The 499,163-nt window shown below is 41.2% G+C and overlaps 2 protein-coding genes and 1 long non-coding RNA gene across 8 annotated transcripts; all 3 read right to left on the bottom strand.

Annotated features, from left to right (window-relative positions):
• Nucleotides 1-116,617: 116,617 nt before the first annotated feature.
• LOC130608989 (serine protease 55-like) lies at nt 116,618-132,918 on the bottom strand. 3 transcript variants are annotated; one of them, XM_057427497.1, is made up of 6 exons: nt 132,705-132,833; nt 132,098-132,287; nt 130,852-131,099; nt 128,483-128,628; nt 116,913-116,969; nt 116,618-116,841 (listed from the first exon to the last, which is right to left on the bottom strand). In XM_057427497.1, exons 1-6 carry the CDS (start codon nt 132,757-132,759, stop codon nt 116,818-116,820), a joined length of 720 nt encoding a protein of 239 aa, XP_057283480.1. In that variant the 5' UTR covers nt 132,760-132,833; the 3' UTR covers nt 116,618-116,817. The 3 variants fall into 3 exon arrangements, with proteins under 3 accessions (XP_057283480.1, XP_057283479.1, XP_057283478.1); XM_057427496.1 differs by lacking the exon at nt 132,705-132,833 and adding an exon at nt 132,847-132,918 and having other exon boundaries at nt 116,618-116,969; XM_057427495.1 differs by having other exon boundaries at nt 116,618-116,969.
• A 2,427-nt stretch (nt 132,919-135,345) lies between these two features.
• MSRA (methionine sulfoxide reductase A) lies at nt 135,346-413,248 on the bottom strand. Of its 4 annotated transcripts, none has more exons than XM_057427498.1 (6): nt 413,119-413,248; nt 304,583-304,651; nt 280,692-280,811; nt 245,273-245,377; nt 230,128-230,234; nt 135,346-136,137 (listed from the first exon to the last, which is right to left on the bottom strand). In XM_057427498.1, exons 1-6 carry the CDS (start codon nt 413,246-413,248, stop codon nt 135,973-135,975), a joined length of 696 nt encoding a protein of 231 aa, XP_057283481.1. In that variant the 3' UTR covers nt 135,346-135,972. The 4 variants fall into 4 exon arrangements, with proteins under 4 accessions (XP_057283481.1, XP_057283485.1, XP_057283484.1 ...); XM_057427502.1 differs by lacking the exon at nt 413,119-413,248 and adding an exon at nt 390,033-390,747; XM_057427501.1 differs by lacking the exon at nt 413,119-413,248 and adding an exon at nt 389,362-390,009.
• A 40,874-nt stretch (nt 413,249-454,122) lies between these two features.
• LOC130609024 (uncharacterized) lies at nt 454,123-454,593 on the bottom strand. Its single transcript, XR_008974700.1, has 2 exons — nt 454,443-454,593; nt 454,123-454,343 (listed from the first exon to the last, which is right to left on the bottom strand). It is a non-coding gene; the product is annotated as an uncharacterized LOC130609024 (long non-coding RNA).
• Between the last annotated feature and the right edge of the window lie 44,570 nt (nt 454,594-499,163).

The following is a 499,163-nucleotide window of genomic DNA, read 5'->3' as shown; positions in this document are numbered from 1 at the left end:
GCTGGTTTGGCCTCTCTGTCCAGAAGCGTTGACTCATGTGGGACTATGCCAGGAGCAGGAGCAGGGCCGGAGAAGTCCTGCTCCTCCCTCCTCCTTCTCTCCACATCATCCCTGTGTTGCCCCAGGCCTAAGGGATTCTCACAGCCCCTTAACAGCACATTAAAACCTGCTCATGGCAGGGATGGCCTGTGTGTGTGTGTCCAAACCTGGATCTGCCTTTGAACCAGGAGGCTGCTTCCTTCCACACAGGTCCTCATTAGAAGGGCACCCAGCCCAAGGCACCCTGTAAATGTCCCCTTCTGCCAGGTCTGCTGCAGCAGAGGCTGAGAACAGTGTAATGAGGTTTTAAACCGCACTGAGGAGGAGGCAGAACACAGCCCTCCTGACCCCACAACAAGATCAACTCTAGGCATTGCCACTAGCATGACAGATTCAGTCTGCTGCCATCTTGCTGACGGGACCCTCTCTCTGACTGCTCCCGCCTGTCCTGGTCCTTATTCCTAAGCAGTGATGGGATCTACTGCAACACCCCATGAGCCTTTTCCCTCCTTCCCTTGAGACAGGCAGAATCACATCTGGGGTTGTGGGAGGCAAAGCCCACACCAAGAGCTCCCACCAGCATGCGTGACCATGGCCAGAGTCTGGTTCCCCTGGAAAAAAAGGGTTTTCTCCGTGCATCCCACCCCCAAGGAGCCCACCGGGCCGGGATGCTCCCGCGAGCCGAGCCTGTCCCCACTTGCTCAAGCTGGAGCCGCGTGAGGAGAGGTGGGAGCGTGTCCCTGTGCTCTCCGCACGCCAGGAGCAGCTACAGGCCCCAACCGGGAGCCGCGGGCCCCGAGGGCGTTGGGAGCTGCAGCCAAGGCGAGGCGCGGCTCCCTGGCAGCCAGGGCTCGCCGGCCGGATCCGGGCACGCACCCAGCGCCAGGAGCAGCCAGCTTCCACCTCCTGGGACACCGGCAGCCGAGGTGGAATTCAGGCCTGGAGCCATCTGCCCCTACCCCGGTGGGATGGAAAATGCAACGCTGTGGGTTTCCCCCTGCCACACAGCATGGGTTTGGGATGAAGGGCGCTGCTGCAGGACCAGACCAGAGGTGGCAAGGAGCCTTTTTTTCTCCCTGGAAAGCCAGCATACCTGCAGAGGACTGATGGCCATGGTGGTTTATGGACTTTTGGGGGTCTCAACACCAAGCAGGACTCGTTCTGCGCCAGCCCTGGGCATGTTTCTCCTCCCTCTCTGTCCCAGACCCTGAGCCCAAGGCTGTCTTTGCACATGCCAGAAAAGCCTTGTGGTTTGTGGTCTGCTTCCTCCAGGCTGGGATGGGCTGGGAACCAGCAGGAAAATCAAATCAGGGCTGCAGGAAGGGATAAAATGGCCTCACACCACATTTGGGCTCCTGCTCAGGGGGGTCAGGTTGGGCCAGAGCGAGGGTATCTCTTTGCCAGGAGGTGGCCAGGGTATGAGTCCTCAGGCCCTGGCATCCGGTGGCCCTGGCCAGCCCTTGGCCCTGTGGCTGTGCAGGTCATAGTGCTGGGCACTGGGAGCAGGGATGAGTTCACCTTCCTGGACAGCGCTGGGATTTGGGCTGTGATTTGAGTTGTGGTATGTGCCATGCCCTGGTCCTCCCAGGATGGGTCATTTTGCATCCCTTGAGCAGGTGGTGGCTTCTCTTCATCCTCACTCCACCAGCCATGTCTGCTTGTCCCAGTGCCACTGGGCTGGGGTAGACCTCTATGACAAACAGCCATGTGGCTGCTCTGTGCCTCAGTTTCCCTGTTGGTAAACCAGAGGTAACACTTCCTTCCCTCCCATCCTTTTTCTGTCTAGCACTGGGACATGAACTATCTCATACTGAGAGTTTAACAGGACTAAGTGCTTGTGCTGCCCTTAGCATAAGGGGTCTCTGCCCCATGTGGGAGCTCTCAGTGCTGCTACCAAATTAGCTGGAAAATGTTTTTTTTTCCCCTCTGTTGCTCTCAAAACAGAAAGAGGGGAGGAAAGCAGAGGCAGAGAAGGGGGTAAGGAGACTTGACTGAGGTCACCCTGCAAATCAGTGGCAGAGCCTAGGGGAGACCCTCAATACTGCCAGCTCCCAAGGATCCCCCTTTGCCTGTCAACCCCATTCTGCTCACAGGTAAACACCTTCCCCCTCCATCTTCTTTTGCCCCCATTCCCCCCTGACTCTGAACCCTGCTGCACCCCATGGGAAGTCATGCAGGGAGAACAGGATCAGGCCCTCCCTCCCATCCCTCCAGAGGAGGGAATGAGACAAGCTGCTGAGTGGTTTCCTGCCCGGCGCTGCCAATGGGAGCTGCTTGGGGTGCCGGGAGCAGGGGAGGATGTATCCGGAGCTGAGTGTTTCCTGGCAGATAAGGCCAACCCCTCCTGCCGGATGTTATGAGTCCAGGTCCTACCTCCACGTTTCAAGCGAAGGGGCTGAGGAAAGGCTTGGATGTTTATGTCAAGGAAAAATAACTTCTCCCTCTGTGTACAGTCCTCCGGCTCCCCCAGGGCTACGTGCGGCAGGGTAAATGCTGGGAATAAGAAAACAGGGGCGAGGGGATGGAGGTGGGTGATGGGGGAGAAGGGCTTGGCTCTGGGGAAGGTGGGCTGTGGGCAGCTGGGGTCTCTCCTTCCTCGCTGGGCCTGAGTGCCAAGGCAAAGGCAGGGGGGAGCTGGGGTGAAGAGCCTTGGGATAGGTAGTGCAGGCTGAACCCTATGGGCTCAGGCTCAGAATCAGTCCAGAGTCACCTTGGTGGCAAATCCAGCATGTCGCCTTTGGTGCCCACCTGGATATCCAGCCCCCAGTCAGGACTTGCTCAGAAGGCAGGCTTCAAGGCTTCAAGGCTTCAAGGCAGGAGCTAAGGCCACCCACACCAGTCCCTGTGGCTGAAGGTCCAGAGTCAGCTCCTGCCCACCTCTCATCCATGGGGGGCAGAGATGCTGAGAGAGGGAAGATGGTGAAAGGGTTGGGTCTGATGGCCCAGCAGTGCCCAGCCAGCTGGGGAGCAGGGAGAGCCTGTGCAGTGGGTATGAAGGGAATAAGACAGATAGGAATCTTCTCCATCTTTTTGCAATAAATAAGTAAAATCCAGTGACCAGACCCTCCTCTTCTGAATGCGTCTTGTGTGCTCCTGCAACCATTTTGCACCATTCACAAAGCTGGAGCCTAAATCTCTGCACTGCCTGAAGGCTGGTATATGTTCAAGGTCACCTCTGGACACTGGAAGGAATATGGAGAGACCTGTACTAGGCTCACACTGGTCAAGAAACCAGAACAAGGAAGATCCCCAGCCCTCAACCACTACCATCCACACTGAAATCACCACAGACCCCAGCACAGCAGTGCCCAGGCCAACAAATCCTGCCCCAGCCCTGTGGCAGGGTAGCGAGGGCAAAACCAGGGAAGGTTTGGATGTGGCCACCTTGTTTGGATGTGGCCATATCAACTCAAGGGCCTGAGGGCCAAGCAACTGAGTGCGGGTATTATCAGAAAGTCTGTGGACATTTTTTTGCTGTCATTGAACCACATTTTGACTGAAAGTTTTGTCTTTGGCATCGATAGAGAGAAGGTGAAAACTCATTAATCTGCTTTCCAACCCCTGTTTACCCCCATTTCAGTGGGACTGCTGGGGTCCCATTTCCCACCCAGCAGATCAGAGAGAGGAACTGGAGAACACCCTGAGAAGAAAGAAGGGGAAGCTCCTTTCCTTCCTCCTCCTCCTTAGAGCTTGAAGACCCCATGAGGGTTCTCGGCAGAAGCTGAAGGGCATCTGAGGAGCATTGCTGCATGCAGGGGGAGCCTGGAGTTAAGAAAGCTCATGCTGGAGACCTGACCCATGCCCTCCTTCCAGGGCTCCCACCTCTGTTCCCTCAGCACTCCACATACCCTCCTCCCTGCAGGCCAGCCAGGACGCACCCCGCCTCGGCAAGCCCAAGATGTTGTTCTTTCTCTTTGATTTCCAGGAGCTCCCAGTTGGCCCCCAGAGCTTCGTGGCAAACAAAACATCAGAAGCCTGGGCTGGTGGTGCAGGAAGGAAACTCGCTCGCATGGGGGCTGAGTCATGATCCCGCTGCTCCCTCCAGGCATCCCAGGGAGCGGGCAGCATCGAGTACCAAGGGATAGTAGGTCTCACTGCCCCCCTGGCCAGCTAAAGCACCAAAAATCCTTGTTTCCCTCCACTTCTCCTCCCCCCACCCCCTATTTTCTTATTTTGAGAAACACTGATTTAGTTTTGGGTGGTGGTGTTGGTTTGTTTGGGGCATTTCCTGCAGCTTGAGTGGAAAAGGCTGGATTTGCTTGCCTGGCAGGCAAAGGGTATCCCTGCTGCTCTTTTGGGCTTCAGCCAAAAGGCAGGGAGGATGCAGAAAACCTCAGTTTAAAACAGGCTTCTCAGCGCCCCTGACCTGGAACAAGCTATTTGATTTTCTCCTATCATGGCCTCCTATCTTGAGCATCACATGACACCACAAAGATTGCCACCACTCAGATCTCTCCAGTGTAGAAAAAGCTACTGAGGTCTAATGAGTCTCTGAACACAGGAGCACTATGAGCTCTGATCTGTAGGGTATTCCCAACAATACCCCCCTTATTTTGATACACACACACACACATATATACTATATATACATACATATATATACGTATAAGAAAGATGGGACAAACATTTTAGCACAGCCTCTAGCAATAGGACAAAGGTGATGGTTTTAAACTAAAAAGAGGGTAGATCCAGACTAGGTATAAGGAAGGAATTTTGCCATGAAAGTGGTGAGACACTGGCACAGGTTGCCCAGAGACATGGTAGATGCCCCAACCCTGGAAGTGTTCAAGGTGAGGTTGTATGGGGCTCTGAGCAACCTGGTGTAGTGGAAGATGTCTCTGCTTATGGCAGGGGGATTATGGAAAGAGATGATATATGTCATATCCCACCCCTTTAGGCATCTCTTTTCCAGTCTGGAGACCTCCAGTCTTCCTCTCTGAGCATCAGTCTAGCTCAAGAGTGGTGAGACTTGATTTTCTCTTTATTCACTGCAGGAATATTTGTCAAACACTGGAGGCAGATGCTGCAGACAGATGCTTAGTCTGGCAAGGAAGGGTAAGGCTGGAAAGGAACAGAGTAGGACTGAAAAGATGAACACTGGATAAGGAACCTGAAGATGGAGAAGAAAAGGACCAGACTAGTGGAAGGAAGACTAGACTGGGAAAGGGTGAGGAATGTCATCCAGATCTGCTGGACTAGGTGAGTTTGACAGACCTTACAGTAAGGCCAAAGGCTGTTAATAGAAAAGAGATGAGAGAAGGACCAATGGCTCAAGGTGTAGAAGAAACAATTGAGCTGCCCATGAATAGATAAGACAGAGTACGGAGGTCAGACTGCCATGGCTTGGAGAAAGCCATGTCCCCTGGTTTACTTTTTCACAGCTGTCAGCACAGACTGGTGAAAGCCACAGCAAAGTACACGTCCCATGTCACCTGGGAATGGTGACAGGCTCCTACTGTGCCCCAGTAGCATGGTGGTTTCAGATGCCCTGATAGTTCATATGGATGCATCTATGCAGGAAAATAAACTGGCCAGCTCTGAGCCCAGCTGGTCCATACTTCCTCTCAGCCTCCAAAAAGAGGAAAATAACACCCAAACAGCTTACTGTGGAAGGCCCCTGGCCTTCTCTCATCTCGAACCTTACCTGGGCATTGCATCAGTGCCACTTGATCTGGGACAAAATCACACCAGCGAACGTGCTACAGATAACTGGAGGGTCATTGCAGAAAAACGTCTGTGCCTCCAATCATAGAATCATAGAATCGTTAGGGTTGGAAAGGACCTTAAGATCATCTAGTTCCAACCCCCCTGCCATGGGCAGGGACACCTTACGCTAAATCATATCACCCAAGGCCTCGTCCAACCTGGTCTTGAACACTGCCAGGGATGGAGAATTCACAACCTCCCTGGGCAACCCATTCCAGTGCCTCACCACCCTAACAGGAAAGAATTTCCTTCTTATATCCAACCTAAACTTCCCCTGTTTAAGTTTTAACCCGTTACCCCCTGTCCTATCACTACAGTCCCTGATGAAGAGTCCCTCCCCAGCATCCCTATAGGCCCCCTTCAGATACTGGAAGGCTGCTATGAGGTCTCCACGCAGCCTTGTCTTCTCCAGGCTGAACAGCTCCAACTTCCTCAGCCTGTCTTCATACGGGAGGTGCTCCAGTCCCCTCATCATCCTCGTAGCCCTTCTCTGGACTTGTTCCAACATTTCCATGTCCTTTTTATGTTGAGGACACCAGAACTGCACACAATACTCCAGGTGAGGTCTCATGAGAGCAGAGTAGAGGGGCAGGAACACCTCCTTCGACCTGCTGGTCACGCTCCTTTTGATGCAGCCCAGGATACGGTTGGCTTTCTGGGCTGCGAGTGCACACTGAAGCCAGCTCATGTTCATTTTCTCATCGACCAACACCCCCAAGTCCTTCTCTGCAGGGCTGCTCTGAATCTCTTCTTTGCCCAGCCTGTAGCTGTGCCTGGGACTTCTCCCACCCAGGTGTAGGACCCTGAGCTGAGCATGGTTAAACCTCATGAGGTTGGCATCAGCCCACCTCACAAGCGTGTCAAGGTCCCTTTGGATGCCATTCCTTCCCTCCAGCTTATCAACTGGACCACACAGCTTGGTGTCATCGGCAAAGTTGCCGAGGGCGCACTCAATCCCACTGTCCATGTCACCGACAAAGATGTTGAACAAGACTGGTCCCAACACCAATCCCTGAGGGACACCACTCATTACTGGTCTCCAGCTGGACACTGAGCTATTGACCACAACTCTTTGCGTGCGGCCATCCAGCCAGTTCTTTATCCACCGAGTGGTCCATCCATCAAATTGATGTTGCTCCAATTTAGAGGCAAGGATGTCGTGTGGGACAGTGTCGAACGCTTTGCACAAGTCCAGGTAGATGACATCAACTGCTCTACCCCTGTCCATCATTTCTGTAGCCCCATCATAGAAGGCCACCAAACTGCTCAGGCAGGATTTCCCCTTAGTGAAGCCATGCTGGCTGTCACCACGCACCTCTTGTTTTTCTTGTGCCTTAGCATGCCATCCAGGAGAATCTGCTCCAAGATTTTGCCAGGCACAGAGGTGAGACTGACTGGTCTGTAATTCCCTGGGTCATCCATTTTCCCCTTCTTGAAAATGGGGGTTATATTTCCCTTTTTCCAGTCATCGGGAACTTCACCTGACTGCCATGATTTTTCAAGTATGATGGCCAGTGGCTTAGCAACTTCATTTGCCAGCTCCTTCAGGATCCACGGGTGGATCTCATCAGGACCCATGGACTTGTGCACATTCAGATTTTTAAGATGGTCTCGAACCAGTTCCTCTCCTACAGTGGGCCCAAGGTCTTCATTCTCACAGTCCCCGCATCTGCCTTCCAAGACTTGGGTGGTCCTATTCATTTACGAGTATAAACACAGGCCTTACTTACTTACTACCCTTGGGTAATCCTAGTGTGGGACTTGGGTGGATTTGTCTGTTGGGATCTTACAACCTTACAACCTTAGGAAACATTCCTGCTTCCCTCCCCCACACCCGGAAGGATGGAAGAAGTGTTGCAGTTGCAGAGTCAAGTGCTCCAGGATTAGGAAATGCTGGGCTGGTGCATGTTTGTGCAACCTCCTTGCTGCTTCCACGTGCCAGGCATTGCAGGACACCTGGAGTTGCAGGAGATCCTGTGATGTGATCATGCAGTGAAGGGCACTTGTTGCATGATCACATTGCAGGATCACACATGAACTATTTTTCCCCCCTTTGACCACTGCTTCTTTCATCTCACAGGCAGATTTGGATGTATCCCCTCAGCATTTAAGATTTAACTGAGCCTGCTAAGTCCCTCACCAGTGATTGCACAGATCTGGGCAAGTCTGAACAGTGATTTAAGGTGGGATTTCCTTCCCAGACATGCTCAGCTGTCTCCACTGAGATCCTAGGGTAGCAGGGCTCCCAGCCTGAACACCATAGCAGAGACATCATTTAAAATGGCTGAACCTAGTCCACAGTCCCTCAGTAATGAGAAGTTGCTGAATTCATTTTTTCTTCACATGATGCCCAGCTCTGAGCCTTATTTTATGTTTGCTTTATATGCCCTGCTGTGAAAGCAGAGGATTTGGGTAGGGTTGTCTTCCTGATTGTTCTGCAAATATCCTGGTGCTGCACAAACTCAACTTTTCCCTTGGACCTTAGTGAAGCAAGGAGCTGGAGAGAAGGAGGAGCTGCTCATCAGCTTGGGGTGCTGGATGCGCACTGGTCAATCTCTACTCAGCAACTCAGATCTCAAGACCCTGGTGTATGGTAGCCTGGAGAAAGAGTCTCAGGTGAGACCTTATTGCCCTCTACAACTACCTGAAAGTAGGTTGTAATGAGGTGGGAATTGGTTTCTTCTCCCAAGTAACAAGGGATAGGACAAGAGAAAATGGCCTCAAGTTGTACCAGGGAAGGTTTAGATTGGATGTTAGGAAAAACTTCTTTATCAAAAGGGCTGTCAAACACTGGAACAGGCTGCCCAGGGAAGTGGCGGAGTCACCATCCCTGGAGGTATTTAAAAGAGATGTAGATGTGGCACTTGGGCACATGGTTTAGTGGTGGGCTTGGCAGCCTTAGGTTAACAATTGGACTTGATGGTATTAATGGTCTTTTCCAATCTAAAGGTTTCCGTGATTCTATGGCTCTATGACAGAGTCCCACCCACCCTTAACTGCTCAGACTGTGCAGAAGTTGTATTGTCTGCTGAAAAAAGAAGCAGGAATGAATGGGTCTTGCTGAAAAAACAGTGGAAAACACAAAACCATTTATCGCTCCCAGCCACACTGTGTCAGTGCACTGACAGCTTGGTTTTGTAAGACTGATGGATGATGATACAGAAATGCCAAGAAATATTGCTACTGGTTCCATGCCTCCAAATTTCCAAGAACACAGTACATGATCCTTTGGCATCTTCACACATAACTTTCTATTTTGACCCCATCTCAGATCAAGAGCTCATGTGATGGTTTGCCTTAAGCATTTGTGTTCCTGGAACATGTTCCAAGCACTATTCAGTCCATTTGTGTGGAGTAAAAAGACCAGAGGAGGTAAAGGACTTTGCCTTGAGGATTAATCTGCAGTGATGGGTTGTTCTACAATAGGGAGCCAATCTACAGTCATTTGCACAGAAGGAGCTGGTAGGATTGCAGAGCAGCAGGACATTTCATTACTGTTTGGCCATCATGAGACATGCTGAAATCTCCATGTCCCTGTGGTAGCTGACCACTTCTGACTTTTCAAGGGCCAGTGCAACACTAGAGCACTGACTAGAGGATGCCCAGAGCTTCCTGATGGAGGATTAACAAATACTTTGTGAACCCTTAGCACTCAAAACTCCAAATAGTTGTCCTCCCAGGGGCCTGTCTTGGTGACAAATTATGTAAGTGAGGCATGGAGCTGAAAATGTCTGTTCCCTACAAGCCTCTGAGGAAGATGCTGCCTGGTCCCCCTCCTGTGTCTGTTGTTTATAACGTTGACCTACCTGAGCATAGAGCAGGACTGTATTTCTAAATTGGGATCTCCAGGGTTGCCTTGAAATAGGTGGCTTCAAGGCTCATGTTTTCTTCTGGAAACTTCTTCTGGAATCAAAGGTGTTCTGGATCTTAGCCTGGAAAATCTCATGCATGGATTCTATCTTGCCACTGATCCCTCTTTCATGAATCTTCTGTTCTCTAAAGGATCAAACAGAAATGCAGGAAGCTTGAGGCTTCTGTTTTTAGGGTTCCTTCTTGCTGACAAACTGACACAGGTCAAAGCAGAGGGTTATCTTTTCTGGTAATCTTGAAACACATGTATGCAGAGAGCCTGAGATCTGGGTTTGCTCAGATTGAAGAAGACAAGGCCCAAGGAACATTTTACTACTGCTTTCTGCTTACCTAAAGGGGGCTGTAGAGAAGACAGAGAGTCTGTTATGAGAAGTGTGCAGAAAAAGATAAAACACAATGAAAGAGAAAACACAATGAACAAAAGTTGCAGCAAGTGAAATTCTGGAAGAAGTTAAACCTGGGGACAGGATCCCACAGAGATCTCTATCCCTGGAGACAGTGAAAGCTCAACTCATTATGATTCTGAGCAACGTGCTCTAATTGGCCCTGCTTTGAGCAGGGGAGAGATTAGACTGGAAACCCTCAGAGGTCCCTTACAACCTGAATTATCCTGTGATTCTCCTTTGTAAACCTTGCAACTCTCTTCTATCCCAGCATGTAGGAGCTGCTGTTCTGGATGCTTAGAGAAGGGTGTCCTTCTCAAAAAAAGATCCTTTCCATAAGGAGTCTTGTGTGGTAGCATGGTGTGGTGAATGCACTGGCAACAAAACAGTGCCTTTCTCTGGTTAGTGGGTAGCTGTGTACCAAGGTCCCATGGAGGGGATCTATGGAGCTCCCTGCTCACTACCCAAGTCTTCCAGGATCTCCCATGCCAGATCTCCAGTCCAGATTCCTGCCTGCTGAAGGGAAAGAAGAGAAAGGAATCCACAGCCCAGACCACCACCTTGCCTCCTTCGATTCCCCAACCTCCTGAAAAGCCTTGAAAGTCACTCAGAAGGAGTTTCTTCAATGTATGGGACTCGCACTTAAAGGACCTGCTGTAATTAAATGACCCATTAGAGTTTCCTGGTTGTTCTTCCCTGCTGCTTTCCCGAGTTCAAAAGGTGATCTAGGATGACATGCTCTGCTTTACGTGAACTTGCCAGCTACTGCCAGCAGCATGACGAGACACCCCTTCATTGTACATTAATTCCACTAGGCGTACGGCCCAACAATCAAAGTACCTCATTAAAGTTTAATTAAATTTCCCAAGTGATTTGCTCCCGGGTTGAGAACCTGTAATTCAAGCTGAAGCAGGTCTACATGTGTATGTATATGTGTGTGTGCATTTGGGGTTCTGGGGTTTCTATGTTTGTGTTTGCACATGTAATACTTTTTTTCCTAAGCGTTATCAATGCTTTGTGGCTGGGGTCTGAAGTGAAAGCAGAGGTGGCAATCCAGTCAGACTGTATGAAGAAAAGCCAAATCTTGCAGACTTTCAGCACTCACCACTCCTGATAAGAGTGCTTCTTCTGGAAGAACAGCAGGATTTTGAACTACAGGCCTTTTGCAGGACACAAGCAGGAGGTGCAGTGACCAGGACTTATCAAAGTTTAGCAAGAAAACCCACAAACAACCCAACAAAACAGACAAAGGAATTCCAAACTTAGCAGCTTTGGATGGCAAACAAAACCAGATCTCTTTACATCGAAGACAAGACCCATATTTTACCCTCACCCTCAGTCTCATAGGTGAAAAAATGAAGAGGTAGAAAGGTCAGACACTGAATTGCGGCAGAGGCCTGGAGCCATCTCCAATCCATTAATCTGTTCCAAGTGCTGGGCAACAGCAACTCCAGTGCAGCAGAGTTTTACTGCTATACTCATCTTTTTCCCTGGGTCTTCCAGTGTTTTATATACTTTTTCCAGGATGGCATCCTTCTCCACCATCACTGTCTTTTTCAGAATTAGCACATAGCTGCATTTTTGAGTCTTGGTATCCAGTTGAGTAGCAATGTGATAATTGTGTTTTTCAAACTCAACATCTAGGGCATCCTCCAGCGAGAGGGCATGTGGAGGCACACAGATCTCCAATCTGGTATATGTGTTGAGAAAGTGATCATACAAGATGCTCATCCTGAGCAGCCTCAACTTTGAATACAAGCTGACTTCATGCCAGAAGACTTGGGGGTTTTGGAGTATCGTTATACCTGGAAAGAGATCATAATGGCTCCTGAGGCTTAGATTCAGCCCAGTGAAGAGCAACAGGGTCTTCTAACAGCGATCCTCCTGTTCTGAGTTCTCTTCCAGAGAGGACCAGATCTTTCCATGGACTCCAAATAGAGACCAGGCAGTTAAAATCCTTTAGGGACCTTAACTGTGTGCCAGAATGTGAGGGAATGCAGGTCTAAATGAGCCTGTGAGAATCCTGTAGTTGTCAACATACACTCTTATGGTACTCTGGGTTTGGAAAAAAAAAAGGCAGCTACTAGCATGAAGTGATATTCAGTCAACTGGAAAAAGTAACTTAACGTCCTCTTCCCCTTTATTATTATTATTATTTTATTTCCTGGAATTCCTACCGGAGGTGGAGAGAGGATGGGAGGCTGCTGTTTCCAATGAACTGCTAAAACAGTTCGTGTTTAAGGATCCTTTGGATAACCTGGATGTCAAAATCTTCTGCCTAGAGGATTTTGACGAGTAGAGCAGTTGGACAAGGGTTTTAGTAGGACAACATTCACCAAAGGACAAGACCCTTCTGCTACTTTACTCCATGGTATAAAGATGCACTTGGGTAATTAACCTCAGAGAAAAAAAACACTCCATGATGAACCCAAATAGTTGCTTACAGGCAGATTAACCAGGACCAGTGCCCATGCTCTGCCTGTACAGCCAGCTGGCCTAGTCTGGTAAAGTCCATACAGTTAAACTCTCTCCAGAACAAGGTGACTGCATCTAAACAACTTATGAGGAATGGTCCTTGGACTATGCTAACTCCTGACCCATGGCTGGAGATCATTTGGTTCATGCCAGCAGGCTTGGGCCAAAATCAAGCCAAAGACTGTGTTAGCAACAGTGCAAATGACTGAGCTCTGATGGCCAGTCCATATTGATATATATCTAGGTTGCCTCTGTTATTTCCTGCTAGCTGGAAGTTAAACTCCAGATTAAAATTCCCTGAAGACGAAAAAAGGAGCCAAGACCTAGGCTTTTTTCAGGGGATTGCAAAAAAAATGAACAAGCACAGAGATTCCCAGATCCCTGTGCACTGATCATGCACTGTAATGGCAAAAGGGGAAATTTTCCTGTATTTTTCCTTGAACTGGAGTGGATGGGTAGCAAACAAAAGCAAATACTGAAACACTTACTCATATCGAAAGAACCATGAACACAAAAACCAGTCATCCCCTTGAAACTTCAAGTGAGGTGGGGATTTCCATGTATTGCATGTGTTTCCAGATCTAAAGATAAGCGTACAGCTGGTCAAACATTTTCCATTGATGATTTCCTTGCAGAAAACATCCTTCTAAGGAAAAAAAAAAAAAGAAAAAAGAGAAACTTGAGGAAAACTCTAGGTTTAGCTTAGTTTCCCTTAAAAAGAAACTGCATTTTACACAGCTTTTTCACTTTTCTCTCCTCTTGAATAGCCTTCATACTTGAAGGAAAAAGGAAGTTGATGACTGACAGAGTGAGATTGTTTGATATTTTTAAAGATATGCAGTATATTTTAAAAAGAATTATTATTTTTCATAGCAATACCCAAGCTCACCCAGAACATTCATAGAAAGTAGATTTTTTAATTACTATTATTTTCATGTGCTGTACTTATTTCTTTCCGTTATCTGTAATCAACAGTTTCTTGGTAGAGTTAGGCTTCATTTTCATCATTGTACTCTACAAGTTTGAAGACCTATGTAGTTTTAGTAGGTTAAAGAGAACAGTGAAAATAGAAAGTGTCCAGCTCTGAACCTTTCTGGTTTAGTAAACACTCTCAGATTAAAAAAAAAATAGAAAAAGCCTAAAGTGCTATGGAAATGTGACTTCTGCAACCACAATATCCACATTTACTGTCCTCTTCCCCATTGTTTGTAAGTCTTTTGGCCAGTCCAAATCCAATCTGATAGCGTGGAAGAAGTTCCAAAGATGTGATGATGATTTTGATGATATCATTGAATTCAGACACCATAATACTTCTTTCTGAGAATATGGTACAGTGCAGACACACAACTATACTACTGGACACAAGAGCATTAATGTGGGCAAGAACTATTTGTAGTGCCAGTCTGACACAGGATGACATCTGCATGATGCAGAATTAGTCAGGATGGGCCAGGCTCTCTAGTGCTGCATCCTAGTCATGCCACAACCTGCTGCAGGACTCTGAGCAAATCATAGCATCCCTTTTATCCTTGTTTCCCAGCCCATAAACTGGGGATGCTTTCTGCACTGTAAGGTGTTATATGGTTAAAGGTTTGGAGTTATCTGCAAGGAAGGGAAGAACCTGAACAGGCAGATAATTCATCTCCCCAAGTCTGGAAGTGGCATTTGATCTCAGTGGAGAAAACTAAGTGTAGGTGAGCTGAATCTCATCTATAATGTCTATGAGGCCGACATTGGCTTGAGACCTAGACTCTATGCACAATAAAGAGTATTACTGGGACATCTGCATCATAAACTGTTTGAAGTCAAAGGATCATACCCTACCCCAACATTTCTGATGGGACCATCTTCTAATATTGAAGAGTGTTCCTACTACTTCCTGTCTGAATGGGAAACATTTGAGGGGCAGAGAGAGGAAATTAAATGAATAATACTTTAACCCTAAAACACAACAGTGTTTAGAGACATAGGATCACACAACAGAGCTGGGAAGAGATGGGGTTTCTGTCACACAATCACTTCCCAGTCTGTGAGGTGGGAACTGGAATTAAAAAATGATCAGGGGAGACCTTATTGCAGCTTTTCAATATATAAAGGGCTTTATAAAAAAGATGGAGGGAAACTTTTTACCAAGGTCTTCAGTGCCAGGACAAGAGGCAATAATTTTGGATGTCCCATCCCAGGAAGAGTTCAAGGCCAGATTGGATGAGGCTTTGAGCAACCTGGTCTGGGGGAAGACGTCCTTGCCCACAGGCATTGAAGTTGGACTAGATGCTCTTTGAAACTCCTTTCCAATCCAAACCATTCTGTGATTCTGATTTAGCATTAATTAGTCTCTAATTTAGCGTTAAACTATGTTCAGGTGAACAATTTTTTCACTGACTAAAAGTATTAAATTTTTCAAGAAATATTTTATTGAAATAAATATCTATCTATAATATTTATTGAAATACAAGATTTTTTTATAAGATTTTTCATATTTATAAGATTTTTCAATAAATATATTAAAAAGGAATCTCTTTTTTTTCCACAAAAGCAGTTTTATGTTGAAGAAATAATGATGAGAGAACAATTCAGATTGTGAAATTGTTTATTGATGATTTTGTTTGTATTTTTCAGCCAAGCTGCAAAATAAAACCTATAGAATTAACAAATATTTCTAAAAATCAAGTGAGAAGGTTACATATGTTTGGAGGCTGGAGGGAAAGAGCGATCTGCTTCCAGATTCTACAGTCAGCGTTATGGTAATGGCAGACAATAATTATGACTGAACTGTGTCAGGAATCCACACTTACAATCTTGCTTCTGCCACCAAATTACTAACTGCCCTTTGCCAAGTCCCTTAAACTTAGTGAGCCCTGGCTAACCTGTCTGCAGTACTGGAATGATGATTCCTCTCCTAGGGACCCTGGGAATATCTGTTATTCTCTGCAAAATCCCATAGAGCTAATGAACATACACTTTTATTAGTTTCCTCCAAGGTGACATTAATGAGTTGGAGAGAGATTGGTGTCTTTTGGGAGAAATGCCTGTAGTAATAGGCTGAGGCTTGGGAGATAAAACTGTTAGCATGAAAATATTTGGCTAGGAAGGAAGATCCACAGCAACACATGGCAAAAGCCCACTGGGGAACTGAGGCGAAGCAGTGTTGAATAAACTGATACGGTGATTAAGAACAGTGTTCCCTTGATGCTTTTCGATGGGAAATATCTGAAAGAGCTTAATTACATGAGGATGTAGAGCTCTGATGCCTACTGATTGCACTTGGAGGCACATCTGGACTTTCTTCAGGCTGGATGTCCAAAAATGGGTCATGTCAGGGGAATGTTGTTAGAGGGTTGAGACCTGGCATTGACTGTGTTCACCTCATCCTGCCTAGGCATGAAAATCTTTCAGGGATCCTGTGGGATTTTATACATCTATTTTAAAATAAGACAACTTGTCTTTGTAAAAATGCCCTTCATTCTTACTCTCTTCTTCATTGTATCCTCCACAAGGTACAAAAGGAGCAAGAGCAGTGAGGTTGGATTTAGCTGGCTCCAGCATTCTTACTGCAGTTTAAATGAATCGCACCAATACATGAAGAGCCTTGAGCAGCATAGACAAGACCCATCATGGGTGTTTTACTGTGAAAATAGTGTTATCATCACTGAACTGCCAGAGGACTTTGTCCAGATCCCAGCAATGCCCCATGACACCCTCTCCACAAATGCAAAACAACAACAGAAAAGTCCTTCACCCCAAGTACTTTATAAATAGGGGATTCAGGAGGCTGAAATACTGGGTTAACATATTAATATTAGGATATGGCTTTGCTCTGACCACATGCTGGTTTCACTGAGTACAACCCCCTAAGATTCAGTGCAACTGCTTCTCATTTGCTTCCATGTAAACTCAGACCCAGCAGCTGTAGCTTACTCCACCTCTTTCTTGCACCCTTTTAGCACCTAATCACACACCAAAGTGAGGTAGCTCCACTGAAGCAGTTACCCTATTCACTACAGCACCACACAAAATGGAATGAGGTGTTGTGATTTCCACCCTGAGGCCTGCAGGGAAGAAACAGGCTGAGGGGACACCAAAGCTCAGCTGTAGCAGAAAGAGATCTCAAGATGATGGTGCAAGTCCTGAGCTCCCTGCAGCTGCCGAAATTACTTAATAATTAGGCTCTTTGGACTGTGGTCATACAGCTTCCTGGTAGCTATCTGCACGTTACCTGAGCCTTTCTACGTACCTATGCTGAGAAGATGGAGCATAGCTGCTCAGGTAAGCTCCAAATTCTCCATGACACCTTTTTCCTCTCAAAGAAAGCAAAGAACTTGTATTTAATGCATTTAGAGCACAAAGGTCTTGCATTTAACATATTTTAATGCACTTCAAATGCAAACTCTTGCAAGCCTGTCAAAGAGCTGTCATCTTCTGGGGCTTCCAAGGTGGAGTCTGGTCTGTGGTCCAAACAGAAGTTGATCTTGATGTAGTGCTGTAAACTGAGAAAGGATGAAAGTCAGTGAAAATTCTTAGTTTTGAAAAAAAAAGAATGAAAGAAGCTGACACCATTGGTATTTGAATTGGTAGCTGAGTACAGCACTGTGTGGGGAATGGCTGGAAAACAAACCCCATGGGGGGTAGCAGCAGCAGGGAGAAATTGTGAGCTAAGTGGGGAATTGCAGGCAGCCTTGGAGAACCAATCTGAAACTATGTTGGAAGATAGATGGGAATGAGCAGTTCCTATTCACATCTTGAAAAACAGGAATATAGTTCCCAGGGGAGAGCTAGAACTGGGTGGAGGAAACCAGTGCCGACTCTTTTGTTTCAGCAATGGGTCAAGAGGAAGAACGGGCTGCAGGGAGCTGTTGAGTGGCTGTAGTAACGTTCCAAGGAACACGGATATTTCTCTGCAGGCTGTGTCCTGAACTGGGACACATCTCTGGATACACCTGTGCTATGAGACAGAACAGCAATGGCACTAACTGTCTCACCCTTCTGCCAGTAAGCATCATCTGGCCATGCCTTTACTCATTCACTCTCCAAAATAAGGTGGCCCCACCCAAACTGCCTCTTGGGAATGGTCCTTGGTCTGTGTTGACTCTTGATCTGCACCTAGGGATCGGTTGGGGTGAGTTAAATCGCTCAGACCAAAAACTTTGCCAAAGATTACAACTACTTTTTACAGGTAAGGAGAGGACTCATATTTCAAGAGAAGGATTTGGTAGGTCCCCTTTGCTGGCTGTAACAAAACCCCTTTTCTCTCACACATTGTAAGCTCTCCTCAATCATTCCTGCACTTCTCCACCAAAGACATTTCACTTGTAGGGCACAACTGAGTCCATTGCTCCCTCACCTGTCTCTTACTCTCAGTCCAAAGGGCACTCGTGGACTTTTGTAGGTCTTATATAGACTCTCCCTTTCTTGGTGTCCTGGCTATACACAGCACTGCTCCCAAGGCTAGGGTAAGGCAAGAGGGAGAGCCCAGTCTACTCTTATCTCCACACTTCCACTTCATCCTTCAAACCCTCAGTTAAAATGAGCTTCATCACGGAAACATATAGTCCTGCCTTTTCTTTGCAGAGAGACAGTACAAGTCAGGAAATGAACCAGAAAGGTTGTCTTTCCATTGCTCAGATACTGTCTTTTTCATCCCAAATCATCTGCATGTCAGCTGCTGCCAAGCTTAGACTTTTTTGTGCTTCTCCGGCCCCTCACACTGAAGATGTCCTGTCCTGGGGCAATGCAGGAGAAGCCTTTTGGCTTTCTGAGTACAAAGTGATTTAGGGTGGCTTAAAATTACATTTTAACCAAAGCCATACGCCACGGTTATGGCCATTAACCTCAGGGTTTCTTTTAAAAGCCCCTTCTAATCAGGGACAATTTCTAGGCTTGTAGAGGTAATATGAGAGCAAGTCTTCTTCAGAGCCGTGCAGCTCCCAGTGTCTCATTGCTCCTGATCCCCGACAGCTTCCCCCCTCTCTCTCAGTACCCCACATCCTCTGCTGCCTCCTTTGTTGGTCCCCGTGTGAGAGCATAAGCTGTCGGAAGACTTATTTTCAAGTGTTAGTATTTCTGCTACAGTGAGAGATATAGGACAAAATGTAGTAATAGAGTGAGAGCCCAGAAGGCAGTTTCTGAAATATCCCCCAAAATATGCACCTCCAGATATTTTAAGGAACCCACAAAGTCCTCAAAGCTGTGTTTTCCATCCTGGCTTCTCACAGTGAAAAAGAGTTGTGGAAGTACATTCTGCCACCTTCTCAGGACTTTGGACAGTCATGAGCATCCCACATATTATTCAGTGAGCTGATTATGAATGAATCAGCAGAGATCCCTCCTCTTTGAAAGCTAAGAAAAGCTGCATGTTTGTCAGAATGCCCCATGGCAATTCCTGACCCAGCTGACTGCAAAGGGAAATTTAATTTCTTAGTGATGTTTAATTAAAACTTAATTTTTAAGAAGCAGGGGATGTCCTGAATTGATTTTTTTTTCAAAGGGAATGTTTGAAAATGGGTGCTCTGATCCTGTGTGGTGCTGCAAAAGTAATGAATAGATGCATTTTTTAAGGAAGGTATCCAGATTGTAAGATTGGTGAGGCTAGAAGCGCAGGAGAGTTTGGGGGTATGTTTAATCCTTGACTGAAGTTGTATTATTTGCAAAACAAATAGGGAATAAATTATCATTAAACATCCTGTAATCAAAAGGGCCTGCAAGAAGCAAAGATCCTCTTCAAGTTATAAAGCCTTGGCTAAATTCTATCTAAACCTAGCAATCCAGGAGCAACTATACAGTGAAGTCCAGATACCTTTCTGGATGCACTTCACATTCCTCCTTTCTTCCTCTCAAAATCCATCCTGCAACAATTTCATCAGACTGAGATCTGATCCTGTATCAAATGTGCTGAATGGATAAAATTCGCAGTGGAAACAAGTTGTGAGATTAATTCGTCTCTGAAATCAACATTATGCAAAAGGGACCCACCCTAATTTGGCTGTGCATTATCTTATGATTAAGCAGCTCTGTAAGCATCAAAATACCAAGTCTCTCAGGCTTCCCTGTGCAGGGTCTAATCCAGGACTGGTTAGTACGGTCTAGTACGTTCTTTTCAGTTCTGCTCTGCACCATCAATATGATGCTTAGGGCCTGGTGAGGTGGGGTCCAAGCCCTATTCAGGCACAGGCACAATCTTTGTGTTGAGTTATGCATTAGTGGCACCTTGATTTTTTTTTTCATAGGTGGGCAAAAAGGTTTACTCCAGCATGAGTACAAAACCCCGTTATCTCTCTTTGGCCATGTGGTGGACATGGACCCCCTCCAAAAGGTGAGATGGGAAGCCAACCAGCATATCATGCAGAATAACATGGTGCTGTAGTACTATTGCCTCTTCTCTTTCTTTCCAGTGCAGGGAACAGATAGGCAGGTAACTGCTTTTTCACTCAGCTGTTAATGTGGGCATTTCCTGTTGAACTATGTTGATGTGGCTTTGCTGCTGATTTCTCTTATCATTTGCTCCATCCTCATTCTCAATGGAAGCATGAAGAAGAAAGGGATCATCCTCACCTCTCTCTTAGATGAGATGTGATTCCTGCCTTACATGCATCAATTCAAGCAAGCAAGAATTTCAAAATACTGAGGAGTTGGATGTAAAAACAGTCCAAGAGGAGAATAATCCTATTACACCTATAGGAGTGCAGTAGGGTGTAATAGAGCAGCATAATAGCATAATAGAAGACATATTCTCCTTTGTATTTGATACTTGTAAGTACATCTAGAATACTATATCCGTTTTTGGGCTTCCCAGTTTGGGTCTTTTCCACAAGGAGGAGATTGACAAACTAGAGAGTCAGGCAGTAGATTACCAGCATGGTTAGGAGACAAAAGGGCAGGATTTACAAACAGAACCTGTGGGAGCTGGGTTTGTTCAGCCATAAGCAGAGATGCCTATGGGGCATCTTACCGTTGTCTTCAACTATGTAATGGGAGGGTATGGAGAAGGTAGAGTCAGATTCTCCTTGGATGTCCACAGTGAAAGGAAAAGAGCCTTTGACTGCAAGAATAGAAATCCCAGTTAGATATTAAGGGGCTGGGGGAGGAGGGAAACCTACCATGAGACAGTAAAAAAATTGGAGGAGGTAGCAAGAGATGTTGGGGGATCTCCATCATTGGAGATACTCAACACATTGATGAGTATGACCCTAAGCAATATGTTGCAACTTTGAAGTTGGATCTAACTTCAGATTCACCCTGCTTTGAATGGAGGGTTGACCCAGAGACCTTCTGAGGTCATTTCATGGTGAAGGGACTCCACAATTCATGAATCACTCCATGATTCTGTGAAGAGTCCAGGACAAGCCCCTGGCTGCATGTTTTCATGGATGTAAGGGAAGCTTTAAGGAAGTTCACACCAAACTCCACAGTCAAAGGTGACTGCCCATCACTGCTCAGAGCCATGCTTAGAACACATCGGGCACACCCAGTGGTGTGAAGCCACTCAGTTATCTCATATGCAAACAAAGGAAGCATTAACTCTAATTTATTTCTTGGCAGCAAGTGGGAGCAAGAAAGAAACAAACTGTCTGATGATGTTTATGAATAGCCATAACAATGCAGGCACTTCAACGTACTAAAATACGGAGTGGTTTTGCCAACTCTGAAACCACTAAGACAATGCAAATTGTGGCTTTTGCAGGGTAAAACCTTCAGGATACTCATATCTATACATATCTAAGATATTCATATCCAACTAAGCCACAACCAAGAGAGGCAACACCAAACATTTTATTGCAATATCTGCCAATCACACAGTGCCTTGTCCGTTCTCTGGTCCTCGGTTCACCTGGTATGGTTTGGCCATGTCCGTACGATAAAATTCAGCTTTCAAAACAGGGTGGTCCTGTTCTAACTCCCAATCTGAACCTGGGCATTGTTCCTGAGAGCGGTGCAAAATCATGCTAAATCTGTGCCAGGTATTTGGCATTAGTAGTAGCCAAAGTTCCCAGTGACTCAGGTAAGTGTTCTGGTTGTCCATACACACGCTCAGGCACACTTCAGGGCTAATTCACTTCTTATATTTACAGAGCATTCCTGGTGAGTCTCAAGGAACTGCACTACTGAATGTGAGTAGAGAATGCTCCATTTAGAATCTTCACACCTCCCATTGAAGAGTTGGGGCCACTTCAGTGAAGAGTCAGAGCTGGGTGGTGACATGCTATAGCAGTAGGGGTAGAGGGTTAACAAATCCAGACAGTGGTTTCAGAAGAAGGAAAGTGTAAAGGTTACCCTTGTAAACTATGAAGAACCCATCTGCACTGGGGTTTGCAGCAGTGGCATAGCTAGGTTTCTGCAAAAAAGTAGATCCAATTTCTCACTCCTGGCCATAATGCCATAGAATCATAGAACAATTTGGATTGGAAGGGATCTTAGAGATCACCCAATTCCAACCCCCTGCCATGGGCAGGGAAACCTTTCACTATGCCAAGTTGCTCAAAGCCCTGTCCAACCTGGCCTTGAATATTGCAACAAGGAGGAATGTGATGAAACTGTATTGAGTCAGCTTAACAAAGATAGAAAGCAGCTGTGATACCCAACATGAATATAATACTCATTGTCAAGTGAGGGGCTCAATTCTGGATTCATTTCAATGGTCTAAAACCATAGTATCTTCTTCCACTTTAAACTGATTACTCTAGACTAATACTACTGTGACAGAGAATCCATCTCTAGATCTGATACCCAAGAACATATGGAAGTCTGGAGCAAAATCAGATACAAATAAAGTCAGTAGCAATACTTCTTGCTGCCATGCAAAGGACTAAAGTCTCAGCGTTTTATTTAACTTTTCACTGCTGATCTGGTGTGACTGTATTTTGAATAGGCTGGCTCCTTTTCCTTGTTCTGTACAGAACTTAAGACCAGAAATGAAAGCCACATCACCTGAACTAAGCAGTAGTCCCTTGAACCAGTCTTACAAAGGAGAAAATTCTCACATATGTTTGTATTACAAGTATGAGTGTGCTGAGTAAAGCTGCTTGCTGCAGTGAGCCACAAGCGCGCATAGGGGCGAACACCACTTTGCCCCACGTCAGCAGGAGCTGCAGGCAGGATCCCATGTTGCCCACCAGCCTCAGGGAAATGCAGGGATGTTTACTCGCCCCACTCAGATCCCTGCTTGGCAGCGGATGGATGGATGTTGTCATCTCTCTTACAAAACAGGGAAGCTCTTCAACAGCTCACTGGGAGGTAGGGTGAGGGCATGATTTCATACCAATCACACCGGTATAAATATGCCAGCAACCTACCAGACTTGTTCTGTCGGGCTGGGCTCCCAGACATTTAGCCCAGAGCATAGCAGAGCATGACTGTTCCTGATGTCCCCAGCAACTACAGCTCTAACAAACCCTTCCCTCTTGGGCTTTTCCCAGCCTGGGGCAGCTCTCAGACCACCATGGACTTTTCCGCCTCTTTTATATTTGTATTCCATTATGCAAATTATATTCCCTCTCTGAATCAACGTCCATGTGCTATTGGCTTGGATTTTGAGCTAACCAGCCCATGCTCTTTACATAAATCCTCTCTGCAGGCATCATTTCCTTTCTATTGGCAGAAAGACCCAAAGGTTGCACCACACCTTACTTAGAGACCTTGGGAAGGTCTTAAATATATGTGGGATGAGCCTGGGGATGATCAGGCTGCAGAGGTCAGATGGTGCTGTTGCAGGGAGCCTAGGTATGGGACTCACGATGGGCTAGGAGAAGCTGTTGGTGCTGGGCTGTGCATAGGGTGAGAGGTTGGATTTTATGGGCTGCCCCAAAGGCATAGGGTATTGCCATACCCAGAAGTCTGGATCTGGCTTACTAGACACCATGCTGTAGGTGTAACACATCACTGAATGCTCCAATTGAGCATCAAAAGTGCACAATTTACATTATTTCTTCTGCTGGTGTTGGGAAGCTGGTCTCCTCTCACCCATTCCCCCCACCCTGAGCGACATGATGATAGGCAAACAGTTCATCCTGGACCACACAAGGTCAGTCCTCCATTTCCTTTCATCTCTTTGGGGAGCTCCTCCATCTTCCTCACTGCTGCTGTATAGGACATCTAGGTGTTGCAAAGTTGTTGCAGGGCCCCCACCCTGGGAGCTCCCACAGGAGGTGGTACCCCATCCATCTACAGTGGCTCCTTTTGTGGTTGTGAGGGGTCTTTGGGCTCTGCAAGAGACTTTGGGAAGCCAAAGCCAAGACCTGGTGCCCTGTTAGAAACTATTGGCTCCCATTATTGTCTACTTGAGCAGAAAAAAAAAATGAACTAAACTCATTCCTGAAGGTGGAACTAAAATGACAGGGATAAAAAAAATGAGTGAGGGCCTGGAAAGAGCAGAGGTTCAGTGAAGTACCTGACAGGGTGGATTTTGAATCCCCAAAGGACACATGGTGCATCCTGTAATGTTTTGCTGGGGAAGACATTGCCTTTTTCAGCACAGCCAGAAGAAATCCAGGCCACTGTCCTTGGGTGTGTCAAATATCTCAAGCTGCAGAGTTGCCATTAGATTTCATCCCCTAAAAGTTTGTCCAAGAGGGCCAATTTTGTGGGGTGGGTAGGCAAGGAGCCTCCAATATGCATGCAGTGGCATTTCCTTGGGGAAGTATTTCTGCACTGATTCACACTCCCTCTGGCACTTGACAACCTGACCAGAGTCAGCTTTCCTCTTCCTCAAGTTTCAGCCCTCTACACCCTCTTCATCATATTTCTTGCTTTCCTCTTAGGCTCTGTTTTTTCCAATTCTCTCTGAATCAAGCAAAGTGGTCATGCTGAGAACAGCAGATTAATCAGCAATAGAGCACAGGCAAGGGGGTAACTGGTCTATAGACATTATTACACAGCACAGTCCCAAGTCTGGCTATGGTCTAGGCCAAGTAAGTCCCAGGCCAGACTGAGGGACAGCATGTACCAAAAACCATCCCTGCTCCCAGACAGTTAGGAAGCATTCACCTTGTTTTGGAGGAAGTTTAACAATGGGATATTGCTAGCTCTGGTGATTGGCCTCAGGACCAGTGTCGTGGTTTAATCCCATCTGGCAACTAAGTACTATGCAACCACTTGCTCATTGCCCTGCCTGGTGGGATGGGGAGGAGAATCAGAAAAGGGTTGAATAAGAACAGTTTGATAATGATTTTAATTTTAACAACAATGAAAAGAAAGAGAGGAATAAAGCCCAAGAAGGACAAGTGATGCACAGTACAATTGCTCACCCCCTGCTGATGAGTACCCACCCCACCTCTGAGCAGTGATCATCATGTCCGAGCCCACCACCACCCCAAGTTTGTGTACCAGGTGCAGTACTTTATGGTACAGAATATCCCTCTGGCTAGTTTGGGTCAGATGTCCTGGCTCTGCTCCCTCCTGGCTTCTTGTTCCCCTCCTTACTGGCAGAACATGAGAGACTGAAAAGTCCTTGATCAGGGTAAGTGCTACTGAGCAACACCTAAAACATTGGTGTGTTATCAACATTATCATCATACTAAATCCAAAACACAGCACTGCACCAGCTACTGGGAAGAAAATTAGCTCTGTTCCAGCCCAAACCAGGACCACCTGAAAATGACTATAAGCACCATTTAGTTTCCTAGTATAGATGTCATCTTCCTGTTCTGTATCAGTATTGCATCTCCACAGCTGATGCATGAAAATGTTGGAGCAAGCAAATCATGATTATCACTATCCCTCCACTCTAAACCAAAGAATCAGTGGTGGCTTTTTCTGAACTCTGACATTATCCACACTTCCATCCCTCTGCTTTCCCAGTCCCTATGTTTGTCAGAACAGTTGCTCCTGTGGTCATTCGTGTGTACATCCCAGAGAACACAGGACATTCTCCAGCATGAGAAAATGCATTTACGCAAAGGCTGCCTGATACATCAAGTCCTACATCCTTTGCTTAACCACAGCTGATGATCAAGTGATCTGAAGAGGTTGTGTCACAGTTGCAGAGCATGTGCTAGAGCATTCAGTGTGCTGCACAGCGCCAGAGGTTTTGAAGTCTTGCTCAGCAGTATGGTTTCTGTCAGCATTTTTTGGAGTTCAAAGTGTTCAAAGTAGCAAGCAGCTCCTGGGATGAGTGGAAGAATTTTCCCTATATGCTGATATGGCTGGGACCAAATCTCCAGGTCCAGATTTAGAGAAAGATACATTGCTCAGAATACAGGAGCTTTCCATATGTGATGTCTCTCCATCTCCACGTGGCTTGAATTCTTCCCAGCAAAGATCTCCCTCAAGGAAGATCTCTATTTAGACTGTAACTGCCTACAGCTTGGTTGGATGGATTCAGACTGATGCAGCTGAAATTGTGGAAAAAAACTAGCCATGAAAAACTCTGCTTTGCAGCAAGTAGCTTTGGACTGAAGGCAAGATGTCAAAGTGAAAGTGTTATGGTATGGCTGTAAAGTCAAAACTGCTTGCAAAGCAGCTGATTCCTGCTAGGAGCTTGCATCATCTAAGGAGAACAGGAGACATCAAGCCTGTTGCTGACGCATGGCTGTATTTTAGTACAGCTGCAGAAGATGACCATGATGGAGCCCTTTAAAGCATGGCCATGTGGTAGGTGGGGGTGTGGATGTTACTGTACTAATCAAGCCCCTAATGCTCTTAGCGGTAATACATTAATGCCTTAACATATGAGGCAGTTCTCTCTTCTACAGATTTTGGGTACAAGGAGATTAGTAGGAAAGGTCTATCATCTCTTGCCCTTGTGTCCTGCATCAAACTCATCACTCTGCATTGTACAGTGTGTTGCAAGGGACAGCAACTTGAGGGTGAAAAGATCCACTCCTGAAAACCCTTACTATTACTCACTGCAGGTGTAACTGCTGTATGGCCAGAGACCTTCACCACAGCCCAACAAGGCTTGTGGTAATTCAGCTGCTTTCCAATGACAACCTGAGATCCTAATCTCAGATCCCACCGCTCAGTGTGGTAAAGGCAGGAATTTTAGACCAGGCAGTGATATCACCCTGTGCATCTGTTGGTTGTGTCACAGCACAGAGATGAATCTGCAAAAATATGTGAGAGGCTGTGCTCCAGCTGAGATAAGCACAGCAAAGCCTGGCAAATCTCCAGCTCTCTTTTTGGTTTGCTCAGAAGAGCTGCTGATGGTGGAGAGTCCTGCTCAGACCTCCCACTGTGGCTACAGCCCCAGTGAGAGCCTGGAGTTGGTCTTAGAGAGGGGCCCAGGAACATGATCAAGCATTTCACAGCCGTCTGTTATCTCTGTAACAGACCAAAGCAAAGTAATCTTGCTGTCCTGCCAATCAAACATCTCCAAGGTGACTGGCATTTTGAGACCTGTGGTTTTGTCCTACCCACCATCTGCCTTGGTGTGTCTATTCTTTTTGGTGCTGTTGTGCAGCAGAAGACAGCATAGCCATTGCACGTGGCCTGGCTCAGAAAAGCCAGCTAGCTGGGGTCAGAAAGGTGCTTTCCACCTTAGAGGTAGCAACACCTTTGTAATAAACTTCATTCAGTGTGCTTGGCTTTACCTGTACCCTTGTGGCAGTTTATTTTTTCTGTCCCTATCCTGAATAAATAACATGACAATCCCTTCAGATGCTGAAGGCTAAATGCCTTCATCATCCTTAACAGCAAATCCAGAGGCATTTTATGAAAGTGAGCAACTTCTTTTTCACTCATACTGACTCTGATAGTTTAATGCAGGCATACAGCTGCATCTCAGTACAGAACTGGGTTTCCTAGTTTGTTTTGATTTCAGGTGTTTCTATTTTCATAAAACTCAGGATTGAATGAAAAGCTTGCTCATGTGACCCTGCAGTGTTGAAATAGGATATGTGTTTGGTGAGGAGGGACAGGAGATACGGCAAAGAAATAAATTTAGTCTCAATGGGAAAGAGGGATCTGCTGCAGCTAGGAGAGAAGACTGCCTGCAGCTGTATGTCCTAAGTTGCTAGACCCTCCAGAGGTCTTCATATAGTCTTGGTAACACCTAGGCTTCCTGGTTTTCCTAGAAGTTGCTAATCTACAGCTGGGATCATCTGAGCAAACCAGTCCTTAAGTACAGTCTGTCTAAAATTATGCAATATTGACATATCACCATACATACAGGGGCTGCAATGGCCATTATTAGTTCTGGGAATCATTTAGATAGAGAGAAGTTACTGACAACCAAAACAAACAGGGAGGTCTGTGCTGATTCTTCTCTGCTATGCAAGCTGGGCAGCACAATTGTCCGTGATGAACTCTGGGAAGCCAGAACAGAGATGCTAGACTGATAGAATCACAGAATTGTTTGGGTTGGAAGGAACCTTAAAGCTCATCCAGTTCCAACCCCCTGCCACAGGCAGGGACACCTTCCACTAGACCAGGTTGCTCCAAGCCCCCTCCAACCTGGCCTTGAACACTGCCAGGGATGGAGCAGCCACAGCTTCTTTGGGCACCCTGTGCCAGGGCCTCACCACCTTCACAGGGAAGAACTTCTGCCTAAGATCTCATCTCAATCTCCCCTCTGTCAGGTTAAAGCCATTCCCCCTTGTCCTGTCCCTACAGGCCCTTGTCAAAAGCCCCTCTCCAGCTTTCTTTTCAGCCCCTTTAGGCACTGGAAGCTGCTCTGTCTCCCTGGAGCCTTCTCTTCTCAACAGCCCCAGCTCTCTCACCCTGTTTTCACAGGATAGGCGCTTTCACTATATGTAAAACAATTCTGTATAGAGAAAATGAGACCCTATTCAGCAGAAGACAACCTAGGGGGAAGCCAAGCACCTCCTGGAAATGAAGTGTTGGCTTATATCCCTTTGTGAACAGGGAGCAAATGATTTGCCTAAAGTAACACCAACTGTACTGTATTCACTTTTTCTGAGTGAGACTTAACACTCTTGGCAATTTCAGCTGTTAAGCATAAACCCTTTAAAGAATGGATTAGAAACAGGTGCTAATAATACCCAAATGTAAGGAAGACTTTATGGGAGTCAAATGGCTTAGGTTCTATCCATCAATCAGCTAATTTCTCCCATCTTCTGCTATATTACTCATTGAGAGGTAGGAGATGTTTATTAATGGGGGGAAGGAGAATTAGAAAAGGAGATCCCTGGCTTTGTTGCATAACCTGCTGCTGTGTCACAGCCAACCTGAAAGTTCATCTGCTTTTCTCTCACTCTCAAGGCAGATGAGCATCACAGCTTCTTCTTGTGCTCAAGACCTTATAGAACTCTATTTGGAGAGGAAATAGGGTTGGGATAGGCATTGGGGTGTGGAGCTGGGACCTTCAATGCGATTTTTAACATAGCAAAAAGGCTTGAATCTGGGTTAATAGATTTCCACCCTGGGTGTTTTCTCTCCCCTGTAGATTTGACTAAGGTTTAGCCCTGAATTTGAGAAACGTTCCCACCAGGAGTTTTCTCAAACCTAACACATTTTCCAAAATGCCTTTCTCCCCCTGCATTCTCCCTTAACACTTAATAAAAAACTCCTCTTCCACCTCTGCAGGTGAGTCTATTTTCATTAATGCCTTGAAGTTTCATGGATATTTATGAGTAAAAAAGGCCAGGGAGGCTGCCAAAATACAATTAATAATAATAATTAATTATTAAGACCGAGGATTTTCAGAGGAGAAAAGTGCTGGAAATCCCACTCTGAGCAACTGTATACATCATCTTTTTGAAAAATAAGAAACCAACCCAAAAATCAACAACTGCAGCATAAGGTCAACCTGATCATGTGTGGCTTTAACTTATGAAGCTATTGCAGACGTCAAAGCTGGGGAGATTCCCCTCCTTCCGATGATAAGCAGCAACCAATCCCTCTAGAGATTTAACATGACACCTGCCTGAAGTTACAGCCTGCAACATGTAGAGTCCTCACATGTCAGAAGGCAGCCAGGTTTTCAGTTATGGTTTGAACAGTACTGCAAATGGGGTTTAACTTTGGGATGGGACAGGGTGAGGAAAGAAACAGGAGACACACAAAAAGGAAAATATTTTTATACCACTGTTCTTGTGACCTTGTCTTTTGGAGCATTGAGGAAATCATACGGAATTAGATTCTGCTCTGGTTACAACTATTGAATAATACATTGCAAACAGCCTCTGGTCTGTCATCAGTGGGGCAATAGTCACTTGCAAGGGTAATTCAGAGCTGGTTGAGGTCTCTCCCTGTTTCACTTGATGCAGAAGAAACAGAAGCATCTGAAGGTAGGTAGTAATTGCAGGGGCTACTTATTTATTTACCCCATAGTTCAAGGGGCGTAAGGATGGGATTCACTGTATAAACTCAGGAATTGAACTTTATGTAAGTGTTTTGCATATGATGTTGTTCTTCCTAGATGAGACATGGTCAATAGAGTCTGAAAAATGGAGCAGCCCATTCTAAAGCAGAGGGCCCAGTGGTGTCTGTCTTTCACTATTTGCAATTAAGATTCCATGTCACCACGAAAAGAATAGTAGCAGCTATTTGATAATAGTTATTCAGTACTGCAGTTAGCTAGTATATTTACTTTAGGATACGGAAAATTTTTGGAAAGTGCTTATCCACTTATATGATGGACACTCATATCGTTTAACTCTAGGTGCCTGTGAGGCAGGGCTCAGTATCTGAGCTAACATCTCAGACTTCATTCAGTCCCTGGAGAGAATGAGGTACTCTTGAAGGTGAGTCAGATGACTGTGTTTTTACATCAGCTATAGCATTTGAGGAATTGTACCCCAAGGAGCATAGGAGTGTAGACTGCTATCTCACAGGGTCTATAGTGTTATCACCTATATTCTGTCAGGTATCTTTCACCCATCCTGTGTCCCCGTACAAGGCTGAGGTGATACTCAGCCATGCACCATCATCTCTGCATGCTTTTGGTCCAACCCAAAGAAAGCTGAGATGAGGAAGCAGGGATGGAGCCTCAGTGTAATCTGGAGAGTTTTGGGGTGAATAATCATTAACAGGGACTGCAGAGCACATCATCTTTACAGGCCAGGCAATGTTTTTGTGTAAGAAAACGTAAGAGCCTTTTGGCAAGGAAGCATTGAAGGTATTGCGCTGGGCATTAGGACATTTGGGGTCTGGCATCTGGCCTGACTGTTGAAGAAATACCAGAATTTGAAGATGCCTCTTTTCCCACTGGTGAATGAGGAATAATGTTTCCCTTTGCCTCTCTGGGGTTGTGATTTCTGTCATTTGTTATCATTTATAGCACCCTTTAACATCCCTTGATGGAATATATGAAACTTTCTCCTGGAGTATGAGTTTTTCTTTTTGCCACATTTTTTGTTTTGTTTTGTTTTTTCAGGCTGGGAGGGACTTTTGCAATCATTTAATCTGATTTATTTACTGCCTGTCACAGGCTGGAGACTTAAAACATGGGCTTTGTGATCAGAAAAGGCAAGAAAGGCTTTGACACCAGGAGCCAGCCTTTCAAGCTCGTGACTTAAATACAGGTGTACTATGTACAGAAGGAGACACTGTGTCAGGCTTGTCAGTCAGCAGAGAGCACAATCCACACAGTGATGCAAATTTCTCAGTCATCAAATCTGTATGAGGAACAAAGAAAAAAAGATCTTTAAAACCTCATTAATTAATTATCGTCACTGCAGATGGTGCCCAGCTGTAAGCTGCTCATCTTAATCCCATTCCAAGTGGCTACCCTGGGCAGAGTCCATTTGCTTCTTTTATCTGGAGAAGTGGTTGAGCATGGGAGCATACGATGGTGGGGAAAGCTGCAAGAAAAGGAGAGATGTAAAGATTTAGGAAGGAAGGTGGGGGCCATTCCCCTGTGCAGACAGTGAGCAGAAGAGTTCTTTCATTTGCAGGGCTGGGAAAAGTAAAGAAGGGAAATTTCTCTGCCTGGCTTTTGATCTCAGCTGTGAGTGCTCAAGGGAGGCCTGACCTGGGATGGATTACTGACTTGAGCAAAGCTATGTACCTGGATTACCTTTGCTGTGGTGAGTTGAATTTGCTCTCTGTCCCTCTAGTCACCTGTGAATCAATACAGGCATAAAGAGCAACAAGGATGATACTGGAGCAATGGAGAGCAGGTAGCAGCAGGAGGTCTGATGTTAGAATCGATTGCCTTTTTTTCAGTAGCTCTGTTTTCCTTTTTTTACATCTTTGTTTCTCACTAGGAAAGTCAGATGCGGCTGATGTTCAGGTGGGAGAAATAAGTGCCCATGGAAATAAGAGTTATACTTATGGAGGAAGGTTGCTGATGTGATCAAGCCATAGCTGTTGGCTATATTTTGCTCTGTTGAGCAATGCAGATGTTATCCCTGGAAGATTTCTAAAAGCTGCTTTTGTGTTTTCCTGGGAGGCTTTGAGTGGGCTCTGGGTCCATCCTTACTGAGGAATTTCCCAAAGGACCAGGTCTCTTTTCTGACCAGAGCTAGATCTCAGTTTTCCTAATACAACTCCCTGCGGCCACTTAAAGTCTCTGCTGTTATTTAGGGTCAGCAGGAGATTGAGTGGATCAAGCCCATAAGAAGATATAGGCTCCTGTGTACTGGGAGGGGACTCATGGCCATTTTAAGCAGCACTGCCCAGGCAGGGAGCCAGGCTGGCTGCAGTTTTGCACCAACGCTGGTCCCTGATGGGAGAGATTGTGACTTTCACCACAATCCCAGTTGGAGTCTAAGCCAGAATTTCTGCTCTGATTTTCTCTGTAAGATCTAAATTGCCCACAAGGCCTTCTCTTTTCTGTTTGCTTGCTTGTTTGGTTGTTTTTTTTTTTTTCTTTCTTTTGTTGGCAACCCCTCAGTCTCTCAAAGTACAGGCTAAAAGGGGGGGGGGCTTGTGTTTTTTGGCAAATACAAGCCTCAGGTCATTAACCCTTGACAGTTTTTCAGTGAATTACTATTAAAAAAATGAATTCATTTCTTGGGCTGAAGAGAGGTTCACATACTTGATGACATAAGGGTCAATCTGATCATCAAATCTGACCCCTTGAATAGTACGGAACACTGAATTTCACCCTGTAGCTCCTGGCTTTTCATTTATGGTCTTTATACATCATGCTAAGGAGCTCATAATATCAGCATGGCATATCTGCAGGGACTGAATTAACATGGAAGGGAAAAAGAATACTGATATAAATTTACCAGGAGGTAAAGCATAGGTCAAGATAGGTCAGCAGCTTATCGAGCCTTTGCAGAGAAGAGCCTGGCAATACGCAGTTGCCTCTTGCTCAAAAACTACCTGGTTTCATCTGTCTGTTGTGGAAAAATATTGCCTGGTGGCCAAACTCCTGATCTGTGAATTTCTGCATCTCTGTGACTCCTCTCGTAGGGTCAGGACCAAGATTTGTATTTGCTTTGAACATCTGAAAACATAGTAGGTTCTTGGTCTGTCTATAATCACTATGAATTATTGGTTCTGATGGTGGTCGATCGGTATTTATCTTCTACTCCCCCAAATTGCTCCTTACAGCAACTGAGGGCACAAAATAACGTTTCTATCTCTTGTTGGTTTTTTGCTTGTTTATTCCCTTTCCCACCCCTTGCTTCTCCCTTTGCTCGCTTTTGAAGCTTTAATAGTTGTTGGCTTTTCTTTCTTTCCCCCTGTTCTTTAATCAATCTCCTTGTAAATCATGGCTGTATTATTATCGTTTCTTGGAGAAACATGGATCATTGGCCAGTAGGTGAATTTTATCCTTGTCAATTGTTGTTGCCATTAATTTGTTACTTTTAATCCATTAATGTAAACGCCAGACTAACTGCACATTCAAGTGTAAAATGCTGCTTATAGAGCCAAAGTGGTTTGAACATTTTAAAATATCAGTTTGGAGAGATAAACAATGGATCTCTTCATCTCTTCCCTTCACAGTGCAATTTTTTACCCAAATTCTACTCTTCCTTGAATACAGAAACCAGTTTTCTTTTTCCCCAGTCTGGTTTTAAATAACCTGTGAGAAGGGGTTTCTACTACTTTATTTGAAGGTTATTCCCATCTAAATGACCTCACTTGCCCTTTTTTCACTTTTGTCCAATCACATCTATTTATAACCTCTTGCTCTACATTAAGTGATTCCTCCATATGCCTGGGAAGAATTAGTGCCTTAACATTTGACCATGCAGTGAATGAAAAACACAGGAGAAAATCAAGACCCCGGTGCAGCTGGTGGCAGAAATGTTTCAGAAAAGACTTGATCTCATCTATTTGTGTAGTGCCTGCACTCATCAGCTTCCCCTCATCCTAACTTATCTCCTGGCTTGCAGCACACAGTCATTCCTCATTGTTCGCTTACAAGGGCTGAGAGCCCTTAACAACGGAGATCCTACTTCTTCCTTGGCTCTCAGCTTCCTCCTGACTGCCAGCTCTTTTATTTTCCCTGAGGCATTACTTGGCCAAGCAATGTATATTTAGTGCTTTCAATATTATTTTTTCCTCCTTCCTTCATCTAACCAACCCTCAATCATTTTGTTGCTTTTCTCTAAAACCTCTCAAAATTGTCAGCATCCTGCAGGCTTGTGGCTGTCCAATGTTACCCTCAGTCTTCCTCCTGTTGCAGGGCATGGAAGCTTGTTGCCTTATTTTCTTAGGTGTTTTCGCTGATGCTGGCGCCCTGGATTGCGTGAGAAGAGTCCTGTGTGTACTTACAGGCTTAGCAGCAGAGGTGGGCTACCGAGATGGTGATGCAAGTCTTTCCATGCTTGTTTCAGAGCAGCTCACCCAGAAACAATGCACTTTTGTCAGAAATTGGCTTGAACTCTTTATCTTTTTTTTTTTTGCTTTAACAAGGTAGCATAAATGACTGTATCAGGACCAAAGAGACAAAGGTGGTGTTCCTAGTGCTGTTCCTGTAGCCAAATAAGCATTAGTGGGCAAGTCACTTGACCTGTCAGTACCTCAGTTTCCCTTCTGACCATTATCTATCCATTCTGTCTGATGCTCTGGGAACTGTGAATATCAGTTATGTTTGTGAAAATACAACTGAAATGGAGAGAAAGCCTAAGCACTGCAGGCTTTCAAAGCTGCCTGCTTTCTACCCACTCTCTGTGATGGGCTCTGGTTGGGTCTCAGCATCCACAATGTGCTTGGAAGCACCCAAGCTTGGATATCTGTCGATGGCACATGCAGGGTCACCTGGATGTTGCCCAGCCAGGAGTTCGGCTTGCATTACAGCATCCAGAGAGCAGAGGTGACCTCTTCGTGCACATGTGCCTAATCACAGTGTGGTGGTGGGCAAGTCTGTTCCTGACAGCAAGCCTGGGCCAGTGCTGGCTGGTGATGTGGATGTCCCAACATGTGCATTTACTGTCAGCCATCTCAGCAGCAGCTTTGGCACACTGCTGGAATCCAAAGGAGCAATAAATCTGTAGAAACGATATCTGCTTATTCGACAGATCTGATGCGCGTCCCAGAGCCACGTTGTGCCAGCTCTACTCTTTAACTACTGTCAGTTCAATAAATAATAACAGTTTGGCAGAACATTTTTTGTCCTACTTGAGGGAACATTCACTGCTGCGTCAAAGTTTATACAAACTGCTCACAGGTTTCTTTTGCTTTGTGACTTGGTTTCTTCATATTTCAATCTTTCTGCATTAGCTGACCAGCCTTTGTCACCTAGTGTCATCTTTGTTTCTTGACTACACAAGCCAGTCTCCTGTCACTGAGATCTGGCCATGAGGTCTGTCAGGGAGGTAGTTCTGACTTGCCCTCCATGAACAGCTCAGCAAGCCCATAAGCACATTTGGCAGATGCCCTAGCTGTTAAAGTTCAGGCAAAGTGAACACTGAAGTCAGAAAAATGTGGCACTTGGCCAACCCATGGGAAAAAAAAATCGGCACCAATAATCTTCAGTGTATTTTGCAGTACTTTTCCAGGGCTACCCTCTTCTTGTTGGGGATTCATTTACCCATTTCAGCACATTACCACTTTAAGCTTCCTCAAAGGCATGCAAAGCGTCTTAATAAATAATCTTGCTATTTCTTATCACATCTGCCTCTGAGTGAGAGACAGGACAAATGGGACAGCGTTCACATCTGAATCCAGGTCAGGATCAGGTGGAGGCTGGGAAATGCTGATGATGAAGGGCCAAGTAATGACTGTGGTGTTATATAAGCTTTGCCTTAACACCTACAGGCTTTAGAAGATGTGTGTTAGGAAGGGTATGAGGCCAAGGAAGAGAGGTGCACAGCAACAAGGAGGACTACATGTCTCGCTGTGCTTTCACATATCATCTTTTGCCATAGTACCTGAACACTTTCTGCTCCATGAATTGTGAGGTGTGAGCTGAACTGGTCAGCCTTGGCAGTCTTCAGGTGAGGCAGGAGCAAGAAAGGAGAAGGTGAAGGTCTTCAGAGCTTTTGAGGGTGGCGAGGGCAAATATGAAAATGAGGAAAAATAGAGGGAAACCACCAGATTGCAGAAAGGAAGAATCTTATAGGCAGGATGTTGAATAGACCTTGCATAATACTGTGAAAGCTGGTAAAGTTTATAAAGGTTGAGATGAGCTAGCTCAGAAACAGATAGATGTTTTAGCAGGAAAGGATGGCAGGAGATTTTGGAGAGGTTACAGCCATGAAGCCGTAAGATTTGGCGACAATCCAGAAGAGAGTATCTGGTGTGAAGGAGATGTAGGTGTTGAACACGACACAGAGATTGTGAATTTGAGTGTTATACAAATGTGGTTTATTCACAACAAGGAGGGAAGGGGGAAGGAAAGGTTTGTGATGAAAGATAAGGAGGTGTTTTTTTAACTGCGATAAAAGTGTTGGCAGATCCACATCTGGGATATAGCTCAGAGGAAGGGTAGGGGAGACCCAGCAGTTTAAAGCTACACCTGCTACCATGAATGTGGAGAGTGATGTCACCAGATGACATCACAGGGAACATGATGTCAACAGGAGAGAGCATAAGGATGAGGAAGAATTACCAGGGCATTCAGAAAGGGTGTGGAGGGAGGCAGCAGATGTTGGCCAGTCTCTTACAAAGCAGACCACCTTTCTTGTTAATCCCTTTAGGTACTGGAAGGTTCTAAGGTCTTCCCAGAGCCTTCTCTTCAGGCTGAACAAGCCCAGCTCTCTCAGCCTGTTTTGATGACAGAAGCACTCCAGCCCTCAGAGCATCTTTGTGCCTTCATCTGGACTCACTTCAGCGCTCCACGTTCTTCTTACGTTGGGGTCCCAGAGCTGGATGCAGGACTGCAGGGGGGGGTCTCACCAGACCAGAGCAGAGGGGAAGAATCACCTCCCTCGACATGATGCAGCCCAGGACACGGTTGGTTCCTGGGCTGGAAGTGCACACTGACTGGTCATGTTGAGCTTAAGATAGAGTTCATCTGAGACATCCAGCTCAGGATGAGATGAACGCAACCTAAAAGACATCATATCTTTCTGGCAATGCTGAAGGAAGGCTAGAGTGATTGTCTCAAGTAGAGACATTACAGACATCCACATTGAGCTGAAGTATCCTGTGCTGGTACAATAGATTTGTCCCACAGTGCCCAGGCATTGGCTGATCCTTGTCCTTGCTCCCTTCCTGCATCTGATCTCTCTGACCCTGCTTGAAGTTAAGCAGTTGTGGAACCACCTGACCATACTACCCCACCAGAACACTTTGTTCTTCCAGAATGGCCCCAACACATCTGGGAAAGAGTGTGCTTGTAGGAAATACCCACCATTGTCACACAGCTGGCAGCAAAGAGAAAGCATTGTCCTTTCTGCTCCTGCGCAATGCCCAAAAAGAGCAGGTGTTCAACAAGCGCCAATCCCAAGAGATCTTGTGAGCTCCAGTGAGCGAGTCCTGCTGGCTCATCTGATCTGAGAATCTGGCACTGAAATTCAATAGAAGGAGAAAAGAAAGAACATTTTATTGTGTTAAAAGTGTAGGCAAGCAAAAGTTGCAGAAATCACCAAATTTAGACTTTGGCTGGGGTACCAGTATTAGCAATGTTACACTTGATGAGAGGTCAAAGTTCTGCTGACATGAATTAAAACCAAGAATAAGTAAAATTGAAAGGATGTAAATCTTGGGGGTAGAGCAAAAGTAGCGGAAAAAGCAGATCATTAATAAATAAAAAAGGAGGACAATAATTCAAAATTGGCTGAGTTATTGAATGACTTTAAAAAAAAATCTCTCTTAAAGAAGAAAACTGTACGAGAGGAGCTTGGACAGGATTTAAAGTGAGGAAGGAAGTCACTGTAAAGAAAAATGTAATTGATAAAGAACAAGTGGAGGAATCCCTGAAAAAAAATTGGAAAGAACATATCAGCTTTGCTGATCTTGTTGACCTTTGGACTTTACAGAACGAATTGAGAAACCAAGTGTATCATTTCCCAAATGCAGCTGATGCTAAATGGGATAAATAAAGGAGAAAGGACTGGGATAATATCCCTGGGTTTTTTTCCCTACTACCCAAAGCCAAAAGGGGAGAGTCACTCTAGGTGAGACATTGTGTCTTCTAATATAATGGAACAAATGTTAAGGCAGAAATAAGTACACAGCTGTATGGCACAAGAATTGTAGTCAAAAGGCCAAATAAATACACGATGCCAGAGAAACTTGACTGCTTCTACTGTTTATCAGATTTTAAGAGTGTTTAATTTGGCTAGGAAAATTATTTAAAAGCATTTTAGAAGATACATTTTTGGATGAATAAAAGCTGTCTTCAGATTCAGTTATAAATATATTGAGAAAGTGAGAAAGAATGACTATGCTTATTGAAATGTGGAGTGATCTGACTGGATTTAATGTATTTTGAAATAATTTCTAAAGAGTGTAAAAATGTACTAATGAAAATTAAAATTGATAATCATTTGGAAGGAACTGAGGTCAAATACAAAAGGTTTAATAATATCAAGTAAAGGTTTGTTGCAAATGGAGAATTGGAAGTGATGGTGGTGTAGAGGAAATCAACTTGTGCCTTATGGTGGATGACAACAGAGGGATGCAAGTGGTTGTTTCGCTGCACATATGGGTAGTCCCACACTGAACTTGGGACATATGTGCCTGTATGTTTACAGAGTTGGGCGCTGTCCTGAGGAAGAAAGATTGGGGTGGGTTTCATGGAAACTGGAAAAAAAACTTCCAGTGCCTGCAGTTGCTGGAATCTCCAGTGAGTTTCTTCCATTGACATATAGCCTTTAGCTGTCAAGTCCAGAAGCAGCTATAGATTGAAACCTCTTCAAAGCTTGTCGTGACTTTCTTAGTTTCTCTCTCAGTTAATTGACTTCTGGGTGACACATTTTAGGCATGCCTTGTCCTGGTTATTGTGCATATCCCTAGTTCTTCAGCTGCTCACCGTAGTCAGCTGTTTTGTTACTGACAGCTGACTACTCACATAATCAGCTTTGCTCAGCCTCTTTCTTGACTCCCCTTTACAGACAGGAAGATGAGGAAGCAAAGCTTAGATTAACAGGAGTTGGTTGTATATGAGTTAACCAGTCTTGGAAACCTCAACTGGTTGTCTGTAAAACCTTTGTGCCTGAGCTTTTATATCGTCTTTGAAGACGGAAATAGTCCTGGAATGACAGATGAAGTAGACACCTTGTGTGGCTGTGATCACATTAACCAAGACACATGCATACCAGAGAGCCTTCCTGAGAAGGCAAAAAAGACTGCTAACATCCTGCTCAACCCATGCTTAATCCTTGTGGTACGTGTATGTTCTTGTGATCTTGTTCCTTTCAAGTAGTCAGTTGTGTCAATTCCAGGTTTGAATTTGGCAAGCTGCTCCAATCTTGCCGTGCTGTCTTCTCCACCTGATGTGACAAATAGCACAACTGTTTGTCAGTTTCCTGGCACAAACATGCAAATCGGCTTGAACATAAAACTTCAAGCTCACGTCAAATGAAAATGTAAAGTTATTTTCCCCAATATTGCCAGAAATGTGAGTAAAGGGCAGTGCAGGTTACTTAAACCCCTGGATATTTAAAACAGCTATACCCTCAGGAAGTGCCTATGGCAGTAGAAATACCCTCCAAAACAAAACCCTTGTCTACAGCTTCTAGGGGTATTACTGAACTGTGAGCAGTCTGAAACACCCAGATGGAGCTGTTGCTGTTGGAACCTGTTGCAAAGATGCTGTAATCAGGACTGTGTCACAGAGTTGTTACTTTGACAGACCACAGCTGGGTGTTGAACAGTACGTGGCAGAGCTGGCCTCTCTGCCTCTGGTTTCTTAAGCCCTCGGTTTCATTTTGCGAAAGAGAAATCCTACATTTCTTTAGCAAAAGAAAATCAGTTCTCTGTATTAGGGCTTCTCCTTTCAGCGGAAGATTGCTTTAATTTCACGTTGGACTGATTAACAGCATCTCAGGGGAGCTCTCACAGGATGACTGTATTGAGGAACTCTGAGAAATAATTGATGGGAAACAACATGATACATAGCGGAAGAAACAACAAACGGGCACCACCATGTCCCTGTTTCTTATTGCCCACCACGAGAACCTAGCACATTCTCCATGTGTTGTCCATTGTCTTATTATATTATGTTGTACTCATACAACTATCCTTATGTTTCATCCTAAGCAGAAAGTACATTTCATAACTCAGGATTCTGAATGAAGCCTCAGTATAGAGGACCCAAGCTGGGCAAGGTCTGTCTGGTCTGAGGTCCTGATCCTGTAATCAGGTCTTTATGACTCAGTCCTTATTCTCTGAACTGCTTATGATATCATGAGCTTTGGTCTTCACCTTCATAAATGCACCTCTTATTTGCATGGTGAGTGGCAAACTAATAACATTTTTCAACTGTATTTTACTTCACATTGAAGGGACTCAAGTTAACAATTTAAGTCCATGAAGACTGATGTGGAGGTATTGTCTACAGAGTAAATGCTTTTAAAAGCCAGGAACAGTGGAAGAAAACCATTTAAATTTTTGGCAAATTCAGAGGGTTTTCTTTCTTTGCCACGTTAATGGCTGAAAAGCTCATCTACAAAAGGAGGGAGATTTGTTGCAGGTAAATCTGATCCGTGAGACTAATTCTTATCCTGCAGAAAGCTGTGCTTCTTGGTTACCTATGTTAAGTGCAACATAATCCTTTGCATTGAATGATGTAGCTGGAAATACAACTTGGACTGCTGTGCTTTGAAGATTGACTTGTTTCAAACTGATACGGACCCAAATAAATTAAAAACAGTACATTATTGTTTTGTTTTATTTTGTTTTTTAATTAAAAAAACAAACCCAAAACAAAGCCCCCAACACATCCCTTCAAAGGCCCAGAAACAATCACAAAAATCCCTCATTTACTAAGATCTGCCCCACACTTATAAATTAATATTCAATTTTCTTTAAAGAAAATCCAGTAATTACAAAGGGGAAGAGCCAATGTTCAAGTAGTTAAAGGTGGAGTATTCTAACAGATCACAGAAAATGTCTCTGACGATGAAACAGCTCAGATTGCTATGGAGGATGGATCGTATTAAACTGGCACTTCTCTAGATCTTAATTACCACATGAGCCTGAGCCAAGGAGAGTGCAAACAACCTTTGCTAAATAGCAGAACAAACTAGCCTGGAAGGGGCTTTGGAGATTCTCTGGTCCAGCCACACATAGCTGTGCCCAATAGATGAAGATGCTCAACTGAGTTTTTAATATCTCCAGGGTTGGATATTCCTCCACCTCTTAGATCCCAGTCTTTGATCACCATTATGAAGAATTTTCTCTAATACCTAAATGGTATTGTGAATGCTGCCACTTGTATCTGCCACATCTTAATGCTTTACTATGCACTTTTGGGAAGAGTCTCTCTCTTTTTATACCATGCCTATACCATGTCCTAGACAATGATATGGATGTCTCCAAATTTCTTCTCCATGATCAATGATTCCAGTGCTCTTATCCTCCCCTGCACATCATATGCTCCTATTTTGTCCTATCATCTTGGTGTCCTTTGCTGGACTCACTCCAGTACGCCAGTATCTTTCAAGTCCTACACAGAATTTGATAATCCTTTTCAAGTAATTTTAAGTTACAAATAAATTGAAAGAAAAAAAATATATATAATTTACCTTTTTTTTTTCGTTTCCAGAAAATTCTTAAATAATCACAGGTAAACGGGTTCACTGTCTTCAAATTCAATGCTTTTCTCTTCTATGAATCAAACATCACAACTTTGGTAATTTTCCATACAATACTTTGTCTTGGTTGGACATAAATAGTTCTTGTTAATAAGATCAGTTTGACATTTTAAAATATATTTGTCTTTCTCAAAAAGGGCACAGAGCAAATTAAAATGAGCCTTTATAGAGAAAAATAGTTAGATCTTACAAAACAATGATTCTTCTTTCTTGCTAGAAACTCACACCTTTTCTGGGAAAATTTTCAAATGAAATAGTCTTGTTCATGATTTCTCTGTAACACACCTGGATTTTTCAACCAGCTCTATTCCAAATGTTAATGTTGACCTGTACGTTTTTCTTCTGTCTGCAAGAAATGACTTTGTAAAAATGGAAGCTACAATTATTCGTTGGTAAGAGAAACTTCCAGTAAAAGTCTGCAAAATAATTTATCAACAAAAGCCATACAAAAAATTGTCACTAGGCATATACAGGCTAGAAAAAAAGTAGAGGTGTTTAGCATTAAGTGGGATTACCTACTGGAACTGTTGCTGCTGGACAGGATAGACCCTGAATAATTTATAGTATTTAAGTCAAGTCTGGATGCTTCTCATGAAAGCATTCTCATCTATAACCAATAGTGGTTACAGACTTCATTTTCAGTTCATTGAGTCAAGTTCTTTAACATCTCTCCTGCCTCACCTCAGGCACTTTCCAGCGTGGTAGCTGGATTTCTCTCCTTTTTTGTTCCCAACAGAGAGAAGGCTGCAAAAAAACCCTTGGAGATAACAAGCGTAGTGTGAGGGACAGAAGGTGAAGGCTGATGAGTGCTGCAGATGTCTTGGCTAAGGGTTCACCTAATGAATGCTCAACTACATGCTCTTACAGCTGCTTCTATGTGAAGTTGGATAATGGAGGTTTGGTATGGTTAAAAAGTGCATGACTTGCCTGCCTGCTATAGTTTAGTCATTTTGAGATCTCCTTTTGGACTACAATGGTAAATTGAAAAGTAATTTCCATGTTATTTGTCATTCTTATGTTGCTTGGCTGTTCTTATTTCATCCAAGACTCTGACATCTGCCATGATCTTAGAATCATAGCATAGTTTGGGTTGGAAGGGACCTTCAAAGGTCATCTATTCCAAACCCCCTACCATGGGCAGGGACGTCTTCCATTAGGTCAGGTTGCCCAGAACCACATACAGCCTGGCCTTAAATGTCTTCAGGGATGGTGCATCTCCATCTCTCTGTGCAACTTGTTCCAGTATTTCACCATCCTGATTGCAAATTATGACTCACCAGACTTTACTATTAAGACACTATTTCACTGAAAAATTGTTATGAATCTGTGCCCCAAGTAAATGACTATCAATCAGATGAGAAGTAACAAACATATACAGAAATCCTGAAGGACTACCATCATCTTTACTTTAGCTCCATCGATTTCCCTGGAGTTTTCCTGAAGGTAAATCTGATTCCAAAGTATTGCTGATGAGTTGGTGAGTTCATGAGTAGGGTGGCTCTGGAAAGTTTTCCAGATCTCAGCAGGCCTTTATGCAAGACGAAAGCGTTACCTCTTTGGCCTTGACTGTGTTCTTACTTATACTGGTATGGTTTCGGAGGACTGTCACTGAGTCAGATTTATACCTGAGTTACGTAGACACAAGCAAGAGAAGGATTGGGCAAACTGTTCCTAAAGCCCCAGTGGATTTGAGAGCCTTCTTCAGCAGATTAGGTAGCTTTTCTTTCTATCCTTAGCAACACAGTCCTGATTAACCCTCCAAGCTGTGGTCAGTCATTTTGAGGACAGTTTGATTGACAGCATGTAACTTGCCAATGCATTTCCCTGCTCTGTCCAGTGCATTAGACCCTAGAGGTGGTTGGTTGGCTGTGTTGGGTTTGTTTAGTTGTTTTGTTCATTTATTTTTAATTTCTTGGATATTCTATAAGAAAAAGTCATCTTGAGCAAGAGACATGAAGTATTTCAATGTAAGTATAAAAATATGCATTGAGACTTTCTTGTAAATATCTGTACCTATAAAAAGATGTATTTGGGCAAGATAACCATATTTGTTGCCTTGCCAGTATGCAATAGAATCCCTTTACCATTCTGAAACTTCAAATGGACAATACAAAACTTCTCCCTGAAGGAACTGTTTCCGTTTCATGCAAGGTTTGTGTGGAATGCTTGCTCTTCACGTATATACTACTTCTTAAAAGAAGATAGACCATCTAGGCCTGGATGTGTAACCAACTCTATCACCCAAAATTTAAGGGGCAATACTCCTTTACACTGCTGATCCCTTAACAACCTTGTAAAATTATTCCTAAAGAAAATTAGTATTGGGAACATATGATACAGTTTGTCCCTTTTTTTTCTTTACTTCTTACAGTATGATTGAAAAACTTGAAAAAAAATAATAGAATAAATCTTTGGGAAGCAGTTAGATTTCTGGGAATGCAGCCAGTATATTGTAGACCACCATTTGTCCAGGGACTACAATTTGGATAATGGATTTGTTTGGAAATTATGCTGCTGATGTCTGAAAGCTATAATGTGAGACTTATGGAGAAAAAGTTAAAGCTACCTTTCTGAAAGCTGTTGAAAAATAGAGAAATTAGATACGTTTTTCCCTGGAAGATAGGCTGATGGATTGACCTTTACTTGGGAAATAAATAAGTGAATAATCTCTTGGTGAAATACGTACATGGAGAGAATAAATCATATTGAAATTTTTGTCAGTGTGCATGGATATAAAAAAGCAGACATTTGTCAAAATAATAATCTTTCAAATGGTGCTTAATGTCTTTTCTCAACTACCTGAGGTTAAACTTCCATTTATTGCAGGAGTGAATTTGCTGTCATACAAAGTGCACAAATACTTCACTTGAGAGTAGCACAATGTGAAAATGATGGTTTAGTTTTAAAATGTGGAGAAAATCAACATTTGCAGATTTTGAATGCTGCGCCTCTGGATTAAGTGACAAAACTCCCATGAATTACAATGGTCACCAAACTGGTCCTCCAAAGAATAATTTGCAAATAGCATGACTGTTTTCTTGAAACTAGAACTTTATTCAGTTGCTGCAAGAAGTGTAACCAGGAGCAAACCGAAGGAAACTTGCAATTAGAAATACATTTATTGTTTTCTAACTCATTTGTGAACATTAAACTATTTTTTTTTTTTATTGTGAGAGACTTTTTTGAAGTTGCCATAAAAAACTGCTATCAACTAAGAACGTAATTTGGAAAGTAAGTTGGATGTAGGTGCTTGTAGCCAGAACCATCTGCAAGGTACAAGAAAAGCTATGGTACTCCTTACTAATTCAAAAAGTTTGCTGCCTATCTGTGAGCAGTAACTTCTGATCAGAAGATGACATCTCTAAATGCCATTTTGAGAGTCTCCATTTAAGTTTAAATAATCGACTCAAAGTGAACTATGGAGTCATTGTTCATACTAATGGAATAGACATCTGTCATACTCATTGCAGCCAATATTTTAGTGGTTTTAAATAGTGGTGATGGTTTTTTTTTGACCCTGTCAAAATCAACATGTCTTCTTTTTTGGCATTGTAGTTTCATTCAATGCATGGTCTGAGTTTTTTAGTGGTTGACTTCCAAAACAATGCATTTGATAAGGGCAAGTAAGAAAGAGTAGAGTCCAGTTTCTTTTCCACTTGTCTCCACCGTAGCAAAGACATTAAAAATACTTGGGCATCAAAAGGTCAGGTTCAACCACCAGACTTAAACATCAAAGTCAGCTTATCTTTTAAAGTGAAAGACCCATCTGCTCCGACACAAACTGTGCAGATTGTTCTCCTCAGGTTTGTCCTTACTGGGCTGATTTCAAATATTCCATTGTTTAGCAGAACCAACCTTTGTAGGGTTTTTTGTAGAGGTCTTGTGATATTTCTTACTGTTATCTGTTTGCATAGCTGCCATGGATTTTTCATTCAGACCTTACCCGAGAACACTATGGTGTGACTATGCCCAGCTGTTCTGAAACCAGGCTATTCTGCCCCTTGGTACACTCAGGACTGGTTGTGTACAATTTGCAATCACTAAATGAACAAATTCAGTAGAGTTTTGTTATGCACCAGTTCATGGGGTTAAAGGGTTGCATAGGAATCTTGGTGCTCTTCTTGCAAAAATAAAACTGAAATAATCACTGGCTCTGATAGTTTCAGAGAAAACCTCAAAAATATAAGCAAGGAAGACACAGAACTGACAACAATATACAAATATCAGGTTTTGTGGGTTTCTCTTGGGATCTGACTCATGCTTTTTGTGTCTCAGAGGCTATTAACACTGACTGAATTTGCACTGGCATCTGCAGAACAAGTATGGTTTAACTGTGAGGACCAATTAGCTCATAACTCCATGTCGGTACAATCTGATTTTGATCAAGCATAGACGGTAAAACTGTTGTGAGGAAAACAAATGTTGCATGACTCAAACAAACACTACTCTATTTTCTCTTGTAGTTACCATTAAGCAAGAGGGATGACTCAGATACCTGCTGACTACCTGTCAACCACCAGCTCCTACAACTATGAGCAGCCCCTTACTTCTGTGGCTCGGACAAGCACTGTCACCAAGGTACTCCCAGCCAAAAAAATAACCTTCTTCAAGAGTGGAGATCCTCAGTTTGCAGGAGTCAAGATGGCCATCAACCAGCGAAGTTTCAAGAGCTTCAGTGCACTCATGGATGACCTCTCTCATCGGGTCCCACTGCCATTTGGGGTACGGACCATTACCACCCCACGAGGAATACATTGCATCAGTGAGCTGGACCAACTAGAGGATGGAGGATGTTATCTTTGCTCCGACAAGAAATATGTCAAGCCTATTAGCATTACTTCTGGGGGACACAGGCCAGGCCCTCCACGAAACGGCCGTCCCTCCAGTACCTTAAGAAGAACAGCTCAGGAGGGCAAGCTTGAAGATTATTCCACACCTTTCACTCAGCATGGCCCCAGAATACCAAAGAAGATCACACTAGTTAAGAATGGAGAAAGTGGTTTTCGTCGTTCAATCATTTTGAACCGCAGAAATGCCAGGAGTTTCAAAACACTCCTGGATGAGATTTCTGAGATCCTGCAGTTCCCAGTGAAGAAGCTCTACACTGTTGATGGGAAGAAGGCAAGTATCTCTGATACCTGGTGCTGGTCAGTTATTCTAACAGGTATTACCACATCAGAGTTTGCATTCCCTATGATGCAAATGCTTTAGGTCATGGGGCCAGTGCATATCATCTTAATCCTTTGGTCTTGCGTACTTAATACCACATAAATTAATTCCCCTTTAATTACATGAAGGGGTAATGTAGAAGAATCTTGTTCAACCATTCAAGAACTTCATACATCAGATATTGTTTTAGGTCAATGGGATGCAACTTCTGACAGAAGTCCAGAAGCTCAATGTTTTGCAGCTGGGTATAAAACCTCAAATAAACTTCTAATAATGCGGTTTCCCACCCTCTCCATGGAGGAATGTCCCAACAGAGGCTTAACTTTTCTATACCTAACAACTGGGAATTCAATAGAATAACATGGCCCTTAGGTGGCACCTTGCAGTTGCATAGGTCCTAACAGAATAGGGTCCTGCTCATGATGTGGCATCGTCAGCATTTTGGTAATATAACTAATAAATGCATAAGTAATTAGGGTACGAGTGGGATCGAGAGACACATCTGTATTGATGACTTGGTGAATGTGCCAATTGGGGTTGACTCTTACAATAAATTCAGGGCATGACAACTCCTTTGTTCTTCTGCTCCCAAACTAATTTCCTGACAAAACTAAGATTCTCGTTATTTCTTCTCCATCTCCTTATAATGCAGACTAACCTGTACTTCTATTTCTTCTGAAGAGGTCTCACATGTTAGCCTGACTTGTCCCTGGCAATGCAGCTGAGCAGAGCAGTTACCCTGCTCCTTGGCACTTTTTCCACCTTTACAGTACTGTGTGCCAGCTCCTCAGTGGTAACATTACAGCCATTTATGGTGTCACATTCTGAAGCAGATGACTGAAATGACTTGGTTTCAAATGACCCACTATCCAGGAAGGGAAAAGGTGTGGAGGAGTATATTTAGCCCAAATAATTTTGACCTGGAATACTGACAGGAGTGTGCAGCTATGAAGGAGAAAGGGAGGGGATAATGGTGCCTTAAGCCATCTTTCCTGGTGGAGGAAAGATGTCATCACAGTGCTTTCTATTTGCCCACCACTCTGGAAAGAGCTTCCTGTTCTCAGCTGGAGGATCCACGGAAAAAGTCCTTCGTGAACATCCTACTGCTTAAGCTTTCCCAGCCCTACTGTTCTAGAGGCTAAAAGAGTGTCAAGCTGACTGCAGTCAGAGATGAGATGAAACACCAAGGAAAGGATGGTGCCACTCCACATATGCAGGATAAATGAAACTGCAATCTTGCTGAGAAACTGAGGGTTTATGAAAAGGGACCCAGGAGCAGGAAAGAAAACTTAGCCGTGGGCTACCCAAGCATGGCCTAGGAAAAACAAATAGATAATTCATCTCCCCAGACTTTGTGACCTAAAAGTCAGTTGGCTAAGTCCAAGATAAGCAGGCTGGTTACCCTATTGAGGGATTTGTCTTTTCTAAGTGTGTCTAGAGTCTGTGTTTCTCCTAATAGCAGAGTAAAAAAAAAAAAAAGGCTCACTTACAGGCAACTGCATGATAATAGGCAAGACAATTCCATCCCCTAGGCTATTTCGACAGTCAATGGAAAGAAATAGGCACTTCAGACAGCTACTTTCCAAGTAACTGTCTAAATGACTGTGGATATATGGAGCTGGATTAATTTCAGATTCAGCTACCTGCATGTCAGTGTCTAAATTTTTCCGTAAGTGACTAAAGTGGGTAAGCCCCCATATAGCTGTTGGGACTAAGCTGACAGTCCAATTGTCGTGGTTTAAACCCTAGCCAGAGAGCTCGTTCACTCACTCCCAGTGAGTGGTGCCGGGCTGGAAGCAATCGAGGCCTATGTCCCGTCCACCCCCGGGGGCTCTCCCCTTCCCCGCTCCCGGAGGGATGGGGAGGAGAATCGAAAGAGTGCAACTCCCACGGGTTGAGACAAGAACAGTCCAGCAACCAATGTACAACACAAATCACCACCGCTACCACCAATGACAACAATGATAAGGGAAAATAACAAGGGAAGAGAATACGATACCACCCGCTGAGGCTGAGAAACGAGTCAGACCCAGAAGACCCCGTGTCCTTCCGGGTAACTCCCAGTTATCCCCCCGGGCATGACATGCTGTGGTATGGAATACCTCTTTGGTTAGTTTGGGTCAGGTGTCCTGCCTCTGCTTCCTCCTGGCTTCCCCTCCTCCCTGGCAGAGCATGAGGCTCACAAAGTCCTTGGTCAGGGCAAACATCACTTAGCAGCACCCGAAAACATCTGTTTCACCAGCACTGTTCCCAGGCTGAAAGTCAAAACACAGTGCTGCATGAGCTACCAAGAAGGAGAAAAATGACTGCTACTGCTGAACTCAGGACACCAATGAACATGGAGCTGGTCAAAGAAAGGTGTCTAGATGGCTTCGGAATCAGTTAGAGTCTTTTTTTTTCATTAAGTTTCTATCAATTTATTTGCAAGTTTGCTGTGTACCACAGCTGCAATGGTTCTACTAAATTAAAACATCTTACAGCAGGACCTCATCCTTCTCTTCTCCATCCTGTGAAATTCTTAACATCTTCCCGGGTTTGGTCTTGGCCCAGAATAATAGTGTCCCAACAGTTTAGATTTAGGACCTGGGAGTATTCACTATAAGTAGATTGGATTTGGCCAGTCTGTGTTTGAGCAACCAGGCTACTTCAGTTGACCTCTATTCTGAAGAAAAGTGTCTGGCACTGCTTGCTTTACTACTACATATGCCTCCAACTCAAATTAAGGAAAAAAAAAACAACAAAAAAACAACCCCAATCCTGCTACCAAGATGTGTTATAATTTATGGATAAGTATTTTATTTTGTTACTGATTTCTCCAGTTTTCAAGACTTGGACTCCTGTTCAGTCCACATGAAGATAATAATCTTGGTTAGTGGTAGTGGCTTCCTCTTCAGTTCTTACATTTTTGAGACTTTTCACTCATTTCTCTAATGGAAAGTTTTGCCTTCTGCTTCCTAATGCAGTCTTAGTGTTCTCCTTGTGATTCTTAAATTACTTTCCCACAATTTTCCTTCTATTCATTTTAAACACCAATATTTTATCTGAGATATGTACTAAGTACACACTCTGTAAGAACAATACTGTCATTATTCAACCTTCATTCTTCTTTCCATATAAATATATGCAGTTATCTTAAATATATGCAGTTATCTTTTACATTTTTGAGCTCTGCAGAGATGGTCACCTTGTTCTCTCTTCTCTCAGAGTCATATTTCATATATGTAGCAAGACACAGATAGAATGACACTGGTACTAACTGACCAGAAGCGGTCACTGTGAAGTATTTGAAGCTGATGGCACCTACTCAGTTTTACATGCTAACATCTTTGCTGACAGTTTAAGTGATAGTTATGTAGATCTCATGAGGAGACAATCAGTACCTTAATCACATGCTTTGTGTCCTCACTCTCAGTTCAGCCTTTGTTTCTGGAAATGGTTCAGGCAAAGCTGCACAAGCACATCACTTGAAAAGATATTGATGCTCTTTGTTGCAGCTAAATTATCTTCTCTGGCAGGCCAAAGAATTTAAGATTATGCTCTATGTGGTCATAATGATATTTTCCACAATAAATCTCAAAGGTCCCATACAGAACTTCCGCCCTGAATTTTTTTTTTTGCCCTCCATGTTTTCCATCTGCAGAAATGTGGGTGTGGATCAGACACTTAATCTCTTCATGGTCTCTTGGGATTTGTTTTTTGGATATGAAAATTTTCATACTTTCATATAAAACTTGTTAATAAGCAGTTCATCTTCCATACCTTATTAATTTAATTTGCACTCCTTTATTCTTGTGTAGAATATCATTATGATAGGTGACTATGTGTCCAACCTGATCAGTGTTATCAGTTTACAAATATCTAAGAAATATGTGATTATTAATATATTTTCTGGAGAATCCTTTGAAGTGATTTTTTTTTATCCCTTCTTAATTTCAGTCATTTACCTCTTGCGTTTTTTACTCTTCATTACTGCTCATTCAGTGTTTTTTGCTGTTAGGACTTCCTGGAGCTGTTTCTCCGCTCTTGGGTGCAGAATATTTAAACCATAAAAAAAAAGTCATTCTATCTTGGATTTTCTAATCTTCTCCTTTCTTAAGGATCCATTTCTGCCCTTCTATCTAATTTTTCTTGTCTTGCCTTAACTTCAAGATCTCTATTCCCTAAACACAAATGGTTGTGTCCTGGAGTTTTCAGCAGATACTAACGTTTTCTTTGAGGGGCAAAAAAAGGCAATTTTTTCAGATAATTTGTTTGGTTTTTTTTTTTAAATAACCATCTTCAACTGGTGCTGAAGAAAACTTTTGACTGTACGTCTTGCCTTTGTGTTTTCTGCTAGAGAAGATGAAAATAAGCTTCCATTCTTCCATGACTATACAAAGGTGTCTGGATATTTCATATTTGTTGGATATTTCTCATATTGTTCTTTTTGAATAATAATTAAATTTTTTAAAAATAATTTTGTAAGCTTCTTTTATCAAGTGGCTGGTAAGTTTTTTGCAAGACTTATTACAGAGGCCAGTATTTCTGGAAAAGTGGGCTAAGATTGAGTGGAACAGTAACTTTTGACATTTATTACCATGATTTGCCAAATTAGCTGAATACCAGTAAGATAAGCAATGCATCTGGACTACTGCTTGATTGACTTTGTATTTGTCTGGCTTAGAATAACCTAACTCACTGTATTTAATTGCAGGTTCACATTTCTCTTTTGCTGCCAGTTTTTTCTTGATCTCTGGAAAACTGAACACAAAATAGGAAAAATCTCCTCTCCTACCAGTGAATAGACCTCTTCCATCAATGAAAGTGCTATTTATAAACCTGAGAGTGTTGTCCTTCCAAATCTCCTTTTGTTTCCATTGCTGTAATTCCAGATCTAAATTCAAATCTTAAGTTAAATCACCTACGCCACGTAAAGTATGGTTGGCATACACTGTCCCTGTGGCTCTGTTTTAATACACCCAGATCACTCAATTACTAGTCTTTGGTGTCCTATTTATGTGGGTATAAACTTAGACACACATGCACACATGGAACTAGCTCATTTTTTTTGTGTTTCTTTCATATAGTATTGATTTGAAAAAGCAGAGAAAAGTGTTTTGTTCCTTTCATAGTCTACCTAGTCCACAGATGTTTATGGTAAACTTCTGAGTTAATTCAATCATAACTCACAATGAAATAAACCAAATTTCACTGGTTTTGCACACCAGTCCATATTCTTCTCCAGACAAAACTTGTGTCATTTATTTTTATAGCCCTCATTCTGTCTCTTCTTTTTTTTTTTTTTTTTTTCAAATTGACTTTAGTGTAAGGTTTTACCTGAATAGGAAGAAATTTAGTGATTTCATGAAGCCATTCAATGGAACATTTTACCTCTATTTCATGGTAGAAATTCAGGAGGTCGTGGGCACCTGTGCAGAATCCTAATACAGATGAAGTTCATTGTAAGGCCAAAAGTGGTGTTGTAGCATCAAGATCCATTGGAGGCCAGCAGGCCTCTTGCTTTTGTGATCACACTTGTCTTTCTGTTATTTTGTCTTTATTTGCTCTCATTTGTCTGCTTATTTACCTCTCACATATTTTCAAAGTTATACTTTATGAACTTCCTAGGAAAAGTCAGTTTATTCACTGCTTGTTTCTTCTGCAGCCCAGGTTAAGGGGCCTTAATTGCTCTTGGGCCAGAAAGTCTTTCAGTGCTATGAATCCCAAATTATCCTCTAGTAATTATGCAAAACTCAGGTCAGCTTAAGCAGTGCTTGAAAGATCCTGATTCCAATGTTAGTATAAATCCAGAGTAGTTCTATTGGTATTTACATGTTTGAAGTTTCATTCTAACTCTCGAAGCTTTAACTGAGATGAAACCAGTATTTTTACTCTTAAGCATCAAGCAGGCTGCCTACTAGTAAGAAAAAGCTAGTTCTACTGAAGTGAATAGGTGTTTAAATATTTGGGCACTGATTTCAGCAGGGCCAAGAGCCCTTCTTCCCAAACTAGCCATGATTTTTGTTGTCAGTTTTTAAATCTAAAACTGATTTTAGATTTACAAAACCATTAGCTAATATGATGACCATGGGACTGAAGAGAATTTAACTTAATTTCAGCTTAGAAAAATCAGTTACATTTTCAGCAAGTGAAAACTGTAGATCATGTAGTTTTTTTCAGGTCAAGCCAGTAGTTATTCTTTTCCAGAAAATTAAGTGTAAATAATGCCCAAATAGAGAGAAATCTGTTATTTAAGGTAACACTGACATATAATTAACTTGCCAGTGAAACTTTGTGCAATTTTGTGCACTTAAAGATAGACAGGTCTGGATTTAATTCATCTAAATTTGATCAGCTTATTAGGCATTTAGGATGGGGGGGGGGGTGTGTGTCATATTCCCTGCTGGTCTCTATTTGTTAACTATAGAAGATCAGAAGACTGGCTCAGACTAGACCTAAAATTAACCTAGGCCCAAGTTTTCATCTATTTAAAGATGAAAGATATTTAAATATTAGTAAATTTAAGTCATGGGAGTCTACATCTGAAGATCACTTGGCTTATGGGACAGTTGAAAATTACAGCTTTCTTAGTTTTTACTAGGGACATCAGTTCTACACAAAAGAAGAATGAGTTGTGCTACTAAGAGTAGTTATCATGATAAAAAAAGGTAGAGTAAAATTTGTAGGTTATCTTCACCATCAGATAGACTCTCATTTCTGTTCTGGGAAATTCTTATACAACCTAGTGGGTTTTCATTCTTCATGATCTGAACCACAGAATGCACCTATGTGCAGATCCCTTCTGCCTGCCTCTGGGAGAGGGAAGAATTCCCCTAGGGGCAAAGAGGCAGACAGAGATCATAGAAAGGCCAGAAATCCTCACAGACAATTAAACTGTAAGTAATGACGTGTAGGATTACATGACAGCAACTGCACAGCAAGAGGATTTCCCTTACTAATGACAATTATGCAGGGCCCACCAGCTGGACAGTCATTGAGACTTCTTTAAGTCACAGGAACCCAGCAACATGACTGTATGTCTAGTCACAGATGTCCTGATCTCTGCATTTACTCTTGAATCATGAGGCCTTAATTTTACTGGCTGTCTTAAATTAAAACAAAACCAAAACCAAATTCTTCCTTAGAATCCGATACTACTCCTTGTATGGTGTTTGAAACCACATTGTGTTATGGCAAATAGTGTAGGTAGTTTATGGCTACTGGTCATTATTATCATAAGCTTCTCAAATGGGATTTATCAACCATCAGTACAGTTTTCCAAGGGATGTGGCTAGTTTTATATTTGTTGGAGTCAGGCCAAGACTTAGATGTATTTTTGCTTAGGCGCACTCAAGGCTGCCCGTAAGTTGTTACACTTAATGAGCAAATCTGATTGAGTCTGTTATGAAGAAAGACAGAGTAGATGACTAGAAAGACTCTTTTCCTTAGACTCTACAAGTAAGAACATTGCAGAATGAACACTGTATGAAACCAAGTTTCCTTGAGGGATCAGAGAATTACTGTACAAGTTAATCAGGGGAGCAAAAGAATGCTTCCTCAGGCACCACTAAATGGAGACTGTAAGGGATTAGTTATTAGAAACTCCTTGGGGTAAGTACCTCATTTTTCTCCTATGTTTGTGTAGAGTTTGGAGCAAGACACACAAGATGTGGCAAGACTAACCATTCTGGGTCAAATCAAGTCATCTTTGGCAGTGGCCAGTTGTAGTAGTCTTGGAGAAAGACAGAAGGGCACATATGCAATGATTTTTTCCCCAGTGATCTTCCCAGTCTGCAGCAATCCGTAGGCTAAAATCTTCCTCAGCCGGAAGTAGCACCATGGTAGCTTCTAGCAGACAGAATAATATCAGGGCATATGCTGGCTTTGACACTACATGGCACTCTTGATACCTGTTTATACTATGTAGCCTCCAAAATAGGGTCTAGTTCCCACAGCCTCTAAAATCGGGTGGCCACATTCAAGCTACTTCTTAGAAAAGATCCCTGTCATATGTTAAATCCCAGATCTGCCCAGGAATTGCTTGGGAGAATGCCAGTTGATCCAGGCTTTAAATGCACTAAAGACCATTCTAACAATTTAACAGTACAGGCAGCCCTCTTCCAGTGCCCTGGATCCAGAATTGCTTAATTTGCAATAAAGACAGAATTTTTATTTTTAGCTGGTATTAGTAAAGGTATCAGCCTAACTATTATTACTAAATCGTTCTTGATAATAACGACTGCTTTTACAGCAACCTTAGGGTGCAAGGCCAGGAAACAGGCTTGTCTGACATATTTCCTGACTGAGATTTACACAGCCACACAGCCATTTCTAGGACATCTGTAGACTGCCTGCAGGCATCCTCTAGGCCACTCATGTTTGGGCTGTCTACCAAGCTCATCTGTCTTAATGACAGGTGTCATCAAGACCTGATGGAACTGGAAGAGGGAAATTGGATACATGGAGGCAAATTGCTGGTTTAAAATGTAGCATGTATATAAACAATAAGAGAAGAAAGGTGATAATTTCTCTCTTTGGGATAGTTAATTTTCTCGTTTCATGCTGACATATTCACTGTGACATTGGTTTTGTGCTGTGTTCAGGTATGAATAATTGCAATCAATTTCAGCCCCTCATGTGGTGCAAACCGTTGTTATCAAGTGAGTTGTACCACTTTCCACCCACCATGTGTGTGACTCATAATCTAAAAACAAACCACAGGGTTCAGGTTCAATATTCTCTGATTCCATGCCAAAACCACAATGACTCCAATGAGATTTACACAAGCGATCTGTAAACCTCAGCAAAACTTTCCATGAACCTGATCCATAAGAAGACTCATATCCAGGTGTGTTTTATGAACCTTTGAGATGCCCTGAAATCATTTGGCCCAATGCCTTACAAGATGTAGTTAAGTGGACCCTGAGCGCACTAGCCACTTTCTTATCTAGCCTATACCAAATCTAATAATTTCTTATCTAACATATACCAAATGCAAATGATTCCCTTAGCCTGAGGAGATTTTGTTCTTTCAATAATAATGTAGCAAAGTGTAATTACTTTCTAATTCTTTTGAATTTAATCCAGGGCATCGTATTATCCAATCGTATTATTGAGTATGTGCAATGATATTTGCAAACATGATGCTTCTGTTTATTCATTTACCTAGAGCACAAAGAATAGCAGAATTCCACCCTCTCCTGGAAAAACTGTGAATTTTCATTAAGGACTTTCAGGAGAAATCACTGTTTCTGCAAAGAATTTTTGCAGAAAAAGCTGGTTTGTTTTTTTTGTTGTTGTTGTTTTTTTTTTTCTTTTTTTTAATTTGTTGTGGTTTTGGTTTTTTTGGGGGGTTTTTTTTTGGTTTTTAAATACGGAAATCTGGTTCCAAATGCAAATTTTGGAGTTTTTACCAATAATGGGAGAGTAAAAGAGAAGATGTTTTGCATTTTCACCATTTATTTCTTCCTTTTGGGTCCTAAACAAGAATCCAAAGTATTCTGCTGCAATTCTTAGCAATGTCTAATTCTCTTTCAAATTGTATCTTTTCTGAAATAAATTCTGTTAACATCAGGGAAGCTACTTCTCCTGTGTAGAAGTAAACAGTGATCTAGCTTCCAAATTTGTACTTTGTAAACTGAGACTGAAATCTTCAGTTCAATAACAAGAAAACTATTCAATTAAACTAGGGTTTTCAGGTAAATGTGTTTCTCTTTATGCCCTGAGCTTCTGGAGTCCATAGCCTCTATCCATAGTGCTCAATGAAGCACAATGAACAAAAGGACACCTGGCTAGGACCATGGAACAGCATCATATAGGTCTATGAGCTTGATCTAGAAGCAGTGGGGTTTATACACTCAGTCTCAGTGCTACAATTTGAGCGCATCTATGTTGCGCTTGCCTCTTTCCTCCCACAGCTTCCAGCTGGAATAACTTTATCCATGATGTGGATTTTTCCCATACAGAAAGAGTAAGTTTTGAGAACTTTATGTCAAAAGAATAAGCTTGAACTCATGAACCATATCCTTCCCACTGACTCAGTCACCACAAGGCTAATCACAAGAAACAAATGCTTAGCATTTCTTAGAACTTTACAATTTTTAAGCTAATCCTGCCCTCAGAGAGGATGAGGGCAGGTGCTTGGGGTGGAGTGGGTATTAGTCTGACTCATGATTTTTAAATGCTGATATTGGATGGACCAGATTTAATGAGCCCATTGCCAAAGGGGCAGGTGGTGGACTCTGATTTCAATGAGGAATTGCAGTATGTCAGAAGGTGGAAAATATCCGCAGCCAAAACTCTCTAAGAAATGCTCTCTTCTGTGTTGAAATTTGCATCCTTAGAAGCAATTTTCTGTTTCTTGGCTGCTTCACAACTAGGACAGTCTGCAACTGCATTTTGAGCTGACAAGGGTGGGTGGGTAGGGAAAAGGCCATCAGAAGTCTGCATATGAAGTCAGTGTGATGTGAGGACCTCCCCAGCTAAATTCAGCAGTCAGTGGAAGTCCTCCTGAAGACTTCCACAGTCTTCATCAGGAGCCAGCTCATCTTCCACAGGGGCAGTAACCGTGGCATCTCTCACACGATCCTAGCAGCCTGTCTTCCAAACTGAACCAGGCTGTGAACCAGTTCTTATCCTTTTTGTCCTCTTCACCTTTTTCACTAAAACTTTTCTGCTTTCTTCATGCCTTTTTTTTCAGTCTTTCCTCTTTTTCTCTCTCTTCCCTTTTTCCCATGTGGCATCTCTCTTCTGCTTCTACCCAAATGATTTCCAATGACCACTGAACTTCTGATTGTAATATTTCTCATGGACTGCTGAAAGACATGCTCATCCAGGCTATTTCCAGGGCCAAACTTAGAAAGCCTTCTTTATGCATATGCAAAGTGTCACACACATGGGAAAAGCAAAGTGTCACACACATGAGTACTCTAGGAAAAGCTGCCAGCAGTGCAATAGCTGAACATTATCTTTGCCTGTGTTTGACTGAGAAAGCAGTGCAGTGCATTTATTCCTCTGTCTTTCACATATTTTACTTGGCTGTTTGAGTGGTTCATTGCCTGATTTCCAGATCACAAGTCCCAGAGGTATAATTTTTCATGCAGCTTTACACAGTGGATTAAACAGAAAACTGGACAGCTCATATCTGAAAAGTTCTAGAAGAGGCTGATGTTTTCAGAAGTGTTGGTATGACATCAATCATCTTATATTGCTGCATTTCAGCATCTGGAGCAAGAAACTGGCACATATTCCCATGATCTAAGCATCAAATAAAGGTAGCAGTGTATAATTTATGTTTAGCATATTACCTGCTATTGCAGGAGCATAAGACACCAGCATCTCTTCTGTTTCCTGCATATGGATTTTGGGACCTGATATTTGATTTGGTGTGTACAAGACCATGTGAGTTTTGATTTACTGCAGGAGATGGAAGGGATGCTGTGTATTCTTTTCTGGCCTAATCGTTTGGGTGGTACAGTTTGCAGGGGATTAGATTCATGCAATAATTCCCTACTTTGAGTTCAATATTATCTCTTGTTCTATGTTCCTTCTCTTGTGGTGGAGTGAGCCTTCTGGCCCATGCTGATGTTAGAGAAAGTGAGGTTCAAGTAATACACTTTCCTACACCTTCCTCTTTTTCTTCTACTAATTTGCTAATATATGTGTGGGCATGGAGTGACAACACCCCATGAATCACCTTCTGACCAACAGATTATCATAGTTTTAAAACCACTCCCCAGAAGAAACACTCTCTAATTCCCCCAGTGCAAAGAGGGAAGGGAAAATGGGTTCTTTACATGAAAAAATACAAATGATTGTTAAAAAGAGACCAAGCCTGGATCCTGCTTGTTCCAAGCCTGGATCCTGCTGTACTGAATGTCATACAACTATAAAACAAAAGGGCTGTTAGCACTCCAAAAATTGTAAATCTGAATGAAAGACAAATGGGAACAGATGAAAGAGCACAAGGAAATGAGGCAGTGAGTCAGCATGATAGGCAATGAACTCAGCCTGTTAGGCTTTTCTTCAACATGTCTGTTACAAGCTTTTCCTGTTTCTCCCTTACATCTCTGCGCTTCTTTATAAGGTGGATTAGTTTATGGACTTCTGATCTTAACTGTGTCTCGCATTATTTCCACATTCTGATTTTCTTTCTAACTCTCAGATATCTTTGGTTGGCTGGTAGCCAGCAGAGTTAAAAAAAAAATAAAGCAAATTCAAGCATCTATCTCCTGTCTTTTACCTTCATCAAAACTCAGCTTCTGAGATGGGTAAGGTTGAAGAAAGTTCTTTGTTCTCTGGGAAGAGCCAGAGGATAGCATGTTCTCCACAACAAGCAACAGATTCCTTATTTTACAGATGTTATTTTTGTCTTTCTTCTGTTTAGGTATTGGTGACATTTTATTATTAATTGTGTTGCAGTAGCACCTAGAGGTTCTTGTTGAGATCACAGCCCTTTTTTGGTAGATACTGCAACATTCATGAAGGCAATCCATCCTTCAATGGATAATACCCAAGCTGGAAAAAAAAAGAGATAGTTCAGAAGAGAGGATGTTCTTTCATTTCCACTTTGTACATGGTGGCCTCCCCAGTGGGGCTTAGGGTAACAGCTATGAAACATTTTTCTTGGAAAGAACATCCAACCTTTTTGAACCGACTCATACATGACATATCTTGCTGTGACAGAGAATTCCTGTGGTATGAGATAATGAAGCATGCAAGTAAACACAAGTTTTACTATTTTGAAAAATCATCATTTTTTTGTCAGAAGTACAAGGACTTTAATGAAACCTGAAGACATTTCCTTGGAAGAGTCTGTGCATATAGTGTTAATGGACAGCAAACTGCAATTGCAATTTTTTTCACATGGCAGCACCTAATCTTTAAGAGACCACAGTGGTTTGTCAGCCAGAATTTCACTGATGCAAACAAAAATACTTCAACAGAGCAAGCATTTTTACTTTCCGGTGCAGAACTCCACTCACAACATCCATAATTCTCTTGGTTCCTGATCTAGAGTCTGTATAGGTCAGCAAGATTCTCTCTATTTGTTGTAGTGGGATTTGGATCAGCTTTTACAATAAGATTAAGAAATTAATTTCATTTTCAGGGATTATGCATGTCATGGTTTAAACCCAGCGTGTCACTCAGAAAACACACAGCTGTTCGCTCACTCCCTCCCCTTTCCAGAGGATGGGGAGGAGAATTGAAAGAAGGTAACTCCCATGGGTTGAGATAAGAACAGTCCAGTAAATAAGGTATAACACAAACCACTGCTGCTACCACCAATAATAATAATGATAAGGAAAATAACAAGGGAAGTGAATACAATACCTCACCAGCCGCCGACCGATACCCAGCCCAACTAAGCAGTGACCTAACCCTTCCGGGTAACTGCCCTCAGTTTACATAGTGGGCATGACATGCTGTGGTATGGAATACCTCTTTGGTTAGTTTGGGTCAGGTGTTCTGTCTCTGCTTCCTCCTGGCTTCCCCTCCTCCCTGGCAGAGCATGAGACTCAGAAAGTCCTTGGTCAGGGTAAATATTTGAGCAGTAATTAAAAACATCGGTGTTATCAGTGCTGTTCCCAGGCCGAAAGTCAAAAACACAGCACTGCACCAGCTACTAAGAAGGACTAAAAATGACTGCTACTGCTGAACCCGGGACAATGCAATAGAACTAGCAGGAGTCTATTTCAGCCCAAGGAGTGCAAACTGCTAGAAATTGTTCCCTTTGAATTTTGCTTAGTGGATTTTTGTTTCTGGAGATCAAGTGCCTTGAAGGTGAGCAACCCTTCCCATGACCTGGTATGATAGGGTAATTATATTGGTGGAACTCAAAAAAGGGCTGAGCAATGCAAAGGAACTCTTTCGTAACCCACCAAAAACCTTCATCATAAGCTATTCATTTTCATTTTTCATTCACAATCAGTTGACTTCATTTTTTGCAGGTAAATTGGACTGGTTTGTAATCCTGTTTTCTTGTAATATGGTATCCTGGCATGGGTACTCAAGAACCTTGCTATGGCAGCCTTAGGGAAGTACGGAATCTGTTTGCTAGAGGGATTTCTTTACAGGCTACTGCTTGGAAGAGATTAATGACATCTCTGGGAAAACAAAAAAATTTTAATGTTGGAAGTAATCTGTGCTCACCAAACAGTAACCACCATATAATTTCACTGTGGCATCTTCTGGTGTATCCCCCACATTAAAAGAAAGCACCAAATATCTTCAGGTTTATTGCTGCTTTAAAATGAAACACATCCCGAGGGCATTTATTTTTCTCCACTGATTGTGACAGCTAAAGCAGATAGGAACATCTACCCTCTGTCCTTTCAGTTCCACCACATTTTTCCCCTGGCTGATGTCTGTATGAAAAAAATGACCACCTCTCCTATAATAAATCAGAGAGTCAGACTATTGCTGATGTTGGAGGAGACCTCTGGCAATCAAAGAGATCCCTTTCCAAAGCAGATTACATGGGCTTGTTCAGGTGTCCAGCTGGGTTTTTAATATCTCCAAGGATGGAGACTCCACAACATAACTGAACAACCTGTTCCAGTGTTTGGCCACCCTCGCAGTGAAAAAAGAAACAAATTTTCTTACGTTTAAATGATATTACATGTATAAATACATTTTAAAATAACCCAATTCAGTAAAGATCAGAGAACAATGGTCTCTAAAGTCCTTTTTACCAACTGCAATGAAATTTACAAGGCCCTTTAAAATAATTTAATATTTATTGCAGTGATAGTCTTCCTATCTATATTTGTTGTGCTGACATGTTTTAATACTGATTTTACTTATATTGAGGCTATGCCACATTCGATACTATACAGATGAAGTTAATTATGACTGTATTCCTTACACAGCAACTAACAGCGGCAACTCATTGAAATAATACGGTCTTCGAGTAGGACAGTCCTGGGACCCTGGAGACCAATATTCAATATACAGCTGAGATGATGCTTGCTGATAACTATTGAGTGGCTTCTAGAGATAATCATCTGCCTTATCTTAGGTATCTACATATCTCTTAATCATTTCAAGGTGTTCTTTTGACAAGGAAGAAAGAGACACCTCCAGAGCATGATTCGTTTTTCAGTAGAAAAGATGTTCAGTCTAGGGTACAGAAATTGCTTTTTTTTACGTGGATTATATAGCCTTGGTTGAATAGTTCAGTCCTACAGACATAACTTGTAAATGTCCAAAATCTGAGGCAAGATCTAGCTATTATTTTCCTGTCCTTTGTTTTCAACACTTATAAAAGGATGCCTGTTCCTTGGTTTTCACAATTTATCCAGGAGAGATGTTAACAATATGTTCCTTTATAGTAGTTGCTTATAAAAATCTAGGTCCCAGAACAAATCACTTTGGAATAAGAAAGCTCATGAGAGTTACGCTAGGGTCATACTCTGGGAGGCATATCTCAGCCTTGAACAGCATCCCGTACACTGGAATTCGCACTGTCCTCTGCAAGACCATTCCCACCTCTCATTCTGACCAGCAATTCAATATCAGATTATTTTCACAGAATTTAACCAGATCTAGTATTTCATCTCTTTCTCTGGGGCTCATGTGCTTCTAAAATATGAATAGCCACTGAGTCTGCTTTTCATCATAGTGTTTTTGCCAAATCTTGGAATCTTTTCTCTCAAGCCACTTCAACAGTTTTCTGTTTGATTTCCTGTTTCCTCCCCCAGGACGAAAATCAATGGCAGAAAGTGCAGGGAAAATAAAGTTACAGAAGTCATAATAACTTTTTGCCTGGTGATTGTTACATTCAAGCAGAAGAACACGATCTCCTCTCCTGCAGAATAGGAAAAGAAAGTTCCCAGTTTTTGTGTTATTTCCTAGCTGTAAGCAGTATAATGCAGACTCCAGAAAAGACATTATCCCCCTGGTTAAAATGGGGCCAGTATTTTACTCAGCACATACAGGAGTAAGAGTAGGTATCAGCATGCCTGCAGCTTTAGGGTCTGATCCCTTCACATTAGAAACAATTTTTATGTTTTCCTTAAAAAGAAGCGAATCTGAGAAACAACACATGGGCCTCATCCTTGGACACACTGAGCAAGCTGCAAGTTGCTGATCACTGAAGAGGGGACATGCTGTTTAGAGATAATTTAGCACTAGTAAAAAATGCCATATTGATTGCCCCAAAGACAGATGTCTTCTGTACAGCCCAGGCAGTGACGTGCTGTTGAGAGGACGGGATTCATGCAGCAGTGTGGGAAAGGCCTGTGCTGAGCAAACCAAGGTGAACTATTATCCCACCTCCACAGCACTGTACTGCCCAGTCAGAACAGATACTGAATTAAACCAAATCAACTGTGAGTGAAATAATTTATTTAACCCTTAGAAAACATTCAATTGCATTTACAACTCCCAAAATATTTTTAACAATGAAGCATCAATGAAGCATTATGAAGTGCTGGTGTCCCAGATTTAGAATTGCTATGGTTATCAATTCAAAGAGATTAAGTTTGCAAGGTACTACAAATAAAAACTATGTTATAGGTATAAATGCTGTTAAAGAGCTGATGATGACAGAAAAACTATATGACAGACTTTTTATTTTAAGTCACATAACACAAGTGTATTCCATATGAACAGATTTGGTTTGTGCAGTATGCATAAATTCAGTAACTCAGCTGGCTCGGCTCCATTGATTCCTGAAACTGTGTCATTGGCACCATCTATTTTCTACACACATAACACAGCAGTGATGAGTGTGATTGAAGTGTCTATACACAGACACAGTGCCATGTGAGGAAATGTCCTGTGCAAAAAATAGCTTTCACTGAAAAATTGTCCTTTACAAACAGAAATAGTTCCTAAACTTAGTGGGGGTTTAAAGACAGATAGTTTTACATTAGGGGCAGAAGGGATTTCATATCTGGTTTTATTTCTTGTGTCCCTCTTTGTCCTTTTCTCTCTCTCCTTTTTTAGCCTCGTTATTTTTCTACTTGTATCAGTGCAAGGCGAAAGAGCTCACTAAAGGAATGAAAAAGCAAACAACAATAACCACAACAAAGTAAAGAAGGAAAAGGAATATACAGGTGGCAAAAACTTGCTCAAAATATTCTATTTATTAAATTATAGCCTCTCTATAAACTTCTTAAGTGAGGTAGAAAGATGTTTCCTTTAGAAATATATGGACCAGAAGTGAATTTATTGACATTTACCTCTCCAAAGGAGGAGGAATCTATCTTGTGATTTGAACTGGCTAGATAAAGCCTGGACCCCTCTTCCATCTTGATGCTGCAATCTCTTAATTTGAAAGTCTGAGGTTAAGCTTTAGAGTGCAGAGCCTATCTTAATATGGACTTTCATAGCAACAAACTCAATGGGCCTCAGGTCGCAAGTGTTATAGTGTAAACAATAAAAGAAAAATAATGGGAAGATGACGAGATTTTAGTGTAATCCCACTGAAAAGTTGCTGCCATATGCTTTACTGTAAGCAAAATTACCAGAAGTGTTTAACTGGATCTTGAATGTGGTTCTACCTGCCTCTTGTCTTGTTCTGTCATGCTTCACACATTAACCCTCCTCTTACTTGCACAAGATCCAGCACTACTATCTTTGTACCTCTCAAAGCCCTGGTGGTACTAACTAATCTCAGAAAACCCTAAATGCATTCCCCAAAATGAGGACTTGGGCTCTGAGGGGGGCCTGATTCTTCATTCCTTTGCTACAGCAATATTTAGAGCATGAGGTCCACCCTCCATGCACTGTTATGCCAGGCATGTGTGACAACAGCTGAACTGTCATCGCAGCTCCTGTGAGATTTGTTCTCTTCCATACTCGGTTGCTAGCTAAGGGACTGATGATTAACTGACACAGTGAGGTCAGGGTGCATCTTACAGGCAAGATAGTGTTTAACCCACCACTCGTGCTAGATGGCACCTTGGTAACTCGTTGTGTGGTCACTTGTCACTGGTGAATTCCCTATATGCTTTAGAGATGTTCTCCTGATGTAGCAGACTGAGGAGGAAAGGATATCCTAGTTAGGTTGTGCAGCCCTTGACAGCACAAAGCTGCCAGGTGCTGGCCACTCTAAAGTCCTCTCAGACGGCAATAGCCTTCTCATCATTTTAGAAGCCATCAAGTATCTTACCCAAGAGCTTAACTTCAGTCTTTCAAATTAAGAGATTGCAGCAGCAAGATGGAAGAGGGGTCTGGGTTTTGTCTAGCCAGTTCATATCACAAGACAGAGTCCTGCTCCTTTAGAGATGTAATCTTTGTATTTGGGTAAAAGTGACTCTCTGCCACATCTAGCTCTGCTCCCTGCTACTAGCTGCAGCTGACATAAAGGACTGGGTGTGTAATTCAGAAACAGGTCATGCAGTGAAGATGAAGAGGCAGTGTCTAAGCCTTAAGAATGGAGGATCATTCACAAGCACTTGCTTCTCTGAAGGACAATGTCCCGCATAGTCTGTATTAAGGTAATACGTGAAGTAATATTTGAGACAGTATGTGAGGTAATATTAGGGGAAGTCACAGTTCTTGTCTCTTTCTGAGCAGAGGAAGGAAGAGAACTAATGGTCAATCTGAAATGTAGCAGTTACCAAATAAAAATCACTGTCTCATACACTAATTAGAAGAATTAATAGTATTCTCTGTAAGGGAAACTGAAAATCTGCTAGTTCTGCCCTCTTCCTCACTACCACATTGATTATACCTGAATCTTTCTCAAGATATAAACCCTTGTAACAAAAATGAGATACTTCTCCCTGAGGCAATATCTCCCACCCTTCTTAGGAGATCTTCAATCTCCTTATCTTCCCTATCTTAGAAGAGCTGATTAAAGCATAGCAGAGCTTCTCTGTCAATGGAAGAAAACTGCAACAAAGCCTGCCAACAGGCTCTGTAAATCCTGAAGTTCTCTGGAGCCATGTTTATTTTATTTTAGGTGACAACTAATTGTTAGTTGATTTTGGGCTTGGAAAAACCTAGCTCTGGTCTATCAGCTCATAGTGATCCACATGTTCTACTCTTTCTAGATCGACAGCATGCAGGCTCTGCTTCACTGCCCCAATGTGCTGGTGTGTGTTGGTCGGGAGCCATTCAAACCCGTACTGATGGAGAATTTGAGGAAACACTCAGTGGAGAAGCTGCCTAACCTGGCTCCCCGTTCCAATGGCAACAATGTCAAAGAAAACAATGAAGGTAAGAAAAACTCTCAGGCATATTACACAGTCATCTCCAGGCCTGTGACCCACAGCATGGAGATTACAGGCACCTATTGTACTGCCCCAATGCGCAGATTTCATGTGGAAAATGTACTTCCCTCTCTCTGCCTCCCAAGCCTTTCCATCCTCCCCTTCTTTTTCTCTGGTTTCCTTCTAGGATTTCCTCCCTACACCCTCCAGTCTTTCTTTTACATGCTACCCATGTCTGGCTGACTTCCCTTCCTCTTTCATATCTCTGTGTCTCCTTTTCCTTCCAGAACTCCCTCCTTTCCTGTGTCTGCCTCTGAGACTTCCCAAACTCTTGAGATTTCCCACGAATACTCTATCCCCTTGTCTGCCTGTCATATAACGCTTGCACTTTGCATTTGCCTGCACCAGGATAAGAGGGTGCCCACTTTTTGTCAGCAGGAGACTCAGTTTCTCCTACAGGTTACAGCTGCAATGTAGCCCTTTGGAAACAAACCATGTTTTTATGGAAAGATTGTGTTCAGGAAGGAGTATGTCATAGATTACTCAGGTTGATACTTCTTAGGCACTTCATCATGAGTTATCTGAAGTCACATGTAATTAAATCAACCATCCTCAGTAGCCTATGAAAAGAAACTTCCTATTTCCAAAGGGCAATTAATCTCACCCATAGAGTTTTTTTTTTAGGATGAAATGAAATACGCTCTGGAGGTGCACCTGTTTCTCTCCATTGTGAATACTAGGAGCCAGGAAATGCTCACTTGTGTTTTGACAAGTTGTAGAAACTTAGGGACAGAGACATCTCACACTTTCTGATCAAGACATAAAAAATAGGAGAGAGCAGTGCAAATAAACTAAAACTTTGTCCATAAAAAGACTGAGCAATATATCAGCTCAAATTCATAAAGATGGTTAGATAAGAGTTATTTCATGTAATCTTCTTTGATGTGTTTTCTGTTCAACACTTCCTTCCTAAAATGCCCACCATTCAGCTTCATATCCATATGCCCAGATATGTCTTAAGTACACTTTGAATAAACATATATTAGAAACAAGATAGATGCATTTCTCAAGACAGCACAATGACAATGTACTCTGCTTGAAATAAAGGGTGTATGACCTCAGTAAATCTCTGCAGATCACTGCTTTGGCCATAGAGATGTGCTTTTGATTACAATTCTTAAAATTCCCTTAATATCACTGATTTCTTCTAGAACTACCATGATTTTTCTTTGCAACTGTCATCAGCTTATGATTCCTTTATCATTTGTGGGGTTTTTTTTTAATAAACATTGTTATTATTCACAGTGGCACATCCCTGCAGGGTCTGAGTGCTGCTCTGGTCTACATGACTGTGTTTCTTGGCATGTGAGTGGAGAAGTGGATGATGCACAATAAATGTGTGATACTTGACTTCTTGCTAAGGAAGAGGGTGACTTCTCCATGTATTTTTCACTAACTAAATAAGAAAGATGAAAACTTGCACACTTGAATAAAAGGATATTTGCATCATGGTAAAACAGAGAAAGTCTGAGAGTAAATCTCTCTTTGCATTAAAATTTTTCTTCTTGGCATGCACCTATTACAACAAAAAAAAGTTTCTGTGTTTCAATTTAGGTTAAAAAAATAAAATTAATGTATAGAAGATTTAAATGCTGATTATTCATTCAAAACTCAACATTTATGGCCATCGCTTAGTCAAAGCCAAATTTTCAAATTATGAAAACTGCTATAAGCTCAGCTTTAATAGAATAATATCAGTATCAACTAATTTGAGGGTTTGGTCTATATATTTTGTGCCATCTTTATATGAGTTCACATTTGTCTCCATCTTTCTTTTCTTCACTTATTTCAAACTCCAGTGGACTTTGGACTGAAAGCCAAAAAAAGTGTTATCCATCCACGAACAGCATCAAGCAATAGGTCAATGAGATTTTCTTTATCATCAGAAAAATCATATCCTAATGGTCTTGCTGCCTCACCAGATAATGGTGTACCTTTCTCAAACAGTTGCTTGCATTCAAAACCTGGGGACCTGGTCCATTCCTTGGTCAATGATGACATAGAAAAGCGGGTACATGTGAACAAGGATGGCAGCTTGTCTGTTGAGATGAAAGTCCGCTTCCGTTTGCTAAATGATGAGACTTTGCAGTGGTCCACCCAGATCAAAAAGTCCAATCTGATGAACCAGATGCCTTGCGAAGAGTCAGGTGTAGGGGAAGACAATGGAGTACACCCCATAGAGAAAATGAACCCAGAAGCCAGCTCAGAGGCAGATGAGTCATTATATCCCTGTGATATTGATTCTTACATGTCGAAACTTGAGGAATCGGAATGTGATGAGGCTCATTGTCATAGCTGTGGAAAGAAACACCAGGACTATGACATTTGGAAAAACCCCATGCACACATCCCAGAGGGGAGAGCCCAGTGCACGAAGCACCTGGCACACACGGTCATCATGCTCCAGCACATCTTCCCGAAGGAGAGTAGTCCACAAAAAAATGGCTTCTGTGGATAGCCTCCGCACCACATCCAGTGAGGAATTCTCTGAGCACATTGTGCAAGAGTCCTCATCCTACTCAGAGACTATAGAGAACAGAGTAGCATATCGATCCATTAAAAAGTGCACGTGTCAAAGTGATTTGTCAACAGGTGCTTCCAATGGAGAAGACCAGCAAGAATACACTCAAACAAGCACAAGCAATAGTCAGAGACCTTCATCCTTGGGTATAATGTCACATTCAAGCTGTGAAAACAACCTGGATACTCAAGAAACCCCTGAAGACCATGAGGCCAGCAAAACCAATTCACAAAATGAAGATGAAACTTGTTTTGAAGTCTCCTCTGTGAAGTGCTTAAAGGATGGTGGGGAAGAGGTTGAAAGCAGCAGAGTTGGGAGTGCCATGTCAAGGTCATCTCTGCAGTCCAGAAAGAGCAAGAAGAATGTATGTGAGGAAACAAGTAGTGTGGATAGGAGCACGTCCTCCTCAAGCCTTCAGAAGGCAAATCAAGACAGTAACACTAGGTCTTCCACTCCTGCCAATAGTGTGCACAGCAAGTCTAGTAACTGTACTGCACCAAGAGCAAAGAGTGAACAGGATGACCATTCTGATGACAATGCAGTGATCTCCTCCTTCTCCAGTGAGTCCAACCCAAAGAAAGAGGCTGAAGAGGTTGAAGCAGAGGAAGAAGAAAATGAAATCAATGAAGTCAGCTCAGTGTCAGCAAAATCAAAGCCCAGTCAATTGATTAGAGATGAAAGCAGTGAAGGTGACCGATGCTCTACACAAGGAACTCCTCATTCCAGAGCTAGTGTCAGGGACAGCAAGAGAAGTGACAGTGAGGAGGTCATTCTGTGCAATGCTTCTTGCTCCTCCAGAGGATCCCAAAAGAGCAAACACAGACATATTCATTTGGACACACAGTCTGAAATGTCTGTGTCTTCACTTGAATCCACTCTGAATAAAAAGAAGAATTCCCTCCATGCAGATGATCTGAGATCATGCAGCAGGACATCCAATTACTCCAAAAGTTCATGTGAAATAAAAAAAAAGTCTGTTGGAGACCTCATGTCTCATAAGTCAGGATCTTTTCATTCAAACATTTCATCTGTTAGTGAAACAGAGGCAAATGCAGGTTTTACAGAGGAGAAAAGCTTGAAAAGTACCACCAATGGCTACAGTGAATCCTCAAAAGGCTCAAAGAAGAGAAGCCATAGAGAAGAAAATAGCAAATCATCATCTGTCTGCTCAAGTGTTTCAAGCCCTAATGGAAAAGCTGGAGAGGGTCATTCTAAGATTAATTCAGAGGCCCCTTCTTCAAGACAGGGAAGTATGAGTGAGAGTGTATGTTCAAAATTTGACCATTTAACTGAGACTGGGATTAAGAATGGAAATACTGCAAGTGTCTCTTCAAGAGTCTCATCAAGGTCAGAAATAAAAGATAAATGCTTGTTAGCACATATATCCCAGGAAAGTGATGATAGATGCTCACAATCAGATGTATCTAAGTATTCAAAATCAAGGCAGATAAAAACTGGAAATCTTCATGTGGAGATGTCAAACTCCAGCCAAGCATCATTGCCTGACGCTGTGTCAGTATGCAGTATACATTGCCCTGCCCCACCAAAAGGGAAGCCAAAGAGCAAAAAAATTCGTTCAACCATGTTCAAGAATTCCTCCATTAGCAGCATAGGTACTGCTTCAGTGATGACCCCACGAAAAGAGCACAAAGAAATTGTTGATTCCTCCAAAGCAACTTCCTATGGGTCTAAATCAGCTGCAGCTGAAATAGATGATGAGAAGAGTAAAGAGATTGATGGTTCTTGCAATAAAAAAGTAGAGGAAGAGTTAGAAGGCATGGACATGCAGGAGGAAGGGAGTGAACTAGTGCCATCTACTCTACCAAATACATCTCCAGAAGAGGTTGTGCAAGAATGGCTGAGTAAAATCCCTTCAGAAACATTGCTTATGAAATATGAAATGGAGGATAATGTAGAAGAGGAATGTATGGAGGCAACCACTGAGGTATCATATTGTACAAATGCTGAGGAAATCTCAGAGGATGAAAAAGCTGAGAAAAAGGAGGAGGCTGAAAATGAGGCAAAGGATGAAGTAGGAAAAGAGGCAGCAGAAGGTACAGCTATTAATGAAGAGGCTGAAGAATGCATGAATCAGGAACAAATCTCTGAGGTTGTGTCCGAAGCTGACAAAGCTGACCAGGCAGAATGCAGCCAGTCAGCTACATCCCAACAAAATAGCAACAGAAGAGACCTGCCAACCACTGTCCAGACGTCAGTCCAGATCATGAAGGCCTTGCTTAGTTCAAAACATGAAACAAAATTTGACCGATCGAACAGTTTGCCTGAAGTGTCCCCTACTATGGGGAGGAAACTGAGTAACTCTGCCAGTATTCTGATTACTTGTCTTGCCAGTCTCCAGCTCCTTGACGAAGAGTCAGAAGGTCCATCAGATAAATCAAAATGTTTGAATAAGCCAAGGTACATGGAGCTGCTAAATGTTTTTCAAGCCCTGTGGTTTGGATGCGTACCTGAAAAAAGTGGCCCATGTTCAGATCAAGAAGCGTGTGAACAGGCAAAGACAGCCTCAGCGTTTAAAGCCCCCAAATCTGTAGATTATGACTTCACTCCCATGTCCTCTTCTGGGGTTGATGTTAACAGTGGTTCTGGTGGCTCAGTGGAAGAGAATACAGCTGGTGCCAGAGACTGCACTTTGGCGGCACAGAAAACTGCTGAATTCAAATCATCTGGACAAGTGGAAAATGTAGAGACTGGCACTGAACTGACTGAGGCTGAGGAGCAAAGTCAAAAGGAAGAGCAGTCATCCCGACCTTCAACAGCCTGCTCAAAATCAAAGGCTGAGGAAAAAGCACAGTCTACTAGAGAGAACTCTCTAATTCAAGAGGCAGAAGAGAATAAGGAGGACCAGTGCAGTAACTGTGAACATGGTCAGGAGGAAGAGGGAGAAAATGAAGACAAAGAAAACCGCAAATTAACTGAAAATGGAGAACAAGAAGAATCTGAAGTTGTGAACGATGAACTCCCAAAAGAAAATCTTGAAGAAGAAGCTGATCAGCTAGCCGCTACTGACAATACAAATGTCAATGATGCTGACTGTGGAACAGAGCTGAAAGACTATTTGGAAGAGCAGCTTGAAAAAGAGTCTCCAAATGACCCAGAACCCAAAGTTGATACAGCCACCAGTGTGGGCACATCCTTTGTTCAGCAAAACTCAATGGATCCAGACCCAGTTTGGGTCCTGAAACTACTCAAGAAAATTGAGAAGGAGTTCATGGCTCACTATGTCAGTGCCATGAATGAATTCAAAGTCAGGTGGAACCTTCAGGACAACCAACAAATGGATGAAATGATATTGGAACTGAAGGAGGAAGTGAGTAAAAGGATACAAAAAAGCATAGAGAAGGAGCTGAGAAAGATCAAAACCAGAGCAGGGAAGAAGCTGCCAAGACCTCCGGATGAACCTCTCAGACGAGAGTCAACACTCCAAACTGAGCAGAGGAGACTGCGATTGCAAACTATGCATAAAAAGTCACACTTCAGTGACAAGAATGGAAACCAGACTAGGCTAGAAGACACATCAGACTTATCTTTTGATGTAGATAAAGATACAGCATTCAGTGAAGCTTTTGAGGCCAGTATTAGTAAACAAACAAGTGAGGAGGAATACTGCCCATGTGACTCTTGTGTGAGGAAACAAATGGCTTCCAAACCCACAAGAAATCCAGTGGTGGCCACCAATGCCCCAGTCATGAAAGCATTTGATTTACAGCAAATCCTGAGGTTAAAGAAAAATTATAATGAGGAAGCCTGTGTCTCAGAAGCAGCCCAAGACAACAAAACAACTCCCAGTAGTTCTGTGGAAGAAGCAACAGAGAATGGCAATCCAAATGAGGAGAATGACGAAGGTGAAACGGAAGTGGAGGGCAATGAAGAAAAGGAGCCAGAATTAAATGAAATGGGCAGCTCAATGTTGAATGGAGGTGAAGGATCTGAAATATCAGAAAATCAAAACTGTGAGGTGGAGAATGAAGTTAAAGATGAAGAAACCAATGAAGAAGAAAAGAAAGAAGCAGAAGTGGAGGAAGAAGCAAAAGAGAGAGAAGAGGAAGCAAAAGAGGAGAAGGAAGAGGAAGAAGAAATAATGAATCTAGAAGAAGAGGAGGAAACAAAAGAAGAGGAGGAGGGAGAAACAAAAGAGAAAGAAGATGAGGAAGTAGAAGAGGAAGGAGCAGAGGAAACAGTGGAGGAAGAAGAAATAAATGAAGAAAAAGAGAAGGAGGAGGAGGCAGAAGTGAAGGAGGAGGAAGAAGAAAGAAAAGAGGAGGAAGAGGAAGAAATAAAAGAAGAAGAAGAAGACATGAAGGAGGAGGAAGAAGCAAAAGACGAGGAAGAGGAAGAAATAAAAGAAGAAGAAGACATGAAGGAGGAGGAAGAAGCAAATGAGGAGGGAAAGGAAGGGAAGGAGGAAGAGGAAGAAATAAAAGAAGAAGAAGAAGACATGAAGGAGGAGGAAGAAGCAAAAGAGGAGGAAGAAGCAAATGAAGAGGGAGAGGAAGGGAAGGAGGAAGAAGAAGAAACAAAAGAAGAGGAAGACATGAAGGAGGAGGAAGAAGCAAAAGAGGAGGAAGAGGAAGAAGCAAATGAGGAGGGAGAGGAAGGGAAGGAGGAAGAGGAAGAAATAAAAGAAGAAGAAGAAGACATGAAGGAGAAGGAAGAAGCAAAAGAGGAGGAAGAGGAAGAAGAGGAGGAAGAGGAAGAAGCAAATGAAGAGGGAGAGGAAGGGAAGGAGGAAGAGGAAGAAACAAAAGAAGAAGAGGAAGACATGAAGGAGGAGGAAGAAGCAAAAGAGGAGGAAGAGGAAAAAGAGGAAGAAGTAAGCAAGGAGCATGATGAAGCAAAAGAAGAGGAAGAATCAAAACAAGAGGAGCAGGAAGTAGAAGAGGTAGAAAACCCCAAAGAGGAGGAGGAGGAAGAAGCAAAGGAAGAGGAGGAGGAAGTTAATGGAGAAGAGGAAGAACAAGAAGAAACTCAAAATGAAGAACAGGAAACTGAAGCTGACAATGATGCTGAAGAAGAAGAGGATGAGGACATTGGGGCTGATAATGAGGAAGAGACATCTGAATGCAGAGGAGATGCTGACGGCTCTGGAACTGTCAACAGTCCTGAAGGAAATGCTGCAGAAGGAAGTGAAGCTGAGCAGCATGAAGCTGAAGCAGAGGAAGATGCAAATCCAGAATCAGATGAGATGTGTTCAGATAAGGAGAAAAACAACAGTGAAGGAGATGACAAATGTGATGAGAATTTTGAGAAACCTACTAGTGATGACCCTGACAAGGCACATGAAAAGCATGAATTGAAACGGGTGAAAGGTAACAAGGTTTCTGAGAGAGCCTTAAAGGCCAAAGAAAGAAAAAGCAATAAAAGGCTAGGGACTCTGAACAAAGCAGCTGCCTTTTCTTGTTATTCTTCTGTAGGAAACTTCTCACAGCAATCTCAGAAGGGGTCTGAAGATGAAGAAGAATGCAAAGATGACAATAACTCCATGAGCAATCTTCCTAATGGAGAAGTGCACAGTGATGAGAGCAGCAAACCCTCACAGATGTATCCTGACAGCGAGGAAGAAGAAGACAAAGCATCTTCATGCACTGATCCTTTGGAAGATGAGGACCAGGTAGACGTTGAAGGGGCAGATCCAAAGGAGGTTGAACATACTGAAAATGTTCAGGCTTCTAAAAAGAAAGAAGACTCTAATGAGATTGGCCAGGATGACCTGGACTTCTAGAACTGCTTATCAAAACCTGCTTTTTATTTTTCTTCTTTCTTTCTTTTTTTTAAAGTATATTTTAATTACATGTTACAGTATCTCCAGTGAGTTGAGCCATCATAATTGGCTTTTATTCTGGTTAAATGTGGTAAACTTGATCTTGAATCCTGTCAGTAATGTTGCAATTACTTGCCCTCATTTCTAGAGGGCTACTAAACTCATTAAGATGTAGTGTTTTTAGTAGAAAAGTGGTTTGGGGAAAGGGAAGGCTGGTTTGTTTGTGATACCTTCTTGTGTCCACTCTTTAAGCCATGCTGTTTGCTGCTTGAGCGATCTGTGGCTCTGCTGGGCGTCATCTCTGAGTGACTTCAGGATGCCTTTTGTCTGTTGCATGCCATTTTCCTGGAAAGATTGCCAATCCACAGAAACATGGCAAAATCTGGATTTGTTGCCAAAGTCTTGTCAGAGCCCACAGAAAAATACATTCACTTCCTCTCTACATGTCCTACCGTACCCTACCCGAACTTACCCTACTCTACCCTACCCTACTCTACTCTACCCTACCCTACTCTACTCTACCCTGCCCTACTCTACCATACCCTACCCTACTCTACCTTACCCTACTCTACTCTACCTTATCCTACCCTACCCTGTCTTACCCTACTCTACCCTACCCTACTCTACTCTACCCTATGCTGCCCTACCCTACTCTACCTTACCCTGCCATACCCTACCCTACCCTATCCTACCCTACCTTCTCTGTACCCAGAAAAGGGTCTGAGATATCAAAGTGTTTCACCACTTCCCCTATTTTTCCTTAGTAGAGGTTGAGATTACTCATCATTTCACTGGAAATCCTCAACACCAAGAAAGGTTATTCCTGTAGAGTGCACCTCTTTCAGACCACCCATCTGTTTGTACTGCGCTCATTACTGCAGTATGTAATCATGTACTGGTAGATAAAAAAGATGAGTTAATTCACCTATCTATATGAGGTGTCTGAGGTAGTGGTTGAGTGCAATATTGACCAAATTAGAAATTAGTAAAGTTCCATTCCTTGTAATTACCTTTACTATGCCAATGATAGTATCTAAGCACTTTACAATCATCTGGGATCCCTCAGACGATTTTGTATGAGGCCCTGTTCCAAACCTATAGGATCTGCAATTGCTCTGTGCCTCGCCCTTGCAGACAACCAATAAAATTTAAGCTAATTTTAGCTTTAACATGGAAAAAAGTTTGGGCATTTGTGCTGCAGCAAACAGCTGGAAGAGGCTCAAGCATTTACTGGAGATGCTGGACTTAACAAATCATGATAGAACTGCAAATTTAATTTAACAACTGTTTTCTATCAGATTGTATCCTTGGGAAACAGTCTATTTTATCAATACTTTGCAAGGACAATAAAACAGCAAAAAAATTAGAGGGTGAAAACAAAATGCCTTAAATTGTATGGTGGAAAAGTATGTGTGTAGTATTGTGCCAGGTTTGTGAAAGTGCATGCGGACGTGTTGAAATAACCAATATTTAATATGAAATAATTTACATTGTTATCATTTTAAGAAACAGTTTCTTAAACTCATAGCCAACCCATTGATTTCCACAGATAAGATTCATTTCACTCAAAGTAAGAATTTGGTTCAGCTCCAGAGGTTAACACTTAATTTTAGGTGTCTGAGAAATAGGGGTCTATATGGAGTAACCAGTGGAGAGCTGGATCTCAGCTGGTGTGCCCTCACAAAGGCTTATAGTGCCATCCATCTGAGATCCTCCAGGGAGGATGCCCTTTTTTTTAAGAAGGAAAGATCTGGGTTTTCTAAAAAGAAGGGTAACCCTGTTAGCCTCAGGTGGATGTCTTGGGTTTCCTAGGACATCTCGCGTGGAACTGTGTGTTTCTCTAGATGCAACTCTGCTGAACCCTGTCTCAAAGTTTGATATATTGTCTCATCTGGTAGTCTCAGTTCCATGTTTTTTTTCTGCAGACATTTCCATATCTAAGATTACTAGCTTCCAGACACCTTAGAGTCTATGTAGTTTAAACATATAGGTTTAGTGCCAGTTAAGATGGCCTAGGGAGCCCAGCATCATGCCATAGTGTTGGCCTAAAGAGATACAGATCTTTTGTAGGTCCAGAGTCATATCTCAAGCTCCTTTTAAATGTCAGGGATGTTTGAGGGCATCTTAAACTGAATTAGTCATGGATGTAAAAAAAAACTTAATCCACCCCTAAAACTGTGTAAGCAAATGCTACCTCAAGAAGCTGAAGTGCAAGGTTATAACTAAGCATTAAAACTCAATTGGCTTTGAAGTAGGTGTCATGGTTTAACCCCAGCTGACAGCTAAGCCCCACACAGCCTCTTGCTCATTACTCCCTGGTGGGACGGGGGAGAGAACTGGAAGAGTAGAAGTGAGAAAAATGGTGGGTTGAGGTAAAGATTGCTTATTAGGTAACGCAAAAGCCTAATTTTGCAAGCAAAACAAACAAAGGAATCCATTCACCACTTTGCATCACAGGCAGATGTTCAGCCATCTCCAGAAAAGCAGTGGTCCATCACACACGAATCGTTACTTGAGAAGACAAACGTCATCACTCCAAACTTCTCTCCCTTTTCTTCTTCTGCCCTCAGCTTCATATGGTATGGAACATCCCTTGGGTCAGTTGAGATCAGCAGTACTGCCTGTGCTCCCTTGCAGCTCCCTGTGCACCCCCAGCCTGTCCAGCTGCTCTCTGGCTGATGGGGTGGTGTAAGGCCTTGACTCTGTGTAAGCACTTCTCAGCAATAGAGTGAAAACATCCCTGAACTATTAACACCATCTCCAGCACAAATCCAGCACATAGCTTCATACCAGTTACTATGAAAGAAATTACCTCAGCTAAAACCAGCACAACAGGAAACTGGAAACTCTCTTCTATGACACAGCAATAGTTAGATGTTTTCTAGTATATCAATATTACACTACCAAGTTAATTCCCACATCTAGAGTACATGATGAACACTACACCTACTCCAAGGGCCAGTGCTGTAGCTTCTGTACCATTAAAGGTCAACCTTAAGGTGCTATTTGAAGTTTGTCATCCATGAGCTTGGTGCTAGGCTTTGCATATAACTGAACATGGCTTGTATGAGCTGGATTTGGTTGCAAATGCCTTCAGGCACCCATCGTTCACAAGACTTGATAGTCCTAATGAATCCTCCTTGTCTAGACTTATGCTCATGGCTAAAGACAGAACCCACACAGGAAAAGTGATCCCTCTGGCATTTACTGTCTGGGTCAGAAAGAAACAGAACTGCTGCAGGGCAGTTTTCCCCTTCTGTAGTGATGTCCCGTGACATCAGTGTTCTGAGTCTCTATTAAACCTTTCCAAAATTTCCACAAACCAATGCCAAAACACTTTTTTTAAGATGTCCAGCATGAGAAACATCAAAAATACAGGTGCATCCATTGATTTCTAGTTAAGGGGAAGGCACCAAGGAAAAAATTACTGCTGGGCTAGATTCATATCTCTGGTTCTAGGCATGTGTGTCAGTTTTTTTGTCCTGGGTTCTCTGGGCAACGTGAAGAGACAGCATCTCCCAGCAGTTATTCAGAGTGTGACAGAGGATTGTCATCTGAAGTGCTAGAAGCCCATGGATTGTAGCATCTTAACCCTGGCACTTTGAATAAATTCTTCACTATGAGGGTGGTGAGTCACTGGCACAGGATGCCAGTGGCTGTGGCAGTGTTCAAGGCCAGGTTGGAAGGAGCCTGAAGAAACCTGGTCTAGTGGAAGGTGTCCACATGGCAGGGATGTTGAAACAAGATGAATTTGAAGGTCCCTTACAACCCAAACCATTCTGTGATTTTATGAGCCTATATATTCAAGCTGTGACTACCCCTGCAGCTTGGAAGTTGTCCAGGTACCATCGGGCTGGTTGGTCCCTACCCATCGTAGGGACACTGAGTGAAGGCTGTGGCCTCTTTGTTCACTGATGCCTGCTAGGGAGCTATTCCAGATACCAGGGAAAAGGAGTTTGCTGCTGAAGAATCCTGTTAGTGATGTCAGTCCCTGCAGCAGGACAGCTGGCCCAGCATGGCCACTCAGTGGCCCTGCAGTGTATGTCTCTCCACTTGGCAGAGACTGGCAGGTACAAAGTCATGTGTGCATGTATTTTGGTTTCATAGGGAGCAAAGTGAAATGTCTGTCTTCTGACACATCAGTTCTCTCAGGATTCAGAAAGGTACTGAGCTAGGTAGTCATAGTGCTGATCTTGACATGAGATATACACTGAAAGTGGTACACATTGACTTAACTTTAAGCATTTCTGGTGAAGATATCTCCCTCTGAGCCCACCATCCAGGCTCCCATTACAGAGAGAGAGGCAAAGAAAAGAGTGGTTCATCTCCTGTGGACAGCTACTTTAAAAGGAGAAGAATTACAGTCTCAGCATGCATTTCTCTCTGTGGAGTCTAGACAAGCTACTCAGATGGAAGTACTTCATGTGGAAAGAGCTGATTCCACCATAGCTACTCAAAAGCATCTTACAATGCTTATGATGGTGATTTGCAGACTGCCAGGCAACAGCTCAAGCCAGTCGTCCCATGGAAGTTTTGAAAGTGTTTGTTGGCTTCCAAATCACCCTTCTCTGCTATTGCTAAAAGCCACTGCTGGAACTTAATGGGTTAGTGAAAGAGTGATCATTTCCCAGGATTTCTGCTCCAGCTGTTGACTTTGCTTATTTTAAAGCTGCTTCTGCACAGCCAACATCACATCTTATCTGCGTTGAGTCAATAAGTTCCTTGCTTGCAGCACCAGCAAGGAGAAGGAAATCAAATAAACCACAAAAATGTAATCACCAAACCGTGACAACTGAAATCACAGGAGTTCTCCCCGCATGAGACCTGTTCCATACTTGTCTGTATTTGGGCAGTGACTCATGCATGTGCCTGTCCTTGTCGGGGCAGCTTGGGCTCTGTGCCCATACAGCCTGCTCACAAAAAGCCCCATTCAGAGAGGCTGAGGACCAGTCACATTGTTGATCCAGGAGACATATTGCTGAAGTAGGTATTTCTTTCCTTCATCAGTCTCTTCCAGGATCGCCGGGAGCATCCATGAACAAGGCACGCAGCTGAAAAGGATCCCTCGCAGTTACATCTCTAGTGCTTGCACTGCTTCCAAAGTTTACATTTCCCCTTGGCTGGTATGACTCACATGCATGTTCAGGCTTGCAGCTTCCCTCACCCTCTTACAGCACGGGAACATGTGTTACCAGCCAGCTCCAGAGCTGTCATGTTTATACCGGCTGCAAAGATAATGCTTGTCACCACCTGGAGGGGATTACAGCTGCTGTCTTTCAGCAGAGCTGAGGAGGAGGGAGAAGAGGCAATGTGAGACTTGCACAGCTGTACGGTGTGTTTGGCTGTGCAGAGCTGAATGGCATGTTTTGCCGCACATCTCTGTCTTCTGGGTGGTTGTTGTTTTGTTGGTTGGTTGTTTTTTACCAGCCAGACAAATTGCTTCTTGATGTATGTTGGGTTTGTTTGTTTTTTAAATAGGGAATTCTCAGAGAAAGATGAAGATCAAGGTGGAAATGAAAGTGTAAACCACTAAAATAAAAGAAAAGTGCTTTCTAAAGCTGAGGTCTTCACAGATGTGTTCAAGCAGACATGCCTCTCACTAATGGAGAGCAATAATTCCCCTTTTCTGGTGGGTCTTTGCTGACCTAGCAGTGTATTTAGCTCCAGCCACTTGAAATCCCAGCTGCCATACAGGATGGGGTGCTTTGTTGTTATTTCTGGACCTCAGGCTCCTCTGGTAGGCTTTGTTCTGGAGGGCAGGGAGAATTTCCAAGATGGCTCTGTCTGTACCCTGCAAGCTATCTTTTTTATTTAATTGGAAGGTGGAGAACTTGCATTACAGGGCTTGATGGTTCCTTGGCAAGCAGCAGGAACACATGCTCCTCCTAACACAGGGTTAGGAGTTGTGTGGAAAAACTTAAGTCCATGCACTGAAGCTCTGAAGCATCAAGCTCTGAAATTAGACATTTGGAAGTTGCAGTGTTTTGTTCCAAAAGTGCAACACTACTTTCCTACATCAAGACAGGCCTTGGGGTAAGTCTATGAGTCCCGTCTCCTCCAGAGAGGTATGTATGTCCTCATGGATGCAGGAGTAGAAGGCTGTGGTTAGGACATGGGATAAGGAACACATGAAAATGGTTTGAAGTGTTGCATATGACCACACGTCACATCCTTGGCAGGAGTCAGATCCTGCAATTTGTCCTCCAAATTAGATACATGGTAGATAACTGGGGAAGGGTAGCTAAGAAGGTCTGAAGCAAAAATGGACTTTCTGGGCCTGTGGGATCTCTCTCCATCTCTTCTGTTGGAGCTGTCCTACTTTTGGTGAATACATATCCCCAAAGTCAGAAAGAGGTGCAGTACATACTTGGCAGAGAAGGGGGCTCAGATTCTGAGCTTCTGAATGGTGAGTTACTGTCTTTTATAGCCCAGAAAAATGCCAGGTGTCAAGACATCTTCTGAACTGTGTCCACCTGACATCCCCTTTCTGGGAAGCAACTCAGCTGGGGATTTCCTAATTATTTTGGTCTGCATTATTTTGGTGTAGACAGATAAGTGTATACAGATCCTCTATATGCCAGGGAAAGAGAGGGATTATTTAGGGAGGAATTCCTGATATCCCAAACGTTGTGTCCAAGACAGAAGGAGTGGTATCTTCTGTGGTTCTCTAGAACACATTCAGGCTGGAGGTGTTTTTCTCATGCCCCTGCACCACAGACCCCATTACCCTGTCAGGCTGAAGGAGCAACCTCTGTAACCCTGCAGCCACTTTTAATTTTAACTCCATGCCCTCTGAGGTGAGCACCTGGGTTTGTGCAGCCCCAACAGGAAGCATTCCCTCTGACCTTTTGAATTTCAGGAGCTTGATGCTTGCTTATCCCTGCAAGCCACAGGAAAACCCCTACCTAAGAGCAACCTGCAGAGTTCCCATTGCACTGCAATGAAGTGTATTTTGAGTTTGTGGCAAGTGAGAGGACAAAGCCCTGCTCAGAGAAGGATATATTTATTCTAAGCCCTGTGGTGTGAAGTGGGGTTGAACTGTGAGGGTTGAAAGGGCAGGTCATGGCAAGCTCATGTTTCTTTTTCCTCAGTAAAGAAGGATGGCTCCTCCTTAGCCTATTGCAGAGTCCTGGCTAACAGAAGTGACATGTATTAACCTTTCAGCTCTTGCATAAAGGATGGCTCCTTTTACAGTTTTAAAAGAGCTGAGTGAGGCTCTTTCCATCCTGTGACAAAGAGGGAGTAGGCATAAGAGCAAGGTCAGGACAGCGCTTCCTAAGCTGATGGAACCGCATTGCCATGGTGCCTAATTAGTATGTTACAGTACAGAAATCTTTGCCCTTTACCAGTCTCTGATCTGGATTTCTCCATGGTCCTAGCGGGCTTACAGCTCTAGGACCCAGACTCAATAAACATCACCTCTTCACTTCCAGTTGCAGTGCTATCTTGAAGCAGGGCCTCTCCAGTCTGTCGTAGCAAACTCAGCCACTCAGGGCCAATTCCGTGTTAAACTTCATGAATGGCATGGGTAAGTTCCTGGACTATACAAAAATATTTTATTGTACACTAAAATATTTGAAATAATTTGCTGGTTGCTAAACATTCAAATTTCTATATTTCTCTTTCAAGCAACAATTTTTCCCCAGGTAATCCGGAACACTGGATGTGTACTGAAGTACAAACGACCAACCCCTGTTCTTGAGTGTGTCAGTGGGCAGTGGGACTTACCCTTATTAAAGAGTCTGCTTTCAGGAGCAGACAAGGGATGCAACCAGGTCTGGCTCTCACTTGTCAGTCTGTCCTTTGCTGCAGTCTCTCCCTTGCCATGCCTCAGCCCCATGGTTCCCCAAACATCAATGTCAGGCATCATGGAGGGCAGCCACAGCCCAGTGCTACAATCCCTGCAGAGCTCCACGTACCGAGCTGTCTTGGGGAAGGGCTGCTGTATGATCTTGTGGGTTCCATGATGATTACTGACCCCATGCACCACCCAAGGTGTGAACTGGGGAGTGTTAAGGCTTCTCCTCTACTTTATAGTGGCATTAGACACGCAAGGTTGGTTTGGACAAACCCATAATCCTTTTTGGACTGCTAAACCTCAAAGCCATATAGATGGTGGAGCGGAGAAGAGAACAGAGATTCCACATTAAAATTTACAATGATTCGAAGAAAAGGGGTTTCCTCTTTCTATTTCTGAAAAGCACATGCTGTATTTTATGGGAGAAATCTTGATACCTTCCCCACTCTCTTACCTGCCCCAAACCTAACCTTAAAAACAAATATCCATCAGTCCTAATATGCTGTATTTTGCTTGGCTTCCTAAAAATCCCAGAAGTAAAACCAGAAGGACATGAAGTAGTTCCTTTAGGCCAGAGCCATAATGCTTATCCCAGAGGTGCAGAAATCTTCATTCAGCAAGGTACTTTATTGCACACCTTAAAATGACATCCCAAGAAGACATGTCCACAGCAAAGCAGTAACATTTTGGAAGTTACTCATGGAATAACTTAACTTTCTGAGCCACAGCCATGGTGATGCATTTAATAAGTATCAGAGCTACAGAGGTGAGACCAAGATAGTGAGGACAGCAGTTCCTGGCAAACTCAGTCCACAACAGGAATATGTGCCAGGAGGGAAGGAGAATGTGGGCAAGAAAATGTACCCACTCTGTGAGATCTTTATTATCTCCCACGGCTGTTGCCTACACTGAACTGCAAGGATTTAGTTACATCAGATGTCTTTCAGAGCTAACAGCCAGTCGCAGTGAGGTTCCTCATCTAATCTCATCAGGTTTCACCTTCCTGTGACATCTCTTGTGCAAGGAAAGAGGATTGTGCATCTCTGGCCACACCCAAGGTTCACATCAAGTGGGAGTGCTGCTGTTAGAGAGGAAAGACAGAAGATGGGAAAAGCTGAGTCCTCCCTACACCCCCATTTCCCTCATTTTCCTGCTGCTCCTCCCTATCTCTTCCTGTCTGGTGATCCTGAACTTTTCCCAGCAAGATGACAGGAACACGTTGCAGCTTTTGGGTTTAGGGTTATTCCCTGCCAGACTGGCAGAGAAGACATCAAGGGGGCCTGGGAGTTCCACAGCCACTGAGGAAAAGAGGGGAAAAAGAGCATTTGTCCTCAGAGAGGGTTCTGGATACATGAGCAAATACAGTCTCTTTTCCAAATCAGGAGTGGTTCAAAGAATTCTGCTTTTGTTTTTTGTCATTTTGGAGCAGACCAGCTTGAGGAAAAGGGATAGATTAGCATTAGTGTCATTAATAACCAAGAATTAAAATTCAAACCTATATTAACTACATCTGCAGTTGACGTTAACATAGAAAGACATTTTACAGTGTCTTGACCCTTAGAACCTTAAGGGACAACTCCATGACCTGGGTCTTCTAATAGCTTCTTATTGTTTCATGTGGATCATCCATGGAGAGAGGAAGACTCATTTTCCTCTAGCATGGGTTGTATAAACCCATGGAACTTTGAAATAACCACACTGACTTTCCAGCCAAAGACATTTAAACATTATGCATAAACCATAGCTCTTCCCTTAGCACTTACAACTGTGTTGCTACGTTTGCATGTACCTGTCCTTCTGCTATTGCTCATACATAGTGACCCAAATGCTGGTCACACTGAGAAATGCAGTGTCCACAGGCATCATACTTGTTGGCCTTGATCTTGTCAGTTTTGTCATAACAGTCTATGCCACACACAGTCAGCAAAAAAAGACACAGAAATGCTTTAGCAAGTCCCATCAGTGTCTTTCAGTCAGGGATGTGTAGGGAACTAAAATCTTGCGTGGTCACATGATGTCACATCTGGAAGCTGTTTTGTCCCTATAGCAATGGGGACAATTTCAGGGCAATGAACTTACTGTTGAACTATGCCATCATTGCTATGTACCACTGGGTTATTTAATGGATGAGAAACAGGAGTATCAGACTACCTATGAATTAGTGTCCTTTCCTGTAACATGTGAAATGTAGGTTCAAATTCCATATGGATTTATTTGAACAAGGGCTTCTTGAAAATTAGGAGAGAAGGACCAACCACTAAACAGGCAAGAAGTTACTTCCGCCTGCTGCTGCAATCTGTACAAGGAACAGTTTGGCATCTTCTGAATACACCCACTGGATCAATCCCCAAAGCTAAGCAGGTAAGGACATGCTCAGCTGGTGAGTTCCACCAGGGTTTAGAGCTGAGTAAGCTCCTCACTAATCATCACTGTTGAGACCTATGCAGCTCCAAACATGCCCAGAAATGAAGAAATATATGTGCTGTGAGGACTGGATTGATGGGAATAATGAGTGTCTGGTACATCCAGGGATAGATGGCTGTGAACTGTTTGAAGGAACAGAAATTAAGTGCACAGAAATAAAGTTCAAGGGCAGAAAGTGGACTCATAAATGACAATATACCAAAACAAGTAAATACATATTTTTAGAAAAATAATAACATTCAGATATGAACCAGAGAGCCTTAAATTTTGATGTAAGTAATGATTTTCAGCAATTTATGAGATTTTGTCCAGTGTAAGGGCAAATTCTACTAAATTTAATCCTAAAGAGTCAATATAAGATATATTGATTGAGGCGCTTACATCCTTGTCCCTCTTATCTATGCTGACTGCTACCATTATGTCACGATGAATTCAGAAGTGGGTTGGCTCAGGCTGTACCCACAATATAGATTGAATACTGGAGTGAAAACTGTCCTAAAGAAATTGGTGAGGTTGTAAAAGAGTTTTCAGAGAGGACACTATCATTTGGGCATTAAAAATTCACTGCCCAAGACATCAGCTTGTTAATGCTATTAAGAGCGGGTGGAACAGACAATTGATGTGATCTCTGCTTGAAGCAGTTTGATATCTTTAAATCTTTTTTTTCTGGACACAGGAAAAATTTCAATTAGCCTAGATATGAAACATGCAATATCCTGAAAATAGCACTCCAGGAGGTAACTTCTCACTAGAAAACATTAAAGGGAAAAAGCTTTGCTGAGAGACATTAGGAGATCAGAGTATCAGAGAAATTAGTTTGATGTGGGGTTGCTTCAGTGCTAGTAGAAAGAAAGCTGCAATTTCCATCTGAATTACAGCAAGTGTCGTGCTGGCACCACTGACATGTTTACAGGTAGCAGGACTTTTTGTCAGGATTTCCCAATTCAGTGAAGACATGGTAGGTTTTCTTCTGCAACCCTGCTACAAAGGCAGGCTACTCATCATAAGCAAAAATGGGATGTTCAGGCCTCCCAAAGAAGTAGATTTGCCTGCTGATGGTTTCCAAACTAGTTGTGAGCATGGATAGGTACAGTTTCTATGAGTAAGGACAAGTCAGATGAGCATTCAAACACAGAAACAAGTTTCTCCACGCTAATAAGGTGAGGCATCCAGAAACTTAGGGAAACATTTAGCAGCTACTATTCTTCACACCTCCATAGAGACCCCTATATGATTTTCAAAATCTCCCTTACAAGGTCTTCATAGTACACAGCTCTTGCTTTCAGAAATTAACTACCCTGAAGATTTGCAGCACCCTTGAAACCCCAAGAGATGTGAATAGCACAGAACCCTTGCTAAGATCAGGGAATCCAGAACACTGAGGAGTTTTTAAGAGTTGGACTCACTAACTCTCTTCATCCCAGACAAAGAAGCAACTTGCTTAGCAGAACTAGGTGGCAATCAAACTCTTGTGGTAGAAGTGCTAGCTTTGCTTCCTGCACATGTTTCTTGTTACTGTGAAAAGACATCAAGATGAATGCGCTAGGTGCTAGCTCAGTGGAAAATATAAGCTTATGATGCTCTTTAAGAATCAGCAGTGACTTTCCACTGAAAATAAAGTGGGAGTCATAGAATCACAGAATGGTTTGGGTTGGAAGGGACCTTAAAGTTCATCTAGTTCTAACCACCTGTCACAGGCAGGGACACCTTCCACTAGACCAAGTTGCTTCAAGCCCCGTCCAAGCTGGCCTTGAACGCTGCCAGGTTTAGAAGCAGCTGAAAGCTGCTCTAAGGTCTCCCTAGAGCCTTTTCTTCTCCAGGCTGAACAAGCCCAGCTCTCTCAGACTGTCTCCATAGCAGAGGTGCTTCAGCCCTTGAAGCATCTTTGTGGCCTCCTCTGGACTCACTCCAACAGCTCCAAGTCCTTCTTCTGTTGGGGTCCCAGAGCTGGATGCAGGATTGCAGGGGGAGTCTCACCAGAACAGAATTGAGGGGAAGAATCCCCTCCCTCAACCTGCTGATCACACTGGTGGTGGTGCAGCCCAGGACACGGTTGGCTTTCTGGGAGATATGGTTGGCTTTCTGTGTGTTCAGTTCACAGACAATTTCCCCTCCTGAAGAGATCCCCAGTCAGTGAACAGCTAACCATTGCTTTACTAGCTAACTTCATGGAAAGATTCTAGCTTCAGGGCTCTAGCACTGTTTCTATTCCATTTAGGTTTCCCTGGATTAGTCACTATTTTCAAAGGAAAATAAGTGCTTTGACCTTTGAAAATGCTGCAGTGACTATCAGCAGAACTGTTCATTCATGATAGAAAGTTATAAAGGATAGTTTAAGTAAGAGGGGTGCGTTTTTTGCATTTTGCTTTAAGTATACTACATACTCTATGTGTTGAAAGCACAGAATTAAATCCTAATTAAAGGCTGTAAAACAGCAGTGAATCTGAGAGGCCAGGAACAGATACATATTATTGCCCCTTTCATAGATCATATGAGCACTGTGGTGACATAATAAATAATCCACCCAATGTTTTTAAAGGTAAAAACCAGCAAATCATTAATAATGTCTCTGGCACCATATATCAAACTGAAGCCTTCCTTCTACAGCTGATCCACAGCTATTCCCAGCTGCCTTTTTCTGCTGCTGTGTACATTGCTACCTCCCTTTGCATTGCTCATTCTTCCTGTCTTCCCTGCTACTGTATTTCTGTGTTTTGTCCATCTGAATTTATTTCATCAGTTTACTGAATGCAGGTATGAATAACACAAGAAAACACACCTGACACTGTTTAAACCCATTGGCTCAGGGAGTTTAAAACTTGCCTAGACAAGAAAAGATGGGCACAAACTGTTTTTTTTCAGGGTAGGGAGAAGAACTGGATGATCAGATGGTAGTCTCATATATTTATGGCACACATTATTTATTTATGGTACTGTCTGTAATAGTGGAGCATTTAACTCCATGAATTTTTTGCAGTCTTGTCAACCTCTCCTTATTGTTAAATCCACTTAACCTGTTTCACCATCTCAGTCTGTCTCAGTAAGTCCATTTATGAAGTGTTGGGATACAACCTGTCATTACTCTTTACTTGCTCATGCTTAGGGTAGGCAAGTTCTTCCAAGATGCTGGGCTTCTTTGGGTTATCATGATTAGTATAGCTGAATATTATTATTATTATCATGAATTTGGTAGCAGGGATTCCTCCAATGATGCCTCAGTCCAGCTACCTGATTGCTCTTCTGTCGCATGATGTGGGGGTTTTATGTTACCTCTTTTTAGGCATTAAGGGGATACTCATCACCTAGGTGTCACAGAGGAGGAAGGGATTGCAAACATAGAGGCAGAGTAGTCTTGTTCTGGATTTCCCCATCTGCAAGATGCACCATTAGGTGCCAGATCAAACTAGGAGGCAAATTTTATGTGATTTTATGATTCTATGATACAGGCTTATCATTTGAGGCTGGGGAAAGGCAGGAAGAGCTATGTATCAGACTCAGCCAGCATACTTATTGACTGCGAAAGGGAAAGGCAGAAGTGTAGATACCCCACAGTTATTGGTATGATCAGTGCATCTTAGTATTTTCCTTTAGGAATCATTCTTCTCTTGCTGAGATCTGTACTTGTCTGTGGCCAAGAGTCAGTCCTCAGATGAGCAACTGTGGCCTTTGTAATGCCAAAATCCCTCTTGACTTCTCGACTCCTGTCCTCTGATAGAAAGATTCTGTGCTCGCTCATACACATAATTTCTTCAGAAAGGGAGTGTACTGGTCATGGCATAAACTGGAGTAAATCAGCACCCCCAAAGAAACAGGCAGAGGAAAGCTGATGGGTGGCAAGAAATGGGACAAGTGAATTGTCAGAGGGGGGCAGCTCAGCAGTAGCTCATTCAAGGAGAGCTGCTCTTGAAGAAGGTCAATTCACAATATAAAGAGCTTCTCCCAAAGCTTTTGGATGGAGTGTGCCTGTATCATTGCAGCTGTAACTGGTATATGGGGTCTGAGGTGAGTTGTGAAGCTGTCTGGTTGAGAAACACATATTTTCTACCTCCCCTGCAAGCTGGGTCACAGGAAGCACCCCCTGGTTCTCTGCATACACTGAGAAATCCCATAACCACTGCACCAAGTTGAGCTTGCCCTTTAGGTAGGAGAAGGCTCAAAACTTGCAGGTCAAATGTAGCCATGGTGCTGAGGAAATGGAGACCTCAGAGTTGTATTATTATGTTGCTGCTCTCCTCCATTAGCAGAGCATGTATTCCTGGTGGTTTGGTGAAGGATAATAGTAAAACAATCAGAATAAATATCCTGAATAGTGGGAAAATGCACTTTTAACCTGCTCTGTAAGCACACCTCCTGGTCTGATTCTTCTCCTCTTCAATGCTTTGCTGTGTGATTTTTTTTTTTGTGAATAGTTTTAATGTGTGAGTGCGGATGTGGGTGTTCATTCAATAACTAGTGCAGTTGTAAGGGCATGTTTCCAACTTGCAGAACCCAGACTTCTTAGTTCTAGTTGCTTTTGGTTTGGGTGGGCTTGGAGATGGGTGCTGCTGCAGTTAGGAGGTAAGTTACCTGGGGATTCTTTCACGGTGATGATGACAAGTGTCTAACAGAGGTAGAAGACCATAGTCCTCTTGTCTGAGTTTCTAGATTTATTTTGCAGGACATGGGTTGTGCTAATCATTCCTGCACCTGTGGATGAACTCTGCAAATCCTCATGCTAGACTAGCCAGTATGAAGCTACGAAGAAAGAGGAAAAAGGAAAGCCCATAGCAGGTGTCCTGCACTAATCCAAGGTGATCCTTTAGCAGAAAAATGGAGCTGCAGCCACCAAAATTTGAGGAATAAGGCCCAGGAAAGAGCTGACATGAGCTGTGGGATGAGTAAAGCCATAGGGAGAGATCATCAGATGATATTATATATTAATGATGTACACAGCAAACTTCATCTTGGGGAAAAATAGAAAACAACAACCACTGCAAACCAGGAAATGAACATGTTTTAACAAAGAGTAATGATAGTTTATGAGGGACCATTCATTACAGCGTTAGACCAGAGGTACTTCTAGCCCTTTCCAATGTTTAGCTATTTTTAGGAAAAGCTTAGAAGAAGTGTACAGGACACTTCCCAGTAAACCCAGTTGCAATCAAGTTAGAGTTCATGGTGTTGCTGAGCCATTACTGTAACTTTATTTAACCTTTAGCTAAACGATAGCTCAAACAGTTACTCAAGGTGTTTAATACTCTTTTCATTAGACTGCGAGGAAGCACTGAGGAATTGTGGATGCAATGCCACTTTTCCAAACAACCTCAGGCAAAACCCAAGTCCTGTCTTCCAAGTTGAGTGCCCACCATTCCCCATCCTGTTTGCGAGCAAAGCCTGTTATCAGTTCAAATCCCCAGCTGCTACCAGTCAAGAAAAAAAGAAAGGACTCATTTGAAAATCCTGTGGACCTTGAACAAAGCAAGAGCTCACCATGTACCCTGGTGGAAAGACTTGAACATAACTTAAGCAGATGTTAAAACAGCAAATAAACAAACAAAAGGTCTAGTCCCAGCTTGTTTTAAAACAAACATTTCCATTTAACCACATATCAGTTATTAAAACTCCTCAGATAAACATAAACCAGCAGCAGCCTGAATTCACCTTAGATACTTTCATTGGACCATTTACACAAGTCAAGTGACTCTGAGGCTCATTTTTCAGTTTCAAACTATGATGCCTTACTGGGGATGATATAATGCTCCCCATAACCTCTCTGTCCTGGAAGAAGCCACGCTCAGTCAATACCCCATCAAGGTGACAGGTCCCAAATCCCATTGCAAACTGTGATGAATTGTCTTGGCGTGATATTTCATATATCTCTTGCTTTCAAAGGGGAGCTGACACAAATAATTGGTGTCACTTTTGCTGGGACAGTGCCAAATGCTGACAAAACAGTTTCTAATCAGAAGTGTTGGTGATTTGCTCTGGGATTTGCATGCTGGACAACAGGAAAGTGTCATCATGGCAGAGAGCTCGAGGGGCCCCAGCTTGCTGGCACGCAGTGGCCCCTTGGGCAGTGCAAGAGCACGGTGTAGTGAGAAGGGCTGGTGACACATCCATCTTGGCAAGAGATGTTGGTAGGCCTGGAAATGCGGCTAAATGCTCACCTTGAGCATTGGAATGCTCAGGAGTCCAGGAAAAAGGTCCTCAAGCTCTTATACTTCCATGCATCAATGATTAATACTCTTTAAAAGACCTACAGGGTGCTGCCATGTAACAAGATCCAGGATGTTGACAAGTTCTTTGCATGCATATCTGGGTGCTGTATGGTGCTATATGGTGCTATATCACTGCACAGAGTTTTAACTGCAAAAATCTGACTACTTCTACATAGTCATTCAGGAGTGAAGGAGGACTAGTGACTTTCTCCATATCAAAAAGTGAATCTGGAGCCAGAGCCTGACCCCAGATCTCCTACATTGTGGGTCTCCTTTACCCACAAAACATCTCCTACTTCAGACTCCTCACCTTCTTGTCCTAATCACCCTACCCCACCTGCTTTCCTCTGAGAGCCTTTTAGACCAGCAGCCTGGGACCCAACCCTAACTCAGTCCCCACTGCTACCAAAACATAGCAGGATTATATAGCTACTCCCTAGGAAGATGATCCATCTTGACTGCCTCCTGAGATAAATCAAGTTTAACTCCACCAAGCCACTGGGGTGAATGTTACTACAAGGCAGACGAGGTCTTGCTGAAAAGTTTCAGGCTGTAAGAGATTCACCTAGTAACGACACCAGTGTTTCTATACTTAAGAACTTAGACTCAGTGACATATGAATAGAGGGAGGGTATTTTACATGTCCCCCGAGCTTTCAAAAGCTGCTTAATTGTCGTCCTCCTCTCCCACTTTTCCTTTGCTGTATTGTTAATGTTATCAACAATTCCCATGCACTATACCACCACACAGGAAAATAATTCAGCACCTGGCACTGGGCTTGTATCCTGTCTGCAGGGGCTGCAGGGTGAACAATTAGGTCTGCATCTACTGTATGGCACCGCACTCGGCGAGTGGGGAAGGAAACCTGGGGCAACCGCACAATTGACGGGGAAGCATCACCAGCGCTCGGAGGAATAGTTGGCCGATAGAGGATTTGAAGTTCCAACTCTGTACATGGGCTAAGAGACGTGTGCATTTGACGCCCTCTGCTGACTATATGACAAATATGAGTACATTATATTTCTCTTTAATGATATAATTCAAAGCCAGACTCGATGTTGCTGGGTCTGCTTTTACATGAGCACAAAATAATAAAAATATGGGATGGAAGGACCTTCTAGTCCATGCCCTACACCAAAACAAAAATCAATTTTGCTTGAATTCTGGTTGCCATAATTGCTTTCATCTGCCTCTTAAAACTTCTTTTGAAAGATATGACTTTCCTTGCTCTGTTGTGGCACATGCCATTCCTCTGCCACCTTAACAGCATGTTTGCATCCCAGAAGTGCAGATGAAGCCATCAGGTATGAGCTCCTCAGGAGGAAAGTAGAAGGTGTGAGTTCCCCACCACCATTGGCCTGATGTCTCACAGAGTTTCTGAAGCTCCAAAGAATCTGGGTCAGAAAGACCTTGCCCTCCTTTCTGCCAACATCTCCTGCACTGGGCTGGCAGTCTCATGAGGTTACCTGCTCACTGGAGAGGGGGAAGATGCTCTTTAAAAAGGTATATTTTGCTTTGTGCAAAGTCTCAGAATTACCTAAGTCAATAATTCTGGTTATACTACAGAGCAGAGGGGGATTTTATCCAGGTTGAAGTGCGAGTATGTTGACCACAAGGGACATAGACACAGAAAGCACACTGCTTTTTCTATTGGTACCAAAATTCTTTAATTTGCAGGGACTTTTAAGAAACTCCTTTGCTAATTCTCTTGCCTGTGCCATGATCCTACAGTCCAGGCAGCAACCTAAGAGCACCTCATAGGGTCTCACGGAAAGACACACATCTTGTGGACTGAATTCTGATGACCTGGAGTCAGGAAGAGCAGGCAGCTGTGCTTATGACCAATTTTTGAAGCATATTGACCCTATTTCAACACCCTGTTATCTGGTGTCAGAAAAGAAAACCCCTATGGAATGGAGATCACATGCCCAAAGTTTAGATTCCCCTCTGTCTTCCTCTAACCCATTTTAGTCCTGTGAAAAAACATCCTCCCCTCTCTCCATTGATTAAAGCAGCCAGGGGATTAGAGGCAGGGAAAGAAAGATTAGGGAGATTAGGGAAGATTCAGGTTCAAATTCCTTATCCTAGAGGTGCTTCAGACCAACATCTCATAGTTGCACTAAGGTAAAATGTACCTTAAAATGAGTGAGGGTGTGATCAAAGGTACTTTATTTTCACACAATGTTTGCATGCTTTTTGAACTATTCAGAGTGACTATCACTCGGAGATCACTTCTATGAGTTTCTTAAGTGCATTGCTCCAAGAAGGAGTCTAGATGCCTACAATTAGAAGGCAGCTAGGACTCTGAACAAAGGTGCTCAGGACCTTTTCTCACCCAAATTGAGGTAACTTGTGCCCAAACTGAACAACTGAGATGTGTCTACACTGCAGAGGGTGTCCAGATTGCATTCTCATGCAGCTCACTTGGGTTTCTTACAGCTCCCAGACTCTGTCATTGTGATTTTGATTTTCAGGGAAGCCAGGAGGCATTTGGGTCACTTGTTTTCCAAGTGAGGAGAGGCAGGCACAGTTTTCTAGTAAGAAATCTGAATTAGCAATCCTCTCTCTGCAGTGCTCATGGGAAGCCGGATGCCTAACTTCAGCTCACAGGGATGAAGGCACTTAAAAACTGGGTTCTGCGATGCTCAGTGTTGCAACAACTAACCCACTCTTGAACTGCTGTCTCCCACGTCCTACCTGCACCCAACCATGGCAGCTTTCCAGGCTCCCAGGCACTGATGAAAATGTTGAGGTTTAGTTTTAGCGTTGGAAAATATTTCATCTTGACAAAACAGCAGCCATATTTCCTGTATCTTTACACAAAAGAAATAAGAGGCATATGTGTATCAAGTGTATTTATCTATACAGCATTTTGCCTTACAAGGAACAATAGAAACTTGAATCCGTGCAGTCACCCAACCACAGCAGAGTGTTTAGCCTTTTTTTTTTTGTTTTGTTTTGTTTTGGAAAATATTGTGCATACAGGAGTTCCTTAACACAGCAAGACAGCAGGCAGCTTCCTGTTATGAAAACAGTCAACAACCTGACATTCAGCAATCTGACATTCCCTGCACCCAACGTGATAAACAGGGCCGATAAAGATCTGCCACAATAGGTACAATAGCACCCCCCATAAAGGAATAGGACGTGGAAAGAGCCTAATACACAAATATCCCAAGCCATCTCTTCCAGCTTCTTTTATACAGTAGATAATCTCATCCTGCTTTCCATATTTTCCCAACATTGATTCATTTCCCCTCAGGCAGGGGTCAAAGTAGGAGCTGGGTGTTTGATACCCCTATCTTGCAGGTTTTTGTAGTTCAGAGGCAATGCTCAGTTGAAACCTGAAAATTGTTTACTGGATTTCCCTTCCTTCTGCCATTTATGATCCCTGCTTTTCAATGCCACAGCTGCTGAACTCATCTACCTTGTCCCCAGATTCACCTCCTTGATCTGAATTAAATTCCAGAACAAAACTGAAAATAGTGGGAACCTCTTCCCTCTTCCTTGACTTTGATAATGAATGCTGGAGCTGCCTTTCTTCCTCCCTGACTCCGTATAGCACCTACCATAGTAGGGCTCTGAGCCTCTCTGCTAAAGCTGCAGAATATCAGATAATACTAATTTCCCACCAAATCAGTGTGGAGTGCCTTTTCCTCATCTGAAAGTGACTGCAAAATATAAGAGGAGGATCTCCTCCATTACTACTGAGCTCCTATGTCTTATAAAGACTTCAGCCATTTTCCAACCCCTCCAAAAAACCCCATGAGATTCAGTGGAGCATCTTCCAACTTTCCCCCACAGGCTACACTTCCTTTTTTGATGTCATATAGGAAAGGAGTAAAGATTCAACTCCTGCATCCTAACAGCCTTTTGGGTACCACCCAGGTAGCAGAGTTGGGAGGGAGATGGACTAATCTTCATTTTTTAACTCTCAAAGAAATTACAAGATTCCCCTGGCTGGCAGAACTCTTTGTGGAGAGGAGGATATGCTCTGTAACATGGAAAATTTCTAATTGCTCCTTGGAGTCACAGCTCAGTCCCTTTAGCCCTTGCCTCCAATGCTCACTCACAAGGAAGCTTCCTTTGAAACCAGCGTACCTATCCCAGCAGCACAGGTTAAACCTGACTCTGGGAGATGTAAAGTAGGATTGACGTTGTCCCATGTAAAGTATGTGCAGGAAGATTGCCTCCCATGTGCAATACCTGACCAGAGGTAGCCTTTATTATTCAATGTATTATGTAATATAGCTTTTGAAGGTATTTGAGTTATTTCTGCCATGCTTTGGTAGAGCAACATATCTCAGGCTGGACTTTGTGGTGGTTGGGGTATGCAAAGCCAGCAGCCTGGAGTAAGGCCATCAGCAACATTAGGTCAAGAACCTGCCTTATTGCCCCCAGACAGCAGAGAAGTGCTTATGCAATGGGGATGCTCAGCCTACAGCTCCCACAAGCTGTGGTGCTTGTGCCCTGTCTCTTAAGGGAAGCAAGGAGCATTATTTTCTTTGAAAACACATTCAAAGGAGGCACTTGTTCAGAAGGTAACTTTTCCATAGATGATAATCCAGAGACAAAGAGCTGAAGGAGCAAAGCACAAGATGAGTGATACAGATTTTTTGGTACAAATTAATCCCATAGTAGCTACTCTCTCTTCCTGACCAAGAGTTCAAAACATCAAACAGTTCTGGAGAAGGAGGATGTGCAGGAGTCTGGGAACAGGAGCACCCATGCTTTGCAAAGTGCTTTTGTTTCAGAATGTGTTTTGAGGCCATTGTTTCAGGCCCCACACCAGGTGGAATAGGTTGGGATGACCTCACTGTTGAGACTCACTATTGGCTTCAAGCGTCCATGATGCTAGGGATGGGATAGTGGTGACCTACCCAGATACAGAAACCAAACACCAAAAGAATGGTCTTGGGGGGATTTTGAGTGTCTCAAGGACTAGGTGAAGAGAGGCTGATGACTGCTGCTTTTGTCTGACACATCCAGGGCAGGCAATGGAGTTACCCTGGATTGAAAAACTAGTGGAACATCTTTCCTCCTAGAGCATAATACTTCCTAACCACAAATCTCCCAGGTTATACTTTTCCCAGTCTGACATATCTGACTACTACCTTGGTTCTCACACAATGGACAGGTACTAGTTTTCCCTTGCACACATGGCTCTATTCCTGTTTGCACCATCCCATCCAGAAACCAAGGATAAGTTGTGTTCAAACATGGGTGCAGAATAATATCTGCTGACTCCAGCACCATCCTGCGTCCTCACTGATGTTCCTGCGCAACCAGTTCAAAGATGAAGAAAAACCTAGAGGCCTAAATTAAGAACGTCCTTTTTGGCAGTGTTGTGTGGCAAGGAGACAACACAGTTAAGGATTCAGCCATGAAGGACTTCCAACCCCCTGTGCTGCAAGAAGTGGGATTCATCAGATATCCAAGTCCAGGCTCACCACATTAGATTTCATATTACTTCGTAAAAGAGTGTCACTGCATTATGGTAGTAGTAGTAGAGCTTCTCAATATAGAAAATGAGCTGTATATTCAACCATGTTCAGTAACTATATTGTAAAGTTATAGGTGACATCTGGAAGTATTATTGCCATTAAATAAGATCAAACAAGAACATTCAAAAGACCATCCTAAAAGTCAAGAAGATAAAAAGAGAAAAATTGGTCCCATCTGGACATAGAAGCCCCTGTTTTGCTAACATCCTTTAGCAAGAACTTTCAGGGCTTTGTGTCTTGCACCTTCCAACCAGCCAAGACTCCTGTCTATGAGGGCAGACGTATCTCACCCCAGAGTGACATGGTGTCTGACATCACTTAGAAATTACAAGGCCTAACAGTTTGGCTCTGGGGTAAAATCTTAAAACAAACTTAGCTAACACCTTGTGAAGTAAGAAATGTGTACTGTGTGCAGCTCTGGGGCCCCCAGCATAAAAAGGATGTGGAGCTGTTGGAATGAGTCCAGAGAAGGCCATGAAGATGCTCCAAGGGCTGGAGCACCACTCCTTGTCTTCAGACAAGGGTCTCACACAAGGTGCCCAGCTGATTGCTCGCCCATGGTAATGCCTGAGCCATTCTTGGGGTCAGCATGGTTGGCCTGGGCCAAAACCATGTCAAGAAATGCCTGATTTAGCAGTGCGGATGAAGGAATTCCTGTCTGGGATAATTTACTGGTATGATGCAGCCCTCGAGTCCTTAGTGACCTCATCTGGTCATGTTTTCTGATTTATGCCACTGTTAACTGCTATAGTTTACGGTTTCCACTGCACTAGCAACAAGGAGCCTCAGGCTAAAGAAGAAACAGTTGTACTGGCTACTGCTCAAAATCAGAGCAAAACATCTCCTCTCTTAAAAAGGGTTCCCAATCAAAATATAACCTGTGAGAAGGAGAACCAGCACCCAGAGGGGTAGCAGAAGGTTGTAGCAATGAAAAGCCATGCTCAGGGCTGTGACCTCCTCATGGTATGGAGGCAGCGGGACAGACAAGAGCATTTCAAACCAAGAAGAAGACTTTTAAGGACAGAACAAAAGAAGAGTGAGAAAAGGTTATGTGTGCATGCACAGGAAGGTCCTTGCTCTCACTGGTTACAGTATATTTGATATGCAGACGGCTCAGTGCCTCCTCTTAGGCACCCACACTGGTGCCAAAGGGTGCAAAACCTTCCTTGGTTACTCAGGGATTGGGTCATATCCTTTTTGTACAGGTGCAAAATGACCCACTAAAGCAAACACATTGGTTCATAAGTGGCTCAAGTTACACCTGGGTTCTTTGCAAGCCCTTCAGCTTTTCTGTACTTTCTACTTGGAAGATGTTCAGCTGAGCAGCTGTGTTTGATAAGCAAACTCCACAGTGCCTCCTGTGTACCTCATCACTGGCTCAAATGGTCTCAGGATCAAACCCAAAAGTTTGTCTTTACATGGCCTTCATCAGCTGAAGGGGGCTTTCTCTCTCCTTGTGCTGTACACCTAAAGCACATTAAAAATGGAAAAACTACCATTGCCTTCTGCATGCATGACAGTAGTCAATGAATAGGGGGTCTTCTAACACTTTATTGGTTTAGGAGGAATTGCATTAATATTTTCCATTTGTTCCCCATAGCTCAGCTCCATCCAGAGTCTCACTCACCTCTTTTGCTCCTCATTCCTTGAGAGGCATTTTTTGTTAACACAAGAGTAGGCAGGATTTGCCCTTGTGCCCTGTCCAAGAAAAAGAGAGAAAAATAACCCCAAACAATTGCAAAGCTTTCATTTGAGAAAATAATTCACAAGGGAATAGGATTAAAAATAAAGTACTTTGGCCAGTGCCTTTATAAGCTCCAACCATATTCTCTGGAATATAATTCATAAGTACAATATGTTTTTTGTTGCGAATGAGTGTGAAGTACCAGAAAAGGAAAGAGGAAACCCCTAATGTAGTCCTGAATAGACCTGTGAAAAAGGATAATAAAACTTGTCCTGGATTTCCTTTAGCAGCAGGTGCTTCCTTTGGAGTTTCTATTCATTCAGACTTTGGACAGACACAGCCTGCCAAATTTTTGTTTTGTTTTGTAAACCCAGAGTTCAGTTGATCTGAGAGAAGGTGAGCTTGTCTCCTTGACCACTGTCAAGATCACGGTCTCACAAGGTTGACAGCAAAGCTTCTTCAAGCTTCTGTGGTGGATCCCCTTCCAGATCTGATAGTTTGTTGATTTTCCTTAAGCATTCAAGGCTTGAAGGCCCTACATTTTCCTTTTAAATAGGTCACCTATCCTTCCTGGTGAGATACTCCTGAGACACCCACTCTTGCCTATCCACAAATTTCTAGCAAAACACTATCTGTGACTGGGGAAATGTAACTACTCAACGTCACAAGGCAGGACTCATTTCTGTGTAAAGAGCAGACAGTATTAAGCACTGATTGATGGCTGCAAAATCATCAGCCAGAGGATTAGATTGCTACATGTCCCTTACTCATCATATGCAAAGGGCTGTGCTGTCTAGAGGATCATAAAGACGCTTCTCTCCAAATGACACCAGAAGCCAACTTTTCCCTGTCAAACACAACCTGCCTTCCTTCCCTAGTCCTTTTCCCATCAAAAGACAGCACTGCCAAATCTTTACCAATCCATCCCTACATCTTACTCCAGAACACAGCTGAAACATATTCTATTCCCTCTGGTCAACCATCAATAGCTCCCACCTCCTATTCTGTCCTGTAACCCCTCATTATTTAAACCTTGGCCAAGCCCGACAAGCATTTCCCATCCCTTTTGCTCAGACCACCTCAGCCTTTCTTAGAAGACCTCTGTCATCCACAGCTTCAAGTTCAAATTTATCATCCTTGCTTCAGAGCCTTGCACAACATTGCCCCTTTCCTGCTCATTCTTCCTTCTTCCTTCCTTACATACAAGTGGTAAATGCCCTCTCTGAGCACAGAGCTGCTGACAGCATCATTTTTGAGGGAAAGAGGCGACAAGCCTAGGAAACAACCACCAGCCTCTGCAGGCCTCTCATGTACAATTTGGACAGTGGCATTGGCTTGAGTAAAAGCTAAGCAAAAACTGTGTTTGTTTGTCCCATTGTTCACAGGAATTATTAAACACGCAGCATGGAACGAAGTGAATCCCTGGGCAAATGCAGTCACTGACAGGTGTTCAGTGCCATTGTTACCAGTGCTGGTATAAATCTGAGCCAGATTTGGAATGTTAAATATAGGCAACTGGATGAGCTGATAATGTTTGCTTCAGAACTGAGTTGAAGCAGGCAGTAAGAATGTCTGGCAGGACAAAGCAACTACAGAGTAAATAGGTATTTGTTACAGTTACCTAATAAACATCAGTTTATGTGGGTTTTGCAGTCTTCTTTCTGCCCGTTAAGACATATAGGAAGATATGTATTATATTTGGTACTTTACTCATGTATGCGTCAACTGTTCCAGTAATTTCATGGTAGCTGCATGCAGATTTTAAGATCCTTGGAGCAGACTGCTTTTTTGCTACCAATATACATAGTCCCTGAAACAACAGTCTTGACAGGGGCGACAGGTTGAAATAGTAGTACAGAGAAAGCTGCACAATGGAAAGTATTCCACGAATCAGCCCTGTGCAAGAGAGATCCTAAATGAGTTCATGGATATCATTCCTAGCAGAGATATTGTGTCATGGGTCAATCCAGACTCGTCACCACAGCACAACACTCACCTCCCTAGATGTATACCCCCTCAAACATCCTTTCCCATCTCTATACTAGCTACTATCCCCAGAAAAGGACCTCAAACCTCTCTGTCAGCCCCCACTATGTCTCCTGTTTCTGTGGCCTTATAGAATCATAGAATCGTTAGGGTTGGAAAGGACCTTAAGATCATGTAGTTCCAACCCCCCTGCCATGGGCAGGGGCACCTCACACTAAACCATCTCACCCAAGGCTTTGTCCAACCTGGTCTTGAACACTGCCAGCAATGGAGCATTCACAACCTCCAATTCCAGTGCCTCACCACCCTCACAGTAAAGAATTTCTTCCTTATATCCAATCTAAACTTCCCCTGTTTAAGTTTTAACCCGTTACCCCTTGTCCTGTCACTACAGACACTAATGAAGAGTCCCTCTCCAGCATCCCTATAGGCCCTCTTCAGATACTGGAAGGCTGCTATGAGGTCTCCACGCAGCCTTCTCTTCTTCAGGCTGAACAGCCCCAACTTTCTCAGCCTGTCTTCACACGGGAGGTGCTCCAGTCCCCTCATCATCCTTGTGGCCCTTCTCTGGACTTGTTCCAACAGTTCCATGTCCTTTTTATGTTGAGGACACCAGAACTGCACACAATACTCCAGGTGAGCTCTCACAAGAGCAGAGTAGAGGGGCAGGATCACCTCCTTCGACCTGCTGGTCACGCTCCTTTTGATGCAGCCCAGGATACGGTTGGCTTTCTGGGCTGCGAGTGCACACTGAACCCGGCTCATGTTCATTTTCTCATCAACCAACACCCCCAAGTCCTTCTCCACAGGGCTGCTCTCAATCTCTTCTCTGCCCAACCTGTAGCTGTGCCTGGGATTGCTCCCACCCAGGTGTAGGACCTTGCACTTGGCATGGTTAAACTTCATGAGGTTGGCATCAGCCCACCTCACAAGCGTGTCAAGGTCCCTCTGGATGGCATTCCTTCCCTCCAGCGTATCAACCGAACCACACAGCTTGGTGTCATCGGCAAACTTGCTGAGGGCGCACTCAATCCCACTGTCCATGTCACCAACAAAGATGTTAAACAAGACCTGCCCCAACATTGATCCCCGAGGGACACCACTCGTTACTGGTCTCCAGCCGGACATTGAGCCATTGACCGCAACTCTTTGTGTGCGGCCATCCAGCCAGTTCTTTATCCACCGAGTGGTCCATCCATCAAATTGATGTCTCTCCAATTTAGAGACAAGGATGTTGTGTGGGACAGTGTCGAAACCTTTGCACAAGTCCAGGTAGATGACATCAACTGCTCTATCCCTGTCCATCAGTTCTGTAGCCCCATCATAGAAGGCCACCAAATTGGTCAGGCAGGATTTCCCCTTAGTGAAGCCATGCTGACTGTCACCAAGCACCTTCTTGTTTTTCATGTGCCTTAGCATGCCAAGATGTTGTCAGGTACAGAGGTGAGACTGACTGGTCTGTAATTCCCCGGGTCATCCATTTTCCCCTTCTTGAAAATGGGGGTTATATTTCCCTTTTTCCAGTCATCGGGAACTTCACCTGACTGCCATGATTTTTCAAATACGATGCCCCAACGGTGCCAGTCACTGATCACAGCTATTCTGAGCCTCAGCAACCACTACACACCAGCCACACCATGAGAATACTCCACATGCAGATTTTATCACTACAAGGGTCAGCATTTGAGATAGTTCAGCCCTCTCTAAATAGCAGAAAAGCCATCTATAGATGTACTTGATCACCTTGTGCAACACATTTGGTGACAGGGGATGTTGTGGGACAACCCAGTCCTGCTAGACTCCCAAAACCAGAAGTCTTCATTTAACATGGTGAAAAGGCCCCAGGAAATAAAAAAAAGGCTTCTTAGGTCATTTATGCTATTCCCAGGGTTCAGCAAAGGTTTGCTTCCTACAGTGCAACCTTGTTACAGATATTACGCACATGTTGATATTTCAGTCACTCCCTCTGGAAGACTCTTTCCAGCAATGCAGATTTCTTGGTTGTAGAATTCCCAGGGACTGATCTGAAGTTTTCCTTCACCCTAGCAATGCATCCCCTCACAAAACTTCAAACTATGAACTTCTTTCCCTTCTCATTGCCCTGTTGAAGAGACACATCATTCCCAAAGGGCAGGTGCTGTGCCTATCAAAATCTGTGCTGAAAATCCTTAAAGATCAGGCCTAGATTGATCCTACTACAGTTCAAAGAAGCCCACTGGAGAAAAACTGTAGCAGATTTTGTCCTTTTCATCATTTACCAGTTAAGGGGATATATTCTTTTTTGTACTCATATAGCTAGAGCGAGACCAGGAAAAACCCAGTGACATGCTTTTCTGTGTACACAACCCAGATGCTTTGCTAAGTCTTATGGTCTTTGATATGATGAAACATGTCGAACTTCAAGAAAGTGGTGCTGTCTGGATGTTGTGTAGCGTGAACTCAGAAATGACGCCCTGCTAAATTTCCCTTCTTCTTTTCTTTCCTGCCCAAGAGCTACACAGATCTCACAGAGAAGTCTCAGATGTCTCCCTTTTGCTCTGTTCAGGGACATCACCAGGAATTTCAGCAAAACACCAGTCTCTTGGTCCCTGCCAGACAGGTCTTCCCCATTTCATCAGAACACCACTGAACACGGAACTGCTCCCGGAAAGAACAAAGCTGCTGTAGGCTGCTTGATGACCTAAGTGGGATGTATTTCTGAAGGGAACCTGTCAACTCGAGAGGACTGCAATGCACCTGCCAACGTCTGAGCAGACGAAATGGCCGATTTTTATAGTGTGTGTGAGAGAGGGAGGAAGAGAGGCATTTTCCATGCCTAAAGCATATATGATTCTATGATTTATCTGATACAGGTGATAACTGAAGTTGTCACTGGAGAGGTTTTCTTGCAGTACATTTATCCAATGGTTTGGACTTCAATTTTGTATTAGAATTACTTGCTGTTACCCATCACTAGAGCATCCCTGAAAATAGCCTTCCTCCCCTGAGGAACAACAACTTGTTCCTTTTTATTATTTTTATTATTATTACAGATCTCAAGACACCACTGTGAAAGTGTTGTGGTATTAAAGAAGTTGTAAAAGACGAGCTGTTTTCCACTGTACTAAGTGATGTGAAAATATGAGACAACTGATGTTGCAAATTCACAGTTTAAGTAAAATGAGTTGTTGAACGTAGAGAAAGAAAAAAAACAACAGTAGGAAACTGAGGAACAGGGAGTGAAGGTGGATTGCCCAGTGTTATTTCAGCTCTTTCGAGTAGGAAACTGAGGTGCTCCTGAGGATTTGGGCTGTCTGAGGTGACATAGAGAAAGTTCATGGTGGATTCAACATAGGAAAAGCTGAGACAGCTTTCCCAATGCTTAAATTCAGCAGTGCATCCATGTTGCTGAGAAACAGAGAGTAAAACTGCATGTGTTAGGAGAGTTATTGCTAATTTCTGTGTCTTGATCAAAGCATGAAATGCAGTCTCCTATGTACCATGTACATGCTGCGATCTCCCTTCCTGCATTCCAGGATTGCCTGCAGACCCTGGAGCCACTGCAAAGCATTGGAGGGAATCCCAAGGGTAAGGGGAGCTTCTGGTGAACATCTATGATACAAGGTATGCCACATTTGGGCAGAATCCCGTAGGGAGGACCCATAACTGTCATCCCAGCATGCATAGGTAGCAGGGGAGACAAGCAGGATGGATGAACATGCCAGGTAGGGATACATCTCTAGGTGTAAGGCTCATTAGTTTGGTATTCACCTAATGATCTGTATGAATGATTTTAAGCATGGTATGATGTGAAAAAGGCCTCAGAGCTTCTCAAGCCTGCCTTCTGGCATCAACCCACCCTGAACTGACCTTAACCTGAAGAAAGCGTCTAAGCTGTCTGCCATCAGAGGGCTCAGATCCTCCAAGAGGATCCTTACTCTACATGTCACATCCTGCACCATGCTACAACACTATCACTTGCAATACACAGCCATCCAAATCAATATCCAGCCTTCAGGAATGAACATAGAGCAACACGCTTAGCAACAACCTATAACCCAGCCAACCCTATCCTGGCATAAAAAGAAACGTGGCCAGCATGTTGAACGAAGTGATTCTCCCCCTTTACTCCATTCTCATGACACCCTACCCAAAGTATTGTGTCCAGCTCTTGAGGCCTCCAATATAAGAAGGACATGAACCTGTTGGAATGAGTCCAGAAGAGCCCATGAACATGCTCCAAGGGCTGGAGCACCTCCCCTTTGCTGACAGGCTGAGAGAGCTGGGCTTGTTCAGCCTGGAGAAGAGAAGGCTCCAGAGAGACCTTAGAGCAGCTTCCAGTGCCTAAAGAGGCCAACAAAAAATCTGGAGAGGGCTTTTTTACAAGGTCAATTAAGGACAAAACAAGGGGGATTGGATTTGAACTGTCAGAGGTGAGATTTAGATTATATACAAGAAAGAAAGTCTTTACAATTAGGGTGTTTAAACACTGGCAGAGGTTACCCAGAGTGGTGGCAGATACCCCATGCCTGGAAACATTCCAGGCTAGGTTGGATGGGGCTCTGAGCAACCTGGTCTAGTAGGAGATGTCCCTGCCAATGGCAGAGGGGTGAAAATAGATGAGCTTTAAGGTCCCTTCCAACCTAAACCATTCTGTGATTCTGTGAGCCCTCATCACCTGTCCTCATACAGGCAAAGGCTCATTCACTCCTCCAAATCCCATCCTAGGTTTGATCCAACTACATGTCTTCTTAATAAATCTGTAGCCCTTCTATTGTGCATGCACACACACACACAGAGACCTGTTTTTCTATTGGCCACACAGATAGCAGCAAAGCCTGTGAAAAAAGGAAGCTAACCACAGGCTTTTGGGATCTGTTCCCCATGGGCCGGGGAGGGGGATGCGGATCCCTTTATTGTTGGTCAGGTTTGGTTTACTTTGGTTTTTTTCCTCTTTTCTCTCTCTCTCTGGATTGGGAGCCACGCATGAGGCAGTGCTGCTGCTGTGGGCATGAGAAAGTAGGGCTGTCCGTGCAGATGTTGCCCGGGGAAGCTGAGGTTCCCACACCAAGTAGGAAGCGGGGCCTCACGAAGCCGGGATGGGGACTGCGGAAGCGGCAGAAGGGCTGGCTGCCCATGGCCACTGATCCGGGGATGATGGGAGAGGAGAAGCAAAGGGGGGGGAACCGGCATAGGAGGGGGACAGCTATTCTTAGAGAAAAAGGGGGGCCCTGACGGGGGGATTTTATTGTAAGACTTTGTTTACACCCCAAGCTGAATGAATCAAATGACCTTGTTTATTGTCAGTCTCCTGAATGGACGGCAGGGAGAGAGGGAGGAGGGATGGGGGGTTTACATTATTGTTAATTCTGCCATTTACAACTTCTCCTTTTTTCTTTTTTTCTATTTTTTTTTCCCACCATACATTGTTGCCAAGATAAAAGAATAAAAGGTGAAACTCTATTCCTTCCTTTCTCCATGTCCGCAGTATTCTCCAAACCCCTAGACAAGCGGCTGCTGGGATGAAAGTGCCAAACAGAGAGCTGTGTACAAGATGTGCGGAGCCTGATCCTGCTGCTGCTGACCCCATTCCTTGCCAAACTCATTTTCCATGGTAGTGTGAGGGAGCTGAGACCCACCCCTAGAGTCAGATGGTCCCTTCTCAGGGAGACCACAAGTACACAAACCAGCCTTTTACCACCACCATCGGATGGACCCCTCTTTGCCCCCAGATCAGGGCAGCAGCATGGACACAGATCTCACACACAGAGCCATTATTCTCAGGAAATAACAACACTCAGGCAAAGATGGCTTACATGCCTGAAGTTCTGGGGAGTCAAAATGAAGCCTTCTTTGAAGAGCCTGCCTTGTGCCTGCTCTTGATGCCAGCTGCAGGGAGGTATCTTCGTGCAAATCAAATTATGATTTGTTTAGCCTTTTAATTAGCCCCTGGTGATCCCCATTGCTGCTTGATAACTTCCCATTCAAGAATCAAGTAGCTTTCACAGTATTTTATCTTACAGAGCTATAAAGGTCACTGCCTGAGGCATCCTGGGGCTGCTGACAGCATGAAATGGTCCTTTTGGTTTGAGCATCAGCAAGTTGCAACAACTCAGAGAGAATGACAGAGGGTTTTGATACATTAGAAATTACAGTTTTCCCACCTTGTCACTTTTTATAAAGCCCTTTACATGTTCTAGGGTGGGGGAAAAAGATGCAGTGCTCTGTGACCCCCCAAGGGCACCTCTCTGTCCCACAGGGCACACTTGGCTCCACGTGGAAGCCGGCTCTTGCACTAGGACTGTATGGATTCATGGGTGATGCTCTCTAACCCTTTGCTTCTCTTTTCTTTCCCTTCAAAAGTAGACCAGTCTTCAAAAAGGCATTTGGTAGCCCTGAGCATGCTCACTTGGTCAGCCATTGGTAGAGACTGGACAGACTCATCGTAGAATCATAGAATAGTTAGGGTTGGAACCTAGCTCCAACCCCTCTGCCATGGGCAGGGACACCTCACACTAAACCATGTCACCCAAGGCTTCGTCCAACCTGGTCTTGAACACTGCCAGCAATGGAGCATTCACAACCTCCCTGGGCAACCCATTCCAGTGCCTCACCACCCTAACAGGAAAGAATTTCCTCCTTATATTCAACCTAAACTTCCCCTGTTTAAGTTTTAACCCGTTACCCCTTGTCCTATCACTACAGTCCCTAATGAAGAGTCCCTCCCCAGCATCCCTATAGGCCCCCTTCAGATACTGGAAGGCTGCTATGAGGTCTCCACGCAGCCTTCTCTTCTCCAGGCTGAACAGCCCCAAATTCCTCAGCCTGTCTTCATCTGAAGCTGTTCAGCCATTTGTATGCTTTTGCACTATATTCTGCCTTACCAGTTTTTCCCATGTTATTTATTCACGTACCCAGCCCTTGCTTGAACATAGATTTCTCAGTAATTAATAGCAAGGATTCTTTGGTCAGCACTGGGCTATACTCGAGGTTGTGGTCCTCAGCTGCCTACATTCATGGGCTCCAGTTTACTAGCAAAATAAAATCTTCTCCTCATATCCCTCAGATTTACCCATCTCTCCCATGGCTGGAGGCAGGTGCCTTCAGTAACTAGATGTGAGTGTTGGACATGTTTCTGGAAGGCATGAGATGGCCACAAGTGTTGATTTATGTCGGTGTTAGAAGACCATAATTTGGGCCAAGGTCCAGAAACCCTTGGCTGAGAGCAGAGGTGGGAAAAGGTAATTAAAAATGTAAATTGGGATAAACAAATGAAAAAAATTCCTACCTGTTACCCAGTGCCAGAAGACAGGAAGGGGAAGAACAAGGTGTATTTTGATCATAATACTTTGGGAAAGCAGAAGCCTGTTTCATTCTGAGGGGCTCAGTCTGTCTTTCTCCCCTTGCACTAGCATGAAAAAAGCTTGTTTGAAGACCACCCCATCAGTTCTCAGCCTGTGCAATCCCTAGATTCAGAAGTGAAGGTGGAAGCCATGAGTTTCAGTGAAGGTGAGGCAGCAGCAGTGGTCCTCGGATGAAGAAATGCCCCAGGTAGGAGGAATGAATTGTTCCACAGATTGAAAAAAACCCAACTAAGTGAACCCCTTAGCCTAGATGCTAAACTTTTAGCTAGGGAACAAATTTTTACCCCCAGACCAGTCTCTTTTCTGATAGACTGTGCAATAAATCACAAATTACCTATCTGACACAAGCTGCACCAATCATCCAAATAATCCAGATCCAGTAATACTTAGGCACTTAGCTCATCCTGATTTCACAAAATCAGCTCCTCAGTGTTTTACTAGATAATTGCTCACCAAAAAGCACTTGGGCCTGTCTGGCTGAGGGCAGACAGTTGCAGTATGCTATAAGGTTTGCAGTATGATAAGCATAAAGCAAATTCGGTGTGGCTTAGAGCTGGATGATGCCACACCATGCTATGAGATCTCCAGGCTTGGGTAAGGCTGAATCTTGATTTTGCAGTGTCCTGCGCAGGGGTTAAAAAAAAACCCCAACAAAACCTAAAGAGGGAGTTTGTGCCATCTAGAGGTCATGTTTTTAATTACATCAAATCTGGAGAAGGTAAATCATATCACCTGTCTTAAATATATACACATAAATATATATGTATATACATATGTACATAGATCTCTTCCAAAACTAAGCTTTACAAGGAAAAAAGGTGAGTAAATTCCCTTTTCTCAATGAATTTGCAACAAGAAACAGTTTAATTTCTATTTTATTCTTACTGCAATGTCTCAACATTGTTCACATTAGAAAGGTGCTGAATAAAGCGCATGAGGACCCAAAGTTTGTTTATCATTTCTTGACAAGGAACTGAGGAAAGTTTTTAGACAAAGCCACAAAAGAGGGGAAGGAGCAATAGAGTTTGGGGTTGGGATTTTTTTTTGTTTTAAACCTCAGTTTGAAGTAGCAAAATTAACATCACATTTTTTTATGCTTAACACCCACAGCTAAGCCCAACCTTTAAAAGAATTCAACTTCTGTTTAAGTATCAAAGCAGTGGCTTGATATTTCAAGCATGCGACACGTTTCAGTGCTTGTGCACTATGGTGCAGTTTGTAAAATCTTAATAAACTTATAACAGTATAATATTTTTATTTCTTTATGGTTTTATTGTACTGTGCTACACAGACAAATAAACTGTATAAGAAGAGTTTCTTATTACCTGAAAGTCTCCAGAAGTTCAAGCAAAACTATTTCTAAAGTCAGATTGGCTGCGACTGTTGGAATTCTTTGAAAATCCCTGTTTTAGGGGTAGTGGATGCCATTTTGAATGCCTATAAAATGCTATTCATTGTTCATATCCACTGCTTTCAGGAATTCAAAAGTGATGCCTTGAATCCAGAGGAAAATCCAACATGCTGAGTTTATGACTTGGACATGTTTTTCCTATTTCAGTCTCATGTCACTTGAGCTTTACAATCTTACCTGTCTGATCTAACAATTTCGGAAGCACACAAAAAAACTGTCTTATTTTTATTACAGTTCATTCCTGCCATAAGGTTGATTTGCTTCACCTGCCATGGAGAGTAAAAGAAGCCAGAAGTTTTCTTCCTCCCTTGAGAAATGAAGCACAGCAATGGCAATGCAGCTGACATTGCCTGGAAGCTGCAAAATCTCAGTGCTGGACAGACAACCCTTCTGACATGTCTGCTTGCATTGACCTGATTATGGGCAGTGCAGTATGCCACACCAAGCTTCACCATATATTTAGATATTGCCCCATGATAACCACCTCCCATGCAGGGTGGAAGGTGCCCACTGACATGCAGGAGGTCATGTCTCTGGAGACATTCAGTTGGTCCTCTCTCCTGTGCTCCAGGATGAAGCCATAGCCTGGAGATAGTCAAAACAAGGCCATCTGGCCTTTTAAGATTGCCTCCTGGCTATCAGCATCATTAGTTAGTGACGGAATGCACCTACAATGCAAGTCTTGTGGTTCTTACAACCCTTTCTGGGGTCTGGTTCAGGTTGAATTGCAGATGCCTCTGCTTGTCCTTCACTGCTGTAGCTACATTAAGATTTTTCAAATCTCCTTTAAAATTGTGTTAGCTATATGTCAATCTATTTTATCTTTGCAAATAGTCATTTATATGAAGCAGAACAGCTCCCACAGAGAATCCCACCACCAAATAGTTCGTACACTATCCTCTGGATCATAGCTGGGGTGGAAGATGCTCCTCTCATCATACTGCAGCAGGCGAAATAAAGGGGTAGGAAGGTCTGAATCCTGCTTTCAGCATTGTGCCAGGCTAATTCAGGGTGGATTTTTTAGATGTAAAACCTCTAGTTTAACCACAAAGCACAACAGGAAAAATTCTCAGGCTTTCCAGCATGCTCCCAAGATGGGATGCCCCTTTTCCATCTACTTCTAATTGGGATTTCTCCTGCCGAAATCATCAAAATCTCATTATGCAGCAAAGCAGAAACTGATTTACCTTCATTAAAGAACAGTTCTGTGGTTCTCCACAGGATCACAGTGGGGTGGTACCATTCCCTTTACTTTATTGTATAGTTAGCCTGTAATTGTGCAGTGATTGCTTTGAAATCTTGGCAGCTGAGCAGGAACGTAGGTGGTATTGAAAAGTTTGTGATACAACCCCTTCCTGTAAAGGCAGGCAGCGGGTTGGTCAAAGCCCTTTTCAACAGTGACTCAGTGTGCCTCTAAACACAGTGGGAAAAACAGAACACCAAACCATACTTTTTAAGCCCATTTGAGGATTTGAATAATGGCTTCATGACTTGAGCAAGCCTGCCAGGCTGGTAGGTGGATGTTTGGGATGGTTGTAAAGGAGGAATCACTGGCAGAAGACATAGAAAAGAAGCTGGGTTTGGAGGAGGGAGTGATGCACAAGCTCTGTACTGGTAAATCAGACAGGGTCCAGTGGGTCCAAGAACTCGCTGTCCTGCATGACTCATAGATATCTCTGGCCCTGCTTTAGCCCAGACCAGCAAGCATCAACCCAAACACTTCCCAGCTTAGCACAAGCCAGGGACCATTGCCAGGAGGCAGTTTGGATCAGACACCCTGATTTGGAGGCTGAGACATTAACCATATGTATCAGGCAGGACCCTGCCAGTTGGTTTTGGGCCTGGAGAAGAGTTCTTGGTGCCATTTAGGTTATCTGAGATATGAAGCCACAACATCTGTGCTGGTTGCAGGGGAAATATAGCAGAGTCACCAGGAGCTTATGTGAGGACCAACCTGCAACAGTGGTTCTAAATGCACCCTTGAAGGTGCATGAGTTTCAGATGCTTTAACAATACCAGCAAAACATAAGTACAGGAACCAATACAAAGGCAAAAACCTTACAGGTCAAGATAAAGACAATTTAATTAGTGAAGCAAAGCTGCTTGCACAAGTAAAGCGAAATAAGGAATGCACTTCCCATCAGCAGGCAGGTGTTCAGCCATCCCCAGGAAAACAGGTATATATCACATTTAATGACACTTGGCAAGGCAAATGCCATAACCCCAAATATCCCTCCTTCTTCCTTCTTTCCCCAAGCCAACAGAACAGTGAAAGATCATAGCTGGAGATCTGGCAGCGAGCAGAGGATTTTGGGAGAAAACTGAAGGATGTGATGTGCCAGGTTCCTCTGGGAAAAAGAGTCAAACGTTGGGCATTGGGGTCATTTGCAAGTGGCAGCATACCCTGAACCCATACCCCAGGCACCTTGGATGTGACAACATGCATTTGCCAGGAGGCTCCCTTCTGCACCAATGGCTTCATTCTGATATTACCAGTCATGCAAACAGAGTGACAGCCACACAGTTATCTGCAAAATAACTCTTTTGTCACAAGGCACCCAGCAATTGGGCCAACCCAGAATAAACACTTTGCGATTCTTCATGCTCCTCTACACACCCAGCTCCAGCTTCCTACTCCACCTCCTCAACACTTACTGTGACTATGGCTGGGACAGCAACACTCAGATGGCTGGAGGTTTCTCAATACCTCCTCAGTGCCCCTGAGTTGCTGCATCATTCCTGAGTCCCCTCCCATCCTAACAAGGCCCTCTGCTCTGTATAGCATCACTTTTACCTTCAATTTCTGGCAAAATCAGGACAAACTATTAGTGCAGCTTGAAGCAAAGGAATATGTAGACCGCTGGCTCAGCACACTGCGTTTCAGAGGTTGTTTGTAAACTTGAGCTACTAGTTGACATATTGCTTCCTATTGTTCTCTTGTCCCTTTCCCATGACTCTGTTCAGACCAAAGTTGCTCCCAAAATCTTTGCTTGAGACGACCCTCTTTGGTGGAAACACTCACATTCTCTTTTACCCAAAATCCTATGTGTTCCAGACTGAAGCAATGCTTTTCACATTGGTGGTGAGAAAATTCTTTCCCATGTATGTCCAAGGCACAAGTATATTCAAATTATCTCCCATTGTGATGAAAGCAAAGAGGACAAAGAACAAAACTTTCTTCTCCCAATAGCTCTCCAAAGAAATTCCAGCTGGATCACACTTGATTGTCCCAATTTTCAAGAGTTACTCTTCATAAACAAACCTATGGAGCTCCTCTAGGATCTCACAGGGTTGCTGTAGAGTTGAATTTATACTCTTACGCCTGCCTTCAGTGCCTATCATCCTTCCCCACCGCCATTTCCCTAATCTGGAGGCACATGAGTTAGCTCTGGAGTTACTTATGTTGTGATTAGTGCCTGCAGACTTAGTGTGAAGACATACAAATTCAAATGCCTGGAGGAACAGTTACTTTCCAGTGGTGTCTTGAAACCCACTCTTCCCAGCAGAGGAAATCATTTAGTGGTCTGGGCTGTGGAAACAAAGTGACTTGCATATTAAAGAGCCCTTGAAGCAGTGAGTCATCCTGATATATGGAGAAAGCAACCAGTTGTGAGTACAAGTAATGTTAGCAAACACGAGACACCTCTTGAGAAAAGGACATGGGAGGCAGATACATTGAATGCAGACACTTGGAAATACCCACTAAGAGTATGTTTTCTGATGCCGCAGGATGTTGTAAGCTCAGCTGCAGTCAGCAAGCCCTCATAACCACCAGGAGTAGGACACACAATGTCAGAATGGAGAAGAGGCAGCCAAGCTGGTGCTTTTTAAGTACATGGGTAGTTCAAGCATGGCTTAGAGAAGCCATCCATGATCAGCAGTGTGGACTGCACAGGACTGCCAGGGAGGCCAAAACCAGAGTGATTTCATTGCCAAAGTGAAATTGTTCAAGCAGAATAGGTTTTCTTCAAGGGCAGCAAGCACAATCGCTATGCAAAGGATGGGCACTTCTCACTTCATCACAGATCCATCACACTTAAGGGTTCCCAAATTGCTGGGAAAGGCATGGCTGTATTTCTGGAGTGCATTTAGGCATGGCAGCAGCTTGGTTAGGCATGTTAAAGGCTGCCAACCTTAATCCTGTATTCACCCCAAAGCCAGTATCTTCTCCAGACCATAATCCACCTACTTAAAACATCTCTTCAGCGTAACACCAGAAGTGTTCAGCACAAATTAAGTAGTTTAACACTGCCAGTATTGTTTTCTGTCCCTATCTTCACTTCAGTTAGCAATAGTGATTAATCACTATCACAATTGGCGCAGCCCAAGAGACATCCCTGGCTTTTAAATATTCTCATTTTTACAGAAGGATAAACTGAGTCCTTAGCCTGAAAAGTGGCCTGTCCATAAAGCCACTTGGGAAGTCACTCAGAAATGTGGCAATGGGTGCTGATCCTCTGCAGCCTTCAGTCTCCAGCTCTAAACTAACTACTTTGCTGTCAACAGAAGACACAACTAAAGAGTTGACCAATGATTTTTACCATCTACACAGATGATTCTTCGCTCATCGTCTGGCAGGCACACAAAAATATGAGTGAGAAATAAACCCATTGACATTTTGCCTGCATTGAATTCAGACATCTAAAGACACATACACAAAGTCAGAACACTCCATGTGCATACGAAACGACAAATGGATGACAGTGGTCATGGTCACAGCCATGTGTGCCCTCTTCTTTCTCCTCAAGGGGACAGAGAGGATCAGGAGAAGACAAGACTATTCATTGTGTCTTACCCCCACATGGAAATACAGGCTGGAAAAGGAGAAAATGGGAAATCTTAGCTCCTTTAAAAGGACAGTACTGGGAACTGCTTTGTCTTCAGACCCATGTCACATTTACCATGGAGGAGCTGGGGGAGAGGTCTGGGATCTTTACCCAGAATAAAGGTTGGATTTCTGCAGTGGTAGACATCTGAGAACTTGGACTGATACTTTTCCAACCTTCCTCTTCTGAGGTGGAGCCACACAACTGTCCTACTTACTTAGAGCCCTCCCTACTTATCATCTGCAACCAGCTCTCACCACCAAACTTGCACAAACACCATCATTTTCATATCTCCCATCTTGCTACTCAAGCTTGTGTGCAAATGGCCATCTGGGATGGGGCAGTCAGGGAAACACAAACACACATATAAATGTGAGTATATACAGCCCTTAACTTCTGCAGAACTAAGCCAAAATTATTTTGCTGTCTTCAGTGCTCATGGGAGGTGCTTTTTCTCTTCTTCGCAAAATGTGCAAGCAAGGCCTGACTTACCTCTCCTCTGTTTCCTTGAGTACTCATATCCTTCTATGTTTTTTTCCATGAGTTGTCTTATGGATGTTTCCCTAGGTCTCTAAGCATTTCAATATCCTGCTTCTCTTCTGGTATTTACACTAAAGGTGTAGTGTCGAGAACAAAATCTGTATTGGTGCACTACTTCTCATCACTTTGCTCCATGCATCAGCCTTTGTTTTATATTGGCCAATTTGCTCATTAAGCAAAGTGTATTCAAAGGGACATACTTCTTTTGCCCAGGCTGTTTCATGCCCTCCATTGGGCTGACTGGACATGAGGAAGAGGTATCTGTAAAGAGGGAAGGATCAATAAGAAATGAGGTGCAAATGAAGACAAAAAGTGAACATCCCAAACTATAGCATGAAGCATAAAAGATGAAGTTGTCCAGTTTGGAAACTGTTTACTTAGATGATCTAAACCCACAAATATGCAATACGATAACGTAAGAAACATAGTACACCAAGGTGGCAAAGCTTAAGAAATTAAGGGGTCACATTTAAATGTTAATGAAAAGTTGATATCTTGCATTCTGATTCTTATCAAATCCAAAGTGATGTGCTTTCTCAAAACACAAATATCTTTGAAATAAAATACAGCACCAACAGCGGGCCTACTTACAGCACAGAAATATTGTACAGACATTTTATTTCTTGCCATAGTTACTGAACAGTGCATGTAGTAGCAGAGATGAATTCACTTTCATAAATGTTATGATGTTTTAAATAAGGAGGAAAAAAGTCCTCTTTCCTGTTTATTACTTTATAGCTACATAGCTGAGCTTAATTTGCATAACTAATGCTTCCATACAGCAAAGTGAACCCCTTTCATCATAGAATTATAGAAAAGAATCACAGAATGATTTGTGTTGGGAGGGACCTTAAAGCTCATACAGTTCCAATCCTCTGCCACAGACAGGGGCATCTTTCACTAGGCCAGGTTGCTTCAAGCCCCGTCCACCCTGGCCTTGAACACTGACAGGGATGAGGTACCTCAATTATCTCGGTTTACTGTATGGAAACTGAGGAATGAAGCACAAACTTTCTTTCCCTAAAGCCACTGAGTAAATGAGCAGCAGGATGAATCAAAACCCATAGCAGTGGTGCCTTGCTATACCCACTAAGTAGCTTCACCTTCATTTAACATAGACAACTATCAGTTTGCAAATGCTACTGATGGAAAATATCTTCTGAGTATTTCTCTGTAAGCGCAGGCTTTTTCCATGCCATGTCCTGTAGATGAAAGTGCTTTATGCAATCCCTACATTAAAATAATTCAAGCAGGAGGACATCTCATTTCCTTTAGGGGAAACAATTCTGTAGCTGAATAGATTGCAGCATTAGGAAATATTTCCTGATGTCCAGCCCCGACACAGCTTCTAGAATCTGTTGATATATTATTAATAGAAAGGAAAATAAATATAGGTATTAATGCCAGCAGACACTGTCTACTACTAATAGCTGCTAAAGTAATATATTCCCCTTGTTTTTAGCTTTTATTAGTCTTTTTGCAAAGGGTTACAAGACCCTTATGCATCCATTAGCCAGTCAGCCATGTGAAATTAATGTGGAGCAATTTTCATAAGCATTACTCTGAACTAATAATAATTAAGCATCATTTTCTGCTCAGATAACACAGAAAATAAAGTCTGACTTTTATGCCTAGATGGACTTGCATTAGCTTAGGGTAGATGAATTAATTCTCATTTACAAGGCTTCTCCACCAGTAGCCAGAAAATATCAAGGTAATTAAAACTAATTCGTGAGGTTCTGTCCCATTGCACATTCACTGAGTTTTATCATTGCTGCAAATTACAGGTGCTTTTATGCTGCTTCAAAGGTGGGACATGAAGAAGACCTTCTCGCTTGCCTCCTTTGCCATCACTTCCAAGAAAAGCAAATGCCTTGTGAAGACCAGAACACATTTTGCAATGCACTTTGCTGCTGAAGAAGGAATGAAGAACCATGCACTGAATGAAGGACCAGCTCAGGTCCAGCTCGGGCTGGATGTGGGCTTCTTAGCAACCATGTAAAAGGCTTCTAACAGAATAATTAAAAAAAAATAAATAAAAAAAAAGTGGTATTTCCTTTAGATTTACCATTTACTTGCAAGGGATTAATTTTGGCTAATTACAAAGCCAAGGGGTAGAAAACTTTGTAGCTTTCTGTAGACAGTATTTTATGGATAGCTCAGAAACAGTTCTCTACAGTCAACTGAATTTTTATCTGTTGCTTTTAACAAACAAAACCCAGCATTTGCAATCCAGGTAAATAAGATTGATTAGTTATATGATGCTACACCTTCCAACACTGGCCACTTAAGGAGACGCTGAATTTGACATGTAGTCAAGTCCCAGCAGCTTGACGTACCATCTAAGAAGCTACTGTGGTCTCTGAATATGCTCCTAGCTTGGGCTAGCTGCAAGATAGAAGATACATTAGTTCCGATGATAATTTGCATTAAGATATGTTAACCCAGAGCTATATTACCAACAGCTAATATGCAACTGCGTAAGCTAAGACCTTTCTTCGGGTTTCAGCTTTCTAACAGGAGCAGCTCCTTCAGATGCCACAATTTGACTTTTCATCTGAACTCAGCAAAAAAATGGTCCTGGTATGACCACCAGTGCAAATTTTCTCAGAGGATTATGGCCTCTCTTGTTTGAGTCTTGATCTTTCATTTCGTTTCAATGGCCTCTGCCTTGCTCTTCTGCCTCATAGTTGCATCTCATTTTGGTGTCTGTATGCTCATGAGTGGGATGGAGTTAACCTGAGACACGATTATATGTGTGAGAGAATGATAAGACATGAGTTCTGACTTTTATTATGTTTTGAAAAAAATCTTCCCTATAGTAATCTAATTGCTATTAAAGAGATAAATAAAAGGAGACAATACTCAAGGGATACCAGCTGTGGCTCAGCCTTGGAGGAAAACAGCTGACTATTAGAATAGTTATCCACACCTTCAATGAAGAAAGGTTTCCCACTTTTGGCTGTTTCAGTCTCTATCCAGTGACGGTAGCTGTAAACAGACAATAAGATCTCATGGGCTGGCTTGTCTGCATGATCTTGTTTCCAGCTGACAATTCCAACCTGAAACCACTTCATGGTGTTCCAGCTGCTGCAAACCAGAGGTCCCCCGCTGTCCACCTATGGCGTAAGAAGGATGTTAGAGCAAGGTCAAACCTCACATCTGTCATCAGCTGAATCCCACAGGCTGATGGGAAAACTGAACTCTATCCCAGGTTCATGAGGATTTTGGGGACAAGGAAATTTTGGACTCAGAATTCTACAGCTCAGACCTGATGTCCTTGCAGAATAAAAAGATACAAAAGGTAAGAGGAGATCAGTCACAAGCTCTGGCTCAGTGCAATGCCCTGTCCTTCTCAGATTCTTCCACACACTCCTGTGGCTCCAGAATGATACCTAAATCCTGTCACCAAGAGACAACATCCAGGAATGAAAAGGGAGATTGCTGTGACTGCTCATTCAGTCTGTGACTTCTCTGCAAAACTGAAGCATGTAGGTGACAGGTAGCTGCCACAATTAATTCTGTGGGCTAGCATCCAGAAATTGGACAAGAGATGAACACTAATCCTGACAAATCCTTCTGGCAACCACAGTAATTTTACTGAAAACTTGCCTGCTACTGCAAGGGCAACCATCACTCACCCAGTGTGTGCAAGCCTTCAAATGCATGTTGCAGCCAGAATGTCCTCCTCTTGGGTGCTGCAGCCTGAACACCAAGAGCACATGCAGTTGCCTATATGACCTCTCCATGCTGTCTCTGAACACAGCCTGAGGAAGTAGAGAAACTAGCACAAAATCTACCCAGCAAAGTGCAGCCTTTTTCTCACAGTTATGGACTTCTTAAGTGCTGTGAAGACCATGCTCTAAATAAGTTCCATTCCACAGTGGGTTTGAATCTTTTTTCTCCCCCATCTCCACTACATGTGGCAAATAAATTCAATGTAAACCTATTTCCTGAAACAACCAGCTTTCCTCTTTCCTGGGAAATGTTTTTCTTCCCTCTTTGCACACTACTCTGAGAAATGTCTTTGTCATTAATGTATGAGCCCCCTTCCTCCAGCAGTTACACTGAGCTAACACACATTAATCAATGAGTAAGGAATTGGCTGTAGCTCCCTGTGCAATGCATCAGCACCTGCTAACGTTTATGGCTGAACTCCTATTCACTTCACTAGATGGAGGGCCCAGGTCACTCATGTATATGAATATGGTTCAACATGCATGCAGGAGGCTAAAATTAAGAAAAATACAGAGCAAATGTTGCTTCAGCATTCAAAGTGTCATAGAATCACAGGATCATTCAGGTTGGAAAAGACCTTTAGGATCATAGAGTCCAACTGTAAATTCAATGCTGTTTACACTGACATGGTGTTACTGTAGCTACATGTCTGCATCTCAGCCAGTGGTGCTGGACCCCCTTCAGGTTCAGGATCTGAAGACATTTCCCAACCCTGTTTCACCAAGAATTTTCATGAATTCTACAGGTGACCTTGCAGCGACCTCAGATCCATGTGTTATCAGTGTCATTGGTGATGGCATCCTGCTTGAATAAATGAACATCTCCTAGGCTGTACGCACAATTAAATTACTGGGAATTTTACTGTTAATCCCCTCAGGACAGGAACAGGCCAAACATATTATCCTGGTAGTGAAAGGAAGGCGCTTCAAGCCTCCTACACTAAGATAATAAATGAAGTCAAGAGAGTGGGAGCCGTTCGCAGGGCAGTGACGCAGCAACGGCTGACAATCCCTCATTGGTGATATGTCGGGGTGCGTCATGCCAGCTTTTCCTAGTGTAGGAGACTTTTAGCACTGGTAGAGCCCACACACACCATCAGGCAAGTTTGGTTTCAGTGTTCAATTTGGAGGCTGTTCACACTTGCAAAGGATCTTTCTCCCAGAGCTCTTAAGTACCAGTTAATCCCTGATACCTTGTGACTATCCCTGGGGGAAAAGTCTTATCTTATTTCATAACTGAAAAAAACACAGCGGAAAAGTGATGAGATTTGCATGAGGCAACAGCAGAGCCAGGAATCCCTGTTTAAACCATACATCATGCATTTTCCTTTCAAATCAGATCTGCTTTTCACTGTTTGCCTCTCTACCCATGTTCATTTTGTTCTCTGCCTGGTCAGTGGGGAAAGGGATAGCTATCTGCAGGGCTTGGGGGAATATCCACTGTGCAAAGAGATTTAAAACCTAGGCAGAGAGTTAGACAGAGCTGTGAAAACCCAGGCAGCAGCTGCAAATCCATTTCTTTAATCCACAAACTCTGAGATGCAAATCCTGCTTCAGATCCCTTTCCACATGGGCTGAGCTGGTCTGCTCCAATGGGTGCAACTTCTAACATGATATTTCTCTTCAGGGATTTAACTTGATGATTTTATCACGAAGTGGGCTAAATCATCCTCTCTATGTGATAAACTCACTCACAGAATTATAGTAGGAGCCCAGATGAATCAATAGTCTGGGTTTTACAGGCCTAAAGATAGAGAAAATAAACTCAGTTCTTGGACATTTCTTAATATCCCTGTATCCAACTTAAGCTCTCAGTAATCTTGGCCCAAGGTTTTTCCATCCTTGTGTAGGAGAGGCTGTGAGAGGAGCGAGCTGGTACGATTATCTAAGCTCCGTGATGTTTCCAGTAGCATTAATTTAGTGAACGCTCAGATTAACAACTGAAGATCGAAGATTTTATGCTGCTTTCAGCCTCCCGCATCCTGGTGGTGAAATACTTCTGGTCAACAGCACACAACCAGATACCTGCTTCTGATCTTCAGCCTCAGTGCCAAGTTACTGGACAGAAAAATGTTCTGAAAATAGCACCTTTGCTTCTGTTCCACAATTCTTGTCAACTAGAAGATGACTGAAAAGCAACATCAAATCAGATCTGGTGCTGAACTCATGCCTTCCACAACTGCATGTTAATCCTTCGATCAGGAGAGGTGAGAGCAATGATGTATTCACTGGTAAATAGTTCTGGGTTATATAAAAACTGTCACCAACTAACAATGCACTTAAGAGCTTTGTTCACTGAAGCTAATAAAAAGTTTCATCCTTTTCAATGTGGCCAAAACTTTTTTGTGAACATCAGGTGCATTTCTGCTGACTTTAGTGGGCTTTGGATCAAGAACGTTATCTGCTTCCTTTCTGTATTTGTATCCATGCCTGCAACATGGGTAATTGATCAGAACAAACACATTCAGCCACATAAATCTTCTTAGGTGGGAGAAGTTCTGAGGAACGGAGAACAACCCATCTGATACTCGTTAGGTGGATACACAATCCTTGCACTCATTGCTAGTTTCATTTTCATGTTGGTAAGCTCTGTGTAAATTGGAGAGAATTAGCATGTGAATAACAACACTTGCCATTAGAGTTGCCCTGGCTGCAGGAAATAAAGGATTTTTCAAACATGATTTCTTTAGTTATTTCACTATGAACAAGCTATCTTTAGAGAAAGGCAGGAGGAAAGAGGCTATGGCTGTTTTTAGTATGCAGGTATCAAAAGTGACTCAGGTAACACAGAGCACTTGGACTCCTTTCATAGGATCCCCTTGTGATCTCAGTGATCTTCAGCTACTCTGTCCCTCCATCCACTTGCTGGAAAATGACAAGACTGCCCAACTCTATTCTCACTGATGTCAGCAGGGTCCATTAGTTGCACAGACTTACAGGCAGTTACAATGCATCTGGACCAAACCCCATGTGGCCCAGACTCCGATCTCTGACAGTCATCTGTAGCAAGTACTCAGGGAAGGAGAATGAGAAACAGGACAAGTATTTACAGAGTTGTATTTACATCACAGTGGTTAATAGCCTTAGAGAGATCTTCATCCAGGAAGTTATCTAATTGCTTTTTGAATCCATTTATCCCTTAGGATAAATACCCACAACATCCTGGTCAGTGACTTCCATAGTTTAATTATCTGTTGGATGAAAATACACTTCCTTCTCTTTGTTTTAAATCCTCTGGCTGATACAACCATCTGACACTCCCTCCTTCATATGTTTTTAACAGCAGGAACAAGAGGACAGCTTTTGACTGTCCTCTCCTTGCTGCTCATGACTTTAGAAATCTGTGTCATATCTCCATCTGACATCTCTTTTTCAGCCTCGGAGTCCTGCTCTATTATTCCCCTTTCCAACAGAAACCATTCCATGTCCCTGTTCATCCCTCCTACTCTACCCTTGTCCTTTTCTAAAACTACTTGTCCTTTCTCTGATGGGGTAGATGGGAATCATAGCACGTAAGACATAGGCTTCCAAGATTAGTGCCCTAGCATAACATGCATTTGCTTTCCTAGTAATTCATAATGCCCTCATTGCATTTTTGATCTCCACAGAGCCTCAGGCTGATGTTTTTGAAGGACTATCCACAGCTGCTCCAAGATCTTACAAGGTAATATTTAAATTAGAGCCTATCATTGCATGTGTACTGCTGGAGTTGCTTCTCCCTATATACATTACTTTTCCTTTATCAACAATGAACTGCATCTGCTGTTTTAACCTCCAGTAACTCTGAATGATGAGATCCTGCTGCACCTCTGCACAGTCAGTTTTACTTGTGACCACCGCGAAAAATGCCGTGGCACTGGCTGACTTGGTCATCTCAGCATTCACCCTCCTTGAACATCACAATTCCTTGCATAGATGCCAACAAAACTCCATCTGTAAGTCCCTTCTCTTGTCAAATCCTTCCTCTGTCTTGCCTCCCTTTCAAACCAAAGCACTTCTACTTCATGACAGTTGACTTTCTCCATGAGCCTTTGGTGAGAAGTCTCGCTAAAAGAGTTTTAGAAGTCTCAGCACATTACATCAGCTGGATCACCCTCTGCCACATGCTTGTCGACTTCTTCAAAGAATTTAAATCCGCCTGTGAGTCATGACTTCCCCTTAAAGCTGTGTTGACTCACTGAATGAGAAGTGGCCCCTCTGAGTCATCACACCAATTCCCCCACTCTGAGGGCAAGCACACATTGGATGTTCAGCTCCATTCAGAGATGTTCTGCTCCCCACAGCTTCACCCACCAGGCACACAAAGTAATGCTGGACCCTCTTGCTGCAAAACGAAGAACTTCAGTCTGAGGGAGCAAAAAAAACTCAGAAGAAGAAAGCAGAAGAGACATGGGATATCATCAACATCCCAGATCCTTGCAACAGGAAGGAATGATTTTGACAGATTACAGAATTAAGCCACAACAGCTTGAATGTGTTCACTTGTCTGCCCATATCATAAAATGATAAAATGATGAAAGCCCTACAAACCCATGGGACACAGCAAAAGTGCTCTGATTCTTATGAGCGGCACATCAAAGCACCCTTCAGAAGCAAATTTAAGAGGCTGCAAATGCAGAAATATTTCTACTGCTTTGCTCTGGAGCTTCCCAAGATACTTTCCTACTTAAAAAAATTCACCCCTTCAGGAAAAAAAAACAAAAACAAACCCACCTCATCATGTTAGCAATAGTTCAGTGATGGAGAATCCACCGGAAGGGTGGAGAGTGGCTCATTCTCTTCAAGATTAAGGTAAGGTATGAACATGAAGTAATTTTGCATCACTACTAATAACTTTGAACTGAAATGTGGTTAGCTTTGACTTCTGGTTCCCAGGAGAGCTTTGTCTGATAGACAAACCTCAGACCTCACACAGGCATTCTGCATCCCTACAGACTATAATCAGACCTCCATCTAGCCACCTCTGCTCAGGCATTTTGAAGAGCCTGAGGGATTGACCATGCTTCCTTGCTTTCTGACCATTTCCTTGCATCTGTGATAATTTACCCATATAGACCTAATTTTCATTTGCAGACTTTTTCTTAAAACAAAAATTCTATTTAACAAGTCTTTCTTTGCAGTTTTAGAGCCGTGTTAGCACCAGTAAAAGGATGCAAGAGCTTTTGTTAGTTCTTCACTGGTGTAGCACTCTTATGCACAGATGAAGTGAGGGTGCAAGAAGTGAGTTCAGCTCCAGACTGATCACCTCTTCTTGGTGCTTCCAGGGCAAGTGTCAAGCCCCCACTGCAGACACGTTACTGGCTCTGGGGCATAGTTTGAGATAGGCAGTGGGATGCCAGGGGGATATCCTGGGATATCTAAAATCACACTGGAGATTTGGATGTAGGCACTGTCCTGCCTTGGAGTCCTGTGTTTCTCTGTGGTCTTAACACCTTGGTCTTGCTTTTAGTTAACACAGAGCAACAAACACTTGTACAGGGATTTATCTAATTTTAAAATAGGTGGTTGAAACAGCCTCAATGACTTTGAAGGGGGGCGGGGGGGGGGGGGGGTGTGTGTCTCACTATTGATGGGAAGAGATTTGGTAGATGCATATGGCTATAGAAATTATTTATATGTATGTGGCCTGATAAATCCCACACAGGGTTGTACAACAACTACTGCTGTTTCTATAGCTATGTAGGATGAGAGCCCTGATTATCCCAGGTGCTGTAAAGGGCATTTGCCCTTTCCAAACTGCTGACAGTATATGTAGGCAGGACATACTTTAGGTCAAGGAAAGAGGTCCTTTCCTGCCTTTTTATGAACTAAAGAAATCAAAACCCATTGCTGTAGTTGCATCCTAGTGTCAATTTAGACATTAATCAGAGATGGCCAAGATCACCTCCTGGTACAGTCGGTGGAAGGGGATAGATAACTTCAGCCCATGACTCAGATCAGCCCTACACTGGGGAACAGTGTAGGACATGATGAAGCAGAGCTGGAACCATCCTACTGCTTGTTTGTGGCTACACAATGATTCCTTTCCCTGGAAGTCGGGCTAAGGACTGGTTCCCCCTTCATCTGCTGCTGACCTGAACCGAATGTGAACTGTGACTTTGAGCTGAACACACTCTGTCCTAATCACCACATCACAGAGCTACCCTTCAGACCCCCTTTGCAGAGAATCTCTAAAATATAATTGGGCTGTTTACTGAATTTTGTCTGGATAGGCAAGACACTGAAGGAGGCATTTGCTTTCAATCTCTTATACTCTAATTATTGTTCCAGTTACCATTGCATCAGAGCCTAACAAAAGATGCTTGAGAAAGCAAGGAATTAGATATCAATTGTGGTTCATGGGGTCATGGAAGAAATGTAGCACGCAAAAAATAATGCGTAGGCCATCTCTAGTGTCTCTTCTTTAGCACTTGTACACCATGAACATCCATTAATGCTAATGTTTATGGCTAAACAGAACTATAAGTCAATTACAGATCCTGTTAGTGTTAATTCACAGTCAATCTATGTATTTGTCTGCAGAATTGCAAGGGAATTGGTATGCCATAGATTTTTTTTCCTTTTAAGTGAATGGATTTTTATTTTTTTTTTCTTTTAAGTACAAATACTTGGAAGCTCTGTTATTCAATCTCCTTGAGTTAATGTAGGAATATCATCAGTGATCCACAAATTAGTCTTGTCTGGTACTAGTATGATGGTAGCTAGTAAAATGTCTGAGCTTTCCTATGCATTTCCTGTTGCCATTAAGGCAGTGGTCAGTAGGATGAACCTTCTACATGATGCCTGGATGAAGATATCTGTGTGGTTTTAGTTACTCATATAAAACAGCTTGTTGCAAATACAGTACATGAATGACATACAGTGCAAAGACCTAGGATGGTAATCCTTTGGATCCAGATGAGGGTTGTATGGACTTACAACCTTGGGTCTAGATGTAATTTGCCCATCTTAGCCTGGCTCTGGATATGAACAAATGTATCCCAATTTTCAGCAAAGCTCAGGTAAGGTTAACATAAGGCTTTTATCCACTTCATGTCCAAACAGATCATGCACCTATGCAGTGCATGGCTTCCATGTTTCCTGTGACCACATCTACAATAGCAAACTCGGCACCTCCAGGGCTTGTTCCCTGATTAGGTGTCTTTGCTTTGCCCACACTGCTATTCCTTCCTGGCCTCTAAAGTGATCCAAAGTGATTATTGTGGGTGGCTCTTGACTTATGAAAAAGCTGGGGCTGTGTCAGGCAATAGGATGAGAGGCAGTGGTCCTAAATTAAAACACAGGAAGTTTCACCTGAACATGAGGAAGATCTTCTTTACTGTGAGGGTGGCTGAGCATTGAAATAGGGTGCCCAGGGAGATTGTGAAGTCTCCTTTCTTGGAGATATTGAAGAACCATCTGGACATGGTCCTGAGTAATGTGCTCTAGATGAACTTGCTTGAGCGGGGGGTTTGGACTAGATGACCTCCAGTGGTCCCTTCCAACCTTAACCATTCTGTGATTCTGTTATTCTGTGATTCTGTGTCTGGAAGTCATCCAGGAGACACCTTGTTAGCACAGACCAAAAACATGCCCCAAACATCTTGACAGTGCTGACTTTGTAAAAGATTTAGGTATTCTGAAATCTGGCCTCATTCTCATTTGACATACAAACATAGCTCAATAGATTGCACTGCCTGCAGTGTGCCTTGCTATCTGCCCAGGGCAGATGAATTGGTGTCCAATAGTCTATGCTGCAAAACAAGCATTGGGTTCAGCCCTGACCTTCCAGTTCATGACCAGGTAGCCTACTACGGACAAGCCACAGGATTTCTGAACCAGCCTAGAAAGGTCACAGTGTGCTCTACTTGACTTCAATCAGTACTTCCCAGAAAACTGTCCATCAGCAACATGTTTCCCCTGCAGCAAATCAGTGAATTCTGGTGAAGTCACCTATTTCTTCCTTGAAGAGTTCCACTTCTAGCCTGGGGTGTGATTTTGTCTTGCTCTTGTTACCTCAGGTTGCAAGACGTTTCTGCCTTGTCAACCTTCTCCTGAATGTGGGCAGTAGCTGGGTTATGAGCATTATCACACATGCAATCATTGTGTACTTCCACTGCTTGGAAGGCTCACATTTCTAGTTCATTTCTCAGACAATTCTAACATTTTGTAGATCAAAATAGTACCCTCATCAGCCTTCTGAATACAGGCGATTCATTTTGCTGGGTACAAGTGCTCTTGCTGTTTCATCGGCATAATTCAGCTGCAGAACTTAAGGCTGGGCTGGGAAGTGCATTCTTTAATCATGTTAATGTTATCCTGTGACAGTTTTCTTTTTAAATTTTTTGATTGAATTTAATGGAGGTGAAAGTTGCTAGATGAATGGTTTCAGAGACAGATGCTTTCTGGCTAATCAAAAATGATTCTGCAAAGGAAACTTCCCCTCTGCTGCCCAGCTACAAGGTCAGCTCACAATGGCTTTGCAGTCCACAGTCTGTGTACCTGCTGTCTTTGCCTAAATGGCAGAGGATCCCTCTCTGTCCTGGATGTTGTTTTAGTTCCCTCAGCAAATGATTACTACAGGACAATGCTGTGTATACATGCGTCTGCCCATCTGTCCCCCTGCAAACACATGCAGATGTGTAAGAAAACCCTTTGCCTAGTGGGCAATGGAGCTCTTAGTCCTGAAGCAGAGGCTGCAGGGCAGCCCAGTCCTTACCACTGAAGGCTGGATGCTATGAAAGGCATTTTTTGGCTTTCAGACTGTTTGACACCAGAACAGCAATCCCACAGGTGGAATATGTTCTGAGGTACAAGTTCTGAGTAAGGTTTTCCCACATTTGAGTGTTCATGTCAGCTCTCTCCCCTTAGTATTCCCTGATGTCAAACCCTGCTCAAACTCTATCATTTCACCTGAAAAGTCCATCATCCCTGTCGTGGTTTAAACCCTAGCCAGACAGCTTGTTCACTCACTCCCAGTGAGTGGTGCTGGGCTGGAAGCAATCGAGCCCCCCCCCCCAGCGCTCTCCCCTTCCCCGCTCCCAGACGGATGGGGAGGAGGATCGAAAGAGTGCAACTCCCACGGGTTGAGACAAGAACAGTCCAGCAACCAATGTACAACACAAATCACCACCGCTACCACCAACGACAACAATGATAAGAGAAAATAACAAGGGAAGAGAATACGATACCACCAGCCAAGAAACAAATCCGACCCAGAAGACCCTGTGTCCTTCTGGGTAACTCCCAGTTACCCTCCCCGGGCATGACGTGCTGTGGTATGGAATACGTCTTTGGTTAGTTTGGGTCAGGGGTCCTGTCTCTGCTTCCTCCCAGCTTCCCCTCCTCCCTGGCAGAGCATGAGCCTCACAAAGTCCTTGGTCAGGGTAAACATTACTTAGCAACAACTGAAAACATCGGTATTATCAGCACTGTTCCCAGGCTGAAAGTCAAAACACAGCACTGCACCAGCTACCAAGAAGGAGAAAAATTGACTGCTACTGCTAAACCCAGGACAATCCCATATCATGAACTCATTGTAGTAAGTTGTGACTAGTTCTGGCACCCACAGGCCAACCTGCCACGTTAGCAAAAGACATTTGGATAAAAGCAAGGACCTCCCCTGAGAAACGTTTCTAATATTTCTAATATTCAAAGAAAGTCCTGCACCCCCACTGTCTAGGTCATAGAATCAGAGAATCATAAAATCATAGAATCATAGAATCAACTAGGTTGGAAAAGACCTCTAATATCATCAAGTCCAACCCCAGGACTGCCAAGTCCACCACTAAACCATAGACCCACTGGAAGGCTTCATCTACACAGTTATTAACACTTCCAGGGACAGTGATTCCACCACTTCCCTGGGCAGCCTGTTCAATGCCTCTCTTCCAGTACTCTCCCTGTGAAGAAGTTTTTCCTAATACCCAATCAAAACCTTCCCTGGATCAGCTTGAGGCCATTACCTCTTGTCCTATTGCTTGTTACTCAGGAGAAGAGACCAGCCCCACTTCACTACAACCTCCTTTCAGGTAGCTGTAGAGAGCAGTATGGTTCCCCCTGAGCCTTTTCTTCTCCAGACTAAATACCCTCAGACCCCTCAGCTGTTACTCATAGGACTTGTGCTCCAGAGCCTTCACCAGCTCCATTGCCCTTCTCTGGACCTTCTCCAGCACCTCAATGTCTTTCTTGTAGTGAGGGGCCCAGAAGTGAACACAGGATTAGAAGTGGAGCCTCAGCAGTGCTGAGCACAGGGGGATGATCACTGCCCTGGCCCTGCTGCCCACACTATTGCTGATACAGGCCAGGATGCTGTTGACCTTCTTGGCTGCCTGGGCACAAGCTGGATCATGTTCAGCTCCATCAGTCAGCACCCCCAGGGCCTTTTTTGCAGAGCAGTTTTCCAGCCCCTCTTCCCCAAGCCTGGAGCATTGCATGGGGTTGTTGTGGCCCAAATACAGGACAGGGCACTTTGCCTTGTTGAATTGCATGCTATCGGCCACAGCCCACTGATCCAGCCTGTCCAGATCCCTCTGCAAACCCTCCTGTCCTTCAGCAGATGAACAATCCCAGCCAACTTGATGTCATCTGCAAATTTACCGAGGATGCGCTCAATTCCCTCATCCAGATCATCAGTGAAGGTGTTAAAAAACAGGGGCCCTGAGGGACATCACTAGTGACTGATCGCCAGCTAGATGTGGTACCATTTACCACCACTAATATTGTGGGTCAATATACCTTCGCAGGAAGTTCCTTGGCCCCTGGGCATCCTGCTCTGGCCTCCTGCAGGGAAACTTTAGCAATCCCAGGAAGCCACGGGAAGGATCACTGTTCATTCCTGAAGTGAAGGCTCTCTCCTCCAGTGTCTCTGTGCCCTTCCTAGGCAGCATGCCCATCCATATGTCTGTTTATTTTACCTGTGACTGCCAAGCACCTCTTCCTTTCTCCATCTCAGCACACAGCGTGTTCTCCACTAGCTGTGGGATACTCTTCAAGCACTGCTGCCTGCTGATGAGCTTCACTGGTGCTTTCTGCATCATGTGGGATGTTGGCCTTGCAATTGCTAACAAGGTAGTGAAAAGAGAACAATTAACAAAACCTGCAGAGCTAGTAAGTGTGCAACCACTAGTTAGCGTGAAACCACAGCCAGAGACTGGCCTTTGGGACTGCCCTCAGCTGAATTTGTAAAGCATCTCATGGCAAGAGGGTCTCAGGCCACAACCCTATGGCCTTGGGGTCATGGGGGCTTAAGAGAGGCTCTCCAAATGTTGGCAAAGATAAGTTTGTGCTCTTGACTTCACACCAGATTAGAAGGTGGGTAGGCAGGTAGAAAGGGGGGAGGTGTTAATGGGTAATGCTGAAATCCTGGGGAGTGAAAGCTTGCTAAATGTGATTTAAAAAATCACTTATTTTGTAGATGAACTCTGGGATGTGGTACAGCTGGAGGACCCCCGAAGGATAGCTTATCCTGTGCATCTTGGTGATGACCTGAGATAAGCTGCACTGCTCACCTTGGGTTTCCCACTCATATTTCCAGAGAGCTCAGTTCGAGGGATTCTTCACAGAGTCCTGTGCAAGCCCTGTGGAGGTAAGTCCACTGAGCTTTACCCAGAACAGATGCTCTTGTTATCCCCATGCTCTCCTGGATGGCTGTGCCTCACACAGGGCACCAGCTGCACATTCCACAAAGTGGTTCTCAAGATGGTGGTATAAAATGGAAATAATTGCTTTATTTTTCCCTTCAGATGGGAAAACAGAAATCAGGCACCATCAAGTGACAAAAAAGACTGAAAATACGCAGGGCTACTTGGAAAAGCCGCTCGTTTCACCCTCACTCCTCTTTAAAGTGAACCTGTTCAGGAACAAATGGACTTTTGGAGGATGTTGCTGCTGGGGAGACCTAAAGAATTTCTTCATCACCTTTGGGAAGGTGGAACTCAAAGGTAAGATCTAATAGACAGAAATTTGTCAGGTCCCTTTCTAAGCTAAGATGGGGCCACTCCTGGAATTGCGCCAACAGATTAAAGTGCTTTGAGGTAAGCATCTCCAAGGAGGTGGCTCTACTTGTTGAGGTCTGACTGCAGCTGAAGGGGAGTCAGGCTAGTGCTGCCTGAGGTGCCACCTACAAAAGGCTGGTAGAGACCAGAAATGACCAATTTTCCTCTGCTAAGGAACAACGCCTCATACTTTTCTGTATGGCCCATATCACACCATCACACATCCCTCTCACCAAACCCAGCTTCTGCTGGTTTCTTCTGAAACACCTCCAGAAGAGAAGGGGTGTGTGCCAGGGCTGAGCACATTGACCTCACACTGAGTGCAATTTGGATAGCAGGAGCCACGTTGCCTGTGCCCACACAGCAGCATGAGACTGATATCTGGAGCCATGGCATGCATTTTGCAAAGAGCCTAGCTAAAGAGATATCCTGCCAAGCAGCAGAGTGACTCTGCAGCAGCCACCTGCTTTTCTGTTTCTAAGAGCGTGTTACCTTGGTGAAATGGGAGAGTTTCACAACTGTAACATACTGTTGTGCTATGCATTACAGTATGTGAGGCAAATGAAGCCTAAGAAGGAAAATGCAGTTTCAGAGAGAAGGCAGTAACCCTTTCGAGCAAAATAGCAAGGATTAAATAGGACACTTACTAAATCCTAAAAAGGACTGTCAAAGCCTCAAGGCACCACCCTGCCCACTCTTTCCTGATTAATTCTTTCCAATAATGAAAACGCCTATTAGCCATTTAGTAACATTTGTTCAGGATAGATGTTTTGGGTCACAATAAGTGCTGGAGCTACTTTCATTAATGCTTAAACAATTAGCAACAGCAATCTGCTCTTCTGAATGAATAAAGAGGAGAGGTGGCCAGTACCATTGAATCAATCTGGTTCAGGAAGGCATTAAGCCAAAGATAACCCTACACCCACATTTCCCTTACTTCAGACCAGCATAGACCCAGTCTAACTTGCTGACCAGGGTTGAGCTTGTCTTACTTTGGATGCCAAAATATGCATCCAAAGAAAGTTTGAGTTTCTGCAGAGCAAAGATGGCTCTAAGGTTTCAGCTTGAATATACATGCTCAGGGTACCAGGGACTTTGCTCTGGCGGTCACTTCACGACTGCTGTTGCACTGAACAGAGAACTGGTGGATGTGCAGAGGCTGCAGGGGTCTGGATGTGTTTACCAGGGAGGTAGAGAGTGGAAGTTAGTGGGGGTGATCCTTCCTGTGAGACAACATTTACTTTAAATGGATAAATGATTAGAAAATAGATCTTCTGACAGCATCTCACCTGCACTTGTGGTTCCCCACCCTGCAACCCAGCAGTGTTGCCACGTATTGATGTCATGCATGAAGGGCAAGCAGACAGGGATTTTCTCATTGCTGAACTCAATGGGAGAGCTGAGCAGGATCAGAGCAATGTCATTTTGCATGGTCATTCTGTCAAATTTTTCATGGATGATCAAGCTGTCTGGCTTATGTTCTTCCAGCAGGACACTGAGGTCAGTTCCCCCCACTAAAACAGTGAGGTCTGGTGGCCTTATGAACAAAAAAGAAGCAGGGTAGGGATAAGCAAACATATAGGCTTTGTGTTATAAAGGTTGGTGCCTCCTGAGCAGGGTAGGGTGGTGCTCAGCAAATTTCACAGGCAGGTTAGCTATAAATATTGCAGAAATTTACCTTCACTTCTAGGCAAAGCTGATCTTCGGGGGAGAGAGGTGTAACCAAGTCATAAATAGCCCACTTCCTAATGAACAGATGGCTTGGGCTGAATATTGTGGATCTCTGGTGCCCTAGCTTGGCAGCTCCAGACTGAGCAGTCTGCTCTCAGACCTGCCAAAGTTTGGAAGGGGCTCACAGAGGGCTTGACCCTTCCTCTGAGCAGTGCATGGGGTTGATTTATCCAGAAGCTACTGCTTTAAAATCAGACTCTTCATAAAGTAAAGGTGTTTGCTATATGAAAGCAAGAGTAATTTGGGGGTTAGAATAAGGTGTAATGGAATACATCTCTTTTTATAAGGTACTGCAACATGTGTAGACACACAGAATCATAGAATCACAGAATGGTTTGGATTGGAAGGGACCTTAAAGCTCATCCAGTTCCAACCCCTGCCATGGGCAGGGACACCTTCCACTAGACCAGGTTGCTCAAAGCCCCATCCAACCTGGCCTTGAGCACTGCCAGGCAAGGGGCAGCCACAGCTTCTCTGGGCAACCTAAGAACAGGTAATGCTTGGGCCCATCAGGACAGCATCACAGGCATTTATAAAAGGTTGCTCAGATCATCCTTTAAAATATTCCCCTTCTGCATCTCCTGGTTATCCAGATTCATTCACATTTCTGTTGTACCTCTACCTCTGATAAAAAATGATCCTGTTTTCCCCAAAGGAAGCAATTCCTGTTTTCAAGACTCTCTTTCTGGCTCAGTAACATTTATCTTGCACTTAACCCCAAGGACATTCATATCCTACTCCCACAAGGAGGAATGTTATCAACCCACTGTGCCTGGGCTGTCCTCACTTCCCCTCAATACTCACATCTCTTCTCCAAAGCAATGAGCTGCAGTCAAAATCCACAATACGCTGATTATGGTGCCTCCACAGACATGTCTCCCATTGCTCTGGATGCTCACATGCCACGGGAACTCCCCTTCTATGGCGTATCTCCCCTTTGTGAACCTCTTGCCTGTCCCCTGAAAGGACTCGTAAGATGGTCGGAGGCCACATTCTGGGAACAAAATGAGACATATTGCTCATGTACAGCAGTGGCACTGCCTGTGCTACAAAACTAGAGAACAGAACATCAGCTAAAGCATTGGCCTGTAATTGTCCATGCTACTTTATCCAAAGCCCTTGGTATCACTGTAGCCACCCCAAAACTGCGCTCTGCCAAGCAATGCCCAGGCACTTTGGGGCTAGCATGGCCACCGATGGTTTCCCATTGGCAGGCTGGATAAAATTCTTGTTTAGGGACTATGAGTGGAGAAGTTCAGCATCAGGCTGTAGTCTAAGTCATACATATTCCACCAAAAATAAGGAATAAGCCCAGTCCTGTTTGATATAGCAATAGGTGTATATCCTGTAGGGCTACTAGCAGTTCTGCTCTCCTCATCATTTCTGAACATAAAAATTTGAGAAGAAAAACCTGCACTGACGCTGCTGATCAGAAAAGTTAAACAAAGGAGGGTAAACAACAGCATTGCAATCCCAGTCTTGGACCAACGTTCTGACAACAGAGCAGTGATGCTTCCGCAGCAGTGGACATCTTCCCCATTCCATGTTCTCACCAGAGACAACACACATCTCTGCTGGGGCAACCAGGATGTGACATCACACAATCAGATTGTTTCTGATGACATCACCGCTGGATGCTGTCTTTTCTCAGGCAGTAAGGGAAAGGTTAGTGATTCCCAAGAGGCTTGGGATTTCATTTAGGTATGATAGGGATAGGGCAGCAGTGAAATTCCTGTCTGTATCCCGGACTGAATTTCACATGGTACTGCAGTAGCGGACTTCATGATTTGGGTGCTTGTAGTAGTTTTTGAATCTTGAACCATGTTCTTCTTTCTGAAGACCCTAGATGCTGGTCCTGCATCAGCTTTCATCTTCTACTCTGAGAAGTGCTGAAGCCTATGAAAATCTGAATTAATTTTCTCTTTTTCATTTAGACCATGTCTATGTTCTCAGAAGAAAGATACAGATCTGTGGTAGGGTAAATTTCAAACAGTCACAAGTCAAAAGATGTTGCAGCAGCTACTCCCTTCTTCCCTGTGGGCAAGGATGGTTTACAAGACCAAATCCAGCTTAAAAAAAAATAATCCATGAGGCTGCATCATTAGCATTTCAACTTTACTGATAGTATCACTGATAGGATTACTGTACCCTCAGCAGCAATTCCAAGGGATCAAGGCCAAAACTCTACCCTACAGCAACTCCATGATAAATTCTGTGGTGGCATAATATTCTGATGTGGCAAATTTCAGCAACAATGGGCCCATCCATGTGGATTTCTAAACCAACACACTATTTCCATGAAGACAAATGAAAAAACCCAAACCCTCAGCTAGGTTAAGACTTAAGCCTGGCTATATTAAGGACAGAATGGTGTTTTCTCCAAAGACATCCCAGCTGTTTCAAAACAGTAACTATAGTGTGGAGTAGGATGGGAGGGAGGGGAAAGGACAGAAGGGAACCAAGAAACATTTTATGATCACACAAATGATTCAGAATATGAAATGTTTTGCCTGTACATTGGAACAAATCATGAGTTACCCCCCTGAAGTCTGAATTATGCAGAGGTTAAAAATGCACAGGGTCTAAGGAAGACTTTACTTTCCTCTCTTCTTTGCTTTCATGTCACTTCATGCCTAGGAAATGAGATGGAAGTGCTGGTTTCCTTGACAGTGAGTCCTAGAACACCTTAGTGTCACAATACGTTAAGAACAGGCAATCAGTTACCACAGCAACTGGAAATTCTGAGTGTGATGAAAGCCCATTTTGGGGCATCTCCAGAAAGAGTCTAACATGGCAACTGTGCCAGTGGTAGCTCCTCTCAAGCTTGCTCTAGGTATAGATCTACTAAAGGGACAGGTTTTCTCTGGCTTTTGAGACTGGAATGAGCTCAGCATCAGCTGAGGAGCAAGGGAGGATGGGGAGCTAATTTCTCTGGCACTTACTGCTTGTCTTTGGATAGAACAGGCAGGACTTCAGCAGTGAATTTACATGCCTGGAGACTGTCTGATGCATGTTTTCAATTGCTCCAAGCTTGGAACAACAGCTGGTCTGCTGCATCATTGCAGGAGATGTTCAGGGAGATATTTTGGGCCTTTCTGAGACTAAAACCTGAGCTGTTGAGCAGGAAACATCAAACCAAGATGCCAAGGAGCAGAGTGCCAAGGAGAGCTAACTGAAAAATAAAAAAGGATTTTTGTCTCTGGGTCCCACCTCTAGCCCTCAGAAATGGCTTTATGTGCTCTGCTGCCCAGAATTGACATACCAAGGCAGGCTTTTACAAGCTTTCCCTGAAAAAAGCACATCTGCAAGAGGACACACATGTACTTAGTGATGAAGACAGTCTCCAAAACAGGAAACATATGGGAAGCTCAAGCCCACACCTCTCACTGCTCTAAGTATTGCAAGCAGCATGTTGGGATGGGTAGGACAAACCCATCCGCATCCTTCCTACTGAAGCTATTTGTCCTAGGATACTCCATAACATATATACCATAGAAACATAGAACGGTTTGGGCTGAAAGGGACTTTAAAGATCATCTAGATTCCACTCTCTGCCATGGGATACATATAACCCACTGGATCCCATAACAATACAGATTAACTCCTGTATTCTCTACATCCATTGGCTGTAGCTTTTAGTCTCCACTCTGGGAGCCCCATGAATAAGATGATTATTTTCCTCTTTCTGTCTGTCCTTCTATTTTGACTATCCACTCACTGGAGCAGAGACTGCCCGACATTATGTTTGCACAGCAATTGCTGTAATGAGCTCTGGTCTTGGTGGGGGCTCCACAAGCTATTGAAGTACAAATAATTAATCACAGGAATAATTATGTTACAGTGTGGCCAGTACCAATGCTACTCCTCTGAACTGTCATGCATGATAATACAGATTTAAAAGCCCTGGTGTTTGATTAGCAGGCTGCAGCCTTTTATAATATTTGATACTTTCATTTAGATCTACCCTGATATGTACTTAGAGCCATGGAACACACCACAGACAACATTTTTCTGTTCTCTTTTTTGTAATTTATTGTAGTGCAGGAAATGAAAAAAAAAAGGTTTATTTTTGTGTTTATACACTTTTTGGAAGAACATTACAATTTTTACTTTTTCTTACTAAAATTATTTCAGAAAATAGGCAGTATAGGTGGTATTACATGTTGTGAAAATTTAATTGTGAGAGAATCACTGATCTTATAAATTCACCATTCTCAAAGACATCAGATTACAGGTTTGTGATAGTTAAGACGAGCCCAGCCACGTCTCCATGTCAAAGCTCTCATAACATAAGCAAATTTATTAACCCAAGCAAATAAACATACCCGAAGGCCTTAGCTATGCAAAGCATTTAGTAGGTGCCATAACATCCCAGTTCATCTTTTTAACAGCATTTTGAGCCAAACTTTTAGTAATTTCTCTCCAGATTACAACATTGCAAGGAAAACCCATGAGCTGCATGGAGCAAGAAGCTGCATTTGCCAACAGGTGCAATTTCTGCCTCTGCTTTGGCATTTAATGATGTTGGTGAATGGGAAACTGCTCAAATTATGGAAAGCCGCCCCAACAAGTTCCCAAATCTTTATGCACTAATGATGCAGGCATGCTATATCTATCAGGGTTGCCGGTGTTTTTTCAGATTCCCTAAAGCAAAGCAGAGGCAGTGGAGTAAGCACAAGCTATTTCTTGATCCCAATAGGGCAGGAAAGCCCTGTTCCCCCGAGGCCGCAGTATCCGCCAGGGTTCTTACTGAGGTACTGCTGATGGTAATCTTCAGCGTAATAAAACTCTGGAGCCTCCCGGATTTCTGTTGTGATGGGACCAAAACCGCCCCCTGTCAATACCTGTCAAGAAATATGATGGAAAGCCATTAGTGGTTTGCTCTCTACTCTGCTGATGAATGATGTTAGGTTTTCTCTCAGCAGGAGCCACAGAGATTTCTCAGCACTTGGACCACATTTGCAGTGCATCTCTGAAAACCCTTTATCCTTGTTCTCATGTTGTTTTGCTAGGAGACATTGTGGGCACCAAAGCAGGCATTGGTGAGAAGAGGTAGAGCACCCTCCTGCTTTAATGGCTCATTTGTTAATTTGCCATGGCCACACATTTGTTCTCTCCTCTTCATGAATCACGCCAGGCAGGGATGTGGTGCCATCAACAAAAGTGAAAAACAAATGTGAAAGGCAGCAGAGCACGCTTCTATCAACCCTGGCCAGTGGCCTTGCAGCGTCTCAGAACTTCACCAGGCAGGTGCCTTAGCTTTGAAATATGCTGTCCACCCCAAATATCCTTATGCCAAGAAGACTCTCTGGGTGAAATTTTGGCCTCACTGATGTCATAAAGAAATAAGAGCATCTGGGTTGTTCTTCATGGAGTTTCTACAAATCCATTCTTCAAAAAGAACAGTTCCATCATGACCAGAAAGGTATTTTTAAGGCAAATAATGGCTTATTCCTGGAAGATTTGCCAATATGTGGACCAGAAGCAATAACCACTTTGAAAAGATTAGGTGGGGATTTTAGACTCTAATTTCTTTCTGATATCCCCTAACTGAATTTGAAACTCCTGAAAGGTTTCTGATGGAGGGAATTTCATTTTAACATGACTTGCCATGACGTTTTACCTATTGAATTGTCCTTTTCTAAGGAAACTGGTAAGCACCAACATTTTGAAGTGAATTCTCATCTCAGCGGGGACATAACTTGTGCTCACTGAAGTCCACAATAACCTAATAAACACTGTAACTGATGTCAGACTACTGTTGAAAAGCATACTTCTAAAGTACTGGATGTAGACAGAATTGCCTTGCTATCAATCAGACTTGACAGCAAGACCAACACTAAGAACAAAGCATCAGCATTTAAGATTACCCGATAAATATGTGTTCTGTCATCACACTAATAAAAAAATCAAGTAAAAGGAAACCATCACACAGACTCACAAAAACAGAGCTAGTAGATCTATTTTAAGACATCAAGTTCAACTTCTTTCACCATGGTACAACAACTAATATCCACCTTATTTTCAGCAAACTTTTATTTAACTGCTTCTGAAAGTTCTTTGGAGATGGAGATCGTTCAGTTTCCTTGAGGAGCCCATTCCAATATTTACAATCCTGTAGAGAGTTTCTCCTAAAGCCCAGCCCAATTAAGTCCACTGCTGTCATTTAAGCCCACTGTTGTGGTTTCCACATCCGTGATGATGTGGAAACCACATCCATGATGAATGGATATCAATGTGGAAAAGAAATTGTTCCCTTCATCTTTACAGCAGTCTTCTATAGACTTGGGGGCTGGCCAGAGAGAAAGATGACATGTAATGGAAGCAATGCTTCCTCACAGCATTAGCTAACACTTAAATAATAGGCGATTATTTGGGACCAAAAGGCCTTCAGATCTCCTACAACAGAGTTTTTTAGACCCTGCCTCAGCACATCTAAGTACTGACCAGAGCCTGACACCAGTTGCTGGATTTTATAGAGCATTAGTCTGATTTATTCTAGTAGTTTCACTGCCTGAAGGTTACATTTTGCTGTATTCAGTTTTCAGTCAGGAATGAAACAATAAGATTGGCACAAAATCCATGACTGACCTGTCTGGGGAGCCCCTAAATTCTCAGCTCAGGTTAGGAAGATGTTGACTAGTTAATTCATTGTATGTGAACACAACAGCATAACAAGACAAGTTTCACAGGAATCTGGTCTTATTTCCCCCTCTAAAACTACACATAAAACACAGTTACATGAAAAACACAAACAGTGTTTTTCATCTTTGGGACAGGCTTTTTCCCAAGGGAATCAGATTATTTACCAAGGGAATCAGATGTGTGAGCAAAGAAGATAAAAAATGTGAATATCTGTATGTGTATATACCACATCTCATTGGCAGGAACTAACACAAAGTATCAACACAACTGCTTTTAGAAAGCAGCATTTCACTTTCTAAACTTCCTAGCAAAGAAAAGCACTTTTAAAATTATCTTCACTCCAGAGAGATGGCACAAACTCTGTCATCGTGGGCATTACTCATGTACTTGCGGCTGTAAATGTATGTAAAATTGGCTTCCCCCTGCCTTAACTGTGTCATGCTAGAGGGATAGATATATTTCTACTGTGCAAAACAGTATTCGTTACAGGTTTTTACCTGGGACTTTCCATCACTGGCCTAATTTTGTCAGTTAGAAAATCCATTCTGTTCAATAACATACCACAAGAGGGCATAAACATCATTTATCCCTCTCAGAAATACTAACAGCCTATTAAAACACTGCACGCTGAATAAAGCAGAAGCCCAAGACAACTCATTATATTGCACTTTGGTCATTAGCAAAAGATACCAGCACTGTTGTCAGAAGCAGCAGGAACCCCAGGCTCCAACACTCTGCCAAACACTACCTTGACTGTTTTGATTTTAAATGGGAAAATATTTTTCTCGCACTGACTGTGTCGATGCAAAGATAAAAACATCACTAGGAAAGATGATGAAATTCATGATGTGCTGGTGCCGGCAGGTGTAAATCAGCCCATTCTTGATTGATTTCCTGCTGCCAAGGCAGATATAATTTGATGATACTCCTGTTCTAGCATTTAGTCCTTTTTAGTCTGGCTTAAAATTCCTGAGCCATCCAATGTGACCTCCCATTTTCATGCTGCAGCCAAAAGTGCTACCGCAGCTTTTGCATACAGAAATAGGAAGAACCAAATAAAAGACAGTGTAATTAACCCTTGGGACCTTTTACTCAGTGAGGATATTTTTTAGGCACTTTTTGATCTTTTTCCCCCAATATTCCACTGCCTTTCAGAGAATTAATTCATTAATTCATTCAAGGGACTTGTGTGGCTTTTGTCATAGGAGAGATCATACTAGAAGATCACAGTGATCTTTAGCTGATCATGATCCAGTCCAAAACACATGGAAGGTTCTACTGGTGAGAGGCCAAACCAAACCAGAAGCCAAATTCACTCAGGTGTAGAGGGCAGAGGAGACATGACCAGCTTGGTCTGTTTGGATAGGTGCTAGAGCAGGAAGATGTTGAAGCCAGCACTGAGAACCTCAGTACTGCTACTATTTTAAAAACCCTCTGCTTTTAGCATGTAAAATATATTGTGTTTGGTGAGTTTCCTAATTTGTTATAGCCTGTGAAAGTTTTTTCCTGTTGTTTGCTTTAAACTTCTTGCATGACCATGTCATTACATCCTTCACTGCAAAAAACAATGCCTTATTCACTCTTTCCATAGTGATCTTGATTTTACACCTCTGTTTTAATCCTGCTCATTCATTTCTTCAGCCAGCTTCACAGGCTTAGACTCCCTGCTTCACAACTCAGGTCAGCCCTTTCACCCTTGCCTGCATCTCTTCTACTTCTATTTTACTGCTGCATTGAGATGGGGTGACTGGAATTGCACTCTATTCAAGATCTCCACAGATTTATTCAGTGGTGTACTTACATTTTCTTTTTTATTCTCTATCTCTTTCCCAGCAATTCTTAGCATTCCACTTGCCTTTCTGACCTCTGCTGAGCACTGAGTAGACGTTTTCAAAGAACCATCTGCAATGACGCCAGAACCTCTTTCGCGGGCTAATTTAAACCCTATCATTGTGTCTGCACTTGACTTTTATCGACATGGAATTTCAGCAGCTATCTTATTGCCCAGACGTTTGATACTGTCAGATTCTTCTGCAACTTTATGTATCCATGTCTACTTTTGCTTACCTGGAATATCTCTATACCATCAGCAGATTTGGGCATGTCACTGATGTCTGTCTCCCTTTTCCAGCTCTTTTATGAGCATATTGAACTGTACAGGTTCTGAAGGCAGTAACTGGTAATCTCCCTTCACTGCAAAAACTGCCCAGTTATTTGTGTCTTTTATTTCCTATCTATAACCAGGTATTCATTCAGAAGAGAAACTTTCCTTTTATTCTAGTGCCTGGCTTGCTTTTATGCACCCAGTCTCTTCAAAAGACTATATTATGTGTGCAAGACATGAATTTTCTCTGCTCACATCAGCTCTTCTCTGAAACATGTATTCTATGTGTGTCTGCTAACTTCTGATAACTCAAGCAATCTGCAGCATAAAACATCAGACCTAACGCCTATAATTCTGCTGGATCATCTTGAAGATATCTTAAGCACAGAAGCAACCCACTTTTAAATTCCAATTTAAATGACAGCTTATCCGTGATGCTCGTGTGCAAGCAATTGCCAATTTTATTTCTATTCATACCTAAAGCTGACCACAACCTGATTGCACTGACCTGCCACTGTTAATTTCAGTGATTTGCTTTGAACTTCTTTTGCTATAGCTTGAACTTGAGGCAGGTCCTTAAAATTGCAACTATTACCTGCCATGGGGAACCCCCCAAATTCCTCAGCTGAGGACACAGACTTCAGGAATTACATAGCTTTCTGCTCTGGTATTAATTGTGTCAAGTCCTTCATGGTCAGCTCGAGCTTTGCAGATGCTTTGTCTCCAGAACTGATTCTTAAAATGCTCAGCTATCCTAAGGAAAAGATATTAGTTAATTAGTGACCTGGAGCAATTATTTTAGATGCAGATTTGCATCTATATTTGGACTTGCACAGCACATACTGGCAAGAAGTAGTTTTCCTTCTGGTGGCACCAAGACTGGAGATGTGCACCAAGATTCTGTTTAGAGCACTTTCACTACAGATACTGGGCCATTAAGTAGCTAGTGCTACTAGCTCCATCTCTGCTGTAGTGAGGGGGTCCCATAGCATGTAGATGCAGCTAGAAAGATTTTAAGCGATGGTCTAGCCATTTAGAGACGGTATCATCCCATAGATGTTTTCACTTTCTAACTTAAAGGCTATGTACTGGGTTGCTGGAACACAGCAGAGTTCTGTGTGTTACTGAAATTGGTTTGTTCCACCAGCACCAATTCACTTCAGTTATGCTAGGTGATACGAAATGCTGTCCTCAGCAGGGGAGATTATATGGTAGGCTGCCAAGGAATAAACCAAACCAGTGTAACCTCAGAAGGCTGCTATTCACTTACTCCCAAGCAATTCTAGCACGTGATACTTCTGCACTTTGATTTGCTACTGCCCTCTGAACTGACAGTAATTGCTGCTTCAGCTTTTTGTAGCCATCTGATTATATTGAACCAAAGTATGTCAAAATATTTCATCATTCAACATTACAGCATGGCAAAAACATATTCAAGGTGTTTGGCTCCTTGTTTATATTCAGATGGAATTAGCTAATATTTGTAAAGTGCCCTAAGAATTCGGAATGAACAGTGACAGAAAAGCATGATTCCCTTGTGCCCCCAAATATTTGTAGAAGCAGGCTGGAAGCCACTAACGCTTTGATATGTTGTGCTAAAAATACATGATTCATGCAAGTTTAGAGAAGGGGTCAAACTCACTTCAAAATCTGACCAAAAAAAAAAAGGCTTTAAAATTGGTTTTTGGTAAATACAACAATTTAATTTTCGGAGCAGAGTCATTAGTAAAGTAGCAGAGTATTAATTTGCTCCAAGCATTTTGTGGCTTTTAATAAAAATAGCATCATCTGTATTGCTCAAATACACATTTCAAAAGCAAGTTTACAGCCTGTACTCTGGCTGCTGCAATTTCCAGTTTGTCTCATGTCTTAGCAAGCTACATGAAGATACTGCATTTCAAATGCCCCCCCTAAAATCACTGATATTGAAAATACCACAGGCTTGATCCTCTGTAGGATGGGATTATGTGTACATCCTAGATGCATGATTACTGTGATATTTTTAACTGGAAAACACATTAACTGACTTTGCCAAGTTGGTAGAGCAGTTGCTGGCAGGCTTGGGAGCAGAAATTCATCAATCCATGCTCACTTGGTCCAGAGTACCTAACTTTGGTCCAGAGGAACTAACACAATGAATAGCATGAGGCCTTAATAACGTGCAATTAAGAATGTTCCATTTTCTCCTTCATTTGCAAAGTGTCATATAGATATGCCTCTCCTTTCCTGCAAGACCACCTGCTCTGCAGTATCAAAACTCAATGATATATTATTTTAAATTGCCTCCTTTGTGCTGCCTTCAGATGGCTGGAGCACCTCACTGGGAAACACTCAACTGTTATTTTAGCAAATATTAAAATCCCATTTGTGTGTGGCATCTAGTCTTCTCTGAACACTTCTCTATGTCACTTACTGATTCTGGCTTTTCCAAACTGCTTGAGGACAGTGACCTGTACAAAGGCCTGGAATGGGCTGAAATCATGTGTGTTGGTAAAATCTCCATTCGCATTCATGTAGGTGACCTCTTTTGGAAATTGTGTGTTTATGACAAGAAGAAGGATCCTGACAAGGAAAAAGTGGGAGCAGTGGCTGGCAAGTCATTTAAGTCCAACCCCAGCTACTGCACTGGGCAGCAGCATGGCCTGGGACAGAACTCCACGTTGTTCTGTTTCCAATTACCTCACTGCACAGGGGATTCAATGATATTGATATATTTGATAGGTATTGCAAGAATTGATTAGCTAATGTTTTGCCCTGGGCTTTGGAGTACTACATAATTAGCTAATGCCTGCACACAATTTTGGAGTGCTATATAATTTCTAAGTATTATTAATATCCTTGCAAGGAAGCTATCAAGTTTCAGAACTCACTTTGCAACATGCCTTCCGCAAATTGGGTGAAATTGAAACTGGGAATGATGGAATTATGTTGGTATAAATTCTGCGTCCTTCATAGTGTGGGCATATGGATCTAAGAGCAGAAATGGTGAAACCCACGGACTTTAGAGCTTTCTTTGGTCTTTGCTGTGGTAGAAAACAAGCTGCTATGTGACTACATTATAAATCTGAAGACACAAATATCCTGCAGGGACTACACATAACCTAATCAAAGAGGAGAAATGGTGTTACACGGGCCTGCTGGAATTGTTCATGAAAGTGCATTCTTCCAGTGTGGCACAGAGAAAATGCAGATAAGAAGGAAGTACAACAGAAACTTAAAAGATGGTGGTGCAAAATCTAAGCTGAAGAATTTTTATTCTCATGTATAAAACTGCATAACTTTCTCAGAGCTTCTGCCTATTGACAAAACCCACACATGCAACAGAGCACATCACATGAATCGAGTAAACTGAACCTAACTAGAGACACAGCTTCATGAGCCTTAAGGGAAAGCTGAACGTATACACATAGTTTGTTCCATTGGTTTGAAGATCTGTTTATTCTGAAATGCTTTTCTCTTAAATACTTAGCTTGAAAGAGGCTGTTTGGTCACTCCTTCCTGCCAGAGGGGAAAGAATTACTGGGCTTGGATATAAATCAGACCTGCCAAGGTAAATTACAGTTGGCCAATAGCCTAGCTATTAACATATCTGAGGCCCCAAGTGGTTATGCTCAGAGGGCCCAGGAAGGATCAGGAGTGCAGTTAGTCTGATATTTCCTACTATTTTACATCTGAGTGTACTTCCTTGTTGCCCACAACAATCAGCTATGCCAGTTGAAATGACAGATTTATACAGACAGACCTCTTTGTACCTTCTAGCAATGGGAAAAGATGAACATTGAATTTGTCCTAAGGTGTATTTAATAGAACTGACAGCAAAATAAAATCTGCAATTCTATTTTTTCCTTTTAGATACTGATCGTATGAACATGCATAGAAAGGAAGTTGTATCCTGCTTTCCATCATATCAATCTAATTCTGGATTCAAAGCTTTTGCCCCTGATACTGACTGGTATAACAGGATCAACTTGACCCACAGTCTTTACAAGCTTGACCTTCAGAGTAGAGCTTCCTGAACACCCATCCTGCCTTCTCTTGAGGGAAGAGAGAGGAAAGTGAAGAATGGCACCAGGGAGCATTTAGGAGGTATAGGAAGATAACATTAGCAAAGATAAAAGACATCTTGCTCAACTAGCATCTGGGAACTAATTAGGTGTTGAAGGGGCCATTGAAAGAGATGGAAATTCTGTTTGTGTAGCCAACTTTAAGGCAGCCAAACAGCCTTTTACTGTACATCCTGCATGGATAATTTATGATGGCTAAGAAAAGATATGCCCTGTTCTGACTTTCAGTGATCTAAAGCTAAAATCTATCCGTGGTTTGAGACAGCAGTCTGTTCTTCACTAAGCGCTCATCCATTACTCTCATATTCCTGAAATGAAAAATGGCCAGGTCCAAATTGAGATGGGGCCACTGATAACAACCCACATATGGAGCAATGAAGCTTAGTGCAGAATCTTCCAAGTTGTTGCAGACCAGAACTGGTATCATAGAATAATTTGGGTTTTAAAGGACCTGAAGATCATCCAGTTCCAACCCCCTATCACGGGCAGGGACACCTTCCACTGACCATGTCACCCCAGGCTCTGTCCAACCTGGCCTTGAACACTGCCAGGGATGGGGCATTCACAGCTTCCTTGGGCAACCTGTTTCAGTGCCTCACCGTGTGTTTCTCCACATGATGCAGTCCTGAACGACTCTGAGGTGCTAACTTGGGTCCATAAGCAGTGAAATGGTAAGATGAGGCAAATCATGCTGCCTATGAGCAGAAGAAAACACTCCACATATAAATACTGTGTTGACAAGACTCTACCACATCCATTAGCTCTGTTACCTCTGAACAATGCTTTGTAGCAAAATGCAGACTAGCTTGTGCGATGCAAGGTACTCCCTTGTGTACGTATCTTTTGCAATACTTGGAAGTCACTCCAATTATTTTTCGTTCAGGGAGATGCAATGTAGAAGTAAGAATGTCAATTTCACATATTTAACGAAGAGGGCTCAGTTCAGCTCTACTGTTACGCTGACATAATTTTATTTTTCTTACTGTAGTCCACACTGGATTTATATCACTTCCACAATATATAAGCATGACAGTTTCTCAGGAAAATATGTGCATTTTTAAGAGGAATAAACAATTTATGTTTTCCTATACTCATCCTGAAAAAAATCCATAAATTATTTCTGTTGTGATTTCAGGAAAAGACTTTCAGATAGAGACCAAGCACGAATATTTACTTCTGAAATCATAAAAAATTGGTATACTGGAATATCTGAATGAAGATACTTATAATGGAAATTGTTGGGCAACCTGTCATCTCTGACACTTATCTTGTCCCAACAAGCTCTGTCCTTCTTTTCAGCCTCTCATGGCCATTACTGGGTAGATCCTAAACCATCTCATTCCCAAAAAGCTGGGAGATGATTTGCACTGTGCTGTCCACCATCTTCAGAAGATAGAGTTGTTTGTGGTGAAAGCTCTGAGCCTACTTCCTAGAGCAGCAGTACTATCACCCAGCTGGTCTCTGACGGTTCTGGTGACTTTCAACAAAACAAGTATTCCCAATCTCTCTTTCTGCTTTTATTTCTTATTCTTTAAAATGGCACTAATGCTACTCTTCCTTTTTTATTCCCGCTTTGCAGGGCATTCGCTGATTTTTACAACGGCCATACATGAGCCACTTGGCACAACAAGGAGTCTGACCGAAGTGGCAGGCTCTACTTGCTACCATTAGCACAAATATTAAGAAAGTCATGATATAATGTGCCTCAGAGCCCCTAGGTAGTCTGAGACCTCAAGGGAAACTCTGGACATACTGAGGCCAAAGGGATTTTGTCAATACTGTTTGTTAACCAAACTTTCATGCAGCTACAAGAGTGTACATTGGAGTGGAGAATTACTCACCTTGAACACTTAACCTCTAGACACCTACTAAACAAAAAATGCTGTCACCTTTGAAATCTTTTCAGTCTATATTGCTGTTTTCTTATATAAGAAAATATCTCAGAGGGATGAAACAGGGACCTAACACTCCTAACAATTTACAGCAGAATTATTGGTTATGCTATACCTTAAATACCCAGTCATAGAATCATTTATGTTGGAAAAGACTTTAATGATCAAGTCCAACCATTAATCAAGCATTTCCATGTCCACCACTAAACCATGTCCTTAAATGCCACATCTACACCTCTTTTAGATACCTCCAGAGATGATGACTTCACCACTCCCATGGGTTTCCAGTTCCAGTGCTGGACACACCTTTTGGGGAAGAAATTTTTCATAATATCCAATCTAAACCTCCCGTGGGTCAACTCGAGGCCATTTCTTTATGTTCTATTGCTTGTTACTTGGAGAAGAGACTGGCCATCACCCCGCTACAACCTCCTTTCAGGTACTTGTAGAGAGTGACAAGGTCTCCCCTGAATCTCATTTTTCCCAGGCTAAACAACCCCAGTTCCCTCAGTCTCTCCTCTGGATACTTGTGGTCCAGACCTTCATAGAATCATATCACCAGAGAATCATAGAATGGTATTGGTTGGAAGGGACCTTAAAGCTCATCCGGTTCCACCCCACTGTCACAGACAGACAGGGACACCTTCCACTAGACCAGGTTGCTCAAAGTCCCATCGAACCTGGCTTCATCAGCTTTACTGCCATTCTCTGGACATGCTCAGGCACCTCAGTGTCTGTGTTGTAGTGAAGGTCCCAAAACTGAACACAGTATTCAATGGATGAGCTCATAAGAAACGTCTTGTGCTCAAGTGCAGCTTAAGCAGATGGGGTGCTAAAGGATGTCCTTTGAAAATGAAAAAATGAACATCATATTACTCTGGTTTTGTTTAAAAGTACGATTTCATTTATACTACAGATATAGCAAGGAATGTATGTGACACAGCACAGCGTTCTGGGTAGTCTGTCCTTGTCTTTCGCACAAGATAAGCACAGAATGGTATAAGAGAAGCAAAGAGCCTTGGCTACCTCCCCCAGGCATCAATAAATAGAGAAGGTAAAGATCCAGCATGAGATTGATGCGGACACCATTCACAGCCTGGCCCATTGCATGTCAAATGAAACATAAACCGAGGTCCTTCTTCATGGTGAGAAAGGCAGGAGGGACTTGCCAGCAGCAGATCTCTAGGATCAGTGCAGCTAAAGTTCTGTGAAAATTCCTACTAAAACACCCACTTTGGTTTGAAATGGAATCCGTACTTCTCTGTGCTAAAGCGTGTGCCGTCAGACAGCTGCTGCATTTCTAGCTGGGGTCTTTCTAACTTTTCTGTCTGACCAACTGAGTTTGGTGGAATATTTTCTGGATTTTTTATATGTGTAACAGATCACGGACAGGTTGACCACTTCAAGCAATTTGGAACTTTCAGGATGACAAATGCATAATTACTACTAAAATTATTTTTGAAATGGTTACTAGAGAATACAATTCTAGCAATACCAAGGACTGAGAAGTCAAGAGGAAATAAACAGAGCATGTTTTAATCAGAGGATAAGTGGTTTTCCAGCTACTATAAATAGAAAAGGCTGCAAGAACGCATCCGACAAGCAGAAGAAAGTGTGAGGAGGGCAAAATTCCACAGTGTTTTGGCTTTGGACTTCAGAAGGTAGTGAGTATGAGATAGTGTGAAATACAAAGAAGCCTTTGTTGTTTACATCTGAAGTTTAAAAGTGGCACAGTGTGAATAAACAAAGGATGTTCCATGAAACACTGCAGCAGTGATGTATTCGCTCCATTTGAGTTCCAGAAACGGCATGTAAATAGAGGCATTGCCTTCCTGTTTGAAAAGAGAAGGAGGTAAACTTTAAAGCTTGCCTTCCAGAAAATCTCATTTACCCAGATCTTTAGGTTTTTGATAGGCTTTTAAGTGGTAGAAAACATGAGAGCTTAATAAGGCTAAGATCCGGATCATTTAGCATTTGCTTTCAGGTTGGTTAAGCTTCTGAGTAATGATACTAGTACACATGCTTTTGGAAACCTGAATTAGCTATTTGCTATCTTTTCTTGGGAAAAAAAAAAAGTTTTACCCTCAAGTACTGGGATAATATCAAGCAATTTATTTTTTGTGTAGGTACAAACAGCCCGTACTGCCATGACAGTTCCATGAGTTAAACAGATTATTTACACAGGAGGATGCATTATGATCATTGATAAGGGCAGAATCTAAAAATACATAGATTTAGTTAGATAAAGTTAAGAAGTTATGCTGCACAGAACATGATTCAAGTTATGGTATCTGTACGTACCTTTCAATGCAATGATCCCCCCATATCTGACAACTCTTCAATCAAATTTGATTTTAATTAAAAATACTCTAACTTATTGCTATGGCACAGATAGAGGGAAACTTTTGATGAAGTTAAAAAAAAAATTGTTATGGTTTGAATTTGCTCTGTGAGAGATCTACTTTGGAGCCAGTAGCTGAAAACACCTTTTGAATAAACATGTACAATGCTGGAGTATTTCCGTACAGATCGGTTTGGGTTGGCTTATCTGATGCTGAAACCAACTGATTTCAGCGCAGAAGGCAGGGTAATGCTGTCAACCATATGCTTTCTCTTTATTGTGGTGAGCTGCATATATGCAAGGTACCGGAGTGGCATCTGAAGGACAGAAGATGCCTCTTCAGTATATCATGAATGTGCATCAGACAACAGAATTAAAACCCAGCAGTCAGCCCATGTACCAAACCAGGTTCTTGTTAACCTGATAAAGTATTAAAGGGAAATGGATATAGCTGGGATCAAAGAGAAGCTACTAAATCCAGTGTCACTTGGCATCACCTTGATAGTTCCACATCCAAACATACATTCCTCTGAAACCAGCACCACAAAAGCTATCTAGGAAGCGCAAACTCTAATTACTATCCATCTACAGACTCTGGTGAAGATTTTGGCATAGACTTCATTTTCATAGCAAGCTGGTTCACCAAAGAAAATCTAAAAGATCTGAGTTATTCTTCGGTCATTAACATCCACTTCTTGTGTGAGCAACCTCAAAAGCAGATGGCATCTGCTTACAAGCCCATGGACTGAAAGCGTAACGATACTCCTTAAGTAAGCAAATATGTGGCAAAGAAGTCAAACTTTGGATGCTGACTAGAGAAATAGAAATAAGACCTCCACCATTTGCAATGCAAGTTCACTTCAACAGCCCAAGCTCTGTGCATAAAATATTTAATACAATTACTTGTACAGTTTTGAAAACTGGTTACTTGTGCCTGCAGCAAAACAAATTTATCAGAAGAAGGGAAAAAATGCACTTGGCCAGAACATGAGCTGCAAAGCCAGGCATAGTTATTTCATGCCCCTCTGCAGCTGCCAAAAACCCTGAGAGTATGGCAGCATGTGGGGAGGGGTAAAAACAAAGATCATTCATAAGGAAATGGGGTAATTGCTACAGCTTCAGCTCCTTCACACACTGTCTCTGAATGAGCTTCCTCTACATAACTCTGATCAGACTGTTTCTGAGCAACTGTGTGTACCAGGGGCCTTGTGAGCTATCTATCTTTTAAATCCACAGTTTTCTTTCACAAGCTACAGTGCTTTTTTTCACAAGCTACAGTGGTTTCTTATTAAAAAGGGGCACCTTAAGTTTACAGAAAAATAGCAGTGAAGGAGATCTCCAGAGCTTCTTTAGCTTATCCATCTGCCCCAGGCTCTTACCTACTCCTGGAAGAGTCTAGATACAAACTGCTCTCATATATGTAATTAGCAATGCTCACTACAAACATACCCCACAGGAGAGGCTTGGATGTTTCAACAAGATTCACAGTTAACAAGTTAATTTGTCAGTAAGCTTAGAAAATCTAAGACTGTCTTGGACTTCAAATTCCACTTGATGTATAAGCCTCCTAGCACTGACGAAATGCATTAATGCATCTGGAAAGGAGATCTGAATTTGGCCATTAGTAAAACAAAATACCAAACTGTTTGTGGATGGATAGGAAGCAAAGAAAATGCAGGGAATGCACTTTACATTTCAGCGAGAACCTGGCATTTGCAGCACATCTTCCTGCCAGCTACAGAACAGCAGTGACTTGGCAGAGGTTTGATAGCCAGATGTCATCCTCATCTGGTTCTCTTGGCTCAGGATGTTTCTTTAAATGAACAGCAAAACAGAGCAAGTATTGGGTCTTCCTGGTGCTACTTGCACAGTAAGAAATATAACTAGGAAAGGTCTTCTGGGCGATGCCACAGTCCTCTGAATCTGGCATTGCTTTGCACCATTTTGTTGAATTTACAGCCCTCACCAGGCAAAATCTGGGATTAGGAATCAGAGTTAACAGGCCAAGAATAAAACCGGATGTAAGGATTTGTTTGACAGCTGCCGCTCTTCAGGTGATGAATACAGAACAAATGATCTCCCTGTGTATTTCCCCAAGGCAGTTCTGAACACATTTCAGTACTCAGAGACCTGGGTGCATTTCCAAGTGATAAAATCAGCTATGCAGTTATATTTTTTTCTTCAAATATATTGCTATCTCTTTCCTCAACTGTAAATTTTCAGTTCGTTGTTTTATTTAAGGATAGAGATCATTTGTTTTCTGCCTTTCTATTAATACTACCCTAACAATAGCAAAGAAAACCATAAGGGTAATCCCCATTTAAAACCTGCTGGCTTTCCAGTTCTCTGTTATTTAAGTTAGGTCAAACTATTAAAGATGTACTGATAAATATGGAGGTACGCAGTCTAACATTACATATTCCTCCTACCACATGGTCCTTTAGCTACAGCACAAGAGTTGAACTAATGGGCAAATGTTTGCCAGGATTTTGATGTGGCAGCTAAGTCACAAATGCCTTCAGACCCAGGCAACAAAAGACAGAAGTACGTACCACTCTCACTGCATGACTGACCTTATATCAGAAGGAGAATCACTTTTTAAACCGAAAGCCTGATAGCACGCATGTATGTTTGTATACACATCAATATGTGTGATAAGAAGGCTGCTTTGTGGTAAAACCTGCCAACAAACCCATTTCTTTGTAGCCATCTGCTAGGAAGAGAGCAAGCACCTGTTAGGAGCAGCTGCTTGAATGCAGAATGTAGGTAAGAGAAAAATCAGTTTCATTTTGGAATTGGCCTGCTGCAGGTAGCACATGGCTCTCACCAAGAAGGATGCCAAGTGGTCCTTTTTAAGTTTGTCCTAATTAGGAAGAGGCTAGCATTATGAAATCTCAAAACTGTTCATTTAGGTTATTATGGCAAGTAGAGAGAAAAGATGGGGCTCCTGCCGCCGCACCCCAAAACACTTCCCCAGCTTCCATTAAGATCTCTGCCCTCTTCCCTGCCTTTTCCTTTTATTTTTGAAGCAAGAGCCCAGAGAAAGCTAACAGATCATTTGGAGATGCTGTACATGGCTCAGTGCCTCTCTTGGCATGGCAGGCTGCATCAGGACACATTGCTCCAAGGAATCACAGTGTTAGCAACACCCCTCGACTCCTTCCTTTCAAGAACAACTGCTTCCCTTTTGCTGCCTCTTTATGTCCATCTCAGTGTGGGTCCTCTGAGGGTTTTACAAGAAGGAAATGAAGGGGCTTGGTCCAAGTGCTTGCTGTGATCAAAGCTATAGGTACCAACAGATGCCAACCTTGCCAGGCTGTCATTTCTCCTGGGGAAGCAATGGGGGTCCTACCGTATAGGCAGCAAGAAGTGTGCAGGAGGGACACATTAAAGGATTTCCATATTCTTCCAAGTGTTATATCCAAGATCACAAGTCACCATGGCCTCTCCCACCATGCCGCACACTATGGATGGTCTCAAATCTGCTGCCCTTAATCCATGGTTAAGGAATAAGGTCATTCAGTTTGTTCTCTCCCAAACTCCCAAGCAGAGACTGTTATAAAATCACAGAATGGTTTGGGTTGGAAGGGACCTTAAGGCTCGTCCAGTTCAAACCCATTGCCACAGGCACAGACACCTTCCACTAGAGTGGGTTGCTCCAAGCACCATCCAACCTGGTCTTGAACACTTCCAGGCTTGGAGCAGCCACAGCTTCTCTGGGCAACCTGTGCCAGGACCTCGTCAGCCTTACAGGGAAGAACTTCTTCCTTGTAACTAATCTAATCTCCTGTTTTCCAGTTTACAGCCATTCCCCCTTGTCCTATCCCAACATGCCCTTGTAAAATGCCCCCTTCCAGCTTTCTTGCAGGCCCCTTTTAGGTTTCTGTCTAACTTTCTTCAGCTAGTGAGTGCAGCCTTGGTGCCCCACAGCTGAGCTTGTGTGACACACAGCCTGTGTGACACAGCCATGCACCTTATGGAAGTGGCCAGAATCTGCTCATGCCGGGGTACAAAAGATCTTTTGGCCTTAAAGTCAGCAAGACTGCAGGGGATTTTCCTGTTCCTCTTTACCACACAGTACTACATCTAATAATCATTGGGGGAGGTATAATAGGACTGTAATAAGCTCCTGTCTACATCTAGGTAACAGCACCAGGAAGTCAATGGATGGGTTTCCCTTGGACAGGGAGAATTTGCAATAGACACTGATATTTAGGAGTTCTTTCAGGCCCAAATAGCTTCCCTTTTTCTCTTTTCCTCTTTTCCCTGCTTCCTTAGGTTCTTCAGCCACCATTTCTTGTCCTTTCAACCCCTTTTTCCTATCTGCCCATCTTCTGATTTGCCCTGTGTCACCATCTGTGCTATGAGAATGATAAACATTTGGCTTACATAACCTTTTTATAAATGGCATGTTCAACTTAATCTCAGAGACTGATATTTTCTTAAATGGCAGCAAAGAACTACACTAAGTGTCACAGTATGCTCAAAGGTGAAAATAACGCACCAACTAAGGCTAATGCACAAACACAGACACTGTCTTGAGAAACAAGGGATATTCCCAAAGTGTTTTTGAGGCTCCAACCTCTGTGATCTGCATTACAGTTCAGTTGGATTAAACGCTGATCAAAAAAATTCCTGATTTCTGGATGGGAAAACTCCCATTCATCTTGGGATATGGAAACAAGAACAAGTATGTGAGGCTGACAGAGAAATAACATTTCTTCCGCTTGTAAAGGAGTAAATTTAATATTGGTGCAATGAAACATACATAAAATCACACAAAGCCATCCTGCAGAGTCAGTTCTCCATTCAATGCTGCACTTTAAATTGTGTGGTTTAGAACAAATACCTTTGGTCAAGCAGGATTTTTTTTCTTAATGCAGATTTATATCTGTAAGTACATCTGTAAGCATATAGATTCATGCCTCCTGGGACATGCCTAATGGGCTCTGAATTCACTCTGGCTCATTTCTTTGTAAAGCGCTGGTTATACAGTGGAAGAATTGAATAAGGTCTTTCACTGATGGATGTTTTTCCATTTTGAATTCAAATATACAAACTGAGATCGCGGGTTATTATTGCCATGAGAAAGAACAACAGAAAATGCAAGAGCCATAGATTAGGGAGTCAGTGACACAGAAATATTCAAGGACAAGATGAGCTAATTAATGTTACCCTCTGCCCTCTAAATCAGTCATATATTTACTTAAGTGCTTCTGCACACCACTAACCAAAGGGCAAAGATTCAGGAGCATGCAGAGAGGGTAACTCTGGCTGTCTTAGCTCCTTTTAGCCAACAAAGCCCATTTGGTAGTAAGGTTTACCTCCCTCTGTCTTACACACTGCAATTCACTGCTTGGTTCGGGCTGTCAGAGAGAAGATTGGGATGTTGAACAGCCCAGTGCTGGTTTAGCATGTAGAAGAGAACAGGAAGAAGCCATTAGAAGGAGGTGTGCTGAGCTCAGTATTACAGTACGTGAGAGCAGAAATCAAAGGTGTCTGTGCCCAGGCATGAGAATATCCAACCACAAAAGCCTTCCCCTAGATACAACTAAAGAAACACAGGCTTAATTCATTTTTGAGAGCAGCCCAAGCACGAGTGGATCTCTTCTACCCAGTAAACCTGCTTGGGGTACCCTGAAATACTAACATATTAGTATTCTCCACATTTTTACCGCTCGCACGAACTCAGATGAAGAACTGTCAAATCGGGAAGAGCACAGTCTTTGAAACAATCTGGTGAAAAGTCCAAACTCTCCTGCCTTTTCAAAAAAAAATCCAGTGACTGAAAGGGAAAAAAGGAGGAGGAAAAAAAAAAAAAGAAAAAGAAAAAAAGCCTTGTTCATGCTGTTACAGTTTAGGAACTGCTGGCATCCCTGTCTCCAAAAGGAAGGGGAGCGGAGAGCTGACTGCTCAGCAGCTGAGAACGTGTGTTCTGGAAGCAGCATGTCTGAGCAGATGGTGAAATGATTACTGCCAGTAAATGTTAGAGCCCTTTTTTTTTTTCCTCTCTTTTCCTTTTTTTTTATTTTTTTTAACTTGAATTCTGAACAACAGGGGGAAAATAATTACAAAGAACACATGAAAGCAGCTTGATTTCTTTTTCTTCTCTAAAAGTGTGCATGTCTTGTTCCTTTCTAATACCTGACGCCGCAGAAGTGGATGTTCACTTGGCTTGCTGGGCTGGCAAAATCTAGCATCAAGCATTTTGTTCTGGTGAGTTTAACATGGCTGTTGTATTTAAAGCTGTGTGTTCACTGGGAAATAAGGAGGTATAGTGTATAGGACCTCAAACCTGAAATGCTGTAGCTGTATATATTGTAGCCCAAGGGTCAGCCTTTAAACAGGTGCTGTGCTGGCTAGCGGTGTTAGAAACAGTACTTGGGCTAAGCAATGGGAATTATGTTTGGGCTATGCCTCTCCCTCACATCATCAATGGTTTTGATTTTCCTTCGAACCCTTCCTCTGCCAGACCCTCTCCAAGCTCTTTAGGCTCCAGACCCAGGTACCTCCCATCAGGCTCCTTGTCTCATCTCCCTCTCCAACATGTCTGAGCAGCCCCAAACAATTTCTAATCCCATTAGCTCCCTTGTTCTCCTCTCTCTGTCCAAACTTCTTCTTTCTTTCCATCTTTAAGATATGATTTTTTCATTTTTGCCTTCTAGCCAGGCAGCTTGCTGCTCCTCATTGCATGGGGTGCCATTGCTTTAAAATCCCAGGAGAAGCCAGCTCCCAAATTTGCAAAGAGCAAAGATCATCTGTGATGGTGAGGACCATCCCTGTTGCTTTGGAGTCAGTGGAAAGCACGCTGCGGCAATGGGAGATGCACGGTCAGAGCAGCATGACACCCCACAGCATCTCTGGAAGGCTTCAGCTGTTAAATGCTGTGACTTTTTTTTTTTTTTTAATGCCTGTAAATTAAGAAATTTCCACAGGGAGATCAAAAAAAGGCAGAACATGCGCATGAGATGCCACCTAACTTCTCTACAAGAGATATCTCAACACTCTAAGGACATCCTCCATAACCTCAACTTAGGAGAATGGTCTACTCCACAATGCATGTCAACAGCTATCCACCTCCAGAGAGTAGTTCAGTCCTCCTAAAATTTCCCTTGCCATCCGGAGGTGCCTATAATGCTCCATTCATGACAGAAGATCCCACCATTTCTTTATTCCTGTGTTAGGTGCCAGAATTTCCAATGGTGACTCTGGTCAAAGCAAATCAAATTTACAGTTAGAAGACCAAGACTTCCCTAGATATTTCTTTAACACTGTATAAGGAAAGGAATGATCAAAATCTGCTAAATTCTCAAAGATTATTATTATTAGCCATGAAACTCTTCTTTGAAAGTCAGCTATGGTTTTCAAGGTGAAACCTAATAGTAGTTAAAGAATAAGATTTTAATTTCAGTCATAATAATTTTGAGGCTTTGGAGGGATATTTTCAATTACAATCACAGCTCTTATCCCTTGACAGTTTTCAGGAAAGAAAAGAGAGGAATAATTGAAATGTTGCATCTTCATTCAAAGACTCCACCACTTACCAAACAACTGAAATGAAGGGTGCCAAGAAAGTCAGCAGTGGACTATTGCATGAATACTTCTCTCCTTGAGATACAGCACTTGTATCAAGGACACACACCATCAATAACGACAACAGCAGCATTTGTCTTTGCAATTTAATGGTATTCAGAGCCAGCTACTCAAATGCTTGCTTAAATAGTAATAGCATATATACAATCGGACAGATACTGGTCCTTGTCATTAGGCAATACTAGCATCTGAGTTCAAAGGCTGATCATTTTAGTTGAGTAATAATGGATAGTATTACAAAGTATTGTGTTGAAAATATTCCTTTACATGAAACTACCCTGTTCCCACAGAGCATGAACCTGGCTATGTCTTTCTTCTGTACTATATCACTGTGATTTGAAGAAAAACACTTGTGACACCAGTGGGATAAAACTTCATGCTAAGTTACCAGGGAACAGGACAGGTTTGGGGTTGCTTTTTTTTAATTTGTTATTTCAGCTAACTGAGCACATTTAGATCTAAGATCGACAGCACAAAACCAGATGACATGGGAATACATTTTAAACACAACCATTTTTTGTATGATCAATAAAATAAAAATCAGTATCAATGAAGGAAGTGTGCAAGGGATTTAGTTTGATTTGAAAATGACACATTTTCAAGGTGATTTACACATTCACCAGGAGTGGCAAAGAACTTGCCAGGCCCAGAAGCAGCTCTGAATATCAGTTTTGTTATCCTGTCTCAAAGCACATTTACTGTAAGTCCCCTCTGCCTGCCCACTAAAAGTGTTTGCCTCCAGCTACTGAAGGTTTTTCTCATTATCTTCTCTGAGCCTGGCTTGGTGAAAGGCAAATATCCCACAGTTCTTTCTTTATAAGGTTTATAAAGTGATATTGTGTTCATCAAGAACAAGGCCAAACTACTCTAAGACCTCTGTACAACCCCAAAGGTGTGATATTGTTTTCATGATTCCCCTGAGTACACTCAGGAGCTGTGTAAAGTAAATGTGCCTGCTACGGCTGTCTTTACAAGCACATCCTGTCTGATGCCTATTTCATAGGATTATAAAGCGAGGCTTATAGACCTTATTATAAACATGCCCAAAAAAGTTGTTGTCAAATCCTGTGTGGTGAAAATTAATTTGCGATCCCACAAATGCAACACAAGATGTGTAAGTCTGTAGATGAGAGGTTGGGGCAGGCCCCTTCCCTGCCTGGGTCTCTATGTACCCACCTGTAAAACAGATCTTCAACATATCTACATACAGAAGAAATACTTCAAGGCTTAATCGTATAATATGAGGATACTGCTCGACCTTGTGAACTGAACAAGCGTTGCCTGACCTGGTGAGGAGTCTCACGAGATGCAACCAAGAAGACCATACACCTTTTTGCTGGAAAAAGTGATGATTCTCATGGCAACCTTCCACCTTATTTCCCTCTAGTTAAGATGCATCCCATCCCTCATCTTGACAGGAAACCCAGAAAGGCTGAAGCTGAGTAAGTTGTGCATTACAGAATGGATAATCCTGTTACCTCTGCAGCAACAACTCCTAAGCAGCAGCTCCTGGGAGCAAAATGAGGTATTTTAACTTTCAGCAGAGCTTTGCTCTTCACCTTTAACTAGTTAATGCTTCTGAAGTGCTTTGAGAACCTGGGGCAAAAAATACAATATGAAGCTTAGACTAATTCCACATCAGCTTGTTGTATCTGGCCTCTTAATGAGTATAATTTAAAGAATTCCACTAACATAAATGCATTCCAACCATCACTGCTCCCCAAAAAAGGAATCAATTGAAGGAAAATGGTCCATGACAGGAAAGAATGAGAGATTGATTAAATATTTAAAGTGTTACTGTAAATGAACAAGATGCAGAAGCCAGGTCAGTAATAAGCTTCCCTCTAAGCCACTGGGAACTTACATTAATGCTGCACTTGACTCCTGCAGGTCTCTCCCACACGCCAGCAAAACTCTCACAAGTTGCCAAGCAGACACATCGTATAAAGTGGTGTGTTAGGCTACGTGTGTGTGTATGTGTGTGTGCAAGACGGAAAGAGAGATTTAACTGCTTCTGCACTTCCAGCCCAGTAAGACAGGAGAAGACAAGAATCAGAAACAGTATTCCTTTGGATCTGGAACTGATGTCTAGCTGCTAGGCAATCAAATTCCCATAAAAGATTCTGATACTGTTAAAGAAATTTGACAAAACATAAAACAAATGGATTATGTAGGTTGAGACTCCTTACCTTTTAGACAGAAGAGGTGTTGGAATTAACACCAATTTGGTGTTGGAATTAACACTCATTTCACCTCATTTTTCCAAAGAAATTCATTGTATTACATGCATAAACTGTGTCCTGCCCTTAGTATAGTCCAGCTACAGAGCAAAGGCCACAATAAATACAAAAGCCCACCTTATTACAGGTGACTAACATGATGGCCCTGGCAACTGTGATGTTTAAGCTTAGTTCAGACTCACAAATATAGGAAAGGCAGACCTTGGGCCTGTAAATATTCAGCATGCATAAGCAGACATAATATATCTGACAGACTGCTGAAACACATCACTTTAAGCAATATTAGCACTCATGGGAGTTTCCAAGAATGGACAGAGTTAACAGTTCTTAATTTTCTGGAAAATTTTGACTGAACAGCTCCGTTGTGACTTCTAATACTAGAAATACTTAAGTATTTGATTTCATGCCAGATGGGAAACTATTTCTGATAAAAGTAAAGATGCTAATTAGTACAAAGACTCTGGCTAAAAGAAAGATGACAGAAAAGCACCCTAAATTAGAGCAAGATTAGACTGGAGGAAGATTAAAACTGGAGTTCTTCAAGGCACATTCTTAGGACTAATCCTGTTTCATATGTTCATTCATTTCTTTGACACAGAACAATAGAAATCAGTTGACAAAACATGCACTTGCAATAATCCATCATGGTATACCACAGTTTGCGCAGATTTTTGCAAGTCATCCTAGTTTTCTAAAACAGAAGCAACTACATTTCCAGCTTTCCTGATGCATATTTGCCCGATCTTTTCTCACCTGTGACATTTCTATTGGTCTACATTCACTGCTCTATGGTTTTGTTGAAGAACATCAACCAAAACCATGCACAGAAAAACAGCTATGGCTTTGTGAGAGGGCAACAAAGCAGGTTTACTATGTATGGCATGTAGACTAACTCCATAATATATATCTTAGGATCTATTTGCATATTTTTCTAAGAACATGGCATAATTTGGTCCCATTCACATACTCATTCTAAATCTATACCTATAAAACAGCCTCCTAGACTTTCAGTTTTCCACTCCAAATGCATGCAGTTAAACTTGCTGGGCCAAACCAGAGCTCTGAGCAACTCTATTCAATGCATCTTTCTATTTGACACAGCATAAATGTCAAAACTATTGTTAACTTCTCTGACTAGAGCATTCCAGTGGATTTCATACAGACTTTACAGCAGTTTCATGTAGGCCACATAAAACCTCAGCTTGCTTACAAGAATGTCATGAGGGGCAGTGTCAAAAGCTTTCTTGCACAAAGATATGACACCTATTACTTCCTGTCTGTCCAAATGGCTTTTTATCCTGGAAATTAGATTAGTTTGATGCCATTTGTTCTTGACAAGTTCATGTTCACTGTTACTTAGCTCCTTGTTATCTTCTAGGTGCTTGCAAAGGCTCTGATTATTTGTGCCAGCATGTTTCTAGGAATTGACTTAAGAGTGGTTGATCTCTTCATTGTCAGGTCCTTCTTTCCCATTCAGTATTAAGACAGGGACTGCCTTTTTCCAGTCCCTCCAGTACCTTGCGTATCTCCTGCAAATTCAAGCCACTTGTAACTGCTAACAGCTCTGAGACCAATACAAGGGAAGTGTAATATCATCATAAAAAAACAATGGAGCTTTGAGAGTGGAGCATTTAGAAATGGATTAAAATGGTGGACTTCAAATCTTTGGCTATTAAAAGCCAAAGAGCTAAGAAGGATAGAACCCCTTTTTTTCTTGGTAACATTTGATATGAAGACCGTGAAGTAATTACTGCTTCCTTTGCTATCAGACGCATCTGCTCTAAGGGAATTAAGCACCATTGCTTTCAGATTTTCTAATTAATTAACATAAACAAGTTATACTCAAAGATATTGTTCTCAGCCTATACTTACTGTGTCTGCCCGAAGAACCCCATTAGCTCCTGAAAGATTGTTTTATTCAATTATATCCACAAAGCTAATAAAACATAATATGGCTACGGCCATACTAGTAAATTAAACTGTGCCAGGGCATGGGCAGAGAAACTCAATCATCGGCAGTGCTAAGCTTTTATAGCAGCCCAATGCAGGCTTTTAGCCCACGCCAACTAACACTCTTTCCCATGCTTTCCAAGCATGTTCAGAGAGTGCGGGCCAGGGATCATTCCCAAAGGTAGGTTGCAAGTGGCCACTCTGTTTCTGAAAATGAAGGACTTTAATAATATGGATGAAGCCAGACTACCTTTCAGGCTTCGCCCCACTGACATGATGTACCTATTAATAAGGCAAGTGCAATCCAGGGATGCAATCACTCAAGAAATCTTTAGGAGAGAGAGAGGTAAGTTAACCATTTCCTCCCATGACAAGGTATACCACAGCAGCCTGCTAGTGTAACTGTCTAGAGTATTTGCTATGTGGTTTATTCACATTACAGAACTTTACACAGCATAATTTCAAAGGCTATTTGCGGCACCTCTTAATCTGTTCCATATGAGTACTGTTATGTTTTCTTTTCCCCCCATTTGTACATTATCAAACAGCTTAAAGCTCTATTCCATTAATTTATCTGCTGATGACATGAGTTTAGGTAAGCAGTGCTAAGTAATTTTTCATTTTGATGACACGTTGCCTCTGATATTTACATCTGTCTCCTGCCATTAAATGATATTTGCAGCTAAGCCCTTCAGAATTATGTGATTTCTACCTCCTTGATATCTATTAGTCTTCTGAGTTGATCACCACTGCAAATGAGTGCTACAGAACCACAACCAGCAACAGCCTGCCTCAGAGTGACTCCTGGCTGGCTGCTGAATTGCCAAGACTTTGGGATAAAACTGGCTCTCAAAATAAGCTTTTCTGGCAAGCCAGCTGGACCTATCTGAGGATCCACAGTCTTCTGACACTGACCCTCTCCCCCTGCTCTTTGGCAGCAGAACATTATACTTCACTCTAAGGCCAACCTGTCCCATCTTGTTGCCTATTCATTGCTCCGTTCAAATACTTATGGTCTACCAGGGAACCTGCAGCCTTACTCTTGCCCCAGCTATTAACATGGCATACATCACCTTACCACATATTTGACATCAGGACATAGCAGTTGAAATGGGAACACAGATGAAAAGCTCACTCAAGTCCCCAGAATAAGTACATCTCTAGCCCTCCTTGGTTTCGACCTCTCAAATCATTTATTTTCAGCTTTGTTGTGCCATGATTTGTGGTTGGCATAAAGAATTAGTCCAACAGGCAGTGACCGACAGCTTCCTTTGAAAAAATTGCACCATTTGGCAAAGAGGAATTGCCGTACCATGTTATCCTAGTCCTCTAGAGCATTTTTGCTTTGTCCTAGGCCAATAAGCAGATGTGGACAGGGTTTGCGAGAGAATCTGAACCACGGATGTGGCTAAACTGGCCATGAAGAAAGGTAGACTGTAAATTAAAAAAAAAAGAAAAAAGAAAAAAGAAAAAAGAAAATAAAAAAAGAATGGAAAAAGAAAAAAAGAAATCTTTTACTTTGGGATAAATTGTTAGGAAATAGCTTCCCAATGGGAACAGTTGAGAGAAAAACTTCACTAGATGTTAAATGGGACTCGATTTGTTTACAGGAAAGGTTCAATGAGATGGTTGCCCAGAATAACAAGAGACCAGATTACATGACCTATGGAATCTTTTCCACACCCAAGTTTCTGTTCTCTTTAAACTATGCGCATGGAAAATGCAGTGTTAATTTCTGAAAGGAAAATGTGTTTTCCTGTAGTTTTGATATGCACACAGGACTCTTTTTTTTTCCTATTTGCAGCAGTTCAGCTGCAGTTTAGTGTGTTAAATGCTGCTAAACTATGTCACCTATGGCATTTTTCTGCTTTCCAGTAGATGAAAAGGCTTCTGTTCAGAAAGAAAACTGCAATATGTGCTGCATGAAATGCCAGCTGGGGGTGGAAGAAGAGAATGTAGTGATGGCAGATACTTGATTTAGCTCTGCAGCACTAAAACATACAGATTTATAAAAGAGAATGTGATGGAAAATGTCCACATCTGTTTCATGTCCTTTTAATGTTGAGGGCACCAGAACTGCACACAATACTCCAGGTGAGCTCTCACAAGAGCAGAGTAGAGGGGCAGGATCACCTCCTTCGACCTGCTGGTCTCGCTCCTTTTGAGGCAGCCCAGGATACGGTTGGCTTTCTGGGCTGAGTGCACACTGAAGCCAGCTCATGTTCATTTTCTCATCAACCAACACCCCCAAGTCCTTCTCCGCAGGGCTGCTCTCAATCTCTTCTCTGCCCAACCTGTAGCTGTGCCTGGGATTGCTCCCACCCAGGTGCAGGACCTTGCACTTGGCATGGTTAAACTTCATGAGGTTGGCATCAGCCCACCTCACAAGCATGTCAAGGTCCCTCTGGATGGCATTCCTTCCCTCCAGGGTATCAACCGAACCACACAGCTTGGTGTCATCGGCAAACTTGCTGAGGGCGCACTCAATCCCACTGTCCGTGTCAGCGACAAAGATGTTGAACAAGACCGGTCCCAACACTGATCCCTGAGGGACACCACTCGTTACTGGTCTCCAGCCGGACACTGGGACATTGACCACAACTCTTTACATGCACCCATCCAGCCAGTTCTTTATCCACTGAGTGGTCCACCTATGAAATTGATGTCTCTCCAATTTAGAGACAAGGATGTCGTGTGGGACAGTGTCGAATGCTTTGCACAAGTCCAGGTAGATGACATCAGCTGCTCTACCCCTGTCCATCAGTTCCATAACCCCATCATAGAAGGCCATGACTTCCCCTTAGTGAAGCCATGCTGGCTGTCACCAAGCACCTTGTTGTTTTTCTTGTGCCTTAGCATGCCATCCAGGAGAATCTGCTCCAAGATTTTACCAGGCACAGGGGTGAGACTGACTGGTCTGTAATTCCCCAGGTCATCCATTTTCCCCTTCTTGAAAATGGGGGTTATATTTCCCATGATTTTTCAAATACGATGGCAGGTGGCTTAGCAACTTCATTTGCCAGCTCCTTCAGGATCTGCAGATGGATTTCATCAGGTCCCATGGTTCCCTAGGCTCTTGCCTAGGGAATTGTATCAGTGGAAAACTAATCCACAAAAGAGTACAACATTTTCCACCAGTTTAAATCTGTGAAGTGGCTCAGCACAGTCCCACATGAGTGCTAGTGAAAAAGAAGGGGTGGAAGGGGCAGCAGTAGAGAGAAGTCAGGATCACCTCTTCCAACAGCAGACAATTGTGCGAGTTTTTTGACTGTGACATGCGACTGCACCTGAAATGTCTGTTCCTGTTCCTCCTCCTCCTCCTCTCCTTGATGAAGATCATACGTAGAGCCTTTGATGTCAGTGGAGTTATTTTGGTGCAAACTAGGCGTGAAGGGAAAACAAGCCACAGTGTCCTACATAGCAGTCTGCTGGCAGAGGCAGTGATAGTACTGAAGAGTCCTGACTCGAGTGCTTTGCATTCACAGTAATTTCTTCTCCAAAGTTTACATCACATGAAAGCTTTTTGGCCTTCTTATTTTGACACCTGGCAATCAGTGCAGCTGCCCTCTTTGTCAGAGGTATAAATATAGCAGAAGACAATAGCCAGGATACTGTCAGTAACCAGAAAATAATTCTGGCTTTATAAATTATTACTTTGTTCTGATTGTATTTTAATGGAAGTATGTTACCAAAGTGGGGTGTTTGACTCTGTTCTCACTGTAGGGTTTTTTTTTCATGTGATAATAGTGTAGCCTCTCAATCAACCTTTCAAGGTTTAAAGGTGTAGTAGCAAAGTAAACCTAAACCCTTCCATTCTCCTTTACTGGCCACAGCCACATCCAAGCAGTGTTTAGGGCAAACATTCTTCCTCTGGTCTGGTCAGGCTTTTCTATGTCATCTAAATCTCTCCTTATCCCATATCATCAGCCACCATGAGGTCTTGTAAATCCTTCCGAGGAGTGGCACCACGCTTCAGGTCCTCAGATTATGAAGTTTCCTGATCTTTAAGAGAAGACCTGGACTGGCAACAGATTGACCAGAGATGTTGTGAAGCGTCCAAGGCCAGGTTGGATGGGGTTTTATGCAACCTGGTCTAGTGGAAGGTGACAGAAGTTGTAACTAGATGTGCTCTAAGGTTCCTTCCAACAAACCATTCTGTGATTCTATGATTCTGTGCATGTTCCAGAACAAGCAGCAAGAGACCAAAGCAAGGCCCTCAATGGCTGCAATTTGCTAGTGAGCACCTGAGAAGATGGCCTGAGCAAAAACTCTTCATCCTAACCTGGTCAAACAGGTGGATCTGCAAAGCCTGTTCCACCATACCAGAAAAGTGCTGGGGTCAACAGGATCTACAGAGAAGGGTCCCTCACTCCTTTTCAAGTCTGCTCCAAATCTCTAAGAGAAGATTTCTTCTCTGCCAGAAAGTAGGTGATACATTTCTCAGAGCTGCTCAACCTCTCCGAGGTGTGGCACTAGCACACTTTGTGATGCACCTACTGAAGGAGCAGGGTACGCAACTCCATGAAGAAAGAATGACAATAACCCAAGTGGTACAATCTTCCAGCACCTGGAGCTCATCTTTTCCATCTAATAACTTTGGAAAAGGAAGGATTGGCAGCCTGGACACATAGGCTCCCTTCCTACAGACAAGGCTGTCTCTTGGTCGGTCCTGCTTGGTAACAAAGGGTCTGATAGCATCTTCATGGGTGTTTGGTATGCAGAGAAGGTCTGGAGGTGAGGGAAAAGCCCTGGTGCTCTGACAGCATGCAGATGAGAGAATACTTTATCCATTCAAAATGGAACAGAGCTGTCATCATGGTTCACGGCCCCCATTAACCCCACCAAGTTCAAGCAGAGACGTGCTCATGCAGACGCCCTCCATGCAGCGTAGAAAATAACTTGCACCCTCAGACACATCTTTACAAGTCTGCCAGCAAGCACAGGGTAATGGACACCAAGAGCAGCAGCGTTGCCATTATCTGCAGCACCGCCTTGGTACTCCACCTCTGCCAAGTGCTGAGCATTGATTTCAGATTTTATTATTTAATGCTGATCTTCCATCTGCGAGGCTGTGCAGACTTGTGACTTTTACACCTGAGGTGCTGGAGCTGGAAGATGGTAGCACAGCCAGCAAGGCAGATTAAAGAGCAAGCCGGCGACACTCCACCTAGGATGCTTGCTGTGAATTCACTTTTTCTTTTGAGAAGTTATAAGAGGAAACATTTGCAGTGTGTCTCAGTGACATCTCTTAGAATAATCTCCACTGAGCCCCTTCCTCACTGCTTCTTAAAAAGTTACTACCCACCCTTATGTTTGGAAATCTGTTTCTAAGCAGCTTTACCTCATTTCAGATAAGTTTTACATTAACAGAGCTCCAACATCCCCAGCAGCAAAGTTATTAATACATCCTAGGTCACTCCCCCAGACCAGTTCCTCCCCAGTTCTAAACCAGTCACTCCATGTAACTGTATTGCAGAGCAGCAAAACAGCCTCGGCCTCTTTTTGTTTCCAACCAGAACAACACTTTTCGATTTAGCATTTAGCTCATGTCTGCCAAAAAGCATCACGTACTCTGATACTGGATAGCATAATGCATGGCCCAATTTACTAATATGATATTATAAATTAGAATTATAAATGTGGATCAAAGCTGATGTCACTTCAATTCACATCATGCAGATACCATCAAAACAATGCATCTTCCGTGAAATAATTCAATATCCTCAAGTCGCAGGAAAGGGACTATTTGCTTATAGCATGCACCTCTCCTTTATTTTAATATAACATTAAATATGCACAGTTAAGCACTCAAAAGTCAGGAAATGAGAAATGCGAGGCTCACAGAGCTTTAACTCTGCCTCCTTGAGGATATTAATTATGTTGTCATCTTTTATCAGATCATTGCATACTGTTTCTTAAATAATCTTTTGCCACAACCTTTCACATAGCTATACATTTCAAAACAGCCCAGGACGGCTTTGCTAGAGACCACAGCAATTTATAATGACAAGAGGACAGGTTGAGGGATTCACATTTCAATTCTGCCTTTGACTTCCCTGGCTTCCCAGAGTTAAAACGTGCAACTCAAACCGTTAAAACACCGCTTGCATTTCACTGTTGTTCATCCCCAGATCGAAGCAGCGTTCCCTGTGCTGCAATCTGTTGCCATCTGATCTCAACCTTTCAGGTGTTGTGGAATTCTCAGAGAGCTGTAGTCCCTCTGCTCACACCCTGAGAAGGATGTGCTTGGGTACTTGGCAGTAATTTGGGACTCCTTCTGAATACTTCCAGTGCTGCTGCTTCAGACCAGAAAGCTGTGAAGGCATCAGACCCTTTTTGTTCATGAATCTCCCAGCATACTGGGGAATGGACTGAATTCAGGGTTATACTGAAAAGGTGTTTTTTTTTTCTAAAGGAAAGTAATTTTCAGGTTTCCTTCAAAACATTAGAAGTAGTCATCTGTTATCTCAGCATCACACACATAGTTACGACCTTCAGCTCATCTTCCACTGTTATACTAGTGGGAAAATATAATGAATGGAGTTCTCTTAAGTTATTGGACCCCTTAAACCCTCTCCTCTGCAATATTTTAGTGATTGTTCTGCAACTTCTTTTTACTGCTGTGCTGTATGGCTCCCAGTGAGAGGCAAAATGACTTCTTATTTCATTTGGGTTGACCTTTTTCTTTTAGGAAAATTCATATGACTGAAGACATGCCTCCAAGCATATTCAGGTTGCATCTAAATTGCCCCACAATAACACCCTCAGTGAGACTATGGTCCCCAATCATCCATCCAGAGACAGTTTTAGGTTGCCTGTAAGAGTGCAGCATGAGATTCCTCATCTGATACCCTGGGGACGAGGGCTCTCAGGCCTAAAGGCATGCCCCTAAAGGGATGGGGCATCTACAACAATGATGGGGCATCACTTAAGAATAAGCTGTCTCTCTCTCCCTGGCAGTGACATCCACTAATACAACAGTGTCACCCTCTCCCACAGACTGTCTATTAACTAGGTCTTTACCAGCTTCTCCCTTTGTCTGTGATCTGTTCCAAAGCTGACTCTGAAAACCCAGTGAAGGAGCTTTCCCATTCCCTAAGTACCACTATCAAAGCAGAACACCAACAGGCCACTATAGAGCATTCTACATGTCATCCTATATATGGATGTTCTATATGGACATCCTACATAGAACACCTACATACGAGGCACTCAGTGAAGTGTGCCCAGCAAAATCACTTGCAGCATGAAGTTAGGCTGGAAGCACCCTTGGCATAGGATCTCAGGAGGATAACAGAGCTACCTCGAGTATGGCAAGTCTGCCTGCTTTTGAGATTTCTGCTGCTTTTTTTGACTTTCTCACTCCCTGCATGCAGCAACCTGGCAAAGCATGCAGAGGCAACAACATCAGAGTAATGCAGAGGACCCTGCTTCTCTATGACAATACCTAGAGATGAGGGTTATACTTAGCACAGAAAACCCAGGTATGGAAATAGAGTAGGATGTGTCTGCTGAGTTCCCCTGCAGGAGTCTGTGGCAATAGATCATATCTGCACGTTTGCTTTATCCATGTGGTGCAACATGGACCTTTGAATCCAACCTTCAGGTCTTCAGTATGAAAGCAGATACGCCCTATCCCAAAGGCAATATCTAGGAGTACTTTAAAAAAAGCAGTGTAGGTCTTCCCCTAAAGCCATTGCTGACTGCTGCTTGGTCTGATAAGGGCCAGCCCTATTAGCAAAAACAGATTTTCACTTTCTAGAACAAAGATGATGATGAATCTGAATCCACAGACAAGGCAACCTTTAGAGAACAGCAATTATAAGTAAGCACTTTCCTGTTTTCTAATAGCACATACTCCTAATGAACCTCACTCTGTGAGATTAATAAGCCAGAGGCATGTGTCTGTCAGACCCAGTACTAAGTAACAGAGAAAGCACTTAGCTATCCAAGAAATAAAGGTACTGCATGACAGCTTTTCAGTTCAGAAATACTATATATATACTAACAAATGTTAGCAAGCAAAGAACAAAGGTGAGGAAGATGAAGGGAGAGGAAGACATGATAGCAAACAAAGGTAAGAAATTTAAAGCATAAAGAATGGAGAAGGAAAAGAGGAAAATGTAGTCCAGTCCTTATATCACAACTACTTTAAATGAATGGCCCAGATTTCTGCCAGTAAACAACATGATTCCAGAGGCCAGCTGGTCCAACTAAAAGAGCTAAATGTCCAGATTTTTCTGGGTAGAGCACGCATTGCTTTGGGCCAAAACCATGACAAAGAACACTGGTAACAATTCCCTAGCATGGAAGATCTCAGGACATTGTTTAAGTTCAGGGCTGCTAGTAGATAGAGAAATCAGAAAAAGGAAAAGAAATGGAGGAGTGAACAAAAAATAGCCTTCTCAGATCTAATATTTCTTTTTTTCCATTCATCTAATCCTTCCCCTGTCTTCAGTGGCCACAAGGAAGAAAACCAGAACACACAAACCCCAGTGTTTTGCCTTTTTTTTACAGCTAACAAGGCAGGAAAACCAAGTTGATACCAAATGTACCCCCCAACCTGAGTTCTGCACACCTTTATGCTTGTTCCCCAAAGGGCAGCATTACCATAAGAGATACCAGGCTTTCGCTGAATATAAGGATTACATTTTCTTTTTTCTTATCATAAATTGGCCTGATCTTGCAGACTTTGTCTTTTTCTTTCAGCATAACCCTTTTTTCCAAAGGAGATAATTAAGAGAAGTGTTGCTAATTCTCCCTTACTATTATCAGAGGGACAAAATCTGCTCCAAGTCCTCATTTGTCAGCGTTGCTGAAAGAAGCAAAACCTAGCCTGATGCTAACACCACAGTGAGCACAGTCACAGGAACTGAAATTAGAACAACGCTGTTTGAAGGACCATAAATAAAGATCACTGAAATACCCCTGCCTTCTTCCCCCCGTTCCCCCTACACACTAAAAAAGGTACAAACCCTGCACTGAACATCGTATGATGAAATTTATAGCAGCCTTACAGTACAAGAACTGACAAGAAAGCTGGAGGGGGACTTGTTATAAAAGCAAGCAATGATAGGACAAGAGAGAATGGCTTTATACTGAAAAAGGGTAGATTTAGGTTAGATCTTAGGCCGAAGTTCTTCCTTGTAAGGGAAGGTGAGGACCTGGCACAGGTTGCCCAGAGAAGCTGTGGCTGCCCCATCCCTGGCAGTGTTCAAGGCCAGGTTGGATGGGGTTTGGAGCAACCTGGTCTAGTGGAAGATGTCCCTTTCCGTGGCAGAGGGGCTGGAACTAGATGATATTTAAGATGCCTTCAAACCCATTCTATGATTCTATGACTTAATAATTCTAGGATTACTGAAACTGGACTTCTTGTTGCTGGAACACACTTAGAGTTTGGTTCCTTTGGTAATAAAATGTGTTCAAGACTAAGGACCACCAGCTGCAGGTTAAAATACTCATTGATAGATTAACACAGCAAGGAAAACCACATGGGCTTGAGATGGATGGAGTATTTCTCAGTCTTTAATGAGGAAGACAGAAGACCAATCCATCTACTGACTGGATGTGGAAAGAGCAATATGGGCTCAGCAGCCTCATGGGAACCCAGTAAATAGAAGCACCAGAACATGACAGGTAATTCCTCACAATGCTGCTAAACTCCTGAAAACATGAGCACGTTTTAGTCTTTGTCTGAAGCAAATGCTGCAAAATAACTATTATTTCCTCTTTCCCAATCACTATTTGAGAAGCTAATTGGTACTGCACATACAACTGTTTTAGCAGTTTAAATGCAATGACATTCAAAAAGAGAGCCCTCCATTAACACAATATTAAAACAAACCAACTACAGACTGGCAACCTTAATACATCCAAGGTGTCTGGGGCTTTTTAGCATTCAAGGGGCACAACAGCCAACAAAACAGAGCTGAACTACAGTACATTTGCTTTTAAGATGAAGTCATAATTTCATTTTATTGTGGTCCTTTGTATTGTGCAACATTAGTAACATCTAGTCTATCTACAGACTAAGTTTCCATACAGATGTGGAAAGAATTATATCTCTTGCACTTAATGATGGGTACAGAAATGGCTCTCTTCTAGGAAGTCACATAACTTTCAGACTTTTAAAAGCAAATATTAATACTTCTACCTCCTTTGTGTTTCACAGTGACTTCTCAAGACCTGTTCCTATTCCACTTCCACAGGAGCTGAACTGCTCTCTACAGAGCATCTCTACAGGGATGGCAAAATTAATTTCACTCCCCCCTTGCCCTCCCCTCCTATGGTTGTCTCTTAATTGAGTATTTAAGGAACAGACCACATGGAGAAATCAGCAGCTTCCCACCCTTGTGCTGAACTTTGAGGTGTCATTGCTAATTATACAGAGGTGAGCCCCAAGCCCAACAAAAAGCCATGATTTGTATTTTGTAAATTATAAATGAGGAGCATTGTTTGCATGGTTGTAGGAATAGCTGACAGCATCTGGCAGCCAGGTGAGGTCAAAAGCAGTTAGATGCTCAGACTACTACTCCCCCAAAAAGGCAGCTGCACAGCCTATGCAGATTTTTTTACTCCCTAAGGGGTGGGTTGGATGCCATTACATATAAGGTGACTTGTCATATGGTTGATTTTAAATAAGTGTAGATATGTGCATAAGATTAACTGCATTACAGGAAGCTTTCAGGGAGTTTCAAATCACCATGACAACCCTGTTTTTATATTCAAGATTATTTTATATATATAGCAGGAAGGGTGTGCGTGGCTTGTGTCACGATAATGAGGACTGATGGGTCTCTGCCCCAGGGAGCTTACAAACTGAAATAGGCATCATGGAGCATGTATAGGAGGGGCAGTTAGGAGGGCACACACAAGGGTGGAAAACAGACCACAAGTGTTTTCTGCAATGACTTAAAAACTCAGCTAGATGAAACCAAAATATGCACATGTGATTTCTTTTTTTTTTAATCAGGAAAAGAATGGAAAAAAAAAAACATTGCTTTCTCTAAATAATGCCGACCAATGACATTTGACTCCTGTAAGAGACACAGAAACAGCTGAGTCTTGCAGCGTGTCCTGGGGAATGTTTATTCTCCTTGAGGGAAAGGTTTGATTGGAGATTTCTAAAGCATTGGGAGTGCACTGCCTGTAGCTGTCTTCCGAGAGGCACAGAGAGAGAGAGCACCACCGGCCTCCACTCTAGGTATGCAGCACAGATGAAACAAGGCTATCTCTCAGGCAGGGAAATCCCAGGCCATTTCAATAATTTATATATGAGCTCAGCTGAAGGAATCTGATACGAAATTGTCACCGTCTGTTGAACAAACTGTGTTGAACTGTTGAACAAAGGGATATTTTCGCATCTGGCATTACACAACACAGGCCCCATACAAGCATCTGTGCAAAGCTGGGATTTGTAATTGTGTTTCATAGCAAGCATTTCTCCTGCTGTTTCACTGCTCAAAGTGTATCTATTACCCAGTCCAACTTCAACCAAAATGCTATTTTTGCTAATAACATGTGTAAAGGTAATCTAATAGTGTTTTTTTTTCCCTGCAAAGGGTGATTACAAGAAACCATCTTTTGTTGGAAAATCATCATCTTTGTGCGCATCAATTCCCCTATTTCATAAAATGCACCTGAGACCACACTGTGGCCGAGAGGCTAAAATGTTGTGACGCAGCTCACATCCATCTATTAACCTCTCTTAGGCCCTGAAGATGGGTTTCCATGCACAGATCACATACTGGGAACGGTTCTTGGCCTATGTCAGCTTGTTCACTGTGGCCAGGAATTGCCCAGGCTACTGCCAGAATGAGTCCCATGTGTGCCAAGGACATGCTAACAAGTGATCAGCATGGACAAAGGAGCATCTGCACCTGCAAACGTACGGCATGATTTAGTACACAAGGACGGGTTCAGACTGTACTTTATGCGCTAATGCACACTGGGCTTCTTTTACAGTCCTCATACAAAGACAATTTCTGGATGTTATAAATAATGGTATCTTAATTCCTCTGGATACTGTCTTTTCTGGGTGCTATTTTTTTCCACTAATGTATTAAACTATTGAAACATTGCTATATCAAGGGAGAGGGGGAACTGGCAGTAAAACTATTTAAAAGTTAGCTCTTTCTTTTATCTGTAATCATGGATCTGTTCTGCTTTTTATTTCTGTGTACAGCTCAGTATCCAGGCAGTTTTCCTACCCATCTGCTGTGAGGAGCTGCAATTCAGAGAATGATTTCAGTTTAAGATGGCTGCTGTCATAGAAAAGAAATATATACTATGGCCTGCCCTGATATTTGGACTTCCTATGTCCCCTTCCTTTCATCTCAAAGCAAAGTCCTTCACTCTCAAGGGATGCCTTCACTCTTTATTTGTAAGCAGATGCAGCAGCTATGAAAGGAGTGTGCTCCAGCTCTACCAAAAGTCATTTTTTGGCTGAAGGAACTACAAAGGGAAAATCTAAGACTTCTGTTATTTACAGACTAACTGGTCTTAATGTCTTGTGAACACTTGTGCCCCCAATCATCTTCTTTAAGAGAAAAAGAGAAAGCTTTTTTTCCCCTCAAAGGTCCCTGACAACAAATACAGAGACAACATCTGCAAAACTGACAGTATTTGTCTCTGCTTTCTGTGGCTGCTGTAAAACCTCAGACTGCAAAGGGCTCTATGAAGTTTGCAGCCAGGTCTGCCCAACCCTTCGACCCGGTAACACGCACCAATCTGAACTTAACGTATTTTACTGCACTGCAGGTGCAGGTTGAAAACGCAGAGTGAATCAAAATGCATCTCCAATGTTGCAACATGGAAACAGCTCCTGAGAGACAGAGAAACTCTTCAAAATAGCTTCTTGATTCATTAGGAACAACAGCAAGGTTGACACATCCCCCACATTTCATCCCACCCATAGATTCATTATAGACATAGGAGAGATGCAGGCTCTGAAGAACTGAATTCCTCCCCCCACCTTTTTTCCCTGCAAAGCCTCTTGCTGGATTTTATCTGTAACTTCAGCAACAGCTTGAATTACTGTGTAACTTGACAAGGTGATTTATCATAGCTTGTTGCATTTTCCTCAGAACATCCCAAGCAGATGATATTATGATAAAAAGGGGGGGCGGGGAGGGGGAATAAGATGTAGTCATTGTACATGACAAAAGCTCATTATTAGGGCATCACAAAAAAGAAAAAGATGATTGGGGCAGATAATGACATACAGTGCTGAAGACATTCGAGAAACGAGAAAACCAGGCAACTGAACCAGCAGAGTATTATAAAAATAGGACTTGGAAGGACCTCTAACCCATCCTTCTGCCTGAAGGCAGGCTCAGCTGTACCTGTGTAAGCCCTGACAGATGTTTGTAAGTGATTGTCCACAATAATAATAATGCACTGCACTAAGTAATCATTTGCAGAAACATCAGTAGAATCACAAGAAGCCACACACTGTGCCATAACTGCTGCTTAAACTAAATTTAAGAAGGAAGAAATAGCTTGCCATATTGCAAAAGAATAAAAACCCCTTGGTGATAAAGAAAGAGCTAACTACATGTATTCAAGGCACTTGGGGAGTCGGGAGTGCAAAAGAAGGTATTTGCTTTCTCTCCAAAAGTGTCTCTGCATTGGAATATTATTCTCCTCTGAGCTTGCTTTGAGAAAGTGCTCATTACATCAGTTTGCTGCAGTATTTAGAGACAATAATACTGTATAACTAGGTCTTAAATGTAAGATTAAATGTTTTTCAGTTTTACACATCCATCTGGTAGAGCTTCAAAATATCAGAGAGAAATACAAGAATTCTGAAAATGTACTTAGAATCCCAGAAGTTAGGAGGGTAAGGTGGATTTGAGCTTGCATCTCAGTGCGTTGGCTTATTTATTTCTGGCACCAGTGTGAAAGCAAGTTCCAGCTTTGTCTGTTAGATCAGACACAGAGTACAATGGTCTGCATTTTATGACCCTGACAGATAGCTTGAGTCTATCTTTTCTGAAAGTCTGGAAAATTATGGAGCTACATATGAAGAAGCTCTTTAAAACCTGTAAAGTAGAAGGGTAGGTAGCTGGCCTACAATGCACAGTCTTCTTTTAGTGCTTATTTCACTGATCAGTAGGGAGAGAAAAATAACTCTTTTTGAGCCAGTGGTGAGCCAGAATAAAAGAAAACAAACCCACAGCCTGAAAGCCACAATGCTTGAAGATGAAGTTATCTCTGTGTCAGAGCCAACGTGGTACCTGAATTCAGCTTCAGCTCTCAATGGTGTCCAGGTGTCCAGCACTACAGGAAGATAATCATACAGCTGCTGGTATGACCAGTTTAAAATTGCTTCCTCAGCCACATCTTTCATTTCAGGATACCAGTTTCACATTGGCATAATTCATTGAAGCCAACACAGCTCACAAAATGAAGCAATAAGGCACAAAAAGATATTTTTAGAATATAAATATATATTGCACATATAAAAAAACTATTATCCAGTGCTGTTGTTTCATGTGGGCACCACTGATACAGTGAGGAGCAGGCTGAGGATCAAAAAGGGTTACAGAGCCCTGAGGCTGGCAATAAAGGACTCTGGACCCCAGGTAGTTTTTTTCATCAACCCGCCTGGTCAAAGGGAAGGGTTTGGAAAGGGCCACAGCCAATGGTTCTGCTACTTAGACCATGGAACTCACTTTGAGCAGGGGCTGATGGGGTCCATCTCTCAGAGAAGTGGAAGAGCATCTTTGGTCATACGCTTGCCAAGCTGCTGAAGAAGGCTTTAAACTAAAGTCATGGGGACAGGTGAACCTCAATCCATCCCAGTTTGATGCCAGTGCCAGTGAGAGATGCTCAGAGCCTGGAGAGGGATTAAAGGTCAGCAGGAGAGCACCTAAGAGCAGCACAAAGGACTTCCTGCAACTCCAGCAAGTAAGTCAGCTTCATCAGGGGTCCAACTTCAATGCCCCTTCCGTGCAAATGCACACAGCATGGGGAGTAAACAAGAGGAGTTAGACGTGCACTCATTTGCAGGGCTGTGATCTTACTGGTATCACGAGGATGTGGGGGAATGGCTTCTAAGAGTGGAGTTTTGGAAAAGAAGGATAAAGGTTCTTCAGGAAAGACAGGCTGGGGTGAACAAGGAGGGGGTGTCCCTCCCTATGTCAATGACCAGCTGGAGTGCATGGAGCAATGCCTGGGATGGATGAGGAGATGACTGAGAGCTTATGGGTCAGGATTAGAGGGAGGGCAGGGACAGGTGACATTACAGTGGGGGGTCTGCTAGAGGACACCTGACCAGGAAGACTGAGGGGTTGAGGCCCTCTAGAGACAGAAAGGAACTGACTCACAATCAAAGCCCTGGTTTTCATGGGAGACTTCAACCACCCTGGTGTCTCTTGGAGTGACAACACAGCAGGGCACAAGCAGTGCAAGAAAGATAGGGCAAATGTGGGTCCTCTCTATGAGGAAATGCAAAAACTGGTTACTTGGGATATGGAGAAGGCTGAGGTACTCAACTATTTTTTTTTTGCCTCAGTCTTCACCAGCAAGTGCTCCAGCCACACTGCCCAAGTTACAGATAGGAAAGGTAAAGAATGGGAGAAGGAAGAACTGCCCACTATAGCAGACAATTAGGTTCAAGATCATCTAAGGAACCTAAAGGCACACAAGTCCATGGGACCTGCTGAGAGGCACCTGCAGATGCCAAAGGAACTGGCAGATGAAGTGGCCAAGCCACTACCCATCCTATTTGAGAAGTTGTGGCCATCTGGTGAAGTTCCCACTGACTGGAAAAGTGGAAAAGTAATCCCCAGTTTTCAAAAGGGAAAAAATGAAGACTCAAGGAACTACAGGCTGGTCAGTGTCACCTTGGTGCCTGGCAAGATCATGGAACAGATCCTCATGGAAACTATGCTAAGACATGGAATATAATGAGGTGATCGGTGACAGCCAACATGGCTTCACTTAGGGCAAACTGTGCCTGACAAATCTGGTGGCCTTCAATGACAGGGTTATAGCTTTGGTGGATAAGGGAAGAGTGACAGGAAACATTTTTTGCTCTACATCTAGCAACTAATTTTAGTGCTGTGTTAATACAGAATATTATTTAATTCCTCCCCTTCCCAGCTCCTGCATTTTATATACCTGTCCCTAAGCTCTTTTTGGAAGATTTCCATAAGGGATAAAGGACTGGTCCCTGGTTTAAAGGTCAACTGTCATGGTCCTGTTTAAGTACATACAACTAAACACACCCAAACAAGTGGCCACATCCAAGCTTCAGTTTGGTACCTGGCATGTGCTGAGTCTCAGACCACATCTGGGAATGGCACAGTTAGTCTGGCCAAAACTGCGTCAAAGGCTTTACTAAAAATCCTGGGCCAACATCTGAGCCCATGCCCTGGCTGTATTTAGTTTACTAATATAGATGTAGTTTATTAGGCTACAGTTAAAGCACATTAAAATGCTGTGGCTTTGTGAAATTCAGCTCTGCCAGGACATGCTTGCTGGGGTTGATTCACAAATGGGCTCAGCTCATTGCAGCTGGAAATCAGTGATCCTTCCTGGTGGTCAGCTCAGCTCAATTGGGTCTTCATTTCCATTTTATTGAAAGTAGATTGCCAGCATGTGCTGCATATGCTAAGCATAATTAAAGCCTCTTTCTTCAATTAAACCCTTTGTCTTTGATTAATAAGGCAGAATCCTGTCAAATTTCAGTATAATGCAGAGAAATGCATCTGCAAATGGCTAATATAATTCTTGTGCAAATGTAGGTCTTGTGAATTTGATTTCTTTCCCTGCACCTTTATATTTGTGAGGTATTCACCTTCAAGCCATGCTGAATGAGGTTGCTGTGGGTTAGCTGAGGTGGTGTGCTAGGAGTGAATTGCGCTCTCTGGCTGAAATGCTTTTGTTTTCATCCATTCTTATTTTCTTTAGCCCTAAAGAAGACATTGTGCAACTAAAAGAATCTGATACCTTTCATAGAGAAATATCGCTGTTGACTGGGTGCTCTCTGAAGATTGTATCCTCAGGCCTTTCTCCACTTTCAGTTGATTCTTTTATGATTTGGCTCCTTATCACTGTTAATAGAAATGGAATCAAAATGTCTTAATTATGGAATGTGCCTCAATTAAAATACCATGAACAAAACCAGTTTAGGAAAAGCCAGAGGGAACTGTGTCCTTTAATCAGCTAGTTTATTAATAATGTAATAAATTCTCTCAAAGTCCTCTGAGGGCTCATGACTTTATGATGGAAGACTTTGCTAGAGGGGTGTAAAAGGATCTTGTGCTCAGTGAGCCAAATTATGCTTGGGGCACTAGCCGGACTTCTATTGAAAAATATTTAAAATCAGGATTTGAGTCACCTTCAGGTTGGGATGTTTAAGCGAAAAATAAATAAATCACTGCAAAACCCATGTGAAAGAAAACCATAAAATAAATATACATTTGGAGCTAGTTTTTTCTTTTGGTCCACTTTCAGGTCAGTTACTTTCAAGGATGCTCAGGAAGTACTTCTAAGTTACCCTAATTAAAGTGAGATTAGGATGTGGCCATCAGTAACTCTATTTTGTCAAGATCATGAATGAATGGGAAAGGAAAAAAAGCCTGAAGAAAGCACTTGGCTAAAAGCTTACTATATATACACCTGTTTTTCAGAAAGTTTTCTATAGCAACCATCAATAAAGGAGTTGGGGTTTTAGAGCAACAGCATCACTGTACATAAATGCTACAAATCAGTATTTTTTCTTGGGAAAAATTAATTTCGTCTGTAAATGAAAACTTCCATGCCAATTTTTTAATTGAAATATTCTGCTTTTCCTAAGAAATCACAAATTTTAAACTCCACCTTAGGATTCTTCTGGTTTCCCATGTGCATCAGAATAATGTTCACCCTCGTCTATTTTTCCCCACTTCTTTTGCTTCTTTGCCATCAAAAATAATACCAAGGAAATCAAAGATGGCAGTAAAATAATGAAAAAAGTAGCAAAGAACTACATTATTTTTATTATATTACAGGTCCAAATGGAGATTAAAGAAAGTGAAGATATGGTGAAATGTAATTTTTTCAAATTTGGTTTTATGAACTTTTCAATGGAAAGATTAGAAAATCCATTTCATTTCCATAAAAATACCACTTCAAAATACCAAACGTCTACATAACTTAGCCCCCCCTGTCCACTTCCCTCCCCCAGAATAGCTTAACTAAGGACTCACAGGTCAGAAAGATTTATATTACAGAACACACTATATATATGGAATATTCATATATATACACATACACTGCACATTTCTGACCATCTCTGATCAGTTCTGATCATCCTCAGGTTCCTGGCTATGAATTATACCTTTCTGTTGCTAAGTTGGTTAATTTATTTCACTTCAAGAATTTAATGGTCTTTTGTTAAATAGCAGCTCTCCCAGTTTTTCAAGGAAACCATGGTATGGACACTCTCAAAGAAGCAAGAGTACAACCACTGTTTCCTGAACCACACCAGGGAACTGATCCAAATTTAAATGAAAACCAGCAAAATCCTGACAAAAACCGTTCCTTATAGCAAGAGAAGTCTTATGATCTGTTTTGTAGTATGGTCTCACCAACAGCTTTGCTGTACTCTAAGCCTAAGACTTAGCCATGGTACACGAAGTACCTTGAAAAAGTAGGCCCTGGGTCAAATGTTGTGCCGTTCCCATAAAAGACATGGACTTGACATGGGGCACAAGTTAATACTTGTTGAAAGCTTTAATTTTTGCAGGGGTCATATACACATTTTGTAAGACACATGCTGCACAGAGCAATGCTTCATGGGTTTTTCTCAACAAAATTACAGATATTTACTACAGCTTTCCCTCCCATCCACAAATGACCTGAGCAGTACAAGCTCCATGAACAATTTTTTGTGAGTCCTGACTATTTGCCTTCCTTTATGAAGCAGGAGAGTTTAAATGAACAGAGTTTGATCCACTATGGAAACTTATTTTAGGATGACTAAATAGTTGTTGCTACACATAGAGGATATGTCATATTTGCATTGCTAAACTATTACAGAAAGAGGAATTCATAAGCAGGTTTTCCAGAAAGGTATCTAGTGTCCTGTTAAAAATTTCAAACAAATCCATAATTTGCTCCATGCTTTGAAGTCCACCAATATAGTTAAGGGCTTGGGGCATGTAATACTGAGAAAAGGCTGAGAACTGGGTTCATTCAACCAAGAGAATGGCTAATGGGAGAACCTACTGCTTTCTTAATCTAAGGAGGGTATATAGAAGACAAAACCAGACTCCTTTGCAGGATGAGAGGCAACAAGCACAAGATGTAACTGGGGAAAGCATTTTCACCTTGAGGGTGGCCAGAAACTCAAGAAAGGAGGCAGAGTGTGTGGACCGTACAAATATTAAAAATCCAACTGGACACAGCCATGAGCAACTTGATCTGAGCTGGACCTGCTCTGAGCACAGGCTTGGACCAGAGACCCGCAGAGGTTGTTTCCAGTCTAAATTATTCCAAGTTTCTACAAACCTAATATTCAACTATCTTCACTTCTAGGAAACACCATGTTAGATTTTGTCCAGTGGTAACTTCCAATCACTGTCTTATGCCATGTCTTTGTCAAAAGGACTGAAATGTCCCATCTAGGAGATCTTTTCCTAGCCTATCCTCTCCTGTCCTGTCCTATCGTGTCCTGTTCTCTATCATTGCCATTACTTTCATTTCCAAATTGATCCAGAACCGAACATTGGCTATCAATAACTATCTTAAAATCACACACAAAGACAAAATCTTTTACCTGTTTTTACTCAATACGCCACTCATATCACATCTGTTACCTTTTTGTCAGACATAATGTAGCAGCTGGCTATGCTAAAACATTTATTGTTAGCTTCTGATTATTTTTTCAGGACACTGTCTCCATAACCTGCCTTCTTCATGAATGAATATCTGCACAATCTTTACTGCAGCAAACTTTACATGACATCAATTCTATTCATACAGAAAAGGTCAAGTTCTGTCAGGTACAAATAGCACAGAACCTCTTGGAACCATTGTGACTGCAAACCGAGGTGGAATTTAGTTCCACAGCCCTTGTTTACAGCACAAGAGTTGAACATTTTCTGAATTCCACCCTTCCCACAGACAGCATTTTATGCAGGATGCGGTCTCTGGGAGAATTTATCTCTCAGAGGGAGATAAACTAATGGCTTTTCTGAGTCTTCAAAACACTCCTTCCTACACACAGCAGAGATGCTGTCCAGGGTAAGAAAGGTAAGAATGTTTGCATTCAAGAATGAAAATGTACATGGGAAAGTTCTAGCACCAGCTCCTAGGAAAGGGTGCTTTCACTAGGAAATAGAGAGAAGTCACACTGAAAGTAATTTTTATACCAACTGCCTCACTCCTTTTCACAGACCCCTTTCTGCCCAGTTTCCTGCTGTCCTCAGAAGGCAGAAAGACTGTAGGACCTCCCCAGGCTCCTGATTCACAACTAACTTCTTAATTACATGCATTGCTCTCCCACACCAGAGGTTTTGAGCACTCCCAACTGATGGATCATTACAGGTCTGTGGATAAGCCATGATTCTGCCCAGATGCAAAGGTTTGCTGAGGTTGCTGACTCATGCCAAAGTTTGGGACACAGACATATGCAGCAACCAGAAGTCAGGGCTGGTAGTCTCAGCACAGGTCAACTCGTCTGTGGCTATTGTAGGTTTGTCTTCATCTTTTGTCCTTCAACGACCCTTTCTCCATCATTATTATGATGTCTACCAGTGCTTCTCAGTAATATCATTGCTCCCATGTCTAAATCTGACCTCAGTAGCTTCACTGTTCCTTTGCCCAACTGTTATCTATTTTTGGTCTTATAAATAGCCAGTATAAAGACCTTGAATTAATTCTGATGGGCTTTTTTTTTTTTTCAAAATAGAAGAGACCATTTATATCAGGATAGAAATGATCCTACGAATAATTACACCCTTTGCAGAACTTCCTTCAAAAATGACATAATTCATGTGACAATACAGTCTGCACATCTTCCATGAATTAACTTGGGCACAACACCAAGCACAGTACATGGTTGACCATTATGACTTTTTCTTTAATAAAGTGTGTTTTTCAATTCGTCCACCTACCATTGTTGTGCTTCCTTGGTTTCCTATAAATAAACCGTATGGGGACTATGGACACTAATATTTGTAACTCACATGTTTTCATTATACATTTCCTGGGGGTTTAAAAGCTTGAAGTTATTTACAGAACTGAGGAAAAAAAAAGTCTGAACTTCTGTGGATATTTCCATTCCTAAAGGCAAAAATTACTGTGAAAATACACTGACTTTCACTTTCTTTTTTTTTTTTCTCTACAATGGGTTCCTTAATAGAGAGACACCAAATACCATAAAAGTCAAACATGTATTTATAAAATCTTTCACAAACATGAAATAGTTGCATTCTCATATATGGACTGAACTCAGCTACAGAGTCCAGAACAAGTGAATCTCTCCCACCTCCCATATAACAGTAATTTTTGCTAAGTGTTCTTTCTTGTAGCTCCTTTTCTCTTTTCTGTAGGACTGCACGGTGCCTGACAGTTCCCATGGTATCCTGGGAATAGCATTTTGAGGTGGCTAAACTTCAACTTAGGTACAAAGAAGAAAACACGAGATTTGCTGGTAAATGCACTTACTGATAAATACAAATCACAGAACGTGATCTAATTCTTCATCCTTGATTTTCTAAAAGGTAGCTGTTTTCAAATGTTTCTTTGAGAGTCTAAGAGCACTGAATAGTTGGAATTCAAGTCTGAAGAAACGTCTCAGTGACCTTGGACAAGTGGAAAGAGATTTTTGCTAAGACTCAAGCACAGCTGGCAGGTGAAAGGATTAGCAAGGGCTTGAGATTCTTTGCATGAATAAGGAGAGATGCAAAACATTAGCAACTAGAAAAACTAAGGCTTTTGTTAAGGCACCTCATATAGCTTTAAACTAGCTAATTTGCCTGTGAGTAGCAGGCTGAATGTGCAAGCATGAAGCTCAACATGGGTAATTTTCACCCTTTAGAACCATTTCTAAAGTAATTTAGGTATCAATATGCTCCACTAGTTTTTCTGGGGGTGCAGTGAAGACAGCTTGAAACTTAACCACCCTCAAGCCCTAACTAAAATTATTTTCTTGAGTTCTTTCTTTTAGTAATTTTATCATAAACTATCTTTAGTTTATGATAAAAGAGCTTTGGGAGAAGAGGCAATGAAGGAAATCATTGAATATTTCTGCTAATGGAACTGTTTGTTATCCTGTATTCCAAACATCTGTTTCTTGAAAACCACAGAATCACAGAATGGTTTGGGTTGGAAGGGACCTTAAAGCTCATCCAGTTCCAACCCCTGCCATGGGCAGGGACACCTTCCACTAGACCAGGTTGCTCCAAGCCCTGTCCAGCCTGGCCTTGAACACTGCCAGGGATTGGGCAGCCACAGCTTCTCTGGGCAACCTGTGCCAGGGCCTCACCACCCTCCAACAGCTCCACATCCTTCTTATGTTGGGGCCCCAGAGCTGGACACAGGACTGCAGGAGGGGTCTCACCAGAGCAGAGGGGATGAATTCCCTCCCTCAACCTGCTGGTCACACTGCTGGTGATGCAGCCCAGGACACGGTTGGTTTCTGGGCTAAAGCGCAGACTGACGGGTCATGGTGAGCTTCTCATTGACTAACACCCCTGGGGAAAGCCCTTCTCCTGAGGGCTGCTCTGAGTCTAGTCTCTACCCAGCCTGTGTTTGTGCTTGAGATTGCCCTGACCCAAGTGCAGAATCTTGCACTTAGTCTTGTTGAACTTCATGAGGTTTGCACTGTCCCACCTTTCCAGCTTGTCCAGGTCCCTCTGTATTGCATCCCATCCCTCCTGTGTGTTGATCACACAGCTCAGTGTCAATGGCAAACTTGCTGAAGGTGCACTCAATCCATCTGTCCATGTTATTGATAAAGATGTTAACAGTGCTAGTCCCAACAATGACCCCTGAGGAATGCCACAAGTCACTGGTCTTCACTTGAATATCAAGCCATTGACCACAACTCTTTTGAGTATAACCATCCAGCCAACTACATATTCACTGAGTGGCCCATCCTCTTTGGGTGGTTTGCAGCAGACCCCCACTACAATGTCACTTATCCTGCCTTCCCTTTAATCCTGACCCATAAGACCTCTTTCAGCTCATCATCCATCTCCAGGCAGAGCTCCAGGCACTCCAGCTGGTCACTGATGCAGGGAGTGACACCACTATTCTTTGTCTTCCCTGTCCTTTCTGAAGAGCCCATATCCTTCCATTCCAACACTCCCCTCATAGGAGCCATCCCCCTGTGTCTCTATGATGCCAATAAGATCACAGCCCTACAAGTGTGGATACGTCTGTGGGAGAGTTCTTTATTGTGAGGGTGGTGAGGCACTGGAACAGGTTGCCCAGAGAAGTGATAAATGCTCCATCCCTGGCAGTGTTCAAGGCCAGGCTGGACAGAACCTTGGGCAGCACGGTCTACTGTGAGGCATCCCTGACTAAGGCAGGGTGGTTGGAACTAGATGATCTTAAGGTCTTTCCTCTTCAGCCTGCAAAGTGGTGAAGCAGTTCTGCAAGGGCATCTCAGGATTCATAGGAAGTCTTTTCCTCCTACAGCCCCTTGCTGTTGCAAGCCTCCATTCTTCTGCATTGTTGGCCCCCTTCCCTCTGTTGTGTGCTGGTGGGGGAGGTTTTGGCTGTTTGGACATGGGATGTGGATTCACAGCAGACTGCTGTTGGAACCAGCTACCTAACAACTTCTCAGCCTCCTTGATGCTATGCAGCCTTATCACTGCCTCCTGTACCTCAGCCTGCTGTAGGAGATCCTCCACCTGAGCACACCTTTTGCAGGCATGTCTGCTGTCTGTCCCTGACCCAGCAGAAAGGTCTGGGCACTTCCTGCAGCCTGAGGTCTGCACTGCAGCCTCTCCCTTCACAGCTCTGTTTGAGTGGAGGCATTGGCCACCGCTGGGTGGATAATGCAGACCCCCTTGCCAGAGACACTATCTTTGCTCTCAGACAAGTGCCCACTATTCTGCCTTGAGGGTCAGGTAGGATGATCATCTGTACAGATGATCACAGAATGGTGCCCAGTTGCTGGGTTATGTGGACTTCAAGTATATCCTGGTCACTTGCACTGCCAAGGGCTACCGTATGTGGGAATGGGGTGGGGGGGTGGCACCATTACTCCTGTCCCTGCCTGCACCTAATCAACCACTCTTATGCAAGCTGCAGGCTCCCAGCATGTCTCAGCACTCCTCTGCTAGGTGCTTTTTACTTCCCATCTTATAGAAGCACTTCTTGCTATAAAAGTACTTCTTACCTCTCACTGTGTACATGAATCATCAGTGGGTTTGGAGACAGGGCAATCCTGTTACACATCGGCATAACACTTTGCTTAAGTGGGTTTGGGGCTTGTAGTGGCTACTAAAGCACGAGTATATAAATAATGCAGAAAGAAAGCTCCCAAAACAGAATCTGGGTCCCTGCCCAGTTCTGAGCAAACCAAGGCATGTGCAGTTTGGTTCAGGCTGTTTCAGGTCTCAGATTTTATAACGCCTAAAATGCAGGTGTCTGGCTTGAATTCAGAGTACTTCAATTAAGCACTCTGCAGATAATGCAGAGACTCAGGCTGCCATCTATGCTGGCAAATAACGTGCCAGGTTCCACTTTCTGCCCCTGAGGTGCAACTAACATGGCACAGCTACACTTTCTTACTTCCCAAACATACTGGTTGCATCTAAAGAGCCAAGTGGGAATAATTCCTTGTCTGTCCAAGTTTTCTAACCATGCCTGGTCATCATCCAGAAGAGTTTCTGTTGGACTGAAACTGGCCAACTATACCAGGAACCCTTATAACTTTTTAATAGGGTGGAGAATGACTTTCCAATGCAAGTGCCCATTCCGCAACTCTGCTTGTCTCTTCAACAAAATAATACCAGCTTAGCCCCAGGCACTTCTAAAGAGTGATTCATAGTTAGCTCATTTAAATTCTAGGCAAGAAGATGGGTCAATCCATTTGATTTGAAGCTTAAACCTCTGAATGAGGGGCTCCCACTACCGACGTCCAACCTAGATTCAGAATATGAAGTGATCTCCCGAGGCCAAATGCCTAACTGAGAAGAGCTCAGCCTTTCAAAAATCAATGAAAATAAAGATTTTGCAGAGCAGCTGTTGGGTTCTAGCAGAAGAAAGTCCTAGTGTGCCGTTTCTACAAAATAAAAAGCAGAAACCCTAAATAGAAGGTAGCATATGTTATAGTAGGACTCATTTAAAAATGAAGGCAGGTAGCTCTAGCTAATCCTTAAGGTTCAGAAGAAAGATGAGAAAAATTGTCATTGAGGTGTACTGACTCCAGACCTGTCCTAGGATGGGTTGAATTGTTCCCTGGAAGCACTGCTCTCTTTCCATTGATAATGGAGGCAATCTACATGACAAGTTTAGGTTAAGACCATTAATTTTAAACAGCCAAAGTAAGGTAAGAGTTATCACCCTCTAAGTGCTTAAGTAACCAAACTGACATGCTTCTGTTCTCTAGCCCAAAACATCTGAGTTTACCAGAAAAAAAAACGTTTCTGAGTATTTAGCATGTATTAGGCACCACAGATAAGCAGACCGATTCTTAATCAGTGCCTTGGGCCTATATGCAGACAAGTCAGTTTTGTGATGATTCCATTTGAAAGAATTGACTATTAGCAGATGGACAGTGCTCCGAATGCACCTTTCCTACAGTCCTGGAAGAAGAGAAGACTGAGGCTGCTATTATACTGTATGCTGGAATACGGACTTATTTTTCCCTTAACTAAAACATAGAATGAATCCTAGAATGGTTTGGGTTGGAAGGGATCTTAAAGATCATCTAGTTCCAATGCCTCTCCCATGGACAGGGACACCATAATACCTAAATACAGAGGAAATTCATCTTGTGGGTTGACATTTTAACACATTTATATGTAGTCTACGTTCCTGCACCTTTCATTGCTAAAGGCAACTGAACTTGTCACTGTAAGTGTACACACACTATCCATGACTTCTTCAGCAAAAGGGAAATTTGCAACACATTGCCTAAAAGAAACCATCACCATAAAGCATTTTTTAGAGCTTGAAAGAATTTAGAATCACATGGAAGTTTGCAGGAAGAGAGAGAGAGACAAGTTAAAGTCTGTTGGTGACATCTGAATCCTTTTCTGTTTTACTGCCTTTCATACTAGGCCATAGGATAGATATGATGATGGACTTTTCTAAGAAGAGATACACTGGCCACTATTATGTTTTAGCTCACAGGCACAGAGGGACCGTGAACAGTCAGTCAGATTCCTCTTCTATTTAATAAGTGTTACAAACAAACATCACCTACAGACACCTTCATTACAGGTACACAGTGGTGGGTATTGCTTGAATTTGAAAGACCAATCAGCTGCCTGACATTGTCACTAAAATATATCCTAAAGCCTTGTGATTAAAAGTGTTTAATAATAAACAGCTGAATGTGTTCCATATTCTGAGTAAAATTATTATTTTTCCTCTTAATGACTGGGTTTAAAGAGTCAGGCAAATTAGATCTCCACTAAGTTAATAGGCTGTTACAACTGACTCATTAATTTACAGCTAGCTGTTGTAGTCATGAAAACTGTACACCTAAAAGAGCAGACCTAACGCCAGAGTACTCCAAGAACTTGTGGATACTTGGTTTGAAGTATTTGAAGACAGAGAAACTGAGGCCCAAGGAATATTTAATTCGAGAAAAATCAGAGTCCTCATTTCCCCTGCTCCACCTCACCAGCTACTGTGAAATTGCTTCCGTGTTAAGGAGTTTGCATTTGCAAGGTTAATACTACCAGCCTTATCATCTCACTCCAGATCAGGTAACTAGCAAATTAAAAACTTCACCTCTACAACTTTCCCTCCCTCCTTTTCCACTCCTTTCAGAGGCACATTTGGTATTTGTTTTTAATCCTGGCCGATTTTTAGTTCACAGAACCTGATGCAGAGAGTTACTTGATATTCCGAAGGCGTTATTTTAAGATGAAACAATGTAAATTCTGATTCGGATGGCAGATGGCTGGCAGTTCACTGTTTGGCAAACCAACTGGTATGGTATGTTAGAAAGTCGGAGCAGCAGGTAGTACAGCTCAATTTGAAACGACCACAGATGCTCAGAGAGGCGCGGGGGAAGGGCGCAAGCTGGTCAGGAAATTAAGAACAGTAGTCAGAGCTCACAGGGAAAAAAAGGAAAAAAATAAAAAAATAAATGACAGCAATTAGCTGAAAGTTTTCTACTCCCAATCAGCACTTTTTGGATGCAAGTTATCAGAGATGGGAGCGAGCCCACTGTGATTCACGTGAACGCATCACTCGGCTGTTGAGGGCTTGTTTCTAAGCTGTACCCAGACAGCTTTAAATGATTTGCACAGCTCGCATCGCCCTGTACTGCTCCTTACAGAGGCATGAACATACATGTTGTCCGAACTGGCCTGGTGCTTGCATCCTTGTTGCACATCCATGTTCATTCCCACCAGCTTCCTGCAGTAGGTGTCTGCCCTTCTGTAGGCATCGACATCCTGTTCTGCCACGAGAGGGGTGTGTTTGTCACTCACTATCGGTCTTTCCCAAATTGGTAACTGAGTAGGATGGATCGCCCTTTGGAGAAGCCCAGCTTTCTGCACTCCCTCAGGCACCTGGTTCGGGAGCTTAGACGAGATCTCTCTCTTTGCAGTGGCTAAAAGTAGCTGTGGTGGATCCTGCCTCAAATGATGGGAGCTCTAAAACAGAACTTCACTCAAACTATGGACCAGAAGTATACACTTCCACAACTCAGTTTATTCGGTGTGAGAGGCCAGCTGGCCATGCCCGTGCTCTTCTGCGCTCCAGAACTGGGTAGTGGCATCAAACTGCCTTTTGGAATGGTCTCTGGCAAGTGCCAGCTCCCAGAATGTGCTTGGGAAGGGCCTGGAAAGTTCACCAGGGCCAAAACAGTGCCAGGACTACCCAAACAACAAGAACAGTGGCAGTCTGGCGCCTGGGGCTGTGCCCTGGCAATGTTTATCAGCACAGACATAGCTACATGCTGCATCCCAGTAAACCCCTCCAGACAACCCCAAATGCTATCCATAGCGTTGTGTCAGCAAGCCTGAGAAGTGCATGCCTATAAGCTCAATCCTTGCATCAAAAAGCACTGAAGACCTCCAAGGAAGGATCTTGGTTCATCTGACTGCAAGACCAGTTGGGTAGATTGAGGCTACACACCCTGCACAGGGCAGATAATCAAGCTCTAACGCCTGCAGGGTCAGTCTGCTGTCTTGACCTAAGCTCAGCCTTCCCACAAGCAATAATACCAACTGCTTTTGAACACACTCTGCCATTACTACAGCCTTCAGTACAGCAGAAGCCTTATGGCAGAACAGTTCATACAATGTACTACATGAATTAGCCGATCAAATGCTCCAAAAGCTCTGGATCCAGGTTCAAGTTTTCATACATGACCATTTCCAGCCTTGATGCCTCCTCCTGGTATTTTTTTAACCATGATAATGGTGGCTGCTGTATATCTCTGGGTGCTAATGAGCTCTGAGTGGTGTTGATTTAAGAAATTCCACTCTGAAACAAGTGTATTGAGGACGTTACAATTAAGTAATCAACAAAATCAGGAAACGCCACAACTAGAGTTGCACCTGCACAGTTCCCTCTGCCCCCATACAAAGTGCACAGGGAAAAAAACTTCCTTCAGTCTTGCACAGACTTGATTGTGATCTGACTCCCCTGAATTCAACAAAGTTATTTGTAGGAGAAGAATTTGGCTTATAAGGTGATTCTGCTGTTTTCTGCTCTCTTGCATTTCATAAGACCTTCCTGCAACACCAGTTTGTTTACAGGGGTGGGTAGCATTCCTTCATGGTGTACTTACTCTGTTTGACATCATCTTAATCAACTTTAAATGATCTTTCTTCTCTCTAAGGTACGTATTTCAATATTTTAGCAATCTGTGTTGTACTACACAGAGCTCTACAACCCCTTTATGCATACAATTCATGGAAATGAAGCAGTTAAACACAAAAGTAATATACCTGTGAACACATGCAAACTGCAGGCTGGCAGATGAGGCAATTAGCTACATAGTTAATTTATATGAAAAAAATGCAGAAGAGCTGGCTATTTCCTCAAATGTACCTCATTATTCTACAACATTGTACATGTAGAAGATTGTAAAGGAATACTGTATTGTTTTGCTTATACCATGCTACACTTTCACTAAAAATTGTAAGAAATATGTATACAGTGCATTGTTTTACTTGGAAATCAGTGTGCAATCAGGAAATTAAAGACCACTGTAAAACAGATGCAGGCAGGGGAAGCATTACGGGTGCTTGCGAAATGATAGCACTGTCACTAATGCCTAAAATGGCTCCTGAATGTTAAGATCTTTAATGCAAGTTCTTTATGTTATTTATTGAGAGAATGTCATAGGTGCTTGGCACCTCAAATTAGAGAGCCATAAAAAGTGAAGATTATTATTTAACAGCTGGGGGAAAGGACTAATTCACACCCCCCAGCTTCAGGCATGTAAGATAGCTGACATCCTTCCACAGCACTCAGAGACAGGAGGGAATTCTGAGTGCCCAAGCCCTGCTCCACCACAGAGGAGCCCTTCCCTCTCCATTAACTGCAGCAGGAACAGAGGGAGACCACCTGGCTAAGTTAGCTACCAATATTTACCTCATTTTTACACTTCAAATGCATCCTTTTACTTGAGCGGGATGCAAAGCAGGGGTTTGGTTGCAACCATATTGACCATTAATAAATACCACAAGCACTGCTACTCACCAGTCATCTGCACCACCAAGAATCTGATAATTACAACTAAACATACATTGTTTCATGCTGGCTATAAAACAAACCATTTGAGCCATTTCCTAAGTGTTGCATTTCTTTTAAAAGGCCTTGTCTTAGATCTAATACCATTAAATTATTTTTTTATGGGATCTGGAAACAAATATAAAATCATTGCTTAAACATTTGTGAATCACACAAAGTTTGACATCATAATAAGTATTAAGGAGAGTGAGGTAGTCATAAAATCGGCTTGGATTCCTTACTACATTAGGCTCAATCAGCAAACCCATATTTTAATATAGACATATGACTCTGTTCAGCTAGGAAGAAGGAAAGCAGGAACAGAGAGAACAAAGGATTACATAATGGAAAATAGCATCTGAAAGTAATTTAGGGGTCACAGTAGCCAAACAGCTTAGCACTAGCTCCCATTAGGATGCCGTGATGAAAAGCACTAATGCAATCCATGGACATGTGCACAGCAGAGCAGGAGTAGTAGAGAGCGACTTGATTTTCATTTACAGCAGCATTGAGACTAATGCTGGACTATTAAATCCATTCCTGCCAACTGCATTTTTAAAGCATGTTGAAAAATTGGTGATGGTCTAAGAAGGATCTACAGTAGCAATTTCAGGACTGGAGTGCATATGTCTGGTTTGCACATGACTGGCTTCTAATTCTACGTGTCCAGGAAACATGAACTTTTATTATGTGCACATCACTGTGTGGTAATCTAAGACGTATGGCAGCCTATGGATTTTCCTCAAGATCTTATTGATATGAATATTACAGGAAACATACAACTATGGATTTCCTAAGAATGCATAAAATGTGGTATGCTACTTGGGAAGATAATTACAGTAGCTCTCATGAGATCTGAAAAAATGTTTCATGTAACAGCCACCAGTGATTTTTAGTGGCTAGGTTACACCAACAATCTTGAACCTCAAAACCGTCACTGTCTGAAGTAAGAGAGCAGCTCTGCAAGAACCTCTGCACCAGTGGCCTGATTGTCCCTTCGCCCACCTCCAATATAGGAAAGCTGCTTTGGTTTTGTAATCTTTGGGGGATTTTTTTGACTTTGAGCCTAACGAAGCAAATGGAAACATACATGGCACAAACCTTTCAACAGGTATAGCCTACAAATTGGATTTTAGAATGCAATGTATTTTTTCGCCATCATCCTAATCGCAGAAAGTATAGTGACTTAGAATGAAAGACTTTATTCACTTTATCCCATTATTTCATTTTCATTTTCCACTGGTTATTAAAACCTAAACCCTTCATTTATTCAGCCCCAGTGAAACTGCACAAGGAATGCACAGCTGATTGTTTTTTTGCTTCTTTAATAATAAATATATTGCCCATACAGACATCTCACTCATAACTAAGTTTTTATGAGCCCACCTAACAGTATTACGCCTTCTGAGATAATTTTAGCTAACAAAATCACAAACCTTTCGAATCATTCTCTTCATTAGCAATGAGAAAATTCTGCAACTAAAATTTATCTGAAAAAAAAAACACGGCACAGGTCAGCAACATCTTTAAATCTCTAGGACAGTGGCATTTTCAAGCCAGCAAGAATTCCCAGAATTGCTGAGACATGCCTTATGCTTGCAGCCGTGAGCAGCTTTGATACATGGGTTCTCTATAAAATATATCAACTAATGTATACACTTGCTAAGTTAAAGGCCAGATAACATGGAGACCAGCTGTTTGCCTGTATTGAAGAATTTTCAGCTTTTTTAACCCATGCTTCTCTGGTGACCATCTTCTTTCAGTAGACCTGAAACAGATAATTGTCTTTTGCATTTGCAGGCATATAATATCTTCATGGAAAACACAGGAATTAGGCTTCTTTTTTAAGAAACATTTGAAAGAAGTGTTAAGAAACATTGTTTTTAAGAAACATTTCATTTCATTTAAACTTATTCTGTTACAATTCAATAGCTGAAACAATGACATCCAGAAGCAGGAGCCTCAATTTTGTAAAAGTTATAGGCAACTTCTCCATGGACAATGACTGGAAACACTGTCATAGATACTAAATAGTATTTTGTTCCCAGGTGCCTCAGAGGGAAAACTTCCACTGGCAGACAGAGAGTTTGCCCAGGGTACAATTCTGCTGCCTGAAGACAGGCATCCAATGCTATTTCAGATACCGTACAGCACCCAAAACATCAAGAGAGGACAGATAAAGGACACAGTATCTAGAAAAGATATCCGTTCTGGAACAGTAATACGAGTAATTTGGGAAATTTGTTTTCAGCTATAATAAATTTTCTTCTGGCAAAAGGAGAAGTGATTGATCTGTGCATACAGGGAAACTGATGAAAATTTATGATCAAAATACCCCAAACACTGTTGAATTTGGTGAATGAGGATATGATCTGTCCCAGAGCTTGGTACTTCATTAATATTCGACCATCTAAATTTTAAAGCAACAGTTAATGAGGCAAATGAAAAACTTAATGTTACGTGTATAAAGATGATTAAAATCAAATTATGTTCATGAAAAGAAACTGCCTCTGAAATGAATGCCTGAAATGTCCGGAGGAAACCGAGGAGAGTTTGGAATGATGTCATCTACTGCACTGACATATGCTTTGCATTTGTAGACTGAATTCGCTTACACCCTTGCATGACAGATCAGAGAATAACTTTCTGGAAAACTAAGAGTGACATCCAGCATCAGGCTCAGACATCTGTATTTGGGTATCTACATGGACTGAATTCTGTTACAGTCATTGACACGCAATGCCATTTGCAGTGCCCTAGAACATCCTAACCATCTACATAGGGCTGGCAGGTAGGATATACAACCCACAGCTGACCTGTACATATCTGGACAGACTGCTTCACACCAGGATGAATGTGTCAGAACAATTCCGACGACACCAGGTCATTTAATCTAGGGCAGACCATTTGATCCCTGGGAAGAACTGAGTTTGAGACTGACACACCCTCATATAATGTCTACATATATGGGTCTACATGCATATTAGGTGCCTAAACTCCTTGTATAGTGAATGAGGACCTAATCATAGGACACGGGGAATTCTGCTCTCCTTGAGCAGATATCTGATCACCTACACAGCTCTCTGTACTCCACCAGCTCTACTAACTAGTGCACAGGTAGCTCCTACCTGCAGACACTGATATGCAGGAGCTGCATGTCACCATAGGTGTTCTTTCCTAGCATGCCAGCTAATATAAACATTTCAGATCTGATGCATAATCAGATTTTATAAATCTGGATGGGATAAAACACCAGGATATTGCACCAAAAGGAAACCAGAGGTAGTCTGAATATGAACACATACCAAAGGAAGTCTGAGATGACAAAACCACTCAGGTCAAGGATTTTGAAGGACCCTAGACAGAAGAAGATGTGAAAGAAATGTATACCAAAGAACTAGTGCTTTTTTCAGCTTTATCTGTTAGATGAAGTCCTCTCTGGTAGCATGTTCATACTGATACCTTCCTGCAGCAGCTGGAGGAATCTCAATAGATATCCAGTACTCTGGTAAATAGTGTCAGTCTTCCCTGGATCAGCATTCACATGTGCCACCAGAAATACTTGCACAGAATCGCAGAATTATAGAATCACTTAGGTTGGAAAACACCTTTAAGATCAAAGAGTCCAACAGTTAACCCAGCACTGCCATGTCCACCACTAAACCTGTCCCTAAGTGCCACGTATACACATCTTTTAAATACTCCCAGGGATGGTGACTCTACCACTTCCCTGGGCAGCCTGTTCCTTTTGGGGAAGAAGTTTTTCCTAATATCCAATCTAAACCTCTCCTGGGGCAACTTGAGGCTATCATCTCCTGTTGTCCTACCACTTGTTACTTGGGAGAAGAGACTGACCCACCTCACTTTAACCTCCTGTCAGGTAGTTGTAGAGAGTGATAAGGTCTCCCCGGACCTTCTCTTCTCCAGACTGAACACCCTCAGTTCCTTCAGCCGCTCCTCACCAGCCTTGTGCTCCAGACCCTTCGACAGTTTGTTGCCCTTCTCTGGACCCGCTCCCGCACTTCAATGTCTCTCTTGTGAGGGGCACAGAACTGAACACAGGATTCAGAGTGAGGTATCAGCAGTGCCAAGTACAGGGGGATGATCCCTGCCCTAGTCCTGCTGGCCACACTATTTCTGATACTTTAATCTGTTTTGTAACTTTTGGGTAAGCAGGTATTTTCTCTGAGTATATGAGTCTGCTGAATCTTCAATGTGGAGTCCACATGAATTTCCTTAAGTTTGCTGAGAAGCACTGAAGCAGACCTGTAACAATGTGTTGGGTTCCTTCGTGGGAAATCAGTGCTGCAGAAGGATTCCATGAGGAGCTCCTGAAATTAGAAGTTTGGGCTTCAGAGCCTGTGCAAATACAGTTTATTCAGCATTGGTATCTTCACTCTTGCAGTCCCGCATTGTTCAGAAGCTCTGACTGATGGAAGAGTGAAACTGTCTCCACCACATATTTCCATAATCAGCTACTTTGGAATCAATTATCTGATTTCCCCTGCCTTAGAAAATCTAAAGTTATAGAGCTGCCTATCAAAAGACTCACATGTGGAAGAGAAATTGGAGAAGGGATGCTTTATTAAGTAAATTCTGATCATCTATAGAAAAAAGATCAGGTGATATGATATTGCTTGCAACAACATAAGGCTGAACTTTGAAGACATGAGATACACCCTGCAGTTTTATATTGCAAATATTGCATTGTATTTTTTATCAGTCCATTGATATAGTAACTCTTAATAACCTCAGAAATATGGGGAATCTGAATACTGTGCTGTGAAAACACTGGGTTTTGTTATAACATCTACCTGGTTTAGGAAATTTTGTATGGGAAAGGAGCCCATGAATTTTCTGGTGAGACAGGATGACCACCTTGTTTTCCCGTAACCTCTCTACGACTTTTGCTTTGAGATATATAGAATCATAGAATGGATTGTAAGGGACCTTAAAGCTCATCTCGTTCCAACCCCCTGTCGTGGGCAGGGACACCTTCCACTAGATCAGGTTGCTCCAAGCTCCATCCAACCTGGCCTTGAACACAGCCATGGATGGGGCAGCCACAGCTTCTCCAGGCAACCTGTGCCACCCTCACAGGGAACAACTTCTTCCTAAGATCTCATCTAAATCTACCCTCTATTAACTATACATAAAAGAAAGGATTGATCATCACCAGAATATGATTATTTCTGTTGTCATTATTTAGAGTTCAGGGGTCTGTCCATCACAAGGTTTCACTCTTATTTTACTCTAGTCTTGAGGAAGAGCCTCTGCCTTTAACACCTCCCCCTAAAATTTATCACCTCCTTTTGCAGGAACTACCTGCACTGTCATCAAAACCTGTACTGCAAGAAGTAAAAAGAAATCATATTTCAGAAAGCTTTCGCAAGATAAAAGGGTTTTCCTGATGAATCAAAGAGCACACACCTACCTCCTTTGAAGAGAAACACTGCAGCCCCCTGTGCCCTGGGTGCTCTAAGTCTCCCTTCTGTGCCCAAAATGCAGAGTACAACTCTGCTGCAGCCCCCAGCTAGGGCACAGTTTTAGTTCAAGCAGTAAAGGCTCTAACCCAGGTAGTGACAAGGGTGAGAAGTGTTTGAATAACATATGGTCAGGTACTACAGAAGTGACGTTACTAGGACATAGGGCTAAACTTCAATTTCAAACTCCCTGCAAACCCCAGGGAATGTATAAATTACCTATCCTGCTGCTAGCTATGCTATGTACCTGCAAGAGATTTTTTCTTGATTTAGCCTATTAGAGGTATACAGAGTTTAAAAGTCTGGAGTCAGCAGCTGGCTTTTGCAGTTGGGCATTTATAACACACAGGCAATGGCCAGAAGCTAAGGCTTACAGTTAAAAGTAGAGCGTGTAAGAAAATCCTTTCCTTTCACAAAAAAAAAAATAAAAAAAATCCAACAAAAAACCCCAAATCAGCTAAAAGCATTGCATTTTAATCTGTTCTTACCCCACTTTTTTCTCCTTAACTGTCATGAAAAAGTAAAAATCCAGACAATGGCTGTATTTATAGCACATGTACACATATGTACATCAACATATATATATATATATATATACAATCAACAGTCCAAAATGTATTTTTGAGAGGCTTTGTTATCTGAAGGTTAAAAAAAAAAAAAATCATCCCTTAGTTAATTAGAAAACTTCCCTTAGCTAAAACCACAGAAATACTTCTGTGAAAAATTTTCCGGCAAGTCTGATTTAGGTCTCTAATTTGCTGGTGGTGCAAATCCTTTCCAGCCTCTTTCCTAGAAATCTCAGCTCCATATTTAAAAGGGATAATAAGCCTTTTCTTTTAAACTATATGCCTGGAGCGAAAAGATTTAAATTTAACGCCAGTAGCTGTAACACTATTCTGTCCAAGAGATGCTCATGGCGCATGTAGCAACATGCAGTGTGAATTTATCTGAATAGGATTCAGTGTTGACAATAGTTCACCATTTTTGCTTATGGCAGAGGTATGCAAAGAACATGATGCACAGAGGGAATGCGGTAATTTCAGGGCAAATCTACCACAGCATTCTCCGATTGTGCCAAAATAAAATAGTTGCAAACTGCTGCTCAAACGTGATGTTCAACTCTTACAAGTGCAGTGAAACTATAGCATGACTGTAGCGTAAACAGAAATCTACATCTGCTTTCTAGAAAATGACTGCATTATGTTTACATAAGTTTGTGATAAACAGAATTAATATATAAAAGGTAAATAAGCAAAAGGGAGTCATGTATCCGCCACCAAGTTGAAAAAACAGTCTATTAAGAACACAAAAGGAGGAATTTTTTCGTTTGCTTTTAATGCTTTTATTTTTAACCTTAGGAAATGAACACAGTTTACATCTATTCCTGCAAGGACTGCCCAAGCACAAGAGTATGTACCTTTCCTTAGACAAAAAAAGTCATTATGCATTCTTTTTGTGTGTGTGTGTGTGTCTATAGAAACTTTTGGGTTATAGATAATGTGAGGGTAGCATAAGAAAATAAAAGGTATTAATGCATTTCTTTGTATCTGGAAAGATGTAATGCTCACCATGTTCTCTCTCGCCACAAAAAATACCCCTGGAATGTTCTGGTTATATATTTCTATGTATACTCTTGAGAAATAAAATAGACACAAATGCGTTTTCAGAGACTTTTTAACTTGATGTCACAAAATCAAAGTAAAAATGATTTCAATAACATAGCTCATGGCTTTCTCATTATGGTGGTAGGAAACTATCCCTTGTTAAAGGACTTACAGAGAGATGAGTACCTATTTAGACACCATTGTAAATGAAGATAATGCATTTATTTCATTGCTATGGTTACTAAATCAAGCATGAAGTATAGAAATACGGTTCATGAGGAAAAAAAGAATGAAGAAAAATAAATTATATGCTGCTTCAGAAATGCAGAAGAAAGATCAAACAAATAGACTTCACGGTTTAAGAAACAATTAATTATTAGAACTATCACAACACATTTGATATAATCTCATCATAACCTGATTGCAGCCATTCTTATGCCAGTGCTATCTCACTTTCTTTACTTTCACCCATCTTGCCTTTTATACTGCTGCTGGTGCAGGAGAAAAGCTCATACCTTTTATATGTGATAATGGGGAAAATTATGTGTCACTGCAAGCCTAAAGGCTCTGTGGAGTGTTTTCTGTTGGCCACAGTGCTGGGCTTGGACAGACATCCTGCTCTCCAATATCTCTTCAGGACCTGTTTGACACAAGGGGTCTAGTGGCTGTGCTAAATGGCTAGTCACATCCAGCAAATGGGATAGCAAATGCTCATCTCAAATGTCTGGGCATAACTCAAAGTATTTCCTGGGGTGACTTCTAAAATGCAGAAGCTCAGAGGGCCAAAGGCTCAGAGTTTTTTTCCAGCTGACATACCATCACAGCACCCAGCTTTCTGCCCCCGCCGTGTACATGCAGTTGACAACTGACTCCTGCCTTTCAGGTTCAGTTTGGACTGTTCCCCACCAAGGAAGGAGATTTATGTCAGTAAGGTGATCCAAAAGTACCAGCCAATCAAAACGGTCAACATTTTATTGCTTGGAAATGTTATAAAGTTGCAGTCTGTATATAGTCCAAACCGGCTGTTTAAAAGGCTTTATGAACCAAAATGAGGAAAACTAATGGTCAAGACTATAAATTCCTCACACGGCCAACAATTTAATTCCACTCACTCACTGAACATCACTTGCTTCAGAGGTGCCAGTCAAACTGCATTTGGTTCATGTGAGCCTCATCAGAACAATTCAGAATTCAAGGCTAAAAGTGCTGCAGTCAAACTCCTGGGCAATGTGGATGGGAGGCAAAGGGATGACACTCTGAGACGGGATGTAAAGAAGCCAAGATTAATCTACCTGACATTCTGCTGCCATCTCCTCAAAGCAAATCCAAGCAAATTCAGTCCAACATTTTCAGAAACAGTCTCTATCTTACTTAGGCAAAGTCAGTTATTTGGTTACTTTATGAACTTGGCATGCTTAGAAATCTTTTTGCCATAGCCAATTAGGAAGAGATGTGATTAATTAGGACTTTTCCATCCTTCTTTTCTGACCAACACATAGCAATGGATTACTTATCCGCATTAAATAGAATTCTTCAGATACACTGCCTCAAAAAAGAGCTCTTCTAGGCTCACAGAGTAGAGCCAAGAAGCTCCAGATGGAATGAAAGCATTTAAATTAATACTGTTCCTACATCCCCCAGTGCGAGTGCACAGCTGTACCACAGTTGTATTTATGAAGGGAGACGGGCTGGCTCTACCCTGTCAGTTAATATTGTGCCATAGCTTCATGACACAGTACGTTGGCATCGCTCTAGATGCAGTACGTTGGCATAGTATGTGACAGTCACTGCCGCTGTTAGCTTTCAGAGTAATGTATTTGAAATCCTCAAAGCAACTGAGGAGCCTGAACTTTGCTGAGTTTATTGGGACTGAGCCTATTAAACTACTGAGGGGCTGTAGAAAAGGCTACCTGCTACTCTGGAAGGTATGCACACAGCTACACAAGAGAGACAAGGAAAGAAAAGAGGAAAGAACAGAATAAGAGTAATAATAAGGACACTACTACTGAATAAAATTCCTTCTTTTTATTCTCTGACACAAGATGCAATTTCTGAAAGGAAATAGGAACAGACAATAGCCAAGTACAGATCTATGAAAATAACCTTGGTTTATCCGCTGTGGCCTCCAAGATCTCCGCTCCTGGAGATTAGTAGTTATAAAGTCTCTCTCAGAAAGCACAAGTGAGCCTCTCTCACTAAGCTTAAATGAAAACAAATTGAAAATCGCTTTTCTGAGGTACTTCTATCTGACTGAGAATTTCACCTAACCACATAATTTCCATGAAACAGCAAATAACTGCCTTGTGGACTGCAATAACGGGAAGTGTGGAGAGCAAATCACAAAAACTTGTGGTTCTACGGGACGAACCACAATGTGCTTGGATGTTGGGAGCTGTGCTAGATCAGGTTTGGGGGTGCTATGTTGCTCAAAGGCCTGGGAAGCTTTAGACATCTCAACGCAACGCAAAGTCATGTGCTGTAATGACCCTTCAGTTTTCTTTCAATAAAAATTGTACACCTGATTTTCATCTTTACTAAGGCTTGCTGTGTATGTGCTGCATTCACAGTGCAAAGAGATCATAAAGTGAGTATATAATGAGGTTAAGTGACGGGCAGGTAATACGAAAAGAATCAGAATCCAGAATTTTAGGAGCATCCAAATCCCAAAGACTCAAACTCAAATGTCATGAGACTGAAGGGGGAAAAGCAACTCTATTGAGAAAGAAATTGGTGCAACTTTGAAACATCTTTTAATAGAAAATTATAAAGAATCACTATGTCCTATGGAAAAAGTTACTCAAAAAATGAGCTATTAGAGCCTGAATGTCACTGCTTTCTTGAGTAAATGAGCATAAAGATGTATTTCTCTTCCTGAAGGTGGCACAAAGGAAGAACCAACATACTGACTCTAGTACAAAGTACTGAAAAAGAGACTTCTTTGGAAAGTAAACTTGATTTCCCAAAAGGGATGAGTAAGCAGACATTTCCCTTGTAGGCAAATGAAAGCAATGATGAGCTTTCAAAGATGTCATTCACAAAACTTCTCTTAACGGGAGAGCAGAGTAACTGAATCCAGGCAGAAAATTAGGAGACAGAGCAGGGATGGTCATTTTGATGAGAAGACTCAAAGAGAAAAGAGAAAGGAAATAAGGGGCCGTGCAGCACTGTTATCTCCTTTGATTAGGTCCCATTAATGGAATGAGTCATTTAAGAGAGTGATAAAAAGACTGAGAATCTTAAAAAAAAATCCAACGAAACAAAACCAACTTTTCCAAAGGTGTAATTCTGTTTGAGTTGCAGAATTTTTCTTTCCAAATACAACAAAATACATCCCCGCAGGACAGACAAGCTTATGCTATGTGGATTATCTAGTGATACGGGTATTGTCAAGGAAACATGATCTTTGCACAGAAGTTACTACTTACTCCTGCTCTCATTTTCCCATCAGACATTAATAATAGATATATTATTTGTTTTTGTTAAGCCAGTTACAGACCATGGACCTGAATCTTCTCCCATCTCCTGTATGGATTTCACCCTGGGTTTCAGGGGTGTCATTTCTCATTTACAGGCAGCCTGCAGTAGTGGCTCACAAGATCTGGTCTTTATTCCCCACCTGGGACTGTGCCTGGTTTAAGGAGACACAGTTTCTGCAAGACGGACACAGCTTCTACACTACGAGCCAGTGAGTACATTGCAGATACTGAGAATACAGCTTATGCCCTAGGACATCTAACAAAATAGATAAATGGGATTCTCCTCCAGAAACTCTGACTTGAGCATTTACAGGAAAGTTTCCAAGCTCCATTTAAAGACAATAAAATCTTACTGCAGGATGTAGTTGGATAAATACAGGCAACCATAGGCATCAAATACAAGCATCTGAGATGCCACAGGGAATCTTGTCCAGCCCCTGACTACCATTCCCATGGCTCCAATCTCTTTTGGGTACCAAGTCATAACTGTCAGCTTTATGTGGACATCTCAGATATCCAAAATCATCTTTAACAGCACTTGACATACATGTATGGACAAATTAAATGAGCCTAGTGGAGCCCAGACAGAGATTCAATTCCTTCTAAAATAAGTATCTATCTTTGGTCAGCAGAATTGCTTTGAAGGCTCTGTGGGTTCAATTCAGTTGCCCAAACACTGGCAACAAGCACCTAGGAGATCCTCAGGAGAGTTACTGTTGACCTAGGCAAAACCCTGAGTGGTACCACTGAAACAACTCAAGTGGTATGGACAATGGCTGCAACACTCTATTTTATGGCTTTAGATATATGATGTCTCTTTCACCAAGCTCATAAGAATTTCATCTCCCTCTTGGAGGTTCTACCCCTCCCAATATTAGGGAAGGAAAAACTACTGAAGTTAGAATAAGCAGATGTTTAGAGTGACACATATGCCCTATTCAAAACAAGACAACCTTGTATAAAATTAGTGTAATAGGTTATTACGTGGATAGAGCCTAGAAAGAAAAAGCAAAGTTTATACGTGCGTTCATTTTGACTGTGCAAAGTACCCCTAGACCCAAAGTCACCAGGTTTGCAGGTGGAACCTGGTGACTTTGGATCATCTCAAAATACATGCAGGCTTAAAACTGGGACCAGCCAGCTATGGGACCCTACGGGGCCAGCCAGCTATCACTGCAGGCCATGACAGATGTGAGCTTGGAGAGATGAAGGCAGAGTCCAGAAGAAACATATATAGGAGAGGCAGGAAGAAGGAAGTCTGGAGGCATTTGGGTGAGAAACATACAAAGGCTGCCAGCTTGGTAACCAAAGCAGATATTATAGAATCGTAGAATCATTTAGGTTGGAAAAGATTTTAAAGATGGAACCAAGGCCTTTAATTACAACTCCTTCTTCTTTCAAATTTTCTATGAATACGGTACAAAATCTGATCAGTCATGCCAATGTAAGTGAAAACAACACTGACTTGCATCAGTGCAAATCCAAAAAAACTGAGAAAGACTGTTTAGATTTATTTCTTATATGCATCTGTGTAGCTGCAACCTCAAGATGCATTATTTAAATAGAGATACACAGTACTATTGAGTCATTTTGTACACAAAGTAGTCAGCATGACAGGTACAATTACTTCAATGGCAGGCAAGCTGCCTGAAGGTTACTCAAATGGTCACTGATGAGCCTGGAACACAGTTTTACAATAATATACCACTAAACTCTGAAATCTGTAGTAGAGAAGAGTTAATTTTTAAAAGGAGTGAAATGTATAGTTGACTACCCTCTTCCTCTTCCCTCTACCCCCAAGCCCCCCAAACACTGGGTCTGGCAGTTATTCTGATCCCTGGAGTTTGATGCATGTTTGATTCACAGACTGCAGCATGTCTGCACCAGATGGCCCCGAGTTAATGAACACAAACTCATCACTTTTACTCACGAGGGAAATGTGCAGCTCAATCTGATTTGTACTCGACAACTAAAAATATTTTAGTATTTTTAGTGAGCATTTTACTGTTACAAAATGGCATTTGAGGAAAGCATTAAAAGAACACAGCCTACCCAACAAATGTACTTCTGCAGATGAAGAACAGCACTGCTGCCTTTTTCCCTTCTCATCAGAGCTAAGTTAACTATCCCCAAATCTTAAAACTGCAAGCAGTACATAAAGCAAGCTATAAGAACTGGGGCCTTCTCAAGCACCATTAGCCATTTGCAAAAGGTCTCCTAGGCTTGCTGAAAGCAGGACTGGGCTCTGAGTTTGTTACCACAGCAGGTTTGAAAGGATATGGTCATATTCTCAGCTAGCATAAAACAAAGTGAATGCCTGGAAACCACCAGAGCTGTGATTATTTATACCAGCTAATGATCAGTCTGCATGGGGTCACTGCAATTTTCATGTGTAGTACAGAAGATGTAACTGCATGAGAATATAACACATATACGAAAAAACAGCATTACACTGCCATGATATAGGACAGATTTTTCCCCAAGGAACCAAGAGACATTTGTTACAATATGAAGAGCAGATCCCCCAGTCTATGACCCAAAAATGGATTAATTGCTTCCCCCAGAGTCAACAGGCACAAAGTCATGATTGCAAACACATGGCAGGAGCCATATTTCCAGAATTTAAAGGAATCTTGATGTCACTTTTCACTCAAAAAACTGTTGGGCATGCCAAAATTTTAATGTAATTTTAGCCTTGAATGTGACTTCCTTACTACACTCTGTGATTTTACATGCTTGAGTGTGATACACACCACAACATCGCAAGATGGAATTCTTAATGAAACCATACAGTTATCTGAAAATTTGTTAGAGGCATTGCATGTTGATGTAAACAGTTGGGAGTTTTGGTCACTGCATACAGTGTTTGCTGTTACTCTTCCAGTATGGTGACGCATTCACTACCCATAGTTTCAAGATTGTGAAGAATAAATGAGATTTCAAAAAATGAGAAGAAAGTCAAGTACTAACCGTAACGCTTTACACCACATACTTCAAAAAGCAAGCTGGCCAAGCCAGGTCATATAAGAACTGATTTGTAGATGCCATGGGTAAACTGGTCAGAGCTAGGCACCTTGGTCTTACAACTGCCAAAGTCATGACAGCTGTAGGCACCTGCCAAACCAGCCTACTGGAGGCTGAACATATTTCCCATACCTTCCAAAAGGAAGAGGCAGTGAAAGGAAGGAGTATTACTGTATAATATCTTATTTGTTACAGAAGTAGAAGACAAACACATCATGTGTGCTCTGCCAGCTCTGTAGCGGTATTCCTACAGAGCATGTGGACTATCTGCTTAATGGCCTATTTACCTCTCTAATTCTAAATGTTTTCAACCATCCAACTCCATTATACAGTTGCAATAACGTTATTAGTTATTAAATAGCAAAGTACCAATACAACACCATCTCATATGGAGATCAGTGTCAAGCAGGATATTCTCAATGGTTGAGCTGATAAAAAAGAGAGAGGAAAACCAGAGGATGCTGAGAGGCCATTGAGGTCTCCTAAATGGTGGGAAGAATTAGCTGACAGAAACACCCATCAAGGTCCCATTCATCACTAGAGGCTGGGAAGAAATCCCTAAGGAAGCCTTGCCTCTTGCTCTTTGTGCTACCTTAATCAACTTTATTCTCTTCTACAGCTCTCCACTAAAGTATCTTTGATCATTAGATCAGAATTGAAGAATTTGCTGTTTGCCATGAAAACTTCTCAAGGTAGGGCTTCCTTCCAATCAGATGATAATACAGGGTCAGTGCAAATGTGGCTGGAGGTCTCACATCACCAGTATCATAAAGAAATTAGTGCTGGGGAGCAGTCTCCCAGAAATCACAGATAGGGCAGTAGTCACAAATCCTCCCCTCTCAGGATATCTCCGTTCTTTCGCATGCGTGCAAAAATCAAATCATTTTAAAATGTTTTAATGTGAAACAAAAGCAAGCACATCAACCTCAACAATCTTGATGTTTCCTAAGGAATAGAACGTGTTTTCTGACCTGCCCTACACAGCCTACAAAGAATAATAGAACTGCTGGAAAGAAATCTGTTTTCCTTAACTAAAGGGGACTAAAAATTCAATTTAAAATGAAATACTAATTGTATTCCTTCTTATATGTATTATGAAGTCCTGAAGCTACAAGCTGAACACATTCTCTGTTCAGAGTCTTTCATTCAGACTCCTCTAAGGATCCAAACAGCTCTAGCAAGTACATCTTCATCTCATTAATCTCCCCTCCAATACAAACTTTCTGATGTGCAAGCTGTTCATTCTCCCCGTTCCTTACAACTGGATATAAACAAGGGATGCGTGAGGTCTTTGATGGGGGAGCATGGACTATCTATCACTTGCGACAAGCCAGCGCAGTGGGAAAGTTGTCACGTCTTCCACCTGATGTTCCAAATTGTCACTTTCAAAACAATGGGAGGAAATGTGCACTCCTCTTCCATGCTGCAAGGGAAAATGCTGCTCTGATCAGGATTGCTTCTGCTTTGCTAATTAATAAATAAACCATTTAACTGGCCTCAATTTAGGGAGCCTACTGTTAATGCTGCCTTGCCCTGCAGCTGTAATGCAATTTTATTAGTGATGGTGACAGAGATACCATGAAGTTACTAGCATTTTACACATACTAATTTTAGTTCCTCACAGAGCAGTATTGCTCTGCAGTGCTGGACTTGTATCTCTGTCATCAGGAAATCTCAGCACATGCTTTTAAGGCAGATTTCCTTCTTCACCTTCTTATTCTTTCCCTACTCACATCCCTCTTAAACATAAGCCAAGGAAACAAATAATATTTCAGACTATGCCCATGCACCATTAAAAATAGGCATGCAGCACTTTCCATGCATAATTCATTCTTCCTGTATTTCCAGTCAAGACGTCTTCACTTTGCAAGTGTAAAGTGACAATTCTTGCAGATTTGGGAAATAATCTTTTACATCTGTTACAAGCTAGCAGACACCATTTGGCAAGTGTTAAAAAATACCATATAGGACCAGGAATACAGCGTTCTGTTTGGTTAGAAGCATTCTTGAACTGAAAGTTGGTAGGAAAAAAAAGATGGCTTGAATGTTCTTTCCTTACAACAGAAATATTCTAATTTTCCAGCCACTTATTTCTCTGTTTTCTTTGTGCATTATGTCCTCCATATTCCTCATTCTCTTCTTTTTCACATGCATCATTTCACTGGGTCATCTTGGTTTGCAAATATTGGGGTTTGTTAACTTTTTTGCTCTTTAATGCTGACACTTCAGCCATCTTTATCATACCAGACCCAGAATAAGCTCCAGTTCCCTTCTGCTGGGGCCTCTTGTGCCATATTCCCACAGCCCGACTCCCTGGGACCTCTCCCCATCTATGTTCACTTTCCCTCTGTCTTTCCCACCTGCCCACTCTTTGCCTTCAGCCCAGTTTAGCCTCTACCCCTGCCTTCATTTCCCATCTACTTAATTCAGCTCTCTACTTTTAAGTCTTATTAGTCTTGCATCAGAAGCACGAGGAGTAGCACTGTCAGAACAAAAAGAGGGAGAGCTCGAAGGCTTACTTTACAAAGTGATTTAGCAGGGTGAGGAGCACCTTGCTGCATACTAATGCTGTTTTAATAATGCTGCCCAAACACCCTGGTGACTGTGCTAACAGTATGCAAGCTCCGAATAAGCTGGGAATGCAATTTGTGTGCACATGAGGAGTTAAGATAATGGGTGAATGCACATTTCAACCAAGTCTGCCATAAGCAGTAATATCACTGAGAATCTTTTCTCTGTGTTTCATTTAGATGTTTTTTCCCACTATAATACCATCATTGGCTCTCTACACTTAAATGCACACCATTTGCATTCCAGTCCTTTATTTAAAGAAATAATACAACTGATGCTATCTATATCTAAATAAAGCAATATATATTTAATTAAAATGATGCTGACACTGCAGCTAGGTTCACAATTTGCCACTGGTTTTTCACCCGCTTGCAAAGACAGTCAGCAAAAACATCTACAATGCTTCCAGATCCTGCTACCTTGCCTGAAATTGCAAATCTCCTTGAGTATCTCATGTGTATCCTCTGAGGCTCACCCTCAAAAATAGCTCTGCCCTATGACGGGACTTGCAAGCACTGCCTCAGGCATGGCTGGAGGGTGTCCTCTGGAGCACACACAGACCCGAGTGCTTGCATTTCACAGGTCCTCAGCACTGCTGCCCAAGGAAGAATATGCTTTTATTGGTATCCTACCAACGAAACAGCTGATATAAATATACACACACAAAGTAATAACCAAGTGGTTTCTAAGAAGTCATACCTAATGCATGAAGGAGAGGAAAACAGGCTTCTAAGTTTGTTTCAAGTTTTGGAAGTAAGACCCTAAAATATCTGATTTCTTAAATTATTAACAAAACAATAAAACAACTTGGGGGGGGGGGGGAACCAACACTGCCAGTGTGTCATTTATCCAGCAGTATATGAGCTACTTTACAAATGCGAGATGAACCACACTGATTTTTCTGTTTGTGGTTTTGATGGGAATTTAATTGAAGAGCTTGGTAACCCAGGTTTTGAAGCTTGTTTGCACAGTGTTCCACAGAAAAATTGTGAAAAGAGAGGAAAAAAACCCACAACCAAAGGATTTTTTTCTGGTCGTCCAGAAGAGGCGGTGACAAGAGACCAGCTACAGATTTTATATTCTCATCTCCTGGAGTTGGAAATCACATGCACTTTATTCACTGCCTATAGACAGACATCGCATTTTGTCAGTAGAGCTCATCATGAAAGCTAGGCTGCTGGCAATTAATTTTCCTTCTTTTATTTTCCTGCTTTTTATATGATTAGAAATGGTTTTAAGGATTTCCATCAGCATCACTTCAATAAACTGAAAAAGGAGGTAGCACCCTGGCCCTCTCCCTTCTCCTTATGGTTGATTAGCTTAATATGAAACATTCAAAACAACCCGGTAATTCTGCAGTTGTTCTGCACACACATCTTGGGTTCAAAAATCCTTTATTGTTTCTAGATCAAAAAATGCAAAGGAAAAGCCTGAGGAAGCAAGGAGGAAGTGACAGGGTGGAATGGCATGCAGAGAAATGGAGGTATCTTTTTTAGCAGCTAATAGGTAAGAGTGACACATCCTACAATTTTCCTCTACCTATTTTTTGGGGGGGCGGAAAAACACCTGCAAGAGGCTTTGGTGCTGTCACTATATTAACTTGCCAGTGTGTAAGCCCAATTCCTTAATTTAGTTCTGGCCCAGAATGTGAGTTTTTTCCCACACTTTACACAGCAAAGAGCTCGAAACTTTTCCTGTTAGCTGCAGCCCTCGCCATAGCAAGGCTGAGAACAGAATTTCCCCAGAATTAGAGCCCAAACTCGATTAAGACTTGAGCTAGGGGATAATGCATCTGCATGTTTATTTAGCGTTTTTTCCACTGGTTTGTGTTTTCTCACCTGGAAGTATTTTCAGTTTAGGATGATAGTTAAATATTCACTTTCATCTGCAAAGCCTCAAACAAAACTGGATGTGTTTATGCCTTTTTTCCTTGTAATACAGCAACAGCAGTCAGCACCAGGAGATTTGATCTTACAGCTTCACAATGCAAAGGAGAAGAGGACTGTTTTGTGACAGATCCGAGAAGGATCCTTAACAAAATGAAGATATTTTAATCTGACGGTAATATCCTATTTTCCTAAGTGCTCTCAAGTTTCAAGAAACCTACTGGCTAACTGCTAGGCACTATGGAAATAACATGAATTAAACGGATGAGATATGTCAGTCAGATGCACCGTTTTCCCCTGTCTGTGTCACAACTCTAAGCTATGCACAACATAATGTCATGTAGCTCACAGCCTAATCGAGTGGCACATGAAAATGTAATTGCATTAGAGTACAGTATGATGATATGAGAAAAGTCATCACATGACAAGCTGTCCCAGGGTGATAGTATCTGTCCCACATTATATTATTTTGGGAATAATAAACATTATATGTAGCAAAACACTAAGCCAAAATAAGCTTGGTCATCCCACAGAGCTTGTGACAGATGGCAATTCTAGCTTTATAATCAAAGCAATAATTAACCTAGTGGTAAAAAAAATAAATAAATCAAGCCACATTTGCAATCCAGTTCTCCACATCAGGGCTGTGCTGCAATATTCAGTATTGTTTTCAGATACCCTGATCATCCAAATTAAATATGTTTACTGACAGGAAACCTCTGGTCCTGCAGAAGACAACACTGATGACCAACATCTAGTACTTATTTAAAGTGTTGATGTCTTTGGCAAAATGAAGCCTGAAAGTGGAAATTAGGATCTGTTCAAAAGATCTAAAACCCACATTGCATCCATTCACAGACTATTTGGCAGTTTACTCCATGAATATAGACTTTCTTGATTCTAATCATTCAGTCTCTGTCAAGAGGCTAATTTTGAGTATTTTACCTGTTTGTGATCTGTATTCACCCTAAATTCACCAGTGGAAATAAATTCCAAAGCTATCATTTGTTGGCAAATTGGTTGGCTGATCACAACATAGCATCTAGTTAACTTTAAAATTAGGACTTTATGATTAGGTTCGCATGTCTAATTTGCAAGAGTATGTTCACACTCATTTTTCTTAACTTCTTCTTGGTTTTTGCCCAAGTTCACATACCAATTGACAAGGATCTAAATGAACTTTGGTGCATGAGAAGTCCCAAATTTTAGGGGTCCTCTACCTCTTCTTTGATCAGATCCACTTTTATGAACTTAACTGACATTTGGGAATGGTAAAAGTAAGAGAAATAAATATACCTATATATATACATAAACGTAAAACAGGGATAGATTCATCAGTCATAATTTGTAAAAAGAAGAAATCATCTTACAACAATTGAGATTGTTGCATGGAAAGAGGAGCTTTCTCTGTTCACAGTCATCATTAAGATGTTGGGAGTTTTATGGTCAGCATGCAAGTTTTTCATGGGTAACTTTAGATAATGTATTTCATGATGATGTTGACAACCAGTCATCTACAATTTAAGTGGCTGTCAGCATATGATTCCAGTAAACCTAGCTTTCTACCATCATCAGAGTACTCTCTGGCCATATAACTTGCTTATTTTCTGTATATCATGTCTTTTCAGTGCATCAGGCTTTGAAACTTGTGACATTATGCAAACAGCTGTATATAGTGGGTGTACTGAAGGGTCCAGGGAACTGAATACTGATAAACAAGGTTCTCCCAGTGAATCTATAAATTCATAAAGACAAGGCATGTGATGTGGTATAATGGCTTCATGTAGTCCCAGCTCTTTTAAAATAGGAAAAAAATGAGGATAAATTAGTTCATAAAACAGTAGCAGTTTGCACTGATAGGACCAGAGGTCTGAAAGACATCCTCCTGTGTTATCAGTTTCAGTTTTCTGCCACTGGAAGTTCGCATACTTCCTTTCGTGAACTTTGTGAGCACTGTTGCATAAATCATCAGATTTCCTATTGCCTCTATTCTGTTTGGCCAGCTGTTTCTGAACCCAGCTGCTCTAATGATTATAAAACACCTAATTTCCAAACCTAAATGTAAAGATGGCAAATTTATACCCACCTGGATTTGTGCTAACATTATTCTTTATCTTAAACAGCTTTTCCCCCATCCCTGACATTTATTCCTTCCCTATTTGTAGAAAAAAAAAGTACATTTTTTTTTTCAGTTTGTTCACTAGATAACAAATCACAGCCTTTTCTTATTTAATACTTCCGTATTCCCTGATCATACTAGTAAGACTTTTCTGCATCTGTAGTGGATGGATGAGTGACCAGAGTTGTACACGATACTGCAGATGGGTCTGAGCTAATGTCTTCCTTATTATCATTACAGCTCTCATTCCCCAGTTCTACCAAAAGTATCTGGATAGATTCCAAATCTACCCCCCTGTACCTCTTTGCTGCCTCACAGTGTCACCCAGAAGTACCCCCAGGTCCTACCCCTTCTCACTGCTTGGAGCATCAGAAAATCTCCAACCACCAGAGAAGGCTAAGGCACTGGTTTTGCCAAATGTTTTCATCAATTTTTTCAACAGGCAAAATGACATCCATCTAAGTGAAGTGTATTATTTAAAACAATTGTGAAGAAGTGTATTCCTTGATTTCACCATGATCAAAAGCAACAGTGTAAATCCTTCTCATTCACAGAAGTAATTCTTGATGTGGAATGGCTGCATTCATACTTGAAAACAAAGCGTGCTCAATCATTCATTGTTCATTATGCAGTCCATAGGCCACGCAGTGCAGCTGGGCTCACATCCAAGCAACCAGACTCTCCTACTCCCTATGATCTGGTCACACTGAAACTGCCTCTTGGGAACTGTTCTTCACCTTATCACCCTCAAATCTCTCATGGCCATTGCTTTGGAGATTGCTAGTGAGACAAGGCTAAAACCATTCCAGCAACCACACCAGCAACTGGAGAGTGTGCACGGTTGCAGGGCAGCACTTGGGCCCAGGCCATAACCATGTTTACCCCACCATTATCAGTGTAGCTTTCACATGCATCTGGGATAAAGAACAAAAGCACCCAAGGAGGGAACACAAAAAGTTGTTTAATTGTAGCTCATGTGTCAGACTCTGCTCTGGACAAACCTGCAGCAGAGGTGTCTTCTAGTAAACTAAGGGTTGAATTCAGTTACCTATACATGGATACTTTGCTTTGATCTCCAGCTGCTGATCCAGAAGCATGCAGGACTCCTGCAAGTCCTTCAACCTATCTAACAATCCCATACAAGTGTCTCAGATATCCCAAAGCACCTCAAACTACACCAGGTGCTATGTTAGACAAACAAACTTTTATCCTAGCCGCTACTACAGAATTACTAAGCCATCAGACACTTGTGTTCAAGTTTTAACAACCGGTGTAGATCATCCAGGATGGCTCATCCAGTCCCAAGCACAGGCATTAACTGTATTTTTGTACAGAAAAAAGTAAAAGTGTTCTGGGGCTTCACTTTGATGCTCCACAAACTTAAGCCACAGAGAGAAGGTTGCAAGAGAAGGTAGACCCTGAACTACTATGCAGAAGGACAACCTGCAGGAAGGTTAGGGCTATAATGCTAACAACACTGCAACTCCAGACTTTACAGACTGGAAAGGGTCCAGAGAAAGGCCACAAAAATGATCCAAGGACTGAGCAACCGCATGAGGAAAGGCTGAGAGAGCTGGGCTTGTTCAGCCTGGAGAAAAGAAGGCTCAAGGGAGACCTTAGCACCATGTTCCAGTATTTAAAGGGTGGCTACAAAGAAGATGGAGATTCCCTTTTTACAAGGAGCCACGTGGAAAAGATGAGGTGTGATGGGCACAAGTTACTCCTGGGGAAATTCCGACTGGACACACAATTTTCCTTTCGGACACAAGAGGACAATTTCACCATGAGAAAAAATCAGCCACTGGAATAATTCCCCAGGTAAATGGTGGACGCTCCAGTGTTGGACACTTTTAAGATTTGTCTGACCAGGACACTGAGACATCTAGTCTAGGTCATGCTTTGCCTAGAAAGGTTGGACCAGATGATCCTTGAGGTCCCTTCCAATCTGGGATTCTGTGGTTCACCAAAGGGCTAAACTGGACTTTGTCTACTCTGTGTAAAATGCTTCAAAACCAGAGTAGAAATGAAACCTGCTTACCAGCATGGATGTATTTTGAGCCTTTACACTCAGATATGGAATTATTTCATTTTTGCTTTTCTACCGTGGGCAAATTCCAAAAGTACAAATTGAAATGGAAAACTACAGAGTGGTATTTTATTGCAGGTTGCATTTTTATATTGACCCAACAGCATTAATAAACATTGCAGAGCTTTCTGAGAGGAAGATTTCGCAGCTCCTCCATGTTCTACCTCATTACCTTTTCATTTTGTTTTGTTTGCTTCTTTCTCTCAGTATAAACATGACGCATTGTCAGGCATAAAGCAGGTCGGGTGATGACATTTTTTAATGTTCACATAACAACCTAACCTCCTGCTCACACTCACTAAAAAGAAAATAAGGAAACCCCCAGTTTTAAGTTTTAAATGCTAACTAGGTTCTATATTTGATTTGTTTTTCCTTCCCAGCAACACTAATTTCTAATTGAACTGCTGACTCAATTAGCAAAATGTTGAAGTTGTTGAGACCTTGTATAATATTATGTCCCATTAACAAAAGGGAAGCCAGTAGTGTTTTTATGCCAGTAACTAAATCCAGCACCAGCATTTTAATGGGTTATTTTAATTAAACAAATTAAATTAATGATGGCCTCTGCAGAATGATGAATTACACTATTTAATATATCATTGCTATGTACTAATCCCATTTTTAATATTATCTTCAAACATCGATCAATACATAGCCACATAAGTCATACACGGACTGATCTCGAGAAAAAGAAAACAAAACAGCTCTTGCAAAAGAAACACAATAAAATGCAAATACAGTTATGGTCCACCTACAACCAAGATGCTACAGACTCTAAGAATGGTAAGAAAGAGCTAGTGTGCATTATACTAGTAGCAGTAGTCTGAGCTACATGTTTCAAGCAAACAAATCAAATGGAAGCTGGGAACATGAGAAGGATACCATGCATGTAAAATGCTGGGCCCAAGTGAATGAGAACAGTATATAACATCTATACTATATATGTTATATATATATATGATGCATATAATATATAATATAGAAAATAAAATCTATAAACTATAATCTATATAATATATATTATTATTATATATCATTATAATTATATATATTATATATTATTATAAAATATCTAAATAATCAGGTGTCTGCACAATTGCAAAGGGCCCTCAGCTGTTGGATTTTTGTCTTTTGTCTTATGTCATTACTATTCACAGTTCCCTCACAATATCATTTTAGGAAAAGATCTTAACCTTCTCCAAGTAAATGCTCAAGACATCCCTCCCTCTCGTGATGTGGCATCTCCTATGACCAGAATTCATGTTCCATCTCTTCAAAGTGGATCACAGGGCCTATAACTGTTCAGGGCCAAATACTGGAAAATGTGGGATGATCTTAGCTTCCAGAGAAAACATTTACAGTTGAAGTTATGGCAATGAACAGAACCATTACAGGAAAACTGGAAGAAGACTAAGGGTAGAACAGGCAACCAAGCCCCACTTTAAAATGGCAACCATAGCTCCTAAGGAACCTAGCAAAACATCTTCTTCTTCTTTTGCCCTAATTTGCTGTAACTTTTTTTTCTTCTAATGAAGCTTAATTTGGGTTATTTTAGAACAGCACCAGAAAGCCACATACAACAGACTACAACTGAGTTTCAGAGAATGTATCACACCACTGACAACTACTTAAAACAGACTGAGGGGTTTCTGATATCTGGCACGCTAATAAAGCCTCAGTGACAGATAATATAGGATTAAACAGGAATAACTGACTATAGGATTAAACGGGAATAACCGACAAAGTGGAAAAGATGCAAGGTACAAACACACATAGATAATACAATCATACAGAGTATAGCAGGCATGCCTGAAAATGCAAAATATTATTCACATAAGACAAAACACTTGGCCTTAGCATGCTGAAATTCTAAGCATTAAAGAAAACGTGCCAGGGCAGAGATCATCCTCTACTTGGCACTGGTGAGGCCGCACCTCAAATCCTGTGTTCAGTTCTAAGCCCCTCACTGCAAGAAAGACATTGAGGTGCTGGAGCGGGTCCAGAGAAGGGCAAAGAAGCTGGTGAAGGGTCTGGAGCACAAGTCCTGTGAGGAACAGCTGAGGGAAATGGGGGTGTTCAGTCTGGAAAGAGAAGACTCAGGGGGACCTTACTAATCTCTACAACTATCTGACAGGAGGTTGTAGTGAGGTAGGGGTCAGTCTCTTCTCCCAGGTAACAAGTGATAGGACAAGAGGTAACGGCCTCAAGTTGCTCCAGGGGAGGTTTAGATTTCTATATCAGCAAAAATTTCTTCACAGAGAGGGTGCTCAGGTATTGGAACAGGCTGCCCAGGGCAGTGGTGGAATCACCGTCCCTGGAAGTGTTCAAAATATGTACAGAGGCCCTCAGTGACAAGGTTTGGTGGTAGTCTTGGCAGTACTGGGGTAATGGTTGTACTTGATGATCTTAAAGGTCTCTTTCAATCAAACCAATTCTATTCTAGTCTAGTCTAGTCTAGTCTAGTCTATGTGGGCTCTTTATTTTATTCAACTCACCATAGCTAAAGTGAGCCAGCTCAGAATCCTGGTGTTTATAGCTGGGGAGACAGAGGAGCGAAGAAGCCACAGACAACATGGTAGGATGCTAATTCAGGCCTCTTAATGAATTCAGAGGCAGAATAAATCAAAGAAAAACTGTGTTTAAAATAGAATAATAATAATAAAATCACCAAAACCAAAAACCAAACCCACAATAAAAACCCCAGCTACAGGTGTAGATTGTGAATTGGCATTATCCTCTCTTGTTTAAAAAATGACATGGTAATTCTAATGTCAAACTATGTTATAAATAGACACTTAATTATAATATCTTAGGTCTGGCATCTGCATTTTCACCATCTGAGAGACAGAAGCTGAGAACCGTTTACTGCAAAATTGGAGACCTAAACAAGACAAAAAGAAATACAGACTGAAGTTCAACCAAACCCACAATCTGCTGTTCTTCACACCCTCCACTTGACTATTGTCCTTCAGCCACTTCACACTGGAAAAGAAAGCAAATGCCCCTGGCCTTGGATGCCTCAGCAGTTGCTGGCCATGGGAGCAACCTAGCCTTGGGGCATCCTCTCAGAAGGCATCCCAGCTCAATGGCAAAGGGTGATCAACCATCATGCACCTAAATCCAGCCACATTGGGCTTTTTCTTCCTCCTTTCCCACTCAGTCCGTGGGTCTGCTGGCTACAGCAGCTACCATAGAAACCAAAGTGCTGCTCTGCAGCACACAGAGCAGATGTCACACGAAGCAAGATGAATGCGAATGTGGCGGGGGGGGGGGGGGGGGGGGGGGGGTGGATGCAAGAGGAGGAGGGAAATCAGCATCACACATTCAGAATTAAATGTTCCCACCAGAGGGAGTGAGTCATTTTTGAAGTAAGTTCAAAGCTGCAATATTTTTTTCCTACGCCTTCAATGCACATCCACAAACACTCAAATCTCCATCCTTTATTGGATGCAGGGCGAAACATAGTGACAAAGGATGAGGAAAGGCTGAGGTACTTAATGCCTCAGTCTTTAATAGTAAGACCAGCTATTCTCCAGGTGCCTATCCTCCTGAGCTGGAAGACAGGGATGGGGAGTAGAAGGAAGCCCCTTTATTCCAAGAGGAAATGGTCAGCGACCTGTTACACCAGACACACACCAGTCTATGGGGCCAGATAGGATCCATCCAAAAGTACTAGGGGAGCTGGTGGAAGTGCTTACCAAGCTACTTTCCATCATTTATCACTGGTCCTGGCTATTGAGGGAGATCCCAGTTGACTGGCGGTTAGCAAATGTGATACAAATGTGATATTTGCATGAGAATGAGCCAGAAGGAGGATCCGGGGAACTACAGGCTTCTCACTCTGACCTAAGCACTGGGGAAGACCACAGTCTTACAAGGAGTGGCTGAGGGAACTCAAGTTGTTTAGCCTGGAGAAAAGCAGTCTTAGGGGAAACCTTCTCACTCTCTACAACTACCTGACAGGAGGTTGTAGCCAGGTAGGGTTGGTCTCTTCTCCCAGGTAACAAGCAATAGAACAAGAGGAAATGGCCTCAAGTGGCACCAGGGGAGGTTCAGATTGGATATTAGGAAACATTTCTTCCCCAAAAGAGCTGTCAAGGATTGGAACAGGCTGTCCAGAGCAGTGGTGGGAGCCACCATACCTGGGGGTACTTAAAAGATGTGTAGATGCGGCACTTACAGACATGGTTTAGGGGTGGACTTGGCAGTGTTAGGATAACAGTTGGATCTCTGATCTTAAAGGTCTTTTCCAACCTAAATGATTCTATGATTTTATGATTCTAAATAAATGTGCTTTCATCTCTTTTGCACAGGTGTTTGAATTGCCTGTGCTCTGCTCTCTAATGAAAGCTGTGATTTTCTCGTGATGCTAAATTAATGCCTAACCTAAAACAACTATCAAAGCCAGAACTGTGCTGTCATTTCAAAAATGCCCTGTAAAGCCTTTTTCCTTCCTCTCCTTCCTGCATAGTGCAGAAATATAACATCATATAAAGTCAATATATATTAGACAGGCATTTTATGGCAAAAAAGTCACTCAACTTTTGAGACTAACAAGATATAATACAGTCGTGCATTGTGCTTTAACTCAAAGTAAAAAATAGAAACAACCAGTCTGCAGCAGTGTTTCATTTCCTCTGATTGTAGCATTTAAAATGAATATAATTGCCTCAAGTTTTGTTTTGATTTTTCATTTCACAAAAGGCCATTCTTATAATGATCCTTCTCCAACACAAGCATTATTCACCCTTCTTTCTCCCATTGGTATGTCTTATAAATATCTAATTTATAATGCTTACTGCACTTTACTGATACATTTGTTGAAACATTAACTTGCAATAGAATTGGGTGTTGGGGGTAGGTTACATGCTTTCTCTTTGCAAAATGAGAACTAGACTCCATTGATTTTGGTGGTCTCTCTCCAGTGTCAAGCACTGAGCATGACAATGGTGAAGAATCAATCTGAAAGGTGCTGAGTGCTCATCATTGTGCGTATCAATGAGGTTGGAGATGCTCAGCAAGCTCAAGATGCAAAACCATCAACTCCCATGGGCTTCAACACTTCTGAATCTGCAAGTGAACCTGACAGACACAATGATCAGTACCTGTGGATACCAGTGAAGATTTCCACAGAAAGATGGAAGAATAATTTAGAAATAAATGGGATGAAACATTTGGTAGGCTTTCCGCCAAGCTAAGGCACATGAAAATCAACAAGGTGCTTGGTGACAGTCAGCATGGCTTCACTAAGGGGAAATCCTGCCTGACCAATTTGGTGGCCTTCTATGATGGGGCTACAGAACTGATGGACAGGGGTAGAGCAGTTGATGTCATCTACCTGGACTTGTGCAAAGCGTCTGACACTGTCCCACACAACATCTTTGTCTCTAAATTGGAGCGACATCAATTTGATGGATGGACCACTCGGTGGATAAAGAACTGGCTGGATGGCCGCACGCAAAGAGTTGTGGTCAATGGCTCAATGTCCGGCTGGAGACCAGTAACGAGTGGTGTCCCTCAGGGATTGGTGTTGGGACCGGTCTTGTTCAACATCTTCGTCACTGACATGGACAGTGGGATTGAGTGCACCCTCAGCAAGTTTGCCGATGACACCGAGCTGTGTGGTTCGGTTGATACCCTGGAGGGAAGGAATGCCATCCAGAGGGACCTTGACACGCTTGTGAGGTGGGCTGATGCCAACCTCATGAAGTTTAACCATGCCAAGTGCAAGCTCCTACACCTGGGTGGGAGCAATCCCAGGCACAGCTACAGGTTGGGCAGAGAAGAGATTCAGAGCAGCCCTGTGGAGAAGGACTTGGGGGTGTTGGTCGATGAGAAAATGAACATGAGCTGGCTTCAGTGTGCGCTTGCAGCCCAGAAAGCCAAACGCATCCTGGGCTGCATCAAAAGGAGCGAGACCAGCAGGTCGAAGGAGGTGATCCTGCCCCTCTACTCTGCTCTTGTGAGACCTCACCTGGAGTATTGTGTGCAGTTCTGGTGTCCTCAACATAAACAGGACATGGAAATGTTGGAACAAGTCCAGAGAAGGGCCACAAGGATGATGAGGGGACTGGAGCACCTCCCGTGTGAAGACAGGCTGAGGAAGTTGGGGCTGTTCAGCCTGGAGAAGAGAAGGCTGCGTGGAGACCTCATAGCAGCCTTCCAGTATCTGAAGGGGGCCTATAGGGATGTTGGAGAGGGACCTTTCATTAGAGACTGTAGTGACAGGACAAGGGGTAACGGGTTAAAACTTAAACAGGGGAAGTTTAGATTGGATATAAGGAGGAAATTCTTTCCTGTTAGGGTGGTGAGGCACTGGAATGGGTTGCCCAGGGAGGTTGTGAATGCTCCATCCCTGGCAGTGTTCAAGGCCAGGTTGGACGAGGCCTTGGGTGATATGATTTAGCGTAAGGTGTCCCTGCCCACAGCAGGGGGGTTGGAACTAGATGATCTTAAGGTCCTTTCCAGCCCTAACTATTCTATTCTATGAATTCACAACTATACACAGCAATGGAGGCAGAAAATGATGCAAAAAAAAAATTACATCTACTTCTCTAAAGTGTATATATTTAAATGATCAGCCATCATACATGAGTGTTTCCCCATCCAATCTCACTTACTAAATAATGTTAATACAGACTACATGCATCTTCCTCTTTTCCATAGCAAAATATAAAACCCACAGAATATCCTGTTGTCATCATTTACAGACACCAGCAGGATACTTATACTTTTAGCTGATATATAAAACAGTGCTCTGTGGCTTACACAGATGTGGACAAACAACTTTAGGATGCTGAAATGACAAGAAACCTGGTGGCTGCACACAAAGAGAAGGAAGAAAACGAGCTCCTGCATTTCATCATACTGCAGAGCTGCAGCGAGGCCACTAGAGGGCAATGACACAAACCAGGTTTTCCTCCAGCCCTGTTCAATCTCCTGATTTCGCTCTGAACGTTTTTCTTATAATAACATCTCATGGGATAATGGGAAAATTTATTTCCTATGATTGTTGGCACATAAAATAGCCACCACGTATATATAATGGCAAGAAGAGTGGGATGAAAAATAATCATCCAAGATATAATTAGCTGATTGTGGTAAAAATAAAAAATACAGAAAGTAAAATGAGGGAGATTAAATTTAAAGTGCACATTTGTGTGTGTATGTGGAATAGCAGGAAGGATGCTACAAGCCTTCACTGCAATTTATAGCTCATCTTTTTTCAGATATTTTCTTTGGGTGTTTTAAGCTCCATAAAACTTTACCTTTTGGGCTGAAAGCTGTCAATGAATTGTATTTGCTGGAGACAATTAATTTGCCACATATTCTAGGATAACAGTTGGGAGTCCTTCAGCATGAAGAACCAGTCAGTAAACCCAAAGTTGCCTAATTATTCAACTTTTTAGAAGAATGCGTTTTTCACACAAGCAGTGGACGGTTAGTATTGAATATTCTAAAAGAGGGAATAAGCACCGATTCCCTGCAGCACTTCAAAAGGGACAAGTAAGACAAGACACACAACACTGTGCCAATTTGTACTTGGTTAAAAACAAAACCAACCAAACAAAAATGAAATGACATTCAAATGGTAAGGAATATAATTAGTGCCAATCACCATGTTTTTGTAGAAAACAGGTCAAATATAAACCCAACATCTTTCTTTGATGAGATGACAAAGTTTAGCTGACAAAGGAAACTTTGAAGACACAATAGTTAATATTTTACATTTGATTTAGTACCATATAACTGTTTTGATTAAAAATAAAAAAAAAAAAGAAGTGTTACATGGTATCAATACAGCAAATGCTAACTGGATTGAGGTGGATTTTCACCAGAATCATTATGAAGCACAGTCATAAAGCCTTAGAAATAATTATAAAATTCGTGCTGGTAAAATTGGAAGATGACATAAAGGTCAGAGTTACAGTAAATGGTGATAATGCCAGGGTGCTCCCCCTGCACATTTGAGATCATTGTGGCATAGTTAAACCTCAAATTCTACAACTAGGAAGGTGAAATCCAAAAATTTTACATTTAAGAACAAAGAATACAGGAACATCTACAGAAATGGATATAAACGGCAGTGTGCCCATGGAGTTCATTTCACCTTTATTTAGATCACTGATTAAATGAATTCTCTGATAGTCTATCCAGTTCTGGTATACTTTTGTTGTTGTTGTTGCTTGCTTTTTTCCACAGAAAAAAAAACAAACTGATTTTCATTTTTTTAAAAAAAAGCTGATTTTAACAGATAAAAACTTCAAGAAATCTCAAAACTAAACTTAGAGAATCTTTTTGGTGAAAGTCACCGATATGAGAACATTGATGCATAAAGCTACAAATTTGACTATCCATCTATACAACTATACTTAGTTGAATAACACTATTCTGCTGAAGAGATGGTGCATCCCTGGCTTTCACTGTCAGTCACCTGCTGTTACAAATATATACCTTCACCTAGTTTAAGCTCTGGGCTATGGGTCTTCATTATGCCTTTTCCTACTAGCTTACAAAGTGCTTTTATGTATGAAAGTTTTTCTTCTATGAACATCTTTAATACAGTTCCTTTAAAAATTGAAAAAGATGTGGTTTAACTGGCTCACCTAAAAATAACCAAAGCAAAGGAGAAAGGAGCAACCAGAATGGAAATACATTAACCTCAATACACCATAGGAAGCTGATTGCTTGGGGAAAGGTCAAAACCAAAAAATACAGAGCAGAGTCCTGGGGGCTGGGAGCACAGTGTCATTACCTTAGAGCAGCCTTTCAGTACCTAAAGGGGCAGACAAGAAACTCGGAGAGGGGTTTATAACAGGGCAAGTAGTGATAAGATTAGGAGGAATGGCTTTAAACTGACTGAGGGGAGATTTAGATTAGACATTAGGAAGAAATACTTTTACTGTGAGTGGAAGTGGCACTGAGAGAAGCTGTGGCTGCCCCGTCCCTGGCAGTGTACAAGGCCAGGTTGGACAGAACTTGGAGCAACTGGTCTAGCGGAAGGTGTCCCTGCCTGTGGCAGGGGGTTGGAACTGGATGAGGTTTAAGGTCCCTTCCAACACAAACCAATCCATGATTCTGTGATTTCTCAGTATTTAGTGACACTTTCTGCAGCGGCCCTGCAGAGCACACACCTACATGGTTCTGCAGAGGGAAGTATCTTATGATGCTTTAGGCTGCAAAAGAGGGAATATATTTTGTCTACCCTGACATGCTGGGTAGTTAGATCTACTTTTAGACCTTGTGACTAAACGGCATGTAATAAAGGTCAGCTAGGAAAAAAAACACAAGTTTATCATTGTCTGCAGGGATAGAAGGAAGAGAAGACTTTTCAGAAACACAGGCCTGAGGAAGAAAGTGGAAAATTTCAAGACCAAAATAAATGCAGAACTACGAAGAAAGGGATGTGGGGCAAGGTCAAATGATAGAAGACGCTGGGAAGCAAATTGGAAGGAAACAAACAACAAATTAAGGCTGAAATATACTTGGGAGTGGGAAAATGAAGTGAGAAAGGCAGAAAAACTGATTTTTCTACATCAGCTCAATGGAGAGCTGTAATGTGGGCTTTGCTTGATCTTTCTTGTCAGCAATGCATGGTGTGAATGCAGACATCTATCTTGCTGGTACTTCACCAGTTAGGCTCACAGGCAGCATAAGATGACAAAATTCCTAGCTACAGCACCAAGGAATAAAATCAAAGTCATAGAAACAGAGACTCCGGAACAATAGGACTGAACTCACAAATATCCCATCCCTCCTTGTCCTCAGACACATCCAAATATTTCAGCATAGGAGCATCTGTCTAGCAAGTTTTGTCCTTTTTGTTTCACAGCAGCTCTTAACAAAACATATTTTCATATTCCTATATGCCTGATGCCTATGATGATTCATATACAGGCATGAGCCCATTGATACACAACTAAGAGAGTACTTACATTAATATCTGTTGTAACTTCATGTTTTCCTGGGAATGATGGATACGCATTAACACAAAGAGAAATGTCCTGGCTTTTCCAAACTGAATCACTTCAATTTCCACAATCCTACAAAACTCCAGGACAAGACTGATAATACCATTGATGGTATTGCCCATCAACCAGAAAGCCCATTCTGACCTCCTGCAATCTAGCTCATACTGTAATCAGCATACATCCTGGATTGAAAAGAAAACAAGGCTAGTCTACAAGCAACCTGTAGAACTCAATAAAGGAGAAAAAGATCTTGATGCAAAAAGATCACAAGATCAAAACAGACATGACAATGTTGCTGGCTAAATCATGCTCTGATTTTTCTTTCCAGGAAATATTGACTTGTTTTCCCAAAAGCTGAGAGCTATAGTTGACTAAGTGTCATACTTCAAACAGAAAATAAGACACAGAATTTTCTGACAATTCCTTGGGGAACAAAAATGCTGAAAATAAAGAAACTCCTGGGCCAGATTTTTATCTCAATTGCATTACTGGAAAGCCAAAGTAATTCCATTGATTCTAATGGTGGTGTTCTGGCTTTGCAGATGTGCTGTTGATCTGCATTGTGTCCTGTGAAAATCTGGAGACTTACTTCAGCAAACATTAACATTAGATTCTATCTATGCAACCGCATGAGGGTATGGCAAGTGTCAACACGTGATGTAGTACATCTGGTTATCAACTTGTTTGAACCCAAGTGCTCAAGCGGACACTCCTATATCCAAACCTAAGCAGCATATTTTACAAATGTGGAGTATCTGTTGTTTCCATGTGTCACCTTTGTGGAGCTTGGAACTTCCTGAAGTGCTATTATGTTCTTATATTTGATTTGAAAAGCCATTTCAGACAAATTCTTGGCTTCATATTTTAGAGTTGGATAAACAGTGGAAGAATGTTCCATGAGTACTTCCTTGAATTCTGGCTCTGGCACATTTTTGTCACTGAGAAAACTTAGGGTTTGAATAGTGTTGTTTGGATCCAACAGCTTTGCATTAAGGATAAGCAAACTATGGATAGCAGAAGTAACGCTCACAGACTTCACCATGCTCATTAAAAATGTATGTGTCATTTTAAAATGAAAAAACCCAGGAAAAAAAACAAGAAACTTTTTGATTCATTTTTTAATTTGCATGGAAACTATAAACCAGGCCAACCCCTCTCTACTTGCCCAGATCAATGTGGACAGTCCCACTATAAGCTTTATCTTTCAACACATTGCAAGACTCGATACATCTCAAGATGATTTTTGGTTTTGTCTTCCGGAAATTTTTGCTGAAGTCACTTTTAAGGGCTACGTTTAACCCAAAGAGAACAAGATCTGACCCACCACGGCAACAGCTATCATAAACACCTTCCTTTTGCCTTGGCCTTCTTGTAGGCTACTTCATCATGTCCTCCCCATAACTAATCTCATTTAAACTAAGCTCCTTGAAAACTTGTTGGACAGAAGAGGAAAATCTTTTACCATGAGGAGAACCAGCCATTGGAATAATCTCCCCAGGGATGTGGTGGACTCCTCAACATTGGAGACTGTTAAGATTCAGCTGGACAGGGAGCACCCTGGGGTGCTGGGACATCTAGTTCCAGCTTTGCCAAGAAGGTCATGCTTTGCCAGGAAAGGTTGGACCAGATGATCCTTGAGGTCCCTTCCAACCTGGGATTCTATGAATCACTCTGATTCTATAATTCCCTAAGAGAACTATATCCTGTTCCCTGTAAAACACTGTTCACTTAAACCATAATTATTAATATCCTTATCAGATTTATGCTCCTGACATTTAATGTGCTTGTGAAACTTTTAAAGTGCCATAACAGATGCATAATCAAGATCAAGAAATTCAAAAGCCTGAGATAGAAGCCCTTCAGAATGATCCTGTATGCCACTGAACCATTTATGAACACATTTATAGGCTGATATAAAGGTATTTAGCTTTAGTGTGTTGCCTTACCACTGCTATGACTAGGACTTATAGGAGACCTATGCCAGCTGGAGCGGCAGCTGGAGGCCAGGTCAGATAGTGTCGGACAACCAAATGGCACTAGACTGCTGTAGACAGCTTAGCTCTTTATATCCTCATCTTTTGAATCAGCACGGGGATCTGCCTTGAAGATTGAGAATTCATCTGTCTAAGTGTATGAAAAATTGATGTCTGGTCAAATTTAGGATGTTTTTACATTACTGGCGAGCTGAACAGAGCACGCAATATAAAGCAGGAAATGTTTTATTTACAATCCATTCTTGGAGTTAAATCTGTTCGCTATTTACATTAGTTTACTGTAGGACAATTTCTAGCATTAGTTTAAATGTCCAACATAAGCGTTAGCATGAAGCACCAGTTTCACATTCACAGTACAATAAAGAAAATGGCTTCTTTGCTGAACTCCATGGCCACCCAGATGAAAAAATTACTGTCAAACAGGAAGTATGGTTTCATAATGTTGTTCATAGCCCTGATTTCAAATGCATGATTAGCTATATTTGCAACAGTCAAAGGGCTAAGTGAAACACCCAGCCTTTGATCAAATGAACAGCATATATGCAGAATCAAAAGCTAAAAAAAAATCTTGCTTTCTTCAGCATTAACAAAAACAAGCAGCATGTGCTGTTGCTGCATCCAGGGGAACAGAAATAGCATGCAACTGGTAGCATACTGCACTCCTCATAGGTTGGTGTCACTTCTCCTCTACCTCGGTGAGATTTGAGAGGTGTCCTTAGACCTCCTGTGCACACTTCCGTTTTCATAAGGACATACACATCCTGTACTTTTCATAGTTTCAAAATAAAGACATCTTGATGGTGATACTAAGATATTTTCCCACCCACAACATGAGATAAGATTCTACAGCACAGAAACATAGGAAAAATTGTTAAGAAAAAAAAAGCCAGATAAACAATGACTATAATATTGAGTAAACTCATGTCATATGTTGTGGCTGCAAAGAAAAACATATGGCACTGACCATGCCTACCATAACAGAATTCCCTACCGAAAAGGTAGAAAAAAGTAGACACAGCATGTACCACAAAACTTTATAAATGCATCACATAGATGCATTTCAGACGAAATTCAACAAAGAAATTCAGTTCACACCATTAAAACTTTTATCTTGTTGCCACTGTTCACACAAAACCTCCTCATCCACAGCTGAATGCAGCTCCCTCTTTCTCAGGAGGGATGGACTTAAAAAAGGTATCTCTGTAGCACAGATGAGTGATTACAAAACAAATAATGGCTTAGCTTATCAGATCAGATTTACTTATTTTCATAACAACTACCACCATCAATCAGGAATCAAGCAGCTACTATTCACATCAGAGTGAAGCAAAGATAATTCAATACATAAAGCTCTGAAATAGGCATAATTTGAAGGCGAGTAAGCAGGCGTTATTTTTTTATGAGCTCTATTGTATTGCTTTAATAACAACCTGCTTTTTAAAAGACCTATTTAACTTTCCCAGCCAAAAAACATGTGAAAAACTGTCTCCCAGCCAAAGCATGTTCTAAACTCACACAGCGATATTTTACATCACATAAATGTAAATCCACTCCACAGGGCATTCCTTGATGCAATGGAAGACTCAAAACCATCAATCCTGTAGGTCTGTAAACAGCCTTTCCTCCAGCCTTGACAAATACAATCCTCACCACTTCATTTCCTTGCAGATTGCTGCTCCAAAGCTCACTGCACTGGCCAGGAAACTCCAGCTTTTTTAATCTCTTTTCTATGATATCAAATATGAAGCTCTTGATTTTGCAGCTGAGGATTTTGTTAGGCTGTTCCCTCATCACCTCACACCAAGCTTATGAAACTTACACAGTACCTGTAAGGCTGCTGTGCTGCAGAGACCGTTGCATTTCCTGAAGGCCAGTACCGAGAGGTATACTGTGGTGCAAAGTCAATCTCAGTGTTAATTCAGTGTGTTCCGAGATCTCCTGTGGTGAGTTCAGGATCAGGAGTGCTATTGTGTAACTGCAGCCACACTGAAAGTTGGCCATTACAAATGAACGATAGCACTGTAAATCCACAACTGCGTAAAATAACACTGATCCCCATTCTTCCCCTGGTCATCCATGATTTACCATGCAACTGTTCAGGACTTTTACAGTTAAAAAACCAACAAAACAAAGCCCACCCCCCACACCATTCCCCAAACCCATCACTGTAAAACAGTAAAAGCCACACTTTTAATGTCTTCATAAAAATCTCAGTATTTCTATACTCCTGTGACTTTCAGCCCTTATTAATCTCCCAGATTACAACCATGATGTAAACAACAGCAGTTCTCCCCATCAACTTCTCTTAGCTATAACAAATCAGGAGTTTATTACCTCCTCACATCACCCAACACCTCTGTCAAGACCTCAGGACTCATAATGATTCACAGAAAGGCCCTTTAGTTGCTTTGTGGAAGGATCTCCTCCTGACAAATATTTGCTTTCATAAAAAAGTTATACACCTTTGTTTTGCTCCCTATGCATGGTGTTTATTGTCAGTGCTGCCCTACATGAAGATGCAGAGATATTGGCATTTTTGCATATTACTTTAATATAAGCCAAACATAGAAAGGAGTTACTCTGTACATTCTTGCAGTCTGAAAACCTAGTGTGCTAGTGCTTGACAAAAGAAATGCTTCAAATGCTGCAGAAAAATAAATGAATAAATAAATAAATACAAACATTTTCCCACCCTGATTTCACTATTTGGATTATTGCCTAGATAATCCATTTGAAAACCAAATGCAGCCTAGCAACTGTCTTGAAAATTGAGTAACCCCAGGTTCAACTGCACTATAAAACTTCAGCTTCAGGCAAAACTGATGGAACAGCTCATTCGCAGTACTTTCACCAAGCCCTGGCCCTCATTGTATGTCTTTCTGATTACACTTACATTGTGTTACAATTTACTGGCAGCACTATAGTATTACAATATGTATTACCACTAGCCAACTCTGACTGTATGCATTCAGTTTCATCAAGAGCTAAAGACACATGGCTCGATGCATATTCATTGCTGCATCGCCATTTCTCAGCTGTTAAAACAGCTGCATGAATCAGCAACAAGTTTCACAACTTAAAATAGATGTAACCCTGCAGGATACTTGGGCTCACTGTGCATTACGATTCCCACTCATAGGCTGGTAGGAGCTAAGGACATAGTGCACTTAACTACAGTATTTCTCCACTCAAGCATAGCACTACCCTAAAGGTATAAGCTACATTAGTGTTTCAGTTTGGAGCAGAAGCGTGCTTTTGTAATAAATCTCCTATCCACTGGGACAGATCAACTCATTTTGATGGAGCTGTACCAGAAATGCACCAGTGACTTCCACCTGCCAGTAGCATGTGTGCTTCTGAGGACCAAACTATAGCTACAGAAGGGTAAACCCTCTTCAAATGCACATAGTGTTTTCTGGATCTTCAGTACAAAAGGCTTTGTTCTGCAGATCTGCTCCTCTCTGCCCACACCAACTGCTGAACGTAGACAGAGCTGAACACGGCTGTCTGACTACCACACAGGAGCTAGCACTTCTGGCTAGCCTTTTTGGAGGAAGGAATTCACAATATAAACTTTGGGGTTGGACGGTTTCTACACTCAGAGAAGAAAAATGTTTCCTTTAAGTTAACAGCCCTACCTGCCTATAAAAAGAAATCATCTAGCAAATACATATCTTCTGTTCAGAGGCCATTCTGAGCTCTCTTCCAGGTCCTCAGCTAAAAAATACCATCTAAGAGCACACACAAAATTATCCAGTGAACAAACAAACTGCATTTTGGTTTTATTCATTTGCTATGCCAAGAAATTCTAGAATCACTCATACTTATTGCAGTTATTGTACTTCCAATATTTGTTAGTCCTTCCCCTATCTGGTGTATGCACCACTGATTATCATGGAAAAATCTAGTGTTACACTATCCCCGCATGTTTTTATCTGTCATCACATGAATAGACATGCATGTGCCACTGACAGAAGAGCTTGGTATTTATTTTAAATTACTGCAATGATAAGGAAAGTGATTGTTTTACATTAAAATAATACAATGCAAAACATTTAATATGGAAAGAGATTCCTGAACACTTTGTTCAGTATGTTTCTCATACAACCATGCTACTGCTACTGCAATACGACAAATATTATTGTAGATATCGTTGTTAACAATACATAGAAACCACATATCCTGTAGGAATTTCAATAGATATTTGTTGTGTTTCCTTAGCTGGTGACACAGACCCTTCCTTCCCCCTACTTCAGTGCAAAAACAAACCCTACATGTGATCACGTACAGAGTTGTGCCTAATTATATAAATGTACTAATTATACACACTTTTCAAATGGTGATAGACTTCAAAGTAGGTAAATTTTAAATTGTGCCATTAAGGAAATCTATTTGATGATGGAAATTTCTGTAATATCATACTGCAATCTCCTACATCGTAATTTTGCTTTCAAGTCTGTATTAGTCTAATGACAAAGAACAGCAGAGAATAATAGAGTTGGGAAAGCAAACTGAAAGCTGTAAGATTTACAATGTGATGTTGGTCAGCAGATGCTAACAGAAAGGAACAAAAACAATTTAGAAAAGGAATGGATCTAAGGTAAACAATGAGTAGAAAGAAGTCCTGCATCTTAAATATGAATACCAAACCTTCAGAAACCACTCAGTTAATAAACACCTGTCAGACTGACTTATCCCCGTGTGTTCAGATACTTACAAGAAAATACATATATATGTCACTGAACACTTAATTTACATGCACAGTTATCACACTGCTAAGCACGACTTGCAAATTAGTTAATGCAGTTCAGAGCATCTCTTTGCATGCAAAATAATGCCAACTGTATATATAAACCAACTCTAAAATGCACACATAGCTCAGCCCACCAATGTCATGCACACATTTAGGTAAACCAAACTACCACACAAAACTTCAGCACATGCACCTCCTTTTTGGACCTTGGTAGATGCTTCTGACTGATATAACCCCACTCTCCAAAAAAAAAAACAGTTGTTTAGTTCGAACATTAAATATACACCAAAACCCCATGTTCATTAACATAACACTTGAGTTAATTCATAGTATAAATGAATGTATGAAAGCTGATATTCTTTTAGCACTACTTAATAGTTATTCTCTGTAGATTTGATGTCCTAGGTGTGAAGGTTTTTTATATAAATTAAAAGAATTGATATATCTCTGCTGTGGAATCTGAATCTTGCATTGACAAGGCCACAAGGCAGATCAGACAGCAACTGCAATGCAGCAACACTATAGGCCACTAATCCCTCTACCTTTGGTTAAATAATAGCTTATGTGGCAGGGAAGAGACAGAATCCATCTTCACTGAAAAACAGAACCGTGTATAGAAAGGTCGATCTTCTCTCACACAAATTCTAGTGTCAAAACAAATAGTCTTACTAAGTCAGGGGCTGTCACATTTAACTGAAGACATTTATGGAATGGCTCGATAGAAGCATCTTATAAGCAGCAGGTGGGTGATTCTGAGTTATCAAGATCAAATATTGATCAGGACTTTCCCCCATTGTTCAAGAACTCTTGGGTCTGAGAGTTTGGATACACCGTTCAAAGTGAGGAGTCCAGATACACTTGAATAGCTTTAAGATCACAGATTTTCTCCTCTGGCACACCCACATAAACTTGTAAAAGATTAAAAATATCTCTGCACAAGTAACTATTTTTCTTCCTGCACGGCTATAAAATGACTCACACACAGAAAAAAAAAATCTCTCAGAAGTTGGAATTTAAAGCAAATACGATGCAACTTCAGTATTGGAATGAGGAGGTCCAATAGCAACACAAAGACAATGCACAGCACAAGAACTGATTTTGTGATAACTGGTGACAGCTTTGACCTCTGCTTGCATATGAGCCCTTCCATGTCCTTCCCAGTGTTACCTTTTGATATCCTTCCTTAGATCTCAAGGCAGCTTCCATCTGCTCAGGAGAAAATGTGTAGATGGCCGAGCGATACTGTGTGCCAACATCCCCACCTTGTCTCATTCCTGGGGAGAAAGAAAACACAGCACACCATAAGGATCACCCTCCCTACCTGACTAGGCTGCAGGCCTCAATTCAATAAACCTAAATTTAGGATGTTCCATACACCTGATTAGCACAGTCTCTTATGTGCATACTCAGTAGGTATTTTTAGGAAGTCCAAGTCTTTCCTTGGTTAAATAGTCCTGAAGAGATTCAACTCTGATAACTCCTTTTAAATGACATGCAAATGAAAAGTGAGCATTTCACATTTTGGTAAATCATACAGTAGTCAAATACAGATGTAAAACCTTAAATAATCAAGCTACAGTTACTGTAATCAAGGTACTCTTAAATTATTTATTTTGAACTATGAAACGTTTACAAAAAAAAAGTTTATTTTACTAAGTGCTTAAAAACTTCCTTGTGCTGGGGGAGTACCTCTTAATGGGAGAAAGGTTCGAAACACCCTTGGAGGTAATTAGCTATTCTTCTCTATTCATGAACCAAGACTGGTACGCATGTATTGTCAAGTTACCTCTGAAGTTATCCATTCCTAACAGCATCTCTTATGAAGCTCTCAAATCTGAGCTCCAAAGAGCACTCTGATAGAGAATTGTGCTAAGGAGAAGATTTAGATAAAGCCTCACTGAGTTAGTACTGTTACAGAGTGAGCAATGCCTAGGAACAGCAACCCTTTCACAATTTTTTTTTTTGAGTTTGGGAAAAGTAGAAAGCACAGGTATATATGCATATATCTACTTAATTCTATTTGCAACCTACACATGGATAATACAGACAGCAAAAGTATCTAATACTGCTTATATGTGACATTTTGAAAACAAAACCCTAGTTAGACATAGCCGCAACTCCTTCAAATTATACCATAAATGAGTAATTCTGGTAATTAGCCCCTTTAATGCTGATGTATGCAAATCCCTTCAAAAGACTAGTTGCATGAAGTTGCTCATGTATGAATTTTCAAAATATGGGATGGCTACTACCTACACAACTATAAAATAATGGGCCAAAGCAGAGAGAAGATTACTAACCCCTTAGGTGACTAGTTCAGGCATGGTTTGGCATTATGTTGTCCTAGGCAGCCACGCTGGCCAAAGGCACTGCTGTCTTTCATCACTATGCACTCTCCTTTCCCCAGGCAGCAATACTGCAAGCCAGCTCTGCTGTGGATCATTCCAGAAAGTCAAAAAACAGCCTTAGAGAGAAGCTTTAGCATTAAGAATGGTCTGGAGGTGCAGTTTTGCAATTGCTATTTCCCAGTTTCTGTCTTTCATACCTAGTTCCCAATTTTGCATTCAAAATGGCTTTTCTCTAATAAAAAGTATTCGGTTTGAGTTTGTCTGGTGTTGTACATGGACTTGGATGAGTTAAAAAGCTGGAGGTTCTGAAGCAGACTCAGACAAGCAGACTCTTCTCAAATGCCTGCACCCCAAGACAAATTGGAAATCATCGGGATTTGTATTTTGACTGCCACCAGAATACAGAAGCCCCTTTGAAGATTACCATCAACTCTCAGGACTGTAGAGATGAAATGGAAAAAAAACTGTACACCCTGATGCCCCCCTAGCAAAAGGCAGAGAGTAGAGAAAGAGCCTGTGATACTGGGGGGAAAAGACGGTACCCACATAATACTACTCATTAAAACATGATAACTTTTATCCCTCTTGCACTTTCCAAGGAAACAGACAACTGGTTTAAAGGATAGTACAATAAATAAAAGCTGGCTGAAACAGGTATGAAGGAAAAGGTGCAGAAATATTTTAAAAGATGCATTTGGACAAAAATTCCATTCAGTGACCAACAGTATACATCAGAGATGTGATTCCAAAAAAAGTTATAGAGTTTTCTGATGATTTGGTTTACTTTTTAGCTGCTAAAGTGTTTCATTATTACACACAAGAACAACAACTACCTTCTTCATCAATACTTAATAGTGTGGTCTGCAAGGCAAAAAATATTTTGCTCATTTCTTTGCAAGTATTTTAGAGTAGTAGGGAGCTCTTGTAAAGCCAGTGTTACTGAATATTTAGGCACAAAATGAATACAGTAAAGGCCAGTAAAGCATTAGTTTTGCTATGTTAATGCTGATTGATGTTTGAGCTTAAGAATTAGTATTCAACAAATCTATTTATTGCTTAACAAACTACTTAACAACCAACCAAGGAGTCGATTACAAAAATCTCCATAAATGGAGGATCACTATGTAGTATACCAGCTTCAAGCAAGCATTTCAAGAGTATGAGTTTAGCATAAACTTCTGTGTAAGGTGCTCTGAGTGAGAAGTTAAACAAGATTATTTAACATATGCACATGCCACCCTTGCATAGCAATAGGGAAGTGGTCAGCTTAATTTATTGAAGAAAAGTTTAAGAGGAGAACTGATTCTGATTCACAAATATGGATATGACATAGAGAAAGACCCTGAGAAATAAGGCTCTTTAGTTTTGCCAATGTTGCCTAACTATGTAGGCCAGTTTAAGTCAAAATATACAAAATCCAGATGGGAAATAAGGCAACATTCAATTAGCAAAGAGCATTTATCAGTGGAACAATGCACCTAAAGTCATATCCCTTTCCTGAGGGCTTCACATTAAGGATATATATTTTCCGTAAAGATATACCAAAGCTCAAAGAGCTGTACAAGGTCAGTGATAGAATTATGAAGTTAAGGAGGAGGTCAAACTGTGCAACAGTAACAGCCCCTCCTAGAACTCAAGTGTTGGCTTGCACTGTTAAATCATCCATTAGCTATGAAGAAGACTGAATAGGTATTATAATTATTAGCCCAAAGTGTAGCTTTAATGTGATCAATCATCTAAGCTAAAATGCCATTCATTTTTCCATGTTACTTAAATCAATTTGTACCTAAATCTCCCACAATCAGTAGCTAATACATTAGCTAAAGCACAAAGACTACGAGATAATAAAATAAATTCCATGCATATAGACATAATCAATTACTAGTGTTGCTGTTGTTATTTGTAATATACCTCACACATACAAACCTACTTCTCAAGGGTCCATCACTGATTTTTTAAAACCCTCTGGCAAGTCTTACTTGTTGAGATTCACTAACTCAATGAGTAGCAAACAAGGCAAGATACTCAATTTATTAAACAACTGTGGTAGGATGATTGAGCTTAACAATCCTGTCTTTGTCTGAAAAAATAAAGTCTACTAAATGAAAAATTATCTCTGCTTGGCTATCTAAAAAATCCACAATGTCATCTGCACTTAAATTTCCTTCCTTTTCTGAAATGACTTTCTTATTTTGTCTGTCACGGCATTCTGTCTCTCTCCATTAACATTACTCATATACATTAGGTTTCAGATAAGAAAGAAAATATAAATAATAAATTTAATAAAGATGCTAAACATATATGAAGATACTTGTCACTGCTAAATCAAAACACATTCTTACAGGTGATTGATACCATTGATTCTAGCGCACTGGATGCTCATTAGACTATGAAAAAGTCTTCTGAGACATCTTCGATTCCACTGAATCATGGAATGGTTTCCCAGTGCCAATCAGAATCTTTGTAACTACAGACAACCAGGCAGAGTTTAAAGGGCTACCCAACATCCCTGCTATGATGCAAACACTGCCAAAGCCTGGGTGATTTACTTGATTTTTACTGGTGAAGAAGGTTTAGAGCAGAGACAAGTCCTTGAGCTTCACATCAGGTCCTCCAGGATTCCAACACTAGAATCCTCTTGGCCAGCTCAGGTTTTTCAAGGTCACCCCATATCATCTGGGTATACTTTCCAAATGTCAGTGGTACAAGACAGTCACTGGCAAAAAGGCAGATATCCACCTCCCTGACCAGGTGATCAGAAGCACATCCAACAGTTGCAGGAACAAATATACCCTGGAGTCAAAAGGCTGGCACTTGCTGTTGATGCCTGAGACAAAGAAAAGTGGCTGCTATGCTGAGAATGGCCATAAAATCTTTTGTCAAAGAGATATTTAGATAGAGAAGCTGATTCTAGAAGTGACAGAAAAGCACAGAATTTGCAACCCTCTAGCAAAAGACAAAAATACGTGGTTTTGGATACAGCTGCACAGTGCCAGAGTATAAGCCCAAAGCCTGTGTGAGAACTGGACAGTCCTCATAAGCTCTTGTCTCTGGAGAACCAGTGAGAATGAGGGCATCTGGAGCTCTAAATGTCTTTAGATTTTGGGCATGGATCATATTTACGAATTTCACTTTGGCTGACCAAAGCTGACCACTCTGGAGAACATAAAATTTTCTCACTGTGCCAGCAAACAGAACACCAATTAATCAAAAAATGCCCTCAAGAGCTGAGCGCTTGCTCTGACTTACACGAAACAAAAATTCGTGGCCACAGGAAGGTAGATGGAGAGAACAGGGAGCTGTGATATTCTCCCAGATACTGCAAAAAAGGAACAATTGCCAGGTTGAGATGGCCATGCAACCAAGCATACTGCCATTGGATTAACTGTTATTTGGCAAAATGTAGATAACAATCAAACAAATGGCTCTAAAAAGCCCTCTAACCTCTGACATCTTCTAATGCACCTGGGTAGGAATTACTTCATTTTGGTCTCCCACATATTTCATTCATATTTCGTTGCCATCAAAGTAGTAAATACTGGTTTCCCCTTGATTTGAATGACTAGAATAGAGTAAATCATCCTGGTTCTATTCAGCTGGTCAATACTTTTTCCTTCATAGTTTCTATACATTGTCAAAATTACAGTGTATTATTGGCAGGGGCAAAGAGTTCCCCCTTTAAAGCTATTACACTACAATTTGGGTTTCTGTTGAGATGCATCTTAGGTGGGTCACTGTCCTTCCTGTCTAACTCCAGAGTATCTTGAGGTCAATAAGAAATAGTAATATCCACAGCATTAATAAAACCAAAGATTTTTCAGTACTATGCTGTTGTTTTTTTTTTTTCTTTAGAAATTGCAACCAACCAGATTTGTTTCAAAACAGTGATTGTTTAATGTATTACTTACAGAAGGCTAAGGCAAAATATATTTATTTTAGTGGCTAAATCAAGGATTTCTTTTGAAAACTCAATCCTATAATGACTTGAAAGTAATACTTATACAACATTCCATATCTTCTCCCCATTTTAAAATAATGAAAAAATGTAATGGCATCATTTGTCAACCTTGCTATTCTCAGAGGATCTAAAGCATAATGGAGATAAATGACTAAGGTCTGTTAGACTCTTCTGTGTCACCCAGTGAAATTTTAAAGGGCAGCTCAAAGCTCTTATTTTTATCATAATTTTTTCTGTGATTTATAGACTTTTCTGCAGCTGTCACTTATTTTCTTATTCCTGCAGAAACCTGATACACTGATTGGTCATTTTCTTTTCCCCAATCAATCCTTGCTGAGTTAAGACTAATAAAACTCCTTCTTCCAGCTCATCATATAATTATTTAGTAAAAATCAATTGCACCATGTCATCCCGGCTTGATGTCATCACTCACTGTAATGATTACATCTATACAGCTTAAAAGTTGCCAAGGGAAAGTAAAACTCTTTATAGCATATGATTAAAGGAGAAAAATGTTAATAGAAGAGAAGTTAGTTACAGTGCTGTGAATTGAGAGTTCTTGATGAGTTTCAAGGTGCCAGGCAGAAGGAAGGATAAATGAAAAATAAAAATGTATCTTCAGAAGGTTACAATACATGAATGAGCTTGTACATATTAAAGAAAACTTTTGTACAGTCAATAGAAATAAAGGTTTACAAGCCTTCCAATATACATGGTTTTCAGTGTCAAGGAGGAAACTATACTTTTGGTCTTCCCTATTTGGTCATCATAAAAAAAAAAGTACTACATTACCTAGTGAGGCGCTGGAACAAGATGCCCAGGAAGTTGTAAACGCTCTGTCCTTGGAAGTGTTCAAGGCCAGTCTGGATGGGGCTTCAAGCAACTTGGTCTAGTGGAAGGTGTCCCTACCTGTGGCAGGCGGTTGGAATTAGATGTTCTTTGAAGGTCCCTTCAAATTTAAATCCTTCTGTGATTCACCATCACCACATCATACTAAATTAGTATGGTCCACCCTAGCATCTGCTTGTAAAAGTCATGCAAGAACTAGAAGCTAACAAGAGAAATGCACTCTGGCGATTCTTCACCACCTTCTTTCAGCTGGAATAAATCTCTCCTGCCCCACTACATATGCCAAAAACATTTCCTGAGCTTTGCTCTCTACAATTTTGGCAGCCTCCTTGTATTCAATATGAAATAAAGGGGCAACTTTCAGAATGCGTAACTCTGCAGTGGTAGGTTTTAAGTTCAATCCAGCAAAACGCCCACAACATTTTCTGCTTCCAGGTTTTGTCTTGTGCTTGTCCACATGCTAGTTTGTTGGTTTGGGTGTCTTCTTCCAGTAAAAAAGAAACACAAACACCACACATATTTCATATAGGTTAAAAACTACAGCTTTTGTGTTCACTGTTTGAGACATTCCTGTATAGTGTAGCAGGGACTGTCACTGAAGCGGTGGTTGTATACCAGCATAGGCTCCATCTCTGATCAATTATCTTTGCTTTTTATTAGCATTATTACTATTCAAGAGTTATAAAATGCATCACATTGCTTCTCAAGATAGTTCAAATATTTTCGAAAACTAGAAAGTCCAAATGAAGACTTGATTTAGAAGAAGAGTTCTTGGGATGGGAATGAAATCTTTTAACAGTATTTATCAGTGCGGACGGAACTAAGCTTCCAGGTTTAGGAAACCAAAAGTTGACCAAACACAGGTGTTAACTGGGGTGAGTCAACTGTATTGACTACATTTTTACTGACAATCATGGTAGCTGAGACCCTCCATGACTACAGAAAAGTCTAAATTTATGTGACTATCTCAGTCTTTACCCATCATTGTCAATGATGGCTACAGCTATCTCAGTCAATGAGCCACCATTGACTCCTTTCTATATTGACTAGCTGTGTTGCGATGCTTACAAAAAGCTGGACAACTACTGATCATGTGTGAAAATATAATTAAGGAATACAGAAATCAGATCAGGTACTACATAGAGCTCTGCTATGGAATCACACAGATTTGCTGTTGTTTTCTTTATGTGTCTTCTAATTTCTCTTCATTTATCTGTTGCTCACTAGTGTCTTGCCTAAATTTAGGCATGTGTTATCATTATGAATCTAAACCTACTATGAACCACCAGGTGTTACTGCAATAGTAATAAAAAAAATTAGTGACAATAAAAATAATGGTGTTGTCATTAGCTTTTATCAGCAGATAAGCTCACAGGCCACTGCTCTCTCAAAACACAGACAAGTATGTTCTTATAAATATGCAAGAGAAAATAGCAGGCAGAGAAAACCAGTCATTCACTGAAAATATTGTTGTTTAGAAGAGATTCAGTTTTGACCTCTTGTACCTAATTATACATGAAAACAAAGATTAAAAGCCTACTAATAATCACCATAAACTATGATTAATGATGCCATGCTTCAGTGCCTCAGATTTTTAGACCGAAGTACAAGGAAATTCACTAGTGGGTTATTTAAAGAAGAAAAGAATGGTTCAAATTACTTTGGTTTGACTTTGTCTATTGCTTTCGTTGTATAAAAACTAGGAACAGTCCATCAAAAAATCCTGCAGAAAAAGACCTTCTAAGATTGCTCTTAGTCCTATATAAGATTTCTAGTTCTATAAACATAATGAAAATCTAGATGTGGTTATTCACACTACATACCTATTGACTTCAGGGATATTTGAAAGCTACTGAAGACAGTCCTAAGCATTGAGAAGTCCAAATTTTCCTTCAGAAGTTACAAATCAACAAGCCTGAATTAAAATGAAGACTCCCTCCTTCATCCCTTCTCTTCCTTTGCTGTTACAAACGCATCTATGCTATAATTATGAAATAATCCGGAAATCATCCTGAGGAATGTTGTAATAGAATAAAAACATATTCCAAAGTTGTTCTTATAGGTATTAGGAACAAAAGGAATCATAGAATCACAGAATGGTTTGGATTGGAGGGGAATTTAAAGCTTATCTAGTCCACCCTCCCTGCCAAGACCAGGGACAACTTCATCAGGCTGCTTAAAGCCTCATCAAGCTGACTTTTAATGTTTACAGTGACAGGGTATCTACCACCTCTTTGGGCAACCTGTACCAGTGCCTCACCACCATCATCATAAACAATTTCTTCCTTATATCTAGTCTAAATCTACCCTCCCTTCAGGTGAGTGGTGGGTTTATGTTGCCCACAGTACAAGAGTCACAGTGTCATCTAAAGTGGCAGAAACAATTGATGCCATGACTTTTTTCATCTTCAAGGGACCATTTTATTACTGACTGCAGCAATACTGAAAGATAAAATTAATTTTAGGTAGTTCTGGGGAACTGTTTAACACATCATTATAAAATAAATAGGCTAAAAGTAGTTTAAAGATAAGAAGAAATCAAGAGCCCAGAAGGACTTTTGCCCTTGAGCCAGAATTGATTCAGCACCACTCAGTTCATAATGCAAACTATTCAGCCATCTCAGCAACCATTGCACCCTCTAATAATCCCCTTCATTAAAAAAGATGCAGAGTCAAATCTCTGCTTCTCACTGTGATATGGAAAACCAACATCTCCTAAACTAGAAATACAGGTCAGAAAAAGTCTATTCTAATTTATATGGTTAAGAAGAGTTTAATAGAAGATCTCTAATAATAGAGACCTAATAAATTAGGTCATGACAGCTAAAATTCCTGTGGATGCAAAGCAGACTAACATTATGTATTTATTTTTAATGCATATTTCCTTCTAGAGAAAGGATAAAGAATAGGAACAACATAACATTAAGCATTTAACGTCATGAAAGAAATGAAGTTGCATTCTCAAAGTACAATACTGGTTAAGCATCATTGGCAAAGACCATCTTTGCCACTTTGCAAGAAATGTAGACTGCAGGTATTGATGAGGTGATGATGGGCAAGGGACCACTAAACTGGTTGTTGGTGGGATGGGTAGACATCAGTCAGCTATATCCCACCATTGATATTTCATTGGAAATAACAGGAATCAGAATCTGAAGGCAACAGAAGACACTGTCTCCTATCAAGCAACTCGGATCATAGTTCTATTGTTGAGTATTCAGTCCTGCATGAATACATTTATCTTTATTGTGTCTCAGCATATCGATTTCCATGGCTTTTTTAATTTATCAACACAGAGCTGTGTTTTATTCGTTTCCTCCAAGAGCCTCCTAGCAATATCTTTACCACAGATTTAATTAGCATCCTCTCCACTATATCCTCCAAGTCATTAATGAAAATATTGAAGAGTATTGGACCAAGAATGGCTCCCTAAGGGGTTGGTAATTCTATTTTGAATATATTTAATATGTCTGGGGACAATAGATTTTGTATTTCTACTGTGTTTTGTTACACCTTGTAATAATGCTGAAACCATCAGGACTCTTAATAACATTTGAAATACAAGACAAAGGTGCTCTGTGCTTTAATCTGAGACATGCAAATTTCATTCAAATTATAAAGGGAAGAGAGTTACAGAAATGTAAAGAAAAAAAATCAAAAAATGGTTCAATCTTACATGAAGAGATTACTTTTTTCCCTTTAAACTTTAAATGAAGTTACAAGCCTGTACAGAATACATAATGCTGGTTTAGAGTCGCCTTACTGTTTTTTATGTGTACAGCTGTTCTTCCACTGGTATAAGTAGACACATCTGCTCATTAGCAATACAATGTCATTTCTAGTGTCTAATTTTAATTATTTGCAGATGATAGATTCCATATGCAATGCCTAAAAAAAGTACAGTCCTTCAAAACTGTTGAGAAATAAATATACCCTCTGTAACTAAAATGGGTCAGCACAATGAAAAAAAAGATATTAATCTAGAGAATTCATGTATCAGCACTAAGGCTAAATGTCAAACTGTTTGGAAGGTCACAGGGAGGAGAAATGGCTCATACATCTCTTCTTTACCATGGATACACAAGACATATGGACTAAGAGATGTTCTGAATGAATCTGGCAGGTGATGAGTTTGTTGTAGTACAGATGGTCCTCAACTGCTGGAAAAATATCAGTTCTGCTTACATTTCCTGTACAAACACAGGCAAGATAAGGACTTCTTCATGACAGAAGGGAGGAACGAGATTACTTACCAGCAACTTAGGTTCTTTGTAAATTTGCACTCCAAGAATCAATAAGGCTAGAAGAAAATTTCCAGAAGTTCCTGGAGAGCAGTGGCCACAGGTGCCTTCACCCTTCACTCCACTGTCAGAAGACAGCCAGAACTGTGGAGACCTGGCTTCCTCTCAGTTCCTCCAAAGTAAAAAATCCAAACAGAAAGCCAGAAGCAGCAATGAAAAAGGATGGGATTTGTGTACATCAGGGGCCCACTCCAGAGAATGGTAGCTGTACCTAAGTTACTTCTTGCGGGCTGGGAAGGATTAGGTACTCTTGACAAATATGGGGAGCAGAATTACCAAAGCAAGAACTCGTTTTGGATTGTGTTCAAGAGAGAAAAGATCTAAAGGAGGCAAGTAGAATTTTCATTTGCCCCAAACATGTTTTAAGGAGAAATAAATAGGTTTTGGTTTGTCTTCTGCTTTCCTCCTGTAAAGTCATTGAAAGCAACAAGGAACCCTTTGGACTGGACTGAAATCTCTGACACAAGTAGGACATCAATCACACACAGGGTCAGGGGAATTACGAACAGTAATACGCTGTCACATTTGCACAATGACAAACTCCTCTGATATCAGACAGATTTTTCCAAAGAGTTGGAGAAATAGTTTCTGACACCCCACAAAGGGTGGCCAGACTTTCTGATCAGATAAAATATGCCATCTTCCTCCCTGACCATAAGCACAGTTGGGTTTTGCAGTTGGCTCACACACCATAGGATAGTGCTAATGCCAGAAGGGTAGTCCCACCAGCAGTCATGCTCCTGGCAGTTGAAGTCCTGGCTGAAAATTACGTTTCACTTCAATTCATGCCGGGTTAATTTTCAGCTTGATCAGAGAACTTTGTGACTGACAATGTCAACACAAAGAAAGAGGTTGTATCCTGCTGACAGGTCAGGGAGAGAGTGCCCTTCTCCCTTAGTGTCAAAGATTAGCTTATAGCAATCATGGAACTGATGGTTGAGGCACAATACAAACAAACTGGAGGTCTGAAAATCCACATCCCTCTAGACAGACAGCATGGAGGTGCCAGCAGAACCACTGTCGGAGTGCAGTTTTAAGGTATATAAATTAAAAATCTGGAAGGGGCTGAGGATGGCCTCTTTAGTGCAAAAAACAAGGTAATACATAATCCCCAAACGTTTATAAACTTTAGAAAAATAAGATTATGTACAAAGTGAACAGCCATATGATTCTTTTCCAGTATTTTCAGCATTTTCGGTATTTTCACATTCATTCTCTTTTCTGTATCAATGTCAAAGAAGCAAACACTTGAAGCACTTATAGAGCTATACATACCAGTCCTCATATAGACAAGATCATTCCCATGAGAGAAAGAATGCTCATCTGTGCATTATAGGCTGAACAGGGATGACAACCATATGTCACTTGACAGAAGTTGGGGGGTTTGTTTGTTGCTTTTTCCATATCCCAAATGTAATGAATTATAAAATAAAGCCTAAATTAATAGTCAAGGAGGACTTTATCAGGGCCTTACACTTATGAGATGCTCATCTGGGAGAATCTCTTAGGTTGTTTGACTTGATTAAAGGTTCTTGCTTTTCAACAGACTTCTGTATAATACTCAGACTCAAGAGCTTCATGAAACAAGAACCAGGCTGTCACCAAGAGAAAATTCGAATCCCAGTGAGATGACAGTCTCATCTTAGAGGCAGGAGGCCAACTGTTCAGAAAGCAGGAACTTTTGAATATTAGTATATAGGACTTCCAGTTTGTACACTTAAGCAACTCTGTACCATCTAGATTGATATCTGAAAGGTCTTTAACTGCAACAGAATGTACATATTTGATGTTTAACAACATCAGAACAATTAGACAAGTACATAATTGCTGTCGGGGGTAGTCAGGCTTAAATGACATTAACTCAGCTTCTAGAGAAAAGGTAAGATAATGCCACAGACAAAGCTTTTAGACTTTTGAGTGAGCACTATACTCAGGAAGTCCAACATTTTCTGCCTATGCTGGATTTATCCAAAGAGTGTGCCAAAAGTTTATCTGCTTAGTAAAAAAACTTCTCTTTGACAGATTTGCATTACTGTAAGGCTGGCTAAATAAGATTTACTTTGTGCACATCACTGAACCTCAGGAAAGGAGAGAAATATCATAAGTGAGAGAAATAACACTCACTTTTTGTATCTATACCACATTACCCGTAGCAAGTTAAAGGCAGGGAGTAGACACAAACCAAGGCAAGGAAACAATTCCACCTTAAATATCTTCTGCTGCTCAAACCTGAAAGGGTATATAAGCATAACGTTCCCATCTTACAAAATAAAGAACTTGAAATCGGTACAGTGTGGTTTAGGTTTTCCTCAATCAAGAAAGGTGGTACAGCTTTGCAAAAACAAGCTTTGCGAGGTTCTCAAACAGATATTAGTATTAAAGAACCATAAGAATACATTGGTAAAGCAACCTGTCCAAGTTTTGGATATGTAAAGTCTTCAGAGAAGAGTGCCATCTGCTCTGTGGATAGTGATGTACTCACATTTTGCAAATTATTACAGAAGAACCATTTGGAAATTCAAGCTTAGATAAAGGCTTATGTATGTTCACACCAAGCACTACAGTGCCACACAGATGCCTGAGACAGTTGTGAATGACTTGGGTGTCTACACAGCTCAGTGTCATACAGAGATATCAGCTCACATCCCAGAAGGAATACCGTCACATTAGTGTGGCTCTGTGCCCGGGCTAATTAGGTGATGTTTCCCCAGTTGCCAGAAATCAAAGAGTGAATCATACATCTGCCAGCATCCAACCTTCTTCTGAAAGCACAGACTGGAACTATTTTGAACCTCAGTTACATGAGAATGCAAGGGGAATATGAAGACATAATGTCATCATTTTACTTTGTTTTAAAGTCAGAAGGAACGATAACTTCATCTGATCTGACCTGTTATCACAACTGCTACACTTCATCCACATTGGGTCCAGCATATGAATTTCAGTCAGACTTTAGAAGTCCTTTAGAGACTGACCCTATTTCATGTGTGCCACAGGCAAAGTCCAACCATACGCTCTCAAATCCAAAATTACAGACACGGCAGATGACTCATTAGGTGGTAGTTGCCCAGATTATTTCAACAGAAATCCATTCCTCATACTGCTTTGGAAGGCAAAGAATCCTATAGTCCTGCTTATTAGTTCCCAGCTCTAGCACTCAGGATCTGCTGAACATGAGAACAAGACACATGAACCAATTATCCCAAAATAGGATTCTCTGCTATATCAAAACAACCAGCCCATTACAAAGAAGCCAGCCTCTGCTGATGGACAGTCTCTGACAATCAAAAAAAAAATTGATTAAAAAAAGACCTAAACACAACTCCTGTTAGGATAAGGAGAAAATCTCCTTCCTGACCCTGACAAGTAAGCCACAAAGGCCCTGAAGCATGATTTGAAGATGGTCATTGTCTTAATTCAGAGCTGCAAGTATTTCAAGAATGGTGTAATTTACTCTGAACACAACCATAAAGGAAGAAGTTGAAAAGGGAGATTCATAAATCAACAATACAGGCCACCATACAACAATGGATACATAATATCTTCTCATGATTCAAAAGGATAGTGCTGGAAAAAGACACCAACGTTTAATTACACTAAAAGCTGTAAAACTATTTTAATCTAAGGTGGAACTTCTCAAACTTCACCTTTCAGCAATGGGATTTTTTTATGGCTTTATTAGTCATTGGGTTGTCAACCTCACTACAAGGTATCTGCTCCTCTCATATGCACCTGTAAAAGATTACTTGATCAATTTTTTTTTCTCTTCAACTAGTTGAACGTGTTTATTCAGAGCATCAGGCCAGTTTTCTAGGCTCTATGTCCTTTTTGTGTCCCTTCCTTGAATCCCCAGCGATATTTCAGTGTAACTACTGGTATGTCAACACAGAAACTGCACAAAATGTTCTGATTTTACTGACTCTGCATACAGAAAATAGCTTCAAACACCTGAGTAAGGCTTCCCTTTTCATACAGGCAGGAGTCACAACAGCCAGTTTTGCCTTTGCATTGTGCTCTGGGCTCACTGGAAGACACTTATCCACAATAACCCCTTTCTCAGAGTTACTGTTTCCAAGGATGTTATCACATTTTGAAGGTATTATTTGCGTTGTTTTTTTTTTTTGTTTCCAGATGTAGTAACAAGTGTCATAATTATGATAGCTGTTAAAATATTGAAATGAGTTACTGTGTGTAGTGTTTCTGGGAAATGGTAGAAAGAATGATGTTTACTGAAACTATACAAACATGTAAAATGTTTTCTCAACACAGTTTCCCATTTCTGTTTGCACAGATGTGTGTAATGTCATCATGAAGCCTCTTCCAAGAAAGATAAATTAAATAAAAGGTTTGAATAAGGCAAATAACTAGAATGCTCTGGTGGTGCCTCTACACACCATCTCTTACCTCATTTTGTTCCCTTTTTCTAATCATAAATGATATTCACTGCCATTGAAAAATATAAAAAACAATTTTTTTTTATGAAGGATTAAAGGTCCTCTGCACAAATAAAAAGGCCAGCTCTGAAGCTGCAAAGAAATATGCTTTAATTTAAAAGAGACAAAAGAGAGCATTACAGAAGAAATTGTCATAATCAAAGTTGAAAAAAAAATCTATTGTCTACTGTGCCTCTCTGTGGGAATTTTCCCAGCACAGACAGCTGTAAAGGAGGAGGGGTATTGTGCATTTCTGTACTCTCATTCTCTCTCTCCCTCTCTTTCTCTGTCAATAAATGTCTGCAATCATATTCCTGAGCTCCAGTGTGATTTCAAGGTTCATCTCTTCCATGCAGCTCAAACACTAATTATCCCAGCTGTAATTAGTAAGATAATTAAATACTGGCTCACTCATCACTCTACCTTGTGTCGGGTCATGATTCTCCCAGAAGACCTTGAGCAATTCCTCAAAGCTGATGTTTTCTGGCTGATACACTACTCGTACAATCTCTGTGTGGCCGGTTTTACCTTTAAAGACAAAGTAAAATCAGATGTTACTAGTGAGAATTAGCTAGTGCGTATCAGTTTTTTTTATATCTGAGATTCAAAGCACAATCCTTTGTTTTTCTTTTTTTCTAAAGGTGTTTTGATTTACCATCATTTACACTTAAGCCTTTTTATACAATATTTTATATACTTGCCAGCTTTAAGATCTTTGCTAGTTTGGACAAGGCCAGCATGACATAAACCATTCAGAGAGGAAATAAGATATTAGAGCAATGTCATTACAGTAGTTTGTCAGCTTACAGAAAGAAGAAAAAAAAAACAAAACCAAAAGTAGTTCTTAAATATTTGTAACTGACAACTAGCAAAATAATTTAAAATATTCTAATTACAACATTGAAATATGAAAACTTGTATGGCTAAGCTGTATAAGCTGACAGTATAAAACCAGGATTCATTTCCATCAGGTAAGATATGGATAAAATAATTTATTATAAAAGCAAATTTCAAGGGTGTGTTTACACAAGATCACACAAACAGTTTCAAACTATTTCACATCATCAAAACCACTGATGCCAGTGGGGTTCAAAAAGAGTCAAAGAGAGCCTGACTGAACTTTATGGCAGCAGATGAAGTTTGTGGAATATTGACAGGTGTTGCAGCACGTTAAAACATATTATTCCAGTTTTCTAGTTACATCATGGGTATGGCTTTGTCATTCCTTATGTGCCTAGTCACTCACAATATTGTTGAAAGATCCAGCTTCATAAAATACGAAGGATCTGGCCAAATAATTCACTTCAGTTGTAACTAATAGATCGAGTGCTCAGACATCTCGGTGAAAGTCCATCACACTGCGTGCTACACAAGGATTTTATATTTAAAGTTTTATACATAGTTATGTGTCTTTTGCAATTTATAAATGTAGGCATATTTGTTGTCATAATATATGCATGAAACTTACCCCATTCTTCAGTTACATCAAACTAAGTAACTAAAAAAGTAAACTGGACAGGCAGACCTGGCTTTTGGTAGGGACGCAATAAGCTTCTTGATCACACCAGGCCAGTATTTTATCTCATTTATGCCAGCATAAACTTCAGATTTACCCAACTGACTTCAATAGAACTGTTTAATTTCATGCAGTGCAAGAACCAGATGAATCCAGCCCACTGATGGGTTCTGAATTAGCTGTCACCAAGCAAGAAAAATCTATGAGCAACTGAGAAGTGTTCAGTAGAAAAAGCAATTCAGTACTGAGACAAATTTTAATTAAAAAAAAAAGTACAAAGAAATAAAAAAGATGCTAAGGTATATTATAGAAACTTAACAGGGAAAACTATGACAGCGTTAGTTAATGGGGCACCTGAAATGAAGAAAACCTAAATGAAGCACAGAGGGGTTGGCTAGTTATTAAAAGGGATTTGAAAGACTGGGATTAAACTTTCTAATGCAGAGGAGTAAAAAGGGACACATCTTGGATACCTGTAATAAAATTTTGACAAAATCAATTTGGTTCATATCTAGTGTTCTTCACAATACAGCAAAGATACGCTGTCTGAGATTAAAAGACAGAAAATACACAGGTTTCCTGTAACCTGTAGCTAAAGCCATGTCATCCTGTCCACCAGGGAACTGCACAGGCAAATGATGGCCCAATTCCTCTTTTACATGCACCACGCCTACTGAAGTCCATGGAAGCAACTCATTATCTGCAGTCAAATTTGGATGGTAGGTTGGCAGAAAGGGATCATACATTTAGCAGAATGTGAGTACAAGTCAGAGATAATTGGCTTAATGAAACAATGAAATGATCTTTCTATATTAGGGCATGCACTGACAGCCAACTGAGGTCAGGGATGGAATCTATTCCAGATTTCAAAGCTTAATATTGACTATCAGTGAAAATAACGTTTTCTAGCCTTAGCTTAAGTTCAAGTAGGGACTGCTGCTGTTGCTTGAGCTAAAGGAGAGCAACTGGACAGAAGTTTGTCCCACTCCTGCAAGCCTACACTGTGTAACTGAAAAGAGATTAAGGAGTGGCTTCTGACTTTAATTCCCTTTTCTGTTCTCTGTTGTTGGGCTGGGGTGTTTTTTGTAAGCCAATGCAATGCTTATGAAAGGTTCTTATCACTCAGGAGCAAATTGCTTGTCTAAGATGACTAGCTTTAGATCACAAGGGAGTTTCTTAAAGAACTTCAAAACAACAGAGGCATTACCTTTCCTCTCAATTGAAGCAGCAATTACATATTGTCAACACTGTCTGCTCTAATTCATAAGTTCAAAGAATCAGCTTTCTTCTTTTCCACTGAATAAGGAAATAATGGTGCTACTTTAAGAACTATAGCCTGACCTTGAGAAAAAATCCTCAGATATGTGGCTAACAGACTGTTAGAACCTAGAGCATATTTAAAATCAATATTCATCCTCAGTGAAAGCAGGTAATGCTACTGGTCCCATCAGATTCACCACTCATTTTCCCAAAGCCTTTCCATAATCTAGTGGATTGTCTTTCAGAATATGGTGTGGCCATTTCTACTAAGAACGATCTTAGTCATTTGTGGTGAGCACACCTACTTGCTAACAATTTCAGGGAAACTATTCCAATTAGCTGGGTACACATGAGCAAACAGACAGATAAAAGGCTCTATGAGGAACAGAGTAACCACACTTCCTAGAAGCAGCACAGTGAAAAAATGGCAACAGGAAAAGAAAAAGAACAAACTCTCTATAGATGCAACATGTCCCACAAGGAGGAATCAAAAGATATTAGAAGGTTACCTTAAGTAGCATGTGGAAATGAATAGCTCATTAGTGCTGAATATGAGTCAGCTGCAGCTAAAGTGGCAAAAGGGAACTCAAATTGGGTTCTCCCTGTTGATTTTTAAATTAGACGTAAGGAATAAGTGGTTGCCCAGAGAAGCTTTGGGTGCCCCATCCCTGGCAGTGCTCAAGGCCAGGTTGGACGGGGCTTGGAGCAACCTGGTCTAGTGGAAGGTGTCCCTGCCTGTGGCAGGGGGCTGGAACTGGATGAGCTTTAAGGTCTATTCTGTGATTTTATGGTTTTCTTATTTCACTTTTTTTGTTAGGCTTGACTATGAAAACAGAATAGCTACCTTTCAGTTTGGATTTCATATATTTGTTACACTACAGTGCTGACAGAAAAGTGCTGAAAGTTAACCATTCCTCTGCATTGTAAAAAAACAAATAAAAATCATTGAAATATTTCTAATCAAATCTTTTTTGTAGGATTTCTTAAAATGGAGAGGCAGTAATCAAAGATAAACAACAAACCCCCTTGTTCTAAAAAGCTGCATGTCTTTTAGGAAGAAATTTAACAGGCTAACACTCAACAGCTGAAACGATTTTAAATGATCAGTGATAGATGCTATTCTTTCAGTGACAATGAGCTCTTCACCTTAGTGCCTCCTTCAAAATTTCTCATGAAAGGTCCATTTATATTAAGTCAGTCATGGTGTCCTCAGTTCTCCTATTGCTTTTAATGAGCTGATTTTTAACATTCCACAGTGAAAGCATGCTCCCAAAAGTTCCAAAAGTTTTAACAAGTATGAACATTTCTTGAAGTCTTCTCCCAAAAAAAACTTAATGTTTGAACCAGGTTTTTTTAATAATTTATTTTATCACTAAAAATAATTTCATTTGCTGTTAGCTGTGCAAATAGAAATCCTTTATTTATAGGTGCCATTATCGGATTTCCAGTTATGGTGCTCAGTTCTCCTTCAGCTTTAGAAAGAGCTTAGCCATTGAAGAACCTTGCTGCAGATGATAAGACTTTATTACACCATGGCAGAGAGGGCTGTGTGCCAACAGCAGATTGTCTGTTTATCCTGTATCCATTTCCCACTTAGAACAGTCTCAGAGGATTAGCTACAGTGAGCTCTTTCAGTGGGGATTCAAACTCTGGCAAAAATGTTCCTGTAAAAAGTAACAGAAAAAGACATCTGAGTGACACCCCAGTGTTCTTTTTCAATTTTTTTCTTCCTAATATCGTTTAGATTTTCACCTTCTTAATCATCTCCCAGGTGAGCGCCCAAACCAAGGGATTATCGAAGCGAATTCATTCTTAACTTGCTTTATTCAGTAAGCATTCAATTATTTCCGGCAAAGTGGAACAACTTCAAAGGGCTGGCGTGAGAGTACCTCACCTGTGAATGAACACCCAGCAGCTACAGTGCTGCTACATGCCATGTGGTCTTCATCTCCAGCTGGTCCAGCCCTGGGTGAATTGAGTTATAAAGTTCAAGCAGCAACCTTGAATTGCCAAAACTATTCCCTCCTGCCCCACTTCTTCAATAAAAAAGGACTTGCTTCTCTTTACCCACTGAAATAAAGGTCCTAAATTCAGTAAAAGTCTAAAGATAATGTAAACAAATAGGTGGTAGATCTTCAGCTGATGCTCATTTCAGAGCTTATTGATTTTGGAGCTACAACAATCTGTGCTAGCTGAAGCGTAGGCACTAGTGAACATGCAAAGCATAACACGAAAAAGTAGTAGGCCTTTTGAGCATCCATTTCTCCAAACTAGCCTGGGAAGCCTTTTATGTTGTAGTTATCCCTAATAAAATTTCCAGCTTCTTCCTAAAATAGCAATGTGTGAAATAAAGGAGTTCAACACTAACACACTGAGAGCTCACACTTCGGGGATCTCCTCAACTTTTACTTTTTTCCGTGAAAGTAATGGGGATGAAAAGTGGAAATAATCACAGAGCAATAGATTTTTAAGATAGGTCCATTATGATAATTTTATTTTACTTCCTGCCTAATCACAGATGAGAGAATTTCACTGGAGCAGGCCCATATTTTTCACTTAAGTAACAGCTCTTGACTCGAAAGAACCCAACAGACTGAAAATCCACCAGAAGTCAAGGACACTTCATCATGAGGTCAATACCTCTCACTTTTAAAACAAGTAAAGAAGAAAAACAAAGTCAACAGATATTTTGTTTATTAACTAAGCTTATTTCTTTAAAGATCATTCTGTACAAAGACTGCTAGGAAGTCATCCCTTATCTTTATTCCCTGAATTTTTCAAATGAATTTCTAATATTTCTAATAAATGACGCTGTTGGACACAGTTTTTTGTTTTCCTTTTTGGGAACATAAGCAAGTATTAACTCAGACATTCAGCCTCTCCCTGGCCAAGACCATAAGCAGATGCCCAGGGAAAGGCTGCAAAAGAATATGTGATACATCTACTACACCACACATGAAGAATCAACTGCCTTTATCTGAACTTGGCTCCTACTTGCTTCTTCTGAGACTCTTTTAGCTCTACTGGAAGAGACAGTCAGCAACCCATCTTTACACAGTCACCTTTGGCAGCTAATGGTTTCCTGACCACTTTTCAGTTTTCCAGGGTGATTTTCCCACTGTTTGGAAGAGACTGTAAAATGTATCATGTACACAATGGCACTAATGTGTGGCTACTATTTTTTAACTTTCTTCTTTCTATTTCAAATAACTTTAATGACTTTGTTAGCCCTGAAATAGGAGATAATGTTTGGTCTATTATCAACTGTGAATTTATGCTTTACAAAATATAATGCTTTACTTGCTCAGTGTGATTCATGCTCTTTTATACAGTTATATATGTCAATCTTATACAGTGAGAAGTCAATTTATCACTATGGTCCAGCCAGTCCTGTAGTTGTTAGTTAGAGTAAAATTTTCCATAAATTCTAGAAATTTCTGCCTGGAAGGCAGAAACTTCTGCCTGGACCACAGGAAATCATGTCTCTTCTAGCACCTACAGAAAATAGCATATACAGCATCTACGATGTGGTGCATACATCTGAAGAAAGAATTTTCTTATATTTCATTTATTTATTTTAGAAGAGGGCAGATTAATTACACAGTAAATGAAAACTTTAAAAGACAAGAAATTTTGCTGACTGAACAATAAATTGCTCTAAAGTGCATTTCTGGTGACTGTTAGAATCACTTAGGTTTTCTAGATTGTCAAATCAAAATTAAGAGAATAAAGATAACAGTGAAAAATGGGATATAAAATGCTGTTATTGGTATTTTTTCCACAGATATTCAGTTGTCTTTTTCAGTAAAACTAGTTGAATGAATTTAAAATAAAGATTGTCAGTTTGAACAAAGAATATTGCTTTTTTTTTCCAAAAAATCCTCAAAATGAAACTACTAAATTAACTTATTTCTTATTTGCAAGTATTTAAAATTTATAAAGTATAGCTGTAAAAAGTTCTTACGTGTGCTTGTTAAAATCCTATGTATTCTTTAGCAGTAAATTGGTTTTGAGAATTAGACACTGAACAGAATATCTGAAAGCAAAACCTCTACTAATGACACTTTTTCTGTTCTTATTTTTAAAATACATGTACATTGAAGAACCCATAAAAGGAAAAATAAAACTATACAGCTTATAGGACAAAAGGAAATGGCAAAACTTTACTATCTCGTTCACTGTCCTTATAGGTTATGCCTTCTGTAGGTTGAGTGTCCACACTGGAAGCACTTCAAGAGGGACCACTTCAGACTTGCTCTGGTCTGGTCCTGTAGACTGGATGCTGTTCACAGTTGGGAGTGCATTAAGCATGCTACTAGACAGTATATTCTGATTTAATTTTACTCAAAAGGAATCTCAGCTTAAAAAAAAAGCGAAACCGAATTTTGTGATTTCTTGCACATGTCAGTGGAAAGCTTCTTTACCGTTTGCATCGGAAGAAATGTCTGCACACTAGGGAGATAGGTTTATCTAGGACAAGGGGGAATGGATCTAAACTTACACAGGGCAAGTTCAGGTTAGATGTAAGGACAAAGCTCTTTACGGCGAGGGTGGTGAGGCACTGGAACAGGTTGCCCATAGAGGCGGTAAATGCTCCATCCCTAGCAGTGTTCAAGGCCAGGTTGAGCAGAGCCTTGGGCAATATGGTCAAGAGTGAGGTGTCCCTGCTCATGGCAGAGGGGGTTGGAAATTGATGATCTTAAGGTCCTTTCCAAACCTAACTATTCTATGATTCTGTGGGATATCTCTGCTTTGAGTTGTGCTGCTTTGCTAGCCAGGGTACAGAAGAGATCACTGAACTGGATGAACCCCATCATCTAAAGGATTAGTCTGACACAGCCCCCCAGAAATACAGCAGAATATTTCCCATGGCATTCAGCTGAAGAAAAATGTTGAAGATAGGCATATAATTAATGCCCATCAAGATGGTTCTATGGAACATAGGTCTTGTCAGCCAAACTCAATTTCATCCTCTCATGAAATTACAAGTCTAGTTTTAATAAATGTAGGATGTAATAGCAACTGACTTAGACTTTACTAATGCATTTGACTTATTACTTCATGACAGCCGGATTAAAAAATTAACACTATACAGTACCAATAGTGCAGATGTTAAATGGATTAAGAATTGTCTAAATGACAGTTCTAAAAAAAATTGTCTGAAGGGAACAAGCATTGAATGGCAGCATTTTTATCTGTCCTCTGCAGGGACTGGTACAAATCCTGTTGCTTTAAAAGTCTTTCATCAGTAATTTTAAAGAAAGAAGTTTCAACTTATAAAATTTGAGGATAACTCAAATGAGAAGGCTGATAGGGTGGTCTTACAAAGCAATTACTTGCTGTGCTAGGCCATTCAATCAAGAAAGTATTAAAAACAGTCATATGTAAAATTACCAATTAAGGGCAGAAGTGACACAAACAATACCTGCAAATGGGCAACAAGCTTTGAGGAAAGTGCAAGAGTGGCAGTGCACAAGTAAGTAAATATGAAATTTCATTGCAATATTGAAATAAACTGGAATACTGAATGAATTGGGAAGCCTAAGAAGTAAAAAAGAGGTTGGTAGAAGCAACACTGGTGAGATCAATCCTGACTAAGTAGATCCTCAAAAATAGTTTCAGTGGCAGCCGCAAAGAGCATGATATATTTAGCCTTTCAAAAAGAAAACCTAGAGGTTTTTAATTAAAGGATATAAGCATCTTCTCAGGAAGAGAATGACTAAGTGCAAAAGGGGTCTTTGAACAAGTAATGAAAAGGCATATCAAGAGCTAGTGGTAGGAATGGAAACCAGTAAATTCAAATGGAAAAGTAGGCATATCTTTTAAGTACAGAAGATGGTTACTGCTCAATTACACTACTGAATCACTGGTGCTCCTATAAACCTGCGTCCTATAAACCAAGGGAAGCAGTCAATTCTTCATCTCCTGATGTTTTCAAGTCTGATTTGATTTCCTTCTGGGAGAGACACTTCAGGCACATAGCATTTAAACTTAAAGGAAAAAGTTGCAGGGCTTAATAAAATAGTAACTGGATGAAAAGTAATGACCTATGATATAAAAGATGTCAAATTAAATAATGCTGTGAGCCCTTACCAGTCTTAAATGCTGTGAATATATGAGTGAATTGCCCCTCTTTTTCCTTTGTTCACTTAGCTTTAACAAAGTCTTTCTATCCCAAACACTGTTATCTGTACAAAGAGTTGGGACTTTTTGTATTGCCTTCTTTTCATCATGGTTGATGAGGTAGACTCTAACCTAACTACAATTTCTATATGATCTTTATATAGGTGAATTAAAATCTTTTAGCTACATTGTTGGGAACAAAAAAGACATCATATTGCCACATTTAAAAAGTTCTCATTTAAAAACCCAAATTTAACCCTACAGTTACATATCAGATGGACAGAACCTTTACATGCCAATAAATTGTGTTTACAGGCAAACTAGTTGTACGTGACACCAAGGAAATTCCATGCCAGGCTTATAACATCTGACTTGTCTGAATCTGAATGTTAGATTAGAGGAATATAAAACAAAACAAGTGGTCATGCAAGTAAGAAATGCTAGCTTTAGGTTAGGACATATTAATTACGAAATTAATATAATGAAGGATTAAATATGGAGGAAGTAATGGGAACCACAGAACCGTAGCCTCAAAACTAACAGCAATCTTGTATTATTTAAAGCAATTTACATTGCTGTGGAGCCAAGAATTAGGACATAACTGGTTTATACTGTATGTTTGCTTTAAGAATGGCATGCTAAAGTTTTTCATACAAAAAACTTTAAGTCATGGTCTTGGAAACAAAAATGTGTTTCATAAACTCAAATATGCAAAAAATCACAATGTATCTCATGAAAGGCAGTTTGGGGAGTGATAAGAAATGGCAGAAGGTCAAAAACCAGTCATATGAACACACAATGTACAAAGAAGATGTTTCACCGAAGACAGACAGTTTTGACAAAATGTCACTGAATTTGTCACTTGCCTGGATGGGACAAACACTTAACAGCATAAAGCAAGACAAAACATTCAATTTTCTTCCCTAGACTAGGATCCAAGCTTTGGAATAGTACAACAAGACACAGAGTCCATCGTTTTTCATTCCAAATAAGTTTCTTTCCATCTCCTCAAAGAAAGCAAACTGTGTACTGTGTCCAAAGTACATGATGAACTTGCTATCAAGGGTGTAACACATCACAAATGCAAAGGTACTCATCTGATTAAAATCATTCATGTGAAAGTGAAGATTTAGATTCTGTGAGAATTCAATCCCAAATTTTCAGCTTAGGTTTCTATTGGATACTTTGGATTGAGTGAATTTAGTTTCCTCAGAAGAAAAAAAAATGTTATTCAGAACTTAAGTCCTTGTATTCTTCAGTCCTACTCATTAATTTCCCCTCATATTAATTCCTTATCTGACATACTTGTGCACATAAGGTCAGATAAGAAAATGTCTATTAAGGAATGTAACAAGGCTACTGTAACACAGCTGTGGCAAACTGAAATACCACTTCTTTTATTCATATATATGCTTTTCTATAAATGACAAACACATTGATTTCTTGATAAGTACCAGGTATAGGTCATTCTTGAAAAACATAATGAAGGAGGATGACAAGAGAATTGAGCACAGAATAAGACCTTAGGGCATTCAACAAACTAATTGCCTTTTGCTTAGGGGTAAGACCTGTACCAAACTGCAACTCAGGCTTCTGCCACTAACTAAAGCACAGGAGTCACTGTACCACACAGCTTTAGCTTGCATCTGTTATCATCAATTTCTGTGTCATACAGTAATGAATTTAGTAGCTCAGAAGACTGTTTCATTGCAAAGCTCCTTTAAAAAAATTGATTAATGAAATTATGTTGACATTTTTTATCACAATAGATAAACGCAGTGATATATTATGTACATCCTGCTATCCATAGGCATGAAAAACTTTAAGGATAAAAGATTAATACTCTGTCACAGTTGCACCATGCCTTTGTACCAAAGATTTCAAAGTACTTTCTAAATTTGGATTCCATTATTCCCATTTTGCAAAGCACAACCCACTATCACATTGTGTTCTTCATAATTAATTTTCTATAGATGCAGCATAATTTCTCTAAATACAACAAGCCCTGGGCAGACAGCATTTCTGTTCTTTTAAAACCCAAATGCAAAACCTTATCTAATATAAATATTTAGTGTGGGGCTAAGGGAAACAATATTATCATGCTTAGATAATAATGTGGAATATATACGGTGATGCAATTTTGACTTCAGGTAAGAATTTCAAAAGGTAGTAATTTATGATTATACATTACAAAAATGCTACCTTAGTTACTGCCTTAGTGGACGTGAAGTCAGACAATGGCTTTAGGACCTGTGTCATGTCCTTCCCTTGCCAAAGAAAACAGACTCATAATACAAACCACTTCCAAAGTGAAGTACCATAGGGCAAGAAGATGACTGCCAAATGAGGAAAGATGATTGAAACACTGAAATTTGCCTTTAAAAAGCAGTGAATAAACCAAATGTTAATATAATCCCCCCAAAGCTCTGAGAGATAAACAAATGACAAGGGTTTGAAAGGCAGAAACCTTCTGACTGCTCCATCTGCCAGGAATAGAGGCAGCTGACTGCACAGAGCAAAGAAGGACTCGAGCAATCTTCTAGAGTCCATCATAGTAGCACAGACTGAATAAGTGGGTACAAGAACCTAAAAACTCACTAAATCATGCAGTCACAAATGATTACGAAGGCGAAACCATTTATTTCTAGATTGTGTTCCAGTTTGCCTGAATATTTATGGAGATCAAGGGAGTGATACTACAGGACAACCACAAGCAGACTCAGGAGTAAGGAGCTATAGAGACCCAAGTCTCCAGAAAAGAGTCTTAAGGAGAGATTCATTCACAAAAATAGCTATAATATCCCAAACCAAAGCAAGACTGGAGCTCTGCTCTGGTACAGAAAAAAACATAGATGGAAAAGAATATATATTTATAAAGAAAATACTTGGATTCACTACTTAAATCCAGCTTCCATCTACTAAAGGAATATTTTTAATGAGAATTCAGCAGAAAATATTGATTTTTTTTGTTGAAAAGTTTATAGCTTTTAACTGCAAGGCCTCTGTAGTACAGTTATGCAACATTTCCTTAAATAAATGGAAGACAAAGAATAATAGAAATGCAAAGAATATGCCATGCATTGAGAACAACTTTGAAAGGGATAAATGGAGGTAAATATAATACCAGGGGCAACTATTTATAGCAAGCTCAATGTAAGGAGTTGGAAAATATTAAATAATCTGGAACATAAAAAAGAAGAAATGAGAATGAGGTATTTTAATACCTATTGTTTTCCAATAGAATAACAAAAACTGTAGTTTTCTTTTTCTCTCCAGAGTGATTTCAGGAAGAGGTTACTAGTCTTAGGAGATCTCTGAATACAAGGGACACCAACAGAGCACTTAGAAGAAAACTGTACATATCTTAAAAGCCATAAACTGTAAGCTAAAATAATAAAAAAAAAAAAGGATAAATTTCTGTATTTGTACTCTGAAAACTTCTCTTTCATATCTAACTTTTATTAAACTGACAGTTACATGATATAAATAAGTATGGTTTGGATCATTATTTCCCTCACAATTTCCCAAAAACGAATACGCAAAAAGCAGTACAGGCAACCTGGTTTCACCAAAGGCTTCTCCTAGACATCAAACTGGAAAGAGACAGGTTGGCAGAGAACATCCTGAGGACAAACAGACATTCAGAGGGCTTCCAGCAAAAAAGAATCCAGGAGGAAAATTCAGTATTAATTTATACTAGACAAACACTTTTTGTTCCAGCAAAAATAATAAAGGAGTCTAGACAGAAAGGTCTAAAACCGCCCAAGGAACCTCTTTTCTGCAAAACTCTTAAACAGAAACAAATTATGTAAGTGGGTAGGAGCTTAAAAAGACAACTCCTTCACAATTTATATATCTAGAACACAGCTATGAGAAAGTAGGCGAAAAGTGAGTAAGTAGACATTGCATGTCACATGATGGAAGACCAATGTCTGGACATGGAATCAAAACAGAGCACCTCTCAAAATGCAATCACACTACAAATGTGACAGAGGAACTGCAGAGAAGTTCCTTAAGGATCAGGGAAAAATCCCCAAGCCAAAAGTATAAAATGTTATATTTAGTTATTTCATCTAGTGTGCCCTGGCAAAACTGTACCTTCCTTTTAAGAACATTTAAAATCATTTGATTTCTTTTAAATATAAACTATAGCTATTGCCCCTGTTAACATGATATTCATGAAAGATTATTGAGGAAGAGGGCTAAAATACGCCCAGTATAAGTATTGAAAATTGCAGTAAGGCCAGAGGCAGATAAGTAAATCATGTACAGTCTTTGGTGGGTGGTACAAATGTCTGCGAAGAGCAAGAATCGTACAATAGTTAGGGTTGGAAAGGACCTTAAGATCATAAAGTTCCAAAACCCCTGCAATGGGCAGGGACACCTCACACTAAACCATAACACCCAAGGCTCTGTCCAACCCGACCTTGGACACTGCCAAGGTTGAAGCATTCAGAACTTCCTTGGGCAACCAATTCCAGTGCCTCACCACCCTCACAGGAAAGAAATTCTTCCTTATATCCAATCTAAACTTCCCCTGTTTAAGTTTGAACCCATTACTCCTTGTTCTGTCAATGCAGTCCCCAATGAAGAGTCCCCCTTCAGATACTGGAAAGCTGCTATGAGGTCTCCACGCAGCCTTCTCTTCTCCAGGCTGAACAGCCCCAACTTCCTCAGCTTGTCTTCATATGGGAGGTGCTCCAGTCCCCTGATCAGCCTCGTGGCCCTTCTCTGGACTTGTTCCAACACTTCCATGTCCTTTTTATGTTGAGGACACCAGAACTGCACACAATACTCCAGGTGAGCTCTCACAAGAGCAGAGTAGAGGGGCAGGATCACCTCCTTCAACCTGCTGGTCACGCTCCTTTTGATGCAGCCCAGGATACGGCTGGCTTTCTGGGCTGCGAGTGCACACTGAAGCCAGCTCATTTTAAGTTTCTCATTGACCAACACCCCCAAGTCCTTCTCCGCAGGGCTGCTCTCAATCTCTTCTCTGCCCAACCTGTAGCTGTGCCTGGGATTGCTCCCACCCAGGTGTAGGACCTTGCACTTGGCATGGTTAAACTTCATGAGGTTGGCATCAGCCCACCTCACAAGCGTGTCAAGGTCCCTCTGGATGGCATTCCTTCCCTTCAGGGTATCAACTGAACCACACAGCATAGTATCATCAGCAAACTTGCTGAGGCGCACTCAATCCCACTGTCCATGTCAGCAACAAAGATGTTGAACAAGACCGGTCCCAACACCGATCCCTGAGGGACGCCACTCGTTACTGGTCTCCAGCCGGACACTGAGCCATTGACCACAACTCTTTGCGTGCGGCCATCCAGCCAGTTCTTTATCCACCGAGTGGTCCATCCATCAAGTTGATGTCTCTCCAATTTAGAGACAAGGATGTTGTGTGGAACAGTGTCGAATGCTTTGCACAAGTCCAGGCAGATGACATCAACTGCTCGACCCCTGTCCATCAGTTCTGTAGCCCCATCATAGAAGGCCACCAAATTGGCCAGGCAGGATTTCCCCTTAGTGAAGCCATGCTGGCTGTCACCAAGCACCTTGTTGATTTTCATGTGCCTTAGCATGCCTTCCAGGAGAATCTGCTCCAAGATTTTGCCAGACACAGAGGTGAGACTGACTGGTCTATAATTCCCTGGGTCATCCATTTTCCCCTTCTTGATAATGGGGGTTATATTTCCCTTTTACCAGTCACTGGGAACTTCACCTGACTGCCATGATTTTACAAATATGATGGACAGTGGCTTAGCAGCTTCATTTGCCAGCTCCTTCAGGACCCATGGACGGATTTCATCAGGTCCCATGGACTTGTGCACATTCAAATTCTTAAGATGGTCTCAAACCAGTTCCTCTCCTACAGTGGGCCCAAGGTCTTCATTCTCATAGTCCCTGTATCTGCCTTCCAAGACGTGGGTGGTGCGGTCGGAGCATCTGCCAGTGAAGACTAAGGCAAAGAATTCACTAAGAACCTCAGCCTTCTCCAAATCCAGGGTAGCCTGTTCTCCTGATAGCTTCCGGAGAGGGCCTATGTTGTCTCTAGTCTGTCTTTTATTCGCTACGTACCTATGGAATCTCTTCCTGTTATCTTTCACATCCCTAGAGAAGTTTAATTCTAACTGGGCCTTAGTTTTCCTAACCTGGTCCCTAGCTTCCTGGACAGCATCGCTGTATTCCTCCCAGGCCTCCTGTCCTTGCTTCCACTTATTATAAGCCTCTTTTTTCAATTGAATTTTCCTCAGGAGCTCCTTATCCATCCAAGGAGGTCTCCTGGCCCTCCTGCTGCACTTCCTTCTAGTTGGGATGCATTGCTCTTGAGCTTGTAGCAGGGGATCCTTGAATATCAACCAACAGTCTTGGGCCCCCTGCCCTCTAGGGCTGTATCCCATGGAACCTTACTAAGCAGGTTCCTGAAGAGGCCAAAGTCTGCTCTCTTGAAGTCCAGGGCAGTGAGCTTGCTGCATGCTGTTCTCACTGTCCTGAGGATCTCGAATTTGACCATCTCATCATCACTACAACCAAGGCTGCCCTGGAGCGTTACATTTCCAACCAGCCCCTCCTTGTTGGTGAGCACGAGGTCAAGCATGGCACCTCTCCTTATTGGCTCCTCTATTACTTGCAGAAGGAAGTTGTCTTCCACACAATTGAGGAACCTCCTGGATTGCTTGTGTCGGGCTGTACTGTCCCTCCAACAGATATCAGGATGGTTGAAGTCACCTGTGAGGACAAGGGCCTGGGAGCATGAGGCTGTTCCTATCTGTCTGTAGAGCATTTCATCCACAGAATCCTCTTGATCAGGCAGTCTGTAACAGATAACAGGTGTTCTGTAACAGAAAGAAAGGGGGCTTCAAAGAAGAAAAATTGAAAAAGTTGGTTGGTTGGTAAAAAAAGAGATTTAGAAAACTTAAAGATATGATGATCAAATAAATGGGTTTGAATGCAGAGAACGCCAGAAAACTGCAGAGAGCTCACTGCAAAAGGGTTAGCTACCATGCAACTTAAGGTCAATCAAAGAAATATCATTGCAGTCTAAGATGTGCACTTACCCAAAGAATCCCTATCTGATAAACAGAAATTAGAGCTCTTGTACCTGGTCTGATCTTGACGGGTGTCACAGCCTACAGCCTGGTAATCAGGATCTTGTGTAGACTAAGTCATCAACTGTTCTGATCTTACCTCTCATCTGGGTCAAAGCAGCTCTTCAACCACCATGAGAAGACCCATCAATTGTTCTCCATTTACTGTAGATGGGGTTGAGGCACAACTGTTAAAATGCTTTATTTTCTTTAATCATGAAGAGAAAACCAGTGACACTAGTGAGAGGCTCCTTTCAATCACAACGCATCCTGGGGACCCTACTGAGCGTACAACAGAGCAATGGGTTGTCCTTCTGCTAGAAAATCACATCTCCCCCTTTCTCTGACTCACTTTGTTATTGCAATACCTGGTCATTACATTGCAAATTGTAGCTGCCATCCCATCGTGCAAGGTGCTGTACAAATACAGAATAGGAGAGAGCCCTGCCAGCCACTGAAACTGCTGGAAAAAATTCCAGATCACTAAATGATCTTTAAGGCCCCTTCCAAACCAAACCATTCTATGATTCTATTAATGGTTGCTTGACTGTAAGTTTATTTTCCCAACTGTCCTCATGAAGGTCCCTGCAATGAGAAGAGACAGCTTGTTCTATTGCCAACATCATCCAAGGCTACATCAACATTTTAGAATATCTCATTTCTGATTATGGTAAGTGGAATTCTTCATTCCTAGAATCTCATCCTGAGCATAAAACCCCACTTAGTGATGACAAGCTTATTCTTAAGGACAGCATGAAAAATATGCTGCACAGTGTCACAGGTTTCACAAAGACCATTAACCACTGGAAATAGATCAAATGCCAGCTCATGTATTTCTACAGCTGCATGACCCATATTTGAGATCAGGTTTAAGAAATAAAGGCAAGGAGATCAATCCTTAGCCTTTAATAAATCTTTAAAGATATTCCACTTTTTGTGGCAAACCTTTTAGACATCATTAATTCTCACCCCAATTTTAATGAATGGCTGTGCCAATGCTTAACCTCAAGAAGTCACGCAAAACGAATTATTATTGATGATTAATTATGCTGTAATAGGCCAATAAGAGCAACCTTTATTTCAGGCACTGATAATTAAAATTGACTCCAGTAAACACTGGACTGTTTATACTGCTACTTACATACAACAAAAAATATTTTTGCTTCTCTTTTTTTTCATAAAATGTGAACTGTTATACTTCACATTAGACCAGTGAAAGAATTTGCCTCCTGCTTAAACCTAATGAACACTCATTGTATTTGACTATCAATTATTTCTATTCAACCAATCACAAACTAAAGAGTTTTAAATTACAGGTCACTGGTATCCTTTCTAAAATTCCCATTTAAATAGGAGTATGTAAGAAAAGTAAAGAAAGCATTTTAATTCAAGTGAAACCAGTACTCCTTGACATTAAATCATCCAAACAGAAGCATCCAACTTGGATGCCCATAAGCACTTTGAAGACAATGAAAAAAAAAGTAATTGTCAATCTATCAAAAAAAAAAAAAAACAACAAAAAAAAACCACACAAACCAACAAAAAACCCCAACCAAATCTCAAGGAAGTAAAAAATTCAAATAATGTGAATCACTGTGCTCACGTTTCTATTTACTGTACATGACCTACTACTGTGAGATCTATTAGAATTGAATAGCATGAAATCTGGCAAAATGAGGGACACACATTTCTTTCTCACAGACACAACTCCTTGGAGATAATTTTTCTTATATTGAGAAGAGCTCTAGTCTTTCTAAGAGACACAGGCACAGGAAGATCCTGTGGCTAAATGATGAGGTTACATAAATTCCACCTGTAATAAAATGAAATTTCTTAACATTGAGGGATAACCACTTGACATCATTTATCTTCTTCAGCTACTTTTAATCCAAGCTTCTGCGCTGAATTCTATGGTCTGCAGATGCAGGAGGCCAGCAGTCATGGTGGTCATCCACAGCACCAGAATCCATAAATCTATGTGGATTCTATCCATCATTCCTTTCTTTCACAAGCTTTACTGAGAACATCACTTTTGTAATGCTCGGCACTCATTTAGTTTCCAACTCTCACTAAAACAATTACTAGAGTCAACACTGATACTTATAGTCAGCTCCCTCTATATAACTAGCCAGGGGTATTCTCCATCTTTCTTCCAGTTTTGCCTTCCAATGAAGCACAGATTCCACTGCAGTGAGGACACAATGGCCCGGTGCCCTACATCTGGCTTATGTGGTACACACTGCAGATGAAGGAAAGGGAAGAGATACTTCTCCATGACAGATGGATGGTTAATGTGTTTTGCTCTTTTCATCTCCCATTTTATCTGCAGGAAGGTGCATAACTTTCCCCTGGGATCATCTGAGGATATTTAGTGAATTCTTTTGCCACTGCTAAGGTCTTGTATGCTAGCTGTAGTTTTCCATTGTCTGCTTCTTGCATATGGCACAAAAGATCACAGTTATCTGAGCTTCAATGTGAAAATAAGAGCGAGTTGTAGGAAATGTGACATAGCCTGAAGATTAGATTATCTGGTGTCCCCCTTAAACTATGCACTGTGTGAAACTATAATTACATGTAAAAGCACACTGACATCTACATTTTTGTTTGGTTTGGTTTTTGTTTTTTTTCCCTTCAGGAAGAAGGCCAGACTATTGGACAGTTCAAGGTTGTTCAGAAACTAAGAAGGTCAACAGAATGGTACCAAATTAGCAAGGTGTGAAAAGACATGACCTGCAGGAAGACGAGTCGGTGAAAGAGCATGTTAAAGGGAAAGATAAATCCAACCTAGAATATTTTGATGAGAAGTTACAACAATCATGTAGGATCACAGAATCACAGAAGTGTTTGGGTTGGAAGGGACCTTAAACATCACCCAGTTCCAACCCCCTGCCATGGGCAGGGACACCTTCCACTAGACCAGGCTGCTCCAAGGCCCATCCACCCTGCCCTTGAACACTGCCAGGGATGGGGCAGCCACAGCTTCTCTGGGCACCCTGTGCCAGGGCCTCACCACCCTCACAGGGAAGAACTTCTGCCTAAAATCTCATCTCAATCTCCCCTCTGCCAGGTTAAAGCCATTCCCCCTTGTCCTGTCCCTACAGGCCCTTGTCAAAAGCCCCTCCTCCAGCTTTCTTGTCATCCCCTTTAGGCACTGGAAGCTGCTCTAAGGTCTTCCTGGAGCCTTTTCTTCTCCAGGCTGAACAACCCCAGCTCTCTCAGTCTGTCTTCATAAGAGAGTTGTAAACAAAATCTTCTTTCCTCAGCAGTGATGGATAGTATAGAAAGTGACAATGGCCATAAGCTTGGACATTAGGAGAGCCTTTGTCACCAGGAGGTCAGTGCTGCAGTGGAGCACACTATGCTGTGCACTTCTGTAACCTTGGAGCTTTTCCTGACTTAGCTTGCCAAAGCCATTGATGACCTAACTGAGTGTTGAAGGTGGGAGTTTGGAGTAAAGACTTTCACATCTCCCTTCCAAACAGCATTGCTATGATTCTAAATCTTAACAGTAATTGCGGTAATAAACTACAGCTAGTTTTCTTCATTGTCCATTTTAAATTTATAGACTTATTCTGGATGACACAGTCAATTTGAATATAGAAAGTTTGGCATTTTAGTTAACTTTAGAAGTATTTTAGACTATGCCTATACTAGCAAATTAATCAGTACCAGGAAACAATCCCAGGTACTGGGATTAGATCTCTTCAAATGTAAATTGTTGGAATGGTCACCTCCATGGCTTTGGGTCATGCTGTAAATGTCGCTCTTCTCTCACCACAGATTTGTGTGCATGTATACATTTGCACATATGTAATTACTGAGGTGGGAAAGGAGTAAGGACCACCTGAACCTTCCCCAGAAATGGAGTTTAAGTGTGTAAGTGATGGATTCCCTATATGATAGGTTGTACGTGGTCTAGCACACACTCTTTCAGAACCTATAATGCTAATAGGATCAGAAATGTGTGTCGTTGGATGATACTCACATAAAATTAAGCTCTGTTCCATTTTATCTTTTCTTAATCCTGACAGAAGTCTCAACTCCACTATGCCCTGGACCAGCTGTTATAATTTACATTTTTTTTTTTTTTTTAATAAGAGACCCTCCTTTATAAATGTACTGATCTTGTATATCAAACGCAGACTTCAAGACAGGATTAAAAATTTAAAAAAACCCAAACCCAAAACTAAAACCAACCACCAAACTTCCATTTAGCAAGCTTATATTAAAAATTAAAAGATGTTAATAAATAATGTGTCTATAAGCTGATATAAATCTATCTAAAATGCCCCACAGTGAAGTCTTACATCAGTTATTATTATAACATTAAATGCTTTTCTTACAGGCTTACAGCAATCAATTTAACTTTCAGTCATCTTGTACCCATATGTGCTACTCCTGTTGATGAAATGGCTATTAATAAAGGAATAGATGGCTACGAATTAAAGCAAGCTCTACTTAATCACATTAATCCAGTGTATGTTAAAGGCTTCAATTTTCTAAATAATTTTGGGCTTAATGCCTCTGAGATGGGCAGACTGTTCTATTGATGCAGCATCTGGTCCAATTTAAGCTGCATTGTGAAGGAGGAATTGTTAGGCCCTTGCAAAAATAAGGAAGACTGACAGTTTTAGGGATGCAACCAAAACTGCTACAGCTGAGACAAAAGATATTGCAAGATACTGAAAAAGACCTACAACAATTAAAAGGCAGCCCACTGCTCGGCAAATGCAACTCTACTGTTCAGTGAATTGTATATGATTAACTTACTCTTACTGATGGGATGAGTACTCCATACACTTAACCATCACTGTATTTTCCAGTCATTGAACATCCAACAGCTGCTGCTGTGAAATATGTTCACTTACCCATTACATTGGGTTACCAATTAGAGAGGAATAATTTAAAAGGGAATGGTTCAACCACTAACACTATCCTTGCATAAGCAGTAATTTCTGGCTTCAGGGTTTGGGCTTTTTTTCCCCAGGGGTTGCTTTTTTTATTATTATTTTGGTTGTGTCAAGGTAGGAGTTTTACGATGAAATAAGATTTGCCCTGGCTTGTAGCAGTGAAACACTGCTGCATTCAATTGAGGAGACACAGAAAAAGTGGTTTAAATATTTCGGGGGGAATTAAATCCTTCATAGGAGAAATAGGTTTTTTTAGAGCATTTCTGTAGAGAAAGTTTTTTTAAACCCAAACCTTCCTAGAAAGTCTCCAATGAAAGAGACAATATAGTGCAGTCCATCCATTGGAAAAATAATGTTAGCTTTGCTGTTTCATTTTAGCTATACTTAGTATGTCAAAATTAACCAAAGTTTTAGGGACAGATCTTTCTGTCAATAACTTCGTTAAAATAACAACAGTAACGCCAATGAATTTAATGCATTTGCACAATATATGTTAGTACTGAATGAAACTATCAAGTTGCATGCTGCAGTGCTGTAAAAATCTGTGTCTGAAAGTTTATTTCCATCAAAAGGAGTGTTTTAATGAAATATACAAAGCAGGCTTGGGAGGCAGCCATTGCATGTAGTATGTGTTATACTGTAATATTTGCACAATTATAAAGTGCCCAGAAGAAGATTTTTTTATATGATGCAGTACAGTATCTACTTCTGCAGCCTACAGAACCAGAAAGGAACCAGAATTTTAAAATGGAGACTAAAAAATATGTTTAATGTAAAATGTTCTGATACATAGTTCCTTTTCAACTGAACTAAATAGTTTAGATATCTAAATACTTACATACACCAGCTGAAATTCTCTATGACTACCGGAGATAAAAGAAACCTTTAGATTTCCCCTTGTTACCTACGCTTTCCTCCAACACTCAGTACCAGAAAAATCCACATGGCTGTAGATTTCAAAGTGCTTTATAAGACAAGATAAGATCCAGTATCTCTTTTTTTATAAATGAGGACAATAGGAAGGAAGAACTGAAGGTCATCCGAGTCAGCCTTGGAGCCTGGAATAGAAGGAAATCAGCAGTCTCAAGGTAGCAGCTTAGCTGAGGTGCTCCTCCTCCTTTCTGCAGTATGTTCTGCTCCAAAGAGCTGCCAGGGAAAGTCCAGCATTAAAACTTCTGCTGAGGAATATGAAAGGTAAGAGCAACAAAAGGGAAGAAAGCACACACCAACCAAGACTGCAGTGCTGCATGACAGGAACTTCTGTTATCCATTTTTAGTGCAGGTGCAATTAAATGGGAAGATCTTCCCTTACCACATTTGGGGAGCAGTTTCATTTCTAGGAGGGGTTTCAAAAGAGGAGAGGAAGGCTGCATTGCTGGTGTGATAACTACAGAGGTAGTTTAGGGATTCTTGGAAGACATGAGAAAAGATGGAGTTATTTTCTCATAACTTTCTGAAAAAGGTTATTTGAAAACATTTTATGCAATCTTTATCAAATACTATAGGAGCAGTAGTTCTAACAGTTAAGTTGTTCTTCAAACTCCAGGCTATTCTTCTAATGAAGAGCTATTAAATAGGCCAAAGTAAAAATAAATAAAAACTTATTGTGCCAGTGATATAAAAAGAATTCATATCTAGGTATAACACTATGGCAATAGCTTTTGTAAGACACTCTTTGACACTGCAGCAAAGCTCATGTTTAACAATTCAGTTTCAGAAAGATGAGAATAAAGGAGGCAAAAAGCAACTGATATCCCTGCTCATAGCTCAGTTGTTTTGATTAATTCTGCCCTCACATGATATATGAACATATCATGTGTAGACAAATTCTATTTCCCGGTAACAATGAGCCTGCATTGAGAAAAGTCTATTATCATATGAAAAATAAAGGAATTAGAGAAGAACAGAAGGTGGTAAATAGATGAATATGCAGTAAGCCACTTGGCTTTATACTCAGGTAGTCTCTAGAATTTGCCTTCCATATCTGTTGTGACACTATTTATTTCTTTACCTTTAGTAGATCACAACTGCCTATTACATAAGCAATAGCAACAAATGCAACAAATGCTGCAAAATTTTCCCCTTTTTAATTAATAATTTTCTTTTCCATAGCTTCCTGAAACAGTCATCCTTCCAACAGGCTTTAGAAATAATTCTCTTTATTATGCAAAGTTCCTTAAATCCCCACCACTACATAAAAGATACTTATAATCATGAGGAACTTCGGTGAAGTTCAGAGTGTGTGAATCTCTGAGAAAGACCAGGAAGAGTATTTTCCTCTTCCTAGTTAATTAGATCTGAAACAGTGGGAGTTGGTACCAAACTATTGCTCAGCTTTTGTGTGATAGCCCTCGGGTCAAACACCTGCTCAGGAAGGTTGATGTGTGGATCCCAAATGGCTCTCAAAATAAGAGATGAAGTCTCCTGAGAGCATCCTAACTACCAGCCTAGAGGATATGCTCAGAAAGCACATTTGTTACTTATCCTGATGAAGCAAGGCCACTGTATAGCCACAAATGCAATGTTATAGAATCACAGAATCACAGAATCATTTAGGCTGGAAAAGAACCTTAAGAACATCAAGCTCTTAACCTGACACTGCCAAGCCCACCACTAAATGATGTCCCTAAGTGCCACATCTACACATCTTTTGAATACCTCCAGGGATGGTGGCTCCAACACTGCCTTGGACAGCCTGTTCCAATGCTTGACAACCCTTTTGGGAAGAAATTTCTCCTCAAATCCAATCTAAACCTCCCCTGGTACAGCTTGAGGTCATTTCCTCTTGTCCTATCACTTGTTGGGAGACTGACTCCCACCTTGTGACAACCTCCTTCAGGTAGTTGTAGAGGTCTCCTTTTCTCCAGTCTGAACATCCCCAGTTCCCTCAGCCATTCCTCGTAAGACCTCTGTTCCAGACCCTTCACCAGCTTGTTTGCCCTTCTCTGGATGCCCTAAAACCAGACACTTGTTTTCTTCTACTGATGAGGGCAATCTGGGGCAGAGAGGAGGAAATACTTTACAATATTTTCATGCCAGATACATTGTGAGAAGCCAAATCTGGGACCTCTGCTTTTTCCTCTGCAAGAATTTGATCTTGTTTGCTTCTGTACCCACCACATTTACAGTTTGGATCAAGTGTTACTGCTCATTTGAGAGAAGAAGGAAGAGGTCCCCTCCCCATCTAAAAATCCGACCTACTTAATTAACACAAATTGGATCCTACTTTCTTCGTGCTTTCAACCTAAGTGCCTAAATTCAGCTCACAGTCTAAGGACCAGATCCCAGTCTATATTAATTTTAGCTTCACTTTAAGGCTTCTGATCACAAAGGCAAGCTGAGAGATTGCATTGTGAGTGGAGAACTCATTACACATTACTCCTGCCTTTGAACATCTTTGAACACCTGCAGAAGGGCTAAACTGTCCCTGAACAGAGACGAATGAGGCAAGAAATAAAATGAATCCATTTGTTAAAACAAAATAAATGAAGCAGTGAAAAATAATGGTCCCATCTGCACCTACTACTGGTTCAGGGTCAGTTCTGCTGAAGAAAAGAGCAATGCCAAAAACTGAAAGGAGAGAATGAAATAGAATACTAACCACTTTCTTCACCATATTCAGTCCATTCAGAAAATAATAACAATAGTAATAATAATAACAATACTTGAGCTCTTGCAAATCTCTGTGGCTTCAAAGCATTGCACAGAGCCTAATCAAGGAAAGAGGAACTTCTTTTTCCAAGACACGTTTGCTGCTCAGTGGCCACTTTTCTATCTTATCATCACATTAACAGACTGAGACAAATTTCTTCCTGATGTAACACCATTTACATCAGCAGGATTATGTCTAGGATCAATTTGGCCCAATTTATTACTTTCTTAATGGGTGATAAGAGTATCATAATGGTGCTCCACTTGAGATGGAACAAAGAATTTTCACAGCATTCAGCACACATAATGACATGATTAAACCCTGTATCCTTTCCAGAAAATCTAAACCACTGTAATTGTAATACAAAAATAAAATAAATTAAAAAAAAGAAATATTTTTTAAAAAGTAAACTATGTGTAATCATGGTGGTTGATGATAATGCAAACTTTCAGTTTAGAACACAGTACCTGTCGCCTTTTTGAAATGAATAAAGTTATGGCCAGAATAAATCATGACCTCCATAATAGTACAGGTTAGAGAGCCTTCTTTAAACCAGTCTCCTTTTCAGAAGCAATGTATTCTTTCATATCAGTGAGGCGGTTAACTCAGGGCTAGGCTGAAGGTATTTTAGAAAGATAAACAAGTCCTAAGTAAAAGCTTCACAGTGACGGCAAATTTTTATTGCATTTTGGAATCTCTCCTAACCTTTATAATTAAGGAGATGCATCTTAGTCAAGGCTGCCAGCTATAATGCATGTTTGAACCTCAATGCATATTTCTGCTGTTTATCTGGCTCCTAAGCTAAACAGAACAGTTACTGTGCTTGCAGAGGAGCAAGATAAAACAATTGCTACGGCTCCCTGCAGCAATTCGATGTATGAGTATCTGTAAAGTACTTGAAAGGGATCTCCATTTCCTCTGCCTCTGGAGGACTGAACTTGAAAGGAGCCTTAGTGGGGGAGGTCAAAGTGTTGTGACAGGACCATAAAGAGCTCAACAATGCCCATGGGGGATGAAGCCTGTCTCCTCAAACAACCCTCAAGAGAGTACCATACCTTGTCCAATGTGGCTAACTACTCCCTGCTACTACTCCTGGTTCCAGTCCCAGCAGCCTCCCACCTATGCTGAGAGGTTTCTACCATCTCCACCTAGCTACCCTGGAGAAGTTTCTAAGCTGAACATAGACATAGACTACCATCCCTTTAACACAAATGTGTTGAGTATCACCCATTAAGTTTAGACTTGTTCCTTTGACTTCCTCAAGATTGAAATGGTACTGCCTAATGACAGCCAAAGCTGCACCTCACCAGTGGGACACCATAAACACTCAGCAAGCTGACCCCAAGATTTTGGTGACAGCAGTGCTCTTCCCCCTGCCAGAGGTGCTAGAACAGATGCTAACATATGTTTCAGTGCCAGGTAACAGGGATGCAGCTCTGGTTTTGGCAAGATTCCTGAGGACAGTCACAGTCCGCATCACACTCCCGTTTAAAACCCAGTAGCAGCCTGAGAACCCAAGGACAACATAGCTGAAATTGTTTTCTGTTCACTTACTTTCTACTTCTAGGCAGTGGCACGTACATACTCATATGCTGAGATGATGGCTCATCATATTAATTAAAATTCTCTTATAGTTTCTTCTGATTTTTCCAACAGTCTGCAGCAATCTGTTGTCTTTTCTCTAAGTCTTAGATGGAAGAAAGGAATATTTTTTTTTCCTGTGCTTTAACCAGCAAGGTTACAGTCCATGTCAAGTCCAGCATTCAAAACATTAATGACACTTTTTTAATATTTCCATTCTACTGCTGTACTATTTTAGCAGGAAGCAAACTGTATAGACTTTATGGAAATGTGGCATTAGAACAGAATCACTCGAAGGCATTTCAGCTACAGTTAACATTTTTCACTGCTCGGAAACAAAATAAAAACAGTTTCTAATTGAATCGCTTCACTGAATAAACACTGGATAAAGCCAAGTGGGGACTAGTAGACAAAAAAAATAAGGTTAGCCACATGTCAGAGTTGCTTTTTTTCCCACCCAGATCTATGTATTAGCACTGTGGGCACATGCGTATGCAAGCACTGCCACGATATATTTTTGCATTCAGTAATAGGTACAGAAATGCCTCCAGGCATACACCACATGCAGAGTCAAGGAGGCAAAGCTGGAAATTCCCTCTTGCTTCTTCCCAGCCCAAGAACTCCCAGGATCCACCCACACCCACATTGCTTACTGGGTTTCATTCCCAGACGTAATTGATACCTAGCTGCCATAAAATAACCTTTAGCAAAACATTATTTAACTATACCATGGTTTATTTGACACTTCCTGCACAGGTTCAGCACTAAGAGTTAATGAAACCACAATTTCCTCTCACATTTGTAAATGCCAGAAATAAAATCATATTACAGAAATGGATAAACAAATTAATACAGAAAAGGTCATCAGTGATTATTAAACTGTGACCTATTATGAAAACAAAACTCACGCAAACTTTTGCTGAAGTAGATTGTTAGATAAAATGCATGCTTGAAGTGAAAAAACAGAGCAGTTACATTTCAACTAGTTAACTACCTTCCCTTTATTTTCTCCCTTTTTTTTAAATTTTATAACCCAGAAATTTCCAGAGAGATAACTTAAATAAAAAGGGATTTTTTTTTTTAGTTCCTGAGTGAAAACTGAACTAAATCTTTGAGTGACCCAGTTAGTCAAGGAACAGCTAACATATTTCATCAAACAAATCGTAGATCCTGGGGTCAAGAAAAGAGTGATCCACTCTCCCTCCCGCTCATGCTGTAGGAGCACACAGGTCCCACACAGGAAGACACAATTTTTGTCAATGAACAAAAAGCAGAAGGAGCCCATGTGTCAATTGTACCTCAGTCATCTTTTGTCAGAAGGATCCTGTGTGGCTTGTGGAATATCTCTTGAGCTCTAGTGGTCAAGATCACTGCTGCAGTGTTAAGTAGATCTATCTGAGTCCTACAAATCAATTATGAGGGCTGTTGCACCCTGTTTTGTGGGGAATTTTCCTACCAATGGAAATGGCAGATTTTCTATCACTGTGGGTATTCAAATAAAAACTGAGTAACAGCCTTTTCAGTAGCTTGGGCTTCATAGCTTACTACTGTGATTACAGTAGTACTTAGGGCATCTAACCTGAAAGTATACAAAAATAGTGATGGAGCCTACCTAGTCATAGGTTTTGATACTGCATACAAAAGTTTATAGATGGCATCCTATACCTTCTCTTACACCAGAATCGTACCTCAGTCATAATTTACAGCCTCTCCTAGCTTTACAATCTCTGCCTTTTTTAGTGCAACAAAGCATTTGAAAGATTTTTGACTCTTCTAAAAAAAAATAACACCTGCAAGGGATGTACTCAAGTCTTAGCCCATGTGAATAACTCTGTGAACTCCCTTAAGCTTTGGCTTTCCCCAAATCCTTCTCAAAGCATTCTTTATCCTGTTGTTACTTCATGTCAAATACAGAAACTGTTGCTACAGAGCACTGCAGCTGCCATAAAGACCCCAAAGGTTCTGCCTTTCTTTCACTGGATCAAATTCTTGTCTTACTTACATATCACATTCTTACCTGGGCAAACTCACATGAGAGTGCATGAGTCTGCAAACGTAAGACAGAGCAGAACTTGGCTATCATAATTTAGCTTATTAAAAATAGAGATACAATAGTCTTCATGGGCACAGCTGAGCAAACAGAAGAAAGTTGAACTCTTGTAATTAGATATTTTCATCATTTATCAAGACATAGAAAATGCACAGGTCACTTGTAGAATTATTCAAAACCTTAATCATTGTGGTGACACAGTACACAATTCACAAACTTTTATATGTCAGCATAGAAACATGTTCCATAAAGGGAATAAGTCAAAGTGGGTTAAGTTTACACAGTAATTTCAGTATTCTCCAAATTTCAGGAAAAATATATTCTCAGAAATGTCCATATTACCCCCACATCATTTCAGTCATGTGCCACTAAAGAAAGGAAGATTTCACCAGGGGAATAAGCAGTAGAGGCAGCAAAATAAAACAAACACAATTAACACAATTAGCAAGAAATACAGGGAAAACAAAAGCATTCTATCATCTACTTTACTTCAGAGGATGCTCTGGAATAGCTGTAGCTTCTCCCTGGTTTCTTCCATCTCTGATCTCTATGCCTTATTACAATCTTTTGCTTGTTGCTTTCCTCTTTCTTTTGACTGGTAGTAGTATCAGTTTGCACAAGATACTTATAACATACCAAGAATGGTTCTCATGGAAACAAATAGCCACAGGTGACCTCAATGGAATTATCACCTGTAGTAATCAATACTTCTGGAAGGACAGTTTGGTAGACTGAGTAGGCTGGCCTTGACGTTTTCCTTTTTCAGGTGTCTCCATAGGAAAAACAAAATGTAAGAAATATCCACTAACCATAGCAACAACAGTGAGCCTTTGATAACATCATCTTTTTCACAAATACACCGTGTTCCCATGCCTAAAATGAGAAGCAGCCTCCTGCTGCATCTTCTTCTGTTTTCAGGCACAGTGACACAGTGAACATCCCAGCCTAACCCTGCATGGATTCTCTTCTGAAAACAAAGTTCCTCTGGGAACTTGGTGTAGGCTCCAGGTCAGAAGATTTTGTCTTTGACTTTTCTGTAATGGCTCTTTCAACCTCTGGGGCTATCACATTTCCATCTTATATATATCTTTAATAAAACCAGGAGATGAGAAAGATGGAAACAACACATCTCAGTGGAATACAATTCAAATAAAGTTGTTAATAATAAATAATATATTCAGTATTTATACTGCTACTACAACCTAAGCCTGTTAATATAGGCAATGCTGAGATAAACAGATAAAAGGAAAAGAGGATAGCAGTCGGGCTTTTAGGATTTTAAATTTGCTACGAGGCATAATCAGGTATCTAAATAATATATATCAGTTTAATTTCTCCAAGCCTGTATCGGCTAAGACATCAGCCCTGAGAAGTCAAATTCTGAAATGGAAACATAAACTTAACCTTGATTAAAGAGGTAGCAGAACTCCCTAAGCAGAGCAGTTACCATCCCTTGTGCACAGTGAGCTTTTTGCTTTTCAGACAGTGGTCAGTAGTATTTATTTTGCCTTTTATTTTTAAATGCTGAATCTACAGAATACATTTCTGTATCCTAGTATTCAAAGGAATAATTAAGTTTTCTTGGTCAACAAGAAGCTCTTCTGTTGAAAAAGAACATGTCAATAACGTCAACGTAGACAATTTTCTAGCCAGAACTGCAATATAGCAGGTAAATGAAATTTAATGCATTTGTTATATTTCTTGTTGCCAAGGTTTTAATGTTGCAGCAGCATCTGCTACCACCTTTCCAAATGATTTTTTGAAGTTAAATTGGTGCATTCATTTTATTTCATGACTTAGCAGTTATGTAGAGGACAAATTATAGTTTATAGGGTTATATCAAGGTTTTGTCTGCACACCTAGGAGGATCCTGGGACTACAGTCTCATGATTAGAGAGACACCACTTATTCTGCCTGTGGCCTAGTTAATAAAAAATATATATTTTCTACAAAACCCTTTTCTTCAATTGCTACAAAAATATACAAAACACTAATATCCACAGTAAATTACTTTGATCAATACAATATTTTTTACTTTGATTGGCTGACCTTTCCAGGTGAACTAGGCAAAAAAAAAAAAAAAGAGAGGCAGAGCAATTGGCCAATAGCATCAAGGCACATTGTATGGATCAAGGGCATGGTGAACACTGATATTCTTCACAGAACCTATAAGTCATTAAAATTCCTATATCCTGTTCTTATAAGAAAAAAAAAGGACGGAAAAAGGCACAACAGGAATCTATTCTCTTGACAGCAATGTAATAATAAAAGAAAATGTTCTGAGCCATTCTCATTACTGCCTGGAAACTTTAATCTTGGGGACTCAGTATTTGCTCATGGAAACCTTGATCCCCTTACAAGCTACAGAAAGTGAACGGAATATTTGTAGTTTAATTATACATTTAAACATTTTGGAGAATCAGACCCACTTCGGAATAGTGTTGTGGTGTCTAAATGGCTTTCCAAGTAACATAAGGCACTATCACAACATACTGGTAGTTGTTTGGACATTGCTAGAATCACAGAATCATCTCACAGAAGAGACCCTAGAGCTCACATAGTTCCACCTTCCACTAGACTAGGTTGCTCAAAGACTCATGCAACCTGTCCTTGAACACTTCCAAGGATGGCACATCCATATTCATTTGTATTTTGTAGAGAATGGGAAATCTGAGAAGGAAAGAAATATTTTCCCATATTTTATTTTGTCTATATTGCTATTAATAGCTCAAGAAAAATGCCAGTCAGATTTTCTGCTGTTGGATTTAATGATCATGCTGTTTATGCATGATAATGTCAAATAAGCCCCACATCATGGAGACAAACCCTCTGCACACGTTTCCATTCTTAAAGCAAAAGCATACTGACCATCAACTTGATGTGGACTTGATTGGTTATCTTACCCTTCTCTTCAAGTATAACTAAGATGAAGTAGAAATAGAATTAACTTTGTAAATCACCAACTGACCAAAGGGATAGGAGGTAGCAGAGCAAGAAATTAATTTTGCCTTTCTCCACTCTCTTCCATCAGCTATTTATTTCGAAGTCTTCCAGATGACCTTTGGAAGCATAGACATTTTAAGGACAACTGGAACTCCTACATACAAGAATCAGTCAGAAGACTAATCAGTATGCAAGAGACAATACTATCCCTCAGAAAGATGGGAAATGTAAAATAACTTCATAATCGATATTTTATGTAACTCAAAGACAAAACTAAGTCCACAAGGCATATTTTTTATATTTCATTGTTCATTATTAAGGATTGTGATTTGGGTACAAGAGAATATGCTTCAGAAAGGTACCTAGAATTGAATAGAATATAAATTGGTTTAACTAACTAAATAAACTGTTACATTCACTAAGCCTTCTAACTAATATTGGATAATAAATAGGCATATTCATCTATTTTTCTCACATTCTAGTTGCTGAAGATAAACAAAGGAAAAAAACCTCAAAACAAAATAAAATAACCTGCTTAGATGTTAACAGCCTGAACCATAAGCTTATAAACTGACCTGTTTTTAAGAAAATCATTGTTAGCTGCATATTTTTATGGTAATTGTACATAACCAGTTTATGAATAACAACAGCAGCGTTTTTCCCTTCTGATTTCAGTGCCACTTGAGTTATGCAGATTTCAAAAAGCTTATGAATATACAGATAAACAGAATTGTTCTGAACATCTGTAAGCAAAATATGAAAAGCTGTTTCATACTGAATGAACATCCTGGGTTGTCTAATGCTGGCCAAAACTGGTCTATTTATGTATTAGGCTAATGCTCTGAAAATAGCTCAAAATCCTTCGCACACTCCAGAATGCCTTTTCAGATTTTTATCTGTATGGTTGTCACCACAAAATGTAAAAATAATTTTACAGCACTCTACTCATAAGCTTCAAAGTAACTCAGTTATCTTTCAGACATCAATTTAGCAAGACAATAGCAGATCAATTGCTAGGAAAATCTTTAAATGACCTGTCCCAGGACTGCACAGGGTAACACTAACCTGATCCTTTCAAGCAGAATCATGAATTTCCTACCTCCCCGATAGAGAGGTGAATCATGCAAGGCTTATGAGGTTGGAGGTTTGCCCTTACAGGCTTAAGTTTCCAGGGGGAACCAACACAGTGTTGTAACAGTATAGCCAATCAGTATAACCTGGGTGATGTAGGAGAAATGGTGTCCACTCACACAGTTTAACAGTATGTCTGCAGACCATTTCTGCTTCCCAGTGAAGTCTAACAAATAAAGATCATAGCAGAAGACTGGAACACCACCAGTGTGGAAAACAGACCTGCATTCCCTTGAAGCAACACAATGCTTTCTTACTAGAAAACCTATTAAGAGCATGAAGAGAAGAAAGAAACATAATTTTCTTGTTTTCTGCAGAAGATACTCAGGACTAACAGGTTTAGTATAAAGACTGAAGCTGACAATGTGCTTTTAGAAGAAGTGATGAATGCTTAATCCAAGGAACTGTTGCTTTTTCTTCTTCAGAGTAGAATGCCAGAAAGGTGTTGGACTAAAATAACTTTCCCGCATGAATTTTCACGACTGCATGGGCTGAAAGCAAAGCTCAAACACTTGCCAAGTCGATACTGATGTCCTTCCTAGATTTAGAGGACATGTCTGTTAAATGTTTACCATAGATATAATCTTGCCAGAACAGATGAATAAGAAAGTTGCAACCGCAGTGCGTAACTGAAGTCTACTATTTCATACGAACTGTTCTTCTCAGTGAAAACTATTGCAGCTAGAAGCAGTCAGATAGCAATATCTTAGGGGACCTTGTGAGATCTCTCTTTAAAGAGACATCCAAAAAATATGTTCAAAGATGAAAAAAAGAAAGAAAGAAAGAAAAAAGAAACCCAACCCAGAATAGAATTAGAATAAAATAGGGCTAGAGGAAGCCAAGTAGGAAAAAAATAGCATGCTGAAATCAGTAAATTCTGCAACTCAGCTCAGCTGCACAACCAGGAAGAGAAATGTGTGGCATACACACATCCCATTTATGTTCAGACAAAGCTACGAAATATGTGCTTATGTTTCTGAATATCTCTGAGTAAAAAATCCTCTAGTGTCCAGCATCTGGAGGAATATAAACATCCATAATGCAAATGTGCGTAAAAACAACCACTAGAAAAATAACCTCAGTTGTGGTTTTGCACTACAAATCTAACTAAAACAACTATCTAAAAATAGGCTTCAAAGATTTTTCCTATTTCTTTATTCCAGGATTCTTATTATTTAATTAACATTTTAATTTTTGTTCACTATTGAAAAATGCAATACTTAAAGCATCTGTAAAAAGCTTTCAAGGTAGCTCAGTACTATGGACCTATTCTGAAATAGAAAATTAGCCTATACTGCATAGAACTGAAAGAGATGGTATCTTTTTTCTACATCCCTGGCTACACCGTCTTGTCCTGTGTTCACATCTCCCCTTGGCCAACCACCAGCACTTCTTATTTTTGGAGAAACACTCCACAGCCCATCACACTCACCCTTAGTGTGCTGGAACTCTGAATTCATTGGGAAAGCAAAATTGTGCTGCATATCCCTATTCTATATAAATCATCCAATTATTTAATACCCAGGCCATTAAACAGAGTGGACAATAATTACCAAATAGGCCTTGACCCTATATGCTTACAAAAATTACAGATAGTGCAGGCAAATGATGAAAGTACAAAATAGAAGACTGCAGAAGTATTAGGAAATAATGCATCATTTGGACAAATAAGACACACCACCAATCCTTCCACAGATGACACTTCTTACTGCCATGTTTTGCAGAAGTTCTGGGTATCTACTAACTAGTTAATTCGAATGCAAGGTGTCCTTTTTTGGTTCTAGATATTTTTAAATCTCTATATATTAAGCATTTGCACTCAATTGCATGCCTGTTTTCCCTAAGCTAGAAGTTTTGTTTAGCATGTATAAGGAATTTCAAATTAGTGCAGTATTGTCTACTAATAAAGGCATTTGGACAATGCCCTTAATAACATGCTCTAAGTTTTGGTTACCCCTGAAGTGGCCAGGCAGTTGGACTAGATCATCACCGTCCAACTGAAATATTCTATTCAATTCCATAGAGTACCAGTAGAATATAATTTTAAGTCAATAGAATATAAATAGTCTATTCCATCACAACTGACATATTTTGTTCTGTTCTACCCTACCCCTACTGTACTCTATTCTATTCCAACTTAAAACACATCTTTTCCCTTTTTTTTTACTATTTTTAGAAAGATTCTTCTTTTGGATGTCTTGCAGCACTTCTGCACAGTTCCTGAAGAGTCCATTTGTTGCTTGTGCCACTAAGCATTTTATGCTCTTTCTGTCAAGTCAGATTGTCACTGAGAACAGTGTATCAACTTCAGCATTTGGTATAAAAAATGTTAACAAGGAAATAAACCAAAAGAACGTCTCCAAGCTGTTCCCCACCAATGAGTATCAGAAAGCAAGAATCTGCTTTAACAGCATCAATAGTCGGTTGGCTGGCAGTGGTTTTGTGTTTTAGATTGCAGAAAGAAACTGTTGGGTTATTAGTAATGTAGAAGGATTAGTATAAGAGTGCAATGAAAAATGAATGCAAGGTTTCGCATGGAAATGAGAGGATACTGTGCACTGAACTGTATGAAAAATAACAAATTATTAATAAGAACACAGAGGAGAAATTCATACTTCTCTATACAACATCTTGGTTATACGAAAAGAATAAAAAAATCTATGTGTGCTTTCTAATTTTTGTTCATACTTAGATACAGACTAACATAAAATCAAAACTCCTGATTTTTCTAAGGAACCCTTTTGCATAATTTGAGACAGAATTCATTTCCTAAAGATTTTGGGGGGGTTTTGTCATGGTTTAAGCCCAGTCGATAACTCAGAACCATGCAGCTGCTTGCCCACTCCCCCCAGCTTCGTCCTCCCCCTGCTCCCAGAGGGATGCAGAGGAGAATCAAAAGAATGTAACTCCCACGGGTTACCACATTACTAAGAACAGTTTAGTAACTAAGGTATAACACAAACCACTGCTGCTACCACCAATAATAATAATGATAAGGGAGATAACAAGGGAAGAGAATACAACCGCTCACCACCCGCTGACCGATGCCCAGCCTGACCTGAGGAGCAATTTGGCCCTTCTGGGTAACTCCCCCCAGTTTATATCCTGGGCATGACGTGCTGTGGTATAGAATACCCCTTTGGCTAATCTGGGTCGGGTGTCCTGTCTCTGCTTTCTCCCAGCTTCCCCTCCTCCTTGGCAGAGCATGAGACTCAAAAAGTCCTTGGTCAGAGTAAACATTACTTAGCAACAACTAAAAACATCGGTGTCATCAGTGTTTCCCAGGCCCAAAGTCACAAACACAGCACTGCACCAGCTACTAAGAAGGAGAAAAATGACTGCTTCTGCTGAACCCAGGACATTTTTTTTCCAGAATATTTGTACATACATTAGCTTCTTAATTATTAGAAGATAACATTGGGATGAGTATACCATAGATTTCATTACAGTTTGGGATGAAAGGCCAATACCCAAGCTGACTAAACACCAAACCTCTTTAGTCGCTGCAGACACTCATTTTACTGTTTATTGTCACTCATAACCTGACAAGATTCTTAAATACCTTAAATACCAACGAGGAAGACTTACCTGAACAGACCTCTTTGTAGGTAGGATTTGGAGTATACCCTCCTGCGTAACCCACTTGAGTGGAGTAGACTCCCTTCTGTCTCCAAAACTTCCTCTCGGCTCCCCAGAAACAGCCCATACCTGAATATAGTATAAAGTACATACTGTTATGTCAAAATATGATCAATACTAAAACACTCATTTGCATACTGATATAGTCCAAAGTGGAAGGAACACCCATAGCCAGCATATGATGGTGAAACATGGAAATACATTCTGCGCCACCAGAGCACAACTCAAATAAAGCTTTATTTATGCTTCTGAATATTAACATATCACACAGGACAAATCCTACAAGGTTCAAAGGCCCAAACAAGAATTCTCATGCACATAAAAAAAAAGTTACTTAAAAGGCACCTGCATTGTTTGTACAGCATCATTTTTACTTTAGTTGATTAACAAGCTGTCAAAACACAATAATTTGTATTAATGGCAAACAGTTATTTAATTTTCTTCTTTCAGGCATATGCAGTCTTAAAAGGTGGCAGTAATAATGTATTCAATTATATGCTATACAGAAGGAGAAATGCTTTAGTTTAACAATTTATGCATGCAGATATTTGATGTTCAGACAAAATTGTGGAAGTCATTCACCCACGTGGCCAATCATCAAAGGACATCAGGCCATCAACAGGTGTAAATTAGCAAAGCTCTTCTACTAACAGAAATCAAGCACATTGCCTGAAAGCTGGGGGAAGGAATAAGCAAATAACATTCACAGTGCTCTGATGGCTTAAACAGTTTAGAGATGTTAACTACAATTTGGAGGACTCTCTAAAGTTGAAACATGTCAGGCGCACCTGTATTGTTTAGCTTATGATGTCTTTTTCAGTGAGAAGATATTTACTTTTAGTATTCCCATACTAAAATATTTGGAAAAAAAGATAAAAAAGGCCATAAAAAATAAACTAAAAATATTAAATACACTTAGAAATCAATAATCCACAATGGGCTCTCTGTTGATAGCACTGGAGATATGAGGGGTTAAAAATTAGAAATGTGCCTTCAAATACAACTAGAACAAAACAGTCCCTTCTATCAATTATGATTACCCACAAAGGTATATTTTTTCTTCTCTTTCAGAGATTAATTTCAAATTAAAGTTGTAATGCCCCAAAAATTACAGAAGTAATGACCCAGATTCTTCCTTCCAATTCAGGTGCTCAAGCAAGTTGCATAAAGTAGGAGCCTAGCCTGTTCCTGGAGGCCAGGGGAAGAGGCAGGCAAGTCCTGAGAACAATTCAGCACACAGATACAAATTGCTGATCAAATTACAGTCATTCTCCCCTGACTACAGAGATAGCTATAGCTATCAGGTTTCTCAGCTAAATTAGGCTAGTGGCAAATTGCTCTAGGACCTCTCTTGGAATTCCCTCCCCATTTTGAAGAAAGAATAACCAAGAATTCTTATTTGAGATATTTTTCAGGCACTCACCCGCTTACCTAAAGGTGATTTAAACTAGATTGTATTTCTATACCTGATGTTGCTATTTTATCTCAAGTAAGTCTGAAAACTTCTCAAGAATTATGCCCCTAGGTCTAATCAACTGATACAGGGTGAGAGTTTTTATACATCACTCTGCCTATGCTGCACAGCACAAGTGGCAGCTGTGGTCCTGTCCTTCCTTGTCAAATCGAAAGCATAACTAGAGAACATCAGTAATCCCTGACACTCAGGTTTTCTCCCCACACAAAGCAGAGCATGTATAGGGGGACACTGTATGCCCATGTTTCATCCCGACAGTCAGGTCATGGATAAGAGGGAGGCTAGAACAGTGAGGTGGGAAGTGCTCTTTGATCAACTGTGAAGGCAGCCTTTGAACATGTACTTTAGACACAGTGTTCTAAGTGTTTAACCAAATAATTGGTTATTTTTTTATTCATGTTTCAGGATACACAGTTATGTGTAAATCTGCATGTGAACACAGGTACGTCTTCAAGTTCCTTGTAAAAATACCACATGTATCCTGCCAAAACTCCTGTCACGGTACATTTGAGTGATGTGAAGCACATTGCCAGTATTCATTACAATACTTTAACATGGAGGATGTGCGCAATCTTGACCCTTTTACACTGAACAGGCATATAGTAGCAAAGTTCAGAAGCAAACACAAGCATACACAGTTTGGGGTAAGAAGCCAATTCTCTGTTAAAATAAAACCCTTGAGCCTCATCATTTCTGTCTTCAGTTCTTTACTCCTCATCCCCAGCCTTAGAGATATAGCTGAATCTTGACTATGTCTTCATGCTGCTTTATCCATGAGGACATTTTGAAGGCATTACAGAATCTGACTGTGATGAAGAACCTATTCAAAAAGTGCACCTGATTTTGCTAATGTCACAGAAAACATAGTTTTTAAAAATGATGACTAGGATCATCATTTAATTATGTGAAATGCCTATTGTATATCGAGTCTATCACAGGTTCCCCAAAAAGGCATTTCCATTCCATTGCAAGATAGTGAAAAGTTAGGAACACAGTTTTTCAATGGCTATCCAGTCTGTTCTAACAGATCTTGTTCATTCTGATAATCAGAATTTCTTCAACAGAAGAAAATTTTGTATTCGGAAATGCAATCTCAAAAGAAGGAGTCAGGATTCGCTTAATACTGATCTATCTTAGATTTAGATGTTTAAATACACACATTGCCCAGTTATTCTTCTTGGCATTTTCAGAATTCATCAGGTTTTTCTCTAATTCCCCTGACACTGTTTATCCAAACACGTTATCCAGAAAAAACAGTCATCTTTTGGATTTAGGCAGAGAGAAGAAGAGGGCATCAGAACTCACAGTTGGCAGACTTAGACTATGTTAGCCTGCTTCCAAGGGTGCTTTCAATTTAGTTTGTGGGGTGTTTGTTAGATCCTAAGTCTGTCTCTGGATCTGTATGCAAAGTGCAGAAAATAAACTGCATAAGGATGTTTCCTTAATATTAAAGTGCATCCTTAATATTAGTTGGGAAGTTTGAGCTCCAGCTGCCTATAATCCCACCTATGTCTGCAGCAGGTGATGCTGAGACCTTGCAAGAAAGGACACTGTAGCAAATTTATCAAACCAACATTGTCTGGACAAGCATGCTGAGGACTGGTGAATGAGCTATTTAATTTACACCAAGGAATATTATAGACCCAAAATTTTTCCCACATGTTCCTGTGCCTACGCCTGAGTTCAAATGAGTAACCCACAATTATGGTTTGAGTTCAGATACAGGCCCAACATCAAATACAAAATAGAAATGCTTATTCATTTCCTATTTATTTCAAATATTTTAATGTCCAATAAATCCCTAACTGCACTGCCTCAAATTACTGATCATCAGGGTAGTGGTCACTGACTCTCCTTGATCAATAACTGTTAATTAAGATTCTCTTATTGATAGCCCTCTCTGGCCTGTTGATTTCATCTAGTGACCTACATCCTCATCACAGTTTCTGTCACTTTTTCTTCTTCCTGTTTATGTCTGAATTCATTCTGCTCTCCTTCCTCTAAGAGACAGACATTTTATCCTCTTGGTGAACTATTCTCATCATTTTGTAAGTACGCCGGCACCTTTCACAAAGCATAAATCCTCACATCCGCGAGAACAGATAAAATTGAAATCTTTGTCATAATGAAACAACCTGCTAGTAAAGGGACGTAATTTACAACAATACAATACTAAATTGCTTTCCACAGTATTAATACATTCAGCAGCTGATGTTTGTTATTCTGCTAAAGTGGTGCCATATTCTACAGAGAAATTGTCATAAGGAGAGAAATATTAACAATAAAACCCCACATAATATTCTGGAGTTAAGACACATCAGCTCATGGAATGTCTGTTCTGCAGAGCACTGGATGCCTCAAGACATAAACGTTAAACACGAACAATGAGTATTAAAATAGGAAAATAATCTCAGTTCAAGACTTTGCATAGTCTTGTAGTACAAAAAAGTTTCCTTTCCCTAATTATTACTACCCTAGTAAGAAAACTGAATAAATAAATAATTAAAGTAATTCAATTAAATAATTAAATGAAACTCAAAAGAAAAAAGAAACTAGTAAAAAACATCAGGAAAAGAAACATAAAAGCAAAATAAGCCACCCATATTATAATTTGAAACTAGAAAACATGAATGTGATTTTAAACTATTCATGGAATGATTTGCATAATCCCCAGTACTGGTGAAGTGAGTGCAGCTTTAGAGTTAGATAGAGAGCTTCCAAAGGCATTCCTAAGAGAAAGGAAAAAAAAGGAAATTCTGAGGGACATACTCATGTTCCCAGGAAAAGTACTATTTGAACATAATGGGTATTGCAGAACAGTGTTAAAGCATTAAAGATATTTGTCACTTTTTAATTGCTAATTTGTAAAACAAAAACTATTCTTTTAGTAATGGATTTTGACTGACTCTTAATTGGAATTTCAAAAGGTATTTAAAGATTTTTTGCTTTTGAACTTCAAAACCAAACAGATTCAAATGGCAATCTTTAAATGTTCATTCATCCCTACAAATAATACTAATCATGCAATCCAGGAATACATGCTACTACTCCTATTCCTTTCTAGCATCCACACCCATTTTCTCACACTATTTTCTTTCTATATACATACGGATATATATCTCCTAAACAACTTTCTGTACACAGCCTTACACTCAGCCAAGGAACATTTGTTTCCATAGGTAACCCAGATCACTTGCATATTAGTAAAAAGTAGCACAAGCTGAAGCATTTTTCTAAAATAATGAAAGCAAAATGTTACTCTGATAAGAGACAAATGCATCCCACTGTTATAGATAATCTGTAATAATTCTGAAATATTCAGAAATAAACCAAGCAGAACTGAACCCCAGGTGTTTACCTTCTAGTGAGATGAATAGCTTTAAAGATTATGTTAACCGTATTGATTAGGTCTCCATTGACTGAAACAGGAGCTCATTCATTCAGGGATTAATTTATCTGCCTAAATAGAGACATCCAGGGTCATTTGAGATGCCTCAGAATATCCAAGACATCTATCTACACAAGGTGCGACATAAATGACAGAGGACTTTGGAGAGACAACATGCCTTTCTTGAAAGACATCCTGAGGCCAGGTAAAATGCTCCTGGACATCTCCAATGTACCTGTTTGCATATTTTAAGTCAAGAGAATCAAGTCCATAACCTGCATGCAGACATTACACAAACCTGAAGGTCTCTGAATCTGCAGTTAAATCAAATCTCCCAAAATGCTGTGATTTCTGCCTGAAAGTTGTCTATTTCTCTTCCACAACTATAAAAAAGAGCCTGGCATGACTAGCTCATTTGTAGAAATCTATTCTGCAGCACAAGCTAGATGAATCCTAAGACAAATTGCTAACTACAAAGTTATTTACCCTCATAATAATGTTCATAGCTTGTAATGTTGCTAGATTCTCTATATTGTGCACTGCATCCAATAGCCACGATACAGAAACAAAAATAAAAAACTGGAAAACTTGTTTGAAAATGATGTTTAAGATGTTTTCTCCACTGCTACAAGAAACCGTATGATCCTGCAAAGGTGACCTTTACTCATCTTTGTTCTGATCCCTTTCTCCAATGTCTGTTCCTATCACATCTTTGAGTAACACTGCTTTCCATACAGGTTCCCCAATGTTCCATTATGCATTTGCATCAGAAGGGTATTCCTAACCCAAACTAAAACCTCACAAGATGTACCCATTCTTTACTAATAAAAGCCTATTAAGTTGTGAACTCTATAGTTGCTGAAGGAGGCTGATGCTTCAGGGACTCTTTGCTTTCCATTTAAAGAAACCCACTTCAGGTGTATTGTTTTTATATACTGTCTATTTTTCATATTTTCTCTAAAACATGTACATGTATACGGTATTTTCCTTTGCAGAGAATTTTTGTTAATGCCTTTGTCCTTTACCTTTGTGGTATATCCTTCTTTGCCTGGCACCAGGTGCACACACAACCTGACTTCTGTCTGACTACCCAACGACCTTTTGTTCCTGCCAGCTTTATTTACTAGCATTCTCCCTCCCCACAGTCCAACAGGACATCCAGAAGACTTTTTGTCATATTCTGAAGAATGAATGCATTATTTCATTGGCATGCCAAGTCTTTTCTGGCCCACCGCCTGCAATCCGTACACCCACACTTCAAGGCACTTTTCCATGCAGCAGATTAAGAAGCAATTTCAATGCCAGGTTGATAGCAAAGCTTCACTGCAGAAGATGAATTGCAAAGGATCCTGCCCCTCCTTCTGTTAACAGGATTTTAGAATGTACGATTTCACTAAAAAGGGGGAAATGTCAGATTTAAATATATACTCAGAAAAATAAAACGTGCTTGTTTGCTGAGAACAAAGAGCAAAGTACCTTCGGAAACCTCTTCCCTAACCCCAGATCACAGTAAGTACCAGGACAGGATCTTTCCAAAGCTCAGGAGCACAGTAGACAGAGGAGATTGGCTCTTGTGCCAGCTTATGTTCTGAAACCCTGGAAGCGATGATTCTGCCAGCTGCTCAAACGCTACAGTACCCAGCCAAAAGTAGCTGGGGGCACAGCCTGCTCCTATACATTGAAGCAGTAAAGGACAGCCAACAGTACATCCCACCGGCCTACCTCAGTGTGTCTGGCTCGAGCCAGCATCTCTGTGGGAGCTGAAGACACAGCTGCCAGTAGCCCCACTTCTCTTGGCCAGTCTAGGACTTGGCCCAAATTTTGAATACGATTGATTTAGTTACCTCTATAAAATCTGGAGAAGGAAATGCTCAGCTGCTTTGAACTGAAATGATTTTTTTCCCCAGTTGGAAGGAATAGAGCGAACCTCAGCAAGTTATATACCTATATAATAATGCTTATTTCATACATTTCCACCAAATACTGAGTGTGATTGGCATTTTTCTCTTTTAAAAAAAACGTGTGGAGCAGTTGGTACAGCTGACTGATTGAAGTCAGTCCAAGTACTGCTGTTTCTAAGTACTGAGCCAAAGAGATATTTATGCCGTGTGGTCTGAAGCTGTGGGGACCATTAATTTTTAGTACTTCACAGGTTGAAGTGGATACCTTGGCTTCCCCGTGCAAGGTCAGGATGAGACCTTGGCAGGCACCACTGTGCTCTCTCCTGCAAAGAGAAGATGGGCAAGCAGGTGGCAAGAAATGTAATGGGACACAGGCAAACACCGAGTTTGGACAATAAGGAGAACAGGATGTCCTGGAAACCCAGGAAAACACCCAGTCTAATCCATACACAGGGGTTGTATGCCTGCTTACAATAATTCTACCTTACTTTACATAGCTCAATGGCACCAGACTTTCAGAAAACTAAGTTTTGGTCTCTGCAGGAAACTATGCCAGCTCCTTTGGCTTCACTGTTACTGTGGACAGAAATCCAAAAGTACAACTGGATCTTACAATCACACATAAAGCGAGTGAATACAGCTCTGTTGAAAACTTTCATTCTGCCTGAGCGCTAACACAACAGTTAATAAGGGCCTGAAAGTCTAAAATGATCAAAGCTATGGCCTCACAGGCACCAAGATGAAAATACAGCATGAAATTACCCGAGAGTCTTTGTTCTGACTTTTTTCAAATTCTTGTGAGAATCTGGAAAGAATTCCAGATTCAGACTGAAATGCAGAATCATCTTTTACATAACACTGCAATATGTAGGGTGCTTTGGTAAGCCATCTGGATGCATATAGGATTAATGTTATCAATCAAGATTTCAAGTAGAATTGTATTATTGATGTCTTTAGGGGTTTAACATGGAGCAACCAGAGAATATTTGAGCAATCACAGAATATTTGAGAAAAGCAATCAAGTAAGAAATAGTTGGGAGGAATATTAAAAAAAAAAACAAACCAAACAAAAATAAACAAACAAAAACTAAAATGGAGAAGAAACTCAGGTGAAAGAAATAAAAACTCCTGATGACAGATGGCATTGAGCGGATGATCTTCCTAGATAAGCGTTGGCTCTAATGCTACAACAGGGTTGATAAATATGTTGAACAGCTTGCCTGGGGCAAGTCAAACAAAGCCCTCGGCAAGAAATTTAAAATGCAGTTTGCCTAACAGAGCAACTAAAGAGGAATTTCTTGGCTCACCATTTTGCCAAGATGCGTTCTGTTCACACTGCATGAATTCCCAGAGAAACTGTTGGGTTTGCTTCTTTTACCATAGGCAAAGCAGAAGCCTCATGTTCATTCAAATTACCAAATGGCCAGGCAATTCATTTATGCCTGTATGGTAGCTGCCGACATTCAAAATGCGTGTGGGCACATGTTTGTGTATGTAGGTATGTTTGTATAAAATCTGCACAACAGATTAGAATTATTGTAAAAGGAAAAGCAGACTATCATAATAGAAAAGGAATATTTTACTGTCAAGAGAAAAACTGCCATGTTTTCAGCATGGAAAATATGCATAACATGTCATAAGTACAAGTATGACTTTTGAAAATCCCTCTGAGACAACAGCACTCAAACTGGGAAAAGCAATAGAGAGATAGAAAATGAGTCTTGAAATGTGTTTATTCAATCCATCGTAAAAGCATGTTACAAGTTATAAATAATACAAAATCAACAGGATTTAAATAAATCTGAAGCCAATATCAAGAATGTTAATAAGGCAAAAACCACAGTTGCTCTAAATTTCACAGTCACAGTATGAGAGATTTCAAATATTCCTATTTAAATGCAGTTTTGATCTTAACCAGCAGAGAGCAGGGATATACACAAGTCAGTGTATTAAAATAATTTGAAAGATGGCCTTATTCACTGCCTCAGTATTCTTTCCCCACCCGGTAAGCAGGAATATTTAAACCAATTTTATCCTGAACCTCAAGGAAACTGTTCTCTGGTGAGGCCACATAATAAGAAAATTCCATCATCAAAATCCCCTGTTGGAAAACATCTTGCCTCTAATTGCCAGAAACTGGAAGATATGGCCCACTCAAAAAAATCATTTATGCTGATCTGAAAGGTCATCATCACACACTAGAAGGAGAAGAGGTAAAAGCAGAGCTGGAAGGACAACTGTGCAACACAACTGTGAGCTACACCTGAACCGCTCAGAGTCTTGGGGCTAAATAATGAGAATTAGCACTGTGAACCACCCCTAAAAGTGACTAGGAAGAGAAGCAGTCCTTGCGAGAGTGACAAAAACCAACCACTTCTGCAGCTCTGCCTTTTTCCATCATCTTGTGGGACATGCTTTATTCCCAGTCACTGTTCTGCGTCTATTTGTTCCGCATTAATCACACTCAGCATTTTCTTAATTAGGAGAGAAAGGTTAAAAGGAGTTGGAAGATGTGCAGGGTTCATTAGCCCCAAACATATACATACAATTCACAGGCTTTACTTCCCACCCCCAAAAAGACACCAGTGGGGGAATATGGCACAGGAGGAAGCCTGGCAGCAGACGTTTGGATGTGGGGACCATGTTTTCTGCCTCCTCTAGAAAGCAAATACTTACATAGTAATTCACACATATTTGGCTCCTTTCAGCCAAAAACATCAAAGTTTTCTGTACACAATAATTAAGCCTCATATGAACCATAATTTATGAATTATTACCTTTAAGTACTCCACAACTGAGGTATAAGTGGTCCCAAAGCACAGCAAAGAATCCCTTTTGGAAAAATACCAAAGGATTCCAACTAACAGGTCTTTGTTTAAAATCTCTTTTACATGCCATGATTATTGGGTGACAGAAACACAACTTGATAAAACCATGTATTTTCTAACTTTTTCCTTCACATATTTTGGTTGGTTTGTATTCTTCAGTAAACTGCATTTATAAAATGTAGCAAGTTCCATTTTATTTGTCTTCTGTCAGTGGAATATAGCTGCAATACAGTAACATAGAAAATAAGACAAAAAGAACTGCTTCCAAAGATACAAAAAATATAGTGGAACATTGTGATTGCTTTATGTTGAGCCGTATCTACCAAATGGTGATCCTGATATTTGTTAGGATGAGGATAGAACCAGTCAAGATCTGGCACAGGACAGAAAGATTTAACAATAAATATTCATCCAAGAAGAATTACAATGTCTTACTCTTGAAGACTTACATCTTATGAAAGTTTATTTTGTTCTTTGATAGAGTTTCATTCATAAAATTGAACTAATTCTGTTTACTTGGCATTGTCTAAATCATTGATTCCATTATATTTACACAGGTGTAGAACCAGGAAAATCAAGATGAGAAGGAAGCTTCAGGACTGCAAGCCTGAATGCAGACTGTGAAAGACCTGTCTGAGGCTGGTTCCTCCCATTAGTGGTATTTCTGTTTTCAAAACCACAGCACATAAAAGCTTTCATCACAGATTTGAATTCCATTCTGCTGGATTTGAGGTACAAATACAGAACAAAACAGCAACTGCCCCAAAAGATCAGTTTTCTATTTACAGGACCATTCATATGGGTACTTCCATAAACATAAATGAGAACAGTCACAAACTGTACAATTCATTACTTGGAAAAAAATAAACACGTTTTCTTTCATGCTTGGGGATTTGGGAATGCAACTGTGTTAATGCTCATGGCTGGATCAATTTGGCATCAGTTTCCATGAACAACTGCATCACATACATGGCAATATTGCACCAAAAATGGATATCACCTGCAGAAAAGAAATCCTTTTCACAAAGTAAGAAACTTTAAGTCCTTAAGTGCAAAATATTTGGATTAAAATTGCATGCCTCTCATATCTAATCAATTAAAAGTAGTCTTAAGAAGTACCGCAGGGACCTCATGTTTCGGACACAAAGGTAATGACTGAAGTCTCCCAACGACGCAGAAAAAAACATCAGTGTTTATGGTCAAATTTCTGACTCCTTTAACTGTTTACTCTTTCTAATTTCTCCTACAAAAGATCACTGAAAACATGATGAGTATGAATATAAGCATCAGAAGCTCTTTCCACACCTCTGAAGTGTCCGAAAATTGAACCAAACCTTAATCTGAATGAAATCACTGGAATGTCCACGGATAAAGTCACTAAAGAATAAATTATGCCAGCTTGTGCACAGACAAATTCAGTCTAGCTACTTTTCTATCTCCTTTGAAGAAGGGAGTAGTTCCTTAATATATTACCTTTCAAAAGTCTGTTAGGGATAAAAAAGAACCTCTGGTATAATAATATGTGAAAGGGATTGAGATAGAGCTACACAGTCCTATCATCAAACTGATTATTTGCTTCATTGCAAAGCATCACATCTTCAGTTCAGTCATTGATCTGAGGCTTTCAAATCATTTTGTGATCTTCCTTTGCTCTAAGCATTCCAACACTACGCAGAGATTCATTTTAGATCATCTTCGGTCATTTGACACACTTTAGTGCTCTGCTACTCAAGTTAGAACTTGATGTACACATAAAATAAGAGATGTCATCAGGGCTGTGTAATCCATTTGATTCTCTTGAAACTGTATCTTTCATATAAATTCATCTCTGCATAATAGAGAAGCCTTACCCTCATCTTGTGAAAATCTCTCTAATCTCTCAGCAACCTTAGGGGGCTTGAAATATACAGAAGCAAAACAAAATATATTCTGCTATTATAAAAGCAAAGCATCACATTTTGTTACCAGCAAAGTAAGAATCGCTTTTAGGGCTATGCTGCAGAAAATAATAACTTGTTTACAAAGTTTGTTTACTGCAAGGAATAGAAATTTTGGCTTTTCTTTCCTTTTTTGATAACTATTGCTAAGTTAAATTAACTGCCATAGACACATTCAGAAAAAGTAATCTCGTATTGCTTATTTCACTTATAACCTTAGATTTTAGACAACAACAGAAAGCTGTAGGCACCCTGACAATTATTTAAATTTATAATCTATAATTGCTCAGGAGCAAAAAATAATTACATTCAAATAACAACCCAATTCAACAAGCAGCCCTTTCATCCTTCTTTCCCCAGCTCCGAAGAAACATACCCTTAACCCTTTTCCAATAAAAGCCCAAAATAATAAATGCCTTCTAAGTCTACCCAGAAGATCATTAAAATTCATCTATTTTGAACCACAGCTGTCCTTAATGAAAATACAGAATTTCCAAGAGTTATTTTCTCATCTGTTAGTCGCCAATAAAATTATGGTATGTTCTCACTTGCAAAAGAGAATAACTTTCCTATTCACCCCCAAAAAAAAAGACGATTACACAAGAAAATACCAGAGAAGATTGTTACAGGAAAAATAATTTATATCCAGAGGGACAGGTAGAGGTATGTGGTTAGTCATTTACCAGTTATGCAGTACTTGACATGCACTCATTGCCAAAAAACGTGGTATGCCACTGTTGAAAATAAAGCAACTTTAATAAATGCTGAGGTAGTGTCTGAGATGCTTTGAGGGGTCGGCACAGGAAATGCCATTATGTGTAGCAAAGTCCATGCCCTACTCACTCTCCGACCCCATGTTTTTCCTAGACATCCTCTAAACATCCTGTGTATTCTGGCAGTGATTGGCAGAATATTAAGCCAGTGGCATCATGAGGCATACAGTCTCTAGCTGTTTTAAGGTGTGTAGTAGCATGCTCTTGCTTCAATAAATAGCCTCTCTAACCTTGAAGAAGGCTTTTGGGAAAGCCTCATAATATGTTACAGACATACACACTGTCATTTGTTAAAGAAGCACCATGGCAGCAGCCATCTAAGGTGAAAATTTCCATCCTTACCATGAAGTTGGATGTGGTTGCTGTATAGCAACGCTTTGAACAAGCAAAGATAACACTCAATTTTGTATGCAGCAGATTTTTTCTCTTTCTTCACAGGTTTTGAATCAGCAATCATTATTTTTTGTAAAGCAACGCAGTACGTATTACCTCTGACTACTGCATTTCAGAATAATGCAGCTCTCAGAAGTGATACATGACAGACAAGCCTGAGATGCAATAGAGTGAACACTGAAGTGGATAATAAATTAGCTTATACAAACCATGGTCAGAGCTCCTTGTACTCATGAATTTTGGATACCTGTAGCTACCCAAACAGGCCTGGATAACTCAGGTACCACAGTCATAGAACGGTGCTGCCTGGGGTGGAAGCCAATGCCTTCAGCCTACCAGCTTCCCAAACAAAGAGGGACAGACATCTCTCATATACATGGCAAGCTAGAAATGCATACAGAGAGAGCTGTTGCCTATTTTACAGCACCCACTGTGCAATCAGTCATTTTGCCTACTTTTGGGGCTTTGGAGCTTTTTTCTATGTATGACTTCAAAGCAGCTTAGGTGTGATTACTTGAATGCATGCCAAGTTTGCAACACTTGCCCAAAACTTGTCCAACAGAAAAAGATTCACATGCATCTTTAATTTACTATTTCTCATTATAAATCTTTCTCAACAGGGAACTAATGACAGATGTGGCTTGCATTTGCATGGTTTTCAACACCATTTTCAACAATCATACAATCATGGAATGGTTTGGATTTGCCATGGACAGCGCCACCTTCCACAATACTCCTCAAAGCTCCATCCAACCTGGCCTTGATCGCTGCCAGGGATGGAGCAGGTACAGTTTCTCCTGGCAACCTGTGCCAGGGCCTCACCACCCTCACAGAGAAGAATTTCTTTCTTAATCTAAATCTCCTGTCAGTTTAAATTCATTCCCCTTGTCCTATCCCTACATGGCCTTGTCAAAAATCCCTCTCCAGCTTTCTTGTAGACCCAGTTCTTTCTCCACAGGAAGCCAATGACAGCTCCAACATATATTTGCATGGTTTTCAACAACTGCTGTACTTTGAAATTATCACACAGGTTCCAGCTATGTGACTCCACACAGTTTTAATTAATCAATAATAGAAAAGCAGTGATATAAGGGTGATATATACACATGATATATGTGACCTATGACATACAGTGTATGGAATAATAAGCAATCATCTCACAGCTGAGAACAGGAGGTACTCAGGGAAGAATAAGAAAAGGACAAACTCTATTTGCCAGTACTACAGTCCTGGTCTCTGACTTTTACAGGATTTCTGAGGCTGCTGTGATTTGAATAACTCTCAGTGGATCTCTCTTCCAGCTACTTCTTCTGGCCCCATTTCAACCCAAGAAATCTTCTGTATGCAGAAAATCCTCTGGCAAGGAGATCAATAGTCTTTTATTTTATTCCAGTTCCTCTGATTTATTTGGAAACTGGCTCTCAGTTGTATCCTTTCTTCTGGCCCTTATTTTTACACAGGGAGATATTCTGCAAAATCAATTCCCTGTTTCCTTCCTTGTGCCTATAATTATTCTGTAGGCTTCTCTTACAGTCCATTAAGTTGTCTCTTTTTCACACTGAATAGTCCTAGTATAACCTGTTCTTCCTTGTATAGAAGATGCTCCATACTTCTGATCACTCTTTTTTGCCTCCATGAAACTTTTTTCAGTTCTGTTAGATCTCTTCTCAGCTTACTGCTGCAGAAAAGCATACAGTATTCCCTACATAGAAAACCATGAGTTTACACACAGGCATAATGATAATTCCTGCTCTATTCTCTTTTCTGTTCCAGTTTCCAACAACAGGCATTGACATGGAAAGGAACTGCACACTTGGATATCAGTTAAAATCCTTACATTACCCTCCTCCTAAAGCTGTGTAGAAGAAGGGAGTCTGGAGGCAAAATACAACTGATGGAGCTGTCAGTGAAGTGCCTTTGACTCACAGAAGACTGCAGCCAGGGAGAATGCAACTGAATGAGTTGAGATACTCTTCTAGCCTCAGGTTGCAAACAATATAGCACTTCTGTAAGCTTCAGCACATGCTCCAAAACATTTTGGATCCACAGAGTACCTTGAATTCTTGGGAAATTATCTGTATAGAGTCGGTAAGTCTGTTAAAGCAACAAAACTGCCACAAGGTTACAAACATGTTTGCTTTACTCTTGGGTTTGGTCTGAGGCATCGTAAAGCATAAATAATTGTAGTCTGGAACAAACAACTGGAAGGAACCAAGAGTAGCATTAAAAATGAAGTAAGGGACAATATTCTACTGAAGATTTAAAAAGATCTATTATACACATGTCTTACAAAGATATAAACTTGGGCTTTGTCACACGCAGCAAGGAACTGGCTACCTATTCTAAAGTCTGTTGATGCAAGCAAGAAGAGAGGATAGAGAAGACATTGTCCAGCAAGAGAAAATCTGTATAAATCCATATTATTATATGCAGTCATCTTTATCTGAAGGTAGACAAAGTACTAGAACAAGTCAAAGTCAGGAGTACTTACGAATTCTTCACAGATGCTAAATCCTCACCCTGTGGTCAGCTCCAGTTGGCTCATTGTGTGTGTACCACAGCTGGTTCAAGGCCTGGCTTCATTTATTAACACAACTCTGCTGTTCCCTGTTTTCGGGATATACTGTGGCATAAGATCTAGGACATTCAAGAAAAGCTAAAGTTCTGAGGTGGGAAATGTAGTCAACAACTTTGTTGTTCCACTTACCATGCAAAACACATTTCGCTTATGGCTCTAAGGCATAATTAGTGTTGTGTGTATGTGTGCATATATATTTTCTCAATTTGGGGCTTTGTTTCAAAGCAGTGTCAGTCTGTTAAGAGTGGCTCTTCTGTAGCATGAGACCTAGGGTGGGTGCTGCACTCATTGAGGCCTGCTAGGAAAATACTGGGGGATCAGACAGAGCAGAGGGAGTGAAACTTCTCTCTGCTTCACAGTGTGACTAGAAGGAGTGGTACCCAGAAGGAACTATTCCCAGAACCACAGGCAGATTTCATTTCAAAGGGAACAGATTGATACTCTGCAGAAGAAAGCCTGGGAACAAAGTAGTGACCCCAGTGTGAATTTCTGTAGTAGACTAGAAATAACCACTACAGCCAAGCAGCACTCTACACAAGAGACCGTGGTCTGAAAAGAGACCATGTTAGCTGCCAAAAGTCCCTCTACATCTGAAAAAAAAACATGCCCAGATCGTTAATGCAGCAGCACAGTAAAAAGATCTTGGGTTTACCGGCATCCCGAAAATAGAACTATTGATAATCTCTTTATCTACCAAAGGGATAAACACCATCACACCTGATGAGCCTGAGTATAGCCATTTTGATGTTTAAAGCCCTGTGTTTGTCCTCTCTTGACTTATCAGGCGCATTCAAGTGAATAACACTGAGTTACCCACATCCCGCTATGCAGTTGGACTGTGTATTACTGTCGAGGTTTGTCTGGAACCTTGAATCATACTGGGCTAGTATAAATTAAGAGACAAAAGACGGTGCTAACAGCATACAAAAGAGTGATACAGATTACAACATCCAACCACATCAGACTTTCCATCCCAGAAGAATGAGGCAATAATACCTGGGTGACCATTAGCATGAGTCTGCAGCAAGGCTCTGTGTCATATCTTTGGATACACAGGAAGACACCTTGCCCTTTCTGCAAGCACACATCTTTAGATAGTGTACCTAATTACAAATACATTTCAGCATTTCACTCAAGTTATATCCTTTTGACTTTAATGTGTGACTGCTACTACATAATTCATAATGTGATTCTCAATAATTTTCAGTCAAGGTTCAAGCAGAAATGTGTCACACTAGGATTATATTATTTATGAGCATAATGTTGGATTTAAGCCAATGACACACCAATAAATTTTATCTCAAAGCCTGACATATCACATGCTGTTTTCTCTGGCTCACAAACAAATAACTACGGCTGTTTCAAAATTACTTACAGTTCAACTCAAATCAGAATTTTTTTGTGATTAGTTCTTATCTTACTTGAAAAAATGATCACGTTATTTCTTTCTTGTAGACGCTGAAGTGTTTTTTTTTCCTTCATTTGTAAAGCGTGTCCTGCACAGAAAGCAAAGTCAGGTGGTATTGTAGAAGAAAAATAATCTGGAACAAAATGCTGTCTGGCCCTCTTAAAGGCTGGAGGTTTCACTCTTTTTTAAAGACAAAAGACTTGCGTGTGTCTCCCAGAGACACAGAGAGACTGTAGTAGCCAGCATAGACTGACATTGTAATTAATCTAATAATGTGGGCATTGCCCTAACTAGAAGGGTAAATAATGTACCTGGCATATACTGAGACACTGTGGGATTCTGTGAGAAATATTTTAGAAGCAATTCTTCCCAGCTAACCTCAGGCGCTTGAGGCAGGGACCTCTACAGTGTGCTTCAGCATGCAGACTTGAACTACACTGAGATCGTTACAAATAGGTGTTCACTTCTGACAAAGCACATCCAAGCTCCCACAGCAGTCAGTGGGGATCCAGGGTTCGGTAATGATGCATAAACAAAGGCATCTGGTGTCATCTGAGCTGCCTTCCACATCCTTATGCAGGAGTTCTGCACAGGACTAGCATAAGAGTGGCACACATGACAAAAGGTAGACCTGTGTCATAGGAAGCTGGAGATCAAGGAAGATTATGCATGCACATTACACTTACATTTATCTGCACATGTAATCCCTAAACAACAGTATCTAGTATCATTTGGGATATCCTACATAAACTTACCTGGCTTTTATCTCTGAGTTCAGAAGAGTATGGATCTCCTGTGAGATCTTTATCATCCCTGCCAGACCCTGTGGACATCTCAAATGTCCTCAAAGGACACCTCTAATGGCATAAAATATTTGCAACACATTTATGCGAATGAATCAATTTCCCCTAGTCTAAACTAGTTGTTTAGACAGCATTCGACAGAACAAGGCACCTACAGAGGGTTATTTATTCCTTTATGTGACAGCTGCTATGAACTGACCTCCAAATGTGTTTTCTCTGACTAGTGAGGAATTCTTGAAGACCACTTCAGATTACATACCTAAAATCTATTGAGATTAATTCCAGCTGGATGAGTGGAGAGGACCAATGAGATCAATATAAAGATCTGGTTGACTTCCCCCAAGATTCAGGAGTGTTTCTGAGCACGCGTATTGCAAGTAGATGCAGATTTTTGTACCTTCAGTTTTAAGCAAGATATCTAATTATATGTTTTTTGAGATCACCAATAACATCATCAGGTGAGAAAAAAAATTTGAAAAGCGGGAAAATTACTCTAAATTATCCCAAACTGAATAACTCAGTAATAAGTAATCCATATTTTTCAGTATAGGACACTATCTGCTCAGTCTCACATCCCCAGCTATAATATTGTCAGTTTGTGACAGCAGTCTTTTAGAGATAAATCCATTAGGATCTGTAAGATGCACTGAGGACACTTTGTGAATGTCACAGTATGTCTAGTACATCTAAAATTATCAAAACAACACAATTTAATCCCTCCAAAAACCTCCTTATATGTTTTTTCTCTCTGCCATTGTAACTACTGACAATTAGCATCACATTTTTCATGGCTGAATACAATAAGTCATCACAGTTCTGTATGTTTTATGCTATGTCACCATGCCCTGTGCTTTATTAACAGGAAGCAAAGGATAAATGCTGATGGTAAATGTGTATGTGTATATATCCCAGCACATAAACACACACATACACACATATATCTCCTGCAAAGCAGCATAAATCTGACGAGGGCACCCTCTAGTCATTAGCAGGATAATTTACTTCTATTTCAAACTTAAACCAACTCAGAATGATGCCAAGCATATGTTCATCCTAGTCATTGATACATCCCTATTTATCATTGGCAAGAAATTACTTCTCTGCAAGGCTTGTTCATTACTGAAGTAATCTAGGTGCTCTGGCTGGCTTTTTGCACAGAAAATAAAACGTATGTTAGAGACATTGGAGATCATTGAGCCTTATCCCAAAAAAATTATCCAAAAAAATTAACTCAGTCTCTTCTACTAATTTCAGTGGGGAAGTCCCCAAAATATAATTAAATGTCTGTTTTAAGGTGAATGATGTTGCCTGAAAAGCTGTAATCTGATTTACTTTTAAAAACCTCTAATGTGCAATACCCCCTCTAAGTGGAAATCACACATGGCTAAATTCTTCATATACCTCAAGAAAGCTGAATTAACATAAGCAAGTCCCTGATGGAGAAGGACAGATACTGTGTTTGAAGGCCACATTACTTTTGTTTTCAGAAGAAAAAAGAAGGAGATGTGGATCCTTTGAAATAAAGAATGTTATGAAGGGTTGTGCTGATCAAGGACAGCTTTCACGTTGCATTAGGGATACTCTTTTGTCCTTTATTAGTGTTTATAGATGTCAGGAAATGTCCTTGGCAAAGACCAAGCAGACCACTGCATTTTGCATTTATCTGGGTCTGTCTTGCTCTGCGATTGGCCACATTCACAACCACAAAGTTGTTGCATGATGTTATCAAATCAGATCACCAGCATTTAATGAGTAATGCCTGTGATATGCATTCAGAGAAACTGAATATCAAGATTTTTTATTTTTAAAAGGCCCCAGAATTATACTTATTTCTGTGATTATCACCTTATTTTACAACAGGCTTAGGGAAAAATTTTCAGTTCAGGCCTTCCCTGGTTAAACTTTTATAACAGAAACATATATATATATATATATGAGTTCCCTGGCAATTGCTTAGAGCTGACATACCCTCTGAGTAGCAAACCAGACCATCATACATCAGGCAAGATTACAAAGAAGATGTTTAGGCACTGGTCGCAATAAGGATGAACCAGGAACAGATAGCAGGGGCAGGGAACTGAGTTGTTTTCAGTTCTCTGGAAAAGGCAACAAAAAGATGCTCTCTGTAAGTCAGCATCTGGAAGATAAAAAAAGAAAATGGGAAACAAGGATATATTTCTTTAATAATGCAAAGGTAAGAACAGGACCAAGTGTTCAAGACCAGGTGGGATGGTACTTTGAGCAACCTGTTCTAGTGGAAGGTGTTCCTGCCCATGGCAGGGGAGTTGGAACTAGATGATCTTTAACATGCCTTCCAACCCAAACTGTTCTGATTTTATGATTTGGTTCAAGGACAGAGCAGCCAACCCCTGTTTGTTATACAATGTCTTCACAGGTTCATTTTCTTATTCCAGAACTGCAGAAAGTTCATTGTCCATTTTTATACCACCTCGTGAACATAGAACAGCTTTAATGCCTCAGTCTTTTATAAATTCAGCCAATTAGTACACTTCCTTCACTTCTCCAATATGTTTAAAGAGAATTAACATGAGAAACATGAATCGTTCTGAAAGACATACCCTCTGGCTCTTGGATCTTCTACAACATGATCCCTGTAAAACATCTGGTAGTATTGTTGTAGATGTTTCTCCTACAAATTGGATCATAGCACACACACCTGTTTCAATATCATGAAGTCTTACATTCTCTTTAGATAATAATCTTTTCTGACATGGTTTAAATTTTTTTTTTTTGGTTTAAAGTTTTCTTTCCTTTCTTTGAGCAACAGAGAAAAATTGTTCAACTTTTACTGTCTATAAAAAAAGTATTTCTCTTGCGGTCCAAACTTTGTTTCCTATGATTTCCTTTTTCTGGCGTAGAGAGCTTATCATAAAAACATAGTAATTGAAAACTCAGTTGGACCAGGACTTCCTAACACACTTCCTTATCTTACATGGCCAGCAGTAGCTGTTTCAGGAACAAGTAAAAGGAATTCTAAATAGAGTGATCAGTTATGAAACACATCATCTCTCTTTCACCTTAAATCATTTTCTTTTAGTTGAAAATTTGCCCCGATCAAGCCTTTATTTGAAAGACTTGAACCACCCAACAGCAGATCTTGTTTGAGGAGCTCAGCTTTCCAATCACATAAGCTACACAGGTCTTGCGTGGTGCCACAATGCAGAGGCAACTGAAAACACCATGTGCAATGGCTGAGAAACCCTTGGCTCTGCTGGGACTAATTGGGCAATCTCGGTGTAATCCTGTTGTAGATTTCAAATAACCTTTGGAAGCAGTGGGAACTGTGGGAGTGCACAGGCTACACCTGAGTCTCAACAGGATATAATAACTCACTCAAAGTACAACAATAGTATGTCTCTATAGAGTTACTATAGAGAACATGCTGCCGTCTAGCAAGTGCAGAGCAAAACTGCCAACTCAGAAATGTCTGTACTTAGATCTTACCAGTTACTTAACATACTACTTCTATCTATATTTTGTTTACAAAAAGGAACCAATTATCCCATTACTGGCCAGTATATCTCAGGCAAATACAACACAATTTAGTCCTGTATTTAAAAAGTGTTATAATTACGTATCTGAACTACTGCCAGATTTTACTATAGGTAAGTAAGAGCCCTTCTATGAACACACCATACACACAACACTTCCTCTTAGAGAAACAAGATAGCATATAAAGCAGAGTGAATTTATAGCTGCTCTGGGAGTCTTCCAATAGCAGTACTCGATAAGAAAAATATGCATTTAAAAGTATTAAATACTGACCAGAAATATCTCTTAGCAAAATACAGCAGTGTGTTTAAATGTGCTTTAAATATGCAAGGAATTACAACAGCACTGATGGATATATTAGTTTACTGAATGATGTATATGTTCTGCAGCTTTGAAGCAATTCTTTTCCTTTTTTACACCTCTATCCAAAAGCTGATATTAATCCTTAAATTGCTTCTTTTCAAATCATTATCAACCCCCTAATGTTTGTTTAGGTTTTGACTTTCGGTTCGGTTTTTGGTCAAAATCAGTCACTACAGGCAAAGTACTTGTGACTGAAAATATCTATGGCCACAAAAATTACAAGAAAGCTATAAAAGCAGGCATTTATTGTAGAGTTTCTACTTTACAAGCCCTAAACATATAACATCTAGAGTTTCATCAGTTTCAGTCACCTAACTAGGGAACACACCCCTCTCTTTACTTCAAGGGACGCAGTGATCCTTGATAGAGCAACTGAGTCTCTAGTGAGGCTGTGAGTGGTGCTCGTGTACCTCCCATGCTCTTAATGCTTCAATATTAGCTGGAAACTTCATTAAGAGGTCAGTGGGTGGTTAGCATTAAAAGATTCCCATTAAAGAGTCACCCCCACCCTTGAAATCCAGCTTCTTCACCACTGTAGAAACAAGGGTGCATTTCTTTATTCTAATGAACAATAGGTGTGTATTAGGCAGCTGAATGATCCTTAACAGACAACTGGAGAATCTCAAGATCATTTTAACAGTCTTTTGAAAACTATGAGCTTCTGTTATAAATGGGAAACCTGCAAGAAAAACGACCCATGTGCATTCACCTGTACTTGATCAAAACAAAAAAGTCCTATCATAAAGCAAATAATGCAGCATCAGTAAAAGCATCTCAAAGGATGTTTTGCAGAAGATGGGGCTATGTAATGCAATCTAACTGCATTTTGCGAGCAGGTAAAAGGATTAGTGTTTACAACCCCACATTATGTTTCATAGTGTTAGTTTTAGTGGTGAATCTAAAACTATCCAAGCAGTAGAAAAAATCACAGCAAGTAGGCTATATCTACAAAACCATATGGTTATTTACCATCTTTTAGCTTTTGTAGATCTTTTAAAGGAAGAGGGATTACTTCTTAGCAACTACAGCTCTTCGAGACTTGTCCCTGTGCAAGCCCAATTAAAAGATTAGGGGGTGTTTCTGGTGAAGAAGGGTGAGAAGCCCTGTCTTGCTAAGGCGAAGGCAGAAAGTCTACTAGCTCAGACTAGCTCAAGTTTCTTCCCCCTACCTTACAGAGTCCTAAAATACAAAGAACTTGCTGTTAACAGGAGTATACAACGATAGGATGAGTAACAGTCTGAGAAGAAGAATTACTAACAGATAATTGTTTTCTTCTTTGAGTGCTTCCTTTCATTCCCATCCACACAGGGCCAGCAAATGCTGCCCCCCTGGAGGTAGCAACAGGTAGCTCCATTTTTCCATATCACATATCAGCATGTGATGCCAATGCCAACAAACGACAACAATTATCATCAGAGTCATGTTTGTATACTATTATATTTCAGGTCTAATAGTAAACCTAAGAACATGTACGTTTTCCATTTATTCACAGCACAGATGGCAGCAGCATGAGTTTTCACCACCTAGCCCAACATTTGCAATCACAGTCTTGTGGAAAACCTAGGGCAATTTAAAAATTATTAAAGTTACCAAGCTTGATATGAATATAATAGAGTTGCTCAGGAATTATTCAAAATAGGCTGCTTAATATGATTTTGTGCTCTTCCAATAAAATTCCATAGGTAGGATATTCCTTTCTATGAAATTTTAGAAATCATGTCCAGTTAACTGTGAGATAACCAGTAGAAGCACTCACACCAATACCCACCACAAGCACTGGAAAACTGATCTGACCATCCCACAGGAAATAAAGGAGGACCTTTACAAGATTTTAAACAGTGAAGACTTCATCAACTTGAGATTGTACCAGAACTCTCTGACCCTGCCTGCTCTAAGAAATTCCAAGAAGAATCTCTAAATACATCTTGACCTTAAAACCTAAAAAGCAACATACAATCATTTTCTATTAGCTGCAAAAAAATTTATCAAACAGTCTCTTATTCCACACCTCCAAGAATTCTTTTATGTTCCGAAAACCCACAGACAAGGGGATACTGGCAGAAAGACAATAGTGGATTAGAGGAACTCTGAAGAGAACTTGAAGAAATCATGACCGCAACTGAACAGTGTCATCCACAAACCCTTTCTCCTTTTTTGCTACATACAAAAGCTATGTTTCTTTGCAGTCATCAATTGATAAGATAGTTTTTGGAGTAATAAATGATCTTACTGGAATTATCACACAATTTGGGAATTTTTATGGAACAAAATATGGGTTCAAAACTTCTGTTTGTTTAATTAAGAAAATACTTTTAGTATACCTTTTTTGGGGGACGGACCTCTCAATCACCTTGTAGTCATTAGAAAATGGCAATAGCAGCCCAGAATCTAAAACTCTCAGGACTCGGGCTGAAATTAAGAAATTTGGCAGGCAGTAACATTATACAGCTTAGAGCTTTTATTTTAAAACTGATGTCTTACCAAATAAAGCCATCTGTGTTCCCTCTGGGAAAGGTTCTACCATTCTGTTTCCATTGACATGATGTTTATCTAGAAAGGGGAAAAACAAAAGTAAAAATGTAACAGAATATACGCTTTGCATAAACCAACAGGTTTTTTTTCTTACGGTTCTACTGAAACCTGAAGTCAGTTTTTTGAAAGCCGACCTGTACAATTCACTATAGTGTGAATAGTGGATAGTGAGAAACACACACAACAACACCTTACTCCCCCACTCCCATTTTCCCTAGCTCACCTTCCTGGCTGATCTTCAGGCTTATAGGCTGTGTCTCACATTTTTTTCCCCATTCCTCACTGCTGTGCCATGTTTTGCCCTTTATTACATACATTTTGCCAGAACTGGCTGATCCAGTTGGGCCTGACACAGGGCAACCCCGGTTTCCTCCTCAAAGAGGACACCCCTGCAACCCTCCCACTACCAAAACCGGGACATTTACACCCAATACAACCAGCAATCTGTTCGCTAAAATGAACATTTTACCAACACACTGTAATGCCATACCCGCTCATGACAGTTTGTCCTTTACAGCCGTCACTCCTCAGGCTGTTTTAAAACTGTTAAATAACTGTCGCCATTGGAAACAACAGTAACAGAACAAACATAACTGCTCTTCCATTAACCAATGTTTAATGAAGAAGGGGAGAGGTGCACAAAATGCAAAACAAAACCCATCCTGCAATAGCCCTCAGTGACTTGGAGTCAGCGGCCCCAGCACCTTCCATCTTCCACCAGGTCTCTGCAATGGAGATGTTTTCTCCAGAGGACACTTCCTCTATGTTTTGGACAGATTTCTTCCATTTTTCTTTGAAAATTTGAGGCATGACACAAAATTAGCAAAATATCACCCACTATTTTAATGGAAATTGAAAAGTTGGCCCATTTGAAGTTTACTGTAGTAAACAGTCCTTTTCCACCACCATGGCTACCTACTCACAGGTGAAATACCATCTTTTCTACGGAGCAGCTGGGATCTGGGAAATCTGGCCTGCCGAAGCAAATGGATGAGCTACAGGATCATGAGCTGAGGCTTAAGACTAAGTTATATATCCTCACACAAGTATACAGGAGGACATAAGACAGAACACCTATGCAAAGCATTGCACAAAATCCAAATCAAGAATGAGACTTTCAGTCTTAAGGAATTCAAAGCTTACAGGGAAATGCAATATTCTGGCATCACTGGTGCTCATAAGGATTATTTCTATCCAGTAAAGTAGTAGAAGCCTGGGTTTACTCCTTCCATGACAAGATGGCTCCCAAGGACTAGAAGCTGCTCAGTTTCCAAACTAAACAATACATTCTTCACATCCCAATGCACTTCTTTTTCATCCCAGTGTACTTTCCTCAGCATAAGGAAAATGTAATAATATAGGCTTATCACTACTGTATAATCAGGGTTGTGCATATAACCTCAAAGGGTTGTATTTATAACCTGGAAAAGAGCTCTACAACCTCCAAATAAAATACACATATGTACAACAGAATATTTCCAATCCTTTCCACTAGCATGACCGCATTCATTGCTTGATCACTAAGATTTATTTCAACAATAGCAGAAAGAAAATTGCCTGAAATTAAAATACAGGTTTCTGTACACAAAATACTTTCCAGGGAGAAAACCAAGAGGTTTTCTCAGCATGTGCATTATTTTATTTCCTGTTGAACAGAAACTGGTGAGGAATAAACCAGGTCAAATTAAGAACATGGGACTGCCTTGTGAGTTCTCTGAAAGCAATATTTTTCATTAGCAGGGAGGCATAGCACAGTACTAATCCCAGCTGGCATCAAACATTTATCAACAGTCAATGAGAAAGGAAAATCAGGGTTATCTGCCACTGGAGCAGGAAGTGCCATGGAGTCAATCGTTTGCATTTGGGAGGATTGAATGTTCACACCTCACAAGCCAAGAGAGGGGTTTTAGGAAGGAAATTGTTGGGAGGTTCCAGAGTGGGAGTACTATGACCAGTGCCATACAAGGTTTTAACCTCATTAGCTATAGCTTGTATTACTAACATGATCTACAGCCATCCGAGATGAGTGAACAGTCAGAAAAATTATGAAACATCATGCAAGATCAAATCAACTAACTCTGCCCTATTCCAGATAGCTGCCTTCATTTAAAGAGTGAATGACATACATGATGTATGAAATAGTTATCATTTCAAATGGTGAGGCTTTCAATATATTAAAATTAAACTTTTAGAAGTAAGACAGGCTTGAATGAAAGTAATATTTTCAGAGTTCTCAAGTTGTCTTCCAATGTCTTTATACTTTTGTTTCGAAGATCACAGCCAGATAATGCATTTTCTTGTCATATGTACTTTGTTTTACCATTTTTCTAGTATTCCCTGCACCTTGCCTAAATACACTAAACAGCAAAAAAAAGGACTTTCACAAAACTTACATTCAACCTTGAGACGAAAGTATCAGCACAGAAGTATAAACAGTGTCTAAACAACGGCAATGTTCAAAGAACACTGCACTTTGGGGCTTTTTAGAGAACAGTTTTTCTTCTGAAATCATAAGCTTTAATTCTCACAGACTAATTGGATTGAGTAGCCCCAGAAGAAAAAAATTAGGAGGACTTTCCCTGTAACTTGCCAACAGAAGTAACAAATCACTCTTCCAAGATCATCACCATTTCAGAGACAAGGACTTACAAAAAATAATATATAACCTCATGTTACAGAGGCATGCAAAGATTATCAGGGAACACTGATAAAAGAACTATGAGAAATTAACTTCAGCTTCCTAATGGTGAAAACAACATTTTTGACAAGGTTCATCCTTCAGTATACTACAACACTATTCAGCCATTTGGAAACTGGGAGGACATGGATGTCTTTATGCATTTTCTTAACCTTCTTGATCCTCCAGGTTTCAACAGGAAGCCAATTGGTAAGGAAATGATTTTTTTATGTCTGTTTTACTGATATTCAAGCTGGCAGCATTTTCAGGAATGTTAATTCACAAACAAACAACAGGGGACTTCTTGTGAAAACTGCCGAAAGTTGCTCCATCCTCAACTGCAAAAACTCTCTACCATTTTTCAAACTAAGCCTGAGAGATATCTGCAACATACTTTGCTCCCTGCTGAACAGAACTAGCATGCGCTGAAAGCAGCACATATCCTAGAGGTCTTAACATTCAACTTTAGCTTCAGGCAAAGTCTGCTTTAGACGGGTGCAGTGCTTAGCCTGCCCTCCTTAGATTCTTTGGGTTTTTTATAGAAATAATCCTTCACAGATCCTCTGTATCTGTGAAACAGCATAATGTACGGGAAGATAATCAGAAGTTGCTAAACAGGTCCTCAGTTTTTCTTCAGATTATTCAGTCTCTGCAGCTTATCCCTCAACAGTTTTTAACATAGTGCTACAATTGCCCTTTGCTAAAGATTCTCTAACTTCAAGTTCTGTCCACACGTGGATTAGGCTGTTTCTGCACTAGTAAACTATTAAAATAAACAAGTAATATCTAGAAACTATTTGAGAGTGTTAATTAACCTATGAAATCATGTTAGATCCTATCCTAGCAATTTACCCACACGGACAATCAACTTCCAGTGCCTGGACCTGTTCTCTGGCACATTTTAATTTATTAGCATACACTTCATTTATCCTCACAGTTCTATGTATGTCAGTGGTATCGCACCTGTAATAGATAAATTTAACAGAAGATGTTCCAATGAGGAAGTTTTATAAAAAATACTTCCTTTCAAACTAGCCTGACTTTGGTCCTAAGCAGATTTGCTGTTCCCTGGGCCATAAGGCCAGAGGAAATGTAAAGTTCAGTTAAATAAAAATTCACTGCCATTAAGCTAGTTTCCTAATAAAGCCATTGCTACAAAAGTTATAGCACATATCAGACCTTTAAGAGAATAAAACTTGCAATGATTAGAGGCTGAGGTTTGTGCTTCTTTTTTACATGTGTGAAATCAAAGCACTGCTCTAATGTAGAGCAGCCAGTCACTCATAGGCAAAATCCTCTCTCACAGTAGAACAGATGAAATGGAAGTTGTACCACAATGAAATCAGCAACAGCAAGCCAACACAAGGCATTTTGCGTAAGTGACGATATCCAAGGGAAACTCTAGGTTAAGATACCCACAGTCATTAATGAACATGAGTTCTCTATTTGTGGACCCAAATTAAGCTGCTTAAGAAAGATTTGGCTTTCAGAGAATGCTGATCCAGCACTGACTCAAAATCGGAAATGTTCTGGTCTCAAAATATTCAATCTCAAGCAATCAGAGTAAAGATTTGAGGATATTTATTTTTTATTATAAAGAGATTCATATGTTCTTCATATTTATCTTTTGATTTTGAAACCATTAGGGAATATTTAGACTACATATCCAAACTTGTTTTATCAGAGCAGCCAGAAAGTTATTATTTTTAAATGAAAACTGAGATTCTCACATAATCAAATTAATCCAGGAGTAGGGGTCATATTTATACACAAGGACTGTTAATTTTCTGTGGTAAGCACAGACAGGAATTGAATTGAAAATAGCTGATTAACTGATTAGCATGAGCCTACTCCATCTCGTACCAGCACAAACATGATGGGTACATGGGGAAAGGAGGAGGAAGAGGGAAGATGAGGTGAGGGAGGAAATTTCTAAAGCAAATCAGCTACTGCCTGAATGACTCCCTTCTCCTTTATGTTTTGCCTCAGACTCCTTTTCCTACATTTTCCATCACACCACCCTGGTGGAGGTTTTTTCTCCTCTGGTTACAGCAAACAACTGTCAATGTAGCTAGAACACTGAGAGCCTGGAAATATCATACAGATAACAGAGAAAGCTCGTATGGGGATATAAGAATTTTGTAAACAGTTCTAAAAATAACTTGGTAATTATTATTTCCAAACATGGCATATAAGTCATAATATATATCATAAGAGTTGCAAGATGGGCACCAAAGAAACAGAAAAGCACAGCTCACTTTGCAAAGTGTTAGCTGTGTATGGCATGTGCATATAATATTTACATTATATTTATAAAATATTTAAATAATATATTTATATAATACGTTAACAAAGCTTTGGAGGCAATAAAGGGCATAAAACTTAGAGCCAGGGCTGCATGAAAAAGACTGCTTTCATCTAAATAAAGAGGGGTGAAGAAAATGTTCAGCATTGAATAAGCAAGTTATTTAAATGCTTCCTAAATTTTGGCTGTGAGAGGAGCATGTCATCCACAGTCACAACTCCACCTCTCTAAAGCAAAATAATGAAAACTAGGATGACAGACACTATTTGAAAACTCATAACATGAAGACAGACTGATGGCATTTCACTGTAACCCACAGCTGCTATGTTCTGTAATTTAAAAATTCGGTGAATGCCCAAATTTAACTTCAGTGTTGGAGTTAGCACGCCCCAGAAAGACCACAGTAGAATGAATGCGACCATGTGAAGACATCAGGTTCATTGCTCCTGTGATGGCCGAGGAAGTTTACTACTTTAGGAGAAGATAGAATTATCAGTAGCGGGGAAACCAATGTAGCAACAAATTTAACCTGCAGCACAAGACAAGTGAAGTGCCTTGTGAGAAGTAAGACATTCAGTGAAAGCTCCTCATGGCATGATTGGTAACCCACTGTGAGATACAGGGGCTATCAGGCCTGATCATCCCCCACTGTTTTTTCATATAACACTTTTTACTGCTGTGCACCATCAATATACAGTACATAATTGAAGGCCAGTGGGTTTCTTTTCTGTCCTGTAAACAAGAAATTATCTCATTGTATTCCCAGTGAAAGACCGTGACATTTAGAAAAAAATTGGTATAAGTTTGGCAGTGCAGGGTTACCATTTAACATGTAATGAGTAAAAGGTCTGTATGTGCCATCAAAGAGAGGAAATCCTAAGCTAAAGAAGATTAAATAGCAAAAATAAGGACTTCACAGCCCTTGAGTAAAAGTTCAATACAGGTGACTCATGAAAACTCAGCTCAAAGGAAGCAAAATCAGCCTTACTTACCAGTATTTTCCAAACAAGTATTTTCTTTTTAATTTAACCATTTAATTTAAGCAGTACCTGTCAACAGAGGATGAACCAAATACCTGTTCGTTTTCCAAATAATGATATCCTCTACAGTACTCTATTGAAGTCTTATGCTACTCCACTGAAGTCTACAAGTAGCACTTAATTGATTATCAGTGAACCAACATTACTATAATATGTATGAACAGGCTACATGGCCTGTGGAATTAAAAGACAGTAAAAACTGTATTATTCACATTTCCAAGTAAAAAACTTCCTCAATATCCTCAAAACAGGGCTCCATTTCAGTATGGGGCTTTATTGCACTTGTACCTAAAATGAGGCACCTGAGAAAATTACCTGATTCTGAAAACTTCTGGGCTTACAGAATTTCTATTAACTTCACCAAAAGCCACAACTGGCCAGTACTTTTGAAAAGGAGGTCAATCATTTATATACCTAAATACAAACCTTGAGGCTTGACTTTTTAAATCTAAGAAGGTTTCATTTTATTTTCACTCTACCCCTCTTAAATTTTTAACAGTAACCATTATAATTTTTTTTTGTAATTGCTAAATCTCTGATAAATCTTTTAACAATTGATTCATCCAATTTTAGCTCAATCTGACTAAATTCTGGTTTGAAAGCCTAACTGTCACAGAGCCAGAACCTTTCCTTTTTTGTCCTATCATTCTCAGTAGGCATGACTGATAGTTTGATCAAAACAGTTATTTGGCTTGCTTTGTCAGTTATTCTAAGAGTAAGCCTGACAGATCTTTCAGACAAAAGCATAAATGCAAAACTTTTCACCATTTACCTATTTTATAGCCCAGAAGATATTTCCTTAAAAAAAAAGAAATAGTTGTCTAATACGGTATCTGATGTGTATGCCTGTTGTTATATGAGTGCTTTAGGGTCACTTGAAAAATGACTGTCAAAGGTATTAGCAAGAGTAGTTTTAATATGATCTATAAAGGTACAACTTAACAGAATTCAATGGCAAGGTTCATGCTGTTATTTATTACATGGATGAAGCATATAAAGGAAAATAGAGGTAAAACTGAGCTAAAGATGATTGATAGAGTGACAGAAAGCACAAAGGGTAAGGGAGACCCTCTCATTGAGTCACAAGGTTCAGAATACACCCCCTTGCTTTCTAAACTCCTGATGGAACACAGGTGTGGCTGGATCTAGTCTTAGTCTCCAACTTGGTCAATAGCTCATGTCTAATGGAATATATAAAGGAAAATCAAAGTGGAATCAAGCTAAAATGATTCACTGAACGTCAAAAGGGTAGGGGGGACCCTCTCATTGAATCAAGAGGTTTACATTGGACCCCCTTGCAAAGGAGTTAGGCATGAGTCAAATTATGTTATATATAAAGATTTTAGAAACTGTACAAGGATAGGATTGCTCCAGTCATTACTGTTGAAACAGATCCTTACTTCTTCAAAGAGAGGGGAAATCTTTCCCCTTATTAACATCTGTCTTTTTTCCCAAGATCTCCTGGATCATAAAAAATGCTTTTGAGATGTTTGCACAATGATCTGGGAAGGACAGAGGGGAGGAAGTTTGCAGGTAGTGCTGCCAAAGGAATAGGTATTACCCAATTATCTAAATCCCCTTGTTTCCAACCTGAACTGTCTAAACCCAACCGTTCATCCCTGTCCCTGGAAGTGGAGTCTCTCATCATCATTTTTAGGATTTCAAAAAGCTACTCAATGGAAAAATCCATGAAAGCATAGCTTCACCAGGGCATGCTCTTAGAGGGTGAGGGCTGCTCTACTTCAGGCCTCTGGGAAGCTAATAGTAGTATTAGATGTGCAATTTATGGCAGAATTTTGTCCATAAATTCTTAATAGCTGTTGATGAAATAGAAGCTCTTCTTTATTTAATCCTCACTTGAAGTATTGTGTGCAGTTCTGGTGTCCTCAACATAAAAAGGACATGGAACTGTGGAACAAGTCCAGAGAAGGGCCATGAGGATGATCAGGGGAGTGGAGCACCTCCCGTATGAAGACAGGCTGAGGAAGTCGGGGCTGTTCAGCCTGGAGAAGAGAAGGCTGCGTGGAGACCTCATAGCAGCCTTCCAGTATCTGAAGGGGGCCTATAGGGATGCTGGGGATGGACTACTCATTAGGGACTGTAGTGACAGGATAAGGGCTAAAACTTAAACAGGGGATGTTTAGATTGGATATAAGGAGGAAATTATTTTCTGTTAGGGTGGTGAGGCACTAGAATGGGCTGCCCAAGGAAGCTGTGAATGCTCCATCCCTGGCGGTGTTCAAGGCCAGGTTGGACAGAGCCTTGGGTGACACGGTTTAGTGTGAGGTGTCCCTGCCCGTGGCAGGGGGTTTGGAACTTGATCTTAAGGTCCTTTCCAACCCTAACTATTCCATGATTCTATGATTTTCAGGTCTAGTTCAATGAGCAAAACTGTCAGTTCTGCAAGCTCCTGTGTAATAAGCAAATCTAATGTTGTATCAGATGAAATCCAAAGTGTTACGTTTCAAATCCCTTTGTCTCCCAAAGGATATTTTCAGCAAAGGTACATTGCTCCCTGAACCCAGCCATTTCTGTTTCCAACTCTGACGTGTTATTTTGGTTCTCTGCATTGGCAGAGAGATGGTGTATGTGATCTATTGGGTCTCTTTCACCTCCCATTCCTCTACTTCCATCCTCCATCAGTGATTAGAGATCAGCTGTCAACTCATTATGAATTAAAAAGAGAGGTCAACTACGTAATGGTAATGTACTGCCTACAACTATTTGTAGTATTGTGTTATTGTTCTCACATGGTGGTTCCCAGCTATTATTAACAAAGCATGGTATCATTCCATGGAAAACATTAATTACAAATTTTGTGGAAAAAATAAATAGCTTCACTTACTAAAATAGGTCAGGAAAGAGTGGTAGCTGAAAACAGTTTTGTAATGTATTCTGGAGATGATGTCTCACAAAGTGACACAGTGTGTTCTGCTGCATCCATTCTATCAAACAGATTACAACACAGAAACTGATTGATGCTGCAAAATGTGATGCGTCCTAGCACAGTGTGTCAGTTCAGACTCCAAAACACATGGAATCCTCAAAAAACATAGGTTCTGTTTAATGAACAAAGGCGAGATTATCGCTCACTGATATTCTTCTGCAGTTTTTACTGGGAAATGTACCAACAGGAATGACAGGAAAATCGGTTACTGAAAAGGAAAATGAAGTCATTTCTTAGAAGAAGGCAGTGGAGATGCAGAGGAGGAGAAATAGCTACTTTGAAAATTCCAATCTACCATGGTTTGCAGATTAGTGGCTAAACAGCTGTGCCTGTGTCTGTGTGACTGTGCTGATAGGCAGCAGCTTGTCTCACAGCTACAGACCACAAGGGAAAAAGGCTGTGCAGCATGAACATACAGGCTGCAAAGTCAGAGGAGACTGCATATGCAAAAGGAAAAACAGGCTAAAGAATGGTGGGGGGTGGGAGTAAAATATGAGGATCAGGGATATATTAAATGTATAATAAAAGGAAAGTATCCTAGAAGCTACAATAACAGACTTACTGCTTTCAAGGACACAAAGCCATGTACCACTGAGTGCTGGAAGGAACAGGGGCTGTTTAGCCTGAAGAAAAGGAGGTCCAGGGGAGATCTTAATCATTTTCGACTGCTACAGGTTGTAGGGAGGTGCGGTCAGTCTCTTCTCCCAAGTAACAAGTGATAGGACAAGAGGAAACGGCCTGAAGTTGTGCCAGGGGATGTTTAGATTAGATGTTAGGAGACATTTATTCATGGAAAGGGATGTCAAGCGCTGGAACAGGCTGCCGAGGGCGGTGGTGGAGTCACCCATCCATGGATGTACTTAAGAGGCATGTATAGGTGGTACCTGGACACACAGTTTAGTGGTGGGCTTGGAAGTGCTCGGTTAATGGTTGTACTCGATTATCTTGCAGGTCTTTTGCAGTCTAAATGATTTTACAATTCTATGACTATGTGACTTCCACATACAGAGAGTACATGAGACCTAGATACATAAGAGTGCTCACAACCTGACTGTACCCACGTGTGCTGCTTGATATATTTTCTGATTCTATAGGCCAGGTGTTTATCTATTGAGTTTTGGAGTAGACACATGGAAATTAAATTAAATATGCTTAAATTGGGATTCACGCCACTGGCTTTAGTCATCTACAATTGGTATTTACATCTGAGTATTCAGCCTTGGATCCTTCTGTACTCTCAAAAGAACCAGCCACTTCTATGGTGATTCATCTCACACATTTTGGATGTTTTCTTCAGAATAATATGAATCATATTTAAAAATGTCAATTTCTGAGCACTGATTATAGGGAAACTAGTGACAACCACAGATAAATTCCACCTATATCACCTGCAGTAATATCATTGAGATTTATGATCTGTTCAGCGGGAGCATTACATGTACCTGTGTGTACACACATATTTATTAAAATAGGGCCTTGACACCAGCAGAGATTATGGGTTGTGAACCAGGACAAACGGTAACAGTAAAACATATGATCAAGGTAGGAAAGCACACAAGAGCAGAGGAAAATAACAACACCAGCCTAAAAGATTCTATGCTTCTGTAACAATCCTACCTAGAGTGGTTGCTGGAAGGAAGTCTACCTCACAAGCAGTTTTATCACTGTGCTGCAGTAATAGACCACTAATCAATACAATGTTCACCCAGCTTAGACAGGTAACATAGACAGAAACATATTAGATACACATGGTAGTCAACTCTTGTAGTATTTTTGGGATTGTCACATCATTTCACTTCCCAGAAACCCAACTCATGGAGTTATGACATAACATGAAAATCTCATTTTTCAAACCTAGGCTTTTTAACCTGCCTGTTAGGAGATTAAAAGATGGAGAACACTGAGACTCAAAAGTTTAAAATTAAACAAGAAACACAAATATAATTGCTCCTTCTAAAATGATACGCAGTGTTCAAATAGTGAAGATTTTATCTTCCTAATAACTCTACAATGTGGCCCCGCTATCTACATGTACATATAAACCTTTAGTTTAGGTCCTCATTATCTCCCACCTTGATTGCTAAAATATGCCTTCCTTGGGACTTGAGAAAGGCTCCCTGGAGCACTAAAATTCCCTAAGAATATTGCTGCAAAGAACACTGTTCTAGTCCATCAGTTTGACAATGTCACTCTCCTTTTCAAATTGCTTCTCTATTGCACCAAGCAGGAATTGCTTGCCTGCTTTTGAGGCTCTCCAAACTGAGCCTACACTGCCACTCCTCTTCCATGCACCAGCTGAATGTCATGTTCCATCTCTAATCCCTCAGAGATGCCAGCCATCACTCCTTATACTTCTTAACAAATTTCCTCATCATTTCTGTAGTACTTCCCCTTATATTCAGGAGGGATAAAACCAGAGCTACCTCTTTATCTCCTCCTTAAACTTCCTCTAGCTATGAAAATATACATGAAAAGCCTGACAGTAGTTAGTCTGCTTGTAGGGAATGTTCAGTTGGGTATGCTGACCTGCAGAGATTTCAGCTCTCTGTCAGTTCTGTATCATCATGCGAAAAAGCCCTAAACCTTGAGCATAGTGTGGTATTGAGTTATCCACATAACACAAACTACTCATGCAGCTTCTGCCATTACTGTTTTTCAGGCAGTGTCAGCAGCATCGGGTTGTTAGTTGGAGAACTGAATGACACTGATAAAAATAAAACTGGACTCTATTTCAGAATTGGAGACAATGGCATTCAAAACCCCACCTGAAACCATTATCTAAACGAGCTTGGGTAAGAATACTATCAGGCTGGGAAACCAAGAGATCCGAACAAAGGACAATGATAAACATAGTGTCACCGAGTTGGGAGGAGATGTCCAGTGGGGTGTGGCAAAGAGGATTGTTAAACCTGGGTTTATTTAGTGGCTTTATTAATGATCTCAAAGAAGGGGTGTAAAGCACATGAATAAAACATGCACTGGATACTCAACTGGGACATCATGTGTACACCATGAAAAATGAAAACTAGCACAAAGCTCTAGGCAGAAATTCTGCGATGAAGCACAGAGAGATGCAAAGTAGCTCCAGGAATACTACTGGTTTCTTATTGTGGAAGAAGAGCTTGCACCCTCATCTTTCTTCAGGCAGAAATGGGAAAAAAAAAAAAAACAACTGTCAAAAAGGTCAGGGACCATGGCCTGAGGGAAGGGGAGAAGATTCACAGGAGAAATAAACTCTTATAATAGCCAGACTCTGGAAACACACATGCCCTCAGCTTCTCTAACAGAGACTGCTGCTGGGGATATCACCTCTGTTGGTGTGGTTTCTGGCACTGCTTGGCTCAAAATCTCCTTGCCTGTGAATCGGCAACATAAATGCCATATTCTAGGCTAGCCTATGCAAAGAAAAGCTAGGTACAGAAAACAGTGCAGACCCCATGGTAAAATCTCCCAAACTGCTTTTGAGAAGGTTGCCTTTTTATGATTTCCTTTCACACATTAATATCTATATAAATAACCATCTAAACATGACTTTTGATTTAGGATGCTCACTTTCTGAGGGCTTAGCCCGAGAGCAGTTCAGTCTTGTGCCAATTGAAACTGGGTATCTTAACACTGATGAGCTGTTATTGATTTTTTTATGTTCATAGCTTCTAAAAATTAGACTCAAGATAATTTTTGCTGGTTATTTACATACATGTTCAAAGTGGGAAAATCCCTTTGAAACTCATGGCTGGCCATGAAGTTGTAGATAAATAGTAGAGCAGTGGTTTTACAAGCCCTTAATTACATACACAGAGACATAAATCAAACATTTTTTTTTCCTGCAGAGCAACTCATATAGAAACACTGCTTCTCCACTGTTGACTTCTTTGACTAATACTACAGTATTTTAATATCGCAGTGAAACATGCGGTGATGAGATTGCTCTACATGCAATTTCTTTGGTTTTTTTTTTCATAAATACAGTATAGAAGACCTTGACCCAGAAAAGCTGGGTCACCCAAAGCACCTGGACTAATGGGGGAAAATATGAGTATTGAGCATTTAATCTACTTTTCAGCATCCACACACAGAAGAGATCAATCTTATCCTACAGATGACTGTTTTCCCCAAATTAATATGAAGGATTCTGTAGTGGTTAGCTCAGATTAAGTTAGCTATACTGGGCCAAATTAATTTCAACCAGACTGCTTTCGTTCAGTTAGAGAAGCAATACCAACGAAAAGTCATATTCATACTTTTCTCTGTCTACTTGTTGATACTTTGCTGAAAGTATCTCTGTGTACTCATTGAAACTTCCTTTGTTGAAGAAAGGATTCCTCTTTCCATAAATGTCCTGTTTTATACCAACTTTGTATTTGTTCTCCACAGCAATTAAAACAAAATTACTAATTTTGAAGATCCAAGCCAGAACAACCTGTCCTATTGTCATTTCTGTATGCCAAAAAATCTGACACATGATATTGAAACTTTACAACATCCCAGAAAGGTATTATTACACATATTATACAAATAACACAATGACAGGTTAAAGAACTTCACAATATCACTGGTAAAACACGTCACTGTTCCATGTCCCTTATACCAAAGTGTCTGTTCAAATCCCTATCCAGCTATTTAGAAAAGGGTGCTTATTGGCCTGATAAAACCCAATAGAGGGAATTCAACAGTCATTTTCTATTAATGACTTGACATCACTCCACCACCTACAATTTCATTTTTCTAAGGCCCTGAGATTTTATTTTGAGTAATACTTCTATTAATTACAATGTCTTATAACAATGTCTAATTCAGACATCTGTTTGAAGTATGTAATGTTAATTTATTGGAAAACCTCCAGCAGTGCTCAATTAAAATGTTCCACAGTTAAGTTAATGCATATGATTTGTAATAAACAGCAAAATTAGATACTGTTAATAAAAATAATAGCAAATTAAAAACAATAAGTTTTAAGATTGACAAAATTAAAGATGCAGGATTTTTCATCAGGTGGTAGAACAAGAATTTTTGAAAATAGGATAGTCTCACACCAGTTTGGGAGCTTATCTTCCTGTAAATTAGCATCTAAAGGAATTATTTGTTACACAAAACACTGCAGGGAATAGTATTAATCCTTACTTAGTAGATTTTCCTTGCTTTAATTTCATTTTTCCCTCAAAAGATATTTTTGAAACGACGTTCCTTAAATATGTAGGCTTACTCAAAGGCCTATGCTTGGCAGGGTGGGATTTGCTATTTTAAAATAACTACTCTGCTTTGCAGCATACCTGCAGCCCTGTGAATTAAACTGACAGGTGAAACAAACAGTGCTTTTCCTCATCTGAACATTGTCATCATATTACCATTTCTGTGCCTGACTGCATGTCTCCACTACGCCATTAATCTGTTCTTCTCAAAAAATGCATCTACACGAAGCCAGGGAAATGAGGTACAGCACAGTTTTAGCGAAGCTTTACAATAGACCGCAGTCCCTTAAAGCACAACTGACATTTCTTTTTGCCTTGTGAAGATGTCAGTAGCTTTGAGCAAGAAGCAGCGTGCAGCCTGTGATAGAGTATCTCTCTCTGACACGCTCCCCCTTGATGGCAGATTATCTGCCTGGAGGTTGCATTAGGCTTCAGTCAGCTGTCAGTCAGCCGACGAGCAGGAACGGTCCAGTGCTTCTTCCCCCCCCCCCCCATCCATCTGACAGTGATAAATGACCAGACCTAATGCTCAGCTAAGCTTGACGGGTCCAGGCCTCCCCTCGCAATCTGTTTCAGGTGAACATCAGCCTTTTTCTGGTAATACCCCCATCGGCACAGCAAATACAGGATCAGGTAATGCCAAGGTTCATCCAACTGGCTTTTCTTTTTCAAAGAAAGGGAATTGGGATTTTGCTACTCAAGGAAGCTCATAACCTGATGGAAAAAAAGCTAAGAACAGAGTTATAAACCGCTGTATTGGATTCATGTGGTGAGGTTTTGGTGGGGGGGTCTACAGGGGTGGCTTCTGAGAAGCTGCCAGAAGCTTCCCCTGTGTCTCATGGAGCCAATGCCAGCTGGCTCCAAAACAGACCCATCACTGGCCAGGACTGAGCCCATAGTGATGGTAGCAGCACCTCTGGGATATCGTATTTAAGACGGGGGTTGGGGGAGGGGGGGGGGGAATAACAAAACCCAGGAAATAACAAAACCTGGAGACAGTAGTGAGAACATGTCAGAGCAACAGCTCTGCAGACACCCAGGTCAGTGCAGAAGGAGGGGAGGAGGTGCTCCAGGCACTGGTGCAGAGATTCCCCTGCAGCCCGTGGTGCAGCCCATGGAGGTCCATGGAGCAGATATCCCCAGGCAGCTCATGGAGGTCCATGGTGGAGCAGGTATCCACCTGCAGCCTGAGAGGACCCCACACGAAGCAGGAGGATGCTGAAGGAGGCTTTAACCCCATGGGAAGCCCACACTGGAGCTGGGTACTGGCAGGACCTTTGGCCCCATGGACAGAGGACCCCACGCTGGAGCAGGTTTGCTGGCAAGACTACTGACCCCACAGGGGACCCATGCTAGAGTTGTTCATGAAGAACTGCAGCCCAACCCATAAGCTTTTCATTATATTTTTTCTCCCTTGTCCAGCTGAGGAGGGCAGTGGCTTTGGGGGTGTACCCGGCATCCAGCCAGTGTCAACTCACCTCAAAGAGAACAGTCATCAATTAACTACCTCTTTAAAAGGATGGATGCGTCTCACTCAAAGCTTCAGAAATGTACCTCAGCCATAAATATATTTTATGCAAAGGGCTTGTAATGATATTGCTTCTTTCATTGCATCTGGAGTGGATGGGAAAAGGATTATAAAAGGACAATTTTTAAAGTGAAACAGGAAGTAGCTACCCCAGTTATAGAAAGTTGCTACAACTTGGTCTTGAACAGCTACTGCAGTTTAAGGCTGATACTATTTCTTAGTATCTAGAAATACATCATAAAATATTTCACACTTTTTTTTTCACTTTTATGTCAAATAAATAACCCCAGGATCCTAGGCTCGAACTATGTTTCTTTACTAAAACTAGTGACCATTGAACACCAAACTAGCCACTGACCTCTACAAACCCATATCCACAGTGAAAGGCTCATTCATGAACAGGTGCTTCACAGCAAACTTTCAGTTCACATTTTGTACCTTCTCAAGTGCATCAGTCATTGATGAGATGCAAGAGGATTTGAAATGAATGAAGATGGATTTGCCATTCAGAAAACTTAAGTATAATGCACACAGTTCTCATAGGGGGACAGGGTTAGGCACTGAACTGTTGTTATCTTGGTTGCAGCCTTGCTTGCTGTCTACACGGCATCTTAACATCAGATTCACTGCATCTTTAAGTATCTCTGCTTTGAAACCTGGCCTCTGATGGACTAAAGTTCCATTTTTAAAATTCCTCTAACCATTCCCAGATGACTGTTATCTCAAAGCCACACTCAGGCTAAGAAGTGGACTTAAACCCTCAAAAAGCATTATATAAGAGCATCTAACATAAAGTCTTATGTTAGACACTTGCACAAAGAAACTTGTTTGTCTAGTGATTGTCATTGGAGCAATCTCCTGAGCAAGGCTGTAGACAAAGCAGAGAAAGTGGATCAGCTGTAAGGAATGGAATCAAAGTGAATTTGATTCTACCTCGCTGATCAGGCTTTATTCACTTCTGAAATCAACCTACCCTACATGTAGGCTCTCCAGCATTGACTTTTGTGGGAGATGAAGCCAGGCTAAAGACAGGACAGTGGAACAAAAAGACTGTATGCACCATTAAACAACTACCGAATCTGGAACAGTTAGATGTAATTGGTACTGAAACCTTAGAGGAAATCCAGAAACAGAATAGCAGTGGTCATGTCTCAGAGCTATGAAGGAAGGAGGCAGAGTGGATGAGGAAGGATGTAGACTGACAAAGCTATACAGGGAAAAAAAGAGGGCTTGATTAGAAAGGATATTACACACGTCAATACATCAGGAAAGTTGTAGAAAAGTTTAATGGATTTTGTCCATATAGTTAATTATTGGTAACCTATGTTAATACTAAAATTAAAAAGAACTGTAGAATATACCAAAATACTGATTGAGGAGGGTATTATTACTAAGTCCAACAGCAGCACAGCTAGAGGTTTGCTTCTAAACTCCACCAAAAACACTAATATTTCTTTACTGGCATTGCTGTATCATGCTTTCAGCCTGGGAAAATTTATGCTTACGGGGCAATTGGGAGTATAATCAGCATAGCTGACTTTATTATAAGAGGCATCTGCCATGGACTAGAGAGCACGAGAAGGAACAGGCTGCTCCCTGAAATGCCCAAAGAACAAGATGAAACAAAGAGGGGAAGATCCCAGCTCTGTGGGGAGGTATGTGGGCTGCAAAGAGCACCCTGCAGCCAGGGAGGAGGGAGCACAAACAGCCTGCTCTATGCTGCTGCTGCTCGGCGGACCGGAGGCGGGCATGGCAAGTTCACCCTCCTGTTTGAGAGATACTAAGAAAGGATTTCTCCCTGTGAAAAGACAGAAACTGGGCCTGGCAATTATTTGGGCAGGCATAAGTGATATATTCCCCAACGTTAAACATACTAACTGCTTCTATATGATCAATGGGGAGAAAGGGCATTGAAGAGAGCAATTGATAACCTAAAATTAGGTTTCAGCTTTGAACCACCTTCTGAATGAAGCTCTCTCCCACTGTCTTTCTCTTGATTGTGGATGAAAAAAAATGCAAGCTTTTGGCTCCTTTATGCTAAAGTTATCTTCTTTATGCTGGTTAGCTTCTTTATGCTGAAGTTTCTATGAATAGCCCTACAAATCCCAACAAATTTCAGCTGAAAGCTAGAATTTATTCTGAAAATCATCAAAATGAACATTTTAATGCATTACAGCAAGAGATACAAACAAATAAAGAAGTAGTGATATAGGCTGGTAATTCTAACATGATTCATCACATCCTACAGCAGTCATCTAAAATATTCAAATCAGACCTTGACTGTTACAAAGCCAGCAGTGACTAGCTCAGATAGCAACACCTATACTGTGAGCATCTGCATTTCTGCCAAATGCATTTAACATTTCTCACTATTTGCAAAGAAGTGATTTGTCATCCCCACTGTAAAACCTAATTTCAAAATAATTTTTCTAGGGAATCTTGTATTTCCAAAGAATGTCACCCCTGTGAAGAAAAAAACAAGCACATCAAGCACAGTAAGGGCAGACCGTGTTATTATGGCAGCATTAGTTGTACCTCAGTATTTATTCTGTTAGTAGACACAATTCCAGAATTAATAGTAAATGTACTCTCCCTACCTAACATGAATTGAACCTTTCTTCCAACCAAGAAATATAAAGTATATGTTACTCAAATGCACAACACATTCCTCTGAATATAGAATCAATTTCCTAAAAATTTCCTCCTCTTTCTATTAACTAATTAACTCTAATTATTAAAGTACATCTTTTAGAAATACAGAATCCTTTCCAGTCTCCATTTGCTCTGAACAATCTTAATAACAGAATATGAACCTTCAGATCTGTTATACACTGAAACTGACATTGGGCTTACATTGTAATGGAATAAATTGGGGTGCAATGAATTTATCCATTATGGCTGTGTTAGATATAAATCACCTCAAGCTCTCATCCTTAGCTCAGGTTAGGCTTGTGCTACATGGTTATGGTCTGACATACAATTCACGGAACCACTATCACTCCTTTACAACTCACTCACATTCAATAATTTTACAGGTTGGAATGAATGAGAAATGTGGGAATATTGCCTATTTTGCATATCTTCCTTTCTGAGTGAGTTTGATTAGCTCTTACTGCTTCTGAAATGTCCCATATCTGTGTATCTTCTACTTCAGTGGCTGCCCACAGTATTCCCTCCTTGATTAAACCATGAAACAAAAGAGAATCGCTGAGAAATCCTGCTTTATAATTTTGCCAGTCACTACTCATACAATTTTATGAGTAATACATGGTAATGTTCGTGATTTCATGGTAGACAAAGCAGATTTTGGTAGATAAGATGGATATGGATTTTTTAAACATTTTTCCCCTTCATAAAATGACAAAACATAATGATGGTTTTAGTACTTTAATGTGTCTTGATTTGCAAGAAGTAAATATAACATCAAGTAACCTGAGTTTACAATTCCTCGTTTGCAGAAAACCACAGCAGTCCTACAGTATTTTTATCTTTATATTGCTGAAATAGTGTTGCAAATGTGACTCCAATTTTGCATTGTTTTCTTATTGCTGCACGTATTATGACCATCTGCAGTTTATGGCACTACATAATCAAGGAGAGTTTTTCAGAATTATTCAATAGCTCCTATTGAACTGATGGCAGATTTTCAGAAGAGCTCAGCGCTTAATATTTTAAGATCTTTCAAAAATCTGACTCCTGTGTGTTATTTCAACTAGTATTCAAGGAAAATAATTAGATTTTAAAAGAATTGGTGCACATTCAATCACCTAACCTTAAGAACCTGCTTCTTGGTTGCCTACAAATCTATGCCGGTTATTCAGTCTGTGTGACCACACTGGTTTTCGGCTTTTCTCCTGAGCACCAACCCAAATACCAGTTGACTCCCCTGCGTGATGCTTTTTGATGAATGAACCTGGACAGTATGAACTGACACAAGATTATTAACTCTTCAGGCTTTGCTTGTAGTAATATATCAAGAGTGGCAGAGTCACATGGGCTGGACACAAAGCTCTACCCAGTTACATGGTCTTTGGTACAGTTTCATGGTGAACCTTCGCTAACACTCTCCCAGGCAATTCCCAGGAAGGCTCAGGAGTTAGAGCAAGTCAAGGTATAATCTTGGCAGGCATGTGATGTTTTGGAAGATAAGAAAGTTAAATAGCATGAAGATGGCCAAACCACCCTATTGGCCTCAAACTCAATGAACAGGCTCAAACACAGCTCTGTTTAGCTCACTAGCATAGATGTTGCCTTAAGGTTGTGGATGTTTTTTAGATGTTATGTTGGAGGAATCTGAGCGCTGCTGTTTAAGACTGATGCAGTAAATAGATACGATGAGGTTCAACTAGCTTTCCAAGAAGATAACGGAAGTCCATTTAGAGAGAGCCATATGCAAACTTTTACATCAAGGAATCTGCAGAAAGACATGAGCCTGGAAGTTACGGTGTCTAATTTTGAGAAGTAATCTTTGTCCTTGTACAAATGTAGATGGAATAGGGCTGAGATGCTGCCAAATTCAGGTGACAACTTTTGCCTGCTACTATTGAAGACTCATTGGCAATGCCCACAGATGAAAGGCTCAATAAGACATTATCAGAGCTCCAAAATATCAAGTTATTCAGTGGAAAAAAAACTATAAGTTTCTCTGACATTCTCACATTAAAATCTTGAACATTTCCAATAACAATAACTATGTTTTTCTCAAAACTTTGTAATACCTTTCAAACTAAGATACTGCTTATTGCTCTGGATCCACAAAACACTCTAGACCAAATTTAACAAGCAGTGAGGGAATAATGAAAACATAATTGCTGTCTTTATTAAGGTTACTGCTGAACTTTATTTGGTATTTGAAAATTGGAAATCTAAGTTATGTGTGGAACATTAAAATACATACATATAACTAATCATTTACCAGGTTGGCTAATGTAAGATAATAACACAATTATGAGAGTAGTAGTGTCCTCTATGGGATTAGGACCTCTGAAGTGGTTCATCCAGAATGAGGATGGTCAAGTGTATGGCTCAAATAAAGCACAGGAATCTTAAATTTTTGTAACACCTACTATGTATATACTCTTCTTTTTTCTTTTTTTTTCTTTTCAGTTTCACTGCTTTCCCCAAAGTGAAACAAAAATTTTATCTTAATACTTCCAATGTAGAGCTGAATGAATTCTTACTGGCAACGATGTGAAAGCATTTTCTAATGAAAATCATTCATATTTTGAAATTAATTTGCTTTTACCATGTTCACTTCACTTTTGAATTTGCTTCCTACAAATGTTCAGTTGATTGAATTTCCCTGCTATAACTGTTTGAGGAAAAACAATTTCAAAAATCACATAAGCAGGCATTCAAGGAGAAGAATTTAAAACCCACTCTGCAAATTTGTCTCACTTTGAAAGCCTCTACAGCATCTCATACTTCACAGTTTTTAAATTAGGAGCGACCTGACATACCCTTGGTTACAAAAGCAGCAGAGAAGGAAACTGAGTATGTGTGTGTCAGGGTCTAAGCTACCTGTGCTAACAATACGATCAACTTCATCACAGTCAGCAGTAAAGAAACCTGAAACAGGAAATAATTATGGCTAAACACTATAAATTTTATTTCAAATGATTGGAAACAACACGTAAACTGATGGAAAGAGGGTCAACGACTAATACCTAACAAGGACAAAAGTATTTAGTAATGCAAGTACAAACAAGACAACCTTGCAAATTCAAATTAACTACCCTGCATATATTCATATATCTACATTCATGTATGGCTGTATAATTAAACTTCAGTAATTAATCTCAGTTGCAAATCCCTGACAGAAATATGATTAACTCTGTAATTTGGAGAATAAGGCACTGATTTACAGCACATTGTTTAGATCTTATTGTATAGGCATTATCTCCACACACTTATCTATCCACGGGCGGTTCAGATTTCTTGGCTTGAAAGGAAGTTATGACAGTAGTCAATGTAAACTGAAATGGTTTGCCATGTAACCTCCTCAAAGCCAAAAAAAAAATAAATAAAGAAGGCAATATTCATAAATATAATACGCAATAACTACCCACCAAAATAGGCAATGAACCACCTCCACATATCAAATGTGGCCTGATCTGACAACTCAAGAGGAAAAGAAGAAATCAAGTTAGCTACTCAGTTTTGGGCTATGATTACTGGAAGTATTATGAAAACAAAGAAAGAAAAGACAAGACAACAAAAGAAGGTGGCAATTCCAGACAGTTCTTCAAATACAAACTATAAGACACTATAACACTGTCTGCTTGGTTAGATAAAATATAATTGCTTTTAACCTATTACAGTCAGAAAGCACTGAGTGTAGCCTGGATGTAAAAACATCTTTTAAATTAATACATGATATTGGAACAAGGCCTGTGATACAGTTCATTCAACATTGCCACACAGATGTTGTACAATATCTGATACTGCCTGGCAGATTTCAGCAGAACGCAGCAGACCTGAATCTTGGTATTAATTCATATCTACCACTGCATGACTGGTCCTGAAGGATTAGTCTGTTTGAAAGATAAGAAAGGAACAAGGTAAAGAATCCTAGAATGAGCTGAGATTTCCTGGGATTTATTTGACATTAAGAAATATTCATGGCTGTAACAGTGGAAAGGACCCTCTGAATCCCAACAACATTATGCAACTCCAGCCATGAATTTGTCAGGTTATCCCAGCACCAAGGTGAATTTTCAGTATGGGAAAGAGTAAATCTTACAGGTCAGGCAACACAACAGAAATCAGAGTCTACTCTCGGTTTACTTGAAGGCAAAGTTTCTCTTACAAATAGAGAAAGTATTCAAGGGTCTTTCAGACTTGATCTGAGGAAAAAACATTTCAAATACTGGTTACTGAAAACACAGGATTCTAAGAAGCATTCATTCCTAGCTGTTAGAATAGAACAAGCAAATCAGACAAATTAGAACTTGAGGAAAATTACAGGCTCTCTGTTTCAGAAAGAATTATGTTGAGCTTTTTGTGACACCAGTGTTCAAAGTGTTATTTTGTATCTTAGGCAAAGACCACAAAAATCAAGTCTCCAAATCATGCTTTTTGGTGAACCACCCAGCAGCAATAAGCTGCCTCCCTAATCACTGGGGCTTCTCATTGGGCTGGATTTACAAAATGTCTCATCTGTTTAAATTAATGGCATGTAAGAATACAAAGACATAATGGAGTTTCTAATTTTAGTTATTTGGCATCACTTACACTTCTCCTTTGGAAGGTTTCAAAACCTTTTTTCTTTTACTTCAGAAAAATACAGCACACAGAAATTTTTACTTCATATTCACGTAAGATATATCTCTTTTATTCTTGGTTCTCATGCTCTCTTTGTTCTGATGTCTTATTTGTGACTGCATTATACAACTGATTCACTAGAGAAACAAATACCGTAGAAAAACTGGTAAAACTTCAGGGCAAACATAGGCTGCGAAGATACAGATGATGGACATTATTGCAATTATTTTCATCCTTCTAATCTCCTTTCCTATTTTTTACTATACACAGCTGTTCTACCTAGTCTTAAATCAGTTTACAGTATTTCTGAGGAGGGTCATGTCTGCTTAGGTGTTTTACGTTACCCTGTACAGTGGAGCACCACTCTCCTGATTGAGCACATCAGTTAATACAAATTATTATTGTTATTTTATTTAACATTGTAGCCGCAGACTTTTTAATAAAGACCCCACTTTCCTGATTGAGCATGTCAGTTAATACAAATTATTATTGTTACATTGTTATTTTATTCAACAATGCAGCTGCAGACCTTTTAATAAAGGGCCTTTCATGATGATGAATTAGAAAATTACTTTGATGGATATTGAAAGGAAGCCAAGTCTACGCCTGCAACAATACACTAAAGTTTAAAGATTGGAAGAAAATACAAAACATTGTATTCATCTGGAGAGAAAATACAGAAAGAAACAAAATATCAGTGACTTCATATGGGTTATGTTCTCCTATAATTGCCCATCCAAGCAATCAGCCCCCTAACAATGGCAGGTAACAAGATTTAACAAGATCTCAACCCAGAACACCTGCTGAGCCCCGATCAGCCCAATATGGATGAAGGGAGAACAGCAGTGCTTCTGAGGATGCTTTTCAGACAGTTTAAGGGTAGTGCTTGTTTGGTAGATGTAAGCAGGCTGTATACATCTCTTGCTAGGAAACTGAACACTTTTTTCCTATTGTGTCATATTAAAAGAGGGGTTGCAAAACATTTTCATTTTATTGTTTCATTAGGAAAGACCACAATCAGCACACTTTTATTATGCTTACTTCTCAGAATGTCTTCTTCTGACAATGTGATTCATATAATTCATTTTAAACCTTTCTACAACAATATTTTAAGTTCCTGCATAAAAAAAAAAAAAGATACATTCAGACACTTTTCCTTTAGACTCTAAAATTTCTACATTAAACACAGATTTCCATTATTACTGATCTAATAAGTCCTATTCTCATCTGGGCTATCAGCAACTCAATAAGTAATTACCATTCACCTTAGGCTGTTCCAGTCCATTAGACCAATACTGATGACTCAGGGGAGGCAATAAATGAAGAGCACAAAGCCAATGGAAGAACAGAAAGTGATGTGAGAAAAAGCTGCAGCTGTAACTCATGCCCCACTGCTATGTTTACTGAGAAAGGTTCAAATAATATAAAATTGATACAATCAAATGCAGAATAGTTTGTAAGTTCAGTGGCTTATTTCCTTGCACAGCTAAATATAAAAGCTGTTCACTCTGATGTTACAGAGGAATACAAGACCTGAATTTATTACCAATATAAGCATAACAGGAACTACTTAAAAGTAAATGGCACAGTTTCATCTGTCCAAGTCACCGACTCTGCTCTGTCTCTGAAGACTAAGAGTCACTCTGGGGAGTCAAATACTTGTAGCCTTGCAAATTAAATTGACCCTGCTTCGTTTCTCACCCAGACTAATATAAAGATGATACCTGCATAGTTATGCTGCTGCTGAACCAGGTCACAACAGCACCCAGTGACTCTCAGCTGTTTATGGAGGAAGAGTGAGGGACACATCTGACTACCTTTGCACAGGGTGTAGCTAATACCCATATACAGCCCTCTTCAGAAAAGAGCAGAAAAAGTGATAGAGAAACTTGAGTTCTTTATTGAGCTGCACATCAGGAGAAACAACAGCCACAAATCAAAAAAGGAGAGGTTCCAACTGATGTAAAGAGGACTCTAAGGATAATAAAGCACAGGAACAGTTTGCACAGAGAGTTTGTGGGATGTTTTACTTGGAGGTTTTCAAGCCACAGCTGGTAAAATTCAGTGCTGACTCTGAGCAGTCTTAAGACCTCCCATGGTCCTTCCAGCCTCAGTAAATCTAATAGATGATTTTTCTTTCTGGAAAGAGAAATCTTAGCAAATGATTGAGATGCCATCTTTGTCACAGTGCAGTACAGAGAAATGTATAGGCAACACTCAGTGTCAAAATAAAATACCTAAAATAAAATACCTAAACTTCACTCAGTTTTCAAGCCCAACTTTTCCATTAAAGATTGCATGTCACAGCATATCCACGGCTTGTGATTCACTGATTTGTTCTCTTATTGATGCTTATATAAGTGAATTAAAATCACATAACTGTCAACAAAACATTTACAACAGATTTACATGGGTTTGCTGACCAGGGTAACAGCATAATAAATGCTTCTAGATAAGTGTCCACAATTAAATGGACACACAAATACTGAAATAGTTGCATAGAGACCCCAAATGCAGACTCATGTTTGAAAAAAATATGGTCTGATTTGTGTGAAGGCTGTCTTTCATTATAAAGATAATTTTATATTTGATTTCTCTATTCAAGCTAGCTTGTTAGTTTAAGTAAAAATAATGTTAATGTTTATTTTATTGAACACTATATTTTCAAATCAAAATAAAAATTATAGCAAAAATGCTTTCCCTATAATTATATTTTTCTGGAACAACCTAAATCAATTGCAAATTCACAACAGTGATTAAAGATAGGGCATTTTTAATGTCAATATTTAATTCTGATTAAGAATAAAAAAATTATAGATTCTTTAAGAATAAAAAAAAGCAAAATCCTACTAAAAAAGTGTTAGCAGACTATCTCAATATTCTTTACAAAGCATGTTAAATTTTCTCAGGACCATGAGACTGAATTATTCTTTGACTATGATCTCTCTAATGTACATTGTGTAACAGCCAACTGCTGCTGTTTCTTATTGATTATTGACTTACAGTTTTTAAGTAGCTAAATAATACATAAGTAATAGAGAACACAAACTTTCTAATTCTAGTTTTGTACCCAACACAATTATGTCTACTAAGATTCATAAAGGTTTGACCTCATGACTGTGGTTATACTTACTGTCTTCTCAGAATCACAGACTGGTTTGGTTTGGAAGGGACCTTCAAAGCTCATCCAGTTCCAACCCCCTGCCATGGGCAGGGACACCTTCCACTAGACCAGGCTGCTCCAAGCCCCTCAAACCTGGCCTTGAACACTGCCAGGGATGGGACAGCCACAGCTTCTCTGGGCAACCTGTGCCAGGGTCTCACCACCCTCACAGGGAAGAACTTCTGCCTAAGAGCTCATCTCAATCTCCCCTCTGTCAGTTTAAAGCCATCCCTCCTTGTCCTATGCCTGCAGGCTCTTGTACTGTCTCACCCTTCAAATACCTGCAAGCAACAAGTGCAGCTTCCCCAAAACAGAGCACTTAGCTAAATATCCTTCCTACTGTACGCGTTCCCCAGTTTCATTAGTTTATCAGGCGATGAAAGACCTTCCAAGTAAATATTATATATCCATTATGCAACCAGAAACCAACGAAAGTTTACCGGATCAGGCAAAACTACTCTACAACCTTGCTGACAACATGCATTAGAAAAAATTTAATGAGCTGATCTGTAAGGAAAAATGTCTTTATTAAGATGTGTTGTTCCTCTCTCAGTGCCTAAATGATTGTTTCCAGAAGCAATAATCAGCTACTGGTATGAAAGCACCTAGTTAATTAGCTAAGGCTTGCACTATTTGAGGAAACTACATTATTCAGTCAACCATAGGAAATAGTTTTATTTTACAATATTATTAAATGCAGCTTTGAAATTGTTTAGCTAGTAATGCAATTCTTGAAAAATGTCTTTCACTAGAAAAATGTCTTTGTTGGTTAATAACTGCAAAGGAAAACACGCAAAATCCAGCAGCTACGTGTTGTGCAACATGAGTGCTTCTTCTTATTGTTTTTTAACTTTTAATTGTTGTAGCAGAGACTACAAACTCTAACAAACAATTATATTAAACTACTGTACAGTGAACTGAGAATGAAAATCCAATTAAAAGTATTTTCCTTGTTATATATCATGCAGAAAGTAGCGTACAGTCTTTTTTTATACACAGCTTTCAAAAGTAAAGTGAATGACTAAAATATTATCTTACATGTCAAAGCTCAGGAATAAAACTTAATTTAATTACATATAGGGAGAGTTCAGTGCTGCTAAGATATCCATTCATAACTATGGGGGACTGTTTGGTTCATTTACTCAAGGTAACTAATCTATATCATCAACCAACTGCAGGAAAGTAAGAACTGTAAATCTTAACTATGAGATTTATCTAACCTGATATAATTAGCTATAATATCTCTAATGAACACAGAGTTCTTTCTGGGGCAACAGAAAGAAAGTGGCAACTGAAGAGATGAACTCCCCTTCTCTACTTGGAATCATCTAACAATGGAATCTAGAAACACCTTCTGGCAGCCAACAGCATTAACTTTAGAATCAGCCTGGATAATAAGTTTAGCTTCAGTACCTTTTATGCCAAAGCTAGGGTGTATCATCAAACTGGAAATTTGTTTTTATACCCTCTATTTCAAAAGTAAGACCCAAAGATGGGTCTAAACCATTTGGAAGTGAATTTTGTCATTTAGTTGAAAATACTGGCATAAGACACGGTATACAGCCTAAACATTTAAGGTTATTCTAAAGCGGTGTCCTGGTTTTGGCTGGGATACAGTTAACTTTCCTAGTAGCTGGTGAAGTGCTGTGTTTTGGCTTTAGTCTGAGAACAATGCTGATAACACACCGATGTTTTAGTTGTTGCTAAGTAGCACTTACCCTGATTCAAGGACTTTTCAGTCTCACACTCTGCCAGTGAGGAGGGGCACAAGAAGTCAGAAGGGAGCACAGCCGGGACAGCTGACCCAAACAGCATGTCAGGCTTGGTATATAAACTGGGGGGGAATTACCCAGAAGGGATCGATCGCTGCTTGGGTTGGGCCTGGTATCAAACAGCAGGTCTTGAGCAACTGTATTGTGCACCAGTGTCATTTATTGGTTTTTTTTTTTTCATTTCTCTTTTAATTTTATATCTCTCTCCTTGTTATTTCCATTAGCAGTAGCAGTACATTGTACTTTATTTTAGTATTAAACTTTTCTTATCTCAACCCATGGGCTTTACATTCTTTTCATTCTCTTTCCCATAATACCCGGGGTGAGGATGTTGGGGAAGGAGCAGATGTGTGGTATTTAGTTACCAGCTGTCTTTAAACCATGACAAGCAGGTTTTTGCAAAACTATAAATGTTAAGTGATAACACAGCAATACTCATGCCTACACAATAATCTTGAAGGATTCTAAGTTTCATTTTGCATTATACAAATACATACATTATATATATATAAAGAATATATGTGTATATATATACATGCAGTTATAAACATATTTTATCTATATATAAAAATGTATGCAAACAAGACATGAGGATCCAGAATGTTGTCTAGTTGAGCCAGTGGCTAAATCATAGCCAGTGGAACTGCAAGACTGAAAGAGTGACAAATTATTTCTCTTTTCTTATTTTTCTCCTTTTTCCCCCAAGAAAGCAGAAAAAAACTTAATTCCTCCTCTTTGCCTGAATTTGCTGCTTCAAACCTTTTTCCTCAGAGTTGCAAGTGCAGGTCAGTTGAAAACCAACAAGTGAAAAACAAAATCACAGAAATAGTTGAGACCTTTGGCCAAAGGTCCTATCTAAATGACACCCCATGGAATACGTATCTTACAAACAAACCTCTTATGACCCCACTCCATGAGCAGCAATTTCTGAGAAATCAACAGGGAACTGCTGAAAAGGATAAAAATCCTGTTCCAACTCATTTGAAAAACAATTGCATAACAGACAAAGTAACAATTCATATCCAGGTTGGAGAAATTATCTGAAGCATAAAGAAACAAAATGTGTGAAAAGGGTTTTGCTCTTTGATCGGAAGCGCAGCGGTAGATGGTTTTACATTCAATTTCTCTTAGTCCAGAACCATTTACACTAGGTGTCCTGTCATCAAGCACAACGCAAGTCTCATCTCATGTGGAGATATTCAGGAATTGACTAAGGAAAAATTAACAATAATGGAAGTTTCTGTCCCGGAGCTCACCAGGGAAATGCCTGATGTGGTAAGTGAACTCTGTAAGGGGAGATCGGAAGGAACAAAGGTAAGACACCAATAACACGAGTAGATCACTTATGTTGCCACTGTGGCAGCATGACAGCAAAGAGAAAAGGGAGCATTAGAAAGACAGAAGTGAAAAGTTGCATAATCTCATATCACGCACTTAAAAAAGGGGGCTGACAGGTTGACTGACAGCTTCTGAGATGTCATGGTTCAACAACAAGTTACAGTGGAGTAAAAAAGGAACAGAAATAGGGAAGATGATCATGAGGAGAGGTTACATGAGTCCTATCTTCTTCCCTCCTCTCTCTTCATCCAGACCAGACATTTCATACGAATTTCACTGAAAGTAATACATGAAAAGATAAATGTAAGAAAAGATGCTCACGGAGAAGTGAGGATGAGGAAACTTGTATATTGGCTGTAAATTTGGACAAAGGAAGCAGCACTTTCAAACACAGCATTTTCAGGCACTAATAAGAAAGGATCAATAATGACAAAATGACATTCTGATTACAGTCAACTGAGAGCAAAAAAGATCTTGACACAGTTCATGGTAGCAGGAAAAAGTAGGTACTGGAAAAATGCCAATCCATTTAATTTAAAGCTAGATTCTGCCACCTTCCCTTTATGCTAGTCCACAAACAGTAGAGCCAAGATAAGGGGCAAAGTACTACTTAAACTGAGAAGGGTGACTTGATTTATTTTAAAATTCTGGGATGTTTCCAAATCTGAAATAGGCTGTCAACTTGCTGATAAATTATAGAATGTGACAGGCAATATTTGGTTTGGGAACTGTTCTCAAAAATACCTCCTCCTTTAATCTCTCTCCCTCCTTTTCACTAATCCTGCATCACTATTTCCACAGGCATGGAAGGGTTGAAGCTTTCTTTAGGGCCATCACTTCAGCTATACGCCACAAGAGTAGCTCAAAATGCAATTCAAGGCATTCTCAGAAGCCTCCAAGTGTTTTGGATTTCCTTCTGTTTAGGTTTTGTTCTAAAAAGTGAATTTCTTCTTTGCTTATCATCTCTAGCACATTCAGAGGAGTGCCACATAAGCTCATAAACTCTCATTCATCCTGTTCAGCTGCAGCAGCCCTATCCAACAAACTAGGCATGGGCGCATAACCTTCGAAAAGATGCACTGCCAGATGAAAGATACAGTAAGTGGCCAGAATCACGGAGTTAAATTATTTGCTATAGACAGCTGTTCTTCAGTGTTAATTCAGAATTCGGGCAAGATGATCAGTGGCAAATTAAAGCACCAACAAAGATCCTATCTTGCTGTGTGCATTATTCCAAAGAGCCAAGAGTCCCAGACTATTTGTACTTCTCTCTATAAATGCATATTTAATACAGTCAAACAAACAAACAAACAAAAGCAAGGAAGCTCCTGTAATCCTGTGACACATTTGGAAATATTCAGGTACTTAGATAAAGATAATACCATTCTAAGGTATCTGAGAAATCCTGCACAAAATGGTACAAGAAGACTGATACCTTTATAAGTCTCGTAAGACCTCACTTGGAGTATTGTATACAGTTCTGGTGTTCTCAACATAAAAAGGACATGGAACTGTTGGAACAAGTCCAGAGGAGGCCATGGGGATGATCAGGGGGCTGAAGCACCTCCCATATGAGGATAGGCTGAGAAAGTCGGGGCTGTTCAGCCTGGAGAAGAGAAGGCTGCGTGGAGACCTCATAGCAGCCTTCCAGTATCTGAAGGGGGCTTACAAGGATGCTGGGGAGGGACTCTTCATTAGGGACTGTGTCCTGTCCCTACAGGCCCTTGTCAAAAGCCCCTCTCCAGCTTTCTTGTCACCCCTTTAGGCACTGGAAGCTGCTTTAAGGTCTCCCTGGAACCTTCTCTCTCCAGGCTGAACAAGCCCAGCTCTCTTGGCCTGTCTTCACAGCAGAGGTTCCCTAGCCCTCAGAGCATCTTCATGGTGTCCTCTGATTAATATTCAAGTTCAAGAAGAAAGACCTTGAATGGAAAGTCCTGTTTAGAAAGGAAACACACATAAAAATAATGGATAATAAGGAACGTGACTAGACTAGATTAATTAGCAGACCGTTATATTAATTTATTCACGCAGTCTTTCCTCTGTTAAACCCAGTAGTGTAATTTTTACTGCCACCAAATATTATCTATGCACCTTCCCAAGGAGAAGTCCACATGTAGAGAGTCAAGATTGATGAACAAGGAGGGAACAGTGTGGACAGATCATAAAGTAAACAAGTGTACTGGGAATGGACAGGGCTCACATTATCATAAATAAATCACATCACCACCAGCAAGGAATCACTTCGGGAACAAAAAGAGGTAAGTAAAAGAAATCCCTCCAACCCTTCCTCACACTCACCAACAAAATCGAAATGTCTGGTGCCCTGAGAACTTGTCGGTCCATAGCAAATCCACACTGTTCACAGGCTAGGTCAGAGGAAAAGCTGTAAAATAGAGCCATTAATATTTGTGCTTGATTAGTAGTTTTGATGCTCAAATCAGTATTAAATGTTAATGACCTAATCAGCAACGGAAAGAGATATAATTTGAATTAGTGCTAGTTCTTGACAAGGGAAAAATTTAATACAGGGAAATTAAAGTGACTCAAGTAAAGAAGTCACAGTCGTTACAATCATGGATCTAAACTGTGTGAACTCTAAAATATGCTAAAGTCAGATTCATATGATTTGGATCAGACCTTAAATTTGTCAGCTTCCTGAAATGGGAAAAGTAAATTATACCCAGTTTAACTCTTTAAGTCAGGCATGATATTTCAGAAATGTATGAGAGAAAAACCCTGAAAAGCAAAGGGCTTTGTCCATGACACATATGACTCAAATAGAAATTAATAAGCTACACACCCCCGGCTTGTACACGTGAACTGAACCACACTATTTCTCCAGTCTAAGTGGACTTCATTATGAAGAAGATACATTCGATGTATAAAACAGATTCAAGCCATACTCATTTATACCATTATAGATCTCAAGACAGTAATTAGGGATGGAGAAATATGGTCACAATAGGTACAACTCCTGCATTATTTTGTTCCATGTAACACATGTTAATGCATAGGTTCTCAGCTGGGTGAAGGACACAGAAGCACAAACAGGCTCGTGGAGGTCAGAGCCACCTTCATTAGCACTGCTGTGAATCTGGGCATCCAGCATTAGAAAGAGCTGATCTCAAAACATATTCCTACAAAATGCTAGGCTGAGATTTGAGCAAGATGAAAACCGAGGAACCTGATATATTTATGCTTAAGCAGCACTAACTCTGCAGAGCACTGCTCACGAGCTGAGATTGCACACTGCTGCAAATTAATCACACAAGAGGATCTTACTCAACTCTATAATCTACCAGGAAAAGGTGCACCACACGAGCAATATTTTGCCAAATTAAGGTCTATATTTGCTGATCAAACTTCAAACTAGGATCAAGTAGCAAAATATTAGAAATCACTCTGAGAAACCAGAATCATTCATTATGAGGAAAATACAGAAACAATGACCATGATTTTTTCAATTAGAAACTCAGCATGTTAGCTGCAGTGTTAATACACTTATAATTAAGCTTGCCCATTGCTCACATTAGATTTGTTTCACATTACCTATAATAATGCCAAGCTTCCATTCTTAGAAGGAAATCTTCCCATACTAATGTCCGTACCTATTCAACTTCTATAAACTCCAAATAAATTTAACTTAGCCACTTGTCTAAAACATGTTTTAAGAAAAAAAAGCAAGGTTTTATGTTTAAAATAAAAATCTTTGCAATCGTTTAATTAAAGATTACTAGATGCTTCCTGGTTTCGAAATAGTAATTCTTAGGTAGATCTTTGCTTGCTCAGTGTAACATCTCTTCCTTTGGACTTTTCAATCTGGAATTTAAAGCAGAAGCCTCAAAGCTTGTTGAATTTTTCAGTCAAACAAAAAAGTGTCTAAATCCATCACCATGGTGCTCCAGCTTGAAGAAGTGTTGGACGCTCATAGTACACAACAATCTAATAACCCTACTAATTATTTCATTTGGCTTTCTTAAGCATGTGTGGCTTTCCCTGACCATACACTCCTTGTACCTCCCTTCTATTTCATCTGTCCTATCAAGATTAAGTGTGTGAATGATTTTAAAACACAATATTAACACAAGGCAGACAGAAAATTTTGTCATAAGACATTTTCAAATCCTAATATAGGCAATACACATTGTTTTAATCTGTGTAATAAACTGGTAGGAGACCTGCTGAAATTAAATTGTGGGGGACAATTAGCATGTAGGTTGGCAAATTCTGGTCACAGCTGAAGCGGTGGACTTTATTACCAATTACTGGCACACATAATTTGCACTTGCACATGTAACTGGCACTTATTCACTCACATGTCTAAGCATCTTACATCAAATCCCAGAAATACCCATCTCAATATAGTAGCTAACTTGGAAAATTTCAAATAAAATGCAGAACAGAAGGAAGATAAACAAATTCCAGGTTTAAGCTGATAAAAATTCTTGCCTTAGTGAGGACTACTCAACTGAGTACAAACAGTTTCAGAATTAATTTTGTGATAATAGGTTGCTATAACATGATTGCAGCTTTTCTACATGATTTTTTCCAGAAGAAAAAAGCAAATGGTAGTACTTCTCAGAGCTTCAGCGAAGGTCATGCTAAGATGGTTTGTTTCATTTTGGTTTTAATTCATAAAAAAGGTTCAATTCTTTGTACGCTATAAATCAAATTGAGGCCTGCCTGGGGACTCATCACCCCAAGCATCTAATGAAGAAAATACATCAGGGTTGATGCAAATTTATTGGACAATTTCTGCACAAAGAAACAACAAAATGGCCAAGAAGAACCACATATTAATGAGGAAACAGATGATATTTAATTAAATAAATATTCTCAGTAATGTTTTACCGAATGAAATTATATGGGTATTAGATAGCCAAATTTTGAAAAACATTACTAACATTTAATCTGTATTGGTTTTCCTTCTACTTATAAAGTGCATGTACCTAAGTGACAAACACTTCTTAGAAATCAGGTATCTAAAGGCATAGTAATATCACACATTATCTACATCTGCTTAATTAAGAGATTCTGTGAAAAAATAGTTTTTTTAAATCTATATTTATGCTTATTACAAGTATTTTCATTCTTGCAATTAAAATAATTAATCATAGAATCATAGAATTATTACAATATCAATGTAATCTTAAATACTACCCTGAATATAGGTTGGAGAATTTTAATATTTTTTAGGGTATTTTAGGAGTAGTATAGTAATGTAACACACTGACAGTCACAGAATCACAGAAAGGGTTGGGTTGAAAGGGACCTAAAAAATCATCTAGCTCCAACCCCCTGTGATGGGCAGGGACACCTTCCAATTTGGTTGTGATGTAGACAAGACAGAAGACTAATTTTCTGTTTCACCCAACTATGGCTAAGTCTTGCAACTGAGAGGTTACAGATACAAACCCATGCAAAGGTTCTGTAAAAGGACTCTTCATCAGGGACTGTAGTGATAGAACAGAGGTAATGGGTTTAAACTTAAAAGGGAAGTTTAGGTTGGATATAAGGAGGAATTTTTTTACTGTGAGGGTGGTGATGCACTGGAATGGGTTGCCCAAACAAGTTGCAAATGCTCCATCCCTGGAGCGTTCAAGGCCAGGCTGGACAGAGCCTTGGGCAACATGGTCTAGGGTGAGGCATCCTTGCCCATGGTAGGGGGTTTGGAACGAGGTGATCTTAAGGTCATTTCCAACCCAAACCATTCTATGATTCATATAATCAGAGACTCTATGATTATATGAATCTATGAGTCTACGATTCTATGAAATGAATCTGTGCAGTAGAAACTGATATTCCATTGGTCCTCATGCATATCTGTCTTGGTCTTGGAACCACAACAGGCAAAGGCTGTAAAAGAATCAGGGTCTCCATAACAAACCAAACTATTTAGCATTATTATTACAGATGGAGCTTATGTTTACTGGATGGTGGGCTTTTTGCTATTGTTTTATCTTAACTAGTGACACCAAGAGGGAAAAAAAGCTTTAGTCAATGACTAAAATGGCTGTCCTCACTGAGGATAGTGGGGTTTTAGTCACGGATTTCAATTTAATCCTACTTTATTCTGAAAGTAAAACAACAAAAGCATTATACTATTTCTACTGACTGCTGACTGTGCGCCTATACCATGTGGTTTCTCAAATCACTCCCAAATTGTGAACAGCATTAACCATCACTAATGGCTGAATAGCTACAGAGTCAGCAATGCCCCTTTTGGCAGCCAATCCCATGAGTAAACTGACATCTTTAGTGCAATTAAGGTTTCAGGAAATTCTCTAAAACACATATATGCTTGCTTGCTCACACTTGCTAATATCCACCTTCTACTGAACTGAGTGATGCCTCTGATCGTATTTTAACTGAGTTTCTGGTTGTAATAAAAATGAACTCACAGAACCTGAAGTCTTTCATACTTTCAGTTACATGCTTCCCGTCAACAACACTCTCCTAGTTCTTAGATGCTATTAGCAAACCTGTATCTTCCAGGACTTCTGATACTGTGTGCAAACCGTGGCTATGCACTGGGTTTCCATGGCAAGGTTTTGGTGGTGGAGGGGCTACAAGGGTGGCTTCTGTGATAAGCTGATAGAAGCTTCCCCAGTGATCAACAGAGCCAATGCAGCCGGCTCCAAGATGGACCCACCATTGGCTGGGACTGAACCCATCAGTAACAGTGGTAGGGGCTCTGGGATAATGTGTTTAAGGAGGAAAGTTACTGGGCAGAAGCAATTGCAGCTGGAGACAGGAGTGAGAAAACGTGACAGGAGCAGCCCTGCAGACACCAAGGTCAGTGCACAGGGAGAGGAGAAACTGATCCAGGCACTGGAGCAGAGATTCCCCTGCAGCCCATGGTGCAGCCCACGGTGAGGCAGCTGTGCCCCTGCAGCCCATGGAGGTCCATGCCAGAGCAGGAGAATGCCCGAAGTAGGCTGTGACCCTGTGGGAAGGCTGTGCTGGAGCAGGCTTCTTACAGGACCTGTGGCACCATGGAGAAAGGAGCCCACACTGGAGCAGGTTTGCTGCAGGACTTGTGACCCATGCTGGAGCAGCCTGTTCCTGAAGGGCTGCACCCCATGGGAGGGACCCAGGCTGGAGAAATTCATAAAGAACTGCAGTCTGTGGGAAGAACTCACCTGGGAGCAGTTCATGAAGGTACAATGGCCACAAAGACAGAATTTGTTTGGTTTTTCTTTTACATTTTTACATAACCCAGTGATTATATTTACAAGAGCAAGTCATTCAGTTTCACAGAAATAAACGACTAAACAAGCAGGTGTTGATAAAGTCCCTATCTGTATATTATATGCAGTAGATGTTATTTGGACTAGACTTACTCAGATTGCGTATGTGCACAAAGATGCCTGAAGGTCAGTCACTAGTTCAGATTTTATTTACCAATATGATGTTGGTTTAGGGTCCTCTGAAAGGAGATTTAGTGCATACACCAAACCACACTGGTACACAGAAGAGAGTGATAACTGGAGGATTCCATTTAAAATGACACTAATGCTGCAAACAAATTATAGCCATTCTTTTCTCTCCCTATTCATGTGATATCCACTTAGCAAAGGAAGAAAATCTACTTTTTATGCAGATGAGCAAACTTTTATCATTAATTTAATCCCAAATTGCTTACATGTTCATTAGCAAATACAAACAGAAAAACATCAATGATGCCACAGTTTGCAAATAGTCTGCAGTTCAATTGCATAAGGCAGTTCATCAGTGTAAACGAATGGGAGGTGTTAAAAAGCCTTAGCAGAAAGCAGAAGAATCAAACAGAACTAACATTTGCAAGCAAGTGCTGTAAGGGTGTTTCTATCACTTCCATTAGATTATGTAATGGCCTATTCTTCACCATCACTCCACCCACATCTCTTTCCTGGGACTGTTACTGAGCTTTAAAGATTTGTGTGACAGGTTTGTCAGCAAATCAGCAGTATTTTGAATCTTCCCAAAATCACAGTAATAATCCTGACTGCACTTTAAGCTAAAATATCACATTATTCCTCTTCTTTCAAGATTCATGTTTATTAGACCCCTCCACTAAAAGACAGGGAAGTGCAGTCCATCATGCCTCTTGAGAATTTTTTACAATGATATCTCAGTGGAGAGACAGACTGTGTGCATGATAGGTAAAAGGAATATTAATCTTGGAAAAGTTGTCAACAAACTATGTAAGAGAATTAAAATTCTAGTTTTCATCATTATTCTTAATCATTGATACTGGGCATGCTCTTGGTGGGAGCTGCGCAATCTGGCTCAGAGCCAGTAAAGCAAATAAGCATTTTCTTATCTTTATGCACCGAACCCAGTATTATTATTCATATGCTTAAAGTTAAGCATGTGCAGAAGAGCAGAATGCTCATCCTCGCTCCAGACTGAACCCACCAGAAAAGCACAGCTAGTGGAATATGGAAATGCAAAAATAAGATCCTAGGCCAGAATGTTCTACAGATTGAAATAATGTTCATTTTTAAACAGTTCTATTCCTCCAAGATTTGCTCCGTTTCATCAGGTTGACAGTATGACAGTGTGTGTGTGTCCAACAGAGGAGAAAGATTTGAGGATTGCAATTCAAATATTATCTTACCATATTTATCCCTGTATCTTTTAAAACTACAAAATGCTGAGGACTCAATTCATGCCTGAAGTAACTCTGGCTGAAATCAGAGTTGCAGCAGGATGAAATTAGCTTCTGTGCATGAGTGTGTGCTTTTACTATAGATGTTGCTAGACTTCAGGATGTTAAGCTTTTGTAAACCTCCATTAAAGAGCTTTTATGAACTACTGTTGCAGTTTCCATAGAAACAGCAGATCATAATTTCTGTGAGAATATAAAACCTTTTCCGACACATTTGATAGTAATTTTCTCAAAATGACCTCCAGGTAATTAATGTGATAGCTTGACCCCTGCTTTAACATTATTTTCTCAGAAACAAGCTGTATTGCTCCTTTAAAAATCTGAACACATTGTTCGTACCACGCAAAAAAAAACCTTGAAAGTTTGGGATCTACTCAAGCAGGTATTGCATATGTGTCCACTTCACATTTCTACATCTTTGACATGTTTCTCCGACCTTGTGAAACATTACATATGCGCGTATGACCTCTGTGCCTTTGCAAATTAGCAGTCAGAAACCTGTGAAGTGAAACCAAATAAAAATAGAGGTGTCCATCTGTCTAAATCCCAAGGAGAATCTCCATTTCCAAACCTTAAGAACTTATTGCACGATCTGCACATGAAACCCCTTTGATGAAATTGTAGCGATTGCATTCTCTCTGAGGTCAATGCTACCTTTCTGGAAATACCGACTGCGGCGCCAAGAAAACAGCACACCTGTCAGAATTTTACATGATTTTCACAAGATGAAGAGAAAATGAAGTCAAACAAGATTTTATTTTAATCCCACGTACTTAATTGGGATGACTAATTCCGATTTATTTCAAGAATTGATTGGAATTTTATTCTGGTGGTGGTATTAGACATTCACAGTTTTGGAGAAATGCTATCGAACTTTGGAATATAACTTTAGAAACCTACTGCTGAGAACCTTCTCTGCTTATATTTACCCTAAATCTCTATTAATCCTGATCTACCCCCTCTAATTACAGAAGTGCATCCTATTCCTTTCTTTCTCTCTTACATTGTTCTCAATATTGCAGTTCTGTTTTCCTTTTCCAGATGAACTCTTTTTACCAAATGATACTTAAAGTTCTGCTTACAGTCTTGTATTTGTAATTTTTTCATTTGTTTTTTTTCCATGAAAAGATCTCACAGATCATCTGTTGGTTTTCAGAGATCCATTTCCTAGCTGCACACTTCCACATTTTTTTACAGTTTTACACAGAAGGGCACCTTTGTTCATAAATGAGTGGTTGCAAAAGAAGTCAAATAAATAGATGCCACTTTCTATACCAAAAATGTTGAAGTCCTCTCCAATGGAATTATTTGCACATGCTCATTAATACATGAAAGCTACCAATTGATTAAAAATATCAGGGAAAATACATCAATCAGAATGTCTCTGCAAACAATCTGGACTATTTTGTATATTTATTTAGACATATATAGAGAAGTACAAAATAGACATCGCTGTTTCTGAGAGCATTAAATGGTGCAGAGCTGCATCTGTCTCCTGAGTCAGACCCTCAAATTGTGAAGGGTTCAGTTCACATGGAAGCTTAAATTTCATTGAGTTCTGTTACTATTGGAAACGCTGCTGTTCTCATAGACAAAAAAAAAAAATTATTTTAAATTATACATATACCTACTTGCCATGGATCTCAGACACCTTCTCTCTAGTATAGTATATGCTATTATATGCTCGATAGGAATAGAAGCTGCTCAACTGCTATGTGTTGTTTGTTGCTTGCTCTAAGAAATGGCTATTTCTTGCATAAATTCTTTTGACCACCTCTTTCCATAAGCTGTCTTTACTAAGAAGACTTCCCTTCATATATATTTTTATAAGGAATAAAAATATTTGTGTACAAAAGATACTTCTGTTCAGTCTTCGGGGAGAAAGGAAAGAATGCTTCTCTTTTACAAATATGTCAGTGTTTTTTCTATGGTTTTGGGGATTTGACCAAAGTTTCCAATATTCTAATAGGTTCTTCAGCCTTCAGAGTGTAAACCAAAGGTATCACCTAAAAGTGGCAGATGATGCTCATGGGAAGCTAGTAGAAATATAAGTGAACAGCTGCAGGTCTCTCTTCTTCACACAGGAGAGTTTGGAGTTCTATTTCCACAGACAAAGAAACAAACCCATACTTTTTCTTCTTATATTCTGCATGAATCCAATGTATCTATAGCTAAAGGATGCTGGATTTGTGGCTTGGCTCTCAAAAGCTGCCATTGTCCTCTCCTACGCAGAAGAGCTACTGCTCCAGAGTTGCCCTCTTTCCCTTGAAAAATCGCAATGGCTGCAAAAGCTCTCTAACATGATACAGGTACATAATGTGCTCTAATTCAACTTTTTATTGTTAGAAAACTTTCTCTGAACGTCTTACTACTTGATTCTCAGTTTCCTCCTACCAGTGTTAAAAGCCGAGTTCTTGAGCATGCATAACCTGAAGAATCAAGTACTCAAGTGAGCTGTTCATTCACAGAACCTTCAGCTGATGGCCTCATATTCCAGTAAATGTGTTAGGTCACTTTTTAATTTTGTTTTATTATCATAAAGTTTTGTTAAGAGCTAAATTTTCTCATCTTGCTGGTCTCCAAAGCAGAAAACTGCATTTACCCTACATCCACTCCTGGCAGCTTCTTTCTGTTGTGCCTTGCTCAGTCACAGGCTCTTGTGTAAGAAACACATAATTGACATGTCTGGCCGAACTTTGTCTCCTCAAGCAATCCTGAACACTGGCTAGTGATCAGGAGTTCCAACAAGAAATAAGTCATCGCTGTATATACAGCTTTGTTATTAATTAAGTGGAAAAGTTGCCTTCTTTACTGACTGCATTACTTCAGCTTTCACCTTTATTAACTCATTTACTGAGGAAAACCATTTTTAATCCTACTAAAATCTTCAACAAAATTTTATTTGGTAAAATTAAATGTATTTGTTGATTACACATAGAGTCAACCTAGTTAATTTGTTCTATTTTTAAAAGAATGTCCAAAATAGAATACAGCACTCAAATCAGGCAAGGAGGGCAGAATAATGACCTTATTTTACAAGTTTGACACGTTTAGTAGGATCATATTGCATACACTAGAAAATTTCCCATTTCCTGCACCTGTATATTTCAAGCTCACAAAATAACAGTATCATTTTGTAATACAATTTCTAGCACTTTACTTATTTTTTATATAGCTTTCACAGTTTATGTATATTTCAGCTGTCTTCTACCTTTCTCCATATCTTTAGTATCTTGAGCCTTTTTAGTTCCTGGTTTCAGGTTCCTAACAGTTTGCCAGCCAATTCTTAAGAGTACACTCCCTGAAAAATGTATTTCAGATCATCTAGTGATAAACTCTTTTAGCATCAAACTGTAGTTGCAGTGGATTAAGAATAATACAAAGCCACAACTTAGACTGATTTTGGGACACTTAAAGTACTCCTTTGGAAATAGGACATGTGGGTTCACTTCCCTGATACAGTGAATGCTTATTTACAAAATGGACAAAAGGTCAAAGGCACCACCTGAAAAAGTGTCTCCTTCACTGCTTGTAAAGGAAGGTAATCTCTTAAAACTAGGGGGAAATCACATAAAATCCTGTTAGGGAAAAGAAGATGAAAGCTGGATTTCTCACATCTGGTGAAAGCATCCACGTCACTAATCCTTGACATCTAAAGTTTAGCTTCTTCTTGCTTTATATCTTCCTAGGGGTGCCTCAAATGGAAACACTGTTTTAAACCAAAAGACTTGTTTTATGCAGTTTTCTTTGTCTTCAATGGGAAAACTCCAAATTATGTCATCAGAAACGTTCTCAAATGAGATTTGTTACTGAATTAGAAGAACCGATTATTTGCACAGTGCTGTTTCCATGTCATTCTTTTTACCTACAACCAGCACAAACACGGCAGGGAAGGTTCATCACTGGCCCCACAAAGTAACACTCCCTGAAGCAGACATGCACATTACTAGCAGGGCAGCTCTCTGGACTGCACCAACAGTGCCTATAATGAGAGCATAGACAACTACTGAATTTAAAGACATCTAAATTCAGGTGTATTAACTTTGAACTGAATGCCAGTCCTACTCTAGCATTTTTATCTCTCTGCTGCTCTTTGCATTTTTGACAATTCTTCCACCACCTATTTCCTATCTATTCCTCTATGGATCAAGTTGATATACTGTTACTATTCATTTTTACACTAATCACTTCAGAAAGAGATTTGTAAAGTGCCCAGTGTCCACTTAATTTTGAAAACCACATATTTAAATCCTTTCATCTACTTAGAGATATTCACCATAGTTTACAGTTAAAATAAAAGGAATACAATAGGGATACTGACACAAATTCTTCTTATTATCCAATCATTTCCCAAAGAGAAAATTATGATTTGTTGGCACTTTCCAAATATAATTCAGCACACAAATCTTACTTTACTTAGAGAAAAGATTCTACACACACATTTATCCTGTTGTCAGTCATTTACAATGCACCACCTAAACCTCTCCAGCATTAGTCTTTTGTAACACATTAAAATATTCAATCACACCTTCTATAAGGGGATGATAGAAACAACATTATATAAAAGAGATAGATCTGACAATATTACCTTGAGGCCACCCTGGAATTGGGACACACTAAGCCAGGCATTTATATATATATTTATATATGCATGTACATATATGTATATATATATACTTTATATAAACTATATACAATATATATAAATATACATTTACATACAAATATATATACAGAAACAGATGAAGTCTCTATCTGTAATAAGAAAAAGTTGACAAATGTCAGAAAATACCACTGTTTCTTGATAGCATGTTTCAGAGATCATTTGATATGACCATGATGAACATGATTACTTCATGATTTTTTGCATTCTTGAATATGATGTAATGTATCAAAACATTAATTGAAATTTTGGTCACAGTTAGTATGTATGACATTCCTGATTAATTGTATGCATTTAAAGCACTTTAATTGGTTTGTTTCCATTGCTATAATGTAATGTGTTTTAAAATATGTAATTTAGAGGTGTGTATTTAGTTACCATTGATTAGCTAATCAATAGTATTGTCACAAGTGTATGAATGCTGGGTTAATTTGTCTGAAACTCACATTTTTCAGGAAATAAGTGATTTACCAGATTTTCCTCTGGCTGTATTAGCACACTGTTGGCTTCTTTTATTAAGTCATGGAGATACTAACATGAGTTTGCATTCTCTCACTTTTTTTGTGAAGCACTTGAAATGCCTAACAAACAGAGCTATTACTCTGATTAACTTCTTTTAAACTTGCAACTCCAGTGACTTATAAGTAGTCCTTGTATGAAATATTTACAACACATTCACACCACTGAAATTAAAAATTCAGACACCACAGGCATCCTCTCTAATTAAAAATTCTGGTTTCCTTTTTTAATATGAGTTCATGAGATCTTTATTCCAACATTTGGTACTTACCATCACCAACAGCAACACTGCTATCATTTTTAGTGTGGGTAAAGTGGCTTCATTGCCATTATTGAGGTGAACTTGATTTTCAAAGAGCTCAGTAGAACTATTCCATGAAAACATGGTTCAGCAAGAAATACTGTTTAGCCTTCGCATAAATATTTTTAGATTTTTAGAATCTGGAAATGTTTTGTAGAATTTTTAAGATTCTTTATTCATTGGATTAGGACTTTTAATACTTACTACCTATTTTTCTCTCTAGTTCATATCTGAGGCCACCTTGATTTTCTTGTGAATTTGACCTTTTCCATTTAGTAAACTTGATTCTTCCTCTGATCTCAACTGAACTGAAATTTTCTTTGGCAATAACTTCAATTGTTTGAGCTCTATGTGATTTCAAGGTGTGCTTATACACCAGTTTCAGAAATGAAATTCACCTAACTCTGAGAGATATATTTCTTAGTAAACTGATACGATGACAATACAATATGCCTTTTGAGGTTGTACCAAAATATCAGCAAGAATTCACTATAGTGGATATAAAAGGTGTATTTCAGAACTATCAAGTTCACTTTGCAAGCTTCAGGCATCCTGGAGAGTGGAACCATGCTGTGCTATTTTCATTTTTCCCATGGCTTCTATGTCTTAGCCAGTACAGAAGTGATTACCAAGCTATGAATTATAACCAAAGAACATCTTAAATATTCCTCAGACCCACCACAATAGATGTTTGGGATTGAGTTTAATGCTTTGGCCTCATAGTCACATCACAGGCCAAGACAGCTGAGAAAATGCAGAATAAATATTACCCAATGTTGGATATTTTTCCAATGGGAGACTACAAGGTTGTATCAATTCATCTGACTACCAAGGGCCTTTTGGAAGTCTCATAGCAAGGCAAGGGTTGACTTGATTTTGGTTCATTCCAGGTCATCACGTAACTCACCTTAATGTTCACGTCTCCTTCCCAGGCCTAGGTAGCACAGCTGAGCCCCATGCTCAGTCTAGACTAAGACTTGGAAAGGAATTAGTTGGCTAATTATAGATGCAGCATTCACTACTTTACCAGAAAGATTTAGTGATGAGCCCATGCTAAAAGGGTCTTTGGCACCAGTGAAGATACCTGCTCTGACTTAGAAAGCCCTTTGACTCCACCTCACCTTACACTTCCTTTCACCCTTTCTCTCCATTGCCCTCTGCACCTAATACTGAAGCAACTGGAACCATTTAAAACATGAAATTAATAATACCTATTTTACTAAGATCTATCATTTCAATTGTCTTTGTATTATAAATGTTCTAGAAAGCCCAACCTACTGAAACAGTTCATCTGGAGTACCATAACCATCTGGAGTACCAACCATCTGGAGTACACATAAAAACAAACCCTAGGTAAACACTAACTAAAACACAAGTTAATCAACATTCCATATAAATCTAAGATTTGACCAAAAGTATATCTGGGTCCCTTTCCTTGATGCTGCTTTAATGTTGCCCAGTGTAACAGTATAAGCACACAGCAGTATTTCCTTGTAGAGTCTCTCATTTACAGTTATCTGCACCTAAAGCCTCTCTTGGAAGTAGTCTTTATTGTTTAACAGCTCTTCATGGATTTTTCTGTAAGCACCTTCTGAGCTCTGGTAAACAACTGGCATTCACCAAGGCCTTTGCCAATGAGCTCTACAGGCTTCATGAGCCACCAAACCAAGAGACTCCCAGCTTTCCACCAAATAAAACCATGTTTTCTTTGAGTAGTAAGACCTCTGCAAAACAGCAGATCTCAAACTGCCTTTTATAGAATAAGCAAGGTATTTTGTTCCATTTTAGGGATGTTTCAAAATGAATTAATTGTAATTACCATTTCCATCTGCGGCTGATGCAGTTGTATTAATTTAAGTTACAATAAAGTGCTCAGCATTTCAAATTACAAAGATAAAATGTCTAACTTTTCAATAAGAAGTTTCTGAATACCATGTGTCATCTAGCAAATTCATGATGTTGTGGTATAAATCTTTTCTAAATGATTTGGATGTCTCGTGTGTCTCACCCACTACTTTGCCACTCAGAAAGAACACGGCCAACTTAAGCTCATGCAAGTAGAATTTTTATGTATCATCACGCACAGCTCATGCTCTCTTCCTGCTGCCCTCAGTTGTCCCAGTAAACCCAAATGGATCTTCACCCTTTCCAAACTCCAGGTCAATTGTTTCAAGAATCCGTCAAAACAAGTTTTATTTATTACCAACCCTCCAACCAAAAGGGAGGTAGTTAAACCAATGTATCTGTGACTAATAAAACTACCATCCTAGGAGCCACAGATACTGAAACATTTACAGGTTAGCACACTCACAGAATACAGAATGAAAGATTTTCAAACTAAGTGAGCAATGTGTGCACATCATCCAAAATTGTAAACAACAAAACTACAACAAGGGCACTCGCCCTGCACATTATCTGATAATAAGCACACATCATCAGAGGATGCACGGTAGCTGAAATTGGCAATGTGCTATGAATTATGCAAACAGCTAATAAAATCTAGTATCTTTTCAACTCTAAAATACAAACGTACTGAGTGAACTACAAGCCATGTGAGGATAGATTAAATATACACCAATTTGCTTTTGAGACGTCTTTAATGAGTTCACAAAGAATGACATCTAACCTGACTGTTTTGTTCAATAATAAGCCAGCTTTGCCTTACCTCCCAACTAATAATACATTGCAGTAGAATATATTTATTTATTTCATTGTTTGTTTTTAACCACTGATAACTGAAACAAGCTACAGAACGGTTGCACAGAATTACATCATTCATTTCTTGTAGATGATATCCCTTCCCCCCTCCAGTGTCACTTGATTCTTGACTGAGCTAAAGCACTGACAAATTAGACTTCATTTCAGTATGCTAATAGCAATCTATCCAAAACAATGTAATCAAGGCCTCATGTGCTCCTATAATTTCATTCTTGACATAAGTCTGACAGCTATTTATTGTTGGAGGGAACGGTGGGGAGGAGAAGAGAAAAATTCCTGTAATTTCCCCTCCCCCAACAAACACAACAGCTTTGCAGTTTAAAGCAGTATCTTTGTGAAACACACAAAATTGTAATAATCATGGGGTTTACATATGTCTTGTCTTAAGCAATCAAGGCAGGGAGTTAACGGAGAGGCACATTCAGATGTGCCAATTCCCAAACTGGCCACCTCTGATGAGCCAGCTGTGAGCTTCAATTGTCACATTATAATTTAGGCAAGGAGGAGGAGGGGGGGAGAAAGGCATCCAGCTCCACACTGGATGAACATAATTATTCACAGCAGGATGCTGCAGAATTAATTTAGCCAATCAGAATTATAGTGGGGGCTGGGTATCAGCAGCAGCGAACGAACGTGAAAAGGGAGAAAGAAGGGAGAAAGAAAATCAGGAAAGGGATCAAAACAATGTGACTAGCACCTTGCTAATATTTTGATTCTGCGTCCCTCAGTGTACTTGGAATACAATGAAGTGAAAACAAAACTGTTACAAAGACGTTCCTGGCTCAACAGGGCTGACTTGAAATTAGAGAAGCTCTGAATTTGGTTCATCAGGAAAAAGACAATAGTCTGAGGGGTTTTGTGAAGTATCACATAAAATGTTACCTGGCTGTATCATATTGAATAACATGCTACCAGATAAATCTGGGAACAACGTGAACAGCTCCGCATTGTTCTTGTTTAGCACTCTAGAAATACTGCCAAATGCCACTTAAATAAAAAAGGAAGCAGGAAAATAGTCCCCAGCCCAGTCCGGACTCAAATGATGTGATCTACGTAATTTCATCTCACAATTGATCACAAATTTTGCGTTGAGAACTTTTCATTGTGCAAGTTAAAGGAGCTGGCCGGGGGCGTGAAGAACTGGAGCTCTGCCATTAGAGGTCAGTAGTTTTGGACTTAAGAGACAAGCATTTTGCTTAATGATTCCATTAAGCTGATCTCTGGTGAACACTGAGCAATGTTGATCATCACTATACTTCAGCATAAAACACCCGCTGAGATGAACAGGCAAGTTAACCATTCTTACAGGTTTTTCAAGTTTTCTGTGAACTTTGAGTGCAGCATTTCATCAGTTTACAATTTACCAGCAGCTTTTTGTTTCAGAATTTAAAGGATTGTTTTGATAGCAAAGAAAATAGTAAGATACACCAAAAAATCAAGCAGAAATGCATGTGTTCATTACTTTAGAGCTGTTAGTGTCCAAACACTTCAGCCTAGCTCTTCAACTCAACAAGGGAGTAAATTTGGAGAGAAAGAATTCTTCCTCCCATTTTTTTTCACCTTACAGAGAATCGAGCAGGACCAGGACCAGAAGAATCATGCTCTTTGACCCTAGTATCCTCCTGCAAAAGATAATACAACCTAGCCTGCATTAGCACTTTTGTCCCTGTTCCTTGCCAACACCATCTTTGTGGGGACAGTTATAAAACTAGAGGGAAGATTGAAAAGATACAGAATATTTACACTGCTAAAATACTTAAACTTCAAGAGTCGAATCCTCCCTCCATAAACACAAATATTTCCCTCTCGTCATTAGAGTGAAAAGTTCATAACTTTAGATGACCTTAAGCTTTAATTTTACTTTAAGAGATACTTGAATTAGCACTATATAGAAAGTGTATCTCCTGAGTACTCAATTCATTTCCACTTAAACGAAAAATAAAATTATTATACTGTAAGGCAGAAGCTTGCTTTGTTGGCGGTTTGGTTTTTTTCTTTTCCTGGAATTGTACAAGCATGACAAATGCACCCGAAGCAAAACCCCTGAGTTCCTGTAAAAGTTAACTTAAGCTTTTGCTCTCTGATTCTGGTAATGGTGAGAAAAATGACAGGAAGGTTGGTCAGATTTTATTTCTGGCAATAATGTGTGATGTATACCACTGTCAATGAGAACCATGATTTAATCTGTAAGGATATAAGGCCTTGTGGTAAAAATGGTATAACTACAAATCCTGATTAACAATCACTGCAACAGTAAAATTGGTTCCCATAGCAACAAGACTGAAATTATACAATAAATGGCAATGCCATATCAGATAAATCACTCCATGAAATGTCCCCTTTTGGAAACCATTCGGCTTTCTGCTACCTTCATCTTTAAGGACTTGCAAATATTACTTTCAGTCTCTTGATCCTCACTGCTCATCCTCTAAATTCCATTATCATTTGTTCTTCTAATAACCAAGGTAAAAGAATAAAATAAAAGTAACAAGAAGACAATATGGTATTTAACATCTGTAAGCTCATTCCAGATCCTGGTAGTTAAAATAAAAAATACACATCCTATTTATTTTATATTTTTTCTCTACTTATTTGCTTTATATTATTTTATGGTATTTCCAAAACTTCAGCTTACAAAAACAAATATTAATTTTAGTCATTTTGCATTTGTAAAACATACGACTGCAGCCACTCTCTTTGTACGCATCGCTTATGGAGACAAACACTGTAACCAAAGAAGATATGTACTATAAAAGAAGAAAACAGCACTTAGATGTGGAATTAGAAATTATATATTAACAAAATGTACAAAAATTCTTTTCAACTATACTAAGAATGACCCTGTGACTTAAAACCTGTGTGATTCCACCTACGTAGCCCACACACAGTTTGACTTTGTGAAGCTGTTATTATAGAACTGCTAAAAGAAGTTGCATATTAACCACTGCTTTAGGGAATCAGATAATTCCTATAACAGTTGTATATATACAGGGCTACCAAAAACATAGGTAGACAGGCAGATAGGTACATATATATGTAGGCAGGAAGGTAGGTTGGTAGGTACACAGATTACTAGACAGAGCCCTGTATAAAGTACCAAAATGGTTAGAGGTCTGGAACACAGGACGCAGGAGGGAATGCTGAAAGAACTGGGTTTGCATGACATTAAGAGAAGGCTAAGAGCCATTCTTGTTGCTGTCTACCTAACTGGGCATTGTAAGGAAGATGAAACCAGGCCCTTCTTCCAAGTGTAAACTAAAATGACAAAAGGCCACAGACAAAAGTTGAAACATGGGAGGTTCCAACTCAAAATAAGAGAGAGTAATAAATTTACTGTAAACCTGACCAAATACTGGGGCAGGGCTCAGAAAGACAGTAGGATCTATCTGGTCTTCTAATAGTCAAAGCCCTGGGCAATCTGCTCTAAGTGCAGGATGATGAACCAAACACCTCAGGAGGTCCCTTCCATCCAGTGTGGTCCTAGGACTCTGTTTCTACTAGGCCAGAGATGGCAATAATGATCCTAAATTTCAATGATCCTTCATTCAAAGAAAAACACCCAGAGTAATTCTTTGAAAAGAGCTGGGAGAAATAAGTCCCTCCATAAACTATCAAAAAGCCTCTTCAGCATCTTAAATGCTGAAAACAAGGCAACATAATTATGATAGAGCTGAGAAAGGGTTTTCTTTTTTAACTGAGAGGCTAGCCAAGACTAGACATGGCTGCACCAAAACAAAGGAGAAACACTGTCTTCCAGAGAACAAGTCAAGAGCTGCAGGAAGAGGACTCTGGAAACCTCATCTAACTGCAATGACAATGGAGAAACTGAGACATGGAAGGCTTGCTAGAATAAAAAATATATTTTTTACAGGGCAATATACAAGCAAATAGTGATAGAACAAGGGGTAGTGACCTGAAGCTGACAGAGGGGAGGTTTAGATGAGATACTAGGAAGAAGTTCTTCTCTGTGATGGTGGTGAGGCCCTGGCAGAAGTTGCCCAGAGGAGCTGTGGCTGCCCCATCCTTGGCAGTGTTCAAGGCCAGGTTGGACAGAGCTTGGAGCAACCTGCTCAAGTGGAAGGTGTCCCTGCCCATGGCAGAGGGCTGGAACTAGAATCTTTAAGGTTCCTTCCAACCCAAACCAGTCTGTGAATCTATGAATTTCCTGGTTTTGCCTAGACTTGTCTACCTTTCAAACCACTTAAACACTGTCTGTTTGCTTAATGTATCACAAGTCTTTGAGACACAAACCTACAGTGCTGACATGACAGGAGTTCTTGGAGATGGAGAGTTTACATTAGAGAAGTTCAAATAACCAAAGAGCTAAATCACCACGTCTCTGCTCTTTAAAGAGGGAGGTAAAGGGTGGACCTGCTTCCCCAGACTGTGCATCAGCCTCCAGAAGCACTTCATGGGCTCAGTTTAAATGCTAGAAGCTTTAAGACGTATAAAGTGACCTCACCAAGAACCATGCAGGTATGACAAGAATCAAAATTCAGCAGAAGAGAATGCCAGTAAAGAGCAAAAATAGCAGTTTTACAGAACTTTAAGTATGAGCTGGCAATGAATAAATAAACCTAAATTGCAACTGAACAACTTTCAGCCTTTTAAGGTAGGAAGACTTAAAAAAATTTCTTTGTCCAGCTATTATTATAGCTGAATAGGTATGACTAAAAGAAAGATGAAAGCTTTTGAAGGAAATATTCATTGTATCCCGTTCTGAAAACCAGCATCATGATTGGAAATGCTCTTAACATTCCTGTGCAGGAGTACTGTTAATACAGAAAAAACCAACAAAACCTGGATTGTAGATATTCAGGTAATCTTTTTAGTGGGGCTATTTGGGAACAAGAATATTTTACCAAGAATTTGATCAATGCAGACTACAATTTATAGACTGAAGTTTAGCAGAAATATACCTTCTATTTATTCTTCCCCAATGTATAAATGAATATTGCGGACTCAGGAAGTAACTCGGGTAAATATGAGTATAGAATTATTATATGAGGAAAATAGTTTATGTTTGATAAAATAATCTGTGAGAATTATAAAATATCTACTTTATTTCAATGACTATGTGAAAGTTATCTGGCAATGGCACCTGATTTTTCTGTCTAAGATGAAAACTGGACTTGTCAAAGCTCAAGGAATCATAATATGCTAGTTTTCTGTTCCATTAACTAAGATCCTCATGTGATAAGAAAAGTGTCAGGAATCTTGTATCTCTGGTGACAACAAATTAGTTCATCCATGGTCACTATCATAAAAAACACAATTTATGAGCATCACTCTCTACATAGGGATTATTTTTACATATACTGGTCTTTTGTTGCCAAAGCACTTGCAATAAGAAGCGATGGCATTTCTCATGTCCACTCTCTCTACTCCTCCACTGAGATCAAATTAGAGTAGATGATCTTACGTGTAATCACTGTCATTAAGCAAACAGTACCTTCCAAAAGTCCACATTCCACAAGGGTTGCTCAAGAATTGACCTGTTTGCATGTTTTGAAGCTGGAATCAGGGTAATCAGGTAACGGTATTACAGTAATAAGCTTCTAAACTAGGAATTAATTGATGTAAATCAATGTAGGACCGTTAAGTTAATATAGCTGCACTAGTCTCCTCAGTTGAAGGTCCCCATCATCTGTGCCTTCCAACCATTTCATCACAGCACAATCTGATGACCATGATTTATAGCAGTTAGGCATTTCTATAAAACTGGTGTTTTGCTTTTTTCAGGCATAGGTCTTCAAAGTCAGTGCCAACTCCTAATTTTCCTCACTTTTACTACAATTCCAGGTGCTGCTTTTGCTCCAATAAATTTCTCCAAAATGATCTTTCCTTTCAGTCTTTACAGCTAAAATTGTAAAGCAAAACCATGTTATTTCCATCCATAATTCTCTCCCAGATTCATAGGCTGCACTTTCTCTTTCCACATAAAGCACAGCTGGTCACGGTGGTCACTTGTCACTACATTCTTCTGTAAGATCCTACTATAGACATCAAGTTAAACCCTCCTATATTTAATACTTTCAAATGAATTGTGCAGCCTTCTGAAACTCTCTAACCAGCTGCTACTATAATATTGTTACTCTGATTGATGGACCAACAATGTGAATTTCCACATACTTTCTGGCTATTTCCCTGTGTACATTTATTATTTTATGCTGAATAGTGCACTCAGAACATCCCAGTATTCCCTTCTTTCTGCAAATTCTTCTGTAAAATCAATTTTTCCATAGACTTGTCAAGCAATTAACAGTTAAAAATCACTTTAATGACTAGGTACATATATAGGACTATGAGGTGGTGGTAACAATATCAGCTCTTCACCCTGTGAATTCTCTGGGTACGACTCCCAGCAGCCCACAGACCATGGCTTGACACCAGCCTGGCCATATTCACATAAACCACTCCCATCTTCCAAAACAGGAAGGCTGCATCCAAATTGGTGCCAGACTGTTTTAGTACACAAATGTGCCAAATGTGCCAAATTAAGTGCCAAAATGTGCCCAGAGACTGTGATCAAATGCTAGCGGGGTGGGATGCACAGAGAACACATGAAGTATATACAGAATATGAGTTTTGGCTCTTGGCCACACACACCACCACTATGTAATTTACTAGCATGAGCATAACCAGTACACACCTATGTTTTATCTCCTTGCATTCCATTCTGCTTGTGTTAGTATATCAGATTTGGGACAGCAATCATTCCCCCTTGTATAGAGAGACATATGCAGCATTCAGTATGGTGAGATATTGAACCAACACTGATGTATCATTTTTAAAATTGTATTTTCAGAGCTGATGCTTTTTTTTCACATATGTAAATGATTCATGCAGGAATGTAAAGTTTTACACAGCTACACAGAATATTTACAAAGTTCTGCTTCTTTTTTTCACAGTTCTAATGACATTTTCTTGGCTCAAACTGACTATAGTATCTTCTTTAAGAAAATATTTTCCTCTAGTTTGGAATTGTATAGTTGTTGCAGACAATGATACAGAAAGGTAAATGAGAGAAAGTTCCTTACTGATTTCTGCTGTGAAAAAAAACCCTGCAAAAAGAATTTTAATGCTTTACCCCAAATTAAATATAATTAAAGTTATTCACAAGATAACATTAAAACAATGGGAAAAAATGAAAATAAGATTTGCAGAAAGACAGGAAGTGAGAGCAATCTATATCCAAAATATTTTTTCCTAAATCATTACCTTGAATATACTTTCAAGTTATTTAATTAATTTCTAAAAATAACGTCAGTGCATATTCACTTGGTTCTCTTGCCTGGGAAAGAACTTAGAGTATGTATGCTGAAAGATCCCCTCATCGTGACTTTACAGGTGCTCTTTTTGTAAAATATATATAATTACTAAATCATGCATTCGTCCACATACCTATTGCAATTAATTCAATTTCAGTCCTCAAAACTCGATTTTTTTAATCCTCCAACTGGTTTAAAATGTCAACCACCACATTAAAAGACATCTAAGATATACTGGCCCAATATTGTTCCCATAAGAATTAAAATGAGAATTTGCCTTGACTTTGTTGAAGTGAGATTTAAAACACTTTCCAGAAAAAAAAAACAAAACCCTTGTACGTACAACAGAGCATATGAGAGCAAATGTTAAATACTACAAAAGGAAATTATTTCTTTTTCTAAAAGGAAGTTTTATATAAATAACACAAATAATTTTGTAAAGACAGCAGACTGAGTATTTACAACTTGTACAGAACAATGTTTTTCACATCTTTAAAATGTAATCATTGTGCTCTCAGTAGTTGCTTAGGCAAAGTACAAAGAATATGCCAATGAAACAGAATATTAATACACATTCATTTCTTCATGAAGTATAGTATTTATCCATAATTACACTGGGGCACATTTAGAGGATGATGTACTCAGTAACTCAGAGATCTACTGTAAAAGCACTTGCAATAGAAAAAGTATATATATAGTTGTAAGAAACTGAACTGCAAATATCAGTCTATTTTTATCAGGAGGAGCAAGTTAATCTTCATTCTACTAACATTAAACTTCGTCATACAACACTGTAACTTGGCAGTATGTTTAATCTCAGTTTTAAGGCTACAAGCTGTCAAAAATTCAAAACTGATAAAACAAAAAGTCAAATCAGATCCTTGGTCCTCGAATTTACACTCAGAATTTCTTTTAAGTCATAACTTGGACTGAAAACAGGATTATTTATTATGGCATATCAAAGAGACTTAGACCTTTTCACAAGCTAAAACCACTGAAGTCAATGAAGTCACATTGAACTTGCCATCTTCACAGGCCTATGCATCATAGGATGGTTTGGGTTGTAAGAGACCTTAAAGCTCATCCAGTTCCAACCCCTGCCACAGGCAGGGACACCTTCCACTAGACCAGGTTGCTCCAAGCCCCATCCAGCCTGGCCTTGAACACTGCCAGGGATGGAGCAGCCACAGCTTCTCTGGGCACCCTGTGCCAGGGCCTCAGCACCCTCACAGGGAACAACTTCTTCCTAAGATCTCATCTCACTCTCCCCTCTGTCAGGTTAAAGCCATTCCCCCTTGTCCTGTCCCTACAGGCCCTTGTCAAAAGCCCCTCTCCAGATTTCTTGTTGCCCCTTTAGGTACCGGAAGCTGCTCTAAGGTCTCCCCAGAGCCTTCTTTTCCCCAGTCTGAACAAGCCCAGCTCTCTCATCAGCCTATCCACAGAGCAGAGGTACTCCAGCCCTTCTAAGAATTCTGGTTATCTATCTGAGAATTTCATTTTTTTTATTACAGAAGTTATCCAAGTTCACGCTTTTATTCTCACATCTCAGTGTCTTAAGTGTCACTAATCACGGTATGTGCTCTCAGTCTGTATTATATAAGAAGGCTAGTGTTTTCTCTGTTGTGTCAAAATATTGTGGGTTTCCCCTTTTTACTGGCGGGAAGGCTTTCTTATTATTGATTCTTTTTAACTCTGTTGCAAACCCCTTATTCTTTTGTTCTTTTTGATATGAACTGCTTTGCTGATCCAATGCTTCATTCTTCCATGCTGTAGGAATTTTAATCCTAAAGCAGCCTTTACTGCCACATGTCTCCAGCCTTAGGGAACACATCATCCACTGAAAAACAAAAGTCAGGAAAGATCCACACAGAGCCCACCAGATCAAGGCACCACTGCCATATGGTAGAAATTCTATCCATAAAAATGAAAATATTTTTTATACTGCTATATCATTTCCCAGGGCTAGTGTACTTGCACTAGGAAATGGCAGTTTACTTTGCCTAGGCAACATGGCTTTTATATACTACTTATAACAATGCTATTGTCATGTTGGTACTTGGTATACCACGAGCAATGAGAAGAAAACTTAGGCAGGGCTTCTGCACATCCACAATAAATTCTCATCTTGCAATAGAGAGTCTTCAGATGGCTCTTTTGTTGTTACAGAAAGAATCTGACAGTGTTGATAACGACACAACCCTGTTTCTTGCCATGCCTTTGAAAGCTCAAAAAGAACCTGTCAGTTCTAAAGGTATTGGAGAAAATATTCCATGACTTTAATTCATGGAAAGAAATGAGTGCATCCACAAAAATAGAGGAAAGTGCCTTCAAAAGCCTTTGAAGTAACAAAGAACTAGCAATAACAACAAAAAAGAAACAAAATTCTTGCTGCTTTTTAGGTGACATACACAAAATCCAGCAGTGCGGAAGTCAAAATGTTAAAATTTGTGCTAGTGCCACAGAGAACCCTGAGGGAGCTTACATTAACACAACAAAAGTTTGCATATATAAGCTTTGATGAAATGGGTATGCACTGATCTGCGCAGAATATGAAGTTACAAAAGGTGTCAAAACCAATGCAAGGACTATTCTGATGATGCCTTTAATGGAACAGAAAAGAATTCTTTACTAATTTATAGCCTTTTCATGCTAGAGAAAACTCCATGGTACAAAAGCAATAGTGAATCTTCCTAGATGGTAGAACAAACTCTTTTCCAGATCTTTAAACTAGGCACCAGTCACAAATGTGGTAGTCCCAAAATTATCTTGGAGATACAAAAAAAAACCCACTAAAAAGAATAGTTAGGAATAATTTACATATGCCAGTGTTATTTTCAACACTCTCATGAAGTTTTTTTTCAGAAATTTTCACTACTTGTCACAATAAGAACAATCAACCATTGGAATAATCTCTCCAGGGAAGTGATGCAACTCCCCAGCACTGGAACTGTCAAGCTCCAGCCGGAGAGGGTGCTGGGCCATCGAGTCTGCGACATGATTTGCCAAGAAAGGTTGGATCATACGAAATTTGAGGTCCCTTCCAACTTGGAATTCTATGATTCAATAACCTTTATCTAGTACACCTCTACCTTACTTCCCCTGCCACATGTCCAGGTACTGCTCAAGATGTTAACAGCATAATTAAAACACAGCTAACTCATTTCAACAATTACCAATAGGAAAGGATCTTAAATGCAGGATAGTGGTGAAAGAATTTTACCAATGCAGAGCTGTGCTGAGCTCTTCACTTAATTGAAAGCTTTTAAAAGGTTTTTTTAAACCTTTTAAGGGTTTACAGCGCCATACAGTAGTCTTTTAACACAGAAAGCCAAGGCCTGAGTATCTTACCACTGCCCATATTAAAAACATTGAGTGCGATGCTTACAGCCCACTGTGACATGCCTGCCATTCAGATTAACAGAAGAAATAAGTCAAAACTCTATTTGCTGCTCTGAGCTTTTGACTGCATTTCAACAAGCATTTTCTCAGCACTACTCTATTTAAATAATTGGTTCAAGTCACGTTAAAATCACAAAATCGGGTGCTCAGAAGTTTGGGAATGCCAGAATTATGACTGTCTACATCCATTACAGTAATCCCGCTGTGTGTATGTGTCATGATACAGATGTAATTCTGTCATTATTGTTTTTCTGGCAGGACTTCAGCTCTGCTTTGTGAATAGGATTTTTTTCAGTGTTTCATTTTATCCCAGTACCTGCCTGTATCTAACAGGCTGTGCAAGCTCTTCGCAGCTACAAGTGAGAGCACCCAAGCAATCACTGAAGCAAAGCTGCAGGCTCCCAGCTCATCTCCTAACCTTCCTGGTCTCACAGATCACAACACTCAGCTTTATCCACCCAGTGCAAACTAAACTTTGCACTGCTCAATGGTCACCAACGCAGAAAAGTATCCCAGCAGCTGCATTAAAAGTAATGCATTTGTTAAAAATATATGAATTGTATTTATTATTCAAGCCATTTTATTACAATGCTTCTTCCCACGGACTGCCAAAAAGATCAAAGAAACTTGCCAAAACTTTTCTGAGCACAAGATGTAAAGCTGGGCTCAACTTTTAATTAGATCACATGGCAGATCCTCAATATCTGAAATGCAATGAAGTTTCATTTTACTACCCTCTTGTAAAACACATGCCACCATCCATCAGCCCAAGGACTGAAGTCAACAGAGAATGTGAAAACGTTTGTGCCCCTCTTCCTACACGAGCCTGGAACCTAATCACAACTTAAATAACTAAAATTGTTTTCTTCTTAGTTGCTGTGTACATGGTGATTAAGGAAGCTGAAAAATGCCATTCAGTTTGATTCAGCGAATAACTAAGAGGGATTCCACAAAACGGAGGGTTTTGAGAAGGACAGTTCAGGGCACTTAGTCAGCACAGTACCTTGCTCTGTTTGAGAAAGTAAGCATATTTTTCGGATGTCATAAGAGAAAAGAACACAGCCTGACTCAAAACTGCCAGACAGTCTCATTTCAGAAGATAAAGGTTAGTATTTGTATAACAGTATTTAGGCAACTTCCAATCCCAGATTCGGGCAAGTAGTATTTTGTGGCATACACCATGACTCCATCCAACCACCTCAAAACTTCTTTAAAGCTGTGTACAAGATTGGAGACAATTAATGAGAATTGTCATTGTGTCCTCAGAAAATTACAGATATTACTACTCACTACTGAATAAAATCAAAAAAAAAAAAAGGCAACATCATGGGCTCAAGACTAGCTTTAAATGTGCAACCACATTTTAAAGCCACGCACTTAACAGCGAATGCATAAATAGACAAAGTAATCAATTTTATCAGGTAGGTGGCAACATACTTGTGATACAAGTTTGCATCTTAGAGCTGGTTTTCAAATTAACCTGTCATTTTATAAAATTACAAACACTAGTTTATGTCATAATTTAGTATAACATGAACAGTGCATCTAAATGAACGTTCACTTCCTGTCTAAATATGAAAATAATGCTTTTCCTATCACATAAAACTAATTATTGTAGTTTTGCATGACAATTTTTTTTTCAAAATTGCATTATGAATTATTCATGATGTTGAGTTTAATACAGCATTTTAATGATAATATCTCATTGAAAAAGTTTTTTAAGAAGAATTAAACACATCTTTAAACAAAAGAAACAAAGACTACCATGTTAAAATCCTTCTTTCAGCACTTTTAGAGAGATTAAAGTTACAAGCAAGTACAAACTCAGTCTCTTCAAAACCAGGCAGCTATTTGGATTCAGGGTGACACTTCCAGCCACGGTAAAATTAACATGTAAAAGCCGTGCCATACTGGAACAAATGCAGACAGTATTTGAGCAGAAACTATTCCCTCGGAAGGCCAATGTTGAACTTGCTAGGCGTCAACTATTTTTACTTCCATCTTCACAAATTTTTACACTTAAATTTTTTTAATACCCTATGAGAATTAGAGGAAAATGTGCATTTTGGAGATGGGTGCTGAAGGATGGGGCAAAGAGGAGAATGCCTCCATATGACAATCAATTGTCATAATGGTATGTAGGAAAATCATAACGAGGAAAAACATGGTTTGATTTTTCACATCATAGAATGAAGCAAACCTTCACACCTGAAAAAAAATTACTTGTTCACACTGAAACTATATCATGTGTGGACTAACATGTTTAATTGGGGTTTTGTGGAGAAACGCAGCCAGCAAAGTCTGGTTTCCTATAGATTTGTAAACTTTACTTGCGCCAAATGTCATTTGACCGTTTTTTACTGCTGAAGAAACACATTGAGGCTAATTTGAAGCCATGCTTCTGCTGATTAGACAGCTACAATGACACAATGATCAGCTTGCCAACTAGCCCTAAAGCAGAACTGAATTTCCCTGTGTTCCTCTTCATTAGTGCGAGCACTCACTGATCTCTCTCTTTCAAGTTATGCCTTCCTGATTGAAGCTGGCCAGCCGATGCAGACATTACTGGGAACAAGCAGGGACAGGCATTCAGGATAATCACAGAAGTTTTGTTCAGTTATAACACAGAGGTACAGGCTGGAAGTCTTTTCTTTCCCTTGGGCAGAAGGAGATGAAGAAGACAGAAGAAAGAAATATGTCCAAAATGGCCTGGATAATTCATGCCTTCTCCAAATTCTTCTCAGTCTTCAGCCAGCAAAGGAACTGCAGGATAAATTAACAGTTTTGAGGACATCAGCAAAATGATTCCTCACTAGGTTCCAGTATCAGTGAGAGAATGTTAACATTTCCATGCTAGAAGGAAAAGTGGATTGGATGGTCATACACATTCTCTGCTCCACAGTGGTGATTCAAGTAAGTTTTCTGTAATCAAACTGTCTAATGTCCTTTTTTCTTTTTTTTGATAAAAAGCTTTTTTTTCCTCAATTTCTTCTGCAGTTGAACATATATAAAAGATCAAGATAGGAGGATAGTGGATTGCATATTATCTTCTGTGTCATTATATCAGATCTGTCTATCAAAGTTCTTCTTCACCTCTCTCTTGTCACAATTCATTATGAGGACCTGTTCTTTTATGACTAAACAATAAAGTAATATTAATCCTTACCAAATGTAAAAAAGGAAGATATGATAGCACGGATTTAATGAAAAAGCTTTTATTCACCAAGGCATTTTTCTGAGAATATAGAATGGAATAGCACATCTCAGACTGTATGAATGGAAGCATATTTTCCTCAATGAGTTAAAATTTTATCTTCAGCCTACAGTAGTATGACTCATAAAGGCTAGATAGTCAAACCATCTTCAAAAAAAGTCAGATATTAAGATAAACACAATTCACATTGGAAACTACTTTATATTGTAAGTTTCAGTTTAATTGTTATTCTATTAGGAAGTAACCATCTGGGTCACTGACTCCAACCCCATGCTCTCAGCAAGACACCGGTCATTTCATTTATACAGCATTTAAGTTATTTGCCTTATTACTGCCATTGGAAGCCCACTCCAGAACTTAATGTTTCTGATTTTTGGAAACACTCTTCTGATTGTCAACTAATCTTATTCTTGGCCACATTATGCCAGGAACTGTGCCTATATTCTTGGATCACTACAGGTCTTCAGTGCAGTTAGGTCTTTCCCCATGTTCTCTGTATTGAGAGTTGATACGAGATTCAGGCAAGAAGGCTGTGCAAAAGGGTGAGCGTCAAATTTGCTGTTGGTGCATTGCCAAAGATCTTCTGTTATTCAAAACACACCTGATAAATCACTGAAGTGAACAGAGTATCATTACCCCACAGTAGAGTATTTGGAAGGGTTGTCTAATCTGCCAAGATAATATAGCTGATTTGCTTCTGGGTTTGTTCTCCTACCTGTCAAAACTTCATTAACTTATTCCTAGACTTTCTCTCAGAGAAAACAAGTTCCTTCCAAATTAGGATATGTTGGAGGCAATTGAACCAAAGTTTCACCCCCATGGCTGCAATAAAAGGTGCATCTACATTAAGTGTTTAAGCTTAGAGTAGAAGTAGTGAGGAGTTATTCAGGCAAACCTTGTGATAATCTCCACTTACTTGCTCTGTTTCACACTAGGGATAGTCTCTGAGTGCATGAAGCTGATTCTTCTTGGCTAAAATTAAACTGGAAGATACACCCCAGAAATGCGCTTAATACACTCCAACTGCAAAGGGGTATTCACCAGTCAGGACCAGACTACAGCTAATCCAACATATAAAGTTTTGAAATGTCTTCAAGTATGGACATCAGACCCTCAATGACATCTAAATCTAAAATTTTGTTTCTATTGGTTCACACTATTTCCTCCTGTAGACTTAGCAAAGGAGATACCATGGTTGTCACCTCCTGTCCTGGAATACGCTCATCACCATCCCAGCAGAGCCTGTGCCCTCGCGCATCCCCACTCTGCGTAATGCTGAAAAACCACACACCTGTGGGTTTGCAAACACTGTTCGGCCTTTGGACACCCCTCTCTACTTGTAATTACCCTCCAGAAAAGCATCATAGAACAAATCAGTTATCCAGCTCTGTACTGAAGAAGTCCTAATGTGCACAAATCACCTGCATCCACCCTTAAAAATAGTATTACAAGAACTGGTTTAATACAGTACTTAGAGGCTGTTGACACCTTGAGGGTAACACAGGCAATCCTCTGTGCTAAACACCTGTCATACAAGACATCACATAACAGAACTATGAGGTTAAATATGTCTTCAGCACATACAGGTCAAATAACTTCTTCCAAAACAGGTTTTAAGCTTTTGAAAAATAAATCTAAACTGATTTTATCCTCCAAATACAGTATGTTTCCATTGTGACCATGGACTCAAGACACCCCAAGCTGAGCCATTAAAAAAAAGAATGGTGAAAACTAATGAAAGTCTACAAAAGAGGAGAGCTTACAGAAAAGCCTTCTTATTATTATTATTAAAAGTACACATATCCAATATCCCTTATAATAAATTCTCTCAAAAATTCTTGTTTCTCTTCTTGGATAATTCTTGGATGGCACTTTGAGCAACCTGGTCTAGTGGAAGGTATCCCTGCCCATGGGAGGGTGGCTGGAACCAGATGAGCTTTAAGATCCCTTCTAACCCAAACCATTCTGTGATTCTACGATTCTATAATTACAGAGTAATTAATGTGGACCTACAATGGCATCATCCCAGGGCTTTGCTTATACACAAAAGAGCAAGGTTAGAGCTTAGGCTGTTCCTCTCCACGCAATATGAACAGTTATCTTAGTTAATCATCTCTTCATGTTGTGCATGTCACATTTTCATGAAGTAACAAAAGCAATGATGGCACAGATTTTCTGGCTTAATTTTTCTTGTGTGCTTTTGACAGCAGTAAATCCGATGTAAAGAAACTTTGCAGAAAGAACCTCCTGGAGTTAAGAATTCATTAGTATGTCAAATGAACTTGTTCCAGCAAAGATGATTACACAAATACCCCTGTGAGAAGGGGGAAGTTCTTTGAAATGTCTCTCATGGTTCAAGACAGCATCTCATAAAGTGCAGACTGATTTCTGAACTGTCCAGATATGCAAACAGAATACATTCTTATATAGCTTGTCCCAGTTTTAGCAGTGTTACTTGGTGTGCTCAACTAAAACATCTTTAGAAACTGGAATTTCTACTGGTACAGAGAAAATCAGTGTATAACGTGTAAATAAGTACAAAGTGACGTTCCGTGAATTAAAAAAAAATAGCTCTCCAAATCAACAAGGAGGTTATATGCGTTTATTTATTAAAAAAAAAAAAAATAATGAAAAACAAGACCAAAAAGCCACTCAAATCACACATGACATGAAATGGCATGAAGCTGAGAGATCAAGACAGTGTTGCTAGCATCCCTGTTTATCACTATCCTCATATGCCAAAAGCTTGAAGTAACTACAGGTATCAAACTAAAAGGTTATGTCTTCTTATGTGTTTCTTCTGCTCCATTTAAAATAGTATTTGTTTGTAAATGCAAGTTTAGCTCAGTTTTAATGTTAATGCTTACAAGCATCTGTGATGCAGGGATCATGCATCTGGGCGAGAGACAGAGTGAAAACACAGGAAGGCAGATTAGACTCAATTTAAAATCCTGACAGAGTAATTAAATAATAGAAATTAATCAAATTAATTCCAAGACAAGTCAGTCAGAAACCTAGAATACAGGGACATTATAAGTCACAGGTAGAAGCAGCTTTCTTCTAAAGAGGTAGAAAGTGTAGATTGAGATGAGATCTTAGGAAGAAGTCCTTCCCTGGGCTCTGGCACAAGTTGCCCAGAGAAGCTGTGGCTGCCCCACCCCTGGCAGTGTTCAAGGCCAGGCTGGACTGGGCTTTGAGCAACTTGGTCTCGTGGAAGGTGTCCCTGCCTGTGGTAGGGGAGCTGGAACTGGATGAGCTTTAAGGTCCCTTCCAACCCAAACCATTTTGTGATTCTATATTGGAAAAGAGGATATGTACAGCCATGCACTGGTCTGGAAAACCAAAAAGGAAAGGAATTCTGGGGCTGTGCTTAGGTTTAATTTTTTTTCATACATTTATGCTAACTGATTTAGTATGTTTATAATATGTTTATAATCAGTGCATTATGATAAATAATGCACTGGCAGCCACATATCATCAAAAGCAAAACATAGTTGAACAGCAAATTACCTTCAATATTTGAAGACCTGTGGGCAACAATACTGGCAATGCAAATGTCACAGGCAACATCACCCACCCCTCACTTCCTCCGCCCAGTTAGATCACAGCAGCACAACCTCTTATCACTGCTGTGATTAATATCAGTCTCAAAGGCAGGATGTTGGTTATCTGCTATGGATTAAGGGCTTCTGGTCCAGTAGGTGGGATACCTGGATAATCTGAATTTTGTTTCCAGCTGTGTGGGTGATCTCTTACACAGCCTTGGAGAAGCAGCTTCTTCTCTATACACAGTGTGAATTCATTGGTCACTGACCCAAGTTACAACAACCACAAAGGAAAACCGGGTGAGGGATAGGCTGACATACAGTCACCACTGATTGCTAAAGACAGATACTCCCCAGCACAGAGGGTGCATTTATTCTTGGAGCCTGTTTCACCCTGTACAAGGCTCAGATGACCCAACAGCATGGATAACTTCGTGTTATGTGGTTAAAAATTGTGTTTAAGCTCAGCATTGTTAGCAAAATTCATTATTTCTTCCTGCACAGCTGGACTGCAGGGATCATTAAAAAAAATACTTTGACCATTCCTCCATTAAAACGAATTGACAAAAATACATAAAGTAGTTAGCAGTAAAGACTTTTAAAAAAAAAATTGGGTTCAGTTTTTCCAATTACTAAGAGCTTGAAAGTAAGAAGTAAGTAGGAAGAAGTAGATTTTTCTATACATAACCATTTTTCTTCCAGGTTTTCTTCTTTCCTGTTGCTAGGAGACTACAATCCCAAAGTGTCAATAATGATGAAAGACATTATATTAGATTTATCTTTATTTTATTAAAGAATGATCAAAACAACTTGTACCTTAAAACCAATGTAAACCAAAAATCTTTTCACTCAGAAAAATTCTAACACAGTAACTCAAATGTTCAAGGCTCGGTAACTACATAAATGATGTGTGATATACAGCTCAGTGGTATATCAAAACAGGACCAGGATATTTTCCATACAAAAAAGTATAATAAAAGAAGCTAATAAAAATGAGTGAAAGTTTTGTATCACCCTTGATCAAATAAAGCATCTGCTTCTGCCCATTAGAGGAGGACTGAGGCGGATGATCCTTATGTTAAACTATCACACAATCAGACATTGATCCAACATAATTACAGAATCATAAAAATGAAATGTAAGAAAATCTTACAATAGGCAGCAGTGAAAAGTGTCATTCTGCTCCCAGAAGGACACAAGAAACCCAGTTGTTAAATAATCTCAACAAGAAGGATCCAACAGAAGCTTGGAAAAAAACAAGGCAGTGTTATAGATCATAAAAGAGAGAAACACATAAAGTGCTCTCCTGAATATGATACAGTATTGACATTATTTTTGCAACCAACATCAAATGTTTTGCAGGATTCTTTACTTGTTGACTGAATTAATGTTTTAAAGTTTCAGTTTTAATAACAATACATAATACTAGCCTTTTGCTTCTTCAACATAAAAGCACAGGCAAATGGCAAGCTATAAAACTGTATATCACTATATTAAAATTATGTATGCAGCTACTGTATTAAAGCTAAAATATTTTTAAGATACTGAGAAAGCCACAAGTTCTGAAAACTCCATTTCTGCAGCTGAACATCAAAGAATGCGTGGATTTAAATAATGAAAAAAAAAGTAAATAGAAACATGAGGAGGATTACAGGTATTGGGAAAATAGAAGAAAGTAAGAGAACCGATGTTCCTTTGGCATTTGGTGATAAGTCTGTGAAGGCATTTTTAACTCAGACTAGCAGCTTCTCTTTCTTTTACTAGGTAGTCTTTGATCCAACTCAAAGGAATTAAGACTAAAAGCAGGGATATGGTGGTGTTTAAATTTCTTCCCACTTTTTTCTAGCAGCAAGAACTACTGTGGATGTGTGGCAAAAATCACACGGTACAAAAACAAATCTCAGCTATATAAATAAAATTCAAGAAACACCACAACCAGAGTTCAATGTGCTTGCCACTCAGAATGAAAACCAAAGAGAGTAGGCACAAAGTACAAACACAAGCCCAAAACAATTTTGTCAAATTTAACTTCGTATTTTCTCACCCCTGCAGGAAGCTAACAGGCGTATTTGTCATGTAGAAGCACAGACTCATCCTCCAGAAATATCTACAGTTAATAGGGAGAGACAGACATTTCAGTTAATTTCACTGCACTGGTCTCCAAAGACATTCAGAGGTGACTAGTTCCAGTGATGATGTAGTACCTGGCTGAGGCACCCCAAATCACAGCAATATGGCCATTCACTTTCTTTATAGTGCCACCTAAAGCTCTTACAGCAAGAAGTTTGCTTACCATCAATACCTCACGCTTGTTTGATCCAGCATTTCTGACAGGCAGGGCTCCCAAAAATGGGGGGATCAGATGTATTCAGCACAGGTACTAATACCCCTCAAGACTGCATCATACTTTTGCCAAAGGTAGGTAAACAAGAATCTGGGAACCCTTAACAGAATCATAGAATTGTGTAGGTTGAAAAAAACACTGAAGATCATCAAGTCCAACCATTAACTCAGCTCTGCCAAGTCCACCACTAAACCATGCCCCTGAGCACATCTACACATCTTTAAATACCACTAACGTGGGCAGCCCGTTTCAGTGTTTGACAACCTTTCGGCGATGTATTTTTTCCTAATAACCAACCTAAACCACCCCTGGCACAACTTGAAGCCATTTCCTCTTGTCCTCTCTCTTGTTACTTGGAAGAAACATGGCATCTGTACCCCTCCCAGAGGTAACTCTGTCCGAAGGAAAAGTCCCAAGGTTCATTTCAGTACAAACAAAGAAGTTAAACTGCTGTGGTTTTCACTCTACTAGCTTTTGGACACAACTTATTAATTTCTCTCACCAATGAATCACAAACTTCTCTGGTGAAAGACTGAACTAGAAGAACTAGTATCTGATCATAAGCAATAACAGAATTACCACTGACAGATACACACCAGTGAAAATTTTTAGGCAACACAGAATATCTTTTGCTGTCCTGGTATATCTTACCCCAATATATATCAGGAAGACAATGGCAATTTTAAATATAAACTATCGAAAAGTGACGAAATAAACTTTTGCCATTTATGGATAAGATTAAGCTACTTAAAGGCTATTTAAACTGTCTCTTCTGTATCATAATCATAATCAAGCTATTGTGTGTATTTCACAAGATAAGGAATAAGGTGGGCTAGCTTGCCAACAAGGATAAATCAAGATGTATATACAGTTAATGAAGAAATAGACCTTTTGTTGCCAGCGGCTTCACTGAAAAGCCATAGGGGATGCCGTTTGTGCTTGCATTTGTGAGCTGTGCATGAGTGGTTTTGGACTGAATAATGAACCTCTTTGCTGCATTGGCTCTGCTTTATGGTTCATGGAAGCAGCTGCTTTGCATTCAAATGTAGTATCTTATGCAAGCTTTAAGAGAGTAAGATACTTTTCTCTTAACCTTTATTGAAACCTCTTGATATTAAAAACGTAGGCATATCATATGACCTAATTTGGTGAAACTATGCAATAACATAAGATATAAAATAAAACCTTGCTGTCCATAATGATTCCACAAACGGTTAGTGTATTAGTCTGCTTTCCAGGACACCAGGTCTGATACACTGAGAACCAGGGGATACTGCTAACATGGAGACCCAAAGAGGGTTCACTATCTCCCTGGGGAACTGCTCTGCATATGTCATAGTCAATGGTAATGAAGAGGCAGTTCACTGATCGCCTTCTTTTGGGGGGTTTCCTCTGTGGCTCATGACCTAAAATGAGTCCCCATGAAATTCCATGTCTCAGTCTCTCTTTTCAGAGTCATGTCATAGTTACCCTAAAAACCACACGTTCTCATTCCTTAATTCAGTTCTCCTCCAGAAGTCACCCTCCTTCCTTCCCTTTTCTGACTCATATATTCAGATTGTCTGGGGATTTGTTTTTATCCCTCCATTTTCTAGCTTGCTTATTACTTTATCACTTCACCTCCAATGCTATATGTTGTCACTGTCATATTGGCCTCTTGATTGCCAGCTGGACCTTTGGTGAGTATAACATTGTTGTGCCTGTTCTTGAAAGAGGAAGAATAATTGGCACATCTTCTAAATTAATGCACTTAGCCTTAGTCCCTATAGCCACGTGTAAAGCATACACATTTTTAGTATAAAGAAAAATACTTTTCCATACAGTGCAAACCTTCACTTTTTAATTTTCATTTCAAAAACTACAGTATTTGTCTGCTATAGAATTACAGTAGATGAGTTTTTCTCTACTTAACTACCATTTTGATTAGCATATTGTATAAAGAAGAGTGGAGGAAAGGAATAATGAGGAAGACAGCCTTTGAATCTGAATAGTTTTGAGACTACCAAAAAAAAAACAAAAATTAAGGCAGCTCTGAAGATCTGTCTCTGTATCTTTGTCAGTTTGCCACTGTTCCACTCAACTCAAGACATTTTACATCCTCATAGACAGCTGTAACTTCTGGGCTGACAAACATTTTCACTGATGTTAAATAATAACTTGATTACAGCTGGACAGGAATTGATTACATCATTCAGTAGCAATTGCTAGTATGCCTTACATTAAAAATTTGCTGGAAATAATCAATGAATAGATTGTCTTTGTTTAAAAAAAAAAACAAAACAAAACCGGCAACTACTTAAATACTTCAGAAGTATTAAAACAGTTCTTTAGAAATAAGAATATCAGCAACAAGTAAAACTCCATTTCCATACAAGGAAAAGATTTTTCACAGTGGAAGTGGTTAAGCAAAAGAACAAGGTGCCTAAAAATGCAATGAAATCTGCATCCACAAAGATTTTCAGCACTCAACTGAGCAAGGCCCTAACTTTGAAGGCAGCCCTGCTCAGAGCAAGGAACTGAACCAGTTAACTTCCAGAAGTCCCACTTAACCTAACTCTTTGTGTAATAGTATGGAATAACAATATATTAGTTCCTCTTTCAAATATAAGCATGATAACAACAGGTCCTAAAATATTTATCCAGCCTCCAGGTACTCCCTATCCCAAATGAATTTCAGTATCTCCCAGCACCTAATTTCATTATCCTGCAGTGGACTTTTTTCTTACTGAGATTTACATCCTCTGTTCTCTACAACTTCAAAAGAAATTATGTACTAGCCTGATTTTTACAAATAATAAACAATAACTACATAAAAAATAAGTGCTTTAAAAGAATATTTTTCCTTAGGACTAATTCAGTCGGTGATTTAATATAAAGAGGTGTAAGATCATTTTCCCTCCAGCAGCTATGTCATTTACACTCTTCAAAAACCTATTCTAAAAACCTGCTGTTGAAGTTTCTCTCATTAATCGAGCTAAATAAGTCCCTGAAAGCCTTTGGTAAAACAGACACTAGATTACATTAATTAATCATTTAAATTTTCTTCTGATCTTGCTGCGACTGCCACAGGCAACCCTGCCTCTTCAAAGATAACTACAATGCAAGAACAATAACTACAGTTCATAAGGACAGCAGAATTGAAGCAGAGGTACATTAGGTGAAAATCTGACCAATTTATTTGCATCATATATCCTACCAATTATGTTGCTCTAACTGAAGTTAAAATACACTTCTGACTTCATTTGCACAAAACAATAAGAAATTACGGGACATGGGTGTAGAAATATGTTTCCTTTTTAAGGAATACATCTCTTGTGTATACATAGAGGGAAGGCATGTATCAACCTGCATGTACCAAAGGCAGGTGACAGCACATGAGAACTCCTGTTTTTTAGAATTAAATTGGCGCTTCACTGTAAACCTCTTCATAGACTTGCTGCAACCAAAACCTGAGGTTCAGGAGTCTGAGTACGCAGTGACTTCCACGTTGCTTTCATCCTCCTACAACCTGTGCTTTTTCCTCCTAATTCTCTTAATACTAATAATCTGATGATAATTAAATATGTTAGCCGTTATATTCCAAATTCAAACAGAGTAAAAATAAAAATACACATTACAAATTATTAAACAATTGTTATCAATATATCATTTTCATAAAACACTGTTCATCAGTATACAGTGATCATAAAAATCCTTTGGATATTGTTAGTGTTAAACTGGTTCACACAGGTGAACTGGAGTTACCTTTATTTTATATACTTCTGTTCATAATGTTCAGTAATCAAAGATATTTGCAAAAGTGAGTAGCCATCAGCACACATCACTTGAAAGAACAGAAAAATTCTCATTTCTTGTGTGATCACACCTCTTACAATTTCATACAAAGGCTCCACTAAGCTGTTAGCATACAAAGCTTTGAGAACTTCAAGAAGTATTATGATTTCTTTTAAAAACAAGATCTAGGATCAAGCACCCAAAATTCACTATCACGATCAGGTGGTAAATTATCAACACGTCTGTTCTCCAACAACAGTCAATAGGGGGGTGCAGTGATTTGTCTCATTTTTATGCCTACAGTATACATTTGCTACTGCATATTTTGATAAAAATTATAAAACACAGAACACTGAAGAACTTCACTGTGAAACCTACATGCTGGTGAGAAACCTGCATTTCTGGGTGAGAAAGAGGAGCCCACTCCACTAAAAGTTAATATCCTCCTTGTAATTCAGGCAAGCACAAGAGAGATGCTTGCACATGGTGTGTCAAAAAAATAGCATATCTTAGCATGTAAGGTCACTTAGCTGTCAGGAACAGAAGCAGAAACTGCCTCCTAGACAAATGATGAACAAGAAAACACAAAGCTGAGTAGGAAAGGAAAGGGAGAAAAATTCTAATTTAAGCAAATTTAAACAAGATGTACAGTACACACTAGATCCAAGACCCTGTCCCTGCAGATTGGATGGTGTGTTTATCTACTCAGGGACAGTACAGGCCAGGAACCTTTTGAAAAGATGTTTTGAATTTTGCTGTAGAGTTCTGTCAGGTGAAAGAGTTTAATAGTGTGGATGCGATCAGACTGATCAAGACCAGAAAACAATTTTGTTTATGATGACGACGTAGGTTGTTATAGACAAAAAGATATATTTCAGATGTGATCCTGGGATGGGTTAACCAAGCATGGTTTGACCACCCCTCTTATCAAGTATTTGAAAAACTTGTAAATATTCCCCACATTATTTATTCTAACTGTAACTTTAGTGGTGATGTGCAGTTTGAAAGCAGCCAACTACCATGCAGCTATTCCAACTTCTGGTAGCGTACTTAAAACTGAGGGAGTAGAACACTTGTGCAGGAGCCAGTCCCCTGGGATGTATTCTCCAACATACCCAGAAAGTAACAAGAAGTTTCTCTGTCTAGCTGCACAGTTTATGAACTACTAAAGAAGAGTATGGGAAGAGAGCATGGCTTCCAAAAGCCAGTGATAGAATCACAGAATCATAGAACAGAGTTGGAAAGGACCTTGAGATCATCTAGTTCCAGCCGCCCTGCCATGGACAGGGACACCTCACACTAAACCATCTCACCCAAGGCTTTATCCAACCCAAAAAAACTCTCTGACACAGAAGAAGCATGCTTCAATCCATGGCTTCCTGTGCAGTTTGTGACAGTAACATAAAGACAGCACCTCCTCATTTCAATCACATGAAAGATGTAGCTCAGAAGGACCACTGATGTCTGAAGACTAACACCTGCTCAAAGCAGAACAAATTAAAGTTAAATCAGACTGAACAGGGTCACATCCCAGTGGATGCAGAAAGTGGATATGTGGTCTAAAGTTTAGTTGATGCCCATGGGTAGGCAGTGGATCCTCACCACCACTAAAGGCACCACTAAGCTCCCCATTACATCAGACTGAATGACTTCAGTGAAATTTAGGCAGGGTGAATCTCACTCAGAAGCTGCTTCCATGGAGGGTGCTATGATTCCCCTTCATTTGAAGAAAATAAATGTATAACATACAGAAACTCCCAGAATGGTGATTAACAGTAGGGTGCCACAAATCAGGCAGAACTCAGCTTTTATTTGTGAATTCTCTGAATGCAGGACAAAGCCACAAAGGAAAGGAAGAGGAATGCTGCAAGATAGAAAGTACTTCGTGATTAGTGATAGGCAAAGATTTAGAATCAATCAACAAAAGGAATGCAGCACTGTTTTACAAGGCAATAATCCAGCTCAATTCCCTAAGGTAAAGCCTAGGAGAATGAAGGCCGAGTAGTTTTTTCAAACAAGGCAACTTGATTATTGCCCCATAAAACAGCATGGCACTGTGATTATTACCTTTGTGTTACATGCCCTTTAAAAATGCTTTTTCTCCATAAATGTTTAAAACCTAACAAGTAAAAAGATCAGAAGAGAAAGGGGACATGAGCCTAGAAGGTAACACATTTAATGTTTTCTTCTAATTTCCTGAAAATGTATCAAGTGAGAAATGTAAAAGAAGCAGTTTCAGTCAGGGTTGTTATAAAGAGCAGCAATAAATCCTATTAATAAGCAGTATACTAAGATTTTATGTCTCTCTAATTCTTCACACATATGTTGTTTCCCCCCTCTGCTAGTTTTCTCCCTTTTCACACTCACGCAATCGCATAAGCAGTTTTTCTTCATCTAGAATTTTTCCTAACACATTTAAATTTCATACTACACACCACATTTCACCAAACCAAAAGCAAGGCAAAGACTCAAATATCTTGGAGAATCTCCTTAGTGATCACCCATAAAACTTTAAACCCAATTAGCCTTTGTAATCTCCAAAAGAACAGGACATTTGGAGAATACAGAGCATCTTGTCTCAGCACCTGAATCCATGCCTTGACCTGACTGACAAAAGGCAGTGGTCCCACAGCCAAAAATCACTTGGCTTTCTTTTATTTAGAACAGACATATTTAGAACAGAATTGATATTGCATCATAGCCGGTAATGTAACAAAAATTTAATACACCTGCTAAAAAAATCATTCCTGATAAGACAAAAAGAATACTCCAAGGATGGACTGACTTCATCTTTAAATTAAAACCAAAGCATTAGCTTCACTCACAGCAGCACTAAATAAATATGATTCACTGAATAAAACAGGCTTAAAATAAGAAAATTCAGCAGACTCCCAGATAATTTGTTTCTGATATTATATTTAGATGCGCCACAGCTGCCTCACCATTTTGGCACCTACTCAAGGTATTGAATTTCAAAGAAAATAACACGTGGAACTTTACAAATATTTAATCTCTAAAAACTCTTCTTTCCTCCATTTTAAAAATTTTGCAATTCCTCTAATAAAAATTTCTTTATAAAGACAAACAACCAAAACAAATATGATTTCAACTGACGTTGTTTCGAAAACATTAAATGGAATCCCACTGGGAAATTAAATGGAAATGTCATGTCTAATAAAGGGAGAGAATGATTCATAGACAGAATCTAACATTTTAAAGTATGTTACCTACGTAATTAGAGGAGCCTGATTTTCCAAAGGACCAGTCTCTTACACCTTCCAATAGAATCAAAGCCTAAATACAAGCTTTGAAAGCCAGTTTCAACATATGTGCTTGAAATATTTGGCCACTCTTGCAGAACTTAAGTCTGGAAAGCCCTGAAAGCAGTCCTGCTACCTAAGGTACAGAACTCACTGGCTTCCAACTGCTTCACAACTGTCTTTTCAGAATAACTGCTATCACCATTGGCAAAATTACAGCTTGATTTCAAAATACCTGAAGTATACAAAATATCTGTAATCATCCTTACAACAACTAAACATAACGTGTCCATTTAAAAATCTGCAACTTGGGAATCTGCAACAGTTGACAACAAAAAATCTCTGGATAAAGAATTATGGGAAAGGTGACACTTACTAGGCTGTGCAGAGGAGAAGCAGCTTTTAATTTCACTTACTGTCAAAAAGATGCAGTCCAAGTTTAGTGCAAAACCAGAGAGAATGAGGTAAGAAGCTGTGTGTAGATAGCGAAAGTTCAAGTCCTGCTATTACATTCAAGTCCCAGTATGAATTGTGACATGCAAGTTTAGACTCAACCAAAACGGGAGATAACAATACAGAAAATGATTTCCAGGCCTCCTCGATTTCATATAAAGAAAATTTTATCTGAAACTGCTAAGCAGTATCCCTGGGTTACCAATAAAACTATACATGAGATATTGTGGGGAGCCTACTCATCAATATTAAAATCATTGTACCATTACACTGCATTACTGGACTTTCCCGGACAAGGATATTACTCTAAGTGTTTCTCAGCTATGGCACCCAAACTAGTAATTGCAGGCTGTCAGAGGCAATCTGCAGGTGATCCATAAAAACCCAGTATTTTCAGGTTTATCATTAGCTTTGCAACTTTGACAGCAAGTTTGTAGTCCTCGTCTGAGCACTCATGGGAGTGAGGAAAAAACACCTTTTACATCATTTAACTGCTCAAAATGGAGCCAGGCTCTAAAGTGTTTCAAATACAGCACAGTGCTCTTTCTTGGTGGACCCTGTGCTGCATGAGAAGGTGGCAACACCTTCTTCAACTAAGTTCAGTTTCTCAGTTTCCTCTTCCGTGAACTGTAAGATCTGTGTGAGTCCTTTTTGGGGTGTAGCAAACTTGGACTGCTAATAAAACAGATGAGTCCATGTGTGACAATGATTATTTGGCATCCCATTCTCCGGGGTGCTCAGCACCTGACAGCAGTAATGGGAGCCACAGATTTATTTGCAGTGTGTTAAGAACAGAATGTTTGTAGGCATAAATTCTCAGTAAAAAGGAAGGCAAGAGAAATATTAACTCAGACGCTGAGGGTACTAAATGAAGGTCTACTGACTTTAGTTACAGGGCAAGGGAGAATGGTAGTGTGATAATAAACAAACATTATCACCTTCTTTATTATGACCATTAAAAAAGAGGCAAGTAAAATTAGAAAAGTGAGGAGGTTAAATAAAGCAGAAGCTTAATAAAAACTCTTAGCAGTACTCAGATGCAGTTTTGCATGGGACAAATTTCCTTTTACTGTTTAAACAACGAAAGAGTAAATCAAAGTAATTTTAAATGTTTAGGCATAAATCCTAAGCTATTCTATGACAAATCCATGACCACATCTTGTATTTCATACTGTTGGTACCATCAGCACTGGTCTTGTTCCTGATGCTGCACCATTAGGCACCGAGACTGTAGACCCATATGAGAATGATGTAAATGTGTCTGAAAAGGAAAAGAGGGAAGTAGAACAGCAGCAGTGAGCTTTGGAGTGAAGCTCACAGCTTCCCAGTGTCAGCAAGGAGCTTTTCATGCTGCTGATGTCTCAGAGGACCCTAGGGAGAAGGACAAGAGCTTTGAGACGCATGTCATTGTTCGGGAGCATGACATGAGCTGAAGGTTAAGAACAAAAGAAGAAGTCTCCAATTGAGGCACAGTCCTGTGACAGAAAAAGGCAGGAAAAAAAAATCAAGCACTTTAGCAGAAAACACAAGTGAAAGAAATTGTGTTGGTCCTCTTCAAGGTAGTAGAAGGAGTTCGCTATTTTAGACAAATCCAGGTCTTGCTTTTCAGTTCAGTTGTTAGGATCAGAGGAAGTGCACTCAAATTTTTCCATCTAATATTTTCACACTAGTGCCTCATAAGACTTCTGGTCTCATCCTGAAAGAACTGCAAATACCACATTTTATTTTCACATGTCCTTCTGAAAGGCAAGTTAAGCATTCAGCATGCCCATCACTCACATATGTAACAGCACTACACAAAAGACTGCTGGAAGCCCAAAGGTACGTTTTAAAACAAATAACTGCATTACCTAACAAAATCCATCAAGTTTTTATACATAAAAGAGAAGTGACTTGTAAAGAAAAAACAGTGATTTTGAGGCAATATAAGAAACTCCAACTCCCAGCACAGGCAATGAAAAGGAAATGCATTACTAGAAGGTAGGCAGACAAGGACTATCCACATTTGCTTGTCTCTTTTTTATCTATTGCAAATGAAATTATAATGATTTACAATAAAACAATTACAGAGCCTTTGATCTTAATGTTACTCGGAAATCCAAATGTAAGTGTACAAAGTAAGTCAAAGACCAGAATAACTGGAAAATCTACCAACAAAAAAAAAAAAAAAAAAATTTAAACAAGAGCTATTATACTTGATTATGATGAAAAAGATAATGTTTTAATTATCTCTGGGAAGCATATGAGCATAAACTTTAACTTTCACTACAAACACCTCCCCACATATATACATTTGTACAGATACGTGCACCACACCCCTCTCATCTTTAAGTAAAATCTCCTATACGAAAGAAAATTTAATAGCACACATAGTAAGTTACAGATAAAAAAAAAACGTATAAGGATTTTTGCAGTTATCCAAAAGAAAACGAAAATAAATACTGTTCATATGAAGAAAACTCCAAATATATTAAAAAATCAAGCAAGTAAAGGGTGATTATGATCTAACATGCAGCAGTAATATCATAGGATTACCGACCCTTCAGACGTTGTCCAAAATTAAATCATTTTAATTGGCTCTATTCCCTCAGACCACAGTCGTACAGGACAAAGATAAAACACCCTCCTTTCCCTGTGAGCGTAAGAGGATGTGTATTTACTACACAAGCATGCAGGGCAAGGGAAATAGATGCCTCAGTAGTAAAAGAACTTTTCCTAACCAACAGCTTTCTGTTCCTAATAGCAAAAGCAATGTGACCACAAACAACACATATGTGGGCACTTCTTGGAAGATGTCATCTACAAACATTTCTTCTTATCCCTGCTTTATTTGTCTTCCTTCCTACCATTCTTTGATTTTTTTCACTATATGATTACGTTAAAAACATTTTTTCATTTTAAAACTACCTTTGGCTCTTGAATACCCAGAAGATTTGTTTCAATGAGCTCCTTATAAAGGAATCCACAAAGCAAATATAAGCCTGGCCACTCCAGGGCATGGTACCCTGCCCTTTCATTATAAGACATGGTCAGCTGTAATGTTTTCCGGTAATATCATGCATAATTCCTGCCAGTGGGATTGCACCTGACCCCAAAGGATGAAACAGCTGAGGTAAAATATCACATGCAAAATTTAGCACTTCTGACATATGACCCAAAAGCAAGTAAAATATGCAGTCAGGAACACTGAGATTGCCTGTGATAGTAATGAGTATGCTGGCCATGCACAGAACATACGAGTTTCCTATACAAAAAGGACAACACAGAGCAGAAGAAACTTTCCCTTTTTAGAACAAAAATTAGGGCAAGAAAATAGGCTGCAAGTTCACAAGGGAAAGACTGGACAGAGCATCATAAGCTTCCTTGCACCACAAACCCGTAAAATCCAGAGGTGCCATTCCCTGGCACAGCTAAGTATTGAAAGACTTAACACATCTCTCCTTTCTGCTACAGATTTCTTTCAAAATACTGTAAGAAGATTAAAAAAATAAAGAAACCAATTAAGTATCAAATCAGACTTTCCATGGATCACCTTCACAACTGGGTGAACCTCACGGCATGGAGCTACTCCAGCCTCACCTCCATCACACTACAGGACTTGACAACCTCTACTGGTTACTACTACTCATATGTACTGTTAGTAGACCCTGATGTACCCCAACTTTGTTGGCCTTCCTGATCAAAGGGATCAGTTTTGGAATTAGAACAAACTGGAAGTGAATCCAACTGATGGAATGTAGTTTTAGAAATGTTATGATGTTTTGTTAAAGCATCATCCTTCCATTTGGGTCAGGTTGTCTCTTTTTTTTTTTTTTCATGTACTGTATCAATAATTATAAAAACAGGTTAGGAGGTCCCGGAGAGAAAACGTAGTCCATCAGTCTGTCTCAAGATTGGACTACTACTCCAAAGACCCAGAGATCACTTATTCCAGTACTGTTCTATATGTTTCTGCACAACTCGTTCCGTAATATCTACACTGAATCTCTTTTGACACAGTTTAAGTCCACTATGCCTTATTTGAGCCACCACAGGCATGAAGAACAGATTACGACCTTCTGATTTACAGCAGCCTTCTACATAACTTTAGTGCTATCACATTTTCCTTCCATTTTCCCTTCCTTAGGCTAAATTACTCAAATTTGCTCTTCTCACTGATTTAAGATGAAAAAGTTAGATGTAGATTAGATGTAAAGAACAAATTCTTCAATATGAGGTTGGTGAGATACTGGAATGGGTTGCCCAAAGAAGTTATGGATGCCCTCTCCTTAGAAGTGCTCAAGGCCAGGTTGGATGGAGCTTTGATCAACTTGGACTACTGGAAGGTGTTCCTGCCCATGGCAGGGGGACCTCTGATCACTGTCTTTGCTGTCCTCTGGGCTGTTTCCAGTTGGACCATATTTTTCTTGAAATACAGTGAGAAAATCTTAAAATTTGCATTATTCCATATAATTTCTTACTGCTAGAATGAAGGGCAAATTACAGAGAGAAGGTGCCACATTCACTCATACGGTCTTCTAAAATGTCTCATGTGGGACAGCGCACCCTGGTAGCATCACCCAGAGGATACACAGAAACACACAGAGACACTAAGAGCTAGATGCAATTATGTGCCTACAAAGGATTCTGCGTACTGCTAGTAATTTTTAAAGAACATTGACCTGCTCCAGATTCAGAAAGCTAAAGGAAGCCTTTGATTTACAAACTCACTGCTTATGAGCACCTCAGTCATAAATCAGCACTTCTAGAAGAAAATTAATTAGAATATACTGGTTTTACTAGAAACTATTCCACCTGAGGCTCCAATAGCATCGTATCATAGGATGAACAAATTTGCCTTGAAGTGCTTACCTCTGTTTGCCAACAATGAGGGGAAACGCCATAATGTGTTCTACATACGTATACTGAAGATACTGACTGGCCCAATTCTCTCATGAGTCTAAAGAGATCATTTCACATTAAAATCTCACTGAAGAACAGCCAAGACCACAAGTAAATGGATTCCAGCAGCTGTTAACTGTGTGTCTGTAAAAATATCCTTGCTTTTCATCAAAACGCATTGGTCAGACAAAGTGCAACACTTTCAAAATCGCTGTTTAAAAGGTTATAAAGATCGAAAAGAACTGGCAAGATAGTTGGGCATTTACATTAGCATAAAGCCATCAAATATTCATTACAGCAGAGCACTCATTATGTCAGCATCTGAGTTAAATAACAAGAATAATGTTTCCCAACTATAAACTTATGTACCACAACAGCCTCCTGCGACACAGCAGTTTTAAAGAACAGACAGCGAGACAGCATTGCAGGGAACCACATCACTCTCTCTGCTAAAATCAGTTCATTCACTGCAAATATATCGGCTTTTAGTATTTCCCTTTCAGATTAATTTACACAAAAAAAAAGTGCTAGAAAAAAGGAATTATATTGTTCAGCATGAATCCATATGAAAGGGAAAACATCACACTGGGACAATGCATCTTAATACAATATGTATCTTAAATGCAAAATTACATCAGTACTGTGAGTTTACAAGCTTAATGATAGTGGGAAAACAACCAAATCCAAGAAATATAACATCACATAAGCTCATTTATAAAATCTTACTTCACTGGGTGCACAAAAACAGAAAACAAGAGCTGTAAGTGTAACAGCAGTGGGACACAATAGAAAGACATATATACCTCATTTCATGTCTTTTGGGGACCACAAAATTCTTATCTATAGATTATGAAGTGGAGTTCTTAGTTTGCTACCAAGTGCCCATGTTTTAATTGCTTGGAGAGTGCCAAAAATCTGTATGTAAGCATTAGGTCAGTATACGAGATTACTCTTACAACATTCTTGCTCACTGGATAAAGCTATAGACAAATAAAAATGCTGCCTTCTTTATAAGAGCAGATATAAGCCAGTGTTGGTTTTAAGGGCAAACAGCGCTGATTTTCTTTCAGTACAGCACATGTCTGTACTGCCAATGATCACTCCTTTCTTGTTCTGAAGCATCACAACCATCCAGCTGCTGAAGAAATATATGTCCTCAAAAGACAGATCCTCTATCATCACTGGCTCCCTTCAGGAATCTCAGAGGGCTGTAGCCAAGAAGTTTGGCTTTCCTATACCTTTTATAACCAAGGTTTAAGTGTCTCTTTTCAATCTCGGAACCACAGACAACACAATACAGGGCAGATTTGTGCAGGACGGTGTAATTATCTATGTATGAAGACTATATGCAAGCAAATAATAACAACATCCAATTCTGCCTCCCAAACTGCAGATACCTGACATTATCTAGAACACCAATGCAGAGTGAAAGGCAACCCATGCATGTGAAAGCAGCAAGCCTTAAAATAACAGTTACTAGTAAAGAAGAAGTCCTCTTTCTCCTTGGAAATCCTTCCTGCCTTCTCATCTATGAAGATTAGAAAGAAGTGCTTTCCTAATCAGCAACGAATGAGCAATTCACAGTGTGTTTCCCCACTCCCTAGCATGACCTCTTTTTCCCATAACTCTGTTCAAGTGATAACCACAAGTGGTGGTGGTAATGGGTGCATCTGGTTGTCACGGCTGCATCTTATTCAAAGTGGGTTCAAGGGAGACAGATAATAACCAAAGGATAAACTGAGCAACGTGCACCACCACCCCAACCAAAATCCTGGTCACGGTCTGACTCAAGTTTAAAAAAAACCTTAACTTCTGTAGACAGCACGCAAATGTGACTGAGTTTAAATTATCTCACTTCACAAACAGTGGCCAGCCGTTGAGCTCTGCTGCATGGCAGTGGGCTACACGCCAGAATCTCCCCTTGAGCAGGGACACTTCTCAAGGTTACTCCTTGAGGTTAGGGAGATTTCTTGCTGCAACAGATTCTCAGTAAGTGAGAACAGCATGCTAAACTTTGAAATCTTAGCGAAGTGATATAAAGGATTGATTGCACATATAAAATCCTTTAGACATAAACAATTGACCACGTCTGAGACTAAGTCTGGATCCAGCCACACCTGGACTCTGAGGAGTTTAGAAAGCAAGAGGCTCCTTTCAGAACCTCAAGGCTCAACAGGAGGGTCTCCTTGATGATTTTGTCTGATCCCTTCATCTTAACTCTTCATGTGAAATAGGTAGTGACAGGATACCTTAGTAACCCTGTGTCCCTTACTGAGAAAAGTCCTTTTTTCAAAAAGGGATTTGTTCAGTGTTCAATCCCTAAGAAATAGGGAAGAATGAAGACATAGCAGAATAAGTTAAAGCAACTAAAATCAGTCATCTTAGAACTTAAAATTTCAGAGATTAGAGAAGACAGGTTCGAGAGAGAAAGAAAAAAGACCTTTGAACAAGTGTTAAGATTTGTTTTAAGATCCCAAAATGTAAGACTAAGAGGACATGTTGCAAGGGATCCTGATCCTGTACTCACAAGATCTCTTGTCATTACATTATTTGTAGGGCCCTCGCCCTTTGCATTACACAATCTGACTTTGCAGATCAAATACTTAATGGAAAAAGAATCTCTACAAAATGTCTTTAGTCTTCATCAGTAAAGTGATAAAAAAGAAAGTAATTCCAAATACCTGATACCTTTTCAGATGCCTCCACCTGGCTTCAGCTGTACCTGCAGAAGACTGCAGTTTTTTATATACCCTATGTCATGCCTGCCAGTTCCATGAAGGCATCTCAAGCAGCCTAGAATGTCTAAAGCAGCACTATATACTGCTGTTAGGCACCTCAACTCCCCAGATATTCCCACAGATTGTATCCCGTTTCCCTAAACAAATGTTTTCCTATCCACTACTATCAGGAGAAGCATGAAGACTGCATCAATGTAAACCTCTGGTGAGCTGCTGGTTTTTGAAAAAGAAATTCATAGACTTTCTTCAAACTATTTAGCACAGAATATCTTCTCATACAGATTTGGGAAAACTATATGGTGTGTGAAAAAATAGAAACAAAATCAAATTAATCCATTTCAAAATACTTAGGAAAACAGAAAACATAGGAAGTGTCACCAAGTACCTTCAAGGGTATCTTTTACCTTCACAGGAAAAAATACAGAAGAGAAGGGAGTTACATTTTTATTAGGAGGTAGCAAATACAAAAGTCACTCTCCAGTTTAAAACACTATAAAAGATTCAAGTGTCTTTGTCTTCACCATGTTTAAAACCGAAACAGACCCAGAAAGTTGACCTTCATTATACTAAGACAACAAAACAAAGCTAGCCTTGTTCTGCTCAGTCTCGTCCAACTTGCTTACAAAAAAATAGACGATTTAACAAATGTAAAGAAAGGCCAATAAAGGGAATTTCGTACAAGACCTATAATTCATCTCCTTGTAATGAAAATAACACTCAAAATAGGCCCACATTTCAATCCTGGTATCTCCATGACCTAGATGAGAAAATGCACAGTGGCCAACCGATTTTTCTACCCACAGTAAGTGGCATCTTTGTGACCCTAAGAGGACAGGAAACACCCAAGACAAGGTGAAGACCACAAGAGCTTTTAACTACATTAGGGAAGGTTCCCCGTCTGCTTCAGGGAAGATACAAATATTTTAAAATTGCATAGAATCAGCCAAATATGGAAAAACTGCTATAGTGACTCAGAGAAACAGATTATACTAGGTGTAACTTGCTAATAACAAAGCTACTAGAAAAATACAAATGTCCATAACTATCAAGAGGAGGAGCTTCTATCATTTCTACAGTATTTTCCACAAGATCATCAAGAGTCAGTCACGCCCTAAACAGCATGGATTATTCCTTATCTATAAAATAAATGGGAACACAGAAGATAATACAGTTATCTTAAGACAATTTAAAACTATCACAAATTAGTATTTTCATCTTCTTATCACTTGTCCTATTTTCTTAACTTTGACATTGAATATAGCAAATACTGCATTGTAGTGGAGCACAAGCCTGTACAAGTAAACAATGCTATTTTTTGTTTTAAAACTCTCTTCTTTTTTACATTACCTTATTAAGTATTTAACTGATCTTCCTCAAACTTAGACAATTAAATGTCAGCTGTCTCAGTCTAAGCTCGCTGCCCTGGGTTACCTTTAAGGTCAATAAAGAGAGTGATTCACAGGACCAGCAGGACAGTCATCTAAACCACCTTCTAAAATCGTTTATTCTTCCACAATAATTACAATAGTTACTTAAATCATTTAGATGCTGTATTAACAGTTACACTGGACAAAATGTTATCAATTTTGCTCAAAATTTCTATTGCACAGATTAAGACTGTAACCTATAGACCCAGCTGGAATAAAGGAGTGGAATTCCACCAAAATCAATCCCACTATGCCAATTTGTGGTATTGGAAGTATAACCAGGACATGTACACATAATACTAGATAAACGATTTTAAGTAAAATGAAGAAGTCTACATCTGTTTTCATGAACAAGTGGAAAAGTAATTTATGCTAAACTATGAGAAGGTATAGATGATAAGAGGGAAACACTACTGTATTAACATTTATATTATTATCCTACAGCCATATTTAGGAGAAATGCATAGTCACACTGACAACTGCACATATCCTCCTTGTCCAATAAACATACTGGTTCATAGTAAGCGCTCGCTCAAATTTTGTTCAAAACTGCGTAAAAAATGGTTTACAAGTATCAATATAAAAAGCAAAAACTAAGCCTTTACGGTCTCATTTTGATCCTAATCTACTTTGATACTAGTAAGAAAAGAAGAATAAACCTTGGTTTATATATTATTAGTACATACAAGTGAGATCAGATATAGGCCTACTACAGCACCAGACACAATGCTCCTACATGAAATAATATTATGCCTCTGTACTTCAATTAGAAAAATCAAGTTAAACCCTAATGTCTAATCCTCACCTCCACATCACAGTATGACACTTTAATAAACTGCACAATCCAATCCAAAATATATATATAGATTCATCAAGAATTAAACACAAATTGTTTGTTTATGAAGTTACTAAACTTATCCAATAAAGACCATAAATGAACGATGATAATGAATAATCTGATTAAAGTATCCAGAAAACTCCAGATTATTATACAGTTTGTAAAAAAATATATAAATATCATAAACCATGTCAAATTACACTCACAAATTACATTAGCATGCAATTCAATCAACATTCTGGAACCAACCATTTAAACCCTGCAATCCCAATTTTGATTTTAACTTGCCAACTTGGGGTATTTTCCACAAATAAGCACTTAGGTGGACTTGTAAAAGTGAAGGGTTTAGCAGAAAGAAAAAATACTTTGTTTATTATGTAGGCCAAAAGAAATCTGCAGTGGCAGATATCTCATTTAGGAAACCAACATGTACTGCCTAGAAATGCCAAAGATAAATAATATTTTCAAAATTGTAGTAGCTGCTTTCAAAATACCTTCAGTGTGAATATATGTCCAAATATTTGTAATATTTCTATTTGTAAAATGCACTGCAAGGACCCACATGTTGAACATGTTTAAAACCTGAGAAATCATTTATGAAGTTACCTGGAGTACTCTGGAGAGAAAAATGGTTATTTTAATATTCAGAGATTATTTTCACTTAGAGACACCACGATAAATGTTTTCTATTGTTTTCTGACTCTTAATAAGGATACCCATTAAAAATTTGTTTTGAAATGTTGTGATTAAATAAAATAGCACACGCTTTGAGACTATTTCCAAGAAATAAAGGAAATTAATTTCATAATATGCACACAGAGAGACAAACTTACTACACAGCTGTGATTGCAAACTTATCCCCATCACATCTCCCTGTTTTCCCGATCACATCACATGTTAATATCTGTGCAGGAATGAACAACATACTAGCTAACCACACAGAAAGCAAAACTGAACTCCTCCGAACACTTCCTTTCCACCGAGTACCAATTTGCAGTCTATTGCGGAATCACTATTTGAGAATGTAGCTGTTGAATATATTTTCTAATGATTTTGAAAGATAGGGTTGCTGTTTTTATAATAACATGATGGAGGCATTTTCTTCAAAAATCACTAACAAACCATATTAAAAGGTTTCAGTGCCTCGAATGGTAATCACAACAGCATCTTACCCACTATTTAACTCCAGTATCTATCAAAAGGTTCACTAATGCAGTAAAAATATGACATATCTTGCTATGAAACCAATTTAATGTAATATTAAGTAACCCAAGTTCTTTTCCATAATCAAAAAGAACAGTTATTTCTAGTAGTCTAGTAATCAAAATGCCATGATGTACAGTTAAAATACAAACACATTCCTGTCAAAATGCTTTTCATTACTTCCTTATTTTTTTCCCCTTTCTTTCAGCATATAAGAATTAGGGAAATGTACTTCTGCAGCATGTCAGAAATTGCACATCTTAAAGGCTGAACAATCTATTCCTTAAGGATAGTATAATACTTACTATAAGTGAAGACGATCCATAAAAATCTATGCATTACAGTTACTCTCTGATATAATGATGCTGACTGTCACATCAGAAGTATAATCCAACCACATCCAGGCCTAATAGGTAGCATGCTAGTATTTGTACCTATGAAATCAGGAATAAGGTATCTGTCTCACTGAAAATCCAGGCACCCTTGGAGAAAACAAACAGTGGATTTTTAGGTCCTTAATTTTATTGAAATCATAAGACATCCACGCCTCAGTCGTCACATATTTTGGTTTAATCCACGTATGAGAAAAGAGCAGATTTTTTCACAATTTACAGCAAACAGGTACTGTAACTATAAATTGAAGTTTCTGTATCCAGTGTCATCAGTTCAAATCCAGCTCTGTCATCTTCAAACATTCCTCACTTGGCAGAAGTCAATATTTTTCTATCTCTTATTTCCTCTAAATGTAGAAAATTCATCAATTTCACACCCTCTCTAGTAAGATGCACTGGAAGAAATATTTTAGAGCAGCAGCAAAGCAACCATGCTCTCCTTTCTTTTTGTGCCCTTCAGGCGTAGTCTGGGTGTCTTCGGCTTGCCCTGCTGGTCTTCAGTGTTGTCACTAATAGCTGGGAGATGGAGCAAGGACAGTGTGAAGCAGCACAAATAAATATTGTTGCTTTAAGAACATACTTACTTTTGTATTAAGATGCCACAACTTTCTACTCTCACTTCACTGCTGGCTCAGACGAGATCTTTAAGGAGGTTCCATTAAAAGTTCACATCTGTAGCATATATAAGAGAAATGCTGAAATTCCCATTCTGAACATATTCCGAAAGAGGTCAGATTTGGTTTTCAAGCATGTTCATGTCGATGAAAACTTTTTTTTTCATGCAAAAAATGAAAATTATCCCTTTTATTTAGGCATTCCCCCTGTAATCTTCCAAGTTACTCGGCTCTCTTACAGTTTACTCAGCATATAAAAAAAAAAAAAATTATAAAAATCAAATCTCGTATTTCCCATATGTATAAACTGACATTGTGGAGGCTTCATTAAAGAAGTCTTTTTATTTCTCTTACCACTGGCAACTGAACGTCATTTAATGTACCACCACTTTCAAACAGCCCAAGAGACTTAAAAAGCTATCTAAGTTTGAAAACCAAAAAGTTCTGAGTTTTTCTGTACCCCAGGATGGTTTTCTTTCCTGAAGCTCAAGCCGAGAAAGCAGACAAAAGAAGCTGATTTGACTGAGCCGTGCCAAGTCTTGCCTTTTTTTCTTTCCTCCGCTCTCTCGCTCGCTCGCTCTCTCACTCTCTCGCTCCCAGCATGGCAACCTTCCCGAGCAGTCTTGGCGGAGCTCCAGCCTGTGCCAGTCTGTCTGAGTTCTTGTTTTCCAAAAGATGCTCTTTGCGAATCAATTAATATATTTAAAAACAGGAAACTGTGGGTCAGTAACCAAATCTTGGCACCAACAACCGCTTCTTCTGCCAAATCGGCTTATAGATTTCATGGTTTCCTACCTTTTACAATGGATATAACATTTTTGCTCACTGATCGTGGAGCACTGGAAGCCATTCACTGTTCACAGTGATAAGAAATCTGTTCTCTAAAAATGTCCGCATGCGACACATGAACAACCTGCAGTAAATCAAGACTCTTTTGAAGGCGGGCGTATGTGTAATTTTAATAAGCACCAAATACTCCTTAAAATAATATGTTTTATTCTCTCCTCACGAGAATCATGGGAAGATGCCAGGAGCGGGAGACGTCTAGATCTGAATTAAGATCACATTCAAAAGTAATGCACATTTTAACTTTCTAAACTCCAGCTTGAAAACTACTACTGCCTATCGATTCTAGCATTACTAAAAATCAACTGAAAATTCAGAATAAATCTGATTGCAGCTAATACACAAAAAATCCTTAGCAATCTCCACACACCCGTAGATGCCAGTGATGTCATCTGCTAATTCAAAAGCACAAGTTCTGGTTGTGGCTTTCATAGGAGTAATGGCTCAGCATTAACAGCTAACTTGGTGGAAAAATTTTGGGTATATTTTAAGACTTTAAGGATAGAAAATTACATTTGGAACTTTATTCAAGATATTCCAAATGACGAGAATTCACGGGAGAATTACAGGAATAAACTTTCTTTAATCTTCAAGCTATTTGCCAAGGCAAAATGCCAACTTTTTAAAACATATGCATTACATTAATGACCAAAATTGATTATCCAGAAAAAAACCACCAAAACTTCCCTATATGTCTATGGATACTACCATTTTCTTGATGAGAGACACCATATAGAGTCCCAGATATTTCAGGGATAAGTTGCTATTTGGGACTTACTGATTAGATCTTCCCTATGGTTTGATTCAGGGATATAGTTTACGAGGCTAAAAACGGGAAAAATATTCTTCCTCAGTCTAACACAGGAGCATGCTTTGTTTCTCAGGCTCGGAAAGCCCTGGAGTTTTAAAACTGTTTCTTTAAAATTCACATTTCTCAAAGGTCTTTGGAGAGCAGAATAAAGTCCAATGAGAGGGCTAGGTGAGAATGTCTGCCAGTTGTAAACCATTTAATTTATATCTGTCTTGTCCATCAGGTGCATGTCTGTGATACACCAAGTATGGCAATGCAGTTGGTAAATCATAGAATCATGGAATGGTTTGGGTTGGAAGGGACCTTAAAAGTCATCTAGCTCCAAGCTGTTAGCACACGCAAGGACACCTTCCATTAGATCAGCCTACTCAAAGCCCCGTCCAACCTGGCTTGGAACACTGCCAGGATGGGGCAGCCACAGCTTCTCAGGGCAACCTGTGCCAGGGCCTCAGCACCCTCACAGGAAAGAACTTCTTCCTAAGGTCTCATCTCAATCTCCACTCTGCTAGTTTACAGTCATTCCCCCTTGTCCTGTCCCTACAGACCCTTGTAAAAAGCTTCTCTCCAGCTTGTCGGCCCCCTTAAAGTACAGAAGGCTGCTCTATGATCTCCCTAAAGCCTTCTCCAAGCTCAACAATAAATTTATCAAGAAATTCTGTTTCACTTGCTCTTCCCACCCATTTCTTCGGCCTATAAAGCAAGTTTTCTAGGCTTCACTCCAGGTCTACACCTCCATGGAACATAATGGGCGCTTACACACACAGAGCACCCTGAGATACATTATATAGAATCACAGAATAGTTAGAGTTGGAAAGGACCTTAAGATCATCTAGTTCCAACCCCCCTGCCATAGGCACGGACACCTCACACTAAACCATGCCACCCAAGGCTCTGTCCAACCTGGCCTTGAACACCTCCAGGGATGGAGCATTTACAACTTCCTTGGGCAATCCATTCCAGTGCCTCATCACCCTTACAGTAAAGAAATTCTTCCTTATATCCAATCTAAATTTCCCCTGTTTAAGTTTTAACCCATTACCCCTTGTCCTATCACTACAGTCCCTAATGAAGAGTCCCTCCCCAGCATCCTTATAAGCCCCCATTATATCTCCAATATCTCCATTTCAGATCTGAAACCAGCACGCTACACCTATTCAATCAAGAAAAAATTGCCAGCAGCCTTCAAATACTGAAAATGTGGTACTTAATAGGAGAATAGTAATTGTTCTAAGTAAGTACCATGAGCAGAACAAGAACTCAAACAAGTTAAACCAAAACAATAAAGATCTAGCTTAAGCCTTAAGCAAAAACTTTATGAAGGTAACAACTGCTGCATTCTGTGAGAGATTGTAATCTTAACTATTGGGGACTTTTTTAAAAAATAGGTTAATTAACTGACCTTCAGCCAGGTGGATAAATTAGACATTCTCCCAAGGCTTCCTTTGTCTTGTTTCCAGCGACTGTAAAGTCCTATCCATGTTTTCCCCAGTAGCCTCCCAACTCCAGAAGAAACATCATTAACTTTAAAATCACATTTTTGCCTCAAAATATTGCACATCATATCATTTCAATTAGCACCTAGCATCATTATGACAGGACAACTTGGAAAAAAATACACCATGTGTAATTTTTCTATTTCTTTCCTTTGTGCACTTGACAGAAAACTCTTAATGTGTCAGTTTGCCTTTACAGAAAGACCATCAGGCATCGACATGGGAACAAAAAGATTTCATAGAAATTACTGTCAGGGAATTACCTCTGGAAGGCTACCCTACTTCAGCTGTCACTATTAGAAACTCATCTTTTAATTAGTTTTCCTTCAAAAACTGTATGTACTAACAACAGAGTATTTCAGCTATATTAAAATACGTATATGTAATTCCAACAGAAATAAACAATTTTAACTATTTCTACATTACTCTAACTGAAAGTATGGCAGAATATACAAATACTTTCCCTAGTAGCCAAATGCTTTCCTGAAGAGCCTTGATAATAATATGAAGAGCCTTATTTTATCTCTCAATATCCCCTGCTCCAAATACAGTGGATCTCATTGCAGAAAATACTACATCCTTCCTGTCTTAAATCATGTTTTTCAAATAAGTAGTTTGCTGTAGCTCTCTTAATTCCCTCTCTCTTCTCTTACATACTCTGTAATTACAGTTCTGCCCCACTCCACTGAAATGCTTACACTGCCCTCAGTGACACTTCCCAAGATGCATCTCCCTCCAGTTTGAGCTGCCAGAATGCAACCAATATCTCCTTCACCACATAAATAAATTTCCAGCCCAGATTAATCTAGCACCCCACTTAATCCACTAGCCTCCAAATAGGAAGAAAATACAAAATTTTCTTCACACCTTGTATTTCAGATTTTTTTATGTTCTCTGTCTGGTTTTCACCTTCCCCACTAGCTTCTTCAATTTGTTTTTCTCCAAGTTTTCATCTGGGTCTCCCACTGTTCTGATGTCAGTCATTTCCTCTTTCCTTCTTGCATTAAGATATCTTGCTCTCCAAGTATTCTTCTATTTCTAGTCCACATCTAACCATCTTTGTTGTTGACAGGTTTACCATTACAGAACAACATGTAGGTCTGTCATTCAACTCTATCTACAACCCCATGCTCACAGAAAAATCTACAAATTTATTCTTTTGGAATATCTACATATCACTGTGATCTTTCTGCTATGAATTAGGGAAAAAAATAATATTTATCTGTGCATTGGTCATCTCTCAGTTCCGATTCTTTTTCCAACTTTTAAATATTTCACCTTAATGCCCCTACAATTTGTGCATATAAAATTCTCCCTGCAATAGCCTCCTGATGCCTTCTTATTCTGCCATTTCTCAAAATCCCTTTATTCATATATTTCTCCATCTAACTCAAATACACCTATGTCTTGCAAAAGTAGTATACAGGGATACCTGTCCTAGTATACCTTCCAAATGAGCATGACTTCTACCTTACAAGTGGAAAACATAGGAATAGAAGAAGCTATTCATTCCCTTAAGTTATTATATTTGGAACCTAACACAGAAGTCACTGAGAAGATTGGCTCTCCTTCCATATAATCAAAGCTTATTTTCTTCACTTGCAGGGAAGGCAAATCTATCAGGCAAGTTTCATGAGAAGAATTATCATGAGAGAATGATGAACAAAATGCAAAAACACTTTCAGGTCTGCCCTGTCCATTGCAGGGGGGGGAACCAGATGGTAGTTAAGGTCGTTTTCAACCTAAATCATTCTATGATCTCTTGGTTTTCTCATGAAAAACAGTAAATGCATGTCTGAATACAGATAATATAAGCTACAAATATTAACAAGTATTTGTACACATTGAGAGACCTTTACCCATTTGAAAACTCATCAAGACACTTTAAACCCAAGTAGTCACTTTTAAAACTTTAATGTTAGGTATACCTCTCATTTCCCTTTTCATCTTCCTTGACAGAACATTTGTTACGGATCAGTGAAAGCTGTGTAACACTTCATCCTGACCACCTGATAGGAGAATATTGCTCAAAAGCAGCATGTGCATGATATTCCCCAAAACATTATACTTTTAAGAATAAAAACATTCTTGAAGTGGCATGTTTGTCATGTCAGGGATAACTCTATTAACCTTTCTGCTACTGCACTCCTGTTATCATTTCATGGCATTCCCATTAGAAAAAAAAGTGAAGCCAATTCCTCCAGAGGTGTTTCAGGAGGCTAATTTTCGAGCCAGATACTTTGTTGATATATTATTAAAGTACATTATGTGACAGAAAAAAGGCTACTATTACCTGGACTGTTCTTATGGAGAATCTGATGACGAAAATCAATTGCCTAATGACCCTCCACTTTTCCAATTTTCATTTCTTATTAAATAGTCAAACACTGGTGAAGCTCTAAGAACCCATAAGTGAGTGAATGTAGCTATGACATAGAGACCAGTATAAAAGGAGAATGAATACTGAGAGAAATAAGGGGGGAAGGAGAGGGGAGGAATATTGCAGCCACACAGAAGCAGCAAAAAGAAGGCAGCAACAGCTGTAAGTGCTGATTCCAGGATTCAACCACAAAAATGGAAAAAACATATGAGAAAACAAGAATAAAGGCCTATAAATGTATGAACATTCTGGACCTGAATGAAAGACTAGATCTGCAAGAACAACATCCAGCTCTGGGGTGCCCAACATAAGAAGGACAAAGAGCTACTGAAGTGAGTCAAGAGGAAGCCACAAAGATGCTCCAAGGGCTGGAGCACCTCTACTATGGAGACAGGCTGAGAGAGCTGCGCTTGTTCAGTTTGGAGAAGAGAAGGCTCCAAGGAGAACTTAGAGCAGCTTCCAGTGCCTAAAGGGGCTGACAATAAAGCTGGAGAGGGGCTTTTGACAAGGGCCTGTAGGGACAGGACAAGGGGGAATGGCTTTAACCTGGCAGAGGGGAGACTGGGATGAGATCTCAGGCAGAAGTTGTTCCCTGTGAGGGTGGTGAGGACCTGGCACAGGTTGCCCTGAGAAGCTGTGGCTGCCCCATCTCTGGCAGTGTTCAAGGCCAGGTTGGACGGGGCTTGGAGCAACCTGGTCTGGTCAAAGGTGTCCCTGTCCGTGTGACCTCCCACATGCACCTCAGGTCCCCCAGACTTCCAGGGCTATTGGTCAGTAGACCAATGAAATATCCCTATCAGGGACTGCCTACAACAGCTTGTTTTGCATAGCTGTACATGTACTCAATTAACTTTGTTCCAGGACAGACTGCCTTTTCCTTGGCGGCTGACCACTCACCACCATCATTTATCATTTTGACAACATAATGTGTGCATGACTGTGGCCTTTTCTGTGGGATGCTGCAGTAGTCAGGTGAGCTGTAGAAAAGGATTAGTACCAGGAACGGATTTTTCCAGCAGAATCCAGCTGAAAATCAAAGCAGCAAATAGCCTGGACTATGCCGCAATGCAGTGGGTTTAGGGCTGGCACACCATCACGCTATTGAGTGGAGATCTCCAGCTTTGCAAGTCCAAAAAATTGCAAGTCCAAACTCTATGGGAAGCTGTCAACAACTTCTTAAATATTCCACTGTGGGAATATACTTCAACTACTCATCATCTGCTGTATTACACCCCAATTTGAAATTGCAAAATATATGGGTCAATCTTCACTAAACGTATTCTTCTCCATTTTTTTGAGGACCAGCTGGTTTTCTGAGTATATCAAATAGGATTTGCATTGATGGATTAAAATGTTTTCCCATTTTCTACATCCAGTACCACCCGGAACACTTTAGATACATACATTATATATAAGTGCCGCATGGAAGTTTAAACATCATTTGTACACTTAACTGCTTATAATTTCCTTCGAGATCTCTGGAGAAAAACACATATTTAAAAAAAACAAAATGTTAGGAACCCAGCTTCACAGGCATTTCTGACTGTCATTTAGGAAAGCAATTACAATGTGGAACATGAAAAATATATGCATAGCACTTTAGGTAGAAACAGTTACTCATAATGGAATCTGCTTCCAGTTAAGTTGGATAGAGTGAAAATAGAGTTGAAGTAGACAGAAACTCTCGATATCTTCACGGATTATGAAAAAGAAGGTTCTGAAACAGTCAAATAACTAAGCAAGAGTATTGATCCAAAATATGGTCAGGCTACCCACTCATGTGTGAGGAAACATTATTTTGTACTAAACAAGGGCTTTATTGTAAAATTCAGGTACAAGGCACTTTATTTTGTGTTCAATATTCTCTTAACCAGTTAAGTTTTAACAAATTAAATATTTTAAATGGTTCTATAGAGATTAATACCTCAGAAAACCTCATCTGCATCCAGTCATCAGCCCAGAGAGTGCAATTTTTTATTCATTTTCCACATTCATTATACTTAACAATATTTTTACAACAGTAGTACCCAGGAATGTCTGCACACAGATATCCACACATCCATCAAGGATAGGTATTTTATGATCTTCTTTTCTGTCTTATTTAAAAAGCTTGTTTTAATTGTTGTAAATTAAATCAAACAGTGAGTAAGTCTTAACTGGTGTGTGAAATGCTCAACACAAGGATGACTTCTTAATGAGGACTTAGGGGGAAATTTAGTCATTTAAATGCAAGAGGGTAAGCCTGAAAGTCTGCACTTTTGCATCACCAAAGACTGGAGAGACACCTAAGGCCTGCTGATGAGTACTTTGTGACCACAGGTCCCATCCTCTGGACCTGTGTCAACAGCCCAAGCACAGCCACACCAGACTTGTACACTCTACAAAAGGATGGCTGCATCAAACCGTTGACTGGGAAGAGTTCCTGATCCATGCTAGCTCCTGAACCATGTGTAGGAATTTCAGAGAAACGCATTGGTTGACCAGAGCAAAGGCAGACCCAGGATCTGTCTTAACAGTTTAACAGGGATGATCTGAGTTATAGAGCTATATCTGCAGAACTGGGGCCCTGATACAGTTCAATGTACTGGCACAGAAACAGCCTGCAATGCCCATTTGGGTTTCCAGCGTTAGAGTCTGAATCCAGCTTGTCCTGAGTGGGATGGCTCCAGTAAAAGAGAACATTTCAGGTAGTTTAAAAAGCAATTTGATGACTAAGAATGACACAAGGGACCAAATTAAATCAAATGGCAAGAAATTTCAGCAACTTGGTAAGAAAAACACATAAATCCACTCAACTGTAAAATACAAGGTATAAGGTCCTACCACAAATCCCTGCACTGCTTAATGCAGTGTTTTAAATAGGAATCTTGTCCAGCTGCCAACAACATCAGAAGACACTTTTTGGAAGCATAATGCTCCACTTCTAAAGAAGTGAACATGGCAAACAGACAGTCTGTTGGACCTAGTGCTTAATTTCAAAAGTTGTAGCTGTGATCAAGAGGAATTATACCAAAACCGCTAAATTTATGACTGATGGGAGAAATGGTAAAAAACAGGAGGAGAGTCAGAATAAACTAAAATCACTCAGAAAAAAAAAAAAAGGATCATTAGATAAATTCTGAAATCAGTATCTTGAGAATCAACTGTAAACATTCTCTAGATCATCTGATATTTTTCTTTCTCATGTAAAGACATACTAGCCCATTCTGCTTAAGAATTGACGCTCTACATTTGGTTTGCCTACTGATTTTTTCTCTTTCTTGTTCCCTTTCTAAATAGTAGTTTGAAAATTGTCACTCAAATGCTACTAAAATTAGGCATTATAACTTTGTGAGCAGTTTTTTATTAGTTGTCTGCGTGCAACCTCTTTAAGATGAGATTTAATTTCTGCTCCCCATCGCACATCAACCTCAGTGAGTGCAAAAGTAGATTCACATATCCCTATTTAGGGAAGAAGAAGAATCCTTAAGGAAGAACATAAACAAAAGCAAGACAACAATATAAATAGCCCCCATGGACCCTATGTATTCTAATGCTATCTGTGGTGCAGTTACTTTGCTTTTGATACTCCTAGAAAAAATCTTACTGCAGTTTGCTAAAACATATTGGGAAATCATCCACTGATTCCATGACATAGTGTTTTGTCCTTCTTTTTTAAATGTAAGCTCAACATTTGAAAGTAGCAGATGATTACAGACCACTAAAACCCAGGAAGACCCAGTAGACCAGCTGTCAATCCACTGATTTCATAAACCAGTGATCTCCCAAAGTCCTGGAGTATCCTATGATCCTAGGATCTGAGCCTGTAAATAGTAAAAAATGTCAGGAACAGGAAGGGAATGTCAGAAACAGGAAGACCTCCATAAAAGCATGAACATCACCCAGAACATGCCTCAGTGAGAGAAGACAGAACAACACCGCCATTAACAACCTATCCATGCTTTCCTTTTGAGAACAAGGGTGCAATACCAATACATTTCTCCTACGCAATGGCCAGAGATGGCCACAGTTTGTGGAAAATATCTAGCATCCCACAACGGTAGTGGAGTGTTCTCCGATTCTATAGCTGTAGTCCAGGATGTGGCATGTTTTCACTGCAAACCTTCAGGCTTTCTAAGAGCACATCCATTGTCTAATTAGAACAAGCATCCCTTGCACTACACATCTATTTTCTCATTGGGTTCCTACCAGAAGTTACCAGCCAGTATCTCAGGCACTAAACCTCTACCCACAAATATAGCATGCATCCTCAAGATGAGAGCTTTCCGCCTTATATTGAGGGACACCATAAAAATTGATTCCCACTAGAGTTATGCTTCTCATTCCTGAATTTTGGGCAGTCCTCAAAATACCTTTGGAAGCTCCTGGAAAGTTAAATTCTTTAAAAAACAAGCCCAAACTACAGTTAAAAAAAAACACAGATTACTCAACAGAAAATAAGATCCTGTCTTCAAAACTAAGACCAAAATAATCTCTTCACTCAGGTGGATGAAATACTATTAACTCCAATTCTGCATATCTGCAACAGGAATTAAGTATGAGCAATACAAAAGAAACAGCAATAAACATCGCAGGTTTTTATCTTATTTGAACTAAGGACTTATTTCATAGAATCATAGAATAGTTAGGGTTGGAAAGGACCTTAAGATCATCCAGTTCCAACCCCCCTGCCATGGGCATGGACACCTCCCACTAAACCATGCCACCCAAGGCTCTGTCCAACCTGGCCTTGCACACCTCCAGGGATGGAGCACTCACAACCTCCCTGGGCAACCCATTCCAGTGCCTCACCACCCTCACAGAAAAGAACTTCTTCCTTATATCCAATCTAAACTTCCCTTGTTCAAGTTTTAACCCGTTACCCCTTGTCCTATCACTACAGTCCCTAAAGAAGAGTCCCTCCTGAGCATCCTTATAGGCCCCCTTCAGATACTGGGAGGTTGCTATGAGGTCTCCACACAGCCTTCTCTGCTCCAGGCTGAACAGCCCCAACTTTCTCAGCCTATCTTCATACAGGAGGTGCTCCAGTCCCCTGATCATCCTCATGGACCTCCTCTGGACTTGTTCCAACACTTCCATGTCCTTTTTATGCACACAATACTCCAGGTGAGGTCTCACAAGAGCAGAGTAGAGGGGCAGGAACACCTCCTTCGACCTGCTGGTCACGCTCCTTTTGATGTAGCCCAGGATACCGTTGGCTTTCTGGGCTGTGAGTGCACACTGAAGCTGGCTCATGTTCATTTTCTCATCCACCAACACCCCCAAGTCCTCCTCTGCAGCGCTGCTCTGAATCTCTTCTCTGCCCAACCTGTAGCTGTGCCTGGGATTGCTCCCACCCAGGTGTAGGACCTTGCGCTTGGCATGGTTAAACTTCATAAGGTTGGCATCAGCCCACCTCACAAGCGTGTCAAGGTCCCTCTGGATGGCATTCCTTCCCTCCAGAATTATCAACCGAACCACACAGCTTGGTGTCATCAGCAAACTTGCTGAGGGTGCACTCAATCCCACTGTCCCTGTCACCAACAAAGGTGTTGAACAAGACCAGTCCCAACACCGACCCCAGAGGGACATCACTCGTTACTGGTCTCCAGCTGGACACGGAGCCATTGACCACAACTCTTTACATAGAATCACAGAATCACAGAATCATAGAATAGTTAGGGTTGGAAAGGACCTTAAGATCATCTAGTTCCAACCCCCCTGCCATGGGCAGGGACACCTCACGCTAAATCATATCACCCAAGGCCTTGTCCAACCTGGTCTTGAACACTGCATGCGGCCATCCAGCCAGTTCTTTATCCACCGAGTGGTCCATCTATTAAATTGATGTCTCTCCAATTTAGAGATAAATTTATATGTATTATTTTAATTGTACTAGAAACTGAAATGCAGTCTTTGTATATATCGTAAAAATTTGTGAGTAACAAAATAAGAGCAATATACAAATGTATCCATTCAACTGAAGTTCTACACGTAATAAATAAAATAATAGCATGTGAATAACATGATGCCTATCACACCACAAATTATAAGCCAAATAATTCAATGGTCACAAAGTAAAAGTAAGTTTAATAAAAACTACATAGAGCTGAAGTGAAGGCAATGTCTCTGCTGTAATTTGAAGGTATAAATTTGACAGGAAGACGTTTATTAAGCCACAGAAGCTTTTAAGCCAAAAAAAGCACAAAGTAAATACTACACATCAAAGAAACATGAAAGGACTAAGACACAGAGGTTAACAGCTGAAGCATTCAAATCACCTTAAATCTGCCTTATGGTAACCTCATGTAAGGTATATCCTGCACTTACCTTCATTCAAATAAACTGAAGTATGAGGAGTTTCAATATTGTACTTCCTGAGTGTTCTCAATGACCTAAAGATGCTGCTGAATCCTGGTTTTGCTGTTTTAGGCAACCGCCTGATCACTTCAGTGGGAACCAAAAGAAGACTGGGACAGGCGTGTTGATGATTTAACCAACATAAACAGTTATATAACTGAAATACAAGTCAATTGGTCGCTGGACACTCTCCTTACAGCCAGTGGAAGAAAGAGACATCTGGGGTGCACTATTCACCTAGTTTGTATGTCTTTTGATGTTCACCATGTGATGAATTAAACATGCAAGTGCCTGGTTTACCTATAAAGGTGTAACTCTGTATATTGCTGAACCCCTACATATAGCAGCAATTCAAAAACACATGCAGTGCCTTTCAGTGCTCTCTCCCAGCTTTGCACCTGGGACAATATGAAGTCAGAACAAGGGTTTTTTCCCCCCATACTCTCCTGTCTGTTGTGGAAATAGAAGGAGCAATAGGCAATACAATCTCATGTCTCTACCTGTGAGATACATTCACCAAATGAGCGTTACAGAGGCAGATGCGCGATCCAGGGCACAACCTGATGTACTACCCAGTATTCCAGCAATGTCTACTTGGATATAAATAGCTGCAACAGCCCATCATTTAAAATCAACTTACTCTTCCCCAAACATAGAATCACAGGATCACAGAATCAGAGAATGATTAGGGTTGGAAAGGACCTTAAGATCATCCAGTTCCAACCCCCTGCCATGGGCAGGGACACCTCGTGTTAAATCATGTCACACAAGACTCCATCCAACCTGGCCTTGAACACTGCCAGGGATGGAGCATTCACAACTTCCCTGGGCAACCCATTCCAGTGCCTCACCACCCGCACAATAAAGAACTTCTTCCTTATATCTAATATAAACTTCCCCTGCTTAAGATTACCCCTTGTCCTATCGCTACAGTCCCTAACAAAGAGTCACATGCTCTGTGCTTGTGTGGTTATGATGAAGTCAGCCACATGCCACACTGAAAAATACTTGTTCATTCAAGTTACACAGGCACAACTGAAGACATAGCTGACACCATGAATTTTAGCATCCAAGCACAAAAGTCTTTCAAGTAGTAGCATGGACACCAAGTAAAGAGAGTGAGATTTTTCTCTCAACCTTCTTATTTTCTGAGTCAAAATCACATTACCTAACTGTGTAGGATAAACGAACACAATTAGCCAAAGAAGTCAAATGTATCCTAGGACTCAAGCAAAATAATGTAAAATATGCCCTAGTGAAAAAATAACCTGTGTAAATATAACCCTTGTGTTTAATTCTCCTGACAGGTTTATTTAACAACACAAATTTGGCAAATTCAGACATTACATCTCTTTTCATAATAGCAGCAACAAGAAGCTACTGAATGCAGCGTGCCACACCGCTACCTTCTACTAGAAATAATTATCCTCTTTTACTACACAACTTTGAATAATTCCTTAGAGCAGCATCCACACATAATCTTCTGAACATAGAACCTCTGGATTCATTTTTCATTTCAGAGAGGGAAATTACAGTATCAGGAAGAGGAGCCTCCTTCAAGCCTTATTTGCATTCAAGAGGCTGCCAGTTGGGTAAAGTTTCTCCCCGTTTCAGTAGTTCTGTTTCCCAGCAACCCGCACTGTTGCCAGGAGAAATCCCGGGGAGAGTATCCTCCGCACCCTCCCCGCCGTGGTCCTGGGGGTACCGCTTTGTGCAACGCTGCTTCATGCCAGCGCACACATTCAACTGTGAGCGGCATGCTAAGTAGCCTGCCAGGAACACCAGGGACTCCAACAAGAGATTTTCCGGGTTTTTTTGGAGAGGGCTTGGCGATGAATGATGAAGTCCTTTCTATTGCAGTGTAGTTAGAGGTGATAAGGAAGTGCAAAGGTTTTATATTGGGGTGGTGTTACCTTGGAAGCACCCTTTGACAGCTGGATGTACAGCTCTGTTAACGTATTTCCCATACACTTTTAATCTATCAAGCATTGTGTGTGCATACTAACTTCCTTTTTGTTGTTGTTTTCCAGCTGCCAAGAGCTAAAAAGCACATGCAAATGACAAAAAAATCCACTTAGATTGACTTAACCTTTGCTTCTCCTTGCAAGATCTTCCGAAATGTAAATGCAATGTGTGGTTAAAAAATAATTCCTGTTTTTCCAATGACAGTACAATATTTACAGTTGTACACTTGGCTTGAAAACGAGCTGCTTAGTGTTTCGATATAAATACCTGACAAGGTGCAAAAAAAAAAGAAAAAAGGAGAAAGACAAAAAGCCACAGTATTACAGACAGGATAAGCAAGCAAATTAATCTCACACCTACCTGTAAAAATGTTGTAACCACAAATTTCAGTTGTCTTTCAGATAATAAAGTTACTTGAGGGTGAGGTGCTTCTACAAAGAAACATACTCCGCTTTAAACTCTTTCTGATTTGAATCTCAGCATATAATTCTAAGAAATCTGGAGAGGGACTTTTTACAAGGGCATATAGTGACAGGACAATGGGGAATGACTTTAAATTGACAAGCAAGATTCAGGTTAGCTATGAGGAAGAAGTTTTTCCCTGTGAGGGTGGTGAGACCCTGGCACAGGTTGCCCAGAGAAGCTGTGGCTGCCCCATCCCTGGCAGTGTTCAAGGCCAGGTTGGATGGGGCTTGGAGCAACCTTGTCTAGTGGAAAGTGTCCCTGCCCATGGCAGGGGGTTGGAACTTCATAAGCTTTAAGGTCACTTCCAACCCAAACCATTCTGTGATTCTATGATCTTTATTTTGCAATTCCATTCTATTGCAAAGTTTTGTGCCTTGCACTACTCACCAAACTGTCAAAATATCAGGGAAAATCTCTTTAAATCTTCTCACCCTAACACTGCATATATATTTAGGCAAAAAAATAAGCACAAGGTACCAGATTTTTTTCCCTAATGCTGCACAGTACAAAGAGGTTACCAACCCATGGAGATTTCCATGCCATACTGATTCACAGCTCTCATGGGATGGGCTGTCCCATGCAGCAACTCTCCATTTTACCATTCACCCTTGGTAAGAAAGTACTTGTGGTTTCAGTCAATGCTCACAGTTTGGTGATATCCACTACACTTTGTTGTATCATTACAAGTCAGCATAATTTAAACTGTCATGACAATACAGATTCACTGACTGTTGAATTATTTGAATTACTGGACGATCACATGCCCACAGGGATCAAATTCCACTGGGAAGCCTTTGCACCAGGCCACAAAGACACATAGTTAAAGTCTTGGTCGGAAGTCCTTTCCATGCACCCGTGGCAGCATATGCAGCCTAGCCATCTTCTCCAAGCCGCAGAGGATGAAACAAATTAAAGTATCAGACCACAGACCACTAGTGCAATTCCAGTAATTTCTGTTCAGTGTTTTAGGGATGGTAAAAAAGATTAGCATGAAGAGCTAAATTCCATTAAAACAAGTACAGAAGTGAAACAATTTAAAGGGTTATTTCTGCTTCTGAATGTTGTGTTTGGAAACTATTAAGACTAAAAGATGTCCAACTAAATGCAACATTAGAAATCAAATGAACATGTCCTAACGGGGTATATGATACCTAAAATAATTTCATTTTAAAATGTCTTGTGAAATTATCTCCATGTAAGAATAAAAGTTATACATTTCTTCATGCAGTCATTCAGGGTGGAATCCAATCTGTCTATACCCTGTAAAAAGCAAGTACTACCTCAGTAGGCAGGGGACAGAACAGGAAGAGTAAAGCAGTTCCCATAAAACAGCTGGTTATGTTCTGCATAAATGTAATGTCAAGAAGGGTGTCTCTGAAGGAAAAGCAAGTGATCCCTGTTGTAAAACTTCCGTAAATCCTCTATAAACTCTAGAAAAAAAATGGCATACCTCTCCTCAGCCTGGGGAAAACTGAAACACATTTCACAAGTATATTCTAACCACTTGGAGTATCCTGTGAGACAGAAATCATGTCCCCCTCTGCCATGGGTCAGACTGTTACATGAGCAGAAATTTGTGAAAGTGGCGTGGCCAGAAAGAAAGCAGAACTGAGGATCTGGCTCCAGCCTCCTGCAGTCACTTGAAGAAATACCATCATCCCAGGTAAGCTTTGGCTGGTTATTTTAACATATTTGTGTAGGATGTCATTTCAGTCTCCCAAAAGAGGAAGATTGTCAAGATCCTGAGGGTATTCTGTAACTGCCAGAGTACCCTAGAAAAGATGGACACTGCTGCTACCACCACAGCTACAGCTAAGAGGATGTGCAGAGTCATGACACAGCTGACACAGCTGAAGCTGGAAGGGGCCTCTGGAGATAAGCCAGTCCAGCTCCCCAGCTCAGAGCCAGGTCAGTTACAGCAGATTGCTCAGGACCATGTCCTTTCAGGTCATGACCGCCTGCAAGGATGGAGAAGTAACAACTTGTCTGAGGTACTGCTTAACCTCAGAGATGAAAAACCTCAGAGAAGAAAAGCTTTCTTGTTATGTTGAAATAGAATTTCCTACATCCCAGTTGTGCCTATTGCTCCTTGTCCATCCAGGGGGCACCAGTGAGAAGAGTATGTGTCCACCTCCCTTACTCCCTCCCACCAGTTAATACACATTGGTAAGAGCCCCTGATCACCATATCCCAGCTTATATCAATTTAGGCAGAGACACCCTTTCACTCAGAGATCACCTATTTGTTTTAACAATACCAAGGCAAATAAACACCAAGGTTGACGGATTTCTGTGAAGTCACTGGAAATCGCTGGTTTGTGCTACAAAGGGTTCTGCTTGTAGAAGTCAGTTAAATGGGCATAAAAAAATGCTGTGAGCTAAAAACAATATAAATATTATTAACCTTCACTTACTCTTTTCATAATCAAGTTGGATTTATCTGATCTCCAACAAATTTCAAAACCTGGGAATTGGAGTTTTTTGTGCTGTTTTCTTTGGTTGCAGTAGAAATTATTTCAAATGATTTCTTTATATAATGGTTCAATACGATGTCATGCTTTAAAGTAAAACCACATAATTTATTGCTTCTACATTTCCAGTATAACCCTAGTTTTCAGAATTAATTTTAGTTACCTTACTGTTAAAACATGGCTGCTTTTTATGAGGATGTGAGGATGTATTGCTTACCATATTTAACTGACTATTTTATGATAGTGGTAGCAACACTAGTCAAGGACCCCTAATAATATAAAAGGAATGTTTTGTCCCAGTGAGTAGTATGAGGAAATCCCATCTCAGCTCTGTTGCTAGCAGAGGTACTTAGGTTGTAACATACACATCCGTAGTGGGTCGACTTTTTTAAGGCAGTAAAGGTACAGCTCATGGGTAGACAGTCTCACAATCGTTTAAACCTATTAAACCTCTTAGCTGTATATTTATAGATTAATAGGGCAATAATTATAAATGTGGAGGAGGTCACGGTGAACTTTAGCCTGACCTTCTGTATATAAAAGAGCACAGTATTTCCATGAATTAATTCTTGCTTGAATCAGATCATGCTCTTTAAAGAAAACACTGATTAAAAACGTCATTTGACAGAGGATGCTCAGCAAAATTTCAGAAATTGTTCTAATGTTTCATAACTCGCACAATTAAAAAGGTGCGTATTTTGAATCACTTTGCTATGTTTCAACTTCCAACCATTGCAGCTTGGTACAGTTTTCTTCATGAAGACAAAAAACATGGTACTATGTCTTTTCTAGGTTTTATGAAACATTTAGACCATAATTAAATTGCCAGTTCGCCTGTTTTCTGAAAAAGAAGTTTTCAACCAGATGTAAACCAAGCAAAGTGAATTTTTATTGTCGGCAGAAGTCAGGTTTTCCAAACACTTACTAATTTTTGTTTCTTTTCCTTAAATTGTCATGAATTACTTAAGGTTTTCCTTAAGTTTTGGGTATCAAAAATAGACGCTGGATTTTACAAGTCATAGTGTCAACTGCAGTCTTGTTCCCTCTTGATATCTTCCTATTTGTGTACCAACAGATAACGAACTTTTAGGGTTAAAGTGTTGCACTAAGAGCTCTGTGTTTAAGTGCACACCTAAGAACGTTTCAAATCATTGGCACAGTGTCTCACTGCAACCAGTCTTTCATCAGCAATAACCTTACGATAAAACAAAAAAAGGGTTATATAGACAAGGTCAAGTCACACATAATCCCATGGTCAGCATGTTACAAAGGAACAGAAATGCACTTTAGCTCTTCATAGTATTAGATTAAAATGCAACTTTCAAGTTGAAGTTGTCACTCAGCTGGTTTTCTCTCAACTGTTATTTCCTCTCCTCGACTCCAGCAAAGGAGAGAGCAGTCTGACCTGGTCTCTGTACTCATAAGGTTTGTGAATGGCAATCAAGAACCCTCAACATGAGAGGTTCCCCAGCAAACAATGTATCCCACTGAGGGGCAGAACAGAGTCATGCCTATCTTGCACCCAGAAAGCATCAGGAACTTGGAGCGTAATGACCACGATGCTATGCAGGTGCAACACAATAAACACAATGTGCAGGAGGCTCAAAGAGAGCCCAGAAGTGCCACTCATGAAAATCCTCAGCTGCTGAAAACACCTTCCAGGACGCAATGCCCTGACCCAGACATGACTAACACCTGCGGTACTTCAGCATCCTCCCTCCAGAGTTAACTCCTAAGAGTGGTCTCAGGCTGTGTAGAGAGCCTGGCGCTCCTCTGCAGGGACTGCAGCAGTGGCAGCAGCCTCACCTTTGACAGCTGTGCTCTAGCAGATCCAGTTGCTGCAGCACAAGGGAAGGAGCTGCAGGAAGAAGTCAATCCATTACATCACATCAGGGAGCAGCAGGAGATCAACAGGATCTTCAAAGATACTGCACAGACAAGAAGCTAAATGCTCTGTAGCTCTTCACCTAGAAAACAGAGGCCCTCAACACCACTGAAGATGAACAGGATGGACATCTCAAGGTCACTGGATCAGGATCAGTGCTAGTAACCACTTAAAAGAGAGGTCTGGCAAATGTTTTCCTCAAGTGTCTGCACACTGAGGCAGAGTTTAGTTCACAAATAAGTCTCAAGTGTCCAAGAGTGGCCATAAACCTATGATGTGACAAGAATCAGAGACCTGGCACAACACACACAACCTAACCAGTGCCATCAATGGGAACAGGGTATTCAGGAAAGGTTTACACAGAATAATAGAATGGGGAGCTGCACTCTACTGAAACAAACTCCCTGAAGGCACAGAGCTGCAAGTGTGAAACTGAAGTCACTTCTGCTGAGAGTCTCTGAGTCAAGATCAGAGGGAAAACACTGGAGATGTTGTGGAGGAGGTAAGTGGATGAGGCTTTCCACAACCAGCTGGCAGAAGTCTCTGGACTGCAGGCTCTGGCCCCTGGGAGATTTCAGTTCCCAGAAATCTGCTGGGAGGGTAACACCAAATTGTGTAAGCAAGTCAGGAAGCTACACTAGTGACAATTTCATATTTAAAGTGCCAGAGGTTGGTTGCTGACTGGCTGTTCAGAAGCAGGGAAGAAACTGTGACACTGCAGCAGTAGATTACAGAGAGCTGTAGCAGCCAAAAGACAATGGAGTTCAGGACCCAAAGGAAGGCTGCAAAGGTAAAGAGCAGATTAAGCATTCTGGACTTCCACAGCTCAGGCTCTGGTTTATCTAGGGAATTGCTATGTAGAAGCCCCTTAGAGGCTGTCAAAGGGAGAAAGTGCTCTTCAGGGTGGTCTGAACTTTCCCAAAAACTTTCTGAGAGAGCTAAGTAACAAATTATCAAACAGAAAGACTGGGAACTTTGCCAAAAAACACAGAGCTACTTAACAGATGAAAATGCAACGAGAAAGCATACAAGAAGGAGAAACAATAAGAAAGGACAAAGGAGGTATAAAAGCATTGCCTAGGCATTTAGGCACAAAAAGACCAAAGCTGGAGTTAAAAACTAGCTAGGAACATAAATGGCAGCAAGAAATGATTCCACAAAAAATTACAGGAGTAAAAGAAAGTCCAAAGGAAATCTAGGTATATTATGAATACAGAACACAGCCTAGAAGTAGTACAGAAAAGACCAAAGTACTCAAAATCTCTTTTGCCTAAGTCTTCACAAAGACTACTCCAAAACTTCTCCATGCACTGGTACATTCAGAAAGAAAACCAGCAAACAATGCGAGCAATTGGGTGAGATGGTTTAGTGTGAGGTGTCCCTGCCCATGGTAGGGGGGTTGGAACTAGATGATCTTTAGGTCCTTTCCAACCCTAACTGTTCTATGATTCTATGATTCTAAAAAAGGGTTATAGGCACTTAAAGAAGCTAAAGGTGCTCAAATCCAAGGAGCCATATGGACTTTTTCCAGAGTGGCAAGGCAAGCTTCCTGGCGAGCCCATCACAACACCGTGACAGATCTAGATATAGTGATATCTAGAAAAATCAATTACTGGGGGAGATCTCTGACGATGAGATACAGGTGATAGTAACAGAAGGCAAAAGGAGGATTGAGAAGCTACAGGATGCTCAGTCTCAGCTCAGTCCCGGGAAAGATCATGGAGTATATCCTCTTAAAAATTATTTCCAAACACATGGAGAACAAGTAATCGGGAATAGTCAACATATTTACCAAAGGCAAATCAAGTTCGAACAGCCAGGTGCCTTTGACAATGAAATAATTGGCTATGCAGATGAGGGCAAAGCAGAGGATGTAATATGTTGATTTTAGCAGGGTTTCTGACACCATCTCTTACAGGATTTGCATTTGGAAGCTGAGCAAGTACTGGCTGGAAGAACAGACTGCTAGGCACTAGACACATCAAAAATTGGCAGAACCACCAGACTCAAAAGGCAGTGATCAATATCTTGTTGTCTAGTGTGTAGCAGGTTACCCCAGGGGCTGATGCTGGGGCCAGTACCATTCAATACCTTCAACAATAACATGAATGATGTGACAGAAAACATGCTCAGCAAATTTGAGGGCAACACTAAACAGAGCGCAAGAGCAGGCATGCCAAACAGCAGAGCTTCAGTCCAATGAGACCTTGAAAAATTTCAGATCTACACGAACAGAAACTTCATGAAGATTAGACAGGGGAAGTGCAACTTCTGCACCAGTACAAGATCACCTCAGACCTGCTGGGAAGACCCTGTGAATATGCTGAATGCCAGGTTAAATATGAGCTAGCAATGTGCTCTCACTGCAAATAAAGCAAACCCATCTACTGTGCTGCGCTGCAAGGAGCATGGGCAGTGAGGAAAAAAACCTTTCCTCTACACTATTCTGGCAAGAATTCACCTGTAATACTGCATCCAGTTTTAGGCCCTCAGTTCACGAGATACTAGTAAAATGGCGAAAACCTAAAGGCCAGTGGTTAAGCTGGTCAGCAGGCTGCAGCACACAAACCCACAGAGCTTGCAGAAGCTGAGCATTTCAGCTGGTGAAGGGTAAAATCTTACAGCAGCTTAACCAGGAGTCAGAGAGAGAAGTTAGGCAAACCCTTCTTAATAGCATCAGACAGTATCAGAAAGGGCAGCAGCCACTGACTGTGCTGGAAAAGGTTCGTGCTGGACACAAGGAAAAGTTCTATGACAAGAAGGCAGTGCATCACTGGCACAGGGGTTGAACTGGAGTGCCCTTCCAACCAACACTCCTCTGATTCTGCGATCTAGGAGTAATTTAAACAAAAGAACTGGTACTGAGTAAATGTTACACAATGTTAAAATTTAAATGGCCATTCTTTTCTGAAAGTAGTTTACATGTTAACTTTTGCAGTTCACTGAAGGTCGACACTTACTACAAACACCACCACATTGAGTCATAACATAAAAATGGCTGAAAAAATGATACTTGGCCTTACGTACAGCAACACAAAATCATTTTATGGATACACCATGTATCTTCCTCCCAGGCTTTTACAAGTAATGTGAAGGTGCCACTTTAATGCAGGTAATGTACTACTCTTGGTAGAGTTCATTGTCCTAACGTCATCTCTGCACCCCTCCTTTCAGTTCACTTTCTCCACATCAGACATACTATTCTTCCTGCTTTCATTTCAACTCTATGTTCTTGCTACCTTCAGCATTTTACCACGTATCTATACAGTGAAGATTTTACTGCTTTCAAAACACTTCTTTCAATGGGCATATGCCGTCAGAGGGGAAGGTGACTCTCCCCCTCTACCCCACACTGGTAAGACCTCCCCCTGCAGTCCTGCATCCAACTCTGGCTCTCCATAAGAAGGATGTGGAGCTCTTAAAGTGAGTACAGAGGAGACCACAAAAATGATCCAAGGGCTGGGACACCTCTGCTATGGAGGGAGGCTGAGAGAGCTGGGTTTGTTCAGCCTGGAGAACTATTCCATGATTGTATGCTCATCCACTTATTCTCCCACCAGTACCTATGTCCTTTCTGTGTTTAATTATTTTTTTTTCCCTACGTTCACAGACTTTGCTAGAGACCTGCAGCAAAGACAAACACTTTGCACAATGGGAGAATGCTCTCATGACTCACAGCACCCAGATGCCACTCTACCTCCTATTGAATACTGCTGACAGTAACCTTGCAATGCTTTCAGTTCTCCAGAGCGCTGACAGGTGAAATTGCTTAATTCTCAGCTGCTACTTTGCTTACCTGACAATACAAATTTACTCAAGATGAAAGTTCTACCAGAAAATCACAGAAAGAACTATTGTCCAAGCACTTAAAAACACTTTGCAGATGTTAAGGTTTGAACATCCACACCATGGTTAGGCCTTATTAACAGAAAAAGTAACGACTAGGTAAACCTGTTTAAAACCCTGAATAGGACTACTATGCCCCTCAGTAAAAATTAAACAGAAAACTCATATACAGCCAAGAAAAGAACAAGTACGCGCTCGTCGGCAGCTCCAGCAATCGATTCCTATTCCTAAGACCGGAGTGCACAGCAAGCGTCACTGCGCACCTAAATGACGAATCAACCGCACTCTCCAGGCACCCTCCGCACTCCCCCTGAGCACCCGCTGCCGCTGCCTCACACAAGCGCTCCCCCCCGCCATATTCCCCTCTCCACAGACCCCCAACGGCTGAGCGCCAGCCAGGCATGCGCCGCAGCCGCTGCGCAGGCGCCGCAGGAACGACTCCCTCCCCACCACCCCCCCAAAGCCGCCGCGGTGTGCGCACGCGTGCAGGGTTCGCCTGACGGAGTGGGTCCCCGGCTGGGCGGCGAAGGGTGAGCGGGGTGGGATCAGTCCTTACCTGCCACCGGCATGCGCTGGTTCCTGCCGGGGAGCGCCTCTTCCCGCTGCGGCAGCCGGGAGCCCGAGTCGTTCATTCCGAAGGTGAAGCTGAAGAGTGAGCGGAGGAGGAGCCGTGGCACTGCCAGCATCGCCCCCTGCCGAGCGGTGGCGGGCACCGCCGGACTCACACCACACCTACCCCTGGCCTAGGGGATCTGGACGGGGCGCCGCATCCCCGTTTTGTGTCTTGAGGGGATCTTGGCGGAACACCCGCCGCCCACCCCGGCTCGGGAGGAGGCACCTAACTCCCTGTGCCCTGAGCGATGTGCCCTTAGGTCTGCGTGCACCGAGGGGTGAAGGCACCATTGGGTCACACTGACATCCCTCGTAGGGACTGGCTGGCGTGGTTTGCCTGCGCCCACCCAAAAATAGTCCTGTCTTGGGGCTCGGCGTGCTTAAATTTGACCCGGGCCTTCCTCTCCGAGCTGTAAACACTTGCGGGGCATGCTCCTTGCTCTGGAAGACCATGCAAGGCATGCGCCATCCTTGGAGGCCCAATGCAAGGTGTGCTCCATGCTTGGAGGATCTGTGCAAGGCATGCTCTGTGCTCGGAGGACTCATGCAAGGCATGTTTCTTGCTCTGGAGATGCTATGCAGAACATGTTTCTTGCTCTGGAGATGCCATGCAGAACATGTTTCTTGCTCTGGAGATCCCATGCAAGGCATGCTTCGTGCTTGGAAGTCCCATGCAAAGCATGAAGCATGCTTTGAGATCCATATAAGGCATAGGACACTCCTAGCTCTGGAGGCCCCATGTGCAGTTTGGCTCAGTATGTTTTTACATGGGCAATGCCTCATGAGGGATTTTTGTATGCATGGACCTCTTGGGGTATGGCTGTATGTCTTCTCCACCCCCTGGCTGGCTGTCCATGACCCCAGTTGAGAGGAGAAGGCTTATGCAAACACATTCAGCAAAAGGTGCCACACAGACTGGTTGCAGTTACATGTTTTACTATGCAACAGTCTTTTTTTCACAGTTTCATATATGTAGCACTCCCCTATGTGATGTTTAGCCAGTGTACTGTATCATGCCAGACTTGCTGAGTACTTTCTGTATGAAGATGGTCCAAGTAGCATTCAATTCTAGAGACTGGTGTCTGCACACGTTTGTAATAAAAACATAGAAACAAAAAACAGAGTATAAGTATTTGTGGAAATAATCCACCATATCTTGGGGATAATATGGTGCAGACTGGATGTATACCATCACCAAGTTTCTTACAGGAAGACTTGGAGAAGCTAGAGGAATGGTGATTCGTTTTTCAAACAACTGATGCTCATTCTGTGCATGTAGTCATGGTAAATAGGCAGAAGGGGAATTTGTACGAAACAGAGTTGTGAACCAGACAAGCATCTTGCAGTGAGAGTGTCAGTGTGGAAAAAGACAGTGCACGAGTAAGAAAAAGCAAAGAAGTTGCAGAAGGACGTGGTAGTAATTCAGTGGAAAATTCATCTGGAGGGTTTTGAAAAAGTTCCTTTGGTGGCTGAATAGGAGAGAAGTTATGAAATTACAGAGTAATGCCTGGTCTGTGAGAGGAAGGCCAGATAATTCACTCAAAAAATGGTCTATGACAAATGCAGTTCCATTCAGCTCATGATCAAGCTGGTTATGACTCTTGAGGCATAGAATTTAATGCATCTTTATAAAGGAGTTGGGTATTTACAGCAATATTGAGAATCCCAGATGCTCCTAATGTTTTAGGAGTCAGGCTTTCCGTAAAATTGAAACTTCAGATGGGAACCTGAGAGGCAAGCTGCCTCATCTCTGTTTTCACATTCAGTGTTCCTGTTTGCAAGGTGAACTACATAATCTTTGAGCACATGTAGCCCCAGGATTGCAGTCCATTTTTCAAGTTTTGTTAAATTTTGGTATAGTTTGAATCGTTGATACCAGGACTGGAGAGGACCTCAGGTGACCTCAAAAAAAAAAAAGTCTTGCAAGAGCCTGAAGAGACTGCATTAAATAAAGAATGAGTGAATATAGAGATGCATAAAGAGCTGTGATATTTTGACAGTACAAGTTAGTGAAAATCAGAAATGCTCAATAACAAAATGTAAATTTCATTCCAAATGTGTTTACCTAATTGACTGTTCTCTCATGATAGTTGTCCCATTATAGTCATGCTGATGTTTCCCAGCTCTTATTTTGTAAGAAGCCACTAAAGAAGGTTTTATACTGACCGTTTCTTCTGTTTCACCATAAGTATCTGTACTCACTCCAGTACCTGCCAAGAATGTGTTTCTAAAACATGCACTGGTTAACATCACAATGGCTGGCAGTGCAATTTTCGTTCAGAGTTAATGTATCTACTTTGTGAGCCTGAATGCTTAGCCTGAATCTTCTACTGAGAGCATCCTTGCTGCCTCTTTGTGAGGCATTACAATTTCATTGCTGTCTTCCTTGCATGAATCGAGGTCAGTCAGAGGTGAAGGGCAGGAAAACAGACGAATGTTTAGCTGTTCAGCCTCACAGATGAAGTGGATGAGATCTTTCAGAGCCCTGATGTGCCCCCAAATGCCAGCTGATGCAACACCAGCCTTGTCTCCTCTCCAATGATCCCAGTGATCCTCCAAGCCGTACGTGCTGTCCTGTCTATATTGTGTGTATCTCTTAAATCGTAGGTGTCCTTTCCAGTACATTAATTCTTATAGGGAAAATTGCTTCCTCACCCTTTGCATTCAGCTGCATCATTTGTGAGGCTGGTTAAGAGCAGGGCACGGCAGGACCAGCAGTGGGACTCAGAACAGTGGTTAGTGCAGGGACAGTGGGGCTGTTGGTGCATTTTGATTACAGCCATTATTGCAGGAAAGAGCCTTTGTTTCTGTGTACAGCAGTTCACACACTCTGCTCCTGCTTCATAACCAGATACAAATTATTAAATAGTAATAAGTCATCATGCCACTTACCAAATAAAAACTGATGGTTTTCGCAAGTGCTCAGTGATGGCTGGCTCCATGGAAACAGCATACTTTTAAAACTAGATAAATCCCATTTGTGTTTCAGGAAGGTGTGCACTATCCCCTTCTCTCCATCCACAGGTGAGAGTAGGGGATTCTGAAAATCACCTTCTAACTTTTAAAAGTTTTCATGGTAGGGATTTATCTGTCCAAGCAAGCAGCAAAACATGATTATCTTTTATTTATGGTATACTATGCTTCACACTTAAACATAGACTTTACATGTACCAAGAAAGAGATTGAATTAAGGGAGAGCAAGAAGAAACAGGATATGGACTTACCTGTGTCCTTTCAGCCAGGGCTCTACACAAATTCCTAGTCATCCAATCCTAGGAACTTGCTCAAAATCTAGACAGTTTATCCCAGAACCTGGTATTTACTGTACATAATCCTTCCCTTCAGAGATAAATTTGCTAGTCTTTGTGGTTTAGGATAGATGTGGTTTTCCCATGTAGCAAAATCTGCTGTATCCTGACGCCAGTAAAGCCCTGTGTAACCATCTCTGTGGCAATAACCTGATTGTGAAGGCAGGTTTGTGCAGCAACATGCATCTCCTGGAAAAGCAATCTCTTATTTTTTTTTTAGCTGAAAACATGCAGCAAAAGATGATCCTCCACAGGCTTTAGTGGATTATTCAGTGCTTGATTACTGTTAAAAATACACACCTTATTTTTAGGTTAGCTTCAGCTCCCACCCATTAAATCTTAGCTTATCTTTGCTAGGATGAAGAGATTATTTATCCAGTTTGTGTTATCCAGACTTACTGCTCTACACTGTGGTCATCCTTCAAGATAAGATAAACAGGACTCTGGGAGTTCATCACAGCACAGTATGTTTTCTAGTTCTCTAAGCAATGCACTTCGCTATACCCTCTCTAGTTTTTCAAATTACATACTTCCTGATTTTTTTTTTACATTTTTTCACTTTGATGAAGGTGTGAATAATGAATACAGTGTTCTGGCACTGGTCAGACTAAAGCAAGTGCTGATGTAATGTGGTTTCTCGATTCCTGCTTGGGTTTGCTTTGATCTATGCAAGGGAAGTCTCAGACCTTCCAGCCTCAGAGGTACACTGCTGTGCCTCCCGAGGGCTCTTAAGTAATTTACTGTCAATATATAGAAAGCAGTTATGGCAAATACATATAAAATTGTGTTCTATGCATAGTTCTTGGCACCATTTAAATCACTAGTATAGACTTGTTCCAGTCCTCCATCTTTGTCGCTACCTCTCCTGCAGTTTTGGGGTCAGCTGCTAGGAGTTGGAAATCACTTTCCATGTTCTTCTCTGTAACTGATAAAAATGGCAATCAAGCTTAAGACTGATGCTGACTTGACATCACTGCAAACACGCTGACTATATGATGACTGCCTCATTGCAATCACCTTTTGTAACTTGGCCACATCATGAGATCTCTGAAAAAAAACTTATTTTCATTAGAACAAACCTGCTGGTGCCCAGTTTTAGCAAAAGGGATGTGTGTGGGTTTAAGGGTTTTCAATCAAGAGAACCAGAGACTCGTAAGTACCACAATTCTCTTTGGAAACAAGAGACCCAAATTCCAGTATCAACAGCTGTCTCTGTTACCCCAGAAGGACAGTAAAGATGGTAATACAGTAAAACAATCTTCATGAGACAGTTTCTAGAGGTGGGAAGATTAATCAGTCCTTCATCTGCCTTCCGTTTGGGATCTAGATGAGCATTTAGGTACAGATTAAGCTACATAAATTATACTAAAAATGGAACTGACATAGAAGAGCCATCAGCACTGTACCTCAGAATAATGCAATGATTTGGGATTAAAAGGGGATGGCAAAAACAATGGGCAGTTTAATGGAGGCTACAGCACATGCCAGGGAGAAGGCAAAAGTGCAGGATGGAAGGTTATTTTTCCATTGCACTATAGCAATTACGGAAAAAAAAGTAATGCAAAAGGCAAGCTGTCTGCAAGCTGGCAGGATTAACCTCTAGTTCTCTCTTCACTGGAGCTTCAAGGTGTGTTTTTGTAACTAGTTTCCATGTGTTTACACAAGCCAGGGTGATGCAGGCACCTGCATTTGGATGTCTAGGTGTCTGCCCATCTGCGAATCAGTTTTGAGCTCCCACGACAGCCACTAAGGAGCTGGTCAGTGCAGGGCTTGGTTTTGCTGCCTGCACATAAGCGTGTGCTGCCATTCCTGATGCTGTAGGGCATATCACCTACACTTCAGGTGCTCTTCCAGGTTGACACTGGTTTCACAGTGTCATATCTGGAAGCTCCACACAGACATCTTTGATACTGTAGAGCATTTCAAAGAGCTTTCAGCTCCTATATGGGAGCAGCTGAAAAAAGTCCTACTGTCAGTGGTGTGAGGAGAGCAATTTCAGTGGAGAAGTGATCACTGGTTTAAGAGCTCATTCACTCCATTGACCACCAAACAGAAAAGCCTTGCCCATCTTCAGAGGTCAGGTGTCCCGTGCATATCTAGACGCCTAAAACATATCCAAACCGTTAACCATAACCCATCCAGGCACTGAAGTCGGAGACGTTAGCTGTCACACAGCTTTGTGTGGTGTTGTCTGTCACCACTGAGCTTAGGTCCTGCAGAGATGCAAACACCTGCAAGAACCAATGAACACTTGGCAGCCGGTAGCCAGGGAGGCAGCAGATAGCTCCTTCAATGGTGTGGCTTCTCCCAGCTCCAAAAAGTTCCTTGGCTGAGGAGAAGTGACCACAGCTGATGCTTAATCCTGGGGTTTTTAAACCAAGATTTCCCACTGTGGTACAAAATGTTGTGTAGGTCAAGTTCCAGTTTATGAGAGGGCAAATTACTGGGTACCTTTAGTGGTTGTTGCTGCACACATCAGGTGAGATTGTCATTTAGCATTATTTCCTGCCTAAAATCTGAAATTTTAACACAGATTTCACTACTTGGAAGCCATCATGACACAGCTTTTCTCTTGATAAAACTGTAACTTCAGTAATTAAATCTCTCAATAAATACTTTCTATACAATTCACTTTGGAATTTCTGTCTTTTTATCAGCTTGAACTCTTGCAGGATGGACTTTATGAACAAAAATAAATCACTACAGGTGAGGGCACAGAAAAGGAGTTTTGGGTGGGACTGATACCACCTGGCTCTACCCACTTAGAAGTACAGGAACTCATCCAAGCTGGGCATCTAGGTATTTTCCATGGCAAACAAAGGGAGAGTGGTGTCTTCAGAACATAATTCATCTGCTCTTTAAAGACGAGAGAGAGGATGGACTGCTCTCCAGAGAGGTTTATCTCATGCAACTCATACCAGGTGCCCTAGTGAGTCCCTTAGAGTAGATACCTTGATTTTTTGATAACTGAAATTTGTCAGAAATGGTTTCCTTTGTTTGCCTGGGGAAAACTGCACAATATGACAGCAGATTTCAACCTCACAAAATTGTTGCTTGTATTACACGTTGACTACCAATTCCAAAATAAATTAACTATGTAACATAGCATAACATAACATAACATGTGTCCCTGCCCATGGCAAGGGGGTTGCAACTAGATGATCTCTAAGGTCCCTTCCAACCCAGACCATTCTGTGGTTCTATGATAACATCCTTTACATTCCCCATCAAAAGTAGTAGTTTATATTCCCCAGTCCAAGTTTTCCTTAGTGATCTCATAGTCCTCAAGGTATTTTCCCTCGCTTACTAAGACCTTTTTCCTTCCTGAACCCCAAGTTCATATTTGCTGAAATACCTTTTTCAAGTTCTTTCAAATTAATGAAAGTCTTAAGCCCATTGACGTAAATCCATACCAGTGGCTAAAGTATTTTAAGGACTTTATTTAAACTATCTCTAGTGAAGAAATAAGAAGTGGTGACATGAAGGCTATCCCTGTAACATTTCTCTAAGGCAACTGCACAGCTCTGCTGGAAGTACTGATGGGGTCTAACTTGCAAATACAAAGAAATACCTGAATTTCCTTTACAGTCTCCCATAATAAATTCTGCAGATAACACACAGTATCTTCAAAATCTATAAAAACATCACTTCTGTAAATATAAATTTTTTTTTCCTAGCAGGCTACCTTGTTATAGATCAGATAGTGGAAAAAGTATTACATGTCGCCTAATATATTGCTGGCAGCCTGTTTTGCTTATATGCGTAAGTATGCACTTGGTCAAAATATTGTGGCTTTCTATCTGGTTTCATTTTCACATGACTGTAAACTGCACAATGGAAAACAAAACACTAATGAAATCAACTGAGGTTTTTGGGGGAAAATTATGCAACATAAACATGCTCCACCGGTGATTTTAAATGCATTGCACAGTGTCTAGTAGCTTCCTTGGCTTTGTCGGTCGGTGCTGGTTTGTGTGCAGTGGCACTGATGACTTTATAAAAACAAATGACAGAGTTGTTTACGCTGCCCTACTAAAGGAAATAATCATATTTAACAGTGCTGGTTTCCCCCTTTAAAAAAAAAAAAAAAGAGAAAACAACTCTGATGCTATATGCTGTAATAAGCTTTTTATAAATGTGCTCCTGTGGTGTTCAGCAGAGCCTGCTGTGCTGATACTATAAAACTGAAAGGAAGCTTCATAAGCTGTAAGTGTGATCATATATTACCGTACAGCACCATGCCCTGTTATTAATAAAGTTTGTAAAAAATACACAGGCAAAGATTAAAAATACATGTATGATGCTCTCCACGGTAATAAAAGCTGATGTTGTTTGGACTGTTCGTTTATTTGCTTGCCCTGTATGAGATGTTTTAAGGAGCGTGGTGAATACGATTGAACAGATGAGCTTTCCCTCAAGGTCCGGCTTTGCCCTCCCCATCCTCTTCCTGGGAATGCTGGTCCAGGGATGCAGGCTGCTTCCCTGAGCCCTCTCGTGGGCTCCTTCCTCCACTGCAGCAGCCGGTTCCTACAAACGAGGCAATTAGATGATCTTTATGAACCGTGCGCTGTTTCCTCACCTCCAAGCATAAGAAAAGCACGTGAAAATAAAATATAAAAGGCCATGAGAAATTTTTAGGGCTTTGACCACAGATACATTATTTTTGCTCTGGCATCCAGCAATAACGGCGATTACTGAATTGCAACATGGAAAGCTCTTCTGGGAATAGATACGCAGCGCAGCTCATCATTGCGTTGCAAAATGCATTCAGGTGCTGATGTAAATGGAAAGGTTGTGTGTTTGAGAGAGTTTCACTGGAGAAATCATAATAAAATGGATTAAGAGACACGTGAAATGCTTAAACAAAAATACCAGGACATTTCCTGGCAGCAGCTAGATTTGTGAGGGAAATTAAATGCCAGGTAATATTCTGTTTAGAAGAAAATAAATTAACAGCAAATGTAAAATATATCTGACTGCCTAATGAATTATCTTCTTTATCATCCATGGGATGTACCGACTTTTGATTCCATTCTTTATTGGAATTGCAATGCAGTATATTCCTATGTGGTATGTACAGCAAGGCACAGGTCCAGATCATCAAAGGTAATTGGGTATTGAAATTCTGTCAGTACCTAAATATTTTAATCCCAGTGCAACCAGTGGGACTTTGTCACCTCTTCTGCCCCCAGTGAACTCACATTCCAAATGAGGCAGAATATCCCAAAGCCATAATGAGCCCAGTGCAGGTTGTGTTTAGCAAATACAGTTTTTTTTGTGGTGACGGGGTAGAATTACTAGGCTAGTTTAGAAAGTGTGGTGTGAAGAGAATTCTAGTACAGATCCTCTACAGAAGAATGTGTTTCAACAACTGTATAGTATAAGGCACCAAAATGAGCATAAGAGGATTGCAAGCAACACAGAAAAAGGGTCTGCGATAAAACCAGATTATGGAGAGGAGTGGGACAGGGGAAAATGGGGTGTGGAGAGCTGCAAAACTGGACAGAGCATAAATCACAACCAGTGTATGTGGATTAAACAAAGGTTATGACTTTCCGCAGCAATGTTCTTGGACGACGAAGTGTCCTACAGCTGGCGTCATTAAAAATTCAACATTTGTCATATCTCAGTAATTGCAGTCCCTTGGTATCTTCTATTCTGAGTGTGGGAGGTTATAAATATTGTTGATGACTCAGCATTTGCTTTAGACTTCTTGGTCTTTACTAGTCATGTTTGCACTACTTATTCATATTGTCACTGTTCGTCAATGTGAACCTTCACCCAAGTGGAGGAGATTTACAATGAAGTCTGGGTGACATTTGCCTTTAGTTCAATTAATGCAAATTTGGACCCTTCTTTTATAAAGGGGATTTTTGAAATTGCTTTCCGTTTTCTTTAAGAGATGCAAAAGAAGAACAAGATGTTAGAGTTTTTACCTGTCTTTGAGAAGGACATGGGCCTTCAACTGTTTTCCAGGATAGCTGGAAGGATGCAAAATATCCTGGTTTGGGGATGAGCAGTTCTGGCACAAATACCAAGAGATGACACTTCCATCCTTAAAATAAGCCCCCCGACATAAGTGATAATTTAATATACATCATGCCATCTGCTTGCAGAATTGTGCAAGCTGCTCCCGAAGAAGTCAATGGGAAATGCATTTTCCTATTATTTTAAACATTCCAAGATCTAATTTGATGTCATGAAAGCCTGTGATGGTCACCTTTCCTCAAAGACAAAAACAGCTTGCCACCAGAGACAATAGCAACCAATGCAAACCCCACTATTTCTCCTCCTCCCTCTGCCCTTCACAACCTGCCAGATGAAAACACAGACACTGCAGAGTGCTCTGCCAGTTAAAAAAGCAGATGGGAAGGGAGAAGTTTTCAGAGATAAAAGGCATAGGAGCCCTGGCAGCAGCTTTTCTCTTTATCCACTGTGAGCTTCCATCTTGAACACTTTCATAGAATCATAGAATCATAGGATGGTTTGGGTTGGAAGGGACCTTAAAGATCATCTAGTTCCACCCCTTACCACAGGCAGGGACACCTTCCACTAGACAGGTTTCTCCAAGCCCCATCCAACCTGACCCGAAAACACTTCCAGGGATGGGGCAGCCACAGCTTCTCTGGGCAACCTGTGCCAGGGCCTCACCAGCCTTTTAGTAATCCTGACTTCACCTGCAGAAACATGTCAGCAGGCAAGACATGTTAACACAGGCAAGCAGCATTTGAGGCCAGAGAAAAGTGTTGGAGCTCGCCATTTCCGTTATATACCTATTGGTCCACACAAAATGCTATGCTGGGGCAAGGTTTTTCTGTGCGTAAGTCTTCAGCAAAATGCCCCCAGGCTCACTAGAGCTTGTGTCCAGCCTTGGCAGGACAGCACTGACTCCACTGAGTAGTCTCCTCTTTCTAAGCAAGCCACTCACAAACACTTGTAGAAAACTTTGAGAACCGGGAAGATGTACCATGGCACTTCCCCAGAGCCTCCTGCACATTCACCTCAGTACAGTCTTGTACTGTGAAATTATAATCATTCTCTGCTCATGTCTTTACAGCACTTGACAATTTGGAGCAGATACCCCTCCCTTCCTCTTCTCCAGGCTCAATTGTCCATTGCAGTCAAATTCGCCTCTTCTCATGTTAGTCTTGTTCCTCACTCTCCTTTCACTGACACTTTCCCAGCCTCCCAGTGTCCTTTTTGAGGGGGAAGAAGGTGACCTGAACAGCATGCAGTTTCCAAGGTGCAGAGGCAACATGATCTATAGATATGCAAAGCAATCCTAGATTTACAAGTGGTTTTGGCTGGAAGGGACATTTGGATGTTGCCACTCAAATCCTACACTTAGACCAGGTTGCTCAGGGCCTTGCACTCAGGTTTTGAATATCTGGAAGGACGGTGGTTCCACTGCCTCTCTGGGTTGCTGTCCCAGTGTTTGACCACCCTCATAGTGGAGATTTGTTTCCCATACATCTAGGCAGAACCTCCCTTGTTCTGTATGTTTATGTATGTATGCAGCTTGGGCAGGTTTCAATCTTTTCCTTTTGCTGTGCACCTCCAAGAAGAGTTTTGCTCCATCTTCTCAACACCTTCCTGTAAGTTGGACTAATATGGCAATAAAATCTTCACTCAGCCTTTTCTTAATGCTGAACAAACCCAGTTCCTTCAGCCTTGGTTCATATTCCATGTGCTTCATTTTCCTAGAGCATATTGATGGTGCCACTGGACTCCCAGTTTGTGAGCATCTTTCTTGCTGACTGGGGAGTTTAGAAATTGGATGCAGTTCCCTAGATGGGCTTTTACACTGTGAAATAATGGGATTTATTTTATTCTTTTTCACTTCCTAACAGTTCCTAGCATTCAGTTTGTCACTTGGAGGGAAAGGAATTCGGGTTTTTTTTATTTCCTACTGGGCAGTGTTTCTGCTCTTTTTGCAGCCCTATCTGCCATAGCTCCATACTTGCTTAATCAGTGAAAAAACATGTGTCTTGTCCAGGGCAGCTTGCTTTTCGTAGCTCTTTGGTAGGGGTCTTTGAAAGGTGACAGACACAACATAACCAGATTAACATACCTATTGGTGCTGGTGAAGCGCTTTAGCAATTTTGTTAAGTAAGACTTCGGCCTGCAAAACCCATGTGACTTCCCCAACTTCATGCACTTACTGTGTCTGTTCTTTGTTATTATTACAAGCAATTTCCCTTACACAGACAGTTCAGATTCACGTTCTTTTGGTGCTCTTCCACACATACACTATGGTCTACGTATCTGAAGTTACTCATTCTAACACTCCTGTCCTCTGTTGGTTCTCCACCCTGCCTAGCAGGCTTCTTAATCCAGTCCTGTTTGGGAAAGGATTGATAATTTGCTCGTGCTCTTAGAAGGTTGTTCTTCAAATCTTTTAGTCTACCTTTTTAGTAAAATGTATGCTCTATGTTTGATCTTGTTTGAACATGAAGTCTTCTTACTTTTAATAGCCTCCTTCGCTCTGATTTTTAATTACAGTAGCTTTCTTCCGGTCTTTTTAAAGTCTTTCTTGATATACTCCGTGTATTTTCTCTGAGCCTCTAATATGGTGTCTTTAAACAATATCTCCGCTGCTTGCAAACATTTCACCCAGTCATGGCTTGTACTAATTTCCTTTTAACAAGCTGCCTCATTTTTCATAGGGCACCTTTATAATCCAAGACTGTACTGGTGATATTTTTGGCTTTCTTGTTCCTATGACTATACTGAAGCCCAATACATTAAGCTTCTCATACAGAGTGTCTCTTTTATAATACCTCAGTAAACCAGGAGTTCCTTTTTTATTGACTACATCTCCAAGAAGTATTTGTTCATAAGTATCTAAAAATTTACCCCCAGCACTGAGTTTGGACATTATATTTATCCAGTGTACATGATCTTTCCCCTTTTTATTGCATCATCTACACCCATAGCATCTCTGATCCCATTTAGGACATCTCAGGAAGTGTCGCTACATGACCAAGCAACTGAGGAATAGCTCTGTAATAGAATCATAGAATCATAGATCTGGATTAAAATAAAACCAGCAAATACACATATATGTGTGTGTGTGTATGCATATATTTAGATATCAACATATATTATATAGATATTATATAGATATAGATGACAGAGATGGTTATATTTGCTCATGGTTTTGAGGGATTAAATATTTTCTCAGACACACTCCTAAAACTCTTTGGAGAGGACTGCCACCAAAACCCAGTGGCACTGTCAATCTGCATGTTCTTGACAAACATAAGGCTCTAGTGAGGTCTGGGCATTACCTTCACCCTCCCGTGAGAGCAGAGCTGCTGATCCGGACACAGAGTTGGAAACCACTCAGATGCTGGGAGGTGCGTGCGCTTGCTGCAAAGCCCTTACAGGTGCACTAATGAGAGACAGCGCTCTGCTCATCACAAGCCTGAGACCTTGGAGAATATTAGTAGAAATGCCAATTTTCATGTCTTGGGGTTAATTGAGGAAATCTCGGATGGAAAATCTTGCTGTCACTTCTGAAGCCTGTTCTGAATACAAATTGTATGTCTCCACAGGATATTGTGAAAGCTTTTCAACTTCTTTGCAAACCTGTAGAAACAAGGAAGGTGTTAGCTCCCAGAGCTCACAAAGCAAGCTTTCCTCTAAATTTCATAATCTTTTCACCTCTGTTGACATTAACACAAGACTCATAGACCAAGCATGGACAATATGTGGGATCTTCTACCAAACAAGCAAGAAAGGGGCATGAATATTTTCTCATCTATAACCTAGGCCACATGCTTTTCAAAGGAAAAATTCCATTGAAAATTCCCTTACTTTATGCCTTATTGTAATTCAGATTTCTTGTGGATAAAAATAATTACTGGATTTTTATTTTTCTTTAATCTTTGATTAATTCTAAGATGAAAAATTGTTGCCGCATAGATTAGGAAAGCGCAGAAGAAAGGAATTAGTTAATTCACCTGCTACTGGTGAAAAATCAGCACAGATTTCTATTATCTCAGGATCACAACGTGTTTCTTCATCATCTGATCTTCTAAGGGGGCTTCTTTGCTTTTACAACTGTTTTATTATATGCCACTACAAGATGACCACCAACAGTGCAACTCACAACCTGAAATCCAGAATATTTCTATGTTTAATTGCAAATGCTCTGTGATTCTCTGATCATTTGATCAGCCATTAGGGGATTTTATAAATGTCTTGCTCCACATTATGTCAGTATAATTAACTGCTTTTCTTGAAACACCTTATTTTTTGAGGAGTTTCTGTAGAACACTAGGGAGAAGCATTGGTTTGATGCTGATTTTAAACAAATTATTACTTGGTTTTCAAAGCTAGCTTTTAGTAATTTTGACATTCAGTATTTTTTTAAACCAGCATGTCCTATGGGGGGAAGAAAATAATTAGAAAAGGCAAGAAAAGAGAGCAAAAAGACCAAATTTTGCCTTCAGCAAGAGTTCTGTGAAACCAAACTCAGTTTCTTAACCTCCATCAGAACAGGAAAGTTTTACCAAATCCCTTTCACTTACATGTTTCCAGTTTTCTCATTTGAGCATTCAGATGTTGCTGTGTGATGTGCTGATTTCAATGTGTCACATAGGGTATAATTAAAAGCCAAATTCTACCTTGATTATTGCTCTGATACGTGCTCTTACCGGCAGTCACAAGATGATGAGCTGCTAAAACCATACAACTGTGTAAAGTATTACGAATAACACAGTGTGCCTTCATTTGGAGTGGCTTTCTAGTTAGTGCCAAGGAGCCAGAGGGAGATTTTCTTGGAGAGAAACCTGCAAGGAGGGCGCTGGAGCCACGTGTGTGTTTGGTGGTATTGTGGTGCCTCTCTGGAGCTTTCTTGGGTGAGTACCAATTCTCCGTGCCTAAGTACTGCATCAACAAAGTGGGGACAAGCACACAGTATTCTTTCTCTTGCAAAAGCAAGGGACATTGAGAGGATAAATAGAATTAATTAGTGCCTGAAATAGTAAATAGACATACTACGATGGTTAACTGCACAATGAATACAGGTTTCAAGTCTTGTCACAAGCTGCTGAAGGAGAAATAAAAATTCATTTTTTTCGCTGGTGTTAACATGGGAAAAGCGACCCAGGCAGTCACTTTTGAAGAGAAATTAGGAACAAAAGAGAACACATGTGGTAAAATGTTATAATAGAGCCAGAAGATCCTACTCATTTCCTGTAGGAGGAAAGTCACCAAGAATTGGAAAGGGGAAAGCCCACATGATTAAAAGAAGAACAAGATTGACTTCTCTCTGACTGACAGTCTGTGCATCAATGCTATTCTGTTTCAAGACAGTTGTGTTCACAAGATAGTACAATCAAGACAAATATAAAGCTGCAGAAAGGCACAATGACTGGCAGAGAGAACATCGAAGATTCACTTACTGATAGAAGAAAGAGACAGAAAATTAAATCTCAAGTGGCAAACAAAGTTTCAACCCCTGCTAAGGTTGACCAGAAAGACTAGCCCTAAATATGAGTTATAAAAGAGCAAGTGCAAGACTGGAAGAAATAGGGTGTTGAGGGTGCATTTAACATTCTGCAAAGTGTTGGGCTTCATTTCCGTCTTTAGTCACAAGGTGGGTATGAGTCTGGCGAAGCCATGGCAAAGTTCTGCATCCTGAAGTATTATGCTATAATAAACATTTTGAAAAAAGACATGGTTCCCTATTTACTCTTTATTGTGAAATTATTTTTAAGCTTCAATGGTTTTTGTGGGGTGAAAATGAGTTTCTATAGATGTGTTTACATACAGTCATGTAAAAATATGTTTAAATGTATAAATATATGCACGTATTCACATGCTTATATACTCATTATCACCACATTCCAGTATTTAAAGGGTGGCTACAAAGATGGAGACTCCTTTTTCATAAGCATTCACATGAAAAAGACAAGTGGTGATTAGCACAAGATCAGATGTTTTCACAATGAGAACAATCAGCCATTGGAATAATTTATCCAGGGAAGTGGTGGACTCCCCAGTGTTGGACACAGTGTTTGATTTGGCTGGACAGGGTGACAGGGTACTGGGCCATCTAGTCTAGGTCCTGCTTTGCCTAGAAAGGTCGGACCAAATGATCCTTGAGGTCCCTTCCAACCTGGGATTCTATGAGTCTATAATTCTATAGACAGCATTACCACAAAAGAGATCTGAACCATATGGCTGGGACATACGCACTGAACTAATTTCCTTGCCAGACCATGAACTCCTCTGACCACAGACCTGGGATTAAATTTTCTAGGATTAGGACTAAATTTTCAAAGGAGGTTTGGCTGGTGTCAATACCGTAAAGCCATGAGCAAGAGCAGCCTTAATGTCTTCTGAGACCCACAATGCCTTACGTCCCTCAAATGTGGTAGAGCTCAGATGGGCAGCACCAACCTCTTTAGCCTTGACAATGGCATCATAATGGCACTTGTTACTGCATATAACATATAAGGGACTTCCCTTTTGTAGGTTTCACAGTCCTGCACCTACTCCAGGTACTCAAGACTTTGCTTTCATGAAAAAGAGGGTCTTTCTGTTCAAACTCAGCAATTGTCACAATGCATCCACCCATCAGAGCATTCAGAGCATGTGGGATGGAAAAGCACATCTTTTCCTGCGCAGAGCAGGCTTCTCCTCCTATTTTCTTCTCTCTGACCCCACTCTAGACTCTTCTCAGGGAGGGGATGAATTTACCTTCTCCTGCTGAAGCTGCTGAGATGGGTCTCTTATGTGCCGTATGTTCATCGAGCTGCTGGGAGAGACCTGTGACCCAGACCTTGCTCCATAAATTAATCCCTCAGTTTCATTCACACTAACAAACTAAACAAGGTTTAGTGAAGGCTGGGGAATGGCGCTTTGCCCTGAGGCCAAGCAGTACAGCTAAGCTCATTGTCCCAAAACAAGGGTGGCCATGTCCATGCCATTCACTGGGAATGACATCTGGTTCATGCTATACCCTCTGCTATGCCTAGGGAATATTTGGGTCAGGGTTACTTAGCACAGACCAAAACTATGCCAGAGAACACGCTGACAATTTAATACTGCCTTTGCACCCTTATAGCCTGACCCCATAGTCATAACCTGAGCCTCCCCCTGTCAGAGTCAAGCTAAAGGGTCATGTTTCCTCTTCCTCCCTCAGGTGCAATTAATATTTAAATGCTAAGGGAAACTGAAAAGCTTTCATTGAAGGAAGATACCACACCTACATCCTGTCCTGGGATTGCAGCCTAAGAGCTTTGCAGAAAGATGGGGGCTCAAACTCTTCAGGGAAAGGAAGGCATAAAGCTTTGGTATCAGCATCCTACCAGAAAGCTCCATTCCTAGAATTAATGAAGAAAAAAACAGTCCTCCATTTCTGTTTTGTACTGGTCCTGGCTCGCTAAAACCTTCCTAACAGATTGAATTGAAATTGAATTGATGGAAGAAACTTAAAATGTAAACCCTGACAGGTTCAGTGCCTAATAGCATCCCCTGGCACTATTAAATATGCTGGTATAAAGGCCACTCACATGCTTGGGAATGCAAATATTACTAATTTGAGCATGGCTGTACATCAGCTATCTCCTAGGTTGTATAGCAACCTGGCTGGGACTCTGATGAACAGGATTTAGGAATAGCACATCTAATGCAACTGTTAGATCCATGAGATCTACCCAAATCCCTCTGTTAGTCTTACTTTTAATGTCTCTCTGCCTCATTTTCCTGCCTACAGAAGGAGGCTCACATCTCCCTGCTCCCTACCCCAATAAGAGTGACGATATGAAAATAAAGACATTGAATTGCTGGGTCTGGGGTATTGTATGAGTAGCCTTCTCCTGTTCAGTCCTGCTTCCAAAATCCATGCTATCTGCAGCAGGGTACCTCTTTTCTTCATCTTCACAAGACGTTGCAAATGAAGACCAGCTCAGAGAGGCACTTCTGACACCCTGTTCAGCTGGGAGCATTTCTGCATCTTAATATCAGGGGAGAGAGACAAACACAGGCACCCAGGGGAGAAGGGTGTGAGCACTGAGATATTAAAATGGGTACGTGCCACCAGAGCAGTTGGGATGTGCCATGGAGAAATCCCTTTGCACCGAAAGCACAGTCCAAGATGATGAACACGCTGTGTTTGTTTAGAAGGTAAAAATACTAATTTCCTGGAAATCTCACACAACCCCAAGTTTGCAAACCATCTGCCTTATGCCTTTTAAATGGTATGAAAAAAGAAGGTCATGATTATTGCTAGCACTCGCATGCACTGAGCATTGCAATGTCGCAGGAATACAACCACAGCAAGGAAAATCTTTGGTTCTCCCAAATTTCCAGGTTCCTTGCATGCAGAGGGTCTAGGAGAAGCTGATCCCTTTACACCTCTCCTCTGTGCTTCCAAGCATCACATTTACAATCTATCACATTGGTGTATGCCATGACAGCCTCTGTTCACTCACCATCTATTAAACCTCTAACACCTCTCCAGAGCCTTTGCTTTCCAAGAGCAATTCGCCTTTTTTATTCCTAATGCATTTAAGTTTGGATTAGGGTGCAATAAAACCAGCTGTCCCTTCCTCATTGTGACTGCAGTAAATCAATGGGATACCTGGGACGTTCATCAGCAGTGCTTCTATGTTTATTTCTCAGTGACTAATAAAAATGTGGAACGATGTCAGACCTTGTTTTGATCTACGTGAAACTTTCATAAACATCCCTCCTTTTGACAGTGATTCTCCTCTGCAGACTGCTTTGTGAGATCGTCCTGTACTGAATCCATTAAAGGGATATTTCATTGACATTGAAGTGTTATATGGTGCTAATTTAAATGCTTTGCAGAAGTCCAAGGACATTGGATTTACTCAAAAAGCAACATTCATTTTTTGGCACTGACTGCCTGTTCATGAACATTATTAAGTTGCTGGCTGTTCAGTATGAGTTACTTCTGCAGAGTCTCATAGGAGGAGATAATCCCACCTATTGCATGCTGTTAAGACCTTACATTAGGTGAGATAAAGCTGGTCAAGTGTGTCTGCATCTATCCCAATGTCTAAACCTTGTTGGTCTTCCCTGTTCTTGGGCAAAATTCAGAAGGTGATACTGTACCACGACACCCAGGTGGCACCAGACAATCTCTGAAGTGCCTCACAAGAGTACCCTGAAATCATCTGCTGCGCCCCAGCTCCATGCTTTGTACAACATTTGATTGACCAGCAGGTACATTGCTTCCTCCTGTTAAAGGTAGGTTCTTTGAGGAGTGCAAATCCACACAGTAGTAGTCTGAGATTTGTTGGGACAGAAATGATATTCAAGGTATGGTTTTGTGCAGAACCAGAAGAGCCCAGGCTGATAAGCAAGTCACCTACTGACAAACAAGGCTGTTCATTAATGATTATTTTTTCGATTTTACCTATGAGAGCAGAAAACCAGGCAAACAAGGCTTGAGCTGTACAACGAGAGCATGAAGAAGACGCAAGACCTTGTATTGACTTTGTGTACAAATGTGAGATACTTCATATGCATAGAATCACAGAATGGTTTGGGTCATAAGGGACCTTGTTCCAACCCTTCTTCCACGGTTAGGGACACTTTCCACTACATCAAGCTGCTCAAAGCCCCGTTCAACCTGATTTTGAACACTGCCAGGGATGGGGCAGCCACAGCTTCTCTGGGCAACCTGTGCCAGGGCCTCACTACCCTTGTCATAAGAAATTTATTCTTTATATCTAGTCTGAATGTACCCTCTTACAGTTTAAAACTGTTGCCCTTGCCCAATTGCTACAAACCCTATTAAGAAGTCTGTCTCCATTTTTCTTATAAGGCCCCTTTAAGTATTGAAAGGCTGCTCTAAGGTCTTCCTGGAGCCTTCTCTTCCCCAGGCTGAACAAGCCCAGCTCTCTCAGCCTGTCTCCATAGCATTGGTGCTCCAGCCCTCGGAGCATCTTTGTGGCCTCTTCTGGACCCAGTCCCACAGCTCTACGTCCTTCTTGTGTTGAGGGCTCCTAAGCTGAACACAGTACTGGCCATCTATTCTAGGTCATGGTTTGCCAAGAAAGGTTGGACCAGATGACCCTTGAGGTCCCTTCCAATTGGTATTCTGTGATACTATGATTCTTTCAGGCTGCCCCAGGGCAGTATTTAACAGGGGCAATACGCCACAGGGTCTGCCTGCTGTAAGGTAGAAGTGAGAATGTTGGAGAGCACTGTATAAAAGGCCTCACAGAAATTGAGGTAGATGACACCCATAGGTCTTTCTTTCCTGGTCCTGACAGTCACTCCATCATGGAAGGCCACTAGACTAGTGAGGCAGCATTTGCCCTTGGTGAAGTCATGGTGGTTGTCTCTAAAGGGGCTGCAGAGCTGTTGTCTTTCCATTTCCTAGCTCTGCAGTCATTAGTCATGAAGCATTTGAGATTCTCAGTCACTATTAATTTACAAACTGGTAAAAATGAGCTCTTTAAAGCAGAAACATCCTTTTCTATAAACTGCCTTGGCATTTTATTTGAATCAGGTTTAGTTTTCTTGCTATGTCTGCAAATCTTGTAAATTCTTCACTGCTGCTTCTGTCATTGTTGTTAATGATACCGTTCCCTAAAAATATTCAGGTTCCCTTCTGCCTGAAATCACTTTTGAATTCATTCACTACTATGACACCACAAACTGATTTGCTGCACACCTACAACACCTCCCAGTAAACATTCTACAGCTGGTCTTTTTCAATGTGCCGAGCTAATAGATATTGTTTCATTTTGCACTTTTCATAATGCCAGGGAATGTGAAATACTCTCATTTTTATTTTTAACATATTGCCACCTATCCTCACTTTCTGTAAGTTTCACAGATTTTCAGTGTTTCTGTCACTATTTCATTTAATCACCAGATTTTCTGCAGAATAGCCTATTTATATCAACAGAATCACTATGACCAGAACTGTCAGCAGAGCTCAACAACTCCAGGTGTTCAAGTGTGCACAACTTAAATTTGATATACCCCTGCCTGGTTTGAAAATCTGATCAGATTTTCATCAGGAGTCAGATGCTGAACACTTCTGAGCAAATTCATTTAATATACAAAATTGTCAAACTCTCTTGAAGAGCCTTTTACCCTGATGTAACAGAACACATCCAGTCTGGTTGTCCACAGTTGTCTTCACACGTAATGGAGAAAGACAAGAACTGCAAAGCTTACGGCATAGGCACAGAAATGGCCCTAACACTGCTTCCAAGATGACGTGCTTGCTCCAGGATCCTTCCCTGTGGGAGTTTTTGGTTGGTTGGTTGTTGTATCAATTTCTGTAATTTTCAGCAATGTTAACTTGTGATGATGAGAAGTCACGAGATTAGTCCCCACAATCAGGTGATTATCTGAGGCAAAAAGAGGTTTAGTTTGAATGGCAAATGTTTCTATTCACCTCCTGGGTTTTGCAATGCTCCTTTTTTTTTTGCAAGAATATCCCTGCAACTCAAAGAATTAAAAAGTTGCATGACAAATGAAAATTGATTTTCTCATACAAGGAGATACTGGGTGGTTTCGGGGAGGGGATCTCAGGATTATCTTGAAAATCATGAGATTTGGAACAAAATCATGAGATATGGAACAAAATCAAGAGAATTGGAATAAAATTGTGAGGGGTAGTGACCTCACATTTCTGCTTGGGTAGGACATGGTGTGTATTTTATACCCTAAGGTACAACAGTAAAATATTTCAAAAATAAAATAAATGTAATGTATTCATAATTGCTAATGTGATTGAGAACGTACATTTAAGAAATATAATGGCATAAACCTGAAGAAATCTAATTCTGAAAGGAAGCTGTCTAAATTTAGAGTGATGTAGTACTAATTAATCCATTTAGCATTCCGTGCTGGTTTCAGCCCTAGGAATGACTAAACAGAGGACTGCCCTCAGCTTAGGAGGAGCAAGAAAAATGAAAGAGGTTGAATATTTTTATATTTTTATTTCTGTCAAGTCAAACCAGATCATCTCTGATCATCCCAGTGACAGAGGTATTTTTTCCAGGTCAGTTTGCACCAGTTGGGTTTGGATGAAAATGCTTTCTAACAAAGTGAGGCCTCAACTCACTGGTTTTCATGCGTGTAAAAGCCGTGTATGCTTTAGTAAGGGCTTTATTTGCATCGGGCCAGCAAGACCCAATGTGAAGTCATAAGTGGTATAGAGATTTATATACTATATAGTGGTGTGTAATGTACACATATATATATGCATACATGTGTATAATCCAGGGACTAATCAAAGTCTTATGGAGCCAAGCCAAGCCTAATATTTCCATCAGTGCAGTGAGCTTGGGATGGAGATCTCCAGTTACCTGCAGAAAACCTTCTTGTGGGCCCTGCAGTGCACATGGGAAAACGTCACATCGAGGCTTCAAGGGTGGGATGAAATTTTACCACCAAAGATGGGGCCATTGCTCTAGTCTCCAGGCCCAGGAGGGATCTGGCCGAGTTTTAGCTTCACAGAGGAGAAAGACAGTAAATTCACATGATGGTGGATGTGGACAATGGGATCTGTCAAAGTGTCATCATCAAAGGGAGGCTCCAAGTCCATACTGTTTTCTTCCAGAAGCGGGCCAAAGATTAATGGTTTCAGGGTTTTCACTCTCAGTCCTTATTCCCCTTATAAAAGGTAAAAATGAGGCAAGAAGGAAGAGTCACTGTGACCATGGGACATAAACAGAGATAGAATCAACATCCATGAAAAATCCTGGTCTTTGAGTCATGATACCTTCCTTATAAACAATACAGCAGGGGTGTTTTTGTTGTTGAAATCAGCAAATAGCAATGAATTCTTCTCAACTGAGCATCATCAAGTCCCAGCCTTTTTATTTGCTGTAGGGCTGTCAAAAATTCAGCCAGTTGTTTAACTTGTTTTGTTCTGATTCCTTATTTTTACCCTTCTCCCTATGAGAAGCCTTATAATTGTCTTCAAAACCTTCTTAAAGTCTGAACCAAGAGGTTACTGCAACGTTAAAATCTCATACAGCTCTTACTTATACACATACTTCATTCTCCATGAAGGATGCAGTGAAAAGACACAGTATTTGACAGTTGTGGCCAGCATCAATGCTCACTGGTCCCTGCTCCTATGGGACTAGCCCTAAAAAATATTCCAGACTCCTTTATAATTTTCCTTGCTATTATGAAGGAAGGAGTTGAAGTACAGGATTGAAGACTAATGTGTCTTTGGAGTATCTTGGCATAGAGAGCTGAGACTGCAGAGACATCAGAGACAGAACTGATGCCTGAATTGAAAGTGTTAGGTGTCAAGGGACGTTACACTGAGCTATAGGGACAAGGGCATTTTCGTCTGTGTTGTTCAGACATTCGTAACTGTGGGTACTCCAGGTACACAGAAGGAGGTGCTGAATAGCAACTGGGCTATGTTTGAGCTATCACTGAGGTTGTATGGGAGATGCCACACCATGCAATGCATTCTTTTTGGGGCATGAGCAAACATTTCCCATGAAAATATCCACTGGGAAGTCACAGGTCTGGGGCCACATTGGACAGTGTGACAGGGAGGTCCTTTTGGGGACTGCAATGCTGGGATGCTTCCTTGGGCATAGCCTTGCTAGTGTCTAGAAGGAAAATGGCTTCTAAAACCAGACTATTATATACACACACACATCCATATTACTCTGTTCACATAAATAAGGTCTTCCTTTCATGTTAACCCCTTGCATCATACCTGTCTTGCCCTTCAGGTGCTATAAAGCGATGTGCCAAGGTTGGCCGAGTTCTGCCGTTTCAGCAGCAGCTCAGGAATTCGCCGTTTCATCTCAGTGCGAGGGGCTGTGGACGTGAAGTCATAGGGGAAGGGGAGCAGGAACCAATGCAGCTTCACTCGAGCAGATTCACTAGAATTACGTAATTACTTTCTTCAAGCTAAAAGTATTTCAAGTGTTTAATTGCCAGTGCTACATAACAATCTGGAGTAATTATATAATTAGCAAGAAATTGCAGCTCCCATTAGGTACTTGGAACAAGTCAAATTTAGGTTTGATTTTTTAAAAAGGTGGGAAGTTGTGCACATGTGGATTTTTGCATAACGATATGACCTCGAAGAAGTGAAGGAGTTGATTTTCTTTTTCCCTTTCCGTAAATGAACATTTTAGTATTCATTTAGGAAATAGTTTGAGTAAGACTTGGTTGAGAAGATTCAGAAAACTAGTGAAAATGGTGCTTAAAATGTTCATTGGGATTAATTTCTTTCCTTACCAGAAAGCTTGCCAGGATAGGTAATATTGGATTTCAGTATCACTTTGAATAGAAAAAGAATTGGATCAGCTCCAGGACAAAGTCTTACTAGGGAGAAGATGGGAGAAGAAACCAGACCTAACACCCAGATCATAATTCTTCCCTTCTAAGGGGAGTTGCCCTCTGACACAGCGGTGTTATCTGGTACTTTATAACCAGGACTGGAAAAAAGGGCTATCACATCCATTCCATATTGCTGATCCTGTTGTTCAAGTGATCAACATTGCATTTATTAAAGCCATTGGAGTCTTGCCATATATATCAGCCAAATTTCTTCCCTGAGTGAGCTCCTGACTCTCCCAACAATAAACAATTTTATTGAAGAAGCAATGTGAGCTGTTGGTAACATGCAGGTGTAGGGAAAAAATACCTGTGCATTTTCCACCTGGATGTGCAAAACAAAGATCCTGCCTAACTAACTTCTTTTAAAGTCTCGAGCGGGGCCCAGGAGATATAATTGATTTGGATTTTTTAAAAGCCAGTGCCAATTTCATCAGAAAGACATCTTGTGCAGCTAAAACCCACCGGGAACTGGCATGAAATAATGGAATGGTTAAGTAACTTATTATGGACAGCAAAGAGAATCTGTAGCAGAAACTGTAGGCATGTCATTCTGGTGCCAGGTCAGAGAAGTCAGTTATAAAATCGTTTTCATTTGGTGGGGATGCAAAAAACAAAGGTGCCAGACAAAGGGAGATTGGACAAATGTAATATTCTGGTTTCAACACTGAGCTTCTGAATGAGGAGAGAACGGTAAAACAATGGGAGGGGGGAAAATGGCTCAAAGAGCTGCATATGAAGACTGAAATTGCATTGCAAACTTTGGAAGCTCTGTTGTCATGTGGAAATGTAATTTAATAGCTAGGTGGACAGATAGCTGTGTCTCAGCTAAATGCAGGGCTGAGCAAACCTCATTGATTTCAGTGGAAGGCAGCAGCAGTCAGGGACAGATCCTGCAGCATGGCCACTAAAATATGGAGCACCTTGACACAGTGATGGGGAGGAAAGTAGCATCCCATGCCATTTGGGTGCATCAATCTTGCGACCCAACAACAATCTCCCTCATGCTGCAATGTGTCCGATCAGGGCAGGGGGTACCCAGAATGGGAGCTGCCGCTGCACTGTCCCCCCCCACTGCTGCAAGCAAATCTTACAGCTGCCTCCTAAGCAGAAAAAAAGCAGAGAGGGGGGAAGCAATAAATTATCAACAAGGACAAGGAATCTGATGGTGGAGATGGTGAAGTGGGGAATGGGTTTTGGAGATAACCGGTGTCATGCCGTAGCGGATGTAAATCCCTACAGTGGAGTCTGGCCGTTTACACCATGAGGATCCAGCCCTTTGTTCCCTGCAGGCTCTGGGATTAGTGGAAATGAAAAGGATAAAGAACAGACCTCATGAAGCTGCGATTCACCCGAACATTAATGTATGCGCATAAAGGGAACGGCCACCCGGGCCAGGCTGCAGAGAGAAAAGATGCTAAGGTCATTCAGGAGCAGATGTCACCTTAGCAGAAAACAAAGCAGTAAAATGAACAAGCCTCAATGGACCAAATGCTTTTTTTCAGGCAGGCTCCAGAATTCATGTTCCAGTAACAGAAATAAAAGTACAGGGTAAATGTGTGTGTTTGTTTCTTTCTTTTGCAGCAATATAATCACATACCCACGTCTGTGCAGGAGCTACTTGAAATAAAGCTAGAACAACGCTTATCTCTTATCAGCACTAGGGATTTGCAATAATGAAAAGATTTGCATAACAAATGTTTCTTCTCCTTGTTCTGCTCGGGATGGAAGTATTAATTTCCCCTACCTTTCTACCATATTTTTTTACAATATATCCACCTTAGAGTCAAAAATACAAAACCCTCTTCTTTTTAACTACTGCCAGAGCCCTTCTGTATGCTCGTTTTCTCCTACCCCAGTCTGGGGATTTAAATTATTACACTTTTGCCCTCGTTTATATCCTTACAGGCTCCTTATAGCTTTTATGTACTTTCAGAGAAAATAAAGACAAAAGGCCACATTCATCCCTTGCATGGCTCGGTTTTACACCCATGTTACTCTGCAGCATTCTGCAGCTCTATTTAGAGCAAGGGAGGTGTGAGAAGGATCTACCCCGCATAGTCAATTAATTATGAAGTCAATCAGGAGGTAAATATATGCATTAGCATCAGTGAGGGCTAGAGGGGATCTCTTCTGCTGTATCACAGCGTCTTTATGCACATCAGCCTGCTCTGCCCTTTGATCATTTATGCTCGCCGTTGTGCCCCCTCCTGCGTGCTCATGTTAGATCTCCTGAGCTTTATGCCTCAGATGGGCAGTGAAGGGAAATGCTCGGTGCCGCTCCGAGGGCTGGGAGCCAGAGAGATGGATGCACCTCCAAAGGGTCTCCCGGCCAGTGCTCAGCCTCCACTTGCACCAAGATGGAAAGAAATAGGCTCAGTGCAGTCCCAACAGACATTTGACTCATTCTTTCAACCCATCAAGAGCTCTCAGAGGCCTTCCCTAGGCCATGCACCAACACAAAACATGGGAGAACAATAGCCTGCAGCTAGGATCTGTATGAAACATGGTGTGGGTCATGTTAGATCTATGAAGTTCCCCATTCAAGCCAAATGAAGAAATCTTGTTGAAGAGGTCACAGCCATGCTGATGCCTTTTTTTTTTTTTCCCCAAGACCTTCTTGGAAAAAGTCTTTTTCAACTTTCAGGGTAGAACAGCTTTCCTAATATTTAGCCTAAACCTTCCTCCCCCAAATAAAGCCTATTTCTTCCAATCCTCTTCCTGGGGAGCAACCTGCATTTGCTCCAGAGCAGCTTTTCACAAGTTCATGCTCTTCTGCTGTCCCATCATTGTACTTTCCCTTTGGTACAAAAAAAGCCCGCTAAATGCAGCTTTCTTCTGCCCTTCCCTTTGTCCTTACTCCTGCAGCATCAGAAAGCACACATGACACATCAAAGCCATTGTCAGCCCAAGCTCATGCCCTGGATCATGTTTGCAATTTGTCCTGCCTGTTTGGGGTGGTTTTGATTGAGGATCTGGGTTTTACTCCATGCACTGCTGTCCTTGGCACATCAATGCCTTTGCACAGGAGCATCACAGGAGCGTTATGTCCAGCCTAGACATAAGGACGGGCAACTCCTCCTTCAGGACCCTGCCACGAGTCCCGCATCCTGACTTGTAGGGAAGCAGCATCTTTACTCTTTCATTTTTTTTCTCCTCCACTAAAACTTTGTGGAGCAGTAAAAGGGGTTTTTCGCCCCAAATAATTCCTTGGATGAATCTTTTTTTTTTTTAAATATAACAAAGAAAGATCAAACATACTGTGTCCACTGGGGACTGGAAAACTGCAAAGTGTACTTGCAGTGTGACTTTCTGCATATAAACTAAAATCCAAGCTGTTTTTTTCCTCTACTTTGAAAGGACAAAGTGCATAGATAGCTCCTTTCAGTCCCGCAACAAACAGCACGTGAATCAGATGGGACCACATAGCCCACAGAGTAGCAAACGCTTTGGGAGACAGAAAAGAGAAAATGATTACTGATTTAGTTGTTCCTGTGTTTCTTTAGTAAGATTATTAGCAAAATAATTTTAAGCAGTAAAATGAAAGGCTGAGAGCTGCACTAATGGAATGAACAAGTTCCCCTGCACACTTCTGAGTCCATTTTGCTTCTCACCTTTGCTTGTGCCTGGTTGCAGGTTCACTAGTCAGTGAAAGCTGTTCTAATAGCTGATTTCTGACTAGTTAGTATCACTTTCAATTATTATGTAAATTATTCTTGGGAAGAACAGTGACAAATCTGGGTGAAGTTGGGCCCATGGTCCAGCACATGAAAGCTGAATTACACCTAGAATGTACTACAAAATCATATTTATGCTACCAAACAGGCACAACTGTGGATTTGTCAGCCAAGTGCCTGACCGTATTACCAAGGGTAGCCAAGCTGCCTACAGGAATTGTGAACTGGTTTTGCTCCAGGTCACCTGGGAAGAACCTCAGTGAGTTGTCTCTGAAGGTTTATTAGAATTTGTGGCATGAATATTGTTTCCTGAAGCAATCAGACCCTATTCTGACATACCCACAAAATCCAAGATAAAGTCCCATTTCATGTCAGCCAGAAGTCAGCGTATTACCCTTGCAGGCATTACTGTGGTAAAGCATCTATTTCTGCCGAAGAGAGGAAATTAAAAATATTACCATTCTTTCCAGTTCATTGTGCTGGAACAGTCCATATTAATGATATCCATAGGTCAAAAAGGAAGAGGGGGATGCTTCCTCATTCAGGGACATTATGTAAAAAATTTAACAGGCCCTTTATTTATTTCTTTTTCTCTATTTAGGACATTCATGCATACCATCTCTTCTTTAAAGGCACTGTGCTTTTTAATTAGGACATAGGCTTTGGAATAATCGGATTTGAGAAGAATTGTGAAAGAAATAAAACCTGAGGACATTAAACTAAAATGACAAAGAATTAAAAATGCACATGATTTTCCTGATTTCTGCCCCACCCTGAGGAATAATTTTGAGATTGTTGGGTCATCAACAACATTTATTCTAACTTAAAATAGAAGAAAATGCATTCTTTCCCTAATATGACCAAAGAGGGAGATGAATCTTTGCAACATAACGAATAATTCTCAGGTCTCAAAATTCCACACTTACCTAAAGTCTAATTTAGTTTAGTATCCAGCCACCATTCCACCATGACAATGTCTGTGGCTGACTTCCACATTTCTAACAACTGGGGAAAAAGAAGTCAGGTATTCCATTTTCATTCTGGCTGTTTGGTCATACAAGAAATGATGCCTGTCTTCCTCAATTTCTCCTCTTGACAATGAAGTGCTGAACAAAGAGCAGGAACAAAAAGGATAAGCATGAAAAGTTAATGCCGCAGCATTTGGCTTTTCCTTCTCACTCAGAGGGGAGGAATTACAGTGACAGGTAAATTGATCTGGTTTTCCTGCCCAGGGATGGGTGCCCAGAGAAGTTATGGATGGTCTAAGGATCTTCTTATGGAGGTCTTCAGAGTACTTGCCTCTCTGCCCTGGGCAAGTAACAAGTATATGTGTGTTTCAGAACAAAAGCACAATTTAGACTCCAGATTGCGTGCCTGTATCAGGTAGAGTAGATCCTACTTCTAAATCATACACAGGGTTCCATATTTTGTTACCAGGACTAGAACTTCTTGGTTTCATCATTAAAATCCTTGTCCTCCATCTGATGAATTTGGTCCCTCTTCCAAGTTATATTTGCAGGGACTTACTGGGCTGGTACTTGGCAGAAGGGTGCGGAAATGCTTCAGACTGTGGGCAAAGGGCACCAGGGTGGAGTGAGTTACAGAAATGCAGTCTCCATCCTTACATATTTTTGAGATCCAACTGGATAAACATTCTGGTCTAAACCCAGGGCTGACCCTGCTTTGAGGAGGAGGTTGGACCAGAGATGTCCTGAGGCCCCTTCCAGCACTAATTCTCCCACAGTCCAGTAACACAACACCTTGTTGTTAGCTTTTCCTGTTGTAGCTTGAACCCCTCACACTCAGAACTGTTCCCACCTTTAAACAAGGATCTCTTGTTACTAGCTGACCACATGGGACATCCCACTTTAATCTCTGCTTCTGCCACGTTTCCTACATGGCTCTCCATGTCTCTGATCTCTGTCTGCGGAATGGAAACATTGCTCTGTCTGCCAAAGGCAGCTGTGAAACTGAATTCATTAGTGATCGACGGGTCCTAAATTCAGTGGTAATAAGGGCCGTAAGACAGACAAAATACAGGGTGGGAGAAATCTGACAAGATTTTGATATCTGGTCTAGTTGCCTGGATACTCTCTCCTGGCAGAGAAAACATGCGCCACTGCCACTCTCACATGGTGTGAGCTCAGAAGTTGATTCACTTCAAGTCAGGATGAATAAACAGAAAACAAAATGTCTTCCATGATGATTTCAGGGCCAGAGCATTAGCAGTTATAAATTACTAGAGACCTTTATCTTTCACACCTTGAGGTACCTTGGCTAATGCAGAGGAACAAAATCGTCTTTTTGCCACAAGCTTTGGGTCTGGAGCAGCCTATGGTTGTGCTGTGTTAGGAGCATGGTTTTGGAAACCGGGGAGTGTTAGACAGTCAAGATCTGCAGCCTACTTCCATATAGTCACATTAATTTCATGTCTTCACCAGCAGCTACATGGAGAGGAAGATGATGTGCCTCCCACCATCCTTGTGAGGGAGAAACAGTGATCACGCCAAGCAGTTTGCAGAGGACAATAAATCCAAGTACTGTCCCCTCCATGAACAGCATAGGAGCTTCAGATGGGGCTGCTGAATCCTCCCATCACTTATGGAATCCACAGTGCCAGGGAAACCCCTTGTAAACCTTGTAAGAGCCCAGTGAATTTCCTTTTTGTGGGCCACAGCAGAGTGGAACAAGAAAAACAGAGAGAAATAACTTCCCTTTGCTGAGGAAGGAGACGGTATGTAACTGTGGTTCTTAAAAAGGTTGATGAACTCCCCAAACATAAGAGTTGAAAGTCCAGAGAATACCAGGTCCTTTTAAGGACATTATTATATTGCATCAGCAAGAAAAATAAATGTAGGTCAAACTTTAAGACCTGTTGTCTTCTTATGGCAAGAAATGGGACGTGTTCTGGAACACCACCATCATGAAGGTTCATTGCTAGCTGTAAGCCAGTGTATACCTGCTTCATCTGAGGAGAGACACCAACATGCCATATTCCACAAAGCTGTGGGGTTTGGGTGGATCTCCAACTGGGATTTGTTTAAAGTTAGGAAAGCCTTCCAGAAAATGGGTTATTGGCACAGCACCTTTCTTCTGGAAGTCTGGTGCTGTGGGCACTTATCTGCAAAGAAATTACTTCTTCGCCATCTTTTTTCTCTCATTTTGTTCAGGCAGGATGAAATCAAAATGAAATTTTGATTCCCATCAACTTGGCTTTGAATTTGAAGCTTTGGCTCGGAGGTTTAAATTTCCGGATGCACAGTCAATAGAAATGTCCTGAACCTCTTTTGATGGCTGTACAAGAGAGGTCAACAGTATAAATATGTAACAAAATCAGTTTGTTTATTTATTACAAAGGTGCTTTCAGAAGACTTGGTGAAGGTGGCACTATCTCATATAGCTAACATCAAAGTTTAAGATCCTACAAAGACATGCCAATTAATCTCAGCAGAGCAACTGGTAGGCATGAGTGCCCATAAATATGACACTGTAGGAAAGATTTAGAACTCCAAAGACCGATCAATTTAATAAGCTTTAAGGGCTATACCTAAAGCGCCAGCTGCCAATTTGAGGGCACCACTAGATGCTAACATGCTTGTGCTTGACTGCTCAGCATTACAATTGCAAAAGGCCTATTCTGCTGTTTCACAACATTAGCCTAAGCAACAAATGAGCAGGAAAAAAACATTTACTCTGTAGCACATTTGACAAGTCATTTCATATGCATTTAACTAACTGCCCAGTGCAAAACCTACATACAAGAACTACATGCTGTGTGGGAGCTCCTCTGAAACCTCACAGGATTAGTGCTGGCCTAAAAGTGGTGGAAGGAAGGAGGGAGGGAGGGAGGAAACAAACCCAGGTTCAGCCACAGAAGTTTAACTTTCATTAACACTATTCTTCCTTACTGCAAGTTAAATCTTGTTTAAGCAAGAAAAGCAAAAGGCAACCCTTCTTCCAGTAAGTTTACCATTTAAACCAGGAGGAGATACTAATCTTTAAGAGTCTGGGTTATCACCAGCAGAGATAGCAATTAATTTTCTGGAAGATTTCATGATAATAAAGCCCAAATCAGTCCTAGCACTTGATCAGGCTGGACGTTGTGATATTATTAAAAGGCCAATTACTATCACTTTGTGTTCCAGATGACAGCATAGTACAGCAGGAGCAAGCAACTGCTGGGAGAATGTGTACAGCAACCAGGGGATCTTAACAGTAGGACAAATAAATTCTTGCACTGCTAGTGCTAGTTAAAGCCCCCACCTAAGGAATCATTCAGCTGTAAGATCAATTCTGATTAAGAGGCTTACAAAAACTTTACTAACAAGCAGGGAAATTCATCCTCACCTTTCCCTGAAATATTGAACATTAGACATACCTTTCCTTGAAATATTTAGCATTATCAGTTTCAATCAGATAAGATAACTCAGATATTCCTAAATTAAAATCCAAAATAAGATGGAATATTTCCTCTTGACCTCCACCCAGCAGATAAAATGAGGACAATAAAATAAATTAAATTCACTCCAGCTCTCAAAACACTTATCTCCCCAATGCTTTGTTCAAGTGATTGGGGGAGACAGGAAGTCTAACAGGGGTAATAAACCACCCAGCTTCTATAAAAGTAAAGTCAGGGCACTGCTCTGTGCCAGATCTTGTGGGAGAGTCAGCAGAGGCCTGGATACAGAAGGACCAGAAGGTGCAGGAGGTGTGGAATATCCCTGTCTGATATTGAGGTCTTCAGGAATGTTGTGTTCCTGAGCTAAACTCAGATCCGGATAGTGTGAACGCCACCACCACAGCCACTTCTCTGCTATTTCCAAGTGCATCATCCTCATCTTTTGGGAGTTTGCGGCAGAAGAGGATGTTAACCATGCTGTGTGTTCCCAGTGGCTTACTGGTATATGGGGGACCATGCCATCCCGCCTTGCACAAGCAGCAAGCTGCTTGTGCGGTGTTTGTAGGACTCAAAGATAACACAAAGCAGATGTGTGTCTGCCACAGACCTGTTTATTAATGAAGTCTGAATCCACGTTCTCATGGGGATCACTCACAGAGGAGACACAACTCCACATTTTCCTCTCAGCTCCCTGGACTTCAAGCCTTTCCATCAGTGATGGGACATATAAATCAAATCTTCATGAATGACTTGGGTTGGTCTCTTGGGGGGAAAAAGGAAGACTCTTACCATTGGTTTCAATGGCAACTGCTTCAACTTCCAATGAAGAAAGGATCCTTCCCCACTGTCAGCTGTTAGCTAATTGCTGTTATTTATTTGTACCAGCATAGTCATTAAGCAGCACCATTACTGAGGTAGCACCATGAATACCAAAGATGTTTTTCAGTTTAAAGATCCCTTTTGGGCAGAATGTACTTTCTAAATTCCTTAGCCTCTGTGTGTACGTATGGAGATCACTATGTTGGCCAGAGACACATCCTTTCAGGACAACTGGCCTTCTGAGAAGCAAGAGGTAGTACAGACATTTGATTGGGCTATATTGAGTGAGACAGCCTCGCACGTGCTGGCTGCACAATGTTGGCATCTGCAGCCTCTGGCTGATGCTGAAAGTTGCAGATGGCTTTCCCCTTATGTACTTGAATAGTCCTGAGTAGGTCTCTGCTGCTGATGGCAACATCCTCCAAAGGAGTTATCAAGCCTGGCTTGGAACTGTTTGTGATCATTTATGGTGCTAGCACACATATTTTGATTAACAGAATTAACCCCAATGCTCTGGCCAAGCTCTAACTTGAATAACTAAGGTCTCTCCTGGAATTTCAATATGATACTTTAATTCAGCTTGATGACCTGAGGAAGCATCTTGATGCTCCTCATCATGAACATGTGGGTCCTCTCTTGTGGCTCTTTGTGGATACCTCCCCATGAATGACCATGGGATTTCTTTCAAAGGAAAAAGCGATGTGGAGAAGGTAGGAAAAGAGCTATATTTTATCCCCATGGTAGCAATGAATCTTTATGTCTGTGTCCATGGTGTATCATACAGCACTTTCTCAGTCACTTGCTCACTCAGTAAATGGAGGACTAGCTTGACGTCCAGGAGCTACGAGAGCATAGCTCAGAGGACAACCTGAAGACCAAGTATGGTATCGCCCCAGGAATTCTAGCAGGGTTACTCAAATGACTTCTTCAGGGATGGGTGGTCCTGTAGGGAAAACCAGCAGTGGCCCAGGAGCTTTCTGCACAGCATTAGACATGCAATCCTCATCTCCCTAACTTAATTCGCAGGGTTCTTCAATGCACTTTATTTGGTTAATATTTGTGAAGGGCTTTGAATAAAGGCACAGCAAGGGTATGAGGCAGGCAGCACTAAGGATGGCTCTTCTGCCAGTTATCTGCCAGTTATTCAAATAACAGTTATCTGTTATTTGAATCTTGAGCTTTGAATTTGTTGCCATGCCACAAAATCCACAGGCATCTCATTGAGCAGGACACATCAACTGAGCGCAGCAAAGCTGAGCAGCCCCAGATTTTTTTAGCTTATTTCCAATGGATGGAAAACAAAAGGATGAGCAATATCTGCACCCGTGCCACCTGTGCAAGTCTCATATCATGCAGCAGTGCAAACCGCCTTTCTCCCTCACCAGGTTTCCAAGCTGGGAGTTAAAGCCCTTCAGAGCCCACCTACTCCCACCTCAGCTCACTCACAAGCACAGAGGAGCCCCATGTTTTCTGATTCGGGGTCTGACTCGTTACACTGACTTCGGTCCTGTGACAGCCAGCAATGCTACCCTGCCAGAACAGCACTTTGAGCCCACTTCACAATCGCTTCGAGCAGATATAAATGAGGACAGCAGGTGGGAGATGGGCCAGGTCGGCAACATGCAGAGACACTTCTTATTGTCTGATATTTCCAGTCTTCTCATAAACAGGCGGCTCTTGTTTCCTTCCCAAGGAAGACATACCCTACAAGAGGCTGTTATATAGTGCGATAAACAATTTTGATTGTCAGGTTTTCCCCCTTAATTGACTGGCAGAGAAAAATAAAACATCAGCAACAATAACAGCTCCATGCTTTCACTTGAACTTTCCCAAGCACTTTGCAATCCTGAGTGAAGTAAGCTTCACAGCCTCTTCTGAGGCAGGTGGGGGGGATAGGAGGGAAGGTGGAAGGGAAATAATTTACTGGGGTTACCAAACAAATCAAGATACGGTTTCACCTCTCTCAACTCACTGTCCCATCCTCTAGCTGTCAGGATGGTACCCAGCATGAAAATCAGGGTAGTGTTTGTTTGGCGCTGGAGTAGACTGAGGACGGTCACCCTGATGCTGAAGACCACCCTGATGGTGAAGGTTTCCCTGCTTTTTGCCCTAATGCTCAAACTGTCCTTACTGCAATTCAGTGCTTTGTTTCCTATTCATAATTTTCTGGCCTGTGGAAAGGAAGCATGGGTCTGCATCTGTTGTTATCTCCTCTGTGTCTTTCTTAAAAGCAAGGTCGCTCTCAAGAAGCAGCACTTGCTTGCAGGATGTCCTAAAAAGACCTCATTCTGCTGGGGTGAAGGCATTGGTTTCACTGGGAGCACTGGAGTGGCTGCCATCCCCAGCACAGAACAGGGCATCGGCAGCCCGCTGCTCACAGCATGCCAGGGCTCAACGTGCCTCAAGTGGAGGACAAGCTGCTGCCGCCCTCTGGGAGAGCCGTCAAAACATCTGTGATATTTGGGACTGTTCCAGGAAGAGGGAATCAGAAGTGGATCCTGGAAATCTGCCTATTATCCTAATGAGGATGTTTCCGTATCATGGCAGACCATTCGTGCACGAGAAGGGGAGGCTGGCACAGGGAAAGAGGTTGGTCCAAGTGACCTTCTGCTTTCCCAAAGGGTGGCCCAGCACAACGGCATTTCTGTCCTGCCATTGGGGATCGGTTACTGGTTCATGTTGTGCGTTATTGCCTGTGTAACTTCAGCTCCCAGGAGGATTTCCCCATTAAGAAAAACAACAAAAAAGCTTTACACGGGCTTTTAAGCAAACAAAATGTGGAACATGTGTGCACACAAGACTTCACACCCACACACAATTTCCCTTCTAACGTCGCAAATGGCTCGTGTGTGAGGCCCTAGTGTAGTGCAATGGATCAGTGCTGCAGGCAGGGAGAGGGGGAAAACTAGGGGGGAAAACAGCAAATATGGGCACATTTCAGCTACTATTTCATCTTAGAGAAATCATGTCAGTTTTTAGCAAAAAAACGCAAAACAGCTCTGCCTTATCTGATGTTCGATGGAGTTGAAAACCCATTGGCATTCCTTCCCTGAACACTGCCACGAGGGTACTGTAAAGCAAATAAGAATTTGAAATAATAATAACAGATCTGGGGTGGCAAGTGATTTTATTTAGCATTTATTGCATCTGTGTTTCTGGGTTTGCTGGTCCCTTTTGGACTTCCAAGTGGGTAAGGAGGACTTGGGGTGGCAATCACAGCCTGGCTTGTAGGGCAATGGCCTGAGAAAGTTTCTGGATCATTTTTAAAATCTGCCAAAGACTTTATGAATGACAGCAGGGAAGAAAAATCCTGCTATTCCCAGATTCTGGGAGAAAACAGAAAAAAAAGAGATATAAATGAAAACCAGAGTTTTTATGTTCGCATCCAACAATGGGCAATTTGCAATCTGTTCTGAACCCCAAAAATATTCCAGTGGACTCTGTTTGTGTTTTCATTGGAGAAGCTGGCCACACAATAGAGATGACTTTGCTTGTCTATTCACCAGCAGAAATAGTTCACAGACCTTCAGGATGCCCACACTGCATCTCACACCTGCTGCTTAAGGAGCAAAGCCACACATGCACAACTCCCACATGCCTCTCCATTCACTCCACCTGCATCTAAAAATCTGGCAGACTGACCAGCAGCGGTGGGGGGTTATTCCCATGGCCTTTTTTGTCAGTGAAGGTTTTCCAGCAAATTATAGATAGATTCTGGGGAAAACTGTTGTAATGCAAAAACGCACTTGCAGAGGACTATCTGAAATAAGGTCCCAGCCAAGACTCAGAAATCATGTGTGCATGTCAAGTGTGTGCAGTGTTAATCCTGATATAAGCATCTACATGGTGTCACACTGAAACAGGAGGTGTTGTCTATAGACCAGTCCATTACAATGGCCACGTGGACATCATCAACTGCCTTAGCAGGGGACCATTAACACACACACATTCACACCCAATACTGAATTTCATGCACCAGCTTGAGTCACTGTCAAAGGATTGCATCATTACTCCTGGTCTCCTCAAAGCCAATTCCTACTACATTCATTGAGTGTCCAACTGCCTCCTCCCCACTGCATCAAAAACACAAATGTGAAACACGTGCTTTGCTTCATTAAAAATTATGCTAATAGGAGACATCATTTAAATTGCTAATAGGGTCGGCTGTTTCTAGTAAGACATGACAAACTGTCTGGAAGGAATTTTTGCATTTTTAAAGATCCCCTTTATTCCCAAAGGGAAGCAAGTTGTTTCAGAGGGGAAAATATATATACGTATTTATATATACACACATGCACGCACACACAAACACATATACACATACAAATACTTTTTTTTTCTACCTAAAATGCAAGTGCTATGAAACAGCCTTTCTTTCATCAGTGGGATTCAGGACACCAGCTTGAATCTGTTTTGCCACAGAGGCTTTGAGCTTGGGAAAAGGGGTGTTTTGGTGATGCTGGAGGCAGGAGCCTGGGCAGGAGCTGCCGAGAAGATGTCATTTCGTCACCCCAACCACCTCCCCACACTCGCACTCACTCACTACTGCCAGCAAATTAGCAGCTGCTCTTTGAGAGGAATGCTGATTAGCAGCAGCCAGGGGATAGAAAAGCCACAGGGATGGATAAAAGATGAGGCCAGAAGAGAAACCAGGATTTGGTCTTCTGCTCCCTCCTGGGACCAGAGCATCTTGGAATAAGTTATTTTTATAGCAGGTTGGAGCAGATCCTACAGCAAAGGGGAAGACTCCCTGTATCCGCTGTGTCTTAACTAGGCAGGACGCTTTGTGCTGTGGTAGGGCACAGTTTTCAGGTACTTGCATCCCACCAAGAGAGAAGTTTGCTCCACGCAGTAGTCATTAAAGGGAAAACCTGACCCCTGGAAGCACTCAGGAAACCCACCCCAAAGTGGTGGTGCCTCTGGGTTGTGCCAATGGGAAGGGGACAGATGGCAGCAGAGCCACTGGGGACACCCCCTATTACATCATCAATCTGCCAGAGGGAAAGGGCTTCCAACAGAGAGCAAAAGAGGACAGAGAAGCAATCAGAGGTGAAGCCAGGAGATAATGTCAACTGAGGACCACTGGCAGGAGCAGGTAGCTGCCAGGGAACTGCAGCTGAGTTTCTCCAAAGGATCTGGGCATCTTCCACAAAATTCACAGCAGCCCTCCAGCTGGGAATATGTTCACATGGTGCTATAGTGCTGGCGTCAGTGACCAAAGAAAATACGCTATTTGCACCCACAGAATAGTATTTTTTGTCAAAACCCGAATCAACCCTTCCCCTAAGCCTAGGTCAGGCTCCCAAGCAGCAGCTCACAAATAGTCACTGCTTAAATGATGCTGTTGGTACTTTGTGATTTCAGTGGTTATTAATAAATTTAAACTGTAATAGGGATCATCATGAATTCACTTTTAATTTTAGATTACTTTTTTCTTAAAGGCATTTACATTGAACATATCTGGTTCTGTGGTGGTTCCTTTTTGGGTTTTGGTTTTTTTTGGGGGGGGGGGGGGGGTGTTCTATTTTGACTTACAGCTACATAATAAAAGCAGGAGCAGCCCAAATACATGGGTTTTCCCTGTGCTTCAAGTTTGAATGTAGGCTTGAAAAACACACTTTAGCCCAGGTAACTTTACTATATGGCTGCTTGGGGTTTCTATGGGCATTTCAACAGAAATGGGTGCAGACAGATGTGCATTCATCTATGCCCTGAGCTGATCCTCCCAAGAAGGGAGTCTGGCTATGGACAAGCCAGCATAAACAGAGGAGGTGATCATGACCCGTTTGACCAGGGCTGCCACATCCACTGGAGGTGATTTCATCTCAGTACAAGCAAAGTGAAGATCACGCACACAGGCAGACCCTAAATAACTTTGTTTCTGCTGCAGAGTCTTTTCTAACATCAGCTTCTATCCATCTCTCAAGCATTCTCCTCTTTCCCCCCTCCTGGTCTTGGCAGAATATATATTATTAGCAATATGACAACCTTAAGGCTGAGGTTGTTATTTTATCTTAATTCAACCACTGCTTGGCCTTTCAATTTTGAGGTATTTTTTTCACCATTTCTCTTTATTTTCCCATGTATCAGCACAACTCAACACACTAAGGCCCATAGACAAGAGTCACAAAAACGAGTATGTACACGTGTCATGGAAAAAAAGAACAAACAAAACCAAAACAAAACCAACCCTAATGATATCCAGCAGCCAATAAACTTGTACTGCACTTGTTCAACGGTCTTGTCCAACATTTTTGTCGCTGACATGGACAGTGGGATTGAGTGCGCCCTCAGCAACTTTGCTGATGACACCAAGCTGTGTGGTTCGGTTGATACACTGGAGGGAAGGAATGCCATCCAGAGGGACCTCGACACGCTTGTGAGGTGGGCTGATGCCAACCTCATGAAGTTTAACCATGCCAAGTGCAATGTCCTGCACCTGGGTGGGAGCAATCCCAGGCACAGCTACAAGTTGGGCAGAGAAGAGATTCAGAGCAGCCCTGTGGAGAAGGACATGGGGGTGCTGGTCGATGAGAAAATGAACATGAGCCGGCTGCAGTGTGCGCTCACAGCCCAGAAAGCCAACCGTATCCTGGGCTGCATCAAAAGGAGCGTGACCAGCAGGTCGAAGGAGGTGATCCTGCCCCTCTACTCTGCTCTTGTGAGACCTCACCTGGAGTATTGTGTGCAGTTCTGGTGTCCTCAACATAAAAAGGACATGGAACTGTTGGAACAAGTCCAGAGAAGGGCCACGAGGATGATCAGGGGACTGGAGCACCTCCTGTATGAAGACAGGCTGAGAAAGTTGGGGCTGTTCAGCCTGGAGAAGAGAAGGCTGCGTGGAGACCTCATAGCAGCCTTCCAGTATCTGAAGGGGGCCTATAGGGATGCTGGAGAGGGACTCTTCAGCAGGGACTGTAGTGATAGGACAAGGGGTAACGGGTTAAAACTTAAACAGGGGAAGTTTAGGTTGGATATAAGGAAGAAGTTCTTTCCTGTTCGAGTGGTGAGGCACTGGAATGGGTTGCCCAGGGAGGTTGTGAATGCTCCATCCCTGGCAGTGTTCAAGACCAGGTTGGACGAGTCCTTGGGTGATATGATTTAGCATAAGATGTCCCTGCCCACGGCAGGGGGGTTGGAACTGGATGATCTTAAGGTCCTTTCCAACCCTAACGATTCTATGATTCTGTGATTATGTCTGGCCTACAATGGGCAGAAAAACTGTCCGACAACCAGGCAACCACTAAATTAAATTTCAAGATTCCAATTACAACTTTCTTAGAGCACAGCTTTAGAAAATACAGATGAAGCCTATGACAAAACAAATGCACACTAGCAGAGGAAGATGGCTACTTTAATAACAGGCTGGATACCAGCAAATGGAATGGTAACTTAAGGGCTGTATCTGTCCTGGTAAAATAAACAGCACTGGGGTCTGTCCTCTCGCCCCAGGATGGCTGGAACGATGTGGCCACATCTGCACTGCCAACCCCCTTGTACCCCTAAACAGGGTGGTTGCACCCAAGCAAAACACTAAGAACAATCACTAACCTGTGCTAATCTGGATTTAGGGATTATTTCATAGAATCATCAAATCATAGAATGGCTGGGTTGGAAGGGACCTTTAAAGTCCAAACCTCTTCCATGAGCAGGGACATCAACTAGATCAGATTGCTCACAGCCCCTTAGCTCAGTGCTACTTGTCCCAGGTCAAGCCATACCAGGGTAATGCTACTGATTTACCACTGGGCTCCAACAGCCATTAAATTTACTGTTTCTGACAGAGCCTGCCACGAGATGAATGCTGGTCCCCAAGGACACGATGTTCAGGTCTTACATCCAATTTGTAGCTGCCCAAGGCATTGGGTGATGGAGACAGAAGTCCCATACCCACACGAACCTATGGGCAATGACTGAAGTCAAGCAGCAGTGAACTCAGAAGGTTAGGTTTCTGAAGAAACATGAGCATTAACATTTAGGTCAATCAGGCCTTCCTACTTGAATGGCACCAGGGCTCATTTAACTGTTACAGAAGGCACTGAGAAAACCCTTGATTATGTTGGGAGGTTTGTATTGTATTTAAGTTATACATTAATGTTGGTACAGATATTATGATATGCACTTCAGTGAACAGGTGAAAGTACTTGTCACATTTCAAGGGAATTTTGTTGAAAATGTATTTATTTATAAGAAGAGGCTGTTCTGGAAGATCTTTGTAGTCCACATTTCTCATGAGAGAAAAGTCAAGTGTCAGAGCCACCTCCAACATTCACAACAGAAGCATTATAAAGATGGGTACATAGTGTTCAGCCTTATAGAACAGGTCAGTAAGATCTTCAGTTGCACCCAGAGGTGGAATAAAGAAACATGATCGTTCCAGGTGGGATGGTACTTCATGTTTCATAAGATTGAGCTCAAAAGGATAACCTCAACTTCAGATTTATTTTAGATATTAGAGTATATCAGCACAAGTTTATACCAAGGGTAGGTCCCAAAGGAGTCACTTTATACTAAAAAATATCCAACTGCAGTCCTTTAAAAAGGTTTTTACATCATTAAGAGATGTGTTCCTTCTCACTTCCTTTCTTTTTTTTTGCTATATTGATATTTGGGGATGTGTCTGAAGTATAACCGTCTGTAGAGGCTGCAATGACATGAAAAGTACATTTAAGAGATCTTTGAGTCAGAAATACAGAAAGAAAACCCAGACATGGGGTTCAGTGCAGGGAATCAGAAATGGCACCTGGAGGATGTAGATGGAAAACTCAAACCCGACTTCTATATCAGTAGGTCTTACAGTAACAGAACAAGGTCTTGCTCAGCATAGCAGGACAAGTGCCAATCCCAAAAAGCAGTTGGGATGTGTCCACCTGGTTTTGAAGCCCTTGATAATATGGACACAGCATGACTCTGACAGTTGTCTCCTGGGTTTAGGCATGAACTCATAAAAGGGCAGTCAAAAAGCCAGGATGCAGCTCATCTCTGACATGGAGCAGTTGTACTACATTATTCAGGTCACCTCCTCTACCACTGAGAAGTCCACTTAGATTGTATCATTGTGTGGTTCCATGTTTCTTCAGGATTATTTGGGACGGGGAATAATGTATTAGTATATGAAACTGATTTCAGGGGAGGCTCCTAGCCACATGGCCTGCATTGCGCCTCTTTAGTAGTAGTGGAAGAGGTCTGATTTGGGTGGCTACACAAATAAATCTGTAGGATAAGAGTTATCAAGCCTCTAAGATGTGGGATGAGAGTTATCAAGCCTCTAAGATGTGGATGAGGAGCCTGTACCTAGTATGGAGCAGTATAAGCCACCTCTGTGAGGTTTTAAGCAAGACAGACACAGTGGAAAACATTGTGCTTTTGAAGTATGGGTTAGCACTTGTGGATGCAAAGCAGAACTCTGCAAAGCCGACAAGGGACAGCAGCAGTGATCAAATCAAGAGTTCTCAGCATTTTTCCATGGCTGTGCCTCCCAAAATAACCTGCAGCATGCCACAAGAGCTCGCCAGCTGCATCCACATTCAGCCAACTTGTAGATGCATCTCCTTGAGTTTGAAGGGTTGTGTGACATCTCATGTCCCTGGCCCAGAGTTGCCAAGAAGATTATGCTATAGCCAGCCTTAACAGGATGAATAAGCATCTCAGAGCAGTCATGTGCAACCATCCACGTGTCAGCAGCAATGAGATGCTCTCAATCTGTCAAAGTTTCACTAGAGTGGTCAACCCGTAACTCCAGGGCCATTTGCCACTTCTCTGGATAAAACTCAGTCTCAGGATAAAACAAGAAGCAGCATCAATTGGAGCTGTTTACTTATGGGGCATGCAGTAACGCTTCTCTGGGCAACCTGTGCCAGTGCCTCACCACCCTCACAGGGAAGCACTTCTTCCCAACAGCTATCCTAAATCTCCCCTCTGTCAGTTTAAAGCCATTCCCCCTTATCCTATTACTACTTGCTTTTATAAAATTTGCTAATGTAAAGCACTTTGGTGCATACTATAGTTGCTGTTGTTGCTGTTAACAAGGACATTTCAAAGTGTTTCTTCGCTATTTTGATGCCAAGAGGTACCCATCACCATGACAATCTTGTCACCAGTAAGGTCCCAGTCTGGTGGACAAATATAGGAAGGATGCATTTAGATCAACAAAGGGAAATAGTGTGAAAGGATCTGAGATGGTTAGTGGGAAGAATGGCCAGCTGAGCTGTTCTTTAAGTTTAAAATAGCAGGATTTCTGCTTATTGGAAGCCATATATCAAATTACAAAGCTAGGAAACTCCAAGAAGTCCTTGGTTTGGTAGGCCCTTGACTCTTGCTATGTGGTTTCCAGGAACACAAACCTCCATCTTCTACAGGAAACAAACGGTATTTGATAATGCCTGAAGTTACGTGGTGTGGCCTCATGTTTGTATGCTGGAAAGTCTTTTCAGGTATGAGGGTGTAGACTGTCAACAGCTCAGATCTCACCCAGCTTGAATCAGTGAATTCACAAAGACTGTGACATTAAAGCACAGACTATGCATCAGGTAGGGCACACTTACAATTCTTACTTAAGTTCAATATCCATGGCTAAAACATGACCACAAGAGAATGTAAACTCACAGGTCTTCAGATTATTCCACTGGCTGGGGAAAATATGTTTTCACACAGTTTATTAAGAGTGTCATGTGGGGAACAAATGCATTAGCAGATTAATTTTTCAGAAATCAAAAGGGAAGCAAAAGAATGACTCTGGGACCCCACTCAGATAACTATTTTTGCTGCATGAATTTGCTGTCACACCTGTCAGAACGTTTTGAGGTGAGAAAGCTATGAGTAGTTGAAACAACAATCACTCCATGGCTACCAGACTGCAAAGGAGAAGTGGCCTTAAATAGTCTCTTTTTGGTGCATACAGCTGTCCACGCTCCCAGCAGCCGCCAGCCCCAGTAGCCCTGGACCATGTCGGTACTAACGTACAGCACAAGCTGGTGTCCAAGTGACAGTGGGACATCTCATTAGGCACAGTGCAGGGATTTTTCTTGTGGATGAAGAAGGTGAGTCCAGGCTGCCCTGGAGCAGAGGTGCAGAGGTTAACCAACCCGGCGCGTGCACCGCACGTGGCACCACTTGCCCTTAGCACTAAGTGCACTCTCCTGGCATCCGTTTTTGTTGTATCTCCTGCTAATCCTTCCTCTTGCATGCCTCACGAAATCTCTTCAAGCCTTCTCCCCTAGTGGTTGTTGCCACTTAATCCTATTACAGGGAATGCTGTTTTAAAAGTCCAGCTGAATGATGCTCCAAGCCCTGCCCAGTGTTTCACCTGTTTCTGAGGTTTGCTGAGGAAATCACTGACTGGCTGGCAGCTCTGGCAGCAGTTCATTCAGGGTGATGCATTGAAATACTCTTTCCGAGACAAAGCCTAAATCCCCTGGCTCTTCTTTAGCCCTCGCTCAACAGAGCCTCTCATGGGGTTTGTCCTTAGAGACCTCTGCAGGAGAGGAGAGAATTTGATATTGCACAGTCATTTTAAGGTTGTTTTACATTTTTTATTGGGATGGGAAATAGTGAAGTATAAATATAAATCAGTATAAATATAAATCAGGATCTCTGATCTCAAAACCCATCCTGACCTATTACTGTGTTTTGTGTTAGACCCATTCCCATTGCATCAGTTTTCACCAAAATTGGAGGGGGTCTGGTTTCAGCTCAGTCACATCAGCTGCTAAGCAGGTTACATGAAGGTGAAAATGGGGTGACTTCTCCTTTGGAAAGCAACCTCCAAATCTCTTGCCCTTTCGTGCATTCTGTGTGGAATGGGTCATGAGACAGAAAACCAGGAGACCTGTGCCCACATCTTCTGGTTTAGCACTGAATTTAGGCACCTCATAGACTGCTCTCACCCTCCCATTCATTGTCTGAGCAGTTGGGAATATTTTATTTACATTTCAAATAATGCACAGGCACTTGGAAAGACTTCATAGGCACAAATCTCATCTAGGGGATGCTTGTTTGGAGACATGAAACAGAGCTTCCTCGTTACCAGCCACTTCTCTTTCACATACTTAATTATGAACAACTCTCAGACCCCCAGAATTTCACGTTTAAAAAATACATATCTGTATGTGGAGAAGTTAGGATTCATGTGAAAGGAACTGCTGTCATGTCCCATGCAAATTCCCTTCCAAAAAGCACTGATTTCTCCCAGCTCTCTGCGCAACAGAGATGAAATATCAAGTGCTTTAACTTCCTGGTGTGCTTTCCAGCTAACAGCTGATTTCCAACACAGAAATAACACCTAAAATGCTCACCAAATTTTTCTCCTATGCTGACTGATTTCTGCTGACATTACGTACTTTTTCAGATTAATGATACTGAAAATAGTAAAATTTCTAATCACATAATCCAAACAAGACAGGTTTCAGCTCCTCTTGCTAGAGATTTTCCTTCTGGTCTCTTGTTAGAACCTGAATTTTGACTGGTTTGTTTGCTGGAAAATGGTCTCCTGCTTTAAAAGCTTGATTTGATGATTATTTGTGCTCATAATGATGTTGTCTCATTGTCTGAATCTTTCTTCATGTAAACAAACTGACCCACGGTTGGGAACTTCTTCCAGGAAAATTTATTCCTAAAGCAACAGCAGAAGCATTTTCTAAGGTAATGTAAACAAGAGCAAACATAGATGAAGACATCTGATTCAATTGCATCTGATCCCACCCTGGCAGAGCCCATGCCATTCCTAGGCATCCTGTATCCATAACCCAATATCATGTTCTCTCCCACCTTTGAATCATGTCATATCCCACCCACAGCTCTGGTTGTCCTCCCAGCTGCTGGAAAACCAAGGCAAGGCTGGAAACCTTTTCCATAAAGGATGAACACCAGCTATAAAGTTCTCCCAGCTTCCTTCATGGACCAGGAGCTTTCCATAGGGCTCAGAAATGTGAGGTGTCCCTCCGTGCAGAGCCATGCATCTTAAAAACAGGCTGAATATATTCCTGGTCAAAACATGTTATAAATATTAAACTGTGCTGCCTGCTGACACATTCAACTCAGCTGAACCAGCACAGCACAGAGGGGGAGTCTTCATTTGCAGGTCCATGCTCCACAGTGCCACAGCTCAGCTGCGGGATGGCAGGATCCTAGCCCAACTCCAATGTATTAACAGCTCTGCCAGAGCTTATTTATAATTTTCTTCTCCTATTTGTGGCATTCATCAGGCTTTACAAGAAAGGAGAGAGAAGAGCACTCTGTCCACTAATGAGCTCCTTCCCTCTCTAATCTCCTCTCAGCTTTCTTCTCTCCTGTCCCACAAGAGAATCCAGAAAGCCAAATCTAAGAGGACCTATGAGCACTTGGACTGCAAAAGGATGATACTTCTTGCCGTTAAACATGGGTCCATTATCAGGAGAAGTATTTCCCACAGAAGATGAGGAGAAACAAAGTACAAATACAACTCCCCATCCCTTCGGAATGACACCTCTTTTCTTTTCTGTGGTAGTACAAATCATTTGCAAAGTCACAGAAGAACATTAATTTCAGATGAACAAGGTTGTGTAAGCTCATTAGCATCAACAGTGGCAAACTCCATCTTTCCCCTTTCTTGAGAGAAAGACTTTGGCATTCCTTCTGCACAGTGCTGTTCATGGACATGGTCCTTTCTTGGTTGGACACAGCTCCTGCTGTTTTGACCCAGCACCAGTACTAGAACAGACTGCTTCATGTTAGCAACACATCATATATTTTCCAGAATTTATATGCAGACAGACATAACGTCCCCCAGACATGTTACAAGTCACCATGCATGATTTCCGATCATGGATCAGGGCCAAAGCAACCAGTGTTTTGCAAGATCAAGCCTAAGGAACATTATGCTTCTGCTCAGAAAAATTAAAATATGAATAAGTCTAATTCTAACTCAGCTTGTGTCACAAACATCTCTTTGCCTAGATACAGAAGGAAGAAAAAGTTAGAGTCTCTTCTGCTTCAGGAACCAGCACTGGTGACAGAATTCTGACAGCCAAACTCAGCATATAGCTGCAGAGGATGGAAAAAGCAGAAGGAGAAGAGATTTTGATCTCCAAATGACCTAAAGCAGAGCTTAAAGCCTTGTAGATGTGACACTTCAGGGTCAGGAGGTGCTGAGATACTCACCACCACCAAGTAACACCATAACCAGGACTGTGAGATGCTTAAAAATTCACTTGTTTATGTGGGTGACCACCAAAGCCTAGTCTCACAGAGAAGCAGAAAATGTGCTTCCTACATCCCCAGGGTGAGGCTTATATGGCATGCAGTTACATTTCTGCTCCTATGGGTTAAGATCCACGGTGGAGGCATAAATTCCTTCATGGATTTATACCTGGGCTAGGCAGTAAGCACGATGTGGTTGCAGCATGGGGGAGCAGCCCCTACAAATTCAGCTTCCTGTACAACCCCAAATCCTTTAGGGTCAGTTAAACACACATTGCCCTGAAGAAGCTGGGATTTCATGTTTGCTAAAGGACTTTCTGGACTATTGTAGTGATACTGAAAAACGAGTTCAAAACTCTGTTTTGAAAACTGTAAGGGATATACAGCTTGTGTTGAGCCTTGGTGCTGAGCCGAGGGTGATCACCGAATACAGCAGACCAGACCAGGAGCTTGCCTGAGGAAGCTGGCACCGTTGCTGGGAGAAAATGTAGGATGCCATGCTCTGAAAGCTCTCTGGGGGCTTACAAGGTGCTTCTGCATTAACAGGAGGGCATGGTTAATAGTAACAGCAAGTGCTGGTATTTAAAGTTTGGCTGTAAATCGGTTAAATAAACAAACCTGCTTTGTTGGGTTTGTCTGTGAGGGGTGTAATGCAAAACCTTGCTCAACAAACAAATGGTGGAGGAATAAACCTGTTAGAAAGAATTAATGTACTTCACATCAAGGCTGCGCGTTTCAGAGCTCCATCTTGCAATGCAAGAATTGATTACCAGAGAAGTAAGCATTACCAATCATGTAAATCTCAGATTAGACTGTTCGATCCAGCTGAATTATGCCTGCATAACCCCCTTTAAGCACTCTGAAAAAAAAAAAAAATACAGCTCTGGGATAGATCCTGCCATTAATTTTAAGATGCTTTAAGGAATCTCTGCATTACAACTCGTTCTGATTAGCCTTGGCTATGCAAGATTTGTCTGATCAATTGGAGACGGTTGTATATAGATTTTCAGATTTATTTCTGTGTTGAAAGCAAGCCTCATATGAAGCAAATCACTCCACTGAAAAGGTGACTCTTGAATAATATTGTGTGCTCTATCTTGCAGTGGCTACGTGCCACAGTCGCCCTTCTCCCCATTCGACAGAAGCTTTTCATCTGCTGGGCTCAGCACTTTTTCGCTGGTGCAGCGGCCGAGGGAGGGGAGGGACCATTTCTGCTTCACACTGTGGCATTTCAGCCTAGAAAAAAAGCAGAACCGGGGTCCCTGGGATAATCAGGTTAAGGGGGTGAGTAGGGCAGCAGAGCACACAGCACAATTTGGGGGTTTCAGACCATATCAGACTGTGGGTCCATCAAGAATGGGAACATATTCACATGCAATCTGGGTTTTCTCCTCAGTTAACTGAGCCAAGATGACATTGAAGTAGGAAGTGGAATAAATATATGCAAGAAGTCTTTTCACAACGTTATTTAATTCACCAGAAGGGACACTTAAACATACAGCAGCACCTTATTTACATTGAACTACTCTTTATGCATCCTGTAAACATCAGAAGCAATTTCTAATAAATTACAATCCAGGGAGCAGCAAATCAACAATATCACCTGAGTTGCTTAAATGAATTCATTACAAAATATATTGCCTTTTTTTCCCTGTGACTTTCTTCAGATTGCATTTGAAAGCATTATTCTTCCAAATTCTCTTTTCAGGATATATATGTGCAAAAATATCACCAAGCAAGAACAGATTATATTTTAAACTTTATTGCCCTTGACCTCAGATCCTTTTGAGTCTATTGTGTTACAGCCTTTCTGGCGTCACCATTGCTAGTGACATCTAACAACAAACAGCCCAAACAGCAGGTACCAACTAATTCAAATTGAGATCACAGATTCAGCCATGGAAGAGTTTGAAAAAGAAATCCTTAAAATTTCTATAACCTCTGGGCTTCTCTTTACCAGAAAGGATGTTCTCTGCAAAGTAATAGGAAAATGTAATATTGTTTGCCAGTTTAATTGGATGTGCTCCTGCCCTATTATGAAAGAGATTGCCTCTTGCTGACCATGTATAAAACATAAGAAAAGAGCTGATCCTGGTCATTCAAAGCAAAGAAAAAAGAGCAGTGATTTGAGACAATGTGATGGCAAGTGGGGTGTTTTCTTGATCTCCATTTCAAGTGCAGAAAGGGGCTTTGGAAGAGCCAAAAAGAGCCATTTTCTTTATGGTGGACATCAGCTTGGTGGAAGACAGCTCCAGCATGGCCAGATCCCTTCCTTATTGAAAATGAGGGCCAAGGAAACCCCAGTAACATAACTCCTGATATTTGAGATTAGTGGTTGTAGTCCCCTGTATCCCGCTGCTGCTGGCAAAACAAAACTCCATGGCAGAGAGGGACTTGGGTTTTGGGGGTGTGATGAAGAGCAAAGCAAGAGGCTCTGGGGGTTGTTCTTGCTCACCCTTCACAGACCCATTCACTAATTATTACAAAACCAGGAGCTGGAAGAGCAGATAAGGGAATGTGGGCAGAGATGATAAAGCAGTGGGTTCATCCACAGCAGAAAAATCTTGTCCCAGCAATACTCTTGTAGGCTACAAATTGCCAGGTGGAGTGGTTCAAGTAGCTGCTGTCTGCCCTGCTTTTTCTCCCTTCATTTACAGAAAGCCATGAGAAATATTTCATCCTCTTTGTTGAGGCACTTTCTTTGCACTCAGGAAGGCAGAGCAAGTGCATTTATGCTCTCACTCCAGGACTTGCTGATGGCCATGAGAAGCAGCTGGGGACTAGGACCAGGCTTGTTACAGCATCAGAAATTCAGCGGTGAAGTGCCTTTGCATTGGGTGAGAATGAGAACTCTCCTGTCAAACAGGAACAGGCTGGGTGACCTCAGCTCCCCCCGCAGAGCAGCCAAGGTTACAGAAGGCAGCTTTCCACCATGGGGAGGTGGTCTCTGGTTACTTCCCAGGGCCAGACATCCCTTTGGAGGTGTGAACCTGCAAGTGGCTGAAGTCCAGAGAGACCCTAGACATGGGAGAAGGTGTAAAGAGCTGCCTGGAGGTATCATGGGGGTTGCAAGACCCTGGCTCTGGTGACAGCTTTGGTGATGCCCTTCCAGCAGCATGTAAGGAGCTGAAAGAGAGTAAAGCATCAAGGCAAGCTGCTGGGGCAGCACAGGCTAATGAACCAAAACCATCCCATCCCTGACCTGAAAAAGCTGGACCACTCCGTTTCCAATCTCTCATTCACCCTGGGCCACTGCCAGAGCAGATATGCAAACCCCTTGGGATAAATTTCAGAATTTAGCTATGCATTTACTAATACATAAACCTGTGCCAGATGGTCTATCCTAGGTCATGAGATCTTTGGGACAGGGGAGCTGTGACCATGGGGTGCATATGGAGTCTCACCCTTGTCTTGGTACCTCCAGTTTGCTGCTTCAGAGACAGCTTGGAGCAGATCTGGGCACTAGGCAACAAAACAGCTGGAGTTTGGAGAGCTGATTCCCACCCCACCATGAGCAGAGAGACCTGGGTGATGTGTAAGCCTTGCTCTTCCCCTCTAGCAAAGAGTCAAAGCATATTTTGTCATTTTTTAAATAAATTAGGTCATGCAGGAGGGTCTAGCTAGGGTTTTCTCTGCTCTCTAGTGTGATACTGTCAGCAGCAAGCCTAGCACAAGGTCTACAGGGCTGGTGTAAATTCAGATCTGATCTAGATCCACTAAGGTCTTTTTTGGTTTCTTTATCCATAAAAAGCCTTCCCTCATCTCAAAAAAGGGAAGGACCCTGCACTTCAGTGAATTTCTGCAGCCAGAAATTCCTTGAGACAAGAAGGAAGATTCTTCCTTGGATGTAATTGTTTCCTTGGCCAGACCTCCTATGGTAGACTGGTGCTCTGCTCATCTCTCCAGTCCCTGCACCAGCTCTGTGTGTTGCGGTATATCTCAAAACTCAGAAAAGGTACCATTTGTTCCTCCAATCTATAGTATTTGCTATGAGTTGTTGCATTTCGTTAATGAACTTGATAGGATCACCGGCGGTTTGATTAAGAAGACCAAATGAGGCTCAGTCCAAAGAGGAGGGCTCAGACTGTGAGGATGTGGATCAAGTCTCAGTGGACTCCGTAAGCCACCCTCACTAAGGCGCTTCTCCTCCCCACACCTGCATTCTGCACATGCAAACCAGATCTAACTCCCTGTACTCTACTCAGTGTGTGAGCCTTAATTAACGTTTTTGAAGAAGACCTGGGAAGACCTAGGATGGGAGTGGGTTTTGCCATATCTGAGCAGGCATCCTTCCAGTCCTGGACCGGCAGCGGCAGCTGGCTGCTGTCCAACCTCCCTCCGCTTGCCGTGCTCCGGGTTTGTTAACATCCCAATCAATAACACCGTGACATCAAATTCAGATTCAACTTTTCTCTGTGGGTTCAGCTGCAGCACAGGGTTTTTCTTTTTCCCCCTCAGCTCACACCCTAAAGCCTATTTTTCCATCTCTTTTGAGCCCTGCTGGGAGGTATTAAGGTATTCTTATTATTCCTCATTGCCTTGGGAAGGGGGCGAAACCTAACTAGGGAGATGCACTCCCCATCCTCTCCTGTAAATCGGTTCATCTTTTCATGTCCCACTGCTGTGATCTTCTAAAACTAACAAATTACAGGTTAGTCTTCCTTTCTTCGGGAGGATGACCTTTAGGGTTTGCAACACACAGCTCTGGTGGATAAGGAGTTTTATTTTCCAGGGGCAAAATAAAAAGGAAAGGAAAACTGCAATTCTCACATGATCACATGGCGTTAGGAATTGGAACTTTAGGGAAAATAAAATCAGGCTGTTGAATAACTTGATAAATTTAAGAGCTGCAAGTGCCCACTGCAGGACTGGAGCGGGTTGGTTCTTGCTAGGTGCTGGCGCAGAGGCCAGCGAGATGAAGGATGCGATCTAAGGCGGGCTCATGCAAATATTACCCTGTTAATAATCAATAACTGCTGGCAGGGTGAGATGATTCAGGCCATATTGGTATATAATTGCTATTATTGTTATTCCGGTTTAAAACCAGTTCCTGTTCGCTACTGCCACAAGTGATCTGAAGCAATGTATTTTTAATCTGTTCGCAGGCACGGCACAATCCATCACCCTGAGCTGCACTGGCTGGAATCAAATGTCAGCTCCAAGTGGTGAAACAGTTTTGTTATTTAAGTTACTGTATGCTAAGTTTATGTTGATTGCTCCGAGTATCATCTTGGAAAGTTAACTAGCGTTAAAGTGTTGATAATGTCCCACTTTCGCAATCATATTTGCATAGTGCACAACAGAGTTTAGCAGGAAAAAAAATTAGCTTAAGTGCTGTTTTTCATCAGCCCTGTCAGTCTCATACTGTTTGCTTCATCGCAGTACACAGGGCATTTGGTGACAAATGGTTATGACATTTTTCATCTGAGCATTACATCATAATGTAATCGCCGTCTTCTGTTTCGTGGCTGTATCCTTGCCACAAGGCGGGAGAGGGGAGGGAATGAACATGGGATCAGAGGAGAAAGAATTGGGATTTTTTGCATTATTATTATTTATTATTTTTATTCTCTTGGGAAAAAAAAAAATCTTTTCAAACTCTCTCCCTTCCCCCCTGCTTGAGGCAGCATCGCCAGAAATATTCCCATGGGCAAATGGAAAGCATCCTGTTCCCATTGAAGTCAGCAGCAAATCGCTCAATATACAGGACCCATATACAAATAAGGGCAACCTCTCTTTGTTTGGGGTCTGGTGCAGCGGAGCGAGGACCACTGTCACCAGAGGCCTTCTCCTCCCACCCAGCACAACCCAGGTGAAGTTCCACGCCACCCCCCCACCCCAATTTAGCCCCAGCTACACGATAAAGAGTCTGGCTTTAGATTCTTTATTGCAGCAATATTTTTAAAAGATAATTGAAACATTTCCTCAGCATTACTAGCTCAGGAATAAAATCCCCAGAGTTCAGGAATAAAGCAGGAATAAGAGATCCCTGTAGTTATTTTGGTTAGGTTTTGTGTTTTTCCTTCCCGCCCTCAGCCACTTTTCATCTTGATGTTGTAACTGAATTTAGGAGAGCCATTTATTCCTAACCTGGATCAGTCAGAAGTTTTAACCTGCATTTTGCAGGGTATTACAGTGGAAATTCCTCATCTGGGGCTCCAGCTCCTCTTTTGCATGTCAAGCTTTACACTTCTACGGGTAAATACAGTTACATTAAGGCTTAGCATTATTATGGACTGTGTTTTTAGCCTGAGCACCCCCTTCATACGTTAAGTAATTCATCCTTATTGCCATTAAGAATTCAGATGTTATTTTACGGAGGGGGAAGGGAGGGTTGTAGGCAGAACACTGCTTATATTTTGCAGAGTTATTATTATTTTTTTGCAGTGTATTGTTATGATTTACTCTAAGAAACCTCCTGGAGAAAGGTTTGAAGGAAGCTTTATGGGGGAAAAAAGAGATTTTTAATACCACCTCCCTGCTAACATGCAGCTCTTACAGCCTTGCTGTCTGAGTGTGCAGTGCAGTACAGGACACATTCACCTTTGCATTAATAATAGTCCAATAAAAACAGATAATATTCTTGCCTAAATGCTTTGAGTTATGTAGATCCTAATTCTAGCACAGAAGCAATGAAAGAAAAGCAGATATTTCGTCCTCGCTAAAAAACAAATCCTGTGATACAAATGCAAGCCGACATATGGTAAAAATTGCCTGCAGCCCTGCTGATTTACAGAACTGTTTTCACTCACAGATAATTCATTAAAAATCATTTCATACGGGCTGTATATACATAAAAAATATTTACTTGTGTAAATATCAGTCATGAAGGTATTGCTTTTTTTTTTTATTTTTCCTTTCCCTTCTTTTTTTTTTTTTTTTGACAGCTGATGGGGGTAAAAAATAATCCAGAGATATATGATCGACATAGGGCGAAGCAAAGGTATGCCTGGCATTCATCCATTCGCCTTGCGATATAGGTCAGGGCTGGGGGTTGGCTAGGACTGCTTTTAAATCCTACCTGAACCATCTGCTGTTCAATGCCAGCTGAATCTGCGTATGGGAAACACACACTAGGCAGACATTTATATTGTGGCATACGGCACAAAAGGGACTAGGAAAGTGCTTTTACCTGATTCAGGGCTCTCACGCTGACCTATAGAACAATAGGAGCCAAGATAATGTGTACACCGGGAGATGTCACCGTAAAGCTGAAGCTGTGGGATTTCAAGGCCGTTGCTGCTGTAGCAGAGCAGGTTGGAAAATAAATAGCAAATTCCAGCAAGGGCGAGGCGAGTTTTCGGGTTTAATCCGCTTTGCAAATACTCACAAAATGACAGAGGCGCAAAATGTGAAAGGGTCAAATGACGCGATGGGGTTTGCGGCTCCCAAATATGAATGGCTCAGGTACATCTGAGATGCACACTGAGATCTCACTACTACCCCGCACATTTTATTCTCTGAAATATGTGTTGCATTTCTCAAAACCCTTAACAGGGCTCCAGCCTGCCACTACATCTTTCCTTTTTAATCTGTGCTTACTCCAATATTATTTGCTTACACATGATGCGTTATTTTGAACCCTCAGCTCAGAGACCTTTAGTTGATTTTTTCCCCCCTCAAGAAAAAGTCAGAAATAAATCACAGAGTACAATAGGTTTGGGTTGGTTTTTTGTTCTGTTTTTTCTCTACAGCCAGTAGATGAAATAATATTTTAAAAAATGTGGAAGGGAATAATTGAAATAAGGATCTAGTCCATCAGCTTTCATGCTCCACAAAACTCAACAGTAAGCAAAGTAAGAATATTTGGGGGCTTAGAGAGGGCTGCTCTTGGGGGAGCTGGGGGGTTAATTATGATGAAATGGCTACTTGAGGAAAGAGGGAATGTAGGCTTGCATCCCGTGACTGCACCAAGCATCTCATGCCTGCATCCAGCACAGCATCAAGGGGAGAAAGTTTGGGCCCTTTTCCTATGGGAATCAGTGCAATGCCATTCCCTGCAGAGCAGAGGGCCGCTGCCTCAACAGGGAATTTTCATATTAAGCTGAACCTGAAAGGGAAGGTAAAATAAACTCTCCCTTTGCCATTGCAGTGTCTACATGGGGAAAGCTTCTCTTGCTCTATTTATACGCTGTATAAATCGGTCTCCAGACTGTTACCATAGATAACAGAGGTTTTTTCTGCTGTTGTCTCTAACAGCTTCTTTTTTCCCCCCACTATGTTTTGTGCAATTCCTACCTATCACCTCGGTGAGTAATTCTCCTGGTTTAAAGCAAATTACAACTTGGGAGCAAGCCGGGTTTTTCCCGAAGAGAGAGATTTTTCATCCCCCTCTTGCTGAATTTTGCTCCCAGGTCTCTACGTAGCCCTGAGAAATCTTGCAGAAAGGGGAGCTATAGGTGACTGCATCTGATCCCAATACATATTTAACCTTCTTGCAGTCTCCAGGAATTAACTATTTAGGAAGTAAGCAGCCGGCGAAGGCATCGCACCAGAATAACACGGTCAGGCTGCTTCGCAGTGATGCCGATGCTTTCCGCAGAAGCCGTCATTAATTCTCAGTACAGAGCTTGTGCAGGACACATTGTCACAGGCTGGGATTTTCATCTGAAATAACTAAATAAATAAATGGGGCAGGTCCCTATTTCAGGGACTGGTGGATGCAGCATTTCCCCTCCCAGGGATGGCGAGTTAATGGGATTTGTTGCTCCTGGCTGGGGGGGGGTGAGGGGGGTTAATCCCTTCCTTCATGTATATCCCCACTAAGCTGTTTTAGGTCGTGTTTAGAGTTAAAGTTTGTCAGTATGGGCTCTGCCCATCCATCTCCTCAGTGCCAGGCATGGGGCTGAACCCAGAGAGGTGCTGCCTGCTCTGGGTCTGCCATCTTCACCCCCTTGCACCTCACAGCACCCAGAAATTGAGCAGAGCCCCAGGAAAAAAAGTACAAAATATGCAAAATGAGGTTTAAATTTCCCCAAAGCAGTAAAAAAGCTTCTGAAGGCTTTTAGAAATGCTGCCATCGTCGCTTGGGGAAAACTCCCAGCGAGGCCCAGAGCCTATTGTTTGCTGCTATGTAATGTATCATGGAGTGGATAGGGCAGAAAGGGGACTCAGCACCCACCTGCAGGGACCCGTTCCCCCAGAGCTACCTCCAGCAGTCATTAAGCTGATTGTGGGGATGTTGGTTTGGGCTTGTTTTCTTAAGTGCATGATCTTTTAGGAGCTGTCCTAGAAAGTGTTAAATAGCCTCACCTGACCTCCTCCCACAAAGCAAAGCTCCTCATCCTTATTTCAGGGCATACATCACCTCTACAGTTTTCCCTCTGGCACTGGGGGTGGAACAGAAAAGTGAAATGTCATGGGAAAAAAAAAAAAAGGAAAAAAGAAAAAAAGTAACTCTAAATCCATCCGAATTCGCCTTGAAACCCTTTTCCCATCCCAGCCAGCCTGAGTGTGCATCCAGGCGATTCCGAGCGGGGCGCGCAGGAGGGCCGGGCACATATGCCATGCCATATGGAGCAGCGCAATTCTGGTCAATCGGATCTTTAGGAGTTTTATCGTTTAATTTCTTAATGTGCTAATAGTGCAAAGGGAGGGAATGGGTCATCGGTTTAGTCCAAGGATTTATGTTTTTAAGGGAGCCTAATGTATTTTCAGGCGGGTTGGAGTATGCTTTAAAATACCCCCAGTAAACACAGTGAGGAATGGGCAAAAGCATGAACTAGAAAAGACCCTGGAAGAATTAACCCAGAATGGGTTTAAAATGTAGCATCCAGCCCTGATGCGAGTGGGCTGAAATTCAGGCTGAAAATCCCAGTGCTGAGGGCTGTGAGCGATGCGAGCTCTGCTCTGGGTTTACATCTCCAGCTGCCTCCATGGTTTTCCATCTCCATAGCTTGGCTTTTTAGGCATCTCCTTTCCATTTGAATCCATGAAGGATGGGTGGCAAAATGTCCCTGAGGAACTGATCCTCAGTTTCCCCACTTGTGTAAAGGGGGAATTGCATTTACTTCCTTCAAATTGCCACTTGGGACTGGTGCTTGTGCAGATTCCCAAAGCATTTTGGGGTCCTCCAAAGGAAGGTAGATAGAGATAGAGCACTGTTACTTATAAAAAACAGAGAGAGAAGAAATTTTGGAGGGGTACTGAAACTGCAACTTTTCACCTCCAACCGTTACCTCCCATTAAACTCACATATTTACTTTTAGGTAAAACAGCCCAGGTCTCTATAATCTCCAAGACAGAAAACCAAGAAGGAAATAAATAACATGATAATGCCGTGACCCCATCCCTAGCGCAGGCTGCAGCACGGTCCCCATCAGGCAGCTGCCTGTGGGCAGCGGCTGATGCTCCTGCGGCCCCTGGCTCCAGCTGTGGTTGGAAGCGTGGCGGTCTCAGAGGGATGCTCTGGCTGTTGGCTTCTGTCAGTGAGACCTTTAAAATCTATGCTATATGGTTCCTTATTTGAATTGCAAACAGTTTAAAGGAGGTATATGAGAAGCTGCTCATTCAGGATAAATAGCGTTTTGGTCTTCATTTTTAGCAAATAGTATTGTGTCATCTCTTTTGGAGGGTGACATTATAAAGGGGAGACTGCAAGATTCTTGTGTCCCGGCTGGTGGCTTTCGTGAGCAATTTTAAACATCTAATTTCCAGTATTTCCTTGAAAACTACTAAGATTTGGTGCATTAGATGAAATGTCATTAATGCAGTGGTAACAAAACGGTACTACTGTTAAGCAGCACTAAGAAGAAAGGGCCACGGCTCACATGCAGCTCAACACGAAGATTTCAAGCGCATCGGGCCTCCCCCCACCCCTCAGTGTGCACAGGGTTCTTGTGCTTATTCGGAGCTGGATGCTCTGAACACACACAGAGTATGTTGAGGGTATAAACCTTGTGCTCATGCTTCCATGAGGTTTTATCTCAGCAACTTCTAGGCCTCGACTGGGGGGAGTAAAAAAAAAAAGGCAGGCACATATTTATCTTCACGCAATGAGAAGGAATATACGTGCAACGCGGTGTGATGCGTAGCTGAAATTATCTCAGCAGCACTCTTAGCCGCTGCTTGTGCAAAGAGATCCCAGGAGCGGGCACATGCCCTTGACACGAAATCACCCGGCGAGTAATAAAGGATTTCCTGCCTCCAGAGCCTGCTTTAGCCAGGGGTTTAGCCTGGGTTACGCTGAGCAGCATCCTGGCAAGGTTACACGGTCTGACAGGGCGCTCTGGAAGGACCGGTGATGCTGGGAATATAGAGATATCCCTGGATATAGGTACAGTATGCACTTCTTAGCACTAGTGTACACCAGGACCTCACCATCAACAGAAAGCACCCTGTTCTCCTTGAAATTCACCTTCAACACAGTGAAATGGGGTGGGTTCATATTTTTTTGGGGGGGGATTATTATTATTATTATTATTATTCCCCCCCCCCCCCATTCACTAGCAATTGTCAGCAGAAAGGCTGCAAAAAAAAGCGGAGGAGCCACTGCAGCCCGAGCGGAGCTGTCAGCCCCACGCCACTGCAGTGATGTCAGCCGCAAAACACAGCCACTGCCACCCCCAGCCCCTCGCACACACGCACACCAAGTCGCAAGAAGAAGAATTCATAATTACAGTAGCGTAGCCATGAAACCAGCAGTGCTGGGGGGGGTTGAGGCGGGGGGAGAGAAAGTGAAGCCTCATCCAAAACTGGTCCTTTATGATAATTTTTTTATTATTATTTCTTTTTTCCTCGCAAAGCTGCTCCCAGCCCTGCAGCATCCTTTCCCCGCAGCGGGGCTAGGGGAGGCCGGGGGGGGCAGGATAGGGGTTTCCCCCCCCCCCCGCTCCAGCCGGGTGGGGGGTGGCGGGGGGAACTGGGCTGGGCTGGGGGCTCTCTCCCCGCGGATCGCTCCTTGTTTTAAAAGGCAGCATTTCTGCGGACAACACCCGGAGCATCTCTGCGGGAGAGGGGCTGGGGGCGAGGGCTGCAGCCGCCTTGTTTTCGGCGCACGGAGTCAGCAGCTGTGATTTTTTTTTCTCTCTCTTTTTTTTTTTCCTTTTTTCCTTTTTTTTTTTTTTTTTTTTTTTGGCTGAATAATCCTTTACGGGGAGGGGGTGTGCGGAGAAAGGGCGGGGGGGAGGCTGGGGGAGGAGGGAGGGAAAGTGGATCAACATCACCGAAGGAGGACAGCGAGCGAGATTAGGGCTGGCTAATGATAAATGAGAAGGCGCTGCTGACAGCTCCTCTCTCCGCGCAGCGCCCGCCCGGCTGCTCCGCGCTGCGCGCTCCCTCCGCGCCCTCCAGGCGCCCTCTCCGCTCCCCGCCGCCGGCCCGACTTGATTCCCCCCCCCCTTCCTTTTTATATATATATATATATTTTTATACGCATATATATAATTTTCACCTCCGCATAGCGCGGCGGGGGAGGAGGGGGGGGGAGGGGGACAGTCCCCCTCCACCCCTTAAGCATCATCCGCGGGATTACGCGCCTGGCCGCGCTGCTGCATCGGCTGCCGGACGGAGGGACCACGGCGGGGCTGCACAGGGGGTATTTCCTTCTCTCCTCTTATGGGGGGGCACGGTTTGGGGTTGGGGTCGGGAAGTGTGGGGGAGCACGACACCCCTCAGCAGCCTACGGGGGAGGGAAGGTGCAGTGGGGGCTGCGCCCCCCCCCCCCCCCCCTTTTCCTCACCCTTTTCTCCCCCTTCGAGGGCTGGGGAGGGGGGAACCGGGATGGTTTATGCGGGGGGGGAGGGGGGGCTCTGCCTGTGTTTCCCCCTCCCTCATGTCGTACCCGGGTGACCTTTCAAATCCAAGCCCCGCTCGTACCTACCGAGATGCATTGGCCAGCAAGGGCTGGGGGATGATGGGGAGGGGGGTGATGCACCCGGGCTCCCCCACTCCCCCTGCCTCCCCCCCTCCCTCCATCCATCCCTCCCTCCCTCCCTCCCTGCTCCCTCCCTCCCTCTCTCTGCTGCATTTTGCATGAGCTATCTAGGTCATTAGCATTTTAGCGTATGCAAGACTTGACAAAGCTGATGAGAAGCCAGATGGGCCCCTCTCCTCTTTTTTTTTTTTTTGCACCACTTGGGATCCGAGCGGAAGGACTGACTGCAGCCGGCGGTCGGGGGCAGGTTCCTACCGCTGCCCGGCCCCCCCCACCCCCGGCAGAGCAGAGCAGCGCGGCGGGGCTGGGGAAGGCGGCGGAGCGGGCAGCGGCGGGCAGAGCCGCGGGCAGGTAACGGGCAACGCCGACCCCGCCGCCGGCCCCTTCCCCACCGCTCCTCCATTCATTTCATTTTATTTTATATCCTCCTTTTTCTTTTTTTTCCCTGGGGGGGGGGGGGGGGGGGCTGGATTTTATATTCCCCCCCCCCCCCCCCCCCCCCCCCCCCCGCCCGCCCATCGGGAAGGGCGCGCCGAGACCTCCGCGGGGCGCGGAGAACAAAGGCTGCCCTCCGCGCGAGCGGTGGGCAGCGCGGCCCCTCTCCCACCTCCTCCCTCTTCCCCCCACCCTTATTTTAACCAATTTCCCCCTCTGATTCTGTATTTTTCCCTCCCGAGGAAAGGCCCCTCTCTCCGTGTTCACAGCGGACCTTGATTTAAATGTCCATACAATTAAGGCACGCGGTGAATGCCAAGAACGAGGCTGACCAGCATCGAGGCCAGAGGAGGCTCTCCGCACCCGCGGAACCCCCCGAACCCCTTTAATCCCTCTACCCCTCACACCAGGCTCTGCCGCTCTGCGCACCGGCGCAGGTGGCACCCGCAGCTCCGGGGGGGGGGGGGGGGGGGGGGGGGGGGGGGGGGGGTGGTGGTGGGTTGGGGAAGAGGGATGGGGAGGTCGGCACTTTTTGGGGGGTCCCGGGAAGAAAAGCGGGGTGGTCCCTGAGCGCAGAGGCACCCGGGGGATGAAATCCGAAGCTGTCACTCGGGGTGACCAGCGGGGGGAGAATGGGGGGTCTGCTGCTTTGTGCTTTGCCTTTTCTCTCCGCTTTTCTCGGCGGGATGGTGGGGTTTTCCTTGCTAAAAGCAAGGGCAGGTCTTGGGGTCACCGGGGCTCACGCTGCTCCCGCGGGTGGAGGGGGGGGGAGGGCAAAGCCGCTTTTTTTCTTTACTTTTTTAAACCTTTATTATTATTATTATTGCATATTTTTTTCCCCGGTGGCTGTTTGTGTGTCTTTCCCCTCCACCCCCCACCCCCCTTTATTTCTCTTTTAATCCTTATAATTTAAATCAAAAGTGCCGGGGAGAAGAAGGGAAGAAGGGGGGAGCGCTGTGTCTGCAGGGCGAGGCCGGGAGTAAATCTCTTGGAGGGATAAACATGTCATTTGTTCCCTTTGTATGGTAATGCTGTCCCCCCAGCTGCCCCCCCCCCCCCCCCCCCCCCCCCGGCAGCTGCCCCGGCCATACATCCTCCCTACAAAAGACCCCAATTACCCATCGACTGCCTCATTATACTCCTTACACAGCCCCGGCGAGAGGCGTGTGTGTGTGAGGAGCCGAGGGGAGTAGGGGAAGGAAGGGGAGGGGAGAAACAGCACCTGAATTATTCAAAAAAATAAAATAAAATTCAAGAAACTGGAAGCCCGGGTGGAGGGAGGGGGTGCTTCGGGGGGATGCTGCGACCCAGCGGCCTAAAATGAGCGGGTGCCCCGCAGAGCTGCCTGCAGCGCAGGGGCTGCTCCGCACCACCCTCCTATCTGATCTTCCCTTTCCTTTTTCATGCTTTTCTTTTTATTTCATTTTTTCCCCTTCACCTTTTTAGCCAGAGAGGTGCCTGGGAGCCCATCGCCAAACCCCTGCCCCACTCCCTGCTGGGGCACTTCCCCTCCCTGCCTTTCTCCCAGCCCTTCACCTCCCTTCCCTTCTCTTTGCAGCTGGAGGCCAACCTGCCCCACATCCCTGCATCCCCACAACCCTGCATCCCTCCATCCCCATGTCATCCCTCCATCCCCATGGCCAGTTCATTGCTCCCAGCAGGTGCTTTGAACTGAGCAAGAACAGGCCTTACTGGAGGGGATGGGGTGACTGCACCCGGGCTGAGGGAGCCAGGATGGTGGTGGTGGGGGATCCATCTCTCTTTGCAGCTCTACACGCAGACACTCATGCATGGGATGGTGCCTGTGGGAGCATTGACAGGAGCTCGGGGTCCCTGGGACGCATCTATGCACCCCCTCCCCGGGGTGCTGCAGGTATTTCAGGGCAGCCCTCCCTAGGCTTGCATCCTGGGTGGTGTGGATGTCGCAAGGAGCCCTGTCGGGTCGTGCCGTGCCGTGCCAATAAAGCTCTTTCGCTGCGGGCTCCTGCATCTTCTCCTTTGTTCATGGAGGTTTCTCGCCCGATTCTGTATTGCGGCAGAGGCAGGACCCCTCCCGAAGGACTCACACTCATCACCAGGTGGGGGATGAATATTAAAATCCACCCCAAAATAAAAACCTTGACCTTTCAATTTGGCAGCCCACAGTCACCTGCTCAACCCTGGGCAGGCATCTCCGCATCCCAGACCTCCAGGAGAGTCTGAACTGCCAGAGGACTCCTGTTTAATGAATAAAAGGGAGGAAAAGAAATAGATTTGGGGCGCTTTCTATTTGGGTTTGCCTCCATCTCCGCAGGCAGATCCCTGCCCCACCGCACTACGCACTGAGCATCCCTCTGCAGCACTGCCGGCCCCTGCCGCACACGGCCCTCACCCAGAAAGCCAGCAAAACAGCTTTTCCATTAGGGAGCTGCGGCATGGGAGAGAAAAACAAGATCTAAATAACCCCAAATAAATAAATGATCCATTTATTGCTTATGAAATAGCTGGGATGAAGAGACGCCATCACCTCGCAGCCGAAGACAGGAGGCCTGGTACCCCATAGGCACCCAGCTGCCTTCCTTGGGCTCAGCTCAGGGGGATGGAGAGAAGGGGGATGGAGGTTCTTATTAATACTAATCCTAAGAAATATTGCTATGCCCTGAATAAATCATGCTGGGGGTTTCTCAAAGACCTTTGCCCCCTTGAGATGAGCTGCAGCATGGCCCCTCCTCTTCTGGGTGGACACTTTGGATAGGGAAGTGGCTCAGGGGGGTGGACAGATGCGTTTGATTTTTTTGCTGAGGGATGGAGGAGGAGGTGGCACAATTTTATTCCAAGCACGTCAGCTCCCCCCCCCCACCTCCCTGTCCCCTCCTTCCTCCCTCCACCCGCAGTCCGATGTAAACATAATGGCTAGAAACCTGCCAGGCTCCAACCCCAGCTGGATTATGGGGGGGGGGGTGGAATTTAAGCAGCTTGTGCGAACATTTGATTAACACAGTGATGCCCCTGAATAACCTTCAGGCGTCTGGCCTCAAGGTCATGTGCTAGAAGGGACCAGCAGGGCTAGGGAGAAGGATCCGCAGGTACCCATGATGCGGGGAGGGGAAAAGGATGGATGGAGCAGAGAAGTGGGGTGCGCCGATCCTTCCATCTGCAATTTTGTGCCACTTTTATTCCTCCCTGCCCACGCCCACCCCCTGACCGATCTGCTCGCCAATGCAGTGCTGCTTTGACTTGAGATGCTTTGGCTCCAACGGGGAGGCAGAAAGGAAGATGTGGGAAATTCCTCTATTTCCCTCACTTCCCGGCTCTCTGTGGAGTTCTAGCCTCATCCAGCTCTGCTGTTCATCTGCTCCCATGAAGGATGATGGTCTCCATGCAGAAAGGTCCTTTCCTCCACATCCCTGCAGCACGCAGCTCCTTTTTTCCTATTTTTATGCCGCATGCCTCCTTGAACCGCAAACGAACATATCTCCTAGCAGCAGTAGTCAAAGTGGGCGTTTTATTGGGAAATCTAATCAGGATTCAAGGGGAAAATCCTTTCTTAATGTCTTAGCTGAGCAATGAGCTTGATTAAATTGTTCAGACTATAAAAAGGGCCAAGAGTCTTATTTTTTTCCTCTCCACTCTTCCTGGACAGCACCATCATCTTCACGCACCACTCCACTGTCTTCAAAGTCCAAATAAGCCTTGATGACACAGGACTTACATGTCATTCCTCAACACCCCCTTCCCTGCCTCCCCCCAGCAACAAAGTCACAAATCATCTCAAACACTCTAAATTTAGACCACCAAGGAGACCACAGACAGGGATTTTGGTGAGATCACTGCTGGAAGTTAAGGGGTCAAACAGGGAAGCTGAACACGGCACCCTGAGGAGTGGAGATGGAGCTTTAATGATGCTCACACACACGAAGGCCATCCTGTTTTTCCTATTAAGACATCTTAAAGCAGCCCCTCAAAATATATTTTTCCCTTTACCCAAAATGTCCAGTAATTGGATTACTTCCAATCAGGAGCTGCACTTAAAGACCAGGGGAACCCAACTGATCAGCATGGCTGAGATGCTTGATGTGAATGGGTTTGCGCCAAGCCTGTGGGTGATGAGAAACCAAAGGAGCAGAGCCGGTGATGAGCCATGCCTGGCGCAGGGGCTGGGAAAAAAAGGCAACTTGCATCTCCTGCGGCCCTGGAGCTGGAAGGCGGGTCCAGCATTTGCTATGCGGATGGTGGTGATGGAGGATACGCCGTTACCATGGCACTTGCACAGTTGTGTGTGCATACGGTCCCGAGTGCTGCTGTGATTACTGGGTGGTGATGGTATTGTGATATCCTGGTACCTATAGAACTTTCTGCATGCTTTGCTCTGCAGATGAAGGTCAGAGCAAAAAGCACAGCACACAGGGGAAAGCGAGACAGGGCAGAGTCCCAGGATGGGAATGGGACTGCTCTGAGCAAGAGGTCCTCTGTGCCAAAGGATGAGTAAAGAAGAGGAATTCCCATGGCTTCCATTGTGCTGCAGTTGGAGGGGCAGATCCTGACCTCCTCAACAAGGTCAGGTAGGTTGGAGGGCAAGAGTTTGATAAGAGGAGCACAAGAGATACTTGTCATTCAGAAACAATCGTCTGGACTCTCATCTAAAGGTTTAGCATCAACATGATACCCAGTGCCATCACAGTTCTTTAATCACTAACAAAAACAGGAAATATTTGAATGGCATCACTCGTTGAACCTATCTATACATTGTGATACAGAAATACACCTATACTCACCCCAGAAACCCTAGTCCATAAAATGTCCATCCCACCACCCAGTGTAAGCACCCCAATTTTAGGACATGAACGTGTTCCAGCACTAAAAGCCAAGTTAGCAGGAGTCCAGACCATTCCTTTTCCACAGAAAGGACACAGTGTGTTCCAGTGAGAAGGCTGCGACTGGGCCTCTTTTGGGGCATTTTGGGACCATTTCAGCCAAAGTGCAGGGTAGCAAGAGGATAAAATGCCCCAGTGATTAGTCACTGGAGGTGGCCAGCAGCACAACCTCTCCTCATACCCAAGGCAACCTCTGAGCAGCCTGGCCACAGGATTTACTCTTGGTCTTACTCCTGAGAGTATTTAGGGAGCTGGGGCAGCCTGGAGGCTCAGTGGAGTACATTCCCCCTATCCACTGAAGTATTTTAGACAGGGTCTAGTACTCAGCAAGTGTTTTCCAAGTTTCCCAACCTCTCTTCACCAGCCTTTAGGTTAGGGAGGTAGAGGAGGTGCAGAGGTGGGATTCACCCTACCAAATCTCAGCTGCCAAAACATCCTTTCATGCCTGTGACTCACATTGTGTGAATGTCCATTGCTGATGGACATCCATCCCTTTTCTCTGATGAAAACCACCCTTTGGAAATGCCCATCTCTCTGCCCACCTAGGAAGCAGGCAAGCCGGCCAGGAGACACTATCTATGTGCCACTCAGATGGGTGAAATGAAGAGAAGTGCTCCCCAGCCCCAATCTACAAATATGAAAAGGGTTTAGGCAAACAACAGAGGCCAAGGGACCCAGTTCTGCCAAGATCATAGAATCATGGGTTGGAAGGGACTTTTAAAGATCACCTAGTCCAATCATATGCAATGAGCAGGGACACCTTCCAGTAGGCCAGGTTGCTCCAAGCCCCGTCCAACCTGGCCTTGAACACTGCCAGCGATGGGGCAGCCACAGCTTCTCTGGGTAACCTGAGCCAGGGCCTCACCACCCTCATGGGGAAGAACTGCCTAAGATCTCATCTCAGTCTCCCCTCTGTCAGGTCAAAGCCATTCCCCCTTGTCCTGTCCCTGCAGGCCCTTGTCAAAAGCCCCTCTCCAGCTTCTTGTCAGCCCCTTTAGGCACTGGAAGCTGCTCTAAGTTCTCCCTGGAGCCTTCCCTTCTCCAGGCTGAACATGCCCAGCACTCTCAGTCTGTCTCCAAAGCAGAGGTGCTCCAGCCCTCGGAGCATCTTCAGGGCCTCCTCTGGAGTCACTCCAACCCCTCCCTTCTTATGTTGGGGCCCCAGAGCTGGATGCAGGACTGCAGGGGGGGTCTCACCAGAGCAAAGCGGGGGGGGGAGAATCCCCTCCCTCGATCTGCTGGTCGCGCTGCTGGTGATGCAGCCCTGGACATGGTTGGTTTCTGGGCTGCAAGTGCACAGTGCGAGGACTTGTCCAGCTTTTCATCCACCAGTACCCCCAAGTCCTTCTCCTCAGGGCTGCTCTCAATACCTCCATACCCAGCTTCTATTTGTGCTTGGGATTGACCCACCCCTGGTGTGGGACCTGGCACATGGCCTCATGAGGTTCACACAGCCCCACTTTTCAACTTTTCCAGATCCCTCTGGATGGCATCCCTTCCCTCCCACATTGATCACACCACACAGCTTGTGTCATTGACGAAATTGCTGAGGTCAGGTGAGCTTCTCCTGGTGCAAATTACTTCTGGGAGGGCCATAACCTCTCGTAAAATCTGGTGACATCCAACAGAGGCAGAGGTGATGCTTTTCAGGACCTGCCTCTCACAGAACCTTTGGCGGTGAGCGACCCTTCACTGCCCTCCCACTGGTTTGGGATGGAAAGACAGCAGCCATCACTGCCTAAATCTGATACAAATTGCTTTGGTCGTGGCAGCATGTGAAGATTTCTCCATCTCCAATACACAGAGTGGCAATTTTTTTAATGTTTGCTTATTGGAGACTTTTTATTTTAAACCAAGATAGGCTGAAGTGTTTCCGTGTGGCATCAGCTGTGGAGATGAGCTAATGCAAAGCTCAGTCATTTCCCTGCTAACACGGGTCTTCCTCTGCAGTCACAGTCGCACCAATAATATCTTACATAGTGAAAGACAAAAGTAATGCATATGCATGTGTAATTTTCAATGTCAATGTGTTCAACTATGAGTTAGAATCATAAAAGTTATTTCATTTATTACAATCGTACATAAAGCCTCTTAGAGCTGCAGACTTGGAATAGGCAATTATGCCCATAGGTTAATAACATACAGCGATTTGACTGACAACTGGAATTAGATTTAAACACAGCAGAGTGGCATGCTAAAGGCACTTTATTAAAACTGTGGCTGGGGATTTGTTCAAAATACCAGTTGCATACCTTTCCTGGTAAAATATTTATAGATAGCACTATACCATGGCCTATTATATTGCATTTTCTTCTCCTTTTCTCTATGACTTTAAGTTCTGCTATATAGCAAGGCATTTAGCTGGTCAGATCTTCCTGAAGAGAAGGCAAATGCCCTTAGTTGCTTAAAATGAGGTGATGGAATGGGATGTAATATGTAGTGGGAAGGGCAGTGATTATCTCTACACCTACAAGGGACCTGAATTTATCTCACCTCCTCTCTCTGTATACTCTCTCCAGTGCAGCATCCTCTTAACAGTGCCCTCATTAGCACAGTGTTAATGATCCCAATAACCCAGACAAAAACAGGATTCAGTTACTGACACCATCAGTAAAATAAAATGCTGTTTGATTCAGTTGATACTGTGAGTTTTTCTTCTCCTCCTACCAGGAAGGTTCACTCTTACAAGGTTAGATTAGCGTGGGGATGGATTGCCTGCAGCTGGGGTGGACACTCTGATCCTGGAAGGTTTCAATACCAGGTTAGAAAAATGTGTGTCAGGAATGACAGAAGAAAATACTTGGTCCTGCCTTGAGACAAGGGTGCAGATTAGAATCCAGTATTTTCCACTGTCCTTGGAAAAAACACTAAATGGCTTCAAAAGGACCAGCAAGGCTTCTGGGGCTGCACCAAGTGACAGTCATAAGTCTTGTTGAAATCTACATTGGTCCATATAGGCTGTAAATTAGGGTTAAAATCCCAAGGGCTCTTTGTATACTATAGCCATCACCTGCAGCCAAAGGAAGACAGGTTACATCTGAAATGCCCATAAAATTACATAATTTCTTGCTTTCTTGCCTCGTTTCCACAGTTTTGAAAATATATACCAAGAGTTGGCTTGCAGCATAGTCCAAACCAGCAGCCATCCATGAACCAGGGATTAAAACCTACAGATCCGGACACACTGTGTTTGATTCAAGGGTTTCTTTTCAAAATTAACAACACCAAAATCAGCAGAGAAGAAAGAGTAGTACAATCTCTGGAGAAGAAAAAGGGACAGTCCTTGGTTTTTAATGTACTAAAGTCAAATGGTGCAAGTAGACCTTGAAGCTGGTGGCCAAATCCAGCAAAGTACAGAGAGAATTATGAATATGTTTAGCAGAGGAAAAGCTTCTCGTGTAGCACATTGTTGGCAAAACCAAGCATATAGTCAAGATCTCCAGATTCCCATTATTCTGGAACAAAACTAGAGTTTAATAAAAAGATTGTCCTTAGTTTAAGGAAGGGGAAGCCAGAGGTGCACTCTGCTAGCTAGCTCTGCTAGCTCGGAGACTGAATCTACCCCTCCATCATATTATTCCCTGCCTGGTTGAGCAGCATAGTCCAGACCACCCATGGGCCAGGGGGCTCCAGTGGTCCATGGTCCCCAAGGATGAGTAACATCCTCCAGCAGTGTTCTAGCTCCAGAGGTCCTGCAGACCTCTCCTACCAACCTGGGGATTCAGCCCCTATTTTCAAAGCCCTTATTACCTGACAATTAAAAAAACAGTAAGTCCTGAGAACACCACCTATAAAAAGATCATCCCAGTGCTCATTATGCATTAAATATGAAGGCTGAGAGCCTTCCTGTGATGCTATGTCAGGCAGGAGCACAGGTCTCTGTCAGGGATTACCCCACAACGGTACTGATGCTGCAACCTTTCCCCAAAGATCAGCCTGCTGAGCATCTCTCTATGGGGTCACCACTGCCCATAGCAAGGGTGACGCCATCCCCATACACACAAACACCCACAGTGCACTTTCCCAGCAGCTTTTTCCAGCAGATTTACTGAGTGATGGTGCCAATGGCAGTTTTGGAGGAAAAGGTGCCAAGAGATGAATTAACCAGAGGCGTGTGCACAGGCACATGGTGGGCACCAACTCAATCCCAGGGCAACCTGCTCTGCTAAATTGCCCATGGGAGAAGAGGCTTCTGGATTTTTTTATGCTCTGAAAGATTTACAACATTTTTTGTCAGATTCTCCCTCCTATCACTGATAATACTCATCCTGGCACAACTTCAGCCCAGCATCCGCTTTTAAAGTATGGCAGGGAAGACCTCCATGATTTAAAGCAAACATCCAGTCCTTGGCAGCAGCCCAATCTGAATTCAGAGAGGTATCTAAATGGTTCAAGGAAAGGGAAGGGGGTGCACGTGTGAAACATGCAGAAGGTGACATGAAGGATCAGGGCTGACAGGGCTTGATTTAACCAAGCCAACATTTGCCCTCTCATTTGGTCGTGGACAAACAAAGCATGGTGCATTGGGCGTAGGTAGTTCATCACCCTTTCAAAGAGATTCTTGTGACAGGGCTGTTGTGTTATCAGCTCACGTAATTTTACCATGTGTCTCATTTTATGAAGGTATAAATATGTGTAGGAATACATATACATACATATATGTTGGTTTTCTTAAAACCCCAAGCCCTAGAGGCAACTCCATTTCTTAAAAAACTCAAGTTTCAAAAGGTTTGAGGGATGAGTTGAGTTTAGCAGCTAAACATGGAAGACAAATGCAAAGCACATTAGAAAGAGCACTAGAAATACAATCAAAAACTTCGAGCCAGTTTTGTGATCTGGGGATTACTGGCTGTGATTTCTGGGCATTTGGGGCTGGAGATAATGGAACGGGAGTGAAGTGTGGATTGAGTTTATTTCAGGATCAATATCAGGGTGGAGCAAATGGTGTATTTATCTGCTAGCGCGCACCTCTTACAAGGTCTAATTGTGCCCTGCTTTACATTAATGTGGCTGCATGGCATCACCAGCGAGTACCAGGATATCCAAAATGTGGTTGTTTTCCAGTCCTCCCCTAGTTTTTATCAAGCATCCTGCCCACCCCAGTATGCAATGCACACAATATGTTTTACGGGTTATTGCAAGGATGCCCAAATCTATGCTCCAATCCCTCACTCATGCCTCAGGGTAAAAAGGACTGACATCATCTTGCAGGGCTTCCCACCAGGAAATAGGTCCATACAGATGATATTAACTGGGGGGAGACTTCAAGGACATACCTTGACCAGCAGAGATCTCCAAGAGCAATAACTGCATGAAGAGCTGAGATTCCGAGGGAGACTCAGCCCAGCCCCATAGACACAAAACCACAGTTGTCATCTGTGATGAACAGCCAAGAGGGGAACATACAGGAAACAGCAATTAAACCATTAAAGTCTTGGGCAGCTTCCCAGTGACCAGCAGCCCTTAGCTACATAAATATCTCATACGGCATAAAAGGAGGTATTCTTTACCTGTTATATGCCACCAGTGACCTTGAAGAGGGGCATTCGGGTAGTGATTGTCATTGGACACATCAAACTGACATCTTCTGCTCCATCTGGGGAGTGACACATCTAGAAGGGGGTTTGGTTCCCTTTGGACAAAGACCTGCTTCCCACCAGCAGTACTTGGCACTGTCAGTGCAAGTTGAAATTATCCTATGGCCTAATTACTGCCTAGATCTGCTGCCTATAAATAGCTGGCCGCAGTGAAGGGAAATAACCCACCTGTCACTGCAGCCAAACTTGGGTGGTTTGAGCACACCTAGTGATGGGGAGCATGAAGGAAGTGAGTGGGGCTCCTCTGTGAGCATGAGAATGTGGCAAATGTACTGTTACTAACACATTTCAGGGTTAAGACAGAGGTTTTCATAGTTAATCTGAGTTCTTTGTATTCATGTTTTGTACCACACCCCGAGCATCCTGAGCCTCAGTTCACTCCAGCCTGGGGCAGGTATTATGACACCTGCTGTGTACATTATCATATACATCCATACACGCGCCATCACACAAGGAAACATTAGCAAAGCCACAGAGAAACCATGACACCCATTCCTCTGTTATCCTGTGCAGTGTGCAGGAGCCAAGGTGTTCTCCTGCAGTTTCAAGCAGACATCTTCAGAGGGTCTCCAAGCAGGTCAAGGGAGGTGATTTTGCACCTCTACTCTGCTATGGTGAGACCCCCCCCTGCAGTACTGCATCCAGTTGTGGCTCCCTAACATAAGCTTTAAGGTCCCTTCCAGCTCAAACCTTTCTATAATTCTATGATATGACAGGGTCATGCTGTGCATGTAACTGCAAAGCTCCAGCTCCTGGCTTCAAGGGATAATCTGTTTTGGTTTTTTTTTAAGCTTCCAGTGACCATCACAGCCAGGAAAGGCTGGGAGATGCAGTAGGCACTCCACAAGCAGCAGTGGAAGGGAGGGAAATCAAAAGAAACTCCTTTTTATATGGATAGTAACAAGCTGTCCCTATGCAGGGACATGGGCAGTACAGCCATGGAACTGTTCCCAGCAGACAATTTGGACGCAGCTACCCTGTTAGGAGGGGAGGGCATTTAATAACCTCCTTCTGGCACTGGTTAGTTTATTGGTTACTAACTAACTAGTACAGATGCAGCTTTAGGGGTAGCCTGGTGCCAGGTGAGCGGGCTTTACCCTTCCTGCTGCGTGCAAGGCAGAGCTACTCAGAGCACAGAAGTTCTTCTCATTTTGAACCTAAATGTTCTTGATGCTAAATAGAGAAATCTCTCATAAGAAACAAGAGGGAAGGCATTTTTAATTTAAATCTACGTGCTCCCTGCAGCAACAGACACTTGAGCGCAGCTTTGTGCTGGTGCCCGAGAGTCAGCAGTAACTGGGAAATTGTCCAGTTCATTTTAATAGTCAAGCTACTGAAATACAAAATAACTTAATGACTGCTGAAAAATTTGGTCAGTAGTTACAAATAGTTGTCTTTTAATTAGCCACAAGAGTGGCCAGGAGACCAGGATTGGAATGGAAATAATCCAGGGAAGATCCATGACCACAAAAGACAACTACAACTGAAGTTTTCAGTAGTCAGAAATCTTTCTTGGCATTCATCAGTATGGCCACATGTTCTGCTTGTTGGGAGAGCAGTTTTGTGGATTAATACCAAGACTGATTGCTCCATTCAATCTGGATGGGTTTTGTTAAAACCACCAACAGAAGGTTTAGCTGTGTTTACATTTAAATAGGCATCCTGGGTTTTCAAAGCCTTTTCTCTTTTGAGGGGTCTGGATCTATGAGTCTCTGAGATGAGCAGTATTCACAGACCTCTCGGGGATCTTCAGGTATCAGCAGAGCCAGGCATATATATTCACCCTGGGGAGTGTCAGATGTGCTGTTCTGGTTGTACCCAAGCCAGGAGGAGATGCTATGCTGCAACCTGCACTAGCCCTGTCTTCCCAGCATCTACATAGCGTTGGCTGAGCTCCATGGAAATGGAGAAGTAGAGATGCCGATGGGAGTCCTGTGGTGGATGGCAGCACTCTTCCCTTTCTATCAGCCATGGAGGCTTTCACTGCAATTCCTCCTGCTGCAAGGAGTGATGCTGCAGCAAATAGTGTGTCTGCAGGATGATGAAACACAGAGGAACTGTAATGAGATTTAAAATAAAGCCAGCTTTTACCCTGGTATGTCTGGTCTGGATGACTCTGAAATGTTAGCAGTACAAAACCCATGTGGAGAAGTGCCCTTGACCAGACATACAGCAAGTCCCAGACAGGAAGCCTGATGCAGCTCTTCCCATACACATCCCTCTCTGCTGTTTCAGAAGAAATCCTGCATTGCAAACAGCCCATCCTAAATCAAGGAACGGCAGGAATTACGTCAATGATGTGTCCAAACCCCATGCAGCAAAGCCAGGCACAACACAAGCAGTGAATATGCTATAGGTCTGGCTTCCCAGCCTGCAGGAGCCACAGACCTCTGGCAGAAGATCTGATTTTGGCACTGCTGTCCATTCCTGAGCAGAGATTAACTGAAACGTGCAGCACATCTCTCAGCGTTTTGGTGCGGCAGCCACTAGAGGGAGGGTTCAGTCATGTACAGCCACAAGCTCAGTCCAAGAGTGGGACTCAGAAAATCTTTGCAGCCTTTGGGAAGAAAGAGCAACTCCAAACTCTGTGTGAAGGATGGCAGGAGGCTTGCAAAGAAGGGCTAGTTCAAGCAATGCAAAAAAGAAACCACACCAAACTGCCTACATAGCTCACCATCATGCTGTCTCTAAGCAATGTATCCCATTGTTAAATATTCATGCATGCCCTTGCAGGAGGCAATATCTTTCTAACAGCACTACAAAGCTGCAGTGCTGGAAGGAGGCAGGAGAAGTTAAAAAAATAGCAAATTCTTTTCAAAACAAAGAAACACATCAACAACTTGCTAATTTTAAAGAAAGCTGTCGTAAATATCTATGACTACATCCCTGTAGCCAAGCTTTTTGCTTCCTATGGAAAAGCAAGTCTCAGCAATGGAGAGTTGCAAGGTCCAGCCACATGCTTAGGATGCTAAAACTGAACAGACGTATGATAGACATATCTAACGTCTCAGCTAAGACACTTTTTTGAGGTCTCTCTGCCTGCAAGAATAGCCAGTGCTGGAGGGTTTACAGGGAGGCAGGCAAGGTGCTCCCATCTGCAGCACCCACCCTGTCCCTCACCAACCTACCCCACACACTCTCCATCACTTCACATGGCTTACAAGAAAAATGGGGCACACATTTTTAGCAGGGTTTGTAGCAATAACACAAGGGGTAACAGTTTCAATCTAAAAAGGGGTAGATTTAGACTAGATATAAGGAAGAAATTGTTGATAATGAAGGAGATAAAACACTGGCAGAGGTTGCCCAGAGAGGTCGTAGATGACCCATCTTTGGAGATACACAAAGTCAGGTTGGGCTGGGTTCTGAACAACCCGATCTAGCTGAAAATCACAAAATCATAGAATAGTTTGGGACGGAAGGGACCTTAAAGATCGTCTAGTTCCAATTTCCTGCCACAGATGTCCCTGCTCATTGAAGAAGTGTTGGACTAGATGACATTTAAAGGTCCTTTCCAACCCAAGCCATTCTATGATTCTATGATCACTCTACACATGGTGCCAGAAGACCATCCCCTATGACCCAAAGCAGAGGTGATTCATATAAAGACCAGGCCTGTCCATCTTCTATCTGTTTATGTGTTCTGCAAAGCTGTGGTCAGCTCTAGGGTTATTCTTGGCTGGGGAGAGGGAAAGATGAAGCAATAGCTGCTGCAGAACAAAATGGTACCCAAGAATCTATGTCGCAGTATACTTGTGGTGGTGATGCTGCTGGTTGCTAGATGGATAGAGGTTGCTTAGCAACTTCTTAGTACTCGAGAGGGAACATAAAAGCTGGTCTGGCATAGAGGTAGCTTTGTCTACCTGAGGGGTCAGGGAGAACAGGAGCACCACTGCCACTGTTATTTGTGGGGCCACGCACCATGTTCCCTAGAGCATCTGAGACCTTGCTCCCATCATGACACTGATGTGGCAGTGCATCCAGTATTGCAGAATGTCCTGATGCCCAAAAGTCCATGAGGAAACACACTGCTATGCTTCGGCACCTGCACCCAGTGATGCTCTGGCTTGGGAGCTCAGCCACACTCCTTGACTCTTGCATGGGGCAGTAGCCCAAGCCCAACTGGTACCCAGCACACCAGCTCTGGGACACACAAGCCAAGAAGGTGCAATCCAAGGGCAGCCAAGAAATTAGTTCCTGAGATAAACTCCATGAGCAGTGTAACAAGGGAAGCGCAGCTCCAGCTATGGAGTCCTGGATGGGGAGTACTGTTGGCATCTCCAGCGCCAGAGCAGCACCTAGATAAATGGCATATCTGGAAAGGGAATCTTCTAAATAACTTACAGTCACTCTTAAAAACAGATCCATACACCCTTGTTTTGGGCTAGCTTACAGTTTTGCCAGTACAAATCTGAATTTCCTAAAGTTAGTCCTATGAAGCTCTGCTGCTGTAACCTTGGGTTGCAAGTGCTCTTAGGCAGGAGAAAACTTCCAATACAGCCTGAACAGTTAAAAATATGACTGTCTCCATGTCCAAGGAAATGCTCAATCATGAATGTTGTCTGCTCCCTCTAGTCCTCCACAGCCTATTTTTCCAGTTTTCCTTGAGTACTGAAAATCCACCTCTTCTTTTCCCCCCTTGCAGAAGGTGTCTCTCGCTTTCTCCACCCACTGAAATCTGTACATGGAAATCGTACCTCCAGACAGGAAAGCAGGATCATATACACGTACCCTGCTCTTCTACTCTTCCCTAGACACCACTTATTGCCATGCTTAGAGACAGGATCCTGGGCTAGGTGGACCTCCAGATTTGTCCAGGACAGCTATGCTTGTGACGTGGAGATCTACCTTTGCCTAGTACCTACCTAATTGAAGTGAGGAGCATCTTCTTTACTGGCTACTGCTCTTGTTGCCTGCATTTTAACATCATCTATACATTATTCTGAGGATGCAAAGACTTGAAACTGTGCAGTCCTCTCATAGTAGAGAGACATCTGTGTTCCTAATCCAGAACTAATGTGTTTTCTAACAGTATAGGTCAATAAATTTATGCCACTTCAGATCAAAACCCTACAGATTTCTTCAATATATTTGCCTTCACAATATAAAACTCCGGTGTTTTTCTGTTTTTTCTGTGCTACAGTTTTTCAAATTTCTCCTGAAAGCAGGAGGAAGCTCTTTAACATCACAGTAATGCCCTGCTCTCCATCACTTACCTACCCAATGTTTTGCAGATTCACTGTCAATCATGTGATACCCTGCTCTCCTAACTGCTGTCATTAGACTATTTTTATGTCCTTCACCCTCCTGTGACCAAATTATTTTGGTGAATACAAATTTTTCTCTGGTATTTTATTTATCTCTGTTAAAATACCTGCAAAGATACAATTGTGTGCAGTACAACATTTAAAGTAATTTGATATTATGTTATTTAAGGATCACACCAACGCTATCATCTTGCGCCATTGTTCAGGGATGGGCTTTGGATGGGAATGATTTTAAACTGCAGGATAATGTCCCTGTGCATTTCAATTGCTCTATTACATTAATTCTTATGGGAAAATTTGTTTTCCTTTCCACCAAAGCACTAACCAGCATATTTTTCCAAGCCACAGTCTCGTTGTTCAATGGAGCTCCTCTATACTGATTTTTTTTATCAAAAATTTTTATTTGTGACATTTTTCTTTAAAAAATTTTGCCTTTCCTTTGCAAGAAGTACAGTACTTCTATACTTATGCACGCAGGGCTGCATTTTGTTTATATGTTTTGCTTTCTATCTTCTATCTTCCTGAATTCTGGTTCCTCCACATATAATCTCTAACAGTACAACAGACTGGCAGACTTTCAGCCTTTAAACAGACACACTGTTTCCATAAGCAATTTATCTTTTGAGTTTTCCTTTTTCATCAGGTGCAGAAACACCAACATTAGGAAGGACTTCTCCTCCACATAGTCTGAAACCTGTCCCTGTTCAACAGGATGAGGTTTTCTTGGCAAAGCTTGCACTGCAATTTCAACTAAATGTTAATTTAGACCCTAGCATCCAGGTTGTACATAATAATAATTCAGTTTGCATTCTTGGACTGATTATTTTCTGTATTCTCCAAACTCTCACTTCTAGTTTTAAGGGATCTTCTACCAGCTGAGAGTTCCATCTCCAGCTTCCATTTCAAACTCAGATTCCTTCAACCTTCCAAACCTATATATTAATTTCACAGTCCCAAATCCTTTATCATGAACCAAATTTCTGACATAGAGCTGATATATCTTAGGAGTTTCACTACTTCCAGAGGCACAGTCTCATTGCATTTCTGCAGCACAACTTGCTCTTTTTCATTTAAATGGAAGCTATGAAACAAATATAATTCCTCAAACCTATATTGTCTGGGTTTTTTTGTGGCAACATTTATGCTCATCACTCATTTCAACAGTATCATTTTCCCTCTGGAATAGACAAGATTCTTGCAAGAATTTTCCCCTCTGGGGATTTTGGCTGCACACATGCTGCTGTGAAATCCTGCTTGTCTTGTCCACTGAAAGGGGCAGAACAATCATCCAGGGCACTCTGAGCTGTACACTGTGTTTGGAGCAGCCTCTGGGCATGGTCCTTGTGGTTCTCTGTTGGCTCCATCCTTCTAACCTTGTGAGGACATCAGGCAGGAATAATAATCCAGGCTCCTTCCTTACAGAGACCACATAATCACTGTTAAAAGATCCCTGATGTTGCCTTTGGCAAGGGCAGATGAGACCTAGGCACAGTCTGAGACTGAAAACCTGCATAAGATGAAGCTGGTAATGAAGTTTGTTTTATTTAGAGTTCATGGAAATTCAGAACTATCAAACAGGTTGTGTGAGCACTACTAGTCCAGGTTAGCTTAACACATATTTGGTGTTCATTAGCCAGTTCTTTGCACATGAGGAGCTACATAGGCAAAAGGACTGATTTAGTGGTGTAACTGCATCTATGCATCTATGCAGGTTTATTCACACAGCCAGGAAAATGGTATAAAACCATAATTGTGACTTATAAATCCTTCTAAGCTAGTAAAACTCCATGGTGTATATGAAATCCAACACAGCACCAATTAACCAGGCGGAAAAGACCCACTTGTACATCTGGTGTCATTTAAATCTAACCAGAGCTTATGCTAATGTAGCTTCATGTGGTCACAAGTTTTAGGGCCAAAATCTTTCATTTGTCTAGTTCTCAAAAGTATTAATAGCAGCCAGCAGGTGGGTAATGCCACTAAAGTATAGCACAGATGGTGTTAAAGCCATGAGTCGAAAGAACCTACTTGCTTTCAAACTCATCAGAAAGAGCAATCAAACCCTCTCTTGGAGGAGAAGTAACAAGAAACCCATCCCAAGGGATGAACTGCAGAGGTCCTCAGAGCAAAAATGGACTTATGAGATTCCCTGGATTCATATGCATGGACCAAAATATTGGTTATAGGGTAGAGAAAGAGCTGTTACTGAAGGACGACAGCAGCATGACTGGGAGCTTCCATGGTGAGAAAATATTTGAAAGGCGTTTGGGCGGTGATGAGAAAGCCTGTACAGTGCCTTTACTTTATTGTTCATCCTCATAGAAGAGCCCTACAAAAGCCCAAAGCTTGTTTAACAGTCTAACATTCGCTTGCATCCTCAGAAAACATCTGACATACTGGTTCTGTACAAATAACCATAGCAGTACTGTAGAGATGACTTACTTGGTTTCCCAGTGGGTGTGTGAGTAAATTAGCAAAAATAAATGTCATGTGGCTCTGACTTATTCTGTGTCTAAAGGGCCTGTTTTCCCCTCTGTATTTTTGTTTGTTTAACAAGTTCTTAATTAAATACTGTTTTCTAGCATTTGAACTAATGTGATGACGCATGATAAAGTTGTTTAGATTTCAAACCTTCCTTGATTTCTCATTGTTGCAAAGGAATAGATAACAGTAATCTGAGCGCCACAAGCCTGCTTTCCCCTAGTTGTATGAATCTGTAACATCAGCTAAACGGAAGCTCTCATGTTCAAAAAAAACCCTACTGATCTAATGGCTTTGTATCGGTATTTTGAGATGGTTACACACAAAAAACTAATGTATGGGCTCCCCCTTCTGCCTGAGAACATCAGTGCATGAAAAAGAAGGGTCAGGATGATTTTCTGAAGTGCCAAATAATGGATAGTTCCTGTAAAATACTCTGGGAGATGCGTTGAGCATCTCTGAGAAGCAGGAACAACCTGTTCCCAGAGCCACACACCTCTTTGTTAATCATAGCAGGGCTGGCAGGGTAGAGGAAAAGCATCTCTGAGCACTGAGACGTCAATGGAGAATACTGGCAATCTGCAACCTCCAAATGGAAAAAGGCCACCAGGTTGTTTGGAGGGGGAGTTGCTCCCTTTACTGAACTATAAGTTACGTCCTCTACATCTTCACTAGGAAGCTCAACTCTTGCTATCCCCAATGGACAGAGACCAGCACTAGAGAAAGGGTGACTTACTCCATGTATCTTCAACACCTGTTCTATGGAAGGCAAATTGTCTTCTGGGTACTTTAGTAAGTAATTCCAGGTACTTCTTACTTCTCTCTTTCAACTGCAAAAACAGGGTAGATAATTTATGTTGATGGGATGCTATATTTTTAGGAGCTGAAGTAAATGAGAAAGGTGCTCTCTCATTCCTATTCAAGCCTTCCACAAGTTTCAGAGCATCCTTGCAGAAAAAAAGCATGGAGTGGGAAGCAGATGATCTCATCTGTTTAAAATACAATTTAGCTCATGAGGCCAGAATGATCTCAAGACTGGAAGAAAAAGCAAAACTGACTCAAACTGGAGATAAAACATCAGCAGCTCTAATTATGGAAAGAATTGAAAATACACAGAAAGACGCAGTGTGCAAATTCAAGGTTTATGTAGACCAGAGGAGTTGGGGACCTCAGTGGTCTCTCCTGGCTCTAGGGTATGCCACTGAAGGCAAATTCTGATATGGGATAAATCTAGATGTGCCCTGGCAAGTCTAGAAGCAACCACTCCAGTATTTCTTGTTCTGCTGTGAGTTAATGAAAGTTTGCTCCTTGTGTGGGGAAATTTATTAAATTAATTCACGTGAATATTCAACCTGTAGGTGTTTATTTTAATTCAAGTACTGCCTTCAAGTTTACATACAGTACCACCTATGAACTCAGGTGACTTATGGGAAGGGAGAGTAAGGGATGGCCCCCTCCCACACAGTAGAGCAGCCAAAAACTGATTAAGAAAGGTATGTACAAAGCTGAAAGTAGAAAACCTCATGTGGCAGGCAATGGGCAAAGATCCCACTAACCTCTTGGCTAGCAAGATGGCTTTCCTTCATTCTTTTAACAGTGACAATTCATTATTTGGCCATAGCCTAGCAGTGACTTAGTACTTGCAGCACATACAGTGGAATGTTTAATGTTACATGAGATCTCTCAAACAATTTGAGGCAGTGAAGGCTGGCTGCATCTGGCAAAGCCCTGAGCACATAATTTCTATGAGAGTCCCCAAACGCAACTGTCGTGAAACATCTGTATCAGCCTTAGGACTCGTTAACTGGTTGATTCTTCCCAACACTTTACATTTTGATGTCTTTATTTGGCTTTTCATTACTTTAATTTGACAAGGGAGAGAAAAAAAACCTCAGAGAACTGAGGTTCTGTATTGAGTCTGAGCAAGGGTTTCTGCATGACTTTAGGCTGTGTATTTCTGAGATAAAGATGCTGAAAACTCATATTTTGCTACATCTTCACCAGTAACAATACATCATGAAGGGAAAAGAGAGATGAAGATGGAGAAGGGAATTGTTAAGAAGAAAGAAACGCAGGGTAGCCTGTTACAGAAGAACCTGGGGGACATTTTCATTCTGGAGCCACTTTCTTCAGATGCAATTTTTTGATCCAATATTTGCTGAATATTAGGAGCAGCACCATAGCTGTGAAGCTGTTTGACTGTGGGAGAGCCTCTTAGAGACAACATCTCCTCCAGGCAAGCAATAAGTCGTACGCTATACAATGCAACTCTGTGCAAGAGGGATGTCTCCGCAAAGAGATGGGCCTTTGAGCTGAGGGGTGGTGGAACAGGTACCTTTGTCCTTCTGGCAGCTACACATTGCTCCTTGTTTCTCCGGTTGCGATGGCCTTCTGCTGTGCAGCAACTTGTCCTTCATGTTCTTTGCTTGTAGTTACATGGTTCCTTACCTTTCTGAAAATTCTAAAAACTTATTGACACAAAAATGATGCTCCTTCCCATCCCAAATATTAAGAGAAAACATGTTAGTGTTTTCTTAGTTTTGCAGCCATCCACGAGGGAGGGACCAAAGTACATTGACCTGCCTCTCAAACAGTCCTCCCCTGCTCCCTGTTTTCAATTGGAAACAGCATCAATAGGCTCCTAAACCTGGGTATTAGCAGCACCAGTGAAGCAGAGTTCTGAAACCACAGTCAGCACCAAGGTCCAAGTATCAGAGCTGGGCTTCATTTTCCCAGTGAGCTGAATCAAAATACTTAGACCCAGACCTCAGCCTGAGCTCTCTTTACATAAAACATTGAGGTATGGATAGGTAGCGTAGGGAGCATCTAACATCAGTGCTCACCCACATCACGGGGGCTTTTGATTTAGGAGCCAAACTGGTTTGTTTGTTCAATGGGCAAGTTTCCAGTGGAGGCCCATGACACCAGCTTTTAGCAGTACACTGCCAACACTTGATATTTATTAAAGCCACAGCTCAGTGAGGGATGTAATTACCTGGGCATTTCCTTTTTAATTTTTAATAAGTTCAAATTAAAGTCCAGATAAAATACATTTTTCACCAAAGATTGCTACTCCTTTCCTTTTTTAGCACTTCCATTGAGGTGGTTAACCATTCTTAATACCCATCAATAATTATGTAGCTGACGGTTTTAGCATTACATCCACAGCAGTAGTCAAAAATACTGTTTCGTTCTTTCTGTCACATACTCCTTAGTGTACAATAAGCAACACCTATTAGGCACAGAGCGAAAAGGAGCCTGATGGTATTTACCTCTCTCTGATAATATGTGCTAATGAGTTTGTTGCCATTTTATATGAAACATGGTTAAAAGAAATCCCATCTTGTGTCTGTCCTAACAAGCACAAGCCCTGAGCCTAGACCCTGGGAAGATCCATGTAGGGTTTGTGGCAAGATCTGTGGAAACCTGCTGCCCAAATTCAGGGTGCCAAGATCACATCTGTGCCTCCACGTTTGGCTGCAGCTTTTCAGGAGCCGTGGGAGGGTTGCCAGCATCCCTTTGCTCTCCCAAAGGAGCTGGTCAAGGGGGAATCGGTGCCATCAGGTGACAAGTGCTTGTGCTGCAAGGGGGTAGAAGTAATCCCCTGCCCCTAGCTTGCTTTTTAAAAGCAGCAGGAGAAAGTCACTAAATAAGGGCAGGCAAGGAGAACATTACAGTTAGACCTGATTTTATTTTGTCCTTTAGCCACCGGGTGTCACTCTTGTCTATAGAGGAAATTACGGTCGCTGTTAAAATGTTTCACCGATAAATCCTGCATCTCCCAGGGGTGACAGCAGCATCCCCATTTATCACAGCTTCCCAGGTTTCAAATCAAATCACTAACTCATTAAATAGGGGGGTATCTGGAGCTATTTGCTAAACGCAGGCAAAACAGATTAACTTTTTTATTATTATTAATGTAAATGCAGGTGGAAAATTTAGATCTGGGTTTGGATTGGGAGCTCAGCCAGTGTTGGTGGTGTCTGGATCACTGTGCAGCTTCTGGAGAGAGGGAAGGTGAAAAAGTGTGGAATGGGCAGAAAAAAGAAAAAGAAAAAGAAAAAGAAAAAGAAAAAGAAAAAGAAAAAGAAAAAGAAAAAGAAAAAAAGAAAAAGAAAAAGAAAAAGTGTCTTTTGCAAGGGTCTCCTCTGCAGAAGTGGAGTCAGAACATGATTTAGCAGATGAAGCTATAGCATATCCCAGACTCTGAAGTCAAGTCAGTTCAGCTCTTACCGATCATGTATGTCAGGAGTACTAGGAGATAAATACTGCAAACATTACTTAACTCTCTAAATATGCATTCTTCAGAGAATCAGTGATTGCCATTGTGTTGGGTTCTTTGCTTTTCGAGGACTACAAGATCATCTTGCAGACACTAAACCAAACCATTAAACTAAACAAAAAAAAAAAACAACTGCTAATTTTGTATTTTTCAAGTTCTCTACAGAGTCTCCATTTCCTGCAAAGACAGAAAATCTATTTTCAAACAAATGAAATCCAAAGTCAAATCTTTATCTGAGGAATGACCCACTCAAATAAAATGCCACACAGCTGGTAAAACCGGTTGCTTTGAAACACGCTGTATCAGCAAACCGGACAGCTGATAAGAATAATAATAATTTTTAGTCAGTAAGATAAGAAAATTCTCATTTGAGCCTCATTCTGCCAGCACATAAATTGCTAATATTACCTGGCACTGCTGCCAGAGTTATGAATTTGCATTGAAATTTCACTGTACAGGAGAAGCACCCTAGACGAAGCAAAGCTAAAAGCAATTTCACTGCCATAAACAGGGAACAGATGAGGTTTATGGAAAGATGAGAGCCTGGCTATTGATTTGAGATTCCCTCTGGGTCATAGAGGGAAGAGCATTATGTCCCATAATGCAATGAATTTTATGACCAGGACTTTGAACTTTGGAATAACTTTTAAAAAGTGGAGGCTAGTTACAAAAAGTTCATTTCAAGCTTTACTCTTTTATAATCTAGTACTGCAGGAAGACTTCAAGAGTTAATTTATTTGCCCAGGACACTGTCCACTGTGAGGGGCCCAGTCTCAAATACCCTTAAAAGTCCATACTAGGATCAGTAAAATTCAGTTATGAATGATCCTGGAAACTATCAATCCTTCAGTTTTACAGAGTTCCTATGAAAATAATAGAGCACAGGAAGGGTTTTGCTTAAATTAATGTGTGTCTCCTGAGCCTGTGCATGTGTGCAAAGTGTTGCATGAAAAATTCAGCAATTCCTTAACAAAACAAAACAAAACAAAAATAAGAAAAAATAAAGACAAGACAAGAAGGAAAGGAAAGGAAAGGAAAGGAAAGGAAAGGAAAGGAAAGGAAAGGAAAGGAAAGGAAAGGAAAGGAAAGGAAAGGAAAGGAAAGGAAAGGAAAGGAAAGGAAAGGAAAGGAAAGGAAAGGAAAGGAAAGAAAAGAAAAAAGAAAAGAAAAGAAAAGAAAAGAAAAGAAAAGAAAAGAAAAGAAAAGAAAAGAAAAGAAAAGAAAAGAAAAGAAAAGAAAAGAAAAGAAAAGAAAAGAAAAGGAAAGAAAAGAAAAGAAAAGAAAAGAAAAGAAAAGAAAAAGAAATTTGTTAACAAGCAGAAATTTGACACAACTGATTTGGAGAAACTGATTTTCTGCTTTATCCAGACTTTTTGACCTGTTCTTAATTTCCTTTGTTGCTTTCTTTCTCAATCATAGTTAAAAGAAATATATAACTAAGTTGTCTTCTGTTTTTACCTATAAATGCCTACAAATTTCTACTATGTTTATATATTGGTATCTTCAGGCTGAAAAGCAAGATAAATCTGAAGACAAAATCAGTGTATCAGAGTAAAACTCAATACCCCAGGGACTGGATAAAACAGAGAAATGTACAACAGAACAGGTCTTGTTTTTCAAATGCTTTGCCAAATACTTTTGTGCTGAGGACCTGATCATTGAAGATGTTAAAGAGCTGCTGGATGGCCTGAACGCCTCCCAGTGTCCCACCAGGATTGTCCCAGTGGTGCTTGGCTTCTTGCAAAAGAGGACCCCAGTGGCAGTTCAGAGTTTGCATACAACTCACTAAGCATTGAAAGATCCTCTGGCTTAGATTTCTAATGCCTGAATGATTTATGGGCAGAAACTAGGTCTACAGCAAATTCATAATTGATGCATCTTGTTTGATATGCAGTCTAACAAAAGAAAAAAAAGGACTGAAAATATGCTTGATTTGTTGCCTGTTATAATTTGGAAGAAGACACATCCAAAAGGCTGTCATGTGTCTAGATGATCTGTGTTCTAACTCGTTCATACTTTTATCTAGATAAAAAAGAAAGCCAACTTATTCTATTGCAGCCTGGTGATATGCGCACCCCAGGCAGAGAAATACAGGACATATGAAATCGCTTTGATTTGGTTACTTCTAAACAAAGTAAATCAAATTTAGTTGCTTATAGAGAATGAGACAGACTTGTTTTTCTGTCCTCTCCATCACTGCCTTAATCCCTAATATGACCAGGTGGGTACAGCAATAACTGTGGCTCCTCAACCTAATGAAAATAGTGTTGCATTCAGAAACTCAATAAATGAATGGGAGGGACAAGTAATGCCTCTCCCCCAAGGATGTTTTGTTAATTAAATTAGCATTTAAATAGCCAGAGCTAATCTGGGAAGTCAGCCCCTCATTACAGTAACTAGGAAGGGGGAAAAGAGCCGGAGACAATTCCCTACAAGATGGGGTTAAGTTGGCGTTTCACAAACTATTTGCCCAGCCTGTCCCTCCCAAGTGAAAGCTGGCACACCCCACACCCCCCCACACCCCCCTTTCCTCCCAGCATAATTAGCATGTTCCAGTGCTGTGAATGGAAACAATATCCTCCCTCCAAGCTGTGCCCCTCCAGGGAGATGCTTCCCACAGACTGTGAAACACCGAGCCAGGGAAAAGGCTTGTCGAGGAATTCACAGTGGGGTAATTACAGAGGTAGCTTGTGCCAGTGCAGGAGAAGTTGCATTACTGTAATTCATTGCAGGACACAGGAGCTTGCATAAAGGAAATGTCCAGAAGCAGGACTGGAGGGAGCCATGAGAAGTTATTGCCGCTGTGCGCCTTCCTCAAGCCCTGATAAAACCCGATGTTGAAGCTGAGGATGGTTCTTTGGGCTCTAAGGACGTCTCAGTCTTTGAAGGAGTTTGCAGAAAGGAGCAATGATTATATGTGATTGTGGTTTCTCTTTGGCAATTACAGGTGAAATAAGGCTAAAAGGGTGACTGTTCAGATTTTAAATCAAGTTCTTCATTGTGAATAGAAAACTGGAGCAAAGCTGGCAAGAACTGCATGCTTCGATTTGTTATCATCCATGCTCATGGCACTTAAAGCATGCTGGCACGTCTCGCTAACAAATGAAAGGGTGGCATATGATCCTTTCCCCCAGAGAATTGCTGTTTAGTTTTACATATAACAGAGAGACCAATGATAGCTAATACCAAAGGAGAAGATGCAGGAGGAAGAACTGGATTTGGATGACGCCCACTATCCCCAGAAGTACACACATCTGGTGGGTTTCAACCCTTTTATTTAAATCAGATTCCAGGTGACTAAACCTGATGTAAAAAGAAACCAAACCACGCTACTCATCGTGCCCAGCTGTAAAGCAAAGATTATATTTATCTCCATCACAAAGTACTCAGTTTCAGAAAACATTGGTGTGGTTTGTTGAGGCCCCAGCTGGAAAATACCACAAGAAGTTCAAAGCTGGGTTTCATCCTGTAATTGGATCCTCAAGTTCACAAGTGCAAGA

Source organism: Pezoporus wallicus, unplaced genomic scaffold (assembly GCF_028554395.1).
Source record: "Pezoporus wallicus isolate ANWC-B61680 ecotype Strahan unplaced genomic scaffold, APGP_CSIRO_Pwel_v1 contig_6464, whole genome shotgun sequence".
Lineage (NCBI taxonomy): Eukaryota > Metazoa > Chordata > Aves > Psittaciformes > Psittacidae > Pezoporus > Pezoporus wallicus.
Note: the sequence above shows the minus strand (reverse complement) of the source record. Positions and strands in the feature narration are given on the sequence as shown.

Bases quoted from the DNA above. Each gene is read 5' to 3' on its own strand.
- LOC130608989 (XM_057427495.1), bottom strand. From the start codon at position 132,759: ATGCTGTTGTTTACCCTCCTTTGTTTAACTTTTCTGATCAGCAGCGTC. The intron at 132,288-132,704 runs GTTTTTCTTCTC...TTTTGTTCCCAG, and splicing joins GATCAGCAGCGTCAGTGCAG to AATGTGGCCTCCGACCATCT. The intron at 128,629-130,851 runs GTGAGATGCTGT...CTACCTTGTTAG, and splicing joins GTGGGGAACCACAAGTGCAG to CAATTGCAAGGCCAACATCC.
- MSRA (XM_057427498.1), bottom strand. From the start codon at position 413,248: ATGCTGGCAGTGCCACGGCTCCTCCTCCGCTCACTCTTCAGCTTCACC. The intron at 304,652-413,118 runs GTAAGGACTGAT...TCCCCTTTCTAG, and splicing joins CCAGCGCATGCCGGTGGCAG to ATAAACATCATGTCAATGGA. The intron at 245,378-280,691 runs GTAAGTCTTCCT...TTGTCTTTAAAG, and splicing joins CTACAAAGAGGTCTGTTCAG to GTAAAACCGGCCACACAGAG.